Source organism: Balaenoptera ricei, chromosome 1 (genome assembly GCF_028023285.1).
Source record: "Balaenoptera ricei isolate mBalRic1 chromosome 1, mBalRic1.hap2, whole genome shotgun sequence".
NCBI lineage: Eukaryota > Metazoa > Chordata > Mammalia > Artiodactyla > Balaenopteridae > Balaenoptera > Balaenoptera ricei.
This window is the reverse complement of record NC_082639.1, coordinates 129,405,737-129,956,042: the sequence shown is the minus strand read 5'-3', so window position 1 is coordinate 129,956,042 and position 550,306 is coordinate 129,405,737. Positions and strand designations below refer to the sequence as shown.

Below are 550,306 nucleotides of genomic sequence, written 5' to 3'. Positions count from 1 at the left end.
TGGCCTTTGAGGGCTGCAGCTGGCCTCTGTCTAAATTAGAAAAAGGCCCCCTTTGGGGCACAGCTAGGCAAGGAGACTTTTTACAAAGAAAAAGTAACCCTTTCTTCCAGATGGCTTGAATTCCAGCTCCCACTCACCCACTTGGCCAGCATCCGCTATACCCAGAGGCCCTGTGGTTTTTATCTTATTACTTTCATTTTTTTCTCTCTCTGCTTCCCCACTTTCCTCTCCAGCCAACTGGCCTGCTTTCCTACACAAAGCTGGCATGTTCTCCGGGTACCCATTCCTTATGTCTTCTCCTCCTCACCACCTACCTTTCTTTTATGACTTCTTTTGAGACTTAATAGAAACACTGAAATACTGTGGAACTTTTGGTCTGCAACTGCCATACCTTTGGCACTTAAGCATTTGAAAATTATATACATGACAAGATATAATAGTAAGTCTCATTTTCCCTATTGGATCATGAGCTTTTAAAAGGCATCTTTATCTTGTTTATTGCAGAGGGCTTAAAGAGGGCTGAAATAATGATTGATGTTGATAGCAGTAAAGTAACTTAAAAAAAGAAAAGATTTCCCAAAGACTTCCAGCAGGCAAGTGGGCTCTAGAGAATGAATGCTGAGTAACTCTTGTTGGCCTGGTTTAAATTCCTAGTACTAGGAAGTAATATAACTCAGTTTCTCACCAAATATAGTGGTCCCTGCATGTCTCAAAAGTGGGTTTCACCTCTCAAAAGAGGGTTTTACTCTGAGATTTTTCAGGAATTCCCAAACCCTACTCCTGCATATCATGTCCCACCGTGAAAAGTTTACGTCCTGGCTGAGAAACGTCACTTCTCCAGCCTCTTGGTTTCCTCTTTACTTCCTTTACCAGTGCTAGCAGTTGCAGTTCTTTTTCCAGGCATTTTGACAAAAGAACTTCAAAAGCAGTCACTGCCAACCAGCAAATCCATGCCCTGTACAGACTCAGTGCGAACTGACAGGCTTCCTGGCTGGCCAAGCAATGCCCCCATCTTGGTAGAATCCCCCATCAATGACTACACGTCTTGGTTTGTACACTGGAGGACCTTCTCTTTTCACCACCCCCCAAACACAGGAAGTTGCTTAAGCGACAGTTTCAGGGCCTCTGCCACACACTGTTCCTTCCTCAACTGAGGGAGAAAAAAGTACCTTAGGAAGGAGTCCCTTGTGCCTTCTGAGAACAAAGTTCAAACTTGCATTTGGCCCCCAAGCAGCAAGCAACCTGCTTTTAAGCCTAAATCTTTGCTCTCATCTTCCATCCATTTCTGCAAGAGGTTAGACAGGTCCTAAATCGCACTGTACCTCTACCTGGGGGCCTGAGGCACCCTGTACTTTCAGAGGAGGAAACCCACTCCTAAAGCAACATCTTCAGGAACCTTCACTCAGCCCGTGGGCATCCCCGGGGCCATCTCCCTCCTCTGCCCTGAAGCTGTAGTCAGCCAGAGAGGATCTTATCGCTCTGGGCTATCTTTGAGTAGACTTGTGAACACCCACTGCTGGGTTTCCCTCCCACCCTTTCCCAGCCCTAATCTGCGTGGAGTGGAGTTTCGCCAGTTTACAGATGTTTCCAGAGGGTCCATCTCAGCCTCTGGTGGATCCCACGGTCCCCTGCACTTTATAAGGCCTCCCTGAGGGTGATATCTGAAGACAACTGGTAGAGCCGGATGCCTAAATGCAACTGCCCAGGACAGACCTATTGCCCTCACAGAGAAGTCACAGCGCTTTGTAGGCCAAGCAGTGAGGTTCACTTAGAAGAGCCAACCTGGGCTCTGGTGTAGAGCCAGGAGCGGGGAAGAGCTAGCAGAACCGACTGTGAATCTTGAGAGCGCTGACCACAGCCTTGGGAGCAGCAGTTCAGCTTTTGAAAAGGGTGGGAATCACCTTGAAAGCTAGGTAACATTCACACCTTCTCTTTTCTTCTTTTTAAAAGCAAGCCCATGTCTGGCTAAGACTGGCTTAGGGCTAAATGTCAGGCCTCAGTTTCAAGGGGAAAATCTGGGGAAGTCTCAGGATGTGGAGAAGGCAGGGCGGAGGGGAATACACCCAGCCACTCCTCCACTGGAGGGTGGTTCCTGGATCCCACTGGAGCGGTCCCAGGAAAATCCCAGGCCGGGCAGTGGTGGGCTTCACCCTGGAGCCCCCCACAGATATGTGGCCAGCGCAGTCCTGTGCACGCAGGGACGTACAGGGGAGTCTGAAGGCTGATCAGAAGGAGCGCCATTTGCCCACGAGGGGAGCTTTTCAGAAAGTTCTGAAAGAAGATGTTACAGACAGAAGCGGGACTTGAGAAGCAAGAGGGCGACCGGACTCCAAATCCAATTTTCATCGAAAAGGGAAGCCAACGGACTGGCCAAAAAAAGTGCCTCACGTTAACAGTTCTGTTTCTCTTTCAATACCCATATCTTCAGATCCAGCAGCTTCTGCTTTCTTGAGAGTTTCTGCTCACACGTTTGCCCATTTACAAAGTTTACGGCACTTTTTTTTTTTCCTGAAGCATTTAAGTCCCTAAGCAAAATACCTGGATCTCTAGAAAGGCCCCTCCCCTCTCCCTGAGGTCTTCCCCCGCCAACCCCCTGCCTGCTTAGAGGGGTCCCCTAGGTAGGACCAGAGGCGAGCCTCCGGAGTTGGCCAGGAGGCGTGGGAGCGGCGGGCATTCGCTGGGCTCCCGGGGCGGCAGCAATGAGCCCGGCGCTCCCGGCTCCCCGCTCGGATCCCGGCCCCCCTCGCCGCCCCGCCCGCGCGCCACCGGCTCCTTTACCTCCATGTCCTCCAGGTGCCGACTCGGCGGCAGCCGCGCGCGCTCGCTCTGGCCGGGGCTCGCGATCCCCGCTCTCCGTTCGGCTCCCGCCGGGGCCGGGTTCGGCTGGGGCGGGCACAGCGCAAGTGGGCGGCTGCGCGCCCGGCTCGCTGGCTGCGGGACTGCCCCGGCCGCCCGCGCCTTGCGCTAGAGAACGAGGAAGGAGGAGGAGGAGGGGTAGGAGGTGGAGGAGCGGGAGGAGGAGGAGGGAGGGGGAGGAGGGGGAGGGAGGGGCAAGGAGGCCGGCAATCAGGGTTTAAATTTAGACACAAATCTAAACAGATACTGTCCCCTCCCGGGGCAGGACGCAAGCGAGGGAGCCACGACTCCATTAATCTGCCCAAACATGGGGATGGGACAGCCGCCTGGCCCCTCTTTCTCTCTTAGTTTCTCCAAGACCCTGGTCGTTGCCTCGGTGTCAGTCCTTCTTAACCTCTTCCTCCTTTAACATGCTCCTTTCATTTTTCTTGCCCTAAAGGTTAGAGTCGTTCTTTCATTCTTTTTATCTCCCCTCTTTTCTATTTACTTCTTTTATGTACATTCCTACCCCCTGTCTTTCCTCATTTAAAGAAAAATTGCACTCACAGCATACCTGGTTTTCCTGGCGTTCCTGGCCGGAGAGTGAGAACCCTCCCTGATTGATACGTTGTTCTCCCACTGCCCCCCGCACCCCCCGCCCCCGCAAGAGGGGCTGTTCAGACAGTGCATTCAATGCTCAGTGTTGGACGGCGTCGACCACCTTCCCCTCTGTCATCTCTTTTCCTCTCCACCTCGCAGTCTCAGATTTTCAGGAAACCACTCTCAATCTATCCATCTCTCATCTATGTATCAGGAAGAGGAGGAGGAGGAGAAAAGTAAGCCAAGCAGAGTTTTCCAAGCTCCCTGTAGCAGTCTATCTTTCTCTCACCCCGAACGATTGATGCGTTCGATTTTGTGGAATTTCAGCCCCCATAAGCTTCTTGTTGCCTTAGGGCCCTTTTGCTGTTCCTAAGTGTACTCTAAGAAATAGCGCAAAGGACAAGATCCTGAACTTCCGATTCCCATAGGCCCAACATAGCAATCCTCCCCCAGGGCCATCCCAGCTCTCTGGGCAGCAAAGAGGCTGAAGAAAACAAAGCTGCATGGGAGGGACAGGGGAACTGGAATCTGGAGCAGCTTCTCTCTCTGCTACCAGTTCGAACACTGGCCATCAGCTCTAGGTGCCCCTTCTGGATCCCTCCCACTGCTCGCAGAGAGGCAGAGAGGGAATGCCTTCAGGGACCTGTGTGAAGGGCATTGGCTGGCAGGGATGCCTCTGTGTCTTTCTGCAGTGTTCTTGCGTCCCCACCCCTACCCCAAACCCTGACCCAACTCACCCTGGGAAAGGGACAGTGGGCCAGGTGATTGCCAGCACTGAGAAGAGAGACATATGGAGAAACTGATCAAAGAAACCAGCTGAGAGTTTGCTCAAACTGCAAAGAACTGCCCTGATTTTGCTCCTTATCCCAACACGACCTGCAGACTTTCGGGCACTTAGATTGCTTCTTTGGGTACCAGCCTTAGAAACATGACCTCTTCCCTGTAGAATCTTCTAAGGCTTGTCTTTCTAAAACACTAACAGCCCTAATGCCGAAGTGTTTTCTAGTTCATTTAACTCAGCTGAGCGTAAAGATAAGACCCTTGATTTCAGAAACAGATTGAAGGTTGAATTCCAGCTCTCCTACTTTCTAGCTATGTTTTCTGAGACAAGTCGCTTACCCACTCTGATTCTCATTTGCCTCACCTACATAGTTTGGTAGGCACTCTGAAAACAGTAGCTACTTTTATAATGCTTAGCCTCATGTACAAGCTCAAATGAATAGGGACCCAATATTTCTTTTATTGCCAGGCATTCTAAGGCCCAGTGAATGGGGCCTCCACTCCCAGGAATTAATGATGAGTCCCTTCCCATTCCAGCCACACAGCTACAGAGGTGAGGGCACTAGGGCAGAGTTGGCAGCAAGAAAGGAAGTTTCTTGGTACCTTGCAATGCATACTCGTGCTTGTGATTTTTTTTTTCCTTTTCTTCTTTTTACAGGTGCAGGACTGAGTTGGTGATGGGAGCATAGTCTCTTCCCATATCTTCTAACTCTGACTCATGGGGCCTTTTCCTTTCTGCCTCCATCTAGTCCTCCTTTCTGCTCAGAACAGGGCTGTCCCAGCACAGGTTTCTGGTTCACAAACAGGATGGCGGAAGTGCCTACCCAAAAGAAACCGTTAGACTTTTAGATAGCATCACAGTTACTCAAGGTGACTTGCGGCTGCAGCCCACGCCCTGCTCAGGCCTTCCCTCAGCCATGTAAGAACCCATGACCCACAACGCAAATAAGCTCGGCCTCCACCATGCTCCTGGGTCTCAGAACATGCAGGGTGGGATGCTGCTCCCTAGTTATATGGGCCCTAGGCAGAGACCTTCATGAGAGGAAGGAGTGGAAAATTGGGAGAGGGGCAGAGGCCCAGAGCTCAGTTTCAGCAGCCCTGAGTAGGTATGGGGACTGTGCTCCCCGTATATTCCCCTCCCACCCCTCCTGAAGGTCCCCAGAAGCCAGAATGGAAATAACCCATCTGGTAAACACCCTGTTTTTGCTGGGCTACCTGGGATTCTGACTTGCTGCTCTGTGTGCTGGGAGAAGCTGACAACCCAAGGGGAAGGGAAAGTGGCTCTGAGGGGGTGGTCCCCCTCCCTCTGCAGGTGACTGGTTGGCTCACAAGGACCCACTTCCTTTACTCTCCCCACTTCACACACCCTGGTAGTCTGAATCAGCCAAGCAGTAAATAAAGGCCAGTGCAGAATGAAGAACAAGAAACATCAGAGCAGCTTGAGCAGGGGAGACCATATTACCATCAAACAAATACCACCAAATAAATATTTGGTGAATGAATGAGTGGATGAATGAATGAAGCAAATTAGTAGGATCTTTGCTTTTAAACCAAAGGCAGAGCCTTTTTCCATAGATGGGTCTTCAGTGGGAGAAAAGACCCCGTGGGAGAAAAGATCATGGAAGGGTACCAGTTAAGCAGTTACTAAGTTTTTAAGCAGACTTGCAAAGAACTCCAATCAGTCATTTCTTAGTAAGTGGCCACACTGTGCTGCTGATTGTCCATTTTGAAAATTAAGAGCAAGAAGTAGATGTTCTTTCATGGCTATAAATACTAACTTTAAAACATATATACTTCAGCCCTAAGTCCTGGGAATGTGGCAAAAATATAAAACAACTCATTCCGCTACAAGTGACTGTCAGTGGGGAACAGAGTTGGATACACTGAAGTGAAAGCACCAAGGCTTGAGTGCTTTTATGTGTTCAAGGAATGGCAGTGGAGGGTTTCTCAGAGGAAGATGGTAGCATGTGAAAGGCAAATTGAGGAGGAAGGTAGCAGGGTAACAGTTGGGCCACAGGGAGGATGTTGAAGTGTGCAGCAGGCAGCCAGCAGGGGTTGGTGACCTCATGAGGCAGTCTTTTGACTGGCCCTCTGGGGATTGGGAGATTTATTACATATGGAAATTGAGCAAAGAAATTGACATGTAGAAGCCAATGGGAGACAAGATTCTCTCTGATGGGGAAGGGAGATACAAATATGCAAGGGGAGTGGGGACTGGAATGAACCCTGTGGTGCTGAACTGGAGTGGGAGGTATTGGTGTGAACTCATCGTTTTCAGTCTGGAAATACATAGATGTAGATATAAATGTGTACACATACATACATATATTTCTTAGTTTGATTCACTGAGAGTGCCTGGGAGAAATGATATGCCAGTAGCAATCAGTGCACACAGAGCCCAGATCTTGGTTTCTGAATACCATTCTCCACTAAAGAAACCAAGAGTCCTTGGAGAAAATGGCTGATTACAGGGCTGGGGCAGGTAAAGAACAAGATAAGCCTGGAACATCTTGTTGTGCCAGAAAATATGGAAGTGCTCCATAAATGACAGGAAGATGTTTAAAAAAAACATAGAAAACAGATTGCAGGGACTCCTAGGGCAATATTGGGATAATAATAGGATCAAAATAAACAATGATAGCAATGTATTATACCCTTTAAATAAAATAGGAGTTCATGAGTCCACACTGATATAAACAAATAAGTGAATAAATAAGTGGAAGAAGAGAAAGCTCTTTCTCATAGCACAATGCTGACTAACAAATGTAAAAAAAAAAAAAGAAAAGAAAATTGCCATATGACAACAATTACAGTTATAATAATTTTAGGCAAGAAACATCATTGGATGCTAAATCTAGTGGGTAAAAATTGAATGAGGAATAGGATTTTACATAATTTCAAATTATCTCCCTATAAATTACTCATTAATTACAAAGGGGAAAAAGTAATATTACAGAGAATAAGGCTAACAGACACCATATTAAGAAAGTGGTCAAAATAAACACCACCAGTGATGGGACAAATTGACATCACATGCTACCCTGATGGGATGCAATAAGAAGAACACACCATCATTTCTGTGGTATTCTGGTCCAAGGTGCATAACCTGAATGTAATCATGAAGAAACACTGGACAAGTCTAATAGGAAGACATTCCTCAAAGTGACTGGTCTGTGATTTCCAAAAGTGCCGATGTCAAGAAGGTCAAGGGAAGGCTGGGAAAGGGTTCTAGGTTAAAGGAGACTAGAACCACATGACAATTGGGTTGACCATGTGCTTCTAGGTTGGCTCCTTTGACTATAAAGTATGTTAAAGGAATTATTCTATATACACATATCAAATCATCACAATGTATACTTTAAGTATCTTACAATTTTGTCAATTATATCTCAATAAAGCTGAAAAAAGATTATTAGAATTGGCAAAACTGTAAGAAATTCTGGGTGAAGGATGTATGGGAGTTCTTTTGTACTAATCTTACAATTTTTTCAAAGTTTAAAATTATTTCAGGGTTTCCCTGGTGGCGCAGTGGTTAAGAATCCACCTGCCAATACAGGGGACATGGGTTCGGGCCCTGGTCTGGGAAGATCCCACATGCTGCGGAGCAACTAAGCCCGTGTGCCACAACTACTGAGCCTGCGCTCTAGAGCCCATGAGCCACAACTACTGAAGCCCACATGCCACAACTACTGAGCCCACGTGCCAGAACTACTGAAGCCTGTGCACCTAGAGCCTGTGCTCCGCAACAAGAGAAGCCACCACAATGAGAAGCCTGTGCACCACAACAAAGAGTAGCCCCCGCTTGCCGCAACTAGAGAAAGCCAGCGCAGCAACGAAGACCCAACACAGCCAAAAATAAATAAATAAAATAAAATATTATTTCAAACTAAAAAATTAAGAAAAAAAGGTGGTGGGGATAAGAATTGAGCCTTCCCATTTCTTTTTTTTTCCAGACTACTCCCTACCCAGTCCCTTCATCATCTGTTCCTGCCCCCCATCCCTCCCCAGAGATCCATAGGATGGGCCAGGGGCCTGTTGACACTGGTGATAGATGATAGATGGATGGATAGATGGATAGATAGATAGATAGATAGATAGATAGATAGATAGATAGATAGATAGATAGACATTGGGAGAAGAGAGAGAGCCTAGTCTTCTGGAATGATAGTGCATGGAAACAGGAAGGGGAAGATTATTCAAATCTTTTTTGTACAAATATCTTTGTGATGTTTCAGTAGTTGAAGCAAACACATGGATATTTAAAGTTTTGAGGAGAGATTTAACATTAAAAGAAAAGGGAAGAAAACACAAGAACCAAACCAAATTGGACTGAAGGAAGGCTGGCCATACACTGAGAAAGGGGTTGGGAGTCTACGGCTGAGAAGGGCCAACTAGGGATTTCCTGGGGTGAGGCTGGGGGAAGCCAAAGAACAGTGTTGACAAAAAAACCAAAGGGGACAGTCTGGAGGCCTCAACAGATTGCAGCCTTCTCCTTCTGAGGCATAGCCCAAGTTCAGGAATGAAATTATACAGATCTACAAGGAAACCCAAACCTTCTCAACCCTAAAGTGTATCATGCAGAGCATCTGAGCACCAGCTTCAACTCTGGATGTAGATTAGAATGACCCAGGGAGCTTTGAAAAAATAGCTATGCCTGACCCGCCCACTTCCTGTACATGAACACAGAGTGGGGCCTGGTGTGTCAGTTTATTTTTAAGCTTCAGTAAAGAGGTAAATCTTGAATAGTCTAAGCCAATTATGGAAATAACATTCCTCTTGCCAGAAATTGGTTTAGAGAGAAATATGTGAGGAAATTTTGGCCAATGAGATAAAAGGGGAAATCTTTATCCTTTCTGCTAAAGAAACACATACGAAGAGATGCCGTGTAAATATAAGGTGTTGTCCTACCTGATGTAATGCCTGGAACTACAGCAACTATTGTGCTACCATGAGACAAAGCTGGGAAGATTCAGGACATAAACTCCATGAGGACAGAGATTTTTGTTTCTTTTTTTGTCAGTGTATATCCCATGTACCTAAATCAAGGCTGGACACAAATAGTCATTCAATAAATATTCACTGGGCTTCCCTGGTGGTGCAGTGGTTAAGAATCTGCCTGCCAATGCAGGGGACATGGGTTCGAGCCCTGGGCCAGGAAGATCCCACATGCCATGGAGCAACTAAGCCTGTGTGCCACAACTACTGAGCCTGCACTCTAGAGCCCGCGAGCCACAACTACTGAGCCCACATGCCACAACTACTGAAGCCCGCGCGCCTAGAGCCCATGCTCTGCAACAAGAGAAGCCACCGCAATGAGAAGCCCACACACCGCAACAAAGAGTAGCCCCCGCTCGCCACAACTAGAGAAAGCCTGCACACAGCAACAAAGACCCAACGCAGCCAAAAATAAATAAATAAAATAAATAAATTTATTTTTTAAAAAAATATTCATTGAACAAGGAACCAATGGTTTTGTTGACCGAATGATTTTGTCGAGACACTGAATTGACCAACTCCGGAGGGACTATCCCCTGGAATTCTTGTTATGTGAAGCAATAAATTTCTTTATTTCAAAGTTAAGCCATTTGAGTATGATCTTTTCTTATAGCTAAAAGCATCCAACTTATTCAGATATACACAAACTGACAAGAAGAAGACAAAATCAGACACATATACCAGTACAGAGAAAGAAGCAGTCCCTCAGATAAATGTCCAGCAGAGATGTGGAGAAAGACTGGCATGGTAGTGCATACACACACACACACACACACACACACACACACACACACACAGATGGGAGAATGTGAAACAGAAAAAGAGAGTGGGAAACCTAACTAATATCCATTGGGAATGAAAAAAATTCAGATTGAAAAAATAAGAGTACTGTCAGAATTCTAAATGTCTTAATTCCTACCTAAATTTCAGACAACAGGTGGTCTAGATAATCCTTTTTCTTTTTTCTTTTTCAAAAATTTATTTTATTGAAGTATAGTTGATTTATAATGTTGTGTTAATTTCTACTGTACAGCAAAGTGATTCACTTATACATATATATATATACATTCTTTTTCATATTCTTTTCCATTACGGTTTATTACAGGGCATTGAGTATAGTTCCCTGCGCTACACAGTCCTTTATCTTTTCTTATTATTAAAAAGGAAAAGAACTGGGAATTCCCTGGCAGTCCAGTGGTTAAGACTCCGTGCTTCCACTTCAGGGGGCACGGGTTCGATCCCTGGTCGGGGAAAATCCCGCGTGCCGCGCAACCTGGCCAAAAATAAATAAATAAATAAATGTATGTTTTCATGAAGTAATTTCATATCACAGTTTCTTTTAGGATATTGTTAGTAACGTCAAGTGATGTTGCAGTTTTGCCACTAAAGGCATTTGCTAATATGAATCAGTAGCTTGAATTGGGCAGGAGCTGTCCAAAGCTGGAGGTTACCCACGTGGCCTTACAATGAATATCTTCAGTGATTCTACACTAATAAAGTGAAACAGTTTATAAGAAAGAATAGTACCCAATTCCCACTGGTCACTCATCCTCTTTGTTTTTTTTCATGGGCAACAGGCAAAGAATTATGTGGAAAGTTTTCTGCACAAAGTATGCATTTGCAAAATTCTACTAAAAACCTGTGTCCCCACCTGTTTCTCTTTCCTTCTTGTGGTGGTCTTGCTATCCATCCATTTGTTCATGCCAGAAACCTGGGTGTCGTTCGTGATTCTTCCTTCACCTTCACCAACCAGGTGCTATAATTCTAGCTCTAAAATATAATGACATTACTCCCCGCAACCTCCCACCAATCACAGTCATTGCCATCTTTCATCTGGATTAAGAAAACAGTGTCGTAGTTCATCTGCATATCTGCTAATTGTTGTCCTTGACTCCAGCCTTGACTCACCATCTCCCTGCATCTATTCTCCACTCCACAGGCGGTAATCTTTCTAAAGATTACTTTGGAGGGTGTAACTCACACACTTTCCTGACATGGTAATGCTTACCTCTCCAGCCTCTTCTCAACAGAGAACACCCAGTACTGCACGGTCAAGCCATCCTGATGTGCTTTCAGGTCCCTGAATGAGCTCTTTTCTCTGCCTGGAACACATTCCTTGCTTTGCACAAAGAACAAAATTAACTCTTATTCATCTCTTCATCCTCAGGTTAGGCTTCCTCCAGGAAGATGGTCCTGACCACCCCCCTCCAATTCCCACCACCTGGAAGAGATGTGCTTCCTATGTGCACCTCATGCCTGCACTATTCCTGTCCTTGCAAGGATTACTTTATAATTACCTGTTTACTTTCTTTATCCTACCACAAAACTTTATTCTTAAAGAGAGCACATTCCATTCTGTCTTGGTTAAGTTCCTACGATTGATATTGGGTTCAAATTTGGTGAGTAAATACATGTTGGATGAGTGAATGGACACTGGCTCCATGCAAAAGAGGTAGATAATCCATTTTGTAATCCAGCTCTTGAATGTCCACCTAAAAATGTAGTACAGGGCTTCCCTGGTGGCGCAGTGGTTAAGAATCCGCCTGCCAACGCAGGGAACACGAGTTCGAGTCCTGGTCCGGGAAGATCCCACATGCCGCGGAGCAACTAAGCCTGCGCACCACAACTACTGAAGCCCGCGCCTAGAGCCCGTACTCTGAAACAAGAGAAGCCACTGCAATAAGAAGCCCACGCACTGCAGTGAAGAGTAGCCCCGGCTCATCACAACTAGAGAAAGCCCGCGCACAGCAACAAAGACCCAACGCAGCCAAAAATAAATAAAAATAAAATAAATTAATTTTTTTAAAAATGTAGTACAAACATGGAAAGATGTAACACAGATGACAGTACAGAGATTTAAAGATCAGCACTGAAACCAGACTTCCTGGGTTTAACTGTGACCTTGATCAAGTTACTTAATTTTGCTTCTGTTTCTCCATCTGTAAAATGGGGATAATAATAGAATTTACCACATAGAGTTGTAAGGATTAAATGAGTTAATACATGTGAAATGCTTAAAATAACGCTAACAAATAATGAGTGTGATAAAGGCTGGGTCATTATTGTCATAGAAGTAATAGGAGCAGTAGCATTTTATCATGAAGAAGTGATTCTAATCAGGGGCAGTTACCAAATGCAGCTGCCTCCACATGATTCCATGTTCATCTCTCAATTGCAAGCTATCCACTCATGATTTTCACCTACTTTTTTTTTTTTTTTGGCCAGGCTGCGCAGCTTGTGGGATCTTAGTTCCCCAACCAGGGATCAAACCTGGGCCCTCGGCAGTGAAAGCGCCAAGTCCTAACTGCTGGACCGCCAGGGAATTCCCAATTTTCACCTACTTTTAATAAATTTATCTGCTTGGCTGCAGCCTCACCTTGGAGGAAAGATTCATCTTTGTCTTATTTCTTCCCATCTGACTGTTCTAGAATATTCTAAGTTCAGATTCAATTCTGTATTTTTTGCTTGTACATGCCAAAAATAAAATAAATGGTGGGAGGGGAGTTCCTCACATCTCAATTCTGAATAAATTTCACTATCTTGAACAGTGTTTCATTTTGGAAACCAGTTTTAAGTTACACTGATTTAAATAATGCATAAATTTAATGCATCGAAACTATGGTTTTTTTCTGGCGTAGTCAAGGATTTGACCTTCTTTCCTAAATCTTACCACCTATCGACTAGTTTACTTGCTCTCATCCCATTGTATAGCCTCATAACTCCTGGTGCCAAAGTTTTTCCAGTTTTGAAGTAAGTCATTATTACATTTCCTACCCTCATACGTCTTCATTCGTCTTTTCTGCTTTCTGCCCTGTGATAGTATTTGAGATGTTTTCATATTTTTCTCATCTTGGTCTCTCCAGCATCATTCAGCCCGTGAGGTGCACAGAGGGTCCCTATCATATAAACTTATCATTTATCTGAGAAGGCAATAATTAATAGACCCTTGAATATTTGAATCATAATGCAAACTAAATGCTAAATGTCCTGAAGCAGTATAAAACTGAATGCTGCTGGGTCCTGAGGAAGGCCAGAGGGACGAGGATGGAGGATTCAAGGAAAGCCTCGGGGGCAGGAGGAAGAGGAAGCTGACATAGGCGAGCTTGGTGAGATGGGGATGGTGGGGCTCTGGGTGCCTTGAAGGGTCGTGTGAGCAGAGGGCTCAGGAGCCTGGAGGAGGGGGTGGAGAGGGGCAAGAGGGTTTGTCAGCGGCCAGCTTTGACCGTTCTTCTCAGGTTTGCAGTGTCGGCTCCAACAGGGCACACATTAGCCCTTTAAGTGGGCATTAAGTTTGGAATTCTTCCTGGCCTCCTTACAGGGAGCCTGCTGCCCCTGGAGTCTTGTTGTGAGAATGTTTTATGCTTGGTATTTGTCTCTGTAAAAATAGGTGATATTTGCATTTTGAAGATTACTGACCTGAGCAGAGTTGCTTCTGATTTATATTTTCTGTTTCTTGTTTCCTTTATTGCACATGGTGGGGATTTTAGGCAGCAATGAAGACAAAGAGATGGGGTGAGAGTGAGTAGGGAAAGAGACATGACAACCATTTACCTGTAAAGACTCTGTAAGCAAAGGGACCAAGCCGAGGACTGGGGACTCCAGGACCCTACCACATATGTGCTTTCTAAGGGGCAAAGGTTTTTTTGTTTGTTTGTTTGTTGTTTTTTAATAAATTTAGTTATTTTATTTATTTTTATTTTTGGCTGTGTCGGGTCTTCGTTGCTGTGCGCGGGCTTTCTCTAGTTGTGGCGAGCGGGGGGCTACTCTTCCCTGCAGTGCACGGGCTTCTCATTGCGGTGGCTTCTCTTGTTGCAGAGCATGGGCTTTAGGCGCACAGGCTTCAATAGATGTGGCACGCGGGCTCAGTAGTTGTGGCTTGCGGGCTCTAGAGCACAGGCTGAGTAGTTGTGGCGCATGGGCTTAGTTGCTCTGCGGCATGTGGGATCTTCCCAGACCAGGACTCGAACCCGTGTCCCCTGCATTGGCAGGCGGATTCTTAACCACTGTGCCACCAGGGAAGCCCTAAAGGGCAAAGTTACTTCACCATTCTCATTTCCTAATTGATGATAATTCTCATTAGTCACCCAGGGATGTGGCAAGGAACTCCTAATCAAAATGACCATAAATCTAAAGCCATAATGTAATGGGTTAAGCACTCAATCTGGCCTCGCACAGCCGAGTTGGCAATGAAGCACAGGACGCAGACAGCCCCTGCTGGAAGTCACACAGGGAGATGGATGCATCTCTGCTGTGGAAGGGGGAATGGTGTGGATGGCAGTGGTCGGGGAGCAGAGTCGGGGTGGGGAAGGACTTTGCATCTCATGGCTTAATCAGATCTGAAAGCTAATATCCTGTTTTTCTGTAAGTTGGGCACATCAGTAGCTGAAAGCCTCCTCTGACCACGACCAAGCTCAGGAAGTGAGTGTCAACAGCCTTGCAGATGGGAACCCAACTCCTAGTGACCATGCCTGCAAAGGCGTTCCACCCCATTCTGGCCAGGCCCCCTGCACTCCTCTACTCCAATTCTAGAACTCCAGACCTCACCCCTCCTCCCCAGAGACTTATCAACAGGAAGTTAAGTCAGCTGGAACACTCCGTTCCCTTGACATTTTTGTTTTAATTCTGCAGCTGTGTTTAAGGCTTCATGAATTCTCTGTCTGGCTCTGTGTCTTGGGACTGTCTGTCTGTCTGCCTGGTGCTTTTTCTCTCACACCCATGCACCAAGTCGTGGTTACCATAAGGCTGGTGGACCAGAATGAGAAGTAGGGTTGGTAAGAAGGAAATGGGGAGGGGGTGGAAGAAAGCACTTTAGGGGCTGTAATACTAGCTGTTGATGAGCTAAGGAAGGTGACCAATTGCTCAGGAATCATTACTGAGGGGAAACTGTAAATGCTGAGGAGGAATTCCTAAATCATGAACAATGTGCACTTCCAGAGCCACCCCTCCTCATTGCTTATCTGCACCTCATATCAGAGTGATGCGTGGGCATGTCTTCTCAATATTCTACAGTGCCTACTCAGCAGATGGCTTATTCATACTTATTTTCTCTTAGGAAGCAGTTGGGAAATAAACAAATGAAGCTTCTCTCCTTCCTTTTATCCCAAGTCAGCCTAACACTTAAAAAGCCAAGACAGTTCCCAAATGCAACTTGGTCTATTCAAGATAATATCTCGGAATCTCTTGTACCTGCAAGTTCCTTACTTGCTGAAAGTCTATTTTTTATTCGCAGCACATTGTTCCAAGACTCATGAGGGCATTATTTTGTTCTGTCCTGGTTGCTTTTTTCCTACTGCCTCTCATTCAAGTCTAGAGGGGAAGGACCTCTAAACTTAGAGACCATGAACCTCTAAAGCCACTAAGTGGCTAGAAGGAAAGTGGTGATTATTCTCTCTCCAAGTTCTTCTTCAACAGACCCAAGAAGAGAGTATCCCTCATTCATTATAGTAGCTGGTCCATTGAACTTACATGTGTAAACTGCCAAGGTTGGTTTTTAAAGGATCACATGAGGCAAATGACTTATAGTCACACAGGTTGGATATGCTTTGTCAATCCCTGTCCTTGAAACCTAAGTCCGAGAAAACATAGCTCACAAAACAGGTATGGTACCATATGTCTCCATAAAACCACATCTAGAAAATCCATATACAGATCTTCTTTTGCTAGTTGGTAATCCTGAGCTATCATTTCAAATGCCTGCTAGTGTTTGCCCAAATTTTATATTTCAGAATTTGTCCAGGAATTCTATATTTTAAAAAGTAAACTATAAGTCTGCAATTAACATGATACTCAACAATGAAAAATATAAAACTTTCCCTCTAAGATCAGGAACAAGGCAAGTTTGCCCACTCTTGCCACTTGTATTCAACATAGTACTAGAAGTTCTAGCCAGAGCCATTAGGCAAGAAAAAGAAATAAAAGGCATCCAAGTTGGAAAGGAAGAAGTAAAATTATCTTTGTTGCAGATAACATGATCTTATATGTAGAAAACCCTGAAGATCCACCACCCCCCAAAAAACCTATTAGAACTAATAAACAAATTCAGCAAAGTTGCAGGATACAAAATCGACACACAAAAATCAGTTGCATTTCTATAACTAACAATGAACAATCCAAAAAGGAAATTAAGACAACAGTTCCAGTTACAATAGCATCAAAAAGAGTGAAATACTTTGGAGTAAGCTTAACCAAGGAGGTGAAAGACCAATACACTAAAAACTACAAAACATTGCTGAAAGAAACTAAAGAAGACACAAATAAATGGAAAGGCATTATGTGTCCATGCATTGAAAGACAATATTGTTAAAATGTTCATACTAACAAAGCTATCTACAGATTCGATGCAATCCCTTTCAAAATCCCAAAGACATTTTTTTTCAGAAATAGGAAAAAAATCCTAAAATTCATATGGAATTTCAAGGGACCCCAAATTGCCAAAATATCTTGAAAAAGAACAAAGTTGGAGGCCTCACACTTCATGGATTCAAAACATATTACAAAGCTACAGTGAGGTACAGGCATAAATACAGACACAAAGACCAGTGGAACAGAAAAGAGAACCCAGAAATAAACCTTTGTGTTTATGGTCAAATGCTCTTAAATAGGATGCCAAGACTACACAATGGGGAAAGGAGAGTCTCTTTAACAAACCGTGTTTGGATATTCACATGCAAAGAATGACATTAGACCCTTACCTTTTACTATATACAAAAATTAACTCAAAATGGATTAAAAACCTAAACTTAAGACTTAAAACTATAAAACTCCTAGAAGAAAACATAGGAGAAACACTTCGTGGCATTGAATTTGGCAATGATTTCTTGGCTATGAAATCAAAAGCACAGGCAACAAAAGCAAAAATAGACTAATGGGACTACATCAAACTTTAAAACTTCCGCACATTAAAGGAAACAATCAACAGAGTGAAAAGGCAATCTATGGAATGGGGGGAAAAATAGCAAATCATATATCTGATAAGGAGTTAACATACAGAATACATAAAGAACTCGTACAACTCAACAACAAAAAACCAAGTATCCCAATTTAAAAATAGGCAAAGAACATAACTAGACATTTCTCAAAGAAGATATGCAAATGGCCAACAAGCATATGAAAAGATGCTTAACATCACTAATCATTAGAGAAATGCAAGTTAAAACCACAAGGAGACATCACCTCACATCTATTAGGATGGCCACTATAAGAAAAACAAAACAAAAACAGAAAATAACAAGTGTTGGCAAGGATGTGGAGAAATTGGAACCCTTACGCACTGCTGGTAGGAATGTAAAATGGTGCGTCCACTATGCAAAACAGTATGGAGTTTCCTCAAAAAACGAAAAATAGAATTACCGTATTATCCAGCAATCCCACTTCTGAGTATATATATCCAAAAGAATTTAAAACAAGATCTCAAAGAGTTATTTTCACACCCATGTTCATTGTAGCATTATTCACAATAGCCAAGAGGTAGAAGCAACCCAGATGTCCATTGACAAATGAATGGGTAAAGAAAATGTGATACACACACACATAGACACACACACAGACACACACGCAGACACACACACACACACACACACACACACACACACACACACACACACAATGGAATAATATTCAGGCTTAAAAAGGAAGGAAGTCTTGTCACATGCTACAAAATGTATGAATCTTAAGGACATTTTGCTGAGTGAAATAAGCCAGTCACAAAAGGACAAGCAATGTGTGATTCCACTTTTATGAGGTATGTAGAGTGGTCAGATTCATGGAAACAGAAAGTAGAATTGTGGTTGCCACAGCTGGGGGAAGGGGAACAGGGGAGTTGTTATTCGATGGGTATAGAGCTTCTGTTTTGCAAGATGAAAAATTTCTAGAGATCTGTTACACAACGTGAGTATGGTTAATACTACTGAACTGTACACTTAAAAATGGTTAAGAGAAAAATAACAAAAAATACAAAAAAACAAAACCAAAAATAGTTAAGAGGAGGAATTTTATAGTGTATGTGTGTGTGCTTTACCACAATTAAAACTAAAAAAGAGAAAACAAGAAGTATTAGTATAAACTTTTGAATGTGCCTAACCATAAATCGCCTCCGTTGGTACCACTCGTCTGGGTTTACTTCAAAGGCCAGGCCTGTGACTGAGTAAAAATTTCTTAAAAGGCAGATTTGTCATCAACAAAGAGGCATCAACCTCTATGACAACTAGCCTTCCAGCTGTGGTCTCTCTGAAGAAGTGTGCTCTCCAGTAGCAGAGATCACAAGCCAATCTCAGGCAATCACTTAGGGGGATGTTATAAAGCATCCAGGTTCCGATAGGTTCAAACTGCTTGACTTTCTTAGTCCCCAACTAAGAAAGTGGAGATTCTTGGATTATAAACCACAAAATTGGGCTGAGAAGTGGCAATAGGAGAGGCAGAAGGCCCTTTGGCTTTGCACACTATCGCATTCTCTCTGATTAGGCCATAAGATTAATTGCTGCAGCCACAGACTGAAGCCCCATTTCAGTGGATAGGTATAAGAGAGCTATTTCAAGGTGTGTCTGGTGGGTTGGGGAGGGGGCAGTATTCAGGCACTGAGGGAGGGGCAAGGAGTAGATCAGGAAGCCAGCAAAGCCTTGGGAGGAGTGAGAGGGGAAGGGACGCTTAAAAGTGGACAGCACTATCAATCTTAGCATTTGTCAAAGTGGGAAAGAAGACATTATGTTCCTCCTGATATGATGCAATAAGGAGTACATGGGGCCACCTATGATGTGATATTTGCAAAAGTAAAAAACCTAAATACTAAACTAGAGTCCAATCATGCCTCTAGTTCTAACTCCCAGTTTACAGGAAATATGGCATATGGCCCATGTATGACCCATGAGGATTTAATCAACAAAGCCTGGATGGGGGATTTCTGTAGATCAAATGAACTGGTTTCTTCAATGAATAAATGACACTTAAAAAGTAAAGACAGAGAAAGAAGGAACTTTTATAAATTTAAAGACATAAGAGAATAATCAACAAAATGCAATGTGCAGAAATTCATTGGATCCTGATTCAAACACACTCATGTTTTTGAGACAAATGGGAAAATTTGAACACAGATGATGTTAAGAAATCCATGTTATCTTTTTTAGGTGTGAGAGTGATGTTAAATACAAAAGTTCTTAGGTGTTGGACATACATACTGAAGTATTCATGCTAAAATTATGTGAGGTCCAGGATTTGCTTTAAAATATTCTAGAAAAAAAGAATGGTCAGGGGAATAGATGAGGTAGGACTGACTGGGAAGGTATTGATCATTGTTGAAACTGGATGTGGGCATGTGGGAATTCATAGCACTATTCTCTCTGGGTTTCTGTATCCTTATACATTTCCGTAGTCATGGGAAAACAGTGAACAGACTCAGGTTGATTGGGTACCCAGGACAGGTCTTGGTGTAGGAGAGGGAAGGGGCACTAAAAACTTCAAGATCAACAAACACATCTTTATTTACATTACAGCTTTGCTTAAAGGCAGTTTCCTTCATATGGTTGTTGGAGGAGTTAATTTATTCATTCCCTTAAAACTTTGAGAGTCAGCTCCATAACCCAGCAACCCCATACCTAGTCAATAAACTGCGGATCATTCACACAATAAAATGTTACTTAGCGATTAAAGGAAACAAACTACGGACACACATGACATAGGTGAACTTCAGAAACATAGTGCAGGGAATTCCCTGGCGGTGGAGAGATGAGGACCCCATGCTCTCACTGCTAGGGCCCTGGCTTCGATCCCTGGTCGGGGAACTAAGATCCGCATGCCACACGGTGTGGCCAAAACAACAACAAACAAACAAAAAACATGGTGCAGAGCAGAAGCCAGACACAGAAGAATACATATTGTGATGTTCAAGAAGAGGTACAACTAATTGAGGGTGATGGGTGCCAGAATAACTATTCCTGGGCAGTGGTATTGACCAGGAAGAGCATTGAGGAACCCTTTTGAGGTGATGGAAATGTCTTACATCTTGATCTGAGCGCTGGTGTGTACATATGCAAGGACCCATTGACCTGGACATTTAACAGTGTGCTTTGTGCAGTCTACGCTATAGTATATGTCATAACTCAATTTTTAAAATAATAATTTTTAAAAATAGGAAAAGAAAAAATCCCTAGAAGTGTTTTGAATTTTCAAGAGAGACCTAAGTGATGGTGAAATGTAAGACAATATTTTTTGGGTCTAAAAAACCATTCTGATCTTGTGACTCAGAAAGCAAAAATCTCTTCCTAGGGAAGTGCTGCCTGGAATGTTCTATAGCCCAGGGGTCAGAGAAAGGGTTCCTGTTCTACCCCAGACTTCCATCCTGCTTTTCTCTTTTGCAAAATGCATCAGCCCCCTGTTTAGCCAGCTGTTTTCCCCAGGAGCAATTAAAGAGTCCATTCTTTTTTCCTATTTATTTTTTTTCTGAAAACATTCATGGCAAAATCCTAATCATCGCCAAGTCAATATATTAAGCCAAATGAAGCTGTCATGTTCAGAAAATGAACATACAGGCTGCGAAGAAGAAATGGTTTGTTTTCCAGGAACTCGTTCTGGGATAGCAGGGGCGTCGAGGAGGAGGGGACATGGGGGAGGGGGATGCAGAGTTCCATAAACAGTGCTGGACCTAGAGTAAGAAGACTTGGGCTCTGAGTCTAGCTATTGTTCTGACGAGTTATGCCTTTGGGGGCAAATCATGCAACCTCTGTTATCATCAATCCCCCGTTTCAGAATTGGGTGCGATGTCTGCAGGGCTGACATGAGGATTAATGAGGTCGTCTGCACAGAGCGACTAGTGAGCTCCTGTTGCTCAATAAAGGGTGATTAAAATAGAAGAGGAGGAGGAAGTGCCCACATGTCCAAGTTTCTTCTTCTTCTTTTTTTAATTAATTAATTAATTAATTAATTAATTAATTTATGGTTGTGTTGGGTCTTCGTTTCTGTGCGAGGGCTTTCTCTAGTTGCAGCAAGCGGGGGCCACTCTTCATCGCGGTGCGCGGGCCTCTCACCATCGTGGTCTCTCTTGTTGCGGAGCACAGGCTCCAGATCCGCAGGCTCAGTAACTGTGGCTCACGGGTCTAGCAGCTCCGCGGCATGTGGGATCTTCCCAGACCAGGGCTCGAACCCGTGTCCCCTGCATTGGCAGGCAGATTCTCAACCACTGCGCCACCAGGGAAGCCCCACAAGTTTCTTCTTTACATCCTTCTGCTCATCCCTTTTCTTCTGCTCCTAACCTCCTAGCGCCTCGAGGGCCCCCAGACCCCTCCTGCTGTGGTCAGGACCCCACTCAGCCACCTCCTCTCAGGTGTTCCACTGCAGACCTGGGGTGGGGAGTCACAGATGTGACCAGTGGCCTCCAGACGCCCTCTGCCAGGTGCAGGGAGAGCTAGGCCCTGGGGAGGCTTCACTGAGGAGTCCACACTGGCATTACGGATGAAGACCAAAAGCAGATTTTTCCAGGCTGTGAGGTCAGCAGAAGCTAATCAGAGGATACGTGAAAGGGTACACAGTAGGGAGGGAAACGCAGAGTCCACTGTGGCTGGGATGGTAGAGAAAAACGGGGACTGGATTTGGATATGCTAAGGAGTTTGGACTCTAGTAGAAAAGGGGGCAACATGGCACAGGCTGTTTTTGCAGGGGCCAGAATGGCATTTTAGGAAGATGACTCCGGCAGCAGAAGGAATCAGAGGCAATATGTTTGCAGACGTCAGCTGAGACACAATAAAGACCTAAACTGGAGAGGAGGAAAGGGGTTGAAAGATATTACAAGGTTCATTTGCCAGGACTGGCGTGCAGGATAAGTAGGAGGAGCTGAGAATAACTTAAACTCTCAGGGTAGGCTTGCCAGATTTATCAAACAAAAATACAGGACTGGCATCCATTTAAATTTGAATTTCAGACCATCAGTGAATAATTTTTAGTATACGTATGTCCCATGCAATGACTAATCTAATATTCAAACTGAATTGGGTGTCCTGTATTTTATCTGGCAACTTTACTTCAGAATCATCTCCCTAAAATGCAAATCTGATCTGCTTAAACCATTGCTATATATATTTTTTAAATTTTTATTGGAGTATACTTGTTTTCCATTGTTGTGTTAGTTTCTACTGTACAGCAAAGTGAATCAGCTATATATCATCCCACCCCCTCTTCCCACTTGGTATCCATACGTTTGTTCTCTGCATCTGTGTCTCTATTTCTGCTTTGCAAATAAGACCATCTATATCAATTTTTAGATTCCACATATATGCTTTAATATATGATATTTGTTTTTATCTTTCTGATTTACTTCACTCTGTGTGACAGTCTCTAGGTCCATCCACGTCTCTACAAATGACCCAATTTCATTCCTTTTTATGGCTGAGTAATATTTCATTGTATATATGTATCACATCTTCTTTATCCATTCCTCTGCTGATGGACATTTAGGTTGCTTCCATGTCCTGGCTATTGTAAATAATGCTGCAGTGAACATTGGGGTGCATGTGTCTTTTTGAATTATGGTTTTCTCTGGGTATATGCCCAGTAGTGGGATTGCTGGGTCATATATTAGTTCTATTTTTAGTTTTTTAGGGAACCTCCATACTGTTCTCCATAGTGGTTGTATCAATTTACATTCCCACCAACAGTGCAAGAGTAAACGTTGCTATCTTAATTCGACTCCCCAGGTAAATAATCCTCCTGGAAAGAGATTGCACTTGTTAGTGGGAAAGAGTATTTGTGTCAACTGAGCAATCATATTTCTCACTTTCAACTGGACAATCAGCCTAGTGAAGAGCATCATTTTTATTTTAGCATCATTTTTTTTAAAAGCTTCTTAGGCTTTCTTTTTTTTTTTAATTAAAAAAAATTTTTTTAAATTTTTATTTATTTATTTTTGGCTGCATTGGGTCTTCGTCGCTGCGCACGGGCTTTCTCCAGTTGTGGTTAGCGGCGGCTACTCTTCATTGCAGGGTGCGGGCTTCTCATTGCGGTGGCTTCTCTTGTCGCAGAGCACAGGCTCTAGGCATGCGGACTCCTGTAGTTGTGGCATGTGGGCTCAGTAGTTGTGGCTCGCAGGCTCTAGAGCGCAGGCTCAGTAGTTGTGGCGCACAGGCTTAGTTGCTCTGCGGCATGTGGGATCTTCCTGGACCAGGGCTCAAACCCATGTCCCCTGCATTGGCAGGCAGATTCTTAACCACTGTGCCACCAGGGAAGCTCCGTAGCATCATTTATTCAATATGGTTTTTAGATCTATACTAAATTTACTCAATTTTAAATTTAGCATTGTCCTAAGTAATGATATCCATGAAATCACCAGTTTAGTGGGCTAGTTATTTTTTTCTATACCAGTTAAAATAAATGTATGACTGTGAAGTAAATTTTTTATTCCCTTACAAACTAAGATTTGCATACACACTTTGGGAAATTCCAGTAAAGTCGGGAGGGCCATGCCTGGGCTTGTCTGACTCCCACCCAACCAGTCTTGAGCCCTGATCCCTGTCCAGATGAGGAGGAGGATGGCCTGGTGTGCTTATAAACCTGCACTTGACTCTACTAGATTAGGAGGAGATGGACAGGCCCCTGATAAGGATCGGGCCAGTGGGGACTGGAGCTCAGCCTCCAGGAGTCCAGCAGGTCCCAGAGGGGCAGAGGCACATATGTGGTGGAGCCCCACTGCCTGAGAAGAACTGCATGAGGACCAGTCAGGGCTGAGAACTTAGCTGGAGGTTGGGTTGAGGAGTTACATCCCCAGGGGAACAACCTCTCTCCCCAGGGGCTGTAAGCTGATATCCAAGAATGCTTGTTTTGGGATTTGGATACAGACTGTTGATCTACCTGCTCGCACAATGTCCAATTGTTCTGGATTTGTTAAGAAAGCTTCTCCTGATACTTGGTAGCAGTTCAGGTTGATGTCAGTCCCGGGGCTGTCCAACAGAGAGGTTTTCCCAGGTTTCTCGGTGGAGACTGGAGCCACCAGAATTGGGGCACCCTGAACTCAAACCAACCAGCCATTCTTGCTCAGGCACCTCTGACCCCAAGAGTCATGTTGAGAGCCCAGTGGCTCTGATCATGATTTCAGCACTTCAGCCACATAATGGCCCCCACTGTCATGTTTCCCAAATGCCACAATGCTCTCTTCCCTCCAGGTTTTGCTGATCCACTCTGCTTGTAAAAAGACTCCTGGACTATGCCAGCATTACTCTGGGACTTTCTCTGTGTTCATCAAAGTTCAGGCTCCTTGGTAAGGGTTGATGCATCCCTGTGTGCTTGTCCACAGTGGGCTGATGAGACACGAGACAGTAGGGGTAGGGATACCACTCTATCCAACACTCATGTGTCACAAGGCTGTTCTGTGGGGGGCAAGGCAGAGGGGCAGGGCAGGAGACAGTAGTGATGTCTGTTATGCTAAGCCAAACTTTACAGTGATCCAGGAGGCAGGTACCGTCATCTTCATTTTACAAATAAGGAAACTCAGAGAGATTAAATAACTTTTATAAGGCAGAAAAAGCAGAGCTAGAATTAGATCTCAGGCTTTCTGACCTTAAGTTTGGTGCTCTTTGAATTATGCCACTTGAAATCATTTTGAGAAGACAGGTAATCACTGGCTCAATTTCAATACAATAAGAATTTGGAGGTACCATCTGTGTGCCTAAGAGTGGGTGGCTATAATTCAGGTGATTTGCCTCAGGCAAAACCTACTGGTATCAAATACTTCAGAATGTTCTGCTTTAACTCCCATCCTTTTTTTTTTTTTTTTAAATCATCCCACAGACTACTTTCCTCATTACTACTGTTATTAGATACACATACCCACATTAGTTAAGAGTTAGTTAGGCTGCGTAACAAAGAGACCCAAAATACATCACTTAAACTTAAGTTTATTTCTCTCTTATATAAAATTCCAGATGAGTAGTCCAGAGGTGAAACACCCCAAAATGGCTGTCTCAGCTCCTACCATCACATTCTGCATCCCTGCCATCAGGAAAGAGGAGAACACATACCTTCATTTTAAGGGAATGGCCTGGAAGAGTGCACATATCACTTCTACTTATATCTCACATTGATCCAAACATAGTTACATGGATGATTATGGCTACAAGGGAAGTTGGGAAATGTAGTTTTCAGCTGAGTTGTCACCTGTGCAGTAAAAACTTCTATTGCTATGAAAAAGAGAATAGATATTGGAGAGATCAGATAGCCACCACCACAGTAACTTTGGGAAACTCTTGCATGAATTGATAAGTCATTATGTTCTCTGTAAGAAGTCGGGATTTAGAGTCAGATCACTTAGCTTAGAGCCACAATTTTGCCACTTAGGTGTGATCTTGGTTAGTTGTGTAACTTCTCTGAATATCAGTTTTTCCCTCTGTACAATTAGGTAACGATAGTCGGCTTAACTCACTGGTGTGCTGGCAGGTACAAACAAACTCACGTCTTTGAGAGCCTAGGCTGTGAGGTCACATGAAAAGTGAAATGCTACTGCATTAGGACACCCAGATGTGGTTTTCCATATTTTTTTTTTTTTTTTTAAATTGTGAGCACTTGGTGCTGGCTCCCCAGCTTGGTTTAGGATGAAAACCACGTATCTGAAATGTCTATTTTGTATTTCCACTCAAAGGGGAATACTTTGGTGTGTCTTATCTGCTTCTCCTGGTTAGCCTGCCCTGCTGTGACCAAGTACCTCTCCCCAGACACCTGGGCTCTCATCCTTCTCTGGGGTGAGAGTCACTGGTAACCCGCCCCACCGGCTCTTTCTGTGCTCTAATCGTGTGTGGCTGATGAAAGCCCTGAAACTTACTCCTCACAAAGTGGATTTGGGTGGAGACCCTGGAACAGAACTGGCAGGAAGGAAACCAGCCAACAGTCCCCAGTGATGCCAATCTGAACGGTTTCTCCCCACCCTGTGTGCAACAAACCACAGCATGCAGTCTTGGCATAATTTGCATCCCTAGTTGAGCTTGTATGTCAGTCTACAGTGTGTGTCAGTTATAGCAGAACCTGTTCTTATCTATCAGCCTCTAAACTCCTTAAGGAAGGAAGGAAGGAAATCTTTCCTCAGCATCTATTATGTTGCAGGCACATAGACAACTTGCCTGTATTTATTTCTCACCCAACCTCACTGCCAGCAGATATTATGACTTCCTTACTGATAGATGAGGAGTCGGAGGTTGAAAATCTACCTTGCTCAGTACTACACAGCTGTCAAGCAGAAGAGGTAGGATTTGAACCCAAGACCTTTGACACCAAGTCTGGCTCTCATTCTACCATAGCATGATTATTTTTATTATATTTGAGTGTGAAAGGGTAGAAGCCACACATTCAGTCACTGGATCCTCCCCTGAGTATGAGCATGATTTCATGCCCATAGTAGGGACTCAAAACAGTTGGAATGAATGGCATTTTCACCATTTTATCTCTGGCAGTACACAGCCAAGTACCTGACATGTGAAATGGGTCATTACAGTGTTCGGGGGTATACTTAAGTCATTGGATTGATATTTTTAAAAGAAGCTTAACTGAGTTGAAGTTTAAAAACACCTTTCAAAGCCCCCATGGGACTAGGGTCTTTACACAGATAAAACAAGCAAGTGAAGTCAAGGAAAGGGCTTTCCTGGACACAACTGTTCATCCCCAGCTTCCTAGCAGAACCTGAGCAGTAGTTAACCAAGGGTCTACTGTGGCTGGTATCTGAGCCACACTCATAGCCTTGAGTCTGTGGCAAAAGCAGATGGCACTTCCAGTAGGCATCTCCCAGAGGAGAGAATTTCCCATGAGGTATGTGCATGGCAACTATCCATCCTGGGTTTCCTGGCATGCTCCAATTTCTTGTCTTTTGTCCGAAAGTCCTTAGAATGGCACGTGTCCTGGCTGGGTAATGAATCCTGCTTTTGAATATGGAAAATATGGTTACAGCAGGCACGTGGAAAGTGCCTTTTATTGCTTCCTGCTGGCAGATCAAAAGCAGAGGGGTTGGACCACCCCAGGAGAGCCTGTTTTACCCAGGGAAAGGGAGGGGCCTCAGGGCTCAGGAGTCTTTTGTTATTCTGTGCAGGTCAGGAAGCCAGGGGGAGGCTACTGATAGAGAAAGCCAACCAGGGCTGGAGCAGGGCTGTGTCCTGAGAATTGGGTCCCAGAAAAGGCAAAGAAAGTGGTAACAGGAAAGAAAAGAAGCAGAGGCAGAAACTGCTTTTTTGTTGCACAAAGGAAGGAGGTGACCCAAGGCTCCTTGTGACACAGGAAGAAGCATATTTGGGGAAGTGAGAGTCTCTCTCTACAAATCCCGTCAGATCAGAGGCCAATTATGGGTGGCCCAGGGCAAGCAACAGGCTCTTTTGTGGCTCTAGCTCTTTCCACACCCGGATGGGGTCACTTGTGTAAAGGTGCCCCTCATAAGCATGTTGAAACCAAGCCCAAAGCCTATTTGTTTTCCAGGATCAGTCTATTAAGGCCCGCCTCCCCACTCCCCGGTCCTCCCACCCTTCAGCTCCCAGCTGGTCAGGCAGGTCCCTAAGGGTTAATTAAGCCTTGGGCTAGTACTCAGGAGACCTGGAGTGAGTCTCATCCTGCTTCCCTAATCATCTCTGAAGCCCGGGGAACAACACTTTTCCCTTCTGACCTCTGCTCTTTCAAATGAGGAGCAGAGAAGACTGACAGAATTATAGTGCTTACTACAGACAGACTGGTTACTTTGCCCTGAAGGTGATTCAACTAACTGACTCCACATTTAAAAAGGTTGAAAGCATTCGTATTCCTCAGTGCTGTAAAATCTTTGTGATTCTACACATTTCATTCATTCATTCATTCACTTAAACATGTATTAAGCACCATTATATGTCAGCCATGCTAAGCAACAAATAGTGATAACTTCTGCTTATTGAGTCCCTACTATGTGTCACATACCATTAGATGCTTTAGATTGATCATTGCATTTAATCCTCCCCACAGCTCTATGAGCTACTACTTTCATTATTAGGCTAAGAAGAGTTTAAGCAACTTGCTCCAGTTCATACATCTTTGATTCTAGGTCAGACTCCAAAGCTGGTGTTTTGATGCACTAATTCTGTCACTGCATAGATAAATGAGATGCAGTGGGTCCTGATTTCAATGAGGTTCCAACCAACAGCACTGTGGCCAGAAGGCCAGCTTGCAGGATCTGAAACCCTTGACACTGTTCATTTGGTACATTAGAAGATGTTCCATCCATTTCAGAAAACCTGGTGAGCCTGGACCACACAGCAAACCCTTTTTCTCTTCATGCCTCCAGCCATGAGTTCCACAGACCTAGTTTTCTACAGGAATTTCTGTACCACGAATATTATAAACTGAAGAAATAGCGCCCTCATGTGTTAGGAGGACAGCACATATCTGCACTCAGGAGAAAGGTACATTTTAAAAAATCTTAATCTATGAAACACTTGTTTTTGTTTTTGTGTTTTTATTTTTGCTTTCTATGACTTTGAAACATGCTGGGGAGAAATGATGAAAAATCGCTAAACCTGCAGAACTCGACCCAGAGGCAAATTACTAAGTACAAGGACCCGCAGGAAAGAAAGAAGGGGCATGATCTTGAAATACTCCCCTGCTGGGGGATCTGATGTCCTACACTAGCCTGGAAAATCCAGAACTTCTGTTTCAATATGAATATGATCCTAGCTTCTTCTTTTTTTTTTTAAATTTTATTTATTTATTATTTTTATTTTTGGCTGCATTGGGTCTTCGTTGCTGCACGCGGGCTTTCTCTAGTTGCGGCGAGGGGGGGCTACTCTTCGTTGTGGTGCATGGGCTTCTCATTGCGGTGGCTTCTCTTGTTGCGGAGCACAGGCTCTAGGCGTCCAGGCTTCAGTAGTTGTGGCATGCACGCTCAGTAGTTGCGGCTCACGGGCTTAGTTGCTCCACAGCATGTGGGATCTTCCTGGACCAGGGCTCGAACCCGTGTCCCCTGCATTGGCAAGCAGATTCCTAACCACTGCGCCACCAGGGAAGCCCTCATCCTAGCTTCTTGACATATTTCTTTTCTTCCTTTCTGTTTCCCCCTGCCCCCATTTCTTTTCTCTTTTTCTTACTTTATTATACCTTCATTTGCTTCTCCCCACGCCATTCTCCCTACCTGTTCTTAGAAATAGTTATATTTGCTTATAAACAATACCATCTTTATTTCTCTTTTTTATGGGATTTAAAAAATTTACCTCTTCTTTTCTGAGTGTGTGCTGGGGGTAGGGGGAGGGTATGCAAAGAGGGAAGCACTGATATAACCCAGGATTTAGAAGATCTGGATTTGTCTCCATCCATGCATCCCTTCCTGCTCTTTCCATAAAGGATTAGCAGTCACTTATTAAAACACATGCAGTAAAAATGACACAATGTAGAGTTTGAGGGGATATGATGAAGGAAAACATATACAATAATAAAAGGTCAGGAGGAAGACCTGTACAAAGTAATGTGCACCACAGAGTCCTGTATGTTTGCTGAAAGTAGGTCACAAGGTATTTCATTGTGGAATCTCTCAGAAACCAAGGAAAAGAGGAAAAAATAATTAGTGATTGTATGTATCATATTCATTAGATGAAAACAGATGAATTGTTCTTTGGAAGTATTGTGCTATCTGGTAGTGAGGCCTGACAAATTCTCCCATGGGTACTCATGAGGAAGGGACTGTATTACAGTGGGAAACACTCCCAGCAGTAGCCCTACAAGAGCTACAGTAACACATTTCCTACAGTTGTTTCTTATAACAATGTTCAAAGGAAGGCTGATAGTGTAACTCCAGGGTACAGTTCAGTACAAACAAATCCAAACAAGGGAGGAAAACAATATAATCCAAGTAGGCAATTCTCTGCTACTCTGATACATTTCAAGTGAAACATTTAGAAGAGCTAAAAAAAGGAGTGGACTGCATGTTCTTAGGAACTCCATCGCAGATACGACTCCTCCTGACTGGGCTTTTGATAAAACTGAGCAGAGTGTCAGATTAGAGTGTCTGGTTGTAACCTCCCGAAAGAATCTGTGTTGTTGATAAAAGGAAGACCTTGTGATTTTAATAACTGAAAGGGAAAAGAATAAAGTCTTTTAAAGAGCATTTAGGAGTCTATGCAGACATGTGACTGACTGGTGTCCACTTCATCTCAGCAGAGGGTGAATTTAGGGAGTACCTAGAAGCTGAAGCCAAAATCTCTTTAGTAAACAGTTTGGGATCTACTCCAGCTTATGAAAGAAACAGAGAAGCATAAAAAAAATTCACAGATTTTAGTGTGCCCAGCACATACTAAGATATTTGTTTAGAAAGCAGAGTCCTGGGGCCCAGCTCCAAAGATTTTGATTCCGTTGTTCTAGAGTGGGCCACTGAATCTACATTTTAAACTCAAGAAACAATCGGGACAGAGATACCACCTTAAAGCGGAGCTATGATAATTCTAACTGGGGAAAAAGAAAAAACAACTCAAAGCAGATGCTAGTGATTGCTCACTTGGACAAAAATCTCTGGGTAAAACATCTTGACTTACACTAATTTAAAACTATAGCTTCCTGGTAAAATCTGTAGTACAACTTAGTTCATAATTGTGCCCCCCCTTCCCCTCCCCCACCAAGTAACTAAACGCTCTAACCTGCTGTACAGAATGGCTGCTACAAGCCAATTTTATGCAGGACGACGTCTGCCAAAATTGATTTTATTTTAGGGTAAACTCAAGTAATCAGATCAGTTAGGATTAGGTTTGGCTGCACAGAATGGAAAAATCACAGTGGCTTAAACAACATGGAAGCTTATATCTGTCTCTCACAGATGAGTTTCAGAGGTTGGCAGTGCTGAGCAGGTATCCTGCTCTACAACGTCAGGGACCCAGTTTCCTTCCGTTGCTCTGATCTTCAGCAGGTGGCCTCTACTTCATGCCCAAGATGGTTGCTGCAGCTCCCACCATGGTTCTACACGACAGATAGCAGGAAAGAAGAAGGGCTAAGATGGATGTGCTCCCTCCCTTTAAGGATTTTCCACGTTTACACTGGGCACATCTGCTTACATTTCATTGATCAGAACTTGGTCTCACAGCCATATCTAGCTGAAAGGAGTTGGGGCTCTGGGAAATGTAATCTTCATTTTGCATGGCCACGTGCCCAGCTAAATTTAGGGGTTGATTAAAAAAGGAAGAAAAATAATTGGGTATTGGGGGACATCTACCAGTCTCTGCCATAGCCATTTGTGGACACAGATTAGGTGACAAGGTCAATTGTCAGTTGAAGAAATTCCTAACCAGTAACACCAAAGCCGTGTCACCTCCCTCAGAAAAGAGCCTTTCTGGGTCTTCCCTGGTGGCGTAGTGGTGAAGAATCCGCCTGCCAATGCAGGGGACATGGGTTCGAGCCCTGGTCCGGGAAGATCCCACATGCCATGGAGCAACTAAGCCCGTGTGCCACAACTACTGAGCCTGTGTGCTGCAACTAGTGAAGCCCAGGCACCTAGAGCCTGTGCTCTGCAACAAAAAGAAGTCACCGCAGTGAGAAGCCTGTGCACCGCAACAAAGAGCAGCCCCTGCTCACCACAACTAGAGAAAGCCTGTGCACATCAACGGAGACCCAACGCAGCCAAAAATAAAATAAATTAATTAAAAAAAAAAAAAAGAACAAGCTCCAGAAGTTAAAAAAAAAGAGCCTTTCTGATCTCAACACAGATGCTCACGCTTCCTGAAAGCGTGAGCAATTCGTAAGATACACACTGAAAAGAAGATGAGTCAGAATCTCTCTGCTTTTTTCCATCCTTCCTCTTTTGAAAGTTGTACACATGTAATATGTGCTCGTGACAAACCCAAGCAGCATGGAAGAGTAAAAAGCGCAAGTTCCCTCCTGCTGCAGCCCCTACCCCTAATCCTACCTCAAGGGTAGTCTTGGTTATCATTTTGGGGTATTTCTTTCTGAACAAGATTTGTATCTCCCCCTCAAAATCGTTACCTGATTGATCAGGACCCCATGCTTATCCTGACTTTGTATCTAGCTTTGTTTTGTATCATTGTAGAGTTTACCGCTATCCATTGCAGTAATGCAGTGGTGGGGGGTCAAACATGACAAATGTTAGAAGTTAAAGGGGATGGAGAAATCAGAGTGTAATTCTCACAAGTTATTCCTTGGTTTATGTTGAAATGTAAATGGGGCTAGGCTTGCTATTTTTTTTTCCCACTTGACTTATGGAATTTTATTTATTTTTTAAAAACGCTTGATTCATGTGAAAGTAAATATGTAACTTCTCTTGGGGTCTTCAGTAATATAAACCAGAATATTCTCTTTTTTTTCTCTAGTCAGTTTGAGTGTGATTTTGCTGACAGTTATCCGGACAGTGTCCTCGTAGGTAACATCTAAGAGAATATGAAACAAATAGAGGGAACGTGAACCATCCTCCTTTTCTTTTCTTCTTTTAAATTTTTTATTTATTTATTTTTTGGCCATGCTGTGTGGCTTGCAGGATCTTAGTTCCCTGACCAGGGATTGAACCCAGGCCCCCAACAGTGAAAGCCCAGAATCTTAACCACTGGACCCGCAGGGAATTCCCCATCCTCCTTTTCTATCACAGCCTGGAGGGGCTCCAGCGGCACAGAAGATGGCAGAAGCCCTCAGCCAGGAATCATGGGGTCTGCCATGGTGGCCCCCTGCGGATACACCTGAAGGGGTCAGCAGAAGCAGTGATACCCCTCCCAAGGGCAGTGGTGTCTGGGGGAGATTCCCCAGCAGAGAGGGCTCTAGCAGGAAGTGGGGAGGACAGTGGCCAATGTGGTCTAGTATAGTAATTGTCCCAGGCTTAGTTGATGTGCCTCCACCCTTATTTTCTCTGCTCTACCTGCATCTCCCCCGCCCAATTCTCTAGCCCCCTCCTCACCCCAGGACCTTGGCTACGTGCCCAACGGAGATCCTCCACCGCTACCACTGTCCTAACAGCGCGAGCTGCCTCAGCCTCCCCCCAGGAGACGGCTTGGCTTCGGCATGGCTTCCATCATGTTTGTTAGAGCAGTACCAGAGCCCCGATTCTTCCCAAATGCACCCCCAGTGCTGTGGCTCCTCTCACACTTCTGGGACCAGGAGAAGGTCACACTGGAAGGCAGGGGATCTGACTTTCTCAACAATTTCCCAGAAGGTCTGTGTAACTCAGCCCAGAAGTGCAGGGGAATTAATGCTCCATGCGGTGAACTTCAACAATGACAGAGGAGATGAAAGACCTGGTTGATATATCCCTCTCCTTTCTTCCCCAGAGGCACCGTTCTGAGGCACGGTGTTTCCACCTGGCTTGTCTGAATGACAGTCTGCATGACCAAGCAACCAGCTGTCTTTTCTCGTGCAGCTGAGGGCAGCTAATCAATGTGCCACCTTGTATTTGCTTTCATTCCTTCCCTGCTTTTGCCTTCTGCCCTGGGATTTTCAATAAAGCTGCAGCATGTGAGGTTTGCTTCTGGCTTTTTTTCTAGGGAACATGGGCTAGGAGAGTAACTGATGATATTTGTCATGAGCATATGTGAACTGTTCCCTGGAGGGAGGGTTATGAGATTTGGCAGATAAAAATACAGCACTGATTTCAAAAATACTGAATTCCAGGTAAACAGCGAAATATTTTTTTAGTTTAAGTATGTCCTAAAGATTGCATAGGACTTACTTATACTAAAAGAATTATTTGCTGTTTATCTGAAATTCAAATTTAAATCTGCATCCTATATTTTATCTGGGAACCCTATCTGAATACGCTGAGAAATTCTAGGGAAAGAGGCTTTGCAGGGTTTGAGGTAAGGGAACAGTGTAGGCAAAACTCTACAAAGCTGTACAAAGAATGAAACAACATAGCAAGAATGTAAAATGTGAAGAAGGGGTGCAATGGGAGATAGAGCTGTGTCACAATGAAGAAACTTAGGTTTTTACATTGTTAGAGGAGTGGTGTGGTCACTTAAAAAAAATAGATCATTCTGACGAAAACTCTGAATGATGAAATTCTGAAGAAAAATTGGCTGAGGGGCAAAATGGAATGAAGGCAAGAAAAGGCCAGTTAAGAGGCTGTTCAGTCACTGACACTGGAGAGAACAAGGGCTTGGACCCAACCCGTGGTGGCTGGGATGGAAGGAAGTTGATGGTTTTGAGAACCTCTGGGGAGATTAAATTTAAAAGTCATGGTGAATAACTAGATGGCATGGGGAGTGGTAAGGAAGAGGAAGGAATCGGCCGTGCATTCCAGCAAAGCATTTCTGCTTAGATAACCAGCATCATCAACGCCAATGAGAAGAACAGATTTGGGGGAAGAGAACCACGAGTTCAGTTTTGTCCCCATTGAGTTTGAGAGGGTCTGCAGGCATTGCAGCAGAGAGATCCAAGGAATGGGTGGACATCTGGATTTGGGCTGGGATGGACAGTCCCACTGTACAACTGCAGAGGGCACCATTCACACTGTATACAGTGAGACTGGTGCCCCTGGGTACCGTGCTGCATCATACTGATCCTGTGGGTAAGGCTGGGAGTGGGTGTGGGGAGATAATTCTCCACGGGTATCTCCCTGCACATCTTGTGAACAGAGGTATTGACTGCCTTTGTTCTAGACAATATTTTTAAGGAAGTTTGTTTAGCAAACAGCCTTGAAAGATAGAGAGGGCATCTCCCTCCAAAGCGCAGGGCTGCCTCCTGTCCAGTTATCAAGGATAATGTGTCCCTTAGGCAGACTTACTGCCCATTAGAAAACATTTGGTTCCCTAAACTCAGGGTTCCTTTCCTGTATGCAACCCCTTGCATATGCAGGTGACCTGGCCCTCTTCACATTATCTGGTGGGAACTGGGGCTTGGAGAACCATCCAAATACTGCTACTCTGCCCACTGCTATTGCTCTGAGGAATAAAATCCTTTGCCTCTGATTTAAGAATCTTGTGGATGCTCTGCCAGCATCCATGAAACTGTGGCAGGCTCACTTGCTGGTTTGCAGGGAGAGTAAAATGCCAGGTCCTTCACTGTTCTTGACAGTGGGGAGAGAGGAATGGTCAAGGCTGCACACATAAATTAGAAAGTCATCCACCTACACGTAAACATTCAGTGTGTGTCCTCTTATCTTTTTCTTCCTATTTTGTTCACTCTTCTCTATTTGTTTCTTCCTCTAAGTTGTAAGCCCCACTGGGGTGAATTTAGGAAGAAAGATGAGTCAGGCATTACAGGTCAGTTCACTCAGTCTTTCAAATTCCCTTCTCCCGTGTCTTTCTCTTGTTACAGAGGCTGGGAATCTAAATATTAATTTTCTAGTCTTCCTGGTATCTAGAGGTGGCAACTCAGTGCTAGCCAATGAGATTTCAGCAAAAGTCTTCTGGAGGGGCTTGGAGGTGATAGTTCTGGGAAAGTATTTGTTTTCCAAGTTTAAAGAGAGGAAAATTGACACAGGTGTAGTCATTTTTGTCCTTTGTTCTTCCCCTTCTTCTGGACTAGAATGCAAATGTGATGCTTGGAGGTAGAGCAGCCATCCTGTGACCATGAAGTAAAAATCATAAAAATAAAAACCGATATACTTTTTTGGCTGCGTTGGGTCTTCGTTGCGGTGCGTGGACTTCTCATTGCGGTGGCTTCTCTTGTTGTGGATCACGGGCTCTATAGCGCAAGCTCAGTAGTTGTGGCGCACGGGCTTAGTTGCTCCGCAGCATGTGGGATCTTCCTGGACCAGGGCTTGAACCCGTGTCCCCTGCATTGGCAGGCGGAGTCCTAACCACTGTGCCACCAGGCAAGTCCCATGACAGGGTTATTAAAACAATCCTGAATGTTTGTTAGGCAAATGACATCTGGCCCATGCACTCAAGGTACCAGTTCTGCTTTCAGTCTGCACTTGGATCCTGCTCTAGCTCTCCTCTCCTTAGACCCTCCTGTAGTGGGTGCTGTGGTGTGTCGCCCACATACCCACCCCTCACCCCCTTTCAGGACTGAGACACTCATTTCCTCAATTGCTCAGAGTGCTGGCAACTCACAGCTGGTAGCTGAGTCCCTCCTGGAGATTGCCCTCAGCTGTGAGCACTGCTGGTCAAGGCAGGGGTATAAATGTCTAGCCCCTCTGCCCCGATCTGGGACAACTTCAGCTCCGAAGTTGGTGGAGCTGGACCACCCCAGCTCCAAAGGACCTGTGGCATCAGTTGAGGCCTCTGATGTGACTGAATCACAGCTCATCTTCTCTTGCTACCCTATCCTGCTCCCTTCAGGGTTGACTCTAAGAGTACTCCCCAGTGAACTTCTTGTGCTAAGTCTCTATCTCAGAGTCTGATGTCCAGGGAACCTGACCTTTGGCAATTCGTGACAAGACTGGTCCAAGAAAGAAGACCGTTTATAAATTGGGTGCAATTATGGTGATGAGTAACAAGGTTGAAGTGGTGGCCACGGGGGCCTGACCCGAGAGAGCTATTGAGACAGTGACTAGAATGTGATGTCCCTAGGGGTACGATGAACAGGCAGTCAGCAAGGGTTTTGCTCAGTCTATACAACCAAAAGAAATCAAGAGTGGACGAGAGACTTCTGTTTCCTGGTTCCGCATGTGATGAGCTTAAAAGTTGCCACTCTGTCTTGACAACAAGTGAAACAGACTGAAAAATTAACTCTTCTTGGATCTGTACAAGAGGGGAGAACAGGGAAGACAGCTGCGCCCAAGACTGGAGAGGCAGGCAGGTGAATACAGGGAGTCGCAGCTTCCCAGAGCAGAGACTCAGGAGCTGAGACGGCCTCTGGAGCCAGGGTCCGGGTAGGAAAACCTGAACCGTGAGTGATAGGTGCTGGAGACTCAGTGAGGACAACTCTGAGAGTTAAAAACTCCAAGGGGACCCAGTCATAGGGGCTCCCACAGTACTGTGAGATTATCCTCCAGGAACTCCACTGGCTTCCCACAGTAAATACCAGAGAAAAATCCCCTCTGGCTCCCTGCAGGGGGAGGGAAAAAGGAACCATTTTGAAATATGCCAGAGCATTCTCTTCTTAAAAAGGTCTGCCTTCAGGGGAAACTAGTTAACCAGAGCCTAACCTGCTGGGGTATTATCAGAGCCTAACTCTAGTCCACTCTAGCCATCCTGGCCCACCTAAGGGGGGAGGGAAAAACTAAGAAACTCTTGTAAAGTTCATAGTCCAGAGACACAGGCTCATTAAAAGCCTGAGAACTGATCATAGGACTATAGGATGCTTCCCCTCCCCCCACACCTCATAACCACATTACTACAGGCCTATTTACAGCAGTTCCTTTTACCCAGTAATCACGTCCAGCTGACAAGAAAAATTACAAGGAATACTAAAAGGCAAAAAAAACCCCCCAAAAAACAAAGAAAACCCACCATAATCTGAAGAGACAGAACAAGCTTCAGAACCAGACATGACAGGGATGTTGGAATTATCAGACCGGAAATGTAAAACAAATATGATTAATAGGCTAAGGACTGTAATGGATAAAGTAGAGAGCATGCAAGAACAGATGGGCAATGTAAACAGAGAGATGGAAATCCTAAGAAAGAACTAAAAAGAAATGCTAGAGATAAAAAAAGAAAAGAATCTCTGAGCCAGAGGATATATCAATAAATCCTCAAAAACTGAAAAGCAAAGAGAACAAAGACTGGAAAAAATATAGAACAGAATATCCAAGGACTGTGGGACAAGTACAAAGGCATAATATATATACAGTGGGAAAAGAAAGAGAGAAAGGAACAGAAGAAATATCTGGAACAATAATGACTGAGAATTTCCCCCAAATTAATGTCAGACACCAAACCACAGATCCAGGAAGCTCAGAGAACACCCAGCAGGATAAACTCCAAAAAAACCTATACCTAGGTATATCATTTTTAAACTACAGAAAATCAAAGATAAGGAAAAATCCTGAAAGAAGCCAGACCAAAAAGCAACTTACTTATATAAGCAACTTACTTATATAGGAGCAAAAATAAGAATTACATCTGACTTCTCTTCAGAAACCAGGCAAGCAAGAAAAGAGTGGAGTGAAATAGCTAAAGTATTGAGAGAAAAAACCCCACCAACCCAGAGTTCTGTAAATTCTGTGAAAATATCCTTCAAAAGTGAAGGAGAAATAAAGACTTTCTCAAACAAACAAAAATTGAGGGAATTTGTTGCCAGTAGAGCTGTCTTGCAAGAAATGTTAAAGAAGTTCTTTACAGAGCAGGAAAGTAATATAGGTCAGAATCCTGGATTTACATAAAGTAAGCAAGAACACTGAAGAAGGAATAAGTGAAGGTAAAATAGAAACTTATTTTTCTTATTCTTCATTGATCTAACAGATAAGTTCAAAATAATAATAATAACAATGCATTTGATTATGCATACTAATATATATTATATATATGCTTATGTATACTTATATATAAGTGAAATGAATGACAGCAATGCTACAAGGGATGGGAGGGAGGAACGAGGATTATTTACATAGTCTTACCGTTCAACCCATAATCACACTCCTTGGTATTTCCCCCCAAAGTTGAAAACTTTTATCCATACAAAAACCTGCACACAGCTATTTATAGCAGCTATATTGACAACTGCCAAAACTTGGAAGCAACCAAGATTTTCTTCAGTAGGTAAATGGATAAATAAATTATGGCACATCCAGACAGTAGAATATTATTCAGGGCTAGGAAAGAAATGAGCTATCTATAGAATCGATGGACAACAAGCTCCTACCGTAAAGCACCTCAAGGGGACGGCGGGCCAGAGGCTGATGAGAGCACGGTGGCATCTGCAAACAGAAAAACAGAAAGGTGGAGAACAAGGTCAATACCTGTACAGCAGAAATTAACATGACATTGTAAATCAACTATACTTCAATTAAAAAAAAAAAAAGAAATGAGCTATCAAGCCACGAAAAGACATGGAGGAACCTTAAATGCATACTACTAAGTGAAAGAAGCCAATCCAAAAAGGCTACATACTGTATGATTCAAACTATATGACATTCTGGGAAAGGCAAAACTATTGAGACAGTAAAAAGATCAGTGGTTGCCAGGGGTTGGGGGGCAGGGGCGAGGGAGGGATTAACAGGTGGAGCCCAGGATTTTGAGGGCAGTGAAAGAACTCTGTAGGATACCGTAATGACGGTTACATGTTATTATATATTTGTCCAAACCCAAAGAATGTGCAACACCAACAGACATAAGAAGACTCTGGTCTTTGGGTGATTATGATGTGCCAGTGTAGGTTCATCGACTGTAACAAAGGTCTCACTCTTGTGAGGGATGTTGATGATACGGGAGGCTATGCATGTGTGGTGGTGACAAATATAGGGGAATCTCTGTACCTTCCACTCAGTTTTGCTGTGAACTTAAAGCTCCTCTAAAAACATAAAGTTTTAATAACAATAAAAAAGGGTTTACCCCCATTATAGAGTTGACACGATAATTTTTTTTTTTGGCTGCGTTGGGTCTTTGTTGCTGCGCACTGGCTTTTCTCTAGTTGCGGCGAGCGGGGGTTACTCTTTGTTGTGGTGTGTGGGTTTCTCATTGCGGTGGCTTCTCTTGTTGCGGAGCACAGGCTCTAGGTGTGTGGGCTTCAGTAGTTGTGGCACGCGGGCTCAGTAGTTGGGGCATGCAGGCCCTAGAGCACAGGCTCAGTAGTTGTGGTGCACGGGCTTAGTTGCTCCGCAGCATGTGGGATTTTCCCAGACTAGGGCTCAACCCCATGTCCCCTGCATTGGCAGGCGGATTCTTAACCACTGCGCCACCAGGGAAGCCCTCTATAATTTTTTTTAAGTGGATCATTAGGAGACTGAGAGCAGTCACAACAATAAAAAGTTAGAAATCTCCTTTTCAGTTTTCAGACCTGAGCCAGTTTTCAGATCTAGAAACCATTAATTGAGGAGAGGTTGAATCCCTAGGGGGAAGGCCTAATAACCATGGCAAATTACAAGGTTAAATGGGAATGATCCCTGTAGTCTTTCCCCGGACAAAAGTAAGAGCTACTTAGTCAGGCAACTATGGACTGAGAAAAGGGTAGTATCCAAATATTCTGAGGACACAGGGTCCAAGCTGATATTGATACCTGGAAACCTAAAGCATTATTGTGGCCTTCTGTTAGAGCAGGGGTGAGTGAGGACTGGGTAATCAGTGGTCCTGGCCTCAGTCCAGCTCACAGCTGGTCTCCTGAGGTCCACAGACTGTCCCAGTGGTCATTTCCCCATCCTCAGTAATATAATTTGAAATGGACACTGAGGGTTGGCAGAAACCCCACACTGGCCTGTTCATGGAGAGGTGTCATAGTGGAGATGGCCCAAATCAAACCCCTGAAACTGTCCCCCCACCCCATCCAAATAGTAAATCAAAAACAATATCACATCCTGGAGGAAGACAGCAGTGATTCATGCCATCTTTAAAAACCTAAAGTATGTGGGTTGGCGGTCACTAACGCATGTCTGTTTAATTTATCACTCTGGCTTGAGATAGACCTTGGAGGATAACAGTGGAGTGAGGCATCCTTTACCAAGTCATACCCTCAACTGTAGCTGCTGTGACATATGAGCTATCTTTGCTAGAGTGAATTAACACTAATTTGTAGATGGTATGTGGCCATTGGATGTGCATTCCTTTCTAGCCCTATCAGAATGGAGAATCTGAAACAGTTCTCATTCATGTGGAATAGTCAACAGTATATACTCTTGCTGCTATAAAACTTTCCCTCCTTCTGTTGTAATAGAGTACAGAGGGACCTAGACTTTCTGGCCATGCTGCATGGTCATCACATCGGTCTACCTTATTAATGACATCGTGTTATTCAGACTATGAGCAAGAAATAGCGAATACGTTGGAAGAATTCTTAACACACATGAGCCCTACTTTCTGACGCTACCCTGGTGAGTGTGAGGTGTGGAGTTGTTATGGCCTGGTAAGGATGGGAAGGCTCCCCACTTGCTTTTGCTGGCATGGGTAGAGCCTTAGTTTTTCTGTGGTATTTGGCTGAGGTAGAGTGATTATTATCTAAATGTTTTCTGCCTTGCTAGAATGTTCCTTTCATGGTCTTTAACTAAAGAGAACAGACATTTGTTGGGGCTTTTTTGGGTCAATGCCCATTTGTGTTTCCAGGTTGCCAGTTTCTTGAGCTCCAAGTCTGAGATATATGAGACAGAAAAGAAAACTTGGTTAAATAATAATTAAAAAAAGAAAACTCAGGGAACCCACCACTGTGTTGTTCCTCAGGTCCCATGGTCTCCAACTGGTCATACACCTTTACTCCACTCATCAGAGTCTTCTTATGTCTGAGTTTTTAGTTGTACATAGTGTACATAGTTGTACATAGTTGTACATAGGCAGGAATAGGGAAAATTAATATTCCATCTTCTGGAAAGTGGAAGTCCACATTTCATCCACAGAAATGAGATCTCCTATAACATAGCATTGGACCATGAGGGTCACTTTACAGCACAGGAGATGCAGAAGTGAGCCCATGACCATAGGATCCACTGATCCTTCACATACAAGAACACTCAGAAAATGCCATCCTGATAGAACAAAGGAATGGCCTCCTGAAGAAGGCACAGCTAAGGTGCTATGCTGGAGTTGATACCATGTGAAGATGGGGTGCTATCCTCCTGGATGGAGTATATACTCCCAGTCACCAATCATTACCCACTGCAGTGTCCCCAGCAGGTAGACCACTTGGGTCTGGAGATCATGGAGTAAGAATAAGAGAGGTCTCACTTACCATTATCCCAAGTGGTCCACTTTGGAAACTTGTGCTTCCTGCTCCACAGGTCTGGACTCTGCAGATTTAGAGGTTCTGGCTCTCCCAGAGGGTGAATGTTTCCACCCATCTTCTTGAATTTTTTCATGCTGAGAAACCAGCAGGAAAAGACCCTGATCTTTAGGAGAAGATGAGTCTGCTGTTATGCAACGATGGCAGAAAAGATCGTGGATGGCATGCAGGTGATCCACTTGGACGTCACTTGGTCCTCCCTTGTCCAGTTTTGCTGATAAATGGGCAAATGCAGCAGGCGTGGCCTAAGAAGGACATTATAATCAGGGACTCAGACCCCTCAGGGATAAGTGTCTAGGTCACTCCACCATGTAAGCCACCTGGACCAGCAAAGATGCTCACGAAGGGTCAGAGGAATCTAGAACAGACAGTACAAGAAGGAAATTATAAGTAGCAGTTGAGACCAGTTGTAGCAGTGAGTTCTATCATTTGTTCCCACTAATCATCCTCTTCTAAATTTTCCCCAGGGAAAAAGGCTCACTAGAAAAATCCTCAGAGAGGGACTTCCTGGTGGCACAGTGGTTAAGAATCCGCCTGCCAATGCAGGGGACACGGGTTTGAGCCCTGGTCCGGGAAGATCCCACATGCCGCAGAGCAACTAAGCCCGTGCACCACAACTACTGAGCCAGAGCTCTAGAGCCCGCGAGCCACAACTACTGAGCCCACGAGCCACAACTTCTGAGCCCGCAAGCCACAACTACTGAGCCCATGTGCCACAACTACTGAAGCCCAAGCGCCTAGAGCCCCTGCTCCGCAACAAGAGAAGCCACTGCAATGAGAAGCCCACACACCGCAACAAAGAGTAGCCCCTGCTCGCAGCAACTAGAGAAAAGCCTGCGCGCAGCAACAAAGACCCAACGCAGCCAAAAATAAATAAATAAAATAAATAAATTTATTTAAAAAAAATCCTCAAAGAACTGCTTCCAAAGTTTATACAAAGTAGGTAGATTCAAGTGGCAAAGGGGTGGACCATGGTGGATGCACTGTGTGCTGCCCAGATCCCTCCTCCCCGACCCCGGATGAAGCCCTCATTTCCCCAGCTGCGGAGAGGGTTGACAGCTGACAACCTGCGTCTGAGTACTGCTTCCAAGACTGCCTTCAGCAGAGAACTGCATCATCCACCACCCTGTTCCCACATCTAATGACAAGCTGATATGGGGGGCCGTAAAGGCCTGGACAGTCAGGACAATCTGGGAGGCCATCCCAGGTCCGGAGCTCTCCATGGGATCGCCTGAGTGTTTTGTTGGGACTGTATTACACCCAACTTCTCATTCTGCCCAACCTTGCTTTCTTTACTCCCCATACGTGTTGATTCCCGCGTCGCTCCCAATAACTTTATTGCACGCAAATGTTTGTTTCGGAATCTGCTTCCTGGGAAACCAGACCTGAGACACCTCCACAACACACACGAACAGAGGCTGCCCTGCCTGTGAACTGGCTTGCCCACAGGCTGTTCTCTGGACCTGGGGAGTACCGCCAGTCACAAGACGATATCTGGAGGCTCAGAGGTTTCACTGAAACACTGCCGAGGAAGGAGTCACTGAAGTTCTTGTGAGGAAGGACCTGGGAGGAAGGAAGTACACCAGAAAAGGGAGATGGATATAAATTCAAAGTTTCCATCAAGTTTGGGGCCTGAATCAGCTGCCTGAGAGAGAGGGGTTGCAAGGAATAAAAAGAGGCAAGTCAACTTCATCAACTCCCAAAGTCAAGGCATGGGAGGGTCTAAAGCAAGTGGTGCAAGGGCCGCTAAACGGGCTATTGGTTCCTGTGTAGAGAATATCCTAGCAGCTTGGTGCCACTGCTGCCTCTCAGGCCGTGCAGGGGGGGACTGTGGGGCAGCCAGCCTTGAAGCCCTGAGCCACCACTCCTGTCCCTCGCCTTCCCTGTTCTCTGAACTGACAATTAGGGTTTTGTGTCCAGCCCCAGGGTGACAGCTTAACCTCATACCCTCCACCTTGTTCCTCTTTTTATGACAGACTCAAGCCTTGATGACTTTCTCCTCCTCCACCCCTCAAACTTAGACGGAAGCTAAGTTGAGAAGATTCTTAGCTACAGAACTGGCATGATCTGACTGGGAGGCTGTCGAGCCTATTTTGAACCTTCAGAATACTGAAAAACATATTTTTGCTCTGGTTGTGCCCAGATATAGAAGAATTAATACTATTTCCAAGGGTTCACAGATCAAGCAGGAACCCAAGGACTCAGGGGAAGAAAATTACTGGTGAGACATTCTTATCTATTCCAGTATGACCTTATTAACTAATTGCCTCTGCAATGACCCTATTTCCAAATCAAGTCACATTGTGAAGTACTGGGGGGTTAGAACTCCAAGATATGAATTTTTTTTTTTTGCAGGGGGAGGGACACAATATTCAGTGAGGATTGTCCTTTTCCTGAACCCCTGGTAAAAAGAACAGAAGTATGCTTGGGATGAAATGAGGGGTCAGGATGGCAGGAAATCTAAAGCTGTTTCAGACACATCTGGATGATAGCTTATTGGCAGTAAGTAAAAAAGAAGAGCTCAAATGTGTTATTAAATACAAATTAAGCAGCAGACTTGTTGTATGATCACAAAACCTGATAAAAAGTCATATCTTCAGAAGACATTATCCTCTAAGTAAGTACTGGCAGCTAGCACCATACCTGAGCTTATGGAAGCAAAATATTTGTTTGATCAAGTCCAGGGGGCTATAACCTACACAGTAAGGGAATGTGCTCATTAGAATTTTTGTCTATGCTCTGCCTTTGGTATACACTTATGTCACAGAAATGTCCCCACACCACATCGGCCTAGAGAGTAAATGTAGTATAATAACAACTAACGTTTATCAAGTGCTGATTTTGCACCAGGCACTTTTCTAAGAAATTTATCTGTGTATTTCATTCTCACAACAACTCTACTATTGCCGTTTTATAGATGAAGAAATTGAAGGTACAGAGAGGTTATGCAGTTAGGAAGTGGCAGATGAAGAAATTGAAGGTACAGAGAGGTTATGCAGTTAGGAAGTGGCAGCATGAACAACAAAAGAAAAAACAGATAAATTGGACTTCCTCAAAATTAAAAACTTTTGTATATCAAAGGACATTATCAAGAAGGCGAAAAGACAATATATAGAATGGGAAAAAATATTTGCAAATCATATGTCTGATAAGGGTCTAGTATCCAGAATATATAAAGAACTCTTACATCCCAACACCAAAAAGAAAAACAACACAATTTTTTAAATGGGCAAAGGACTTGGACAGATATTTCTCCAAAGAAGATATCCAAAAATCACATGAAAAATTGCTCAACATAATTAGTCATCAGGGAAATGCAAATTAAAACTTCAGTGAGATAGTGCTTCACACACACCAGGATGGCAATAATCCAAAATATGGAAAACAACAAGTGTTGGTAAGGATGTGGAGAAGTTGAAACTCACCTACATTGTTGGGAATGTAAAATGGTGAAGCCGCTGTGCAAAACTGTTTGGTGATACCTCAAAAAGTTAAACATGGAATTTCCATATGACCCAGCAATTCCACTTCTAGGTAAACACCCAAAGGATTGAAAACAGATACTCAAATCCTTGTGCAAGAATCTTCATAGCAGCACTATTCATAATAGCTTAAATACGGAAACAACCCAAATGTTCATTAACAGATGAATGGATAAATAAATTATAATTATATATATATGTATATATATATACACAATGGAATATTATTCAGTCATAAAAAGGAATGAAGTACTGATGCATGTTACCATATGGAAGAAACCTGAAAACACTTATGCTAAGTGAAATAAGCCAGTCACAAAAGGTTATAGCTCATTCCATTTATATGAGCTATCCAGAATCCCTATAGAAACAGAAGGCAGATTGATGGTTGCTAGCGATAAGGGGGAATGGGGAGTAAAAGCTTAATGAGTACAGGATTCTATTTTGGGGCAATTAAAAGGTCTAAGAACTGGATAGATATAGTGGTTGACAACATTATGAATTTACTAAATGCCATCGAATTGTTCAGTTTAAATGGTTAATTTTACATCATGGATTTTACCTCAGTTAAGAAAAACACTTTATAGGCAATGGTAACTAACAAAAGGGTTTAAAAGCAGGCAAATGCTCCAATTTCTTGTATTTACAAAGATCACTGCTCCTTTGTAGGAAGTAGGCTGTCGGTAGTGGAGGCTGACAAGGGTAGAGGAGATATTGAGGTAGCTGCTACATCCAGACGATGGCTGGCACCACCCTAACTTTGGTGAGAAGAGTGGGATGGAGAGAAAACTTGGAAGGATGAATCAACATGATAAAGTGACAGATGAAAGAGGAGTCAAAGATGACTCAGGTTTTCAGGATGACACACTACTAGTGCACCATTTTATTGAGTTGCGAACTAGGAGAGAAGACTAAGATTTGGTGGTAAGTTTAGTTTTAGACTTGAGAGGTCTGTGAGACATCCAAGTGCAGTTTCTCATTAGGAAGCTGGAAATACAGATTTGAGAGTTGTCGTCCTTTTGTTGGCTGATGAAGCCATAGGAGGCGATGAGATTGCGGAGGGAAAGAGTCTAGAAGAGAAGGAAAGAAAGCTTACAACAGAGCCCGAAGGAACTTCAAATATAAAGTTAAATAGAAAAGGAGGAGCAGGCAGAGGCGACTAAGATGTGCCAAAGATAGTGGAAAGCCAAGGAGAGCAAAATCGGGAGGTCAAAGGGAGAGACTGTTTTGAGAAGAATGAAGTGGTCAGGTGTATTGAATACTTCTGAGAAGTGACGTGTCCATTGGATTTAGTAGCATGGGAATAGTTGTCAACCTTTCCACTGAAGGGTGGGGATGAAATCAGAGTCACTAATTTGGACAGTGGGAATTTGATTTCTTCACCCTCTTGACTTCCACTTCACTGCAGGGTTGTCCTAGATTCTGTTTTCCTGACTTACGTGGTGGTACCCAGTGCCACCAGTGCTGCCCAATGCAGCCCCTATGCAACACCGCTGCTGAAGATTTTGCCAGTGACAACAAAATACATACTTCCTTTCCGCCACCTCAGCTACTGATGTTGCTTCTTGCTTCCCCTTATGCTCAAGTTTTCATGTCTGGAGAAAGCAGATTTGGGGACAGTAGGATTGAATTGCTAGGAAGATTTTCCACTATTCATTCCTCATTTCTTCCCTGGATGACTTAATGTCCCTCCTTTTTCTTAAAAGATAACAGACACTCTTCCCAGATTGGACATGGAAGCTATGGACAATTTTGTCTGTGGTCCAAGGGTTTGGTTGACCAGGGAACACATTCAACTTTATTTTCCACTCCCTGGTGCTAGGGCAAAGGCCACCACTCACACAAAGTCCCCATCAGTAGAGAGATGATTTACAATCAGCTCGCCAGGGGGAAAAAAATATCCCTGATTTATAGCATATGCCAATTTCCATGGTGTAAATACTTCCAACACGGGCAATTTCAAGCTGCTGCAAGGTCATTGAACTCAGAGATAAGAGATGTGCAGAATCAGCTCTTACAGGTTGGTATAAAACTGACTCAAGGGCTTCCCTGGTGGCGCAGTGGTTGAGAGTCCGCCTGCCAATGCAGGGGACACGGGTTCGAGCCCTGGTCTGGGAGGATCCCACATGCCGCGGAGCAACTAGATCCGTGAGCCACAATTACTGAGCCTGCGCGTCTGGAGCCTGTGCTCCGCAACAGGAGAGGCCGCAATAGTGGGAGGCCTGCGCACCGCGATGAAGAGTGGCCCCCAATTGCCGCAGCTAGAGAAAGCCCTCGCACAGAAACGAAGACCCAACACAGCCAAAAATAAATAAATAAGTAAAAAAAAAACAAAAACAAAAACAAAAAAAAAAAAACAACAAAAAAAAACTGACTCAAACACCAATGCACCCCTTCCTAACTTTAAACTTCTTCCTGGAAACTGGTCATCTTCTTTCTCCTAATTTATTCCTTCCAGAATTTATCAACAGCTTTTGTTTAAGAAGTGCGCTTGGCACATAGGAGCTGCTCAATAAGTATTTGTGGAATGAATGAAAGAATAAATGGAATCATTGTTGGTTGCTTCACTGACCTCATGTCTACAGTGAAGGAAAAGTAGTTGGTTTGAAAGGCACCCTGAATTAGGAAGGGCACTGCACTTGAAGTCAGAAAATCTAGGTTCAAGATCTGGCTCTGTCCTGTAATATCTGTCTCCCTTAGGGCAAGTCCCTTAATGGCTCTGGGCTTCATTTGGATCATCTGTAAAATGAGGCTAAGAAGAACCTGCTACATAAAGTTGTTGTAAGGATCAAATACAATAATATATAGCAAAAATTCTATGGTGCTATTTTATTGGCATCACTGCACAGCAGAATCTGAAATTTATAAAAGCTATGAATCAGTTCGTAAGGACACTCACCAGAAAGCAACGTTTAATAAATGGAACTATAAATACAGGGTAGTGAGCACAGGCATTGGGTCAGACAGATGTGGGTTTGAAAACAGATTCTACCACTTATTTGCTCTGTGACCTGAGGAAATCACATCAATAAAATGGAGATAATTAATACCTACTCCACAGGGTTTTGGCAAGAATTATAATTAGACGGTATATGAGTCAAAATAGACTAAGTTATGCTATGAATTCAAACAATAAAAGGTCATTGTTATGTCCCAATCATAATACATGTTCACTGTGTTCACTGCAGATGACCTTGGGGTCGTGGGGATATGCTCTACAATGCTTCAGGGTCCAGGTGGACAGAGCAGCCACAAGCTGGAACATTATTAACTGCCTAGGTAGAGGGAAAGAGGGTCTTGCACCAGTATGGAAATGATACACGTCATTTCCACATGTATCTCCTTGGCCAGAACTAGTCACATACCCCCACTAACCCCAAGTCGGTCAGGAACTACAGTCCTCCCTGAGATACTGCAGACAGCCTGAAATATCGAGTGGACAGCAAAAGGTATACCACAGATGGATTACATGATAACCCTTGGCCCACTTAAATGTTCCTCCCCACCCTCCCCCTTTCTAGGTATGAAGGAATAAAATGATTTCAACCAAAAAGCTTGAAATTTATTCGATCAGCATACATTGTGTAACTACTTAAGAGTTTCCCTTTGCAGTTTTATGAATGTGAAGGAGGGAGAAAAAAAACCAAAAACCCTGCTAGTTTAAAAATAGGCCCCAGAATTTCTTTAGAAAAAGAAGTGTATTTTATTTAACACAATGCTTTTATTTAAAATACACAGGGTGTATTATTTAAAATACAGCAGGGTGGCTGGGCTAGGAAAAGACCTCAAGCTAAATTACTGTCCATATTAAAAAAAAAAAAGAATTTAAAGTTTCTTGAAGCAGCTTGGGAAACTTTCTAGAAAAGAGACTCGAATATTCAATTTAAAATAATCTGCTGTGGTACATAGCAAAGTAAATCCACCCCCAAATCTTCAACAAAAACCTGCTACACTTTGGGTAGTGTTTGTTATGAGGTGGAGGATTAAGAGAAAGTGTTTGTTGGGTTAATTTAGGACAAAAAGAAGAGAAAGCTTCAAGCTACATCAATAATTTATCAGATAACTATTACAAGAAACACAACCCCCTGAGGATTCTCAATTATTCTGTGAGGAAATGCTGAGTTTCCCAGCCCAGTAAATAGATATTTTAATTTAAATATTAAAGGGGAAAGTAGTCCCACTAAGATGAAGGAGATGGAGCTCTCCAGGCTGCTGCTATCAGATTAAAAAAAAAAAAAAAAATAGTATAGGGACTTCCCTGGTGGCTCAGTGGTTGAGAATCTGCCTGCCAATGCAGGGGACACGGGTTCGAGCCCTGGTCCAGGAAGATCCCACATGCCGCAGAGCAACTAAGCCCGTGCGCCACAGCTACTGAGCCTGTGCTCTAGACCCTGCGAGCCACAACTACTGAAGCCCGCGCGCCTAGAGCCCATGCTCCGCAACAGGAGAAGCCACCACATTGAGAAGCCTGCGCACCACAACGAAGAGTAGTCCCCACTCGCTACAACTGGAGAAAGCCCGCGCGCAGCAACAAAGACCCGACGCAGCCAAAAATAAATAAATAAATTAATTTTAAAAAATTTGCCTTATAAATTCCATTATGGATATGAGAAAAATCATAGACCGGAACACACTATACAAAACAATTCCCACGCTCCTTAAGTAATTATAAATCAGAGCATATTCTTTCTTTCCTCACACCCTCCGTGGCTACTCATTGCACTTAATGTACACACTGCTTCGCGTGGCTTGCTGGTGCCACCTGAGCGGTTCCCTGCCTGCCTCTCAAACCACAGCTCCTGCCCTCATTCATCCTGCTCCAGCCACATGTCTCCTTGCCATTCCCCAAACATCTCAAGTCTTTTCTACCTCAGGGGCTTTACACTTGCTCCTCCTTCCTCCAAGAGCTTACTTCTGTGAGCTCTTCATGAGCCAGCTTCTTCTCAGCCTTCACAACTGGTAAAGATAGCTTCACAGAGACTCTTCCTGACCACCCCATCCAACATAACCATTTCCAGCCACTTCTAGCACCATCACTCTGCTTTATTGTCTTCCTAGCACTTGCAACAATAAATAATTACCTTAGTCCATTCCCTTTGCTGGAACGGAAACTCCCAAGAGAGGAGGACTATCTTGGTCCGTTTGGCTGTTACAACAAAATACCAGTTTTTAAGACTGGGTGGCTTAAAAACAATAGACATTTATTGCTCACAGTTCTGGAGGCTGGAAGTCCAAGATCAGGGTACCAGCATGGTCAGGTAAGAGCCCTCTTCTGGGTCAGACTTCTGTGTCCTCACATGGTAGAAGGGGCAAAGGAGCTCTGTGAGATCTCTTTTACAAGAGCACTAATCCTATCCACGAAGGCGCCACCCTCATGATCTAATCACCTCCCAAAGAACCATCACCCCCAACCCCCCGCCACCTTCTAACACAGGGTGTTAGGATTCCAACATATAAACTTGGGGAGGATGTAACCATTCAGAACATAGCCAGGACCTTGTCTGTCTGGTTCAGTCCTGAATCCCCAGGGCACAGAACAGTGCCTGGTCCACAGCAAGCACTAAAGCACTGACTATTAAATGAATCAGTAAATGGATGATTAAATCATGGGAAATACTTTAAATATTTTTGGCTGAGTTTACTTCTATCATGTATTTAACTTGGAGGACAATTAAAGATCATGCTACTGTACATTCCCATGCCTCTATCAAAAGAATTTATTCCTTCCATCTTTGTGCCTTCCCACCCCCAATAGGAAGCCCAAGAATTCTGGGCCACTCTTCAAGCTATGAAGCCGATTCTTTTCTTATTGTCTTATGCAAAAACAAATAATTTAACAAGTGAGAAACCAAAGCCCTCTACAGACAGACTGCATTCAGAGACTTTATATTGAACTGTTGAGGACACATTGCAAACAGGCAGCCTGGTGCTGGAGTGCAGTTTCTCAGGGTACAGATTTGAGAGGATGCCCTCTCCCATGGTGTTGCCCTAAGCTGTGATCACTCTGTGCACCTGTGAAACTGAGCTCCCAAAGTAACAGTTCCTTAGTTACAGAACCCTCTCAGTGTAATCAACATGGCAAATATTTATTAAGCGCCATGTGCCCAGCACTAGTCTAAGCACTTTCATATGTACCACAGGCCCTCAATCTCATATCCTCATTTTGAAAATCCAAAACCTCTGAAAACAGGAAGATTTTGTAAGTCACTTGTCAGCAAACCTTACCTCTGGGAGGTCCTTCATGGTTTTTATCCACCTTCTTTACTGCAAGTGTCCCTGTGTGTCACATAGAATTCCAGATGTTGTGGAAGGAAGACTTCGTGGTTCCAAACCCTTCCTGAGTGACAGGAGCATCTTTTGTTATAATATTTGATTTAGTCCCTGACTTTTCTACTTTGACCTCCAGGAGGGGAGAGAGACTGGAGACTGAGCTAATCACCAATGGTCAATGGTTTAATCAATCATGCCTATGGAATGAAATCTCCACAAGAATCCTAAACAACAAGGTTCATTCAGAGTTCCCAAACTCCACAGGGACAGAAGCTCCTATGCTCCAGCCCTAGTCCTTGCCTTATGTACCTCTTCACCTGGCTGTTCATCTCTATCTTTTATTATATTACTTATAATAAACTAGTAAACATAAGTAAGTGTTCTCCTGAGGCCTGTGAGCTGCTGTAGCAAATTATCAAACTTGAGGAGGGGGTCATGGAAACCCCCAATTTGTAGCCAAGTTGGAAAGAAGTGTGGGTAACCTGGGGACCTACTACTTGTGATTGGCATCTAAAGTTCTAAAGGGGGGGGGGGGTGTAGTCTTATGGGACTGAGTGCCTAACCTGAATGGTCTGAACAAGCTCTGGGTAGTTGGTGTCAGAATTGAATTGTAGGACACCCATTTGGTGCCAGAGAGTTGAGGTGGTTGATGTGGGAAACCTAAACAGACACATTTGATGTCAGAAGTGTTGTGAATAGAAGAAAGGTTTTTTTTTAGCCATTGACAATAATTTAAGGACTTTTTTTTTTTGAGGATTATTTAGAATAAATAAAAAGCTGGAATGACTTTTTATTGAAAATAAAAAGAGAAGTGCTTACAGCAAAGGAAACCATAAACAAAACAAAAAGACAACCCTCAGAAAGGGTGAAAATATTTGCAAATGCAGCAACTGACAAGAGATTAATATCCAAAATATACAAAGAGCTCATGCAGCTCAATATCAAAAAAACAAACAACCCAATCAAAAAATGAGTGGAAGAGCTAAAGAGACATTTCTTTGAAGAAGACATACAGATGGCCAAAAAGCACGTGAAAAGATGCTCAACATCACTAATTATTAGAGAAATGCAAATCAAAACTACAATGAGGTATCACCTCACACCGGTCAGAATGGCCAACATCAAAAAATCTACAAACAATAAATGCTGGAGAGGGTGTGGAGAAAAGAGAACCCTCCTACACCATTGGTGGGAATGTAAATTGGTACAGCTGCTATGGAGAACAGTATGGAGTTTCCTTAAAAAAACTAAAAATAGAATTACCATATAACCCAGCAATCCCACTCCTGGGCATATACCTGGAGAAAACCATAATTTGAAAAGATACATGCACCCCGATGTTCATTGCAGCACTATTTACAATAGCCAGGACATGGAAGCAACCTAAACGTCCATCAACAGAGGAATGGATAAAGAATATGTGGTACATATACACAATGGAATATTACTCAGCCATTAAAAAGAACAAAATAATGCCATTTGCAGCAACATAGATGGACCTAGAGATTGTCATACTGAGTGAAGTAAGTCAGACACAGAAAGACAAATATCATGTGATATCGATTATATGTGGAATCTAAAAAAAAAGGGTACAAATGAACTTACTTATGAAACAGAAGTAGAGTCACAGATATAGAAAACAAACTTATGGTTACCAGGGGATAAGGTGGGGGAGGGATAAATTGGGAGTTTGGGATTGACATATACACACCACTATATATAAAATCGATAACTAAAAAGAACCTGCTCTATAGCAGAGGGAACTCTACTCAGTATTCTGTAGTGGCCTATACGGGAAAAGAATCTAAATAAAAGAGTGGATATATGTGTATATATATATATATATAAATAAAACTGATTCACTTTGCTGTACACCTGAAACTAACACAACATTGTAAATCAAGTATACTCCAATAAAAATTTTTAAAAAAGAGAGAGAGAGAAAGAAGTGCTTAAGGAGGCTAAAGGCTCTGGCCAGGTCCTCAAGGTCTGACAGGGAGGCCACGGCAGCCTTTTCCCACTGCAGGGCCCCCCTGGCTACGCACCTATGGGGAAGGGCTCCCACTGACAAACCTGCTTTAACTCTCAACAAATCCTCTCAGGACTTCATGGGTAAACATGGGTAAATATTTTTAAAAGCTGGAATGTCACAAAAAATTTAAGTGGATCCCTTCTCAAAAGGGAAAAAAAACCCTCAGGAAGAGTTCCATAAATCTTTATTTTTACTGCGCCCTCTTCACAGAACCCAGTTCTGTTCTACTTCAACAAAAACAAAAAATAACGCAGGAGGCTACAAATGAGAAAAGAGTTTATTTGGAGTCTTAAGAATTGTAATTTGGGAGGCATAGATTCAGGTAACTCTGCAAGAGTGTTCTGAGGAAGAGAAAGCATCAGGGACTTACCAAGAAGAAAAGCCACCAGGCCGTTAAGAGTTGCCTGGAGAGGGAAGCAGCCACATGGCACAGGGAGATCAGCTCGGTGCTTTGTGACCACCTAGAGGGGTGGGATAGGGAGGGTGGGAGGGAGGGAGATGCAAGAGGGAAGAGATATGGGAACATATGTATATGTATAACTGATTCACTTTGTTTTAAAGCAGAAACTAACACAGCATTGTAAAGCAATTATACTTCAATAAAGATGTTAAAAATAAATAAATAAATTAAAAAAAAAAAAAAAAAAAAGAGTTGCCTGGAGAGAACTGTGATTGACTCTGACTGCAGTCAGAGAATATTTGTCCTTAAGGAATCACAAGTTGTTTTAGTGCAGGGGTTCCCATAAGCAGATAGACTATCACAAGTTATTTTAGGGTAAGGGTCCAATAAGTATCTTGCGTTTCTGACAGGTGTTCTGGATGACATCATCAGGTCAAAAGGTCAGATTCCATCCAGGCTGAGACATGCATAAGTCACACTTTCTTGCTCCATTTTAGAGAGCTCTCTTAGCATCACTGACTCCATTTTATAATTTTTTAAAAAAATTTAATTAATTAATTTATTTATATTTTTTAATTTTTGGCTGTGTTGGGTCTTCGTTGCTGTGCGAGGGCTTTCTCTAGTTGGGGCAAGCGGGGGCCACTCTTCATCGCGGTGCGCGGGCCTCTCACTATCGCAGCCTCTCTTGTTGCAGAGCACAGGCTCCACACGCGCAGGCTCAGTAGTTGTGGCTCACGGGCCTAGTTGCTTCGCGGCATGTGGGATCTTCCCAGACCAGGGCTCGAACCCGTGTCCCCTACATTGGCAGTCAGATTCTCAACCACTGCGCCACCAGGGAAGCCCACCGACTCCATTTTGATTTTCCTTTCATACTACAGACAATCTAGTCCTCTCACATTCATCACACCTAAGCTTATTATGACCCTACATTCCACTTGGATTTCAGGAAATGTAATTTTGTTTGACTGGAGGCAGATACATGGCATATGGAGGTAAATTAACCCCCTTTCATGATGCTGGCTCCAATGCCCCGGAGGGGCTGTGGGTTATGGAAATAACTGCTAGGAAAGCAAAGGGATGCTCAGGGACAAAGAACACATGCAGAGCTGGCTCCCAGCCTCAGCCCAAGAGAAACACACCTGACTTCTTAAAACATAATAGACAGAACTGCAGGGAACTCATTTCAATGCTTCATGTGCCAGATCTTTCTTAATTAAGATGCTGACATTTCTTGAAGAAATCAACTTCAATTATGATTTTAAAAATATTAACCAATGGCATACTCAAGGAAACTCATCAATATTGGAGGTATATACTATTTTGTTTTTATAAATTTATTTATTTATTTATTTTTGGCTGCATCGGGTCTTCATTGCTGCACGCAGGCTTTCTCTAGTTGTGGCGAGTGGGGGCTACTCTTCTTTGTGGTGTGTGAGCTTCTCCTTGCAGTGGCTTCTCTTGTCGCGGAGCATGGGCTCTAGGCATGCGGGTTCCAGCAGTTGTGGCACACAGGCTCAGTAGTTGTGTCTCACGGGCTCTAGAGCACAGGCTCAGTAGTTGTGGCGCACGGGCTTAGTTGCTCTGCGGCATGTGGGATCTTCCCGGACCAGGGCTCGAACCCATGTCCCCTACACTGGCTGGCAGATTCTTAACCACTGCGCCACCAGGGAAGCCCCCATAAGGCAAATTTTTAAAGGTCTTTTAATTAATTCTAGTTACTCTATCTGGTATTCTAGCAGTCACCCAGGTTACTAACACTGCCTTCAGTCACAATTTAACCTCCAAAACTAAATCACCTCCCATGTTATGAAAGCCTGTGATTATTGGAAATAAGGCACATGATCTAGTAAATGTGGCTTTTCTACTCTGCAAAATATCCTTATATTAAACATATAAATATTCATCAAACACTGGTTTAAGTAATGGTGTGTATGGAGCGAGATCTAAATGACATAAGGCTCTATATGCAAGCCACATAATAGCTTGACAATTCACCTCTATCTGTCACAACTTAGCTTTCATTTCCCTTCTTGCTTTTAGGAAAAACTATTAACAAAAAGCTAGGCCAGGGACTTCGCTGGTGGTCCAGTGGGTAAGACTCTGCGCTCCCAATGCAGGGGGCCCGAGTTCGATCCTGGTGGAGGAACTAGATCTGGCATGCAAGCTGAAACTAAGAAGTCCCCGTGTTGCAATTTAAAAAAAAAAGGTTCCCACATGCCGCAACGAAGATCTGGCGTGCCGCAGCTAAGACCTGGCACAGCCAAAATAAACAAATAAATAAGTAGATATTAAAAAAAAAAAAGCCATCCCTATCACCCCACACCTCGCCATGTCACTCCTGCACTTTTTTTTGGGCGCACGGCATGTGGGATCTTAGGTATGTGGGATCTAGTTCCCCAACCAGGGATCGAACCCGTGCCTTCTGCAGTAGAAGCACTGAGTCTTAACCACTGGACTGCCAGGGAAGTCCCAACTCCTGCATTTTTTTGATAAGTGAAGACTTTGACTCCGAGCCTAAGCCTCTCAGGTTGTGGAGAAGAAACAAGAGGAACATAAGAATAGCTGTTCTGAATTCAGTGCATTGCCTGACACTTTAAGACCTCGGACCACAGTCAACTTCTCATTCACCGCAAACTAGCTAGCCAGTGATTTTTCCTTCTTTCCAGTGAAAGCTTTACCTATATAGGTAGCTTCTGTTTGCCTGGGAGATAAAACAGGTCACGTTAACATTGAACTCTAGCTCTATGGCCCTCATCTCCACTCAACACAGTGGGACCTCTATTCCTCTCCAAGCTTCTACTGTCACCGAGATGTCTCTCACAGGCTCAAAACAAATGAGCTCAACCTCCAGTGCCTGCTGAAGCCACCTCTGCCTGCACTGCTGCATGAGGGCCCTTCTTCTGTTGTCAGAACCATTAGTCCAGCCACTTTCAGGGGGCACCACTGTGTTAGGCACTGCAGATCTGCACCAGCCCACAGCTGCTCCACTGTTGCCAAACATTATTGCCACCATAAGCACTTCATGTGGTTGAGTTTTTTTTTTTTTAGTCACTTCTTCCCCTTTCCATCATGTTCCATTTCTAGACTAAGGCATGAGACCAGGGGAAAGCACAGAGCTGGTCTGGAGAACAAATATAAATTGTAGATGCTTTTCTGAATTCATAACTGAACACTAAAGTTATGTAACTGCACCAATCCCAAATACCCGTCTTTCTCACCTCTTAGTATTTGTGTTCTATGTTAATCACCTCTCTTTGAGTGATGGGATGCCACTCCAAGATTATAAAAAAAAAGTTATAAAAAGACTCTGGCTTCTATCTTGCTGGCCTTCTTTCTCCCTCATTTAGTTGCTTCAAGGGAAGCCAACTGCCATGGTGTGAGCTGCCCTACGGAGGGGCCCATGTGGCAAGGAATGGAGGGAGGCTTCCAGCCCGCAGCCAGCAAGAAACTGAGGCCCTCAATCCAACAACACACAAAGGACTGAATCCTACCAACAACCATGTGAGTGAGCTTAGAAGTGGATCCGTTCCCAGTAGATCCCTGGGATGACAACAGCCCTTGGCGTGATCCATTTCCCCTACACAGCTGAACATGCCTGTCTCCCACCAATGGGTCTTCACACTCCCTTCATCAACAGCTGCCTTCCCAACACATCATGTCTCCATGCCCATGTACATTCTAGGTCCTCTGTGTAAAACTCTTCCCTTCCTTCTCTCTCTCCCACCTTTGCATTGCAATCTACCTATCCTTCAAGTTTCAACTCAAGAATTGTCTCTGATATGAAGCCTTTCCTTGAGGGTATGCCTAGGTTCCTTCTTCTGTGTTTCCTTTGCCCTTTGTATAGTCCTCCATATAGCACTAATGACATTGAATTATAATTTTTCTATTTGCTTACCTGCTAATTACCTAGGCAGAAATTTTCCTTAAGGGCAGGGACAATGTCTATTAATATTTGGTTTCTCAGCACCTATCACTGTGCCCCCAGGGCTTGGCTAGCACTCAATGTATACTTGTGAAAGGCATAAATTTAATACACAAATGCATACATAGTGAAAATTTTGGCATCTGGCAGGCAAAGTGGACATATATCTTGTTATAGGTACTCTTTTATTTGTACTCCTTAAATTATTATGATAATGATGTGAAAGACTGGCTTTTAGTGTAAATTCTAGTTTAATAATTTTCTTCAGACTCACAGATAACTTTCTTTTCCTATTTAATGTTAGTAAATCATTGAAATACTAGGAAGATTACTCTTCTAAAGCTTAGTTGATGTGCTTTTGATCTAAAACACTTAATTCAAAAGATATTTGATAATATGTCTTTTTATGTACCAAGCACTATCCAGGCAGGTGGAAAACATGTCCTGTAGACTGACAGGAATCAAGAATTATTTCCAAAATATCTGGAAAACCACTGTTAGTCAAATGTAAGTATACATGAAATACAAAACTTAAGGTAGTCAACAAAAGGGTAGCTTTGTAATACTATTTTTTTTAAGGTATTTAAAAAAAACTTATTTATTTTATTTATTTATTTTTGGCTGCGTTGGGTCTTTGTTGCTGTGCACGGGCTTTCTCTAGTTACGGTGAGCGGGGGCTACTCTTTGTTGCGGTGTGTGGGCTTCTCATTGTGGTGGCTTCTCTTGTTGCAGAGCACGGGCTCTAGGTACCTGGGCTTCAGGAGTTGTGGCTCGCGGTCTTAGCTGCTCCGCGGCATGTGGGATCTTCCCAGGATAGGGCTTGAACCCGTGTCCCCTGCATTGGCAGGCAGATTCTTAACCACTGCACCACCAGGGAAGCCCTGTATTACTATGTTTTAAAGTCTGGGAACATTCGATTAAAGTGAGGGTGGATGATAAAAAGTGTGAAGGAAAGGACATCTGATTAATGAAAAATAATATGCATGGGCATTTTCTCCCTGAAAGTAGGTGTAGGCTGTGAAACTTCTCAGTAGCTGCTTGAGGAATTCCCAGACATTTTGTAAAGTTATTTTTTCAGAAGGCATTTTTTTTTTTTTTAAACAGAGGCCACAGTGGAAAGCATTCAATTTCAAAAAGAGATTAAATGAGCAATCTACAGATTTGCAGCATAGAAAGTAGGAACAGAAAGAGTGGAACAAAAGCTAACAATCACTAAGATAACAACTAGAAATTACTGAGCATTTACTATGTCCCAGGAGCTATGTTGGGTATTTTACATTATCTCATTTAATTGACACAAAACCCAATGAGGTAGGAGGTATTATTTTCCTCTTTTTAATGAGGAGGAACTCATCCTATCACAGTCATGCTTAAGTGGCTAACTCCAAAGCTAGCTCTCTTCACCACGTCACTAAGCAACCTACTATTTGAAACATGTATACTGCAAAGCAGAAAGTTCCTGAGCTATTGCAGACAGCCTGAGAACATTCTATGGTTGGTATAACTGTTCTGATACAATTCATTTTGTCAGTAGCATGTAATGGATGCCTGCTGGATGTCTGGCATTGCATTCAGTGCTGGGATATGGAGATAATGTAGCCACAGCTCCTGAACTAGATGAAACTTGGGCTGGCAGTGACCCAGACAAATAAACAAGGGTAACACCATGTATAAGGGTGCGTCCTTCACCAGGATCGAACCCAGATGTAAGGAGAAGATCACTATTTCCCGATGGGTCTGTGGGAGTTGGGGATCAGTTCAGGCTGTTCAAATATGGACAGAAAGTCCAGATGAGAAGCAGTGGGATTTGGATGGTTGATCCAGCCACTCCTGGCTAAGGGCTTTTCCCAATACTCCAATGTGGAGGGTTTGCTAAGAGGTGAAGCACCTGTTGCTATTCTTGAATGTCTCCATTCAGTTGTCCTCATTGGCTAAATGCTGATTTTATAAGGCTCTATGTGCAAAGAATTCCATCAGATATTACTCATTAACTCAGTCATTTGATAAATATTTATTGAGTGCCTACTCTGCACTGAGGATATGGAAGGGGACAAGACAGACGACATTCCTCCTTTCCTGGAGCTTACGTTCTGGCAAGGGAGACAATGAACAAATACCTAACTAAATAAATATGGTTGTTGCAGAGTGTGATGATTGCTGTTGTTGGGAGGGGAAAATTTCCCCCTTCCTCTCTTGGTTTTTTTAGCTGGTCAAATAACTAAAATGACATAAGACAGATTAACCGGAGAAAAACAAATTTAATTAAGTACTGTGGGGAATCCACATACCATGAAAGATTCCAAAGACAGTCAGGCTAAATGAGATCTATATGTCATTCCAGACTAAAGAGAAAGGGGTAGAAATCTGGGACTTCAAAGGGAAAGAAAGCAATTCAGAGGGAGATGAAAAAGAGCAAACGTTTGGTAAACAAATGTTTTCTGCACCATACAGAAGCAATAGGTTGCAGAGAGGAATTTTAACAAACAGACTTTGCTGGGTTCTGTGAAAGGAAAATAAAAATGGAGTAGGTATTGCTAAGAGAGCTCTCTAAAATGGAGCCAGGAGGCTACTAAAGAAGTATGACTTATGCACATCTCAGCCGGGATGGAATCTGACGTTTTGACGTGATGAAGTCATCCAGACATCCACAACACCTGCCAAATACTCAAAATATTAATTGGATCCTTACCCTAAAATAACTTGTGACAGTCTGTCTATTTGTTGGACCCCTACCCTAAAACAACTTGTGATTCCTTATGGACAAATATTTTCTGACTGCAGTCAAAGTCATCACAGTTCTCGCCAGGCTACTTTTAACAACCTTGTGGCTTTTTGGGGTTTTTTGGCTTTAACAACCCCTGACTCTTTCTTTTTCTCAGAACACTCTTTCAGGGTTACCCAAATCTGTGTCTCCTGAATTGCAATTCTTAAGGCCCCAAATAAACTCTTTCCTTCTCTGCAGCCTCCTGCATTACTTTTTGGTTGACAGCTCTTCCCTGTCTACAACAACTAGTTCATGTTATACTATAGTTATCTATGGTGATAGCTCCCTTCCTGGAACAGGTCCTCTACTACTTTTAGGCAGTTAGGGGGAAGGTCAAAGATTCTTCCCAAGTCTTTGGGCCTTGGTTGTTTTCAGCTCCAAATAATCCACATGCTTCTAGCACTTGAAATCCTGGGCACTGAATTTCAATACAGCTGTCATCACTGCAGAGAATAGAGTAAAGAAATAGGACCGAAACAGGATGTCCTACAGAATATTCAGAGGGCTCTTAAACTTAGCCAATTTTCTCTCAAAAAAGGATGATAGCTTCATCTTCTCAACAAAAGCTCTAAATAGTAATGAATCAAATGAATGAATCTTGGCATTGTAACTCCTTTGAATTATCTCATGTTGTTCTATAGATATGCAGTTAAAAGGCATTTAAAAAATCTTAGATTGGATGATGCAATCATACCAGAGCTTCTTGAAGGGACCAAAGAAGCACCAACATTGTTTACTAGGAAGAAAATGCCTCATGAATAAACAGAAATCTCCAAAAAAACAATTTCACATGCCAAAGTGGTACATCTTGGGGCGACTTATTCTGAACTACTGCACTATGAAAGAAATAAACAGGGTTGTCCAGTGGAGAATAACCAAGGAAGACCTCTTAGAAAGAGTGGTCAGGGAGGCACCTTTAAGAAGTGACATCTGAGTGGAGATCTGGATGTGAATGAGGTAGCCATGCCCGCCGCTGAGGGAGGAGCATTTTGTGCAGACTTAACAGCCAGTGCAAAGACAGACACTGAGGGGAGGTGCTTAAAACTGGAGGTTTTTAGACCTTATTCTCATGCTCAGATGCATAAGGCCAAGTTCTAGGCACCTGTGTTGTAATGGGGCTGTAATAGGGCTTACTGTTATTTCATAGACTAGCAATAGTGGTATAGCAATAAACAAGAAAGATTTGGTAGTCCTCTTGCAAAAAAAGTATTCATGTTCTAAAACTTACAAAAGGCCCCTGTTTTGCATGTTAACAGAAAAACAGAGTGTAGGACCAAAAGAGGTATCAGATATCATCTAATCCAAATCGTCATTTTAGAGTTGAAAACAGTGGTCCAAAAAGGTGAGATGGAAGTCCCACGTTCACATGACTTGATAGTGGCAGAGCTGAGATTAGAACTCCAAATTTGAAACTCCATATGCTTTTTTCCTTAACAGGTGGTTAGGGATGAAATATTTGTAATTGGTAGGCACTCAAATAATTTGTATTAAATATTTGTTTTGAAAATGATAAACCTGATTTTCCTCCTCTCAGATTTCTCCCACTTAGTTTTCCATCTAGCTCGAAGCTCTCCCAAATTCAGTTGTTAAAAAGGAAACCAACTTTGACTAAGGTGCTCACCCCCTTACCCGAATGTGCAAGCAGTGTGTGTAACACACTTTGGCCACCAGAGGGAACTGAAGGCTGCTACTCAGAGTAAAAGTTCTCATTTCTGTACCCAAGTTCTGATGCGGTAGCCTGAGAATCTTCCTGAGAATATGGGGAGGCGGAGTTGGAGGCAGGAAATGGAGGCGGGGCTTCGGCTCACACACCTGTAGCCCCCACCTGCTCAGGTGACTGGCCCAGGGCAGCTGAGGGAAGTTACCTCACCTTTGCTGAACACCTAAGAGAGCCAGGTCCGCCCGAGCCAGAGCTGACAAACTCCTGCACCAGCACCACCACGCGGCATTTATAACAACGATGAAAATGGGGGTTGGAGGCCAGGCCAAAAAGATGAGGACTCACCCTGAGGAGATGTGACCGAAGCTTATAATTATAAAGACGGCAGGTTAGGTGGTATGAGCTTACTTACCAATTCCCAGAGTATCAGAAAGAGGAAGCACCCCTGAAGAGACTGAAGAGACCTTTTTAGGAGGAACAAAGGGAAATGCCACTTACATGGGGTGAGGGGTCAGCAAGGGCAAGACATTTGTGAAACCACTGCCTCCAAGCCTGATGACTTAGGCCCATAACTGGCTTCCATGAGTTCAAATTCGTGCATGGTGCTAACACATATATGCCGAATCTAAAAAAAAAAAAAAAAAAAAGGTTCTGAAGAACCTAGGGGCAGGACAGGAATAAAGACACAGACATAGAGAACGGACTTGAGGACACGGGGAGGGGGAAGGGTAAGCTGGGACGAAGTGAGTGAGTGGCATGGACATATATACACTACCAAATGTACAATAGATAGCTAGTGGGAAGCAGCCACATGGCACAGGGAGATCAGCTCGGTGCTTTGTGACCACCTAGAGGGGTGGGATAGGGAGGGTGGGAGGGAGACACAAGAGGGAGGAGATATGGGGATATATATATACACATATAGCTGATTCACTTTGTTATACAGCAGAAACTAATACAACATTGTAAAGCAATTATACTCCAATAAAGATGTTAAAAAACAAACAAATTCGTGCATGGAATCCTGATAATCCCTGAGTGTCTCTGTCTGAGAGACTCCTGGGCCAGGAGCAGTTTATAAGGTGTTAAATTTGGGGGCTTCTATCTGTCCCACTGGGACCCTTCCTGCTCTTCGGTGCGGATAGTGAAGTAAACGGAAAGGAGGAGCATACGTGGAAAACGCAGCATTTCCTCTCAGATGCCAGGTAGTCATATCCAAAGGTATTAAAGGAAGGCGTACGGGTGAAGAGACTGGTCCTTTCCTAGTAGTATGACTTAGGCAACTGCTTAATTTCTCTAAGCCTCCGTTTTTCCATCCGTCAAACAAAACAAATCCCATTTAGGACGATTTCCCAGTCCTGACAGCGGCGGGGCGGAGCGGTAGGAAGGTGGATAAACAGCCGGGTCCCAGCAGGCTGAGGAGCCGGCCTAGGGACACGCCCTCCCGCCCACCACTCCCGTACTCCGATTGGTCCTCTTCGGAGGGACGGGGTCGGATTGCCCGCGGTGGGCGGGGCCGGTAGCGCAGGGCGGGGCCGGTAGCGCAGGGCGGGGCCGGTAGCGCTGGGCTAGCTTTGGACCTCCTAGGTCGCAGGGCTCCGGACTCTCGCTGGGGTCATCGCCATGGCCGGGTGTGCCCGCGGGTCCGCGCGTGCCGTGCTCGCCTTCCTGCTGGCGCCCGCGCTGGTGGCCCTGCTGGTGGCGCCGGCGCGGGGCCGGGGTGGCCGGGGCCACGGGGACTGGGGCGCCGCCGAGCTGCTGCCGCCCCGCGAGAACGCGGCGCTGGTGGCTCGCTTCGTGACGAACGTCTGCGACTGGGGCGCGCTGGCCACCATCTCCACTCAGGAGGGGGTGCGCGGCCGGCCCTTCGCCGACGTCTTATCGCTCAGCGACGGGCCCCCGTCCAAGGGCAGCGGCGTGCCCTACTTCTACCTGAGCCCTTTGCAGCAGTCGGTGGGCAACCTGAAGGTGAGCGGGCGGGGCCGTGTGGCTCCGCGGGTCGGAGCGCGAGCTTTTCGACTATAGCTTGAATTCTGCCTGCGAAGGAGAGCCAGCCTCGTAGAGATAAGAATGTGAACCCAGCCCAAACCCCTGCCTCTTCTCTCCCGCGCTGGCCGGGCTGACATTGCAGCTTTCCAGTTGTTGGGCAACTAAATACCAGGAATTTCACACACGCACTCGCCACCGCGCCACGCACTTGGGGCGAATTCTTTACCAGCACCTGGAAGACTTCTCAGCCCTGAGTCGTCTTGGGGCACGGTGTCTCATTAACTGGGCTCTAATTATTAAAAGTTTTACCGGGTGTAGAGGCTGTTGGGTAGTTTAGCACTTTGTATAAGTGGCTTCGGGATTTCTCTTTGTCACCGCTTCTTTTGAACTAAGGATTTTCCCTTCAGCAGCATGAAGCGAACAGACAACTTCGTGAATGATTATTGCAGTCTTTAGGCCTCGTGTGCATGAGCTTCCCCGTTAGGGATCAGACCTTTTGGAGGGCCATGTCCTTACCCTTTGCCCACCATCTGGGGCAAGGCCAGATTAACACCTCTCTGGTGGACCCCTGCTGTGTCAAGAGCGGTGTCACAGCTTGGGAGACTAGAGCCATACTGAGTCCAGGAATGGAGCCTGATTTGGGGAAGGTTCTTTTGACAAAAGATCCCAGGTTTGAGGTTAACACTGTTGATAGAAATAAGATGAAAGAAACCTGATATTTGCTGAAGCACTCACCGTGTGCCAGGCTGACCTTTCCATTCATCTTTCACTCATTGTCTCTTTTAATAACCCTTTGAGGGGGGTATTACCATCCTCATTCTGCAGATGAAGAACTTGAGGCTTAGATAGGTTATGTAACTTGCCCAAAGACTTTGGCCACACTTGAATTTCACCCCAGATCCATCTGCCTTCAAAACACAGGTCATAGAGTGGTGGCCCATGAGCTGATCAGGCCCACAGACTGGTTTTCTTTGGCCCACGCAGAGTTCTGTTTTGTTTTTAATAAATCTGAATTAATTCTCAACATTCAAAAATGGAGATTGCGAGTAAACGTCTAAATTTCTAACTTCTTGAAAAATTGGAAGCTCTGTGGCACTGGGGGCCTGCATTCTTTGAGCAGAACCAGAAGCAGCTGCCTCCTTTAGCCAAGACACATACACCCCCTTCACCATTTTCTTATTCCCAGCCCACTCCGCTCCACTCCCTTAGACATTTGCTCAGAGCAAGCTCATTCCACTCCCACGTTGTGCTGTTCAAACTTGGCTGCAAATACAGTCACCTGGGAAGACTTTTAAAAAGGCAATTCCAAGACATTTTACTAAAAACACATTTTATAAAAAAAAAAAAACAAAAAACACCCCAAATCCCTCCCTGATGCTTCTAATATTGGGGGAGGGCAGTGAGAACCACTGCTACACATGAATATATTTAAACTTCTGCTGATATATCTTCCTCATTTTAGGAAATGTGGAAACTCAAACTCAGAGGTGCAGAGACTCACTTGTGACTAGTCAGCTAATGGCTGTCAGGTGGAACTTGAGCTCAGGTCTTTGACATCTCTAGAAAAAGACAGTGGTGAGGCACTTACCCAGGATTTCAGGTCCGTGATTGCAGTGAAAAGGCATGGCCACATCAGAATTAGTCTGACTCTGATGCGGGCAATTAACCAGTCAAAGCTGGTTTCTGCTTTCTACTTTTCCTCCTCCTTCTGACCTCTGTCTTCTTCCTGTCTGCTCTTGTATACCCTACCCACCAGATTTACATGAACAAAATACCACTCAGCATTGCCGTCTGCCCAGAAACCTTTAACAACATCTGGCTGCGTAGAGCTGCATAGGATTCACCTGGGTGTTTGTTAAAAATGCAGATACCTGGGCTGGGAATGGAGCCCAGAAATCAGCATTTTAACAAGCTCTCCAGGCAAGTGGTTCTTGGAAAGCACTGACAGATGCCAGCCTATAAAATACAATCTTGACTCCTTAGCTTGGAGGTGAACCACCCTTACTAGCCCCAGCCCCTGACCTCCCCCCAACCTTGTCCCCAACCCCCTTCCCTCAGAAAGCCTTTCTTTCAAGCAAATTGGGTTTTCACTACTCACAGTTGTGTCTTACACTTTCCCAGTTCTGTGTTTTTGCAGTTACCATTCCCTTTACCTTTAATACGTCTTCCCACTTTTGTGCTGATTTGCCTATCTTATAAGGCTTTCTAGGGTTTCCATATCACTCTAGGCTGTGCTGACATCTTCTTACTCTGAACTTCAAATACACTTAACTGTACCATTCCCTTGGCAATTAGTTATGTGCTGCTTTTTGACCTATTCTGTGTCTTTGTGTTGCATTTTAAAAATTTTATTTATGTCTGACTTTTCAACCAGATTATAAACTTACAGAGAAGGGAAAGACCTTATCTGAGTCTCCCCCTCCCTTATTTTTGGTCTCCTATAGTGCCTTACCTAATAGTTTGTTGACAGCAAATATTTGGCCTAATGATTCCAAAGAGATCTCTTTATGACTCACTGTTTTGATGGGTCACTGTGAGATGGCACAGTTCCCCACACAAGACACTTGGGGTTTAAAACACTAAATACAACATGTGAATTTTACTGTAATCTGTCAACAGTGCCTTTTATGAAGCTGATTTCTGAATAAGAAAGAGGAATTTTGCTTGCATCACATTTTTAATCTAAGAATTCTCTTATTGCTAGAACAGGAATGAGCAACTTCTCCAGTTTTGAAATCACATGACAGTTTCTGCTAGCATAAGATAACCAAGAAGCATGATTCAGCTACTTTCTTGCTTAAATTGTACAGTTAGCTAGTTGAGCCACTGTGGTATTTTTATGCACTAGTTTCACATTAGTCTAATCCTTTAGTCTTTCAGTGAAGACTAGAGATCAGCCTTGTATTTGGGTGGTACTGTAATTATAATTCCTCTGGTGAATATGGGACAAATTAAGAGTTTAAGAGAAAAAAAGCGTTAAAATAATTCTTACCAAGTCAATTAATTTTAAATATGAAACAACCTCCAACACACCTTTTTTGGAGAGAGGGTAAAGATCAGTCTCTATCCAAGTAGTAATTTTCCCAAGTGGAAGGTGGTATTTTCCAGTTCATTGTTTCATGGAAGAACGGTCAAGCTCTGGGGACGGTATGTAACTTGTGAAATTTATTACCTTTCCAGAGACAGTATTTCACATGAGAGGTCTTCATTTTCTCTCTACAGGAGAATCCATATGCTACACTGACCATGTCTTTGGCAGAGACTAGTTTCTGCAGGAAATATGGATTTGATCCCCAAAGTCCCCTCTGTGCTCACATAATACTATCAGGAACTGTTATCAAGGTAAATAGTTATCCTACAAGAACAGATACTTGTTTTAGAAGAGCATCATGTTATTAACAATGCAGGAAGAGATATCTTAGAATAAAATAAAATTGATTTGTGGTTGAGATACAGAGTTAGAATATGTCCTGGTATGTAATTTCATGAAAGCTAACGGTTTTAATCAGTTGCTTTCATATAGGTGTTCAATAAGATATTTATGAGGAAAACGAACTATTTTTTGAAGCCGAACAGATATAACAGCTATTAAGCGCGTATATGAGGAACATCTGCCCAGCCAAAGTTTATACTCCTGACCATGTTGTACGTTGTACAATAGTTCCCATGTTTGGGTTCCTTGTCTCCATATATATTTTTTTTTTAATTTTATTTATTTATTTTTTATTTATGGTTGTGTTGGGTCTTCGTTTCTGTGCGAGGGCTTTCTCTAGTTGTGGCAAGCGGGGGCCACTCTTCATCGCGGTGCGCGGGCCTCTCACTATCGCGGCCTCTCTTGTTGAGGGGCACAGGCTCCAGATGTGCAGGCTCAGTAATTGTGGCTCACGGGCTCAGTTGCTCCGCGGCATGTGTGATCTTCCCAGACCAGGGCTCGAACACGTGTCTCCTGCATTGGCAGGCAGAGTCTCAACCACTGTGCCACCAGGGAAGCCCCCCTTGTCTCCATATTTTAACAGTGGCTTAGAGCAGAGAGTGGGTTTAGTAGGTTAAAAGGGGAGTATCCATTATTAAATACTAGAAATGAATTTAGACAGTTTGGGGTGAGTGCTAGAGGGAAGAAGTTAAATAAAATCGTGGGAAGGGCAAAGGACGAGGTGTCATGGGAACTGATCTGATTGCTAAGCAGCAGACCAGCTTCTTGACCTTGTCAATCATGAATACCTCAGATAAGTTTTATCTGTGGTCTCAAAATTCTATGTGGATGCATCTCTAGAGTTGAGTGTCCTTCACTGGCAAGAGAAAGAGGGGCAGCAGATACTCTTGAGTTCCACTGTGCTTCTTCTAAAGACTTTTATCCTTTGTGTACACTCATCTACGTGTTTAACATGTGCATGTAATGGGATAAAAGTGCTAATGCTACATAGCATGACCACCAGTAGCATTTTATTATAGCACTTTGTGCCAATTACTCTGATAGCTCAAAATTGCTATTTAGCAGTGAAAATTGGTACTCATGATGGTTTCCCACTTTATTATAGTATGTGTTATCACCAACATTTGAAATCTCCATTGTTCTCTGCATTTCTTCGAACTTCCTTTACTTCCTCTTGATTCCATAAGATCAGAATTTATAGTAGATTTTAAAAGTTCTCAGCACAAGGGAAAAAAAAAGAAAAAGAAAAAAGATGAGAAAAAAATGGTGGCTATGTGTGGTGATGGATGTTAACTAAACTTGTGATTATTTTGCAATGTATGCACATATCAAACATTATGTTGTACACCTAAAACTAATACAATGTTATATGTCAATTATAGGTCAATAATTAATTTTAAAAATAAAAATTAAAATAATCAGGATTTATAACTAAATAAACTCTTTAGGAATTGTGGAATGCTAGAATCACACATTCTTAACAGCCAAGAAAACAAAATGTCACTGCTATGAGTAGGTTTATTTTACATATGTCTTTTAGGTGAGTGAAGCAGAAATGGACGTTGCAAAGAATTCATTATTCATTCGACACCCTGAGATGAAAACCTGGCCATCCAGCCATAATTGGTTCTTCGCTAAGTTGAATATAACCAATATCTGGGTCCTGGACTACTTTGGTGGACCAAAAATAGTGACGCCTGAAGAATATTATAATGCCACATTTCAGTAAGTATTTGCATGTCTTTCATCTTTCTAATATTACAGCCCTTTTCAGTGGTCCTCAACCTTCTAAAGCAAGGGGGTCTTAACCATTTCATGTACCATGGATCCCTTTGGCAAGCTGGTAAGGCCTACAACTCCCCTAGGAAAAATATTTTTTAAATGCATAAAGTACACAGGATTACAAAAGAAATCAACTATATTGAAATACCTTTATAAAAATATTTTATAAAATGCGTAGTGTAGTAATATGTTGGCTTTTTAATGAATACGTTAAATAATAAGGTCTAGTAGTGCGTCCACAACTTCTCTGCACTTTCAGAGTAGTGAGAACTGAATATATTAAGACATCTGCAGCAACTCTACCATGATGTGAGAGTATCTGCGATTTCTATATTTCTGTTGCTGGCCGTCACAGATACACTGTCACCACTGTGGTTTATTGCCTACATTCATCACTGAAGAGAATGATACATTTCAGTTAGAGCTTAATGAAAATGAAAACTTTTTTCCATCCCAGTTTTTTCCCGTCGCAAACCCCCTGAACTCTATCTACAAACTAGGACACCAGGTGGAGATTCTGTTATTTTTTCTTTTATTTGTCTGCACCCCACGGCTTGAAGGATCTTAGTTACCTGACCAGGGATTGAACCTGGGCCGTGGCATTGAAAGTGTGGAGTCCTAACCACTGGACTGCCAGGGAATTCCTGAGACCCCATTTTAAGGCTATGCTTGTGGGGCCCTGGGTAGAGCCCAGTTCTGACCCGTGATGGCATTTTCTCATGAGAATCAGACCCGGGTGCTTCCAGACCATGAAGGATCCACATGGAGTCTGAGCACGTGACCCCTGTCTCCTCAACCCCCAGTCCTGTGAGGGTTGGAGGTGGAGGTGTGTGGTATATCCCGCCAGGAAGCGGATACTTAGAGGGAAGGAGTCATGGGAGAGAATGAACGAGAAGAACATAACCTGAAGATGGGAAAGGGACAGGAAAGAAGGGTCTGATCAGATCCTTTGAAATTAGGTCAGGGTTCAAATGAAGGAATACAGGGACTTCCCTGGTGGTCCAGAGGTTAGGACTTCGCACTTTCTTCAGGGGGCCTGGGTTTGATCCCCAGCTGGGGAACTAAGATCCTGCAAGCTGCGAGGCATGGCCAAAAACAAACAAACAAAACAAAACAAAACCCCCTCCCAAAACAAATGAAGGCATACAAGGGACTGGTACTTTTCCCAGGCGACACAGGTCACTCTGGCATGTCTGGCAGCCTCAAGGTCTAGCGGACGGTGACGACAATAACAGTAGCAGTAGCGTTTGTTGAGCATTGCTGGCTGGTGCTATACTGGCAGCTTTACGTGTCTGAACTCACTGAACTCTCACTGCAATCCTATGAGTTAGGTAGTGTTTTTCTTCATTTATGAGATAGAGAGCTGATGCACAGAAAAGAAAGAAACTGGCCTAAAGCCTTACAGCCAGTAAGCAATGGTGCTGGGATGCAAACCCCGGCATTCTAGCTCCACAGCCCTCAACTTGCTTCTAACCAAGATGTTCTGCTGCCTCTCTGGTTACCTTCCTGGCAGCTGACCAGGCTTCAATTCCAGTGTAATTTAAGCACTTTCTACTTGTAGCAGACTGACTGCTGTTTGTGGAGATCAGGTGACGATGCTAAGCTAGACCTGTAGGTTGCAGCTCAGGTTTGGGTTTAAATTCTCAGCATTCGTTTATTCTGTCTTATTCTATTGTACAACAGTTCTGTGGTGAACTATTGACTTTCCACCATGATTGTGAGCCTCTTCACAGCAAAGCTCAGGTTTTAGTTTTGGTTTTTCATTCCAAACTGGACCTAGGACAGTACATGGCACAGAACAGGTGTTTAATAAATACTGGCTACTTGTTAGGCTGATCCTTTGAGACAAAGATTCTCGACTTCCTTGTTTGAATAAAGAATCTAAGAGTCATGGTGTTTATTCCACTGCCGTGCATGCAGGAGAAGAGGCCTGGGCCAGCGATTGTCTCCTGGACACGAAAAGCCATCTTACTTTATAGGAAGACAGAGGTAGCAATTACAACATTATGGCAGGGCAACAAATTATCAAGGAGGACGGCCAGTAAGATAATAGGCCTGCTCTTTGAGGTTAAAGTTCACTTTTACAGGACATAACAATCTCTGAAGTACAGTTATCTTTGTATAAATAATATGCCCGAGGGCAATGCTTGCTTTAATAACAAAATAAAACTGGGTTTTCCCATAAGTTTCCACACTGAATAAGTGAGTAAAATAGATAAATTTGAGGTTCCCACTTAACACAGACGAGTGGGCCTTTTCTGCAGCTCAGAGATAAAAGGGAGCACTCGCTCCTGTCCTTCTGAGAGGAGGACAGAAGACTAGCCCAGGGAGTGACCCCTCCTGAGACAGGACTCCAGAATCCTAGGAATGGGCAGTGACTTGAAGGTGACCTTCCCGAACAGGTGCCTCTGACTCCATTTCAGAGTCCAGGAGTGGGTGCCCCACCATCCCACCCACCAGGTTTGCCATCAGAACTGTTCAATAGCCCAAGAGAGTATACAATAGTTCTTGCCTTGCTGGACTCATATTGAATGGAAGGTTGATGTTTACCCAAAGTATTTGCACTCATGCTTGAGTAAGCAGTTCTCATAAGTATCAGCAATTGCTTAGTCTCACTGTTAAGTCTGAGTAGTAGGCCTCTAGGCTGCCCACGTGTTCCCTGGCAAAGACAGAGGTAATGAGAGGTCACAGATTACAAACCTGCCCGCTCTCCCTTACCTGGAGCTAGATTTCCTGATGGCAGTGGTCGGGGCCGCAACAGGAAAATGGGTCAAGGTCATGTCCCCGGCTGGACGCTGGCTGATTGCTGCTCTTTTGCCCTAATGTTCAGGACCCCTTCTGTTCTTGACTGTTCTTGTCTTTTATTTTATTTTTTTAATAGATTTATTTATTTATTTATTTATTTATGGCTGCGTTGGGTCTTCGTTGTTGCCCGCAGGCTTTTTCTAGTTGCAGCGAGCAGGGTCTGCTCTTCATTGCGGTGCGCGGGCTTCTCATTGCGGTGGCCTCTCTTGTTGTGGAGCACGGGCTCTAGGCGCGTGGGCTTCAATAGTTGTGGCACGTGGGCTCAGTAGTTGTGGCTCGTGGGCTCTAGAGCGCAGGCTAAGTAGTTGTGGCACACGGGCTTAGTTGCTCCGCAGCATGTGGGGATCTTCCCGGACCAGGGCTCGAACCCGTGTCCCCTGCATTGGCAGGCGGATTCTTAACCACTGCGCCACCAGGGAATCCCCTGTTTTTGTCTTTTAAATCTTCAGATATTCTTGAATGAAATGATCACAGCAGCCACAGCTGCTGATGAATATTTCATCCCGGCAGCGTTTGCTAAGTGTGTCAGCATCATACTTGGAGAGGAGGAATGATGGCCGAGACGAAGATTCCTAGCTAGGCCTGACCCTAAACCAGAACTCAGGAATCTTCATTTTAGCAAACTCAGATGATTCTTTTTTACTTATTTATTTATTTATAAAATTTTTTTTATTTGCAAATCATATATTTGATAAGGGGTTAATATCCAAAATATATAAAGAATTCATACAACTCAATAGCAAATAAAACAAACAATCCAATTATAAACGGGCAGAGGATCCGATTAGACATTTCTCCAAGAAGACATACATGGCCAGGTACCTGAAAAGATGCTCAGCATCACCGATCATCAGGAAAATGCAAGTCAGAACCTCAATGAGATATCACCTCACATGTGTTAGAATGGCTGTTATCAAAAAGACAAGAAATAACAAGTATTGGTGAGGATGTGGAGAAAAGGGAACCCCTATGCACTGTTAATGGGAATGCAAATTGGCGCAGCCACCATGGAAAACAGCATGGAGATTCCTCAAAAACTTAAAAACAGAACTAACATATGTTTCCAGCGCTTCCATTTCTGGATATTTATCTGAAGAAAATGAAAACCTCCAGCAAGTCCATCTTTTCTAATTTGAAAAGATGTATGCACCCCATGTTCATTGTAACATCATTCGCAATAGCCAAGACGGGGAAACAACCTGTGTCCATTGATGGATGGATAGAAAAAGAAAATGTGATTGCTGTATCTCTCTATATAGATATAGGAATATTATTCAGCCATATAAAAGAAGGAAATCCTGTCATTTGTAACAAAATGGATGTACTTTGAGGGCATTATGCTAAGTGAAAAAAGTCAGACAAAGAAAAATACTGCATTATATGTGGAATCTAAACAACAAATAAGCAAACAAACAAAAAACCAAAGCAAAGCAAACTCATAGGTACAGAGAATAGATTGGTGGCTACCAGAGGCAGGGTGGGGCGGGATGGGTGAAACAGGTTAAGGGGGTCAAAAGGTACAAACTTCCTGTTATAAAATAAACAAGTCATGGGAATATAATATACAGCATGGTGACTATAGGTTATAATACCATACTGCAGATTTGACAGTTACTGAGTAAGTAGATCTTAAAAGTTCTCATCCCAAGAAAAAAATTTTGTAACTCTGTGTGGTGATGGACGTTAACTAGACTCCTGATGATCATTTCTCAATGTATACAAACATGGAATCATGATGTTGTACACCTGAAACTAATATGTTATATGTCAATTATACCTCAATTAAAAAAAGAAGTGATTGTATAAGTGTTCAAAGATATAGATGCAGTGTGGCATTTTTTTCTTTTCCTTTTAAATAAATCCTGTATTTAAATCTAAATCTTTTTTTTTTTTTTTTTCTGACTGTGCTGGGTCTGTTGCTGGGCGCGGGCTTTCTCTAGTTGCGGTGAGCGGGGCTACTCTTCGTTGCAGTGCGTGGGCTTCTCATTGCGGTGGCTTCTCTTGTTGCAGAGCACGGGCTCTAGGCATGTGGGCTTCAGTAGTTGTGGCGCCTGGGCTCTGTAGTTGTGGCTCGTGGTCTCAGTAGTTGTGGCTTGCGGGCTCTAGAGCACAGGCTCAGTAGTTGTGGCACATGGGCTTTGTTGCTCTGCGGCATGTGGAATCTTCCCAGACCAGGGCTCAAACCCCTGTCCCCTGCATTGGCAGGCGGATTCTTAACCACTGTGCCACCAAGGAAGCCCTAAACATTTTTTTAAAAATATTTATTTATTTATTTATTTGGCTGCACCGCGTCTTAGTTGTGGCATGTGAGATCTTCATTGCTATGTGCGCAATCTTCGTTGTGGCATGTGGGAACTTTAGTTGTGGCATGCGGGATCTTTAGTTGTGGCATGTGGGATCTAGTTCCCTGACTAGGGATAGAATCCGGGCCCCCTGCATTGGGAGTGCAGAATCTTAGCCACTGGACCACCAGGAAAGTCCCATGGACTTTAAATCTAATTTAAAGTATTAGATTTTATACTCCAATAAAGATGTTAAAAAAAAAAAGCATTAGATTTTAGATTATGGAACATTCATATAATGAACCACAAAGCAGTCATTGGAAGTGATGTAATTAGACATAGACATGTAAAGATGATCACAATATATTAAATTTAAAAAGCAAGTTACAAAATTGTATGTGTCATAAATGCCATTTAAAAACATATAGTAAAAATAACATACTCTAGTAATAGAAAAAAAGTTCTGGCAAGACACATTAAAACCTTACAGTATATAATTCAACAATAAAAATATAATTAATTCAATTAAAAAACAGGCAAAGGATTTGACATATCTATGAATATTACTCAGTCATAAAAAAGAAGGGAATCTTGCCATTTGCTACAACATGGCTGGACCTTGAGGGCATTACGTTAAGTGAAAAAAATCAGACGAAGAAAGACAAGTCCTGTATGATCTCACTTATTTGTGGAATCTAAAAATAGAAATAAAAAATTAAAAATAAACCCAAACCCTGAACTCATAGATACAGAGAACAGACTGGTGGTTGCCAGAGGTGGGAGGTGGGCGGGGGTGGGTGAAATGGGTGAAGGGGGTCAAAAAGTACAAACTTCCAGTTATAAAATAAGTCATGAGGATATAACGTACAGAATGGTGACTATAGTTATTAATACTGTGTTGTATGTTTGAAAGTTGCTAAGAGAGTAGATCTTAAAAGTTCTCATCACAAGAAATAAACGTAACTATGTGCAGTGATAGAAATTAAGTAGCCTGGGGTAATCATTTTACTATACGTACATATTTCAAATCTTTATGCTGTGCACCTGAAACTAATATAATGTTATGTGTAAAATAAGCATAATACAAAATATACAGTTAGAAGGAGCAGCAAGAAATATGAAAATCTGAAGGAAGGAGAAATTACTTCGGAATAGTGGGATTAGGGAAGGTTTCATTGGAAGAGTTAGCATATGAGTTGGGCCTTTTAAAGATAGCAATTTGATATGTGTGAAAGGAAGAGAGTATGCTAGGCAAGGGAACAACATAGATTTAAAAAAAGAGCAAGGAATTGTGAGATGTGGTCAAAGAATGGTGTTTAGTTTCACTTGGAGGATGGTAGAAGGTAATTTCAGAAGGTAGGTTTGGGCCAGTTTGTAGAAGACGTTGAGTATGAGATTAAAACGCATATATTACTTTGGATTAGGACAGAAGGATGTGTATGCTGTTTTATAGTATGAGTGAAATGACCTCACCCACAGCGTTAGTCAGGAGGGTCCAAGTCATGTCTCTTACGTTGTTAAGAGACGACATTTAAATTTTAGTGGCTTAAGAAAACAAAAGTCAAAAGTTTATTTTTATTTATGCAAATTCTGCCGTGGATTTGGGCAATTCTCCAGAACAATTATCCTCTGTATGTTGGTTGGCTCCGCAGTCTGGTCTCTGTGGACCCTGTGGCACCTCCATGTTAACACATGCTTCCACAATGGCTGTTGCAAGAAAAAAGTTCTGAAAGGTTACCCATCTGGAACTAAGTTACTTTGTTCTAGAAGCCACACACACACACTGCTTCTGCTTACAGCTCATTGGCCAGACGAGTACCGTGGCCCTTCCTAATGCAAGCGGGGCCTGGGAAGTATGGTCTCTGTGTGTCTGGAAATGGGGAGGGCATGGATACTGAGGAGGCCTAGTAATGTCCACCACACCCAGACTTGCACAAAATCACTGTGATTCAGAACAAGATTGTATTTACAAACGAAATAGAGATACGTAAGGTTTCTCAACTCTATTAACAGAAATTTCCCCATCTGTTGCATTTACAACTTTCAAATGAAGGAAATATTGTTTACGGTTTATCCACCCACAACACATAATGAGAGGAAGATAGCTACTTATTTCTGTAGTCTGCCTGTTATCATCTCTAGGGCAGCATAAATTGGTGTATGTTGTATGGGGCATAAGCTCTGCCGACACACAGCTGACACCTCACTTGGCTTCAGCTGCAAGCTGCAGTCTAGCCATTATAGACCACATCTTCCAAAGGACGCCTCCTCATCAGAATGTGATGAGAGAGAAAGCCATGCTTAAGGAAAGAATAACACTGATGTAATGTGTGTACACACAGTCGCCTGTATGTGGTGTGAACATGTTACACGATCTACGTAAATGGAAGATATTTTGAGAATGGAATGTAGAGCTAGTATGGCTTAGTCAAAAGTGCCTGAGCTTTGGAGTCAGAGATCAATAAGCTACAATCCTAACTTTATGAACTAATTGCTCTGTGACTTCGAGCCTCAGTTTCTCATCTTTTTTTTTTTTCACACACACGCACACACACACACTGTATTTTATTTTTACAAGAGATAAATAAACTGACACCAAGCATTATAAATGGATGACCACAACAAAAGCAACAATGATTGCAATTACCAAACACGAAACACACTCCCACTATGTCATAATATTGACATTCAGTCTAGTAATCCTCCACTGTAACAGCTCCTTTACTTTGCAGTGAAAATTGATTTGTATATTTTTTGCCTCTGAGTCCTTGTGGGATATTTTTTTTTTTTTATTCAAACAAAGTCACAAAAATTATAATCATCCTCATCAGTTCACTCAGTCCCATGTAATTAATTTTTTTTTATCTTGATCTTTTGTTAGCACTTTTATGAATTTATCAGTTTTCCATTAGAGTTCTGAAAATGCGTATTCATTCAGTTCAGCAGTATAGTAAGTTACCAGAAACCTGTACTTGTCAGAGTCTTTTCCATGAATTCCTTGAAGATGAAACCCTTTTATAGGAACATTTTTGCAAAAGCATCAGAGTACACCCAGAACTGTCTGTAAATGACAAAAGACTTAAAAATGACCACGGTTAAAGATTTGATGAAAGTTCATAATAATGCAATTGACAGGGAAATTTAGTTATTTCTGAGATGTACATTTTAAAGTAATAACTAGAGTTATGACTTATAACATTATACCAGAACATATAAGATTTTTAGAAATTTCATGTAATGTCTGAAACAATTATATTAACATATTTCCATACAAATAACCCAAAGAAAGTTTAGTATTAGTTGTTTTTTTGTTTGCTTCTTTGTTTGTTTTTTATACTGCAGGTTCTTATTAGTCATCAATTTTATACACATCAGTGTATACATATCAATCCCATTCGCCCAGTTCAGCACACCACCATCCCCACCCCACAGCGGTTTTCCCCCCTTGGTGTCCATACGTTTGTTCTCTACGTCTGTGTCTCAACTTCTGCCCTGCAAACCGGTTCATCTGTACCATTTTTCTAGGTTCCACATACATGCGTTAATCTACGATATTTGTTTTTCCCTTTCTGACTTACTTCACTCTGTATGACAGTCTTTAGATCCATCCACATCTCAACAAATGACTCAATCTTGTTCCTTTTTGTGGCTGAGTAATATTCCATTATATATATGTACCATGTCTTCTTTATCCATTCCTCTGTCGATGGGCATTTAGGTTGCTTCCATGATCTGGCCATTGCAAATAGTGCTGCAGTGAACATTAGGGTGCATGTGTCTTCTCGAATTATGGCCTTCTCTGGGTATATGCCCAGTAGTGGGATTGCTGGATCATATGGTAATTCTATTTCTAGTCTTTTAAGGAACCTCCACACTGTTCACCACAGTGGCCGCACCAATCCACATTCCCACCAACAGTGCGAGAGGGCTCCCTTCTCTCCACACCCTCTCCAGCACCCATTGTTTGTGGATTTTCTGATGATGCCCATTCCAACTGGTGTGAGGTCATACCTCATTGTAGCCTTGATCTGCATTTCTCTAATAATCAGTGATGTTGAGCAGCCCTTCATGTGCTTCTTGGCCATCTGTATGTCTTCTTTGGAGAAATGTCCACCCAGGTCCTCTGCCCGTTTCTGGATTGCGTTGCCTGCTTCTTTAATATTGAGCTGCATGAGCTGTTTATATATTTTGGAGATTAATCCTTTGTCCGTGGATTCATTTGCAAATATTTTCTCCCATTCTGAGGGTTGTCTTTTCGTCTTTTCGTCTTGTTTATGGTTTCCTTTGCTGTGCAAAAGCTTTGAAGTTTCATTAGGTCCCATTTGTTTATTTTTGTTTTTATTTCCATTACTCTAGGAGGTAGATCTTGCTGCGATTTATGTCAAAGAGTGTTCTTCCTATGTTTTCCTCTAAGAGTTTTATAGTGTCCGGTCTTACATTTAGGTCTCGAATCCATTTTGAGTTTATTTTTGTGTATGGTGTTAGGGAGTGTCCTAATTTCATTCTTTTACATGTAGCTGTCCAGTTTTCCCAGCATCACTTATTGAAGAGACTGTCTTTTCTCCATTGTCTATCTTTGCCTCCTTTGTCATAGATTAGTTGACCATAGGTGCATGGGTTTATCTCTGGGCTTTCTATCTTGTTCCATTGGTCTATGTTTCTGTTTTTGTGCCAGTACCATATTGTCTTGATTACTGTAGCTTTGTAGTATAGTCTGAAGTCAGGGAGTCTGATTCCTCCAGCTCCGTTTTTTTCCCTCAAGACTGCTTTGGCTATTTGGGGTCTTTTGTGTCTCCATACAAATTTTAAGATGATTTGTTCTAGTTCCGTAAAAAATGCCATTGGTAATTTGATAGGGATTGCATTGAATCTGTAGATTGCTTTGGGTAGTATAGTCATTTTCACAATATTGATTCTTCCAATCCAAGAACATGGTATATCTCTCCATCTGTTGGTATCATCTTTAATTTCTTTCAACAGTGTCTTATAGTTTTCTGCATACAGGTCTTTTGTCTCCCTAGGTAGGTTTATTCCTAGGTATTTTATTCTTTTTGTTGCAATGGTAAATGGGAGTGTATCCATAATTTCTCTTTCAGATTTTTCATCATTAGTGTGTAGGAATGCAACAGATTTCTGTGCATTAATTTTGTATCCTGCAACTTTACCAAATTCATTGATTAGCTCTAGTAGTTTTCTGGTGGCATGTTTAGGATTCTCTATGCATAGTATCATGTCATCTGCAAACAGTGACAGCTTTACTTCTTCTTTTCTGATTTGAATTCCTTTTATTTCTTTTTCTTTTCTGATTGCCGTGGCTAGGACTTCCAAAACTATGTTGAATAATAGTGGTGAGAGTGGACATCCTTGTCTCATTCCTGATCTTAGAGGAAATGCTTTCAGTTTTTCACCATTGAGAATGATGTTTGCTGTGGGTTTGTCGTACATGGCCTTTATTATGTTGAGGTCGGTTCCCTCTTTGCCCACTTTCTGGAGAGTTTTTATCATAAATGGGTGTTGAATTTTGTCAAAAGCTTTTTCTGCATCTATTGAGATGATCATATGATTTTTATTCTTCAGTTTGTTAATATGGTGTATCACATTGATTGATTTGTGTATATTGAAGAATCCTCGCATCCCTGGGATAAATCCCACTTGATCATGGTGTATGATACTTTTATTGTGTTGTTGGATTCTGTTTGCTAGTATTTTGTTGAGGATTTTTGCATCTATATTCATCAGTGATATTGGTCTGTAATTTTCTTCTTTTGTAGTATCTTTGTCTGGTTTTGGTATCAGGGTGATGGTGGCCTCATAGAATGAGTTTGGGAGTGTTCCCTCCTCTGCAATTTTTTGGAAGAGTTTGAGAAGGATGGGTGTTAGCTCTTCTCTAAATGTGTGATAGAATTCACCTGTGAAGCCATCTGGTCCTGGACTTTTGTTTGCTAGAAGATTTTTAATCACAGTTTCAATTTCATGACTTGTGATTGGTCTGTTCATATTTTCTGTTTCTTCCTGGTTCAGTCTTGGAAGGTTATACCTTTCTAAGAATTTGTCCATTTCTTCCAGGTTGTCCATTTTATTGGCATAGAGTTGCTTGTAGTAGTCTCTTAGGATGCTTTGTATTTCTGCAGTGTCTGTTGTACCTTCTCCTTTTTCATTTCTAATTTTATTGATTTGAGTCCTCTCCCTCTTTTTCTTGATGAGTCTGGCTAATGGTTTATCAATTTAGTTTATCTTCTCAAAGAACCAGCTTTTAGTTTTATTGATCTTTGCTATTGTTTTCTTTGTTTCTATTTCATTTATTTCTGCTCTGATCTTTATGATTTCTTTCCTTCTGCTAACTTTGGGTTTTGTTTCTTCTTCTTTCTCTAGTTCCTTTAGGTGTAAGGTTAGATTGTTTATTTGAGATTTTTCTTGTTTCTTGAGGTAGGCTTGTATAGCTATAAACTTCCCTCTTAGAACTGCTTTTGCTGCATCCCATAGGTTTTGAATCGTCATGTTTTCATTGTCATTTGTCTCTAGGTATTTTTTGATTTCCTCTTTGATGTCTTCAGTGATCTCTTGGTTATGTAGTAGCGTATTGTTTAGCCCTCATGTGTTTGTGTTTTTTACATCTTTTCCCCTGTAATTCATTTCTAATCTCATAGCATTGTGGTCAGAAAAGATGCTTGATATGATTTCAATTTTCTTAAATTTACTGAGGCTTGATTTGTGACCCAGGATGTGATCTATCCTGGAGAATATTCCATGCGCACTTGAGAAGAAAGTGTAATCTGCTGTTTTTGGATGGAATGTCCTATAAATATCAATTAAACCTATCTGGTCTATTGTGTCATTTAAAGCTTGTGTTTCCTTGTTTATTGTCGTTTTCGATGATCTGTCCATTGATGTAAGTGAGGTGTTAAAGTCCCCCCTATTATTGTGTTACTGTCCTCTTTTTTTGTCCTCTTTTACAGCTGTTAGCAGTTGCCTTATGTATTGAGGTGCTCCTATGTTGGGTGCATATATATTTATAATTGTTATATCTTCTTGTTGGATTGATACCTTGATCATTATGTAGTGTCCTTCCTTGTCTCTTGTAACATTCTTTATTTTAACGTCTACTTTATCTGATATGAGTATAGCTTCTCCAGCTTTCTTTTGATTTCCATTTGCATGGAATATCTTTTTCCATCCCCTCACTTTCAGTCTGTATGTGTCCCTAGGTCTGAAGTGGGTCTCTTGTAGACAGCATATATATGGGTCTTGTTTTTGTATCCATTCAGCAAGCCTGTGTCTTTTGTTTGGAGCATTTAATCCATTCACGTTTAAGGTAATTATCAATGTGTATGTTCCTGTGACCATTTTCTTAATTGTTTTGGGTTTGTTTTTGTAGGTCCTTTTCTTCTCTTGTGTTTCCCACTTAGAGAAGTTCCTTTAGCATTTGTTGTAGAGCTGGTTTGGTGGTGCTGAATTCTCTTAGCTTTTGCTTTTTTGTAAAGCTTTTGATTTCTCCATCGAATCTGAATGAGATCCTTGCTGGGTAGAGTAATCTTGGTTGTAACTTCTTCTCTTTCATCACTTTAAGTATATCATGCCACTCCCTTCTGGCCTGTAGAGTTTCTGCTGAGAAATCAGCTGTTAACCTTATGGGAGTTCCCTTGTACATTATTTGTCCTTTTTCCCTTGCTGCTTTCAATAATTTTTCTTTGTCTTTAATTTTTGCCAATTTGATTACTATGTGTCTTGGTGTGTTTCTCCTTGGGTTTATCCTATATGGGACTCGCTGTGCTTCCTGGACTTAGGTGGCTATTTCCTTTCCCATATTAGGGAAGTTTTCAGCTATAATCTCTTCAAATATTTTCTCTGGTCCTTTCTCTCTCTCTTCTCCTTCTGGGACCCCTATAATGCGAATGTTGTTGCGTTTAATGTTGTCCCAGAGGTCTCTTAGGCTGTCCTCATTTCTTTCATTCTTTTTTCTTTATTCTGTTCCGCAGCAGTGAATTCCACCATTCCGTCTTCCAGGTCACTTATCAGTTCTTCTGCCTCAGTTATTCTGCTGTTGATTCCTTCTAGTGTCGTTTTCATTTCAGTTATATTGTTCATCTCTGTTTGTTCTTTAATTCTTCTAGGTCTTTGTTAAACATTTCTTGCATCTTCTCGATCTTTGCCTCCATTCTTTTTCCAAGGACCTGGATCATCTTCACTATCATTATTCTGAATTCTTTTTCTGGAAGGTTGCCTATCTCCACTTCATTTAGTTGTTTTTCTGGGGTTTTACCTTGTTCCTTCATCTGGTACATAGCCCTCTGCCTTTTCATCTTTTCTATCTTTCTGTGAATATGGTTTTTGTTCCACAGGCTGCGGGGTTGTAGTTCTTCTTGCTTCTGCTCTCTGCAGTCTGGTGGGTGAGGCTATCTAAGAGGCTTGTGTAAGTTTCCTGATGGGAGGGACTGGTAGTGGGTAGAGCTGACTGTTGCTCTGGTGGGCAGAGCTCAGTAAAACTTTAATCCACTTGACTGCTGATGGGTGGGGCTGGGTTCCCTCCCTGTTAGTTGTTTGGCCTGAGGCAACCCAACACGGGGAGCCTACCTGGGCTCTTTGGTGGAGCTAATGACAGACTCTGGGAGGGCTCACGCCAAGGAGTACTTCCCAGAACTTCTGCCGCCAGTGTCCCTGTCCCCACAGTGAGCCACAGCCCCCACCCCACCCCCCAACCTTGGCAGGAGACCCTCCAACAGTAGCAGGTAGGTCTGGTTCAGTCTCCCCTGGGGTCACTGCTCCTTCCCCTGGGTCCCGATGCGCACACTACTTTGTGTGTGCCCTCCAAGAGTGGAGTCTCTGTTTCCCCCAGTCCTGTCGAAGTCCTGCAATCAATTCCCACTAGACTTCACAGTCTGATTCTCTAGGAATTCCTCCTCCCGTTGCCGGACCCCCAGGTTGGGAAGCCTGACGTGGGGCTTGGAACCTTCACTCCAGTGGGTGGACTTCTGTGGTATAAGTGTTCTCCAGTCTGTGCGTCACCCACCCACCAGTTATGGGATTTGATTTTACTGTGATTGCGCCCCTCCTACCATCTCATTGTGGCTTCTCCTTTGTCTTTGGATATGGGGTATCTTTTTTGGTGAGTTCCAGTGTCTTCCTGTTGATGATTGTCCAGCAGCTAGTTGTGATTCTGGTGTTTTCACAAGAGGGAGTGAGAGCACGTCCTTCTACTCCACCATCTTGGTTCCTCTCCCAGATGATTCTTTAGTACACTAAAGTGGCTGAAATTAACTCGAGATCTTAAACTTTCAGAAGTTTCTCTAGTCCTTCCCTAGAATGAATTAACTTTTATGATTTGTCAACTCAGTTTAATGAAATAATTTTTCTTCCCCTCTCTTCCTCTCTCTAGGTGAAGCAGCATATGGCGAATTTAACCTCATGTGCGAAGTTTCTTAGGAAGTTTCATGCAGACTTAAAGCGCTTCATGTTTCTTTATGGAAAGTTTCCCAGGTTATTAGACAGTTTTCTTCCCTTGCTTGCATGTTTACAGAATTGAGATGGATTGGTACCGCATTTCTTGGAAGATGAGATTGCTGGATAGATTTATATATATTTCCGTATTTTGAAGCCATTTTCATAGAGACATGTCATTCATTATGATCAAAGAAGTTTTGTTCCATCAATTCCAAATAGTTTGCCAATGGTGCTCCTTAAAGAGGAGTGGGTACCAGTTTCAGATTGCCCATTGGCATTTGAAAGTACTCAAGTACGTGTTTCTAATTACTGAAAACCACTGTGCTGGGGAGAGGTGTCATGCCTCCACGGGCTGCTGCCTGAGCCTGTATTGAGGGCTTGGCTCCTGTTACAGTGCACCTGAATAAATCTTGCCGAGGCAAACGAACAGTGACGAAACACAAACGGAGCATCTCACTCATGGTCCATTTATGTCTGACAGTCCTGGGTGTTGTTGATCCAACACAGGGCAAGACTGTTTCTTATAAAGAACTTTAAAAAAAGCTTTTGAAGTCTAAAGTGATAATTATCTAGAACAAAGGAAGTTCATAAAACTTCCTGAATTTGATTTAATCAAGGAAGTTCATAAAATTTTCTGAATTTGATTTCCCCAGCTAGGTGGACACTGTATAATCAGTTTCCTCCACTCAAAATACATAGAAACAAGCATACATTTTTTTTTTTTTTGCCCCAAAATGGGATTGCGAAGAAAGAAAAGAAAGGAGGGGATTTTGTGTGTAATTTGTTTCTCGTGTTCTTTTCTAAGTTAAGTGAATGCAGATATGGACCAGTTTAAACCAGGGCCCAAATCCATCTCCCAACCACTCTCTCTAGCTTCTTTTCTAATGCTACTCTCAACAATGAACTAAGCCTTCCTCAGCTGCTTCAAATCTCTGAATGGCTTCTAATGCTGTTACTACCTAAATCATGTCATCAGAGGGAAAACAACATGACTTTTAGAAAAGAAATCACATTTCTTCAGAAGGGAAAAAACTGTTTGCTTTTATTACCTATATACATGATTTCAGAAGACTGTATGAGATCCATCATAAAGAGGTGTGTCAGGAGTCAAGCAACTGAATCCTTAAATGGCTAAGAGAGAGGAAATTGAATATGAGTTTGAAGACTACAAAATGAATTTATCTGAAGTCGAGCAAACAGCTTCTCTTTAAGAAAAATGATGTATCTTAAACTTGGTAGAGTAGGTTTCTTATCCAAGGCATTAATAATTAAAAGCATTATTTTCATGAAATATGTTGGATTTATTTTCTTACACAGAGATGTTAATATTTATTACATGTTTTTTCACTCTCCACTGTTGAAACCCTTTTGTGTTTTTATTTTATAATCAACTTGTGGCTGCTTCAAAGCTGAAAATGAACAATTTGACTCTTTCCTATTGGTAAACAGCTCATTGTGTCTTAAAATTTGGGGATTGGCCAGAATGCAGCCTTTGTCAAGGATCTTCCCTCAGGGCCTTGGCTGCCAAGGTACCTTGTGATAGAATTAGGTTGAGAGTGTCTATCTGTATTTCTCCCTTTACCCAGTCACTGTGAGTTTTCTCTTCATCATTTGGTACCATGTAAAAACATTTGTATTCAGGTAAGATCCAATTATCACATTAGAGTGAACCACTTTTTCACGGAAGGCACTGCAGATTCCTTTATAATTGAATGTGCAGATTGTTGCCGTTATGTTATGATTGACCACCAGAGGGCACTGTGGACCACTTTTTGTGCAGATGCTGGTTCTTGTACAGTAAGATCGAGAACTTATATGCAGGGATACGTTCCAAGACCACCCCTCCCCCCGCCCACCCCCACCGTGGATGCCTGCAACCCAGGATGGTACCAAACCTATATATACTATGTTTTTTCTTATACATACATACGATAAAGTTTAATTTATAAATTAGGCACAGTAAGAGACTATCCGAATTGCCAGCGTCACTACTCTTGTGCTTTGGGACCATTATTAAGTAAAATAAAGGTAACTTGAACACAAGCGCTGTGATACCAAGACAGTTGATCTGATAACCCCATCTGATAACCCCAGTGATGGGTAGTATTGATACATACAGTGTGGATTCGCTGGACAAAGGGCTGATTCGTGGTGTAAGATTTCATCACGCTACTCAAAACAGCACACACAATTTAAAACTTATGAATTGTTTATTTCTGGGATTTTTCATTTAATATTTTAGGACTGAGGTTGACCACTGGTAACTTAAACCGCAGAAAGCAAAACTGTGGATAAGAGGGGACTACGGTATAACAGAGCTAATCAAGCCCACCATGGGTTGGGATGGGGGCAATGGCCTCGATGAGATGACCCTGGAGTAAAGCCAGCCCAGCAGGGCAAGAGGAGAAGCCGAGGCCTGGTCTCATACTGCTGCTGATTGGCTTTCATGGATCTATCCCTCCCTGTCAAGCACTTCATGACCTGCTGCAGGACTGGGGCAGGGTCCTGACCCGAACCAGATAGGGGATGAGTGTCTTGGTCGGCGACTAGCTTTGGCCCAGAGAGCAAGGCAGGCCCTGATCAAGAAAAGAGAAAATCAGAAGTAGGAAGAGGGAGTAGCCAAGGAACCCCGAGCCGCTGAGTCCAGGGGGCTGCGCTTGGCGGATGTCGTCTTGGCCTTGGATCTGTGCTCCGCTGGTCAAGGCAATTTATCTATTTATTTATTTAAAAATTTATCTTATTTATTTTTTGGCTGCGTTGGGTCTTCGTTGCTGCACGCGGGCTTTCCCTAGCTGCGGCGAGTGGCAGCTACTCTTCGTTACTGTTCGCAGCCTTCTCGTTGCAGTGGCTTCTCTTGTTGCAGAGCATGGGCTGTAGGCGCACGGGCTTCGGTAGTTGCGGCACGCGGGCTTCAGTAGTTGTGGCACGTGGGCTTCAGTAGTTGTGGCACGTGGGCTTCAGTAGTTGTGGCTCGTGGGCTCTAGAGCACAGGCTCAGTAGTTGTGGTGCACGGGCTTAGTTGCTCCGCGGCATGTGGGATCTTCCCGGACCAGGGCTCGAACCCGTGTCCCCTGCAATGGCAGGCGGATTGTTAACCACTGCGCCACCAGGGAAGTCTTAAAGGCCATTTATCTTTACCAGGCTGTGGCCAATAGTCATGGTTCATTCTGTCTTTTAGTCCAGGTTCAAATTCCTTTCAAGTATGAGGTGGAGTGGGGAAAAGTCCTTTATGACATGAGGCAGGGCTCCATGAGCCAATGCATACATATTCTGATTGGAGGTTGTTCATGTCACGTTTCCCTTCTCAGTAATATTCAGACTGAAGATCACAAAGTCGTTGAAGAGCAGACCCTACTTTCCTGTGGTGGGGCATGTTTTCAGTTTTAGTACTGAAAAAAATAACGTTCTACTTTGTGTAAAACTGGTAGGTCAATATTTTTAGGGAAATTCCAAACTGTCACTTCAAAACAAAGTGCTCTATGTATTTTCATCTGAGACGACAATGATAACCTTTTTGGAATTAAGGGAGTAACCAGTAAAACTGTATCTTTTCCTTAGTTTTTTTTCCCTTACTATTTATTGTAAGATATATATTTTTGTGTGGAAGATACACAAAATAAAAGTTTAAAAATTAATAATTTCACCAGCCAGCATGACTGCTAATATTTTGATGTGTTTTCTTAGAAGACACATCTTTGCTTCCATGAAATGTTTAAATATAATTAAGTTCATGCTAAAGTTGATTGTGTATCACGCTTCCTTCACTTAATCATAAGCTTATGTTACTAGAAACCATTCATGAGGATGGCTTAGAATGGCTGCAAATATTTCATCATGTTGATCTACTTTGGCTACCAAATAATGGTCTATGTTAGCACTCTGTTGCTAGTGACAGAAACCCTAGTCAAAGTAGTTTAAACAAAAAGAAGAGTTCATTGATCTTAAAATATTCCTTCAGAACTTTCTCTTCATCTCCTGGCTCCTCTTTCCACTGTGCTGGTTTTAACTACAGTCAGCAATCTTAGAGCAAAGAGGATGCATCTTTCCCAGCCAAGGGAGCCATTCCTGAATAATCCCTGTGTCTGGGAATGGGATTCCCTCATTGGCCGAGATTCCATCCTATGTCTTCCCCTGCAGTTGGGGATTCAGCTCAGCACTCGTCAGAACCATGGGGACTGGGAGAATTTTGAAGTGGAGCTCCTGAAAGGAAAGAAGAAGTTATGTTAACTGAAGGGAGACTGCACAGGCAAAAGCTAAGGGCTGTTACCGATGTCTCCAGTATTTGAACATTTAAGTTACTTCCAATTTTTCCCTGTTATAAGACAGAAATCTTTATGCATGAAGTATTTTCTACATCTCTGTTTGTTTCCTTGGAGAGATTCCCAGCAGTGGAATTCCCAAGCAAAAAGTTGGTGGGGGGGGGGGCTTCTCTGGTGGCGCAGTGGTTAAGAATCCGCCTGCCAATGCAAGGGACACGGGTTCGAGCCCTGGTCCGGGAAGATCCCACATGCCGCAGAGCAACTAAGCCCGTTGAGCCACAACTACTGAGCCTGCGCTCTAGAGCCCGCGAGCCACAACTACTGAAGCCTGCGGGCCTAGAGTCCATGCTTCTCAACAAGAGAAGCCACGATAATGAGAAGCCCGCGCACCGCAACGAAGAGTAGCCCCTGCTCACTGCAACTAGAGAAAGCCCGCGCGCAGCAACAAAGACCCAACACAACCGTAAAAAAAAAAAAAAAAAAGTTGGTGAGACCTATTACACATTGCCCTTAAGGCTTTATATCAATGAACAGTCCTGCAAACAGTGTATGAAAGTGCTCACTCTGCACTGAACTTATAGGTAAGAATAGTACTGTGTGATTTTAATTGGCAACTCTTAGGTAGTGTTACCACTACCAAAAAACCTCAATAAACACTAGTTGCTTTTCTTTCCTTTGCTTCAAATATCAGTTGGTAACTATAGGTTGAGTTTTCTAAAAAAATAAAAGTTATGATTGTCATAGGACTTAATTTTATAAAATAGGTTGTTTCACAGCATTTTATCAAATCCTTGCAATAAGCCCAAGAAGTAAGTGGGACATGTTATTTCCCTTACTTTGGGGAGGAGATTGGAGTCTCCAGATGGTCAACTTGGGGGAGTACACACAGTTGCCTGTCAGACCCTGTCCTTAAATCTAGCTCTGTCTCCAAGAATCCAGTGACCCCTCACCTGCTGGTGACATCTGGGTCCTTTGAAGAAATGTCTTGCCATTTGTATTAGAGGTGTGTAGTTTTAAAAAAACATGGCAAGGGCCATGTGTAAGAAAACCCTAGGTTTTCACAGGTAGTGTGCTGACATCTTTCAGGGCCAGCGGTGGGGCATACAGGAGAGAGTGTGAGCTCTGAAGTCAGGTGGCTGCCTTCAAATCCCAGCTCAAACACTTAGCCGGCTGGCCTTAGGCAAATGCTCTGCAAGAGGGTCCCCTGGGTAGGTAAGTCGGGGATGATATCTAGGATGGGGGGCTGGTTATTAGCGTTATTTAGCCTCCATCACGATGTGGGATAGTCCAAGGCCACTCATCACATGGATGCACTGGTCAGGCTGTAGAGGAGCAAAGGACCAGCCATTTTCTCAGTCATAACACTGCAGGAAGGTCTCCCCTGTCATGTGTCAGTCACTGGTCTCCACTGGGCCTTGGGGGACACCCTCCCCCATCATGTGCTGGGTGCGTGCCATGCAGGAGCAGAGCAGGGGTGGGGAGCTCTGGGGTCCTGTGATGAAACCTGGTCAGAGGTCAGCAGCCAGCTGTGCAAGAGCCGGGGAAACTGTAGTTTGACATGACAGTCGCTAGAGGTCCCTGTGGAACTGCACTGAACTGCCCAGGGAGGGTCGGCCCAGAGCAGAAAAATCCTCCCAAATCCTCCCGTCGTGGAGCCAGACCAGCTGCACCGCTGGAATTCCGGACCCCCTTTGTCTTTTAACTATCCTGCGTTCCCCTTAAGCTGGTGACTGTCCTAAGGGACTGTAAAGGTCTAATGTGGGGACCCACCTGTCCCCCTCCAGCAGTCCCTAGAGGTGGGCCCCCTTCAGGCTAGTTTCTGGGGCAAGAAGACACAGGCCTATTTTTGGAGAGGGGGGGGTCCCCAAGGGCCAGGCTGGGCTTAGAGAGGATTTCCCAGCCAGCCAGCTGCCTCTGTCCCCTGCAAACTCAGTCAGTCCTTCCCCTTTGCAAGTGAAAGAAACGCGATCTGCATGAAGTCAGAGCATCTCAGGCATAATCAGACAGGGCAGAGCCCTGCAAACCAACAGCCAGAACCTCGTATGGAAGCCTGGTCACCGGGCCTGCTCCTGGGTCAGTGTGGGCGACCAGCCGAGAGCGGCAGGATCACAGCTTCCAGGACACACCCTGTGCCTCACCCTGGTCGGGGCTGGGGTGGGTGGGGAGATAACAGCTGGCAGGGCTGAAAGGGAAGGGGGCACTGGAGAGGCAGGAAGAGTGAAACCTAAATGTAAGTTCTGGATGGAAGACAACTTGGGAGGGGCATGTAGTCCAGCTCTTTCATCCCCCCCCCTTTTTTTTTTTTTTTGAATTTTTGAATTTTATTTTATTTATTTTTTAATTTTCTTTCAGGTTTCTGTCATCTATATTTTATTTTATTTTTAAAATTTTTATTGGAGTATAGTTGATTTACAACGTTGTGTTAGTTTCAGGTGCACAGCGAAGTGAATCGGTTATACATATACATATATCCACTCTTCTTTTAGTTTCTTTTCCCATACAGACCTTTACAGAATATTGAGTAGAGTTCCCTGTGGTATACAGGAGGTTCTTATTAGTTATCTATTTTATATATATCTTTTTTAGGAGGAGAAAGGTGTTTTATTTTTTTCATGTTTCAATTACAAATACAAATCAAGGCCACTTTTTATGTAACAAATATTTACTGAGCCTTAAGAATGTGCAAGGCACTGTACCAGGTCTCGTGGGATTAGGTAGCCCTCCAAGAGCTGCTTTTCTGACAAAGGAACCCAAATATCTCTATTTCTCAGGATGTTTTTCAGTCTCAAGTAATGGAAAATCCACCTAAAAATTTAGCCCCTTCGCTTATGGCTGAAGACACCAAGACCCAGAGAGGGAAAGTGATTTGGTCAAGGTCACACAGCAAGTTAAGGACAAAGCTGGGAGCAGATCCCGGGTCTGTGGATTCCAATAGCAGCAGCTCTCTGTGGCACCACACTGAGGGAAGACCGTTTAGTAGACTCAGAAGTGAGTCTAATCCACGTCAGAGGCAAAGAAGTTGAGAAAATCCACTGCTTCTAATGTAGTTATAAACCGGACTCTTGGATGTCCTGGTGCCCCATAGTTTGAAGCTTGCTCATTTCAGAAGATGATTTTGTGTTTTCTCAGATGCCCAGGAGTGGACTTCTTTTTTAATTTAATTTTTATTTCATATTGGGGTATAGTTGATTTACAATGTTGTATTAGTTTCAGGTGTACAGCAAAGTGGTTCAGTTATACATATACATATAGCCATTCTTTTTCAGATAGTTTTCCCGTACAGGTTATTACAGAATATTGAGTAGCATTCCCTGTGCTATGCAGTAGGTCCTTGTTGATTATCTATTTTATATATAGTAGTGTGTATATGTTAATCCCAAACTTAATTTATCCCTCCTCCCCACCTTTCCCCTTTGGTAAACATAAGTTTGTTTTCGAAGTCTGTGAGTCTGTTTCTGTTTTGTAAATAAGTTCATTTGTATCATCTTTTTCGATTCCACATATAAGTGATGTCATATATTTGTCTTTGTCTGACTTACTTCACTTAGTATGATAATCTCTAGGTCCATCCTCGTTGTTGCAAATGGCATTATTTCATTCTTTTTATGGCTGAATAATATTCCATTGTATATATGTACCACATCTTCTTTATCCATTCATCTGTTGATGGACATTTAGGTTGCTTCCAGGAGTGGATTTTATAAGACTTCTGAAGCTAAACTCATCACCTCCACCAGCCCAGGAACTGGAATCACATGTTCATAACAAACATGAGGCAGGTGCCCTAAGTTCTGACCTGGTGCTCAAGAGCTGCAGGATCCAAAAGAGGGAGCACACAGGGCCTTGCTCTGGGAGGTGGGGCCTCCCCTCCCAGCCGGAGGGCTTGCCTAACTCACCCCTCATCTGCTCCTCTCCGTCTCCCACCCTCTCCACAGAGGCTGGGACCCACCCCCTATTCCTAGAAAGATTTTGCCCCCAGCATCTGCCCCAAACATTTAACAGCCCTCTGGGGTCCTTTCCCCAGGCAATGATGGAGACTCTCACCTCCTCTGAATGACGTAAAAGGTAAAAAGGTAATAACTCTTCCCCAAAACCTTCTATACCAGGGACATAACAAGTATCATTGTATTCATTCCTCCAACAGTCCAATGAGGAGGGTACTGTTAGCCAATTTGGAACAAGGAGTTTCAAACATGATTAATGTAGTCAACAGCCAGGGAGTTAGTAAATGGTAGGGCTTGAATTTGAACCTGGGTCTGGCTGTTTTAAAGCTCATGTTCTTCCACTGCCACGGACCAACACCCAGAAAAGCTGAGTTCTGGTTTTTTAGCTGATTCACAAAGCTTATTTGGCCACTACCAGCTTTGTGACCTTGGGCAAATTACTTAATTTTTCTGAATCTCAGTTTCCTTAACTATAAGGTGGAAACTGTATACCAGTATTGACTACCTTATTGAGTCACTGTGAAGATGAAATATGACAATTTATGTGAAAGTGACACACAGATATAAGGCATCCCCAAAGCAGAAAAGGTTCTTTTTCAGTGGAAGGTCTTTGACCATCAACAGTGATATTTAGTAGGTTATAATTCATCTCAACCCTTGATAGTATCTCTTTAATTTTACCCACACCCCAGCTTATTTTTACCATCTCTTGTCATTTAAAAAATCTTTTATATCCTTGTGCAGTCTTTTCATTTATGTTTTTCTTGTGTTTGGACATTAGGCATGCTTTTCCTCCTTAATGTCTCCTTAAAGAAAATTTTGTGACTTTATTTTCTTAAGGACAAATAACCTTTTGAAGGGAAGGGCCCCTTAGGTAAAACTCCCACGAAGTAGACCCAGGCAAGATTGTGAAATTTACAAGTATGTCTTCAGTGGCTCTGCATCTTCAGTATCTGTAATATTCAAGGCCACTTCAATTGCAAGGTACAGAACCAAAGTCAAATAGCTTAAGAAAAAAGTTATCGGCTTATGAAACGGAAGAGCCCGTGGGCAGGCCTTTAGGTATGGCATCATCCAGGTTCTCAATGGATGCAGTGAGTTGTCAACCTGTCTTTACACATTTCTTGCTCTGCTCTCCTCTGGGTTGGATTCATTACTGGGCAAGCTTCCTCCATCTGGTGAGAAAGATGGATACCAGACGTCCCTGATCCTCACAGAGAAAGAAGGAAGAAACATCTTTTCTAATAGCACTTCTGTGGGAGACAAAATCATGACAGCCTCCAAGATTCCACACTTTGATGTATATGCCTTGTATATCTCCTTGATTATGGGAAAGACGTGTGAATATGATGAGATATCACTCCTGTGATTATATTATTTTATCCTGGGTGGCCCTGACCCAATCAGGTGAGCCCTTTATTTTTTATTTATTTTTTGTATATTTTTAAATTGGGGTTTAGTTGTTTTACCATGTTGTGTTAGTTTCTACTGTACAGCGAAGTGAATCAGCTATATGTATATATATATCCCTCTTTTTTGGATTTCCTTCCCATTTAGGTCACCACAGAGCACTGAGTAGAGTTCCCTGTGCTATACAGCAGGTTCTCATTAGTTATCTGTTTTATACATATTGGTGTACAGGTGAGCCCTTTAAAAGCAGAGTTTTGTCAAGCTGATTGCAGAGGAAGTCAGAGAGATGTGCTCTGGTTGGCCTAGGAGAAGGCAAACATCCATGCTGTGAACTGCCTATGGGGGCCACGTAGTAAGGAAATGCAGGTGCTCTCTAGGATCAGAGATAGTCCCTGGCCGATTGTTAGCAGGAAAATAGAGACCTAGTCCTATATTTGTAAAGAAGTAGATTTTGGCAACAACCAGTGACCTTGGAAGAAGACCCTGAGCCTCAGATGAGAACTGTAGCCTCAGCCAACACCTTAATTTCATCCTTGTAAGCACCTGAGAAGAGAACCCACTCATGCTGTGCCTGGACTTCTGACCTACATTACTGTGAGATAAATTTGTGTTGTTTTAAGTCACTACGTTTTTGATACTCTGTCATGCAGCAGTAGAAAGCTAACACAGCTTCTGAAAATTCTAATGTATGAGTTAGGATCTTTTGGTTGCAAGCAACACAAAGCAACTCTGGGTGACCCAAGCAAAAAATTTTACCTGAACAGCGTTCATAAAGCCACAGATCATGAACAGCTCTTGGGATGGGTCCAAGCAGGAGAACTGAACAGGGGATGTTTCCAGGTCTTTTTTCACTCTCTCGAGGTTCAAATTCCAGGGAGAAAGAAGCTGACTGGCTTTACATGACAGCCTCATGAAGATTGTAACCAAGGGTGAATAGTTGGTTCTTTAAAGCAAAACTGGTGGGGTGAAATCAACAATATGGCTGAGTAAGACATCCCTCGTTTATGTTCCACTCTCAACAGCAACAATTTGACATCCATTCATAGACCGAAGTGCCTTTGTGGCAGCTGTGGGACCCAGCACCATACACCAAAGGATCCAGGAGCCGTCTTGCCCACACGTGTGTTGGGTAATAGGCATACAGACCCTGGTCCTGGCTGTGGACCCTACAGTGGCCCATGAACTGGCTCCAGCTCCTCTCAGCCATGGTCTGGGAGACCCTGGAGAACACTCTCTCAGACAATCACCATAGACAAGAGACCCTTTGTGGAAGTCCAGGTTCCAGAGGAGAAGTTCCAGCACTCTGTTGAACAACAACAACAAAAATACGAGTTTAGATGCATTGGAGTAGGTAAGAGGAATAGCTTTAATTTACTTGCATCATCCCTCTCCTGAGGTGGCATAGCTAAGGGGTAAGTGATATCTTCTCAGTCCTGTGATTTCTCCTACAGGGCAAAGAGAGAGCATGTGAATTAGCAGCTGGCTCAGAGGACTGAATCATGATCTACATGACTAGGGAGCAGGAAGAAACTGGGAGAGTGGCAGATAGGACTCTTGGGGGGCATTAAAGGGCTGTGGATCCTACTAAGTGCATTGTGGGCTCCATCAAGAAGCCAGTCCATGAACCACTGGGGATGTCTTGCCTGCAGATCCTCCCAACTGGCCCATGAACATCCCAGTGCTCTGTGCACCTCACCCACACACCTGGCTCCCTCTGTGCACTCCTGATGGTGGTGGTAAGAGCAAGCAAGCTAGAGAGCATGCACAGAAAGTCGACTTGAATCTGCAGGCCAGGGAAAGACCAGAAATTTAATCTTTAGTGCCACCCTTGGGAAAGCAAAAGGGAAGCTGTTGGCACTTGGCCTGGTGTGTTGTAAGATTAAGAAAAAGCATACAAGTTTATGAATTCTGCCATGAGAGGAAGCAAGGAGCAAGGAACAGGCATATCCATGGAAGGTCTGAGAAAGCCTCAGCATACCTAGCAGTGCTGATGGAAGATATTTCTCTCCCAAAGGTAGTAAAGACTGGAGGAGGTAACTGCTACTTCAAATGTGAAGAGAGCAACACAAAACTTCAAGGAACATGAAAAATCAAGGAAAAACATGACATCACCAAAGGATTACAGTAATCTTCCAGTGTGGCTCCTAAAGACATGGAGATAGTGAGTTACTGGATAAAGAATTCAAAATAGCTATTTTAAGTTTTTCTTATAGCTCTCATTGAGCTATAAGAAAACACAGAAAGGCAATTCAACAAAATCAGGAAAAACAAAACAGCTCTTAGTTTCATTGATCTTTTCTATTGTACATGAACAAAATGAGAAGTATAACAAAGAGATAGAAATAATTTTTATAAATTATTTATAACTTTTATTATATTATTTATTATTTATAAATTTAATAAAATTCTGGAGCTGAAAAATACAATGAATGAAAAATGTAATAGAAAACATCAACAGCAGAATGAGTCAAGCAGAAAAAAGAATCTGTGTATTAGAAGAGAGGAACTTTGAAATTATCCAGTAGGAGAAGGAGAAAGGAAAAAGAATGAAAAAATAGTGAAGAAAGTCTATGTGATCTATGGGATATCATTAAAAGAAACAATTTGCAAATTATTGGAGTCGCAGAAGGAGAAGAGAGGGAGAAAGGGGCAGAAAGATTATTTAAAGAAATAATGGCTGAAAGCTTTCCAGATCTGGAGAGAGAATTGAAAAATCCAAGTTTATGAAGCTCATAGGTCATCAAACTCAAAGAGATATTCTCCAAAACACATTAAAATAAAACTGTAAAAAATCAAAGACAGAAAGAGAATCTCAAAAGCAGCAAGATAAAAGAAGCTTGTAACTTACAAGGGAACCCCATGAGGCTGTCAGTAGATTTCTCAGCAGAAATTTTACAGGCAGGGGGAGAGTGGGATGATACATTCTTCAGGATAGATCACATGATAGGTCACAAAACAGGTCTCAGCAACTGTAAGAAGGTCAAAATTATACCAAGTATCTTTTCTGATGACAACGGTATGAAAGTAGAAATTAACAACAGGAGGAAAACTGGAAAATTCACAAAATGTGTAAACTAAACAACACACTTCTGGTCACACAATGGGTCAAAGAAGAAATTTTAAAAATATATCTTGAAGCAAACAAAAATGGAAACACAATATAACAAAAGTTATGGGTTGCAGCAAAAGCAGTTCTAAGAGGGAAGTTTAGGAATTCCTTGGCAGTCCAGTGGTTAGGACTCAGAGCTTTCACTGCCATGGCCCAGGTTCAATCCCTGGTTGGGGAACTAAGATCCTGCAAGCCATGTGGCACAGAAAAAAAAAGAAAAAAAAAAAGAAGGGAAGTTTATAGTGACAAATACCTACATTAAAAAATAAGAAAAATTTCAAATAAACAACAAAGCTTTACATCTCAAGGAACCAGAAAAAAGAAGCCAAAGTTATCAGAAGGAAGAAAACCACAAAAAGCAGAGCAGAAATAAATGAAATAGAGACAGAAAAACAATAGAAAAGATCAATGAAACTAAGAGCTGTTTTTTAAAAAAAATTGGAACAAAATCAAGAGCCCGGAAATAAACTCTCTCTCTCTCTCTCTCTCTATATATATATACAGTCAACTAATATTTAAGAGTGCCAAGAATACTCAATGGGAAAGAATAGTTTCTTCAACAAACAGTGTTGGGAAAACTGGATAACCAGATGCAAAGGAATGAAATTGAACCCCTCTTAACACCACTCACTAAAATTAACTTGAAATGGATGAAAGACTTAAGTAGAAGACCTGAAACCATAATACTTCTAGAAGAAAAACATAGGGAAAAAATCTCCTTGACATTGGTATTGGCAACAATTTTTTGGATATGACACCAAAAGCCCAAGCAACAAAAGCAAAATTAACAAATTGGACCACATCAATCTAAAAAGCTTCTACACAGCAAAAGAAACAATCAAGAAAATGAAAAAGCAACCTATGGAATGAGAGAAAATATTTGCAAATCATATGTCTGAAAAGGCGTTAATATCCAAAATCTATAAGGAACTCATGAAATTCAACAGTAAAAAAACCAAAGAACCTGATTTTAAAATGGGCAAAGGAACTAAATAAATGTTTTCCAAAGAAGACATACAAATGACCAACAGGTACAGGAAAAGATGCTCAATATCACTAATCATCAGGGAAATGCAAATCAAAACCACAATAGATATCACCTCACACGTTAGAATGGCTATTATCAAAAGGACAAGAGATAACAAGTGTTGGCAAAGATGTGGAGAGAAAGGAACCCTTGTGCACTGTTGCTGGGAATGTAAACTGGTGCAGCCACTATGGAAAACAGTATGGAGGTCCCTCAAAGAATTAAAAATAGAACTACCATCTGATCCAGCAATCACACTTCTGTTATATATCTGAAAGAAATGAAATCAGGATCTTGAAGAAATATCTACAGTCCCATGTTCATTTCAGCATTATTCACAATAGCCAAGACAGAAAAAACTTAAGTGTCTGCCAACAGGTCAATGGATAAAGAAGATGTGGTATATATACACAATGGAATATTATTCAACCATGAGAAACAAGGACATTCTGCCATTTGTTAAAACATGGATGGAACTTGAGGGCATTAGGCTAAGTGAAATAAGTCACGCAGAGAAAGACAAATGTTATTTGATATCACTTACGTATGGTATCTAAAAAAGCTGAACTTACAGAAACAGAGAGCAGAACGGTGGTTACCAGGGGCTTGGGGGTGGGAGAAATAGGGAGATTTTGGTCAAATGTTACAAACTTACAGTTATGAGGTAAATAAATTCTGGATACAGCACGGTGAAGCGGCAAAGATGAGGTCCCATGTAGGTGTTTGGGTGGGGTCCTGCAGGAATTGGCAGCCATTTCTGCTCCAACGGAGACCCCTCAGGAAACAACAAGTGCTGGCCTCCAGCTTCTTGTCAGTCCAAGACCAGTCAGCTGAAGAGGGGGTGGGCAGGGCTTGGGTCAGTGCACTGAGTCCTCAAAGCATGGGGAAGTGCTCCTCCAGAGAAACCTTGGGAGTGACTGCCTCTGGAAACCCCAAGGACAGAAGCCAATCCTCCTTTTGTGCTTCTTTCTCTGGTGATCAGGAACCTGGGAACAGCTCCATTCACCAGTTTCTGGATTCCTCTTGCTGTGTTCTTCTCTATAGTTGAGGCAGCCTCCTACTCAGTATTGGCCTTCCTGCCATCCTGGATGTTCCCATTCACCCATTCACCCACCCATCGAAAATGTACTGAAAACTAAAGATTCAATCATGAGGAATAGCCAGATCTTTCTCACAAGCAAATCACAGCTGCTGGTCATTATGTTCTACCTGGACTTTCTCTCAGCTCCTGACCGTGTCTGTGTCCTCCTCTAGGTCCCAGCCCCAACCCACTGCACTCACCAGAGCAAGGCTGGCAGTAGTGGACAGCTATTGTTTTACACATGCCCAGAATCCTTTCCCTTTCTTTCTTCTATGACAAATGATTCTGGTAGGGCTGTTAATCACAGTGTCCTATCTCCAATCTTGTCTCCCTGGAAACAATGGTTGATCCAAGAGGTGAGCATAAGACCCAAGCTGGGCCAATTAGATCATTCCCTGAGATTTTTAAAAAAATTTATTTATTTTATTTTTGAATTTTCTTTTATTTATTTTTTTATACAGCAGGTTCTTATTAGTCATCCATTTTATACACATCAGTGTATACATGTCAATCCCAATCTCCCAATTTATCACACCACCACCACCACCACCACCCACCGCTTTCCCCCCTTGGTGTCCATACGTTTGTTCTCTACATCTATGTCTCAATTTCTGGCCTGCAAACTGGTTCATCTCTATCATTTTTCTAGGTTCCGCATATATGCGATAATATGCAATATTTGTTTTTCTCTTTCTGACTTACTTAACTCTGTAGGACAGTCTCTAGGTCCATCCACGTCTCTACAAATGACCTAATTTTGTTCCTTTTTATGGCTGAGTAATATTCCATTGTATATATGTACCACATCTTCTTTATCCATTCCTCTGTCGATGGGCATTTAGGTTGCTTCCATGACCTGGCTATTGTAAATAGTGCTGCAATGAACATTGGGGTACATGTGTCTTTTTGAATTATGGTTTTCTCTGAGTATATGCCCAGTAGTGGGATTACTGGGTCATATGGTAATTCTATTTTTAGTTTTTTAAGGAACCTCCATACTGTTCTCCATAGTGGCTGTATCAATTTACATTCCCACCAACAGTATAAGAGGGTTCCCTTTTCTCCACACCCTCTCTAGCATTTGTTGTTTGTAGATTTTCTGATGATGCCCATTCTAACTGGTGTGAGGTGATACCTCATTGTAGTTTTGATTTGCATTTCTCTAATAATTAGTGACGTTGAGCAGCTTTTCATGTGCTTCGTGGCCATCTGTATGTCCTCTTTGGAGAAATGTCTATTTAGGCCTTCTGCCCATTTTTGGATTGGGTTGTTTGTTTTTCTAATACTGAGCCGCATGAGCTGTTTATATATTTTGGAGATTAATCCTTTGTCCGTTGATTCGTTTGCAAATATTTTTTCCCATTCTGAGGGTTGTCTTTTCGTCTTGTTTGTAATTTCCTTTGCTTTGCAAAGGCGTTTAAGTTTCATTAGGTCCCATTTGTTTATTTTTGTTTTTACTTGCATTACTCTAGGAGGTGGATCAAAAAAGATCTTGCTGTGATTTATGTCAAAGAGTGTTCTTACATTTTCCTCTATGAGTTTTATAGTGTCCGGTCTTACATTTAGGTCTCTAATCCATATTGAGTTTATTTTTGTGTACGGTGTTAGGGAGTATTCTAATTTCATTCTTTTACATGTAGCTGTCCAGTTTTCCCAGCACCATTTATTGAAAAGACTGTTTTTGCTCCATTGTATATCCTTGACTCCTTTGTCATAGATTAGTTGACCATAGGTGCATGGGTTTATCTCTGGGCTTTCTATCCTGTTCCATTGATCTATATTTCTGTTTTTGTGCCAGTACCATATTGTCTTGATTACTGTAGCTTTGTAGTATAGTCTGAAGTCAGGGAGTCTGATTCCTCCAGCTCCATTTTTTTCCTTCAAGACTGCTTTGGCTATTCGGGGTCTTTTGTGTCTCCATACAAATTTTAAGATGATTTGTTCTAGTTCCGTAAAAAATGCCATTGGTAATTTGATAGGGATTGCATTGAATCTGTAGATTGCTTTGGGTAATATAGTCATTTTCACAATATTGAGTCTTCCAATCCAAGAACATGGTATATCTCTCCATCTGTTGGTATCATCTTTAATTTCTTTCAACAGTGTCTTATAGTTTTCTGCATACAGGTCTTTTGTCTCCCTAGGTAGGTTTATTCCTAGGTATTTTATTCTTTTTGTTGCAATAGTAAATGGGAGTGTTTCCTTAATTTCCTTTTCAAATTTTTCATCATTAGTGTATAGGAATGCAAGAGATTTCTGTGCATTAATTTTGTATCCTGCAACTTTATCAAATTCATGGATTAGCTCTAGTAGTTTTCTGGTGGCATCTTTAGGATTCTCTATGTATAGTATCATGTCATCTGCAAATAGTGACAGTTTTACTTCTTCTTTTCCAATTTGTATTCCTTTTATTTCTTTTTCTTTTCTGATTGCCGTGGCTAGGACTTCCAAAACTATGTTGAATAATAGTGGCGAGAGTGGACATCCTTGTCTTGTTCCTGATCTTAGAGGAAATGCTTTCAGTTTTTCACCATTGAGAATGATGTTTGCTGTGGGTATGTCGTACATGGCCTTTATTATGTTGAGGTAGGTTCCCTCTATGCCCACTTTCTGGAGAGTTTTTATCATAAATGGGTGTTGAATTTTGTCAAAAGCTTTTTCTGCATCTATTGAGATGATCATATGGTTTTTATTCTTCAATTTGTTAATATGGTGTATCACATTGATTGATTTGTGTATATTGGAGAATCCTTGCATCCCTGGGATAAATCCTACTTGATCATGGTGTATGATCCTTTTAATGTGTTGTTGGATTCTGTTTGCTAGTATTTTGTTGAGGATTTTTGCATCTATATTCATCAGTGATATTGGTCTGTAATTTTCTTTTTTTGTAGTGTCTTTGTCTGGTTTTGGTATCAGGGTGATGGTGGCCTCATAGAATGAGTTTGGGAGTGTTCCTTCCTCTGCAATTTTTTGGAAGAGTTTGAGAAGGATGGGTGTTAGCTCTTCTCTAAATGTTTGGTAGAATTCACCTGTGAAGCCATCTGGTCCTGGACTTTTGTTTGTTGGAAGATTTTTAATCACAGTTTCAATTTCATTACTTATGATTGGTCTGTTCATATTTTCTGTTTCTTCCTGGTTCAGTCTTGGAAGGTTATACCTTTCTAAGAATTTGTCCATTTCTTCCAGGTTGTCCATTTTATTGGTATAGATTTGCTTGTAGTAATCTCTTAGGATGCTTTGTATTTCTGCAGTGTCTGTTGTAACTTCTCCTTTTTGAGGAAATGCCACACACATTTTCCACAGGGGCTTCGCCATCCCACATTCCCACCAGCAATGTACAAGAGTTCCAGTTTCTTCACATCCTTACCAACACCCTGTGTTTTTAAATTTTAGCCCTCTTAGTGTGTATGAAGTAATAGTTCACTGTAGTTTTGATTTGCATTTCCCTAATGACCAAAGATATTGACCAACTTTTCATGTGCTTATTGGCCATTTGTATATCTCTTTGGAGAAATATCTGTTCAGATCTTTGGCAGATTTTTGCTTTTTTTTTTCTTTTTCTAGTTTAGTTGTAGGAGTTATTTATATATTCTGAATACTATACCCTTATCAATATATGATATGGAAATATTTTTTCTATAGATTGTCTTTTCACTTTCTTGATAGTGTCCTTTATGCACAAAAGTTTTAAATTTTGAGGAAGTCCAATTTACCTATTTTTTCTTAGATTGCTTGTGCTTTTTTGGTGTCCTGGCTGATTTTGTACATTAATTTTTTCATATAAACCCAGGTTATCTTGTTCTAAAACTTTTGTTGGCATTTGTAGAGGGATGGGTTGATTAATTTAGAGAGAGGGACTTTCCTGGTGGTCCAGTGGTTAAGAATCCACCTTCTGATGCAGGGGACATGGGTTCAATCCCCGGTCAGGAAACTAAGATACCGTATGCCATGGGGCAACTAAGCCCACACGCCGCAACTACTGAACCCACGTGCCACAACGAAAGTTCCCGCATGCTGCAAAAAATATCCCGCATGCCACAACTAAGACTCAACATAACCAAATAAATAAATAAATAAAATAAAAATTTAAAAAAAATTTAGAGAGAATCGTGGTCTTCTTAAAAGGGAGATTTTATCAAAGACCAGGATACACCTTTCCATTTACCCAAGTCCTGTCTGTATTCTTCAGTAACACTTTAAAGTTTGTTTCACATAGATCTTACACTTGTATCAAGTTTATTTCTTGGTATTAATCTTTTTCTATTATTGTAAGTCTAACGTTTAGGTGCTGACAACTAACAAAAGTGTTTGAAGTATTATGTGAGCTATACTATTTTCTATGGTCCAAATTCAGGCCAAGTTCAGATCTGCAACCTCAAATCTACTCCAGCAATTTGCTTTATAGGTAAGGACGCTGAGGTCTAGAGATGTTGAGTGACTTACTCAAGGCTGCACAGCAGGTAGGTAGCAGAGATGGCACTATGGCCCAAGTATTCTGTCTCTACATTTCGCCTGACTCTGAATCCAGAGCTCTGTCATCTTACCAACCTCCATAAAATACACGAATCTAGGAAAGTGGCGGATATTCTTACATGCACTGGGAACTTGTAGTTGCCTAAGGACTGACTTCACCAATCAAGATAGGAGTTAGATGAAAATTAGACAAAAATTAGGAAAAAAGGAAAGCAAAACAACGGTTAAATGAGAAAAAAAGCAAAAATTCAGACAGACACACACACACCTACGTGTGTGCACATACACGCCCCCCCCCCCAAACCCTCAAACCTCCAGAGCTTCCTGCCTGTGAACCGAAAGGAGGAGTGTGAGTTTCCTGGCCCTGCTGGCAGGTGCCTTCTCAAAGGCCCCATCGTCCTCCACTTCCTGAGGAGGCTGCAGCCGAAGAGACTGCTTTTCTCTTCTTCGTCCAGTCACGGCTGCCTCGGCCTCTGCCCCCAGGCACCATCCTGGGGAAGGACAAGATGAAGCGGATGGCGCTTGTTACAGTGGCCACCCTGCAGGCACACTTCCCAATTACAGGTAAGGTCGGATGTATCGGATGTATCGATGGCAAGGAACTTTTCGGAACCCTTTGTGCACGTGTGTCGGGGGTGGAGGGAGATAGCAGAGGGCTGGTGAGGCGCCAGTGTCTCCTTTAAATCCTGCCCTCCCCAAATCAATGAGCAGCTGAGTGGGGAGGGGTCCAGCTTGATGCAGGCATCTGCCTCATTAAGGCCAAGCTGGGCATCAGCTCAGAGCCAGCTGCTTGAAAACACACCTGTGCAAAGTATGGATTTTTCCAGTGATAAAAGGAGAGAGAAAAGTCTGTGGTGGGGAAAGGATGAGGAGAAACTGAGGCAGGCCCCGTGTGGACAAGAGGAGAGGGGGTATTTAACAGAAGCCGGGAGGGACCAGAAAATGTCAGCCAGGCCATGTTTCGTGCCGAGACACTTTTCTAGTCTTTATGTATTCTTCTTTCACACCCTTGCTGGCTCCGTCACTCAGCCCCTTTCCTTCTTCCTTCTCCAACAAAGAACATTGCATTTGTTGTTGGTTAGAGAGGGTCATGGCTGTGGCCCTGGCTGACCTGAAACACCCTGATGGGCCAGGGGCTGACTGGGTTAATGAAGGAGGGAAGTGGCCTTCTTCAGGGTCTGTGTCTAGGCTTAGCTCTGACTTGGCTGCCTCTGTACCCCACAGCCAAGGGCTGCCTGATGACACACCCATCCAGGCTCAGTGACTAACCCACCGCCTCTTGCTTCAGGCAGCTCTCTGTCTGAGGCCAAAAAGCCAGAGATGCTGACGGAACGTAGGGGACAGATGAGAGGATGTGACTTGTTAAGCGGTCACCACGGGGAACAACCAACCAGCAACAGAGCCTACACCTCACTTCATTCCAGTCCTTAGAATCCGGCTTTGCCTGAATCCTTTTACCCTTACCGTGTTTTCTAGCTCAGATAATAAGAAGAAGTGAAAAGAAGACAAAATGGGCTGCCTCTGGGCATTGGCGTCCTGGCATTTTTTACAAAACATGGGACAAGCTGTATTTGAATCTAAAGAAGCCAGGAGAGTGGTCACAAACCAATGTCCTTCCTCCACTTTACAGCCCACCTCGGTGTGGGAGGGAGTTTGGCGACAAGGGTGGGAGGGCAGGAAAGGCCATTGGCGCTTTTGTTCCTGCCAGGGAACATGGCACAGCTGCCGCCTAGCACCTCGGGGGTTTCGAGGACTAAGTAATCGCGGGGTTTTCTGTAAGATCACAGCTCTCTTCTCAGAAAAGCCGTCTTGGGTATGAGTCACGCGGTGCCATAGGTAAGAACACCAGGGCAAGCCCAGAGCAGCCCATCCTCGTGTGCAGGGCACAAGAGGACCCAAGACGCCAAAATGGCCTGTGAATTCCATGACTTCAGAGGGAACCGCTGACAGCGGTAGATTCAGACCCTGGGCTTCAGTTTTGGGGGACGGCACTTGGTAGATAATTCTACCATGTGAAGTTTCCTCAAGGGTCTATTGGTGTTGGGTCTTGGGGCCAAGGCTGGGGCAATGGAATTAGAAGAGAAAATAAAAGCTGCTTGGGTGCTGGTGGCTGCCAGGAGTGGTAAACAAAACCCCACCCAGAAGACAAGATGGGGGCCATGCCGCATTTCCACAAGGTGTGGACAGAAAGAAAAGCCTTAGATTCATCTTTCAATGGCACTTGCTTTGCTGGTGTGGAGATTGAAATTTCAGCTATTTTTAGGTAAGGTTCCTGGATAAAAGTTTTCCAAAGTGTCCTAGCCCTGTTGAGGGAAGGCTGGGGAGGCTTAGAGAGGCCTTTAACACCGAGGGCCACAAATGGCACCCGTGTTGGCTGAGAAGACACACTCTATGATTTCCTTTGGAGGAAAGGCCGCTGACTGACGGAATTCGAGTTGAGGTCTTCCCTCTTTTCTTGCTCAGTTAAGCTACTCATCCCTGAACCCTTTTAAAGCATCTTCTTGTTGCTAAGACGTTTCCATTTGCATTTTCTTGCAAATGCCCAGATCATTAAGATCACGGCAAATAACGACCCAGTCTGTCTACCTGAGGAGGTCTCCCTGGGTGAGTCTGCCAAGACGGTCAGCCGAGGCTGGAAGAGATTAAGATGGCGTGTCTAATGGCATGGGCAGACTTCTGCCTGCAGAGCCCTCAACTGCTCAGTGCCTCTAACTCCCTGCCTCACAGAGGTCATTTGTAAGGAAATGCAGCTTTGACACAAAGTCTCAGGAAATGCATGCTCCTAGGTGTGGTGGGAAGAGTCAGGCCAGTCACAGTGCTGCCAATTTCCCAGCTGTGCAACCTTAGGCAAGTTACTTAACCTCTCTGGGCCTCCGTTTTCTCACCTCTAAAGTAAGAATAACCTTCATTGCAGAGCTGTGAAAATGAGAAGTAAATGTTACGTGCCCGATATGTCCTAAACAGTCAATACGTGAAAGTTGTATTAATTCTTACTATTATTACATCCTGGCCTGTTTTCTTGTTCTCATTATCCAGGGACAGGAAATGGAAACCCATGGTTAGGAGTCTTAATTTGCTCTTGATTGTGTTGTAAAGCAGCACTGGGCATTTTCTCCATCTGTTGAAATGCAGCTCGTCCTTCTTTTGGTTTCTGAGCATACCTGTAACAGCTCAGGAACATAGCGGTGGTCCCTCCCAGTGGTGGGCCCAATTGTGAACAAGCATCAAAACCTTGCTGGGCCACAGGATGAGCATTACAGCTACCATGTCTATTTTTCTGAGACACTTATTCTGTAAGCGATATTCCCCCAAAGTGAAAACATGACTCACAATGCATATAAGTAGTTAGGGGGAGCAAATGAGAACACAGTCGCCCTGGTCATCACTGGTCAAGGTGGCCATCCAGAATTTGCAGCCAAATGTCTGGTGTGGATGCACAGTGACCAGGGTATTTAAATGAACACTCCTCGAAACCAGACCTTCGCTTAAACTGCTTGGAGCTGGGCTTGAGGGAAGCTTTTGCGTGATGCCAGGAAAAGTTTTTCATCGATGGCATTTTCACCAATGGTTTATTTTGACCTCTGGTCATCTGGCTCTGCTCATCCAGATGATCTACTTCATTTTCTACCTTGGTGGTTCTCAGATTTGCTGGCCTGTTTACACATCTGCTGCTGCAAAACATCCCCCAGAAACGGTGCTGGGAAACTCTTGTTTAGGTGAATGACCACTGCTGAATTTATTTTAAAATTCTTTTTATTTTTGCCTTTGTCTTTAAAAAATTAGATTTAATTTTTTACTGGATATACGCTTTTACTTTCAAGAATCCCTGGGCACTGTGTCTTGTTTTATTTTGAAGGATTCAGGCACCGTTAGGGAACTGTCTTGCTTTAGAGTTGTCCAAACACACACTCTGTAATCCTTTTTCTCCTGAACCTTATTTACCTATGGGTCAGCTAACTGATTAAATAAATAGCAACGATAGTTCAAAATAAATTTCTTCTCTGCTTGGGCCAGGGCTAGTTCTTATCAACATTAAAGTGACGGTAGATTTAATCAGTCTGAGCAAACATAAAGTCCATTTGGTTAAAAAATAATCAAACTAGTCATTTGATCTGTTAATTGAAACAAAACAGTCAGTTTAGTCACTGCACATACATAGCCATTCCTTCCAGCCTCAAACACAGTCTATGTTTTCTGAGGGAAAAGACGCTTCAGTCTTGCTCAGGGATGTGTCCCAGCACTTAGCATGGTGCCTGGAGCAGAGATCACGCGCAGTAAATATTTGTTGAGTGAATTGAAAGGTGGGTGAATGAAGGAAATCTAGACCTTTCCATGTGATTAAATTCACTTTAATGGTTTATGGAGGGGGGTCGTATATTGGAGTGGCATTATTGGGACCTTTCTTCTAGAGAACTTAGCATTAAACAAACTACTTTTAAAAAACACAGAAACTAAGCTGGTGGAGGGGGCAGGGCAGTTTGAGTAAACAGACAGATTCAAAATGATTTACAAGGACAGTTTCAGACAAAATCCTACCGTTGTTAAAATTTTCTGGTTGGACCGTATGAAATTTCCTATATTCATTTATTTGGGACCTACAAAAATGATAATTTCATATGATTCAACTAACACTATATCTTGCAAACTAGACAAAGAAAGATGCTCATTTTTCTGACTTGGCTTTAACACTAGGGAAAAGCAGAAAATAAAGAAGGCTACGACCGTTGGAGATTAACTAATGAATTAATAAACTAATGAAAGGCACCAAGGAGAAAAATAAGAGTTTGTGGATTATAGCATAAATCGCATTATTCAATTGCCCAACTGCTTCAAAATATAGAAAGAAAAAAAAAAAAGCAGGATATCTAATCATTATAGTCCAAATTGGTCTAAGTTACTGAGTAAATATCCCAACTAGCTATCATTTTTTTTTCTCTCTCTTAATTTGAGGTATTTTACCAAAAATATCATAAAATCAGAGGAAGTTATACATTTAAAAAATATTCCATTCCAGTATTTTTATAAGTGTTTAAATATCTTTATATAGTTGTTATTACAAAAACAATTTCAAGTGCTTTTTTTCCTTAATATTTTATTCTGAGCATCTTTTTTGATACTTAGCCTTCATGATTGTTTTTAATCGCTATGTAAATGTCCATAGTTTATGCATCCTATTTTCTTTACTATTTTATTATTGTTGGACATTTGGGCTGTCTCTAATTTTTGTTATTATAGCTAATGCTGCAAGAAAATCTTTACATCTGTAGCTTTTAAATTTTCTTTTGAATTACTTCCTTGGGCTAATTTCTCCAGGGCTGACAATTAAAGGAATAGGTTAAAGTAAAGGAACGTTTCACAGGGTACTTTAGACTTCTGTTGAAGTCTAAACAGTTTTTCTGTCAAGGAAAGAGAGTTTTTTCCCTAGCTCTCTGACCATCTGCAAGTGTTTCTTGCCTTTTCTGGAGCAGGCGATAGGGTGGAGGGAGAGAGGAGACCGTGGAACCAGAAAGATCTGGATCCAAGTCCTGATCTGTGGCCAATTGCCTACCTTCGGAGCCCCGTTCTTCCTCTGTGAGATGGCGGTAACCATGTCTACCTCACGCAGAGCACCGTGGAGTGGAGATACTGCTCGGAAGTGCCTACACACAAGAGGTGCTCGAAAAGCAGTAGTCATTATCATGTGTTCCTCAGTTTCCCAACCTACAAAATAAAGGATATCATTTTCCCAGTGGAAGAAAGTGGAAACCCTGGTACTAACATGCTTTCTTTGTCTTCCCTTGTCACTAAATTGCAGTAAACTTGGGCAGGAATCTCTTTAGTTTTCGCATCTGTGAAATGAATTGCGTATGGTCTTGTAATTACCAAGTTTTTAAGAACGTTTAAGTCACCTAGCCTCCCACCCCACTGGTATTGGCTCCTAGAATTAGGAACCTAAACTTCATTCTTCCCTGAAGCTCCAAATAAACAATAAACTTAAAACTTTAAAAAAAAATTCCGGACTTCCCCCTTATCACAATAATTTTAACTCTCCAGTGGGAGCCTCTGCTGTGAAAAATCCAAGGACAGATTCCAGCATTTTCTGCCTTGTGCCTTATGCTTGTGCGTCGGATGCAGATTTATGGCCACACAAGGACTTTGTTGGTGAGCAATGACTTGAAGAGAAAGCAAAGTGAGGTCTGAAGCAGCCAAACTGCAGTGGTGGAAATGTTAGGAGCTTCCACCGTCCGCTTTGCTTGCCTGTTATGATTTGTGCTACTCAGCAACTAATCTGCAGGCCCAAGGGGAAAAAAATAAATAGAAAGCATTCAAACAAGGACAGGCAGGATCCTCGCTGGTCCAGACCACTGTTCCGTTAGTGCAGTCGTCCCTTTATACTTACAAAATGCTTTCCAGCGCCTTCATTCATAACCATCCAATGGCAAGTAGCAGAAAAAGTATTGATTTTAAGATTCTCTTTTTATAAACAAAGAAAATGGGGTTCAGAGGTTTGGTGACTCGCCTAAGAGTAGAACCAGGCTCCAAACACGGTTTCTCTGATCCCTTGTTCGAGGTCTGTGCTCTCGAATGTTCCATGCAGCCTGTCTACCAGACCTGCTGTCAATTTGCAGTATTATACATCAGATGACTGAATTCTGAAGCAGATTTTTGAAGGTATTCCCCTTAGTAAGCACGTATTATGATTTTCCTCTCAATTTCTGAAGAAATAATTGTTTTGATGCTGAATATTCTCATTTAAATATACGTTTTTCTGCTGAGTGTGAAGTTAATTTGGTTGTTAATATAGAATTGCATTTTTCTCTGGCCTATTATTATAGTTCTGATATCATGTTCTCCCCAACTGGTAAAATCCATATTTTCTGTTTTGCTGTTAATAAATATACCTATTTTGGAGCTTTTCTTGAGAGGGACCGGCCTCACTTTGCACACACCCCTTTCTGTGTGTGCAGGTACCGCCCCCCTGTCCTCTCTCCCGCCGACCACGTTATGCATAGGTGGAACTCAAATGTGTAAATCAAAGTGTAAATTAAATCGTATTTGAGAAGACTTGATCTTAAACAGTAGCCATTAACAAATCTGTTTGGTAAGAATGTATCTTCATGCAGTGTGTAAGGTTTTGTGGGGTGAGGTTTTCTAAAAGAATAGCACACTATTACACACAGATGCTGGGTTGAGATTTGTTTTTTTATATAAATCCTCAAGGACTGGGAGAATTACCTTTAAATGACAAATATCTATAATCAATTCTTAATTTCTTTTTCTAAATTTTATTTATTTATTTATTTATTTTTGGCTGTGTTGGGTCTTCGTTGCTGCACGCGGGCTTTCTCTAGTTGTGGTGAGCAGGGGCTACTCTTCGTTGTGTTCTCTTGTTGTGGAGCACAGGCTCTAGGTGTGCGGGCTTCAGTAGTTGTGGCACACGGGCTCAGTAGTTGTGGCTCACGGGCTCTAGAGCACAGGCTCAGTAGTTGTGACATACGGGCTTAGTTGCTTCACGGCGTGTGGGATCTTCCCGGACCAGGGCTCGAACCCGTGTCCCCTGCATTGGCAGGCGGATTCTTAACCACTGCGCCACCAGGGAAGCCCTCAGTTCTTAACTTCTTATGTCAGATTTTAGCCTTGAGTCCACTTGCATCTGCCTGGGCTGAGCTCAGGGAGTGCAAACCCTTTTGCTGTTGACTGGAGCAAAGCAAACCAAGATAAGAAATCTGATGCTCAGAGCAGAAGCATTAAATTGCCAGATTGTGAATATCGGTGGCTCTTAGTGGGGCCACTCCCCAAGCTGACTGGGAGGAGGGCTGGGAAAGGAGAAGTCTCTGAGAGGTTCTCCAGCTATTTTCAGGGCTGCTGGGTTATAGGTGCATTGCCTTTGCCAAACCCTGGAGTTGGGGAAGATGGCTCAGAACACAAACCAACACCACTATTTAGGATTAAACAAGTCACCACTTCTCTCTGTCGCTGTAGATACTAGAAAGTCAGCTGTGTGTTCCTTCATTTCACCAGGTCCCCAGCATGAGATGTTGTACTGGCTCGAAGCCATCATGTGAATGTCGGCCCTGAGTTAGGACTGCCTTTTCCTCATGCAGGCTGGGAGTGGCAGTGGAGACTTGGAGTGATCAGGTATTACAGGCAGAGTAGAAGAGACAGCCTGGGGGTGGGGCGGGTGGCTTTCAATTTGCGGCTGTGGGAGGCAGACTGGCCAGAGCAGCTTGCTCCCGGGAGAAGGCCGCTGAACGGGGGCTGCAGCGTGGGACCAGCCTGTGTCCAGGCCCCGTCCTGCGGGTTATAGCTCGGCGCGGGTGTGGCACGCACATGTGCTGGTGTGTGTTTACCTGTGTGCTCTGCTGGGGGTACAGATGTCTGTGCCCCAGTGTGCATGTGAAGGTGTGTGTGAGGCTGCGTGTTTGTGCACGTGTTCCAGTGTGTCCCAGCGTGTGGGGGCATTGTGTGTGCGCCTGTCTGTATGCAGATGGACGTGTCTTGCGTCTGCAGGTAAGTCTTTCTGTGTGCACCAGTGAGTGGCTTTCTGTGTATAATGTGTGCATGTAAGAGGAGATTGGTGGCAGCAGGACAGCTCTGTAGAAGGAAGGGCAAACATTGCTTGAGCTTAGAACTGGCGAGCTAGGCAGGAGAATGGCAGGGCTGAGATGTCACTGAGCCCATTCCAGGCATTCTGTGCAGAAGGGAGTCAAGAAAACTTCTGTCCAAGCTAGAATCTCTAGGATCATGGAGAGGTGGGAGCAGCTTCTTCATAGATGCAGAGACGTCTCAGGTCTCCCAACTGCCCTCAGAACTCTGCCATCTCCCAAGTAAGCCTGCTGTCTTTCTTTCTTTCCGTCTTCCTCCCAGTTCCCTCTACTTAGAATGCCTACCCTACTCCCACCCCGAACTGTGGAAACCCTGTCTTCCCCTTATAACGAAGTCCAGATACCTGGGGATCTCCCAGACCCACTGTTGGCATTGTTACCAGCGTTGAGGTGACAAAGGAAGGTGGAAAATTGTTGTTCTCATAACTCAAGGTTAAAAACCCAACACAAATAGTTCCCTACGGTGAGCCCTTCTCAGAGTGGAGGCCCAGCACACAGAGTTTCAGGAACACGTACCCGTCAGCAGAAAATGTCACCAGCTCCCCAAATTCTCACCAGTTCCTCCCACAGTGGCCATCCTCTGAGTTTTGACTAAAAGAGTCAAAATACATTTGATGCTTTTCTTTCTTCCTGCCCTCAGAATAGATAAACAATTCAATAAGGTGGCTTGTGGTGCCCTATTTTGGCTGTCGAGAGTTGGTATCGCCAGACTGATAGCTATTTTTAATATCTGGTTATTCAAACCATCTGAATGGCACATTTGCCCGCAAGGGCCGCCTTGCTCCTCCATTGGGAAAGAGAGCGTGGAATTGGAAGGAAAAGGGAGGAGGTGCCTGGCAGAAAATGGTGCAAATGGTGCATTTTTAGGCCTTACAGACCTTTCTAAGGCGACGAGAATTTAATTCTGTGTCCTGTCTTTTCTTTGCAACAGCCAGTTGAAAATATGAATTTAAAAAAAAAAGTTTGCTGCTTTAAAATACTTCTTGATCTGCCATTCTTGCTAAAGTACTTAGAATTATACATATCTTTGCACCATGGCCATGATCCAAAGGAACCAGAGCAACTGAGAAAACTGTTCATTGGTGGTCTGAGTGTTGAACATTTTGAGAAGTGGGGCACACTCACAGACTGTGTGGTGATGAGAGACCCCCAAACCAAACATCCCAGGGCCTTTGGTTTTGTGACTTACTCTTGTAGTCACACGAGGTGGATGCGGCAATGTGTGCCTGACCACACAAGGCTGATGTGTATGTGGTGAAGCCAAAGAGAGCTCTTTCTAGAGAGGCTTCTGTAGAGTCCATCTAACAGTGAAGAAAATTGTTCTTGGTGGCATTAAAGAAGACACAGAAGAATATAATTTGAAAGACTACTTTGAAAAGTATAGCAAGACTGAAATCATAGACGTTATGGAAGACAGGCAGAGTGGAAAAAAGATAAAAATCTGCTTTTGTGATTTTTGGTGATCATGATACAGTTGATAAAACTGTTGTTCAGAAACACCATACTTTCAATGGGCATAACTGTGAAGTGAAAAAGACCTTTTCTAAGCAAGAAATGCAGTCTGTGGGATTGCAGAGAGGTGGAGGTAGATATGGCAACTTTATGGGTCATGCAGGACACGTTGGTTGAAGGGGAGCCTGTGGTTGTGGATGTGGTGGCAGCGGGATGACGGTGGTTATAGTGGATCTGGAGGTGATGGTGGCAACTATTGTGATGGTCCTGGTTATAGCCTTAGAGGAAGCTAACGTGGTGGTGGACCAGGATATGCAAACCAAGGTGGTAGAAATGCTAGCAGTGGCAGAGGATATGACGATTATAATGAAGGAGGACATTTTGGCGGTGGTAACTATGGTAGTGGAGGATACTACAATGATTTTGGAAATTATAGTGAACAACAGTAATCAAATTATGGGCCCATGAAGGGGGGCAGTTTTGGTGGAAGAAGCTTGAGCAGTCCCTGTGTTGGTGGTTATGAATCTGGTAGTGGAGGGGTGGATATGGTATCAGAAGTTTCTAAAAACTCAGCAGAAAAGGGTTGAAGTTCTTAGCAGGAGAGAGTGAGGAGTCGTCAGGAAAGCTGCAGGTTGCTGTGAGGCAGTCGTCCCAAATGCATTAGAGGAACTGTAAAAATGTGCTACAGAAGGAACAAGGATCCGTAGTCAGAAAAGTTATTGCAGCTTGAACAGGAAAACTTCTTGTTCAGGGCTGTCATAGCCACAGTTTGCAAAAAAGTGTAGCTATTGGTTACTGCAATGTTGTGTCAATTAGATGTACATTCCTGAGGTCTTTTACGTCTTGTAGATTTGTCTTTTTCATTTCCTTACATCAGTATCTTGTCTTATAAATTGTGATATTGGTAACCAGGAATAAAAATTAAGGAATTTTTAACTTAAAAACAAAATAAAACAAATCATCTGGTAAACCACTTGACTTATCAATGAGCAAATATTTACCAAGCACTTCTCTTGTGCCCCAAGGAAAACAAACAATTCTGTAGATGCTTGGCCCAACCAGTCCATTGACGAGGCCCGTGTCTTGGAGATGGATGTTGAGTGATTGAGAGCCCACAGGTAAAAGAAAGCTTCCCTAGTTCTGTAGGTCATGTTCTCAGGTTTTATGAAAAAGTCTTAATTTCCCTACAGGCTTGCTTCTTTATGGTGTGGTCTAATTTTCATCATTTTGTGAGCCTATGCTAATTTCCATGCTGAGTTTAGTAGCAAAGGAGGCGTATATCAGGAGATACAACCAAGACTATTTTGAGCTAGGCTAGAGAGCTTCAGAAATTTCCCCCTTTGATTTCTTCAGATTAGAGAGAAATCTTTGTCTTTTCTCCCACTTCACTATCAATGCTTCAAAACCCAGACCTATATAAAATACACAAATGCTTTCTGGACAAAATGAATCTTGTCTGTTTTCTTTGGATTTCGGTGGGAACAATAAAGATTGAGCTACAAAAGGTTGGCAAAGAGGCTTATTCTTTTTCTTTCTATTAAGTGTAGAGGCTTCAAAAGAACAGCTCAGAAAGTCAAATAATTGTATCCACCGCAGCTCACCCATCCATCTCCCTGCTGACCTGGCCTGTGAAATCCCCTTTAAAAACTTGGCCAGCTCTCACCTGCCCATTGCAAATGCTGTATTGTTAAATGTTCCCATCCATAATTCCACAAGGGAGGCTGCTATAAAGCAAATTCCTTCCATTTCAACAGAGTATCTCGTCAGGAATAGCGCTCCGGGGTGAGGGGAAGGGTGCCTCTAATTTTCAAAGCTTTGTAATTTCATCTTGGAGAGGGAGGTACTTGGAAACCAAAAACGGATTGTGAATAAAGTTATGATCACAAACTCTTGCAACCCAAAATGGCCAGTGGGGAGGATGTGAAAGGGAAGGTTTGGAGAGCAGTTTTTGATCTTCATGACAATTTCTTGATTTCTTTAGTTTGGAAAAAAAACACATCTGTTTGTTTCTAGCTGTGGCTCTAAACATAAAGCCTCAGACTCAGAGCCGATCTAATTGCTGGTTTGGTTTCAGGCCATAGCTTCCTCAGAAAATTCCCGTCAGCCATTTTGAAGAGCACAGAATGGCTCCTCCGTGCCAAGGGATTAACAGAGGATTTGGCTGCTACGGGATTTTAAAATTTGGGGGGTGAATATTTTGCAGCAGCATTCAAGCCTGGAGTAATTGCAACTTAAAAAAGAAAGAAATCTAACCTCAAAATTGGCTAATCATCTCAGATTCAGTGCAGAGTGATCACCCAGGGAAGCAGGTGTTGTGCCACTGGGTCCTCTCTAGGGAGTCCTCTCTATCGTCCTGGATGCTTTCCGCGTAGAGTTCCTTCAAACCCATGGTCTTCCTCCAAGTTTGACCCTATGACGTTATCTTTCTCTCCCATCACCTTCATTCCTTTTTCCCGAAGGTTTTTAAAAAATCCTTTCCAAGGGAATACACAAATCACATTTAATGGGATTTTGAATTATGCAAATTCAAAATAATGCAATACAAAAACTTAATAAGGTCTCAATTTATGTGCACTATTTACAATACTGTGACTCCGATTTTGTATTTATTCCTGTGAGAAATTAACTTGAATTTTGCAGAATCATCAGGAATGCACCTCTCATGTAGTGTAACTACTTCGTGATCAGAAGGGGCCTGTGATAATATCGTGATTAGCTGAGGTGGGCATGGGGGATGCTGTCAGTGAGTTGTACTTTCAGTGACAAGAACAGTAGACGGAGCCTCTCGGGAAAGATTTTCTGTGACCCAAAGGTTTTCTGTGACCTTGCTCTGGTATGACAGAATCACGGAATATATGAGCTGGAGAGGATAGATACCTTCAAGTTCTACTTCTGGATTTTACCAGGGAAGAAATGGTGGTCCAAGAGATCAATAAATCAGCCAAATGTCATGTAGCAGAGTCAGCTCTTGAACCCAGGATTTTTGATTCTCGCCCCAGCTATCGTTCCTCTGGGCCACCAGGCTGCCCTGTTGTAAAGGAGTGGTGTTTCCTGAGCTGGGCACTTGGGTCTCAGGTGTGTGCAACGAGGCCTCACATTGGAATGGCAACTGCAAGAGGGCTGCGGCTGGCTGGACCACGTTAGTTCATCCTAGCCATGAGGCCCTGACGGTGGCAGACTGGCCACTTCCCTGAGCAGGGGGACAGCCTTCAACTATTTCAGGAGGCGCAAAAAAGCACTGGGTCATCCCTACCGTGAGGAAACCCCGGATGGGGACAGTTGATACTGCTGCGGAGCCTCATTTGATCAAGTTCCCATTGTTTTTAAGTTCTTTGCCCATTAATGTCACAGGCCCTGACCTGCCCACCTACAAGACAGCAGGCTGTCTGAGGGCCTTGCTTCGCAAGACCTACTCTCCTGCAGCCTCTGGGAGAAGATAAAGTCAGCACTCCTCCCAGAATCCTGTCAGGAGACAGGCAGACAGTGGACAGGCAAAAAGAAAGCTAAATACACACACACATACACACACACACATAGAGCCAGAGTGCTTTTTTATTGGTATAAAATAAAAGTTTAATGAATGAACAAGTGACCCAAATTCCATATATTATTAGTACATATAGGTTCAGAAAATGCCTTATGTATGTAAATTATACCTCAACAAAGCTGCTTTTTAAAAAAGAAAATATCAGCCACATACAAGGGGACCTTCCCCTGCTAGATGAGGCCCTTGGAAAGTTTTGTGGAAGAGAATATTATAACAACACTTAAAATATACTTAGGAGAGTGTTATTGAATCGTTTAGTAATGCAAGGGTTCGTTTTCTAATTTAGCTATTTTCATGAGTGTGAATTTTCACTTGTTGGATTATCATAGCATAGACAGACACATTTAATTTTCTTAAGGAGGGATGTGCCCAGATTTTCCTGTCAGTTGTTCACCAAGGGACAACCTCCCTGGGGTGAGCAGGATTGACCCCTTGGACTTGGAAGAATTTCCTTTTAAGAGCTTTCTGTGATGCGGCTCTACCTGGGTGTCTCACCTCTCTGCCTGGCACCCCATTCATGACTAAGAGAGACAGATAAATTACCTCTTTGTGCAGATAACTCAACGGCATCTTAAACATCTCTGCTGTGACTGCCCCGGGACCATGGTGACCACAAAGACAGTGACCCACTGATCCAATGCCCTGGCAGCCAAACTCACCTGTAGTCATGACAGGGCATCTCTTAGGTTAATCTAGCTGGAGAGAGAAGACTAAAACCAATGAGAGAAAAATCAGGTAATCTTTCTATGAGTGAAGAGGGTATGTTTTAACGATACATTTCCTTGTCGGAAATATTATCAGAGGTAGAAATAAAATGCAGAGCATAGCCGTGCCTTAATTCCTCCTAAATGTATTTTCTGAGGAAGCACTATTACACGTCAGGTGCTGCACCGTGATAAATCCCAGTTGCTGCGCTTGGAGAACTCACAGTTTCGAGGGCTGATAGATGTATCCAGATAGTCTGGTAAAGTGATATGAGCTGCAGTAACAGTTAACACTCGTTGAGAGGATCTTGTTTTCTGTGTTGTTTACATGCATTAGGTCAGCTAATCCTGTGGGACTTTTATTGGTGTCCTCATTATGCAGGTGGGGAGCTGAGGCCCAGGGGTACAAAGCTAGCAGAGGTGGACTTTGACCCCCGTCAACTTGGCCCCCACTGTGAACCATATACCCTCTGGGTGCGGGATAAGAGCCTACATTTGTCATAGACTTAGAGGGAGGAGTTGAGGTTTGTTTGCCACAAAAAAGTTGGAAAAGTTGGATCTGGTGTTAGGAACAGGATGTCTTACCTCAGGAAATCAGGAAACACCAGCTAGGGCTCTTAGTAGTCCCCTGCCCATCCCTGGAAACTCATTCCCCACCCTCAGGATGGTTCTGGGATGAGAGCCTGGGGGCACCTTCCACTCATGGCCCTTGGGACTGAGACACGTAGCCCACACCCACTCCAGGCCCAGTATTGACTTGCCTCCCTGGGACCAGCTGCTCACATGAGCCAACCTTCCTCATCTAAAGGAGCTGACTCCTAAAGGCCTTGTACTGAAGTTTATAACAAAGGGATTGTTTCCCAAACTGTGTTCTGCAAGATAGGAATGCTGTACCAGAGAAAGAGGGGACAGAAGTATTGGAAACGCTAGTCTGAGCAAACTTAAGGAAGGTTTTGTTTGTTGTTGTTTCACTGCAGGACTTGTCAGAACCTTCTCTCTGCAAACGTGCCTTACACATCTCCAGGAGGAGGAGAGGGAGATATAGCATGCAGTGCTGTGCTAATTGATTTGACCCCATTTGGCATTTATTTTTTCAGGGAACCCCTATTAAATGGCCTACAGAATACAGATCGAGAAAAGCTCAATGGAGGACTGTACTGAGTGGTTCAAAATGTGAGGGCTATCAGAAAGCTAGGCTGGAGGAGTAAAGGGATGCACTTTGGGGTCAAAGGATTTGAATGTATAGGACTTAATGCAAAGCAGAGGAGAGGAAGACACCCCAGGAAAGGGAAGTATATATCAAAGGCATGGCAGCAGCATGAGTGCAAATGCCCAGGTAAGGGCTTAGAAGCTCCGTCCCTTTTGAGCAGCTCTCGTGTCCTACTCACACCTCCATGGCAATCAGGACAGGCAAAGGATTGGGGGGACATTTGGGGGCACTGATTGGCAGGATTGTTCCAATGAAAAGAGGGGCCAATGATACTTTACTCTTCTTACATAACCTATGTATTAAATTCTGCAACAGAAACTCCCAAAAGCAGAGGAAAGTTTAGCACGTCCTTTGTAGCGGGCGGTGCCTGTTCATACCACGTTGGCCTCCCCCTCAGCACCTGGCCTGCCTTCCAGCTGTCACCATCTGCACCTCGTGGCCCGAGGCCTAGCTCTGGCCCTGGAGTCCGCTCCACTCTGGGCACCTACAGGCTGCCAGTACAGGAGAATTAATGCCCTGCTGGGGCAGCCCTCAGCCAGTGACTGAATTCTAACCCAAAAGGCTGTGCCGTCACGTGTGGTAACTCTGCACTCCCTGTTCCGTGCTGTTTCCTTGAATTTGCCAGCATGATGAAGCCCCGTTGTTAACAGGGGTAACTAGCCAATAAGGCTCCCTTTATTGAGTTCCTTCCTGTTCCTGCCAGACTCCCGCACGTATTTACAATATCCATTTCCTAGGGCTGCTGTAACCAAGTACTGCAAACTGGTTGGCTTAAAAAGCAGATATTGATTCTCTCACAGTTCTGGAGGGTAGAAGTCCAAAATCAGTGTGTTAGCGGGGTTGGTTCCTTCTGAGAGAGAATCTGTTCCATGCCTCTCCCCTAGCTTCTGGCTGTTTCCTGGCAATTTTTGGCACTCTTTGGCTTGTAGATGCATCACCCTGATCTCTGTCTCCATCTCCACATGGCCCAGTCTGTCTTTGTGTCCAAACATCCCCTTTTTATAAGGACACAGTCCTATTGGATTAGAGCCCACTCCAGTGACCTCATCTTAACTTGAGCATCTGCCAACACGTTATTTCCAAATAAGATCACATTCACAGGTACTGGGTAGTGGGAGGGGGGTTAGGACTTCAACAATCTTTTGCAGCGCACAATTCAATCCATAACACCTACCAATGCTTCCTGGGAACATCTCCCAAATAAAGTACCTGTATTCCAATCTTTGTCTCAGGGTCTGCTTCTGGAAGAACCCAAACTAAGACACCCTTTTGAAAACAGTACCTCAGGGGTACAGAGAGATTGTGAAACTTCCCAAGTACCATGTAACAAGTCCCTTGCTGAAATTATGATTTGAGTCATCATTTTAATTTCTTACCTAAATACAAGAAGATACTTCTCAACCTCTCCTAAGACTATCTGGAAGAGTTGTTTCTATGATGGCTCGATTTATTTGTTTTGAACACCGATTGTCATTCACCATAATGTGGCTCAATGAGGAAGGGAAAGAGACATGTTAAATGCACCGGGGTCTTTGCCATTAGGTATCTCTAAGGGAAGGACACTTCTAGCTCAAGGCATAGGTGTTCGTTTCCAGCCCGGTTGACTGTCAAGCTCCTGCGGAACTGACCGGTGTAGATGCAGACTGTGGGGTTGCTGGGCCAACTTGGTCCCCTCCCTCCCTCCGGAAGATGGAATAAACATGTCAGAGGGGAGGGTGCTTCCCATCTCAGGAGCACCGGGGTTGCCCTTTAGAAAAACATCGCCAGCACATTCTGCAATCTCGAAATGAATCTGAATGGTAATTCAAGAGGCAGGGCTTGTTCTGGATTTTGAGACAGTTCTTCTACCTGCTCCAGACCCTCCTTTCCCAAGCTCCATCTCGACTCCACATAGCAGTGGTCTGGATGGCAGAGGGATCCTGACAGGAGGAAGGGCTAGGGTGGCAGCTGTGGCTGGCACCTCCTGCCTTCTGTGTGGTCTCCTTGGCTGGTGAAGGAAGAACAGACGAATTTGTGTTTCCAGGTCACAGCTGCCGGGGGCCCCGGCTGTGAGGCAGGGTGGTTCCAGTTCAGTTCTGAGTCAAGAAATGCTTCAAACATGTTCTTCTTGGCAAGAGTCACCAGGAATTGGCCATTGCTCTGTAGCTTTCTGCAGTCCATGAGCATTTGAGAAACTGGATGAGGGCCCTGACTGCAAGGAAAGGCCTTGTGAGTGTGTTTTAGTTAAGAATAAATTTTGATTCTAGTGAGACATGCTTGTTTACAAACACAGGTATGTAGACCAGGACTAGGGATGACCTTGATTTTCTCTGCTGTTGCAAGAAGATTGTGTGTGTGTGTGTGAGAGAGAGAGAGAATTAGGAGGCAGGAAAGGGACAAGAAGATGTATTAAAAGGATATTCATGGCAAAGAAAGTAATTTCTAGGATTCCTTTTCTCTTCTTGCTAGCGCCCAGCGCCTCAGGGAGCTCTGGGCTGTGGGTGTGGGAGGTTGTGAGAGGACAGTGTTGACTAGAAGCAGCACAGCTTTTATTCTACTGCTGGAAAACGGCCCCCTCCTTTGTGAGAGAAGGCCACTCTGTGAGGTTCACATCGTCAACAAGGAGTCCTTCTTGCTCAGCTGATTCAGGAGAAAGGAACCACATCCTGAAGCAGAACCGTCTTCATTTATTTCAGATTCTTTCCCTTCTTGCCAACTTTCCATTTACCTTTAACTTCCATCTCTAACGATGTTTATCGCTTGCCTGCGTGCACCCGGTGTTTCCACATAGGGTCCCATCACATGGCCCATTCAGTCTTATGACAACCCCATGAGGTACTCGGCATCAGTACTGCATTTTATGGGTGAGAAAACAGAAGCTCTAAGAGACTAGTCTCAGGACTTGTCGTTAGTAAGTGGTGCTGCCTAGGTTTGATGCCTGCCATTCCCAGGGTTCTCTGTGCTGAGCTCCACCATGAATACGACTGCAGGAAGAGGTGCCATCAGAGGAGGGGGCTCTGGTGTGGGATGCTGAGACCAGGTCTGAATCTCTCTCTGGGCGATTAGGGTGCTTCTGACTATATGTCTCCCCATAGGCTTTAAGACCGACCTGCCCCAGGCTGTCTCCTTGGGGCACAGGGACAACCACCAAGCCACCTGCAGCCCGTACCTCCTGCCAGGACCATTTGCAGTTGCTCAGGGCCCACCCACTGACGTGTGGTAACGGGTTGGATGCAATTGATCGAGGGCTGCTGGTAAACACTTACTGGATGTTCTGAATGGGTCCAGGAGTGGTTAATCCTAGGAAAGACCTGTCCTCTGGCCAAGTCCCTTCCCCAGGGCTAGCTGGTCATGACTAATGTGCGGCGTGGTCTTCCCTCAGATGCGGAGGATGGTTTCTCAGACTCTCCTCTATCCTTCTTGGCGTTGCTCAGACCCCATCTCTGCTTTGAAGCCTTTGCAGCCCACCCAGCTCGCAATAATCCCTCCCTTCACTGAACTCCTCAGGCTTTCACCGTCTGCCCCTCTCAATCAATGGTGAAGAGCATGGGTTCTGGAGTCACACTTACTGGGTTCAGAGTCTTCTTTCGGTACTTTCCAGTTGTGTGTCCTTGAGGAAAATAAAGGCTTTCTGGATCTGGGACTCTTCATCTGTTTTATGTGGGTAATGATACCTACCTCAGAGGGGTTTAGTGAGGAACAAAGTCTTTAATGCATGAAAAGTGTTGGGCTTGGTGTGCAGCACATGAACAGCTGATATACACCAGCTCGTAAGGTTAGCGCCCTGGGCTGTCGTTGATTGCTGATTCACATCATCATTCAACTCTTGTATTATTAATTAACTTTTTATGTATGTAGTTACACATTGCTCTTCCAAGTGAAAGATTCTGGAGGCAAGGGCCCTGACATTGTTTGTGTTCTTTTTATGCCTCAAGTATTTACCATTGGACTCTCTCGAATGAAACCCAGTGGTTAAGCAGAGCTCAGCAAACTTTTTCTCCAAAGGACCATATGGTAAACATTTTAGGCTTATGGGCCACAGGTCTCTTTCACAACTACTCAACTCTGCTGGAGTAACACAAAGCAGCCATGGATGATATGCAAACCTGTAAGCATGGCGATGTTCCAAAAAGCTTTGTTTACAAGCAGGCAGCTGCCCAGATTTGGGTCGTAGGCCATATTTTGCCACCCCTGGTTAAGAACAATGGGATCAGAAGTCAGAAGCTTGGGTCCAAATCCACCTCCACTACTTCGTATGCCTAGTTTTCCAGCTCTGCGTCTGAAAGGAGGCCCTGTCAGTAAGTGTCTGCCCATCTCTGCCTGATCCCAGCCCATAGTACCAGGGAGACACCTGAGGTGCCCTCCCTAGGCAGCTGCACAGCTGGAGTGGGTGGTTGGCTTCGGTGAGCAGATAGCACAGGTGTGAGCTTAAAACAAAAAATGGCCTACATTTGCTGGGGGAGTATCTTCAAGGTCGATAGCTCTCTCACTAAAGTGAAATGGAAACCCCAATGTGATTCGGCTGGCCTGAGTGATAAATGCACTTGTTATTATTCTCTGATTCGCTCTGTTCATGGAGAGTTTAGTCACAGGAGTTTCTATTCTCAGGAACTCACAGCACATCACAACACACAGCTTAATTGTCCTCATAATAATTCTGCCCTGCATAACAAGCCTTTACAGGCAAGGGGTGGGGGGCAATTATGAGAAATCATGTGTGTTAGAATTGCTACCCATGCTTCGAGATCATCAGATAAAAGTTAATTAATAACATACGTACGTGTACAGGCCACCTCTCTAATCTTAAGTTCAGGTTATAATAAAAGGATGGCATATTCTATTTTCAACCTTTTTTAACCCTTGAAATTGTGTTGATTTTGAAAGTAAAAATCCAGCATCCTGTTAAGTTAAATAAAGACAAAAACAGATGAGAATTATAGAGCAGTAAGAGTCTGGCTCAATGTGGTAAGAATTATTGCAGGACAAGAAAGCACTGGGACTTCCGGTGGGACCAAAGTGAGGCGGCGGGGCAGGGGCTGGCACCTCCCGCCGCAACCATGGCATATACCGGCCTCACCGTGCCTCTCGTCGTGATGAGTGTTTTCTGGGGCTTCGTCGGCTTCCTGGTGCCCTGGTTCATCCCTAAGGGTCCCAACCGGGAAGTTATCATCACCATGTTGATGACCTGTTCAGTTTGCTGCTATCTTTTTTAACTAATTAATTAATTTATTTATGGCTGTGTTGGGTCTTCGTTGCTGCGCGTGGGCTTTCTCTAGTTGCGGCGAGCAGGGGCTACTCTTTGTTGCGGTGCACGGGCTTCTCATTGCTGTGGCTTCTCTTGTTGCGGAGCACAGGCTCTAGGCGCACGGGCTTCAGTAGTTCTGGCACACGAGCTTCAGTAGTCGTGGCTCACAGACTCTAGAGCGCAGGCTCAGTAGTCGTGGTGCATGGACTTAGTTGCTCTGCGGCACGTGGGATCTTCCAGGACCAGGGATCGAACCCGTGTCCCCTGCACTGGCAGGCAGATTCTTAACCACTGCTCCACCAGGGAAGCCCGCTGCTATCTCTTTTGGCTGATTGCAGTTCTGGCCCAACTCAACCCTCTCTTTGGACCACAGTTGAAAAATGAAATCATCTGGTACATCAAGCATCACTGGCCTTGAGGAAGAAGACCTGCTCTCCAGTGCTCAGTCATTGAGGTCACAAAGAAAACTCCTCTAGATGCAAAATCACCTCCATACCCAGACCACCTTCCTTGAGTCGCCCGCTTTGGCCGTCAGCTGCCTTAAACATTCACACAACATTTGAATATTTATTCTACAAAGCAGTATTTTTTCCTGTCACCTTTTTTACACTTTGATGAATGATGTGCCTATTGAATCTAAACTGTGCTGCCTCTATAAAATGTTTATGTACTCTTCCGAGATAGAAAATGCTGTTCTTCTGAGAAATGACATTACTCTCTCCTTGGGAACTGTGGATCTGAAGATGGCTCCTGCCTGCTTACAATATGAGAATCAGCGACGTGTTTAAAAACTGTTACATGACAATAAGACTCCAGTGGGGCAGTCAGTAGGAGAACATGTTCAGAGGGAAAATCTGTCCCACCAGAACTATACCAAAGTATATTTCCAGGATGAATTTCTTATTTCTGCCCTCTTTTGGAATAAATTATTTTTCTGCTTTCTATGGAGGAAAAAAAAAAAAAAAGAAAAAAAAGAATTGGGTATTGTCAAGATCTCATCATCCGGGAAATGGAAAGCTACATCATAAACATCATCTGCCTAATCATCCCAAGCCTTCTCATTGTAACGAATGTATTGTCTTCTCAGAGGCAGTAATCTCCTTTGGGACATGAGTAAAATAAGTTGAATTCTGTTTCCCTTTCATGATATAATGAGTATTTCTCCAGTGCAGCATAAGAAATAGAATATCACCCAGGAGAAACTTACATAGGCGGTGATAATGTGGAAAAATCTAATAAAGAAAACCCACATGCCCCATGGAGGAGAAGCCCTCTGTGTGTGATCGTCATCTTGTGAGTGGTTCGATCACACTTTATAGTTTTGCCAAGTGCTTTAATGTAAATTACTTCATGAAAAATTCACATCCCTTTGAAATGTATAGGTTAGCCCCCTTTTATTGGTGGAGAAGCTAAAGCTTAAAAAATATAAGTGATTTGCTCAAGATTAGTTATTGGTAGAGCTGGAAATTGAATTCCATTCTTCTGGGTCCAAATCCAAGCTCTTCTCCCAGAAAGTTACGTGTGGACAGGTTGTAGGTATATCTGTGGCCTGGAGCGGTGGCACTTTTTTTTTTTTTTTTTTTTTTTGAGTGGAAACTGCCTGCGACACTCTTTTATTTATTTATTTTTCCTTTAAGGCTACAGAAAATCTGCACATAGACAAGGCAATTCTTTTCTTATAGAAAAGAATACACTCAACTAAAATTTGCACATGAGCTTCCATTATTACACTTATTTTCATTTTCTATTTATTTTCCTCTTAGAGGTCAAATTTTCCATTCCTGATTTTAACCCAAAGAAGGGCTAAGTAAATTCCATGGCCCACTCTCGAAGAAGGCAAACTGGAAAAAATGTACAATGCCAAATGACTAGCCTAACAGGGTGTGGACACCTTGGTCACCACTAATTCTTGTACAGTTTAACCCTAGCGACAATTTTGCAGGAACAAAATAGCTACTGTTTTTGATATTTGGTCTCCAGGTGTGTCAAATACCTTTTGATTGAGTGCTCGGAGCAGGGCTTTTCAACCTCTGCACTGTGGCATATGGGGCTGGGTAATTCTTTGCTGTGGGAGGCAGTCCTGTGCATTGTAGTACATTTAGCAGAATCCCTGCCCTCCAGCCACTAGATGCCCATAGCACCTCCAAGTTGTGATAACCCAAAATGTCTTCAGATGTTGCCAAAATCCTAGGGGGCAAAATCTGCCCCTGGTTGAGAACCGGTGGATTAAAGTCATCATTTTTGTGGGTTAAACACTCATTGATGGGTTAGGCCCTGATGGACAATCTAGTCTGACTTCATTTTGGTCATTAAGTTGACCAGCACAGGAGGCTAGCAATAGATCCATTGCTATTCACTTTCCCCCACAGGGCTGCCCTGTGAGAACGGCTTTTTGACAGCTCTTCCCAAGGGCAACAGCTATAAATCGTGGAAAGCAGCCACTTGACATTGGGTATCCACAGTTGGCAAGTGCCTCCTTCCGTCTTCCATTTGCATTTCCATCCAGATTGTGGGACTGAGGGAGGTCAGTTTCAGCAGGAAGTGGAAAGTGCATAGATTTATGAGGCAACCAGACCTAAATCGAAATTCTGGCTTTATCACTACCTAGCTAGGGGACCCTGGGCAAGTGACTGTACCTCTCTGAAACTGTCTGCTCCTTTATAAAATCAAAATAACTCTACCTACCTTAAAGAATTTGGGAATTAAAGATAATGTGTATAAAGGGCTCAGATGGAGCTAGGCACATAGTAGCACTGTAATAAATGTTTTCTATTACTATAAATAAAAAAAGAATGAATGCCTGAACAGATAAAGTTAGAAACGTCAAATGGAGTGTCTGCCAGTGGCCAGGTCTGTCTGGGCTAATCTCAAGTGTTTTCTGATGATCTCTGAAGCATGTGCCCATCTCTAGCTCCCTCAAGGCCCTCTCCACCTGTTCTCTCTCCAATGTCCCTGTTCCTCTGACTCTTAAGGGACCTGAGTGTTCCAGAACAAATGGTCGGAAAGGTGTGGATTCATGTAGAAATATGTCAAAGCATTGTTGGTTTTAGCAGCTGATCTGTTCTGGGGTGTGAAAAACAACCAAAGTCACTAAGCCACAGAGGGATAGAAATGTGAACAGATGGGCAGATGGGAAGGCAGCTCTTGACCTGAGCAGCACAGAAGTCGCTGCCCTGGCCAGGGCTGGAGGAGAGGCTGAGGGACAGGAAGGGTGGCAGAGAGCTGCCACGGGCAGGATCCCAAGGCCAAGCTGCTAGCACCCATCACACATCTGCAACAGGGTCTATACTAGGCACCAAGGAGAAAGGACCAGACCCTCAATAGACTATTTGGTCAGGACAGCCCTGGGTAAAACGATAAAGGAGACTTTTTTAGTACCATCTCTCTTCCCCTCTGCATCATGGAATTTATGCTTGGTAAAGAAGCTAGGAGATCTCCTTTGTCCTAATCCCTTTAGTTCACTGGCCCCAAGAAAGGAGGTAGCAGAATCATGAAGCTGGTGGTTGAGCCAGAAAGGTGCTGGAGGTGCAATTCAGGTCATGGATGGGGTTCGGTGCCCCTTCTATAGGGAGTTCCAGGTTTGTTCCAATTGACAGTTTGTGGTTCTAGATCTTCAGCCCAGGATGGACTCCCAGCCCAGTGCTCCTTCCCCCATCCCTGTGTCTTATTTTAACTCTAAATTCTAGGATAATAGGTATCCAAGGAGATCAGTACTGTTTCCAAATCAAATACCAGCAATATTTACAATCTTTGTGTCCTTATTTACTTGATGCTGCCCCTAAAAGTAGTAATTCACCACCAAGAAACGTTCTCCTGTCCTAGAATACTAAAGAAAATGAGAAATAAGCAAAAGATGACTTGGAAGTCAGCAATTCTACTGCATCCTATTTAAAACTGGGTGGATTTTATTACCTGCTTTTAGAACCTACAACACACACACTTTTATTTATTTTATTTTTGGCTGCGTTGGGTCTTCGTTGCTGCACACGGGCTTTCTCTAGTTGTGGTGAGCGTGGGCTACTCTTCGTTGCAGTGCACGTTGCAGTGGCTTCTCTTGTTGCGGCACACGGGCTCAATAGTTGTGGCTCGCGGGCTCTAGAGTGCAGGCTCAGTAGCTGTGGTGTATGGGCTTTGCTCCCTGGTATATGGGATCTTCCCAGACCAGGGATCGAACCTGTGTCCCCTGCATTGGCAGGCAGATTCTTAACCACCGGGCCAACAGAGAAGCCCAACACACACACTTTAAAACACAACATTTTTAATATTTTAATGATTACAAGGTCAAAGCATACTTATTGTGGAAAACTTAGTAAATATAGAAAAGAACAAGGAGAAGACAAAAATCATTTTAAAAAATTTTGCTACCAAGACTCATTAGTATGTTGGTGACTATCCTTCGAGGTTTGAATATGTGCATTTAGTTTTGTAACTTTTTTTCACTGAACAATAAATCATAGCCATCTTTCCTTCTTGTTAAGTATTTCTCTATATCAATTTTAGTGCCCATAGAGTGCCATAATTTATGCCACCACTGCCTATTGTTGGACATTTAAATGGCTTCACATTTTGATGCATTATGAACAGTGCTGCTGTGGGCATTCCTGTGCATATATCTATATCCATATTTGGGGTTAGTTCCTTGGAATAAATTCCCGGCGGTAGACTTGCTATGTCTCCCCTCCCCTCAGTGTCCCTGCTTCCTGGAGCCTGCCTCTGGTGCATTCATGGGCCCAAACTTTGCATCACCCACCTTCCTCGTGAAGCTTCCTAAACTCCAGGCCTATCTCCATCTGTTGGAGATCTCACGTGTGACAGGGTACACATCACACCCCTCCTGGCCTGCTCTCCAAAGGGCAGAGCTGATGGCCATTTGTAACTATGGTGGTCAAGACCAAGAAGGGTTTCTCTTCCTCTCCTTATCAGTCAGACTTCTCCATTCCCCACTGACACCATTATCATCAGACATACTTCGTTAGGAAAAGGAAGGGAAGGCGGAAGATGTGGAAGAGGAATGAGAGAATGGAAGAGAATTTGCAAAAAATACAGCAACAGAGTGACGAGTCTTGGCTCTGAAGGCAGACCATCAGCGTTCGAATCCTGCTCTGCCATATTCTAACTGTGTGACCTTGGGCATTTAACTTAACTTCTCAAAGCCTCAGCACCTCTATCTGTAAAATGGGTGCAATAACACCTATCTCACATGGCTGTTGTGAGGATCCAAAGACGTAATGCGTGTTAGCCCTTGACCCAGGGGCGACAGTGAGAAAGAGCTCAACTAAGTAACATCTGTCTCTCTTTTTTTTTTTTGCAGCTTTTTTGTTTTTTATTGAAGTATAGTTGATTTACAATGCTGTGCCAATCTCTGCTGTACAGCAAAGGGACTCAGTGTTACACATATAGACATTCTTTTTTTTTAAATTTATTTATTTATTTATTTATATTTATTTTTGGCTGTGTTGGGTCTTCGTTTCTGTGCGAGGGCTTTCTCTAGTTGCAGCAAGTGGGGGCCACTCTTCATCGCGGTGCGCGGGCCTCTCACTATTGCGGCCTCTCTTGTTGCGGAGCACAGGCTCCAGACGCGCAGGCTCAGTAGTTGTGGCTCACGGGCCTAGTTGCTCCGCGGCATGTGGGATCTTCCCAGACTAGGGCTCGAACCCGTGTCCCCTGCATTGGCAGGCAGATTCTCAACCACTGCGCCACCGGGGAAGCCCCAGACATTCTTTTTTAAATATTCTTTTCCATTATGGTTTATCCCAGGAGATTGGATGTTGTTCCCTGTGCTAGACAGTAGGACTTTGTTGCTTATCTATTCTAAATGTAATACGTAGTTTGTATCTACCAACCCCAAATTCCCAGTCCATCCCTCTCCCTCCCCCCTCCCCCTTGGCAACCACAAGTCTGATCTCTATGTCGTAACAGCTGTCTCTTGATGCTTACTCTGTGAAGCAGAAAGGGGAAAGCTGGAGAAGGAAAGGGGAAGATGGAAAGAAAAGAGAAGAAAAATTAAGAAAATGGGGGGAGGGGAGGCAGGAAAGGTTTGAGGGTGGCAGTGGAATCATTTTCACCTGCCCAGAAGTGGAATATGTATGGAATCCAAAAAAATACCCAACCCCTTCCCCCCACCTGCCATTCCCCATCGCCTTCCTCTCTGCCCCCAGTAGACCTCATGGCATCCGGGGAACGAAGCCTTCTGTCACTGTGGGACCTGCTCCTCCAAGCTGACACCACGCTGGATGTCCCTGGACAAGACAGCTGGCTCAGCCTCCTTCCCTCACACCCACCCACCGCGGGGTCCCTTTGAGATGGATTTGAGTGGTTTCTCACATCCCACTTGGGGCAAGATGAACTGTCAGTTCAAGAAGAGGTTTTGGGGGGATGTGGTGTCCCCCACCTGGGGCTAACCCTGGCCAGGGATGTTGCCGATGATTTGAAGCTGGAGACGACAGCCTACGTGAAGGGAGAGGGAAATTCCCCTCTGTGCTAGTAAGAGGCTTCACAGAGCTCACCAGCCTGTTGTTTTCTTGGTGGTTTTTTCTTTTGTTTTTTTTTTTTTCTTCATACATATCAGCTTCTAAATTTTACAAGCTGTTGCCTACCTTTATCTCTGAAAGCAGTGGAACATGTTGGACTCAGAAAAGTAAGTGACAGTGCACGGGAGAATAATGGATGGGGTGATAGAGGCAAGGTCTCCTGCTTTCCTCAGCGCTATGAGGGTTAAGCCTTTCTGTGGACAAGCAGGCTGCTCACCTCTTCTTTCTCTCCTCCTCCCTCACAGACGTGGAATGTGACAGTCTTAACACCTAAGACAATTTTAACAGTATGTGCTTCTAAATTCCGCACCCCCCTGCCATTTCTTATTGTGGTAAAATACTCATAAAACTTACCCCCTTAACCATTTTATGTAGACACTTAGTGGTATTGAGTATATTTGTATCACTGTGCAGCTACCACCATCCATCTATCCACAGAAGTCTTTTCATCTTGCAAAACTGAAACTCTATACACATTAAACAATAACTCTCCCTGCTCCCCTCCCCCCAGCTCCAGGCCACCACCATTCTACTCTGTGTCTGTATGAATTTGACTGCTCTAGGTACCTCATATAAGTGGAATCATACCGTATTGCTCCTAGTGTATCTGGCATATTTTACTTAGAATAATGTCCTCAAGAGTCACCCATGTTGTAACATGTGTCAGAATTTCCTTCCTTTTAGAGACTGAGTACTGTTCCATTGTATGTATATATCACATTTTGTTTATCCATTCATCTGTTGGTAAATACTTGGGTTGCTTCCACTTTTTGGCTAGTGTGAATAATGCTGTTATGATCATGGGTGTACAAATATCTCTTCTAGACTCTGCTTTCAGTTCTTTTGGGTACATACCCAGAAGTGGAATTGCTGGATTGTGTGGTAGTTCTATTTTTAATTTTCTGAGGAACCGCCAAACTGTTTTCCACAGTGGCTGCACCATTTTGCATTCCCACCAATAATGCACAAGTGTTCCAATTTCTCCACATCCTCATCAATACTTGTTGTTTTCTATTTTTTGACAATAGCCATTTTATTTAATTAATTAATTTATTTATTTATTTTTTGGCTGTGCCGCACAGCATGTAGGATCTTAGTTCCCTGACCAGGGATCGAACCCGTACTCCCTGCAGTGGAAGCACCGAGTCTTAACCACTGGACCTCCAGGGAAGCCCGATAATAGCCATTTTAATAGATGTGAGGTGGTCTAAATTTTTTTAAAAGGAAGAGAAGCCAAAGCTAGGATTTCAGAATTTATAAATATAGAATAAAATATACTATTTAAAAATGACAAAAAAAAATGACAAGTTAATTTAACAAACTAATGAGTTTAACACATAAAAATATAATAACTGCTTATGTAAGTTCCTTCTGAGATGTCAAAGGAGAAAAGAGAGAAAGAGAGGGGAAAACAGAAAGAATGGGAGAAGAAAAATTAAGTAAAATGGGGGCAAGATGAGGAGAAAAGGTGAAAGGGCTTTGAGGGCAGCACCTAGAATAATCTTTTTGGCATTAGGAGGCCATTGGCCCTCCAGATGCGCCCCAGCCCTCCCGCCTGTGTGTACATATTTTTCTGAGGGACATGGGTTGCTTTCTGCAGTGATTCTCTGTGCTGGGAGGGACACAAAGATGAACAAGCTGCTGTTCCTTACTTGGGCCAGAAGGTCAGAAAAAGGGGGTGGAGATGGGGGGCATCTGGCGGCTACCCCGGCTCTGTGTCCCAGGCGGGGAGGCCGGCTTCCTCGCTGGGTCTGCCTGTCCCAACACCCCAGCGTGGTCACAGATCAGAGGCAGGGCTGGGTGGCATTCAATCTCGTGTTTCATGCACTTTTAAAGCCGCTTTTGAAGGAACGAATGCATCACGGTTCTTTCGTTTCAGGGAAAGCGCCTGTGAGAGAGCAGGAGGTGGGGAAAACTCAGAGCTGGGAGGAGCCGCCCTGGGCTTTGGTCCAACAAAGCCGCCGCTGCCCAGCAGCTGGGCTCTTGCCCTTTGAAAACCGATCGGCCAGGAACCCCTCAGCCTCTTTCCCTCGGGCCAGTCACATCACATTTTACAGATCTCAGGAAAGAAGACCCAAGTCCCTGTCCTCTGGGTTTGTGTCCTGGCATCCCCAACGTATCAGTTTTCTAGGCAAACACAGGCTCTAGGTGAACAGCAGCATTTTGCTTCTCTGGTCCCTGAATGGGGTCATGCTTCCATGGAATTCCACGACCAAACCAGATGAATAGAAAGAAAATGAGCAGAGCCGACTAAGTAGACAGGGCATTGCTGGTGTCTCAATGGTTGTGTCACCTATTCAACAAAGCAGACAGGAAATCTTTAATTAACCCTGTTTCCAGACGCAAAAGCCCGTGATAACATTTTATCCTATTTGAATACATATCTTCAAAGAAGGCGATGTGGGAGCCCTTTTATTTTTGTTATTGGACTGCTAATTTAACACCATGTATATTTTAAACTGTCGTACAAGAACACAAAACCTGTACCTATAAAACACAGAGGATGGGGGAAAATCCTTCCTGGAACTCTCCCTTCTCTCTTCCATTTTTATTCCACAGTGGCACATTCCTCTTGAGAAAATCCTGCCCTGGATTTTTATTAGTCTTTTGTAGGCAGTCAGGTATTAAAACCTCACAAATCCATTACGTGCTTCTCAGCCCTGCTTTTCAAGTTGCCTCTCCACGAGGTGTGGACTAATGAAATGGAGGGGGAAGCAGCTGTTTTCTCCCTCTTAGAAGAGGCTGCGCCCAAAGACAGACCAGCCTTCAGAGACCCTCAGGGCAGGCTTCCTCCCTGTACTCACCATATTCTTCCTGCCCCAAGTTTTAATTTAGAACTATTTGAATTACCAGAATATGCTCCCATATGTGGCATAAAAATATGTCTGCAGGGCTTCCCTGGTGGCGCAGTGGTTGAGAATCTGCCTGCCAATGCAGGAGACACGGGTTTGAGCCCTGGTCTGGGAAGATCCCACGTGCCGTGGAGCGACTGGGCCCGTGAGCCACAATTACTGAGCCTGCGCGTCTGGAGCCTGTGCTCCGCAACAAGAGAAGACGCGACAGTGAGAGGCCCGCGCAACGTGATGAAGACTGGCCCCCGCTTGCCGCAACTAGAGAAAGCCCTCGCACAGAAACGAAGACCCAACACAGCCATAACTTAAAAAAAAAAAAAAAAAAATGCCTGCACATATAGAAAGGGATATATTGGTTTTGCTCCATCAGAGAGGGTCTTTTTCTATTTTGTAAAAAAAGTCTCAAGATTACCATTATGTCATCTTAGCAATGAAATTGTTTAAAAATTTTTGTTAGTACATATGCTAATAATATCTTAGAGCCGTGTTCTGATTTCCACTTTACAAGGCACTCTCATAGTATTATCTCGTCAGCGCCTCCTCACAAACCCTTTGAGAGAGGGATTGTCATTCCCACTTGACAGATGGGGAAACTGAGGTTCTGGGTGGCTGACTGAGTTCCTTAAGGGAACACAGCTAGCGAGCAATATTGTGGGACAAGGACCTGCATCTTCCAATGCCCGGTCCAGTGCTCGTTCCCTTTGGCCCTGCTGCCTTGTCACAAAAAACACTGGATAAAGCACTGTTGGAAGGATGGTGGGTCCGGCTGTGTGAGATTAGTGACCCCTTTGGTCAGAACGGCCGAGTGTGGTTATCAGTTTGAGCACTGGACAAAGGCACCAGGCTGAGGCTGCCGGTGGGTCCTGGAAGCTTCCTGTGCCCCCTCACAGTGGGCGCCCAGGAGCACCCACCTGAAGGAGGGGTGTTGATAGCCTAGGGCCGGCCTCCGCACAGAGGCCTCTTTCTAACTCATGCAGAGGTGCACGAACAGCTGGCCGTGGCCCGGTGTTAGTGGTCAGAGCTCTTTCACAAGGTGGGAGGGGGCTTTCCTGTGCTGACCCTCTCAGTAGGCGGCAGGTCCCACAAGCCAGAGAGAGAGGATGTGGTAGCAGAGACTGGCCTCTGCAGCGTGGGAAACAGATCTGCCTGCCATTGGAGGGGTGCCTGCCAGAGTGTACGCTCTGCCCTGAGCTCAAGTGGGGCGCTGGATGGGGGCCTGGGCCTGAGGAGGTCGGGGCTCTGGTCCCAGTTCTGCCACTGACCCCCTTCTGTTTTATTTCTATATTTCCGTTGACACAGTATGTTCACAGAAGCAATCTCTGTCGAGTCCCACCACAACCCTGTGGAGTTGGCCCGTGATACTCAGAGAGGTTCAGTGACTTGCCCATGGTCCACAGCGCTTTGGCCCCCAAGGCCAGGGCACTTGCCACCTCCCTTCGTTGTGTCTCAAGAGCTGCAGTGATTCAGGCAGGTCCTGTGTCCCTTCTGAATTTGATTTCTCATATGAAAAATGAGGGAGTTGAGGCCAGAACCAAACCAGTTTCTTGATCTTGCTGTGATCAAAACATGTTTTCTTTCCACTGACTTTTCCACGTTGCTCATTTCTTTGGCGGACGGTGCCTCTTCTCTCGTTATCTCTTGGGAGCAGCAGAGCTGGGGCTACCTGCCCCTCGGAGCATGGCGGTGTGTCCTTGAAGGGGTCCGAGGGGCAGTGTGGACAGGGAGGCAAGGGGAAGGAGGCTCTGGAAGGTGGCGGACCACAAATCCTGCCCCTCCCCCCCATGCCAGCCCTCCTGTCATTTCCTTTTTGGTTAATGTCCTGGTTGTTCAACCTTCTTGTCTTCTTTCCCCCATACCCACCCTATGGCCATACTGGTCTCCTCTGGGGCTCAGCCAGAGGGAAGCAGAGAGCGAAATTCATATCGTTCTTGGTGGGAAATCGTTAAATCCCACCCAAAGTGTCTGTGGGGCTTTGGGGCTGGAAGCAGGCCAGAAAGGAAGGCTTCCTGAGCTCCGCTCCTCGTGTTCCAGACCCCTGCCCAGGCTTTAACCGCCAGGCAAGCCATGCCAGGTGGGAATCCTCCCCACAGGAGCCTGGCACTCCGTGTGCCAGCCAGCACTGCAGGAGGAATAAGACGTGGGCCCTGATTGCGGGGAGCTCCCAGCAGAGGCAGATGTCTAAACAGATCGTTCTCTTGAGTCTCCAGCAATCCAAGGCCAGGACTGAGTTTCTGCAAGTGCAGCTGCTGAACTGTAAATCGTTCTACTAGCTGTAGGGCTTCCACCCCGTCATGTCCAGTGAGGAGCGGCCGGCGGGGAGGGGCAGGCCCACTCACACCACCCCTGACCCCCACTCTGCCGCGCCCCGGGCCATCTGCAGACCTGCTCAGGCAGGGACGTCTTCCCTCCAACACTCAGACCCTCGCTTGCCTCTGTTTTCCTGAAGGAGCAACGGTGGGAGTTAAATGTAGGACGTGCCTTCAGGATGCTCTGGCCAGAGGGCTCCAGGTGGCACCTCATCCTCCAGGACCGCCACCCTGGCCTCTGGGGCCCCTGAGGGGGAGGGACAAGAAGGGGGGCTGCTGAGAGCCAGGAGCCCTGGCTGCCCCTGAGACTGTGGTGGAAGCTTAAGGGGCCCCCATGCCCACAGGCAGCATGCGGAAGGGAGAAAACAGAGGGAGGAGAGGGGGCAGGGTGGGCAGGTGGTATCTGAACGATGACTGAGGGTAAAGGAATCAGACTCCCGAAGAGCAAGCTGCTCTCAGAGAAACAGGAAGAAAACAGAAGCGGGTCACTGGCCGCTGTGCCAGAGCACAAGGAATGAGGACGGGAGAGCTGTGCCTGCAGCCTGCGCACTGACCAGCGTGGTCCCCGCCTCCCATCCCACTTCTCCACCCAGCCCTGGCCCGCCCGCCCCTCGGGCAGAGCTGGGACTGAGGTCCTTTGCCCCCAGCCCCGTACACTGGGTGCCGGCAGTGCAGGGCAGAGGGACCCTTGCTGTGGGCAGCCCGGGCAGCTGCTGTTTAGCAAACCTCCTGCTGCGGCCAATCCAGTGGGCAAACGATCTCTCATGTCCCTCGGGAAGTGGCTGAGGTGACTCTGGGCTGGAGGAGGGAAGGGGACCAACACCTCTTCTCGGACTCAGTTCATGCCCCGAATTCAGAGCCGAGAAGCGCTGCTGGAAAGTGCCGTGCAAATGTAAAATACTTTCGGTGTCATTGTCATTGTCATGACTGGGCACATCGTGCACCAGCCCTCCAGCTGGCCTCCAGAAGCAGGTGCTCTGTGGCGGGTGACGTGGGCCTTGCCACCTCACAGAACAGCACCTCTGCCTACCAGCTGTGTGACTTTGGGCAAATAACTTAACCTTCCTGATCCTTGCCTCCTCTCTGTAAGATGGGGAGAATATGACCCATCTCCCTGGTAGGGTTCTGAGAATTAAGTACACTTTTATAACCAGTCCTGGGAACATAGGAGATAGTAATAGATACCAGCTCCCTTGTGGGGAAAAACTAGCATGAATGTTTTAAAGGGCATCTGAGGTTGGTGGGAAAGCAGAGTAGGAAGGAGAGGGTGGCTATTCTTAGGGTCTAGGTGACAAATCCCCGAGAGGGGCTTGGTCTTCTCCACTGGGCGCTGTAATTGATAAGTTAAAGGTATTCGAATGTTGGCTAGCTGCTCAATGGGTACAGCTGTGGGGAGTATTAGATCAGATTGGGCAGCTCAGAAAGGGCCCAAACCAGGGCTCACCCCAGGCCTCTCCCTCCCCCAATTTTAGCTACTCATCCACCTTGAGGCAAATTTGGGCTCTGCCCTAAAGGACTGTGACAGCATGTGTAGGATAAGCCACTTCCCACTGCCCGCCACCGCACCTCCCCTTCCCAGGCTCTCTCCCAGTAGAAGAGACACAAGGCCTTTGGGACTTGAGTCCAGAAGGATTCCTTAAAGTCACTCTGGTCCTCCACGATGGTGGGAGGCCTGAGGCCTGGGCCTCCCTGGGCTGCTGCTTCCATAGCAGCTGGGTTTCCGCTCTCTTAAAGGTCAGCACCCGGCCCCAGCCTGCAGGGGCTTTGCTTCTGGTGAGGGCAAGAGACGGGAGAGGGATGTGGGCAGAGGAGCGGAAGGAAGGGAGTGCCAACCCACTGTGCAGAAACGTGTTTGGGAGACACTGACAGAGGAGAGAGGCTCACTCGACCTAGGTACGACCCGAAAGTCAGTGTCTTGACAGCCAAGTAGCCTCTTGGCTGTCGGTGGGGAGGACCCACATGCCTTCTTTCTTTATCACCAGTACCTGCAGGAGCTCAACATTTCGTGAGCACAGTTCTGAAAGATCACGAGAGAGAGGAGATGTCATTTTGACCCCTTCATCCCAGAGCAGTGGGGGATGGGGCCTGAAGCTGCTGTGGGTTTAAGATCATCCTCAAGTCAGGGGACCTTTCAGGGGAAGGCCTCTAAGTCCTGCTGAGACAGTTCAGAGCGCTGAGGCTCCTTCTAAGAGTGGTCCGCAGGGTGACTGGAGCAGGTCCCCAGGGAAGGGGGGTGGGTAGGTTGCTTAGACAGGGCTCACACCCAATGAAAGGTACAGAGAAGCCTGCTGCCAAAGGCCGGAAACCAACTTCAATGGAGACCTGGGGTCCTTCTCAGCACCCAGTATAGGGCTTTTCCCCACCTGCCCTGTGCCTTAGTATCCCCTGTAAAATGGGCAAACAGGATTTCCTGACGAGCCTCGTGGGGCTAAATGAAGTGATGATCTTGTGATTCCCTCTGCTTTTCTGGGAGAAAGTTGGGACAGTGGTGTCATTTGTGATGTGTCTCCATCTGGAGTACTAAGTATCAGTCAATTCAATAAGCTATTTTTTCTTTTTCTTTATTTTAAATGTATTTATTTATTTATTTGGCTGCATCAGGTCTTAGTTGCGCGGGCTCTTCTATGCGGCGCGAGGGCTTCTCTCTAGTTGTGGCACATGGGCTCTAGAGTGTGTGTGCTCAGTAGTTGTGGCGCACGGGCTTAGTTGCCCCGTGGCATGTGGGATCTTAGTTTCCCGACCAGGGATCGAACTCTCGTCCCCTGCATTGGAAGGCGGGTTTTTAACCACTGGGCCACCAGAGAAGTCCCTCAATAAGCTATTTCTTAAGCCCCTCATGCTCAGTCCTGGATTGCATCATGACCTTACAGAATCTATCCTCAAGAAACTTAGGGTTTCAGAAAGAAATAAGACATTTCACACAAAATAATCAGAGCAGTAATTCTGAATTTTTCTTTCAATCTCAACCCAAGTTGGATGACACTGGAATCTGTGCTCCCCGTGGGCTCACAGAAATCCCACTCTCACCCTACCTCCAACTTTCTCCCCTGGTCAAGAAAACTTTTGGAAAGCAAATAAATGAAAATGATTTTAACACAGGCATAATTTGACTGCACTTTAAATTTTGTAATAGGTGTAAGTAAGTTATTTCCAAGTTTTTGTATTCTATCTATTATAAATAACAATGTTCTTATCACATCTCTTAATGGATAATGGTCGAGAACCAATGCACTAGGCAGAGTCTCAGGCAATACTATAATTGTGCTTTATACCAGCCTTATTGTTTACTTAAATATTCACATAAATCTTACATGTGAAAACAAGCTGTAGGTTGGAGTTTTTTCACATTATAAAAATTCCCAAGAGTGCCTGATAAAAGTCGAACCTTTTAAAACAAAATAAGTATATATTTTATGGGGAACACAGATGCATCTTCACGTTTGATTTGAAGCAGAGTGGATGGAAGAGTGAAAAGGTTTCAAAAGGTCCTGCTTAAACCATTCTCTAAAATGTCTCTACTTTCTCTAAAGTTACCTGAGAAGAATATTCCACAGTCACCCTTGTCTACATGCTCCAGAGCCTACTGTCTTAGGTTTAAGAGGTTCCAGACTAAACTTTTAGAGCTGGGAGAGATCTCGAGATGGCTCATTGGCTGGCTGAACAGGAAGAGACCTCCAGCGGTGATGGGGGCCTTGACTGGGGAGAGGGGGCGGTCTCTGAAAGGTGAAGTAGCACTATAGTGGGCACAGCTGCTACGGTTTTCTTTGTATGTTAAAGACTAGTGTGGGTTCGTGTCAACTCTTTTTCCAGCTAAATTAACCCTATTTTCTTTCCTCTTTATTCCACTCTCCAAGCTGTTTCCCTTTGTCATGCCCCTACCAAAACTTCTCCAGTTCTTCTCCATTTGGCACACGTTGAGAAGTTCTAAACCAAACACTGAATGTTCAGGGAAAAGTGAAAACTGTGTTTCTTTGACTTCAGGGCAGGATTGTGTCTTAACCGTAGGGCTACCCTGACAAATTACCCTTACCTGGTCCAGCTCTACTATCTTTTCAGATCCATTGGATGTCTGCCTAATTGGGTCTTGGCCTGGGCTGGGACTGGGGTGACAGACCACAGGACAGTGGCCATGGAGTAACATGGTCCAGCCAGCACCTCTCAGCATGGAGCTAGGTGTTTTGGTTTGAGGCATGGGAGACAACGGAGAAGTAGAAAATGTGGCTCCACAGTCAAGAAGCTCACTCCCAAATGGGCAAGGCAAGACCCAGGGTCAAGAGCAATAAAGAATGTAGTCGTGATAAATTGCTTGGTGCAGAAGAAGAATTCTGGGCGTTTGCAGGAGGAACTCAGGCAACCTTGACTGATTGGTAGAACCTGGATCCGTGTACTGACAGGAGGGAGGAGGGGTCCCGGGTGAGGGATCAGCTGTGGTCCGGGCATGGAGGGGGCAGGTGTTAGTGAGGCCGCACAGAGGCAGACCTGGCTGGGGGGGAGAGATGTGGACAGGGGACATAGGTGGAAGGTTGGGTGACCAGGGTATGAGGCGCTGAAACCACATGGCGGCGGGGGGAGTTGGGTTAAGGGTGGGAGGTTTGCAATGTGATGCAAAAGCAAAGTGGAACTTCTAGGCGAGTTTTGAAGGGGAAGGGGAGGGAAGGGGGGCATGACCACCATTGGGCTGCAGTTTGTGGCGGATCGAGGCGGATGTGTCACATCATGTAATTGCCACCATCTTGTGGTCACAGAATCATGGTTGTGGAAACTAGATCGGCAGATCTAGGGGGGCCTTCGAGCTAATCGAGACTGACCTCCTTTTCTTTTGATTTCTTTCTGGTTTAGTTTTCATTCCAGTTAATGCCCCTCCCCTACCATTTTCAAAGTCATGCATATTTCATTTAGAAAATGTTTAAAGTACAGAGAAGAAGAAAGAAACAAACAAACCCCAGTCATTATCCATCTTTGTAGGATAATCATTGTTACCAGGGTCATCGATTTCTTTCCAGTCTTTATTTTTATGCACCAGCTTCTTTACATGGTTGGGATTAAACAGTATGACGCAACTGTCCATTAGCCATATGGGTTTGAATATTTTTAGTGACAGGGTGTTTTAAACGCTTTTAGTGACCAGGATCTCATTACATCTTTAAGCATACTACACCTTTTGAAAAGAGAGATAGCTTTAAAAATGTTTTTCCATTTATGAAGTAATATATGCTTACCTAGAAAATATGCAGAACTTAAAAGTGTAAAAATTTAAATCATCTATAATCCTATTGTCCAGAAATCACCTAACCTATTGTTGATATTTTGCAGTATTTCCTCCTAGTATTATTCCAAAATAATGTGCATTTTAAAAACAAAATTGGAATCACATCATACAAGTTGGATTTGCTATCTTCATTTACCGTAGCATACAAGTTTCCATTTTCTGACAGTTGTGAACATTATATTAACCTAACATTTATTGAGTACTTAGAAGAAACAAGGCCATTCAAAGCATTTTATATATATTCACTCATTTTAATCTTCACAACAGCCCTTGAAGATTAGTACTATTTTTCATTCCCATTTCACAGACAAGATAACTGAGGCACAGAAGGTGGGATTTGAAGCTGGATATTCTGACTCTACAGCCAGCACTCCTGCCCACCATATGGCTTCTCCAACTGGTTCTCAGCGAAGCTTCTTCTACTGATCTCAAGTACACACACACACACACACACACACACACACACACACACTCACACACACATACACAGTATGTGTGTCTCATGGAAACTCTTTTCCATGAGACAGACTTTCAAATATTGAAAGCATCTCTGAGGTCCCCAAGTCTTGCCTTTGCCAGCCTTAACATCCTCAGCCGTTCTTCATGGCTTGAAAGCCCTTCGCCATATTCCCCTTCACTCAGGCAGGTCCAAGTTCTTCTGTGTCCCTTTAACTGGGCAACTAGAAACAAAAGCAGGGCCATGGGGTAATCTGCTCAAGGCTGGCTGCAGCCAGCCTCTCAACCTGTGTGTGCTGGACACTGGACACCTGCCAGTGTAGCCAGAAGTGCATTGGCTTTTACATATAACACCTGAACTACCATAGCAGAGTGCTTTCTCCAAATCCCTTGGCCCCTCACAGCTCCATGGCCTAGCTTGTCCAGCCTTTTGATTCTTTGCCTGGTCCTGCAGAGCACATCCCAGAAGAAAGGCATTTAGGGATTTACAAGGGCCTTAGTGTGGCTGGGCTGAGAACTTCCAGGACAACCTGGCGGGGATCAAAATGACAGTGTCTGGCCGGCCTGGGTCAGTGGGGCGGGAGGGGAGACCCAGATCTGGCTGCAGGGCTGGCAGCTGCCCCAGTAGCACCTGTGGTTCTCCAGACGGCTTCCCAGGAAAGCATCAGCCGTCACAAGAGCCAGTCTGCGAGAGTCTGAGTGGGTGGGAGAGGGCAGTGAGGAAGGGGTCTTCTGGGTGGGTGCTGGCACAGCACAGATGGCACATCCAGTAGGGCTCTCCCCCTTCCCTGGGTCTGTGTGAGAACAAGAAATGCAGCTTTGCTTGCCTGTCACCTGGCACTGACTTGAGGTTGGCGTCAGGACTGGCTGCAGGTAAAATTGCCAAGATCATGGACTTTGTCCTTAATACCTTTTTCCCTTTGGGGTCTCCTGGCCTGGTCAGTCCTCCTTTCTCTCAGGGTCCTGATAGAGGAGGGACAGCAATGTGATAAACAGTTTCATAGTAAGGCATTCACAGTGCACAGAAGCTTAATGTGTTACCCCTCTCAGGGTCATTTCCATTCTAACAGAGACCTCTTAGAGACCCAGGTGCCTCCATCTGAAGGTATTTTCTGAGAGGGGACTTCCTGCTGTCCCTCAGATTACAACAGGGTGGCCGGCAGCCTCTTCATCTCTGTGCATTAAGAATACATATACATACCCGGTAGTGATCCTTTATATCCTTGGGCCTTGATTTCCCCATTTGTGAGATAAGGATAATAATAATGCATCCCTCATAGGGTTTTCTGAGAATTAAATGAGAAGATGCACGTAAAGCTCTTAGAATTAAAGCTGGAACTTAGTTAGCCTTCAATATATGTTAGCTCTTATTATTACTGTGAGTTATTAATTTGATTATAAAGCAGCTTCGCGTTTCTTATGCCATTTTATCCTTATGACAACCCTCTGAATTTAGTTTTATTGCTCTGATTTGATAGGTAAAGAAAGGAAATTATGTATGCAGCTAAGTAAGAGTGGAGCAGAGCTGAATGCTCTCTGAAAGGGTTGTTCATTTCCCCTGCTCGGCAGGGTTTAGGGAGAGCCCAGGGGCACAGCCCTGGGCCTGGCACCCTGGAGGCACAGAGAAGCCCCAGAATCAGAGCCCACCTTGGGGAGCTCACCAGAATCGCAGAGAAAGTGCCAGCAGCCTGGGAGAGGTGCCATTTCAACCCATAATATTGTACCTATCAGTGAAGCTTCACTTCTAACCAGCTCCCTGTCTTCCGAAGGGGGAAACCAGGGTGGCTCTTTCTGTTCCAAACACATATAAAACAGAGAAAATAATATAATGAGCTGTATGTACATATTTCAGTATGTATCTCTAAAAGTTAGGGACTTTCTAAAAAAACATAACCACAATACCATTATCCTACCTGCACGAATTATAATCCCTTAATATCATCAAATATATGGTCAGGGTTTAATTTTCTCCAATCTTTTTTTTCCTTTTTCAGCATTACAGTGTGTTTGTTTGAATAAAGAGCCAACTGGCTTATATGCTGCTTCATCTTCTGTATCTATAGTTTCCTTCCCCATACCCCGTCCTCCCCGCAACCCTCTTTATTTCCTTGAACTGAATTGTTGAGGAAGCCAGGTTGTTTATCCCATAGAGTCTCCCACAGCCTGGATTTTGCTGACTGCACCCCTGTGGTGTTGTGAGACATGTTCCTCTGCCTCCTGTATTGTATAAACTGGCAGCTGGATCTGGAGGCTTGATGGGATTCAGGTTTGACATTGTAGCAAAAATACTTCAAGGTGGTTTGGTGTATTTCATCAGGAGGTTCATGATGTCCCGAGGTCTTTCTTTTGGTGACATGACATGAGAAGCAATTGATGATCATGGCTTAGAGCTGCTATTTCATTAGGGGTTAGCTCTTTATTCATTTATTTGGTGGAATATTTCTATAAAGTCCTCATTAACTATTTGGTTACCCTGATAAATAACCAGGATAAACGCTTATTTATACTGATTTGTTATCTTTAGATAAAATGATGGATACGATGCTTGTGATTGAATTCAAAATAATCCCGGGAAGGGGGGAGTGGGTAGGCATATAGAAAAAGAAGAGCCAGGAGTTGATCATTGCTGAGCTCGAGTGATAAGTGCACGGAGGTTCATTCCACTCTTCTACTTTCGTGTGTGTTTGGTATACTTTATAACCAAACGCAGGGTTTTGTTTTGTTTTTTTTCAGTAAAAAAATATTAAGAAAGGACTTGGTTCCCAAGCATCCTACAAAGGAAAGCAATGACTGTGTTGGTTGGTTCTAGTGTCATGATGACTGCACGGACTTAAACACATTTAAGTGTTTTAATCCATTGCAGCCATTTTCTTATGGATGCTTAAGTGGTTCTATCATTGGCCAGTGGGAGCCTCTTCATGTTGGTGCCTAAGTTCTTTCGGACCCAAGTCCAGTGGTCTTTGATAGCATCCTTGCTTTCAGTATGACAAGAGTCCTATTTGCACTGTGTGTCTCCTACCCAGACCTGGGATATATTTCCACGGTAGGGCTCTGTCTTTCCCTAAGAGTCTTTTTTGTGCCTGGCCACTGTTATGAAAAAAGATCTCTTAGAGGCTCCAGTTAGACTCTGTTGCCAGTAGCAGAATTTTCCTCTCTACACACCAAACAAGCGTGCCTTTGCCACCCTTCACCTCCCCACTGCTGCTCCGCTCCCACCCCACCCGAGCAGGTGTCTCGGCGATGCGTTGACTGTGCCGGTGGGTGGGTGGAGGGGAAGGGAGATTAAAATCTGACTTTTAAGGCTCAGGCAGTAACTTGCTTGAGGCTGGCTCCCCCTCTCCGGCCTCAGCCCCACCCCCAGACTCAGAACCAGAGAGAAGGAAAGGAGGGCAGTGAGTGTTCGGTATCTCTATCTATCTATCTATCTACCTAATTTAGGCAGGTTTATCTCACACAGTAAATCAGAGAGAAACGTTTAGAGAGGAAGCAGTGGGGTACTCCGGTTTACCTAGCTTCATCCAATCTGCTGGGGCAGTTGGGAGGTGTGCAGAGCAGGCTGAGCCCTCCGGAGACAATGTGAGACGGAAGGGCACAGAGGACTAAAGGAGAATCGGCCAAGAGCGGCCTTCAGATACGTGAGGTGCCACCAAGTAGAAGACAGCCCATACTGGTTAACGTCCAAGGGCAGAACTAGACCCTGTGGGTCAGTGTGACAGGGAGGCTGGTGACAAGTAGAACCACCCAGTGATGGAGTGGGGAGCTGCCCCATGAAGCAGGGAGTTCCCTTCCCAATGAGAGTTCCGAAAGGTCTGTAAGAGCTCCCGTCAGGAATGTTTGGGAAGGGGGTTCCCGTATGACGACTAGACACATACTCAAAGAGAGAACATGGAGTTTTTGTGGCAGAGGAGAAAAGACCCAGGGCTCGCGGTTGGACACACCAGCTGTGTGAGCTTGGTCAGTTCCTTCCCACTTTTTTACACAGTGGGGGTAATAATCACGCCTCACCCTCAAGGCTACGTTAAAGAAGAGGCGGGCTGAGAAACTCTGGGGATCCTGGAGGTATGACTGAATGATCCTCACGTCTGTGCTGGGGAACCTGCAGATAGGCAAGAAGCAACTGCATTTGTTTTCAAAACAGTGTGCAGGTTGAAACTGCTCCCAGATGAAGTTGCATGATAGAAAGACCCAGCGTGGGGGAGTTGGCTAGCAAAGGGAGGAAGAAGCCAAACTTGCCCCCCGGGCCAGTGGATGGAGGCTCTGGGGGGAAGCTGGTCATTTCAGAAGATAGAATCACCCAGAGGCCCGAATAGTGAGTCTGAATATGGAAATATTGCTTTTCAAATAGAGGTCTCAGAATAGATTTCTCTGTAAGACGATAGCTGTGTGTGTTTGTGTGTGTGTGTAAAACTTAAAGGAAACGAATGGTGGCAGACACCTGAGGAGTCCACACCTGGCATCCTTCCAGGCCTGACCTATAGAACATTTACTTGAGCTGGAGGGTAAAGGCCCGAGGAGCAGACCTGCGGGGAGGCCAGAAGGCAGGGGCCAGAGTGGAGGGTTTCCAAGCACCGGCACGTGTCCCACAACCCTGAGTGCCAGGCTGCACAGGGCATGAACCAGGCCAACAGGACAGGGAAGTTCTAAGCCATGGGGCCATCCAAGCCTGTCTAGCAGTTATGCTATGCGGGAGGGGCATGACCAGACACAAGATGGGCAGCGGTCTCACTCACGAATATGTACGCATTTAAAGCACTTCCTATACATGCCTCTGTCCCCTTTGATTTTTATTTCTTTAAAAAAAACCATGACAAATTAAATATAAAAGTTGCAGGAGGACCCGATTTTAATGATGGCAAAATCCTAGTAGAAGTGTAATTACATCTTTTCTAACGTGGCTATAAAACAGCGATCTTGGTTATGTTGTTACTGCCCCCTTGACATAAGTCCTAAATTTTTCCTTCTTAATTTTGCTGCATTTCAATAGATAAAGTCAGTTTTGTTAGGCTTGCTTTTCCGTGTGTGCACACACTGCGTGTATAGGTGTGTACAGTCACACTTAGCAATAGGTATGGTTCTGCCAACCTGGGCTGCTGCCTAAAACACTTCCTAAGTTTTTTATTGTGAAAGTTGCTCAGAATATCATTGAAAATAGTACTTCCAGGAAAATATAAGTGAGTATATATTTGATCTCAAAATGAGGAAACATTTTCTAAGCATATGACTAAAAGCAAAAAAATTCATGTTGTAAATTTCAATTTCTATGTGTCAAAGACACCAAATGAAAAGTAGATGACAAAGTGGAAAAATATTCGCAACATATACAATGGGAAAAGGGTGAATATCTCCAGTATGTAACATGTTTTTAGAAATCACTTAAGAAAGCACATCAAAAAAAAAAAAAAGGAAGAAAGAAAGAAAGCAAAAGTCATCACCACACCAGTCCTAAAACAAGAAACACACATGAAAAAAATGTTCAACATTTAATAATCAAAGAAATGCAAAATGTAAAATTAGAATCTGTTTTTTGCTTACAGGTAGGCTGTTTTGGTTTTTGTTTGTTTAATGATCATACCCAGTGTTGGTGAGACTGCAATGAATTAGAGCCTTTCAAAAACTGCTCAGGGTAAATTGGCATCATCTTTCTGGAAAGTAATTCAGCCCTAAACTTAAAGAGTTTCAAAGATATTTATTCCCGGTGGCTGCATTTTCCTGTGTCTTAATTTATTTCTTAAGAAATAATCAGAGGGATGAAAATATCTATGTTTAAGGATGTGTATTGCAACACTATTTATAATACAGATCAACAATAACCTAATTTCTAATAATAGGTAGAATGGCTAAATAACTGTATATAACAAAAATAGCCAAAAAAAAAAAAAGGTAGTCCTAAGTAAAATCAAACAAACAAAACCCCTAAGGTTTTGAAAAAAATGCATTAGAATAAACATTTAAAAAAATAGCAATATGTTAACAGTGATTATGTTTGAGTGCTAGGGTTGTGGGTAAGTTTTCTTTTCTTTTTCTTTTTCATGCTTTTCTATATTTTCCAATTTTTCTATCATTAACATTTCTATTCCTGTTATCAGAAAAGTTATATAGAATATAAAAATTATTTCTCTCACTTTTGAATTGAGAAATCAAATTCATCCTGATGTTACCCAATGACCTGAGAAAGAGCAGGTTTGGGGCAAGAGAAGTAAGGAGTCCTGCTTAGGACAGGCTAGAACTGAGGTGTTCATTAGATCTCCAAGTGGATGTTCAAGTCTAGATTTTGGGGGAGAGTCGGGGCTGCAGATACAAATATTTTGGGGTCAACAGCATATGGATGGGATTTTAAAGCCCTGAGAATGAATGATGAGATCACAAAAGGAATGAGTTTAAGAAGCTTAGAGAAGAGGTCCAAGGCCTGACCCTCAAGACTCTCTAAGACATCTGGGAGACACAGAGGCATCAGCAAAAGAGACGGTACCCCTGCTACCACCACGGTGCCCAGAGCAGGCACTTAGAAACATTTCTGCAATGACTAAAGGAACAAACAAATGAACTCCAGGGATTGATTTATTCTAAAACCTCAGATCATTTGCCTGCACCCTTTCCTTTATCTCTCCCTCTCCTTTCAGGCCCAATTCTTGAATAATGGTTGGGTGGGGGGCATGCATCGTTCTTGAATAAAACCATGTTTGGCTAACAAAAAATGCCAGATTAAAAAACGCTGATACAACGCTTATCACCACCAACAGTAGCCACTTCAGCGTACTGGGAAGTAATCCAGTACTGGAGGCCAGGCCGAGACTTGATTCCTTTCTCCAGTGAGTCCCCTTGAGTAAATGTGCAACTGAATCTTACAACCAAAAATCAAGAGTCTCCATCTTCCAGTTAAACTGATTAGTCCTGTGGGCCTTTGGTTTAGAGCCAACACGTTTGGACTATTTAAATGGACTCAGCCCTGCAAATGGATAAATCTTGCTTGCCAAACTTTTTTAAAAAGATTTATTTCCAAACCAGATCACATCTTTTTAGTTTTAGGAACTCCTTTTTTTGTTTTTTTGTTTTTTTTTTTTATGTTTATGGCAGCTTTATTTATAAGTGCCAAAACATCGAAGCAACCCAATATCCCTCAGTAGGTGAATGGATAAATAAACTGTGGCACATCTGGACAATGGAATATTACTCAGTGCTAAAAAAGAAATGCATTATCAAGCCATGAAAAGACATAGAGGAAACGTAAATGCATATTACCAAGTGAAAGAAGCCAATCTGCCAAGGCTATGTACTGTATGATTCCAAGTATATAACATTCTGGAAAAGGTAAAAACATGGAGATAATAAAAAGATCAGCAGTTGTCAGGGTTTTCGTGGGGGAAGGGATAAGGGATGAATAGGTGTAGCACAGAGCATTTTTATGGCAGTGAAAACACTCTATGATACTATAATGATGGGTACATAATATTATATTTGCTCAAACCCACAGAATGTATAACACCAAGAGTGAACCCTAATGCAAACTATGGACTTCAGATGATTATAATGTGTCAATGTAGGTTCATCAACTGCAACAAATGCACCACTCTGTTGGGAGACGTCCATAAGGAGAGAGGCTGTGCATGTATGGGGGCAGGTGATACAAGAGAAGTTTTTAAAAAGTAAAAAAGTAAAGAAAGTAAATGTATAGCATTTTATTTATTGCCTTAAGTTTAAAGCACTTTTACATATGATATTAAATTTAGAAAACTGCTTTATGTTAAATTATTATGTAATTTATAGCTGATAAAGCAGTTTGCTTTTTTTCTGTGCTTGAGAGAGTGGCTTCCTTCCACTGCTTGGAAGGAGAGAGAATATTTTATTTTTTAATCCCCTTCATTCACAACGGATTAGCTAGGTGGAGGATCTCTGTCTAGGAGAGACCGGTTGACCACGAACGGAGGTACTAGCTGCTATAGATTTGTTGGTTAGAATTAGCAGAAGGAAGGGCTGGCAGTGGAGGTGGGAAGAGAAAAGGGAGGGTTCCCTAGTCTTGGTTTTACCTGCTTGGGAGCAAGGTAGTGAGGGTGGAAAGATTAACCCTTTCCCAGCGATGTGGGCTCACTGTGTAAGTCACTGGACTTAATTGAAGGAAGGCAGCTCTAAGACAGCCCTGCTGGGTTACTAGGAGGCTGACTTGGAGGAGCCTTTGCATTAAAGTGATTGATAGTCTCTCCGTGTCTGGGAGAGGTGTTTTGGCTTCGTGTCAGAGCTCTCATCAGATGGGCCTGCGCTGTGAGAGGTTTGAAAAATGGTTCGGATGAAAAAATTGGCTCTTCAATAATAAATTATAATGATGCTTTGTATTTATAGCACATCCTTCAGCTGAGGGAGCTCTAAGTTCTTTATGGATATTAACTCACCTTTCACACAATAGAGAAAAGATAATTTTGTCAATTCAGTATTTTTGTATTCTTTTTTTTTTTTTTTTTCTTTTACTGGGGGAAGAGGTAGCTATTACAGGGATGTTTTCCTGTATTAATGTGGAGGCAACAAGTCTTCCTTTTTTTTTTTTTTTTTTGCTGGAAATCTTTTCTTATTGGATATCACATAAGAAGTTAAAAATGAATAGTGATGCCTAAAATGTGTGTGTATGTGCATTTATATGTCTATGTGGTTGTAGTATCTATATAAATATTTAATGTTTATGGTCTAAGCCTTCTCCCTCAGTTTTCATGAGCTAGAATTTATTAGTTACTGAACAGGGGGCTATTATTATTTGCTTTTGCACCTAAATGATTTAAAAGTCAATTATGAATTGGCTAAGGGGATTGGAGAACTATGCCATGTAATGTGGCCTCAGCAATTTCGATTTGCTACCAAATGTCTGGAATGAGGAAGTGTCTGGGGTGGGAAATAGTCCACAGACGTACCGTATGGGTATTAAACCAACCAGCCAGAGGCCTTAGGTCACTGGGATGTAGCAACTCTGCTGGGTTTCTTCTGGCTGGGTTAGGAGGCGGGGCCAGAGGGTGCTGGGGCGTACACAGGCAGACCCATAAATCTAGGAATAAAGCAGAACCCCAGGACTGGCCAAAACAATGACTGAAAACCAGGCAAGCCCACAAAGACGCTGGTCACAACAAGCTAGCTCTCATCACTTAGGTCTGTACCCTACACCCCTAGCGACAATTAGAGCAAGCGCCAACCAGCTTTAGGGTCCCCGGGAAGGGAATGTAAACATTTACTGCATTTCCTATTTATCTGCAAAGTGCCGTCTTCTGAGTCACTAAGGCAGAGAAGCAGGATGGAAGGCAGTAATAACCCAATGCAACAGAATTATTTGTCGAATGGAAAATCCCCCTAAGGAATTCACGTCCTTTGAACATTCCAGATGGGAGGTGGGAGTTTTCCGGTGGTAAACAGAGGTGGCAAATAGGTGATTCATACACGGAGGCCCTCCACTGGGGACTTTATGACTTTGTGTTTGCATGAAGGGATGCTGAAAATCAGATTATGTTCACCTCAGAATTAGCCAGGAGCAAAGGGCAAAACTTTCTTAACAGGCTTGGAGTCCACAGTAAATTTTAAAAAGCGAGCATGCACCACAATAAGCATTCATCATAAATCTTCGGTTGCCTCTGGGTTCTGGCCTGGATGCTAAAAAGGATGAAGTACTTTTGGAACAAGAGCCAGGCCTTCTGATGCCTTTGTATGTTAACTAGCTAATCAAGGTGCTCCAGCCTGTCTGGCTCTTGCTATCCAGTTATTACTCAGTTGGTTTAACAGCCCCCACCCTTGAACATTGAAATTGCTGCTCGGCGTATATATGTGTATGCATGTGTATATGTGTATACATGGGTACCTATGTGTGTATATATATGTATGTGTATGTATACATATACATACACACGCATATGTTTTCCCTCATAAATGAAACTGAATTACACCTTATTTTCAGTATCTAGGTGACCCTTAAAACTGAGGGGAAAAGGGGATTGGAAAGGCAGGGCAGGAAAATGATTATTTTGTAGCTCAACTCTAAATGAAAATTTCCCCCAAAACATTATTTCCAAATTCTAATATTAAAGAAAGTCTAAAGTAGTACAACATATAAAGATGGACTTAAATTTAATACACAAAACCATGTAGCTCCTTGGGTTAGTCCAAAGGCAAACTGATTTTTTTTTTTCCCCTAAAGGAGGTCAAAGTTAACCTGGCAAATGGTCAGAAAAATATGAAGAAGGAAATATGAAGAATTTTCTTTGTTAATTTGTTTGATTTGAGGTTCTCTAAGTGCAATGATTGGTACCAGTCGTGAGATCTGTGCTGAGCTGCAAACCCCAAAGCTGCAACCTGAGCCCCCAGTGAAGTTAATTAAGTTTGAGCCTTGGGCTGGTTGATGCCAGAATAAATCTAATGTGTTGTCAGCAGGCTAAGCCAGAAGAGCAGAGCTCCAACGAGGAATTTCTATGCAGTAAATATCACTTAAATTCCACTCAAAGTTGGAGCTGGTGTCAAAGTCCAAGAAAGCAATATTCCCTGGCAACTGCTGTCAGGAGTGTGTTTGTGCCTGGCTACGTATCATCTGAACACTCAGATTAGCAGAGAAGAAGGATGGGGAGTTAATATCATGCAGCTGACTGCTCAAAGAACTGCTTTAACTGTAGCCAGAGAAATATGGAGAGAGCGCAACCAGTCATCAGTGACCTCCAAATGACTAGATGCTCAGAATTTTCTGGCAGCCTGGGCTAAATAAATAATTCCTGCTGTGAAATAAATAAATTCCCTGAAATATTTCAGGGAAACCAATGCCATCACTTCCCAGTTGCTCAGCTACAAGGAGCTAGAGAAACACTGTAGGAAGAGTAGAGGGAAGGGGGGAGGGGATCTACCCGCTGGTAGATTTCTGTCTCACTGCCTGCTGGTTTATGAGGGGCTGGTGAGCCCAGCGAGGCCGGCGTGGTGGGGGGAGTGGGAGGTCTTCCAAGAACTCTGAATATGAGGCTTGTAAACATATTCCGCCTCTGGACAGGTCTTCGGAAGGGAAGGAAGGAGGCTGGGAGAGAAGGAAGGAAAGAAGGAAGAAAGGAAGGAAGGGAGGGAGGAAGGTAAGAAGGAAGGAAGGAGGGACAGGAGAGAGGGACAGAGGGAGGGACGGAGGAAGGAAGGAAGGAAGGGGATATATGGAAAGGGAGATTGGAGATGGGAGGTAGAAGGAGAGAAAAGAGAAAGGTAAGAGACAGTGATATCAATTAAAAAAGGAAATAAAAGATCAGAAGAGAGAGAGCAAGAGGGAGAGGATAGAGGGAGAGAGAGAAAAGAGAAAGGAATGAATACTATGTAGCTCTAAAGTAATAGGCACCTTTTTTTTTTTTTTACAGAACTCACACTGCAGATAAATACTGCAATCTTCGAACTTTTTCAGTAATTGTATTTCTCTTATTCTTCCCCTTTGCTTTGTTCTTACATTAATTTAAAAATATTTGCTTTTAAAACACAGACAACTGAAGTTTTGGGTTAGTGCTGTCACCCTCCGTTTCCAGTGGTTTGAAGGTAGAACAACTACAGGCGAAATTCTTCCCTTTCTTCTCCAATTTCCTTCACTTACCCAGCTTCCTGCTTGCCCGACTTTCTTTCTGCTTTCCGAAAAGGGATGAGAAAATTAGCTTTGGGGAGTTCAAGGTATTTGGGTTCTTAACTGCTTCAGGAGCCGGCACCCTTGCCCAAAGGAGAGACCGCCAGTCCCGAGCCTGAGAGCCACTTCTCCCAGGGAGTTTGCTAACAGGACTATTTCCAAGCCATTCTTGAGGGAAGCCACACCAAGAGACGTTCAGAACTAGAGCTAAATTCCTCCTCCCCTGAAGAAAAACAGGGGTGTTTAGGAACCCTCACACCCCACGCAGCAGGGAGGCAGCCTCTGAATTTGGCGCTGTTTGTGAAAAGCCAGTCCCAAACACAGGCTGCGGAAATAAATCAGCTGCCTGCCAGGCACAGCACAAATTGGGAATGCAGAAAAACTGTGACCTCATCCTTGTGTGGTTGCAATCCTGGAGTGATTTCGTTCAAGGAGACTGGCATCTGCCAGGGGGAAATAATTATAAACTTACTATTTCCGTTTATAAATTAAGCTTCTCAAGGGAAGGGAATGTAAAAATAGCTTTATTATTGCCCAGTGAAAAGACAATTGCTATCGGCCACAATTGGCACATTCTGGAGAAAAACAATGCACAACCAAACATACGACATAGTCAACTACAGGGGTTTATTTTTGAGGCAGTTATAAAAGGCCTGTGTCTTATTAGCAGTGTCAGGATTTCTGGGGGTGTCTTGCTGTCCCACGGAATGAGAAGGCCATCTCCAGGGTGGTGTCCTTCTTAAGTCAGAAACCAAAACATTACAAACAAACAAACAAACAAGCAAACAAACAAACCTTTTCTTTTTCACCATTACTCTGACCATCCCCCTTTAAGTTTGTAGGGCATAGTACTCCTGGAAAAAGAAACTTCTTTAGCTGAAATGAACCACTGGTTTTAATTCAGGCAATAGGGTGACATTCTCCTTTTTTTTTTTTTTTAATTAATTTTATTTTATTTTATTTTTGGCTGCTTCAGGTCTTTGTTGCGGGATCTTCATTGTGGCATGCAGCATCTTTCGCTGTGGCATGCGGGCTTCTCTCTAGTTGCAGCACAGGGGCTCCAGAGCGCGTGGACTCTGTAGTTTGCGGCACGCGGCCTCTCTAATTGAGGCCCGTGGGCTCAGTAGTTGTGGTGTGTGGGCTTAGTTGCCCCACGGCATGTGGAATCTTAGTTCGCCGACCAGGGATTGAACCCTCGTCCTCTGCATTGGAAGGCAGACTCTTAACCACTGGACCACCAGCGAAGTCCCTGGCAGTCTCCTTAATTTAATAATTTTAGGAAATAAATTGATGTAGATTCAGATCAAATTTCAACCACTCATTTCAATGGGGTCTATTTTTTTAAGTTTAAAAGTTTGATGTTGTTCCAAAACATAGTGGCTCTTTGAACTTGATGTTCAACTAATAACTTAGTGCAATTTCAAGTTCCCACTACATTGGAGGCTAAAATGCAGGCTCAAGAGAAAAGAGATGCAAGTTACAAACCTAGATTCTAAATATCCCAGCAGACTATCTCCGTGAAACTGACTTTTTTGTGTGTGTGAATAAGTGTATGTGTGTTACCCTCCCTTTCCCGTTCTCCTTTAAAAAAAATAAATGATGACATTTTCAGGTCTCTGCTTCCAGGTATGAAGGGCTTTGGCCATTTGAAGTCAGATGAGAGGCAGGAATGCGCGATACTAATTGGGTGCATCCTGGTGTGCTAATACAAAGGACAGGCAATGTGACTGCGGGTTTCTGAGTTTGCTGTCTGTACCTGGCCTTTCTGGGGATTAAGAAAGGCTTGCTGGCCTCAGGTCATAGGTTACCCTGCAGACTTGACTGCAGTTCCCTGGATGATTCCTGTACCAGAGTGGACAGTGTGGCCTCCATGCTAACCAGCCCAGAGCAGCTCATGCTCAGTGGTCACACAGGAAAGCCGCACACAGACACCAGGAAGGATTGCCAGGATGGCCGGGTGACTGCTCGTCCTCCGGAAAGCTGGATCAAGCCAATGGAGCAGTCCCCAAGTCCTTAGGGCCAGGGCTGCTGGCAACATGTCACGCAAGTCTGTGTGAGGTGACAAGGGAATGATGCCACCTTGGGAAGGGACCATTTGATGAAAGATGAGAGGTGGAGAGGTGACAGAGAAATCAAAGCCTGGTGGGGAGAATCAAGGGGAATGCAGGGAGGAGACCACTGAGAGAAAAACCAGAGGGAAGAGGTGTATCAGCCTGAAGATAGGATGACACAGGAGAGGGGAAGCAGGAGGAGGGCTGGAAGGGCTTCAGCCCGGCAAGCAGGGTGGTCAGACCTTCCCACGGGTAAGAGGCTCGGTCTGGCTGCCTTCTACTTGCTGGTCACATTCTTCTGACAGAGAGAACCTAGGCTGGGAAATGGTCCAGGTGTCTCTTCTCTGTAAATGGGTCCGGAGGGCCCCGGCAACCTCTCCCAGCAGGGGCTTGGCCCCGGCCCAAAGGAATATTTCACCTCCTTTCCTGGTTTAGACACTTCTGAGAGGCAGGGCGCGCCCTCTCCCATGGGCTCTTGTGCGTGCGTGTAGACCCGCTCATTACACATGCAGACACTCCCAGGTCCTGATCCAGGGCTCACCATCTGTGTGTTTGGATACCCAAGGGACACCATTTTTTCCAGCACTGCCACCCGTTGCTAAGGTTTTGTTCCCTAAACCACACTGGTCCAGCCGCACAGTCAGACTCAGTGCCTGGCACACACAGGCCTCTCCTGTGAGCTGTGTTTTGGGACGGGTTCCAGGAATGCTGGCCTGTGACCCCAGAGCAACCCAAACCCCAGCCTGTCCTCGTCCTGGGATGTGAGAGGGGAATGCCAATCCCTGAGTGGGATGAGCAGACAGATGTGCTCCCATCTGCCTTCTGGGCTTGAAGAGACCCAGGCGGGGAGAGGACCTGGGCTCGGCTCTGACCAGCCTGTGACGGCGACAAGTTCCGTGTGATTTATACCATGCTAAATGTCCCCCTTTCCTCCTGTGGGCTTCTACTACTCTCTGAAGTGGCTGGGACTAGCCTTGAACTCCAGGATCCCATCAGCTACCTACCTCCTGTTGGTGTGTGTATGAAGAATGCAGAATAATTTAGATATTCATTGACCTAAAGTGCATCTAAGGGGGGGAGCGTCACGATGGGGAGGAGGCAAATTAAAGGCATCAAAAATGTATTTTACTATTTTCTCTTATTTCAAAATTGTATATTCTTATATAATATACTGTAGAACTTGGAAAATAGGGAAAGGCATAAAAAAGATTTAAATCACCCATAATTTCACAAAACAGAGATGAAGCCACTGTTGACAGTTTGCTGTATTTCCTTCCGTTTGCTTTTCTATAGTGATATCTGCATCTCTGTCTATATACTTATGACTCTAGATTTAGAATCAAGTAGGAAGGGCCATAGCGTGCTGCAGGAGCCCCATGGGCTCTGGTAGTAGATCTCATTGATTCCTGGCGGTCCTGGTGAGACGTCCTGAGGACCCAAACTATGGAGTAATTGAGAGAGCAAGAGAGGAGGTGACATACCCAGGCTCCCCCCGTCCCACCCCGCGTACCCACAGCGGTACCTCCATCGGAGAAGAGGGAGGGCAGAGGCTGGCTTGGAAGCTGCAGGGTGAACTCCCTCTCATGGGAGAGAGCCACCATCAGAGATGACAGCCCACGTTCGCCCGCGTCCCCAGCGCGTCCCCAGCGCAGCAGCTGCAGGGGCGGCAGGCTTTGTGGGGCCTTTGATCCATGAGAACGAAGTACGTCACAGGCGAGTGCTCGCGGGGCGTGGGCAGGGCACACAAGGGTTGCCAAAGTGACAAACACACCTCCAGGAAAGCCTTCCAGCTCTGGCTGTGCTTCAATCCAGGCAGCAGCCCCCTCTGTCTCACATACGACCCGCACAGGAAGCTTGGGAATGCACGCGGCCCTTCCTTCCCCCTGGTGCTCCCAGCTCTGACCCAGCTCCAACATACAGGAGCTCAGAAATAACTCGCCCGAGGTCTCCGCGGGACTAGTCGGCAGCCCCTTGAGGTGAGAAGCTGGGCCTTTCCTGTACCTTGCTGCATACAGGGGCGGATTTTTCTGACACCCACTCACGTTTCTTTTGGACAGCTGAGACATAAAGCTCTTAGTCTTTATCTTATTTTTCTTGTCAAAGCTTTCGGGGATTAGAGAGAGACAGTTGAAAACACAGGAATGAGGGAGGGAGCTCACTCTGGGCTCAGCTGCAGAGCAGGGGTTGGGGTGAATCCCAGCTGAATTTATCATTTATTCATTCGTCGAACACTTAGGATCACCTACTTTGTGCTGGCACTCGCTAAGGATTGCAGAGAAAGAAATATAAAGAAGAATAAAATACATTCCAGATCTTGTGGAGTTGAATTTTTAACAGGGACAGACCTGTCATCGAATAATTAGTGAAAATGTGTCAAAAGCTAGAGCCTTATAAGTCAGAAATATTACCATAAACTTATTTTTAAACAGAATGTTAGCCACATTTTGAAACAATACACTCGATAGGATTTACTTCAACCTCCAGACAACTTATCAGGGAATTCTTCTAAGTTTAAAGCAATGAGTGCAATTGTCAATGTGAAAAAAACACAAGAAATACACTACAGAGTGTCCAAAAAGCTTGGAAACCCTGACAAAGTACTGTATTTCTTGTACCTTTTAAAAACAAGATTAACAATTGGATCTATTTCTTTAATTTAGAAGTATTTCACCTGAACAGGTATCTGAAGGTTGAAGGAGAACATATTGAATGTATTTTTTGAAAATGTAACTGATATTCTGTTTGACAATAAATTTAACTCATGATTCCTGATTTTTCGGGCACCTGTAGATTAGAAACAGGTGGCCGTGGAAGGGAGATTAGTTCTGCCTAAAGGAAGCACAGAAGTTTTCCCAGAGGAGGTAACATTTGACCTGAGCCTTGAAAGATGAGTAAAAGTTTTGTTAAGCTGAAGAATTTAATGGAAGGATGAGCTGAGCAGTCTTGCTGGAAGCCATTGGCTGCCCTCCCAGAAGGCTTATCCTTTCCGGGTGAACCTCGGCCTGTTCTTTGTTCAGGTGGCAGTAGGATGCTGCCCTGGGTGGCAGTCCTGCCTGGCAGGGCCTGGGCCTGTTCACAGCCTGGAACCCACCTGTGAGAAAAGGCCCTGGCAGTCTTCCTCCCTCGGAGGCTCTGGGGCTACAACATCCCATCCTACTCACTTATGCTTATGCCAAGGCCACGCACGCAGGGACACCAGGGAAGGTGGAGGGCACTTTGGGAATCTGACACTTTGTGACGCCTGCTCATTAAGAAATCTTAAGCAGTTTTCTTCCTGATGACTAGCTTGAACACTGGATCACAGCTGGAAGGAACCACAGAGATTGTTATATGAACACCCTTATTCTGGAGGCGAAGAAACCGGGGGTGAAGTCACTTCCCTAAGGTTGCATACTTTGGGTAATAGCATTAGCCCAGGCTCCCATAAAAACTGTCTCTCAGGCCTCTTCCAACTCATAGGTTCTTTGAAATGTAGGGGGCAAAATTCATTCGTTTTATACATTAATGGCCATCAACCAATCAATCAGCCTCTTAATCATCCAAACAATTAGGTAATGACTGAGTGCCAGTGATACCCACCACTAGGCTTCCTACAGTGGTAGAATCTAAAGAACTAGAAGCCAGGCTCTTTCTTTGCCCTTGAGCATCGTGCAATCTAGCTGAGTAGGAAAGAACCCCTTAGACACAATGAGAGTAACAAAGTGCTCTTGGTGCTAAAAAATAATGAAAGCAATGGAAGTTGGTGTGGGCTGGAGCTCTAGGGGAAGGAAGCCTTAGGGGAAGGGCAGAGCTGAGAAAGGCTTGGAAAGGATTACTAGAGGGAAGGAGAAAGGCAGGATCTGGGTGGAGAGCTGTGGGAAGCATTTGGAAAAACTTGCGTGTACCTGTTTATATACAAGCCTACGCTCCCTCCTACACTCTCCCAGGCTCCCTACTTCACCTCACAGTGCTTCTCATCTCCCAGGATTGGTAGGTGGTTTTGCCCCTTCTCCATCCAGGATAAATCAGTGGAGAAATAGAGGGGTGAGATGCCAGCTCCGTTTCGGCTGCAACATTATTTCTCCTTCGCTGGTCATTCTGGTATGTTTGGGAAATTGGACTTGTTCTCTGGCCAGCTAACCCTGCAACAGGAAGTAAAGCACGCTTCAGGGTGCCCAGGCCCCCCATCCTATTTCCACACAGCCCTGAGCAAACCACTCAGAGTCCCCAAATTGCTCAGAGCAGCTGTGGCTCTGGTACCAGGAGCAAAGGCCAATGCTAAGACAGTGCTGATGCAGTGTGAGATGCCCACCCCAGCTCCTGGCGCCACCCAGGCCGATGTCTCACTGCAGCTGTTCAGAACCTCCCAGGACACAGGTGGATGGATGCAAAGGCTTCCCAGGGCAGGCCCCAGCACTCAGCAAGCTGGTCCTCAGCAAATGACTGGATGCGAAAAAACCGGAGCCAGAAGGAGAAAAAGAAATTATGGGACTGTCCTCGTTAGTATATCGTAAACAAAGCAGAACTCCAGGCAGCCATATTAGGGACGGCATGATGTCCACATGAGATCACACATCAACACGATGAAATGTGGGGAATGAACACAAGACGGACCTGCCATGTCGGGGCTGTAATCCCTTGGGTTCCTCTGACAAAAGTGACCGAGTGTGGAGGTACTGGTCCCTGTTGGGTTGCTCTGTGTCTACGACAGGGAGCCTTGGGGCTGCCTTCCTTCAAGGAGCAGCCTGTCTGCAAATGCTCAGGTCGGGGTGGATGCATTCATAGAATCTTCCAGACCCAACCAACCCAGAAGGCAGTGGTGCCGGCAGTGAAGCGTACAAGAGAACATGGAGCAGCATGTTAAAATGCACATCCCTGGACCCTCCTCTAGAGACTCTTAATTCAGCCGCTCTGGGGCGGTTCTGACACTGGCCCCAGACCAACCTGGCAAGCACTGCTGAGGGCTTTGGCTCTGCTGCCAGCCAAGAGGGGTAAAGCAGCCCCTCTTCACCCAGGAACTAGCTCAACTGACTTTTTCGGTCCTTTGCAGTCAAAATTCTCTGCATCGGTATTTTTCATAATACCCTGTTATGCGACCAGAGGAAACCAGGAGAAGCCGACAGGGGTTCTCTTCTGGGCCACTCCCCTCCCCCCCGCGGCCCCTCACTCCTGGGGTGGGTGAGAGAGAACACAGCCCAGACACGGGCAGTCCCCGTGTGCCCAGGAGCTCCGCAGAGAGCTGCCCCATCAGAGGGGCAGATGAACTCCAGGGCTCGCTTTCTGCTGGCGTGAGCACCGGGAAGGCCCTGACACTGAGTGTTCAGGGCTCCAAAACGAAAGCAGCCGTCGATTCTGAGAGCGGCGGCTTTGACATTTGGAGCCCCCCTGTGTGAGAACAGAGAGACCCCTGTGCCTCCTCCTGGCTCTCTGAGAAGGGGGAGCAGCGCTGGTGGGACTGAGGCCCTCCGCGCGCGGGGGGGGGCGGGCGGTTATGTCTCCAGAAGGGCCTTCTGTCCCCCGGGCCTTCAGATGGGAAGGCAGCGGCGTGTCCCTCGGGGCCGTGCGGTGGACACGTGCGCGCGTGTGCCGGGACGCACAGAGCCAGGCCTTCTCCCGGCCACTGTCTGTCCCTCCCCGCTCCCCACGCAGGCCCCAGGGCCTGGCCGGTCCCTGCCTCTCCGGGGGACCCTTGGACAGTTCCCCCTGGCGTCTGGGAGGTAGCCCCTCAGGCCCCAGCCCCCGAGCCGGCACGGATCCAGCCTCCCCCGAGCGCTCCCAGCCCCACGCCGACTTCCCCGCAGAGGCGGTGGGGCTGGGGAAGGGACCGCAAGCGGGGGCGGGCGCCTGAGCGTGTGTGAACAGTTCAAGTTCAGACGGGAGATCTCGGGCGATAACCCAGGCCCTGGATGGCGCCGCTCGACAGGAAACCTCGAGCGAGGAGACAGCTGTGGGCCGAGGGGAGGAGCTGCTCTCCCCGTAACCGCACTGCGAGGCGGCGGGAGCCGGGAGCCCGCCCTGGCCGCGCGGGGAGGAAGGGTCCCAGGGCCCTGCACTGCGCCCAGGGTTCCTCTCCCTCTGGGGAATTCGTTTGGTGCCTTGGGGTGCGGTCCGGCGTACCTGGGCTTTGGCTGTGGTCGGAGTGCACCGGGCGGGCTGTGACAGCCTGGGCAGGACCCACCTCTGTCGGACGTGGGTGGCCAGGGCCCAGGGGTGTGAGCACGACTACCTCTAGAGAAGCCCCGGAAGCCAGCCCCTGCTTCTCCCGTCGCCTTTCAGGGGGGACCCGCACACGTGGAACAGTGAGCTTGGCCTCAGAAAGCTCAAGCTTGCCTCCTTAAAATCCCGGGGAGCTGTTTACTCTATCCCATAAAGTACTTGTGTCTGATTTCAAATCGAAATAGCATGTCCTCCGCAAATCTCGGAGAAGCTGAAACTTGATGCAGTGGGAAGCTGCTCAGCGGGGCCTCATCCTGGGCTTCGCCCCCAGCCTGCCACAGTAGAGCAAGAGAAGCCCATCACAGGGTCTACAAAGGTGGAGGAGGCACGGCCCCGGGTTCAGGGAGCCCTCAGCTGGAGGCGGCATCAGTCAAGCAGATAGATACACGGGTTTCTACTGTGGGTGCTGCCGGAGCCCCGAAGGGGTACCCTCAGTCGCCTGGGGCCAGCAGGATGGTTTCCAGAGGGCAGATGAGGGCTGCAGAGATGGCCCCTCTGCCTCCCTTCTGTCCTATGGTCTTCCTTGGATTGCTCAGGCAGCTCAGCTCCTGATGCCCAGAAACCTGCTTGGCTTCTTGGGTACCCGACTCCCAGCGAGCAGTGGTATGGCTGGAGCGAGGCCGTGGGTGGGTCAGAGCTGCTTTCACCTGGCTGGGCTGGTGCTCACGTCAGGGATGGGGCAAGGAGGGACTTGCGTATGAAAGCATCTCTTTTCTGCAGCACTGGATAATAATAGCAACAATAACGATGGTGCTATTCATCAGCAGTAATCGTTTTGATGTTCATGCGTAAATGTATTAAAATTTCCCAAAATGCCACTAGAGTGAAAATTTCTGTATATTTGAAATACTTCCAAATGCCAGCAAGTCATCACTAGAAATGTACGGAGCCACAGCCAAGCTCGAGGTGCTTTGCTAGATGGACGAGTCCCTGTCCCTCCACTTTCTGCTTGTTTAGAACTGTGCCACACACACCTGGTTTGACTTAAGCGTTCACGATATTTGTTTTTGTTTGGGTCGCTTAATATTATAAATGTAAAAACTATCATAGAATTTCAAAGAGCACAAAAAGGTGCAAAGTAGAAAATAAGTAAAATTTTCCTGACCTCCTCCTCCACTCATTCCTCTCCAGAGTTAACCATGGAAAATATATTTTGTGTGTGTAGCTATCCAGATATATAGATAGGTAGATAGATATAGATACTTTTTTATTGTGGTAAGTTATAAATGATACAAAATTGCCATTTAACCATTTATAAGTGTATGATTCAGTGGCATGAAGTACATTCACAATGTTGTGCAACCATCATCACTATCTGTTTCCAGAACTTTTTCTTTTCTTTTTTTACTGTCTTATAGACTTTTTATTTTTTAAAGAAATTACACACTTAATAGTAATAATAATTAATAATACACTAGTTTTGGTGTGTAGTTCTTTGAGTTTTAAAATTTGGGTAGATTCATGTAACCATGGTCACAAACAGGATACAGAGCAATTTCCCTCCCCAACTTCCTTATGTATTTTAGAATTTTATATATTCAGGATTCAATCCTCTTTTATGTGTGTGATTCAAAAATATTTTCTCCCGGCCAGTGGCTTCTCCTCAGACAAAGTGCATATACTTAACAAATTATGTGCAAAAACTTGTACACTGAAAAGCACAAACCATGTTTACAGAAACTAGAGTTCTAAATGGAGAGATTTATCATAATCACGAATGTTTCCAGAACTTTTTCATCATCCCAAACAGAAACTCCATCCAGATACGTTTTTATGTCTGTATAAGTATACATATGCAGCCTACATAATATAACTCTTCTTTTTTATACACAAATATTAAACACACCATTCCAGAGCTTGCCTTTCACCTAATTATCCTGAAGATCTTTCCACAGCAGCACACACAGAACTATCTGTTGTGTTTGTTTTTTTGAACTACTATACATGAATACACCAATATTTATTTATGTGGTTTCTGGCTGGTGGACGTTTACCTTGTTTTTCTTCTTTTTTTTTTTTCTTTTTTCTGCTCCTGCAGATAATGTTGCAGTAAATATCTTTGTGCATATATCTCTGCATACTGCGAGGGCTTATCTGCAGAATAAATTAAAGTCTCAGAGAAATGGCAAAATCCTGCTTGGAATTTTTACATGAGGGTTTTGCCCTAGAGTGGAATTCTTTTAAATGGTGCTAACGTTCAAGAGCACAATGAGAGGGCTGTGGGCTGTGTGCTGTGTGAAAGAACAGAGGCCTGGAGAGACATGGCCTCTCCTCTAGGCTCTGCTCCGCGTGCACCTCGGGACCTCAGGAGAGTCACTTCACCTCCCTGACCTTCAGACTCTCTATCTGCAAAGTGGAGCAATAAGATCTTCCCGGCTTAACTTCACTTCACTCTTGTTAGGATCAAATGAAATCAAGAACGTAAAAGAGTTCTGTAACTGGAAAGTGTAGAGCAAATGTTTGGTATGACCACAATGGTTATGGTGTCAATCCCTGGAGTCAACCGGGAAAAGCCACGGGTCCAAGCTGGCAGCAAGAGGGAAGAATGAGTCCCTCTTTCTCCCTCTCTCTCTCGATAGATATAGATATAGATGTATATGTATACATACATGCATATATGTATATATACACATATATGTATATATTTCTCTGTGTGTGTGTGTGTGTGTGTGTATCTTGCTTATAACTGTGCCTGGTACAGAGCAAGTGCTGTCCACTAAAATGAGAGACTTGTCCACGGGCCTTGAGGGGCTGCTGGGAAGGTGGAATGAGTGGAAAGAACTGAAACGTGAATTCTGCTCACCAAGGGAGACCAGTGCCTGTCATTGTGTTACTCCCAGAGCACTGATGAGGGCGTCGTCTCCCTGGGGCCTCCTCAGCGCCCCGTGCATCTCTCCTAATGGGAAGATCCGTTTACTTGCTCACCGCCCTGCTCAGCTGTGAGGCTGGATCTGTGTCTTTACTCTCTCCTCACTGCCTAGCACAGTGCCTGCACCTTCTGCTAATAACGATGGCCTATCACGGTGTTTTGAGTACTCACTATGTATCAGGCACTGTGCTAGGTTCTTGCTTACATGCAATATGCCCCCTCCTTACAATGACTCAGAAGTTAGGAATTATGGTGGCTGTTTTCAGAGAAGGAAACCCTATTAGTCTGCTAGGGCTGCCATAACAAAGTACCACAGACTTAGTGGCTTAAACAGCAGACATTAATTTTCTCACAGTTCTGGAGGCTGGAAAGTCTGAGCTTAAGGTGTCAGCAGGGTTGGTTTCTTCTAAGGGCCTCTCTCCTCAGCTAGTAGGTGGCCATCTTCTCTCCGTATCTTCACGTGGTCTTCCCTCTGTACATGCCTGTGTCCTAATCGCCTCTTCTTATAAGGACACCAGTCATAATGGATTAGGGCCCACCCTAAGACCTCATTTTAACTTACTTTCCTCTTTAAAGACCCTATCTTCAAATACAATCACATTCTGAGGTACTGGGGGTTAGGGCTTCAGCATACGAATTTTGAGGGGACACAATTCAGCCATAACAGAAACAAAGGCTTGGTGGTCATAAGTGTAATGAACAATGAGCGAGCAAAAGAATGAATGGATTTGCATCCATCCCTTCAGCAGAAATGAACCACTCTCTGCGTGGAAACCATAGCTTCGTTTATGGGACGAGGGCAGAAAAAGATAAAGTAACTACATTCGGGTGGATGAAGGCAAATCACGGAGGACCTCACAGAGCAGGCTGGCCCCCTTGGGAGTGCAGCCTGGATCTTAGGCCCATCCTGCAGCTCACCTGTCTTGCATCTCCAGCCAACCCAAGGGCCCAAGGCAACTGTGAACCCAATTTATCCAATTGGCTTCAATTTTTTTCTTTTAAATTGTATTCATGTTTTTGAAATTACAAAAATAATGTGTATTTGTTGTAAAAAGAGAAAACCCTGCAATTACTCCTCATCTCATGAAGAGTAAAATCCACTGACCAAAGAGGTTCTAACTAATGCCCCCACCCTCTTGTCACCTTCTAACCTCATCTTCTAGCACTATCCCTCTTCCATGCCACACTGGCCACACCCACTTCCTTTCTGTTCAGACACACCAGGCTTGGGGTCACCACAGGACCTTTGCACCTGCTGTCCCTCTGCCAGGAGTGCCCTTCCTCCCCATACCCTCACAGCTGTGGTCTTCTAACCAGCTATGAAAAATGGGATCCATCTCTTTGTCGTTCTGTACTTTTATTTACCTGACCAGTAGTGAGATTGAGTGTCTTTTTATATGCTTATAAGCAATTTATTTTTCCTCCTCTGAGAATTGCCTACTTCTATATCTTTAGCTGATTTTTCTCTTGGACCAGTTGTCTTACCTTTCATTTTTCAAAGTATTACTGACTAAATTCTAAACCTATGAAAAGCTTTAGGAATGAAGTGGTTCATCACAGAATTTTTTACAATGGTGAAAAATTGGAAACAAATGGCCATCCATTGGGGAATGGTTAAATAAATAGTGGAAGGATTATGATGCAACCTTTAAAAAGAATATTTAGTAAAACTGTAAAGTAACATGAAATATAAATATGAATATGTGAAATAACATGGAAATATAATTTTAAATTATAGCGCTAACTGAAAAAATGTTTTTTTCAGGGAAAATTTTTTATGTAGAATGATTATAGTTTATAAATAACAAACACTTTGGAAGGCAATCTGCCGTCATATTAATTGTAGCTGTGTTTGAACATGGTATTACGGGTGATTTTGATTTTTTCTACTTTCCTGCACTTTTATAATGAGTCGATTTACTTGAAAATAAAAAGTGATCACAGAAAACATTTTTAAATTATTGCACAAACATAACAAATTTAATGGAAATAAAAATAGAGAAAGGGAGATATTTACTCATAGTCCTATTATCTCTATGAAATCAAACAGCTCCCTTTTTCCCCCATTCCCTTAGAATCCTTGTCTATGGGGAAATAATTTGTAGATGATTGTGACCAGATGATTAGCTTTCCAATGAAACATGAATATTTGAAATCCAACACTGAGGAGGGAGTTGAGGAGACTGGCAAATTAAAGTGATTAGCAATAAATTACATGGTACTGATAAACGACCTAGACTTGTTCTGCAGGTCAAGGTGATTAGGATGTCTCCAAGTGGGTCAGCCTCTCTGGGCATTGGCCAGTGTAGGTCCTGGCCTCACATTTGACAGGAGGTCGGCTGTACCTGTTAACCCCCTAGACCTTTCAGCCCCTTGCCTCCTCCAAGAAGGAAGGTCATTTGTAAAGTCAGGATGTCAACTACTCATACGGATCCTCTGAGAAGGAAGGTCTCCACAGCCTGGTGAGGATCCCTTCTCCCCATCCCTGAAGACCAGAAAGTGGTCCAAGGGTATTACCAAACGGTGGTTAGGACCCTGGACCACATAGTGTCGGGATTATGGATTCAGACAGGCCTGGGTTCAACCCTGGCTCTAGACCTGAGGCATGTTATTAAACCTCTCCAAGTCTCAGACGTCCCAGCTGTAAAATCATAGTTGCTGTAAGGATCAAATCAGAAAACTCACACATGCTTCCTGGCACAAAAGAAATCTTCAGCTAGTGGTTGTAACTATTACCCTGTGTGTCTAGCCTGTATTTTTCCTGCTGCAGTGAAAGTTATTTGCTCAGTGAAAGAGAGCAACTCGCCAGGCCCTCCCCTGGGTGCCTGTGAGGCTGCGGTCGGCTGGCTGAGCATCACACCCAGCAGAGGTACCCCCTTTGCTCTGCCGCTGCCTTCCTGAAAACACATGACTTCCTGTTTTCTAAATTCTTAGCCTGCAATGTCATCACCGATTGTGTGTGAGTCTGGAGGTGGGGCTGGGCAGCAGCTGGACCCTGGGCTCAAGGTTGGAGATGCAAAAGGAGATCAGGAGTCTTGGAAGCTGCTCCTACCGGAATCATAGGCTATTTGTATTGATGCCATTAGCTCCCATGTAGTGAGAGCTTACCAGCCCGTCCCATTTACCTCACCCACCCTGGGAGGTAGCTATGATTATCCCGTGTTCACACAGCTAGTTAAGCAGCAGAGCCAGGTCTCAAGTTGTCTACCTTCAAAGGATTAACTCTTGCTGTGATGCTAAAGTGCTTCGTATGAAGGCAGAGACAAGCTGGTCATGGGTGGGATTTTAAAGGCCCTACAGACGTGGGAGAATCTGTTCTTTGTGCTTCTGGAGGCAGAACTAAGACCAAAGTTGTTTTTTAAAAGCTCCGAAAATTTGAGCTCTTCACCAGTAATTGATGGGTGGTGAGCTCCTGGTCACCTGAGCTATTCAAGCAGAGGCTGGAGGTATTAGAGAAGAAACTCCTACTAAAGGTAGGAAGCTCTCTGAATGAGAGAAACCCCAGATGCACCAGGGTAAAGTGGAGAGACTTTGCATCAGACGAAATTTGGGAACTTTCTAGCTGAGTGATCTTTCTGAGACTCAATTTCCTCCTCTGAATAGAACTGGCAGTCATTCTGCCCGTATCATACAGAGTTGTTCTGGGGATTAAACCAGATAACGTAAGGACAAAGAGTTCTCTAAACTGGACACAGTGCAAATGTAAGTTACCTCGTTATCATTTGGTGAAGCCAGGAGTTCTCAGGATATCCACACACTATTGAGCTCCTGTTTTATACCAAGTACTTTACACATATGCATTGTCTGGTTTTATCCTCATATACCCTGAAAGGTGGGTCGTTCCATCTTGAGCTGGGGAAGCTGACCAGGTTCCGTCCCCAGCCTGGGCCTGATGGGGCATGATGGGGTGGGAAGTCCTGGTCCACTCCTGCTGCTGCTTGTATCTTCAGAGCCTCTATCGTGGCAAAGAAGGTCACCTGAGACCCCTGGGCTCAGCACGTGCCACCAGGCAGGGTGCTTCTCCACACACTGTCACTCATTTCATCTGCATAACTATCCTGTGAAGTCAGTCTTATTAAAACCCCTTTTGCAGATGGAGGAATTGAAGCTCAGAGTGGTTAAGAAAGCTGTCCCAAACCACAAAGCCAGTAAGAAGCAGATTCAGAATTTAAATCTTAGCCTTTCTGGCTCTAAGGCTTGTGTTCTTTCCTCTTCTCAAGTGGCCTCATATGTGCTAGGTGAGAAGGGGAAATAAGCAAGTGAAACCAAAATGCATCATCTGTGCTTTCCAGGGCTTGTCGGGGAGGGAGACACGATGTGAAAAGTTCACAAACTGCTGTGACAGTGTCAAAAGCCAGCAAACAGTAAGGGCTGTGAATTCAGAGCTAGGGGAAAACTCTGTGTCCTACACTTAAAGGTGAGGTGCACCTAAGGCAGAAAGTTTAGACAAGTACCAGGAACTGGGAGACTCAGTAATCCCATCCAGCTCTGCTGCTAATCTGCAGGTGTTCTCAGGAGAGGTACTTTGTTCCTCTGGTCTCAGTTTATCAACCTGTGAATTGGACTCAGTAATAGCACCCTGCCTACCTTCTGGGCTCTCATGAGAATCAAACTTGATCAGGCACAGGAAGTCGTTTTAAAAGTACAGATTGGGGTTCAAATGAGAGGTATCCTTATTAGTTGGATGTGAGGGAGTTCAGCAGATGCCCTGCTCCTATAAAGGACTTGCTGGAGGGGGAGATGGGTACCAGTGTGTGTCTGCAGCTTCGGGCTACAGCAGGGCCAGGTTGATTAAGTCCTGTTCTCTCTGTTCACAGAGCTTACAGTCTGCCTGAGAGACAGAAAAACAACACAATTCTAATACATCTCACCCAGAGAAAGCAGACCCTGTAAGGGCAGGTGTCTCCTCCAGGGCTGCCTTCTGGGGCCCCAGAATCTTCCTGTTAATGGTCAGTGCCATGAAACTTTCTGAACTCAGGGCTTTTATGAAGATGACAAAAGGGTATATAGAGATGGCTGGGCTCACTCTCACTAATAAGACTCGTAACATTTTTAGATGCAATGAAGGTATGGACAGATACGCTGTGATCTGACTCCAGTTTCCCCTGGAGTCTCACAGGGCGTGTTCCAGGCATCCTGTGTCAACCAAAAAATAATGCAGGAGGCTGCAAATAAGGAAAGAGTTTATTTGGGGTCTTATGCACTGTAATTCAGGAGACACAGATTCGGGTAACCCTGAAAGAGTGTTCAGAGGAAGAGAAAGCATCAGGGACTTATAAAGACGAAAAGCCACCAGGCTGTTAAGAGTTGCCTGGAGAGAACTGTGATTGATTCTGACATGAGTTGGAAACTATTTGTCCTTAAGGAATCTCAAGTTGTTCTAGAGTGCGGGTCCCATAAGTAGATAGACTGTCATGTGTTATTTTAGGGTGAGGGTCCAAAAAGTATCTTGAGTTTCTGGCAGGTGTTCTGGATGACATCATCAGGTCAAAAGGTCAGATTCCATCCAGGCTGAGACGTGCATAAGTCACACTTTCTTAATGGTCTCCTGGCTCCATTTTAGAGAGCTCTCTTAGCAATGCTGACACAATTTTGATTTTCCTTTCACACCTGCTACCTGGCAGGAAGGCTCCAGCTTATCATGCTGTCGGCCCACTTCACCAGTGCCTACTTGGTGGATGACAATGTGATGACAGGGGGGCTGGGAAACACCTGGAATCCGGGTTCCCGGTTCAGCCAGACCCTGGCCAGCCGGAGAGGCACCAAGTTTGTGGTGGGGATTGCAGTGAGCACGCTGGCAGGCAATCTCCTGGCTATGAGAAAACACAAGCTGCAGGCTGGGTCCCCTTTTGTCCCCAGTGTTCTAATCTCAGATCCACTGCGGGAAGTACCTGAGTATGCAGGGCCAGCTCTTCTGAAGCTCCAGCCTGCTTTTCCTCCAGGTGACATTAGGGTCGTGCTTTGCCCTGGAGTAACTGGAATCACCTCTAAATCGCCTCTGTCTCAGCCTGGCCACCTGGCGTGAGGCCTGATCCTGGAGCACCTGTAAGACCACTCGTGTCCCTAGTCCTACCTAGTTTAAAAGTTCTTGGTATGATTTGACCCTTTCTTCCTCAAATAAATGTATTGGTGGTGATTTGGAAAAAAAATCATGGTGATAACAACGGCTGATGTATGGAGCACTTATTACATGCCAGGTCCTGCACCCCGTGATAATTATCTTAATTAAGCCTCACCATCACCTAATGAGACAGGTAATATTACTATCCCCATTTTACAGATGAGGAAACCAAGACTTAGAGAAGTTCAATAATACACAGTTCAGAAGTACACAAAAATTACAGTGCATGTGAAAGACTGAGTCTTTAATTTTGTTCTTTGTCTCAGTTTAGCGTGGAATTTATACTTGTTATAGGGTATGGCTGTATCACTATGGAAGGCTGCACCCGAGTGATGCTGCAGCTCTGAATCTCAACCCTGCTGTGCACTGGCCCGTGCTCATGCCCAGGCCCTACCGCAGACCAATTAAATGAGAACCTGGGGGCATAAGGGAGTGGGCTAATTCTAATATGCAGCCAGGACTGAGAGCAAGAACGCTCAATCAGTATCTGGGTACTTGTTCAAATGCTGGGGTTCTCTGGGGTGCTGTGGACTTGGGACAGAGGATGGGAAGTGTGAAATAAAACAGCTTCTCCACTTGTCTAGGAAAACAGCCACCATATAACCCCTTTAAATACCTCTCTTTGGGACCGAATGTGGTGGGGATAGAAACAGCATGACAAATGGCTCACAGAAGTAGGCGAACAGGTCTCTGCCTTGGGGATGGTGGGGGGCTGGGAAGAAGCTGGAACCGGGAGTGTCTGTGGCTCCTGCCTTTGAGTTGTCATCTTGGAAAGCTGTCTGCTGTTCAAGGGAAGCCCCTCCACCCTGGGTGTGGCCTCATGAGCTAAACCATAAGCTCCATGAGAGCAGGGACTCAGAAGACCCTACCCAAATGCTAGACATCATTAGCCTTATGGAGGAAATTTACAAAAACACCTACCAATACATTCTCTCATTTGATTCTCACCACACCCTTAAGATAGACATGATTATCCACCATTTTACAGATGGTGAAACTGAGGCCCAGAGAGGTAAGGGGACTTGCCCAAGACCACACAGCTACTTAGTGGCAGGGGAAGGGCTAGAACACATCTGATACCCAATCCAGGGCTCTTTCTATTTCAATATCCCCTGACATCAAGCAAAGGGCCAATAAACATTTAATTAGTCACGTAATTGAATTAGGTTCTGGGCCCCTTCAGGGAGCTTTCTGGATGATCACTGCCTTCCTCAGTCCCATTCCTCCCTGCACGGGCACAGCTGGACTAGGCAGAGGGAAGCTTCCTACCCTGGGAAGCGTGTGGCTATTAATACCCTTTCCTCGACCAAACCACACACAGCACACTTGTCTTTGGTCATAAAATCATGCTGCTCTTTAAAAAGGAAGAAAGAAAGAAAACCTTTTTCTATTACTTATCTCTGGGAAGGTGCCCAATCCCCTCCCCCACTGCACTGGCTCTGCACAACACCAAGAAATATTTCTTCTTATTTGTTATAAATTTACTGTCCGGTAATTTTTCTGTTCTCATTTCATGTGACGGGCAACTGAGCGATTGTCTCCCCCAACCCTTTTTCTGAATCTCAACCACCCCCATAAATTGCCTCTGTCACCTCCTCTCCAGTCCTAAAAGGAAAAAAATTCACCCCAGCTTTGGTGGCCTTTGCTGGGGGCTGGCTTGTCTCCTCGAGGACTTCAGACACCCACCTTTGGTCAGCAGGGGCTTCCGGCACTGCCTCAGGGCCAGAAGGCAGGCCAACCTCGTGTAGGGGGCCTGGCATCTTCCCTGAAAATTCCATATATCTAATGAATGTCTACCCTGTGCTCTGTGCTCTGATGCTGGGGGTGAAGGAAGAGGCAAACATGAAGAAGATGCAGCCATTGTTCTCCAGCACTTACTCCAGCCTAGATGGAGGGGAATTTCATAACCCAACACACTATGTCTGTAGAGGGCTCTGTGGGATGCAGGCCCCTGCAATCCATCAGCACACTGAATTCTCACTAGGGGCTGTGATGGCGGAACCTGAGTCCCATTCCAGCAGCTGAGTGGAGCGGGTGGTGCTAGCAATGGTAGGCAGGGAAGAGGAACCAGCCCCAGCAAAGGCAGGCGGGTAGAGCAGGAGGGGCACTGTGGGGAGAAGGTGTGCTGGGGCCTGGACCTGGGCTGCTAAGTCAGGGCTGGATTTTGCTCAGAAAGACTGGCTCGTGGATGGTTTCTGAGAAGGGGCTATGGGAAGTTTACAAAGAGATCAGCTGCCTGGCACCAGGAGGGCCCCTGAGTTAGGGAAGGAGTCAAAGGTTTGAGGACAGAGGGAGTCACAAGGTGGAGGTGGGGACTCTGGAGCAGCCTTGAATCACCTGCTCCCAGGGCTTGTGGCAGAAGCCGGTGGGGGAAAGGAGGGGAGACATGCTGCCTGGGCTGTCCTGGGCTGCTTCTCATTTGCTGAGTACGTGCTCCTGGCAAAACCTGAGCTTCTCTGTGCCTCCGTGTCTGTGTGGTGCTGTTGGGAGAATCTGACAAGTTATTACATCAAAGCGGTGTCCGGCACCGAGTAAACACTAAAGAAATGTTACAGTTTTCACCCTGGTCAACAGAAGAGGCAGCTGAAATAGGGTAAATAACCTGCCCCAAGTCACAAAACTAGTAAGGATGTGACCTTGTTCCAGTGCACGTTATCCATTCCTGTAGCCACGACGTAGTCCTGCAGGCGGCCATGGGAGGGCGCCCCGGGCCCGGGAGAGACTGTGGCCGCGGGACCGCTGCTTCTCTGATACCAGGCAGGGGTGGAGTGAGACGCCTACTACGCCCCGTTTCACACCTGAGTTGTGCACACATACCTGGTAGGAAGAACAGTCTAGAGTAAAATCCGTGTCTCCTCACTCATAGTGCAGTGAGCTTTCAAGTAGAAATGCTAACTTTTATTTAACCAGAATATTTACTGTATCTCTTTCCCCAACTCCATTGTACTCCAGTTTGCATAGGACAGTTTGACCGAGGTTGTTATGGCAGTAGGGATTAGGGGCCCCTTGGTAATTTGGGGTGGCTTCCGGAATGCGTGGTTCAGATGGGGCTCACACCCAGCTGGGCTCCCGTGCCGTGAGGCAGCCGCCCTGTGCACAGTGGACAATTTCACCTTCCATTCACCTTCCTGCCTTCCAGGCTTTGTGGCCCTACCGGGTGCCATGTCCACTGTTGGGGCAGGTTAGGTTTTCCCAGGGGCTGGTCCAAGGTGGGGAGAGAGGTTGTGCAGGTGGGGTATGGAGAATGGACCCAGCACCCTGTTGTGATTTCCTTGACCCTTCAGGGGACGCTCCCCCCCCTCTACCGGGGGTTGTGAGGGCGTGTTCCGTCACCTGAGCCTGGCTGACCAATCTCATCTCTCGATACAGCGGCACAGAGCTTCGGCCTGCTCGATCCTAAACTATGCTACCTGTTGGATGGGATCCTCTTCATCTACGGTGTCATTGTCACTGCCCTGTTCCTGAGAGCGAAGGTGGGTACCACTGGGCTCTGGGGGGAGGGCATGGGCTCCCCAGCTCGGTGGATGTGCAGAGGGCCTTGGTGTTGGAAAGTCTCAAGCGTGGGTGGTACCTGAGTCTTGGTGTACATGGGCAAAGCAGGGACCAGACAAGTGTGCCCACTGCGGGGGGGTGGGGAAGGGGGGGATGTCTGGCTGAGTGGGACAGTGAGCCTAGTGCTGGCCCCTTAGTGAGGAGACATACAGATGTGTGAACATCAAAGCGTCCCAGGGCAGGGTTTCTGCTGGCAGGAAAGGGGGTTATGCTTCAGGCAGTGAAGAGCAGTGGGGTGGGGGTCTCTTTCCAGATTCTGCTGTCCAACTTCTGACCCAGGCTCGGCCAGCCTTTTCTCTTCAAACCTGTTTGCTTATCAGTACGAGGGAGGGTTGGCCCAGAGCGTGGGTTTTCACCTAATGCCCTGCAGACCCTGCATTTCTTGGAGGGGCTGGGACTGGGGGTGACCATGGCTGGGCAGAGGGTGGAAGGACTTCCGGATAGGAGGCCTCAGTCGTTATGACCTCCGTGCCTCAACCCATTTCTCTTTTGGATTTTGGACTTTGGCAAAAGATTTTATTATAAGAAACAGTGTCTTATAGATTTTCTTAAGTTTGAGCAACGCTGCCCTAAATGATCTCTCAGGTGGTTCCCAATGCTCTGAATCTGCGAAACCGTGCAGTTTCAGCTGAGGGGCATGAACTGAAAACAGATCGAGGCCATGCGCCCGGGGCAGGTCCTCAGGACACAGTGCCACACGGAAAGCACCCTGCTGCAGAGGTCAAGATAGGAGGTGGGACCTTGCGCAGCTACCATCCTCCTCGAGGTGTGCTCCGAGCCCCTGGGAGGAAGGGGCCTGGAGAACCTCCCGGAACCCAGGGGGCGCGGCCCGCGAGCCCGGCGCTTCTGCGCACGCGCGAGGGCGCGGGCCAGGGACCGGAAGCTGCGGCCAGTGCCGCGGGCCCCTGCGGTGGCTGCTCTTGACCTCTGGGAGGTGTAAGGACAGTTGAGCTCAGAAAAGAAGCTGCAGCGCCACCGGCTCCCGCAAGGGCCCAGCCCCCCCGCAGGCAGGGCGCGCGCCGTTGGCCGTCGCGGAGCGGAGCGAGGCTGCCTGCGCAGAGAGTAACGCGCTTTCTCTCCTCTTCTCCGTCCAGTTCAGCAGGAGTGCCGACGTCCCCGCCTACCAGCAGGGCCAGAACCAGGTCTATAATGTAAGTCCGCCTCTCCCGTAGAGCCCGGTCTGGAGAAAGTGCGGTCCTCTGCTGGGACGTGGGGAAAACAGCGGCCGGGGCTCGGTTGCAGGTCTCGTCCGCGGCTGTCAGCCCTGCAAGTTGTTTTAACCTCCCTGGGGCTCAGTTTCCTCACCCCGGAAACGGGGGTAGTCATGGTGCCTGCCTGCCTCGGGGGGGTACTCTGAGGACGCGGCGCGCTAGCGGTGTGATGCACGGCAGGCGCCTGCTTCGTGTAGTGTCTGCTCCTAGCGGGCCCCCGCCTGGCGGCGGTTTCACAGGCTGGAGGGGTGGGGTGGAGGAGGAGAGTATAGAATCTTCCCTTTGGTGGAGAAGCGACTTCACGCTCTCCGTGCAATGGGACTTTGAATCGATGATCCACCCCCGCCGCCATGGTAATAAGTTCTTTGAGATGTTCTCCGAGATGACGGTAGCCGATGGAGCTCCCAGTCCGTGCTCCTTTGTGAGCCCCCACCCAGAAGGAACTCCCAGTCCTACTGGCCCCATCCTCCTGAGCTTCTCTTTCCGGTCTCTGACGCTTTTCTCTCTGTTTCAGGAGCTTAATCTGGGACGAAGAGAGGAGTATGACGTCTTGGATAGGAGAGGGGGCCTGGACCCTGAGATGGGGGGGAAACCGGTAGGGCCTTGCTGTTTCTGCGTGTGTGTGTGTGAGTGTGTGTGTGAGTGTGTGTGAGGGCTCAGCTGGGCAGTGAGGAGAGGGGTCCTCAATGCCAGCACACTCTGCCACTACGCTGGACCCTGACGTGCGAGAGGCCTGGCCGTGCAGACAGATGGGGGTCCCGTTTGCCGCTGCCCCTCTCCTCCTTCGCCCTTGGCTCCCTCCTGCATCACAAGGGGCCTCACACACATTAATGCGGCAACCAGGCCCTTATGCCGGGCTCCCAGCAACTCTGTCCTTTTCGGCTGTAGACTCCACACCCTGTGGGGAGGGGAGCGGCTGGAGGAGGCCCGAGTGGGGTCTTCTTAAGAGCAGAGCTCAGCCTGGGTGTGAGAGAGTGTGTCCGTGTGCATGAGGGAATCTGAGGCGTGGTAATCGCCGTGAGGGCCTGTGAGTGGCGGAGCACAGCTGCAGGAGCACGGGGAGGGCACAGGCGGATGGCAGAGCCCACAGAGGGTGTGGGGAAGGGGCCTGGGGAGGGCGCTGAAACTCTCCTGGCCTGGATCCCTGTTTCTCCATCTCTAACTTCTTCCCCTCGTCTCTCCCGGCAGAGGAAGAAGAACCCCCATGAAGTCGTGTACAATGTGAGTAGAGGACGTGGCACAGTTTTCATTGGAAAGTTGGAGGGTAGGGCTGGAGGAGGGCTTCGGATGAAGGCTTTGCTCCCTACTCCGTGGCCTTTGCCTGACTTGACCTTCGCTGCCCTGGCCAAATGGTGCCTCACCTGCTTGCTGCGTGCCGTGGCTGCTCGTAGGAAGGCCCCTTGGCTTGCCTTCCTTCCTTCGGCCCCTAAGCCTGCTGCGGGAGTTCCCGGATCAGCCTGGTGGGGACCTGGGGGGACAGCGAGGTCAAGCTGGGCAAGCCCCTCTGAGGGCTGCTGTTCCTAGGGGCCGGAGGAGTGTCCTGAGTGTGGCCTCTTGTTGAAAACTTCACCATCCTGGGTGTTGCTCTGGGTCTGCCACACAGGGGACCCTTGCAGAGGGTGAGCTACTGCAAAGAGGGTTACTCTTCCTCCCTCCTGCAGTTGGCTCACGCACAGCCCACGGTGCTGGCTGTGTGAAGAGACAACTTGCTCAGATGCATGCTTGCGGGAGCTCTGGGGTGAGCCCTTGCATTGTCCAGCACGCGTGTCCTTTGGCTAGGACTCCACATCTTATCTGTTTGAACCTCACCTGAGCTTCTGAGCTCAGTGCAAAGGGCTGGCAGCTCAGAGAAGATTCCAGAGGGCTGAGGAGGAGGAGGGTGGGGTTGGAGCTGGTTATTGGCAGAAATGTTTGAATCTCTGGAGCCTTGAATGTGGAACCCCCCCCCCCCACCAACTGGGGAATCCAGAGGTTTCCTTTTGTAGGGGAGCCCACTGTTTTCTACATCAGTTGGTAAGACCAGGGTCTCACGCCCTCTTCTTCTCCAGGAGCTGCGAAAAGACAAGTTGGCGGAGGCCTACAGTGAGCTCGGGATGAAGGGCGAGGTGAGCGTTGCTCTTTCTTCACTCCCCAGGATTGGGTGGTATGGGGCATGCTCCAAAGAGTCCCATCCCTTCCTCCCGTCACCTGCAAAAGCCCACGTGGTGGCTGCCAGAGGCAAAGGTTAATCCAGCTGTCATCCATTTGATAGTATATTAGGTACTCAGAAAGTGCTGATACCCTTTTAGGATTAAAAACCAAGTTAAATACTAAGACGGTCCATGCTTTGCAAAAACAGGCCAAGTCTATCAACGTTAATAATAATTATCAAGTCAATAATGTGTGCCAGTGTATGTTCAGCACTTAGGATGGTGGGGCCCCTTGTTCACAAATGATTCAGAATTTCCAAAAGTAAGAGCAGAGCATTGAATCCTTCTAAGTTTGATCTCCGGGTGACTGCATAGGTGGCATGCCCACAAAGCTGGCCTGGCCAGTGCTTTACCAGCTAGATAGTCTCATTTAATTCTCACAATAACCCAATGGGAAATGTGTACCCACCAGGCACAGGAGGTCCAATAACTTACCCAAGGTCACGTAGCTGGTGATCAGGGAGCCAGAATTTGAATGGACTCTACAGCCCAAGCTTGTACCCATGACCTGGTTGCCTTTCCCAGTGAGCATTGATGATTAGCCAAGAATTTTCTTAAAGATTTGTTTTATTGAAGTATAGCTGATTTACAGTGTGTTAATTTTTTACTCTATAGCAGAGTGATTCATTTATACATATATGTCTATACTCTTTTTCATCTTCTTTTCCATTATGGTTTATCACAGGAGATTGAATACAGTTCCCTGTGCTATGCAGTAGGGCCTTGCTGTTTATCCATCCTACATATAATAGTTTACATCTGCTAATCCCAAACTCCCAGTCCTTTCCTCCCCCACCCCCTCCCCCTTGGCAACCACAAGCCTGTTGTTCTCCACGTCTGTGAGTCTGTTTCTGTTTTGTAAATAAGTTGATTTGTATAGTTTTTTTTAGATTCCATATATAAGTAATATCATATGGTATTTGTCTTTCTTTGCCTGGCTTGTTTCCATGTCTTGGCTATTGTAAATAGTGCTGCAGTGAACATCGGGGTGCATGTATCTTTTTGAATTATAGTTTTCTCCAGATATATGCCCAGGAGTGGGATTGCAGGATCATACGGTAACCCTGTTTTTAGTTTTTTGAGGAACCTCCATACTGTTTTTCCTAGTTAGCCAAGAATTTTGAGAGCTGCAGGGAGCCCTGTTTATTCCAAGCAGTGGCAGCGTGGCCAGCTCCAGTGCGGCCCAGATCCAAGAACCTGATGCCTGTGAGGGTCTGAGTCAGGCACAGCAAACCTGGGCCCCATCAAAGCCAGGCCTCAGCTTACTCTGCGGAGGCCGAGGTCTGACCAGTGACCTGAGGACCCTACTCTCCCGGGGCAGGGGTGCTGACTGGGAGACAGTCACCTCTGACTCTCTGGGGGCCCTTTGAGTAGGACTCTTGAGCAGGAAGCCTGCTGCTGACTCTCTGACTTTCTAGCCTTTTCTTGTCTCGCTCCCACAGAACCAGCGGCGAAGAGGCAAGGGACATGATGGCCTTTACCAGGTGAGTGCTGCTGGCCCTTCTTCCCAGGGTGGCACCATCTAACCAGAGCCAAGGTCAGGCTCCCTTGTTTTGCTTGTTGGCAGTGCCAGCTCTTGTCAGCAGCTGGGCTGGGCAAGCCCAGGGCACCCATTCGGGTCTGTGGCGACTCTTCTGCTAGTCAGCCCCTGGGGCAGGGCTGGAATTCAGCCATTCAAGCACATGACTTGGTTCTAGTCAGGAGGCCGTGGGAGCCCCGGGGGGAACTGGGCACAGCAGACAAGCGGCAGCTGCCAAGAGGCTGTGTGGTCTTGAGCAAAGGGCAGATGCAGGCAAAGGACACCACACAAGCCACTTCCTGCCTCTTTCGCCGCTGCTCTGGGCCCTTGCAGAAACCTTGCTCTGCCTCATATCCTCACACCTAATAGGATGGGAAGATGGGTGAGAAGATTGAAGTAGACAAATTAAGAACAGTAACTTTAAAAAGAAAATGTTATTGTAGTCAGGTGCCTAGTTTTTGCAAATCAGGGTGAATAATTATGCAAACTAAGCACAGCCAACCTACTTCTCTAAAATACAATCCCCAGTGGGTTCTTACTTGGTTCTTTCTGCCTCACTGGGGCTGTTCACAGCTTGCTTGATTGACTCCAAAGTTTCAGGCTACCTGGCTTCCCTGAGTTCAGAGTGATGTCAAAAGGGCCCCCAAATTTTACTGCGTGTGACTGCTGTTGATCTGTCTCCTGGACCAGAGAGGGAGACGTTCCAGTGAGATTGGGACCAGCCTGCCTGTTCCCTGGCAAAGAACATAACTGTAGTAGCATGGCCTGGGAAGGAGGCACTCTCTCCCCCGTGACAAGTCCCGGCTTCCTGGAGGCCCCGGTATCAGGGACGGTAGGTTGTCTGGAGCAGGTCTGGGGTCTCCCCGCTGATTTCCAGCTCAGTGTTCCAGCTGGGTGACTCTCCTTCCTCTGTGGTCTGACAGGCAACTTTTTAGGGCACAGTACTTGGGAAGCCGGGAGAAGGTGAGAATTTAGCTGGGAAGGAATTGCACCAAGGCCATTCCCAGTGGGACACAGGACCATCTCTGCTGCAGCTGCATGGGCCAAGGCCCCACCTGTGGCATGAGGGGACAGTTCCTGGGCCTCTGAGCTGGGCGGGAGATCACAGGCCAGGCTGCAGCAGACACCTGTTGGCCTCCAGGTAGGCTCATGCCCACACAGGGCTCCTGACCCCCTCTTCTTTTCTGATTTGCTTTCCCCAGGGGCTCAGCACGGCCACCAAGGACACCTATGCTGCCCTCCGCATGCAGGACCTGCCCCCTCGCTAACAGCACCTGGAATTTCACCACTCACAGGCCAGACCTGCAGATGCCCAGATGGTTAAAGACACAGGATAAAGTATTTACAACCCAGTTCACTCATATTTCTCCACCACCCAAGTATTCTTCTTTATGACCGGGATGCTTCAAGTTGTAACGTGCAGTCATATCCAATTCCAAACTGTCACACACAATTTCTTCCCTGGACGCCGGGAGGGAGCGCGTCCCCTGGGCCCTGTCCTTGAGGAGCCTGCTGGGGGTGCAGCATGGTCCGGGGTTTTCTGGTTGCTGGAGGCTGTGGGCAGGCCCCGCTCCCAGGGGCTCTGGGCTCTTACCTGGGAGACGGGCACCCTCCTTCTCAAACACAGCCGAGGAGTTCAGGCCGTGTTCTGTAAAGTTCCCAGAGAAACCACAGATGTTAGCGCGTGTCCTGATGGCCTGTATTGTCCTGTCAGTACTTGAGTGGCTTCGCTCCTGCTGTAAACTTGGCTTCTGTTGTCAGCGTAGCCCGTCATTCCACGGTAACTGGTGATGGGCCAGGGAGGCTGTGCTGCCTCCCTGTGAAGGGTGAGGGCACAGGGGAAGGGGGGGTGGGTAGGTGGCAGCTGGTGGTGGCTGAAGAAGGGAAGCAGTGGTGGATCAGGGACGGGAGAAGGGGAGCCAGAGGCCTGGGGGCGCAGGAAGGGGCCCTCCTGCAATCAAGCATACGTTCCCCGTGATAGAACTTGAGTGCCAGGCCCTGTGGGGACCAGGAACTGAAGAAGCCCAGCCTCGCCCTCCCGGAGCCCACACTCTCACAGGGAAGCGAGCTGTGAAGAGTCCGGTGTGAAAAAACACAGCAGTGTCATCGCTGACTGTGAACGAGGTGAGGGGGCAGCGAGACCACCTTCCTTGCAGGCACTTGGGCACCTCACACTGAGTGAAAGACACACCCGTATTGGGAAAGGCCTCAAAAGAAGACTCCGCACCACTCAGACCTAGAAAGATCCCAAAGGACAATGGCACGGTGGGAAAAGCCTCAGCTGACTTAACTGGAACAGGGCTGTGTGATAAAAGGGCACGCGGCTATGGATGGAAAACCCTCTTTGCTCTGCTCGGTCTTAATTTATACTGGTTTGCTAGAGCCTTACTTTTTTGCATAATAAATGCTTCAGTGAAAATGCTGCTTTACCGTAAGCTTTATTTCGGCAGTCAAGCCTGTAATGGTCATTTAGTCATCAGGAGATCAGCCTGCTGCTAGGAGAGAACAGGATGGCTCCTTGGAAAATGCAGGAGAGCCGGGTGCATACAGTGGCCCAAACGGGGGCTGGGCTTGGGGCAACATGGTGTCTGGATACGCCAGGAGTCCTTATGCAGGAACCAGGAGAAGGTGATGGGGAGCTCCCCGGGTGCGGGGCTCACAGCATTGAGCCAGCTTGTAGCGTGTAGGAAAGAGCAGGAGAGAGACCACCTGAGCATTAGGGCATCAGGACGAGGGAGCATCGTTGTCAGAGGGTGTCTGGGTGTTACGAACAGCTGCTGATGCCACAGCACAAAAAACAAAAACAAACAAACAAACAAACAAAAAAAAAAACCTCAGTCTGGGGAATTCCCTGGCGGTCTAGTGGTTAGGGCTCTGCGCTTTCCCTGCAGGGGGCCTGGGTTCAATCCCTGGTCAGGGAAGTAAGAAAGACCCCGCAAGCTGCAAGACACGAACGTGGCCAAGAAAACAAAAACAGAAACCTCAGTCCGTAGGGTTTGGGGAAGGAGAGGGGACAACAGAGGTCTTTTAGGTCAGGTTCTCCCACAAAAAGTGACCCTGTCCCCAGCAGTATTTCCTCTAACTGCAGTGGCTGTTTTATAAGGCCCTAACTCATCAAGCCACCTATTAATATTGGGTAAAGACTTTGAAATCAGAAAAGACTTTGAAATCGAAGGCCATGGCTATTAAAAGCCCCTGAGCATTTGGGATTCCAACAGGAGTGATGTGCATCTCTGCCAGGAGAGAAGGCATTCGATTCATTTCCTGGCCTCAGAGGGGAATTCAGTTCCATTCACCAAGTATTGACCTAGCACCTTCCTATTCTGTGCCCAGCGCTTGGCAAGCTACCAGGGAAGCTAGAGAAGTATCATCACAGAGTTAGGGACTTTTTGTCATTGTATTTCATCCACACCGTGTAAAGAACTCGGCATCACGGTGTACTGTCGTGATGCACACAGGACAGGCAGGTGGAAGCAGAGTGAGGCAGGGGTGAGTAGCTGCCAATGAAGGGGTGCAGACAGAGCTCGGCAAGGTATGGGAGAAGCTGTGGAAGGTTTCGTGGAAGGAACAGACTCTGAGGAGGGAGAGAATGGCTGAAAACTATCAATCAGCCCTAATTATGTAACCTGGTCATGGGGCAAAGGAATGGGAAAATCACACTACGTTGTTTTAGCTGCCTTTCCACTGACTGAAGTTCATCATGACAAGTGAGAGCCTCATTTTGGCTGCTGCTGCTTTCTCTTCTACTCAACTGGGCATTTTATAAAACATGAAGTTGGCTTCCTCTATTAGTCAACGTTAAGCCTCAACCTCATACCTAGTTTTAAGGTCAGCTGAGTTTCACCCAGGCTGTGTGACCCATATGGCTGGCCTGAAGATAAGAATTTGACCCAATTCTATCAAGATTTTGACTCAAGAGGTAGGAGGAAAGCTGGCTGTAAGCTATGGGTCTGGGAGCTTGCCCGGGGTGGGTGGGGCAGAGGACTTACTGGACTCTGTGCAAGACAACTGCACAGAGAAGGCCGGTGGGAGAGGGCTCACCGGCACAGTGAAGTCCCAATCAAGCTGAGAGTGGCCCTAGTCTTCGGAGAGAGAAGAGGCTGCAGTTGGAGAAGTCACACTCTCTCATGGGTAGTTCCTCTTGGTAGATACCACTGGAGTGGGTTAGAATGTAACAACCTTTTTACAAAGGACTACAGGGTAACAGAATGGAATCAGTGCTTTTATCCTCATGCCTTAGCCCATGACAAATGGGTTTTGCCTTCTGAAGTCCTCATGCTTGTGAGCCCGCTGTTGTCTCTACCAAACAGCCAATTCCTGTTAAAACTTGAAATTGTTTTAAGAGTAACTTTACAAACTGAAAAGCAAGTTATAAATACAAGACAGGGTGGAAAGGAAAAGAGCGAGGCGTTCTTTGACGTAGGAGCAGAGGAGAAAAGGACCCAGCATTTGTCTTCCCATTTTGAGCCCCTTTCAAGACAGCAGCCATACCTTGAGACCATAGTGCAAGCTTTCTCTTTCAGTCTGTCTCCTAATTCAAGGGGGACGCACAGACTCAGTTCACATACACTAGTTAAACAGGATGCCTCCCAAAGCTCTTCAACAAGCTGAAGTTTTCTCTCTGTGGGAAATTCATTTTAAGATTCAAATTTTCCTTTTTATGCAGTCAACTAATTGCATTAAGACACTAAATGTTGGCTACAAGAAGCTGGATAGAGGGAGCTAAGTTGTGTGCCCTCAGACAGGAGAACCAGAGGGCCAAGTTCAGGGGTAGCTTCCTTCAGAGGACCCCAGAGAATGACTGTTAGGGACCTGGCAGGAAATGCTAGAGGGGCACGGTGGTTTAAACGATAAATTTGGAAAAGTCAATTTCAATGCCAGTTCCGCAGTGAGAGGGGACCTTTGAAGAGTTCTCTCACAGATGAATCAATCGATCACACAAAGCCCTCGGCGTCTGAAGGAGACCACTGCTCCCAGGCTCGGGGTCCCAGGAAGCCACTAGGGCCTGGGGAGAGAGCAATGTGGTGGCCCCAGCGCCCCACGGAGCACAGGGGGAAGCGTGCCGAAGCCAGGGTACGGGTGGCGGCGGAACCGGTGCGCTCACAGTGATCCTGGGATACCTGAGAGCACCTGCTGGAAAAAGTAAGTTGGAAGGCTTAGTTGAGAGGTCTGTATGGGAATGTGTGAAGCATCCAGAATACCAACGCAACAACTTCAGAGAAACTCAAACAATGTGAAAACACTTGGAAAATGGTTTAATGATGTTTTACAACAGAAATGAACTGTACAGTTACAGTAAGTTTTAATATATATAAAAAATTACAGCAGACAAATGCATCTACACAAAATCTACCATTTCATTCTGATCCACTGTCACCTACACAACCTCTCCCAAGCCTACAGCCCCCTGCAGGCAGCCCCAGGAGGGGGAATCATATAAAGGGCACTTTTAAAGAGACAGCACCGCTCATATTCCCCACCGCCTCCTCAGGCCTCAGGAGGTATCAGCTAATTCCCCCAAATGTAAATTGCTTGTGTTTCGGGTTTTCAAAACCAAGAAAACGTGTCTCCCGGGGGCCCAGATAACGAGGCCCCAGACTCCCAAGTTATGGGTTGATTCTTGTAGCATATTCCTATCTGAGGGGAAATGGCTAACCAGGCGTCTGGGACAGTGAGGCTATACAATAGCCACCCAGATTGCAGAGTTATCTAAGGAGAAATGCAAAAGGACTCCCAATAAACTACTTAGGAATTGTCACTGCCTCATTAAAGCTGCTGGACAATTTTGGAAAGAATCATCTACACCACATCTTAAGTTTCCACAAAAGAGAACTCAAACTCACATTTTAAAGTTAAGTACATAAAACAAAAAGTTTTGGGAGGCCAAGGGGTCAGTTTCCCCTTGTGTCCCTCCCTTGACAACAGTGGAAAAACACCCCTGAATCAATATTTTTAAAAAAAAAAAAAAAAAAAGGAAGAAAAGAAAAAGGTGGGGGGAGTTAAGATATTTAAAGACAGAGAGAAAGAAAACAGCTTTAGAAAAAACAAAACAAAACCACTGTCTCTTTAAAACAAAACAAAATCCCAGTTGGGACCGATAATCAGCGAATATTCAATCCAAATTGACCCCGGTGGAAGTTTATTACTGAATATTATGTACACTCAGAACTTTTTTGTTTTCTTTTTTATTATGAACACCTAGGCAGTGAAAACTGTTATGTTACTACATACATAGACACACCCAAAACATACAAAAATACTATTTCAAACTACTAAGAATAGGACAGTTCAGTTATCTTCATGCTATGACTTTAAGAGCATTACACTGAAACAAACAAGAAGTTAAACGACATTTTTTTTTTAATATCCCAGAAATATACCAAAATATACATCTAAGCTTTGGAATTACTGAGGTTAGACTAATGCAAGTGCTGGGTAATCGTACTTAATACACGAGTCTAAGGTTCTGCAGGAAAGAAATTATCTTTGGTATCTGCATCAGGCTAATATTATTAACATTTGGATTTTGCTTTGGGATAGAGCTTGTATGACCCTAGAACCAAATCCCCCCCTCCCCTAATCAACTGAGATTAAAAAGATCCGTGTAAAAAGTTCCTTCATTTGCACCCACCACCCCCCAAGTTAAAAAGTCACAGGCATCTACCTAGCACAAAAGGTTGTGAAATACAATGCATAGTTGCACAGTGGTGCTGCAAAAAGGAAACAAACTGCAGTAAGGAGAAATGAAAAAGCTTGATAATCGTTCTGCGTGTTTTCTCACAAACAGGACAGCCACTTCCAAGCAGTTCCAGTAAAGGAAAAGAGAGAAAAGGCTCAGAAGGGCACCTTGGCGAGTATTCACAGGCACGGCCCCAGAGGTTAAAGCACCCGGCAGAGCAGCCAATCCTGCACCAGTGTCTTCAACTTCCCCCACTCTGTGGAGTCCAAGGCGCCCAGCAGCACGCCCCGGGCTCCCAGTCCCTGCGCTAAGCCCCTGCAGTGACCATGGCTGTTGTAGGGAGGACTGTCGTGGTGATGGGCTTCTGCCTACCGTTTTGGAAAATCTGAAATGCCAGTTCGTTCCATGGCATGTTCACAGGTTGGCAGGAGCCAAAGCTACCAAGCATGCGCCTCTGCAAACCCTGGAGCGCGGGAAACAGACTCCCTGCCCTTTCAGTGCAGTCAGGGGCACCCCCCTTCCCTGCCCCGGGCCTCGCTGCTCTAAACACCAGGACGCCACAGACTGGATTGACGCTGAAGACTTCCCTTTTCTTTGGTTTTTTTGTTTGTTTTGAGTTTATACAATCATTAAAAAATCTTTGGTTTTGGCTGGAAATTTAAAAAACAAAACAAAACAAAACAAAGAAACCACCCTCCCCTGGCTTATAGCAGCAGTAGTAAGACCTGGCAAAGCTCTTTTTTTCCAACACTGGGGGTGGGAATTGAAGGTTGGGAACTACATTCAAAGAAAAGGTGAAGGGCTGGGGATGCAGCTTCTAGACAGCCCATTGGATATAAGATTGTCAAATAATAATAATATTAACAACAATAAAAACTTAAATATTTGGATTTTTTTTTGGTCATGTCAAAGGAAAAAAAGTGAAATGTGTATGCAGCAGTCAGCTTAAAGGAGCCTTTGGTGTCTTCCCTTCCACCCAAAGTCCTGAAAATAAGCAGAACCCTGAGGCCTCACAGGGGAAGGGGATGGCCTCCCCGCACCAGGGAGAAGGCAAGTACTGGAGGGGAGGTGTGGCCAGCAGTCAGAGATGGGGGGTGGGGTCGGGGTGTGGCCGGCTGGCCAGCCCCTAAGGGCAGGGTGGCGGGGGAACAGATGTTAAGAGACCTGGGAAGACCCCCTGCAACAAAAAGAAGGAGAAGATTGCAATTTGCCCTCAGTTTGCAGTAGCTTTTAAAGCAGCGACATTCAGAGGCTTTGGGAGGTCCCACCCTAGGCTACAGGTCCCGTGATGCTATAGGCCAGAGTTCAACATTACTTAGAGGAGGGAGGGCAGACTTGGCAACTCTGTAGGGTTTAGAGAAAGTTTTAAAGCAAGTTACTCAGTCACAAGTTAGAAATGAGGTATACAACAGCTCCTGGACTCGTGGTGGGCGGAGAACCCCACGCTTATTCACCTCGCCTCTGCCACCACCACCACAGCTGCGGGGACTGAACTACGGTCTAACGTGGGGGAGGGCATTTCCTCGGAGTGACACCTCCTGTGGACTGAGTAATGCACACAGGCCCCGCGAGCAGAGGTAAGAAGCCGGAAGAAGTCTGCGTCTCCACTCCGCCTGCACTCAGGGGAGACACACCATTTACGCTGTCAAAAGCCAATGTTATAATACAGTTGCAAAGTCTTTGGTTCTCTCCTTTCCCCCCTCCCAGCTGTTTGCAGTCTTACACACAACCAGGCTAGTCCACTCTACTCTCATAAAGTACGTGCCTTCCGCAGACCCACGTAGGATCAGAACCAAAGACGTGGCACCCCACCCACCTACAACTACAGCCTTTCCTAACAGGACTGTCGTTCCAGCTTCCGAAAGTGCTTTCCCTTTCCTGCTCTATTGTTCAGACTCAGAGACGCTGCGGGACTAGGTAGGAGGACAGAGTCTTCTCTCTCCTTGGCTCTGTCCTTTTTCATTCGAAGGAGATCCCAATTTTAAAGAAGTGTTTGGACGTCTCACTTTGGAAACAGCACTGTACCCAACGGTCTGCCTGCAGACTTTGGGATATCATGTGAGAGAGCTCAATGCCACTGCCAAGTTACGAAAGAAGCCTTAAGCTGCTTTTGTGAGGTTGTGGCTGACTCCATGAAAACAATGATGAACAAGTAAACAAAGAAAATTCGGGGGAACTTTGCAGCAGACCTCAATTTTTTTTTTTTACAGTAAATTAGTTTTGGGGTCTGAACTTTCTGACAGTGTCCTGGGTTTGAACCAGAAGGGGGCACTGGGTGGCGGGCCCTGTGAGGAGTGGGCTGACTCAGGGACGCAGGAAGGATCGTAACGGGCACCGGCCCCGCCCTGCCCACCCTGGGAGCGTCACTTCCGGATGCGGTGGCGGTCCGTCATGTATGCCTTGTCTTCCCTCAACTGTTGTTTCAAGTGCTCTCATCTTCAATAGCCTTGATACCTGCTTCCTGACCTATCTAGCGCTTTGAAAAGTCACACAATGTTAATACCACTTTTAGATAACGTCAGAACAATGAGATTATTAGTAAAGCTGTCACGAAGTTCTGCAACCTGATCATTTTCTGTCGAGAGCAATACATTTCTTATCCCTCCCCTCTTTTCTGTGTCTCGTCAATAGTACACCAAAACAGTGAACTACTCAATTCCCCAGAGCCCATATGTAAAAACATTCTGGAACAATACAGCTCTACGGAAGAATAAAGGAAGGCCTTTTGGATTTCCATGTTATCTTGCTCTTGAAAATGCTTATCCTTCACAAGTGACAGAACAACTAAATATCGTCTGAACTCAAACAGGCTGTACTGGTCCTCTTTATAAGTGTTAGATAAAGGGAAATAAGAAAAGAATTCTACCCCCATCTTTTGCCACCCCCCCTAAATTTCCCAGCAGTTCCAAGAATATCACTGCCACACTTAGCAACTCTATCCATCTTTTACAGAGCCAGCAGAGTGAAACTAAATAAATCTCTTTTCCAAAGCCAGGATGACCAATAAGACTTCCTTCAAAAAGTGGGGATGGGGAGGGGAGAGGAAAAGGAAAGAGACAAAGGTAAAGCTTTTCCAAATTTCAGCTTTTTGTTCCTATTCCCTCTGCCTGTGTTGAAAACGTAAGGATAAACAATGCAGTGTCTTTGGTATCCAAACCGAACCCCACTTAGGTTCTGTGAGATGGATCACTTATTAAAAAATAGCCTTTCTGGACATAGAGTCTATATCTGAACTCAGGGAGCCAAGAAAGTTTGTCCCAGAGTATGGCCAGAAAGGACTCTTAACTGTTCCTAAACCAGCATCATTTCTCATTCACACCCCCACTAAGAACAATACTCTTCTCAATCTCACTAACTAACCCATCCCTAAAGGTCACGCCGTATCACAGGTAAGAGGCGAGCAGGTTGGCTTTCAACTTCTTGATCTGGTTTTCTTCTGTTCGCATTTTTGGTCGAGACAAAATTAGCCTTGGTATGAGAAAAGGAAGTGAGGTTTTAAACTGTTGTGCTACTAGCACAACATTAACATGACAGAGGGCGACAAAAAAAACGAAAAACAAAAAACCTGCTTAATTTTCTTAGATTAAGATGCATCAATCATTCATTTCTCCTTTCCTCTCCAAATTAAATGGTGCTTCTCTACTTCTGCCTCTATTTCTCAACCACACACCCCGACATTCACACATTCATCCTTCTCCTAAGCTCTTGCTACGTACAGAGGTAATGAATCGTCAGGAGAGGCTGGCGGGGTATGGGGGGGGGGGCTGGGCAGCCACAGGAAGGGATGTAAATGCCTTCGAGGACCCTGAACTGGACAAGCCACGTGTAACCTGCATGCCACCACACGCTGCACTGCAGGCCAGACCGCAGAGAGGCTAACGAATCCCAAACCCAAACACAGGGATGATCAAGTTTCCTTTGGCAAGACAGAGATAAGGAAAAGCAAACACACACACGAGCAATGCAACATTTTCCTTCTAACATAATCACCTTCTTCTCTCCCCACCCACCCTCCCTAACCCTATAAACTGTAACCTATAAACAGGATCCCAAATACATACCGCATCGATCATGTTTATCAATCATAATAAACATCAGTTCAACTAAATGCTACAGCTAGAATTATTTCCACTATTTATAAAGTTCTTTCTTTTTACTTATTTATTTGGTTTTTAGTTTAAAACCAGTTCTGTAACAATGCTAAACTATGCTGAGGTATTTTATGAAGGGGCCAGAAGCTAGCTGTTACCCACGAGCATTACCCTCCCAGATAAAGGTATCACCATTCAAAGAGAAAAGGAAGAGAAGGAAGAGAGGAAAGGAGATCCAGATTACAGAATCAATGTAAGATCTGCTAAGGTTTACTGCTTTGAGCAAAGGCTGAGAGTAGAAGAGCCCACACATGGAACTGCTTCATGAATAAGGATGGTCAGAAGAAAGCAACTTCACAAATCATATGGAAATCTGGGTGTAAACCTGACAACTCTGAGAAAAGACATATTCCCTGCCCTTTGGATGGAATCCTTCCAAATATCTTACTGAAAATTTCAGGCGTGTCCCATTGAATCTCTTTAGATTAAGAAAAGAATGAGGCAGAACAGGATTAGTATCAGCCTTTAATGATGAAAGCAGTTTACTTATCCTATTTCTGTCCAAGTTCACATTTGTACTGTGTGCACCATCTATGCAAAAAGATGGCCAGGGCTGTGATGAAACTAAATGCTTTTCACTAAATGCTTTTCACACACACATACAAAAATGAACTCACAATGGTTATGATCAGATGAATCCATCAGTTCTTGCCCATTTGAGTAATTTTAAATTTCAAGTTTTTAGTCTTTTTCTCCATTAGTACTGATGGTCTTTTTAACATTTTCAGCTCCAATAAACACGGTCTGAACGAATAAACTTTAAATTCATCAATTTCAGATGCCGATTAAGGAGACTGTATTTGACCAACTCTCATAATCAATTGTTGAGGCTCTTTAACGGAGGGCTCTCAGATCGCAGACTGATTTCTGGGGGGGGGGCCCTGAGGGGTCCAAGGCCACAGCAGACTGCCAGCAGGAGGTCTGAACCAGGTGCTGCCCACCGCTCGCCTGCTCTCGGCCGGCCCTGACGCTCAGGGCTTGCTGACTGCTCCCTGTCTGCTCTCTCTCTCTTCTTCCTAGTGTGTAACGATTTTACTTTTTTCTTGGTAAAGAAAGTTTTGTGAGGATGACATGGTTTGGGAACAACTTTAGACTATGAACAACAAAGAGTTTCTTTTGTAAGCCAAGTGTTTATTATACACTAACTGCAATGTTTACTATCAGGATTTACAACTTTAAAAATCTACATTAATTTCCTACATTTTCAAATGTATCCAGCTTTCCCAGCAATTTAAATAGAAAATTTAATGATAAAGATTGGGCTGAATTTAAATATTGTGTCAAGCATCTGTGCTTCTGAATATAGACAAGGTTTTTTCCCAACTTCCCAAATAAATGAGGGATAATAGAACAAAATAATGTAAAAAAAGAGGTACAATTGTGCTTTTCTCCCCAACAATGAATGAACTGTGTAGAACAAATTGGCAAGATAATCTCACTAAAAATCTTTTAATTAATATTATTTTCCCTTTTAAAAAAACGTTAATTTCTAATAATGCTACCATGAAGTACAAATCAGTACGGTCCTACACAAAACGAAAGTTGGATTCCTTTGGTTCCATTCCTCAATAATAAGTTGAGTAAATTGGGATGGTATTGATCTTTCTTACCAAATAAATAAAAGCAAGTGTGTTTTATATCAGGTAATGAATGGATAGGAACAACTTTTTTAATTCTAAAAAGCTGCCTATGTAACTTCAGAAACATTTAAACTAACATAGCACTCAACATATTTCTTAAATCAGGAACAATAATATTGTTCTTCTGAGAAGCCCTTTTCCAGGTCTTTCTGCTGTCCTTTAGATTTATACAGGGTACAAATAAAGTTCACAACCAAATTGCCCTGCTTGTGATAAGCAGGATTCAAACAATTACATTCACCACTCCCTAGGGAGGGCCCATTACCATGGGCAAATACAGTATCGCTATAAATGCATTTAGAATTAGTCTTTGGCTTAATATGTGTTAACCAAATTCAGGGATAAAATAAAACTTGCATAAACATTAAGGGGGAAAAAAAGAAGAATGACACAATGAACTGTGATGACCTATCTGGCCCTTCCTCTTAGAAATGCAGAAACGCTACCAAACATCTCTTTTTGGTCAAATGGTCCCTCTTAATTTCCAGACTCTCCCATATAAGGTGGCTAAAAGTTAAGTCTGAGTACCTTAGCTTAGGAGATTCATTCAATTCGAAAAGCATTTCTTGAGATGATAAAAAAGATGATATAAAGTAAAAAAGGACTAAAGGTTGAGTCACGACACAATATGATCAGTAGACTATCTAGGGATGATGATGATGGGGCGTCAGTTTTAAGTTAAACACCCATCAACAAGCTGTTTTAGTGTTTCATGTGTACATGTGTAAATGTACCTTTCATTTCACAACTTGTTTTTAAATAAGAGAAAAAAAGAGAAAAATTCTAAAAGTTACCTTTGTCTAAGGATTTATTTCTTCTTTTAAACACAGGTTTTTACGCTGGTTTAAATTTAATCTTCATAAAGTGATCCACAACCCCACATACACAAAGGCAGAATCCCCCTATCCCGAATTAACTAGAGAATATAGACAGGGCAGGGAAGAGAAGACCATCGTACTGACATTTAAAGCTTAGTATCTTTTTTTTTTTTAATATTGAAGTCTGTTGGTGAATCTTATTTGGGAGAGGGAGCATTTTTGAACCACATAGGAAAACAAACAAACACAGCCTTTCCTTGCTCTTCCTCTTAATCCACTGGGCTTGAGTCCCTTGGGATTCAACGCTTCCTTTGGTAGCAATTTTGGGAAATTAATGCTACAACCTCTGATCCAGCATGGTGGGTATCAGCACTTCCCTCCCTGAGTCCTTCCTCCTAACTTACCACTCCCAAGGGAGGGACTCATCACCACGGGCAGCTACAGTATCACTGACAGCCCTAAAATCATTTGCACAGACTAAAACTGGAGATGTCAAATCAGGATAGATAAAAGATTAAATTCAACTACATCAGAGAAATAGTGGGATGAAGAGGAGAAAATTTAGTAACTGACACTGCCATTCTATTTACACACCAAACTAAATAAACTACTTAAAAAATCAAGTTAATGTCTGCCCAGAGGATATTACAACTTACCAACATAAAAGGTTAAAACAAGCAGCAACTTTTATATAAAATTAATAAAGACAAATGAAAAAAGAAATTGTCAGTAGCATCTATCTCCTCAATGTGTCTGAACTGCACGATATAAACTAGTCCATTAGTACAGCAGCTTGCTAAAAATTGACTTTGGTTCAAGCTTAGTCAAAAAAACAACATAAAAAAAACATACCACACACAAAAACGGTGGATGGACATTTGTTAGTTTCCCTGCTTGCAGTTCATTGATTTTGGAGGGATCTTAGGAAGGTGAAGGGTAGTTAATTAAATACTTTGTGAAATAAAATGGGAAGACAGAAGGAATAGAAGAAAAATTAACAAGGGAACTAAAACATTTCTGGTCTTTTAATATTAATATGCCTGTCTCCCACTTGGATGATCACAAACAAAAATGCACATTGTGTCTGTATCACTGCCTTTCCCAACACTGTGAAGAGACAAATACACAGAATCCAAGCTCCCTTGTGGATATAAGCAGAGCATGCAGAAGAAAAACTACCTGTAAGCTCTCTCTCAGCCCCCAGCTCGAAATGGGGAAAAAGTGCAGTCATAGGACCACCGGAGATGTAAGCAAGCACCCACAAACACCAGATGGGAACCTTTCACTCCAATAAGAAGGGAGCTCAGATGAGCTGCACTGCAGTGATCCAGTCTTTTGGGAACTTTTTGGATACAGATACTATAATAATAGAACACTGACAAAAAGGGGAATCTAATTTCCAAGTTACCCTCGTTCCTCTTCATCTACTTCCATAAACACTTCCTTTTCATGGGCTCATTTACATCGTCTAGAAATACCCTGGAAACAATTACGGAAGCTAATCGCCTTCTACAATGAACAGAGCGATGTGTATTGCCATTTAGACCTACCTAGCAGGAGCACCACTAACAAACCAAGGAGACACTTGAGGTGTGTGCAAAGTTCCTGCTCAAAGTCCTTCAAAGGTTCTACAGATCCCATGCCCGGCTAATGAGTGCCTTCTCTAGTCAGAGAACCAAGGAGAGTGTCAGGGTGAGAGGAATTGATAAGCCATCTGGTGAAAGTCTGTCGCTAACCTCAGACTCTTCTCATCACACCTCTTTCGGTGATCTATAACCAATGGAAAACAGTTTGGTAGAGTTCCTTCAGAAAACAAAAGAAGGGAAAAGTTTCCCAATTTCAGTAAGTCATTTTGTTCCTTGCCAAGTAAGTTAAAGGAAGTTCGGATGAAAAACTTCCACAAAATGGAAAAAACAAACAAACACACCAACAGTAGAGCATTTCAGGAGATACGAAATCAGGAGACCCACCAAGTTAGGTGTGTGCAGTAGTCTTTGCTCTTCGGGACCAAATCCTGCCCTGCAACATGTACAGCCATTCCTGTCGAAAGTAGCAGAAAGCAGCACTGTTGCACCACAGGATCTGGGCCTCAGGTCATTCAATGATTTGGGGTGAGTGAGAGCTACAGTTCAGCAGGAATTCCTTCCTACGCAAAAGTGCTCCAAAGGCACCACCTGATGGGGGGGAGGGGGCGTGTGTGGAGTGGGAGTGTTTGCACACACTGCCTTCAGCTTCTGCACCAAGCCTCTTGCATAAGTGGCAAAAGAAAATAATTTTCTAGCACCTCTGTAAGAGTCATCAAGGATAAGGAAACCAGCAAGAACATTCCCCGCAGTTAAGAACGTTAAGTCCCCCTTACCCTAAAACCCTCCCGCCCCACAGTGTGGGAGCTCACTGAAATAGGATCCAGGAGCAAGAGATAAACATGTCCAAACTATATATATATATAAAAAACAATAACAACACCAACAACAATAACAATAGAGATACAGTAATACAGGCCTGCCTAAATTGTACCAGTTAAGAAAGGAACCCCCAACACAATTGATACGATTATAAACACCTTGTTATGACTTAATGGCCTGTACAACAGACCCATAAAAATGATTTTTTTTTTTAAGAAAAAAAGAAATTTAGACAAACAAGAAATCCCCTTCCTATATTGGAATTGGTAACCCACCTTAACTCGTCATCATGACTGCTGGAAATGATAAGTAGTCCTTTCACTTATTTTTTTGTTTGTTTGTTTTTGATTTTTTGTTTCTGCCTTTTTTTTGTTTTTTTTTAAATTTTTGGTTAGAAAGTTCTCCAATCCATGAAGCAATCCTGAAAAGACAGTGTTTTATTACAAAATTAGGCAAATGTTGTCCCGTTTCCATCCTTTTTTTCCGGCATGTGTTTTTCTTCTCTCCCTCCTCTCCCTTGCCCTTGCAACATGGCAAGAGGAAGCCCATCACGTGTTTCGGTCTCAGCCAGGCTGGCAGCCAGTCGCACTCGGAGTGAAGAAGGGGGCTGGCAGCGTCGCTCAGCCCAGCTCACTGGGCCTTGGAGGCGGTGGTGGTGGCGGCAGCCCCGCTGGCAGAGGCCGCCGTGAAGAGCGAGGTCTGGATGGGCTCAGCTGAGGTGGAGGTGGCGTGGAGGCTGGCTACAGGTCCAGGGTTCCCTGCAGAGGCTGCAGCGGCAGAGACCAAGCTAACTGGGTTGCTGGTGAGCAGAGAGAGGTTCTGAGGGTTCAGGAACAGAGGGGCAGTCACGATGTTGGGGGCTCCTCCCGCATTGGCAAATACCAGGTTCCCAGTTGCATCCAGGGACGTTATTGGAAGAGAGCCACCAGAAGCAAGAGCTACAGACAAACCCCCCGCAAAACAGGCAGGAAGGAGAATGTTAGCATCATCCCGGAGAAGCCAAGCAACACATCAAATGTACTGAGTTTTCCTACAACCCAGATGGAAAAAGCGTATCCCTTAACTGAATTTTTTACCCTTAATTACAGCACTATACTGTCACCAACTAAAGTTTATTTATAATTTTGAAAGAGCCTAAAGGGCTGAAAACTCTAATTTAATAAGCATGATCAGCATAGGTGAGGAGAATCAAAGAGTCATGTTTCTATCTTGAAATCTCACCTTTATTCCATCTACCTAGAAATATTTGTTAAATCCAATAATTTTGTTTTTAATGAAGATTACTGACTTTAGATTACCTCCATTCAAAAAACAAACTAGCTACAGTGATTAAGGCGTTAAAATATAGTTCGCTTTTATCAAACCAACTGGCATTACTGATAAATTTGAGCACTTTATAGTGTGATATACAGGATAAAAACTGTCTTTCGAAAAGACTTTAGTTCTAAAATAAGCTATATATTACCAAATAAAGTATAAGGTGTGATTCATTTCTCACTTCAAAACATTTAATTTCTATGACCTGTACAAAGGAGAATAATGAGTCTCTGTAGGAGGAAAGCAGAGCTATACTGATGTAGGTGGGTTCTAAGGTTAGGACTTGCTTTAATGCATAAGAATTTTTCTGTAATGCTGTTGCTTCTCCTTCATCATCAAAATTTTCATTAAAATAATTGGGCACTCTAATATCTTTTCCTGTATCTGACAACCCCCCACAATCCCCTCACCCAAATAACCACATCCTCACATGTATATTTGAGGCACATGTATTTCTTAGTGGATTAAAAATTTGATTGATTTCTTACATAATATATAAAGAACGAGAGAGGAACTGAGGGGATGTCCTTGACTTTGGACGTGATCACACACAGAGTACAGCACAGTGAGTCTTGGTGCAGCCTGACGTTTTCTGAGATTCCAGGTTCAGGGTCATAGTCCAGTTCTAGACCTTCCCCGGGAGTACCTGTTCTGTGCTCAGTTATGCACTGTGGAAGGCATCTTGCCTTTTTAGTATCACTACAGCCCAGAGGTACACCGAAATGCAAGAGAAAAAGTGATTTATCACAAATCTTACTCCAAAAAGAAATCTTTTTATAATAAAAGCTTTACAGATCTAACCATCAATTTCACATATGATTTAGTCAATGAGAAAGTCAATATAATGTAAGGTAATCTAGGTCATGTTTTAGATTTGTCTGGAACTAATATTGTCTACAGTATACTGTAGAGATATCATCCATGAAACACTAATCTTAATTGAAGTTCGTTAACAGCTTATTTTTGGCCCCAATAACTCTCATTTAAGCCCAAATTATTTTAAGAAAAATTTCTCAGATTAATATAGTGATGTCTCAAAGTGTTTCCTTGAATCACGTAACAGCAAGCATCTTCAAACACAAAGCTCAGACGTTAAACAAATCAAACCCTTCAATACACAGAATGAGTGGATTTAGACTCATTTTAGACTGGATAGCATGCTAAGGCCAAAAGGGACCCATCTGGGCTTGTAAAAGAGACATTAAAATCCAAGAGAATATATGCTCTATAATGATGGGGATATACAAAGGGCAGAACCTAACAAGAATTAAAAGTACTCTTGACGTCTGCATGATGTGCTCCAATGTTAATTCGTTATAGGGCCTTCTTGTATACGGCTCTCTTAGGGGCGGGGGTGGGGACTGGAGAGTTTTTCTTGGTCAAGTTTGTCTGGGGATGGGTCTCGGATGACTATTTAGATAAATGTAGGAGGAAATTCTGCCTCCAAGTCTATTTACATAAGAAGATAAATATCAGCATTAAAGTCCTGGTTTCTTTCTTTCTTTTTTTTTGGCCACACCATGCAGCATGTGGGATCTTAGTTCCCCGACCAGGGGTAGGACCCCCCGCACCCCGTATAGTGGAAGCTCGGAGTCTTAACCGCTGGCCTGCCAGGGAAGTCTCAGTCCTGGTTTCTTAATACACCAAAGTAAGTGTATTTCCTGTTCTTACAGACCGACACCTATATTTCTCTTACAAAGCTGTTTACAAGGACACATTCTTGGTCCTCACGTTAGTCAGCATTATCAATTCAACTATCTCTTCCCATCACTTTCACCTCTAGCAAAGCAGACTTCCTCCATTTAAAAAAAAAAAAAAGAGGCTAAGTAAGGAAAAAAATTCTACTGACCTTGAATAGTTGCCAGTGTACTGTTGCTCATCAGAGCTGGGCTGAGAGCACCACCCAGGGTCCCTGGATTGAGACTGAGTAAGGCACCTCTGAAAGTCCAAAAGAGCAGTCACTTTATTACAACGTAGATGCCTGTGTCAGTTTGACAACATACCCAAATGGATAAGGAAAAGGAAAATACAACTGGGGAAGTATATGGAAATATGTTGTTCTCTTTATACTCTTACATGGGTTGGTTAGTGCTTCCAAGTTACTGCCTTCCTTGATGCTCACTTGTACAAAGCAAAACAAGGTTATGGTCCACACAAAATGTAAAACTTGCAGTCATTGTAACTCTTTGAATTACTTCATTCTCCTTTTTTCCAAAACAAAAGGAAAAAAATGCCAGAGAAAGGAATATATTTACAAAGTAATTCTTATTTGTTTGATGGTAATATAAAATTGGGAATCATATTACTGTATCTCTTATTTATGTTTGAGAATTAGAAAGCAGACAGTTCAGAGCTTAATGGAGAAAGCATAAGAATAAGAGTCAGGAATCCTGGGCTTTCTTCCTGGTCCCATCACTCAGGTATAATCAGTGGCCTGGTGTTCTGTATCTTCATCTAGAAATAAAGGTATGACTACTGTGCTTCCAGAGTGTTAAGAAACTTAATTCCAACCATAATCAAAATCCTTGTGCTACTACTATAGAGCAACCCATTTCAAAGAGATTATGGCTTTAAAGGATTTTTTGTTTTTGTTTCTTGTCTTTTTTTGCATTTAAGATAGTGATGAAAAAGTATTCCCTACAATAACTCCAGGGATGACCTCCTAGCTGTTTCTCAGATGTAAACAAGATGAGAAAGCACCTTACCCAGCTGCAAACTGTGAGGGTGCCATCAGGCCTGGGTTTAGTCCTGCAGCCGCAGCCATGGCAGCAAGACTGGCATTTGCTGGCAACTGTGCAGCTCCTTGGAGGGCAGCAGCTGCTGCTGTCTGCAGCCCTGATGCTGTCACCATCACCTGGCTGGTCCCAAGAGGAGAGGACAAAGGAGTGGAGGTGGTGTGTGTTGTGCTGGTCTCACTGGCACTGGATGCCTCGGAGGTGGAGGCTGAGGCAGAGGGGGAGGGACTCAGAGAAGGGGAAGTGACTGCTGAGGAAGCCGGAGGCGCTGTGGAAATCACGGCTGCGGTGTTGTTGGAGGTGGTGTCTGTAGTGCCTGAAAAGGGAATCATATTAGAAATTGACCTTCTGTAAATGTTTTTGGAAGAATGGCTGCTTTATTCAACCATACTCTAGAATCAACTGAATAATTAATTTACCATCCAGTAACCTCTAAACATGTCCTATTTTATTAACCGAGTTTAGTGTTTCTAGGGAAATTAACCACAAAAACAAACATTTTAAGAACCAAAGCCATGAACCCTACTTTAAGAGACAAGAGCAATAAAGTAACCATAAAACAAACAGGGAACACAGCTTTCCATTTCCAATTTCCTATTAAAAATTAAAGAAACAAAAAATCACAGAAGCTCTAACTACAGAACACAACTGCTCTGGGGAAGAAATGTACAAGCAAAAAAATCCAAGCTTCTGAAAAGCATTTTCATTCAGAAATCTCCTTAGTAGTCTCTATAGAAAAATCAAAACAAAGCAATGAAATCAAGAAAAACTAAAAGTTACACATTTTTCTCAAATAAGTATCAATAACATGCACAGAAACAGTACGAAAATAACTAAAGGAATATGTCCAGATGCCTTTAAAAAAAATTTTTTTTTAAATTTATTAAAAAAACAAAACATAATGGTACAAAAGGTTGAAAGTAAAAGAATTGGAAAAGATATACTGTGCAAATATAAACCAAAAGGAAATTATATAATAACAGATACAGTATACTTGAAAGCAAAAGCATTACGAGAAATAAACAAGGGCACTTCATATCAACAAGACCAATTTACCAGGAAGTTTTAAATTTGTATGCACTTAACTTCAAATTATATAGAGCAACTGAGCTACAAGGAAAAAACAGACAAGTTCACTATCATAATAGGATATTTAACATACTGCTGTCGTTCACTGATAGAGGATACCTCTTTCAGAACCAGTAGACCCCCCCCCCCAAAAATTAGTAAGGATATAAAGAAAACTTAAATAACGTGAGCAGCAAATTTGATTCAACACGCAGATATATAGTCACTATACTCCAAAACTTTAAATTACAAATTATTTTCAAGCACACTTGGAACATTTTTAAAAGTGACCATATTGTGCTATAAGGCAAATTTTAACAAATTTCAAAGTATTAAAATTATACAAAGTGTGTTTCTTGACTTGTAGTTAAGCTACAAATCAGTAACAAAAAAGTAACTAGAAGTTATGAAATACACTACTTCTAAGTAATCCCCCAAAAAACAAATCACAATTGGAGTTAGAAAATAATTTGAATTGAATGATAATAAAAATATTACATACCAAAACTTGGATGTGACTAAACCTGTGCTTACAGGAAAATGTATAGTCTTTTTTTTTTTTTTCAAGGTAACAGTAGTGTTGTTTTTTTTTTAAATTGCACACATGTCTATAAACCTAATAAATAGGTTTTCTCTATTTTTTTTATACAGCAGGTTCTTATTAGTCATCAATTTTATACACATCAGTGTGTACATGTCAATCCCAATCGCCCAATTCATCACACCACCACCCCCAGCCCCCTGCCGCTTTCCCCCTTTGGTGTCCATACGTTTGTTCTCTACATCTGTGTCTCAATTTCTGCCCTGCAAACCGGTTCATCTGTACCATTTTTCTAGGTTCCACGTATATGTGTTAATATACGATATTTGTTTTCCTCTTTCTGACTTACTTCTCTCTGTATGACAGTCTCTAGATCCATCCACGTCTCAACAAATGACCCAATTTCGTTCCATTTTATGGCTGAGTAATATTCCACTGTATATATATGTACCACATATTCTTTATCCATTTGTCTGTCAATGGGCATTTAGGTTGCTTCCATGACCTGGCTATTGTAAATAGTGCTACAGTGAACATTGGGGTGCATGTGTCTTTTTGAATTGTGGTTTTCTCTGGGTATATGCCCAGTAGTGGGATTGCTGGATCATGTGGTAATTCTATTTTTAGTTTTTTAAGGAACCTCCATACTGTTCTCCATAGTGGCTGTATCAGTTTACATTCCCACCAACAGTGCAAGAGGGGTCCCTTTTCTCCACACCCTCTCCAGCATTTATTGTTTGTAGATGTTCTGATGAAGCCCATTCTAACTGGTGTGAGGTGATACCTCATTGTAGTTCTGATTTGCATTTCTCTAATAATTAGTGATGTCGAGCAGCTTTTCATGTGCTTCTTGGCCATCTGCATGTCTTCTTTGGAGAAATGTCTATTTAGGTCTTCTGCCCATTTCTGGATTGGGTTGTTTGTTTTTCTAATATTGAGCTGCATGAGCTGTTTATATATTTTGGAGATTAATCCTTTGTCCGTTGATTTGTTTGCAAATATTTTCTCCCATTCTGAGGGTCAGATGCCTTCTTTGCATTAAAAAATTTAAGTGGCTATTGGGTAATGAAAATCAGCTCTCAAAAAGTCTATTGTGGTAAACGTTTTCTTCTTCTTTTTTTTTTTTTTTGGTTCATGCCACGCACCTTGCGGGATCTTAGTTCCCCAATCAGGGATCGAACCCGGGGCCCCAGCAGTGAAAGCACCAAGTCCTAACCACTGGACCACCAGAGAATTCCCAACATTTTCTTATTCGAAGAAGCAACAACATACAATGATATTATGAATCTCATAAAAATTAGTATGAAAAATGAAGATCTAGAAAATAGTTCTTTGAGAGGCTTAAAAAAAAATCAAAATGCCAAAATTTCTTTTTGTTGTAAGGAGAACAAACATTTGAATACAAATAACTAACTGACATTAAAAATATCACTGACAGCTAAAACACATTCACTGAAATGGTTTACTATTATAGATCAATACTGTCCAACAGAAATACAGTACATATGTAATTAAATTTTCTAGTAGTCCCATTGAAAATAGTAAAAAGAAACAGGTGAAATTAGTTTTAATATTATGCTCTATTTAACCCAGTATATCCCAAATATATTTCAACATAAAATCAATATTTTAAAAATTTAATGAGTTTTTTCATACTAAGCTTTGAAAAGCAAATCTCAAATTGAACTAGCCACATCTTACATGCATAAAAGCCATGAGGCTAGTGCTTACCATATTGTATAGCGCAGGTCTAAAATATCTCTAGAAGTTAGGCCTAGTGTTACTTAAAGAATATCAAGTCCCTTTGCCTAAAGCAGAAATAAGTGATAAGGCATAGGATAGATAAAGAAGATGCCAACTATTCCCACTGAGCTGTAATTTTGATGCTATCTAACATCATCAAAGTATAGAACAGGCCCTCTTACTTCAGTAATCAGTAAATGCTACATACAAAAAAACTGGCTGCCTAAACCAGCTGGAACTTCATTTAGCGAAAGTCACTATGTTCTAGGATATAATCAACCACATATATGTGTATAGCAGAACCTAAGTGGTATTTTCTCAGGATAGAGAACTGAAAAAGACCAAAAACGTCTATAAATTTTCAATATAATACTTCTATGAGGTATAAAAGACTTCAGAGATGAAAGAACTAGACCAATCAAAATAAGTATTTCAAACCTATAAACATATTGGAAAAAGGATCTATGTAAAAGAACTTTCTTTGTGATAAAATCTAACGCCAAGTTGTAGAAGATTCTCCTCTCATAATAACCGTATTAAAAATTCAGGCAGTTTTGTTCTTTTAAAATCTATTTTGAAGCCTTCTTCTGGTCTATACTAAGAACACCTAGAATTCAACTCTCATTTTAACTGTTAAGGAAATGTTTCTTTCACATATTGCAGAGCTGGGAGAAAATTAGACACCATCTATTTCAGTACTGACTCTACTTTTCCCACCTCCTATCATGTTACACAAGAGGGTTATGTGGTCTCTGAATTAATCAGGTAAACATATCTTTCTTACTGTTAAGTGAAAAGGAAGGATTTACTCCTTTTTCTGTCCCTCTCAAAAATATAAATAAGATGATTCCCTCTTTACTGCTGCTGTTCCAAAGTACATCTTTGTGGATATTATTAATCACAGTTTCATTATTCAGTTCTAAATCTATCAGACCAATTTATATCACTGAGCTATTGATGCTGTGTTGGGTCCTATGTTTGGCAGATTCATACATACTTTTTCACTTTGACACTCTTTTCCTAAGACCTGCCCCCCGTTCTATAGAAAGGTATATATCTTCTCTCATTTCTCTTCTACTGCTAGTAAATTTCAATCTTTTCTTGACCAACTTTTCAGCTTATCTAACCTGATTTCACTTACGGGCACTACTTTCTTTTCAAACTTCTGAAATGAACTTGAGGTCAAAGGCTTAAAGTAGCCTTTTCTTCACTCTCCACTGCTGTTTTCAGACCATTTGGTATCACTTTCTTAAAATCCCGCATATATACAAAGAAAATCCCAATAATTTCATCAGTGAATTTAACCTGGGCTAAGAGATGATGACTCCAGAAACCATTCAAAGTAGCTCTTTCTGGTTTTTATCCTCCAACCACATTCTAGGTGTCTTCAATATGAATGTCCTATGAGCACTAGAGTATAATAATGGGATCTTCAAATTAATTCTCCCAGTGAATCACCTCTTAATCAATATATATCTTTTATCTATATTCTTGGCAACTTAATTACTTGGGCAACTTTGATCAGGGAAGTGATGATGCCTGCTGAGCTTCAGCGTCCTCAACAACAAAATTAGACGCCATCACCACCTCACAAGGTTAGTAGGAAGTTATGTGCAAGAATACATAGTGTGCGGCACAACCTCTTGTTTCCCACCTCATCCTTTTTAATTGAAAAAAAAATTTTTTTTAATTATTGAAGTATAGTTGATTTACAGTATTGTGTTAGTTTCAGGTGTACAGCAAAGTGATTTAGTTGTATGTGTGTGTATATACATATATTCTTTTCCAGATTCTTTTCCATTATAGTTTATTACAAGATATTGAACATAGTTCCCTGGGCTAGACAGTAAATCCTTGTTGTTTATCTATCTTATATATAGTAGCTTGTATCTGCTAATCCCTTTCTCTGTATCGTTCCAATTTTAGTATATGTGCTGCCAAAGTGAGCACCCACCTCATCTTTTTTAAAAAATAGATTTAGTGAGGTACAATCTATATGCCATAAAATTCACCCAATTTAAGTGTAAAATTCAATGATTTTTAATATATTGACAGAGTGGTACAGCCACCACCCCAATCTAGTTTATGACTAAAAAAGATTCCTTGTGCCTATTTGCAGTCACACCTGTTCCCACCTACAGCCTCCAGTCACCTGCTTTTTGTATCTGTAGATTTACCTTTCCCAGACCTGTCACATAAATGGAATCATACAACTTGTAGTCTTTTGCATCTAGCTTTCTTCAGTTAGCATACTGCTTTCAAGGTTTATCCATGTTGTAGCATGAACCAATACTTCCTTCCGGCTGAAAAGTGTTACACTACATGGATAGACCACATGGTGTTTAATTCATTCATCAATTGATGGGCAATGGCTTGTTTCCAGTTTTTTGTTTTTTTAAGAAAATTAGTTAATTAATTAATTAATTTATTTTTGCCTGTATTGGGTCTTCATTGCTCAGGCTTTCTCTAGTTGCGGCGAGCGGGGGCTACTCTTTGTTGCGGTGCACGGGCTTCTCATTGCGGTAGCTTCTCTTGTTGTGGAGCACAGGCTCTAGGTGTGCGGGCTTCAGTAGTTGCGGTACACGGGCTCAGCAGTTGTGGCTCGCGGGCTCTACAGCACAGGCTCAGTAGTTGTGGTGCACGGGCTTAGTTGCTCCGCGGCATGTGGGATCTTCCTGGACCAGGGCTCAAACCCGTGTCCCCTGCATTGGCAGGCGGATTCTTAACCACTGCACCACCAGGGAAGTCTCTCCAGTTTTTGATTATTATGAATAATGCTGTTATGATCATTTGTGTAAAAGTTTTTGTGGAAATGTTTTCATTTCTCTTGGGGGAAATGTTGGGTAGGATGGTAATTTTATGTTTAAAGTTTAAAGACAATGCCGAAGTGTCTTCCAAAGTGGCTGTATCATTTTACATTCCCACCAGCGATGCATGAAGGTTTCAGTTTCTCCACATCCTTGACAAGACTTATTATTTTTGGTCTTCTTGATTATAGCCATTCTAGTGAGTATGAAGTAGTATCTCATTATGATTTTATTTTTATTTTTTAATATGAAAACATTTATTATATTTAAAAGATAAATTTATAATATGTTACACATGAAAAACCTACAAAATTCCTATGTAGAATGGCTTCTTAGAACGTAAAGCTAATTTAAAATTACTATGAATGTACAACATTTTATAGTATAAGCTTCTGTCTGTTTGAACAATGTAATGATTGTTCTTTAGGATTAAAATAAGATTCTGCAGTAGTCATCTCTAGCTATACAGTAACAGCACTCTGCTGAGCAATAATGTTGAACATCTTTTCATGTGCTTATTAGTCATTCCTATATCTTCTTCGGTATAATGTATATTAAAATCTTTTGCTCCTTTACAATACTAAGTTGCCTGTATTCTTACTATTGAGTTTTAAGAATTCTTTATATGTTCTAGATATAATTCCTTTATCAGATATATGATTTACAAATGGAATTAATTTTTCTGGACAGTTCATTGAGAGAGTATATTTATTTTGTATCTTGCAACAACACTGAAATTCATTACTAGTTCTAGTAGGCTTTTTGGTGTGTGAATTCCTCGAGAATTTTATACATATAGGATAATGAAAACAAAGACAGTTTTAACTTCTCCCCTTCCAAACTGGATGTTTAAAATTTTTTTCCATTATTAAGCTGACTATAACCTCTACTACAATGCTAATTAGAAGTCTGCTAGAGCAAACATTCTTGCTTTATTCTCAATCTTAGGGGGGAAAGCATTCAGTCTTTCTCCATTTAGTATGCTGTTACCTGTAGGCTTTTTAGTAGATGCTCTTTATCAGGTTAGGAAGTCCCCTTCTATTCCAGGTTTTTATCATGAATGGGTGTTGGATTTTGTCAAATGCTTTTTCTATATCTAGTTAGATGATCATGAGGTTTTGGTCCTTTCTTCTATTACTATGGTGTACTACATTAATTTATGTTCAGTTATTAAATCAATTTTACATTCCTGGGATAACCCCTTGGTCTTAATGTATAATCTTTTTTATATGTTGCTGGATTTGATTTGCTAAGATTTTGTTGAGGATTTTTGTGTACATTTTCATGAGGGATATGGGTTTATAATCTTTTTCTTGCGATAACTTTGTCTGGCTTTAGAATCAAGGTAATATTGACTTCATACAATGAGTTGTTCCTCCTCCTCTATCTTCTGGAAGAGACTGCTAAAGGTTAATTCTTATTTCTTTGTGAAATATCTGATAAAGAGTTCACTGCTAAAGCCCTCTGAGTCCAGGCATTTCTTTTTGATTCACTTACTTTACTTTACTTGTTTTAGGTCTTTTAAAGGTTTTCTATTTCTTTTTGAGTCAGTTTTGGTAATTTGAGTCTCAGAATTTGTCCATTTCACCTAAGTTGCCTAATTTTGGGGGGCAAAAACTTGTTCATAATATTCCAGAATGCTGCATGAGGTAGCAATTCCATTCTTAAATATATACCCAAGAGAACTGAAAACATATAACCACATAAAAACTTGTATTGAGCTTTGTGATGACCTACAGGGGTGGGATAGGGAGGGTGGGAGGGAGGCTCCAGAGGGAGGGGATATGGGGATACATGTATATGTATAGCTGATTCACTTTGTTGTACAGCAGAAACTAACACAATATTGTAAAGCAATTATACTCCAATAAAGATACAAAAGAAAAAAAACTTGTATTGATACATGCATACTCATAGCAACAGTATTCAAAATGGCCCCAAACTGGAAGCAACTCAAATGTCCATCAACTCCGGAATAATAAACAAAGTATGGTATATCCATGGAATGAAATATCACTCAACTATTAAAAGGAATGAAGTTCCAATATATTCTGCAACATGGATAAACCTTGGAAATATGCTAAATGGAAGAAGCCAGACACAGAGGGTCATATATTACATGATTCCATTTATATGAAATGTCTGAGACAGGTAAATTCATTGAGACAGAGTAGGGGGAGAAGTGAATGGGGAGAGACTGATAATTGTTATGGATAGAGGGAGAAGTGAATGGGGAGAGACTGATAATGGTTATGGGATTGCATACAGTTCATTATGAAACACTACTTTGGAAAAAGAATTGGAGGCAGAGCTTGTTCAGTTGAGATTATTAAGGGCTGTGGAATTTTTACAAGTTCTTAAGACACAGAAGAATACATATCTTTCTGGAGCAGTACAGTCATTATCATTCATTTTCTATTGTAGAAAAGTTTACCAGGTACAGCCACTATGGAAAACAGTGTGGAGGTTCCTCAGAAAACTAAAATACCATATGATCCAGCAATCCACTCCTGGGAATATACCTAGAGAAAACTATAATTCAAAAAGATACACAGGCTTCCCTGGTGGCGCAGTGGTTGGGAGTCCACCTGCCAATGCGGGGACACGGGTTCGAGCCCAGGTCGGGGAGGATTCCCGCATGCCGTGAAGCAACTAAGCCCGTGCACCACGGCTGCTGAGCCTGCGCTCTAGAGCCCATGAGCCACAACTACTGAGCCCGCGTTCCACAACTACTGAAGCCCGCACACCTAGAGCCCATGCTCCACAACAAGAGAGGCCACCGCGATGAGAAGCGTGCGCACCGCAATGAGGAGTGGCCCCTGCTCACTGCAACTAGAGAGCCCACGTGCAGCAACAAGGACCCAATGCAGCCAAAAAAAAAAAGATACATGCACCCCTATGTTCATAGATAGCAGCACTGTTCACAATAGCTAAAACATGGAAACAACCTAAATGTCCACTGACAGATGACTGGATGAAGAAGATGTGGTACATATATACAATAGAATACTACTCAGCCATAAAAAAAGAACGAAATAATGCCATTTGCAGCAACATGGATGCAACTAGAAACTACCATACTAAGTGAAGTAAGTCAGAAAGAGAAAGACAAATACCATATGATATCACTTACATGTGGAATCTAAAACATGGCACAAATGAACCTATCTACAAAACAGAAACTGACTCATAGACACAGAGAACAGACTTGTGGTTGCTGAGGGGGAGGGGGGGAGGCAGAGGGATGGACTGGGAGTTTGGGGTTGGTAGATGCAAACTATTACATTTAGGATGGATAAACAACAAGGTCCTAATGTAGAGCACAGGGAACTATATTGAATATCCTGTGATAAACCATAATGGAAAAGAATATTAAAAAAGCATGTCTCTATGTGTATAACTGAGTCACTTTGCTGTACAGCAGATTGGCACAACATTGTAAATCAACTATACTATAATAAAAAAAGATTTTAAAAAATTAAAAAAGGGAAAAGTTTACCAAGGACCTATTATGTACCAAGCACTATGATAGATACTGGGAAAATAAAAATGACCATGGCAATCACACAACATTTCTCTTAGACGAGGGCAGACTAAGGGTATGTTTATTCCTTCATTTCTAAAATGCTATCCCAAAAGGTGGTAAAGTAATAAAAAAGGGAGTGAGAGCTCTGGGAGTGAGATTTCAGAGAACTTGAGAATTTGATACATTTGCAGAAATGAGAAAGAGGTTAAAACTGGGTGGTAGAGAAACCAACCACAGTCCAGAAGGGCACAGTAGAAGACTACGATAGAGGTGGGAATTATTTACCCCAATGGAGCCCTGAGGGGATTTCAAGCTCCCCCGTTGTCAATACTGAGGCAGGAGTAGGAAACAAGGGCAGAGAACAGGGTGACCAGACTATTCACACACCAGCTCTGTCAGTGGGACTTTTTCCTCCCCCCACCAGACTTATCACCTAAGCATTAACTAATGTCACCTACTACTCTTCAAAGAAAATAAAAATCTGAGTATGGAAGGTTAAGGACGTTAGTGTCAGCACTGGCATCCCTCTCATTTGAGGAAGGTGTGAGGGTACAGCCTGGTCTGCCTGTCTGCTTTCCACCCATAGGCCCTGAGCAAAGTCTGGCAGTTCTCTCCCCACAGTCACAGCTCACAGCTCCCTTCCAATCAAGGGAAAGGATGCTGAGTAACAGAGGCTACACAAGGGCAGAAAAAACCTTACAAGCTACTGATATTAAGTACTAAGGCCTTGCATTCATCGGTATGACTAAATAACCAAAAATTACCAGACAATGAAAAAATCCACAGCACAAAAGAAATGGGACAAAATAAATAAGCAGAATTGAGGCCAGAAGAAGCAACTTAAATACAATTCTCATTTGTACTGTATCTACAAATTAAAAATAGATTGCTATAAAAAGGCGGAATCAGAACAAAGAAACATTCTTAGAAATTAAAAATATGATTTTGGAAAAACATACAAATGACAACAATAAAAAATGGGAACACAGGAACAGTTAGATAAAATTCAGGATATATTTCCAAGAATGAAGTATAAAAAGTTAAAAAAATGAAAAACACAAGAGAAAAGTTAGAGATATATGGGATCAATTTAGAGAGTTTAAAGTCTGTTTAAAATATGTTCCAGAAATAAGAAAGACAAATTACCAGAGTTAAAGAAAGACATTAATTCAAAGTGAAAATGCCCACTGAAGGCCAAAGAGGACATATGTAAAAGGCCCATGCCTTGATACCTTCTAGTGAAATTTCAGAACTCAAAGGATAAAAAGATCCTTAAAGTTTACAGAGGGAAAAACAAATGATCAACAAATCGGAGTTAGACTGAAATCAGACTTTTCATTGGCAACACTGGATGCTAAAATACAACAGAGCAATACCTTCTAAGTTCAAAGGAAAAGTAATTTTGTACCTAAAATTCTATTACTGTACAAACTACAAATACTGTGAGGGCAAAATACTTCTCAGTTATGCATGTACTTGGAAATTTTCCCTCCCATATAATCTTTCCAAATAAAGAAAAAAATTACTTGAGAGTGTGCACCAGGCAAAACAAAAAGGAATAAAAGGTAGAGGGAGACATGGGCTCTCAGAAATATTGGATCTAACTCAGGAACACAGTGAAAAGAAGTTAATAAGCAATCATAGGGATTCCAAGGAGAAAGTCTTCAGGAAGAAAGTAGATTGCATTAGATAAGCTGTATGATTAAGATACTGGATGTCTTTCATAAATAATATGAGTGAAAGAATATGCTACTTCTGTCAACTGAAAAAGAAAAAGCAATATAGAAATGTCAGAGGAAAAGAGGCTATAATAAGAAAGTTATGGTCCAAATAGGAAAAAACATTAAAATGAGGCATGATTTTCAGCAACTGCTGACAAGAGGAAGAAAAGAAAATCCATTTGACACTGACTCTTGTAACCTTCTCTTTCAAGGAGCAAGGTTTAAGTGTCATAAGATTACATTTTTCACCCTAATCATATGAGCTGTCCCTGAACGATATTTATACAAATGTAATATTATTGTATTCATTTTCTATCGCTATTTAACAAAGTACTACAAACTTAGCAGCATAAAACAACTGATTCAACTTTGTTGTACAACAGAAACTAACACAGTATTGTGAAGCAATTACACTCCAATAAAGATCTATTTAAAAAATAAAAAATAAAAAAAAAATAAAAAAATAAATAAAATAAATAAATAAATAAAAAGGAAAAAAAAACCCCCACACATTTATTATCTCACAGTTTCTGTGGGTCAGGTGTGCAGGCACAGTCTAGCTGGTCCTCTGCAAGGCCACAATCAAGGGGTCAGCCAGACTGTTCCATTCTGGAAGCATGAATGGGAAAGAATACGTTGCCAGGCTCACTTGGGTTGCTGGCAGAAATCATTTGGCAGAATTTGCTTGCTGCTCTAGACTAAGTGCCCAGCTTCTTTTTGGCTGTTGGCTGAAGGCCACCCTCAGCGCCTAGAGGTCATCCTCAGTACCCTGATTTGTGAGCTTCCTAACATGGTTGTTTATTTCCTACTTCATCAAACCGGTGAGGAGGGTCTCTAGAGTAAGTCTGGGAACAAGACGGAGTCTTACAAAATGTAATATAATCATGGAGTGACATCCTATCACCTTTGCCACATTTTATTGATGAGAAGCAAACCAAAGGCTCAGCCCACACTCAAGGGGAAAGGATTACACAAAGGCATGAACACTAGGAGGTAGACACCATGGAGGGGGAGGGTCACCTTAGACTTTGTCTGTTACAATTATAAATGCTGATTATTTTTTTCTCTTAATTTAGATTTATCAAGTGTTGAAACTTATTTGCTTCTGATCTAAACATTTTTCATTTTGCAACTTACTTTTTGTGTGTATATAATTTTATTTATTTTTTAAATTTATTTAAAAAATTTTTATTGGAGTATAGTTGCTTTACAATGTTGTGTTAGTTTCCACTGTACAACAAAGTGAATCAGCTATACGTATACACATATCCCCTCCTTTTTGGATTTCCTTCTCATTTAGGTCACCATAGAGCATCGAGTAGAGTTCTCTGTGCTATACAGTAGGTTCTCATTAGTTACCTATTTTATACATAGTATCAATAGCGTATATATGTCAATCCCACTCTCCCAATTCATACCGCCCCCTTCCTTCTCCCTTGTATCCATACATTTGTTCTCTACGTCTGTGTCTCTAGTTCTGCTTTGCAAATAAGATCATCTATACCTATAAGTGCTGATTATTAATTTAACATTTTTAGAGACTTCTGCCTTTGACCATAAGAGTAAATGATAGCAAACTTACCCTTACACTATAACAAGAATAGAGAAATATATGAGAAAATGTTTTAGATATGAGAAAATAGGCAGCACAGGGCTGTGATCCCTGAAGAAAGGGAAACAAATGATGTGAGCCCTATAATCACCTGGACTTTATTTGGAAGCACTTTGTAAACTGCTGCACCAGAAGAGGAAACTAAGTAGAACACAGCAATTTCAATGATTTGAGGAGACAAAGACTGTCGCTGGATGCTGAAATGGCTGGAATTTGCAGGAGAGAGTACTGGAAAGGAAAAAACTAATAGAGAAAGAACTCTAGAGATGTGCATAGCGGTTTCCTAGAATCTTTGGTTGAATACTACATTGCACATGCACAGGGAAACCCCATGAGTCCAGGCAGGGAGGCTATAAACTGAATGATCCTTGGAATTCATGCAGGACAGGGAGATAGTCCAGTTCCAACTACACAGAGAGTAGAGACTATTGAATATCTGGACATTCATTAGAGACCCCAGAAGGGTCACACCTTAAACTAGTGAAGGCTACTCTAGGGCCAATCTAATAAAGCTTAAAAAATAAGCCTTGAAAGGATCAAGCTGATCTGTAGTAACCTATCTGCCTGCCAAAGCAAACTCAAAAACTCTTTAAAGGAAGACATCAAAATCCAGATGTATAATCCCCTTCTCTTGAGTACAGGCAGATCTGTGAATATGATGGGAGATGTGGTAGCCACTCCTTTAATTGGGTTATATCATATGACAAAGGTGAGAGGACTGACTACCTTATATTGCATAAGACCCTCCATAGCAGCTGACTGGAGAAAGAGTCTCATGTTGCCTTTGAAGAAGCTGCCATGTCGTGAGAAGGTCATGAGGCTAGGACTTGGGGTTAGCCTGTAGGAGCTGAGAGTGATCTAGCTGACAGCCAGCCAAAAAAATGGGGACTTCAGTCCTATAACCACAAGGAACAGAATTCTGCCAACGAATGAACTTGGAAGATCTTGGGTGTCACATGAGGTCACAGTCCCAGCCAACATCTTGATTTCAGCCTGGTAAGTCCCTGAGCAGAGGACCCAGTTCTAACCCATGCCTAAACTTCCAACCTACAGAACTGTGGGATAGTAAATGAGTATTGGTTTAGGCCACTAAGTTTGTGGTAATTTGTTACGCACCAACAGAAAACTAATATGCTTCGAAAGAAGACAACAATGTCTGCTCTTACCACTTCCCTCAGCTGGAGTTTCTAGTCTATGCAATATTTATCAATCAAGGTGAAACTAAAACTATTTCACTGTTATAAAAGATGAAAAATAGCTCTTAAGTATATGAAATGATGTTCAACTTCACACGATTAGAAAACTGAAATTTAAAGTACACTGAGATACAATTTCTAACATATCAGGTTGGTAAAAATTAAAAAGTGTAACATTCTGTTGCAGAGGCTATGGGGAAACTGGTCCTCTCACGTATTGTTAGTGGGAATAAAAATAAGTACAATCCTTTTGGAAGGCAATTTGATAGTATCCAACAAAACAACAACAGTATCCAACAACACATAGGTGTGTACCTTTTGACCCAGCAATTCTACTTCTTGAAATTTACCCTCAAGACACATTTCCAACAGTACAAAAATACATATCCACAAGGTTATTCCTGAAGCATAGTCTATAATTACAAAATAGTGGAAATAAACTCAATGTCCATACAACAGGAATGGGGTTAAATAAACTGTAGTACATCCACATAATAGAGTAGTCTACAACAATGAAACAGAATAATTAAGATTTCTATGAACTAATGTGGAGTGATTGTCAGGATATTTTGTTAAGTGAAAAAACTGAAGTGCAGAAGATCACCTAAGTATGATACCTTTAAAGTAACAAACAAGGGTAAATTAAAAAAGAAAAAAATCTCTACTCAATAGTTCAAAAGAAACACTGGAAGGGCATAGATGGGAATGGGATGGAAAGGATACAGAGAATTATGATAGAAGGGAACGACATTTTTCTGAGGAGAACTTTTTGTATAGTCTTACCTTTTAAAACCATGTTAATATCTCATGTTCTTAAAAAAATCATAAGGATGGGAGGAAAAACACTAACATTGAATACAAACAAAACAAATAAACTGACCTGAATTTCAAATGAATAATGTTACTACACTGAAGAGAATATAAAAAGAACTAACCAAAATAACTTTTGAACACAGTATTTGGGCTTTACGCCTTTAGGCTTAAGACGAGAACTCTAAACTGAACTGAATTAGTAGGTCTTTTCTTTTCAGAGGCATGGGTTAGCAATTTTGAAACCACTTTCTTTTCACTATAGGATTGAGCAATTAAGTAACTTGTTATTGTTGATAATGGGAGCCAAGTTACCCACTGTCACGAGAAGGGAGTTAAAATATGGAAAGAGGTTAGGATAGAAAAGAACGAACTATAGGATATTGGATTGGAATTGGAGATATCAGTATGAACTCATGGATTTTAAGGAGGCTGATTCTAGGCCAGAGGCAGAGAAACTTTAAGATGAAGCTGAACATCCTGTGTGCTAAAAAATAAGGAAGCACTCAAAGAATGCTAGGGACATGTCAAAAGGGCACAGGAGCCACCCTGAAGTAGTTCCCATTGGCTAAATCTGGGACAATCTGAATATTACAATAAAAAGTGATAGTAGGATTCTAACCTACTGAATACAGAATGATTTCTGAGTCCATATTGATACAGATAGCCTGGATCTGTTATTATTCTGATTCTCATATAATTCCATCATTTCTTCCACATTTATTAGTTGGCTTTCAACTGTAAGGATGAACTTTTCCTTTTCCCCTATATTTCTTGTTTATTAAAAAATAGAGTAAAGTATTCAGGGGAAAAGGGCATATCTGTAACTTGCTCTTATAACAGTTCAGAAAAAAATCACATACAGAAACACAAAGAGGAAAAGGAGAAAGCAAACATAGTAAGATTTTAATATTTGGAGAATGTGAGGAAGAGATTTCGGATTTCTCTGAACTATTCTTATAACTTTTCTGTAAGTCTGAAATTATGTTGAAATAAAAAATTTAAGAAAAAGCTGTATGTACGAAGGTGTTCATTATAGCATTATTTATAACAGTGAAAACTTCATTCATTTAATAATTACTGGGTATCTTACACTCTAGGTAGTGTGCTGGACATGAGGAATACAATAGCGAACAAGCAAGACCAGTTACGTGGCTTAGAGACTGAGAGGTTTCCTGGGATGTAATATTTGCAGGGCTCAAACTGGAAAAGTTGGTCACCCTCGGTTGAACTTAACCATGATGGTAGCATATGGAAATGGTTATGAAATTACAGTACAACCATTTGATACAAGGGCAAGAGTAGAAAAGTAAAAACTATAACAACAGAGGAAGATATTTATTATTAGATGTTAAGCTAAAAAAAAAAGGATACACTATAAATACTATTAGAATTGTACATCTATATACATATAAAAACAGATATAAAGACAAAATAAAAATAGTACTCGTGGTGACTGTGTCTTTCCTATTTGAATTTCCTATGTTAAATATTTTAATGATTAAAGAAAAATTTCATTCCAAAAGTTACTAACATTTCAGAAAACTGTCATAATTAAATCTAAATAAATGGGCCAAGTAATTGAGTTTAAGAAAATTTGATTAGTCAGTTAAGATCACCAAAAAATAAAAAAACATTTTAGCTTGTTTTGAGTATGTATATCTTCTTAAAATTACCTTCTGCCTCAGATTTGTGCCATTTTTTAAGAAATCTGCAAAGCTATTGTTCTTAATGCCTGAACCATTAGGAATTTTTTTTTTGGCAAAAGATGGGTATCTTTAAACCTAATGTAATATGACTTATAATTTGTTTAGAAGGTAAAGTACACAATTTACCAGCCAGTGGCAGTCAGGGTACACAGTAAGTTCCTCAAAGACAGGAATTTCATGTTCCTGGTGCCCAACACAGCGGCAACCAATCACCAACAGTTTGCTTTTTAAGCTGAGGTGCTGAATACTATACACTCTTGAACAGAGGTTTTTAACTTGCCTCTAAGGCATCCAGAAATGGCAAGGCTTGGTAAGGTGGGGACTGATGAGGTTTGTGATTTCTAAACCTCCTTGTAATCTTACTAAAAATTGTGGGTATGTCTACTTTGTGAGGGGAAAAGTTTATAGCTTTCACCAAAGTTTCAAAGAGGTCAAAGACCCAAAAGAGGTCAAAAGTACTGTTCTGAATAAACAAACTATATTATGAAATTTTCTAATAACTTAGAAATTTAATAACTATATAAAGCCATTTATTCAATTTTTACATCATGGTTAGGTCACTTAAAATATGAGTGAAAAAAACCAAATTCCCCAACTCTAGGTTAAATTTAAGCTTGATTATGAAAGATCACAAATCTATCCAATGATTTACTAGCATATATCAACCTGGTGAATAACTACAGAATGTCTTCTGCTTTATGTATCACTAGAAAACTTCTGATGACAACACTAATTTATTTTAGATGTATTTGGAAAATGTGTCACGTAAAGGGAAAACATTTATTTATTCATTTTATTGTGAATGTGCCAAGCACTGATATTTCAAAAGGAATATTCAGATCTTTTGAGAAGTACAAGGTCTATTGGAAAAGAGAGAAGTATAAAATATAACTGTTTATAATAATAGGCAGGTGGAAATAAATAGTTTCCTGAAGAAACTAAAGAGTATATCCAAGAAGAATTGATATCTAAGCTGGAGTAGTTTCATCACTAACAGAAAGAAGTGGAGGCTGGGATGGACAACATTTTACGCTATGGGCATGTTTACAAAGGTAGGAGGAATCCTCTTGTGTGTTGAGGATGGGATGGAGAAAAGACTATGAATTCATGATAAATTTGGACGTCTTCCTGAGTGCAAAAAGCTGCAGCTATTAAATGTTTTTAAGGAGAGGAGGAGTTAATTGAAAAAAAGTAACTCTGGGACTTCCCTAGTGGTCCAGTGGTTAAGACTCCATGCTTCTAGTGCAGGGGGCGTGAGTTCAGTCCCTGGATGGGGAACTAAGATCCTGCATGCCGTGCAGTGAGGCCAAAAAGGAAAACAGTAACTCAGGAAGCAACGCAGAAGACAGACTAATGTGGGAAAGAAAAAAGATAAGGAAATCTTTATGTGAAAGTATTCTTTCTGGAAAAATGTATTATGCCTGATTTTTTTTTAGAGTTCAGGTTTTCATATATAACTTTTTTTAAAAAAGCAATACATATTTTTAGTTAAAACCTTAATTTACAATTTAATGGCAGATTCTCACAGAAACTTAGCATGGGCCTATCATTTGCCTAACAGCTGCACGGCCTGGCTGCTGCTTACCTGTAACAGAGAGATTAGTTACCGCAGCACTGGTTAAAGGAAGGACTGGATTGACTGTGAGGGTAGTTGCTGCGCTGCTTGTCACAAGGCTTGGCGTGGTTGCCACCTAGAGGTCAGAAGTGAAAATATGCAGAAGCATTTAAAAATCAAAATTTAAAAATTTAAGTCCATATTGTAGATTTATTTTTCCTATAAAATTTTTAAAATTCCAGATACAATAGAATAAAATAAAAGGGCCTAAAAGGAAGTGATTTTATTAATTACTCTTTGATCCTGGAATTGAGAAAACTGGCTTATGTTGAAAGGTTCCTTTTGAATAGATGGTTTTTCACTGATGTTATTAATGGCTTTGCCCAAGTTTTAAAAAGAAACTAATAAAAACAAATTTCCATATTTCAATAGTGTTGAGCAAGACAGAAATATTATACCAGTTATAAACTTAATCTAAACAAGAAAACTATTCACGGGGATCATGGGATCTGGGGTTCTTGTATTGCTTCTATTTTCAACTATGTGGGGACAAGACTGTCTTGGTTTTGTTTTTAATGAAATGATATTAAGGAAAGAATGTAAAACAAATTTTTTAAAACTGACAGTTTCTTTTTGAAATAAGATAAATATTTCTACATTTTTGTAAGAAACATTGCCTTCCTTCTATCCTTCCCTCCTTCTTCTAGAACAAATAAATCCAAAATACAAAATAGTCACCTACATAAAAGTGTATGTAATGACTATCTTTTTTGTAACTACTATCTCATGAACTTTATGATTAAAGCCTCACCATTTAACAACCATAGCCTTCATTTAACAAACTAGTAAGTGCTATTAATGATGACCTTAGTTTGAAAAGCCTGCCGGTATAGAATAATATTCAAATAAATTAAAAATAAATTAACAAGAAAGTATCAGAAATGCAAACTCAACAATATTCCTATCTTTGGAATCCTGGTTGGAAATGTGGCACCACATTTACAGTTGTCCTAAAGATCAAGGCAGTCACATGACCACTATATGTCCCTTCTGTCTAGGAATACTATTCTAATGTTAACAGCAGAGGTTACTCAGTGAGGTTATAAATAAAAGGCCCACATGTTTGTGAAAATCTGAGACAATTGTTTTAATACAAGTTCAGAGCTAAAGGTTATCTGGGAATTTGTTGTCACTTAATCATATATGTGTAAGTTTAATAAATTGAGCTTTAGAACCCAACATGAATAAGTGCAACTAAAGATTTTTTTATATAACTGGAATTAGCCACAAATTTACTCCCAGTTACAGAGTAACCTAATAAACTACATCAGAGAAGAGAATAATGGAACTGCAGAGAAACAGGAAAGGATTAAAACTGTTTGCTTTAAAAAAGAAAGATCAGTAAGTTCTTGGGTTAATAACAAGACATTTAATTACTTTTGTAACATTTAAAATATAAATTTATATATCTTTATTCAACATGAATATATACAATAAATTCCTATAATGAAATAAATTCATTTGATAGGGTATTTGTAAAATTGTAAAAATTAACCCTTGAGCACGCCTCCCTATTTTTCATCCTTACCAGTGAGGTCGGGCTGGGGAAAATTGCTTTGATAGGTGAGCTGCTGGTCCCACCACTGCTCGGTGGGTTGATTCTTTTTTCTTTCTGGCGGCGGTTACAAAACCAAACACGTATCACCTCCTTTTCCATATTAAGTTGATCAGCAATCATGGTGATCTCTTCCGAGGTAGGCTTTTGATTCTGAAGAGGAAGAAAAAAAATCACCTTTTGGAAAAACTTTTTGAACTACTGACATAACCATGTCATTAAATGAATAAACAAACGGGGAGGAGGAACAATAAGAGAATGAAATTGGGATATACAAGGCCATATTATTCCACTTTTAACAAAGAACTTCTATAGACAGACATTCTAATGAACATGTATTTATTAAATGTAGTCATATTAACTTAGAATAAGTTATTCTTGAATATTTATATATTTTTTATTTTAAGGGCAATTAATCGTGAATGAAACCAATACCTTATTTATTAGTGGGAATTTAAGAACTTCCCCAGTGCTTCATGCATATAATCTCACTTGGACAATGTGAGGCAGGCCATAAGCCTGTGGGGCAGGAAAGGCAGTTATTTTACAGATAAAGGGACTTCCGCTTAGGAAACCACGTAACTTGACCAATCACACAGTTAATAAGTGGCAGAGCAGATAAAGACTCCTGTTTCAGTGCTCCTTCCATGGTGCTCAAGGCTTTTCTGAATTAGAGAAGTCAAAATTTTGTTGGAAGCTTTGATTGTGATATTCCCTGGTACCAGAAAAAAAAAACAAACCAAAAAAAACATGCCAAATACCTGTTGAAATAACTTGAACTCTGTATCTCATCAAGGCCTTCAGTGTTCTGGTTCCAAACACTACAGTTTAGCCAAACCAAACTACTTGTGTTTCCCCTGATACATGTCATGGCTTTTCTCTCTGGATGCCTCTGCTTGAAGCACTTTCCTCCCACCTCTCCCTACCTGTGGAATCCCTGTGTATCCTACAGCAGCTGCTCCCTGCCTCTCTCACTTTGAGTGCTCACATGGAGCTCTAAGCCTCGTCTCTCCTGAACCCTGAAGCACTCTGGTTTTGTTTCCTTATGTTCAGTAACTTACTTGGTCTCATTGTCTCCAATATGTTTATAAGCATCCACTAGGGCTGAAGCTTTTAAGTCCATATTTTATGGTCTATGGCAGCGGTCCCCAACCTTATGGCACCAGGGACCAGTTTCATGGAAGACAATCTCTCCACGGATGGGAGTGGAGGGGGTGGGTGTGTGTATGTGGATGGCTCAGGTGGTAATGCAAACTATGGGGAGCCGCAGGTGAAGCTTTGCTCACTCGCCCGCCACTCACCTCCTGCTGTGCGGCCCGGCTCCTAACAGGGAACCAGGGACCTCTGGGGACGCCTGGTCTAGGGCACTTAACAATAGTATTATACAGACAACTCCATGTATATGAAAAGTAAAAACCTCACTAACCTCCAAGAAACTCTTCTCTAAGGCCACACGGATGTTGGTCTCTATGCTGGTGCGTTTCTTCCTCCTACGGTTCAAGCCCTCAATTCCCATCCCTGGAGAATTCAGGGCACTTGGGCTGGAGAGAGCCGAATCAGATGAGAGGTTCTCTGTAAGAAAGAAAACACATAAATCAAATCAGCTGAGCATGATTCATGCACACGATACATGTATTAACAACAACAAAACTGACCAAAGTATTTTAGGCTAAAAGCAAGTATGAAAGGTTTTCATAACCTACATTAAAATACTGTTCACTACCATGGATCTTTCTGCTGTTCTTTTTTTTTTGTATTTTTTTTTAAAATTTTTATTTATTTATTTTTGGCTGTGTTGGGTCTTCGTTTCTGTGCGAGGGCTTTTCTCTAGTTGTGGCAAGCAGGGGCCACTCTTCATCGCGGTGCGCGGGCTTCCCACCATCGCAGCCTCTCCCGTTGTGGAGCACAGGCTCCAGACGCGCAGGCTCAGTAGTTGTGGCTCACGGGCCTAGTTGCTCCGCAGCATGTGGGATCTTCCCAGACCAGGGCTCGAACCTGTGTCCCCTGCACTGGCAGGCAGATTCTCAACCACCGCGCCACCAGGGAAGCCCCTTTCTGCTGTTCTTATTGGCATTCTTTGTCTCAGGATGGTTGACTGTACTGTCATTGCTATTCTTTGATCTGTTTCTGAAAAAGCAGAAGTTTACTATTCCTATCCTTACTCTCAGCTCTACCTCTTCTGAGCTCTGCTCTTATGTTTTGGTTTTGTTTGCTTATTTGTTTATTAGCTCTAGGGATAAAAGGAAGAAAGCTTTTTGGAAATTATCAAATGTTTAACATTTATCTTGCAAATGACCTCTCATTTTATTTCACTGGTATTCCTCCCCTTCCCCCCAAAGCAAACAAATAATGAAACATTTCTAAACTATTTAAAGTTTAAACAAGGTTCTGTCATTTAACAGTTTAATGACCCTGAGCATGTCACAGACATCTCTGAGTTTCTTTCCACTCTCTATATAAAATGAGATAGAGGGGGCAGACCAGCGGTTCTCACCTGTGGAACTCAGAAAGATTCCAGATGCTGAGGCCATACCCAGAACTACGAAATCAGACTGTCCAAGGTTGGGAGTTACAGGTTTGTCTTTTCCAAAGACCTGAATTTTGTTCACATCTACAATGAGAACCATAGTCTAGGGGATCTCTATGGTTTCTTACAGCTCTCATGGTCTATGATTCCGTGACTCAAAATTCAAAATTTCCAAAGGGAAACTTCAGCACAAAACACATAAGTTAAAACTAACAGCTCAATTTATGTATGAAATTGGTGGTCATTTTTTAAAAATTGAAGTATAGTTGATTTACAATATTGTGTTAGTTTCAGGTATACAGCAAAGTGATTCGGTTACATATATTTTTTCAGATTATATTCCATTATAGGCTATTATAAGATACTGAATATAATTCCCTGTGCAATACAGCAGATCCTTGTTGCTTATCTATTTTATGTATAGTAGTCGTTTGCATTTATTAAACTCATACTCCTAATACGTCCCTCCCTCCCTCTCCCATTTTGGTAACCGTTAAGTTTGTTTTCTATGTCTGAGTCTGTTTCTAAATGAATATAGACTCATTTGTATTATCTGTTAGATTCCACACATAAGTGATATCATATAGTATTTGTCTTTGACTTATTCACTAAATTTAATATTCTCTAGGTCCCCTCTTCAACTTCCTTCAACTGTCTCTCACCCTGGGCTCAAATACAAGAAATATTCCAAAGCTAAAAATTATTGCTGATTATGTACCTTGTAATTACTAGCCTACTTAAATGAATTAGGTCTCTGATTTATGTAGTCATAATTTATATTGATCCTCCAAAGATTGTGAGCTTCAAGGTTCTGTAGTACCAATAATGTAATAAGAAATATAAACCCCAATTAATACGACAATCCCTCCTATACAATTTCAATGAACAATGAGGAAATGTTTTATACATTCACCCACCTGCATCATTTAGCCACTTCTCCAAAAGTGGCTTTAACTTGCACATGTTCTTAAAGCTGAGGTTCAAGGCTTCAAAACGAGAGATGGTAGTTTGGCTGAAGTCATTTCCATACAGTTTACCCATAGCGAGCCCAACATCGCCCTGCAGAATAATACAGAACAGGAGAGGGGAGAGAAAGAGAGAGAGAAAAGATTCATCTAATGTTATGGTCTTCACTCGAGGGTGCTGCTCCAATAACTGTTCTAGACAAAGAATCAGCAATCATTCCATTTACTGGGTCCTACAAAAACATCCATTCCTAAGCTGAGCACAGTATTCCAGTGAGGGCTCTGTTAGGTCTTGACTGTGACAACATTCAAAACTGTTCCATATTCTCTCCATCTTGAATCTCTTCTTGCTACCTATGTAATAATTGAGATATCAAGTGTTTCTACTAACTCTCAAAAGGTGGTGCTGATATTCTACCAAGTCCCTTAATTGATGCAACCAAAGTGATCTAAGTAATCTTTAAAAATCAGTTAACCTGTATCACCTACAGGGTTAATAGATGTAACTGTCTGGATAACCTTAGGTATTTCTGAACTAACCAAACTTCCCATAAATCACTTTAAAATTTAGAAATAATGCCTCATTCTTTTATTTTTTTCCTGTAAAGTATTTCTGGAAGCAGTGAAAAAAATCTCCTTTCCACCCTTAGTTTGGATTTCAAAGTTTGTTACAAAAACCAGGTATTCTAAAAAGACTACTTTTGTAACCATTATAGAGCTAGAAATTCACAGTAGAGAGGTTTGACCCATTTAGTCAGACCTTTATGGGCACTGGAAACTTGGTAACCTTACAGCAATAGAACAATGATCCCCTGAATATATTACAAAAAATATCTTTCTCTATAAGCCTATAACCTTTGAAACGTATAGAGTGCTTTTCCTCCAGCTGAATCTCTCTTGTTAAAGCTGAAAAAGGCATATCTGAATAGTTATTGTATATATAGATAATAGAAGCTCATGGGGTGGAAATAATTCACGCTCTCATTTCAGTTAGTTCAGTGACAGGGCAGAAAAGCAACGTTTCTGGTCCAAAATACTACATAGCTAATTCCACTAGAGACAGCCAACTCCCAACTATCCTGACAAAACTCATTTTGAATTAGGATTATTCCAGTCCTTTGATTTCTCTCCCCTACAATCCATATTTTGGATAGTACATTGTTTATTAGCACCTGCGTTAGGGGTTAGTCAGGGAAAAGAAAACATTTCTTTTTAAACTCCAATTTCTTAGTGGTGAGCAACTTCTGATAAAAAGTTTAACAGAGGAGAAATGTTAGAACTATAAGATAAAATGAGACATTGAGAATACCTGAACTCCAACTGATCTATATTCTAATCTTTCCCATAGGATAGATGGGAATTTAAATAACCACCAGCCACATGTGGTTATTTAAATTTAAATTAATTCAAAATCAGATAAATTAAAAATTTAGCTCCTCAGCACTACTAGCCACCTTTCAAGTACTCAACAGCCACATGTGGATAGTGGCTATTGTACTGGATGGCACAAACACAGAACATTTCCATCATCACAGGAAGTTTTACTGACAGTTCTAAATACACTATCTCACAGAAGTAGAGCAAAAGTAGACTGCTTATTGACTTCCTTCCAACTGTAGTAAAACCCAAAGAACCAGGACGGTGTGAGTAGAGCATAAGTGTTATCCATTATCTCTATATACAAATGTATCTATAAACATATTTATAGATTTTATCTATAGCGTTATCTCTATACATTTATTAAAGCTTACTTCATTTAGTCAACAAATATTCACTAGGTGCCTACTACATGTCAGGCACTAAACTATGCTTTGTGTGTCACATATATTCATGTCTTGGTCACTTTATTTGTTTAGATTATAGCTTCCTAGAAAACTAAGGCCAACTAAACCCTGTAACTCTTTGAATGTAAGACCTGCTGTAGAAGTCAGACGGTAATAAATGTTTTCTGACATTATAATTGCATAATTCACTAAAAATTTTTCACAAACTTCTGTAATACCTTTCTATGAAAAGTAACAATAATGACAATTTAAAAAAATGAAATACCTATTCAAAAATCACATCATAATAAGAAACAATGCCTTCAGTTGTTGGTTGGAAATAAAGCTATGCCATCAGCTAACTAAAACTATGGCAATAAATGACAAATCCACTTGACTGAGATTTATAATACAATTGTACTTCACATTTAAAGGATTTCATTGACTAAAAAGCAACAGGTACCTCAGTTAATATACTAATTTTCACTAATTTGATATAAGCTTGGTTTAGTGCTTTTGTAACTCACAACCACCTTAGGTTCTCCCCCTCACAAAAGTAAATGTTTGAAGCAGTTGACTCATACCTAATCTGAACTATATTATATCCCTAATCTGAACTATACTATATCTGAACTATATTACATATACATATTTTAAAAAGCAAAGGAAAAAAGGAACAAAGACTGGGATTAGGAAATAATGTATCACATATGATGGATGGTGTTAGACTATGGCATGCCTTCTAATTATGTAATGACATCTACAGTAATCCTTAATAACCAATTATAAAGTTAGAAAACAACTACTGTTTAAAACACCTAATAACATGTATATTTACTCAGAGAATAGGGATTTGTTTGTTTGTTTGTTTCAACTAATAACTGGAATGTCTAACTTACCCTCTGTGTGTGTGTGTAAATAAATTAGATACAAAGCAATGTTTAAAAAACTATAGTTGAGGTATCTGACTTAAAAACAAAGGTTGATCTTCCCATTCTGCACCAGTAATTTTGTGCCTTAATCCACACAGTCAAGGTTTGTGAAATGTTGCCACTGCTAAAGTCAAAGTCATTTTGAAAACTAAGGAAGAGCTGTGCCAAGTAATAGAATAAAACCATACAGCAGAACACCAGACCATAGGGAAGCTCTTTTATAGAAAAAGGAGAGAGAGAGAGAGAAAGAGCAACAACCCTGGCAGTATGTTGGGTCAAATGCCACAAAAAGGCAAACCACTATCTGGGTAAAAGTTAAAGATTTTTAAAGGTCTTAACATCCCTGGCATATCACTCAGGCAACAATCTCCTAGGAAACGTAAGAGTATGCTGTGCTAATAGCCTAAGAGCTGAAGCATTGCTAAACATGCCAACCTTATACTTATTTAAGCTTATTAATTTACCCCTATCAATCTAGTTGTATCTTTTAGCTTTCTTTTTGAAAACAAGCCACATGGTTTAGATGTTTCAAAAGTACTAAAATCTTTCTGAATTGTAATTTGTTTCTTCACAACTGAGACTCCTCACAAACATAAGTGCATTTTCTCTAAAATTACATCTATTAAAAAAAAAATTTTATGTTCTCAATAAATAGTTTCTTTGAGCAAAAATAAATTACCAAAGAAATACAAGGAATAAAAGCCTGTTCTTAAAAACACAGGGATGTCATTTTGGAGGAGCCCAGTGACCGCACTAGGCTCACTAGTGAGGAGGCGGCGCACTACTGTACGTTCAACATAAAATAATTTGTATAGTATTTAAGTGGTGGCTTAAATTTCAAACAGTAATTATATTCTCTGGGAAAAAACCATCATGTTTCTCCTGATTCCATTAAAATGCCCAATCCAATCTATACTTCAGTAATTTTATTTCACCTAATGATCCTGTATCATTTTACATAAATGTCATTCAGTTTAATTCTTTTCCTGCTTTAAAAAGTATTACTTGTGACAGGTTAATTAAAGAGTGAGTCAGTAGGAGTGCTTGGGAAAAAACCCATATACCCCAACACCTGTTTAAACCATTAAGCTTATTATACTTTAAAAGCCCTCTGCTAGGTGACATTTTAAAAAATTAACTTGGAATTTTCATCTTCAACAGATTCCCATTTGATTAATCAGTGTCAGTTCGGGCTTATTGTGTGTGTGTGTGTGTGTGTGTGTGTGTGTGTGTGTGTGTCCACCACCCCTTTCTCTCTTCCAAAAAATGGTTTTAAAAAAGTCTTTCAAACATTTCCCCTTTCAGCTACTATAAAAGACCTTGTAATCTTTACTCCTCTCAATCTTACACATATGTAGCACGAAGGTCTAGAACCACATGTTTTTCAAATAACAAAGCCCTCAGTATAGTTATATCATCCTCCAACATAATCTTTTAAATTCTCACCATGTACTGGTATAATTCTAATTTCAGAGGCCTATGTTCTGAGAGAAATCTTAACGATTTTAACCTAACAGTAAATTATAAATTTATAAATGAATACATACGATGAAAGTCTAAACTTACAAATGCAGAAAATGGCTAACAAAAAGTTACAGTGTAAAACTGAAAAAGAAGGCTGAGAAATATATTGTTCCTTTGAAGTCTCTTTGGACATGGAAAGCAAATATCTGGACCCAGCCAAGGAGGGAAACCTAAGTTAAAGGTGGGTTCATCTTACCTGAGTGAATCCAAGTTTGATTCGTCTTTGTTTGAAGGTCTTGGCAAATTGCTCAAGCTCCTCAAGGTCACTGGGCTCCTCCAAGCTGGGAGTATCAATTCGCTTTGGCGTTGACTGGCTCTGTGGAAGTGTCTGAATTGGGGTTGCTGCTATTGTGCGTGTTGGGGTGGCTGGCTGTTAGAGAAGGAACAGAAGAATAAGAACAAACATACACCACAATATTTAAGATTACATCTGGAATGGCTGCAAGTAAACAATTTAAGGAAACGGCTGTATTCAAGAACTAAGAAGACCATGTGTCACTGTAGAAGGTACAACATAATACCCAGTGAGAAAAGCAGAGTGTGATGCTATATACACTATAATTACAGTTAAGGTTAAACATGTAAGTCTATGGAAAAGACCTGAATACACAAAACTGAAATCCATTGTCTTTGGGTTTTCAAATGGTTTGAATACATGCATCTCATGCCATTTAATAAATCAGTCTTTATTTTTAAGAATCTGTATCATAAACATGCCACTTAAACTATAAGTTTCAAAACAGCAGAGACCATACCTGTCTTATCACTATCATATCTCCAACTTGTAACACAATATTATAAAAAATACATAAGATTATTAAAACTATTTTAAGGGGGAAAAGTAAATCACCTACAGTTTAAACAACTTAATAGCTTCACTTCTGCCTACTTGTTCAAGTTTTCGTACATAGAGCTACATTTTTTATGCTGTTTTTAATTTGTTGCACTAAATTTAATCTGTAAATGTTTCTCACAAATTACAATTTTCAAATCTTTACTAACAAGGCATACATCCCACACATCAGAGTAATTTTTTTTTTTTTTTAGTATTTGTTTATTTATTTATTTATGGCTGTGTTGGGTCTTCGTTTCTGTGCGAGGGCTTTCTCTAGTTGTGGCAAGTGGGGGCCACTCTTCATCGCGGTGCACGGGCCTCTCACTATCGCGGCCTCTCTTGTTGCGGAGCACAGGCTCCAGACGCACAGGCTCAGTAATCGTGGCGCACAGGCTCAGTAATCGTGGCTCACGGGCCCAGCTGTTCCGCGGCACGTGGGATCCTCCCAGACCAGGGCTCGAACCTGTGTCCCCTGCATTGGCAGGCAGATTCTCAACCACTGCGCCACCAGGGAAGCCCCAGAGTAATTTTATAAAATATGATTAATACATTGGAATGGACCATAGGGCATAAAATCGAAGAGTAAACTTTTTTTATTTAATTGAGGTATGACTGACATACAAAAAAGTTGTACACATATAATGTACACATCTTGATGAGTTTGAAGATAAGTAAACACCCATGAATATATACCATCACCATATACAATGCCCTAAATTTATCCATTACCCCTAGAAGTTTTCATCCTCCCTCAGATCTACATTCTTAACCTTAACTGTAATTATGGTAACATAATTTTATACTCTGCTTTTCTCACTTAACATTATGTTTTAATTTTTTTCCCTATGTTGTTTCAATCATCGTAATTATCATTTTCAAAGGCTGACTGAAAGGCAATATTATCATAATTTATTTAACAATTTCGTCATTGCTAGGCACTTTTTCATTTGTTTTCACTAACAGGTAACACCACAATGAAAAACTTTGTGCATACAGTTCTTTTTTCCACCTTTGTAATTAGTTCTTTGAGATAAATTCACAAAGGATTTTCTATAACTGGATAAAGAGTACACCATAAACAATTTCATGGCTTTTGGTACACATCATACATAATGCTGGTTCTCACTATACCATGTTCTCCACATGATTTGTATTAGCAGTTTTTAAAAATGTTTTGCTAACTCAGGGAGTAAATTGTACTTTGCTGTTTCCTTAATTCATATTTCTCTTATTACTTAAAGCCAAATTTTCCCCACATGTTAATTATTATCTGTATTTCGTTTCATGTGAATTGAACTTACATCCGTAACCCATGTGTATATTAATGATATCCTCATTCTCATCCTTATCCTTAAAGAGCTCAATCAAATGTTATAGATAAAGTCTTTGTCTGTTGTATTAATACAAGTAATTTTCCCAATCTGCTTTTTTCCTTTTATTTTTCAGTGTACATAAGTCTTAAATTATCATTAGGGTGAACTTTTGTTTTTTTCCTTTCTAATATCTTCTGTTGCTTCAAATCTGAGAAAGCTTTGACTTATTTCTAACTTGGATAAAATTCCTTTTAATATTCTGCTAGCTCCTTCTATGTCTTTTAAAATATTTAATTACTGAAATTCATCTAAAGTTTATTTGGGGACATGAGGGTATAATCTATTTTTTTTTTTAAAAGAAAATATTAAATCTCCTTATTACACAAACACAAGGCTACACTGTTTTACTCACAACCTCTGAGTAGAACCCACCCTTCTGAGCATTCACTACTGGGATGTGCTGCCCTGACTCTGCATCATAACTGCTCAGTTAACCCCTCCTGTGAACAGAAGCCCAGGTGAGAGATTATAGGACAAGATTACAGATGACGTCTATGGTTATGTGCTTTTTTCTTGTAATTTAAATGGGTCATATACCCCTAACTTTGACCTCATTAGTAATATGCTTTCTCCAACTGAACTAACTGGCCCTGAAAACTGCACAAGAGCAATTACACAGGCCTACACCTGGGGTAAGTTCCTCTCTATCATCCTGCTTCAATGAAGACAACAAAATTCATCTCTCTGGCCGTTGACACTGAGAAAATTTTTATATGACCATCTGGAGGAGCCCAAAACTGTACCAACCATATTAGAGTCCTAAGTGGTTGTAACTTCCCACTGAAACTGATTGATAAGTAGAGGTGAGTCTCAACTATCAGATGGTTGCTTCATTTCTAGGCTTGAAGTAGCCCCGTTCTCAAATAATATAGCACTAAAAATAGCTTGGGTACCTTTTGGTGGGGTGGTTACACATAAGTTACCCCAACTCCAGAAACCTCAGGCTGGACTGGGCCATATCTAGAAATAGTAGAGTAAAATTCAGTGAGCAGGAGTCAGGATGAAGCTACAACAGCCCTGCCACTGTTTACAAAGCTTGTAGGCCAGGAAGGAATTGCTGGTATAGGCTTTTTTCCAACCTCATTTTTATAATTCAGCTTATTCACAGTTAAGTGCACCATTTAAAAGTGTACAGTTTGATGTGTTTTGACAACTATATAGTCATATAACTGCTACCACAATTAAGATGCAGAATACTTCCATCACCCCCAAAAGTTTCCTTGTGTCCTTTGCTGTCAATCCCCACCCCCAGCCCCCATCCCCTGGCAACCACTGATACAATTTCTGTCCCTATAGTTTTGTCTACTGTAAAATGCCATATAAATTGAATCATAGAGTATACAGTCTTTTATGTTTGGCTTCTTTCACTTAGCATAATGCTTCTGAAATTCATACATGATGTTGAATGTATCAGAAGTACATTTCTTTCTATGGCTGAGTAGCATTCCATCATATAGATATGCCCAAATTCATGTTATCTATTCACCAGCTGATGAATGTTTAGGCTGTTTCCACTTTGGGGTGATTACGAATAAAACTGCTATGAACAGTCAGTCATACACAGGTCTTTGTGTGGACAAATGCATTCATTTCTAAGAGTAGAACTGCTGAGTCATAAGGTACATGTATATTTAACTTTATAAGAAACTGCCAAGATGTTTTCCAAAGTCTCTGTACCAATTTGCAACCCCACAGGCAATATAAAAGAGCTGTAGTTGCTTTATATTCTCATCAACACTTGGTATTATTATAGTCTTTTTAATTTTGCCCATTCTAATGGGTGTGTAGTGATATTTCTTTTGCATTTTCCTGATGACTAATAATTTTGAGCATCTTTTCATATGCTTATTGGGTATTTACGTGCCTTCTTTGGTGAAGTATCTTCAAGTATTTTGCATACACTCCCTTTTAAAAAAAACCACGTTGTCTTATTGAGTTGTATGAGTTCTTTATATATTCTGGATACAAGTCTTTTATTAGATACAAGTTTTAAGAATATTTTCTTCCAGTCTGTGGCTTTTCTTTTTATTTTTTCAACAGAAGCTTTTAATTTTTATGAAATTAAATTTATCATTTGTTTTCTTTTACAGTTAGTGCTTTTTGTGTCTCACTTAAGAAATCACTATCTTACACAAGGATACAAAGATTTTCCCCTAAGTTTTCTTCTAGAAGTTTAGGTCTGCAACCCTTTTCAAATTAATCTTTGTGTATCATTGTGAAATAAAGAGTAAGGTTCATTTTTTTTTTTTTTGCCTATGGCTAGCAAATTGTTTCAGCACCTGAAACAAGACTTTCCTTTTCCCACTGAAATCCTTAGGCACCTTTGTGGGAAATCAGTTGGCTCTATATGTGTGAGTGTACTGGACTTCTGTTCCATTTCTATTCATATGCCATTACCACACAGTCTTTATTACTGTATTTTATAATAATTCTTGACAGCAACTTTCTTACTTTTCAAAATTGTTTGGCTATTCTATGTCCTCTACAAGCCTGTACAAATGTTGGAAACACCATGCAAATTTCTACAAAGAAAGTCTGTAGATATTAATTGGGACTGTGTTGAATTTATAGATCAGTTTGGAGAGAACTCACATTTTAACAACCAAAGTCTTCATGAACACATTATATCTCTCCATTTATTTAGGTCTTCTTCAATTTCACTCAGCAAGATTTTGTAGTTTTCAACATATAGGTTTTACAAATGTTCTGTTAAATTTATCCCTAATTACTGTAAATATTTTTCTTCTTAATTTCAATTTCCAAATGATTGTTAAATATTGATTGTTAGTATATAGATTTTTGTATATTGACTTTGTATCCTACATACTTGCTAAACTCAATTATTAATTCCAGCAACTTTTTTGTAGATTCCTTGGATTTGGATTCCTTGGATTTGGATTTTCTACATAGACAATCATGTCATCTACCAATTAAGACACTTTACTTCTTCCTTTCTAGTCTATATGTCCTTTATTTATTTTTCTTGTCTTATTGCCTTGCTAGGCCCTTCAGTGCAATGCTGAATAAAAGTGGTAACAGTGGACATCCTTGCCTTGTTCCTGATCTTAGGGAGAAAGTATTCAGTCTTTATGATGGTTTTTCCTGTAGATGCCTTTTAGCAGGTTGGGAAAGTTACCTCCTAATTCCTAGAAGAGTTTTTATCATAAACAGTTGTTGAATTTTGTCAAATCTAGTAATTTGTTAGTATTAACTGATAACTTCCACGATTATGGACAAAGAGAATCAGAGATGGAAGGGGAATTCAGGATCAGCTAGCTCAATCACCTAATTTACCTATGAGGAAACAGAGGTGCAGAGAGGTGAAATGACATGCTCAAAATCACAGCTAGGAAAGAAACAGAACTAGATCTAAAGCTTAAACCTCTAGATGCCTAGACCTGCCTAGACCCTCTAGATGCCTTAAACTCTGGTAAAAATTAGCTAAAGCAACATCTGAAAGTTGAGATGGAATAAAACACAGAGATAAGAGCTTCTTTGCAGTTTCTGAGAAAGACCAAAGGGCAATGATGGGTTTTAACTCAGGCTCTAGGTCTAGCTCAAGTGGTAATCTCTACTGCCAAATATCAGGGTGGGGAAGGTGGTCAAACAGCCAGAACTCATTACTCATTTGGTGCTAACACAGTTATTCTTTATGAAAATGTAAGAAAATAGGGACTCCTTGAAGATTTTCAAAGACTACATCAATTTGGTAGCACTGCTTTATCAAGCTGATAAGCCTAGCTTTGAAACTTTGGTGAGTTTTTGAAAACTATTTGAAGTATTTTTATTAAGGGGTTGTGGTTTTAAGTTAAACACATCCCCAAAGAGTCTCAAGACAACAGGATAAAAGAAAGCAACCCTCATGGAAGAAAACCGACCTGGGAGGTGAGGGTGATGCTTGGCTGCGACTGTAGGAGGTTGGCTTGGCTTTGCTGAGGTAGTTGCGTTAAAAGATTTTGCGCTTGCAGGAGACCTGTAAAACACAAACATATTATGTCAAACATTAAAGATTACCTTGAACAAATGGCAAAAGAAAAAATGAGAAAGTGAAGTGAAAATTTCCAACTGATCGCCTGATAGTCTTACTGGTCTTAAAACTCTTAATGTCTTATTTGCCTAAAATTCAGTCTTGTTAAATACAATTTGGGCATGAAGATATGGAACAAACTAAAACTGGTAGATGTCTTTAGCGTAACCTGAATAACCTCTCTGATTGGCCAATTCTTTATTTTACCAAGGAATGGATGAAAGTGAAGAAGTATTCTAAATGGAAGCAGCTTGAAACTCCAAAAAAAAAAAAAAAAAAAAAAAGCTCAACTTCTTAACCCAGAAGCCATTAGAAACAGCCAGTATATGCTGGGACAGAGAACTATCTAGTTCATTAAAGGGGCAGGCTATCCTATCCATTAAAAGTGGCATAGGTTATTTATACAACAAAAGATTTTGGAATGAATGATCAAGAAGAAAAAAGGCTAAAAAACAGAAATAATGAGGAATCAATAGAGATGCACTAATGTTCCTTGAAGCCTTGATACTCTGACACTGTCTATACTGATTGCATTACAAACATGATTGAATTTTATACAGCAGTAACACAACAATATTCAGCACTAAAAGGCTTTGAAGATATTTTTTATAATTCACAAAATTTGCACAATTTCTAACGTGACACTCTCTCCTTCTTAAACTTTAAAAGAAAACAAATGATTGTTAGAAGCGTATACTTACAATGCTCAGCCCATTCTTTGAACACATTCCCACGAAAAACTATCAAAACATAGAAGCAATTTATCCAATGTATGTTCAGCATGTTGAAGAATTTAATTTAGAATTTTGGCCAAACTCATGGTTCTCCTTACTGATTAAACAGATGAAAGGCAGTGAAGGATGACCTTCAATAATTAGGTATGCATGACAAAAAAAATATTTTTCTCAACATTAATACTGAGCTTAAAGTTAAATAAAATTTAATAAAAACACTGTTCTAATGGACAGCTTCTGGGCCAAAATGACAGTAGTCAGCATGTATGTCACCCAAGTGGACAGCCTTGGTGTACCGTACCACTAATAAGCTCTAAGGAGGCGCTCACCCTGCTGGCCCTGGGGCGTCTGTGAGATGATAAACTGCGCTGGTTGCAGGTTGGTGGTTGGATGTACCAACACAAACTGCTGCAGGTTGAGATTCTGCTGCTGAAGTTGTTGCAGTTGTTGCAGATCCTAAAAAATTAGGATTAAAACATGGATTGGAGACTCTGAAATAAAAGCTTGCTTAATCTTAACGTTCCCAGATGATGAATTCTGCCATCCAAATAAAGATTAAGAGTCAATATTTGACATTCTTATAAACTCCCAACAAGGATGTGCTCTGGGTGCATTCACAAAGCATGTGAAGAAACCTGGAGCTGCTACAAGGACTTGTTATTTCTGTGGGCATATGTTGTGTCGTGACTTATGCTATATCTAATTTTCAATAGTTATTTAAAATTCCCTCAGAACAAATGCTTATGGTTGTGTTTTTAACATGTAGAGACCAATATGGGTTTTTCTCTCAAGTGAGAAAAGAATATGTTGAGTTTTTAAGTGTTTGATTAGAGTTTTCTCTTGTTAAGCAAAAATTGAGAGTGCTACATCTGAACTTGCATCGATAAATTAACAGATTTATAATGATTCATGAAATGTGGCACCAGCCTATCTAACTCAACTGAGAAATCAGTGTAAAAATTAAAAAAAAATAGCTATTCATATAAAAATCTGATCTACAACATATTAAACTTGCTTATATTGGCCTAGTATTTTATAATTCTTAACATGCTTTCATGTATATTATCTTATTAGAATAATGTCAACATAGAGTCTCACAGCTTAGGCACTAAAAACATTTATTTGGTGATGAAAAAAATGGCCAAAATAAAAACATGATCTTGATAAAGATTGTATATAATAGTCATAAAGATTAGCCTGACAACTATTCTGTACACTTTTAGTTAATTGGTTCTTTTTTAATGTTTAGTCAAACTCTAGCTACAATTTAAGTCTATTTCTGAGCCTTCTCTGGGGGGATAAAGATAATTATCTGCACTAGACTCATAATGACTCTTCATACATTTCACTGATATGACTACTTATACTTTTTTCCTCTCCTTGAGATAAAGGATTTCATTTACCTTTTTTCCTCCTTGGTAGAACTGTCTATGCCTCTTAAATAAATTTTTATTATCTCTGGATACTTTGCCCTAAAATGCGAAAATTAAAGCCAAACAACACTCTAATGCAATTCTGCACAGAGCTAATCACTCTAGCAGAAAGACGATGTGCAGTTTCTCTCACACATGGGTGGCAGCATTCACTGCAGAGCACATGAAAGAACCCATGCCTGCTGTAATTAGCTAATTAAAATAAATACAGTAATCCCCTGCTTCAGAAATATGCCAGCCAATTATTCAAGAATTGTCACTTAATATAAACAGTTATTCAAATAATCAGTTATGTGTTTATAATATCAACTCAAATAAGCAAACAAATGTATTATTTCTAGTTCAGTGGTAAGAAGGCTACACCACTTACCTCACACTAACAATCAGAAAGTAAGCTTAATACCAAAGAAAACCTGCCATTTTATTCCTCCCTTCCTGCCTCGGCTATGAGAGTTACTCACTCACCTGTGCGATCTGGATGGGCTGAGACAGGGGGATCTGAGTCATGGGCGTGGCGGCGGAGGCTGAGATGGTGGCCCCAGCAGCACTGTGCTGTTGGCTGGCGGAATGCTGTTGCACTGCAGCAGCCAGCAGCTGTGCCTGTGCCTGTGCCTGCTGTAGTAATAACTGTTGCTGGGCTGGCGTCAAAGTCAGCTAAACAAAATCAGGACAAACAGTCGGAAAGGGTTGAAGGAGACTGGCCTCTAATGCAAGGCCACTGCTTTGAAGTAAGCAACTCACGTGGTATTAAACCTTAGCTACCCAACTTCACATGGCTAGCATGAGGCTAAAAATGTTCATCAGCCATCAAGCTACCAGTACCATCAGACCATTTAAATTAAAATGGTGGTCCTCACTCTGGACTTAATCATTCAAGCTTGTCCAAGGCCCTAGGGTTCAGGCAAAAAAGTAATTAACTAGTAAGCAAGAAAAAAAAGAATCAATGCTGACAGGATATGAAAAGAAATTTACACCCAACAGAACAGCAAGTGATTAGTCAGATGAATGAGGAACAAGGATGCTGGATCTGACCAGGAAAGAACTGATAAGGCCCAGCTGCTTCCCATTAGCATGAATCCCTGCCATATTCCATCATTTTCATTATGTCCTAAGATATGACTAAAGAATATGAGGTCCATTTGTTTCTTTTCCAAGTCCCTACAGCCTCCTCCCCAACAGCCTTTTCTGTTATTGAAAGCATGGGTCTCTGCAACTTTACATCCTCTTTCCAACACATTATCTCTGTGAAACAGGTGGTGACAGCCGCTCTCTTTACATGCAAATGAGTCCTAATGCCCAAGTAAGTTTAATAGAAGCTCCAGCCACTCTGAACCTGGAATCCCAAGTGTCTCCAACTATTGTAAACACTAGTCACTCAAAACAAAACCTAAAGAAAACAGGAAATGTATTTGAAGATTTAAACTTGCTTTCATAATGCAACTTATTTCAAACACACTTAAAGTGATAAGTATGTTCTACCTTCTTTTTGGTGACATGTTCTGATCAAACCAAGAAGGAATATTCTGAAGCACATGTACAGTCACTTAATGGCACAATCCTCTTTCAAAAAGGGTCCGATACAGTTTGTGCATTAGAGATATAAGAATCAAAATCAAATCATTCAAAAACCCAATACGCTTCGAGATACATGTTTATAAATATTTTATATAATATGTAAACATATATTAATCTCTACTGATGGGATTTTGTAAACAAGTTTGCAACAGTTCTTAAAAGAGCCTTCCACCACTGCCAAAACAAACTTAACTGAAATGAAGGAAATAAACAATTTTGTGGGTTGACACGATGTGAATTGAATAACAAATAACTTCCTTACCACTCCTCTCGATCCACCCCCCAAAAAGATAACTTAATAGACAAATTTTCAACATTGGAAAAATATTTTTAATGATGTCTCAGAGCGAAGACAGCTGAAAAGTTAAAGGCTTAATATATTTGCACAGGCCAATTTACTACCGATAAAAACAGATGACATTTATTGAATGCTACTATACGCCAAGCACTGTTCTATGAGTTTTATGTATGTTATTACTCTTAATCTTTAAAACAATATTGTTAGATAAGTATTATTAACATCTTCATTTAACTGAAGGAAAACTGAGGCCCAGAGAGATGAAGTAATTAGCCAATACAGTAAACTACAGAGCCAGGATACGAGATCAGAGGTTTCATTTTAGAACGCTATACGGTAACTTAAAATGTTTTTCTTTTGTAGGTACTAATCCATTACTCTGCAGTGATGTTATAACTCCAAACTGACAACTACAATTTCATCACTGTAACTGTCTCAACCACGGGATCGTGACGCCACTGCATGATGAAGCAACGGTTGAAACGTGAATTTTAAAAAGTCCTTAGTTTACCCAGAGCATATCTGCAATAGTAAGAAAAAATACCCTGAAAACTCGTGACAAAGATAGTTCCTTTCTCAGAGCTGCTCACGGTGCAGGAAGTTCCTTTAAAGACATAATAGTGCCAGGCACAGCCGTGTTACTGTCTGCTACAGCCAACAGTTCTAATCAGATATTGGCCAATGGCAGTGTTTTTTTTTTTTTAAAGATTTTTTTGGATGTGGACCATTTTTTTAAAGTCTTTATTGAATTTGTTACAATATTGCTTCTGTTTTATGTTTTGGATTTTTGGCAGTGAGGCATGTGGGACCTTAGCTCCCTGACCAGGGATCAAATCCACACCCCCTGCATTGGAAGGCAAAGTCTCAACCACTGGACCGCCAGGGAAGTCCCCCAATGGCAGTTCTGACACAGAGAAAGTTCGTTACAAATCTCTCAGTGAAAACTTACCCCAGTTATCTGTCCTCCAGCCAGCATGAGCTGGGTCTGGGGAATGGCTGCCTGCACTGAAGGCTGCTGGGAAGGCTGGCTTGGCTGCTGTGAATCCCCCGATTCTTCACTAGATTTAGACTGAGGTTTGGGGGGGGGGATAAAAGATTTAAAATAGTTGATTTTAAAAAAATGTACTCACAATTCCATGTTTTAAGAATTATTTACAATACAGACTTATCTAATCATGAGTTTTCTGATTTCACTCTTTTCCTTTCTTCTAAACCTTTGTATTTTCCTAATTTTACGTATTAAGTTTTCAGACTTTTTGTTCCAATATCAGCAAAGGTGCAATTATAATTTTTAAGAAGAAAAAATAATTTGGTCCTCCACAAGTCAACAGAATTTTTCACAAACCCAAATCCTCAACTCTGGAAATAAAGAGTAAGTGAAGAATACAATTTCAACCTATGTTTACATTAGACAGACCCTCCATTCCAATATTTTGACATGTCTTTGGTGGTCAGTCTAAAACTTCCTTATATACCATCTTATAAATTGATTACTTGACCCACAGAACTTCTCGTCTAATATTTTGAAAAACTATAAATTTAGCATCCCCCATCAAGTAACACACTAACTTAGAGGGAAAATGCTGCAGTCAAGAGGGAAAGAGAACATACTCTTGGAAAGGGGCACTGAGAGAAAATTTTATGGTAATTAAAACTGGTTATGCAGAGAATGAAAATTCTGCAAAGATTTGCATATTTCCCACCACCTGTTTTGGGGACTGCAGCAAGGCTAATTAACATAAAGGCTCTGATTAATTCTGCCAGTCACTGAGAGATAATTACAGTGCAAGACTGTAAACATTCCGTACTGGAGATACAGCCTGTTTGCCAACATCTCTCTAAGGGATGAAAGTTTACCATGGCAACCAAGGCAATTTTCCGCCTCCTCTCTCTCAGAAAGGAAGGTCACATTATCTCCTTTTCTTTTCTCTTCTTGTCTCCATGTGTTAGTAGGTCCATACTCTACTCGGTTTCATGGAATGCTCAACCCAAGGTCTTTAGTCATTAGCAACACTGAAATCAACCTTCCAGAATACTGTTGTTTCCTCTTGACTGTTAGTTACGTAAACACTATAATGAAAGGAAGTAGCAGGTTGATTGAAATATCATGGAGTCATGCATAATACTTGAACTTTGCACGTTTTACCATATGGTTCATAGAAACAAAGCACCCAGATTTAAGTGTTGTCTTCAAAATTTTGACTGTATGAAGCTCATTAATGTTTATAAATATGTTTAATTGCAATCCTCAAACTCACAACATTTTAGAGCAGAGAGGACCCCTGGCGATCTTCTAAACTTCCCCACTTAAATACATGCAGTTGCCCCTTGGTATCCACAGAGGATTAGTCCCAGGACCCCCCATGGACACCAAAATCTGTGGATGCTCAAGTCCCTCACAGTCAGCCAGCCCTCTGTACCAGCAGATGTGGAACCTTGGGATAGGGAGGGCCAACTGTATAAGAAAAAAATGCGCCCCAGGAGGTTAAGTGACTTGCCAAAGTTCAAACAGCTAGTTAGCGGCAGGATGAGAATTCAAACCTAGGACCTCTGTCTTTCATTCCAGTGCTCTTTCCTATACTATAGTGTTTTCCTAAGATATGAAAAATGATAAATAAAAAGAAATTTGGAAACAAAAGGACATTTAAGGTATTCTTTGGCTTTGTGTTTAGGCATGTGTTATGGCTGTACAACTGAGAAACATTTTTACCAAACTTACATATAAAACTTTGAAAGTAGACTTTTCTTGTTCACCTTTGGACATTCACAGTGGCATAATATAAAATGGCTTTTCATTAATGGCAACGATTATCATTATTTAAATCTTTATGAGATTCAGTAAGAAAAAAAGTAATAATTCTAAGTATTTTCATTATAAAATTATTGCATACTCATTACAGAAAAATATGGTAAAAATGAATAGAAAAATTGATCCATAATCCCATGTCCCAGCTTACCTGTACATTTAAAGACTGAGCAGCAGCCTGTAAACTTGTTCCAGCGAGCTGGACCTATTAAGTAAAGAAATCGGGGAAGTTCTAGTCTAATACTGTTGGCATCCATCATTAGAGGTTGTCATCAACAAGCCTCTACAAATGTATGTTTTACTGAGTTAGAACCAAGTGTTATTTATAGTGTATTCCTTCCCAAAGTATATAACCTGATCTAATTGTGATGAAACATCAGACAAATTCAAATTGAGCAACACTGTACAAAATAACTGGATTGTTATATAAACTAGGATAGAATAAATGGAAACCAACTCTAGAATGGCAGCAGTGGGAATTAGAAGTAGGAAACATGAAAAGTATTTCAAGGTGCTACATAGGATCGTGGCAACTGACTGGATATAGGTGAAGAAAAAAAAAGTCATGTATTATTCCAGGTTCAAATTTGGAAGACTCGGAAAATGGTAGTGTCATTAACGTGAAGATAAGAGTTCCATTTTGGATTTACCACATAGCATCAAGATTCCCTGAACTTAAATATAAGTGTTGGTATGGAGATCAGTATAGAGTTCAGAGATAACTAAAATTAACTGAGTGCTGTTTCCTTTATTTAAACTGAAAGTCCTGTGAGTTGAAATAAGAACCCTCCCCCCAAAAAAAACAAAAAAGAGAGAGAAAAGAGAAGAAAAGCAGCTAAAACAGAACAAAATCCAGAGATTTCTGGAGAACACATTTTAGACGTAGTGTAACCAAGGGAGAACTATATGAAAAGATAGTATGTTTAAGACCAAAGGCTAAGAAGTCAGTCAAAGAGCCAGAGGAAAGAGTTTCAGGTACAAAGATTTAAAGGAGATAAAGTTTCTTTGTGATTTTATTTAAATCATGATGTTTCTGGGTAAAAGTTTGTTGAGGAACAAGATATTTACAAGTCTTAAAGTATCTCCTCATTATTTACTAATTATGAGGAAGAAAGTTACCTTTACAGTAGACAAATCTGAGACTCTACCTTAATCAAATGGTCAAATTCAGTATCACAATAATGGGACAAGTTGACATATATATATACACACAAAATCTATGTGTACAAACACAAACACAAACACAGATTAAGCATATATGGTAATAAAGTAACAATTAGTGATGCCAGATGAAGAGCTTTTGGTTGAAAATTGTTCTACGGTTATAACTTTTCTGTAGATTTGAAAGTTTTCAAAATAGAAAGTTGAAAATAAAAAGTGAGAGCATCCCTTTACAACTCCATTTAGTTAGCTCCCAACAACCTTTAAAACTTGGCTCAAAAATCATCCTCTCTACGATAAATGTCTTAGACTATACAGGATGAGTTAATCATTTCTTCGTCTGTATTCCCATATATTTTACCATTCATTCATTCATTTGTTCAACAAATAATTATTGAATATCTATTATTTTATGTCCATATGTGCTTTTCATTGAACCTCCACCACTAATACCATCAGGCACTACCATCACTAAAGTCACTACCACCAACACTGCTGACCAACACAATTTGAACACTAAATTGGTTCTAGGGTTTATCTGAGGTAAAGATCACCAAGTTACGCAAAGTATTGCTCTAATAAGTCATAAATAAATTTATCATAAATAAATCTTGATTTATGTTAACATAAATCAAGGGGTTGAGACACTCTGATAATCTGTCTCCCAAATGTTTTCATTGTTTTATTTACTTTCCATTTTCAACCAGTTCTCACATCCCAAAACTCTTGGGGCGTCAATGTTTGTTTTTATATTCCCTTTCCCTATACCTTAAAGCGAAAATGTGAATGAATAGAATCCACAGCCTGTTTTAGACTTAGGAGTAATTCATGTAACATAAGGGTAATAAAGTTGAACCCCAAATCAGGGGGCTCACAGTCAAGCAAAGGCTCTGAGTAGCCCAAATCAAAATGGTTTGAAACTGTTGTAAAGAAGGGCTATGAGCTGTGAGCTCAGAGCCGTACACAGCAGGCCTCAGGCAATGGGGGCTGCGTGGATGACTTCGTCATTTACTACCTTCAGTCAGCCACCACAGACCACACTCACAAGAACAGTAACCCGGTTGTTATACGTATATTCTGCTTGTAACAGGGAACTCTTTTGTTCACACAGCTGTGGGGTCAATAGCTATACAGTCAACTAAGCTATAGGATTCCATACTAACCATTCAGAATGACATGATTAGATGCTGATAGCACCAGGTTTTAATCAACTTAAACAGTCCCACATTCTGAAATCAATTCCCCAGGCCCTAGCATTCCATGCCTCCATTTTTTACTCTCACATATGGTTGAGCAGAACATTCTACCTGATGGAGATGTCCAAGGAAAGCCTGGGCCTGGGCTGTTGAGATTGCTCCTCCAACAGGCACAGGCTGCTTCTGAAAGTCCAGACCATTAGTTTGTGTGCCTAGAAAGCAAGCAAAATAATATAACTATTAAAAACTCAAAAACTGAAATAAGCACCAGACTTTTCTTAAACAGGTGCATTTATCAAGCACCTATTTTGTATAAGCATTTTTCTAAGTACCTCCAAGGAGGAGAAGAGATTCAAAAGAACAAGGAAATAGAGTAAAATGATTTTTCTTCAAAAGGTAGTACTGTAGGACAAGTACATGAACACAGATAAAGCTTAAGAAACAGAAACAAAACTATAAATAATGAATTACAATCATAAGATTGTGTTAATTCAGAAGGGAAAGCAGTGATTGGAGCAAGTGGGGTCAGAACAAGCTTGAAGAGGTGGCTTGAAGAAGAGATTATCATCATTATACTGTCGTGAAGACTGGTAGAGACAGAGTTCTAAGGGGGTACCAAGGCTCTCTTCTAGTCTCTCCCGTCTCAGTACTTGGCTTGGACAGAAGAAATTCACAGGTGACTTTGCCAAGACCAAGATGAATTTACACTTAACTTAAAATGCCTTAATAAATGACAATCTGACAGTAAAAGCAATCATTTACAAGATAAACAAAATGGTTTTACTAATTTCTTCAATCCCAAAGTATAGATTGCGGCATACATCTAATTAGCAAGAGCTGTGCTATCATTATAATTTTCTAAATGTTATGCCAGTGCCTTTAACCACGTATGCTGCAATCTAATGTTAGAATAGGACTAATCTATGGAAAGACATACCACCCTAATACCCAGAAATATTTTCTAAGTGATATAATACATTGTTTTTAAATGACTCTATCCAGCTCTTCCTTAGAAATAACCAGAATACTTTGTACTGAATAAAATATAACAGACTATGGGAACCTGCAAGAATCACTGAGTCATGTGAATATGGTACTGCGCTTCCATTTCCTGCCACTGGAACACCTCGTCTTCTCATCCTCACCCCTGTGTGTGTGCACACAGAGCAGACCAGTTAAACCAGTGCAAGTTAGAAACCTCAGGCAGTATTTCTAAAAGGGTGCTAACTTCTGCCATTATATATCCTAGCTAACTGCTAGCAAATGTATCACTTTAATAGAATAATTAGGTAGATCACATGACTCACAAGAGCTATTTAAGGTTTCTTTGAGATAATTACTAAAAAAGTGTACATATATTTCACCTCCTTGAAAAATCCCATAGTGATTGTTCTCTTATGGTTTTTCCTAAAATTTCTCATAGATAGGAAATATAGAACTACTTAGACATATACAGCTAATGAAATTAAAAGAGTACATGCTTGTTCAAGCAGTGAGAAACTAGTATGAAATAAAATTTAAGGTAACTAGGGTCACTTCCATAAGCCACATAGAGAAGTTTCACTATTTTAAAGTTGCACATTTTGTCATTAGCTGCTGTCTCTATCTTGATTCAGGAAATCATTACTTAAACATCAAGATTTTAAGATTGTGCACCATCAGAGAAACATGCTCAAGATATATTAAATAAATCAACAACGCTAAAAGAAGATAAGATTTTGAAAAACAGAGACAAGCACTTAGAGATTAACATATCACCAAATGAAGATGCCTTCCAGAACCAAATATTTCACTCTCATGGAGACCATAAAAATTCCACACACTGGTTCCATTTTCAAGTTCTCATAAAAATGATAACAAGCTTCTTGTAAATCACAAAGAACTATATAATGCAAGACTGACTGATTTCTGGTATCCCTACTACAAAGCCTACTCCAGTATCCTACAGGTAATGTGCCCTGGCTCAGCCTCTTGCGGGTGGGGAGGGGTGGCATAAAGGTATGGTATCCAAAGCATGGTTTGGTGAAAAAAATACTTAGACAACAACTCAGATAAGCAGAGGTCTAAGGCAGGTATTTTTCTTAAAATGAAGGTGCTGAGGTTCCATTGGGAGGTGAGAGGTAGAAGAAAGTAGACATTATATAGAAATCATTCTTGTAGAACATAACGACATAATCTGGACTAAAGAAGGAGAGGGGAACAGATACACACACACATGCACCCTAATCAGACTTGAGTATGAAGACAGTATGGAGAGACAGGGATGCTGGGAGCCAAAACCAAATGCGTGCCTGAGAAAACAGCAACATCCAAAGGAGCAACCAGGGAAATTAAAAGGTTGGGGGAGAGGGTGAATTACATAAGAAGTTTAACATAAGATATAGTATAGAGTTTGAGAAACCCTAATAAAACATCTAAGAAAGCTGATCCAGAGGAATTTAGAAATGACAGAGGCCAGAGCTGAAGAGTTTATAAGGTTGTCACTAGAACAGTATTACTGAGGTAAACTTCAGAGATCTTGTATACAACACCTCCTTGGTGAAGAAACAGAGATTAAGGGATATTAAATCAATTGCTCAAGATGTCATAGCTGGTTAGTGGAAGAGCTAAGACAAGGAATGGGTCCCTGATTCTACCTAAATTCACTCACAGAGAAGTGGTAGTTGATATTAGGAGAGTAAAAATGGCTATTAATTAAGAATGGATATATGTATAGATCTTAACTAACGATGGGGTTACATTCTGATAAACCCTTTCTAAATTGAAAATATCGTGAGTCAAAAATGCATTTAACACACCTAATCTACAGAACATCATAGCTTAGCCTGACCCACCTTAAATGTGCTCAGAACACTTAATGTTGACTATCTCATGTAACTTACTGAATAATGTACTGAAAGTGAAAACCAATGGCTGCATAGGTGCAGAATGGTTCTAAGTATATTGGTTGTTTCCCCTCCTGATCATGTGGCTGACTGGGAGCTGTGGCTGCTGCTGCCGCCCAGCATCTAGCCCAGGAAAAGATCAAAATTCAAGATTCGAAGTATGGTTTCTACTGAGTGCATATGGTTTTTGCACCATCATAAAGTTGAAAAATCCTAAGTTCGAATCATGGTAGGCTGGAGACCACCTATAGAGAAAAGAAGGTTGAAGATAAGAGGGCACCTACATTAGGAGATGTAAAGACAAAGAGTCAGAAGAAGCAGTTAGAAAAGTAGGAAACAACCCCCTCAAGACCAGTGTGCCTCAGGAGCCAGAGAAGAGAGAGCTGCAAGGACAGGGTAGTTTAGTACTATGATCAAATGGTACAGAAAAGATAAGGATTAAGTACTGAGAAAGAAGAAAGAAATTAATCTAAAGAGAACAGAAGAAAGGTAAGACTAAAAATTAATGAAATACGGGGAAAAACACATAACAGAAACATCACCTCGGTTCTTTCAAAAGAATCATATAACTTACAAACATCTGCTAAGTTAAAATAAAATCAAAGAGAAGGAGCAAATAATTTAAGGATAACAGAAAGGGCACAATCAAAAAATGTCACAGAAACCAAAAAGAAGATATTGTGAACCAATAAAATTAAAACTTAGAAACAGATAACTCTCTAGAAACTATAACTTATCAAGATTGACTCAAGAAGGAAAAAAAAAAAGCCAAAGAGTCCCACAGCATTTGAAGAAACTGAATTAGTAGATAAAAATCGCCCCAAAAAGAAAATGAAAAGCCTAGACAATTTTACTCTGCTTGCTTCCAAAAATTCAAGGAAAAATTAATTCCAATCCTATACACCTTTTCCAGAATGGAGTTAAAAAAAAGGAAACACTTCCTAACATTTTATGAGGCCAGCATAACCTTGATACCAAAACCTGACAAAGACAAGTATGAAAAAGAAAAAAGAAAAAGCAAAAAACAAGCCAGCTTTACTCATTAAATATATGGAAATATCCTAAATAATAATAACGAAAAAAATCTAGTAAGATAAAATATTGTGACTAAGATGCATTTATTCCAAGAATGCAAGATTGGTTTGGGGCTAAAAGAAACTCACATAATATGATTACCTACATTCATTGAAGGGGGAAAATCATACAATCATCTCAAAGGATGCAGAAAAATGCTTAGATAAAATTCAATATCCACTTATGATAAAAATTCTAGGTGTAGGAATAGAAAGAAGCTTCTCTAACTTGACAAAGAGTAACATTAAATGCACTCCCTTTAAGATTAAGAACAAGATAAGGGTGTTAGCTATTGTAAGGCTTAGCCAGCAAAATAAGGCAAGAAAACAGATAAGTTGGGAAAAAGAAATAGAACTTTCTTCTTAGATAATTTGATTATGAATATAGAATATCCTAAGGAATATAACAATTATCAGAATAAGACAGTTTAATAAGGTTGCAACACACAAAATCTATTTAAAAATTGCCTTTGTTATACACCAAATGAAAAAAAATGTAAACAATTTATCTATAGCACTTCGAAAATATAAAGTCCTGGGAATAAATCTCTCAAACTACAGCAAGTCCTATAAGCAGAAAATTATAAAACTTTATTTTAAAATAATAAAGAAGAGATAAATAAAGGCTCACTTATTGAAAGACAAAATTGTAAAGAAATCAGTTCTTCCCAGATTCATCTATGGATTCAAAGCAATTTCATATCAAAATCTCAACAAGTTATTTTCTTTCTTCTTTTCTTTCATTCTCTTTCTCGGGGCGGCGTGTGTATAACTGACAGGCTGAATCTAAAATTTAAATAGAAAGGCAAAGAGCCAACATGTTCTTTAAAACAAAAAGTAGAGGGACTTGCACTATCAAGATATCAAGACTCATCACAAGGCTATAATAATTAGGACAGTGTGATATTAGTGCAGGGATAAACAAACAGACCAGAAAAGATAGTCTGGAAACAAAGCCACACATATCTTTGGACACTTGAAACGTGACAGAGGTGGTACTGCAACTCAGTGAGGAAAGGATACAGTTTTCAATAAATGGATAACTAGGCATCAATTTGGGGAAAAAATGAAATTATTGTAGATCAATTCACACCATACCAAAAAAAATAAATAAATAAAAAATAAAAGAAAAAGAACATTTCAGGAGGATTAAAGACCTAAGTGTGAAGTGCAAAACTATTACATTTTTAGAAGACAATGTAAGAGAATATCATTATAACCTTGTTAAAGGGAAGAATTTCTTTATCATGACCCCAAACTTGAAAAGACATAAATTTAACTACTTTAAAAATTACAAGCGGGGGACTTCCCTGGCGGTCCAGTGGTTAGCACTCCGCGCTTCCAATGCAGGGGGCATGGGTTCGATCCCTGGTCGGGGAACTAGGATCCCACATGCTGCACGGGGCAGCAAAAAAAAAAAAAAAAATTACAAGCTTTGTTCATTAAAGGACTATGTAAAATTAATGAAAAAGAGAAAATATTTGCAATACATACAAACAACAAAGGAGTAGTATCCAGAACACACAAAGAACTCCTATGAATCAATTTAAAAAAAACCGAATAGAAAAATAAAACAGGAAAAATAAATGAATAAGAATTTCATGAAAGAAGAAACATAAATGGCCCACAATCGCAAGAAAGGATAATCAACATCCTTGGAAACTAGGGAAATACAATAGAATCCCAATGAGATAGCATTTTACACCCACTAGATTGGCTAAAACTACAAAGTTGGTTAATAGCAAGTTTTGGCGAGACTGCGAAATTCTCATCTGTTGTTGGTACCAGTATAAATCAGTACTAACGCTTTGGAAAATTGGTTGTGGCTGGCAGTACTGAGTAACACTGGAAAAAGTTCGGCAATTACACTATTAAGTAAATACTCTAGAGACTTTTTTACACATATGCATCAAGAGATAAGTACAAAATTATTTACAGCAGTAATGTTTATAATAGCAAAAGCCTAAAAACAATGAAAATGTCCATCAGTAACAGAATGGATAGAAAAATTGTGATACATTCATATAATGGGATTATATATCCAATGATAATGAATTACAGATATATGTACCAACTTGGATGAATCCCCAAAACATAATGTTGAACAAAAGAAACCAGTCATAGAATATATATAGTATGATTCAACTTACAAAATGGAAACAGGTAAATCTAAGTAATATATTATTTGAGGATAATAAATACATAGATGAAAAAAATGGAAAGAAAAGCAATGTGATCATTAACACTAAATTCAGGATGATGGTTACCTCTGTGGTAGAAGCATATGATCAGAGTGGACCTACAGTGGCCTTCTGGGACATGGTAACTGTTTTGTGGCCAGACTGGTAGACACATGAGTGCTTAAACCATACATACATGTTTACATACAGGCTTTTACAATTACTGCTTTTATATTAAAACAATAAAAGAAAAACATCAACAATGACCAAAGAGTTGCAAAAAGTTTTGGGGACACATCCAGAGAGCAAGAAGGAAAGAAAAAAGCAGGTGGTAATGAAGTCAAGGTGGTAAGTGGGGCTCATTTATTCCAGTAAGTCTGGCAGTGGTGGGAGCAAGAGAGGATGGTAGTTCAAAGGGGTAGACAGGGTGGAAGGAAAGGTTTATAGGCTGATGAAACCTGAGTCTACTGAAAAATTGAGAGGAAAGATTCTATAGGAAGCGATACACTGAAGATGTTAAGAACAAAAAGGGGCAGGAACCTGAAGGATATGAGAAGAGACAGAATTAAGAGTGAAATGTAGAGGATTATAATAATGGAGAAGAAGGATATTTCTTTCTTCCTTTTTTTTTTCGGCCGCACCATGTGGCTTATGGGATCTTAGTTCCTCAACCAGGGATTGAACCTGGGCCCCCGGCAGTGGAAGCGTGGGGTCCTAACCACTGTAAAGCCAGGGAATTCCTGATATTTCTTTCTTAGATGCAAAAGAAAAGGAGGAGGTGGTGAAAACAGAAAAAATGTAAAGTGATGAGGAGGAAGGTGGTGGGGCTAAATCAGATAGCTACAACTTTCTAAGTAATCAAAAGGTAGTCATTTTCAGAAAACAAAACAGCAAAACAGAAATAAGATAGGAAAGTTCTGGCCAAGAGAAAAGATTTGGAAATATGTAATGAGGAATGTGACAGAGAATCAATAGAAGTGAATCCAAGGACACCAGTTACAGTGAAGGCCCAGCTGAGAGAGAGGTGAAATTTACATGGAGTTTAAGAATTGGCAAATCCTCATCTCCCAGGAAGTTCTGTTTCTTTCTTCACAGTCAGCAGTCAAGGATGAAATATGCAAAGGTTTCCTCTCTTGACAAATAGTTCATACTTCCCAGATTTGCAGAGGTTTCAGGCTTTTCAACTCCTTTCAGTGCCCAGATCATATGCTACCTTTCTTTATGTTTCCCACCTCTCAAACACAAAAGCAATAATCTATAACTTCTATTTACTACTGCAACACATTTGATACTTCTTCAACATTTTGTAGGAAGGAGGAAAGAGATAAAACTGAGCTACAATACACACAAACATACCATGCTAAGGGAAAGAAACCAGACTCAAAGGGTACATCTGTATGATTTCATTTATACAACATTTTAGAAAAGGCAAAACTGAAAGGGACCATCAAAAGGAATGAATAAACCTCCCTGATTTACAAATGAGAAAAATAGAAAATATACAGAATCACTTCCACTGAAATAACTGAGCTGGACAGTAATTGAGCCCAGACTGAAATATAGACCTCCTTGCCTCTCTTCCCATTGCTCTTTCTACTATACCATTGTATGACCAAGGAGTCCAACTCAACACTGACTGGTGAAGAATATTAACTAAGTGACTAACCAGTAATTGCACCAAGGTCAGGCTCATAAAGAGATAGGAGATGATGAGGTGTAAGAATTTTGAACCTTTGGTTTCTACCTCATAGCTTGTTACTCCACCTATTTAACTCTACAATAAAATTTTTTTTAAATGTACCAAATCAAACTTTACAGTTCATGAGAAATAATACCATATTGAATAAAGACAACTATTGGCAAAATATGTCTCCAAAACACATCAAACACATCAAATGTTAACAGATACATGAATCTGTATTTTTCAAATTCGCTATCATGAGTATTACAATTAGTGGTAACAAATTTTGTTCAATTTCACTTTTCCTAAAATAAGCTTCCTTTCAATTTATCCTTCAATGTTGTCCCCAAAGCAATCAGTCTCTAATGTGATCTGTCTCTTAAAAAAGACTGACTTCTTAAAACTGTCACTGTTTGCAGATGACATGATACTATCATAGAGAATCCTAAAAATGCCACCAGAAAACTACTAGAGCTAATCAATGAATTCAGTAAAGTTGCAGGATACAAAATTAATGCACAGAAATCTCTTGCATTCTTATACACTAATGATGAAAAATCTGAAAGAGAAATTATGGAAACACTCCCATTTACCATTGCAATAAAAAGAATAAAATACCTAGGAATAAACCTACCTAGGTAGACAAAAGACCTGTCTGCGGAAAACTATAAGACACTGATGAAAGAAATTAAAGATGATACCAACAGATGGAGAGATATACCATGCTCTTGGATTGGAAGAATCAATATTGTGAAAATGACTATACTACCCAAAGCAATCTACAGATTCAATGCAATCCCTATCAAATTACCAATGGCATTTTTTACGGAACTAGATCATCTTAAAATTTGTAAGGAGACACAAAAGACCCCGAATAGCCAAAGCAGTCTTGAGGGAAAAAAACAGAGCTGGAGGAATCAGACTCCCTGACTTCAGACTATATTACAAAGCTACAGTAATCAAGACAATATGGTACTGGCACAAAAACAGAAATATAGATCAATGGAACAGGATAGAAAGCCCAGAGATAAACCCACGCACCTATGGTCAACTAATCTATGACAAAGGAGGCGAAGATACACAATGGAGAAAAGACAGTCTCTTCAATAAGTGGTGCTGGGAAAACTGGACAGCGACATGTAAAAGAATGAAATTAGAACACACCCTAACACCGTACACAAAAATAAACTCAAAATGGATTCGAGGGCTTCCCTGGTGGTGCAGTGGTTGAGAATCTGCCTGCCAATGCAGGGGACACGGGTTCAAGCCCTGGTCTGGGAAGATCCCACATGCCGCGGAGCAACTAGGCCCGTGAGCCACAACTACTGAGCCTGCACGACTGGAGCCTGTGTTCCGCAACAAGAGAGGCCGCGATAGTGAGAGGCCTGCGCACCATGATGAAGAGTGGCCCCCACTTGCCACAACTAGAGAAAGCCCTCGCACAGAAACGAAGACCCAACACAGCCAAAAAATAAATAAATAAATAAATAAATTTAAAAAGAAAAAAAAGAAATTACTAGGGCCTTATTGGCTATAAAAAAAAAAAAATGGATTCGAGACCTAAATGTAAGACCGGACACTATAAAACTCTTACAGGAAAACATAGGAAGAACACTCTTTGACATAAATCACAGCAAGATCTTTTTTGATCCACCTCCTAGAGTAATGGAAATAAAAACAAAAATAAACAAATGGGACCTAATGAAACTTCAAAGCTTTTGCACAGCAAAGGAAACCATAAACAAGACGAAAAGACAACCCTCAGAATGGGAGAAAATATTTGCAAATGAATCAATGGACAAAGGATTAATCTCCAAAATATATAAACAGCTCATTCAGCTCAATATTAAAGAAACAAACACCCCAATCCAAAAATGGGCAGAAGACCTAAATAGACATTTCTCCAAAGAAGACATACAGACGGCCACGAAGCACATGAAAAGATGCTCAACATCACTAATTATTAGAGAAATGCAAATCAAAACTACAATGAGGTATCACCTCACTCCTGTTAGAATGGGCATCATCAGAAAATCTACAAACAACAAATGCTGGAGAGGGTGTGGAGAAAAGGGAACCCTCTTGCACTGTTGGTGGGAATGTAAATTGATACAGCCACTATGGAGAACAGTATGGAGGTTCCTTAAAAAACTAAAAATAGCGTTGCCATATGATCCTGCAATCCCACTCCTGGGCATATACCCAGAGAAAACCATAATTCAAAAAGACATATGCACCCCAATGTTCACTGCAGCACTATTTACAATAGCCAAGTCATGGAAGCAACCTAAATGCCCAATGACAGACAAATGGATAAAGAAGATGTGGTACATATATACAACGGAATATTACGCAGCCATAAAAAGGAATGAAATTGAGTCATTTGTTGAGACGTGGATGGATCTAGAGACTGTCATACAGAGTGAAGTAAGTTAGAAAGAGAAAAACAAATATCGTATATTAACGCATGTATGTGGAACCTAGAAAAATGGTATAGATGAACCGGTTTGCAGGGCAGAAGTTGAGACACAGATGTAGAGAACAAACATATGGACACCAAGGGGGGAAAACCACGGTGGGGTGGGGTGGGGATGGTGGTGCGCTGAACTGGGCGAATGGGATTGATATGTATACACTGATGTGTATAAAAGTGATGACTAATAAGAACCTGCAGTATAAAAAAACAAACAAAGAAACAAAAAAACAACTAATACTAAACTTTCTTTGGGTTATTTGTATGGAAATATGTTAATATAAATGTTTCAGACATTACATGAAATTTCTAAAAATCTTGTATGTTCTGGTATAATGTTATAAGTCATAATTCTAGTTATTAGTTTAAGATGTGTATCTCAGAAATAACTAAATTTCCTTGTCAATTGCATTATTATGAACTTTCATCAAATCTTTAACCGTGGTCATTTTTAAGTCTTTTGTCATTTACAGACAGTTCTGGGTGTGCTCTGATGCTTTTGCAAAAATGTTCCTATAAAAGGGTTTCATCTTCAAGGAATTCATGGAAAAGACTCTGACAAGTACAGGTTTCTGGTAACTGACTATACTGCTGAACTGAATGAATAAGCATTTTCAGAACTCTAATGGAAAACTGATGAATTCATAAAAGTGCTAACAAAACATCAAGATGAAAAAAAAAAATAGGGACTTCCCTGGTGGTCCAGTGGTTAAGACTCCACGCTCCCAATGCAGGGGGCCTGGGTTTGATCCCTGGTCAGGGAACAAGATCCCACATGCCGCAACTGAAAGATCCCACAACTAAGACCTGGTGCAGCCAAATGAATAAATAAATATAAAAAAAAAAATTACATGGGACTGAGTGAACTGATGAGGATGAGTATAATTTTTGTGAATTTCTGTTTGAATAATAATAAAAAAAAAATCCCACAAGGACTCAGAGGCAAAAAATATACAAATCAATTTTCACTGCAAAGTAAAGGAGCTGTTACAGTGGAGGATTACTGGACTGAATGTCAATATTATGACATAGTATGAGTGTGTTTTGTATTTGGTAATTGCAATCATTGTTGCTTTTGTTGTGGTCATCCATTTACAATGCTTGGTGTCAGTTTATTTATCACTTGTAAAAATAAAATACAGTGTGTGTGTTGTGAAAAAAAAATGGATGAATGGGTAAAGAAGATGTGGTGTGTGTGTATGTATACACACACACACACACACACACACAAAATGGAATATGACTCAGCCATTAAAAAGAGGAAATCTTGCCATTTGTGACATGGATGGACCTTGAAGGTACTATGCTAAGTGAAATAAGTCAGACAGAGAAAGACAAATACTGTATGATTTCATTTGTATGTGGAATGTAAACACCAAACAAACAAAATAAATAAATGAACAAATAAAAATAAACACTTAAAAAAAAAAAAAAAAAGACTGACTTTGCTTTTCAAAATTCTATCCAGGAGTGCCTTTATTTTTTTGGTAGAGGGAGGACAGTCTTCTCATTATCTTAATCCTGTTGTCATTTCTCCACCAATGAGAATGGATATCTATGCCTTATGAACATTTATTTTAAAATGTATAAATGAGGGATGAAATACAACATACTAGGGAAGGAAGGACAAAGACAGGAAGAGAGGAGGTGTCAGAGAGAAAACTAAGGTTATACCCTCACAATAGGATCAAAATGCAGACTCCCTCCACCATCCTCTTTATCTCTGAAAGTCTAAGTTATCATTCAACATCCAGCCCAGAATCTACTTTTTTTTTTTTTAAGTACATTTCCTTTATCAGAATCTACTTTCTTTAAGAGGACTTTAAGGGTCAACCTAACTATAATCCTTCCCATATTGTAACTCCTATACAACCTAGTTTTTTTTTTTTTTAAACTGTTTACAGCTTTAATTTGCTTAGTAAACCAGGTCTGGTTTACTAAGGGCTGGTTATCTAAAGATAATATTAAACTATCACAAACTATAAAATTGAGTCCTTTTTTTTTAAATTGAAGTATAGTTGATTTACAATATTGTGTTAGTTTCAGGTATACAGCATAATGATTTGACGTTTGCAGATTATATTCCATTATAGGTTATTACAAGGTATTAGATATGATTCCTTCCTTGTGCTATATAGTAAATCCTTTTTGCGTATCTATTTTATGTATAGTAGTTTGTATAAATGAATCCCATATATATTGAGTCCTTAATGCTTAAAGCAATTAAAAAATATATGTACCTTTCTTTTCTTTATTTTTAAAATTAATTTTTATTGGAGTATAGTTGATTTACAATGTTGTGTTAGTTTCTGTTGTACAGCAAACTGAATCAGTTATACATATACATATATCCACTCTTTTTTAGATCCTATTCCCATATAGGTCATTACAGAGTACAACCTAGTTTTTAAGTAAGGACATTTAATCCTTATTTAAGAGATAACATTTAATATTTTCTAAACAGATCAACCCTTTGAGGCCTCAAAATTAAAACTTACAGTAATTTACACTTTAATTATCTCTTCAGTACCTAGTTATATCTGAAGGAAACCATGATACTTTAAAAAGGAAATAAAAATCTCTTTTTTCTAATGTCAGTGACCTCAGATTTTTTTTTGCTAAATGCATGGGTTTGAGAGGTAGAACACATAAGAATAAAGTACTGTCACTGCCCTCAAGCAAAGTAAGGCAGAATATGGTATTTGCTCTAAGAAAGGTACAACGTGCTTTGAGAGTTCTATTGTGGCTAAGAGGGAGAGAGGAGGTTTTAAAGGGGGTCTAACGTTACAGAGTGAGGCCTGAACCACCAAAGTGAGGAAAGTAAAAATCGAAGGGTTCAGATGTAAACATACCTTATTACTACCCACTACTCATCTCATTATTACAAGACATTCTGACCATAATACAGAAGGAGATGCAAAAAGACACTGTTGGGCGGGGTGGGGGAAAGGAAGGATTCGGTTTCTAACATTATTTCCTGAGGAAAAATGAATGCAGAGTTGCTACTTTAAAGTTATATTATTCAACTCATTAGTAGGCTCTAATAGAAAAAAAAAAAAAGGAAAATAACAAGTGTAACAAGAACGTGGAGAAACTGGAATCCTTGTACATTGATTGTGGAAACGTAAAATGGTTCAGCTGCTGTGGAAGAGTCTGGTGGGTCTTCAAAAAGATAAACATAGAATTACTATATGATCCATCAATTCCACTGTAGGTATATACCCAAAAGAATTGAAAACAGGTACTCAAACAAATCCTTGAACATGAATGTTCACAGCGGCACTATTCACAATAACCAAAAAGTGGAAACAACCCAAATGTCCATCAATAGATGACTGGATAAACAAATCATGGTATATCCATACAATGGAATATTATTCAGCCACAAAATGGAATGAAGTACTGATACACGCTACAACATGGATGAACCTCGAAAACACTTTGCTAAGTGACGGAAGCCAGGCACAGAAAGTCACATACTGTATGACTCCATTTATATGAAATCTCCAGAAGAGGTAAATCCACAGAGACAGAACACAGATTGATGGTTGCCAGGGGCTGGGGGGAGGGGAAAATGGAGAGCAACTGCTTAATGGTTTCCTTTTGGGGTAATGAAAACATTTTAGAACTAGATACAAGTGGTGGTTGCAACATTGTGAATGTTGTGAATGTCACAGAATTGTTCACTTTTAATGGTTAATTTTATGTTATATGCATTTCATCTCAATTAAACAAACCAAAAATGAATCTGCAGCAGTAGGACAAATCTGACAGTACAAATCCTACTGCTGTATCAGTTCCCTTGCCTATAGCAGCCAGTCTCATCTAACTAATTGGTCACTTACACTCCGCTACAGGCCAAGTAACAAGAGAGTTACCACCTCTAATGGAATTGTTTATGAAAATAAGAATAACAATTTCTTGAATGAGAGATTCTGGAACATGGGGTTTATGAAAGCTATTTTTCATCACTAAGCAGCTGTATTTTGTATAATATCTACTATATTTTAATCTGTAATGAAAATCATATTATATACTACCACTTCAATTAAACCTATACAATAAAGAAAAAAGTATATTTTTCAGATTTTTATTTGTCAGTAAATTTAAGGCAGTCAAAGTGAAACTTAACAACAGTTAAATTACAGATGTCCTATAGGAAATAAGGACAATATATGTTCCTGTCACTACATTACCATGATAAGTAGCACAAATTCCAAATGAAGTTCACAAAAAGTCGGGCAACCATTGGGCATAACTAACACAAATCAGAGCTAAAAGATCTTCAAGGAAAACTTAGCTTCTATGTGTGTGTGTGTGTGTGTGTGTGTGTGTGTGTGTGTGTAGGTGGTTTCTTCAAAGTGAGCCACCATAAAATGGGAGGAACCTTGGATAATGGAAATCCAGAATGAGCATCACTTATGACTATAGAAAAATTCTATGTTACTACAAAACAAGACACATAATCAGAACTGATGCTACAGATCATCCATGGGATGAATGATGATTACATATCTGCTAAAAACTTCCACTGCTATTGTATATTCTTCATCTCCTAAGAAATGGTATATGTTTTGGGACTTCCCTGGTGGTCCAGTGGTAAAGAATCCACCTTCCAATGCAGGCGACGCGGGTTTGATTCTTGGTTGGGGAACAAAAATCCCCCAGGCCGCAGGGCAACTACTCTAGTAGTACGCGGGCAAGCCCGTGTGCCGCAACTACTGAGCTCACGTGCCTCAACTAGAGAGCCTGCACTCCTCAACTAGAGAGAGAAAACCCACAGCCCACAACTAGAGAGAAGCTTGCGCGTCGCAACGAAAGATCCCGCATGCCTCAACAAAGACCCCATGTGCCACAACTAACACCCAATGCAGCCAAATTAAAAAAAAAAAAAAAAGAAATGGTATATGTTTTACTTTTCTGTTGTTTTTATGTAGATGACTGCACATCAGTGATGCATGATAAGATTTCTCTAAATGGTTGATGTTTGTTGAAATTAAGTTAATCAGGATGAAAGGTTCTATTTAAACAGATTTTTATTAGCTTTATTCTTAATTGTAGAAAAATGATTTGTGATCTACCAACTATTGAGATCAAGTCTTTTTCAAATAACTTAAACATGTCACCTAACAGGAATACTCTGAGGACCAAGAAAACCAGAAGGAAAGTCCTTATTCTAAAATTCTAATATCACAGTAACAATGTTGTTTACAAAAATCGAGCAAACATTTGCTCTGTTCCATCTTTCACCTGCCTCATAATCTAGTCAAATGTTCCTTACTCATCTTTAAGATGTGAGCCAGGTAAATGGTGGCAGTTTCCTGCCTTCTTTGGAAACACAAAAATTCCCTGAAAAGCTGAAGTAAAACTCATTATCCTGATTTTAACCGATGTCAGGGTTCCTGGTTTGAATTATGACCCTTTGCTACCAATCCTTCTTATATTGTTTATTTATCTGGATGAACTATCTACTCCCAGACTTCTTTATTGCATTCTATTCCCTGGTTTCATTTTCCCAATATCACAAGGACATCCTTAATTGCCTCTGTTCTTAACCCTATCTAGAGTGCTTTCTTACCTTCCCTTCTACCTAAAAACTTATTATCTATATCCATTATCTATAACTTATCTTTAACTCCTTCACTCTCCCATTTCTCTACCTTAAAAAAAGGGTGGGGGGACCTTCAAGATGGCGGAGGAGTAAGATGTGGAGATCACCCTCCTCCCCACAAATACATCAAAAATACATCTACGTGTGGAACAACTCCTACAGAACACCTACTGAACACTGGCAGAAGACCTCAGACTTCCCAAAAGGCAAGGAAATCTTCTGTACCTAGGTAGGGCAAAAGAAAAAATAAAAAACAGAGACAAAAGAATAGGGACAGGACCTGCACCTCTGGGAGGGAGCAGTGAAGGAGGAAAAGTTTCCACACACTAGGAAGCCCGTTCACTGGCGGAGATGGGGGGATGCGGGGGGAAGCTTCGGAGCCACGGAGTAGAGCGCAGCAACAGGGGTGCAGAGGACAAAGTAGAGAGATTCCCGGACAGAGGATTGGTGCCGTCCAGTACTCACCAGCCTGAGAGGCTTGTCTGCTCACCCGCTGGGGCGGGTGGGGGCTGGGAGCTGAGGCTCCGGCTTCGGAGGGCAGATCCCAGGGAGAGGACGGGGGTTGGCTGTGTGAACACAGCCTGAAGGGGGCTAGTGAGCCACAGCTAGCCGGGGAGGGAGTCTGGGAAAAACTCTGGACCTGCCTAAGAGGCAAGAGACCATTGTTTTGGGGTGCCTGAGGAGAGGGCATTCCTTCCCTATCCGCCCACAGAAGGCAGAACACCACCTAAACGAGCTCCAGAGATGGGCACAAGCAGCGGCTATCAGCTCGGACACCAGAGATGGGCATGAAATGCTAATGCTGCTGCTGCAGCCACCAAGAATCCTGTGTGTGAGCACAGGTCACTCTCCACACCTCCCCTCCCGGGAGCCTGTGCAGCCCGCCACTGCCAGGGTCCCGTGATCCAGGGACAACTTCCCCGGGAGAACACACAGAGTGCCTCAGGCTGTTGCAAAGTCACGTTGGCCTCTGCCGCCTCAGGCTCGCCCCGCACTCCAATTATAACTACCATACCCCTCTCTCCCCAGAGGGCCTGAGTGAGCCAGAGCTCCCTAATCAGCTGCTGCTTTAACCCTGTCTGTCTGGGTGGGGAAAGTAGCCTGAGGGCAACCTACACACAGAGGGGGGGCAAAAACCAAAGCTGAACCCCAGGAGCTGTGCAAACAAAGAAGAGAAAGGGAAATTTCTCCATGCAGCCTCAGGAGCAGCGGGTTAAATTCCCACAACCAACTTGATGTACCCTGCGTCTGTGGAATACCTGAATACAAAACGAATCATCCCAAAATTGAGGTGGTGTTCTTTGGGAGCAACTGTAGACTTCGGGATTCCTGTCTGCGACTGACTTGTTTCTGATTTTTATGTTTATCTTAGCATAGTTTTAGTGCTTGTTATCACTGGTGGATTTGTTTATTGGTTTGCTTGCTCTCTTCTTTTTTATTAATTACTTTTTAATTTGAATTATTTTTTAATTATTATTTTTTCTTTCTTTTTTTCTCCCTTTTCTTCTGAGCCATGTGGCTGACAGGGTCTTGGTGTGCCAGCCTGGTGTTAGGCCTGAGCCTCTGAGGTGGGAGAGCCGAGTTCAGGACACTGGACCACCAGAGACCTCCCAGCCCCACGTAATATCAATAAGCAAGAGCTCTTACAGAGATCTCTGTCTCAACGCTAAAACCCAGTTCCACCCAACGGCCAGCAAGCTCCAGTGCTGGATGTCTCATACTAAACAACTAGTAAGACAGGAACACAACCCCACCCATTAGCAGAGAGGTGGCCTAAAATCATACTAAGTTCACAGACACCCCAAAACACACCACCAAACGTGGCCTTGCCCACCAGAAAGACAAGATCCAGCTCCACCCACCAGAACACAGGCACCAGTCCCCTCCACCAGGAAGCCTACACAAGCCACTGAATCAACCTTACCCACTGGGGGAAGACACCAAAAATAACTGGAACTACGAACCTGCAGCCTGTGAAAAGGAGATCCCCAAAACAGTAAGTTAGCAAAATGAGAAGAAAGAGACATATGCAGATGAAGGAGCAAAGTAAAAACCCACCAGACCAAACAAATGAAGAGGAAATAGGCAGTCTACCTGGAAAAGAATTCAGAGTAATGATAGTAAAGATGATCCAAAATCTTGGAAATAGAATGGAGAAAATACAAGACACGTTTAACAAGGACCTAAAAGAACTAAAGAGCAAACAATGATGAACAACACAATAAATGAAATTTAAAATTCTCTAGAAGGAATCAATAGCAGAATAACTGAGGCAGAAGAACGGATAAGTGACCTGGAAGATAAAATAGTGGAAATAACTACTGCAGAGCAGAATAAAGAAAAAAAAAATGAAAAGAATTGAGGACAGTCTTAGAGACCTCTGGGACAACATTAAATGCACCAACTTTCGAATTATAGGGGTCCCAGGAGAAGAAGAGAAAAAGAAAGGGACTGAGAAAATATTTGAAGAGATTATAGTTGAAAACTTCCCTAAGATGGGAAAGGAAATAGTCAATCAAGTCCAGGAACTGCAGAGAGTCCCATACAGGATAAATCCAAGGAGAAACACGCCAAGACACATATTAATCAAACTATCAAAAATTAAATACAAAGAAAAAATATTAAAGGCAGCAAGGGAAAAGCAACAAATAACATACAAGGGAATCACCATAAGGTTAACAGCTGATCTTTCAGCAGAAAATCTGCAAGCCAGAAGGGAGTGGCAGGACATATTTAAAGTGATGAAAGGGAAAAACCTACAACCAAGATTACTCTACCCAGCAAGATCTCATTCAGATTCAACAGAGAAGTTAAAACCTTTACAGACAAGCAAAAGCTAAGAGGATTCAGCACCACCAAACCAGCTTAACAACAAATGCTAAAGGAACTTCTCTAGGCAGGAAACACAAGAAAAGGAAAAGAGCTACAAAAACAAACCCAAAACAATTAAGAAAATGGTAATAGGAATATACATATCGATAATTACCTTAAATGTAAATGGATTAAATGCTCCCACCAAAAGACACAGACTGGCTGAATGGATACGAAAACGAGACCCATATATATGCTGTCCACAAGAGACCCACTTCAGACCTAGGGACATATACACACTGAAAGTGAAGGGATGGAAAAAGATATTCCATGCAAATGGAAATCAAAAGAAAGCTGGAGTAGCAATTCTCATATCAGACAAAATAGACTTTAAAATAAAGACTATACAAGAGACAAAGAAGGACACTACATAATGATCAAGGGATCAATCCAAGAAGAAGATATAACAATTGTTAATATTTATGCAATCAACATGGGAGCACCTCAATACATAAGGCAAATGCTAACAGCCATAAAAGGGGAAGTTGACAGTAACACAATCATAGTAGGGGACTTCAACACCCCACTTTCACCAATGGACAGATCATTCAAAATGAAAATAAATAAGGAAACATAAGCTTTAAATGATACATTAAACAAGATGGACTTAATTAATATTTATAGGACATTCCATCCAAAAACAACAGAATACACTTTCTTCTCAAGTGTTCATGGAACATTCTCCAGGATAGATCATATCTTGGGTCACAAATCAAGCCTTGGTAGATGTAAGAAAATTGAAATCGTATCAAATATCTTTTCCATCCATAACGCTATGAGAGTAGATATCAATTACAGGAAAAAATCTGTAAAAAATACAAACACATGGAGGCTAAACAATACCCTACTAAATAACCAAGAGGCCACTGAAGAAATCAAAGAGGAAATCAAAAATACCTGGAAACCAATGACAATGAAATCACAACGACCCAAAGCCTATGGGATACAGCAAAAGCAGTTCTAAGAGGGAAGTTTATAGCAACACAATCCTACCTCAAGAAACAGGAAACAACTCAAATAAACAACCTAACCTTACACCTAAAGCAATCAGAGAAAGAACAAAAAACCCCCAAAGGTAGCAGAGGGAAAGAAATCATAATGATCAGATCAGAAATAAATGAAAAAGAAATGAAGGAAACAGTAGCAAAGATCAATAAAACTAAAAGCTGGTTCTTTAAGAAGATAAACAAAATTGATAAACCATTAGCCACACTCAACAAAAAAAGGGAGAAGACTCAAATCAGTAGAGTTAGAAGTGAAAAAGGAGAAGTAACAACTGACACTGCAGAAATACAAAGGATCATGAGAGATTACTACAAGCAACTATATGCCAACAAAATGGACAACCTGGAAGAAATGGACAAATTCTTAGAAAAGCACAATCTTCCAAGACTGAACCAGGGAGAAATAGAAAATATAAACAGGCCAATAAGAAGCACTGAAATTGAAACTGTGATAAAAAATCATCCAACAAACAAAAGCCCAGGACCAGATGGCTTCACAGGTGAATTCTATCAAACATTTAGAGAAGAGCTAACACCTATGCTTCTCAAACTCTTCCAAAATATAGCAGAGGGAGGAGCACTCCCAAACTCATTCTACGAGGCCACCATCACCCTGATACCAAAACCAGACAAAGACACTACAAAAAAAGAAAATTACAGACCAATATCACTGATGAATATAGATGCAAAAATCTGCAACAAAATAACTAGGAAACAGAATCCAACAGCACATTAAAAGGATCATACACCATGATCAAGTGGGGTTTATCCCAGGAATGCAAGGATTCTTCAATATATGCAAATCAATCAATGTGATACACCATATTAACAAACTGAAGGATAAAAACCATATGATCATCTCAATAGATGCAGAAAAAGATTTTGACAAAATTCAACACCCATTTATGATAAAAACTCTCCAGAAAGTAGGCATAGAGGGAACTTACCTCAACATAATAAAGGCCATATATGACAAACCCACAGCCAACATCATTCTCAATGGTGAAAAACTGAGACCATTTCCTCTAAAATCAGGAACAAGACAAGGATGCCCACTCTTGCCACTATTATTCAACATAGTTTTGAAAGTTTTAGCCACAGCAATCAGAGAAGAAAAAGAAATAAAATGAGTCCAAATTGGAAAAGAAGTAAAGCTGTCACTGTTTGCAGATGACATGATACTACACATAGAGAATTCTAAAGATACCACCAGAAAACTACTAGAGCTAATCGAAGAATTTGGTAAAGTAGCTGGATACAGAATTAATGCACAGAAATCTCTTGCATTCTTATACACTAATGATGAAAAATCTGAAAGAGAAATTAAGGAAACACTCCCATTTACCACTGCAACAAAAAGAATAAAATACCTAGGAATAAACCTACCTAGGGAGACAAAAGACCTGTATGCAGAAAACTTAAGACACTGATGAAAGAAATTAAAGATGATACCAACAGATGGAGAGATATACTATGCTCTTGGATTGGAAGAATCAATATCGTGAAAATGACTATACTACCCAAAGCAATCGACAGATTCAGTGCAATCCCTATCAAACTACCAATGGCATTTTTCACAGAACTAGAACAAAAAATTTCACAATTTGTATGGAAACACAAAAGACCCCGAATAGCCAAAGCAATCTTGAGAAAGAAAAATGGAGCTGGAGGAATCAGGCTCCCTGACTTCAGACTATATTACAAAGCTACAGTAATCAAGACAGTATGGTACTGGCACAAAAACAGAAAATATAGATCAATGGAACAGGAAAGAAAGCCCAGAGATAAACCAACGTACATATAGTCACCTTATCTTTGATAAAGGAGGCAAGAATATACAATGGAGAAAAGACAGCCTCTTCAATAAGTGGTGCTGGGAAAACTGGACAGCTACATGGAAAAGAATGAAATTAGAACACTTCCTAATACCATACACAAAAATAAACTCAAAATGGATTAAAGACCTAAATGTAAGGCCAGACACTATCAAACTCTTAGAGGAAAACATAGGAAGAACACTCTTTGACATAAATCACAGCAAGATCCTTTTTGACCCACCTCCTAGAGAAATGGAAATAAAAACAAAAATAAACAAATGGGACCTAATGAAACTTCAAAGGTTTTGCACAGCAAAGGAAACCATAAACAAGACGAAAAGACAACCCTCAGAATGGGAGAAAATATTTGCAAACGAAGCAACTGACAAAGGATTAATCTCCAAAATATACAAGCAGTTCATGCAGGTCAATATCAAAAAAACAAACAACCCAATTCAAAAATGGGCAGAAGATCTAAATAGACATTTCTCCAAAGAAGATATACAGATTGCCAACAAACACATGAAAGGATGCTCAACATCACTAATCATTAGAGAAATGCAAATCAAAACGACAATGAGGTATCACCTCACACTGGTGAGAATGGCCATCATCAAAGAATCTACAGACAGTAAATGCTGGAGAGGGTGTGGAGTAAACAGAACCCTTTTGCACTGTTGTTAGGAATGTAAATTGATACAGCCACTATGGAGAACAGTATGGAGGTTCCTTAGAAAACTAAAAATAGAACTACCATACGACCCAGCAATTCCAGTACTGGGCATATACCCTGGGAAATTCAAAGAGTCATGTACCACAATGTTCACTGCAGCTCTATTTACAACAGCCAGGACATGGAAGCAAAATAAGTGTCCATCGACAGATGAATGGATAAAGATGTGGCACATATATGCAGTGAAATATTACTCAGCCATAAAAAGAAATGAAATTGAGTTATTTGTATTGAGGTGGATGGACCTAGAGTCTGTCATACAGAGTGAAGTAACTCAGAAAGAGAAAAACAAATACTGTATGTTAACACATATATATGGAATCTAAACAAACAAAAAAATGGTTCTGCAAACCTAGGGGCAGGACAGGAATAAAGACGCAGACGTAGAGAATGGACTTGAGGACACGGGCAGGGGGAAGGGTAAGCTGGGACAAAGTGAGAGAGTGGCATGGACATATATACACTACCAAATGTAAAACAGATAGCTAGTGGAAGCAGCCGCATAGCACAGGGAGATCAGCTGGGTGCTTTGTAACTACCTAGAGGGGTGGGATAGGGAGGGTGGGAGGGAGACGCAAGAGGGAGGGGATATGGGGATATATGTATACGTATAGCTGATTCACTTTGTTGTACAGCAGAAACTAACACAACATTGTAAAGCAATTATACTCCAATAAAGATGTTAAAAATTAAAAAAAAAAAAAAGAGTGGTGGTGGGGGAGAGGATTTCTTCTACTCTAAGCTACTTCATTTACCAGTGCTCTGAAACCCAACACCTCCCTTCTCCTCAGGAACTTTGATTCCTGAATCATCCATCCTTTCTTTACCACTCTCTTCCTACTAGTTCTCTCCTAGCTTATAAACAGACTTGACCTCCTGTCCCATTCTTTCCTTCCTTTTATTCAATATAGTATCATCATCACCATACTCATACTCATAGTAAATACTAATTATTGAGCACTTTCTGAGTTACACATCTACTTGCTTTCAACATCAATTGTATGCAATGTATTTTTATTATTTATTTCCATATTATATCTAAGAAAACTGTGGCACGTAAGGAAACAATGTGCCCAAGGTAACATAACTAGTAAGTGAAAGAACCAGGATCTGAATCCAGATGGTTTGGTTCCAGGGCCAAACTCTTAATCACTGTGCTACACAGCTTCTCATAGAGCTTCTATTAAAAGAGTTGCCTACATTTATCTTTCCCTTGCCTCAACTATTCATTTCTCTATCAACAGCAATTTTTTTCCCTGCCACTTACCTAAAACCTTTAAAAAAGTCCCTAGTATATAGAACAGATAAACAACATGGTACTACTGTATAGAACAGGGAACTATATTCAATATCCTGTAATAAACCATAATGAAAAAGAATATGAAAAAGAAATATATACATAACTAAATCACTTTGTTGTACAGCAGAAATTAACACAACATTGTAAATCAACTATACTTCAGTAAGATAAATTTTTTAAAAAGTCCCTAGTAACTACTGTCAAATCCAAAGGTCACATTTTAAGCTTTCTATGTCTCCACCTCTTTGCAAGACTTGATTACACTGAATACTAACTCCATGAACTTTGCTGTCTGGTTCACTTCTTTTTTAAAAAAATATTTATTTATTTATTTATTTGGTTATGCCGGGTCTTAGTTGCGGCAGGCAGGCTTCTTAGTTGAGGCTGCTAGCTCCTTAGTTGTCGCATGCAGGCTCCTTAGTTGTGACATGTGAACTCTTAGCTGTGGCATGCATGTGGGATCTAGTTCCCGGGCCAGGGATGGAACTCGGGCCCCCTGCATTGGGAATGTGGAATCTTAACCACTGTGGCACCAGGGAATTCCATGCTGGGTTCACTTCTGATCTCCATGGTTGCTCTTTCTTAGACCACTTAAGCATTGTCCAAAGGAAATTTATGTGATGATGGAAATGTTTTATATATATGCTATCTAATACGGTAGACACTAACCACATGTGGCTACTGAGCACTAGAAGGGTGGCTAACTTGACTGAATTTTTTTTTAAATTAATTTATTTATTATTTATTTTTGGCTGTGTTGGGTCTTCATTTCTGTGCGAGGGCTTTCTCTAGTTGCGGCAAGCGGGGGCCACTCTTCATTGCGGTGCGCGGGCCTCTCTCTGTCGCGGCCTCTCTTGTTGTGGAGCACAGGCTCCAGACGCGCAGGCTCAGTAATTGTGGCTCACAGGCCCAGTTGCTCTGCGGCATGTGGGATCTTCCCAGACCAGGGCTCGAATCCGTGTCCCCTGCATTGGCAGGCAGATTCTCAACCACTGCACCACCAGGGAAGCCCCTGAATTTTTAATTTAATTTAAACAGCCACGTGCAGCCTGTGGCCATCCTACTGAACATCCTACTTCATGAGCTTCTCTTCCTCTGTCTGCCCCTTCTATCTTGTAGAAGAGTTTTGCCCTTGGTTCTCTTCTCAGCTATTCCACTCTCTTCCCGGCAGTATCTCCCTGCTAAGTACTTTCACACCATATACAGCCCGATTTCTTTCCTCAGGAACATATCTCTATCTTCAATTACTCACTTCTTCACCTGCAAGTACCATATGGCACCCAAATGCAACATCTTCAAAACTGAATGTATCACCTCATTGTCAAGTCTACTCCTAGCTCAGGCAGTCCCTACTCAGGTAATGATGCTACGTCTATCCCAGTCCCAAGCCAAATACAGGTATTCATTTTAGATTACTTCCTTTCCTTCTTGCTTTTTTTACTCCCTCTCAATCTCCTCTCCTCCTCTCGCAAATGCTTATTAAATCTGACCCCTGGCTTCCACTGCCACTGCTCTAAGCCAGAATGCTATATAATGGATCTAACTGAAAGAGTAATGGAGTCTAGTTTTTTGCTTCAAGCAAGATTAAAGTATAACATGGCTGGAAAAATCTTTTATACTTAGAAAAAAAGAACACAAAAAAGTGGCATGATAGGAAACTAAACTGCTTTGTAAGGAAGAAGGGAGAATATTACAATCTCACAATCTGTGCCTAAAGCATCCTTTTAGAAACAAATCCTCTTATTAATATTCCAAATTCTATTGGTAATGAATAAAAATGAAATGGATACCACCTTTAAAATCTTAATTTTTGTTACTGGGTTATCACGTGGTGAAAAGATCAATTGCTCTTTCACTCATTTAACAAAAGTATAATCTTAATTCAAATGTCACTTAGTATTCTCGTAAGCTCTGCAGTATACTCCAAAACAACAACAAAAAATTCCCCACATGCAGCAAAGGGCAGGGCCAGGGCAAGTTTCTCATTATGTAGTGGTCAGAATCTCTTAGAAGCCATGTACTTTAACTGACATCTATCAAACCAAACACTAGAGGAGAGCCATCTTTCCCATAAGTGTTTGACTTTTTGCTTCTAGACCACCAAGAACAGAGTAATACATCCTCCACCATGCTCCTGAGGCTCTAGAAGTGCTCCAGCCAATTTCAATGACCTGTGGAACTACCCGCTATTTAAAACATCACTATGAAGGAAGACCAAGAAAAATCAGTATCGGTATTGGTATTTCCACCCTGAGGCTTATAAGAGTACTTTGGCCAGTACAGAATGAAGCCCACACAGTAAAATACGTAATACATTTAAAATAATAATAATAATAGTAATAAGAATATTAGTAATAACCCTTGGATAAATGTAAGTTCAAAAGAAAATGGCCCTGTGGAGTCTGAAATGTACAATTGCTATACCCCGTTTTGAGGAGAACTTTATGTGAGGCCTGTTCCTCAGTGAATTTCAGAGGCTTCGACCTGAAAATGCTGGTATTTCATCTGGAAATACTTTCCAAAACTAGCGCTGTTTCAAGACATCAAGATTCTTCAATTATTATGAAAAATAGCAGATATATTCACTGGTGCCCTGGTCTTTTCAATATCCTTTGTCCTCATCTTGGAGAAAATGATGTCTGATCATGCTCTCTTAAGAATATAACTCCCTAATATTAGCCATGGCACTAATAAGTCCCACAGAACAGATGCATCATTGGTTGCTAAGAACTTCTGATAGTACTTTTGGAATGCCACTTCATAAATGTATATTAGGTTGCATTAACAAATTTCTTTGACTTTTTCAGTTGCCAAAAAGATCTTGATATTATCCTGGGAAAAAAAATCATTTGAATGAAAAATCAAGTGAACCAGGTCAGGATAGGAAGCCTTAGCTCTACCATAATTCAGGTTATAAAAAATTCTTACAGTTAATTGACCATAAACTCAATGAATCAACAGGTTAAAACTGAGTCCTCCTAAAATTGAGTCCTTGTCTGGTTACAAGGTGAGTCAGTTGCTTTAAAATAAAACAACTTTTAATATTTCAAAACAGTTAAATATTATCAGAAAAAATAACATTTTAGATTTTAAAAATTTAATCTGATGTCATTTTTACCTTTATTAATTATAAAAAAAATAATTATAATAAGCCAGCAGTAAGTTTTAAAAAATAACAATAATAAGCCAATGGTAACAGCTGTGGCTGCACTAAGGTCTGTAATACTAATTCTGAGGATGACTAAATGATAGAGGATTTAGAAATCACACGACACGATGGGAAATATCTGAAGGAATTAGAAACCTTCAGTACAGATTTCTTCTTCCCATGTTAGCTTTTACTGTTTCTTCATCCTAAACATACGCTGTCTACTACCATCACATTTAGATCCTACCCAGCTTCAAGGTCCAGTTTAAGTCTCACCTTCTTCAAAGCCTTCCCTCATCCTCCCAGCTAGAAATGATTTCTCCCTACACTGAATTCTCATAGACTCATGTAATACTTCTTATGAATATTCTATTACATTTGCATACATGTTTTCTCTGTAAGATAAATTTCCTGAGAACAAATTAATATTTTATTCAACTTTAGTGATCCTACTGAGTATAGTACAGTGTCTTGCACAGTGGAGACGAAACAAAAGGAACAACATAGCTCAAAGAATAAGAGGATGGCTCTGCTCACTTTTATAGATACGTGTTTATAGATATGTGTGACTTTTGTCAAGGGACTAAAAACATCTAAGCCTCAATCCCTGATCTATAAAGAGAAAAAAATAATGCCTCATATGGTTGTTGTAAGGATTAAATGAGACAATCTATGTAAGTGTTTAACACATCTAGTAAATACTTAATGAATGACAGCCACTATTATATTATTACTTTATAATGAATTGTAATATTTTATAATATATTACTTTATAATAAGTCACTTTATAATAAATGTCAAATAAATGAAGAAGACTTAGAATAGGGCAATGACTTCCAGAAGAGCTTTCATTTTTAAAAGATGAGGAAAATCATTTTAATCTGTGTTACTGGTAAGGGCAGAATTCAAAAAAGTATAGATAACAGAGTTGTACTACAACAGAATAGGGTACATTAAAAATTAACTGTTCCCTGACAATGGATGAGTCCAAGCACAGGGTAGATGACCATCTGTCAGGAATACTGATGAAAGAAGTCTGCCCTTTGATTAAAAAGTGAGCAAGGCTTTAAAATTTGTCTAATATTTTTTACATTAAAGAAAATGTTTTGGTTTTTCCTACCGATGTTTATAAAACTTTATACAACTGCTTTACTTTTCCAATTGTCATCTATAATACAGTTGGTCAGATTTAATTTAGGATAAAGTACTGTGGCAGGCAGAACAGCCACTCAAAGATGTCCACATCTTAACCTCAGATGCTGTGAATAGTTACCTTACACGGTAAAAAAGATTCTGCAGATTGGATCAAGTCAAGGGTCCTGAGATGGGGGGGAATTATCCTCGATTATCTGGGTGGACCCAGTGTAATCACAAAATGGTCTTTATAAGAGAAAGAGGGAGGCAGGAGAGTCAGAGAAGATGTGATGATGGAAGCAGGGGTCAGAGAGAGAGAGAGAGAGAGAGAGAGAGGGAGAAAAGAGAGAGGCAGAGACAGAGAGGGGAAGACAGACAGACAGACTTAAAGACACTTTACTTCTGACTTTGAAGATGGAGGAAGCAGCCATAAACCAAGGAGTGTAGGTAGCCTATAGAAGCTAGAAAAGGGAAGGAAATGATTTCTCTCCACAGAGCTTCCAGAAGGAATGCAGCCCTTCCAAACCCTAATTTTAGGACTTCTGACCTCCAGAGCTGTAAGATAATAAATTTGTGTTGTTTTACCTAGCGATTTCACTATTAGTTATATACCCCAAAGAACTGTGCACCAATGTTCAATGCATCATTAATTCACAATGGCTAAAAGGTGGAAACAACCCAAGTGTCCATAAACAGATGAATGGATAAATAAAATGTGGTACAAACATACAATGGAGTATTATTCAGCTATAGATTGTATAACATAGATAAACTTGAAAATATGCTAAGCGAACTAAGACACAAAAGAACAAATATTGTATGATTCCACTTAATATAAAGTATCTAGAATAGGCAAATCCAGAGACATAAGATACACGTCTGTTTTCTTTAACTTGAGCTGACCCACAAGAAGCATATTACTACTTTTTATTTATTTTAATCAATTCCTTAAAGGTAACTATGTCAAAACTCATTCACTCTACTAATACCCGCAAATCCATTTCATTCAAAATCTTTGAGGCAGTATGAGATAATGAGAGGGAGGGGATATATGTATACATATAGCTGATTCGCTTCGTTGTACAGCAGAAACTAAGACAATATTGTAAAGCAACTATACTCCAATTAAAAAAAAGAAAAAAGAAAGAAAGGTAATGAAAGGCTCACAGTCTTTGCAATCACAAATTACTAAACAGTTCTGAATTTATTTCCCTTATCTGTAAAATAGGCATAATACTATTTACCTTATAAGAGTATTTTAACAATTATAAAGTATATATAATAAAGCAGCTAGCCGTGCACATATAGTAAGAATTCAACAAATGGTAACTGCTGCTATTATTATTACTATTATCTTTGCCTTCCCCTCCGATGACCGCCTCAACTACTTAAAAGAGAAATAAGAAAAATGGAACAATCTAACATGAATTATTCCTCATTTTCCTTCTCCTTTCCACCTCAATTTTCTGTCATTGTTTGATCTTAGCTTCTTCTCCCCAATATAAAAAAAGGGTATATCTTTTTCCATTTTCAAAGTTAACCCTCCATTCTGTACCTTTGATCCTAACTCTTTCCCCTACCTCAGTTCCGTCAGTTGTTTTTCTTTTATTCCTTTCTCTCTGGTGGTTCCTTCCACCTGGCCTATGAACATACTCAAATTTCCTCAAAGAAATACCACTATGGTACTTTCCTATACCTCCTCTTGAATTACCAAAATCTATCCTGAATCCGTCACCTGCGTATCTGTCTCATCTCTAATGGATTGCTAACTCTTCAAAGACTGAGGGTATCTCATTTATTTGCATTAACATCTTTTAATAACACCAAGTATAGTATTTTACATATAGGACAGGCACAGACTTAAATAAACTAATAAACCTAAGCAACAGATTTTCTGTGAACATATAAGGGCTGTTTGACAAAAGCACATTGTCAGATTTAGCTGCTCAACCTAAATAAATCACTCTGGTCTGAGAAAGGCAAAGAAGTAACGTATCAAATACAATCTTAATTTTATAATACCATTCTCTTAAAATGTCACAAAATCAAAAATTATTTTTTCCTGAAATGTTTAAAATTGTTGTAGTCTACACAAAAGTATTCTGAATCCAGAAAATGTGAAACTTCGGTTTTATTATAATGCTAAGGGTTCTTTCCATTGAAAAATTTTCTTGTTATTCATAAACCAACAAAAACTAAGAACCCATATATTCTTTACAGTTAAACGATCTGCAGGTTTGTTAGTTATATTTTTAAATAAAGATCAATTTATAAGCAAGTAATTATCTGAGTAAACTGTAATTTTATTTTGTTTTATTATTTTTTATTTTTTGGCTGCGCTGAACAGCATGCGGGATCTTAGTTCCCCAACCAGGAATTGAACCTTCGCCCCCTGCAGTGGAAGCACGTAGTCTTAACCACTGGACCACCAGGGAAATCCCAGTAGACTGTAATTTTACATCTAATGTATCAGACATGGTATTTAGTATGCAAACTGGAACTCAAATGTATTTTTATGTTCCTAAGCTAACCAACTGACATCAGTGGGAAATGCTAAGAACACAGTGACAGACCCTTAACATTTGAGAAACTAGACATTCAAGGTTATCCTCAAGTGAATGTAAAAGTCCATAATATGGAAGTAGTGTGTAATTTTATAAAGGCAACAAATGCTTCAGTCAACATAGAGAAAGTGAGTCACCACGCTCCAGAGTTAGGATGGCTGATCATCTCATGTTTGATCCAATTTCTCTTATTATTTCATTAGCAGTAATTCTTGTGAAAAAGGAATAAAAATTTTCCCTATTTGTAAAATCAACTACCATTGCTGGTGGTGGAAATAAAAACGTCTAAGAAAGCACTAGTTTTCAGCCACAAAATCAGAGTCTTAGAGACATTAAAAAGTAAAATATCTAAATTCATACTGCTTAGCTCTATGTGAATGAGTCTGCCATGCACTCCATATTATAACAGGGCAAGAAATTCATGGGACTGTTTCAGCAAGTGTTCCAGCTAGAATTTATCTTACATAGCTCTATAAATGGTTTTAGACCCAAATATATATATATAAAGCTTTGCTTAAATTTTCAGTTTTATTTTATTACAGTTCATGGGAGAAACCATATGCAGGGTGTAAACCATATGCAGGGTGTAAATCCTAATCCTGCCTTTATTTCCTGGCTGGTTTTGTGCCTCAATTTCCTATTCCTTGAAATAATACCTAACTTGCAGGGCTGCCATAAGACCTCAAAAATCAGATAATGCATACAGTGCTTAAGATTTTTAAAAACATGTCATCAGGGTTTTATTAAATGTGGTGCTCAATAAATGGTAGCTACTGAAACTTCTATTATAGTAATGGATTCCCAAGGAATCCGATATAGTGTTTTTTTCAGTGTTCTCCAATCATTCTGAGTCTGTTTCTCTTCCCTAAGAAATACATGCCTCTTCTTTGAATCTGAATTCTTTAGGCATGGGTGTCCTGCTCACTCTCTTCTAGTGTCTTAATGGGATCAACTGCCCTATTTCTCTCTGCAAACAAGTCCCACACCTAAGCTAGGTGGCCAAAATACTGGCAGAGGGACTGCTGCTACAAAAAAATGCAAGGCGGAGCCCAAACGGGACAGAAAGGAGACTAGCTGACACTTCAGACAGAATAGAATGCTGCGCTTCCCCTTCACGGGATGTATTTACAGCAGTCTACCTGGCTAGCCTCAGTTGGAGTAACTTAAGACATGTTAAATACAGCAGGAAGCCCCACTGCTCCGTTTCACATAAAGAGGCAGGTATGCTTTAGAGATTAAAAGATTAACAAGTATCTCCAGGTACCAAAAAAGTTTTAACGAAAGATATGTAGGCAGGAAGCTGCTGTATTGGTTCAACTCATCTACTTCAAATTAAAAGGTGTTGTGGCCAGTAGGGGTGGAAAACAAAGACAGTCTCCAAGAGTGACTCTCATTTTTACTATCTCTCATAGTTAGGCATTTTAAAAATCACAAGTCAAAGAGGCAACGCTCTCTGCTAGTAAAAACCTAGTGAAACTATTACTTTCTGGGTATCCCTGCCCATAATTCCCTTCTTAAATGGTGGATAAAGACACATAGTCAAATGTCGAGTATGGGCTGTGGAGACAATCTATCCTTTACGGACTCACCTTCCTCCCACGAGGGCCTCAGTTTCCTCATTTTTATGGTATTAATTTTCTCTTGATACAGGGTTTAATCAAGTGTAAATTTTTTTAAAAAAATTACCAAATAAAAGGATGTATTAGAAACAGGTGTGTGTTTTTATCTACTCACAGTACGATAACTTCAATACAATTTATACTGAATGTGGGTAAGATTTCCCATTTTGATTAACACCTATAACAAGAGCAACTTTTTTGTTACAGCCATTCAACTTTTTTGAATGGCTACTGTGTAGCTGGCACCATGCTTAACACATTTCCTTTAATACTCACAATGACTTATGAAATTTATTATCCCCATTTTATAGGTGAACAAATTAAGTCTTTTTCAAAAAGACTGGGGAAACTGCCTGAAGTCACACAGCTTAGTAAGTGGCTAGTAAGTCATTCCCAGAACTAACTGACCCAAAGGACTAGTCTCTCAACCACTCTGTAGTTTCTCTGATATATGGCAGCAAAAGATGAAACAATCTGCAGAAGAAGTTAGATAATCTTAAATCAATACAATCCCAGTTCCTGCAAATACTAATATTTGACAACTCAATACTCAAATTAGTCTTCATTCACCAAATACAAGTCACAGTTAAATGCGAAGTTTCTTCTTTTAGCTCTATTACATCTAATTAAAAAGCTGGATCTGAGAATGATCTTGTACCTGTGTTGCCATCTCCACTCTCCATAGATGGTTTACTGGTTTCTGACGGATTGTTCATTCTTGAGTCTGCAATAAATCAGAAGAGAATAGGTTTTGAAAACACTGGGGATGTGGTTAGGGAGGCAAAATTGTGGCAAAGGAAAAGGTCAGGAATATTGACTATTGTTACAGTCCTACAGTTCAAGGAGAGATGGTATCAACATTAAAACATTGCAAACTATAATAAAATTTTATCTGAAAGAAATTCAGGATTCCCTTAATTCTGAAGTGATCCACAAATAAATTGTCTTTCTAAAGAACCTTAAGATTCTTCCAAGAGAAATAACAGAAATCTAACCTGCAAAAAAAATTACAATAGAGAGTATAAGATAAAAAAGACGAAAAATGTTTTATAATATAAAGCATAAAGTATATTAAATAAACAAAGTTGGGGCGGGGAGGAGGACAGAAGTACCTCACAAAGTAAAATATGTTATTCCCAAATAAAGTTTCTTTTTTCGTAAGTAAAGATATTCATTAATTGTAACCTAAATAATCTACTGGTAATCTTGATTACAGACTGGACAATACCTCAACCTAACAGAATAAAATGAAAACATGTCTAAGAAAAATATCTCCATATTTACTCCCCACCCCCTCCCCCAAAACAAACTAAACACGTGTCAAAGTGAGAATATATCAAATTCATACCTCAATCATAAACCAGTACAAGAAGCTGGACTACAAGGCATAACAGATACATCTAATAACTGCAAAATTAAATCATAACCACACCCAGCTAAAAATTATACTGCCTTGATATCCTAAATGAATGCTTTCATAGTAATATGTTTTCATCAAGCAATACTAAGTATCCTAGAAGATATGCAAGAGCAAAGACAAGAACAAGTCTGCTTTTCTTCTACCTCTTCTAAAGGGTAAAAACTATACATTTAATATGTATCTTATTCTACTTCTCCTGTGAACTCAAACTTAGCATATTTATAATCAAAGAAGTTTACTATCAAGCAAGTTCTACCTTTTCCCCCAATGGGTTAAGAACCATTTAACTGTAATTATTAGCAGAGAATAATACTTAAACTATATATTATATTCAATTTCTTGACTGAAGAGCCCATTTTGTCATCTGCTTAAATGTTTAACTAGAAAATCGAAACAATCATTAGTAGTCCCAACCATGTTGTCCATGGTTACTTTATCCACATGCATAACTGATGAGAAAGAATCAAGAATCCTTCTCTCATAAATTTCATTTCTAACCTGGAAGCTGTGTAATAGCTTTTTAAATACAGTTTTTGAAACAAATGCTTGCCTTATGGGCTTAAGCAGCTCTATCATATATTTGTTTTGTTCTTCACATGTTCAAAGGGTTCAAATTTGTATGTCTGTGGTCATAAATGAGGGTAGTTCTATAACTTCCTTCCCCCTACAGAAAAATTTAAATATCATCTGAAAGCATACTAAGGTTTGAAAGGAACAGGTGTACAGCTTAGTAAACATCAGCTTTCTGAATGACTTAACCAAAATCTTATGAAAGTCAACAAAAACCACAACAAATGTAATAGAATACACCATTAAGCATACATGCTGCTCAATGCTTCCTTTAGAATGTATTTTAAAAGAAAATGGGAAAAAATGATGAAGTAGTTAACATTCATCAGAAGGGTAACAATGTTTTCCACATACCATAAAAACAAAGCTGTAGGCATAATTCTCAACAAGTCATGACCTGTACAACTCATATCCTGATTTCCACATCTAAAAATTAAAAATTATGTCACAGGTATTCTATGTGAATCTTCTATGCATTTTCTATTAAACTGTCAAGAGTTTAATACACATACACAAAAATAAATAAAACCAAATCCTGATTAACCGTACAACTATGAATGTTGTACATTGGAATGGAATGGAAGAATGTTTAAATGATATTTACTGTGAACTGAAAATTACAGATATAATGTCTAATTCTAAAATATAATGCTAAAAATATTTCAGAAAGGTACTTTCCTTTCCTTTCTTGAGTTCCCAACTTAGTAGATGTAAAAGAATAAATACAAGTAAGTTCTTTTTTTGATATGTGAAGTTTGTTTTTTCTCTCTGGGCACACTGAACTGACTGTATGAGTCTAATACACAGTCTACAGGTTGCTTTTGGATTGAATTCTTGACATCAGTTTGTTATTTTAGTCATTAACCCTTTTAATAGTGATTTTTATCATGCTGTACAAGTATTAGTACTACCCTGGGTTTAGGCCATGCCTTCCAGCTAAAAATTCAAACATTTTCAGAACTATCATTTTATTTTATCCTGAGCTACTGTGATGGTGATGGGGGGCAGCCTCAATTTTTCAAGCAGGAAAAATTACCTACAGGAAAAAGAAATCATTTGTAGCGGTTTTAAAACTAAGATATCAGAGACCTGGAGTTCTTATCATCACCTGGAGAGGTGACCAGAGTAACCCAAAGAGGTTTCAACAATTTTGCATACAAACAGAAAAAACTCAACACAAAATATGGCCACCATGGTCACAGTAAGTCTAAAAACCAAAATGCCTCAATCTATTTTAAATCTTAATCGCCAAAGAGAGTTTATATATTCAAGCCACACATCCCCCTCCCCAAATCTTGTTGTTCTATAGGAAAAACTCTAAAAACAGGCTTTCCAGCACTTAAAAATTGTTTCCTGAAGAACAGAAGTTGATTTTTTAAAAATAAAAAAGGCTAGTATTAGCCAAAATTTGAAAACAGTTAACAGTTTCTAAAATCTGGAAATTGATCAACAGTCCTATTGCAGTAACCATTCCAATTACCTTCTGCATTAGCATTTATGGGAACAACTATGCACTATGGCTCCATCTTATTTTTCACTAGGCATTTTTTATACAAGACATTCACATTCGGTATGCAAAACTTTTTTTATTAATATGTACATATTATTTAGGTACACTTTATACCGTCTTTCAGATTTAGACTGTTTTTAGAACTACATGAAATGCTCTCAATAGAAATTTCCAAAAAGCAAAAATGTCCTCCATTCAAGTTGAACTCTAAATCCACACTATTTACTGAAAATATCCTCTGAACCAGAAGAGCTAGTGGTAGGGAGGGACCTACTGCAAATTCAAGCAGGCTTGTGCTTTGCAAATGCTTTCCTCCTTCCCAGCTCAATCCACTTCTCCCCCCTCCCCCGAGTTGGTTGCATATGCGATTAAGCATTTATGCATAGTCAACTCCACACACGCTATTTCCATATTAAAGCTTATAAGAAAGAACCGTGCTGGTACCCACCTAGAACATAGTCACTGCAGTCCAGCATTGCTGTGAAATCTTCTAGCGGTTCAGACAGTCCAAAGCAAGGAAGAAAACAGGTAGCGGTATGGGGTAGGGGAAAGAAGGTACTATTATTTCTAACAAATCTACACTATACTCTTAAAAGAACAAGGGTGGGAGGTGGAAAGTGGATTGGGGGAGAAGCGAAATACAACTTCAGTTACACCATAGCAATCTTCAACTGAATAAGGAAACTTCAGTTGCTCAGAGGAGTTTTAGTCTCTCCTACCAGCTAGGACTGACATTGTCAAGGCAACTGAAGCATGAAAAGTTCCTCTTTTTGTAATAAAATAGAAACAAAGATTGCAGCTGGCAGTTTCCATAATGAAGCTTAATCAGTATGCGCGTGATTAGGGCCTTATGCAAATCTCTCCTCGTTAGCACAGCAGCCAGTACTTTGAAGTCCACGAACAATTCATTTACAGAATACACTGAAAGCACCCCCTGCATAATTTAAATCATTGCATAAATATTTATCAGTCCATTTGCATATTAATTGGCAGTGCATGAAGGGAAAAATTATCTCCTGAGTGCCAGCATAATAATTAGGAGGATAAAATGAGATTTCTTCCAATGGCCTGGCTTCTTGGACCTAACTTGAGATAGTACCGGGGGAGAAGGGAGGGACAGGAGACAGTTCTGTTAAAATGCCACTGAAATGACACGTACAAATTAGAAACAACTCTACAGACTTAAGCACCTTTAATCTTATTCCTGCTGGCAACAATGACTTCAGTAATAAGGGGATTTGCCAAAAGCTTTCTACACAATCCAAATAATCCCAAGGAAACAATTAGCAAGGTAGAAGCAGAACATAGGGCTGTCAAGATGGTGCTAGCCTACTGATAGAGAATTTTCCAAATATTAACATACACTGTCAGGTGAAAGTCCTACTTTAAAACGAGGCACCAGTATAAATCCAGAAGCAGTGTAGGATCTATAAAATTATCTTCCAGAGTATGAAAATTCATTATCTACAAATCCTTTTATACTACCAAATTAACCAAATAGATTAGTTGAATGCCACATATCATATAATATCCTTCCCCCATCAAAATCAATCTAAAGTGTATTACAGTCTGTTATTTACAATATCAATCATCAAAAAATGGGTCATGTAAATTGTAGAATTAGTATTTTCAAGTAAATTTCACTTAATGTATATGAATCTATAGACTTAGAATACTTACAAAAGAATATATTTATTTACAGTGAATTTACAAGGTAAAAATAAAACATCAACCCCAAATTTTTTAGGCATTACCATATGACAACATTCCAATGTTATCATCATAGACAATTCAGAAGATTTATAAAAACCCATGAAATAGGCATTATTACCCCCCTTTTAAAATAAGGAAACTGAGGCACAGAGAGCTGAAGTACTTTATCTAATGTCACACTAATAATCTGGAGTCAGAATTTAAAACCAGATTTTGCTGACATTAAAATTTGAGCTCTTGGCTACTATTATACCTATGGACAAGTTATACAGTTAAGGAACTGGTAGGCATGGGGGGCTTGAATCAAGCAGCAGACTAAAATAGCTTACTTTCAGTGTAGTAAGGAAGCCAATAATTGGTGACAACAATTTTGTGTTTAAAAGTCAAGTGTGTATGGATACAAAGAAGAGTGCACTAGACTTGAGAGTTCTCAAGGGTATTATTCCATTAACAATTGCTTTTATTTAAAACTGATCTTCAAGCATGCCAAGTGTCTGATTTTTTAAAATATGTATGTACCTTTTCCCAACATTAAGGATGAAATTAAATTCAACATGCATATGAGGAAATGAAAGACAACATTTCTATAAGGGACCTTCAAAAGATTTCCCTGCAAGTCAATAACTTTGCTAGGAACAGAACCAAAAACCTTTCTTAACTTTTAGATCAGCACTCTATTTATACTGTTAGTTTTTCTATGTTTTACAGAACCACAAAATCCATATAAGGAGAGGGTTTGGGGGAGAAATTTAACAATGACGTGTATTACCCATGAGACTTTCCCTCTTTGAACCTTTCTTTTCTCATCTGTAAAATGATACTATCTTTTTCATGAGGTTGCTGTGAGGATCAATGTGCTTGTGCTTCTCAGACTAGACCCTGGACTGCAGCATGAGGTAGTTGTGCCAGGGAAGACATCAAGACACATGATAAACATGGTGCATCCTTTAAGAACATTGATTTTATTCAATAATGAATCATAATACTTTTTAGTAAAACAATCAAAAATATATTATGGAACAGAATACAAAATTCAAATGAGTTTTTAAGGTAGAATGTATTGGATTATACAGCTTCTACTTGGTGGGAAAATATGAGAAGAAATGATGAATGTGAATAAATGTTTCTTTCCTTCCTCTTCTGCCTTCATAAAATTTTACATTTATTGCCTGCATTTATCATAGAATCTCTCTGCATCTTACCATCTACCTTTTCGTACTGCATGCAGTAATACCTCTAAACTACCTTTCTTATGCCAATTAGGTCTTTCATACATTAGTTAAGGATGACTTATAGAGACAGCCAGACAATCACTGCCAACTAAGGAGTATTTGCTGGAAGGTACCTTGCAGGGCAGGACTTCAGTAGTATAATAATCCTCCTCCCCCTCAAGCCAAGAGAGTCCCACAGGGTCTCTGCACGGCAGGCCTATATAGCTCACCAACTCACATAGGTTACTAACTATGCAAAGTGTGACCTCCTTCCCCTCTGCTGCACAACTCACTATCTTCACTGCAGGAAGAGGGAGAGGGGCAAAAGAAGGAGGCAGCACTGAGATGCAGCTATCCAGAGGGACAGGAAGCTGACTCGGTCACAATGGTGGGGGTGAGAAAACTCCCCTCCTGCCACTCTTGATCTAGATACTTTGTGCATTCTAGAAGGCAGGCTTAAATACTAGAAGTTTGTCCAGGCCTTCTACAGTTGGACTGGGAGAGGGATGGCCACCATTTCTCACCTACAGTCCCTTAACTGTGGAACAGCTGATCTGAAAGAGGGAAAGAGCTTTTCCCACAAAGTCTCAAATGTTCACCTCATTTGGTCCTCTGTCTGAAATACCAGATTAAAACTTAACCTAAAAAGAATACCTTTTTTAAAAAGGAAAACCATTTCTGGGAAGTTTGTAGGATTGTTATTCACACTTCAGCATGAATTAATCCAATTAAATTGCTTTCCTTTAAGACCTAGTTTAGGAGTTGATTAGTGAGGTAATGGTTGTTTCCATTGGAAAAGAGGCCAAGAAACTCTTTTTTTAAAAAAAAATTTACTTTTTTTTGAAGTATGGTTGATTTACAGTGTTTCAGATGTACAGCAAAATGATTCAGATATATATATATCTTTTTCAGATTCTTTTCCATTAAAGGTTATTACAAGACATTGATTATAGTTCCCTGTGCTATACAGTATATCCTTGTTGTTTACCTATTTTATACATAGTAGTGTGTATATGCCAATCCCAAATTTCCAATTTATCTCCCTCCCCCATCTCCCTTGGTAACCATAAGTTTGTTTTCTATGTCTGTGAGTCTATTTCTGTTTCGTAAATAAGTTCATCTATAGAATTTTTTAAGTTTCCACATATAAATGATATATGATATTTGTCTTTCTCTGTCTGATTTACTTCAATTAATGTGATAATCTCTAGGTCCATCCATGTTGCTACAGATGGCATTATTTCATTCTTTTTAATGGCTGAGTAATATACCACTGTGTATATATATCACATCTTCTTTATCTATTCATCTGCTGATGGACACTTAGGTTGCTTCCAGGTCTTGGCTACTGTAAACAGTGCTGCTATGAACGTTGAGGTGCACGTACCTTTTTGAGTTAAGAGTTTTCTCCGGATATATGCCCAGGAATGGGATTGCAGGATCATATGGTAACCCTATTTTTAGTTCTGAAAGGAATCTCCATACTTTTCCCCATAATGGCTGTACCAATTTACACTCCCACCAACAGTGTAGGAGGGTTCCTTTTTCTCCACACCCTCTCCAGCATTTATTATTTGTAGACTTATTTCTGATGGCCATTTTGACTGGCATATGTGAATGATGCCCCCTAAGGCTGCAATACAGGGATTTCAGTGCTTTAAAAAAAAAAAAAAAAACCAAAATGGAATGTCTATCATTTACTAAAAATTTAGATGGGCAAATACAAAGAAAGAATTTACTTTATCAATTTGGCTATTAAGCACTGCCAAATAACAAGAGATCTGAAGGATAATCTTATTTCATAAAAAGTAAACTGAGGCCTAGAGAATGACTCTTAGGTGACACAGCTATTAAGTAGCAGAGAAAGTGGGGGTGGGGGGTATATAATAAGAAAGTATGAGAGGAAAATAAGTATAATAAAATGTGCTGAAACTCTTACCACATGACACAGAGATCTGTAGTTGTTGGTCAATTAAAAAGGTCAACTTAAATATAAAACCATTTATACATACCTTAAACATTTCATTTTAACACAAAGCACAAAAATATACATTCATTCACCAACCTTTTGATGTTGGACTAAAGCCTTTGCTTTAAGTTTGGATCCACTAATTTGAATTTCCTCTTCTTTCTAGGATAAATCATGCCCTTAATACACACTCTAATATTTCCAGTTTCAATTTCTTTAGCTTTGTTTTTCAAGCTTATCACATTTTCACATTTTACGTATGTGTATAAAATAAATATTAAAAACTCAAGAAAAATTTCATGAAACAATGCTCCTTCCTAGGTGTAATGCACTCTGATATGTTCTAATGTATTTCTTTTTTCTTTTTTAATTGATTTAAACCTACTAAAGTGATTCCATGACCCATGGACTGAAAAACTGCTTAAAAGACACGTGAAGCAATCTGAGTACAGAATCTTTTTCCTTCTTACTTACTTTTTCGTTTTTTAAAGAATAATTTATCCCTGATATTTTACAGCTCCCTTGGTCACATCTAATTCAATTCAGCAGTATTTTTTTTTACTTATTACCCTTTATCAAATCTTTTCAAAGCATTCAACTTAAGTTTTCACAGAAACATCACTTCTCTTTCCCTTGATTTATATAATAATTATTTAAATTGTGTGATTAAAATAAGTATAAACCAGCATGAAAAGGCTTGAGAGCACAAACATGTAAATGACTCCTGATACCCATACAACTCCAGCAGCAGCAGCAGATATGCACAGACATACTAATGAGTAAGCATTCAGCATGCTGTAGTGGAATCATCAGTATGTTTCAAGCAAAAATTCTCATGGCATCAGTTAATTGGATCAGTCATTTAAGAGGTGGTTTGTTAAGAAAGCTACCACACTAGAAAGCAGCTAGTATTAAGTGGCTCATGCTCTGGTGTCTTCCTTAACCTGTGCTATCTTATTTTTCTACAGCCATGCCATAGCTCATTTCCTGCTCAGTCCAACACTCTGGCATCTTTTCAGTAAACATAGCAACATTACAAAATCCAATCCTGAATTGCTTAGCTGTAAAAGCTTAAATCTTGTGTAGCTCTACTAAAGTTTTGCCATTACACTAAACTTTTCTGTCTAGTCTATCTTATCATCCTGTTTCTTTACTTCTATAACTGTCTTTTATTTGTTCTAATGTAAAGAGTTTTGCAAAGTCATTTATTTCATGTATGAACACATTCAACAAGTATTTACTAAGTGCTGCCAGACACCAGGATAGGAATTGGGCCTACAACGCTGAGCCACAGAATGCTTACAATTCAATAGTAGACAGAAATATTAAGCAATCATCTAAATACAGAATTACAAAGTGTGAAAATTCCATGGAAGAAAAGATCAGGTGACAACACAGCTTTAACACAGGCCTATAATTTGGCTTGACATCCTTGGCTACTATTAGAGTTCTCTAACTTTAAGAAATGGAATGTGACTTTTTCTCTGATTCCATTTACTAAAACCATGAAAAACAGGCTTTGTTTTATTTAAAACCACATGCTGCTTTGTTTATTGTCATTCATCCTTTGAACTATTTTGTTTCACTTCTGATATTGGTAATTTGTGTCTTCTCTCTTTTTATCTCTCTCTTACTCCCAGGTTTCATAAATTTGTGTGAAAATACAGGTAACAAGTATCCCAAAGTTCTACATGAGATACGAAATCTAAAGATATACTCCTTCACTAAACTAATTAAAATGTTCTTCAGACTAATCAGATGTTATTAATATCTCTTACTATTAACAGTACAGTGGCAGTCATTCCATAAACATTTACTAACTCTCAATCTGTCTGAAATACCGTTCCCTCCCTATATCAACTAGTGAAAAGTCTATCTAGCCTATAAAGACAGGCTAAAAAGTTATGACCACAGATCTTCATTCCCCTCACTGTTAAGTAACTATTTGTTTCCCTGAAATCCTATAGCAATGATAATATTCCTCTCTTTTGTTTTTAACTTTCTACTTTGAAATAGTTAGAAATTCATAGGAATTTATAGACAGGTCTCACACACTCTTCATCCAGTTTCCCCCACTGGTTACATCTTATATAACTAACAGTACAGTACAACTAACAGTACAAATCCAGGAAACTGGTATAGAGCATATGTAAAGTTCTATGTTATTTTACTGTCACGTGTGTAGATTCATGTAACCACCACTGCAATCAAAATACAGAACTATTTTGTCACAAAGAATTCCCTGCTGCTACCCCACTATAGGCATATCCACTCCTCTCCCTCTGGCTATTCCTAATCCTTGACAATCACTCATCTGCCATCCATTTTTATAATTTTGTCATTTGGGGATTATACAAATGGAATCATACAGTATATGACCATTTGAGGTTGGCATTTTTTACTCACCATAATGCCCTTAAGACCCCTCCAAGTTATTCTGTGTATCAACAGTTTATTCCTTTTCATTGCTGAACGAGTAGTGCATGGTATGGATGTACCATAGTTTGTCTAACCATTCACCAATTAAGGGACTTTTTGGTTGCTTCCAGTTTGGGGTCATTACAAATAAAGCTGCTATAAACATTCATAAATGGCATGTACATAGGATCACAAGCTCCACCCTGGGAGAAAGTATTTGCAAAAGACGTATCTGACTCTCATCTATAATATACAAAGCACATTCACGTACATATTTTTATGTGGACATAAATTTTTTTTTCTCTGGGATAAATGCACAGAAGTGAGATTGCTTGGTCATATGACAAGTATATATTTAGTTTTAAAGAAAATTCCAAATATTTTCCAGAATGGCTGTACCATTTGACATTCTCAAAACAATGTATGAGAAATCCAGTTTTTCTAAATCTACACCAGCATTTGGTAGTGTCATAACCTTTTATTTTAGCTGTTTTAATAGGTATGCAGTGATATCTCATGGTGGTCTTAATCTGCATTTCCTCAATGGCTTATGGACCATCTTTTTATATGCTTATTTACCATTCATATATCCTCTTCAGTGACATGTCTATTCTTTCTTGAATTTTTTTAGAAATGCAAAAATCTCTCTCTTTTTTTTTTTTGGCTGCACCACGTGGCTTGTGGGATTTTAGTTCCCTGACCAGGAATTGAACCCAGGCCCTTGGTTTTTTTCGGGTTCAGTTTTGAGAGTTCTTCATACACTGTAGATAATAATCTTTTATCAGATATGTGCTTTGCAAATGTTTTTCCTCATTGTGGAGCTTGACTCTTCATCCTTTTAGCAGAGTTTTGCACACAGAAAAACTTTTTAATTTTGATAAAGTCCAGTTTATCAATTTTTTTCTTTTATGGACTGTGCTCCTGGTGTCATGATTAAGCACTTTTCACCAAGCCCTACATCCCGAAAATTTTCTTCTGTTTTTATCCTAGTGTGAGGTTTAGGTTAAAGGTTCTTCCCCCACCCCTCCCCAAATCATTTGTCAAAAAGACTATTCTTCCTCCACTGAATTGCTTTTGTACTTTAGTCACAAATCCATTGGCTGTACTTGTGTCGATATTTCTGGGTTTTCTATTCTATTCCATTGATCAATGTGTCAATGCCTCTACTGATAAAGCCCTGAGGTTTAATTCCTACAGCTATATAAAAAGTCTTGAAATTAAAGACTGATTCTTCCCCCTTTATTTTTCTTTTTCAAAATTTTGTTAGCTATTCTAATTAGCCTGCATTCCTGTATTAATTTGAGAATAATCTTATCTATTAAAATCTTAACAGAATTAACAGATAGATGCTACTATATATAAAATAGATAAGGAACAAGGACAATACCTTGTAATAAACTATAATGGAAAAGAATCTAAAAAAGAATACATATATATATATCACTTTGCTGTACACCCAAAACTAACAACATTGTACACAGTATTTCAATCAAAAAAACAAAAGAATCTTAGGGGCATTTTGAGAGGAACTGCATTAAACCTGTATATCAGTTGGGGAAGAATTTATCTTTCCTATGTTGAATCTCCTAATCCATGAACACAGTACATCTCTCCATTTCCGTATATCTTCCTTGATTTCTCCCATCAGCATTTTGTAGTTTTCAGCATAAAAGTCCTGAACATGTTCTGTTGGATCTAAAATTAAGTATTTTTTTTTTTTTTTAGTCATTCTTTTAGGGTAACGCTGCTAGAAACAAATTCTCTTTGTTTTCCTCCATCTAAGAATGTCTTGATTTCTCCTTCATTCCTGAAGAATATTTTTCCCAGATATAGAATTTGAGGTTTGGAGCTCTTTCTGTACTTGAAAATGTTACCCCGCTGTCTCCCAGCCTCCATGGTTTCTGATAAGAAATCCATTATCATTGGAATGTTTTTTCCCCATACGTAAGGTGTCATTTCTCTCTCACTATTTTCAAGATTGTTCCTTTGTCTTTAAGTTTACGTAAGTTTTATGATGTGTCTTACAGATTTCTTCAGGTTTATCTTGTTTGGAATTTGCTCAGCTTCTTGGACGTGTAGGTTGATGTCTTCTGCCAAGTTTGGCAAGTTTTCATCCATTATTTCAAGTACTTCTTGGCCCTGCCTGCTTTCCCCTCGCCTTCTCTTACTCTTGTTGTAGTCTTTTTTTGGTCATAATCCTGTAGGTACCTGAGGCTCTGTTCATTTATTTGTTCAATTTCTCCTTCTTGTTCAGATTGGGTAATTTCTACTGTTCTATCTTACAGATCACTCTGTCCCCTCCATTCTGCTGTAAGCCTACCCAGTGAGTTTTTTATTTCAGTTACTATGGTTTTCAATTCTAAAATTTCCATTTAGTTCTTTTTTTTTTAATATAAATTTATTTATTTATTTTTTGGCTGTGTTGGGTTTTCATTGCTGTGTGCAGGCTTTCTCTGGTTGCGGCGAGCAGTGGCTACTCTTCCTTGTGGTGCACGGGCTTCTCATTGGGCAGCTTCTCTTGTTGCGGGGCACGGGCTCTAGGATGCGTGGGCTTCAGTAGTTGTGGCTCACGGGCTCTAGAGCGCAGGCTCAGTAGTTGTGGTGCGCGGGCTTAGCTGCTCTGTGGCATGTGGGATCTTCCCGGACCAGGGATCAAACCTGTGTCCCCCTGCATTGGCAGGCAGATTCTTAACCACTGCGCCACCAAGGAAGTTCCTCCGTTTAGTTCTTTATATTTTCTGTTTCTTTAATGAGGCTTTCTGCTTTTTCACTGAGACTTTATATTTTATTTTTTCTCTCCTTTTACTGCTTTGGTGAAGAAATTAGTAGTGGAAGTGCTTTTAAAAAATTATGGGAATATGTGAAAAAGAAACAGAAACCAGCCTGAAATGTCTCCCATGGACAGACTTTTGGACAATTTGAACAAAGTAAATAAAAATAATAATGAATTATAACCATTACTCATAGGAATTCATGAGTCCATGCTGATATAAATAAATAAACAGGGAGAAGAGAACGTTCTTCCTTACAGTAGAATGTCAAGAAAATTAACATTTGGAAACCATCATAGCAGTAAGTCCAGTCAAGAAACAACTGATACTAAATCTAGTGGGCAAAAATTTGATGACAAAAATTTACAGTTTGCCCACGAAATATATATTAATTACAAAGGGAAGAAGTGTAACTTGCAGTAAAGAAGCTTGGTAAACATCACCTTAATCGAGTGATCAAAGTTAATATCACTAGTCAGGGGATAAATCAAAATTGTGCAACCCTCCCCCCCCCCCAAAACGAGAACACAACTTCACTTCTGTGATATTCCTGCCACAGACACATAACCTGAGGAAGTATCACATAGCCCCAATTCAAACACATTCCACAAAATGTATTCTTCCAAAGTGTCACAGTGCTGAAAATCAAGGAAAGACTAAGAAACTATTCCAGATAAAAGAATACTAAAGAGACAACATGACAACTAAATGCAATGCATGATCCTGGATTGGATTCTTTTGCTATGAAGGGCATTTCTGAGATAACAAGAAAAATTTGAATATGGTTATGGATTAGTTGATAGTAATGTATTATTGTAAATTTCTTGAGTTTATGTTTGTATCATGACTATGTAGAAGAATGTCCTTATTTGTAGGAATTATACACTGAAGTATTTGGAAGTGATGGATCATCAAGTCTGAGACCTACTCTCAAAAGGTTCAGGGAAAAAGTTACTTGTACTATTGTGTAACTTTTCTAAAAGTCTAAAATAATTTTAAAAGAAAGATTTAGCAAAGAAAAAAGGGAAAAAGAAAAGAGGTCAACAAACTACCATACACTGTTTTATTATCCTAGTGGAGTCTTGCTCTCCCCACTCCTCAGAAATCTCTGATCAAAAGATGCATATTAACACTGGCAACACTATAATTCTTACAGAATTGTGAAATGCATAGATAACCTAGCATCAGGGTGCACTTGAAACCAATTAAATAGTATTCTGATGGACATCTCAAAATATGAAGGAGTCTACATTCTAAAGCTCTACATTGAATTAATGGAAGTTCAGTAAAATTTATACTCAGATCTAAGCACTGAGTACTGAACAACTTTCCACAGTTGGTGTCGTATCACTTATTTATTATCCAAAGAAAGAAAGAGCTTGAAATCCATTACAACCAAAAACTCTATTAAATATTTTAGAAACTCAGTTAATTTTAAATAAAATCTACCCAGGCATAAGAAAATATTAGAAAATGCATTTTAAATGTGGTATCATAGATATATTGTCATGTTCTTTTAAAACTACTATTTTAGGGGCACTACAATGTGTTATGTCTAAACTTCCTACTTAGGAGACCCTGAGCAAAGGATGTCACATCTGTTATGGGTTGAACTGTGTCTCGCCCAAGATGTTAAAGGCGAATACCCAGGATCTGTGAATGTGACCTTATTTGGAAATAGGGTCTTCAGAGATGATCAAGTTAAGATGAGGTCATTAGGATGAGCCCCAGTCCAATACTATTGCTGTCCTTACAAAAAAGGAAAATTTGAACACAAAGACAGATACATACAGAGGGCAGACAAGAAGAGAGGCATGGAACAGATTCTCCTTCACAACCTTTAGAAGGAACCAACATTGCCAACACCTTAATCATCTTGAATTTTTAGCCTCCAGAACTATGAAACAATAAATTGCCGTTGTTTAAGCCACCTGGTTTGTGGTACTTTGTTACAGCATCCCTAGGAAACTTAACACAACATTTGAACCTTAATTTTCTCATTTGAAAAATGGGAATGATTATGCTATCTCCCAAGGCTGTTCTTAAAATTAAAATGAGAATATTAGTTATTTTGAAAATAATCAGGAATTATAAAAATAACTGTATTATTCTAATATCTTGATAAATATTCAATAAATACTACTCAAGATTTTTCTCCTGTTATAACAAGAAATTTTAAGTGATGCTTTTGAACATTTCCATGTTTTTTAACTGAGTTTTAATCCATAGGCCAGAAAATTATCTTTACTGTACATGGTAAGAACAGTTTTATTAATGTTTGAATTAGCTGAACATGGCTGAAGTAGAATTTGGTTTCCTTTTTCTTCTTTTTTCTCATGTTTTAATCTTTAAATAACATTTCTTAAGAAGTATGAGTTTTCTCTTTTGAAAACTTTTTTAAAACTTTTTTTAAAACTTTTTTTTTGAGATATGATTGACATACAAAAAGCCATACATATTTAATGTATACAACTTTAATGTATACAAACTAGATAAGTTTGGAGATAAATATACATCTGTGAGACTACAACTAAAGCCATAAACTTATTCATCACCTTTAAAAGTTTCCTTTGTGTCCCCCGCCCCGTTTTTTAATTAAAAATTTTTTTGTGTGGGGCAAGAGCACGTAACTAAGATCTACCCTCTTAGCAAATTTTAAAATATATAATACAGTTCTGTTAACTATAGTCTTCTGAAAACTTAAAATCTAACTACCCGCCCCCCGCCCCAAGAAAAAAAACCCACTAATGCCCCTCTGGCCACATAAGCACTATACAGCAATCCCAGGCAGTTGTGATTCAGAGCACTGGAAACAATCAACAGCATGATTGGCCAAAAGTGGAGGACAAAAGAATATGAAGGGTTTAACAAGTTGACCATCCAAACAAAAAGCAAGACATAAATTTGTGCATAATGCTTTCTTCTCTTTGCTCTACTTCCTGTACCGCTGTACTTTTCCATATATTAAAAATGAAAGCATGCATGTAGATGTGTATAGCATATGCCCAACAGAGTAGGAATTCAATAAATGTTTGCTGCCCCAGCCCTACTTCACCTCCTTCCCTTCTACTCAGAGGATGATGAGTAGTTTCAAGTAATACTTAGGGTAGTTAATAACTTTGTAATCTCATCATAATGTCACTGTATCAATAAATTTCATACCACCTTCACAAGCTCCAGTTAGTTAGAAAGAATTTAACTAAAAAAATAAAATTTGTCAATGTATCTCACCTTTTATAAAGCTCTAACACATGACCATCTAGAACAGAAAGGTACCAGAAAATCTACTTTACATTATTTCTCATTTTGAATAGTAGAGATTAAAATGCATATAAATTACAATTCTTTGGTATAAGATCTCCACATTACCAGGAATAAAACAGTTATGTGACATGCGCTACTAAAAAATGTACTTTTTTATATCTCACTGTCTACATTCTGTGCATCCCCACCCTCTTTAGGCCAGGCAGGTCGTGGTGGTAATTTAATGAAAGATCCCTGGGGAAAGGTGAATTTCAAGGGATAAGTCAGGTTTTAAGGCAAAGATTCTCCTGGTTTGGGAAAACTCAGGTACTCAAGGTATTTTACTAAAGAAGAGGAATTTTCTTTATACTTTCATCATTACATCTTCATTTAAGATAATCAGCTTTTGTTTATCCCAAAGCCAACCAGACACTTGAAATGTCTTAATTTCTGACTAATACTCTTTGCTGTAACATCAACATTTTTTCATTAAGGGTGTCAACTAATTCTGAAAGGTCTGTTTTTAAAATATTTTAGGAAAATAATCATTGTTTGATGATCAACTATAATAAATAAAAACACTGGAGAGACAAATGTTCAGTCTCACTAAATATACCTCTAGACTTGCTCAAAGTAGTTTAGTTTAAACATGTATTTATAATATACAAATATTATATACTTTTTGAGGGGGTATAAAACTTACACCTTGAAATTACATTATAAAATAGCTAATATGATTTCTATAGCTAAAATCATTACAGAGGAAGACACGGTTTTATGGTTTCTCTTCACTACCTCAGTATGTCTCTAAAGTGCTCAGATTTTTGAATGGGTGAATTAAGAGAGGAAATAATTCCATAATCAGTATCAGTTAACAAGGGATAGGTTGGATTTACGATTAAATTTTAATTTCAAAAATAAACAGACTGCATAGTTTAGTAATAGGCTTTGACATCAGAGAAAACTGTGTTTAAACTCCAGTTCTAGAATTCTAAAATTCTAAACTATATGACCCTTCCTAAGCCTCAGTTTCCTCATCTGTAAAACAGGTACAACCATACTCCCAAGGGTTCTCCTCAGATTTGAACAAAATGTATCTAAAAGCTTCAATGGCCCCTAGTAGTTAATTAATGGTTGTTAATGTTATTGTTAATAGATAAAATATTTTACGTAGAATAAATAAAACCACTTCTTCTTTGCTGTTGCTACAGGAACATATTCAGTTACACAAAAGGAAAATCCATATGAAATGTCACTATGGTTTGTTTATTCCCTTAGGCATGTTAATTTATATTTAAGGTACTTAAAAAAATGAGAATTTTAAAAAGGCATGAGACTAGGAGTCTAGATTCTGATCTCAGCTCTACACTGGCTAAGGAAGCACTGAACTTCCTTAAACAAGTTCCTTCATCATTGGTAAAAGGTAGGTTATAATATTTTGATTATAGATTAATTTTATAAAACTATTATTTACAAAGAACTTCTATTAAACTACCACATAGGAATTATTGCTAATGTTATATTATCACGATAAAGATGATACTTAACATGTACCCTATTTGCATTAATTTCACAACTTTTTCAAAAGAAACCAGAGCCTAATCTAAGTATTAGGGCAATCCTAAACTATTTTCCATTGAGGGCTAGGGCACAGGCATTCTAAGCATAACTCAATTATATCAATAAATATCAAACAAATTTCAGAGTTAAAAATGAAATATATATATTTAAGTCATTTTTATAGTCATTCCACAAAATTAAAGGCAATCATCATAACACCTGGATTTATCAGAGGCCACTAAATTAATAGCTTTTATTAGCAGAAAATATTTACCAGGTATAGAAAGACTGCATTCTTTCTTTGAATTGATTCATTGAAAACTGAGAGTAGTTTGGTAATTAAAAAGGCAGGAAAGCTCTTCTTACTTTTCCAGTCTATGAATACAAAAAGAGAAAAAGGCAAGACTGAGTAAGTTGTATAAAATAACCTAACACTTTAAGTGGGAACAATTACAAACGGTGGAGAACGCTGGATTACCCATCAAGGTATGGTTAGCTGCCTAAACATAAAGTGATTAGAGGCAGGCAGCTCTCTTGTGTCTACTTCCTCATCTACAAAATGGAGTTACTAGCACCTGCCCTTACTTCAGAAATGTGGAGGTAAATCAGAAAGTTCTTGGAACATGTATTATAAGGGGGTGGTCTTTCATGAAGCTAGATAAAAAAGCCTACTTAGTATTTTCTTTAAAGGGTATATTTCATTAACTTAACAAAAGACCCCAAAATCCAACACTAACCTCCCTCCAAATTTACAAGTATCTATTTCAACTGGCTATACCCACACACATAGATGACAGACATAAATGAATATAGATTGCTATCACTGTATTCTGGAAAAAGGTGCAAGATTACATTTTGTCTTTGAAAAATGAGGAAGATCAATACTTGGCACACACAGGTATGTAAATTTACCATCACTGGTTGACCATGACATTCTTTGCCATGAGGCCTCAGAACCCTAATAAGTAGGTTCAAGCAGCCAGCCTTAACAGATGAAGAGGAGATGGTACATGCACTGACTCTTATTTGCCAACTACCTCTACTACATAGCTTTGTTTGAATTAGTACAACTAATCAGTAGTTGGTATAAATTAGTATAACTGATCGAGTAGTATAACATTAATGAAAACCATCTAAGTTTTATATAACTGTACTCAGTACTCATGTTAACTAGATCATATAATTTTTTTTCTATACATTCTGTGATGTTCCTAACTACTTCATGAAACTTTGAACCAAAGCTTAGTTAAGTTCAATGGTGCAAACAAAATCAAATATGTAAATAGTTGAAACTACCTTCTTAAAAAGGAGTTATTTTTGTGAGAGAAGGGGCTTATAGTAGCTCATAATACTTGAAAATAGAGATCAACATTAAAATTCTGCCACCATTCTCCAACAGTGGTCAAAAATTTACTATGACATTTTATTATGTTATACAACTGAAAAGAAACTGAATTTTTTCTCTCTCTTGAAAAAAAAGTCGAATCTATATGTACTTTAACTTCTTTAAAAGAATTTTAAAATTGTTAAGTTGTAAGAGGATATACCTAAAACAAAAAGCAAAACAGAACAGAAACACATGGACAACTAAATACACAAAACAAATATAAACTTCAGCACACCCACCAAACTCCTCCAGAGCAGGAACTATAATGAATAAGGAAAACCCACCTACCCTTCCTCCTTTAGACCAATGTGATGGTTACAAACTGACAAGCTCTTTCTGGCTGTCCACTGGCACATCTACAGACCTCTTATTCTTTTGAAATTTCCCCAACTTAAATTGGATGCAAATAAGCCAGGTGTGGTCCCTACAAAAGTAATCCTGCTAGTCCCTACTGAGTTTCCATAGAAACATGCACAGCTGGCAATGGCAAAGAGGTTGTGTACCGGCCTCAAGACTAGCTTAAAAAGTTTCAATACTCATTGAATGAAATAACAATTATGGTATCTTAGTAAAGAACAAATACAAAAACAACAACAACAACAAAAATCCCATCTTTGCTTGAAACATTAAGCAAAATAATGGAAAGTATTTTCTTCTAGTCCAAAAGTGGCTATCAGCCTAGCAGCAGCTATTAATCTGTCTGTGAAAAGTTACAATTACCAATGGCAACCATTCTTTTACCAAATAAATATATTTTATGAGAGTATTCCCTGTAGGTCACTTAATGTAATAACTAACATCCAGAGAGAAACAATATAAAGTCTAATCTAAACAGTAGTAAATACCATGTATCTTTTCCTTAAATAAATTCAGTATGACTCTTCACTGGTTTTACTAAAAATAAATGTTTTTACAGCAGTGATTCTCAAAGGGCAATACCTAGATCAGCATCATCAGGAAAATTATTGGAAATGTAAATTCTTGGTCCCCTACCCCAGACCTACTGAATCAGAAACTCTGGGCGTGGAAGGTCTAGCAATCTGTGTTTTCACAAACCCTCTAGAAGATTCTGATACATGCTAAAGTTTGAGAACCACTGATTTACAGTGCCAAATTTCAGAGGAGGCTGAAATATGAAATAGAAAATGCAATGCTTTATCTGACCCCTTGGAACTAAGTAAGGCATAGTAACAAATGTAAAGGAAAACTCACTGGCCTCCTGAATTAAGTCTCTTTGCTAGTATCTCACTGTCTAAAAGATATGCAGAAATTAACAGTGGTACATCATGTCTGTCTTTCCTACACATGCCAAGCACAAAAGGAAAATCAGAAGTGTCTGTTCCTCATTACTCAAGGAGAGGAGGAGCCTTGCATGTAAGACTCAATCCACTGCCATTCCCAGCCCATTACCAATCACAACCCATTTCCAGTCACTGAGGTCTTCAGACACAGGGCAGCAAACCTAACCATTTATTACATTATAATAAAAGAGAGATATCTTTTTTTCAAGACATCAAACATGTATGTAGGGATGAGCCTGAAGTTTGAGTCATAAATTTTAACCTTCCTCACTACAGTTGGCCCTCCATGTCTGTGGGTTCTGCATCCACGGATTCAACCAACCAATGTAGATCGAAAATATTAAAAAAAAAATTCAGAAAGCTCCAAAAAGCAAAACCTGGCAACTACTGACAGGGCATTTGTATTATATTTACAACTATTTATGCAGCATTTACATTGTATTAGGTATTATAATTAATCAAAAGATGATTTAAAATACTATATCAGAGGATGTGTGTAGGCTATATGCAAATACTATGTCATCTTATACAAGGGACTTGAGCACCCTTGGGTTTTGGTATCCACAAGGGTCCTGAAACCAATCCCCCCAGTGCCAAGGGATGACTGTACTTGTAAAAAAATTTTTTAAGAAACATACATGGATGCAGTTCTTCCTTAGTATCTAACATATTAGACAGTTCATGTACTACAAAATACTCTTTTCATTTTTCTATTAACTTCTGTATAACCATTTATAATTCCTTCCCTATTTCCTTTAAGACAATGGGCAGCACTTCAAAAAAAAAACCCAGCCCAGGTAGTGACATTAAAGTGATCAGAGAGATATATAATGGAGAAAAACCACTGGGTAAATCAAATATTCCATATGTCATTAGAATCAATGAATTCAAGCCAACTGAATAGTTTTCTGAAGGTCATAATTTAAACTAAATTGTTAAATACCTTCAGTATTATACCTGCAGAATGTACTTTAAAAATCATATTTTAAGTAAATTGAAGACTGGTCACAATTTACAAAAAAAAATAAAAAAGCAGGAAATTCAAAGGAGAGTGTTTATTTACTTATTCCCAGGATTATTCTGTAATCTGTTTTGTGATAAGAAATATGATGAAACTTACTCAAAGATCAGATTCTTGACTTTACGAACAAGGCAGGAAGCAGAAATGAATATACATTTGACTTGTTTTCTCCTGCTTGTTATTTTCTTTTCTTAAATTAGAAAACACTTGAATTATAAGAACATTTTTACTCAAATATTCAAGGAACATTTTTACTTAAGGGAAAAATTCAAATCTCAATTTCTAAGCTTAACGTATTTCCAGCAGTCTCTATTCTTTTGGAAAAAGAAATATAAAGAAAACAAATCCTAAGGTCATCACTATTGTCATATAATTTTTAAAAAATTCTACATCAAAGCAGCAATACAGAATAAATTTAAGTAGGAAACTGATTCACAGGCTCCTCTTTCTCTTTGCTAAATATTGGTGTTCCTTCAGGCCCATCCTTGGTCCACTTCTCACTATACCAGTGGCTGCCAAAGTATTGTCTTTGTGCCACTAGTGGGCCAGAACTGATCCAATAATGCCAATTTCATTGACTTTGATGTTTGACTGTGGGCTACATACTAGTGGTGCATGCTGGTTGCCATTCCAACTCTCCCACGTGGATAAGGGCGATGATAATCAGCTCAAGGGAAAGACCTGAATGCTTGAGTCCCCCTAGTTAGTGACTCGTTCAGGAATGAACTGTATCCCAGAAGTTTACTCAATTCTGGCTGATGAAATCAAGGAAAGAGCTCATGAACTTTTATGGGATAGTTACTCTCACTTTGAATACAGACAGTAAGTGGGGACTCTCCTTTCTTTGGACGCGAACAAGGAAGCATATTTTCCTGGCTGCTGCTGGAAGTTGTTTTGCAACCATAAGGGAAAGAACCTGAGGGCACAGCAACACAAAGAGCCCAGTTCTACCATCCTTGAAGCTTCTGATCTCTTAATCTTGTGAGCCAAGTCAAACCAAATATTTGGGAGTGCGTGTGTGCACATGTGTGTATATACACATATAATTTTCTAATGTGAATTTGAGAGAAAGCAAGTAGGACAGTGAAACAGGCATGGCAGATCTCAGGAGCTCCAAGCCAGCAGCATTTCTACAGGGTAGCCGGACTTCATTCTGCCTACTACGAAGGGATGAGAGCCCCTATAGTAATGTCACTCAGATAATCTTCTACTACCCCAGACCATTTGGGAGACAAAATGAGGCTATTAAAATTATCTATTCTAAGCTTGAATTTGCTATTAAACAGATTTTATTTTCACTTTAGAAAAATTCCCCAACAATAAGCTAACGTGTTACAGAAGAATGTTATGCTTAGTGTGAAAGAGGGAAGCACCTAGCACCTCCTCCCACCCTGAAAAAATATCAATAAAACCTTAAAAAAAAAAAAAGTATTGTATTGTAGACCACCCCTAACAATCTCCTTATACTTAGAGAGACCATCATCTCCAGACAACTCACCATTCTGGCTGAGCCCCTTCTTACAAATATACCATTCCTTTGTACTACGATAATCTCAATACTTAGAGAAAAATTAGACAGGAAGATGCAGAGTACAGGCCATCAAAGAAAATAAAAGTGGCACAACTAATCATAACATAATCAGCTTGTGCATACTACCAATGGACATTTTCCAAGGTTTTTCCTTATCATATAACAAGAATAGTTTAAGCACCATTGTCCTCTGTCACTAGATTTAGAATCAAATCTAACATAAAAGGTAACCTTTATCTCTCCTGGTTCTTACAAACAGCAAAGGATAAAAATCTTAGAGTTTTAGAGCAGAGAGAAATGTTAACAACAATCGACCCAATCCCTTCATTGTACAAACTAAGAAACTGTGTGCAAGGTTGCATGATTTATTTTGGAACACCCTGTGAGTGACGGCACAGCTGAAATTCAGATCCATTTTCTGATTTTTAGTCCATATAAGTGCTCTTCACATTGACCACCTCCCTTTTAGAAATGCAAAAATATTTTCCAACAATTTTATAAAGTCACTTTTTAAAAAGTGATCAATGTCATGTCAATCTTTTTAAGTATACTGACTACTGATCATTATTCTCTAACAGTCACTTTATAATAAGTGTTTATATATTCATTCATTAATTCATTCACTCAACAAATAACTTTTAAGAAATTATTATGTATAGGGCTCTGTACTCTGCTCCACAGGGCCAGAAAGATCAATCAGACATGAAAAGCTCTCAGACTGAAAGCAATCAGACTGAAAAGCTAGAACATGACATTAGAAATAGATAATGTAAGTAAAAGCTGAGAAATGTTTTTACTTTTTGTTAAAAGGGAACAAACATATGCATATTTTAACACAAAAGAGAAAATGTAGTTTTCATGAAATTTTAAGGATTCCTTACTTATGTTGAAAACCTATAAGTAACTAGATATTTATGGAATAAAGTTTATTTTTAAAAAAGTAGATTAAATACTTGAATTCTGTAACATAATTTGGGGTTTGGGATATTGCCTTTCAAGTTTCATATCTAAGACACTATGACCCTTTATCATTATCTCTTGTCTCCTATGTAAAAACCTAGATTTATAATTCAACTAAGTTTAGTTCCACTGGCTGAATACAGAATAAGGTAAAAATTAGGGTAATTTACAACAACTGAGTCAGTAAAAGATAGGAATTTAAGTTATGACAATCTGGTGTGATTTTTACGCCATCATAAAATTAAAATTAATTACCACAAAACGTTAGGCCATGTTAGGCCACCAACATAAATACACCGGGAATTCCCTGGTGGTCGAATGATTAGGACTCCTCGCTTTCACTGCCGAGGGCACAGGTTCGATCCCTAGTCGGGGAACTGAGATCCTACAAGGCGGTGTGGCCAAAAAAAAGAAAGAAAGAAAATGCATAAAATGCATACACCACCACAGGGATGTACACCAAGTTCATGGGCGTTACAGCCTTTGCAATTTCTGTTCCTTCAGTCTAGGATGCTTTTGCCCAGGTGGCTTTTTATTTGCTATTCCAGTCTCTGACTGAAAGTCATCTCCTCAGCGAAGCCTTCCACCATGCAATCTAAAGAACATCCCCCCACCCCTGCTGCCCTGTCACTATCACGTCACCCCATTTTATTCTGTGTTCTCATAATTTTAAAACTTATTTACTCGCTCCACTAAAAGGCAGGCTTCCTGGGCGCAGGCATCTTTTTAGTCAGTCTTATTCACAGCGGCAACCTGAGTGCATGATAGAGCACAAGAGGTGCTCAAAAGTATCTGTTGAATGAATGGTGCCTAGAAAGTCAGTAAGAATTAGATCAGGGATATCAGCTTAAGTCCACAATAAAACAAACTCCTTGAAAGAAACTATTTCCAAAAAAGACAGGACTATGTGCTCAGAGAACTCATCTACTGATCTTTAATAAGAGCAGCCCTCCTAACAAAACCTTACTATAAGTATACTCCTGATAGCAAATCTGAAATTCAAAAGTTAAAAAAAATTCTGTCCAGCAAATACTTCTTTTTAAAAGTCAGGGCCATAGGGGAAAAAGACTAGCTTCTGGTTTGTGTTCTTGGCCATTTAAAAAGCAACAAGTTTTATTTTATTTACTATGTTTCCCCTAGATTAGCAGGGGTTCTCAGAAACAATAAATTTAGAACTGTCTTCTAATTAATGGACGTGAAATCTGAGAACATTCTGAGTAGAAATTCTAGATTCAAACTATAAATCAAGACTGACATTCAGAATCTTGGTAAACAGGGGTAAGGCTAGTTAATACCTAAATTAAAATTTGCTCAGCAGCCTATAAACAGACACAAATCTTGCAAGAAACTCAGCCATTCCAAATCACATCTTGGAGACAGACTGTGCCTTTTAACTTTGCAAAATAAGACTAATCATGTTGGGAGTCCTGTTGAGATTCCAGCTTCTCTTTGAAAAATTCTGAAGAAGTCAATCCCTCTATTTGCTATGGCTGAACAAGAAAGCACACTATTACAGGAAAACGGATGAATCATTTATCTGTTAGTCAAGCACTTACTATGCACCAAAGTGTTAAAAGAGGTGTGTAGTTTACTTAGATTTACCTATGTTACTGATTTCTTTGCTCACCATTCTCTCTTGCATCTGAGTTCAATGTCCCTCCTTCTTAAGTACATCCTTTAAAAGTCCCTTTAGTGAAGGTATGATAGTAGCCAACTCAGTTTTTATTCGTCCAAAAAAAGTTATTTCATCTTCATTCTTGAATAAAAGTTTAGCTGGGTAAAAATTTTAAGGTTGGTAGTCACTTTCCCTCAGCATTTTACAATTTCATTGTCTTCAGGCTTCCATTTGTTGCTATTGAGTACTGTGAAAATGTGGCACTTTTATGGGCAATTATCTATTCTTCCTGTCCTCTATTAGATAGTCTCTTTAAAGTTGATTTTCTGCAGTTTCACTATAATATATCTAGGTATAGAATTTTTATCTACCCTGCCTGGGCTTTTATCCTGCTGCCTAAAACTGAGAATTCATGCCTTTCATCAGTTCTAGAAAATTCTTAGCCAGTGTGTATTTGAATTGATAATAGCTGAGAACCATCTCTATTATCTCTGGAACTACTGCTACAATTAGATTCAGTTTAAACTTGCTCATTCTATTCTCCGTATCTCTTAACTTCTCTTTCATATCTTTCATCTATAACTATTGCTATTCATCTGCTTATTTTCCTGACATCTGTCATTAACTCGCTCTTCAAAAAGTATACCTAATCTACTCTTTAACTTGTTCACTGAGTTTCTAAATTTCAGTAACTATTTTTTTCCTTTCTAGAGATCATCTCTTTGCCAAATCTACTTAGTCATTTTCACAGTTTGTTTCTTGCTCATGTTTTCAATCCCCTTTTATTACTACAACATTTAAAAATTAAATAGTAAACCTGATTGATTCCAATAATCTAAAGTCTGTGGGAGGCAGCGGGGAGTCTACTTCTATTGTTGGTTGTTTTGCTGCAAGTCTGATGTTGGCTTGTTCCTTCCTAGGTTCTGTAATTTTGGGTTATAGACTCATATTTAGAAAACTAATCTGGAGGAGTCTGAGAAGCATAGGTTCAAAGTACATTCCTTCAGAAAGGCCATACATTTGCCTCTGCCCAACCTGAGGCACTTCTAGCCTGGGATCACTTTTATTTCTTGGCTTTGGGTTTCCCAGACCACACAGATAGTATAAATTTAAACTTCAAATCTGTATTTAAAAAGAGCTAAGGTTACAAATTCTCAGGGAAGACTTGTACATAGATGTAAGGTTAAGAGACAAGCCTTCATTGCAGCACTCTGATGGTAGATGGATGTTTTTTTTCTGGCCTACCCTTTAGCTAAGGGTGTAGGTCTTTAAGAATTCCAAGCTTTATGCAAGGATCTCAGCTCCATTTCCCCACCCTGAAAAGTCTAGTCTTCTGTCTAGAACAGACATTAAAACACAAGGCTCTGGAGGGTGGTTTGGACAAAGGCCCTTAGGGCAGCCCCAGTGTTAATTTGGTGACCATACATTTTCCTCTTCATGGACCCTGTGGAAATCCTTCATATCCTTGAGCTTGCACGAAAAACATGTAAAGGGATGTTATAGGCATTTGTAGGAGTCTTGTAGAATTTCTCTGAATAATCCATTACAGTGCCAGAGGTCTCTGAGAATAAGGTGTAAAATAAACAGTTTCAATCTTCAAAAGCAAGCTCTAAGTGTTGTTTGCTCCTCTGTGTTGCCATAGCACGGTGTATCCTCTATCACAGCTCTTCCTTTACTCCACTCTTGTCACTGTGGTTTAAGGTCTCCTCCCCTGCCCAGATTTTAAAAGACATTTCTAGTGCTCAGTAATCCAAGGTAATGTGTCAAAAATGACGTTACCTCAGTGATTCCTGCCTTGGCTACAATAAGAAAATAAGAATCAGCAGACTGTTTCTTCAGCTTTACTATAACTTCGGTGATAAGGGTCAAGCACAGTGACATGTTTACAAGATGCTCTCTAAATTTTTTAAGAATGGAGATCTACCAAAGGTTTTGAAAAATGCTCTTAAGAGGACAGCAGGAATGGACAATTATCAGCTGATTCTGGGCCATGTGTCACAGTAATCTAGACGGTGGTAGCTTAAACTCAGAGATAGAAGCTACAGGGACATATTCTACACATTTTTTAGAGGTAAAACTGACAGGTGTCTGATTTGATGTGAGGGATGAGAAAGGGATTGACCCAGCCTACAGAAAATGAACTAGAACAAAGAGATGAAAGTTACAACAAGGGGACATATTTCAAATTAATATTAAGAGAGAACTATTTAAAATTAGCATATTTACTAAAAAAAAAAATATGGAATGATTCTGATTATAGCACTCACAGTTAAAACTTTTTCATTGTATTTCATTTGATGGGCACCAGGAAGCCAACTGCAGCAATGCATCCAGGACTTCTACTATCTGGCCATAACCTTCTCTTCCAACCTGACCTTTCACTATTCCTTTACCTTCCCTAAACTTCAGTTAAATGGAGTTACTCACGCTCACAATTTTCTGCGACCGTCCTGTATTTTCTCTCCTTTGTTCCACTTGCTCCTGCGGTCAGAAACCCCTCTAAGTATTCAGATTCTACCCATCCTTCAAGATCTAGTTCCACTGCCACTTCTTCAATGAAGCCTGACATAAACAGCCTTCTTGAAAAGAGTTTCTGTGCCTTATTCAACTCTGGAGCTTTCTGAAAATTACCACAATGCCTTTTCTGAAGGCACTGAGAAATGAATACTTGATGGGGATGCTAGAGAAAAAATTAAATTCCTTGAAGGGAGGCTGAGCTTGAACTCTGATTTCCCCTCTAATTTTTGAGATTTTGCGATTCTATAACACCTCTATTCAAACAGTCTTAAGATGTACCTAAAGAACTATTTGCTTTTAATATGTTAAACATTTATTGAACAGTCTTCTTGTACCAGATACTGTGTTAGGTAGGCTTCAATGAGATCCCATTTAATCCTAACAAAGTTCTCTGAAGCAGTTATTCTTTGTAACTTAAAAAAAAATTTTTTTTAAGCAGTGTTTTTTTTTTTTTTTAATTTTATTTAATTTTGGCTGCGTTGGGTCTTTGTTAAGTGAGGGCTACTCTTCCTTGCGGTGCGCAGGCTTCTCACTGTGGTGGCTTCTCTTGTTGTGGAGCAGGGGCTCTACGTGCACAGGCTTCAGTAGTTGCAGCACGTGGGCTCTAGAGCTCAGGCTCAGTAGCTGTGGTGCACGGGCTTAGCTGCTCCGTGGCATGTGGGATCCTCCTAGACCAGGGCTTGAACCCGTGTCCCCTGCATTGGCAGGCGGATTCTTAACCACTGCGCCACCAGGGAAGTCCCCTATTCTTTATTTTACAGATAAGAAAAAGCAGATTCAGGCAGATTGTCCTAATACAGAAGCTATAAGAGTGGCAGAATAAAGGTACAAACTTTAACTTTAAGCCTACTGCTCTTAAACCAACATCACGGCTGCCAACCAATTTAGAATTTAATTTCCACATTTAAATAAAGAAAAATACATTGAAAATATCATAGACATGAATGAATCCAGTGTAGACAACAAATAAAACAAGTTATTCTTTGATACTTGCAACAACAAAAAAATTTTTCAGCAAAGCAAAACAACTCACCTACTCAGCAGGTTCAATTCAATTCGACAAGCATTATTTATTTATTGTGAAAGGTGTTAACAAAATTCTGAAAGAAACAGGCTAAGAATAACATTAAAGTAGAGAGTCTATCATTGTATGTATTAGAGTTCATGGTGGCATGGAAGAAGATTCTATAGCTTAACACTAAAGATGAAACATCAAGTTATGCCCCATTTTTCATTAAAAAGCCTCTTTTAAGAGAGAAATATAACCTAAGATTTCATAAGCTCCTCTTCACAAGCAGTGATCTATAGGAGCAGGGTTTCCCACTTTTGCCTCCAGATCAGACTACGGAGAGGTAAGGATCACCTACATTAAAATGTATAAAATCTTAGTTTCACCAAAAAGTTTTTTTTTTTTTTAAAGTTTCTTGGACTATTTACAGTGGGAATGGCAAAGTAAGTATAGTATGGTATTTTCAAATAACTGAAAAATAAACAAGAAATGGATTTTAAGTCCTGATCATTATCATTCTGTCAAATAACAACAGAAAGCCAGAGATGCAATGTGGTCTAACAGAAAGCAAAAACTGTGGAAGCCAGAGCACTGGGCTTCTACCTCTCACTTTTCACAAATTTACGCAAGCAAAATATGAAGCTAGCTAGTTAAACTCAAAAGTTAGTATATACTATTTGTTAACTAGCATGGATGCCAAGGATGTTTCCTCATGGAAAACAGAAGACTACTTGAAACTTTTCATCCTAACAAACTACAGAAGCTGGCAAATTCTTGTCTTCTACCACATGTTGATCCCTGGGCATTTAAACGGCATTCTTGTGTCCAACTTTTCAAACACATTGGAAAGATGAAAGACCTTAAAATGTCCCTTCACACAAACAACAGTCTAGCCCCGGACTGCCAAATGAGAAAAAGTAACTATTCTGGACTCTCCACTTTCACATTTTCACAATACTGCTGCCATTTCTTCTTACAAATAATCACCAATACCCACAATTCTGATCTTCATACCTTACTCATTTATCTATCTATCCAATCATCCATTCATCCTAACAAACACTGAATGCCAGCCATCCTGTGTATCTCTGACATCTAGCTGAGGGATCAGCAAATGTTTTCTGTGAAGTAAATATTAGAGGTAGTAAACATTTTAGGCTCTGTGGGCCCATGATTTCCAGCACAAACTCTTCTTTTTCCTTCTGTTTTTTTAAACAACGCTTTGAGAAGATAAAAACTATTCATATAGCTCAGAGGTCTCACAAAAACACGGCGGTTTAGATTTGGCCAAATATTTATGATTCAGTGGATGCCCAATACATATTTCTGAATAAAATTTAAGTTGAATAAGATTTAGTTCCTTTCCTCAAAAAGCTCACGATGCCGTGGAAGAGGGAACAAGTAAAGTAGTGATTCAGTACCAGATAACATGTGCTATGAATGAGGTACGCATAAGATAGTAACAGGTTAATGCTCAATACATGTTAACATGTACCAAGCACTATTCTAAGTATTTGACCATACTAACTAATCTACTCTCATAGGAACAAGCCTATAAGGTAAGTTCTACTATTACTCCCATTTTACGTATGAGAAAACTGAGCGATACAGAGATATTTAGTAAACTACCCAAGGAGACCTAACCAGCAAAGAGTGGAGCTGAAGTTTTAACCTGTCTAGTCTGTCTCTGGAGCAAGTCCTGCATTTAAACTCTTAGCTAAGATGCTAAAGGGGCTGAGAAGAGCTATAACATCTAAATCAGACAAGAAATTCAGAGGACGGTTCGTTGAGAAGCAGAAACAAGTGAAACAAAGAGTACTGGGATGGAAAAGTATAGAAAAAGTAAAACATGGGAAGGGAAAGAGGTGTGATACGTATTCACAAGTCCAGGAAGCAGCAAATGGTATATGTGAGGAGGTGAGGAAGTGTTGGGAGGTGAGGTTAGAGAGGTGAGCAAGGACAATGTCATCAAGTCCCTCATATTTAAGTTTCGACTTAACTTTAAATACTTAAAAGTTTAAATTTTGACCTTAAGTCTTTAAGGGTTTAAGCAAAAGTAACATAATTGTTTTTTAAACTTTTTTTGGTAGTCTACTTAGTAGCTATATGACTATAAGTTAACAGGGCGTAAGTCTGAAAACTGAACCATCACGTGAACCCAAGGCAAGAGTGGGGGCTAGAACTAAGGCAGTAGTCCGGGAATGGAGAAGAAACAAGCATGAACAGCATTAAGGAGGCAGCCTTGCTACCAATTTAAATGCTCAGTTGGGTGAAGGAGATGAGCAGAATGACTGTCAGCTCTGGCTCGAGTGACTGAGTAGGTGGTGGTGCTGAGTAGGAGGAAAACATGAGTACAAGAAGGGAAAATGTGGGAGTGAAGGGGGAAAAGAATGAGTTTGGATATGCTTAATTTGATATGCCTATGGGTTCTCAGAGGTTCAGCAAGTAGCTGAATTTATAGATCTGAAATGAAGAGGAAAGGTCCCTATCTTCTTCCTTTTTAAAAAAAAAAAGATTTATTTTATTATTTATTTATTTTATTTTTGGCTGTGTTGGGTCTTAGTTGCAGCACACGGGGTCTTCTTTGAGGCGTGTGGGCTCTTCTGTTGCTGCACACGGGTTCCTCTCTAGTTGTGGCGTACGGGTTTTCTCTCTCTAGTTGTGGTGCACAGGATCCCACAGAGCACGTGGGTTCTGTAGTTTGCGGCACACGGGCTCCCTTGTTGAGGTGCACGAGCTCAGTAGTTGTGGTGCACGGGCTTAGTTGCCCCGCCGCATGTGGGATCCTAGTTCCCTGACCAGGGATCAAACTCGCGTCCCCTGCATTGGAAGGCGGATTCTTAACCACTACCACCAGGGAAGTCCCTCCTAACTTCTTCCTGATCAAACTATTCCTCAACACACTGCCTCACTCCAGAATGATTCCACACACCAGGCAATCCTCCATGTCACTTATAAACTGTTACCTCTATCCCTCATTCTAACCATATCACAATTCTATAAACCTCCATAGTGATGTCAAAAACTGTCTGTCCTACAGACAAATGCCAAGGATCTCTAGATCTTCAAGCTTCAACTTTTCTTTATTCAATCAGCAAGCTAAATCTTCCTTATTCGCTGCTTTGTTAACCTATCACCTTGCCTGGTGTACAAAAGAGCACGCGCAGGGACAGGAGTACAACAAAAAAAAGACACCTAGAAAAGAAGATTCTTGATAATAGTTTTCTCTGCAATTTCTAATCTAAGCAAATGTGCATTACACTTTGTTCCCTCCAGGATAGGGGAGGGAAGACATGCAGTGTGGAGGTTACAGCAAGGATTGTGTCATTTTAGGTTCCTGATTGCATGGTGAAAGGTTAACGCTGCACAAGCAGTGTGGTCAGTTTAAGGAGATGTTTGTATGCATCATGGTGAGCTAATTAACTTGAGCTAAATTTGTATTCATATTTGTTTCCTGGGGGGTGGGGTGGAGATATTATAATCGCAGCCTTCTATTACCCAGTGGCCTTTATTACACCTTGTACTAGACCATTGTGTCTTAACCTCAGCACTATTGACATTTTGGGTTGGGTAATTCTTTGTTGTGGAGACTGTCCTGCACAGTAAAGGATGTTAGAGGCAGTGTCCCAGGCCTCTAACGACAAGATGCCAGTAGCACCCTTCTCCCAGACATGGTCAAATATCTCCTGAGAGGCAAAATCGCCCTCATTTCAGAACACCGTTTTAGACCCACACAAATTTACTTAACACCCTTTTTTGTGTGCTTCCCTCTCCAGTTCTGAACTCTCCTCTGGAACTAATCCTGATTCCTGGAATGCTCTTCCACATTCAGCAGGCCAATCTTTTGTTATTCAAACAACTCTTAAAACCCCCTTTTTATAAGCCTCAAGCACCACAATTATGTCCCAGAATTCTAAAAAGCATGAATATTTACATGCTACTAGAAGGCATTCTCCACTGGATCTGATCTTCAGTTTGCCAGGAATTTGTCTAACAACATGCTGGTTAATTGTGGAGGTGTTTTAATATTTTTCATTTGTCCAATATCTAGTTCTCTAAGTCTTTACAAAGTTCTAGTATTCTTCAACTTAATAGCCACCATTTATTGAGCCCTTACTGTGGCTCAATAACTGTTCTAAGCACTTTGCTACATTATCCTCAAAACAGCCCAGGACTCAGACATAGGCAGTCTGGCTCTACAACCCCATCGTCAACCCCTAAGCGACCCTGCCTCCCAAATGTTCCTCAAGAACTCTGCATCTACTCTACCTATTCAAGATTTTATGATCTTAGATCATATACAATCTCAAAGTTTTATTTTTTTATTTCTTGTTCTCTTGTTTTTCCTATTAGAGTGTTAAGAAAAACAAACTAGAGGGACATACAGTTTGCACTGACCAGTAGTATCCTGTCTGACAGAAGCATCAAAGAGCATTCTGTGAGCCCAGCACATGGCCTAGAACACAGTGGTTCTTCAGTAACTACCTGGTTGAATGGATGCCTAAAACATCCTAAATTTGTATAATAATCCAGATTGAAGTGCTTAGATTATCTTGTCTTTTTGGTCTTTAATCATGCCTCTTCTGGAACTTCCTTCTTTCCTGAAGCACTGCGTCCAAATCTACATACAATATATAGAGATATTTTGGCACAATATATTTTCTATGTTTCTAACAACCTTCTCTTAAAATTCAGAACTAGTCTTTTGGCTGCAGTACATCAACCTGCTATCTTCAAACAATAAACAACAATAATTTTAAAATTCTCTCTCCTAGTAATAGCTTGAAAACCACCATCCTACAAGTGTAAACTGGAATATTTTCCCCCACATATCAATACATTATTTTAAACTTGTACACTATAGCTCTTTTGCTATTTTTCCTTATTCAGACAATCACAGTCTTAGGCATTTCGCTACTGGAACAACACTCCCAAATACTTTACGTACATTTTGAGTAAGACCAGTCTATAAATGGACCGCTAGAGAACTTATATTTCTCCATCTAAACCAGACCCAAATGAAGACTAAACACTCCACCCTCCTCCTCTGGGGATGTAATCTTAAAGCATTTAGGATGGTGGGATGGCGGGGGGGACACTATTTATATGAATACTCTTGATAACATGATTTGCATTAGTGTTACCTGGCACTTTAAAAGCACTTAATAGACAGCAGTCCCAAGTGCTCCTACTTTATTGCTATAACACTTAGCCTAGTAGCAAGTGCATATGGACACTTAATAAATGCCTCTGGCATGAGGACTGCTTGAAATCTAAGAAGCTGATAATTTAGCACAATTAATTTCTGGGAACAGGTTAGAAAGAAGGATGATCTTCCTTTTTATGCTTAGCTAGGACTGGGAAAAATAAAAGCCTAAGACTGGAAAGAACAGGCAACGGAAAGTATTTCAATGAAAAGGGAAGGGAGGTCAAAACATTCACAAAAGCCTAAATTAATTTCAAAGAAAAGAAAAGCAAAATTGTTAACCCACCTTGACCCTCACCTTTAAAAAACAGTAAGGGTCATGTAAAAACCTAATGTCAACTATCTTTTTAAAGGTTACTGTTATAGTACTATCCATACCTTTAGGTAATTTGGGCTGACACTGGCACAAAAACAACTGACAGTAGAAACTGTTCTGCTGAGAGCCTAACAACACGTTTGCTAAATGGGAAGTGTTCAGTTATTGTTCCACATTCTCTGAATGAAGAGACTAGTTATAAAAACTTAAAAACAGCCCCAAGTAACAGAATAAAGTCACTTAAAAAAAATCAAGCTCAAACGCCAATCATCTTTGCTACCTATAGCATCCACTTTTATTTTCATAAGACCAGCAAAGTTTTATTTTTTTCTCAGATTATAAACTTTTATACTATATTTTAAAATACAAATCATTTTATCAAGTCAGAATTCGTAGCCTGTTTCCAAACATATAGTTTCCACTAATCACTACCTTTCCCTCACTCTAGACAAATAAACCTGCTTGCTAAGTCTTCCACTTAGTCCCATTCATCATCCCCCAGCTCCCATCAACATTTGTTTCCTTAGGAACATTTATGCTGTAGTTACCTCTACCAAGAACTGCATTTCTCCCCTATTCGAAATCATATCTCTTCTCATCTTTTAAGTATTCCTCAAGCTCTTATAACTAAATAATCCAATATTTCTATATTTATCTGGTTTGCAAGGGTAGGTCACAAGTTACTCCCTTAACTCTGTTATATATTCTATCATGGTGGGAAGGACGTCTCTAAGGAAAAAAAAAATGGTTCAGCATAAACCTACATTTGAAAACTATAACAGCTCTTGGTCTGCATCCTAGGGCAGAGATTAATTGTATTATATTTGTACAACAAAGGACTGAATTTCTTTTTAAAAATCATATTTGCTAAGTCTCATCCATGAATGACATTTGTTACATACCACAACCCTCCACCAAATATCTGGGAAGTATTCTACCATTATTGTCAGGAAGAAACAGAAGAACTTAGGGACACAAATCTTGTTCCAATGGCATTTGAATACCCTTAACATGCATAATTATGTAAAAATTAAAGAGTTTATCTAACCACAGTCAAGTGAAAAAATATCTTTCAAGTGAACACTTCATTTATAAAGTGCTTTGTTTAAAGTAAGACTCGAAGACAAAAATATGTACCCATGTGAAATAGAGGTCTCGATAACTAAATCTAGGTTTAAAATTATTTTAAATTCCATTATCACAGAAAGACAAATGAAGGGGGGGGGGAGTAGCCAATTAAAGTCTACAAAGTGTCTGGCATATTATATGCCCTCCAATGTTTGCTGAATTAAAGCAAAATCCCTAAGTCAGCATGTCTCCTTTTGGGAAACATGTCGGGGACAGGTACAAATGGAGTTCCCAGACAATCTGAAGAGACTCAATTCCAGATTAGAAAATGGCTGATTTTTATCTTTAGTTTCAATACTGTGTTGAATGATAAACATAATATTAGCCTCATCTTTGAGTCCTAAACAGATTACGTAGTGTCCTAAGATTTCTTGAAAGTAATATTTATGGACCAGTGATGTATATACCTTGAGTCTATAGGAAAGACAGACTCCAGTCATTTAATCACTATTTATTAATTGCCTGCCATGTGCCAGGTGCTGGGGATTCTGGGGGTTCAGCAGTGAGTAAAACAGACAAGGTTCCATCCCTCTTGGGAGTTTTCCGTCTCATCACAGAGATATATAATGACAAATTATGATAAACGCTATAAAGGAAAAGAACAAACTACAATAAGACCATATATCAGGAAGCAGTTTTTCTATGGAAACTGTCTTCGTGTTGAGATCCGAAGAATGAAGTGGGAATTGACCAGGCAAAGGGAGTGGTGGAAGGTCAGAGCGTGGCACCTGTGAGAATCTGAACAAAGGGCCTGGGTGGTTCAAGTGAGGAGAGGGAGGAAAGAGGGGAGGCTGGAGAAGTAGGCATGTGGGATGTTAGTCTTTATTCTAAGAGCAGTGGGAAACAATTTTAAGCAGAATGACATGATTGGATTTCTATTTTCAAAAGATCATCCTAGCTTCAGTGTAGAGAATAAATTAAAGGAAGGTTATGGGAGACTACTATTATGCTGCAAGACAGAGATGATGACTATTAAGACTAGGGTAGCCAAGAATATGGACTGAGAAATGGGCAGACTTGGGAGTTATTAAAGGACATAAAACAGGCCTTGGTAGTAAGGATTTGGGATGTGAGTCCGAGGTGGATGTTGGAAATGACTCCTAAGTCTCTGGCTTGGGCATCTAGATGAGTAATGTGATGCTATTCACTGAAATGCAGGACACTACGAAAACATAGGGATGGATACATTTGGTAGGCTGTAGAATGAAAAGAATATAGGCATCCAGGACTGAGCCTTCATGAACTCCAATGTCTAAGGACAACAAAGGTAACAAAGCAGAAGCTACTAGAGAAATGAGAGGAAACCAAAAGAGCATGATTTCACAGCTTCCGGAGGGGTAAGGTTTCAAGAGAGAGATAATGGACAAGAAAGTCAAATGCTGTTGAGAGCTCGATTAAGAAAAGGTCTGGAAAAATGCCCACTGGATTTCATGACCTAAAGATCACTGGTGATCAAACAAGAATATTTCAAAGAATGGTGAATTATTCCCTGGCTCATATCAGAAGAACATAACAAGCAGACATTCTGCTCACCCCTTTAATAAAACCTCTCTCGTTTTCCCTTCCTTATTTCTGACCATCCTTTCTTGCTTTGCACTCTCTCCCTTGCCATCAATATAACTTTCCTTCTCATCTTTTCTTCCACCTACTCATTTCTTTTTTCTCTATACTTTACTGTGTTCCCTCCTTCATTTGATTACCATATGGAACTGAAAATATTTCATTTTTTAATTGAAAACTTTCTAGTCTTTCCGTCTTTTTTTAAAAACATTTCACAATTCAGACTCATGGGGGCGAGGAGGCTGATGGTAAAACTTAGCTACTTTTATCTATAAACTTTAGAACAATTTCTCTCACAAGGTACATCAATGGTTTCAATAGGAAAGGATTTCTGAAAAAACGGAACTCTTCCTATATAACAATAGTCTTCTAGTGTAAGTTAAATATTTTGCTCCTATATCACTTATTTTGGGGTGTAATGTAGTCAAACCACCATCTCTGTTAAAAATTTTAAGATAAGTAAATTATTAAATAGGATTCATCTAAAGTGGTTTCTCCTGAACATTTCCAGGGCACAAAGGTATTCTTATACAGAAACCCTGAATGGAAAGTAGTTAAGGCATAAGTGCTGTTTCACAGAACCATCAATCAGTCATTATTAGGGTTTCACATTTTTCATTTGTTGTTTAATCAATCCTCATTACTTACCCCACCCTTTTTTGGGGGGTAGGGGTGTAGGGGTGAAGAAAAATGGAATTTAAAATTCACCTTACTAGGACAGAGTGCTAATAAGCTGGTATTTTATTTTATTTTTTAAATTTATTTATTTATTTTTGGCTGCGTTGGGTTTTCATTGCTGCGCGGCCTTTCTCTACGTTGGGCAAGCGGGGGCTACTCTTCATTGTGGTGCGTGGGCTTCTCATTGCAGTGGCTTCTCTTGTTGTGGAGCACAAGCACGGGCTCTAGGCGTGCAGGCTTCAGTAGTTGTGGCGTGTGGGCTCTGGAGTACAGGCTCAGTAGCCGTGGTGCACGAGGGCTTAGTTGCTCCGCTGCATGTGGGATCTTCCTGGACCAGGGATCGAACCCGTGTCCCCTGCATTGGCAGGCAGATTCTTAACCACTGCGCCACCAGGGAAGTCCCTAAGTTGGTATTTTAAAATGTCTATGTTTCTTAACCTAGACTCTTCCAGGCAGTCTTCAAATGTAAAGATCTGTAACTCTGCCTGCATGGTTAGGCTCAAGCAAATACTAACACTTTTAAAAAATGGAATGGAAAACCTGAACGGCTGAATCAGAACAGTATCTAGCCCCGTCTTCCAATTTTAGAAAGGATGAGTAGAGAGATTTCATGGCCACTGTGGCCTACTGTAATATTACTGCAGAATGATGTACATTTACTGCTATAATAGAGTTGTAAAATAAGCTGCAGAATAAGTGTCTGGTGTAAGAAAACACTATTGTTGGGAGCATGCTCTCTCCTCATCAAGCTGCTCCCTGCTTGCCAGGGAGAACAGCCTCTGCTGAGGTTGCTGGTAAAAACAATAATAATACCCCCACCCCCCCAGTATTTCATTCAGTCCTCACAGGGGCAAACGGAGGGTTTAGGACACTAAGGTCATGTGGCTGGAAGTACCAAAACCAGAACTCCCCCACAGGCCTGACTCTGAGGCCACTGTCTGTCCCTCTGTGATGCTAGCTTCTTCAGGGACCTCTCCTTACTACCTGAACACCATTCAGGGGTCCCATCCCAGCCTTCCTGAGCTTAATGCACCTTATGTGCCAGTTCCCTCTGCATCACGATTTACAGATTCAGATTTTACTGGCTAATATTTAATGATGTTTTCTACCATAATTCCTCATCCCAATCAATTTATCTGATATCCTATCCTATCCCTTTGCTTCTTTCATAATGTCTATCTGTTGTTAGGATTGTGTCAACGGAAAACACCCATTCTTTAGTAGAGTAACGAGTTTATGGGTCTATTCTACTTATTTTTGGATGAAGATTTTTGTGATTATCTGAAATGAGGTCCCAGGCAAAGGCACAACTAACCCCAATGGCTTCTGATGTGTATACACAGCTACATGTATTCATCAAGTTTTCTGAGCACCTGCTATATGCTCTGTTCACTGTTCAGGTGCTGGGGATAGAAAAGAGAACAAGCCAACACCTGTGCCCTTGTGGAGCATACATTCCAGTGGGGAAAACCGTAATGGTTTTTAAATACACATAAAAATAAATGCTAAGGAGGAGAATTACTTAGACTAGAGGAAATGAAGCTATTAAACAATGAGACTGGATTTCTTGTGTAATTTAATCTGTCCAATTATTACAGACATATCAAGGAAAGTTACTAAACAGTAAAATGTAATCCCTAATTTGTGGGGGGGGGGGGAAGACAATCATTGAGAGAATGACAAAATAAAATGCAATTAAAATTAAACCACTCCTCGGGCTTCCCTGGTGGCGCAGTGGTTGAGAGTCTGCCTGCCAATGCAGGGGACACGGGTTCGAGCCCTGGTCTGGGAGGATCCCACATGCCGTGGAGCGACTGGGCCCGTGAGCCACAAGTACTGAGCCTGCGCGTCTGGAGCCTGTGCTCCGCAACAGGAGAGGCCACGATGGTGAGAGGCCCGCGCACCGCGATGAAGAGTGGCCCCCGCTCACCGCAACTAGAGAAAGCCCTTGCACAGAAACGAAGACCCAACACAGCCAAAAATAAATAAATAAATAAATAATTTAAAAAAAAAAAAAAAAAAAAAAATTAAACCACTCCTCTATGCTCTCTACAAAAATACTTTCACCTCTCTGTTAGGTAGACTGATAATGCTCCTTCCCTCCACCTACATTACTTTCCTTTTAGAATATGTGCAAGTACTTTCAAAAGAAAAGAAAAAAGAAGACGGGAGGGAAGAAAACACTATTGATCTCATCATATAATTCTTCCACCATCAATAGCTATTATATTCATTTGACTAAAGTTAGCCCTGGAATTCATCAGTTGCGAATCTCAGGACTAAAAACAGCATGTTCCAGAAAAACAGTATCTTTTAAAAGACAAGGAAAAAGATGGAAAACAAGAAAGGATTGTAAAGGAAAGTGAGGACTGTCAATATTCTTAGATGAAGATGTTCGCATTAATGGAAAGTGACAAGCATTCTTGAAAGAAAAGGATTTATAAGAAAGCGTAATTTTACCAAATTCATGGTTTAGACAGACAACTGAACTTATGAACAAATAAATAAGAACCAAACTACTTTAATTCCCCAACCATTTTGGTAACACAGTTGAGTCTACAGAGAAATAAGCCTACTAATTAGCAAACATACTAAATTACGTTAAAATTCCAAGTAGTGGGTAGACATCTGGCTTCTAAGGCAGAGTATATAGCACCAAATAGCAACTCATCTAAAAGCAAGGCCAATAAATAATAGGAATAGGTAACTTCTTATTTAAAATCAAAACTGCTTCTTCAATATTCCCACATCTCCTATAGAAATTTACCAAAAAAGGTAAATTTCAGGCAATACTCAAAGATCTAGAAGGAAAGGAAAGAAACTAGGGAAAGAAATTACCTAAAATAAACAAACTGAGTATTACTATTATTTCTACAGCCACATGGATTTTCGATAGCTTCATTCTCTACCTAGGCACATTTTAAAAATCCTGCATAGGGAATTCCTTGGTGGTCTAGTGGTTAGGACTTGGCGCTTTCACTGCTGGGGTCCAGGTTCTATCCTTGGTCTAGTTGGGGAACTAAGATCCCACAAGCCGCACAGGGTGGCTCCCCTCCAAAAAATAAAAAATCCTGCATAAAGTAACATGTGAACCACAATGAACACAATGAAATAAAGGAAAATATCAACTTTATCATTGCTTGGCTATGATTAGGAACAAGAAAACCTAGGTGGGGAAAAAAATCTTTCTTAGTTTGCAGCTGGTGGTCATTCAGAATAAATCAGGAGTTTGATTTATGATTACTACTTTTGTTATTTTATATAGAGATAAGTCATGAACAGTGTGCTTCTGGTCCAGGCTCAGTTATTTAAGAGAATTTAGTAGGACAAGCAAATTAAATAATTATTTTTAACTATGACTTTTATACCTTTGTCAAACCCAATAATCTATTTCATGATGACATTTCTAAACCCCTAATTTTATTGTCCTAAGCATGTGACTGATAGGAGAGAGGAAAGCAGGAAGAATCAGAGAAAATGGACTACAAGTTCAAATTCTTATCTATACACTACTCCCTCCACCCAGGCAAATGAGTAAATCATAACATGGGTCATCCTAGCTTTTCCTACAGAAGCCTATGAGGGCTCCCAATTACTTTCCCAACAACTGCCACACTTCTACTAGGTAATAGGGGAAGGACAGAAGCTACCAGGACTGAGGCCAAGAGAAAGAAAAATCAATGTTTTAAAGAACAAGTCTAAAATGCAATCCTCTTAATGCATCTTAAAATGCCTGATTTACAAATTTTGGAAGGCCTAATGCTTTTAAGAAAGATTAACTGCCCATTTCAATATGCTTGGTTAAAATGGGGCAAAATTTGCGTGTGTAAATCTAAGTTCTCAAATTTTCCCAAACAAGAGTATACAGCTCTCCTGATGTTCAAGCAATGTAATCTCCCATGATCTAAAGAAGAGAAAGCAACAAAGCTCTCTGCAGACTTGAAAGTTAGACTGAGTTCTGAATATAGCTGGATTTTTTTGAAATCTTAATGAGTAGGAAATATACTTAAGGAGCCAGAGTATGAGCATCCCCCCCACCCAAAAAAGGAGCATTATCAAGCAAAAAAAAAAAAAAAAAAAAAGAAGAAGAAGGAGAGGAAGAAAGACAAAAAGAAAAGGAAGGAAGGAAAGAAAAGGGAGAAGGAAAGAAAAAAGAAAAGAAAAAAGGAAACAGTTAACTGGAGAAAGCATTTATTCCTGATGAACAAATACAAGAACACAGAAAACAAACTTATTAATGGCAAACATTCCTAGTCTTAGAAAAACTTTACAGTGTTCATTCTAACAAACTGTTCTGTAAAGGACCAGAAGGTAAACATTTTCGTCTTTATGAGCCATTCAGTCCTATCACAACTATTCAACTGACTGTTGTAGCGCAAGTGTAGCCACAGATTCTACACAGATAATATATAAACAAATGGGTGTGGTGGTTTCCCAATAAAACTTTATTTATGGATACAGAAATTCCCACTTCATTTAACTTTCATGTGTCATGAAATATTATGCTCTTCATTTTTTTCCATTAAAAAATATAAAATTTCTTCTTAGTTCATGGGCCATACAAAAACCGAGGGCAGGGCTTCCCTGGTGGCGCAGTGGTTGAGAATCCGCCTGCCAATGCAGGGGACACGGGTTCGAGCCCTGGCCTGGGAGGATCCCACATGCCGCGGAGCGACTGGGCCCGTGAGCCACAACTGCTGAGCCTGCGCGTCTGGAGCCTGTGCTCCGCAATGGGAGAGGCCGCAACAGTGAGAGGCCCGCGCACCGTGATGAAGAGTGGCCCCCGCTCGCCACAACTAGAGAAAGCCCTCGCACAGAAACGAAGACCCAATACAGCCAAAAATAAATTAAAAATAAATAAATAAATAAAGTGAATGATTTAAAAAAAACAACAAAAAAAAAAACCAAGGGCATGCTGGATTTGGCCAGAGGACAACTGTATGCCTATCCCTGAATTATTTCCATCACATCAATGTGGAAATAAAAATTGACAAATGTACATAAAATACTTTCCTGATATTTCATTCATTTTCTCCATCCCCAGTTCCAAACCTTCCACAGAAACTTTCTGAAGTCACTGTTTCATCAGATTCCTTCCCTACTTGCACATCTCTCTCCCCAGGGTACAGCCTGCCAGTCCCTTGGATGTTTTTAAATCAAAATCTATCCATGTGAGAAAAAAAAAAAAGCCACCCATCTCAATTTTTTATAAATCCTACTTCCTTGAACTACTGTAAAGCTCCAAATCTTTTCATGCTCAATCGTTCAATAAATATAGGTTTGGCCAATCTTATTATACCCTTTCCTCTTTCAGCCATCATTTAAGTCTAATTCTATACAATGAGATCCCTGTGAGGTCACACACAGCTGTTAGGCTGTCTTATTGAGAAGGCAGGTTTTAGTCACAAATACATTTAATGTTTAAAATTTTGCCAGTAACTGTTCAAATGGCTTCTAAGGAAACTCAGGAAAAGAGCTGGTCTATTACTTTAAATTGTTTCTCTCTCCACTTTCCCAGTTAGGTATTTTTTTTTTTTAATGCTTTATCATTTACTTTATTATTTTTCTAATTACTATTATTATTGTTATAATATCATAAGAACAATGTTACAAATGTTTTAAAAACTTAAATCTCTTTATATTTAAAACCACTAAGTCCTAAAATGCTAAATTATTTACATAATGAAAACAATATAACCATACATTCAACTCTTAACAGTGTAATATCTGAAGTATGTTAAAATCAATACTAACATGGAAAGGTACAATCATAAGCCTGGAAAGTGTCAAGAAGTCATTAATTTCATGAAAATGACCCTATATGTGGGAACTGTGTAAAACTGTAATCTCTGGTACGGGGATCTTTCAGATTAGCATTGAGAAACATTCGGGAGTTAGTGAAAAGCCATGTGGTGGCGACAGAATTGTGTTCTTGAAAGGTGATGGGCAGGAGATGGAGCATTCAGTAAACAATGAGATTTCACTCTCCATCTCTCCCCATCCATAAATAACAAGTGTTTAAATGCACCTATATTAAAACTCTTCCCAGTGAATTCAGCATAACAGTAAGAGCAAAAACGCCACAGTTCAGCAATTTGTGTTTGACTGTGAAGTGATTTCTCCTGAAGACAGATGCCACCCCAAGGAACAAAAGCAGAAAAACAATCCAACGTATGACCAGAGGCAAAAGCAAGAAAAGATTAGAACTGCAAGTCTCACCCCTACCCCCCCGCTGAAACTCCCTGGCTACCTCCTTAGAACATCCTGCACAGACAACAGAAATGGTAATTTCCCACACAATACAAAGCAAGAAGCTCTTTGCCTTTTATTAAGCTACCAAGTATATAAACCAAAGGATTTCTTGCAAACTACTGGAACCCCCAAAAAACAAGAAACCAAGCAATATGGTTCCTAAAAAGCAACAACCAGGGTGCATTAAAGGTCAAAACATTTCTCCAAGTAGTTAAGCATTTAATTTTTTTTTTTTTTAACTTCAAGTGCACTAGCCAGGTTTTAATATTAAAAGAATCCCTTAGGACCAAAAAAGGGAGTTGAATATACAATGTATTTTTATTTGAATGTTGTATGGGAGAAAAAGAGAAATACCTGAAATCTCGCATGGAATTTTCAAAATAAAATGTTACTACTGCTCCTACAAAGGAATTATTTCTTTGATTCTTACAAATGTTTTTAACCCCACTGAATCACTTCTGTAATCCTAAAAAGGCAGATCCACTCTCTATATGTTAAGTCACAAACTGCCCACCATTAGTTCAACATCAGATAAAAAGAAAACATATTGTCGGAAGTGCAAATCTTACTCTTCACTATATTAAAAGTTTTAATTTAAAAATACTAGAAAAAGAAATAATGTGCCTTCTCCCCCCCTTCATCACTCTCGACACCTCCCCAAAACCTACCACAAATCACTTACTGACTTTCCAATTTCTTTGAAAAAATAAAAATAAATAAAACCATAGTCCAAACCTCCAATCATCAGATATTTCATCTTTGCAGTGAACTAAGGAGGTCTCTGGCTATTTCAGTAGACTTGCTAACCTGATAATGTTTTTCTCAATGATTAACAGTAGGCAAATATGTTGAATCAATCACACACTCCTCTGCAAAAGCAACTGACCTGTCAGCAATGGTAAAGCAACTTTACCATAAGCAAGCTAAATTTCAAGTGTGTAAAATTTGAAATTTCAATAACTTTTCTCTGAAATTTAAGTTTGTTTCTACATAGGTAATTCCCTTTTTTATTTGCCACTTTAAGCTGTCTGTCGTTGTTGTCATTTCTCAGTTCCATCCCAGTGAAAAGTAATATAAGACAACAAACCTATAGGTAAGCCGTGTACACAACACCAAAAAGCAAACAACCAAGGAGAAGTAGCAGCAGATTAGTAAGAGTTTCTCATTATTACAAGAACTGTTCTCAGCAATTAAATTTATTCCCATTTGCCTGTTTTATTATGTTTGACAAAGAGAGGAGACACTACCTCACCAATCTATAGTGAATGTAAATCAAAGTTATTTTAAAAATGCAGGATGTTAAAAGGCACAGAGTAGAAGAAGAATAACAGTAAAGACTTTGGTTCCTTCCACCTGCCCTGGATTCTTGAGTTGCAGCTTCTCTAACAGCTAATTTTCTCTCCTTGTGGGGTTTTACTTGGTGTGCATTGCTCTCCACTTCCTTTTCTACCCACGTAGTTTTTTAAAAGGAGATAAAGCAACTGTATAAGAATGCTTAAAGACATCAAAGACCTAAAGCTTCACTGGTTGCGTGTGGCATAGGAGGAAGAGGAGGAAAACGTGAGGTAATGAGGATCTACTGTATTTACCCTATGTGCAGGGCATGTGGACAACAATAGAAACCATGTAGGGTGCACGTTTTGTCAAAAAAGAACATGGCAGCCTAATGGGAGGCCTTTGTTCTTCAAAAGGGTCTCCTTTCCCCCTTTTGTGCTTCACTTAATTCACGGCATCTGAGCTGCTCTTGAACTTGACAGACTGAGAGAAAGAAAGGGAGAAGAGAGGGGGAGTCAGACACACAAAGAGAGGGGGAAAGGGAGGACTTCAAAGAGAATTCATTTGAAAAAATTAGTTCTACTGCCAGTTTTGATGAAGTTTTGGAACTTTATAGGAGTTAGAGAGTATCATTCAGTGTTGAAATAAATTTAATTTTCCCAGAGATTGTAATGAGTGGTAAAGTAGATAAAGAACAAAATGAATTATGTCCAAAGAACTCGTCACAAATTTCTTCTGCTACACTGTATTTCTTGAAACAATAGTTTAAAAAACATCTGATTTTCAACGATTACATGAAACACAGCATTCCTCAAGCAGGACCGGTAACTAAATGATTTTGAAGTTTAGGGGAATTATACTTGAGTGATAACAGTGCAAAAGAACACAAAACCACCAGCGCCACCTGCAGGATAAATACAGATGAGAATTCTACAACATATTTCAAAGCCTAAGATTTTTTAAAACAAAACATTCCACAACTAACCTTTGACACTTTCACTTTAAAGTCAAGAATTTAAAAAATTTTAAAAAGCAGTGAATAACTTCAGATGAAGAGCAAAACCTTAGGAACCTTTGGCCAATTTTAGGTATTCATGAATATAAATACAGAACTGCTAAAAGTTATGTATTAAAACAAAAGGCTGCTTCAAAACAATAAAAGACCTGGCTATAAAGTAGGATGACTGTCCCATGGCTTTAAAATATTTATTATTTTTTTTCCTGACTGAAAAACATACATTCATTATAAAACAATCAAACATGTCTGAAATTTAGGAAACTATCCTACTCCCCCTTAGATTTCGTTTTTTTTTCTTCCAGCTCTTACATGTATAATTTTCCACAGTATGGCCATACGTGCTTGCTTGGGTTTTCTTTTTTTGTACAACTTCCTCACTCATTTAATATACTTTATACCTCCTTTTATGTCAGTCCACATATCAAATTTTTTTTGGTGGTGTATAATAATCCACCATACAGATGTACTAAAGTGCTGTTGATAGGTATTTGGATTATTTCTGTTTTTTCCACTTTACAAACAAAGCTTCAAGAAACAGCTTGTATGTGTACAGACTATGAAATAGACAATTTATATGTGTCTTTGCTTACTGGTATAAATGTTTCTGCAAATTAATGGCTAGAGGCAGAATTTCAAACATTTAAAATTTTAATATTACCAAATTGCTCTCCAAAAGTTGTGCCAAGTTATCTTCCCAAAATTATGTGAGACTGCCTGAGCCCGATCCTAGACAACAACCATCTTTTTAATATTCGACACTCTGATAAACACTGCTTTTGCTTTAAGTCATTTTAGAACTTTCACACATAAATAGGCTCCTTCAAATTGAGAAAACAGTACATTTATTCCCAATATTTACTGATGAAAATATATGCAGAAGAAGCATTACTTTTAAACTATCTTCAGAGCCAATTATTACTTTATAAGTCATATGTCAATTTCATCTTACAGCAGAATTACTACCCAACCTCATTACTCATCACAGTACATTCAGAAAACACTGGATATTTCCTAATCCACTCTCAGAAGAAAATGTGGTACCAATAAGATTTAAAGAATTTGCTGCAGGTCTCAAAGGCAACTGTAAAAAAGGTAGGGTCACATAAACAAACGAATGACCTTTTCAAGGGAACTACTTGGAAAATAGAGCTTTCAACTGGATTTATGTACATGAGCGTGTGTATGTGTCGCTTATAGTATATCTGTTTAAAAGTAAGCACAACCATTCTAGTCACACCTTGTATAGACAAGAAGTTGTACAAGTCTGTGGATGTTACAGAATAGAATAACTGTAGGTTTAGCACTAAAATAAGGTGAAATCTGAATTTTAATCCCTGAGGCAGGGTTTCTCAACCTCAGCACAACTGACATTCTGAACCACATTCCGCTAGGTGAGGAGGGCTGACCTGTGCGTTGTAGGGTGTTTAGCAGCAAAACCTGGCCTCTAATAACTAGTGCCATTAGTACCATCCTACAAGCTGTGACAACCAAAAATGTCTCCAGACACTGCCAAATGTTCCCTGGGGAGCACAGTCATCTCCAGTCGAGAGCCACCACCCTAGGCTAACTAAAAGAACTATGACATATGTCACTTCTGCATGCACTGTCCCACCAGTCTGATCTTAAAGTATAAAAATATTTAAAATACTGATTATTAAATACTAATATTATTAAATACTAATATTTTAAATACTTAAAATACTTATCAAATTCTTATTACTCTTCATGACACTCTGCAACTATCAGTGAATATGGCAGCACCAGGAGACAGAGACTTTAAAAAAAAAAAACAAAAAAACACTCATCTAACTACTAACACATTACTAGCTAACAATGATATTTCATGGTGACTTAATGGAAAGAACACTAAATTTGTAAGGTAACGACTTATTTTAATCATGTGTACTATTCTGTTGATTCTATCTCCAAAATACATCTTGAATACATCATTCTTTGCATCTTCCACAACCTTCATCTTAGCCAACATCATCTCTCATCCAAAGAGGCTTCAACTGCTCTCTCAGCTTCTCTTCTAGGCTCCTCCAATACATTCTCCATCCATTCATTCATCCTTCAACTAATATTTACTGAACATCTGCTATCTGCCAGGCAGTCTATGCACTGAGTATTGAGTACCATGCACAAAACTCTCTTACAAAATCCTTTACCTAGAGAAACTTAAATTCTAGTATAAAACACATCAAAAGATGGTCAAGTGCTTTGGAGGAAAAGAAAGCAGTGAAGGATAAGCAGGGTGGGGTCTAGCATTAAATACAGTGGCCAGGGATGGATTCGTCAGTTGTATAAAGACCTGAAGGTTAGGAAGTGAACCACACGAATATATCTGGAAAAGTAGCCCAAGCAAAGAGAACAACAAGTATAAAGGTCCTGAGGTAGGAGCATGCCTCTGTGTTTTACTCTGTATGAAACAGGAAACCACTAGAAGATCTGGAGCAGAGGAGAGCCATGCTGTAACATTTTAAAGGAAAAGACTGGCAACTATGTCAAGAATAGGCTGTAGGACTGCAAGGGTGGAAGCAGAGACCAGCTAATTCATATGAGATTTAGACCAGAGCAGGTAAGTGGAGAAAAGAAGAAGTTGGATTTAGGATATATTATTAATTACAGTTATTTGTAAAAACGTAAGTTGGATTGTGCCATTCCTCAATTCAAACGCCCTTCAATTACCACTTTCTTCCCATTGTACTGTAAATAAAATGAAAAATCCTAAAAATGGCCCAAAGGGCACTATATAATCTGGTCTCTGCCTGACTCTCCAGCCTCATTTTACTACTCAGTAACCAAAATGTCCTGGGCACACTGATCTTTCAGGTCCTCTACGACCCCAAACTCTTCTCCACTCGGGAGGGCAGGGGGACAGGGGCCCAGCGGCCGGCTTAGTGCACACTGTTCTCTCTGCTTGGAATGAATGCCCTTCTCACCCTTTGCCTTGACTCTACGCTCTCACTCTCACATTTCAGTTCTCAGCTTAAAATTCACTTCCTCAAAGAGACCTTCCCTGACATGCCGCATTGAATTAGCTTCACCGCCTTCCCTCATTATATTCTCTCAAAGTACCCCAAAGTACTTTTCCTTGATAGGACCACCCCAATTAGTAATTATAACATTGGTTTAACTACACCTAATGGTTAATGTTTGTCTCTTGAGACTGCAGGCTATAAAGAGCAGGGACCCATTTCTGTTCCACTTACCATCATATCCTCAGGATATGGCACAATACCTGGTACCTGGCAAGTACAAAGAATACTTTTTGAACAAATGATAGAGCTTTCATCCCAGCTCTGCTAGGTATGATCTAGTCACTTAAGCTCTCAGGACCTCAACGTCCTTTCCCGCTTTTTAATCTTATGACTCTAAGAAGATCATAGAAACTAGAGTAAATGAGACAAAGAAATAGGAAATCACACGGAGTCTTAAGAACAGTTTTTCTGAAGCAGTCGGGGAGTGGTGGGAGTGGGACAGATAAATAAGGGAGGGCCTTGATTATTGGGTTATGAATTTCAGACTTTCTTCAGCAGGCAAGTGGAGAGTGCTACAATCAGAACCATGTATTTGGAAGTTTAATCTATCTGTGGTATATAACTACCTGAAGAAGAGTCTAAATGCAAAAATTTAATTAGACTCCAACAGGTGAATAGGGCCTCAACTAGTTTTAAAAGGTAGTTGAATATGAGAACACAAATACATGTATTAATGAAGATTCTTAGCATTATTATTTAATAACTAAATTAAGCTTATGCTTGTTTTAGTTATGTTTATACAGAAAGCAAAAAAAAAAAAAAAGTGATCCAACAATGGAAAACACTTTCATTTTCCCATTCATTCATTACTCACAATGCAACCAGATTAATCTTCCAAAAGCATGGCCCAGATCATATTACTCAAAAAACTTTAGTGGCTCCCCACTGTCTACTGAATTAAGTCCAAACACCTTAGCCTGATATTTAAGACCCTACACAAACTGGCCCCAACTTACTTTTACTCCTCTGTATTCTAGGCAAATTGAACTACTTTTGCTCCAAACACTGTTAGCTTTTTCTGCCTCCACCAGATTTTGGTTCACATTGTTCCGTCTTTCTGAAATACAATCCCACCCTCCACTCCTAATCCGCCTGTCACACCCTACCTTCCTTATTCAGGATCCAGCTCACATGTAACTGCCACTCAGTCTCTTTCGCCAGCCCACCTCAAGTACAAAATGATTTCCTCCACTTCTACAGCTACCCGTACCCCCAGTGCTTTGTAACTCACTGTGTTCTATCTTCAGTGACTTTTCCCTTATATGTTTGATTCCCCCAATCAAATTATAAACAACTTCCAGCCCCCTCCTTCTGTGGAGCTAAGATAGGTATACTTGCACATAAAAACAGACAACTATATTTATAATTTGTAAACTGTTCTAAGAGCCTATTCCTTTTGAGGGCAGGAACTGTTTCTGATTCATCTTTTGTTTCCTGTAATTCTTTGAGCAAAGTATGTGCTTAAACAATTTTGCTGAATAAAATACTCATAAATTTTAGGTTGAATAAAAAATTTGTCCTTATTGCTCAGGTCTTATTCATTGAGGCCACATTACAAGACAGAAGCATTTATTAAGCAACTGTACTGTAGTTAGCTACTGTGCTAAGAGACCATGAGAATGATTAAAAATAAGTATAAAATGCTATGCCTATCCTAAGAAGCTTATGGTATTGTTAGGAACATAAGACATATTTCCAAAGAAATTAGAAAAATAATAAAAGTGCTATAAGACACCATCAAATTCTAAACTATGAATTTCAAAAAAGCTGGTATGGATAATAAGTACCATGGGAAGTCTAGAATGGAGAGATCAAAGTTGGCTAGCCTTGATGAAAAATGCTTCTGAGAGGCTTGGCTAGAGGGCATGAAAAGACAAGATTATCCAAAACAATGTGTTCCCCCAGGTTGCTCCAAGAACCATATCCATCCCTATATCTTGGCTTTAAAAAAAAAAACATATCTCTGACATATAAATGTGAGCATGAGCTCAATGGCTCCATTCTCTGCACAAGTGCCCATATGAAACATCCAGAAATTCAAAAACAAAACCATCGCTTTCCAAAACACAAACTCATTTTCTACATTTTCCTCACATGCAATGTTGGGGGTAAGTTGGGCAGAATCTCAAAGATGACCGTTTTAAAAAGCCAAATTAAATTCTAAAAACAAACTGCAATAAATCTTTACGGCCGCTTCCTAACTTATTCTATCAATTGGATACATTTTAGAATAGCAGACTGGAAGTTGCTCTTGCTCCTGTTCAAATGTTTCAAGTTAGAAAAGTCGCCAGGACATGGAAGCAACCTAAATGCCCATCAACAGATGAATGGATAAAGAAGATGTGGTACATATATACAATGGAATATTACTCAGCCATAAAATGGAACGAAATTGGGTCATTTGTAGAGACGTGGATGGACCTAGAGTCTGTCATACAGAGTGAAGTAAGTCAGAAAAACACATATCATATATTAATGCATGTATGTGGAATCTAGAAAAATGGTACAGATGAACCTATTTGCAGGGCAGGAACAGAAGAGACGTAGACACAGGGAACGGACGCGTGGACACAGAGGGCAGGGGGAGATGAATTGGGAGATTGGGATTGACATATGTGCACTGCCATGTGTAAAACAGATAGCTAGTGGGAACCTATTGTATAATGCAGGGAGCTCAGCTCAGTGCTCTGTGGTGACTTAGATGGATGGGATGGGGGGGGAGGGTGGGAGGGAGGTCCAAGAGGGAGGGGATATATGTATACATATAGCTGATTCACTTTGTTGTAGAGCAGAAACTAACACAACATTGTAAAGCAACTATACCCCAATTAAAAAAAAAAAGAAAGTCACTTATAAACTCATTTAAATGAGAAACAGTATATCATAGTGGTTTAAAATAAAGTTTAGACCCTGAAGCCAGCTGGCCTGGGTTCATAACCCAATGGGAGTAGTCTTCCTCTGTGCCCCAGTTTATTCATCTTTAAAATGAGAACAAAAATAGCTAACTCATAGTATTGTCATGAGGACCAACTAAATTAATGCATTACTAAATATTCTAATCTAGTATACAGTAAGCAACCAAAATACTGCTACCTATTATTATTATCCAAAGGAACTAAGGGCACTACTTAGGTAATAATACAGTAGTAAACAAAACGTGCCAGCTTCAAAAGTGAAAACTGGACATTTCTATATATGAAATTAACATTAAATGAAATGCAGAACCTATATACACATGGAAACTCAATGTACAATGGAGCTGGCATGGCAAGAAAACAGAAGAAAGGGAAAAATTCAACAAATTGTGCTGGGAGAGAGAGAAATCCACACACCAAAAAAAAAAAAAAACAAAGTCCTAACAGCATATACAAAAATTGATTCCAGGTAGTTTAATGGACAAATATGAAAAGATAAACTTTAAAACTTTGAGAAAATATAAGAGAATGTGAACATGGAAAAGAGAAAGATTTCTTTAGTAAGACATAAAAAGTACAAACCATAAAGGAAAAGCCTGATAAATCCAACAGCATTGAAATTAAAAATGTTTGTCCATCAAGAGTCCATGTAAAAAATGCAAAGACGAAGCACAGATTGAGAAAGGATATTAGAACACACATAACTAACAAAGGATTAGAATCCAAAAGATTCCAATAAATCAGTAAAAGACAAAACAATCCAATTTTTTAAATAGGCAAGATATATTAACTGGTAATTCACAGAAGAAACACAACGGCCAATAAGCATGTGAAAAGGTGCTTGTCTCATTAACAGTAAAGAAAATACAAATTAAAACCCTTATGAGATACCATTTCACACCTACTGGGAGTGGCAAAAATCAAAATATCCTGGCAAAGATGTGGAACAGTGAGAACTACAGTACCAGGAAGAATGTAAATGGATAGAATGGGAAACAGCAGAAATGTCCATCAATAGAAGAATGAATAAATCAACTGTGGCACAGTCATTCAATAAAATACTATACAGTAGTGAAAATGAATTGTGGTAGATTATCTGCTACACTGTCCACAATCACTCCTTGCCCTGTATCCGTGACACTTTACAATGTGACTCTGCTGCTCCTCTCATCAAGAGCTGCAACCCTCAAATCTGGGATGGCCTTGACAATAGAATGCAGTGAAAATTAATGTTGTGCCAGTTCTTAGTCTAAGTGTTGAGGCCTCGCACGCTTCCTCTTGCTCTCTTATAACCCTGCTCTGCAGCCTGGTGAACAAGACTGGGCTAGCCTCCTGCAGGATGAAATATGTGAAGCAGAAACAAGCTTCTCCCCTCAATCATCTGAACTTACCCAAACTTCAGCCAACCCAGCAGCAGGTCACAGATACATGAGCAAGTCTAGCCAAGATCAGCGGAATCATCTAGCCGACCCACAGTCTCATGAGCGATAATAAAAGATGGTTATTTTAAGTCAGTAAGTTTTGGGGTTTGCTACAAAGCAATAGATAACTGATACATGTATGGATTGAAGCTGTACATATTAATATGAATAAATTTGACAAATAATTTTGAGTGTAAAAAGTAAGCTGCACAAAATTATATAAATGTTATCATACTGTATATATAACGTTTAAAAAGCATTGTTTACATAATTCAAAGAGTCATGTACCACAATGGTCATTGCAGCTCTACTTACAATCGCCAGGACACAGAAGCAACCTAAGTGTCCATCGACAGATGAATGGATAAAGATGTGGCACATATATACAATGGAATATTACTCAGCCATAAAAAGAAATGAAATTGAGTTATTTGTAGTGAGGTGGATGGACTTAGAGTCTGTCATACAGAGTGAAGTAAGTCAGAATGAGAAAGACAAATACCATATGCTAACACATATATATGGAATCTAAAAAAAAAAAAAAGGTTATGAAGAACCTAGGGGCAGGACAGGAATAAAGACACAGACATAGAGAATGGACTTGAGGACAGAGGGAGAGGGAAGGGTAAACTGGGATGAAGTGAGAGAGTGGCATGGACTAATATATACTACCAAATGTAAAACAGATAGCTAGTGGGAAGCAGCTGCATAGCACAGGGAGATCAGCTCAGTGCTTTGTGACCACCTAGAGGGGTGGGATAGGGAGGGTGGGAGGGAGGGAGATGCAAGAGGGAGGAGATATGGGGATATATGTATATATATAGCTGATTCACTTTGTTATAAAGCGGAAACTAACACACAGGTATAAAGCAATAATAATCCAATAAAGATGTTTAAAAAAAAAAAAGGCATTGTTTAAGATATACTACATACATATGAGAATGGTGGTTACCTCATGGTTTGGAGAGAGGAAAATGCCACTGGGAAGAGGTACACAGGGGCTTCCTATGTGAGACTTTCCCTAGCCACCCTATCTAAAATTGCACCCTCCCAGCATACCCTGCCTATATTACCTTGCCTGCTTTATTCTTCTACTTAGCACTTAACATCAGCTAATTCCATAAAAGCAGGAATTTGTATTGTGTTTGTCATTGCCTGCCCAGCTTCTAGAACAGTGATTGGCAGAAATTCTGATTTAAAGCTCCCCAGGTAAGTGTAATGTACACCCTGGATTGATAATCACTGCTTTAGTGAAAGTAGCATAGTAGCAGTTAAGAACAGGAGCTGGCAAACTACAAGCTGAGGGCAAAATCTGGCCGGCTGTCTGTCTTTGTATGGTCCACAAGCTAAGAATGATTTTTACCGAAGAACGTGTGCAATCGATTTGATAGGAACACTTAACTTTGAATCCCAATTAAGCGAAATGCTATCCCACCCCAAAAAAAATAATTCTGTTCTTCTCATTAGTAGACCTGTATTACAAAAAAAATGTGCCCATTTATTATTATATTTTGAATTTCATCAATTTTATGTATGGAAATTTGTTTTCTCTCTTGTTACATAAGTACATCATATCCTTGATTTTGCCTCTTGGCCTATGAAGCTTAAAATATTTACCATCCAGTCCTTTACAGAAAAGGTTTGCCAGCCTCTAATTAAGAGCAACAGCTCTAGATGTTAAATCCTGTGTAAATTTAGGCAAGTTCTTAAACTTTCTGTGCTTTAGTTTCCTCATCTACCTGAAAGAGCTGGGGTTAGAAATAACAGAAGTAATATATACACATGTGCCTGGTCATTAAGAAGAGCTCAATAAATACTGGATAGTATTATTAGTGAGGAAGAAAAGAAACAAACAAAAAAGTAAGCAAAGAGGGACTTCCCTGGCAGTCCAGTGGTTAAGACTGTGCTTCCACTGCAGGGGGCGCGGGTTTGATCCCTGATTGGGGGAACTAAGATCCCACGTGCCGCGCGGCATGGCCAAAAATAAAAGAAATAAAAATAAAAAAATAAAGTATACAGGAAGATGTGCATAGGTTACATTAAAAATACTATGCCATAAAAATAAGTAAACAAAGAAATTAATACAATTATACAAGTCTTTACAATTTATACTAAGTTCTGTGAAGGAAATAAAAGATTGAGATAGATAGTAACCAGGTTGTCAAAAAGTGCCCAAGAATCCCACACAGCGTGGACATTCAGAAAAGGAAGCAAAATATGAAGGAAATATGAAGGGGGAAGTTGCTGATTCTTGTCCCCTTAAGTCACCTTCAGAAAAGATGGAGATGAACTCGGCTATGAGAAACGGCAGAAAATGAGGTTAAATTGTATCTGTGGTCACTTCTGGAGTCACAGTACAACTAGAGGCAGCAGAGCATATTGGTTAAAAGTAGGGCATGAGAATCAGCTTGCCTATGTTCAAATCACAGCTCTGACACTCACAGCTTAGCTATGAAACACTGGACAAGTTAAGAACCTAAGTCTCAAGATTCCTCTTTTGTAAAACAGGGGTTAAAAACACCATCTGCCTCCTAAGACTCCTGAGTATTAATAACAGTTAATCACAGTGCCTGGCACGTCATCAGTGCTCAATAAATGTTGGCCATTATTATTACACGAGTTGCCAAAGTCTTGTCTAAATAGATCCCTTAATGTTTCCTACAAAGCCAATCATTTACAGTCTATGTTTTCCATTTTCTCTGCCTTTTCTGCCTCAAATAGTGTTTTAATAAACCTTCTATTTCACTTCTCAGCAAATTTCTTTAGATTTGAAGCTACTATATATCTTCAGCCCTGTATATTTCCATCATTTTCAACTGAAAATCAATACTGGGGCTCAAAAGAAAGATATTTTTCTAGAGGAAAGAATTACACTAACTGACATTAGGCCAAAACGCCATCTACTTCTCATCATTTGGACATAGGTATGTAATGTTACTATAGTGTTCTTCCTCGTTTTTATTTTCCAAAGAGTAAAATAGAGCCAAGGCCTCAAAAGAAGTTGTTTTAAAGCTATCTTCCTCATGCTCATATGAGCATTTGCTGGTTTTCTGTTTAAATCAAAGAAAAAGTAGTGCCAATGTCAGATTTCAAAGTAAGAGACCATTTGACGGCCAAAATGAGACATGATTCCTCAGCACCACCTATTCTTGTACAAAACAATAAATGGTTCCCTGCAGGACACAGTCTACAGCTCACCTACCCAACTTAATAACAATCTTATCACCAAAAGTACCTTGAGCAAAAGACAGCATGGAGAAGTAGTTCTGTTATAAATTTAGGAACAAAATTAAAGGTCCTAGGGAGACATTTTCCACAAGCACTTCCAGCCAGTGAAAAGGACTGCCACATTCAAACAGGATTTTACTGCTTTATAAGCATCTCTCTCCCTGAAGCAACTCAAAATTATGACTGACTCAAAATAAAGATTTGTGTAGCTATAACCAGTGTACCCAGACCCTAATATATCAGTAGATATTCACTGAGGCTCTTCAGAGCAGGAAAGTCATTGTACTGCTCGATCCCAAAGAGTTCTTCATATACAACAACCAAAAGGTAGATAGATAGATATAGAAAGATAGAAAAAAATCATCTTTCTTTTTATCCACAGGCAGCTCAACCAAAGACCATCATTTCTTACCTTTTCTGTTTGCATAAGTGAGATAATATGGTATTAACAGCACTGAGCTGGAAGTCCACGATCTGAATTTTAATCTCAGCTATCTCTTATCATATGCTTGACCTTCAACAAGTCACTTAACTTCTGTTGTTTTCAACTTACTTAGGAACTCAAGGTTATTTGGTGTGAATATCCTCACCAATTCTTCATCTAAAAATTCATGTTACCTCCACCATCTATTCTCCTGCCTCAGCAAAAAAAAAAAAAAAAATCATTAATATTTCTCTGTCAGTTAGGACCCTATCAATTCCAAGGGACAGAAACCTAACACAAATTGAGATAAGTTAAAAGAAGTGGGGGGGGGGGGGGGTGTTTAATCGACTCGAGTAACTGGAATAGCCAGAAGCAGAACACATTACGGACACTGAACCAAAATCTTCAAGACCTGATTTCTCTCTCTCTCTCTCTGTCTCTGTTATTATTCTGACTTCATTCTTGGGCTTCGCAGGGTAGCCAGAGAAGTGCAGCCACTCTTGCCTTTCATCGGCCTAGGCTAAAGTGGCAGGAGGCTTCCTCCCATAGCTCACGCAAAGGCAAAAGCTGTGATTGGCTTCACCCAAGAAAGTGCCCACCTTGAACCAAGCACTTGACTGGGGGAATGCCAGAGCAGTCAGTACCACCCATTAGGCATGGACTGTAAGTGGGTAAGGAGTAAGTCCCTCCAAGCAAAAACACAGATGTTCTTTACTCCTCACCCAAGCCAAATGCCCCCACTGAGGCCCATTCCCATTTCCCTCCCCCATTAGCTATGTCCTCCACCCCCATTATCTTCTTCCAAAAGCAAATCATCTCCTTGAAACCTTCACCTTGATGTTGGTACATCATTCAAACTGTTAATACAAGTGAGGTATCACTTTCTCTTCTTTATCTCCTAAACCCAATCAGTCACCAATTCTCAGATTCCACCTCCTTAGTTTCTTTTTTCTAGTCCTCTTCCTCCCCAGCTGCGTGCAACTGGTCTTCCTGCCTCCAGTCTCATACCACTCCAATCCATATTCCATACTATCACCTGTGATCTTTCTAAAGTTCAAGTCTAATCGTATTTTCCTTTCTTCATACTTTTTAATGTCCCCTTGTTTCCTGCAGCATAAAGACCATCTTATTTCTGACCATCTTCACCACATAATCATGCCAACTACTTGCAATTTCCAAAATTTAGTAAGCTGTTTTTCATCTGTTCTATTGTTCACATTGCTCTCTAGACTGGAATTTTCCTGTGCTAGTTTATGGATTCAAGGGGTTTCCGCTACTCTAAAACACCTGGGTAAACAAGATACAGCTAAGATGTTTCTACTTGTATGAAACCTGTCCTAAGGTACCCACTAGGACTTCTTTGTTTGTGCCCTCAATATACCCAATATAGTTCTCTCTCACAGCACCTATAACACTTCATTGCACTTACCTATTTACAGACTTGTCTCGTTCCTATAGTTTTTAAAAGCAAACATGGCTTAGGATCATTTGAAAAGCTCTGTAAACCTACAGATGCCTGAACCTACCAAACCAAAATTAGGGCCCAGCCATGTATACTGTGAAAAAGCTTCAAGGTGATTAATGTTACCTGCCCCTATCTCTCTAGTTAAAAAACCACTGACAGATGACAATCTGCTTAAGGAAAACAATTCTTATTAATATATCCAGTTCTTCAAATTGTTCTTGGCAGTAGGGAAACAATAAATGTTATGGAATGAAAGTAAGTCTTACACTTTGCTGTGCATCAGTCACCAAAAATCACCCAATGGAAGAAAACGAATCATAATATATCATTTTGGGGCATTCCAATTAAATAATTTTTTTATACATTGGGTGGGGGGATGGGGAAAGGGACAGAGGAAGAAATTACCCAAAACCACCATCTTCTCTGATAATCAAGAATGGAACATTATCCCATACATTCAATTGCTGAAGCCAAGGATAAATGTTTCTGATTTTAACTTCAAGGTACTCTATGGTTATGAGTCAGACTCTAAACAGTACTTGCTGCTTTTTAACAATGAATAAAACTAATACTGCCTTCTGCATAGCTCTCTATGCAGCAAGAATCAAGATGTATGTGGTACATAGCTCTGGTAAGAATTAAAGTTAGGCAGTACAAAGAAACAGAATTACCCCTACAGGGGCTTCCCTGGTGGTGCAGTGGTTGAGAGTCCGCCTGCCAATGCAGGGGACACGGGTTCGAGCCCTGGTCTGGGAGGATCCCACATGCCGCGGAGCAACTGGGCCCGTGAGCCACAACTACTGAGCCTGAGTGTCTGGAGCCTGTGCTCCGCAATAAGAGAGGCCGCGATAGTGAGAGGCCCGCGCCCCCGCTCGCCGCAACTAGAGAAAGCCCTCACACAGAAACGAAGACCCAACACAACCAAAAAAAAATAAATTAAATAAATAAATAAAAAAATTTAAAAAAAAAAAAATTACCCCTACATTAAATCCCACTTAATAAATATTTTCTGCCTCCCTTCAAGGCCACATGCTAGTTTATTTGTACTAGTAAGGTGAGCAAGATGCACAGTGGCTGCCCTCACCTAAAGCACATTATCAATGTTGCTCAAATTCACATTAAATAAAATTGAGACTGCCAAATGTTTTATTTGTATGCCATCATAACCTTTAAGTCAGATTAATACTCTTATAAAACTTTTAAAAAAGAACACTAAGGCGTTTTCCTGGTTTGTAGCAGCATCATCAAAAAGATTTCCTCTTCAAAACCTGAATAATGTGTGAACAGGCTTTAAAACAACCTGAAAGTCCCACTGAAGCAATTTAATTCACCATATTACACAGGAGCCTGAACTATTTTGCCACAGGGACCCGACCAAGCAAGAGAGTCTGTTCTACATTCTCGTCAAAATTCAAACTGATAAAACTTCCTAGATGCAGCTAGAGGCTGAGTGTTACTGAAGTTGCCTTCTTTTTTCTAGTTGTATTATAAAAGCAAGGAGCAAACAGAAAAAAAAAAATAATAATACAGCAAAGACATAAAAAACTTTCCCTCAGCGAACATTTTCTATTCTTTTCCTCAGTGAGACAGGCAAACCTAGCACGAAGTTAAAAAGGAAAAAAAAAATCTAAGAGGAAGAACTTTATTTCTTTAAAGTAAAAAAATCCTTTACAAATGAGAAAAAAAAAAAAAATCCTTAACTAAATACAGTTCCAAGTTTCACCCCTCCCCAAAAAAAACTAGAAAAAAAAAGGATGAAACATGATAATGGAAAAAAAATGACATCTTGTTGTACAAGAGAGTAAGTTATTACAGAATTCACAGAGGCTAGAAGTTTTGCTTCTGACCTTCAAGTACAAACTCTTGGGCTGACGAGAGATAGAAAAATAATAATTCAAACTGTTTAAAATACTGTAGGCTTTTCTTTGAAGTGAAACTCTTTTGGCCTCATTAACTGAACTTGTCTCTTGATAATCAAGTCTGTCCAAGTTTCAGAAGTATTTCGTGAGTAAATTCATCATAACGTGCACCTTGCGCCATCCCATTTTAAAATATGCATCGCAAAGAACACTGTACTGCAATTAAACAAGGCCATTTTTTAAAAACCCAAAAGCCCAATTAGATTATGTAAATGTGAATTAAATGTATACATAAATCAGTCAATACCCAAAGATCCTGGTAAAATGCCAGCCAGCACAGTCTTTGGCATAAGAAATATTAGAAATGACATCCTAGACGGATACACACTTTTTCTCTAGTGCCATTATACATCCCATTAAAAGCTATAAACTAGTCATCCATGTTAACTTGACTTTGCTATGAGCAAAAAAACTATCAAATTAGTTACATTTTAAAAGAATTTTTTAAAGCTTTTCTATTAGCCAGAAAAACCTTAATTCATTTTCCCTCTTGTGGCTCAGTTATGAACATCCTTTGGTTTGGAGTTTGCAAAAAAGTAAAAATCCACATCTAATAAAAGCTGTAACTTAATTACACAATTATACAGAATATAGATAATAATCTGGTTTGTGTTCTCAAACTATCAACAATGGATTTTGTTATGGTGCTGGTTCCCCTTCAGAGCAAGAAAAAATTAACAATGAAAACAGACTTGGGAATCTTAGGTCCCCCTAAACACTTCATATTAGCGATTCTTGCATGGGCTTCTTCAACATGTAAAACTATGCAGGAGTAAGTTTGGACAGCACTTTGGAAAAGCACAATTGAATCCCCCAAACAAGTCTCTCAAGGAGGAATTAGTGGGGACTGCTGTTTTGTAGGTATATTCTACAAAGAAATTGCAAACATCTGTGCTTCTCTTCATTTGCAAAGACACAGGACATGAAACCTGGACTGTTGGTTCTAAATATACTCTCTACAGAGGTCTGTTCAGATAATCCTAATAGCATGGCCTTCATTTGTAGAAGCATCATGTTATGAGATAAAAGATAAGAAAACATTCAAAAACACGGAGAAAACTGCCAACGTTTAGAAAAGAAATACATTTGATTCAAATAACCAATATATAAAGAAGAAATAGAAAAAAATTTAATATTATCTTATACCATATCTATTTTCTCATAATTCTTAATAAAATACAGATAATTTAATTAGTTTACATTATCCACTGTGAAGCCTACAATACTGATATACTTGCTGATGACAAAAATGATGTAGTGTTTTCACCCACCTTGCAAAAAACCTACTGAAACATACCCTATGATCAGATCAACAAACCCTGGCCGTCAAATCAGGAGAATTTCCAAGAGGTATGACCTTTTAGTGGGAAAATGCCATTTTCCTAATACCCAATATAGAGAAAACATGAAAGAAAATCAAAATGAAAACTCCCCACTAATATATTGAAAACTATGTCTCCAAACTCTTCTCTCCATACTTAGCAAAACAGTGATAAATACTGGCCCTAATTTATTTAGGTACAAATGAACTCATGATTAGTTTTAAAGCTAAAAACTTCATAGTCTGCTCATGAGATTTTCTTGTAATACCTCTAACACATGCACACACACAGATCTCACTATTATTATCTGAAATGCTGTTACTTAAATCTTTACTGATTTATTGAGGAACACAATTCTGAAATTACTAAAATAATGTATTAATTTGCTTTTAGAACCCTAGCAAAATAAAGTTTGTATATGTGTATTCATTTTCAATCTAGCCTAAACTGAACATAATCAGGAAAATTTGAAGAAATAAAATAACTTACAATAAAGAAGACAAGGTGATATTATGATATATTTTTAAAATAATGCCCTAGTACACCAGAATATTGAAGTATGTATTCTAATATATTCTAGGCCCTTAGATTTCCCCTGTTGATGAGATTACTGGAAACCATTTTTTAGAGTCAGTTTGATCCACTCTGTTGATACAAAGAAGGCTTCCAGAGTCCACTAAATGAAGAGCTATGCCTAAATTCATAGAAAACCAACAGACTGTACCCTTGTTACTTATATGCATCAATGTTCAGCCCCAAAGTAGTATCCTCTTGGGGGAATGCTAACAAAAAACTAATTCTCTCAAATAATATTACATTACATTTTTTCCCTCATGTTCCTATGGTGACATCCTCAAGAATAAAAATACTATTAAGCATCCTTTTCCCTTCTCACCTAACATTTAAACAATAATTTAAATTCTGAGAAGCACCTACACACATTCTTACCATACACAATTAAAACAAACAGGAACAACAAAAAGAAGACAATATTTCCCAAGCCATGATTATTGCTTTCTTTCTATCCGACCCATGGTGGACAATTCCCAAAACTATCAGCACAATTCAAACACCCTTAACTAAAATTAAGTGTCTGTCCATTTGTTCTTCATCTGATATCCTTTTCTCTTTTTTATTTTCTCAAAAGAAAATGCCAGAACAGATTGCCCAGAATGATAGATAAGGTCAAAATACTGCTAACATAAGTAGTTATGCTCGGAATTATACCAAAAACAGGACATATGCAAGAACCTGATCATACAGTGCTCCTTTTCATTGAAGCCTTTGCATTATTCTATGCAAACAATAATAACATGTCAACTACAAAGGTAAACATACCCCCTGTTAATGAGTATTCAGCAGCAAGTGAGGGGCAAAGATGATAACAAAGAGCACCTTGCAAATTATGCCTTCATTCTTTCACAGCTCATCACAGTGCTCCACTGCACACACAGGTCCATCCTCACCCTGCGTGAATCAGCTTCCTCAACACTTATGACTGTTACTTCCATCACTCACACCAATGGTCAGATCTGGAACCCCACCATCACCCAGAACTGTTCCTCCTCTAATACTTCAAATTCTCTCAACACAACCCCACTCCTCCCGGATCGCTCATTCCCTTACTCTCATTAAAGACCTATTCTCCGATTCATCCAGACCTCCTGTCCTGTCCATCCATTTTCCCCTAGGCCATCAATTCGCTCCTGTCTTCACTTCTTTCTTAATTCCACTGAGACCACAGGGTCCATTAATGACTTTCTTGTCAATACGTTCCACTCCCTTGTTTCCTTGTCCTTCCACTGTACATCCCAACAAAGCCCCCAGGCCTGGAGAAATACATCTGACTAGCTTCTCCACTCATACCTTGGGCAGCTAAGCACTACTGGAAAAATAAAAACAATAGGAGGCACAGCCCTACAGGCTGATCCTCCACAACCCATAATTTCCTCATAAATATTTCCTCATAAATATCTCTTTAGAACCCAGATTTCAATGGGTTGAGGAGGGAATTAAAGGTGTGTAGCAAAGGAAGGGAGTTCAGCATTTTACATTATGTTCAAAGCAGCTTGGGGATAAGAGGAAAGAAAAGGCTGGTATGTAGAGGGAGCAGAAACAAAGGAGAAGTCAGAGCATGCTGAGGTTTAAGAGGGCTGGTAAGGAGGGAAAGTTTGGAGGGGTTGAGAAGATGAAGGATGTTGAACATTCCTACAGAGTCAGAGAAATGGATAGGATCCATTGATTCAAATTTTATGAAAATAATATATTTGCTTCAGTAATACAAATAACAACTGAAAAGGGTTTATCTCCAAAGCAACCCAGAGTTTAACTTCTTGCATTAGTAAAATCCCAAACTCTGAAGTTAGATAGCCTGGATTTGAATCCCAGCTCTTCTACTTCCTAGTTATGTTATTTCCTAAGTAAGTTATTTCATCTTTCTGTGCCTCATCTGTAAAATGGGGATAATCATAATACCTACACGATAGGGTTGTTGTGAGAATTAAAGGAATACACAGAACATACAAAGTGCTTTGAATAGTGACTGGCATATAACAAGCACCATATTAGATGTTAGCTATTATTCTGGCTAAAAACTTAAAACGCTACTTAGATGCTCTTGTGTTCACTTAGTACTAGAAAGAATGTCCTGGACTCCCCCTGCCCACCCCGACCTTGCCCCCATATCCCTCAACCTAATACCTACTATCTTTCAGCTCTGGTCTTCTTTGAAAAGTCTCTTCCTCTTTCCCTCTCCCTAAATAACTGGGTTAAGTGAATCTCTTCTATTCTTCCATAGCATACCAGCTTTACAACCTTCACAGCATTTATCACAGAGTATTAGCTTTCAGTTGACTCATCTGTTCCCATCCCACCCCTCCCCCACAACCTGCCACTGATTTGTGAGTTCTTCCAGGATGGGGGCTATCCTTTCTGATTAAAGTCCAGGGGTTAAGAATAAGTGATATATGTAAATCAGTATAACATGGTGCCTGATGGGTATTAGACAATAAATGTTAAATAAATGAATAAATCAGTCACTTTAGCCTTAGATGATTGTTTTATACAAGTTCATCTACTAACTTAATGCCTATCATTTATAAACGTGCTGCAGTTAAACACTTAAGTTAAAACACCTAACTACCCTGAGTTCTTAAAAAGCACTGCACACAAAGGAATTACCACACCAAAGAAATTACCACACACAAATTTCTTGCAATGTTTTCTAAATTCAGTATATATGCACATTACTCACACAACTCTCCAAAATAAACCTGATAATGGGTTAAAAGAAGTAAAACTGTTTGCTATATATTCTGTAAAGCAAAATATATAACTTCCAACTACACATGTCTTTTCACAAACCACAGGTCATTGGATTACCAGAAATTGATACTTCCCCCTCACTGGTGATTATTCTACATGTACTTTTAGTTTAAGCTAACTTTTTGAAGCACATTTTTTCAATTATATGTATGTAAAACATGTATCATTCCAAGCTATTTTTTTTCTCTTCTAAGTCATAAAGATATGTTTTACTTACATTATTGACCAACAACAGAAATCCTACCCAAATGTTAACAGTGTGATACAGCATGGATAATGGATCATTATATTATGGACAGAAAAAAAGAACTTATAAATAATTCAATGTTCCAACTGCTAAGAAGATAGAAGCCTAATAAGTACTATATAGCTCAAAATGAAATTCAATTGGGGATGTAAAATTTTCAGAAATTTTGAAACAAAAAAGAAAGAGGAAGAGGAGATCTGGAAGAAAGAAAAGTTGGGGGAGAGAAAAGGAAATCTGGGTAAAGATTAAAATATATGCACTGTTTTTTTAAGGGTCCTTTACTAACCCAAACTCATTTTAAAATTTGGGGAAATAAAAATTGAATAATGTCTATAACCTGATTTACTTACAAAATTACATTTAGCATTACATTTAATGCTAAATTACATTTAGCATTAAACTGATGACTGATCATACAGTCATCAACTTCCTTATATTTTTATGGCAACTAAAGTTATAAACTAATCAATTTAAATCTACAACACCTCACTTTTATTAGCCTATGAGAAACAGACAAAACTTTGGCAGAAAAAATTATCAACATAAAAGCAAAGGAAAAATTAAAGACACGGTCTTCCTGTCTTCCAAATAGTGCTAGGAGATAACAGAAATCACTAAATCACAATTTTTAAAAAGCCACTATACAAAAGCAAACACATTTTACTTGGAAATCTAAAATCTGGAATCTCCTTTCAACTATAAGACCTTGGGTCAAGTAACTTAACTCCTCTCTAAATGAAGGAGAGTCTTAGGATTTTAAATGCCTTCCAGGTATCACAATCACAGAAATTACCTTCTATGTATTCTTTCATTCTTCATCAAATACATTTTACATTTTCACTCCCCCCACACCTCTTCTCCTTAGGGAGATAGCACAGGAAGTGGCTCTAAGTGCTGGTTACAGAAGTAACACTCTAGGGTTTGTACAAATCCCACTTAGTTAGGAGCTGGATGATCTCCAACAAGTTATTTCAGTTCCCCAAGCCTGTTTCCTCGTCTATAAAACAGGGGTAATACAAATATCTACCCTCATAAGGTTGCTGTGAAGATTAAAAAGAAAGTGCTTACAACAGTCCTGGCACACAGTAAGATAGCCAATTAAAGCCAGCTACATTATTGTTTTATTTTGAAGGCTTTTAAAAATGGTTTTACTCCTGGACTTCCCTGGTGGTCCAGTGGTTAAGGCTCTGCGCTTCCACTGCAAGGGGGCGCAGGTTTGATCCCTGGTCAGGGAAGTTCTGCATGCCGCAGCCAAAAAGACACTTAAAAAAAATGCTATTACTCCTTCCATTAAGTGGATAGATACCTAATAGTTTACTTAATCCCATTTAGGTTGTTTCTAAATTTTACCTTTTTTAAGTAAAGGGGATATAAACATCTTTGTGCATTAAGCTTTTTCCAAATGTAGGGAATTTCCTTAGGATGTACTCAAGAACTTACATCGCTAGATCAAAAGATATGGATGTTTTAGGGCTTTACAGAAAGGTTGTATAGATGTACACTTCCACCAATAGATATGATAGTGCCCAATTCACTGCATTCATGTCAATCAGCACCGAAAATCATATTTTCGTTTCTTATAATTTGATTTAAAATGTTTCTCAATGTTGCTGTAATTTGCATTTCTTTGATTAACTGTAAGGCTGAGAATTTTTTATTATTAAAAATGTTATAAGAACAATCTCATTCAATAAAAGATTTTTTTATAAGTAAAGAAGAAATAATTATAAAACACATAGAAATAAGGAAATTAAGAAGGGGCAGAAGAATAAGGCAAGTGTACATTTAGAATGTAAATATGTAAAGTTATTAAACTGAAGTATAATTTGGCACTAAAATTCCTAGCAGCTAAAAGCAAAGAAGAAAATGTTCTGAACTCTGCTTTGGGAGGGTCAAGGTCAGGGGACAGCAGCATTCAATTCCACAAGAAAAGCAAAACTTTTTTCAGGTATTTAGGATCTAAAAGATATTTCTTAGCTGGATCTTCATAAAAAGATACAAAGTGACTTAAGGACAACAATCTCAACAGCAATAAATGACAGAAGGGCTCATTTGTTGCAATTGCATTTCTACCTTACATTTCAAAAATACAAGAAAATAATTCACTAAACATAATTTTGGCACATGAAACTTAGTATTACAGTCATTTCCCAAATTACTACTATACTGCTATCTGCAATTACTGTTTCTTCTAATCTTCCATTTTTATCTTGACAAATCTCTAGCATTGAAGGCTTGATCAAATTGAGACAAGCTTATTTACAATTTCTCAAATTCCTTTATTTTTATATGTGAATCTTGGATATTAACAATATGGTTTAGCCGACATCAACATTCTTCTCAATCACCTTGCTTGCTTTTATACTTGCAAGAAGAAATAAACTTAGACTCTCAAAAAATATTTTATCTTGCCATAAATGGGTATGAAAAATATAGTTCAGACTGAATGAGTTGATATAAACAATTTTACAATAAAATCTTATCCCATTTTTTAGAAAATATTTGGGTCACTGAATGGCCTTTAGCCATACTGGAATTTATCTGAAACATTTTAACAACCATTTAAAAAAATTGTTACCCCAAATTCCTTCACTTTTATTTTTTTAATTAATTTATTTTATTTTTGGCTGCACTGGGTCTTCGTTGCTGCGCGCAGGCTTTTCTCTGGTTGCGGCGAGCGGAGACTACTCTTTGTTGCAGCGTGCGGGCTTCTCGTGCAGTGGCTTCTCCTGTTGCGGAGCACGGGCTCTAGGCACATGGGCTTCAGTAGTTGTGGCACACGGGCTCAGTAATTGTGGCTCGCGGTATCTAGAGCTCAAGCTCAGTAGCTGTGGCGCACGGGCTTAGTTGCTCCGCGGCATGTGGGATCTTCCCAGACCAGGGCTCGAACCTGTGTCCCCTGCATTGGCAGGCAGATTCTTAACCACTGCGCCACCAGGGAAGCCCTCCATCACTTTTAGAGTCGAGTTCTAGAGCTTCCTAAAGGGTAACACATATACAAAGATCCTCCAAAAATAAGTTTTGTTTTGTTTTTGCTTTGCAAGAATATGTTTGGACACCAAGGGGGGAAAGCAGGGGGTGGGGAGTTGGGGGGGGGGTGAATTGGGAGATTGAGATTGACATATATACATTAACATGTATAAAATAGGTAACTAATAAGAACCTGCTGTATAGCACAGGGAACTCTACTTCACTTTGCTGTACAGTAGAAATTAACACAACATTGTAAAACAACTATACCCCAATTAAAAAAAAAAAGAATATGTTCCTATTCTTCTCTCCCAGATTTCTCTTAACTATAGACATTAAAGCTAAAGCATATTGGACACAAAGACCTGTGATCAACATCGGATAATCCTATGTTATAAAATGCTTAAATAAATATTGTAGCAAAATTAATAACGTCAGTATCTTTATATGAGTGGGTTCTATATGAGAGGAAAGAGACGTAATAGGAAAAGGTAAAGGATGGCAGAAATGACATTAAGAAACTTCATATACTTACTTCTGAAATTCTGCCTGAAGTCATCACTTATCACAGATTTGGTCATTCATTTTCTTCCCACCCCAACCCAGGCCATCTTAAAAAATTGTGAAAACAGATAGAACCTTCTGCATCTAATCCATGGCTCCATTTTACAGACGTAGAAATTTTAGCCCAAAGAGATTAATGTCACAGAAGTAGACAGTGGCAAAAACGGTAGTGGAAACTTCAAAATTTGGACAAGAAATCAAGCATTCTGGCTTCTTATATCGTATAGAATAATGCAAATATTAGTTAGATGCTACTCTTCCATCTCTCAATCAAATACCCTAAGTATCTGATGTCAGTGCATTCTTTCTTCCTACTAATGTCATGGAGTTTCAATGACTATGAACAAAACTGTGCTTTGTGTTCTCATGACAGCTATGATATGCTTCAGAGACTTTCTAGTTTTTCTAACATTTGATATTTCTTCCTATCATGTTTGTGTTACTTTCTAAAAGATGTTGCTAAAAAATAGCTAGGTAATAAATAATACTAAGATCCCTCTCTTCAGAAAGTGAGGTCCACGAAAAGGAGAGGTTTCTCCTCATTTCATTTTCACTTCCCAGGCCCAAGATATTACTCTTAAGAATACCTTTTTTAAGGACAGTATTACTTCCCACACATATTCCACCAATTTAATGTATATCTAGATTAGCAGTTCTCTAATTTTCTTTTTTTTTTTAATCTCAGGGCCCCTTTACACTCTTAAAAATTATTGAAGGCCCTGTGGTAGGCAAATTTTTAGGATGACCCCAAACAATCCCCAACTCTTGGTATTCGTGCCCTGTGTAGTTCTCTCCCCTTGAGTGTGGGCTGAACCAAGAGATCTGCTTGTAAGAAATAGAATATTACAAAAAGGATGCGATTCCTACTGTGATTAGGTTACAAAGGCTGTGATTTCTAACACTCTTTTCCTGCCAGCACTCTCTAGCTCTTCTTGTGTGCTTGCTCTGATGAAGCAAGCTGGAGAAACCCACATGGTAAGTAACTGAGGGCAGCCTCCAGCCAATTGCCTGGAAGGAGCCAAGGCCCTCAGTCCGACTGCCAGTAAGGAATTGAACCTAGCCAACAGCCATGTGAGTGACCTGGGAAGCTGGTCATTCCCCCGCTGAATCTTCAGATGAGATTATGGTTCTGGCCAACACCTTGACTATGGCCTTTTGAGAGAATGAAGCAGAGGACCCAGCTAAGACATGCCCAAATTCCTGACCCACAAAAACTCTTCCTTTTCCTTTTCATGGTATCCTCTAGCCTAAGATGTATTCCCAATCCCAAAGCTCCAGAGCTCATATTCTCATGTTGTTCCAGCCTTCAATTCAGCAAGCCTTATACAGGGAGGACCTTTTGCTATCTCAGATGTCCAGTGCTCAGGATTCTCAGAGCCAGGATGAGTAGAAGAACATGGGAAGACACAGGAAGACTCTACTCTGCGTCAGTTATGAAGGGCAGATACAGGTAAGAGAGCAAAAGAAGAAACAGTTCTGTGTAAGAGCTGCTAACATCCGTATCTTTTACTAGGCCTACCAGTATGCTTGTGGTAGTGAGCAGGATGCTAACACACGGGACATGTTAAACTGAAGACCGCCAATCCTGAAATGAATTTAATTCAAGAAAATGGTTTAATAAATATTTACTCAATATCTTCTATGAGCTAAATACTGTGCTAAAATGAGGTGCTAAAATTAACAAAACTTGGCTTCTTCAAAACCCTCAAGGACCCCAAAGTCTAATGATTACCTGAGATGGAGAACTTAAGAGAAAAATTAAGCAAAATCTACTTTGCAAAGAATAAAAATTACAGGTAACATTAAACATCGTGTTCATTTTGCTGTTTTGTTTGATATGAATAAATTATTTAGGCTTCCACAATTTACTGCTTATCTACTGACAATATTTTAAAATCAAAGGAGCCTATTCAAATGTGGATAATCATTTGCTTTCTATGTTTGTAAATTTGTATGACACATTAAAAATGTTAGCACTTGTTCATACTTGCTTTTCTACTATGAGGGTTCCAAGTCATCAAAAGATTTAAAAATAGTAAGAAATAACATATAAAATTTTTACATTTCCCAGGGTAGGGAAAAAAAATTGTGGATTCCATTTTCCAGGCAAAGTGCTCAGCAATCTATGTACATTATCTCATTTAATTCTAAACACAGCTATGTGAGGAAGAATATTTACAGATCATTTCTCAGAGTCCAGGTTTTCTTCAGTGCCTAAAATAATGCCTAGTATATAGTAAGCAATGAAATTTGCTGAAGGAAGAAAGTTATTGGTCATGTATTCAAACCAATTTGTCAGATTCCTGGGCTACTATTCTTAATTACCATGCGATAGAGCCCCAGTTAAAATGTAAAACAGAGCTGGAAATAGACGCAGGTGAACATCTGTTACACAGTGGCACTAAAGAACAGAGATCCGGTCTCAACTAAGTGACACCGCCTCAAAATTCGACTGAGTCAAATAAAGATAGAATTCATTTTGAGAGACTAAGGACTAAGAGAGAAAGAGAATGTGCCCATATGTTTGCATATTAATATGTATGATATAGTTTTCTGAATTTTGTCTATAATGTACAGATATAATATTTACCCTATGCAAAAGCAGCCATCATAAATATATTACTATGTCTGAAGTATCGTTTCACAACAAAACAATTACAATTAGCACAAACTCCTAAAGGTTTTGTACCTTCTGTTACTTTGCTAGTAAAAACAAGTAACAATTCCAAATATGAAAACTTGGGTCCATATAAATTAAGTTGTGCCTCCTGATTTGGGTTGATTTTACACAAAGGGTAACTAAGTAAAGTTACCCTTTACTATGAGAAAGCTGGTCTTGGAATCTTCTGTGATTTGGGTTCTTACACCAGCAGCTTTTCATCTATTTTTCAAATACCAGCTTTAACAGTCTTTCAGCATCATCACAAGGGCAAGCAGCTCTTCCATGAGGTCCAGAACAGAAAACTGGTACACACACACACACACACACACACTTTCCAAAGGTATCCACGTCCTATTTTACTTTTATATCACTGTTCAGAGTGCTGAAAGTTTCATTCATGGCATTTATTTTGACTGTCACTAGGTAGGCTGAAAACTCAATTGATACCTCAACTCCAAAACCAAAAAGCATTAAAACTATGCTTCTTAATTCATACAAAATTAATGTCCACAATGCTTTATAAAAGTGGAAAGGAGCAAGAAGCACTCAAACACATAACTATCTCTAAAATTATTTTGCCACCCAACATATAACTTTGTTTCCAGAAACTTGAAGAAAAGCGATTGACAATAACAAAGAATTTCTGCTAAAAATACCTTCCTTAACCAACCAGAGAAGTCAATTAATGTTAGCTAAAAACTGGAATCAATACCCTTAAATTATTTTAAACAAAGTCCACCACTTTCTAATGATGTTAACTTCGGAAAATTACGTAACTTTCTTGTACCTTAGTTTCCACATCTACAAAACAGAGATTCAACAATACCTATATCATAGTATCATAGTTGAGGTGAGGATTAAATTAGATAATTCATGTAAAACACTTAGCACAGTGCCTGGCACATGGGACAAAACCAAATTTGGTAACTTGTTATTTTATACTACCCAGAATCATTCTATCTTAAGCTAATACTGCCAACTGAGGTTGTCTGTTAATTTTTCAGCTCACACAACAAACCTTGCTGTCAACTTATTTATCCATAGCAAATTTTGCTTTCAAATTCTTTTAACAGCATCACTTCATGTGCTCAAGTAACTTTTTGCTGACCTCACTGTGTTTACTGCCCAGCAGTAGCTAGAAGCAAGGAGATTTCTGATTCCTTCTTTTTAAATACAATATTTAGTTATTTCACCTGCCACTAGAAGGATTCTGTAGACCATTTGGAGACATGCCTGTAAGAAGGCAAATGAGTTATAATGGAAGATATCCTTCTGCTCAGGTTATTGCTTTACACTGGCCAATGAGGCAGATAAGTAAAACAGGAAAGAAGGAGGAGAGGTTAACTGCTATCTCCTGGGTGACAATTTCATTACAAAACAAGGAGTCCCTAATGCAAGAGTTCCAGAAGTTGAGTTCTGAATCAGAATGGATAGTCCCATAAACATAATGTTGGGGCTTCCCTGGTGGCGCAGTGGTTGAGAATCTGCCTGCCAATGCAGGGGACACGGGTTCGAGCCCTGGTCTGGGAAGATCCCACATGCCACGGAGCAACTGGGCCCGTGAGCCACAATTACTGAGCCTGCGCGTCTGGAACCTGTGCTCCGCATCAAGAGAGGCCGCGATGGTCAGAGGCCCGCGCACCGCGATGAAGAGTGGTCCCCACTTGCCGCAACTAGAGAAAGCCCTTGCACAGAAATGAAGACTCAACACAGTCATAAATAAATAAATAAATAAATAAAAGAACGTGAATTTCTTTAAAAAAAAAAAAAAAAAAACATAATGTTGAAGAACTCTGGGGAAGGACTTTAAACCACTGCAAAAAAGAACCTTCATCAGGACTCTGGGAACATTTGTTAAAGATGTTTGTGCAAAAGCACGAGAAAAAGTGAGTTAATAACTGACTTTCAGTTATCCTTGAGACACTTATCTTGGAACAAATTAACAATTACTACACAAGCTTACCCAAGGCATAAACAAATCATTTATCTGCTGTCCTACATATTAAATCAGGAATGGCAGGAATCCCTTCTCTACTTAACTATTTCATGATTTTAAATATATTTTCCTCCTTTAAAGCAATAAAATTACCAAATATTACATATATATGTGTGTGTGTGTACAGGTATATGTATATAAACACTCCTAAATTACCTCTAAATCATGGCCAGTATTCAACTCTATCCTTTTCCCTAACGTTAATTTCCTCACTACCCTACCAAAGCACACATTTTCCAATTCATCCTTTAGTTTTTTATATTTCCGCCTTGAAGAAGGTTCTGTCTTTATAGCTGAGGCTCTTAATCAGGGTTCATATATTTATATTCTTATTCTCAGTGAATTGCCTATTCATATACTTTGACCATTTTCCTATTGGGGTGCCTGTCATTTGTTATTGATGTCTAATGATACTTAATAAACTAAGAAAAATTAACTCTATCATTCTTATAGGCTACTAATATTTCTCCCATATAACTTAATTATATTTGTAGAGGCTTTTGGCAGGAAGAACCTTAAATACTTTACATAGTTAAACCTATCAATCTTTCCCTTGTATGGCATCTGAGTTGTACGCCGTGTCAAAAAGCTTTTCCATGCCTAAAACTAAATAAAAATTCCTACTTTTGTCTTAGTACTTTTCTGAGTTTTTCTTTGAACATTCAAATCTTTAATCTCTCCAGAATTCATTTTTGTGTATGGTATAAGGTATGACCCTGACACACATTTTTTTTTTTTCAAATGGACAACCAACTGTCCTAATACCACCTGGTCACTCTACCTAATGTCAATTTCCATCACTCCAGGCTCCTAAACTCCGGTTTAATGCTGACAGGAAACTTCCATGTCTGCATTAAAGTGATCACTTTTCAAAGCCTGTTGTTGTTCAAGGAGCTATGTATTCTGCTTTGAGCATTCCCAGCACCTGCCAGAATTAAAATAAAAAAGGGGGCAGGGGATGAGAGTCTCAACTGTGACTACAATGCCAAAATATAACCGTTAAGTCATCACAGCTTACTTTGTGTATGTACACCTGTAGTATGCACTAAAATTACCACCTGAATTGTTTCCTATGGACAGCACTTTTAGATAGGCTCTTTTACTCGGGCAAAGTAGTGAAAACTATACAAGATAAGCAACATTTATTATAACTGGCAGTTAACTATGCCTTAACAGCATGGCAAACAAGAACACCGCAGGGAGTTTAGATCCACAAACAATACAAATATCAAATTTCAACCTTTCCCCCTTATTTAAAAACAGCTTTTAAGTAGTCTGTTTAACCTAGTGTTCTCTTTCTGTCAATGGCAAACAATTAAAAATAGAAATGGGAAGCCTAGAAAACAAAAATTTTTCAGGACGTGCCCAGCACTGTTCAGGGCAAAATACATCCTAACCAGCAGAGAAGGTACGTCCTAACCATTAGCATATTTAATTAATTTCTTTGGCCTTGACCAAAAAAGAGTCATTAAAAGCAACTCTTCTGATTACAATTTGGCTTCTCTTAAAGTGAGACAAGGTACTGCTGAATGGCCAAGAATTCTGGTCCACTTCGCAATTATATTTCTCATAATAGATTTATAGGTTAACACAAACAGGCACTGTTTCTATTTCTCTCTATTCTGTATTTGGTTAGCAAGAGTCAGTTCTATTGAACTCAATTACCTGTAAGTATGGTAATGAAATCAAGTTACTGACAACCAGGCCGCCAATGAGCGTGCCCATGTGGTATTACCCTTTGAGGTGCTGCCTGAGTAGCCATCTCCCTGAACAAGATCATCTAACTTCAATGATAAGCACCAACAAATATAATTTCAAACCCAGTGCATATGTATTCTGAAAAGACTTAATAACCTACACTGTGCCCTTAACTCTGTACTAATGTGAACAAAACAGATAAACTTCCTGTCCTCACAGAGCTTATAATCTATACAAAGTTGAGAGAAAGAATATTTATGGAAGACTGCCTAAAGGATATGCAACATCTCCATGCTTCTAATTATTCCAAAATCTCTTCCCCTTTTAAGCCACACTCTGTTTTGAATCCTCCTCACCTCCCCACCACGTTAAGTGTCTTTATTAACGATGATGCATCTGGCCTACAGAGGGGCCTTATGAAGTTTGTCGGTGCATGCATAGTAGGACTACTGTAAGGCCTCTGTTCATTCCATTACATGGGGTCCTGTTTATAAGGTCTCTGAGGAGCCACTTCCTTCTGATCTTAGTGTCAGGAGTTCTGCTTTTTTAAAACAAAGGTTTGTTTGCTTTCAAATGTTATGAACATAAATTGCCTGGGTTTGTTTTTTTGTACCATCTACAATGAAGCTTAGAGAAATATTTGTGCCCCACTGAAAGCAAACATTAGATTTTTATATTAGAATTTTGATTTTATTTTATATTTTTATTTTGCATTTCTTGCTATAGTTTATGAATCTCTACAAACCACCTTAAATTTCGGGGTGGACAAAATGTAACAAATGGATAAAGTTTGCATTAATGCATCATAAGGAAAATGTTCTTTTTAAATTTAATGGATCAGAAAACAAAATCACACGAGAAGTCAAGGGAGATGAAGGATTCTGAGAGTATGATACACAGATTTAAAAAATAAAAACCAGTCAACTCTCAATTAACATGGGGAAACCGGAAAGGGAAATTAAGAAGGGAAACAGAAGAAAGATCAGAGAACATCCCAAATAATTTTTTTATTTATAGAAATTAGATCAATGTAGTTAAAAATGACTTTGTGTAAACTTGAACTTATTGTATGGTTAAAGTTACATACAATATTTAGAAATATTTATTATTCCACAGGTATCACTCAAAACAGTAAAAATAAAACAGTCACAATTGATAAAGAAAACATAAAAATTACTTGATAATGGCCAAAAGGGTACACCTGGAAAAACAAACAGACTGTTATTATAACCCGTTTCTTATCTGAGCTCTTCCTCCCCACCCCCAAATATTAGGAAAAACCCTATGCATGGCAACAATCTGAGTCTACTGACCTCTCAGCTTTCCAATTACCTGGCATAATCTAGGCAGGTGTTTAAACTCCACAACATGCCAAGATCATGTTTTTGCTAGATAGCCTCTTTCCTTCAAGGTCACTGTCATCTTTCCTAGCAACCAAGGGACTCTACAATGATGTCACTGCTGTATGTCAACTGGGGTTCACACATAACATTGTTGAGCCATCTCCACTCGGAAGTTAAATTACCTTCCTCCTCATTGTCAGCTTCCTGAAATACCCTGTTCCTCACACCCCAGAAAACTCCAAGCTTGCTGGGAGGTTAGACACCAGTTCAATCCAGCACTGAAATGATTTTAAGTCCTGTCAGTTCCAAGTTCGTAGGTAGTGAATAAATTCCTAGACTTCCCAATCCGCATTATCTTTCCATTCCTTCTTCACCCCTGTCCTCCCAAATATCTGATTAAAAATTAAAATGTCTTAAGAGCAGGCAGAGTAAAAAATTAGGCTCACTCTAATTCCCTTCTGTTAAAAGAAACATTTTTGTGCAAAGGCAAGGCATGGCTCTGCTCTCCAGGACCACAGCGCCACAGATGACCTGCAACTATCCCCTCTATGAATGAACAGCTAATAGACAGCTGCCAGTAAAGCATCTGACTACCAAGGGGGTACATACATCTAGCACTTACGGTTACCTGGCAGGGGTCAATGAGAGATCACATAGAATATATGTACATGTTTTTGCTGATCATTTCTCATTCTTTCAAAAATGCACTATTTCTTATAAACTATGGTTAGTCTGCAAACCAGTTGGTTCCAGATAAGTAAGATTTGGTTGTTGCTGAAGCACTGATAAGTGGATGGGGAATCAGCAACAGCTCCAGGGGAAGGAGGGTAAACGCTAACTGTCACATGCAAGAGAACTCTGGCACGCTGGATGCTGCATGAAGGCAAGCAGTATGATTGTTACAAGCACAAACTTGACAAACAGTACAATGCCTTGCAAACTGTAGGCATTCCATAAATATCTACTATGAATAAACTTGTTAAATGAAATAGATTATTCTGTAAAGTACTACAAAGAGGCTAAATAACTAGCCCCGTGGCCCACAGCCAGTAGGCGGCAAAGCCAGGATTCAAACCCAAGTCTGTCTGGTTCCAGAGCTGATGCTCTTTTCACTTCATATGTGCTTCCTCTATCAGGAGACTGATTTGCCAAGGATCTCTGGTAGAGTACTTAAAGCCATAGGCTAAACATGCTTGTCTTCCTGGAAAGTAAATTTTACTGAAAAGCTGAATAATTTAAAATATTTGATATATAAAACAATCACCAATACATAACGAAAGAGAATAAAGAACTCATAGTTAATAATTTTAAAGTATATGGGCCACCACAGTTTTTCCCAGGCTCTCAGGATACAAGTTCATTCTCCTCTGCTATTAAAGGTATATTGCTAGAAAAAAAATCTGAGAATCAAAAAAATCATTCAGTAAATATTTGTTGAGTATCAAATACATAGCAAGCATGTGTTAAGTGTCAGGGATGAAATGTAGTCCCTGAGGCACAGAGTTTAAGCTATTACAAAAAAGAGAAACAAGTTAACCCATAATTAAAAGTAGTAACTTAGATGCCAGAATAGGATCTACAGAAACAAAGGAGAGGTATCTAACTCAGACTGTGCATGTTTGGAGGACATGGGGGAGGCTGAGGGAATGTTTAAGTGTTCCCAGGGTAGACCCCAGCTCTATTCTCATCCCTAAACTGCTATTCAAAAGAAGTATGGGAATTAATTGGGGGGGGGGGGCGTACTCATGGAAAGAGAATATTTAAGAAGTTACACATTTTCATGAAAGGGCCAGAACTAGTGTAATACAACAAGAGAGAGAAATCACTGTTTTATCATTAATCATTAGAGAAATGCAAATCAAAACTACGAGGTATCACCTCACACCAGTCAGAATGGCCATCATCAAAAAATCTAGAAACAATAGATGCTGGAGAGGGTGTGTAGAAAAGGGAACCCTCCTGCACTGTTGGTGGGAATGTATATTGATACAGCCACTATGGAGAACCGTATGGAGGTTCCTTAAAAAACTAAAAATCAAACTACCATACAACCCAGCAATCCCACTACTGGGCATATACCCTGAGAAAACCATGATTCGAAAAGAGTAATGTACCACAATGTTCATTGCAGCTCTAATTACAATAGCCAGGACATGGAAGCAACCTAAGTGTCCATCGACAGATGAATGATAAAGAAGATGTGGCACACATATACAATGGAATATTAGCCATAAAAAGAAACGAAACTGAGTTATTTATAGTGAGGTGGATGGACTTAAGAGACTGTCATACAGAGTGAAGTAAGTCAGAAAGAGAAAAACAAATACCGTATGCTAATACATATATATGGAATCTTAAAAAAAAAAAAAAAAAGGTTATGGAGAACCTAGGGGCAGGACAGGAATAAAGACGCAGATGTAGAGAATGGACTTGAGGACACGGGGAGGGGGAAGGATAAGCTGGGGCGGAGAGAGTGGAATGGACATATATATATTACCAAATGTAAAATAGATAGCTAGTGGGAAGCAGCCGCATAGCACAGGGAGATCAGCTCGGTGCTTTGTGACCACCTAGAGGGGTGGGAGGGAGGGAGACGCAAGAAGGAAGAGATATGGGGATATATGTGTATGTATAGCTGATTTACTTTTTTATAAAGCAGAAACTAACACACCATTGTAAAGCAATTATACTCCAATAAAGATGTTTAAAAAAAAAGTGATAATGCATAATAAAATTTCCTATAATATAAAAAATAAGTAAATCAGTTTTACATTACATTTGAAAAATATACAGAAAAAGAAAAATGTAATAACATGTTCGACTTATAGCAAAAATATGAAAATTACAACAGTGTTTCATCTATCAACATATCAAAAATTTAAAAGAGACACTGCAGGGAAATTGATACTATTAAATACTGTACATAAAATATGTAGGATAGATAAAAATATAGAATGGTACCTCTCTCAAGGGCAGTCTGACAACATGTACAAAATTTTTAAGTGTGTAATTTTTTTATGCTACAATTCTATTCCTAAGGATTTATCTTAAAAAAAAAAAAAAAACACTGTATCTACAACTATGGAAAAAATCTAACATACACCAAAAAAGAATAAGTAAATAGGTTGGTCTACCAATACAATAAAATAATGTGTAACCATTAAAAAGGATAAGGTAAGATGTGGAAGGATATTTGTGAAAAATTATTAGGTAAAAAGGCAGGTTAGGTTAGTTTTTGAAGAACTGAAACCTGCAGACATGTCAATATTTTCCAGTTTTATAAGACAAGGTGAAAATTGCCCCTCCACTGAATTCACTGGGCCTCTTTGACTAACCTAAGACGACTCAACCTTGATCAGCTACGGCCACTGTGAGTAATAATTCAACGATCAGGTTATCGTTTGTTATTTATGCCACTAGAAGTCACTCAACTAAATAAAGTTCAAAGATCTTAAAAAAAAAAAAGGTTAGCCTTGAAATTACGCAGAGGAGGTACCTAGCAAATAAAAAGGATTGTTTATTTACCTGGGTAAACATTAAAGAATAGGAAACCATGTTTAAAAAAAAAGTAGGATGTACAGTGACTCCTTTTTTTTTTTTTTTAATCTATTTATTTATTTATTTATTTATGGCTGTGTTGGGTCTTTGTTGCTGCACGCGGGCTTTCTCCAGTTGCGGTGAGCGGGGGCTACTCTTCGTTGCGGTGTGCAGGCTTCTCATTGCAGTGGCTTCTCTTGTTGCAGAGCATGGGCTCTAGGCGTGCGGGCTTCAGTAGTTGTGGTGCATGGGCTCAGTAGTTATGGCTCGTGGGCTCTGGAGCACAGAGTTCTGGTGCACGGGCTTAGTTGCCCCGCGGCAGGTGGGATCTTCCTGGGCCAGGGCTCAAACCCCTGTCCCCTGCATTGGCAGGGGGATTCTAAACCACTGCACCACCAGGGAAGTCCCTCCTTTTTAAATTATGTACACATACATGAGAGGCGCAGGCACACCTGGGGTATGAGCATGGATGTGGATGCACTGTGCATCTAATTAGGGTACGTGGGTCTGCACACGCACAGGAGCACATCCAGGAAAGGCGTTCAATCACTGAACCAGCACCATACTGGGTCTTATATCAGGACGGAACTATTAAGATGTGATTCCAGCATCATGGAACTGGCAATGGCTCTGACACTACAGTCTAATCCTCTGAAATCACACCATTTCTTCCAGGAATACCCATAAAATTGTTAATTTGTCTTCTCAGGCTTTTGTGATGTTTACAATGTCTCTCATAACATCAGAGGATTTTCACCAATTCCTTCCTAACTAACAGTGATTGGCATATGAGTTAATATATATTACAGTCTGCCAAAAAAGCCTTCTTGGCTGACTGCATGAAGAAGCACTCAGAGGGGAGTACCTCTGCACCGTAACACACAACACACAACAACCGTGTGTTTCAGACACAAACACTGTAACAATAAACAGGGTGATATGGGGAAGGATTAAACAGGGTATATATGATAGGGAATACCAATACCATTAAATGACTAACTTATCAGAAACAATAATCAACTGTCATGTTTCTTCAACTGAAAGCTGGCTTAATTACAGCTTGGTGGGGGGAAGGGGAGTAGTAAATCCCCAGTACTTGCCAGTATATCAATTTTAAGTCACAACTCGTTTGAGAAACATTAAAATATTTTACACACGTCCTAATTTCCTATCTAGCCAACAACAAAAAAAATAAATGATGCCCCAAATGAAAATTATCTGGATGTTAACATCGGCAAGTAGCTTCAGTTTAAAATATAATTCCAAAATGTTCAGGATTTATGGATTACCAGAATCAGCAATCTATATACAAACAGCTTCAAAATATTTTTATAATCAACAACTCGATATGTCTGAAAGCTAGGTTAACATTAGATCTGCTAATCAATTGTCCATCTCCCCAAACTGCAAGATAGAGATGAGTGCACCACTGATTCTAGACCACACAATCTGGAACTGGGAACTGCATAAGAGCACTAAGGATAAACTCAGAAACAGCTGCTAAATAGTTCATCATTCAACTTGACTGGAAGCAGAAGTTAAAGGTTAAGAGCATAGTAATGCTCTTAATTGCATACAGCTATAGCTAATAGGTCAGAGACCTAGGTGTACCACTTAGCCTCTTTACGCTAGTTTTCTCACCTGAAAGATGAAGAGGGTGACACCTGTACACACTTCATGGGGTCACTGTGAAGATTAATATGAAAATGCGTGTAAAGCTTAGTAACTGGCAGAAAGACTTGGTAAACATTATTTATTATTGTTATCACTAGAAATTAATACATTTGTTAGAAGTTATGGAATCTCTTCCACAAATTTTGCCTGGGTATTTGGCCACTAAAAAAGGACAAAGATCATGAAAATAGCCTCATAATTTGGAAATCATCTTCAGCTCTTCAGCTAAATCTTACTCTTCCTGGACCAGCCAGGCCGAACTTCAGTTCCTTGAAAGTGCTGCATTTTCACTGTTTCAAGAATTATGTATATGTTGCTCCCTTTGCAACATTTTCAACCCCACTTCCTACACCCAGACTTGAATTGTTAACTTTCAGTCACCCTTCATGTCTCAGTGTAAACACTGCTTCCTCAGACGCCCTTCCTAAATCCTTTTGTCCAGATTAGGTGTCCCTATCTTACGCTTATGTCCCTATCTTATTCAGAGTATTGTGAATCTCCCATATTTTACTCAATTAACTATGAACAGTGTTATTTAATGTATGACTTGCCCAACATGCTGTAAGCTCTGAGAGGACAGAGACAGTATCTGTCTTATTCACTACTCTTTCTCCAGTGCTGGGTGCATGGCAAGGAATAGAAGAAAGCTCTATATTTACTGAATTAAATGAATGCAGAAGGACCAGTCAGGTTGGTTAATTATAATCCAGTTCATGCTCGCATATTACAGTTCCTGATTAGCTTACTGTCCTTGTTCATTCACATTCTAGTAAGATGTTTCAAGTTTAAAATCTAAATACTACCTTTTCAGACTCCCCATATGTTTTAGCTCTGCTGCTGAGTTAGGATCAAGCCTATCATGTTCTGTATTCTTAATATGTCTATTAAAATGGTATTCAGATGGAAGCCAAGCTACTCAAAGTATCTGTTGTGTTTACTGGTTTTCACCCAAAAACATGTTTTGAAGAACACCACAGCTTAAAAAGAAAAACAAAGTATGAAAATAAAACATAATTTGTCAATTTAGAAACCTATGGGCCAGAAAAGTTAAGTGATTTGTTCAACATCATAAAGCTAGATAATGCTACAAACAGAATAAGGATCCAAGTTTCCTAGTTCTCTGTCTGTCTTTCTACTATGAAGCCTTTACGGTACATTGAGAACCCAGTTCAAGATACTGTAAGCAATAATCTTGAAATGCAACAAGCAATCATTCAATGCTACTGAATCATTTTTTACAAACTTTTTAAAACTATGGATGGCCAGACCTCTACTTTTATTAGAAACTCAGGTGGTAAGGTCTGGGCCTCTGCATGCTGCAGAAGTTCCATGGACAAGTCTTATCCCAGCAAAGATTGAGAACCCCTAATTTAATCAATCAAGCATCATTTGCTAAATGTCTACTCTGTCCCTAGCAGTGTGTTCCTGCTCTCAAGGCTCTAAGGAGACAAGATTTACTTATATAACTCAATCAGAGAAAAAAATAAGACTGTGTATAATGAAGTGCTGAATTAGCTAAATGAACACAAATTAAGTGCTAAATTCAGACAAAGTAGGACAGAAGCACAGGCTTGAGAGATCAGCTATTTGTGGAGATAGACTAAAGGACAGATAGGTCCCGTATGATAAATAAGGATAACTGTGTTCAAACAGTGCACCCAGCAGGAGTCCTAAGGATCCTGTGGAAGGGCCCTAAGGGTCACTGTGGAGAGTAGAGGGAGGATGCTTTCACTGCCCCTGTGCCCATCTCAATCAGAACAGCTCCACTCTTACCTTTTAACATTAAGCTTCTGCCTAAAATTCATTTTGAAAAGAACTCCAATGGCCTTTTGTTTGAAAGCTCTCGTATTTACAAATGCAAAAGAAGAAGAAGAAGAAGAAAAAATTCAGTGGTGAAGAAATTTGTCCCAGTCACCTGGGGGAACCCAGGTCTCCCAACTCCCAGTGCCATTTTCACTATACCACACCACATACCACGACATTCTAAGGGAGGGGACAGTGTGAGCTTGTGAGCAAAGGTTCTCAGAGAGCATCCCAAACACCAGACTGACCAAAACAGTGGGCTTACTTTCAGGTCATGTGATAGAGCTGTGAAGGGGGAGAGGAGAGGAGAGCCCACGCTTCAGAATAAATATAGCCACCCTCCCAGAACAGCTCTTCCACACAAAGTTTTATGGCGATTTTTAAAAAACTTAAAACTTGATAAAAGAAACTGTTTGTGGTGGGCCTATAAGGGGACTTCCTGGTGGAATTGTTGAGTCATGCTATTTAAGGAAGTAGTAAAAGATAAGAATGCATAGGCAGGGATGGGGGTGAGATAACAGAATGCCCTGAAATCAAGGACAAGTTTATGTTTGCCACAATGCAATACCTCCATTGTGTAGTTTTCAAGAGTATTGGGGTGTACCTCCCTCTCCCCAGGTGCTGGCTGCACATGGAAATGTACAACCTGCAGTATGGTGTCCCATAGAATCAATCTAAAAGCTAAAGCTTCTCCCTCTCTACAGCAGCACAAGTAATAAAATTGCTGATTTTACACTCGTGCTCATGTAAGAAAAACTATTACTTTAAAAACTATTAGTTTAAAAATGCTTCTGCTATCAATTTGTTATTCCCCACAGCATCCCTGTAACAATGGTATTATCACCATCTTATTGTTGAAACAACTATAGAAGCCAGTGTCAAAGCCAAAATGAGATGCCTAGAATTTACAGTGTTCAGACTCAATGCTCAGTCCACACACAAAGTGGCATGTGCATATATCGCAATCCTATTATTTGTATGTTTATCACACATTTAATTCAGTAAAACTTTCTTGATTTTCACAATAAACTTGCAACCTCATAAGAGCCACCCAATCATGTCTCAAACGACAGGTCTAAAATTGAATTCATTGCCTATTCCCCCAAATAGCTCCCTCTTCCAACTCCCCTACTTCTGTTCATGGCACTGCTTTTGATAATCTAAGCTCGAAACCCTGCTATCCCCTTTGACTCTGATTAACTGCTAAAACACTTTAAGGACTTTGATTATGGCTCCTCGGTCCAGAACAAAAAACTTCAATGATTCCTTACTGCCAAGCAAATGAAATCCAAACTCCTGCACCACCAACGCACAGCATTCAGAGCTCTCCAGAACAGAGTCCCAACCTGCCTTCCACCACTCTCCAATATGCAGCCTCAGTAATAGCTAACCTGGAAGTCTTGCTATTCCCCAAACACGTTCTGTGCTCATTAAGCACATGACCTTGGGAAAGTCACTTAATCTGGGCTTCATTTTACTCAAAAATAAAATGGGCATAATAATATTTCCTGAAAGGAGCAAATGAGTTAATGAAAATGAGAGTGCTGCTATAAATTTCAAGGTACTATAAAAATACAGACAGTATCATTATGTCATGGTTACAGTAATTTTATTGTTTTATACCCGCCTTGCTCCAGAAAGGATATAACGTAGCCCACATAAAACACAAAATAACAGGAGTTTAAAGATGGAAGCAATAAAACAAATGCAAAACAAAATGTTAAGCACCTAAAATGGACTGGGAATGAGGCTAAGAAAAATTATGGATACCATAATTGCCTATCTAAACTTTCAGATTAATAATTTGGTCTAAACACTGTAGTTTGATTTGAAAAGGAAATAAAGTCAATTAGTTCAGTGTCCAGAAGACTAAAAACAAAACCATTGGTCAGAAATAAGTGAGTTCTTACTGTAAAGACTAGGCAAGAATTTCTCCCAAAGGTCCTTATTCTGTGTGATGTAACTGGACAACATTCTCAACATCCTTACTATGGATTATCTATTTTCATTACATCATTGTTAGAGTGAAAGCCTTTTGAGGTCTGGTAATTGTCTTATTATGTTTGTATCTCTATAGCTTAAAGCAATTAGTCAACAAACCACATACCTTTATTTTTATATACTGGTTTCCATGGAGTCAATCTCTCCCTTCCTATTTCAAATCAGCTTGCACACCACCATGTTAATCCTAGAATACTGACTGCTTTTATCATAGGATTCCTGACTTCAAACACCTCCAATGGCCTCCCTGCACATAGAATACCTCATTTTTTACGTATACAGCACAATCTTGAACACAACCTCCCCGGCAATGTCTTCCCATTCCTCTAAATTCTTATCACCCTTTTAAATTCAGCTTAAAAAATCTCACCTTCTACTAAAAGTCTGCTCTGACTAGCAGCAATGTGGTAGAGGGAGAGATGGAGGCATGGGGAGGAGGAGACTAGAAAGTCTGAAGTCTTGCGTTCTCATCCATTACTCAATAGTGAAGAGACTGTGGGCAAGTCACTAAAGCACCTGAGAATAATGCCTCCTCATCTGTAAAGGTTTTAGGATAGACTGTATCTAAATTACCTTCCAGCTACAACAGTTCTAGGATGCTTTGGTTCCTACAAACTTGGACACACTTTGATTTCTACTCTGATCATTATTATCCATTATATATTTTAATATGTAATTACAATTATCCCTTGGTAACCACAGGTGATTGGTTCCAGAATCTTCAAGGATACCAAAACCCAGGGATGCTCAAGTTCCTTATATAAGAGGGTGTTATATTTGCATATAACTTATGCCCATCCTCTTATATACTTTAAATCACCTCTAGATTAGTTATAATCCTGAATACAATGTAAATGCTAAGTAAATAGTTGCCAGGTACAACAAATTCAATCTTTGCTTTTTGGAGCTTTCTGGAATATTTCTTTCCAATATTTTCGATCTGCAGTTGGTTGAATTCACAGATACCAAACTCACCAATATGGAGGGCCAACTGTATATACATTGCTTTAAAATTTTTCCCTGCTAAGTAAATGCCACAGCAGTCTTCCACAGCAAAGTCTTATATTCCCTTGTTAGCCCCAAAGACAACTGGCATAGGGACCAGGTACAAAGCAGCAGATACTTTTTTGCAAGCTAAGAAATGTTTAAATAATTATTTTTAAAAGATTGATTAAAATATACTTGCCTACTGCAGTATGAATCAGCAAAAAAAAGCACATTTTTTTCACTAAGCAGACTATTAAAATAAGTATACTAAAACAAGAAAATAGCTAAGTCACTTTTCTCTAAAAAATATATTCACTCTGCAGATCAGAAAGCTAGTCAGTACAACTCCATTTCTTGAGGAGATGACCACATGTTAAAAACAATTGAGCTGTTTTTTGCTTTTTTTTTGGCATGTGGCATCTTAGTTCCCTAACCAGGGATCAAACCCTCGCCCCCTGCCTTGGAAGCTCGGAGTCTCAACCACTGGATAGCCAGGGAAGTCCCAAAAACAATTGAGCTGTTTAACATACACAACAAAATGTTCACTTCCTAGCCATTCCTGTTTATACCTTCTATTGCAATGAGAAAGCTCACCAGTCCAAAGAAAAAAAGGCCTACCCATAATTTTTATTATTTTACCAACTTAATGATTTAACTTTATACACTAGAGCTATGACTCCAACATAAAAAACCAATAAAGTTACACAGAGAATTATGAAATAAATCATGTGACAAATTAAACTGTGCTTGCAAGGTCTTTCAATATCACAGGCTGAGTAAATCTACTACCAACATTCACACTGAGCTAAGTTTGGTGCTTCACATTGTCATTTTAAAAATTAATATTATGTATCCCCTTCTGGATGAATATCTAGTTTCCTGGATAGTACTTTAAAAAAGAAGCTGATAAATCTAGAGGCTTGCTGATTTTTCTTTTGCTCATTGCTAGGCCTGTCTGCAAAATCTAGGCAACACTGAAAACTTGAGTATTTGCTTAACTGGGAAAAAACAAAAAACAAAGGCGTTTTATCAGTCACCGAGTACAAATAAGACATCTTATCAATGCTCAATAAATTAATATCCTGCGGTAAAAACACAGAACTCTATAAACAACATGCATTATATGTAAAGAGCTTCTTCACATCAGAGGTTCTGAAACTCAAGACAATTCTCATATTCCAAATTCTAAATATACTGTACATGGATCGGTAAGTTAAGCACTGGCTCCACTCATGCTATTTTTATTTCCATTGCTATTACCGCCAAAAGAGTTTATAAGGGCTCACTGCCAGTTTAGAACATAGTCAGAAATATTTGAGTACAAAATAAAACCAATTTATTCCTAAGAAGAAATATAAATCTACTAAGTTATCCAACTATCTTTATTTACAAAATGTCAACAATGTGCAAAAACATTCAGCAAAAGAAGATGGATAAGTAATCTGTGAACCATAATTATTACCTCTTTCAACCTTGATTCCACTCAAAAAGATATTTTTAAGCAACACAATCAGGATAAGAATTAAGCAAAATTCTGGCCCAAAGAGTTCCCTATAAAGAGGAAAAGGACGAAAGGATTCATTTAGGAGGGATACAGAAACTCAAATAAGGCAGATGTATAACAATCAAATCCACACTCTAATACCTAATATTAGATTTCCTTGAGAAATAAGTAATAAACATGTTTGCTCAGGCATTTAACATTAAAGGAGGCAACAGAAACAAGAACATGGGTGGCCAAAAAGGGACATGTTTTGTCTGTGACTTGTTCTGCAAACAATAATTATTTGAATAGTTCTAAATACAATCATTTCCATTAGGAAAACACATTCCTGCTTACAATTAGGCTTCATAGTAAGTCTTTACTAATCACAAAAACTGTAACTGAACCAACACCTGTATAAAAGCAAATTAATGACAGTCATACACCGGTATTTCGGTATTTTAAAAGAAAATTGATTTTAATAGTGCTTGAAAGAAGACTAAAGCTGTGGGCTGTCAACATTAAAAACAAAACAAAAATAACTGATAACATTAAGGCAATCACTACTACATTATATTATAGTCCTCCTAGTACAAAGGAACAGACATTCATGAAAGTGAGAGACCAATTTTAAAAACACAACTTAAACACACAGACCCACACACCTAAACTCAAGATCAAGCAATACAGATTCAAGAAATTTTAAATGTTTCATTTTTAATGGAAAATACTTATGAAAGGCAACATTCAAATTTCCAGTTCTGTCATTTTAGAACCACCTGCTTAAGATATTCAAGGCTCCTTTAAACATCTTTGGTGGCTTTATAAGAGCAATTTAACATTGAGTCCTAAACTTATTCCAAAATCCACTGACCAGATGAATAAGATTAACAATTACTTCAACCTACGCAGCAATGAAACACATTTTATTCCTTCTTCTTTATACTGCCTATCGAAGCAGAGAACAGTGAATTTAAAATATGGCAGAATATTACACCATTTAAACCTGAATAATAGTCGCTATTTGTTTTTTCCTTGACTACTGGGATTTTCGACAATGACAAAATGAAAGGAATTCGAAATTAGTTTGGGGCCGAGGTTGAAAATTACTTGAACAGTAATGGCTTGGAAGAAGAACGGTCCTTTTAGAAATTAAAAATATTTGGTCAGCTGTCACATAAATTTTCAAGACCTAAATTCATAAGTACCATTATAACTACTAGATGGAGCAAGTTAAGAAGGAAGTAACAATGGGTTTTCTGAAAACTTGTGGGAAGCCACCTGACAGATACAAAAGGAAACAGGCAGGTTATAAACTTATGAAGGCTCAAAAGTAACCTAAAATACTCTATCAAGCTTGGCTCACAAGTTAGTTAGGAATAAGTCACAGCTATTCTACCACATTCCCAGGACATTTTAATCATCACTTTAAGATAAACTAGTTAAAAATATGACGGAAAATGTCTGACAGGAAAATCTAATAGGTCAAAAATCATATGTGGAATCACTCACAGTGGAACAATTTTAAAAATCACTAATCAATCAAAATAAAATGCACAACTTGTCCAGACTAAATTAAGACAATCCAAAAAGAATTCTGAATTATTTTTTTTAAAAACTGTTTGCAAAGAACATGCTTTACTGTAAGTATTCTACCTTAATTTAAACACTATAATTTCAACGTAACAGAATATATAGCCCTCATCCTCGTCAAGTTCACTTTACTCATTGAAATAACTTCTAAGGCCAATATGATCTCTCCTTTATCCCAGGCTATGCTCTGATTAAATCAAGAAACACAGCTTCTAACTGGAGTTTGGGGGATTACAAAGAACCTATCTAAAGCATGCTCATGGATCACTTCTATGATTATACTTATTTAAAACCATAGTCTCCAACTGAGAATTTGAGGAAATGAATTTTTACAATAGCATGGAAAGCCAACCAAAATATAAGGCCAGTTAACAACAGTCATCCTTTCCTGTATCACAAAAACTGTAAGAAAGAAATTTTGTTTGTAAAAGGCAACGTACATTTTATCATCTTGGATAAAATATCTACAGCCTTGGTAGTGGTTAAATTTCAGCTATAAAGGAAATTGTCCCGAGATAAATGGTTTCCCTATGAGAAGGTTTCACTGCTACACTTCACCTCGGGACAATAAATCAAATTAGCTGCACCTTGTCCTCTGTCCAATGACATCATCAGTTTGACCACATCTTGGGAATCGGGTGCAAAAACATATGCTATTGAAGGCATGAAATCATATTACTGTTTTTTTGTCTATCCAACCTCATGCTTCAGGTCTCTGAAGCAGTTATTCACCTGAACATTCTCATGAAAGCTACAGATTTTTTTTTCCTGCTGCATTCAGGCCAGCCTACTGGAGGTAAAAGAATAGTAAGAACTGGTTATTTGAAATTGGCTTGCTTTTAGCCCATCAAATCTAGAATTTTGTTGCCAATTAAACAGAAGACTAATGTCTCACAAAATATGTATCTCGCAGCTGACCATCAAGTGCCTTAACATAATTTCAAAGATTAAACACATTGATGTTAAACAACACTTCTCGGATACTTTACTAGCCGAGGTTAAAAAACTACCAATGAGAAGCAACACCATGTTTTTAAAAAAACACATCAGAACTATACAAAATAAAAAAGAAAGAAAACTTTACCGAGGGAAAGCCCCCAAATCAAAATCACTATTTCTTTAAATCGCAAAAGTTTATCTGCCTTTCACAGACCAAATGTCCTAAGTCTACATAAAACATAAAATCAATCCTGACAACTTAAAGAAAGAGGGGTCGGTGTGCTGGGAGGGGAGTAAGTTCCAAGATCAGGGTAGACACAGTGCCTGTGTTTATCTCTATTTTCACTCATTTAACCATGACACAAACACTCAAAAAAAAAAACATAAACCCATTTCTGTTTTCAGGAGTGCTACAATTAAAATAAGCAAGTCTATGACAGTGATAGCACAAAATTAATATCAGCCCATTTTAAATTAGAATGAAGAGGCTGAAAAGGGAAGGCAGCACTGAGGAATTTTGAAAGTGCTGTTAATTGGAATTTCTAAAATACCTACCTATTCTACAACTCCTAGAAAAAAACTACTGGATTCTACAAATCCTGCAGACCTTTACAAAGCCTGAAAGTGTTTAACTTGAGGGTAGGAGCCAAGGGGCAGGGGTGAACTAGCCCCAAAACAAAATGATTTATTTGTATTAAACAAAAATAGGTTTCATTCGCCTCTGAAAATGAGAAGTCATAAATTTTTTTTTTCTTAGGCCCAATATTACGGCAAACTGTAAGAAAGTCTTTTTAAGAGAAAACAAAACACGACAGAGCTGATGCTTAGCTCGGAGCTGTCTGAACGCTGCTAAGGCCCCAAGAGGGTTTGTTTTGCCCGCGGAGTAGGGGTAAGTGTGTGGAAGTTGGTGGGGGGGAGAGAGTCATTTTGGTTATTAGTAAATAAATCAAGCGGCAGAGAACATGAGGCCTAGGCCACTGCTAGAGGAGCCAAGGCCTAGCTCTCCCCCTTCTCTTCCCAGCACAGCCTGGGTTTGATCTCAGAGCCCTGTGGATTGCCAAGGAAAAAAAAAAAAAAAGAATCATATCGAACCACAAAAGCACATGGGGCGAATGTAAAATATAAACACGGCGTTGGGCTGTGAGTGGCTGTTATTAAAGGTCTGAATTACTAAACATGAGAGGCGGGGAAAGCCAGGCGGCCATTTCAATAATATAAACCTCCCCGAATTAGACATTATTCAAATGAGAGAGGTTCAGCTAACCAGAGAATCAAGAGGACCCAGCACCCAGCAAGAAAACAGGAGTGCAGAACCAGGGAGGGGGAACCCCGCCCCTACCCAACTCCCAACCAGAGAGGGGAAACCAAGAATATTATCAACTTGTCAGCCCAGCCGGTTCTGGGGCAGGGGCAGGAGGGCAGCGCTTTACATCCGAGTTCCTGGGAGGCCTGCGGGCGCTTCTGGGGCCTGGGAGTGAGAGGCCCTCGAGGGCCCCGGGCCCCGTCGGTCCGGGTCAAGAGCAGAGGCGGAGGGGGGATGGGAAGGGGCAGGGGGAGACAGAGATCAGACCACGCCAGGCACCTTCAGCCCAACTCCCTCGGGAATCCACGGCCGCCCGGGGACAGGGGGCTTTCCCAGGACCCACTGAGACCCCTGACCGCTGGCCCGGAGCACATGGGGCGGCCCGGCAGGACCTGCCCCTCGGAGGGCAACTTTCCCCAAGGGCCGCTTTCAACCCAGTCCGACCCCAAGGGGGAGAAGCGGACCCCTGCGCGGGCTCCCCACCCCCTCCGCCCCGAGGCCACCTCGCAGCGCCCGCGACCGCTCACCCCTACCCACCTACAGCGCAGGCCTGGCTCGGGTCAGGCCGCTACACTGGAGATAAGTGGGGCGCGGCCGAGGTGCCCGAGTCCGTGACCCCCGGGCTCAGCCCCGCTCGGACCCCTGTGCGGCGGCGGGGCTCGGGCGCCGGCAGGGCGCTCTCCACCGGCGCACCCCCGGCCGCCCTCCGGGCCGCCCCCCGCGGTGGGCAGCGTTCCCCCGCCCCGGCCCGCTCCCGGAGGGAGGACGCGTGCGGCTGTCCGGCCGCCGGGGTCCGCTCCGGCCCCGCCGCCTCCCCGGCATTGTGCTCGCCGCCACCTCCATTCCCCCTCCACGCCCCCCCCAACCCGCGCCCGCCCGGCCCGGGTCGCCCGCCCGCGCCCCGCCGCGCCCCGCCGCGCCCCGCCGGCCCAGCAGCTATGAATATGTAAAATGTCTTTATTGTCCTCTCCCTCTGCCCCGGCCCCGCGGCCCCGCCGCGGACCCGCTCGGGTTCGGGCTCGGCTGCGAGGAGGCGGCGGCGGCGGCGGCGGCGGCCGGCTGAGGAGGAGGGCCGGTGCCGGCGGGCGGGCGAGCCGGCAGCGGGGTGGGCTGGGGCAGGAGGAGCGCAGTGGATCGCAGCCCCCTTTGCCCCTTGTCTTCCCCCTCCGCCTGGCCTCTCCGAGCCTCTTTCCCCCTCCGTTCGGCGCCCGGCGGGGGCTCCGTGCTCCCCGGCCCCCCATCTCCCCGCCGTTAATTATAATAATCCTGAGTACTAATAAATTATGCTAAGTCGCGGGGGGGGCAGCGGGAGCCGGGGTTGAGTATGAATATGAATATGTAAAATGCTGTAATGATTACCTGCTGCTGCTGCCGCCGCGGCTGAACTCTCATCTTGACTCGCTGCTCCTCCGTCCGCCATTTTGAATATTTTAACCAAAATCGCCCGGTCGATAAACCCTCCCTCGCTCCGGCTCCCCTCCCCCCTCCCGCCCTCCATGCCTCTTCCCTCCTCTCCGCCCCCTCCCGCTCTCTCCTCTCCCCGGGCGCGCGCCAGGGGGCGCGCGAGGCCGTCCCCTTGGAAGAGCCCCACCCCTTCGGGCGCTCTGCGCACGCGCCCCCTGGCCGCTGTGCCTCTTCAGTAGCTAAAGCGCCCTCAACCTGCCAGTCACCCCTTCGCTTCTTTTTTCCTTCTGGGCTCTGCACATGCGCGACTTTCTCCGCGCGCCTGTAAGGCAGTCCGCGCATGCGCTACTTCCCCTTGGCTGCCTCCCGTTGCGTAATCTGTGAAGGGTAGTACAGGGAGCACTTGTGCCTTGTTACTATCATCCCTACTCCTCCCGCCTCACTCCCCTCCCAGTTTTACTCCAGCTTCCCCCAGTGGCATTCTAAAAGAAGCGCAGGGGACACAGCGGCCAAGAGGGTGGAGAAGCGTGGAGTGTCGGTGGGCGGACCAGCCCGCGTCCTCTACGCTGCGCACTTTTTAAGGCTTTCCGCGCTGTTGAAACACTGACAACAAAGGAGGGGCCGTTCCCCTCTCGGTAATTTCCGGCCCTATGGGCAGGTAGGGGCGGAAACGCCCTCCGCGGGCAGCCGGGCTGGAGGCACCTGCTGGGCCACGCGCGGGCATCCCGCTTTAAATTTGAATCCGAACTAGTCCCCGCCTCCAACCCTGCGAATGCTGGAGAGCCGACCCCGCTAACGCAAGGGGGAGTGTCCTGTGGTTGTTTTAATTAGCCCCAAATCTGTTCTGCTCTACTTGTGTCTAACACCGGGCTGGCTTCCTCGCTAGCTGGGAGTTTTATTAAGTCGCTAATTCCCGCCCCTACCCTTGTTTCACGCGCCTCGATCGCCGCTCACCGGATCGAAAGAAATAGCTGACCCCCCGGTCTGTGGATAGGCATTCTCCCCTTCCTTTCGCTTAGGAACATCTTTTAAAACCTAGCAGTAAACTGGAAGCCGACGACCTAGTAAATAAAAATGTCGAAATCAGCGGTAGCTTCATCATGAATTTTACTTCGCTGCTTCTCAGAGTAAATATGATAAGTAGGCGTTTTCCGTTGTAAATATCTTTCTTTGTAACTAGTCACAATGTTCTAAGATTTCTTTATCTTTAATGGTAGATTTTCCTGGACAAGACCCAGGTCTAATTATTTTAGAAATTTTTAAGCCCTATGACTTTCCCAGTTTTTTTAAAAGAGAAGTGTACTGTATTTCATGGTTACCAAAGAAAAGTAAAAAAAAAAAAAAAAAAACTAGATAGTCTGTCTTGAGAAAAATGACTGTAAAGTTTAAATTGGGTAGGATTACAGATTCTACATTGAGAAAAAAACTGATCTCTAGGAGATAGCCAGCAGTTATTTTAATGGCTAAAGTTTTAATCATGGGTCTTAGCCTGCTAATTGAATTTCTTACACTGTGCAAGTACAGTTAAAGCTATTGTCAGTGACAGCCAATGAATTTCGGGTGGTATTGATTTATTCATGGCAATTAAGCCCTAGGGTGTATGCATGACTGTTTAAGCCAAATAATTGGGCTACCCTATAATCTAATTATTTCAAACTACACCAACCAACACACGGTTAAGGAAATGCAAAATTTAATCATGTTACAATTAATCTGTAAATATGGCCTGAGTTATATTCACCAGCATTACTCTACGGAAAGTCTCAGAATCATCAACCTATTTGAAACAAGAGTTAAGTACATGGCCCTGGTCTGAGGGCAACAAATTTGAAATCATCTTGACTAAAAAAAAGAAGTCAAATACCCGTATTTAAATTCTTATCTTCTGTTTAATCTTTGTTTTGCTCTTTGCTTCAAAAAGTAAATTAATATGACTTTCAGAAAGTAATTGAAGCCAGTGCGTGTGCTATTCATTCTTTATTATTTTACTTCCATAAAAGGAAATTTTTATGGAATGAATTGTTATGTAAAGAATAATAGCTCTGTGAGAAAAAAAAAAGCTTAAATAGTCTGTATCAATGATTCATTTTCCTCTTGATGATAATATTTATGTTTCCAAATGTGTGCCCAGGGCCTAGCATAATACCTGAGCATAGTAGGTACTCATAAATATTTGTTGAATAAAAAATAATGAATAATACAGTTTTATATGTTAGGATTATTTTAAAAATTGATCAAGTCATTTATTGAACAAATATTTAGGAACATCAGCATTCTGCCATAAACTTTACTAGGTGCTAAGGATATGAAAACATGTGAGATACTGCTGTGACCTCAGCAAACTCAGTGTATCAACTATTTTTAATCCTCACAACTCTGGGAGGTAAGAACTCTGTTTATCCCAATTTTCCAGGATGGGGAAATTAAGACATATAGATGTTATATAACTTGCTTGTATTAGGGTTCTCCAGAGAAACAAAACCAATAGGAGATATATATGACTTTATATATATGAAAGAGATCTCTAATAAAGAATTGGCTCATACAATTACAGAGGCTGAGAAGTCCCCGGATCTGCAGTCTGAAGGCCTGAGAACCAGTGGTGTAAGTTCTAGTCTAAGTCCAAAGGCCTGATTCAACTTTATGTTCTTTCTACTATGATCCTAATCCCCTAATATCCATTTCCACACATGTTCCCTAGATTTGTTTCTGTATAAATTAGAAGACTCAAGGAGTTCTTTTGAAGTGCTGTGCACTCCCTCATAAATCAAATAATACCCAGTTCATGATGGGCAGCTCAGGTCTCGTGGTAATTTGGTAGCCTATGGTTAAGCATTCAGTCTCTACTGAAGTCCAGTAGCAGGCCAAGAACTATTTCCCAAAATGAGAGTAGTTATCTATAGAAGATGGCAGGGCTTTGATCTAAAATCCTAATGGCCTGAGGTGCAGTTCAGTTGTTGGGGCCTAGCAGCATCCCTACCTACCACTGACACTTCAAGCACCTTTGGATCTGCTGGATGCTATGGCCCAAGTGGCAGAGCAGCTTGCACAGCTGTCTGGACCTGTTGCAGAGCTTTCTCTTATTCTGGGTCGCATTCAAAACGACCAGCTTTTTGAGTCACTAGGTAAGTAGGTTGGAGTAACACACCCCAAGGAGGGCTTTGTTGCACCCAAAATCCAAAGAAGCTCACTAGGCATTGTGCCTCTTTTTTATTTGTAGGATATCTTGACATGCCCCACACCAGTGGACCCCTAGAAATTTCACTGAGGTAGAAGCCCCCTGAATTTGTGTCAGACTTGTTTCCCACCCTCTGACACGCAAATGTCTTACCAGTAAGTCTGAAGTAGTTGCTACTTCTTGCTCGCTAGGTCCAATCAGCATGATGTCATCAATGTAATGTACTAGTGCAATAGCTTGTGGAAGGGAAAGGAGAGCAAGATCCAGGGAACTAAATTATAATGCACAGCTGGAGAGTTGACATACTTCTGAGGTGGGACAGTGAAGGTTTATTTGCTGAAAGCAAACTGCTTCTTGTGGGTCTTATTAACAGGGATGGAGAAAAAGGCACTTGCCAGATTAATAGCTATATCTCAGTTTCCAGGGGATGTGTTAATTTGCTCAAGCACTGAAACCACATCTGGTACAGCAGGTATAAGTGGAGTCACCACCCAGTTAAGTTTACAGTAATCCACTGTCATTCTCCAAGATCCATCTGTCTTCTGTATAGGCCAAATGGGAGAGTTAAATGGGGATGTGGTGGTAATAACCACCCCTACATCTTCCAAATCCTTGATGGTGGCACTAATCTTTGCAATCTCTCCAGTAATGCAGTGTTCCTTTTGGTTTACTATTTTCCTACATAGAGGTGGGTCTAGTGGCCTCCACTTGGCCTCTCCCATGTAATAGGCCTCACTCTACAGGTCAAGGAACCAATGTGCAGATTATGCAGCTGCTTCCATTTTCCAGGATGAGGGAAAGTGAGGCACAGAGGTGGTAAGTAACTTGCCCAATGTCACACCACTATTAAACAGTAGAGCTGAGAATCAAACACAGGTCAGGGGGACTTCCCTGGTGGTGCAGTGGTTAAGAATCCGCCTGCCAATGCAGGGGACATGGGTTCGATCCCTGGTCCAGGAAGATCCCACATGCCACGGAGCAACTAAGCCCACGAGCCACAACTACTGAGCCCACGCACCACAACTACTGAAGCCTGCACGCCTAGAGCCCGTGCTACGCAACAAGAGAAGCCACCGCAATGAGAAGCCTGCACACCGCAACGAAGTGTAGCCCCCCGCTCGCCGCAACTAGAGAAAGCCCGTGCGCAGCAACAGAGACCCAACACAGCCAAAATTAAATAAGTAAATTAATTAATTAATTAAAACAAATAAATAAATAAAATAAAATTCCATGATTAAGAAAAAAAAAAAACACAGGTCAGGGGCTGTACTCTCATAACACTATGCTGCTTGCTTTGGATCAGGCAAAATCCTGGAGGTGCATATAGCTCATGTGGGAAGAGAACATATTAACACATAATGTCCTTGTATGTAATCTCATTATAATAAAAATATAGACATGGATGCAAACTTATGTTCACACAAAAACATATACACAAATAACAACTCTATTATAATTGCCAAAAACTAGAAACAATTCAAAGGTCCTTCAGCAAGTGAATGGATAAACAAACTGTGGTACACTCATAACATGTAATACTATTCAGCTGTAAAAAAAAAAAAATCGAATTATTGACAGGTGCAACAACTTCAATGAATCTCAAAGGCATTACACTGAGGGAAAGCAGAAAAGTCTCAAAAGGAATCATCTTGCATGATTCCATTCATATGACATCCTTGAAATAACAAAACTGTAGTGATAGATCAGTATTTGCCAGGAGGTAATGGTGGGAGAAGGTATAACTATAAGGGTATATGGGAGGCTTTTTTTGGGTAGTGGAGTTGTTCTGTACCCTAACTGTGCTGGTGGTAACACAAATGTATACATATGGTTTCATATGTATATATATATGAAATCACACATACACAAGGTATAGAAGTAATACAAGGTTATGATGAGTCTGCCTAGCCTGCCTAGAGGTTACTGTTACTGGATGTTCCTTAGGTAACTGTGGTAATGTGTGGGTGTGAATATATCAATCTGTCCTGCTGAAGGGCAACGCAGAAGCCTTTGCAGCTAGGTGTGGCCATGCGACTAAATTTTGGCTTTTGAGTTTTAAGGAATTGTTGGGTGGGCTTTACTGGGAGAGCTCCTAAAAGAAGCAGTTCCTTTGTTCTTCCTTTTTCCCTTCCTGCTGCCTGGAATGCAGATGTGAAGACTGAAATTCCTGCAGCTTTCTTGGGCCATGGAGTACCATTGTTCTCAAGAGAGCAGACCGTGTTAGGAGAAACAAGCAAATCAGATCTTCTCCACAGCTGAAGGGAAGCCTGGGACTGGGACTGGGCCTGGTACAGACTTCCTTGTACTGAAGTTAACTGTTGGTGCTGCTACACAGTTTTGTTAAAGACTGAGGAATCCAGACTCTGGGAAATGTATTTTAATGATTGTAATTACCTTGGGTGAATAAATGAAAAATTATCATATTTTATAAACATCTCCAACATTTTAGCTTTTCGTAAAGATTATCATTCTAATATAGCAAATTAATTTCTTTAGTGACCTAGGGGTGTATTTCGTAGCTAATTAATCTTATAGCAGGGCTTTCAAGCCATGTTTCATGAAGCCCTTAGGGCTGGCCTTAAGGTAGGCTGAAGACCAACCCCTCTACCTCCTCTTTAGCAGGGGTGTCTCTGCTTTATCTATATTGAAATTCAAGATAAGATTTCATTTGAAAACATGGTATCACTGTTTTAAAAAAATTATATATATATGTATATAGATATACATATATATATATGAAATGTACTGTCCTAGAAGATTCAACCAAGATGTTTCATTGCTTAAAGGTACATATGCTATGAATACTTCATTGAAGTGGAGCAAGCTTGGCAGCAGTGACTCTAAAAAGCTTTCAAGATAAAATGATCATGACCATTGTATAGGAAGCATTAGGACCTTGATCTCCTTTTTCTCCATTTCTTACAACGTACCCAGAAGGTACCCTGTCCGAGGAAGATTTTGATCTTGCCTCAGATATTTCCATGGTCCTCATCCATGAGCATGTGGAGACGACCTCTATTAAATTAGTGAAAATATCCCAATCACATCTTAACTTTCATAAAAGGATGTCAAACCTACTTACTGTAGCTGTCTGCTGTAATTTATGTTTCTACTGTTAATGTATAATGTAGCATATGTGTACTTCTCAGAGAATGTACACTGAAATCATTACACTTCAATGCTTATCAAAAAGCTCAGTATCATTGATGGAGAACTATCTGATGGATATATAGCCCACTGTTCCCTCTGGCTCAGGGTTAGCAAATTCATGGCACTACTCTTACAGCCGTCCCTTCCAAGCCCCTGGCCAACTTCTTTAATCCATAACCCTTTGCTATGCTGACCCTTGACTGTTGCTCAAACATGATTCTTTCCAACCAGTGCTTCAGGCAGTCATTGCCATCTCATCAGTGTTGGTGTGCAGGATGAAATCCACTTCTAATTCCAGCTCTAGATACTCTTCAAAGCCAAACTGTCAGAGAGCTGTGCACTTGAAATACATCATTTTGTCCCCTTGTAAGATTCTTTCCTCGAATTATGCTTTGGACTTATGTCATCAGGCTACATTAAACTTATAAGGAGGAAAAAAACGGAGAAATGTATCACGTTTACTGTAGGAATGTTTTTGGAGGGTCTGTCTCCTTTCTGAGGATACTTTCTTAGTATCTGAAGGGCAGAGGTGAAGTAACTTGTCCAAGTTCATACAGCAAGGAACAGAACTAGGAGTTGAACCAAAGACTGCCTGATCCCATACCCTCTCCTGGACCACAGATCTGTTCTGTGCCTTGGCTGCCATCTGCCTCCACAACCTGCCTCCTGCTGTATCTAGACATTCAGCCCTTTGCTTTGTTTCCATGTGTTGTTGTCTATTTTTACCCCTGCATTCATTGATTCCATTTCTGCCCTTCCTGTTTTTTTCCTGCCTCTTCCTATCCTTCCTCATAAGCCTTTTCTAAATAAACTCTTCCTGCATTTACTCATCAACTTCTTATAGTCTGACATCTGCTCCAACCATTTTCCTGAAATTACTTTATTAGAAGTCACTGATGACCACCCAACTGCCAAATCTGATAACACGTTCAGTCCTCATCTTGTCCCGTCTCTCAGCAATTAGACAACAGTGATGGTTCCTTCCTTCTTAAAACCATCTCTCTAACTCTGGTTTCAATGACAAATTGCTCTCCAGTGTTTCCTCTTATCTCTCTAAACATGTCTTGGTTTTCTTCACTGGATCCCCTTCTTCCTCCCTTTTAGTATAAGTACTCTCCAAGGATCTGCCCTTGTCCCTCCCTCCCTGCTACAAGCCTGTTTGATGTCATTATCTATCCCCACAATTTCAATTTCTGTTATCTCTCTGAAGCCAACCCCCAAATCTACACTTTCAGTCCTGACCTTACCCCCAATGTCAGACTATGTTTGTTACATTTGTCTCTTTCACTAGACTATAAACTATGCAAGGGCTGTGCTATATCGTCCTCATTATTTTTTGTTCTCTCTTTATGCTTAATGTTCCAGCACAGGCCTAGATATAGTATATGCTTAGCAATTTTTTAAAAAACAGTTTTTTTGCATACTTCCCCCTATATTTTAGTGGCCATCCAATACATGTAAGAAGCCTTTATTCTCTCACAAGCATTCATCGAGTACCTACCATGCACTTGGCATTACTCTAGGCAAAACATTTCCTTTTGATTTTTGGAAACCTTGGGGTGAGTACACATTTAATTCAACTTTTTTATCTTCCAAGTCTACCTCTGTAACTCTATGTTTTATCTACTCTAAGATGCACATTTTTTTTCACATTTTAATATCTTTGAAATCAAGATGCATCTTACAAAGGATATGGTAAGAAAGCGCTATATCATAGTTTAATTGGCAGCATTTTTAATGGTATATAAAATAATGGTACATCTTACAATCAATGGCATATTAAATCTATGAAATATGATACTTCATATAGAAAATTAAGGTTTAGAAACTTCATTCTAATGTTTAATCATCCAAGAAATATTTAATTATTCTGAGTATACTAGACTTTCTAAGGCAGGAAAAGAAGTATTTTAAAGGAATTTTCAATAATAAGGGTTAAAACAAAAGGAAAGGGACTTCCCAGGTCACAGAAGTTTCACACATCCCAGCATTTCCTCTACTCTAAATATACAGCAGTGATAGATAAACTACAAGGAGAAAAAAACAAAAAGAAATGGGCCCAAAATCAGTTATCATTTCCGTGAATCTGGAAGAGTACATAAGTGGGTCTGCTGCTGGGGGCCTCGTGGGCTGCAGGCCAGGTAGAAGGCAGTGGTGCCTGGGATTTTAGTGCCACAAAGAGAAAGAACCAGAACTAGGCTCATGACTTGAAGCATCTTTGCCCTGCCCCCCAGCGCACACGCACACACACACACACACACACACACACACACACACATCCCTTTTGTAGTTGGTGGGTTTTTGTTATAATTTCATCTTCCATAAGTCATCTTACATAGATAGATCTTACATAAATCAAAAATCAAAGCTACAGCATTTTATGGTACAAGGAACTCTCATGTTTACTCCATTCCCCACTTCCCCTCCTCTTTAGGAAGCCATTTTTATTTATTTGTTGCTTATCCTTCCAACATCTCTTCTTGCAACCACATAAATTCTTATTTCTCTCCCTTTCTTACACAAAATATAGATACCATATATACTGTTCTGTACCTTGCTTTTTTCACTTAACTGTATAATCAGAAAATCAGGATTTGGAGATTTTACTCATCTTTTTTGTGGCTGTGTGTACTTCATTGTACACACAGCCACTTCATTTTTTTTTTTTTTTTTTGCAATTTAGTCACCACAGGGGTGATTTATAAAGATATACTGATGATAGTAAACAAAACGGTAAAAAAAAAAAAAAATACAGCATTTTATGTTTTTTAAATGGCACCCATTAAAGACTGAAATAGTCAAAATTTGAGACACTGTTACACACTCAGTACTTTAAAAGTTCACAGACAACAGTGAATTAAAAGACACTTTAAAAACCGTGATTTTTAAACCATGCACAAACCGTGATTTACTCAACCAATTCTCTCTTGCTGAACGCAGGCTATTTACAAACATTTCCTGTTACTCACAAGCAACCTTCTACCTGTGGCATTTCACACTCCCACACACCTTTATAGATGAAGGCCGAGTAAAATTGCTGCTTGACTGCTGCCTGGGACTAAGGCTTTATAGGAAGTTGAGGAGTTAGCCAAGTAGGAAGACCAAGACACAGCCTTGCTACCAGGAAGTGAGTAGAATTGCTCCCTGGATTGTTCTAGTATTGTTCTAGCACCATCAGAAGACCTAGTTATGGCCTAGAAGTTTGGGAGGTGGTGTGGAGGTAACTACAAAACTATTAAATAGCCAAAGAAAGAGACAGAGAGAGAGAGAGAGAGACTTCAAAACAAATATGTACATATGTATGCATATAAATATATATTGAATATATTTCAAAAACAAAACCTATGTGTGTATTAATATATATCACATATATTTTTAAATTTTAAAATTAATATTAATTGAAATTAAATTTATATTAATTTATTTAAAGATTATATTTAACTTATATTAAAGCAGTTTATCCAATTTTTAAAATTGGGTCTATACCTCAAACCTAGACCAGGATCAATTCTCAATGGTTCACCCTTTAAGGACAGCCTCCACCTCTCCATCCAGGTCCCCTCTCTGGGCCATGGGTAAATAAATGGCTGAATGGGCACAAACACTATTTTTCCTCTTCAGGGACTCATTCCATGGCCCTAGAATGAAAAAAAAAAAGAAGTCACAGGAAAATAAACACCATGTATATTAATATATATAACTCCGTGGTTATGGGGATGGGAGGTTTTTGAATAGTAAGGTCCAAAAGAAAGACAGCAGGAGTGCTTTCCATTGAGACCTAGATAGGAGAGCTGAGAAAAAAAAAAAAAAAATTCTCAATGGTTCGAAGATTTAAATGTAAAAAACAGAAAGAAAAGTTCTAGAAGAAAACATAAATGAATTCCTTTACAAGAAAGATATTTAGCAATATTATTATCAGAAAAATTGGAATTTAAGGCAAAAGGAATAAAAATACATGAGAACAAAAGGCTAATCCATCAAGAAGCTGTAACAACTATGAATTTGTATGCAACGAGCAACATACCTTGACATGTATAAAATGGAAACTGACTTAATTATAAGAAAGATTAGCAAAATCATAAGCACATAAAATTTTAATACAAAAGAAGTCTGTCCCTATTATTACTTATCCAGAAATGTACACTAACCATGATGCCCATTCATTCCCCTCTCATTACAATCAAGTAAGTCAGACGTCTCAGACTGAGCCCAAACTGTGTATACCATTAACGCTCAACTGTGTCTGGACATACCTAGTAGAGTGACATAGATCAGCAGATGTCTGTTTGCTTGAAGGTCTAAAGAAACTTCTGGGAGACAAACTATCCTAAATGATCCTGGCACTTCTCAGCTTGACCATCTATCCAAATCCATCTTGGTCTTTCAAGGGGATAAGCAACTATGATTTGAACATGGTATCCATTACTCAGGTTAAATGTCTGGCTCAGATTCCCATGAGCACTCATCTATGGATTCTTGTGGAGAGGAAGCTCTGGAAGCAGAGGTGATACTCAAAATATTTAACACCTAGTATGGTACAAGCATTGACCAACTAGAACAGACGACCAACTCATCAGAGTAGATGCCAGCTATGCCCCATGCCTTACCTGATGAATTTCAGCCCTGTCTATAAAGACCATCTCATGGCACTTTCTCTAGGACATTGAGACATGAGGAGCTTTGATACTCCTCTGACAGAGTTTAATGCACAAAACAGAGAGAGAACTCTGCCCCACTCAGCAAATCAAGGAGTGCAGTGCTTTGGGAAAGGGACCAGCAGCATCAACCGAAAGCAATAGCAGTGCTGGGAGAGGGAAGCTTAAGTAAACAAAAGGATATAAAATAGGGGATGCCTTGGGTAACTGATCAGATGTGTTTGAGGAGGGAATAGAATATGATGCTTAGGTGACTTCTGGCATCAGCTAGATCTGAGGTCAATCCCATTCTGCCTGTCACTCACTGTTTAACCTCAGATAGGAGACTTAAATGCCTTGTCTTCAGGGTCTCCTCTGTAAAATGGGGATCACAGCGCTCTCTCCATGCTCCCTGTTGTTTCAGGTGGTGGGAGGATCATGGGACACACCCACAAAGTCCCACCAGAAATACCCACAGGGACTAGTCCTACATGGGTTGACAGGGCAAGAGCCAGCAGCACAAGTCAGCATCTTGAGCACAGGCAGGAATAGGGAGAGAGCAAACTGGGATTTATTGAGCTACTGCTCTTCTCTTTTGTTTTACTTCAGGTCCATAGATATCATTGCCAGAGATAAAAGGTACAATTCCTTTCCTCAAGAAAATTTTAGGTTATTGAGCATTCACCAGTGTGGGTTAAGTGCACAGTATGAAGTCCACATAGATCAGGTGATCTCAAAGTGGGAACCAGTGGGAGGAAGGAAAGGGAAGAGTCTTGGACAACCACTAGTTTCCTGGCTGGGAGGTTGGAAGGGCCCTATAAAGATAAGACACACAAGAGGGGAGCCGGGGCTGGAGGTGAGGACTACAGTTTCCAAATAGAGGGCATGTAGGATGGAGGAAAGTGCTAAATATACATGATCTCATTTAAATAGTATGCCACCCTTGAGAATGAAGCAACATTTTCATTTCATGTTTAGAGGAACTGAGGTTCAGAGAAATTTAGTAACTTGCCCAAAGTCACATAAGCAGTAAGAGTTGAACCCATGACCACCTTACATCTGCTTTTCTCACTAAGCCAGGCTGCCCCAACTCAGGAGAAAGAAAACCTAGCGTTTCTCATTGCCAGATAGTTCTGATTGCTATTTACTTTCTCATGTATTTCATATTATGATAATGTTTTCCTGGAATTGGATGATATAATACTAGAAATTGAAGATGTTTATTTGCTACAAAGATTACATATGTAGGCTTCCTGTCATAATCAAGGGAAGTTGCTCACATCATTTATGATTTCCAGTCTTCTCTGCATATGATAATGCTTATTTTAGGAAATCTGTTTTTACTAAGCCTGCTGATCTTCAAAAGGAAAACAAGCAGAGGCGGGACAATGATATACCCCTTTGATATTTATCGCATCTGGAGTCTATCTAAAATTAGTTTGCTGGGAAGCATTGCATGTGATGAATGGTATAGTATTTAAATGAGGATGTGGATGTTCTCCCTTGTAATAAAGCAAATTATTCGAACAAAACTATTTTGTTTCATTTCTTCATACAAAATTCATGTTTGAATTTCATCTAGGCCCTAAAATTTTAAATTTTCATAACAGGTTTTATGCATTATTAAATTTTATACACCACTGCATTATGCTTTTGAAACTGATTGTACAATCTAATTAATTCAGAATATTAACTACAATTTCCATAAAATAAATAGAATAATGGTGATCAGGGTGAGATGGAGGGCTACAATCATCTCTTCCCCTCTCCTCAGGATCTCAATTACACGTACACTAAAAACCACTTCTCTGGAAGTTCTTCATCCAGTAACTTCAATTTGGGAGAACACAGCCAAGACCCAAAGTTCATTTGAAATGCCTCCAAATAAACTAACTTCTTAAAGACTTGCGCTTCGTTTCTAGGCAAACCTTTCTGACCCTCTGTCAGAAGTTAGAACCCAATTTTTATTTTGCTTTTTTAGGCAGAATTTTCACAAGAGTCAGGTAACTTCTAGATCCAAAGCAGATTAAATATCAAATTAAAATGATGATGGGCGTAAAGAAGATTCCTAGAAACTGTCTCCCTGAGAGAAGCAAGAAGTCTCTATTGACAGCCTAATAACAGTGGAAGAGAGACAAACTACCAAAAGTGATACAAGAATTCAGAAAACATGGCAGTCTAGGCACAATTTATTTTAGGAGAGTATAGCCCTACCTACGTCAGGTTCTTACCATACTATATACAAAAAGTAATCAGTGCTCATCATGACTCGGAGACACCAAGGAATGGTTAGACTCATCTTTGCTTCTGCTTAAGAAAGTAGCAAAGTATACAGTATATCTTGGCAGGCTTTCCATCAGAAAGAGTAAAAGGTTATAAATCTTAAAGGGCTGTTTCAATCATTTGGAAAGTTGACTTACTTGGAATATCATGTTTCCTAACAATGTGAACTAAGTGAGCGTCTTATTATGTATTATAATTGAATCCCCTTTCATTTGTTTTAGAAAAATAAACCACATAGACCACGTTGATATCATATACCTAGATGTCTCAAGACCCTACTGGCCTATGGGTATAAAGGAGGTCAAATTATCCACAATAATCCCCAAATTCCTATTCACAGCACCAATCCCCATCACTGTAAAACGTCAGCACACGCCATTCGAAGTTGGCCTTTCACGTTCCTCTCCGTGCAGAGTCCCCCTGCCATTCATGCAGGAGCAGGCAGTCTCCCAGGGCTGTCACAACCCCAAGGCCATGGGCACACCGAACAGCTTCTGGACCCCCCTGTGACCTTGAATGCTGGGTGTTCAGCTGATGTGGAGATAGGGCATCTCACTGCACTGCTGTATTGAAATCTGTCAACCAGCCCAGAAGCATCCCTGTTTGTGCCCCAGGTCACACCAAGTGACTTAAGAAAACTGCTCCTTGGGCTTTGAATCATCCCTTCTCTCTCCTGAGGTCTGGCTGGGGAACAGGCACCATTCTTAATTCACTTTCCCCTCTCTTCTCTAGTATCTACCCCAAACCTCCTCAAATGCTTCTCCCTAACACACATAGTAATGAACACAGATTCCTGGGGCTGCCAGCTGGTGGGTTCAACAGACACACTCTGGAAGCTGGCCTTGGGATTCATGCCCCATAATGTGTTTGAAATGTTTTAATTCTTTTTTTAAAAAGGCATTAAATGAAACAGTAAGATTTTTTTGAATCATTGAAACTTTCCCTGAAACCACATCTTACTCAGAAACTCAGCTCCCTTCTCCCCATTCCCCCTTTCCTGGGAGCTGCCATATTTCTTCAAGCTGCACAGTAGCCTACTCAGGCTGAGGGCCGAGCTTTGGTAAAATCTGACCATGCCTCCTCCCTCATTATTATTTCCTTCACCAAGTGGATTCTCAATTCATTCTTCACTATTTCGTTATTCATCATTTCACAGAAATATCTTAAATCACTATTTAGAAATAGTGTTACATTCTTTAAAAGAGCACGCCTTTGGCCTCCAACCTTTCCCACCATCATTGGCAATCCCAATTTTGTCTCCACCCAACAGGACTCCGTGCTACTTCAGGAGTGCATGCAACTCAGGAATGCAGAGCCTGGACATCATTTGGTGAGGGGAGCTGCGCACTCCATGTGCTCACTGGGCATGGAAATCCTGTCTCTATATTTAGAGAATTCATCCTATGCAGGGATGTCTCTCTAAAAACCCCTACATTGAGTTCTTTCGTTATCAGGACTTGAAGCAGACAGCCAGATGGACTAATTGAGAGTAACAAAACTCCCATCATGGCATAAACTCTAGATAGTTTTCTAAATAACGTCTGCATAATTATTTATACTGATTAAAAATAATGTTGAATTAGTATAAAATGACTCTATTGTTAACTCTTTGGGACCTCCTCATGGTGTGACTGAAAGGAGAATCTTTATCCTGATTCTATCTAGATCCTCCTTATAGTCTGACAGACCCATGTTTGATCTCCTGGAAAACATGTATCAAAAGTAACCACGTAACCCATGACATACAAATTCGAGTAACTTTTAATATCTTTGTTGGCTATTTTGTGAAATGCCTTTTCAAGGCTTTTGCTCATTTTACTGCTGTATTGTCTTATTGATCTGTAGGAAGGCATTGTATATGAACCTTTTGTTGGCTAGATGTGTTGTAAATATCTCCTCCCATCCTGGTGTTTGCATTTTCACTCTCTCAGTGATGTCTTTGATGAAGGGATGTTCTAAGTTTTGATGTAGTTTACTTTGTCAATCTTTTCCCTTATGGGTGACGAACCATCCCAGTTTGGCTGGAACTAAAGGGTTTGCCGGGACATGGGATGTCAACGTTAAAACAAGAACAGTCCAGGATAAACCAGAATGGTTGGTCACCCTAGGCTAGGTGGTTCGTGTTGTTTGGCGGAGGGTGGGGGGTGAGGGAGGGATCCTGTCAGGTCACAAATATATTTTCTAATGTTATCTTCCAGAAGCCTTATTGTTTTATCTTTCACATTTAAACCCAATGTCAATCTAGAATTGACTTTTTGTGTGTGGTGTGAGGTAGAGATCAACATTCATTTTTTTCCCCTATGGATGCATACCAACCGACCCAGCACTATTTATGGAAAAGACCCACCTTTCTCCATTGTTGTGCAGTGATACCTTTGTCGTAAGTCACATGTCATAAACCAGTTGTGTGGCTTTGTTTCTGGACCCTTTATTGTATTCCATTCATCTATTTTCTCTCTCTGTGCCATTATTATAGTAATTTATTTAGCTTTGTAATAAGTCATGGTATATGATAGCATAAAGGTCCTCTGACTGTCTTCTTTTTCATTAAGATTGGTTTGGCTGTTCTTGGTCCTTTGCATTTTCATATACATTGAGCACCAGACTGTTGATTTCCTGGAAAAAAAATGTGTTGGGATTTTGACTGACGTTACATTAAATCTCTAGATTACTTTTAGGAGATTTGACATCTTCACAAAACTCAGTATTTCAGTTAGTGAAAATATTATATACCTGTATATATTTAGGTCCTTTATTTCTCTCATCAATGCTTGGTATCTTTCCTAAATAAGTTTTTATAAGTTTTTATTTTTTATTTTTTATTTTTATTTATTTATTTATGTATGGCTGTGTTGGGTCTTTGCCTCCGTGCAAGGGCTTTCTCCACTTGCGGCGAGCGGGGGCCACTCTTCATCACGGTGCGCGGGCCTCTCACTATCGCGGCCTCTCTTGCTGCGGAGCACAGGCTCCAGACGCGCAGGCTCAGCAACTGTGGCCCACGGGCCCAGTCGCTCCGCGGCACACGGGATCCTCCCAGACCAGGGCTCGAACCCGTGTCCCCTGCATTGGCAGGCAGACTCCCAACCACTGCGCCACCAGGGAAGCCCCTAAATAAGTTTTTAAATAAACACATTTGGGGCCCCCATTCCAAACCTAATGAATTAGCATCTCTAGGAATGAGTTGTGGTTATGACCATGAATAGTTTGGCACGTATTCTCCAGACTTGACTCAATGTTTAAACAAATGTAAATGGGTATCTATTCCTTTGAGATATAAATATAATTACTGTAAGACTCCTAACTCACATTTGGTGCTAACTGCAATGCCTGTCATTCTACTTCCCTCAGTATAGTATTGCAAATTCCTGGAAGCTTATGGTCTCATGGTCACTTATGACACAGAGCCCTTCCCTCTTTGACCTCTGGATCTCACTTTTACCCCACTGCCAGGGTCTCTTTTTCTCTTCTTCACAACAATCTAAACAATCCATGGGCCCCATGGTAGAAGTTAACCCCTTTGCTTATTCACTTTCTTTATCATATATTTTGAGTAACTTCACTCTGTACCCTCTGCATATCTCTGGCCCACCTTTACATATCCAAAGATACATTTAGATACTCTGATAAAACAAAAGCCATCCATTCTGTCTCACATTTTAGCAACAAAGAGTAGTGAGGATTTAAAATTTCTGTCTTTCTTTTACCACTCCTGTTTCCATAAGTCTCTCTGAGTAGAAAGGACTAATTGGAGCTAATTATTTCCCCATATATAAAAATTATTTTAGAATTATCCCAACTCTCAGAGGTACATGGCTTCTTATATACATATTTACACAACACATACGTATAGATCAATGTGTTTATATTGGTGTGTATATGTGTATATACACACACATTTAAATATATTTTTAAACTATTCTCCATATTGAATTCAGTTATGGTCATTTAAAAAGTGATTCTCCTATGTTTTTCAGGTATACAATCATGTTATTTGCCCATAACAATAATTTAGAAGAGACGACAATTAGAAGAAAAAACTATATGCTCTTAGAAAAGTGATGAGTACTTTGTGGCTTATGGCTACATGACTTGAATTTTTATTTAATTTCATAGAAAGACTGAAAAAGGTCCCCACTTGGCTTGCTGCTTCTTTTATGGGTCTAGATATTCATATTTATTGACTAAAAACAGCCCTAATTTTTTTCTGAATTTATGCCATTTTTATGAGGAGAGAGAAAAAAAAGACATTTTCAGGTAGAAAAAAATAAGAAAGTGGGGGCTGAACTTTTTATGTTTTTATATTGATTCTTCCATAAAAAGATTGCTTACCACAGACTTAGAACTCAGGGATTAATTATATCTATTTGGATTTTAAAAAATGCATTTACTCAAGAAAATGCTCAAGAATATTTTCCCTTAATCCTTAGGAAACCCCACAGATTGAACAGATACTTCTGGACCCTAAGACTCTTCATCAATGTTGATCCACAGAAGACCGTTTCTTTTGGAGAAGATAAAAAGTTTTGCTCCCAAAATGGGCTATTACAAAAGCAAGATTTGTGAATCAAGCTACTCCAAACAGATTTTTAACTAAGTTATATATTATTAATTTTAACCTGCTGTATACAGCCTGTACCCTCAAGATTTCCTTCTAGGATAATTAAATGGCTTTGCATTCCAAATGTGAGGAAAAATACGTACTGACAATGAACTTGGCAGAGCAGAGGTGGAAGGAAGAGGAATAGTGGTGGAGGCAGAAGAAAGCTGCTGAGGTTACAGTTTCAAAAGAAATTCTAATCTTTGGGGTGGAAATAGCAGAAGTTCCTAGATTTTGAGCATTAGAAGCCTTCTTTTTGAGGTGCTTGGAACTCCGACACAGATCACTCTGAAAAGTGTCACATATACATTCCCAGAGGGATTTGCATTATTCTCATCTACACTCTCAAGCATTGTGCATGCATAATATGACAGTTTCAAATCTTAGCACAGAGTTAGCAGTATATTATTTTGAGTCATAGCTTTTTTCTCTTATTGAATGTCATCCACACAGCATTAGCAGCTTTTGAGTTATCATTCCCTTGAAATTTTCTAATTGTTTTATATAAAAAGAAATTGCAACATCTCATTGGTAAAGGAGGCAAATCTTGAAGAGGGAGGGCTTATACTCCAGCTCTTACCTTCATTTTGAAGGAAGATGGTGACCTAAGGAAATGCAGGTGTTTATCTCTTGCCCTAAAATAATACTGTTTCTGACTGAAAGTGTTTTCTGACTCTTAAAGCTTACCAAACTCTTTTTAAAATAGAAAGTGAGTCAAAAGTCCTAGAGTGCTCATTATAAACCAGTTTTCCAGCCTCAGAAACTAACATTTGTAGAGCACAGCTTATGAATCATGGTTTTTGCTTTTTATTTTACACATGTTAACTCATTTAAATTTTCCAACAACCCTGAGAGGAAATGATAGAGCCCACTTTGTAGATGGGGAAACTGAGGCTCAGAGAGTTTCAGTGGCAATCCAGTATTTACAGCTCAAATGGTGAAGCCAAGCTTCAAACCCAAGTCAGTTTGTTTCCCCGGCAGTCCAAGGTGGTCCTTGCTCTGCATCTTAAAACTGCTTTCATTGTCTATGCTCACTTTAAAAATTCCAGGAGCATTTAGTGTATGCTATTAGAATAACAGCTGTAGGCAGTGTTGGCAAGATACAAACCACCGTCAGCACCTCATATATCCTGAACAAAATCTGCACAGATTTTCTGTAACAGTAGTAATGCATAGTAATAAAAATAATAGCACCTTAAATTGTACAACATAAAAGAGTTTGCAAAGCACTTTCACACGTTACCTCCATATATTGTAGATTGTCTAGACCTAGACTTTCACATAGATTTCAACTTGGGTGTCAATTCCAATGACTGGTAGCAGCTGCCTCGAATTTTGTGCTGAAAAAGATCCTGAGGACCATTCCAGGGTCAGTAGGAATCAGGGCCACGATTGATTAGCCATGTCTGCCATGTCTAAGCTGTTAGATTAATGGCATATTAGTCATATGTTTGCTGTCTCTTGTCTGATCTAGTCCACTCTTTTTTTTTTTTAAGGAATTCCTTTATTTTTTTTAAATTATTTATGTATTTATTTAATTTTAGTTGTGTTGGGTCTTCGTTTCTGTGCGAGGGCTTTCTCTAGTTGCGGCAAGCGGGGGCCAGTCTTCATCGCGGTGCGCGGGCCTCTCACTATCGCGGCCTCTCTTGTTGCGGAGCACAGGCTCCAGACGTGCAGGCTCAGTAGTTGTGGCTCGTGGGCTCTAGAGCAGAGGCTCAGTAGTTGTGGTGCACGGGCTTAGTTGCTCCGCGGCATGTGGGATCTTCCCAGACCAGGGGTCGAAGCTGTGTCCCCTGCATTGGCAGGCAGACTCTCAACCACTGCATCACCAGGGAAGCCCCAGTCCACTCTTTTTACAAAGGAATAAATGACTTCTTTATGGTCCCATAATAAGTGGCTGAGCTGAAGCCAAAGCTCAGGTTTCCTTCAATCTGTTGTTGTTACAATTATACCACATTGTATGTGAAGACGTGTAAATAGTCTGGAGTTTAGTATTCAAATGGACTGGAATTTATTATAAAGTTTTGAGCTCAGTAATGTTCAATCTAAAACAAAATCAGAAAAAAAAAATAAATAAATAAAACAAAATCAGATGATTTCTCTAGTAGAATACAACAAGAAATTTGATGCCACTTATGAATAGTCATGTAGGAGTGGCCTCAGGCGTGCGAGTACATACTGCACAGGTGAGGCTAAAGACGTGCTGGGCTATTGTCAGCTGTGTGCTGTTACCTAACTGATAATACCTGGAAAGTCCGAGAAACTCAAAACCCTATTTCAAAGGCCAAGGACCTTTTGATAGTGCCAGCGTGGCATCAATATGACCTTGGACGTCACGCCAAGTCTCCAAGCTGACACAGCAATAAGTGTGACCAATCTTTTAGTTAATTTAACATCTCCCTCTGGCCTATGGCAAAAGCACATCCAGCTTCTTGAAGAATTTTACTAATGCAGTGTTAAACACAATTTAGCATAAAAAAGGAAGAGAAGATTAGTAATTATACATATGCAAGCAGGAACACATAGGTGACCCTTGGGAATGAGAGCAAAATCTCCCAGGTTGTTGTGGCTTTTTCAGAGTAAAAGTGGCACAGGCTGTGAAACCATTGACTGCAATGAGACTTGTAAAGAATAGCTGTACAACAGAGAGACTGTACTGTCCCTAGCGTAGGTCACAGGTTCGGACACTGTGGCCGCACTCTCCTCTGTCAGCAGTGTTATCTCTGAATACAGAAGACAAGGAGGTACATATTATGTAGTCAGCTGTGGCCATCAAAGGCCAAACAGCTTTTCCTTCCAGCTGGAGTAACCTGCCTGACTGACTACCCAATACCCAAGACCCAGGGCAGTCGAGTGGCAGAATACCCCACCCCACTATTTAGCCCCAGCCAGCTCTGAGAGAGCAGACAGGGATTTCTTACAGCTTTACACACTGCCTTTGTTGGCTGTTTCCAAGGTGACAAAGTGTTCTGTCCTTTGCTGTAAATAGACAGGGGCAAAGGGATCCAACCCATTCTTCCTCCTCTATTAACTTCTGTCAAGTTCAGCAGCATGCTTCTTATGAGGGGGATGTGAAAGCCCTGTTTCCCAGAATCAGGCCTTCCCAGGTGTTGTTGTTGTGTTTGTTTGTTTTATGTGCCTGTGGAACTTTGCTGTCAGACATGAAGCCTTGCAGCTTGCATCCAAGGCCCTCTGTTTCTCACTCCTACTTCATTCCCAAATTTCTCAGCAGGGGAGGAATACATCCAAATACTGTTGAAGATTGGTATTACATGTTCTCAATTAGTCACTGAACCTCCCTGTGAGATGACATTTTCCCAAACCATTCACACAGGCTTGGCCAGTGACATTCTTTGGCCAAATGTACTCTCAGAGGAAGTGACATATGCTGTGTCTGAGTAAAGTTTTAAGAGCCATCTCATAGCTCTGCCACTGCTCTTTTTTCCCTCTGCTGTGAGAATGGTAATTAGGTACCCAGGTAGGGGCTGCTACTTCAGCCTAGACCCCAGACTGAAGGAGATACACAGAGTACTGCCACAACCAACCACAGCCGACGTGTAATAAGGATGGGAAATAAAATTTTGTATTTGTGAGCCACTGAGATTTTGGGGAGTGCTTGTTACTACAGCATAACCTAACACAAGCTGACTAATTACACAGTGGTAAGCCTGAAACAGAAGAAGTAAACGAGCAAATGGGCCACATAGGGATGGCATCAAAGTGGAATGCTCACTCGGGTCTGAAGGGCATAGCAGTGATTCAGCTTCAAGTGATTATTGCCTTGTCAGGAACACAGGCCTATCAGATTTTCCAATTTTTAAGAGTATATCAGGAATCGGGGGTGGGGGAGGGAAGGATTGGGAGTTTGGGATTAGCAGATGCAGACTATTATATATAGGATGGATAAACGACAAGGTCCTACTGTATAGCACAAGGAACTATATTCAGTATCCCGTGATAAACCATAATGGAAAAGAATATGAAAAAGAATATACATCTGTATAACTGAGTCACTTTGCTGTACAGCAGAAATTAAACACAACATTGTAAATCAACTATACTTCAATAAAATTTAAAAAAAAGAGTATATCAGAAATCTAGATTTTTATGTGATTCTACCAGTTTTTCAATATTTAAACTAAATTCAGGCCAAATAATGCACATACTATAGTGCAAAATTGGGCATCCGGTTCCAGTTTGTAAATTCTGTTCCAAGCTAACCGTGCACCATGGCACAACTGGTCTATTCACTGCTCTTCAACGCCACCCATATTCCCTCCTCCCTGCTGTTATCCCAGCTGTGTCCTCCGATTCTCCCACCCCTCTCTCACCCCTCTCCTACATTCTCCTCTTTCAAGGCCTTTGTCAAGTTCTTCCTCCATTTCCCCAACCAGACAATCCATCCCTGAACTTACAGTCTATATCATAGTTAGCATTTTGCATGTTTCTCCAGTGTTATTTATCTTCTTATACACATTCCATCCTTTGAGAGTCTGTAAGCCCAGTGAAGACAGAGACCCCACAGCTTATACTTTTTGGTATCCTTAGTGCCTTAAAGACTTAATAAGTGCAAAATTAATGGTTTTATACTGATAGCCTGTTGGTTCAGATCAACTCCCTCTGTCAATTATCTCTTTCTGAGGTTCTTGAACACAAAGGATGAAGCCTGGAAAGAGCCAGATTCTAGACACTTACATTCCTACTTTTCTCATACTAAAGGTTATAGCTCATTAACAAACAAACAGATAAACAGTAAGTCAGGTTTGAATGCTGCACACACAAATCTTGTTAATACCTAGGCTTCTTTGTAGATTAAGTTCTCTCTGCTGTGATATATATGTAATTAGGGATAGAATTTCAGCGTTAATCTGATTCACCTGAGATCGAGTTATGTTTTATGTTGACCATTCTTCTAAGACCTCTCTTAAAACTTGTCTTATGCCAACAACCAAAATAAGTTATGGCATTCAGTTGAGTTCTTAAAGAAGGACATTAATTTTTCAACCTGCTGGGACATCGTATCAACTACTTTTTGGGGGTCCTACTGCATGCCACCATAGCCACTGCAATGTTTTTGGTAAGCCTTAATATGAATTTGTTGAATGAACAAATGAATTAATGAAATGCTTTAATACTGCAGGTGCTATATCTCCAGCATAGAAAGATTAAGTTCCCACTATTATCCCCTATTCTTTCATAATCCAAATTGGTTTAACCCCTATAATTTTCACTGCTTTTGAGGTAATTCTGTACGAATCATCCTCCTAATTTCCCTGAGAACCTAATTTAAAGACTAGAAGAATCTAGTTCTTTAATTAGCAAGTACTTGTAACAAGTGTTTTCTTATATTTTAAAACTGAGTCGTTCGTTGCATTGAAAAAGGGCCAAATAACACCCAAAGGTATTAAACCAATTATTAGGAGATAAACTACCAGATTTGTGCTAGGAAATTAATACCAGAATCAAAACTAATCACTCGGAAGTGAATCACTTCCCTTTGGCAACTGAAATTAATTTAAACAACTTCCTCCACCCCCATTCACCCCCCATCCCCCCACCGTGGTTTTGCCTGACATTTCTTTCAAACGCTAGTGAACACCTCACTTTGTCAAATTAGATAAATCCAAGCTGCTGGTATTATGTGACTTTGAAGCCATATGGCCATATGTCTAGGATGTTCCAGGACACACTGATTTCATGTAATTTTAATCTTTTTAATAAAGACAATTTGTTAAATATGTAACTAAATATAAAGACGTTTTATATAATTGTAAGACTTCATACAGTAAATTCACAAGTAAGAAAAGATGCTCTATTACCATTCAATTCAATTCAACCATTGTTTACAGACTACTCTATGCTATGCCAGTCCCTAAGTTAGGTCAAGGAGAACTAGAGGTAAATAAGACATAATCTTTGCCCTCAAGGATCTTACAAAGAAAACAGTGAATTACAATTTGGTGATTTGTGTATAACAATCAAAAAATATTCTAATCACAAGGAAACAAATAACTTTATTTAGTCTGGAGGTGGGACAGTGGCAGGGGAGTCTTCCCAGAAGAGGCGATTCTTTGGCTGGGTTTTGAAGGATAAATAAGAGTTCACTTGTGTATCAGGGGATAAGCCTTGGCATTCCAAGCAGAAGAATAGCCTGTATGTATCCTTGTTTAGGAAATTAGGATCATCCTGTAGTGATAACAGAACCAAGAGCCTAAAAAGAAGCTATTAGTCTAGTGATATTTACCATACTTCAGAAATATCTCTGGAATTTTAATTTTGGCTTAAAATGTTCTCTAGCTAGCATCGGTTGGGAAGAAAATTTATTATTGGGTATATTATGTTTGTTTTAAAACTATGTAAAAACCACTTCTTGGATGTTTGTTTGCTGGCAATGAACAAGAAGGATCATTATTTTCTTATTCTCAAAAGAAACCATATATCCTGGACAATAATCACTTTTAACCATTCAAAGGAGAAGACATCTCTCAGGCATCTTCAGTTATTCAGCATGCGTACACTGGGCGCCCACCGTGGACAAGACACTTGTTGGGCATTGGGTCAAATGCTCCATTGTATGTGACTTTTTCTGTCCTTGAGGAACTTCTCATCTAGGAGAAAGTAGTGGGGATCCCCTGGGGGAGATGATCTGGATCTCTGCACTTGGGATGAAGACTTTTCAGAGTTCACGAGATGAATAAAGAAACATTTGTAGGCAGCTTTTTTGAGATCATGGAAGATCCTGAAAAGCCTCTCAGATCTGCTCCCCCTGACATGATTGAGAGGGAAAGGCAGACCCAGCACTGGCAGGTGCTCATTTACACTGTAAGGAGGACGATGAATCCCTGCCTTGCTGTGAAAGCCTCCTAAAAAGCTGCCCTAATGCAATGCTGGCTGCAAGGAACTCAAGAAAGAATAGCCAAATGATTGGCCGCATTTCCTTTTCCTCCCCTTCCATCTTCTGGAGGCCCAAGTCTCCTCTCAGCCCATTTCACCCCCTGCTGCCCTTCTCTCCACTGCACCTCTTAGCTGGGATATTTTTAGAGCCTGAACACAAGCCAAACATAGTCCATTTTCATGCCACACAATGGATGCCATGAGTGGCCTCCGAGCTGAGCTGAAAACTACCTGCTGGTGGGGTCAAGACAAACCTAAAAGGGAGAGCTTGGTTGGTTGGAAATCACTAGTTTGTAAAATCACACAGCATGTTTTCTCTTAGAAGACACTTGACGCACCTGCTCTTTGCTCTTAAACTTTTTCTCAAAAGGAAAGAATAATCTGCCCACAGCGTTAATGGTGGTGGTGTTGGGGGCAGGGGGACGGGGAGTCATTAGAACACAATTTGGAGTTTGCAGTAGCCCAATAGTCCACTACCTGGCCATGCTCTCAGATGCAAAGGAGAAAGACAGTTTCTTCCAGGCTGGAAGCATGCAACAAGTCCTCCTGACCAAAAGGAGAGTCTTCTGCTGTACAAACCCAAAGTCACTAATAATTATAAGGACTTCTATGCAGTAAAAATGCACCAAAATAGTGCCTTCATGGAATAAGTCTTTGAGAACTGGAAAAGAAAAAATGAAGTGTCTCTCACTGAAGAGGAAAATTAGGATGATCTTGTTATTTTAAACAGACTTCTTAGACTTTATGTTTTCTCCCACTCCCACACAGTGTATTCCTAAAAATCTGACTGGAAAAGAGACATCTATTAGAGAATAAATGGAGTTATGTGTATAATGAGAGTTATATACACATTTTCAGAGTGTTAAAAACATCCTAAAGACTATAATTTCACCCTCCCTTTTAGACGGAATCTTTAGTGATCTATTTCAAGCATTTTATTTTGCTGTTTTTTTCTTTTCCTTTATAATTCAATACATTGAATTGGTTTTTGTTTACCTTGACTACATTAAATAAATCTAACTGACGTCTGTTTTAGGCTGAAGACTGACCACTTCAGCATAATGATTTTCATCCTTGTCTCAAGTCTATTAAATTAATGAGAACTTTGCTTCCTATCACCAATAATAGCACTTTGATTCTGTTCTCCAATAATTAAAAAACTTTTTTATGTATATTAAAGTAAAATATGCATGCATATATACTCAATAGTATTGTAACTTTTAGAATTTAAAAGAATAACCATTAGCCCCATCTCTTCCCATTCCAATGCCTGTTCCTATTGACAACCATATAAAAAACCTTTTAGTTGTTTCTTCTGTTTTTTTTTTTCTTTCTAAATATGGTTATACTGCTAATTTTTTCAAAATTTTCTATTTTGGATATTGTTTATTTACTTCCAATGGTAGAAGATGAGGATTTAATTTCCTTATACCACCCCACCATCACCATACACATACTTCCTCAATTTCTGTCTACAAATAGAACTATGTCATTATTATTTTTATTAAATCAACATTCAAAATTATACTAAAAAATGTAAAAATCGGAATTGATATTTTTGTTGCTAGGTAGACTTAGGTCACAGTTGAACCACTCGGTCGACTTTGATTATATTTATTACCAGGCACTACTTTTTTTCCCCCTAAAGTAAATAATTGTCTTGTTTTTTGTTTATAGTACTTAGTTGTCCATGTAATTATTTCTAATTCATCCCTAAACTTTCTAAGAGGAATATGGTATTCTTCTCAGTATGATCAACATCAGTAAATTTATCAATATTGTGAAGCTATCCTTCCGGGGCTTTCACCATCCTGTCTGACCTGCACTGGATGCTCTTGAAACCCACTTATCCTTGAATTTGTCTTTGCCTGCAGCCCAAGAATCCCCTTCACTCCACCCCTGTGTTGTATCCCCTCCTTCCTTAAGACCACATTTTCTTCTTCTTTGGCTTATCCCCTCAATCTTTTGGAACAAAAAAGTAGCTTCCTGAGAAAGAGTACATTTGAAATACTTTTATTTTATGTTTTTGAGATTTCAACCAGTCTTAATTCCACCCTCTAACTTAATTAAATATTTGGCTGGGAATAGAAAGCCAGGTTGGAAATAATGTTCTCTCAGAATTTTAAAGGCATATTCCAATGTCTTCTAGCTTTCATCATTGCTTTTGAGAAGTCCAATTCCTAATTCTTTGAATTTTCTTTTTGCCCTGGAAACCTTTCAATCTTTTCTTTCTCCCTATAGTAGAGGAAATTTTATTTTATTATTTTATTGATAATTTCCTCTCCTTTGTTCCTTCTTCTTTCTCTTTCTGAATTTTTTTGTACATTGCAGATTAATCTAAATTCTTGTCTTTTTTTCTTCTATTTTCTATTTGTTTCTCTCTTTTGTTCCATTTCCTGAATATTTTCCCAACTTGATCTTCCAACCTTTCTACTGGACTTTTGATTTTTGATATATCAGCTGTTTTATTATTAAGAGATCTTTCCCATTTTCTAAATGTTCTTTTTCCATAACATCATATTCTTCCTTAATAGGTACAATATCTTTTTCTTTGTTGGAACATATTACTTACACCTTTTTTGAAATTTACTTCTGCTCTCTGCATTGTCTTTCTTCTTAGTTTTTTTCTGCCTTTTTTTTTTTTTTTGTCTTTCAAGTTATGGGATTTCCTTGACTGTCTGTTAGTCAATTGGTATTTAAAATGAGGCACTAAAAATCTGATTGAAAGTTCTATGTGCCTGGGCAGAGATTGTTAATTAGTGAGTTAACCATAAGAAACTACTATTCATCAGGAGACCCAATTGTTAGTATCTGTAGGTCTGTTTTCTTGGGATGGTCAGTTTCCCCCGAGGAGATTCCTCTAAACTTCTGGGAGTGGTGGGTAGGTCCAAGATGTATATTTAGCTGACAACACTCTGGAATTCAAGCAAAGAATATGGGGGTTCTTACCATTCAGTAGTCTGACCTTCAATTAATCCCTCTGTTTTCAATTTGGTGCCTTCCTCCCACCTTTAGCAGTGCCAGGTGTCCCTAAGGTCAGAGCCTCTCTGCTTCTACCTGTAGGCACTTCTCTGCTGTTGGAGTTGGGGAGGGATGCCTCACAGCTACTTAGGCTGAAGGAAGAGACCTGGGGATCTAAGTGCTCTTAATACAAACTTTTAACCAATACTCTAGCCGAGAGTTCTATCCCACATGTAAGCCTTTAGAATGACCCATTGTCTTGAATTCCTTAATTCTATCACCGAATAAGTATACTCTTTTAATAGATTCTCTCCTCTGCTAAATCAGAAACCACTCATTCATTCATTGTCCCTCTTCCTAAAGTTTGTTGATATTGCTAAACTATCTTCTCTTCCATTTTCTTTCTCTTTGTTTATAACTTTTAATTTCTTTACTGTTATTTTAGTTGGGTTGTAGGAGGAAACAGAGATGAAAAGGTATGTTCAAACACTCATGTTTAAGAAGAAGTCTCTAATATTCTATTTTTTAATAACAAAAAATTAAATAACTGCACAACCCAAACAATTGTAGAACCGAAAATGCTGCTGTTGAAACTGAACAAATTGACAGTCACCACAACCGTGTGAGAATTCAAAATATCCTTCTGTTAGTAGAGTACAGAGTTTGAATTCCACATATGAAAGGCTGAATGTATAGTGTATAAGCTGTGTGAAAGCCACCCGACATAGGGTCATAATGAGCAAATTATGCCAAAGAATTTGAGTTATTTCCATGACTGAGTGATGGGTCATAGAGACAAAGGACAATAACAATGGGAAATTTATTTTTTTCTTATAGTCAGACTAGGAAGATGTGGTCTATGCAAATCATACTCAATATTTTAATATGTACAAACCCGTAAAAAGTTTTCTTACTTTTGAAAAATTATATTCTTATATTTAAAAAACATCTACAGGGACTTCCCTGGTGGTCCAGTGGGTAAGACTCCATGTTCCCAATGCAGGGGGCCTGGGTCCAATCCCTGGTCGGGGGAACTAGATCCCGCTTGTGTGCTGCAACTAAGAGTCCACATGCGGCAACTAAGAAGGTTGCATGCCGCAACTAAAAGATCCTGTATGCCACAACGAAGATCCTGCGTGCCACAACTAAGACCCGGCACAGCCAAAATAAATAAATAAATACATAAAATAAATATTTAAAAAGTCTACAAACATTAAAGAAGTAAAACAAAAAGCAATATTTCACTACCCAAAAATGTTTTAGACATTTTTCATGTAAATAAGTATAATTATTTTAATAGCTGAAGGTTATACCATTGTATTATATACTATAATTTACTTAACTGACTTATAGCCAGGTTATTTCCAAGTTTGGGGATATTATGAACAAAATTATAATGAATACCTTTGCTATATACACTACTGCTCAAGGATTTCTACAAAATAGCAAATGTACTTTGTTATTTATTGATTGAGAAAATACATAATGACCAAAATCCATAAGAATTTAATAACAATTTTAGATGAATTTGTGATTTATGACTCCTAATAGCTTTAAGACACATTTTAAAAATAGATATACACATATGCATGAAACATTATATACAAAAATCTACAAATAATGAGATATACAGAAACCTAGGTATAACTCCTTGCCCAGGTTCTCTCCCCACACACACAAAATTCATGGCACACTAGTTTGGAATTACTGGGGAGACTGTGTTAGACGGTATCCATTTGGTTTTAAGCTGTCAACGAAAGCGTATAACATTAAGGACTGTCCCACAGAACTTAATTCTAGGCGTCTAAGATCTTCATCAACAATTTAGATGATGGATTTTTGGTATGCTCATTACTTTTTCAGAGGATAAGTTGAATAGGGTTGTTTGTGAAGGTTTCAATATAAGGCAATATTATCTTCTAAAAATAAGGAGGGAAAAGTCTATTTATCAAAGAAGCAAGCTCCCCCTTAAAAAAACAGACATGGCCCAAGAAAAAGGCCTCATGGTTTTAGTGGGCCATAAGCTGGAAAAGGGATATTCTTTTTTAGGTAATCATGGTAACAAGATATAGTAACAGGAGTAATACCTTCAAGGCCAAGGTGTAATCCATCCAGTATATTTCCAGTGGCCCAACAAGAGTTAGTGGCATGAATTTTTACCCATATACCTGACTCTCCCTAACAAACACAGAGTCAAAATAAATTAAAACTACTGTATGTATTTCTATATGTACAATTCCTTCAGTGATGTGTTTGATTGTAACAGGTTATATCAACTGAGTCTCACCACCCCCCCCTACAAATCATACAAATCTGTATTTTCATCTAAATATTCTCTCTCTTTTGCTTATTTGTGTGGTTGGTTGGTTGGCTTGTCTCCTCCAGCCTAAGATAGCAACTAGGTCTGGATGTTGCTTCTCCCTAACTCCCTGGAGGCTGGCAGTGCCAACGTATGTGAAGATCCTTTAACCAAAGCACATAGGTGAGCGAGGCAAAAACAGCACTGAGTTGCCAAACTGCCCCAGCCTACAGATTTTACCACAAATTTATGTTAAGCCAATGGGTACCCAAACTAGCAGGCCTCTATCAGCCTGCCATTTTTTTTTTTTTTTTTAATTTTTGGCCACACCCAAAATGTGGGATCTCAGTTCTCCGTAGCCCCTGCATTGGAAGGCGGAGTCTTAAGCAGTGGATCACCGGGGAAGTCCCCCAGCCTGCCTAGTTTTAGGGTAAGAGCTTCAATTAAATGTCAAATTCATTCTACCCTGGGGAAAATCAGTGTCTAGCCCTTACAGAGGCTGGGTGGATGCAGACCGCTGGTAACAGAAGCCATCTTAGCACAGCACAGCCTGACCTCAAGTAGCCAGAAGTGCCCTGGTAGCTCTGATGACTTCCTGGGGACTGGAGCAGCTGGTGTACCACTTACCCTGCCCTGTTCAGCCCAAGTTGAAAGGAGAGACTCTGACTATCAGACGGGGAGGCTGGGGCGAAATAGGGTGCAGGACTGCATCTTGTGAGGCTGGGGTGAGGTAGGGTGCAGCGCTGCATCTTGTGAGGCTGGTCCTAGGCAATATGTAAATGAAGGAATTCATTCTAGCCCTTGCTTTTCAGGTAGTTCCCTCTGGGATCTTAGTTATGCCACTCCACCTCTCTGAACCTCAGTTTTACTTTCCGTCAATGCAAATGCAATATCCTCCTTGAGGTAAATCTTTTTGAGGATGAAATTAATAGTAATGATAGCTGACATCACTTGAGCACTTATTACTGCATGTTTTTTGTGTCCTTCTCTAATTCTAACATCTGTATCCGTCCTGGATTGGGCCAGTCAGCTTCAATGGACTAATTCTTCTCCTCAGTCTGGATCGCGTTTTCCTGCCTCTTTCCCTGCCTAGTAGTCTCTGGATGCCAGGCGTTATGAATTATATATTGCGGGGTGTGAGATATCTGTGTATGACTATACATCTTCTTGAGCTTTGTTCTGGGCTGCAGTTACTTACAAATACTAGCTTGATCCTTTTGGGTCTTGCTTTTATGATTTGTGAGGTGGATCCAGAGCAGTGCTCAGTCTAGTGCTAAATAGTGCCCACTCCTGGGACGAGACCTTCCGGAGGACTCTACCCAATGTGCCATGAATTATAAATGTTTTCAGTCTGGCTGAAGAAACACAATTCAGGCACCATTCCTGGTCTTGGGTTAGCAGCAGGCACTGCTCCCTCTGAGCCTTTCCTGTGGCTCCTTCCCTGTAACCAGCGTCCTGAGCTGCATCCTCCCTCCCTGCAGAGCCCTGGGATGCTCTTTCTGGGTAGCTCTCTCCTCTCTCATATTCTGTCCTCTGCACTCTTGCTGCTTCAGTCTCCCCAGACTCTCAGTTCTGTTGCAGAATCACTGTCCTTTGCTACCTCATCTCCAGTGTCTTAAAACTCTTGTTTCGTATATTTGGTCTCTTTTTTGTTGTTGTTTCAGACAGGAGGATGAGCTCCAGTCTCTGTTACTCCATCTCAGCCAGAGGCTGAGACAGAACTTCTTGTTTGAAGTCCCCTAAATCTGGGTTAAATTGCTGACTTCATTCCTTAAGACTCATGTGACTTCAGTCAAGTCACTGCTTGAGCCTCAGTGTGTTTTCTGTTAAATGGGGGTTAACAAACTTCCTCCATTTGCTGCCACAAGGACAGAATGAGAAAAGTGTGTCTAGCACACCGTATGTGTTGAGAAAAGAGAGGCTGAGCAGCCAAGAGATATGGAAGAAGACGTCTTGGAGAGAGACTGAGAAGTGAATAGAGTAAGAGAGATGAAGTGGAGGGAGCCGGGCAGGGACCCCTTGGGTAAAGCAGATGGGAGGAGACGGGGGAGGTAAACAGCTAGCAGGGAGAAGGAGAATGGAGGCCTGGGGTGACATGACAGAGAAGTAGGGGGAAGGAAGGAATTCCGTAGCCACACAGGTTATGTGATTTGGGTGCTGCACAGAGGTGCCAGCCCAGGGGTGAGTGGGGCTTGAAATCAAATCCGAGCTCAGCAATCCAGGTGTTTCCCCAGAGGATGCACCTCTGTCTTCCTACAGAGGCTCCCCCTCCACCAAGCTGTTCCCTGTGGGGTTGCATCTGCCCAGAAAAGTACGTTTTCCTAATTTGCACAAAGGTGCTAGGTAGGCTGTGAGGCCCTGTCTACAAACGCTGGATAGTGTCGGGAGACTTGTCAGCTTGGAGTAAAACATCCCTCTCTTTTTTGGGAACTTTGGACAGTAACGAGCTTAATGTCATTTATCCATTCATTTATTCACTTGTTCATTCATTCAACAAACATCGTGCCTAGGCCTAGGCCCACTTTGAGCTAAGCAGTGTGCTGGGGCCTGGGGATCAGATGATGAACAGGGCAGAGTCTCTGCCTTCTGGGGAGGGGGTGGCACAGGCTGCGTGGTGTTGGGCCTGTGGGCGGAGCCAGAGGAGAGGAACGGAGTCGAGGTGGGGATGAGACTACCTGTTGCAGAGCTGGCCCCAGGAGGTTGGCCAGCCAGCCAGGTTACAACCACCAAAGGGACGGGACAACCTCTGCCCTGTCTTCCCAATGACTCTCATTCCTTCTCCCCCACTGCCATACCTGGGGGAGAGGGATGCTGGCATTAGGTTAGGGCCAGTCTGGGGAGCTTGAGGAAGGTGTGTGCCCCCCAGTATTGGGAGCTTTCTTTAGAACGTAGGGTCCTCAGTGCTTGGCACCAACCTTAAGTTCCAGTCAACATCCTGGACCTTCTCCCCATGGATACAGTGCAAAACTATCACAAAATGTGTCGAATAGATAAACTAATCATGTGATATAACAGGCAGAGTCACACTAGGGTATAGTGGAAAGTAAATCTCCCAGCTGCCCAGTTTTCTTGTCCAGAAGCTACTGTTATTATCTGCTTGTATGTGTTTCTGGAGATTCTCTGTGCATAGGAAGCAAACACGTACATATACACATGCTGATGCTTTTTTATGCAAATTCTGGGTATAAGGTTCCAGCCAGCTCATACTTACAGACAATGTGAGAAAAGAGGAAGATAGTCAGTTAAATTCCTGAAGTCCTGGGTCACTGTTTTTGACCCTTAGAAAGTCCTGTCTCCCCTGCCGTCTCCCCAGCTTGTTTCTGCTGGCAGGTTCCTGCTCAGAACCTCTAGGTTTGGCTTGGAGGCCCTGCCACCCACACTCCAGTTCTCAGTATCTCCTGAGCGTCTTGTCCACGCCCCAGCTCACCAACCTTCTGGGATGTGGAAGTTTACCCCAAGTGAGGCGAAGTCCTCCAAACTTTCAGCACCCATTGCCCTGGTGTATTTGTTGTAATGAAGTGAAACCTGACCACCTTTCAGGGCTGTGCTGAGAACGTAGAACTCCCTTTTGAATCACAGCCTGAAAATGCCAGTGAACTTTTTGTGGTCACGCTCTGAGGCTCATATGATCAGCGTGTGCTTCACTGTGGATTCGGAAGCATCATTTGAAAACACCCTGCCGCTGACACTGGGCAAACCTTCTAGGCTTCTGTACAAACCTCAGAAGATTGACTTAGGGCAGATTTATTTTTAAGCTTAATATCTATTCATACTTATTTAAAGTTTTATAACCTCTATACAAATTTTGTTCAAGGGAAAACTCAACACATAATGTTGACCAATTAGACATTCTTAGACAACTATTAGAAGAAAACATTCACTTGAAAGTCAAGTTTCTACAAATTATAGAGTGGCTGCTTGATTTTTCACAACATAAATAGTAGAAATTGTTCTCAGAGATATTTAATATCCAACTTGTGCTAATTTAGCTTGTGCTAACTAAACAGAGTTAGATAGAGATGCTTGCTTGAAAAGCCTCAAAATTTTTCTCTATTTCCTTTTTTTCCAATTTTTCTGTTTATCCCTATTTCCTCCACTTATCTCCCTTCCTATGCTTCTTTAGTTATCTTAGAGAAATTTAGAAAAGAATTTGAGACCTTGGAAAAGATCTTACAGGGTTGTTTGTTTTTTTTTTTTGGTTGGTTTCTTAAATAACCCCCTGCTCATCAGAATCCACTGGGATACTTTTTCAAAAACGTAGATTCCTTGGCCCTGCCTATCTCTGGAAAGTTTATTTCAGGAGGTCTAAGATGTGAAGTCTATACTTTTAAAGGCTATCCAAGTAATTCCAAGGGCACTCCCAGCAAAGAATCGTAGCTCTCCAGCCTGTGACAGGGTTCAGCTCATTGGGCCCTGTGTGCACACATGTGTATAGATAACATGTGTGGGTCAGGCACTGTAATAGGTGCTTGGAATAAATCAGAAAACCAAGCAGACAAAATCCCTGCTCTTGTGGAGCTCATACTGTAACATTTACTAAAACAAAACAAACCCACCCAGACCTCTGCACTGTCTACCAACTCCGACTGCACACATAAATTCTGTCAACACTCTTGCAAGTGTCTGTGCCCTGGTCATAAGCGAAGCCAGATAAAACATGGAAGGATAAGAGCATGAATCCTGTATACAAGAGCCGTCAATCATTTCCTCCCACCTCATACTGTCTTGGAGAACTTGCCCTTAACCCCTTCTCAGAATTTCTGCTCCCACAGGTCCTGCTGAGTGATTCTGGAGCCACGTGACTCCTGCTGTAGCCAAACTGCTTGGACCAGGGGCAGATATGTGATCACAGCTGGGTCAATCTAATTCTTCCTCTGGGAGCTTAGAATGTGCACTTAGAAAATTCAGTGGGGTTGCTAATGCAAAGGCCTGTAAGGGCCAAGCAGGTAACATAATGAGTGATGCTGGTCAGGTGTAAAGAAACCAACAGCACAATTTCTATGGTAGATAGCACATGTCCCATGATGTTGGGGTCAGGTATCTTGCTATGGATTGAATGTTTGTGTCCCCCTAAACTTTATATGTTGAAACCCTAATCCCTAATGTGATGGCATTTGGAGATGGAACTTTGGGAGGTAATTAGATCATGGGAGTGGAGCTCCTATAAATGGGATTAGTGCCCTTATAAGAAGAGACAAGAGAAATCTTTCTCTTTCTCTCTCTCTCTCTCTTCGTTATGTGAGGAAACCAGGAAGAGGACTAACCAGAACTCACCCATGCTGGCACCCTGATCTTGGACTTTCGAGCCTCTACAACTGTGAGAAATGTGTTTGTGGTTGAAGCCACACAGTCTATGGTGTTCTTGTTAGAGCAGCTCCCACTACTGGAGACAAATACAATAGGGAGAGGTGAGAACCGAGACAGGTTGGAGAGCACATGCTCCATACAAAAGGATGGCTATTATTCGACTCCAGCCAACTGTTGCCACATGTAAGCCCAGTTTGCTAGGTTTTCTGATGCTTACAGAAGGAGTCCAACATTCAGCTTTTTATATGAAATCTCACAATTTAAGAATGTTGAAATTATTTTGCATTAAAAAAATTGTGTTGTCCAAAGCACACCCATTTGCAGGATATATCTGCTATAGAACACCAGCTGGCAACCTCTGCCTGTTCTAGCAGACTGTTGGAAAGGAGGACAGAGAAGTGTGGTAGAGCAGGGGTCAAGGCTGCTATGTTCAGTCCACGTGTCCAGAGAAGCGGAGATAGCCAAGCGGCAGGGAAAATAGGGTGGTAATGACAAAAACAGAGTTGTTTTTTTTTTTAATGTGGTAGAAAGATACCCTGGTTCCTGACAGTCTTCTAGTTTTTTATTCCAGTCCATTGCTTCTGAAGCTTGGGTTCTGTAAGACACCCTTGTTTCCTTATAATATACTACAGTTTTTCTTAAGCTTCTGTTAAATTCATCAGTGATAAAGAGTGCCAGGGTGGACAGCAGTTGCTTAGCTATTTAAAAAGGATCTCAAGGAGATGCCAGCTTCCAAGCTATCTTACGTAATAGTGCAAAAGTTTTCCATCTTGCTCTCTCATCCTCTCTTGAGTTGGGGGGTAGGTTGAGAGGAGGAGATCCTGGAACCTCTTGGTTAAATCCCATGTGGGAATTACACTCACCCAGCCTGTAACTGGCTCCTCTAATTTCCTTCAATTACACGGGACTAAGTAGTTGAACATTACCGCTGAAACAGCCTTCTCTGCAGCTTCTTCATAAGGGGACCTAAGTGGCCAGATCTGTGGGTGGACCCTCAGATCTTGGGGCTAATAATAGTAGGGATACTTAGTAATTGCAGGCCTCTCATTTAAAGCACTCAAAGTGCTTCATAAATGGTAAAAGCTTGATATGCTAATAAGATTTCCAGTACCTAAATAAGCATGTGTTTTCTCATACGCATACTTGGAGTCTATGAGTTCAGTCAAGGCAGAGTTCCTTCTTCAGATCTGTTTATTTCTTTGAAGCTATTATTATGTAGGCAGGGAAGACCACCTCCCACCTCCATATTTCTCCTTGCTGCTCTATATTACTTTTGAAAGGAGAGAGTGAAATGGAAATATAAGCTAAGTGCACTCATGTATAGGAGGTTTCATAAGGAGCCTCAGCTCTGGGGCTTCAAATCAGGAAACTTTTGGTAAAAGATCTGTAGCTTTCAGTCTCAAACCAAGTGTTCTGGGAATCTACTGCTGTGTAAAAAATAACCCCCAAAGTTAAAGCTAAAAACACATCTATTGAAGTACTGATACATGCTACAACATGGGGGGAACCTCAAAAACATGTTAAGTGAAAGAAGCCAGACACAAAAGGTCATATATTGTATGATTCCATTTATATGAAATATCCAGAATAGGTAAATCCATAGAGAGAGAAAGCAGATGAGTGATAAACAGGGGCTGGGAGCAGGGAGGAATGGGGCCTATGTGCTTAATACACATAGGGTTTCCTTTTGGGGTGATGAAAACATTTTGGAACTGGATTAAAATGATGGTTGCACAATATTGTGAGTGTAATAAATGTCACTGAATAATACACTTTAAAGTGGTTAATTTCATGTTATGTGAATTTCACTTCATTTTTAAAAAATAAGTAACACCATTTAATTATATCTCATGATTTTGTAGGCCAAGAATTCTAGGAGGGCTCAGGTGGGTTTCTGTTCCATGTGATTAAAAGAGGTCACTTGGTAGGATTCAGGTATCAGCTAGGCTGTTCTATAGGATCCAGGACAGCTTTGTCACTTCCCTGGCAGCTTGGTGGGGACTGTTGGAAGAGGGGTTCGGATAGGCCTCTCTTCCTCTCCATGTCCTCTCAGGCCTCTCCACATGGTCTCTCCAGTAGGGTAATCAGACATGGCAGCTCAGGGCACTCGAAGACCACTGCAGAAGCTGTCAGTCCTGTGCCAGACCCAAACTGACATAGTGTCACTTCCACCATACCTGTTGATCAAAGCAGCTAAGCCTTCCCTGATTCAAATGGCAGAGTAAATAAACCCCATTTCTCAACAGAAAGAGTGTAAAAAATTTGCAGCCATCTCTGATCTGCCTCCCAAATTTCCTTTCATTGGTGAGGTCATTAAAATTGGTTGCTGAGGGAAACTCAAAACTCAGGACCTAGACCCCTGATAATGCTGAACAGTTACATTTTCCAATATATTTTGTTTGAAAATTGATGGCAATAGTTAACAGTCAATAAGCATTTATTGAGCATCCATGATAGACAGAGCTTTGTATTGAAACAACAGTTACATAAATCAATATTGTAATCACAACTGTAGAAATCACAGCCTTGGTTTTGTTAAATATGATTAGGCCATACTGAATGTGAATGTCTAGAAGATAAGGTCAAGGACAATACTATCCAAAGATCTGAGACAGGAATTTACCTTAAACCAAGGTCTCTTCGGTGCTGTGAATCTGGTCCTTGGCCCCCTTGACTCCTGACTTCCTGATGTGACACATGATAATTGCACTTACCATGGCCTTCAAGGCCATGAGTCCTGGTTCCACTCTTCTGTTTATCTTGTGTTTGATTTGTTGCTTTTTCCTTCTCTGAACCCTGAGTGCCCTGCCTTGCTGCTCCTAGACATTGTATGGGAGTCTGACTTGGTCTACTTCTAGCTCCCCAAGCTCTAACTCGAGGCTCTACTATCATTTTCCAATGGTTCTACACAGAGCTAGCTAGCATTAGCACACCTTCCCAAAGCTTTGGCTTACGGGAAGAGACCTAAGAATCATCATGCCAGTGATCTCTAGGCTTCTTCATTCCACTGAGGAGTTTTTTGTTTTACATATCCATGGCTCTCCTGGAAGTGGTCCCTAAGCCCACTGAGGAAAAGTGAGCAGGATTTGGCTGTGTTGTTGGTAGAGGCAAGAACTTTGAGAATCAGCAGCAGGAAAAAGCTCCTTGGGTTAGTGATGTGTTAGAGAGAGAGAGAGAGAGAGAGAGAGAGAGAGAGGGAGAGAGAGACTTAGTCTATAAGTCACCATGGTAGATGGTATTTCAGCTTGTTAAATATTTCAGTTCCCTCCCCATAGGAGGGCTATGCATCATCAGGCTTGGCCACAAGACTTACTTTGGCCAAAGAAATGTGAGTGAGGTAGCCAAATGACCCCTAGTGATGCTCGCTCCTGGTATCCATGCCCTTGTGTAATCCCCTTCTACACTGAGTCAGGGCCAGCCTTTGTGATCAATAGAATAAGCAGAAGTGATGATGTATGATTTCAAAGGCTAGGTTATACGAGGCATGGTTGCTTCTGCCTTCCTCTATGGGATCACTAGGTCTGTGAAAGGTCATCCACTATACTGTGAGGACACTAAAGCAGTCCATGAAGAGATGCATGTGGAGAAGACTGAAGCCCAGACAATAGCCAGCACCAACTTGCCATCTTTGTGAGTGAGTCACCTTGGAAGTGGATCCTCCAGCCCCAGACAAGCCTTCAGATGATGCCGTGTCAGCTACAGTCTCATGAGAAACCTTGAGAAAACCATACAGCCTGAATTCCTGACCCACAGAAACTGTGAGAAAATAAATGATTATTGTGTTAAGCCACTATGTTTTGAAGTGATTTGTTATGCAGCAATAAGTAGCTAATACAATGAATGTAAGTAATGTGGGTTATCTCCCACAATGTGGAAACATAAAGAACCAGCTAGTGGTTGCCAAGTTCTCTCTTCTCTCTGTCATGACACCAGCTGTGTTCCAGATAAGGGGTACTTCATCAATTTGGATCCTAGAGTAAAGGCAGCATAGAGCTCAATCACAGCTGATCCAAGATAGATGTGATAATGCTTGAGCCAGAAATAAATCTTTGTGGTTATAAGCCCTTGAGGTTTTAGCGTTGTTTATTATCACAGCATAATCCAGCCTAACCTGGCAGATACAGCTACAGATTGTCCATATTCCAAGTTAAATTCAAACTGTTTTTTTTTAAAAGATATAGATTAATGGAAGCTTCCTAGAGGTAGAAGCGAGATCTGCTGTATATCTGGGATAGTAAGTGCAGGGAAGAGAGAAAGAGAGATTCTACAGTCCTGTCCTCTCTCTCTCTACACCTGTCCCAGCCTCTCCAGACTCTCTGATTGAGAAGCACTGAGCATCCCAGCCCTGTCCCCCTTTCAGCAAGCCCCTGCATCTGAGAATGGCTGCCTGAGTGGTCTCATGAGAGTAGGTGGCTTGTGCCCAGTGGTTCTGCCTTTAAACTAGGGCCATAACTGGCTACCAACAGTCATCCTTCCTGGGCTGCTGAGATGAGAAAACGAAGGTGCTTGCCTAACCGTGAGTGTGCATTGCTCAATAAGTGCTAGTAGCCATTCAACATCGTTGGGTAACAGTTTATGGATGAGTTTGCAAAAAATCCAGATTTTATTGACTTCACTGATAATTATATCCTCTTAGGAAAGGAACCAGCTAGAGGAAGGGGGGAGAAAAGAGTTCAAACTCATTTGCAAAGTTGTATGAGTTTTCCCAATTTAGGATTTACTACTTATGAATTCTCCTGAGATGCTAGCCTAGAACACCATATGTGTGTCCCTTTCCTAATTAAGAGATACCAGACATGGAGAGAGGAACCTGTAATATGTGAGCATTACTGCAGTATTTGCCTCAAGCTGATTTGTGAGGTGCAACGGGCATTGCCAGGTTCAGGCTCCCAAAGTTCTGGTACCTTGAGAAAGGGCCAGAAAATATTGCTCTGAGGGTCAGAGAGAGAGAAGTGGGAAGCCATTCACCCACTGATATAATAAATTCTTGGGAAATTGTGGGAGGAGCTCTCTGGCCTCCTACAAAGAAGGATGTAGAATCAACCAGTGCCTCCCTAGCCTTCCTATCCCCAGAGGTGACTCATTTTATCTTCCCCCATCCAGGGCACCCCATTCTGGAGACTTCCGTGACCATTTGGTGCTCACCCCTAAATCCTCTTCCCCACGGCTGACCTGTCCTGAATTCCAGGCCTGAATTTCTAACTTCCTCTGGATCTCCGCCTCTGTGTGAATGTCTCTCTTACACACACCTCAAACTTCTCCATCCACAAAACCAACTTGCTCCTAATCTTTTGTTCTTCATTTCTCTTCACTCACATCACTCTTGTAGTGTAGTGACCCAGGCTAGAAACTTTGTAGTCCTCACTGAGAATTTCTGTGTAAGCTAAGCCTCGAAAAACCTCCCATGCCCACAGCCCTTCTCCAAAACAGTTCTTCTAAACTGGGTGCCCAGCTGGTACCATGTGACCTGGCCTCCTTGGCCACAGCTGATTAGAGCAGAGGCCCCCGGCAGCCAAGCCACAGAGGACACCGCCTCTCAGAGACATGGATATAAGCTGAATTGCTGAGACCTCCCTCTCAAAGTTTGAACTAAAGATTCAGAGAGCAAGTCATTATTCAGTAGGGAGGAGAAGTTACAAGACACAAAGGAACGATCATAGGAGCTAACATGAAGGCATATGTGTCACAAGGCTGTGAAAGCTAAGAGGAAGCACAAGCCGTGGGGAAAGAGAAGTCCTGAGCAGTGAGCTGTGGAGCAGTAGGAGACCAGTGATTGACTGCTGCTCACCAATGTGGTGTTAGGAGGCGGGACCTCTGGGAAGCGATTAGGTTAGGAGGGTGGAGCCCTCATGAATGGGATCAGTGCCCCTATAAGAAGAGCTATGCGAAATCTTGATCTTGTTCTCTGCTCTCTGCTACCTGAGGATACAAGAGAAGACAGCCATCTGCAAACCAGACATGGAGTCTGCCAGCACCTTGCTCCTGGACTTACCAGCCTCCAGACTATGAGAAATAACTGTCTGTTGTTTACACCACCAAGTCTCTGGTAATGTGCTATAGCAGTATGAACAGTTCCTACTGCGCTCCATCAGAACTCCGTGATGTCCTGTGCCGACTCGGGGATGCTCTTCCTGGGCCATTTCATCAGCTCTAAGGCGTCACCTTCCACCATGTGCTGAAGACCTCAAACTAACATCACAGTGAAACCTCTCCTGAGGTCTAGGCTGTCAAGTGGTAAGACCTATAATAGCTTTCCTCACCTCGCCTGCCTACTGGTCTTAACCACTACATTAGTCATACCATTAGTCATAGCAGGAGGCACCTGGCCGGACAATTCAGTGCAGACTCTGGAGTTGACTGCTCAGGTCCACCACTGACTAGCTGGTATCCAGGGATAAATTGTTAACTCCTCAGTGCCTTAGCTTCCTCATCTCAAACATAGAGGCTCATGATTGTACCTGCCTCATGGGTTGATCTGAGGATTAGATGAGCTTAACAGATCTAAAGTACCTACAAGAGCCTGTGCCACGTAATAAGCCTTCAGTATATCAGGAACCAGCTTATTCTGTGCTTGTCACTTTGTTAATTTAATTCTCAGAGCAGCTCTATGAGGTTTTGAGGGACTTATGCAATTCCAGAGCTTAAACCTTAAGTCAAGACATACCGCACTGTTAGCCTTGACCAACCCCTGGCAGAGCTGGGCGTTCCCTCCTCTGTGTTGTCACCGTACTCACACCAGGCTCAGCTCACCCCACTCACTGTCTCATAGCTGTGGGCTTGGGCATCAGCTCTCCACTAGGCCACCAGCTTCTTCTTGCCTGTGAAGACCGAGCTTTATCTTGTTTCCCCCGTAGAATGCCTGGTTCAAATATACATGTGCTTAACGCTAAGTAAATGAACTCATGAACATGTTCATAGAAGTAGTTACTCTGCATTCTTTCTTCTTCCAAAGCAATTTGTATTAAATTACTTTTTAATTACAAAAGCATCATATGTTTATTATAGAAAACTCATGTTTACACACAGAGAAAGAGAATAACGTGTATCTTTAATGTGATCCTTCCAAAGGTAATGTCCTCATCTTTGAGTCAATACTGTCAGTGATTCACACATGTTTTAACTGTTTAATTTTAGAATAGTTTTAGATTTACAGAAAAATTGCAAAGATAGTCCAGAGAGTTCCCACATACCGCACACCCAGTTTCCCCTGTTACTGACATCTTACCTTGTTGTATGGTACATTTGTCTCAGTTAACGAACCAATATCGATACATTGTTATTAACTGAAGTCCACGCTTGATTCAGATTTGCTCAAACGTCCTTTTTGTGTTCCAGGATTCTGCCCTGCGTTTAGCCCTCACGTGTCCTCAGGCTCCTCTTGGCTCTGGCCATTCCTCAGTCTCTTTAGATCCGGAAAATACCTAGCCGACAGTGTAGGTCAGGTCACCCTCCCCAGCATGGCTCTTGTTGGGTGCACTTCCCCTGGAAGGGATTTTCAGATGAAGTCTTGGGGGACTAAGGGAGAGCCACAGAATTTGTTGGTGGAAGAGCCTGACGTCCAACCACTTGGGGAGAGTTAGGGGGGGCCAGGGTGAGCGAGGAGGGGGACACAGCACAGCGCAGAGGCCCCACACAGCAGTTGCTTGTTAGCTGGTGGTCTAATTAGGCCAGTTTTCTGGTGGTTTCTTCTCCCAGTCCTTACATGAGGCCTCCCTGTGCCAGGGACCTTATTCTCTCAGGTGAGGTCTACCCTGCTCTTACCTGGGCGACTCCCAGTGGAGAGAAACAGCTGACTTCCAGTGCTCCCTTGCCTCACAATCAGGTATTTTCATGGCGGTCATAAATCTAGGGAGATCAAAATTAATACCCCATCTTGCCCCTGGGTCAGCGTTAACCACATTAGCCACACTCAGCGCCTCCCATACTCCCTTTTTAAAAGAATCTCTTTCTGTATCTCCTTCCTTCTTCTCTCGCTGCACTCCCCTCGCACAGCTGCTTTCCCAGCTCTTGACGGGGCGGGCTGGGGGACGGTGGGGGATTGGAAACAAACAAAAGAATGTCTAAGCTTGTCACCTCTGGTCTATTTCTTTTCAGTTCCTAAGCTAAATTCCAAGTGGGTAATTGCATTAGTCATCCCCAAATCCAGCCCTCCCTGGGGGGTCGGCCCCCTGAGCACTCTCCCCCTTACTCTTTCATGGGGCTGGATTACACAATCTGTAAAAAGCCTCTGCCTCTAAATTTCCAATCTGTACCCTCTCTGGAACCTTGTCCCTTCCCAGAGACCAGTCATCCTAGTTTAACCTGAAGATGCAAAAGCTTCCAGAATATAACCTTTCTCCTTGTCACACCTTCCACCTTGCAGCCAATTAATGACACAGAAAGCTGGCATCGGCTCCTGCTGTTCGGAAGAAGATGAATTGGAAGACGGCTGGTGGGAGGCCCTGCTGAGAATGGGGCAGGGCCCTGGGCTAAGATGGGATGGAATGTGCAAAGGGATTTATGAAAGCTTGGGCTGGATGTGAAACTGTGTACAACCACACTGAGCTGCAGCGCTGGTGATTAAAAACTAACAAAAAGGTGTGTCAATTTTCCCTACAAATTTGCCATTTTCTCAGAGTAGCTCTGACTGTCCTGTGGACAGGGCATGGGTAATCTTCCTTGGATTGTTCACTGTATCTCCTTACCTGGCTCGGCACCCAAATACACAATGAGGTATTTGAAATAGCCACTACCTGCCCCTGGGGAGTTTCTGTCTCTTTCAACAAATGCACTGACACCTCCACTGTACATTCATGCCATGCACCGATGGGTGCTCCACCAAGCACAATCCCTTTTTTGAGAAGGGGTGTTTTTGCTGTGAGGCTAGTGGTCAGAAACGAGAAATTTACTTGGTATGGGTAACTTTGGTTTCAAAGTGAAGTTACAGGAAATTCACTCTCTGTCATTAGTTATCCATTCCGGGCTGAGGGCTCTCAAAAGTTAATTTTCATGACCCATTTGCTGTGCTAGCATTCACTGAGTGCCTTCTGTGTGCCAGGCATGATGCTAGGTGCTGGGGATACAGAGAGGGGCAGCACACAGGCCTGCTCTCGGGCGCCTGGATGGGAGGGGGAAGCAGACTTCTTAACAGAAAAATTATGTGCGTGCAAAAGGAGGGTGTGTGCCATGATAGAGGCCTCAGCAGATTGCCCTGAAAGGACAGAGACAGAGCACCTAACTTGGGGGAAGTCAAGGAAGGTTTCACCAAAAAGTTGACATTTCTGCTAAGTTGAATATGTAGTGTATTCTGACACCCAGTGGTGTACTGCAGTTCAGTTACACCGCAGTTAGCACAGACCCCACAAATTAGGGGCACAGTCACTTACAAGACTGCCCGCACTTCAGACACCAGTCACAAATTTAAGGGGTCCCCAGGCCATGTGCACCTCTACCTGATTGGCTGTAAACACAGTGGTTCTCCTGACTCCTTCAGGTTCCATAATTTGCTAGAACAACTGACAGAACTCAGGAAAGTGCTGTATTACAAGTACAGTTTTATGGTAAAGGATACAGATCAGGAACAGCTAATGAAGAGATGCACAGGCTGAGGTCTGGGAAGATCCCGTGTCCTCTCCTCGTGGAAAGAGGGCACAACACACTTTCTGCACATCAAAGTGTTCACCGACCAGGAAGCTCCCCTCAGCTTTGGTGTCCAGAGTTCTATTATATAGGCATAGTTGGTTAAATCACTGGTTCCATGATTAAACTCAATCTCGTGTCCCCTTCCCTCCCTGGAGGTTGAGTTGGCTCAAAGACTTAACCCTATAATCACACAGTTGGTCTTCCCAGTGACCAGCTCCCATTCAGAAGCTATCTAAGGGCCACAATGAGTCACCTCATTAGCATAATGATAGCACAGTGATCCAAGGGGCTCATGAATAACAAAGACTCTTCTATCACTCTGGAAATACCAAGTGTGTTAGAAGCTGCATGCCAGGAACCTGGGGAAAAAAGTCAGACAAATCCTTTATAAAATGAATTCTTTATACCAACATATGGTATGCTGGGGAGAAATTCCATCAAGTGATTAAAGGTTGCTGCAAGTGTAGACTTGAAGATCATTGGCCTAAACTGACCAAAAACTAAGCTGAAGATATCCCTTAGCACCTGTAGGTGGGGTAGCAGGTGAGCTCAGCATGTATTGAGGATAGTATGAGTTATCTTCGTTTCTCTTCTCCCTCTTCCGCAGTTTTGCATCTCTCTCCACTTCTTTTTCCTGCAGTTTCTTTTCATCAGTTTCTCCAACCTTTCCTGTGTGAATTGCTTAAAGTTGTGGTACAAAGCCCCAAAGCCCACTGGAACCACCATTACCTCCGATAGTCCTCCTTTCTGACTGCCCCACTCCCCAAGGCTGTGAGTCAAATGTAAACCCAGGGAGCCCCACTGCTGTGTCTCATACCAGTAGCCAGAGGTGAAATCCTGTGGAAGTCATATTATCTCAGATTTTATATTCTTTAAAGTGTCCACAACTCTGAAACAAAAATCTGGAGTTTTTACAGAGGAAGAAGAGAGGAAATAACATCCCTTAGGATCTCTGTGATGTGAGCTCTGCCTCACATCATGCTCTTCCCTTTGTCACTGGATTCATCCTCATCCTCTTCTGGGAGGTAGGAAGGAAATAATCATTGTCCTTGCTTTGCAGACTTAAGGTTTGTCCCAAAAGGATGGCCATGAAAGAAAGAAGGATTCCTTGATGGCACACTCTCTCTCTCTCTTTATAGGGGTTGGGGTGCTGGTAGGAAAAAATTATGAAAAGGACGGTAAGGATTAAAACTATAAGCAAATAAAACAACTTCTCTCCAGGAGATAAAGATTTAAAATCAGAATTCTCATTCTTCTCAGAGACACTGAGATTGGGTGAAGAAGGACAAAGATTTTAAAATTTTCTTAAGGAGTCCCTAGACAGCCCCCACCCCATTCATTCATTCAACAAATATTTATTGAACATCAACTATGTGTCAGGCACTGTTCTAGATTCTTGAAATATATCAATAGCAAGGAGTGAAACTGAAAAAAGTCCCTATGCAAATAGTGTCTTCAATAAATGGTGTTAAGAAAACTGGACAGCCACATGCAAAAGAATGCAACTGGACCACTGTCTTACACTATACATGAAAATTAACTCAAAATGGATTAAAACTTGAATGTAAGACCTGAAACCATAAAACACCTAGAAGAAAACATAGGCATTAAGCTCTATGTCATCAATCTTGGCAATGATTTTTTGAATCTGACACCACAAGCGAAAAGAAATAAGTGGGACTACGTCAAACTAAAAGGCTTCTGCACAGCAAAGAAAATCTCAACAAAATGAAAAGACAGCCAACTGAATGGGAGAAAACATTTGCAAATCAGATAAGGGGTTAATATCCAAAATATAGGAAGAACTTAGACAAGTCAATAGCAAAAAACCCAAACACTCCAATTAAAAAATGGGCAGAAGATCTGAATGGACATTTTTCCAAAGAAGACATACAGATGGTCAACAGGTACATGAAAAGTGCTCAGCATCACTAATTATCAGGGAAATGCAAATCAAAACCACAGTGAGATATCACCTCACATCTGTTAGAATGGCTATTATCAAAAAGACAAAAAATAACAACTGTTGGCAAGGACGTGGAGAAAAGGGAACCTTTGTGCACTCTTGGTGGGAATGTAAATTGGTGTAGCCACTATGGAAAACAGTATGGAGGTTCTTCAAAAAATTAAAAATAGAACTACCATACAATCCAGTAATTCTACTTCTGGATATTTATCCAAAGAAAATAAAAACACTAACTCAAAAAAAAATCTGCATCCCCATGTTTATTATAGCATTATTTACAATAGCCAACATATGGAAAAAACCTGTGTCCATAGGTGGATGAATGGATAAAGAAGATGTGGAATATATATACAATAGAATGTTACGCAGCCCGTGAAAAGAAGAGAACCTTGCCATTTGCAACAACATGGATGGACCTTGAGGGTATTGTGCTAAGTGAAATCAGTCAGACAGAGAAAGACAGATACTGTATGATCTCACTTACATGTGGAATCTTAAAAAAAACAAAAACAAAAAAACTGAACTCATCAGAGCTGCAGAGAATAGATTGGTGGTGGCCAGAGGCAGGGTGTAATGGGGTGGGCAAAATGGATGAAGGGGGTCAAAGGTACAAACTTCCAGTTATAAAATAAATAAGTCATGAGACTGTAACGTACAGCATGGTGACTGTAGTTAATAATACTATAGAAAGTATATTTGAAAGTCGCTAAGAGAGTAAAAGTTTCACCACAAGAAAAACATTTTTTGAAACTATGTGTGTTAAGGGATGTGAACTAGACTTGTGGTGATCATTTCGCAATGTATATAATATTGAATCATTATGTTGTACACGTGAAACTAATATAATGTTATATGTCAATTATACCACAAGAAAAAAATAAAAGCAGGCAATATACTTTAATAATTTCCAAGACATTATACGAATGCCCTAGACAGAGCAGAGATAATCACTGACAGGTTAACAAAAAATAGGACAAAGAGTTTCAGATGTTTCTATTAGTTAAGTGAAATAATCTTATGAAAAATGTTGTTTCTCATAAGATGTTGCTCTTACTTTGCAGTAATTAGTTTTGGAAATGCTTAAGCTTCCTTTTTTTGAAGTCGAAATAAAAATTGATAGCAATTTTTACAAAAAGAAGAAGAAAAGAAAAAGTCCTTGTGCTGGTGAAGTTTACAGTTCTTTTGAGGGAAGGAAAACAAACCAATAAATATATAATATGGCAGATGGTAATAATTGCTGTGAAGAAAAATAGAACTGGTTAAGCAAGTAGAGAGTGATGTAAGGGAGGGGATTTTACGTAAGGACGTCAAGGACAGCCACACGGTGAGGTGACCTTGGAAGTGAAATGAGAAAGTGAGAACACTGAGGAGAGAGTTTTCGGTAGAGGCAACAAGTACAAAGACCTTTAGGAACAGTCTTTAATTCTCACAACAACCCTAAAAGTTAGTACTATTGTTATCCCTTTTTTTTTAACTCTTTGCTTTTCCAATTTCCTCTTACTCCTCCCCTTTCTCCAATCTCTCCTCTGACTTTTCCTCCTTCCTTTCCGTCCCTGAGTTTCTCCCTCTTGACAGCCTTATCTAGCACTACCTTGGAGTAAGCCCAACCTTGTCCAGAGAATGCTAAATTATTTTTTTAAAGTGGGGGAGAAGGGTAGAAAGAGAAAGTCTGTCTCAGTGAGTGACACTCAGTCTACATGTAGCTGCCATGCGACCAGGGCACACTGCTGAGAAAGGCCCTCACTGGTTCTGGGCCAACCTGTGGAGCAAACCTCAGCTCTCCAAACCCTGCGGTGAAGACGTTCTGTCAGCATCTACTGCCAGCTCTGAGGAATATGGGCAGCAGGACAGGGGATGGAGAGGAAGGGACTGTAGGAAACACATTTCTCTATTTGTCAGCAGCCAAGCTGAAAACTCACCAGGGTCTGGCAGGAAAGATGTCCTGTTTCATGAATTAAAATCAGAATGCTTAACTCTGCCCAGCTACTTCTGCAATAGAGGAAATAGAAGCTGTTCAGCTTGTATAAATTTTCAGAACATGCATTACGTTTTTTAAAACAAAGTGAAAAATCTCTCTTAACAATGGCATGATTTCCACAAACTCTTCTCTTTAACCTTATACCAAAAGATAGGCAATGACTAAATCTCTTGACCTTTGAAGAAAATACCCATTCATATGTGCCAAGATCAACATTGCCACACATATGAAGTTTAGGATGTCTTTCAAGACTCTTAAGAAGAGAACTGCCTGGTGCAGGTAGTGTCTGCCTCAGACAGAGACTCAAGATGGATTGAGAAACAATCTCTCTCTAATTTGTGACCTCTTTTCTGTTCTCATATTCCTAAGTTCCTCTCCTCTCTGTTGTCTCCACTGTACAAAACCTACACTGAGGAATGTAAATTGGTGCAGCCACTATGGAAAACAGTATGGAAGTGCCTCAAAAAACTAAAAATAGCATTGCCATATGATCCTGCAATCCCACTCCTGGGCTTATATCCAGAGAAAATGGTAATTCAAAAAGACGCGTGCACCCCAACGTTCACTGCAGCACTATTTACAATAACCAAGACATGGAAGCAACCTAAATGGCCATCAACAAATGAATAGATTAAAGAAGATGTGGTACATATATACAATGGAATACTACTCAGCCATAAAAAAGAATGAAATAATGTCATTTGCAGCAACATGGATGGACCTAGAGATTATCATATACTAAGTGAAGTAAGTGAGACAGAGAAAAACAAATACCATATGATATCACTTATATGTGGAATCCAAAATATGACACAAGTGAACTTATCTACAAAACAGAAACAGACTCACAGACATAGAGAACAGACTTGTGGTTGCCAAGGGTGGGGGCAGGGGAAGGATGGATTGGGAGTTTGGGATTAACAGATGCAAACTATTATATATAGAATGGATAAACAACAAGGTCCTACTGTATAGCACAGGGAACTGTATTCAATATCCTGTGATAAACCATAATGGAAAAGAATATGAAAAAGGATGTATATATGTATGTGTGTGTGTGTATAACTGAATCACTTTGCTGTACAGCAGAAATTAACACAACATTGTAAATCAACTATACTCCAATAAAATAAATTGTAAAAAGCCCCACATGCCATTCTTGCTTACAATCTCTCTACTACCTCCTCTGTACCATCTGCACTTTATGTCTCTGCTGTAGTTCTCGCCACATTGTAGGGTGACAATTCATTTCCACATGGCCTCCCCTATGAGCCTGCAGACCCCTCTCAGGCAGCCTTCTGGTCTCATTCACGTCTGCATGGCCCAGGCCACTTTGCAGGCACAGGAATATTGTATGAACGGCTGAGCAAGTGAGTGAGCAGGGGCTAATTTCTGAAGAGGATTTGTAGCCCTGCCTGGGTTTTACTCTGACATTGATATTGCAGCCACTGCAACGGCTTTTCTTGAGACTCTTCTGAGCCTTGAAGACTACACTTGGTGCTCATGTTCATTCACCTCCTGGCTACATCGTGATCCTCTCCTCATCTTTGTGTTTTGTCTGATTTAGATTAAGAGGTCACTGGTTTGCTCTTGTAGAGCACTTGATGCATTTCAAATGGCAAAACCCAACTCTGAGTGCATGTAGTCAGTGGCAAGCTGTTAACTCCCAGCATGTGCCAGAATCATCTGCCCAAGTTGCAACGATGCCCTGAGAGTCTTAGATTATTTGTATATCATAGAAAAAAGGGAGGGAGGGGCGCGGAGAGGAAGGTAGGCAGGGACGAAGGAAGAAATGAAAGAAGAATGGAGACTGTTTAAAAAGGAAACAGCTGGAAAATGACTTCATTTGTTCATTCACTCATTCATGTATTGAATGAGAAAATTTATTGAATAAATGTGTGAACTGTTAATTTAGCCCCTATTATTCCAGGCACAGTCCTGGGTATAAAAAATATGAGAGTGAACATGGTATATGTGGTTGTAGGCCTCATTGTGTTTATGGTCTAGCACCCCTCGGGAGCCTGGGGAAACGCGTGGCCCAGGTCATAGCTGGAATACCTAGCAGCTTCCCCCAGTTGCCATGGAGACCCCAGAGAGAAGAAGAGGAAGGAGGTCCCCTCGAGTATCATCCAGCAGCTTCCAACGTTCTTTCATCTTGGCCTGAGCCATGGCCCTTTCTCCAGCTGCAAACACCACCTACACTGGGCCTGGGGGAGAGGGAAAAGGAGCAGCTGACCTCTGGTGGCTTCAGGCTACAGGTGTTATATGCCATGGAGGAGGAGGAATTTGGCTCTGTCTCAAGGCTGGCCAAGCAAAGCTGCCATGAGGAAAATTATGAGGTGAATTAAACTTTAATTTGATTTTTATTTGGTTTCAGCCACCAATAATGTGACAGCAATTTTCCAAGTTCTGTCACTGGTTGGAGGAATGCTTTGAGAACATCTGTTTTACTATCAGCAGCGACAATGAAAAGCCAATCGTATATTTGTCGAGGGGCTGCCCTCTAAGCACTTTCACTGATCTTATCTGCTCTCCCTTTCCACAGCAGTTCCAGAGAAATGGTGTTGACTTGTAATTAAGCTTCACTGCTGGCCTCTTCTGCAGCCCTCCCCACTGCTGCCTACTCGGCCACCTGCACTGCAGAGAGGAACACCAGCATGGCTGAGGTAGGAGGGGGGCGAGCGAGCAGAGGGAAAGAGCAAGGGGGTAGCATTCATTCATTCATCGTCTTTTGTTCGACACCGGCTGGGGACTCAGCACCCAGTTGGCTTAGCACCATGTGCTCTGAGTTTTCAGGGTTTAGGAAAGTATATAGAGAAGTGTAAGCAACAGGAAAAAAGGGGGAAAGCATATCTGGTGGACAGAGAATTCCATTTTTCTGAAAAAGTAGAAAAATACAGAAATTTCCTATTTTTCCCCAAATCTGTTCCCTCCTTTTTCCCCTTCCTCTTGCTGAGATGCTTAAATTGTTTAAAAAACAGGCAATTTATTCTAATTACTCGACAGAAAGTATACAATAAAACAAGGTCCAAATTGACTGTATTTTAGGCACTAGAAGTGATGCATTTTAAATTCTAGAGGTCAAATGGAGAAATAAAATACTGAATATCCATGTAATGGAATATTATTCAGCCAGTGAAAGGAATAAAATATTGATACATGCTTTATTATGGGTGAACCTTGAAAGCATTATGCTAAGTGAAAGAAGCCAGTCACAAATGACAACACATTATATGATTTCACTTACATAAAATGTCCAAAATAAGCAAATTCATAGAGACAGAGAGTAGATTAGTGGTTGCCAAGGTCTGGGGGGAGAGGGGAATAGAGAATAACTGCTAATGGATATGGGGTTTCTTTTTTTTGAAAATTTTATTGGAGTATAGTTGATTTACAATGTTGCGTTAGTTTCAGGTGTACAGAAAAGTGAATCAGTTATGCATATACATATATCTACTCTTTTTTAGATTCTTTTCCCATATAGGCCATTACAGAGTACTGAGTTCCCTGTGCTATACAGTAGGTCTGGGGTTTCTTTTTGGAGTGATGAAGGTGTTCTGGAATTAGAGGTGATAGTTGCACAACCTTGTGAATATTCTAAAACCACTTAATTGTGCATTTTAAAGAGGTGAATTTTGTACTATGGGAAATATATCTCAATAAAACTATAAAATCTTTTTTACAGCCCTGGTAACTGAGTGTGATCTCAGGGTCTGGGTCACCTCACAATTAAATTCCTGACCTTTCACAGCCTATGTAAGTGATTTGAGATGCCTAACTGTCCTCTGAGATAAGAAACAAGAAGTGTTTAATAGAGGGGGTAGGGGAGGGAAGGATTGGGAGTTTGGGATTAGCAGATACAAACTATTATGTACAGAATGGATAAACAACAAGGTCCTACAGTATAGCACAGGGAATTATATTCAATATTCTGTGATAAACCACAATGGAAAAGAATATGAAAAAAGAATGTATACATGTATAACTGAATCACTTTGCTGTACAGCAGAAACTAACTCAACATTGTAAATCAACTATACTTCAATAAAATAAATTTTTTTAAAAAGTGTTTAATAATGGGATAAATAATGGGGTAAATCTTTAAAACACTGCATTGGGAGGACTTCCCTGGTGGTACAGTGGTAAAGAATCTGCCTTCCAATGCAAGGGACGTGGGTTCAATCCCTCGTTGGGGAACTAAGATCCCACATGCCACGGGGCAACTAAGCCCGTGCGCCACAACTAGAGAGAGAAAAAACCTGCACACCACAGCTAGAGAGAAGCCCGTGAGCCACAACTAAGACCTGATGCAGCCAAAAATAATAATAAATAAAAATTTTAAAATACTTTATAAAAAAAATAAATAAACACTGCATTGGATGAGCAAAGTAAGAGACTGCATGGCACAGAACAGCACTTTGCAAATTGGAAGCACATTACACACGCATCAGCACTGTGTATGCAGCGTGTGGGCATACATACATATTCCCAGACATGTGGCAAATATGGGTACCTGGAAGCTGGGCTGGAATGATGATCAGGTATAAGGAGATGGGTCTTAAATGGGTCTTAAATGGGTTGATGATGATAATAATGTACCAAAAGTGAAGGGTTTGATGACTTTCTACAGTTACTCAAATATTGCAGAAAAGATACTTATAGAAGAAGCTGGGGAGATACATCACCTAAAGAACAATGTAAGGCAAAAACATAACAAAGAGTAATGTGTTGCTCAAGTTATAAGTCAATTGGGAAATTCATTCCCTTTTAAAAATAAAACAAAATTATCTTCTTCATTAAAGAATATTATATAAATCAAAAATATGAATAGATGTATTTATTTCTATTGATTTTAGCTAGCCTTTTTGGGGTTATAACTGAAGTTATTCTCACACCGTAACCCAATATTGTAACCCACTTTTTTCAGTTCTTGTCATCAGAAGTATTTATTCATATCATTACAAATTCTTAATAAACATCATGTAGGTCAGACAACTTTCTGCCTATGTATGTTGTTAGAAGAGAACAGATTCAAAATGACTAACAATCCAAAGGGTAAGTGGGCGGGGGGAAGGATACCTTAGGAGTTTTTGGGATCAAAATATACATACCACTATATATAAAACAGATAACCAACAATGACCTACAGCACAGGGAACTATACTCAGTATCTTGTAATAACCTAATGGAAAAGAACCTAAAAAAGAATATATATGTGTGTGTGTGTGTGTGTGTGTGTGTGTGTGTGTATAATGGAATCACTTTACTATACACCTGAAACTAACACAATGTTGTATTGAATAAATCACTATATTTCAATAAAAATTTTAAAAAATGACTAACAATAAAAAATCACCTACACAAAAAGCTAGGCAAATTTTGATTAATCAGAATACTTAGAGAATGAATTCTCATTTATAGAATAAGTCTTTACCTTAAAAACCATGCAATGTTCTAATGGGGAAAACAGGAAATACAGTTGAAAAGCTCAACAGCCCAAGTTAGAAAGATTAGCTTTTCCCCAGTAGTCTCTTAGCAATGATTTTTTAAAAACTATTCTCAGGATGAGGGCAGATACAGGACGGAGCTAAGAAGTCAATTGGATGGTTGAATGGGGTTGTTTTAAACTCATAGCTGAAACAATCGTCTTGAAAGACTAGGTACCAGAAAGTGGAAAGGTTTTTTAAATTCCAGAAGCTGACTTTGAACATCAAAAGCCAACTCCGGAAGGAAGCTGGGCATAACATTTATCCACAAACCACAGAATAGGGAAGAATGCACCCAAATAAACTGCCTCCTGAGAACCGTTTATTACTGAGATAAGGAGTTCATAACAGAATGTAAATCAACTTTATTACTGTGAACACTGTTTAGTTCAGTTGGCACTTTTGTTTTTGGTAGCCAGCCTTTCATGATGAAGGAAGCAACATGTTGATTTATGTGCTGGCACAATGTCCTTCTCTTGTTGCAAACCAGCCCTCTGAATAGCCCTGACAGAACAGATAGTTTTCTATCCCGGAGGAGGAGGGAAGAGAGAATTGGGAAAGGAGAGCAAGAGAGGGCAACACTGTTGAGCTTCCTTCACTGTTGAGAAGGTTTAGAACCCTGACCACTACTCCTACTCCCCTCTCCTTGGGTTTAATTCCAGCAGCTGAGTGTAGGACAAGATTGACAGAAACCTCAAATAGTTGAGGGGGGAAAGGGGCCGGAGATAAGCAGGCCCTTGTGCCTTGCTCCCCAAGGTGTAGCCTAGAGGAATGGCATGACTCTTAAAGAGAGAACCCTCCCACCCCCAAAATGTGGCATAATGCCAGCAATGGTCACTGTAGATGAATGAATTACCTGGGGACTACTTCACAGCATCTTAAAGGTGTTGAGGTCCAAATATCTGTGTGGAGGGAGAAGAAATGTTGTGAGATGGCTAGTAGACCCCAGAGGCCTTTGGTTGGGATGAGGAGGGGGCAAAGTGATCTATCTGGTGCTCAGAGGTCATGGCAGTGCTGGACATCTACTGCAAAGGCCAAGAGGAAAGTCACATATCCGTGATTGCCTGCAGAGGAGAAGACAGCCATAGGGCAAACGTCCCATCCTGTACCTCTTGCTGTAGGGCCCTTAACTACGCCTCTTACTCTCTCCGTTAAGCAAAACTTAGATGTACGCATCCCAGCCCCCACTGGACAAGGAAGACAAGGGGCAGACCTAGAGCTGACCAAGTATTCCTTCCTTAAAACGTGGCTGAAGGACTTCCCTGGTGGTCCAGTAGTTAAGACTTCGCCTTCCAACGCAGGGGGTGCGGGTTCGATCCCTGGTTGGGAAGCTAAGATCCCACATGCCTTGCGGCCAAAAAAAAAAAAAAAACATAAAACAAAAGCAATATTGTAACAAATTCAATAAAGACTTTTAAAATGGTCCACATCAAAAAATTAATCTTTTTTTAAAAAAAATGGCTGAGCATTAAATTGAAAAGTGGATTGAATGAGCAAGACTAGACTTTTTTTTTTTAAGACGACTTTTTTTACACTGGTAGAAGTGCGGGCTTGATAAGTTCAGTTAAAGAGAAATAAAACTATATTTTGTACTCTCTAGGTTGTGACTGTATCAGTCAGGGTAGGCTAGATTATGCTGTAGCATCAAATAACCTCCAAATTTCAGGCACACAATATGTCTACCTTGGGTCAGCTGGGTCCTCACTTCAGGACCTGTGCTAATGGAGCTGGAGCGTGGCCGTTCACGGAAGGGAAGAGAGCCGTGGGGTCTCCCGTCAATGATTCAAATGCCCTCGTCCACAGGTGACACACATGGCTTCTATTAGTCCCTCTCACAACTCACTGGCCTGAGTCAGTCACAGCGCCCCACCCAACCAGGAGCACCCAGGAGGTATTTTCCTTTTCTGTGTCCCAAAGGTGGGGATCTGAAAGTATTTGGTGAACAGCACTAATGACTCCCTCAGCAGGTGTAAAATTCTTACCTACAACATGATTTGGGACTTAAAAAAAACCCGAAGATGAAAAAAACAACAGAAAACAAGACAAATACAGCATAGCAGATTAGATCGTAGAACCTGGGGTTGAATTTTGATTCTGCCACTTGAAAACAGTGGTGTGATCTTGGCTAGGCTACTTAACCTCTTTAACACTTAGGGTTTCCCTAGGGTTGGTGTACATATTATAGAAAATAACTTCCTGGCACATGCAAGTGACACAATAAATAGCTATTATTTTACTCTTTTAAAAAAATCATTTTGTTTCTTTCTTTTCTTTATAGTTGACAATCCTAACTAAGTAACAGTTCTAGTTAGTTGGATTCCAACTAACTGAAGTGTTTTCTTTTAAGATCATTTGTTTTTTAAAAAATATAGTCAAGGGGGAAGGATAAATTAGGAGTTTGAGATTAGCAGATATAAATTACTATATATAAAATAGTTAAACAACAAGGTCCTACTTATAGCACAGGGAACTATATTCAGTATCTTGGAATATATATATATATATATATATATATATAACTGAATCACTTTGCTGTACACCAGAAACTAACACAACATTGTAAATCAACTATACTTCAATAAAAAAAAAAAAAACTATGAAAGAATATAGTTGACACTCACATATATACTCACATATATTTACACTGGCGACTTTCTGGGAGTTACTTTGAATGATGGGTATCTTGACCCCCATTCTGAAATGGCCCTAAATTGTTGGGTAGAACCAGTGCTCTGTGACTGATGTGGTCTGCATTCACTTTTGTGTGCTTATGGTTGGTAGTAATTGGAAACGACTGCTCTCCCACCTCTCTCCCCACCTCCACCATGACTGACAAATGTGAAATTAAGAAGAAAACAATGGGAGACAGATGTGAGGGAAACAGAGCAAGCGAGCAGGCACACACCCACCTCCAGTGTGTGCACCTCAAGCCAGCATCAACATGATTCACATTTAACCCTGTCAGATTAACATGAGTAAATGGTCCTACCATTTCTTTAGAATGAGCCCAGAGCATAGGGTCTTATATTCTATGTCTTGGTTTCAGCATGGAAACGCCCCCAACAGAAACCTGGGAATAGCAGAACTCTCTGTTTCCTCTTCCTACCTCTCTCAGGAATTTTAGCATCTGCTCTCTACAGAGTAGAGAGAGAGTGAAGTGCTTCTCCCACAGCAGGTGTTTCCATAGCTGTCTCCTCTCCTCTGGATGCTTCCTTCTCTCATCCAACTCCAGACCCCCTCCAGAGAGGTGGAGAAAACACCGGTACCACTCAGAGATGTGTTCGCACATCACTATATACCCTCCCTACTTTTGTCTTTCTCTTCTCAAGGGAGAGGTTCAGGTTTGGGCAGCCATAAAAGGAACACTTCTGGAAGGCACACTTCTCCCAGTGTGTGTGTGTGTGTGTGTGTGTGTGTGTGTGTGTGTGTGTTCTTTTTAATCACTGGGGGACCAAGTACTGCAGTTGAGAGCAAGATGCTAGAAGAACCAGCCAGGTAAATAGGCCTGGCCTGAGGGAGAAGGATTTTTTTTGTAGCCATGGTTCTTAGCATTTCAGAATATCCACTGTGCACCCTGATTATGTGGTAAATTAAGCTCAGAGTGAGGACTCCCTTTGCTTAGTTGTGTTGCCAGGTCACCCATCCCCCAAACAACCCAGGGAATAAAACAAAACAAAGGCCCTGAAAGAATTTTTTTCTGTAGACCAAACAATCCCCAGTGCACATTTTGCAGAGGGAATAAAAAAATGTCCTTCAAGGAAGGACAGCCTCAGAAATTGTGCTCCCTTTTAAAATTAATATTAAAACCCAGTGGCAAGGATGCGGAGAAAATCCCTTAGCATTACCTTACAAAACACAGGATAAGGTCAACCATAAATAGCAGAGTCCCTCTCTTAACTTGGTTTGAAGGAAGGGTGAGACTGAGAGAAAGACATATGGAATAAAAGACAGATTTCACAAGAAAGGGAAAACAGAATGCTGAAATAGATTAGAGGTACCTGCAGAATGAGAATTCAGACTTCCCACAGGACACAGATGTCCTCTGTGAATCCTGTCTGGAAATGATGGTGGAAAGCTGAGATTCCAGGCTGCAGCAGAGCAGAACCAGGGAAAATTCTTTAATTTACAAGGTGAAGCCTGGAGTGAGCAACTCTTAATCAGGAAATCAGCACCAGGGTTGACCAGCAGCCTTGGAAATCACCTGGATGGAGAGCAAAATGTGTGTACGTGTGTATGCATGTGTGTATGTGCACCTGATCATTTGTAGATACATAATGAGGGAGGGAAGAGTTGAAAAATCATTGATCCCAGAAATACAACCTGGGCAGTCCTGGGCAGGACTAATCCCACTGAGGTCCCATTCTGAAGGTGCGGGAAAAGGGACAGGAGTGTAGGAAGCTATTTACCTGGCCTGGATGGAATGGATGCAACAATTAGGTGGGTCCAGTTAGATATGGTGTCTTTCTACACCACCTGAAGGGTTTTGTTCCCCTGTGACTTTACGGAGACAGCAAAACGATTCATTGAGAGTGACAGTACCCACATTATTGGGACCTCTGATGGCAGTTTGTATCCATGACTGTCATCATCAAACTAAGGAAACGAATGGATTATTTTATTGCAATTATGGTTTGAAATGTTATCTTTTAAAAAGATGATTATAGGGAATTCCCTGGCGGTCCAGTGGTTAGGACTCTGCACTTTGACTGCTGTGGCCTGGGCTCAATCCCTGGTCTGGGAACTAAGATCCCGCAAGCCGTGCAGTGCGACCAAGAAAAAAAAAAAAAAAGATTACAAAAGTGACCTATGTTTTTCAATGTGGTTTTGATGGTAATTCTTACTTTCATCTCCCTCCAGATTGGGCAGGACAAGCCCCATCTCTACCCTGTTGCCAACATTCCCCCCCCACCCCCACTTCTTTGGTTGGGTGATTCTGCATCGCTTCCTGATTCTCTGCTGCACCTGAGTTTGTTTACATTCCAGTTCTGCATAGCAATGGTCACTCCCTTTTCTAGGTGGGCCTAGGATGGGACTTATCTGGGCCTTATCTCTGTGGACTGTTGTGACAACTATTTGGAAACATGAGGCAGGACTGCAGGGTCCTGTGTCCACTGTGACACGGAGGAGAAGAGAAAGATACTCGTCGCCCACCCTTTAGTGCAGAAGGTGTCAAGGTGAGGATAGCAGCAAGTCAAGGCCAGCTTCAGCACCTGGAGGACCCGGAGTATTCCCACAGCCTTGGCTCCAGATGGGGAAGCAGAAAGAAGAGGCCCAGCAACAGAAGGCTGCCTTTCAGGGCTGGCCCTGGCCCTGGGCATCACAGGAAAGTACCAGGGCCGCAGATGTAATTGACGGGAGCAGAGCAGAGCGGGGCAATGGCAGAGATAGCTCAGACAGCCTCTTCATCAGCACACAAGGACCCCTTGGGAGACCCCCTAAATAACTGGTGGGGCTGTGGGAGGTGCGGGGGGTGAAGCATGGAAAGATGCAAGGCCCACAGTAGTAGGTTGAAGCTAGATCCAGAGAAACTCTGTTTATTTCTGTTAACCTGACCCTGTCTTTGACTCTAGGCTGATGGGACTTTGGATACACAGGCTATCACTTCAGGGTTTTTATATAAAACATATAATAAAAATATTTTATCCTCTCTGTCTACAATGATTTTAAGTCTACTCTTAAAATGTAGAGTCTTCCTGAACTACGTTTTAAAGATTACAGAAACATAAAATAAACCTGCAGAGCCAACTGGATGAATTCAGAATAGACCTGGCCATTACTCACAGACATTGTGAAAAATTAATCTTGCCAGGGTCCTGGGAGTGATCAGACTCTGTGGGGTTGACCCCCACTTACAAAGCTCATAAAATACAAATGTAAAAACAAAGATGCCCATTTATTAATGCACATTTAGATTTATATCCACCAAGGTGACTAGGTGTTCCCGACCCTTGGCCTACAGATTCTCTCTCTGAAGAAAAACTACTGTGGATGCTCATTTATAATCAGAAACATTCCAGGTGAGTGTGGAATCAGGAAGAATTGGTTATGTGATTCAGCTGATCCTGGCAGCAGGCTGAACTAGCCCGAGGCGTCTGTCACCACAGTGGGGATATATGTGCAGGCCAGAATGGAGAATGCGACATGATCATTAGTGGGTCGTCCCCACACTTGCTTTTGTCACTCTTTTATTTCCAACACCCCTTCTGCCTATCACATCAGGTTTTGAGGGAAGCAAACCACTTTCCGAAAGACAGTATTTCTGTTTGCTCAAAAGAAACGTTCTAGGTCATCAATATGTCGAATGACCAACTGACCAAATTCTTGTTTCATCAAAGCCCTGCTTTTATTAACTACTTATGGAGCTTATAACAGATTTATTGTATGATACTGCTTCAATATTCTTTAAAAAATTTTTTATTGGAGTACAGTTGATTTACAATGTTGTGTTAGTTTCAGGTGTACAGCAAAGTGAATCAGTTATAAATATACATTTATCCACTCTTTTTTAGATTCTTTTCCCATTTAGGTCATTACAGAGTATTGAGTAGAGTTCCCTGTGCTATACAGTAGGTCCTTGTTAGTTATCTATTTTATATACCGTAGTGTGTATATGTCAATCCCAATCTCCCAATTTATTCCTCCCTCCTTTCCCCCCTGGTAACCGTAAGTTTGTTTTCTACATCTGTGACTCTATTTCTGCTTTGTAAATAAGTTCATCTGCACCATTTTTTTTAGATTCCACATATTCATATGATATTGCTTATATGTGGAAACTTCAATACTCTTTGAAGATTTATTTTTGGTTTTGTCTGGTGCGACTCATGGGAACTGCTTCACCACAGCTCTTTCACTGAGAATTTGTCAGGCTAGCTCGGTTGAATGCCTGTTTTATGTTTTTCACCTTTTAGATCCTGTACTTCTCTAACGTACAACATTTTATACGTTAATGGGTGAGCCCACCCTTCAAACAGATTATTGCCTTCTCTAGTTTTGAGGCCTTATGCCTAACTTGGATTTTATAGGCCACATGCCTAAATTTATACATAGACCTCATTTCATGCAAATAATTTTGCCAGATTCCACATTTGTTGTGGCTATGTAAAATTAACAAGCAGGCAAAAATCTTTGTTCAAAAGACTGATAAAGTCAGCAAAAATAGGGAAGGGCAAATTGGTATAAAATTGTGTTTAAAGGGCAAACGATTCTTTCATGTATATGACATTAAAGTGAAAGGAGTCTGAAGTCTGAAACATGCACAAAATATTTATTTGATTGAACTTATTCATGAGGCTGTGATTAAGAGTAATAGGAAAGGAAGTGGGCTAAATGTATTTGCAGAGAAAAACCTACCTTATTATTTATAAAATCCTCGACACTGGATTCGTGCACAATGTGTGAAACTTGAAATACACAAGATCCTCTCATTACTTAATCACAGAGACCCAAAGTGCCAAATACCCTAGAAACTAGCCAGCCTCAGTAACACGACTATAGCAAACCAGCTTGTAGTGGGATCCATACAGTAGACTGTTCTAGACCTGGTTTAAGGTACCAGACTTGGCAGTTTTGGGTGAATTAATCATTCAGCAAATTAATTTTCAACACACTGGCTTTTGGTGAAATGGTCAGTTAGGGACTTGACTTTTGGCAAATTCATCTTTGACCAACTGATTTTTATCAAATTTACCTAAAGTTCTTTGGATCTATTACCACCATCAGTTAGGTTAGCATTAAATCTCCAGTTGTAGGCATTCCCAGCTCGCTAAGATGATTTAGTAAATCCCCAGTTGAACACTAAGGTGTTGATTTTATAGTTTACTCTGAAGGCAAACATATTTTTAACTTCTTGGAAAACATGTCAGTAACCTATGTCCATGTTTTTGATCAGTATTTAGCTCTCACTTTCTATTATGCTACTGAAATATTCATGCCATACACAGAGTTAGGGTGTGTGATCGTCCTGCAAATCATTTTCTGGGGGTATCCCCAGACATTGATTCTCAATGAGGGTAATACCATTGGAAGTATTTTGGAAATTTATAGGGGCATTTTTGTTTGTCACAATGATTGGAGGGTACAGCTGACTAGGGACGCTATACTTCCTGAAATGCACAAAGTAATTCCCCATAACAGTAGCTGTTTGGGGGTCTCATATGACTTTGGAAAATTACACTCATCATTTGTGTAGTTGAAAATCCTACAGATAATTATCTGAGCCTAGAGTGTAACTGTGTGAATCAAGGGAAGATAGTATTTTGTTTTTACCAAGAGTTGTTCACAATTTCGGAAACGCATGTTTGTGACAGCAATACTTCACATCATATTGAATCACCAATTTAACCACAACTATATTAATCTGTATTTGTAGCTGTTGCATTCACAATGATTTTAAGTAAAGGTGCAAGCATCTGGCTCTTTGCTATGTCTTCTAGTGTAGTTGTGTGTTAGTATTTACATATTTAAATTATTTTACCTTATTATGTATTCTTTTCTTTTTATTTTTTCTTTATATTATAGGTAGGACATTATATTGATTTTAAAAATTATATGTGTAAATTGGTTATATTATCTAAAATTCTCATTTCTAGGCAGTAAAGTGATATTACTAAATATTTCTTATAAAAGGGGAGTACTGTGTCTGAGAGGGCTGTCTGAGACTTTCTTTCTCCCTGCCCTGCTCCATTTTCAGGTCCTGGCGCTCTGCCTTCTGTCTCTCTAATTGTGCTCTGGGAGTGGAAGACGCTCTGTAGTCAGCCTTGGCTTTTAGGCAGGAGAGAACAGCCTCCAAGATGAGTTGACCTCACAGAGTCCTCAGGGGCTCCGAGGTCATCAACTTCCTGAGATTTCCTGTATTGCAGCATGAAACATCTTCCCCCACCCCGCCAAACCTCCCCATCACAACCTGGCAGCCAGAGGTTCCACTGTGAAAACACTTCTCTCTCACTGATAAGACAGCAAAGTAGGAATGGTACGCTTTAAGAGAACACCAAAAGCCTGCACGAGGCTAAGGTAACTCTACATTGGACTTTTGGCTAAAATCTACAGTATCTCTCAGAAATTCCTGTCCACTTAGAAACATGTCACCTGCCAGGAGTAGCCTACTATAGCTTCATTGCATATTACCTGAGATTAGGTTAGCCAGATATTATGCAAGAGAGGGCAGGTCTCTGCAGAAACAGGGCCCTGGTGTGGGAAGGGAGAGAGGGTCAGGTCTCGGGTCCGGTTAGCAGCTGGCATGGGCCCTGCAGGTGAAACTGCACACCTCAAATGGGACTTGAACCCATGGGCCGGGACTCGAACCCAGCCAAAACTCAGATTGGGGCTTGAACCCACTGTCTTTTATTTGAAATCACACACCAGGTCTCAGGACTTAATGAAGCTCAGGTTCTTTATGTCTTGTCACAGAAAGAATTCAGTGAGAGACAAAGTGATAGGTAAGAAGTAGATTTATTGAGAGAGGTACACATTCCATAGACAGAGCTGGGCCGTCCCAGAAGGCGAGAGGCCCTGAAATATGCGTGGTTAGTTTTTACAGGCTGGGTAATTTCATAGGCTAACGAGTGGAGGATTATTCCAACTATTTTGGAGAAGAGGCAGGGATTTCCAGGATTTGGGCCACAACCCATTTTTTGGCCTTTTATGGTCAGCCTGTCATGGCACCTGTGGGTGTCATTTAGCATATGCTAATATATTACAATGAGCGTATAATGAGGCCCAAGGTCCCCTGGAAGTTGAATCTTCCGCCATCTTGGACCTAACTAGTTCTAACCAGTCTTTGTCGTAACCTCAAGAGCTATGTCATTCTTTTAGAGGTGGTGTCCTGCCCCCTTCCCTCCTGTTTCACAGGGGTTCCCTGGAGAGGGCAAGGGCACAGATTCTACCAAGGGATTGTCAAAGGCTAGTTTCAAGATATGCCACTGACAGGGAGGAAGAGAGACCGTTTCCCAGGAATGTGCCTGGAAAGCCAACATTACTGCTACATAAAGGTGAGGTTTACAATAAGGGTAGCAGGTAGGAAGTAAAACAAATAGTTATCTCTGTGGCTAAAGTCACAGGCGATTTTGATTCTCTTCCTTTTCCTTTTCTATATTTCATAGAAAACAGTGAATAATAATACCCTGGCTGGAGTCTGGCTCCTCAGTCACACTGCGTGTGAATCCCAGAGCTACCTCTTAGGAACTGTGATCTGGGCAAATGAATTAACCTGTATAAGTTTGTTTCCACAAATGCAAAATGGGCACAATGGTAGAACTGACTTCATAGAGTAGGTCAGGGTATTAATTAGCTAACACACACAGAGAGCTATGGTACTCAGTAGCTAAAATAACATAGTGACCATAGCTTTGGAAGAATGGGTTTCTCTGGGGTTGGTCTGGACCAGCCATGAGTAGAGCCTCTGAGATGGTCACTGCCTGGGTCACCTTGGGTCTGATTCTCCCACGTGAGGGAGCCACAGGCATTTGGTGCCATGGACATCCTGGTCAAGTCCCTCCTGCTCTGAATAAACATATTAAGAGGGACCAGACCCACGCTAAGAGAGCCCAGGAGGTGGGGGCAGAAGCAAAGCAGGACAGAATGAAAGCTGGCCTGGAGAGGGGTCATCCAGGAGAGAAATGACAACTGTGGTCAAACCATGGCTTGGACAAACTTGTGGCTCAGGGAAATTGGTCATCAGTGTGCTCTCACTTCCCTTTCAACCCCACCTCCCAACTTGTTTCTTTCAAAGTGATGATATCATGGGGCCAGAGCCACAGAATATCCTTACATGGGATTTTCCCTTACCTTCCATCAACTACCAACACAAATTCCAACTATAAATTGCCTACATTTATTTTAAAATACATTTCCTCAACCTTTTCAACCACCCTTGGAAATTCCAGCCACTTTCACTTTGGTGATTCTTTTTTTGTCCTCTGTTAATTAACCAATATTTACCAAGCATGGGTTATGCATACTAGACAACAGTCAAGTCCTAGAACTGACCAGTATGGGCTCTCAAGGTTACTTTAGGCACAACAAAGGCTCGTTTTGGGTGGCAGGAAAGGAAACTTGCTTCCCATTGAGAAAGTCATTGGTGGCTGTGTTACTCCAAAACGGGGTTTGCCTCTTGGTGGGTGGGTGTCAAGTCAAAAGACACAACCAAATCAAAGAAAAGGAGAAGGAAGGATTTATTACTACTTGCAGCAAGTAAGGAGAACACTGGAAATCTTTCCCAAAGCAGTGTCCCCCTGAACAGCAAAATTGGGGAAGTTCTAAGCTAAGGGTACATGCATATTCATGAAGGGGAGTGAGCAGAGGAGAATTCAGCATAGAATCAGGGCAAAGGTCGACAGAGTCCAAGCGTTAGTTGACTGAAGTCTGGAGGGTCAACATCATCATTCCCTCTTCCACCTGGGTGGGGGTCCTTAGTTCCTGCAGAACTCAAAGTATCAGATTGTTATGTACATTCCTTGAGGAGGAACTAGGGCTCCGTTATATTGCTGAACTATTATTTCTTGACTGCTTTTCCTTTGTTCCAGCATTCCCTCATTTCCCCTAAGATCATTAATTACTGAGACCCATTCAAGGGCAAGCATTGTGGCCAGGCTTAGATCACAAAATGGCTTAGGCCAAAATGGCTTCTCTTCTATCAAGCAAGCCATTCCTGTTTCTCTTTCTCCAGGGACCACTTACCTTATCTGCTTACAGCTGCATTACCAACTCCTGAAACTAGGGACCATGAATGAATTCATGGAACCTAAGGGATGATGATGTTGACCTTATCTGACCCTCATGACTTCAATCAACTAAAGCTTGAACTCTGTCGACCTCCCAAGCCCCGTCATGAATATGCAGGTACACTTAGCTTAAAAGTTCCCCAATTTTGCTATTCGCAGAGTCTCTGCTTTGGGAAAGATCCCCGATGTTCTCCTTACTTATTGCAAGTAATAAATCCTTCCTCCTCCCACTCTTTGGCTTGGTTGTATCTTTTGGCTCAACACCCACGGAGAGGAGAACCTGGTTTTCAGGTAGCATTGTTTCATATTTATTCCATGCACCACAGGATCCAGAAATTCAACTTTGTAGTTCACTGGAAATACAGAGGTCTTTGGGAGCTTGTTTCCTACTAACCAAACTTACAGGAGATTGGTGTATAAATCTGTATCACCAATTTTCCTTTGCAAACGGAAATACACCTAACCAGGGACATCCCACCTATCACATAGGGTGTTAGGAATTGTTCCACTGTTAGCAACAGAGCTCTGGAATAGCAGTGACTTAAAAAAGATAGAAGTTTATTTTTCTCTCATGTAAATGAAGTTTGGAGGTGGGTAATTCAGGGATGATCTGCTGACTCTGTCTAGTCATCAATGCTCCTGACTCCTAGAAGCCAAACTTGTTGTGTGGTTACCATTCACAGGTCACTTTAGGGTCACAAGTTGGACATTGCATATCTAGCCATTGAATCCACAGTTCAGGCAGGAAGAAAAGGAAGGGGAAGGCCAACGGGGACTCCCGTCTGATTCAACAGTCCTTCTTAAGGGGCTTTTCCCAAAGGCCCAATGTATTAGAAGCTAGAGCTTAGTCATAGAGTTACTTAATCTCTGTAAGAGAAGCTGGGAAATTCAGTTTTTTGGTTGGGCGTTTCATCACTCCCCCTCCTCCCCAAATCAGAATTATGTTATAAAGAAAAAAAGGAGAGAATGAATATTGGGCAGACAGCTAGCAATCTCTGCCATTATTGAGGAAACAAGATTGGACTATATCACAGCAACTACAGAATCAAAGGTTAGCCAATTAGTTAATTTCGAGTGATATTTCATCTCGGCTATGGAAAAGATGCATGAGCATCCCAGCCCCAACCAGGGTTATTTGTTCCTGGAATGCACTGTCCATTTCCCTTTTGTGGGATTGAATAAACACAGAGTCTTAATAACATTCTTCTCCTCATACTGTCCATGCAGACCACACCGCAGTAGCATGGCAGGAAAGAAAGTGGGGCGAAAGAGGATGGTCACGTCCCAGGGACTCGCCTGAGCCTTGGTGAGTCCCTGGGATGGCCGCCAAGTGTGGGTTCTTGGCTTTGTGCAGGAAAGAATTCAAGAGCAAGCCATAGTAAAGTGAAAGAAGGTTTATTCAGGGAGATACACACTCCACAGACAGAGTGTGGGCCATCTCAGAAGGTGAGAGGCACCAGGGTACGGGGTTGTCAGTTTTTATAAGGGTGTGTAATTTCATAGGCTAATGAGTACAAGGATTATTCCAACTATTTTAGGGAGGGGGTGGGATTTCCAGAATTGGGTCACTGCCCATTTTTTGTCTTTTGTGGTCAGCCTCAGAACTGTCATGGCTCCTATGGGTGTGTCATTTAGCTTGCTAATATATTACAATGAGCATATACTGAGGCTCAAGATCTAGTGGAAGTCAATGGTCCACCATCTTGGACCTAGTTGGTTCTAACCAGTTTATGTCATGTTCTCAATGGCTGTCATTCTTTTAAAGGTTGTGCCCTGTCCCCTTCCTGTCTCAGTAGGACTGTTCAGCTTACACTGGCATTGCTGCTCAAACATTTCCACTGATATACTCATGATGATTATGAGTAGAATGTTGAATTTTTTCCTCTCTAGCTAATCATTTCATTCTAGGAAAGGGGAGAAAAAAAATCAGAGGCTTGTGACTCTCTGAGGAAGTTTTATTCTCTCTTCTCTTCTCCCTACACCATTTAACTCAGAGACAAGAAGAAAATGGAAGAAAAAGAGACCAAGAAGAAGGGAAGGTGCTGGAGAATTCTGGCTTCCTGGGATCAGCTAACAGAAGGAACACTCTCTGTGGTCCTTCGAGATGGAAATTGGGAAGATGCTCAGAGCTTTTGTCCCTTCACTTGAGGTGGGTGTGATATAATTGACAGCTATAGGTCCCAGCAGTTTGACCCTGCACCCAGGATGGAGTCCTATCATTCCTGCCTGTCCTGTGGAGGTGCTCTACCTGCCCTTTCAGTACTCTGAACTCTGCCTTGACATGAAGTTTTTACTTAGTATTAGATCGAATTTTCTTTGGCTTCTATCCAGATTGACAATTTCTGCTTCAACTGCAGAATGTTTTAAGTTTCATGCTTTCTGGGCCAACCTCTTAGGTATTGAACGGAGAGGAATTGAGTACTTCACACATCCACATAAACACACACTGATAATTATTACAAAGAACATCCTGCTCTTGTACCACGATTCTGCAGCGACTTGCCAAGGCAGTGTGAGTAAAGGAATCCTCCTAGGGGTCTAGGGTGAAGCTTAATTAACCTACTACAATCAAGGATAAAGTTGTCTCGAAATTTGTTTTATCTTAGAAATGCATACAAATTCTACATTGTACTCCTTGGCATCGCTGTATTTACATTTACATTTAATATTTTATTACATTTACATTTTATTACATTTTATTACATTTACATTTAATATTACATTTACTATGTATTTACATTTAATATTTTTAACTTAATAATCATCACGTAATATTGATATTCCAGAAAGTTGGCAAGTGTGACTTTTCATATTATTTGTGTACTTCCAGGGTATGCATGATCTAATCTGAGCTTTCTTTGGTTACGTTTTAGTATGGAGTAACGGTTGCCTGAATTGGATTGAGACACTTCCCAAGATTTCTTGCAGCAACATACTCACTTCTGTGCTAGTCGATGCTTTCATTGTGTTTTATTTATTTATTAAATTATTTCGTATAGCTGTAATTTATATTCACTTAGAAACAAAAATGTTTTAGTTAAAAGCTATCTTGTTAGTGTTTATACTATACATACTCAGTTCCTCTGTAGAGATTGGCAAGCTTTTTCTGTGAAGGGCCAAATAGAAAACATTTTTGGCTTCACAGGACATTCAGTCTGTATCAAAACTAGTCAACTCTGCAGTTGTAGCATGAAAGCAGCTCTAAGCAATGAATAAATGGGCTGGGTATGGATGTTTCAATAACATTTTACTTACAAAACAGGTAGTGCGTAGGATTTGGCTCTAGTTTGCTGATCCCTACTTTCTAACCTATAGACATTGACTGTTCACAAAAACTGGCCCACATATTCAGCCACAAAAAATTAACAAAAATAATGAACACCCAAACAATTGGGAATTTTAAAATACTCTCTTAAATAATTCCTGGGTGAAAGAGGAAATCAAAATTACAATGCAAAATATTTAGAAAATCATGGTACTAAGAAGAGTAAATGGCAAAACCTATGAGAGGTAGCCAAAGCCATACTCAGAGTAAAGTTTGTGGACTTGAAGTTTATCCTGAAATAAATAGAAATATAAACTAAATGTACTAAGTGTTCTGAAGATGTTAGCAAATGAACAATAGAACAAACCCAAAGAAAGTAGGAAGAAGGAATTAATAAAGATAAAAGCAGACATTTATTAATTAGAAAACAAATGGTAAAAATACAGTTGTTACTTTTGACAAAATGCAAGAGAGTAGATAATCTACTATCCAATTGAAAACAAAAATGAATAAACAAATATAAAACATTAGGAATGAGAAAGAAAGTCTAGCCACAAATACAGAAGAAATGTTAAGATTTACAAAAATATGCTTCATACAATAAATTTGGAAATTTGTATTACATAATTTTCTAAGAAAATATAAACAATTAAAATTACCTCAGAAAAAGATAAAAAGCAACAAGCCAAAACTCATGAAAGTTTCAATACTACACAGACTATCTATAGGCAGAAGATCACCAAGGAAACAGAAAACTTGAACAACACTATAAGCCCATTAGACCTGATGGACAGCTATAGAGCACTTCACCGAACAAAAGCAGAATACACATTCTTTTCAAGGGCACATAGGACATCTCCTGGATAGACCACATGCTAAGTCATAAAACAAGACTTAGTAAATTCAAAAAGATCAAAGTCATACAAAATATGCTCTCTGACCAAAGTGGAATTGAATTGGAAATCAATAACAGATGGACAGAGGAAGAAATTAAATGACACATTCTTAAGAAAATAATCCACAGGTCAAAGAAGAAATCACAAGGGAAATTAGAAAACACTTTAAGATGGATGAAAATGAAAACACAACATGCCAAAACATAGGATGCAGCTAAAGAAGTACTTACAGGGAAATTTAAAACTGTAAGCACCTATATTAAAAAAGAATAACTTCAAATCAATAACCTAACCTTCCACTTGAAGAAACTAAAAATAAAAAAAGTTGAAGAAAGTAAAAAATAAATATCAGAGTAGAAATAAATGAAATACATAAACAAATGAGACGTAATTAAACTTAAAAGCTTTTGCACAACTAAGGAAACCATAAACAAAACCAAAAGACAACCCACAGAATGGGAGAAAATACTTGCAAATGATGTGACCGACAAGGGATTAATCTCCAAAATATACAAACAGCTCATGCAGCTCAATATAAAAAAAACAAAACAAAAGCTGTGCAGAAGGGGCTTCCCTGGTGGTGCAGTGATTGAGAATTCGCCTGCCAATGCAGGGGACATGGGTTTGATCCCTGGTCCGGGAAGATCCCACATGCCACGGAGTAACTAAGCCCGTGGGCCACAACTACTGAGCCTGTGCTCTAGAGCCCATGAGCCACAACTACTGAGCCTGCGTGCCACAACTACTGAAGCCCGTGTGCCTAGAGCCCCTGCTCTGCAATGAGAAGCCACCGCAATGAGAAGCCCATGCACTGCAACGAAGTGTAGCCCCCACTCGCTGCAACTAGAGAAAGCCTGCGTGCAGCAGCGAAGACCCAAAACAGCCAAAAAATAAATAAATTAAAAAAAAAAAAACTGGGCAGAAGATCTAAACAGACATTTCTCCAAAGGAGACATACAGATGGCCAAAAAGCACATGAAAAGATTCTCAACATTGCTAACCATTAGAGAAATGTAAATCAAAACTACAATGAGGTATCACCTTACACCGATCAGATGACCATCATCAAAAAGTCTACAAACAATAAATGCTGGAGAGGGTGTGGAGAAAAGGGAACCCTCCTACACTCTTGGTGGGAACGTAAATTGGTACAGCCATAATGGAGAATAGTATGGAGGTTCCTTAAAAAACTAAAAACAGAGCTACCATTCGATCCAGCAATCCCACTCCTGGGCATATATTTGAAGAAAACCAAACTTTGAAAAGATACTTGCACCTCAATGTTCATTGCAGCACTATTTCCAGTAGCCAAGACATGGAAGCAACCTAAACGTCCATCGACAGAAGAATGGATAAAGAAGATGTGGTACATATATACAATGGAATATTACTCAGCAATAAAAAAGAATGAAATAATACCATTTGCAGCAACATGGATGGACATAGAGGTTATCATACTAAGTGAAGTAAGTCAGAGAAAGACAAATATCATGTGATATCACTTATATGTGGAATCTAAAAAAATGCTGCAAGTGAACTTATTTACAGAACAGAAATCGACTCGCAGGCTTAGAGGGCAGACTTGTAGATGCCAAGGGGGAAAGGTGGCAGGGAGGGATGAATTGGGAGGTTGGGATTGATGTATATGTAAAACAGATAATCAACAAGGGCCTACTGTACAGCACAGGGAACTATACTCAATGCTCTGTAATAGCCTATGTGGGAAAAGAATCTAAAAAAGAAGAGATATATGAATATGTTTAACTAAATCACTTTGCTGTACACCTGAAACTAACACAATATTGTGACTCAACTATACTCCAATATAAAATTAAAAAATTTTAGGGCTTCCCTGGTGGCGCAGTGGCTGGGAATCTGCCTGCTGATGCAGGGGACACGGGTTCGAGCCCTGGTCTGGGAAGATCCCACATGCCGCGGAGCGGCTGGGCCCGTGGGCCACAACTGCTGAGCCTGCGCGTCTGGAGCCTGTGCCCCGCAGCGGGAGGGGCCGCGATGGTGAGAGGCCCGCACACCGCGATGAAGAGCGGTCCCCGCACCGCGATGAAAGAGCGGCCCCCGCTTGCCGCAACTAGAGAGGGCCCTCGCACAAACCGAAGACCCAGCACAGCCAAAAATAAATAAATAAATAAATAAATAAAATAGCTATAAAATTAAAAACAAAACAAAACAAAAAAGACCTTTTCAAAAATATTCTTGACTATTTAAAGAAAAAATTTTAAAAAAGAAATAAATGAAATAGAAAAACAATAGAGAAAATCAATAAAAAGTTGGTTCTTTGAAAAAAAATCAACACAAGTCACAAATCTTTAGCTAGACTGAGCAAGAAAAAAAAGAAAAAAGAAAAAAGACAGAAATTACTGAAGTCAAGAATGAAAAAGGGGACATCATTACCAACCTTCCAAAAATACAGAGGGTTGTGAGGGAATACTATGAACAACTATATGTATAAATATAAATGGGTATGTATGAACTGTTGAATAAGAAAGACTTTTCAAAGCAGAAACGATAAAGAAAAAGACTGAAAAATTTGTATGAAACATAAAACTTCTATATATATGGAAAATAGCATTAATAAAACCATAACAAAGGAAATGATTTACAAGACATACGAGTCGAAGTGCATAATAACTAAAGAGTGTATATAAATTAGTCAAAAGATAAACATCCCAAAATAAAAAGATGAGTGATGCAATTTATAAACTATGAAAATACCAACAGTCAGTAAACATACAGAAAGAAAGTCAAATTCAGCAGTAATAATAAAAAAAAAGCAAAACAATGAGATAACATTTTATTATGTGATTTTTGGGTAAGTTACTGATACTTTCTATACTTTATTCTTTGAAATTTTATTTTATTTTTTATCAAACTAATGCATGTGTGTTGTTTTACATGTATGTCATTTTTAAAGTTAAATAAAACTGTAAAGATAATAACAAAAATCAGCAGCCACCTGCCTCTGCTCTCCTCGCTGTGGATTTCTGCCTTCTCTGGGCAACCACCCTCAGCTGTTTCTTCTAGCAAATAGGACACACGGCCCTGAGGTATGTGATGAGTAAAGGAATAAATAGTCACTGCTTGAGAGGGCTGCCACTGAAGCCGTGTCCTGAATGAAGGTTTCTTTTAAGGCTAGGCAAGGATGGGAGCACCAGAGAAGAGGGTGGATCTGTAAGGCAGTGTAAGCTGTAAGCTGTACCTGCAAAAGGAGGGTTTGGAGGTGAGGAGCAATGGGTGTGCAGGTGTAGCGAGGAAGTACAGAGCATCCTGGGGATAATGCGTAGAGAACCGGTGGCCAGAGTGGCTGACTCGTGAACATTATCAGATGAAAGAGGGAATCAAAGGTGTTGGGGTTTTAGTTTCCAGTCTCTTGGGTAAAGTGGATAAAGCATAGCCTGGGACTAGAAGGTTGGTTTCACTTGGTTGGGCTGATGGAGGACCTAAACATGGCAGACTCACACGAGCTCTTAGTAAGGCATTAGCCCAGCACATGACAGCAGGAAGCATTTAATAATGTTAGCTATAATTAGCGTTCAAATTATTTTATTGGCAAAAGTGCGTGTATTTGATAATACCAAGCATAGGTGGGAATGTGAGAGCTAGGTACTGTTGCTGATACTGAATTAATACAGATTTTCTAGAAGGCAACTTGGTAATACATTACAAAGAGGTTTTGGGTTTTGCTTTTTAGGTATGTATGCATTGAGGTAGTAACTTCATAGGAATTTATTCTAAAGAAACAACTAGATGGATACACAACCAGGTGTGTATAAGGTGATTCATTTCAATGTTGTTTATAATAGGAAAAGTCAGAAAACATAACTAATTAATGATAGAAATTGGTAAAATGAGTCCCAGACCAAAGATAGAAATACTATAAAGTTATTAGAAATGTCTTATATGGGAAAACTATTAAGTGAAAATTAAGTTTAAAAGTAGTCTGTATAATGTGATCTCAAATATATTAAGTACATATTCATACATGTATAGAAAAATATCAAAACAGTGATTATCTCCAGGTGGTATGATTTTTTATGTATGTTTTTCTGTATGTTACAGATTTGCTTCACTGAAATTTTCTTTTCTATTTTTTTCTTTTTTGGTTATGGAGGAAAAAAACCTCAATAATGTTGTTGAAAAAAGTATAAAGGTCTGTGTCACTCAAGTTTACACTTCATTATCTACTCTTTTAATTCTTTAATTTATTCTCTAATCAATCAATGAGTGTAGTTTTGTCTTTTCCAATCTGGAAACTGTATGTCTTACAGAAAACACTTTTGAAATGGAGGAGTTTCCTATTATTCTCAATGTTTCTTTCAGACCAGAGCAATTAACCCCCCTTTAAACGGTGCCTCTACTCTAGTGACAGCAGAAGTCTGCCGAAGTCACTAAACTCACCAATGTCCTGCAGCCCCCCATAATTCCATAGTGGAAATACTGATTGTCTGTAATAGATGCAGATCTCTTTTATTGGCACTGTGAAGAGGGTATTTCTGCTTCAGAACGGCATTAACAGGGGCTCCATTTCTCTTCTGTCTTTTTCAGAGTATCTAGAACATAACGTATCAGCAACTTAATTAAGAAAGCTGATAGTGGCATTACTAACAAAGGCCATTCTCACTTTACCCGAATATTCTCAAGCAGTAGGTATTAATAATGTTTGTGGTGTGAACCAACAAATCTGAGGAAGCACATCGGATACCTACAGCAAGCTCAAAGCCAAATGAGAAAATTGTTCCAGAAAATAACAGATGCTCTCAGATCAAATATATCTCCCCAGAGGAAAAAGGAACAAACATAGAAAATAACTCCAGACATGATCAGGACATCCAACTGAGGAAACATCAATATATAGGCCATTCAATTAAAAATTATCTGCCCAGGGTTTGTTATGATATCCGTCTTTGATTTGGAGGTCTGGGAATGATAGATAAAATAAATTAGGAGAATCAGAACAGCCTGTGGACTTCCAAAATCCTATGCCATACCTGTTAGAGCATTTTGTAATTGGGAGGTCAAGTAAAGTGTGGGAGACAGTGTTGGCTCAAGAGTCAAGCAGAAATGTGTTTTAAGGCCAGTTTTGCCAATCTAGATGTGTGAGCTTAGGCAAGTAACTGAATTTCTCTATATCTACTTCATCTGTAAAATGGGTGTAGACTATCTACCTCATAGGATTGATGTGAATATGGGTAAAAGAATTTATAAAAAATGTCTGGTATAGGTCCTGTAGACACTCCACCAATGGTGGCACTGAACATTACTGGTAACATTCCGAGACCAATGCACAACACCATATAGAGAAGCAAAACAGACTTCGATAAACAGAAATGATCAAGTGCTTTAAAGAGGCATCCAGTTCTTTATTGGAGAAAATAACAGAACACTTTAGTTTAAGACTAATCATGGAGCTAGCCCACTGAGTGACCATGTGTTGTAGCAATATCTAATCAAATGGACATTTACATGTTTATGGGAATCTTGAGTTAAACTCTTCCATATTAAAGTACACACTCAGAATGTGGCCAAAAGATATCGCCACCCCAGAAAAAGGCTTGGGAAAAAAAAGTATTGTCTAGAAATTTTAAAGATACTCTTGAGGAAAACCAGAATTTCATCTAATGAGGAAATTAGAAAAATCACCCCAAGGAAATTGATAATTTTCTAGAAAGTTCCTAGTGGCTAGAGAGTTGGTATGGAAGTGAAAAAATGTGGAAGGTCATATTGCTGACACCTAACGTTAAAAAAAGTCTATGATGTTGTAATAGACACATTTTATTATTACTTTTTATCAAAAATTTGAAATGCCTTCACATCTTGCTTTGGGTCTAGAACAAAAATCTATCAAGGTGGCACAGGATAGAAATCATGGGATCCAGGGTTAGGGTTATAAGATGGGTCCCCTACTCTGTCTTTCCTAGTTGACTGACCTTGAGAGATTTATTTAACTCCTACAGCTGTTTTTCCATCTGTAAAATGGTGATTAAAATGCCTATCTTTGGCTGTTGCTTGATCACTGAGCTTCTGTGGAGTCACAAAAGCTGAGATATACTGGCTGTAGTTTACATAAAGTTCTCAGTGAGTCCTGAAAACCTGGATGGAGTCATCTCAAAGATGAATTGGGAGATTTTGTGGTAATATGGGGGGAGAGTTTGGGGTACAACCGATACAGCTAAGTCCTTGGGGAAGTCTAGGAGGAAATTTCTGAAAACTGACTTAAAACTTCAGACTTGGGGAAACATAATTTTATTTAACAACAAAAAAGATAAAAGTGTAATGTCTGATGCCATTTTTATTCTAAAATTTTCTTGATCATTTCCTAACTTCATCATAATGAAATAAACATAGCACGACAGTCATCTTATATAGATAGATGCACAAGTTAATGAAATGGCATTTTCTGGGCTGAAGGGAAGGATATTTTGAATGTTTCCATGGAATTAAATTGATCTGTTCACCTGTTTCCATGGTAAGAACTGCTGGCTTTGCCAGGCACGTTGGACACACTTGGGGGTATTGTGGGAATCTGGTGGCCAACCCAGTCACAGTCATATGGCATTCATCTGGACAGAACTCAGCTTTTTTTGTATAGTTAATTTACAATGTTGTGTTGGTTTCAAGTGTACAGCAAAGTTGGACAGAACTCAGTCTTAAAGCTGAGATTTCAAACCCTCCTACACTATTGGTGGGAATGTAAATTGATACAGCCACTATGGAGAACAGTATGGAGGTTCCTTAAAAAACTAAAAATAGAACTACCATGTGACCCAGCAATCCCACTCCTGGGCATATACCCAGAGAAAACCATAATTCAAAAAGAGTCATGTACCACAATGCTCATTGCAGCTCTGTTTACAATAGCCAGGACATGGAAGCACTCTAAATGTCCATCGACAGAGGAATGGATAAAGAAGACATGGTACATATATACTATGGAATATTAGTCAGCCATAAAAAAGAACAAAATAATGCCATTTGCAGCAACATGGATGGGCCTAGAGATTATCATACTGAGTGAAGTAAGTCAGACACAGAAAGACAAATATCATATGATATCGCTTATATGTGGAATCAAAAAAGAAAAAGGGTACAAATGAACTTATTTACAAAACAGAAGTGGAGTCACAGATGTAGAAAACAAACTATGGTTACCAAGGGATAAGGGCCAGGGAGGGATAAATTGGGAGATTGGGATTGACATATACACACTACTATAAATAAAATAGATAATTAATAAGAACCTGCTGTATAGCACAGGGAACTTTACTCAATACTCTATAATGGCCTAAATGGGAAAAGAATCTAAAAAAAAAATAAAGAGTGGATATATGTATATGTATAACTGATTCACTTTGCTGTACACCTGAAACTAACACAACATTGTAAATCAAATATACCCCAATAAAAAAAGGACTGTAGACTCTTAAAAAAAAAAAAAAAAGCTGAGATTTCATTGAGGGTCAGGCCTGCAAGGCCAGGTTTACAGTGCCTGGTTTATATTGTTTACTATTATGGGGCGGTGAAAATATTTTATAATAGTAAACCCAATTTAAAAAATCATCCAGTTTGCAATCATATCGGAAAAAATATTTTTGTGTCCAGGAAACATTATGACCTAAAATTCCACAATTTTCATGATCAAATAAAAAGCCTTGATCGGCTTGGCTGAACTGCTGACACACACAGACTTTTAAAAAAAGGAAAATGTTTTTGTAGTGGAGTGCCAGTAGGTGGAAAGTGAGCTGTGCTCCATCGTGTAATTCACTGCAGCGTGTGCGGAGATGTGTGTATCTTAAGAGGCATAAAACAACAGAGAAGAAAGGCAGAAAGGAGGTCCTCTTCTTGATTTGCAAAAGGCCTCATGTTGCTCTTGTTTTTCCACTGACACAATTTATAGGCTCCTGGACCTTTTGATATTCCTCCATCAAAACTTTCTTAGTGTCTGTCTCATTTCAAAGGGACACTAGCTAGTCCATGCCACTGAGTTACCCCTAATTCACAGACATTTTAACTGTAGCTGGTGCTTTAACTCAAAGGAAAGAGTCTAACGCTGGGATTTCAAGCCAAAGTAGCCTCTGGGCTCTAAGTGCCTTTTGTTAAAGAATCTGCTAGACTGTATTCAAACTCTTCAGAGAAAGACATCGTGTTTCATGCATCTTTGCATTTCCAGCACCCAGAACAATTCTTGTCCCCTAGTAAGAACTCCATATATGCTTGTTGAATGAAAGAAGGAATGAATGAATGAAACCAAAAGGGGGATCTTTTATAGCAGGTCCCAATTATTGTTGATTAATAAATATAATGTTTGTCTACTGAATAGGTCTAGTATTAAACCTATTTGGCTGAATTTTGGCCATATTGTTGACCCCAAGTTTGGGTGCCTCACGCACAGTGAGGCCAAACAAACTGAAACATTGGAGTTTGGAGCAGAGAAAGATTTATTGCAAGGGTCAAGCAAGAATGGGCAGCTCTTGCTCAAAAAGCCCAAAATCCCTGATGGTTTTCAGGGAAGAGTTTTTATAGGCAACATTTGGGGGAGAAAGACTGCAGGGTGTGTGACCTTCCTCTGATTGGTCGGTGGTGAGGAAACGGGGTCAAATCTCAATCATCAGCCATCTGACCCCAACCAGTCTGGGGGTCCAAGTACTTGTGCCCAGCCTGAAGTTACCATCCTCCACCTGGGTGGGCAGCCTTAGTTCCAGTAGAAGAACTCAGAGATATATTGTTACATATACCCCTTCAGGAGGAACCAGGACCCTGCTCTGTGCTGCACTGTTGTTTCCTGAATGCTCCTGTGTTTCTGCATTCCCTCCCTTTCCTAATTAGTAACTGTCTGAATCTGCCCTTTGGAGCTCAGAGAAGGTCTAGGAGGCTGAAGACTTTTTCCTGCAATCAAGAAACCGGGGACACGGAAAGGCTTTTGTACCCTCAGGGTCCTGCTCAGTTTCAATCCCCCCTTTTCTTGGTAATCTTCAATCTGGAGGGGAACAGGTGTTGGAATCGTAAACTCCGCAGAGGAACTTGGTTTTAGGGGAACTCAGTTTGAATAACTGAAATCCTCATTCATCTTGACTCCACTGCTATCAAAGAGGGAGCATGTTTCTTCTGTTTGAGGGGCTGTGAGGATGAGTGATTTGCCTAATATCTCTGTCTCTGTTTCTCTGCCTCTGTCTCTCTTTCCCTCTGTCTCTGCCTCCCTCTCACACACACACACTCCAGCTCTCTGCCATCTCCCCCAGCAGCCTTTGTAATAAATCGAGAGCTCCACAACTGCCTGTGCTGTGCAGCTTTAAAAAGAGAAAGCTGTCTGAAAGACGCACAGATATTGTGACTCCCTGGAATGAAAGCTTCTCTCCCAGGAGTCAGAAGAGAGTGCGTGGGGAAATCTCAGCCTCTTTGAACATCCCATCCTTTAAGTAAAGCTCCTATTTAAGAGCGGTCCCTGGGGGCTCCGGGCTTGTCATCTTCCTGGCACTCTTTCGCACTGGACTGATTATTAGTGAGACAGCTAACACGCGGGATGGAGGAAGGCCAGCCCGAGCATGGGCTTTGTTCAGGGACTGCATCTTCTGGATGGCCAATCAGTCAGCAGCCTGCAGTCAGATTTCAGATTTCTCTGCAATTGCGGGTTTAATCCCTCCCTGGGCACAGATCTTTTTAAAAGCAAAATGGTGTGGTAGAAAAAAGTGGCTTTAAGATCAGACATACCTAGGTTCATATCCCTGCTTCCCTACTTACATGGTGATTCTGAGCACATCACTTAATCCCTCTCAGTCTGACTTTTCTTTCCTATCTGTAAAATGGGGATATTAACACTGGCTTTGCAGAATCGTTACGTCTGCCAGCAGGCTAAATGGAGTGTGGCTGAGAGGTGGTCAGCAGGCTTTCCAAATGGGATTCCGTAAGGAAGAGCGACAGAGCTCTGGGGCCTCTCTTGGTCTGTGCTCTCCGGGACCACTGGAGTGGGAGCAGGAAGCCATTGCGTCGCTTCCTGTTGGAGCGCTTGTTTGCACCGTCTTCTAGTTTGAGAAATGCTAATAAGGCAATGATCCATTTAAGCCACAGGGTCTCAACGTCCAGCAAATGGCAGTGAGTCATGCCTGCTGTCTGCCCTTTTGCCTGTTACAGGGGCCTTCCTTGTTCTGTGTTCCTTTGAGGAATGCCTGCTTCTCCCCAAACAACTCTTAGCAGCCCCATGTGAACGGGGACAGAGCAGGCTGGTGGCAGCTGGCACAGAGCGGGGGCCAGGAGCAGTTATTACTCTGATGGCTTTCCTTTCCCCTCCCAGCCCCTCCTCCCCAGCAGTCCCGGCTCTGCCTTGGAAAGCATGGACATTTGTCAAGACTGGGCTCTGCTGAAGCACTTGCAGAGTTACTGCGGCTTGGAGAGAAATGCTTGCAGCAACTCCGGTCCAGCAATCAATGTTGGTGAAGATGGGGTTGCTCTCCCAAGCAGCTGGCTGAACTGCTGTGCCTCCCACAGACACCCGGAATTCCCTCCAACCCTCAGTATCCTGTGACATTCTCTCTCCCATCACCCGCTAAGCATCTTGCCCACTCATTAGAGCGGAAAAAAAGAGGAAAGAAAAAGGAAAAGTATCAGTAAACAGAAACAAACTGACTCTTTGGGTCCTAAAAATGATCCATGCTGAACCATTAATTCACTAGCCAATCAATAATTCCATGCTTTTAAAACAAAATTGATTTCAAGACTAACAATCCAGTAGAAGATGTAAAAGATGTTTATTGAGCAATTATTGTGCACCAGGCACTGTCCTGAGTACTTTACAGATGTCACCCACCTTGCAAGGTGTGTGGGCTCTGAAATCAGACTGTCTTAATTTGAATTTTGTCTTTGGCATAGAGTAACCATGTGGCCTTGGCTAATTTATTATTTCACCTCTCTAAGCCTCAGTGTCCCTACCAGTTTCTTTGAAACATCAGAGAGATGGTTCCCTAATCACCCCATCTAAAGTAACACCCCGCTCCCCACCTCCACCTTTCAGAGCACTATTGTTTTTAGCCACAATAAATGTTTGTTGAGAGTCCCCTTTTTCCTAGGCTTGGCTTCTAGTGCTGGGGATACAACAGGGAACAACTACCCCATGGAGCTTACCCTCTAGTAGGGAGAGACTGACATATAAGCAAAATAAATATATAAGTAATAGTCTAAATATTCTAAATTCCTTTTTTTACCATCTATCTCCCGCAATAAAATTATTAGCTCCTTGAGGGCAAATTCTCATCGTCTTGACTTCTGCTGAATTCCCAGTGGCTAGCATAGTGTTTAGCACATCATACGTTTAAAATAATGAAGTAAATAAGGTTAAAAATTTGAAGAGAATAAAGTAGATCATCTATGTCTGAAGTTCTTAGCATAGTGCCTGGAATATGGTAAAAATTTAATAAGTTGGTTATTTTCAGTTAGATTCCAAAGCTGTGTTCTTAAGCACTTTACCACACTGAGTCTATTATAATAATAACTATAACAATAATAATGTGTTACTGTTATTGTAGACTTACATATATCAAACTACAATTTACTTATTAAATTCTACTGGATGCCGTGAACTGCCTAGGCATATTAAAATAATATATTATGTAATTATAACTCCACAATAATCCTAAAAGGTAGACATTCTTAACCTTATGTACCAAATTCCTATAATAAAAGGCAGACTGTGGTAAGCGCCAAAGACAGTTGCAAACAAAATGCTGTGTCAGTTCAGAGGAGGAAGAAACTCATGCGGCCAGGGTGGCTAAAAGAGGTTTTGATAGAGGAGAACCTCGGAGGGTGGGTTGTCTAAGCATGGAGAGGGCAGTGGGGGAGCCCGAGGCAGAGGGGAAAGCCTGAGAAAGGGCACAGAGGAATGTACGAAATGGAGTGCTGTTCCCACAGAGGCGGAAGGTGTGGTACATGAAGGGAATGATGGATAGGGCTGGAAGTGGAGGGGAAGGTGGCCCTTGAATACCAACGGAAGAAATTTAAGCTTCATTTCATAGGCAATAGGGAGCCATTAAAATTTTTAAGCAGAAGAATATAAAGAACGAGAATTGTGAACCTGAAGATTAATTGGGTTCTAGACTAGATGGAGAGGAAATGAGGCTGCAATCTCCAGGTGCTGAATAAGAGTCCCGGTTTGGAAAGGTGGTGGTGATAATGGAATGAAGAAAGCAAATGCAAAAAGCAGAATCACCTGGCTCAGGTGAGGGACGAGGGAAAGGAGGTGTCAAAGCTGGCTGTGAGCTTTCAAGATTCAGTGGTTGGTGCCCTTCTGATATACCTGGCAGGCTACTAAGCTTGGACCTAGGTGCCTTGATAGTTCTCTAATCTGGGCAATTTTTCAAAAATCCTTTCTCATGAGGGACTTAGGACTTTCTCTTACTTGAGATTGTCTCTGTCTTCCATTACTTCAGGTAGCATGCTCTCAATAGCATAGTGCCCTGGGGCAGTGTTGGTACAAGACTGGCGTTCAAGAAATGTTTACCAAACTGAGCTAAATTGAATTGAATTATTGGTTGTGGTCACTTGTCAGAGTTGCCACCAAAGCTGAATCCAGCTTCTGCCTCCTGGAACTTAGAGACAAGTGAAGCTAAACCAAGTGGATCTGCCACCCGCTCTGAGACGCCACATCCACCCAGGATCCAGGTGACTGAATGGCTGGCGGTGGGGAGGCTCAGCTGTTGCAGCAGTGCAGCAGCTGATCTGCGTGCACAGATGCTCACAGATGCTAGCTGGGGCCACGATGTCCAGAAATGACAGTGGTGGTGTTTGGAAGCTATAAAAATAAAACTGATTACCTTCCCATGCACACAGATGTATTTATACTAATTTGGCAGATATTTGGGCGGGATGGTATTACTTAAAATATAGATTTTACATGAAATTTCCTTGTGAGTGTGTGTGTGGAGGGGATGGGGAGTTGGTTTCTGATTGGCACCTGAAAGAGATGGCAGGCATCCTGCATAGCGGCAGGAGCTGACACAGAAAATAGACAGTGCTTTAAAACATGAGCCCTGAACCAAAGCTCATAGGAGCAGATGATCCTAAGAGCAGGTATAAATGTGTATTCAAGATTCTTCTCACAAAGGCAACTCTGTTTGGCATGTTTTAGGCAGGTTGTGGCAAGAAGTTATCTCACTGTCATTGGTTAATAACACCAGGGATAAAGGTTTCAGGGAGTCCAGAGAAATTCACATGCCCTCTTCTGGTAATATTCCAATCACTAAAAGCAGAGTCTTCGTAACCCAGTGTCAACAATATACCACAGGATAACTGGTGCATTGGTCTGAAATTTTGCCCCTGTTATTGGGTATCTTCTGTCTGCCATGCCAGATCCATGGTCCATCCTTCCCCACCCTCCTCTGTGCCCCAGGAGGCTGACCTACATGGATTGCAGGCACCAGCTCCCTTCCCTCTGGGCTGTTTTTGGGGAGGGCTGGGTGGCGGCAGGAGGCTGGAGGCTGAAGTTCTCTGGCTCCTTTCCTGTGGGGTCCTGTCAGCCTGGTTCCCTAGCCCAAAGGTCTCAGCTGTTGTGAGGCAGACCCTCTGCACAGGCCCCTCTGTCTCTAGGGGTCTAGTAACAGCTCTTGTCTCTTTAGGCCCAGTGATCTAACCCTTAACCCTGGGGTGCACACTATACCTCTCCATCCTGCCCACACCTCTGTAAATGGCTCCTTTACGAGATTCCTTTTTGAATTACCTAATTTGGGTGTGTCTCCTGCTTCCTGCTGGGGTGCTTCAGATCTACCTTAGTTTTTCCGCAGACTCCATGACTTCATTTCCCCTCTAGGGCCTCACCTTGGAGGTTAAAAAAAATGTGTCCTCTCTCTCTTACTACCTACCTCCGCATCCTGTGCAGGATTTCCACTCTTGTGGGGCCCCTTTCTGTACACTATTCTGCCCTTATCATGGAAGTCTCTTCCTGAGCTTTTTATATAACTCAGAGGTAGATGAAGGCCATTGATTCAGATCTGTCTCCTCTTTTTCTTTCCTGTAAAACAAAAGCACTGACTCTATTAGTTGGTTTTGCATAGCTAAAACCATATTCCAGTCGTTAATTAATTCTTAAGAGTGCATAGATCTTGTGTTCAGTGCACATTGTTCCCAGTCATTTAAAACAACATCATTGGAAAGGCTCTACTGAGATGGCCTTTCCATTTAAATGTATTAACCTCTGTGCTGGTAATTCTCTCTTTGCCCCTCCCAATCCACTTTTTGTTCTCCAGACTACTGGGCTCTCCCACCCGCTGGATTCCAGTTAGGTTTGGCCAGTGAAAGTTACTAGCGTGTGATCAATATTTAGGAGGAGAGAGAGGTCGTGGTATTCATTCTCCTCACTCCCCTGCCAGGTTGCCAGGTGGCCCTCCTCCCATGGTTATGGCTCTTGCTGGGCTCTGCAAACAGCTCCCTCACTTTGCCCCTCAGTCCTAGAGTGGTATCAGTATCTCACTATTCTAGTACCTGGGTGCTTTGCTATTCCTTTTTGATCCCTTAACCCTGCCCATGCCTCTGTAAATAGTTCCTCCATTGAACTCTTGTCAGTTACCACTTTGGGTACCATCTACTGAGATCTTAACTGACACAATGCCTACCTTTTAATGTCATTCAGAGACTAGAAGGCTGAAGTGCAACCTATCATCCTAGGTTAGGTCTAATTCAGAAGTCATAGTTGGGATCTTAATACTTCAAATCCCAGCTATTCCTTCAAGCTCATTATAACTCATATAAAATTTCCACTGATGTGGTTTACCAAGATATAGTCTGGACTCCAGGAATAAGCTGAATTCAGAATCCTGAACCCTCAGGCAGACACCTCCCTGAGCACAGGATCCTGAAGGAGTTATCCTTGGAGACATAGCAAGCAAAAGCCTTTCTCTAGGCCTTGACCCTGACCCCTCTTGGGTTTCCTTCTTTGAGCTAGTCCACATACGGACCATGAGGGCCAGTGTTGCCCTTCTAGCCTATGAGCTCAAGTAAAAGCAGACTAGGTGGTCTCCTTGGTCTGTTTCCACCAGGCTCAAATTCAGGTCTGGAGAACGACTGGGTGACTCTTCAAACCAAGATGCTTCTCATGTTTGTTCAACTTCCATTCAGTGGGCTATTAGTTAGGATTGACTAGGCATTTTTTGTTTAATTTCTTGACATGATTGAGATCAATTTATTTATTTTCCAGTTAGGTTAGAAAAAAAGACATGTGTAGGGAGCTGTGTTAATTGGATCCTTATGTATGGGCACTGGGGGCAGCTGCTCAGCTGGCCTGTCAGTTAATTCTGTCCCTGAACTTGGCTCTATAAATATTGATGGTCAAATTGCAAGATAATTCAAGGTAAGAAAATCAGGAAAAGAAAAAGAGAGCTGTTGTCCCAGGGATATTCTCAATCCTCTCTCCAGAAGATAAACCTTCTAGAATGGATGCTCAAGTGATTGTCTGTGCCTGTATCAGAAACTTCCCTGTAGGGGTGAAATGAGAGAGGAAGACTTGAGCTCACCCAGAAGATAAAACGGGCCACAACCAGCCTTCTTGCAGTGGGCCTATGAGGATAGCGCCATCTTGAATGATGAGAATGACTTGCTGAGCATGGAAACTAGGGACTAAGGCTGACTAAAGTAAAATGAGCAAAGGAAGAAGGAAAGGGGCAAATGGGACAAAGGCTGAGCAGTGTTTTTTTTTTTTTTTTTTTTTTTAAACTTATTTATTTATTTATGGCTGTGTTTGGTCTTCGTTTCTGTGCGAGGGCTTTCTCCAGTTGCGGCAAGTTGGCGGGCCACTCTTCATCGCGGTGCGCGGGCCTCCCACCATCACGGCCTCTCCTGTTGCAGAGCACAGGCTCCAGACGCGCAGGCTCAGCAATTGTGGCTCATGGGCCCAGCCGCTCCGCGGCACGTGGGATCTTCCCAGACCAGGGCTCGAACCCGTGTCCCCTGCATTGGCAGGCAGACTCTCAACCACTGCGCCACCAGGGAAGCCCGAGCAGTGTTTTTTTTAAGGCCTCATTCTCCCTCAGCCAGTGCAGGGGAGATGAGTTCCATCAGCAACTGAACTTCAGGCTGAAGTGTTAGAGGGAAGGTGAGCAAATTAATTCAGTTACTTTGACAGCAGCTAATGTTCAGGTCTGGGCTTGAGCTCAAGTCTGCTCCTTTTGTCTTGGTGTCTTTGTGCTCATTGCAATGTGTAATGTTAACTAATCCACATAGAAAGGATGCATCATCTCCATGTCCCATGAAACTCAGGTTTTAGTGATCACATACAATTCACCCCCTTGGTGGATTCCTCCTTAATCTCCTCCCCTTCCAACTTTGTCTCATGAATTAGATTTTTTGACTGATCAAGACATCTTGGACCCCTGCATGGCATGTGCCTGTTTTCGAATCCTGCAAGATGCTGCAGCTTGAAAGGAACTATAGAAATGAGTCCATCAGTGTTTGAGGTAGGTGCCCAAAATATGCCTCTTGCTTCAGCAATTCAACCTGTGTTTGGAGGGGTGGAAACCCTTGAGAACAAAAGGTAAGGAAATCTCACCAACTTAGCCCATCCAGAGTGCAGGGAAGGATCAAGTAGGGATCCTATGCCCACTATGCAAACGCCCACTGCCTTGTCCACTGATCCTCCAAGGAATGAAGAGCAAGGATGACCGCAAGATTTCATAAAGATACATCTCCATCTCCCTGTACCGGGCTTCTTTTCTTGTCTCCCTCATGATTTGCTTTTTTTTCCTGCCACTCCAGAGGGACTCCCTACCTTTAGCTTGCCACTCTCACCACGACAAAACCTGTTCTCTCTTTCTCGAGTTCCCTCTGTTACTCTCAAGGGTCCCCCTAGTGTCTTCCCACTGCACTGTATCCTAAACTAAATACCTGGTTTATTATTTTTTATAATAAGGTGATAACGGTATTTTCTGGAGACACAGCTTTTGTAGCACAAGGTGAGGCTGGCTCATGGTAACACATCTGTCTCTTAAAGTGGGTTTCTGCTAATATCCAAGGAGCTAAAAGTGACCAGAATGAAGAAGAAATATTTGACAACATATCAATTTAATGGAGATCCAAAACATTCAAAAGAAACAACCAGAACTCAGCATTGCTGGGAGAGGTGAGACTTGCCACAGGATAGATTTCCTGGGCCTCATAATAAAACCTCTACATATAGAACCATGTCGTGTATTCACAGCCTTCCTGGATGTAAGCTGGAGTCTCCAACAAACTATAGTGCCTTTGCAAGCTCATCTTTCTAGTCTGTGATGAACAAAATCAAATACATAAGTGAAGCACCAAAGCTTAGAGGACATTGGGCAACAGAAATGGTGTCAGCTTGTCCCTCATTTGGACCTTACATTTATGGCTCTTCTCCTCCTTCTCTGCTTCTTCCCTACACCACATCCAGTGCCCTTCTGCCTGGTACCTCTCATTTCACTTCTGCCCCTCCATATGATCCTCTCCACAACCTTGTCCCTTGATGGGCTGTGGCAATGTATGCCCTGAGCCCTGTGCTAAGCCGTATGGCCTCTCCCTGTGTTCTCAGCCTCTCCCAGATCCACTTTGCCCAGCTTAATCCTCCCTCCTTCTCTGCAGCTTAGTCCTGGTTTCTTCTTGCCGGCGTCTCCAGGCAGCAATGATGGCTTCATCGTCCATTTCTTCCTCCTCCTCCCTGTCAGTGCTTCTCCGATACTGGGACCGCCGCCCTGAAGCAAACCTCCCTTCCTCTCTCTTTTCCGTCCTCTCCTTCTCTCTCTCCTCTTCAGACCTCAGGAAGCTCTGGGTGAATTTCCTCTTGGCTCCAAATTCAGAAAAATCTGACTTGGATGACTCTTCCACATCTTCCGAGTCCCTGGGTCTGGCCCAATTCGGACGCTGTGGTTCTGGGGACTCTTCCCCTTCAGAGGGCTCAGGGGTCCGGTGGAAAAAGTAGGGCTCCGGGCTTTCCTCTCGGGAGCTTGAGGTCTCACTGAACATGGACCTGGAGAACGTGTGCATCTCTCTGCCCTCCCTGGTGGAGGAAGCAGAGAACCGTGAAGTGCTTCTTACGGAGTTGCCATTGGCCTCATGGTAGGAGGAAGTGTCCTGCTCCTCTGACCGGGATTTGGAGAACTTGTAACTGGAGGACTTAGACTCCGTCTCCCAGAGCAGGGAAGATCTGGTGTACTTCCCCCTGGAGCTTCCAGACCAATCACTTTGGGGAGGAGACTTTTCCTCTGTCCTGAGGCCACTGAGCCACTTATTAATACTGCTATCCATCTCTTTGCCAGCTCTGCTGCCACTTCCATAACTATCAGAGACAGCCAGGGAGGAGGAGGTGTCTGTTTCGGGTTTCTGGGAATTACTGCGGGAAGAATACCGGAAGCTCCCTATGGCACTGTCAGCGTCCTCATCCCTATCACCCACGTCATCATCCTCATCTTCCCTGACCTTCTTCTTCTTGAAGAGGGAGCTGCGTTTGTTGTCAGAGGCCAGCTTCTCCATTTTGTACTCAGACATCTTCTCCCTCAGCTCTGTTCGCATCTCCTTCTCCTTCCGGCCAAGCTCCTTTAGGTCAACACTGTCAGCAAAGAGGCTACAGATAGGCTTGCTGGTCCCCCTCACTTTGCTCCCAGTACCTTCAGCTCTTGAGCCCCGTGTGACGTGGGTGGACAGCATGGACTGCGTGTCGGAGCTGGGTCTTGCCTGGCTTTGAGGGAGCAGGCAGCCGCCCAGGGAGGAGTCGCTCTGGCCACTAAGCATGGAGACTTGGTCATCCCCCAGGCAGCTGGCTGCTGGTGCCACCTTCATGCTTGCAACAGAGGGTGAGCGGGACAACAGCAGCCCTTCATTTTGCTTCTGGGTGAGAGTTTCGCTGACTACGTTGACAATCCAGTTCTGAATGCTGGCAATGGAAATGGTGTCTCCGGGCCCCACTGGCAGGTTAGGTAGAGGTGTGGTGGGGGCGGAGGCCAAGCACCCCCCTACATTGCTTAGGGCCTGAGAGGGATGGGAGCTGTGGCTTTGGGCACTGAGCACCGACACTGTGTCCCCACCAGCACTGACTGAGGGGGCTGCGGACCAGAATGCACACAGGGGGATGCTCCCGCTGGCAGCCGAGCTATCTGCCTCCCAGCTTCCCATGGACTGGCTCTCCTCCAGCGTCTGCCTGCTCCTCTCCAGCAGCTCCAGCCTCCGTTGCCTCTTCTTGGCCAAGGCCGAGTCTTCTCCCTTGCTGAGCTCCACCACCTCCTCCTTGTTCTCACTGCCCACCTTCTGGTGCTTCAGCTTCCAGGCCTGGTAGGCAGATAGGTTGACGTCAGAGAGGTTCTTCTTCTCCCCCTTGGCCTCCTCTGCACGTTGCTCACTGCTGCCGTCTCCTGCCTCCGAGTCTTTCTTGTGAAATCCAAATTGGATTCTCTTGATCTTCCACCTTTCCAGGGCAGTGAGTTTGTCCTTGTTCCTGTTGCAGAAGTTATAGAAGGAGCTGGCCTCAGAGTACACACTCTCCTCGTCATCCTCCCGCACCCCGTTCCCCACCTCCGAGCTGCCATCTACTTCCTCTCTCTTGCTCCTGGAGTGGTACTTCCGCGAAGCCTCCTTCTCAATCTCCAGTAGCCTCTGGTTCCACATGTCCCAGGTGCTCTCCGTGGACACCGAGTCAGAGCGGCGTCTCCCACCTCGGTTCTGGCTGCTCATCTCCAGCTGCTGCTTCAGGACCCGGATGTCCTGGCTGCTCACACTCTCGGAGGTGCTGCTCTCACTCATCGTGTGCCTCCGTCTCCTCCTCACAAAGGAGCCGTCGTCACCCTCCTCCTCCTCTTCCTCCTCCCTATCCCACTTCCGGTGCCCCTCTGCCTGGTACCTCTCATTTCGGCTCTGCCACTCCCGGATGATTCGCTCCACATCCTCATCCTCGGGCTCCTCCTCACCCTGGCCGGAGGAGGCTGAGCCCCTGTCGTCCCCGCCCTGGGGGACCTTGCCTGTGGGGAGACCCTGCCCCTTCTTCCACGCCTCATAGAGTTTCTCCTCCTCTTCTTCATCGATGAGGGTGAGGGGCTTGGAGGCTCGGCTGGCCTTCCCCAGGGAGGAGCTACTCAGGTGACTGGTGGCGTCATCCTCCTCTTCCACGGTGAGGGCATGCACTCTGGCCCCAACCGTGCTCCCTGCGTCCTCGCCCTCCTCCGCCTCCTCTTCTCCCCCCTCCCTGCCGAAGTCCTCTTCTCTCTCCTCCATCAGCTTCTCGTTGAGCTCCCGGAGCTGCTTCAGGAAGCCGTCGTTGGGGTAGATGGCCCGCTTCTTGCGCAAGGTCATCAAGGCCTCCAGGATGGCCATGTTGTGGAAGATCATCAGGTAGGCGACCACCAGCACTGCCGAGCGGCTGATGCCCATTTCACTGCTGACCAGGACTTTCCCTGAGAAGAAAACACAAGAGACAGTGATATAATGGCACTTGTATTTTTTTTTAAGAGCTGTTTTGATGTGCTGGATTTAATATGTTTCCTTTGCTTCTCATATTCATCCGTGCTCAAGTCCCATGAGGCACAAGCATCATTGTCCCCATATTACAGATGTCACACAGAGCAGTGACACTGCCCTGTGCTTGAGGAAACATGTTCCGCATTTTCTGAACACAGCAGGGAGTGAGGAGTGGGTGGGGGAAAAAGGAACTAACCACTGTCCCCAGTTTTGAAACACTGGAGTGCACTTTCTCTCCACCGGACTGAGCATCAGAAGGAGGAAAAATAAAAGAATAGAGAAGAAAAGGAATGAGGCTAAGTTGAGTGAATCACAGAGAAGTAGAATCTCAGTGTTGGAAAGGACCACAAGTCCCATGAGAATTCCTTTTACCACATCCTTGATGCTGGATAATCCATCATCCAGACTCTGCCAGATGCTTCCAGTGACAGAGAGCTCAGTATTTTAGACAGATATAGACAGACAGACAGACAGACACACACACACCCCTCTCATTCCATATTTATGTCATTCTAATTTTTTGAAAATTCTTTCACATGTTAGGGCAAAGGATAACTTTCTGTAACAGGCACCCAGTGTTCCTGCTCTGACATACAAGGGTAAATAATAAATATATCTGTATGAATCAGGTCTTTAATACAAAAATCTTTAAGAAAATCACTATCATATTCTTCACTAGAGTTTTTTTTTTTCTTTTTCTTTTTCTTTTTTCTTTTCCTGGCTATTCTGGGTCTTTCAATCATTAGTCAAACATTTTTTCATGTTCCATTACTATACTTGCCACTCTCTTCAGGTCAAACTTGAATTTATCAGTTTTATTCCTAAGGAAGTTGTGTCAGTATGGAGCAAGATATTTCAGGTTTGGACTGACCCATACAGAGTAGAGTGGGCCCCTCACCACTCTTTTTCTGGGCACTGGGCCTTCACTGATGCCATCTGAGCTTGCAATGTGGGTGGATATATCACACAATGAACTCAAATTATCTTTTTTATCAATTGAAACCTATAAAGCCTTCTAAAAAAAAACTGCTATCAAGCCATGTCTCTCTTATCTTGCAGCATTCTTAAAACATAAAGATAACTCTACAAATTCCTATTGATGTTTTTGGTAGATATAGCCTGTTCTTATAGGCTAACAGAAGCTTTTGCAAGTCTCAACTCTACCATTCAATAGATCAGTTATTCCCCAGCCTCCCCCTCTGCTTTGCGTCCTTCATAAACATGACAGACATGCCTTCATTCTATGACTGTTTAAAATGCACACTGGGACCGCTAGAGATCTCCCTCCAGGCTGTCATCAATCTATTTGCCAACAGTCTTCGGGGATATTTGTTAAATCAGTTAAGAGTCCTATCTTACAATATGGGATGGGGGTGACTTCTATTATTATATCTTAGTACCAGTTAAGACCATAGAAGGCCAGAGACCAAGGCAAGACTTGAGGGCCCTGAGGTCCAATAATGCTGAAAGGCCTTATTGCCAAGGGCCAGCAGCCACTAGGGGGCGGTAAGCAAGCAGAATCAAAGCCACTAAAAGAGCATCTACAGATTCAGTGTCTTATCCCCTCCCTCCTCCAGCTCAGGGCTCAGCTGTCCCTCAGCAAGGACACCCTTTTAACTGGCCGACCAGGTCACAATTTACTACAGTTAGTACCAAGGTCTCATTCACTTCTTCTGGAGGTGGTTACTAGGCCAGCTCACTTCAGCACACTTCAGGACACAAGCAGCTAGGCTTCCTCATAAGGGCATCAAATACAGTTAGACTCAGTCTGGTGGAGGCCAGGTTGGGGTGCCATGCTTTTCCGTGCTATGTTCCTTACACCTGGGATTCCTCTGAAGAGTGTCACGGGCAGCCTGAGGGACAGGGGAGAGCTGGATGGGTCAGACTTGGGGCCCCACCCAATTCACCCAGAGCAACGAAAGGATTTTTTTATTTTCTCTGTTAGGCACAAGGCCACACTAATGTATAGCTTATGCTTGACACAACTCGAGGGGACGCCTTTAACTTTGAAGTCAAAGTTGATTTGTTTGGTTATGATGAAAACTCTCCAGCAGTAAAATGGCTTGAGGAAGGTGGTCTTTTTCTAATTTGCAGTTGCCATTTTGATTAGCAGCAGGGCTGATGGCAGGGGGACGTGGGGGTCATGGTCTGTCTAGATGTGCTTAAAGATTTGAAGAGTACAGCTAGTGGAGAGAGCCCTGGACTTGAGTAAGGCTGGGTTCCAGTTCTCTCACACTCTCAGTATGCCTTTATATGGCAGGCATTTGTTTTGTATCCTCCCAATTCATAATTCTCCTTTTCCTCAGAACTTTCCCCCTGTCTGCACCCCAGGACAATGAGAAGTACTTGCCCAGAAGCCACCCCCCTTGCCACTGTGGACAGAATTTAGGGTAGACAAAGGACCAGAGTCTGACAAACAAATTTTCTCTCCAGGGAACGTGGAAATGGACTGAGGCAGGAAGTTAGCCGTTATTGTCAGGCCTGTGGTGGGCCATGCTCTCTGAGGTAGAAAGAGATGATGGAACCAACAGTCCTGAGGTTGTCCAGTCCTTGTTCCAGACCATCCTGGGGCCACCTTCCTGTCTTTGGATTTCTCCTTGTATTGCTGTAATTAATGCCTTTGTTGCTTGTTAAGTAGTTTGAGATGCTTTCTACTTACTGGCAACCAAAGGAATCTTAATTATTTCATGGTGGCCATCACTTAGCCTTCCATGAGTGGGATTTCCCAATCTGCAAAATGTAAATACCTTCTCAAGGGGTCATTGCGATTATTATGTAAAATGCCCAGAGCCAGGGGTATGTTTTGCCTTCCTCCTTGTTAAGAACTGACTCGGAAGTATCCTAGAACGGAGAAAACCACAGAAACTAAGGCTCAGGAGGTTAATTCCAGGGATGGTGACAACTGTCTGCCCCGGGGTAGGAAGTGCCCACGAAGGCAACAACCTCTGTAAGGATACCGTCCTTTCCCTGCCTCGCAGGGGTGCGGAGACTAGGGAGGGTGAGCCTGAAGGCACTTGATAGCAGCCAGGGGAGAGGAGATGGTCTGCAGCACGCTCCGGCCGGGCAGGTGTTGGGGACCACCCGGTGGACCTGGCAGAGCTGTTGCGCTCGCCCGCAGGCCCTGCGGCACCGCTCTGGGTCGCGGGGAGAACCTGCCCTGGAGGGAGCGCCGCCGTCTCCCTCTCCCCGCGGCAGGACACTTGCCTGCTTCGGCCTCGCAGCTCTGGGACGCCCAGCCCGCCGCCTCCCTGCCACGCCGCCACCCTCCGGGCGGCTTCTCCCGCTTCTGGGGATGCGTTTCGGCTCTGCGAGCAGCCTCACTCGCCCGGGATGCTGCGCGAGCCCCGCCGGCCGGTTGCCGCGTCTATGGCTTCCCTCGTTCGGCCGAGAAGTGGCCGTCAGCACCCGGCAAAGCAGCGGAAGAAATCCCCTCTCCCACAGACACGCCCAAGTCCACTTTTGTCAGAAGAAATACGTTCTTAAAAGTAGGTTTTTTTAAGCATTGAAAAGGGGAGAAAATCATTTTATATAGATATATACTTATTATATATATATATAACATTTATACATTTATAAATTATAATTTAATAAAAATGTATACATATATAAAAATATTTCCCCTCTTTGTCTCTCTGTAACTCTCTCTGTCTCTGTATCTCTCTCTCTCTCTCTATATATATATATGTATCCATTAAAAATTACCCTTCCTGGCCATTGGTGATGAGAGGAAATGTCCTTCCCAGGAATAGTTAATAATATTCATTATAATAATGGCTATAACTTTTTAAACATTTGTTATTTACCCAGTTCTGTGCGAAGTAAGCCCTTGTATGCATTTTTACAATTTTAATCCTCACAGCAATTTTAGGAAAATTAGATCTATTTGTTCTATAGATGAGGAAACGGCGGTTCCTTGTATAGAGAGAACATAGCAAATCCTGGACTGAAGCATGGGTCTTTGGGCCCCAGATGCTGAACTCCCACCCGCTCTCACTGCATGGGCTTCAGCCTCTCCTCATTGAGATCCTCGTTGAGATGGATGTCCCATCAACTCTATAGATAGTCTCCTATCATCCCACTTAGACTACCGTGACAGCCTCAGCCCTGCTCTCCTCGCTCCCACTCTCCCCTCCCCTCCCACCCGGTCTTGCCCTCAGAGCACAGGGAGTGAGTTTTCCATAATGCAGATCAGATCAAGGTGCCTTTCAACTCCCTTACCTTGGTCCTCAACTTCCTGCACAATGGGCCCCTGCCACCCTCATCTACCAGGCTAACCCACACTCGCCTTGTGATTCCTGAATACACCAAGCTTATTCCACCTTAGGAATTTTGCACTGGCACGTCCCTTGGCCAGGAATGTTCTTCTTCCAATTTTTCCGTGGCTAGTTCCTTCTTATCGCTCAGCTTAAACGCCCCCTCCTCCGAGAGGCCTTCTCAACCACTCTTGAGGGAGCTAGCCAGACACTCCAACACATCATCCCAGTTCTCATCTCTGCCTCACACTGATCAGTATCTGACATTTTTCTTTTTCTTTCTAATTTTTTCTGCCTTCACTACAATGTAAGTATCAAAGGCCAGAAGCTTTATCTGTATCTTTCACCACAATGCCTAGAATAGCACCTGGCACATGTTGGGCCCTCAATAATTACTTATGGGATGAATGATGGTCCATTCCTTTCCCCTTGTTCTAGAATGAGACAACAACCGTCTTAAGACAGATGACCTCCAGACAGCAGATAACCTGGAGGTTTTCATAACATTCCTTTTGTCCTTCCTCGCCCTGTGGAATTCCAGCAGCCTGGAGCAGACAGACCCCCCTCACCTCTATAGGTCAGCAGGGCTTCATCCAGGAACTCAGCTGCCTTCCGGAAATGCTGGGAGATGTTCACCTCAGGGAAGTCATCGACCTCCACACCCAGGTACTGGATCTCCAGGCCAGTGTAGAATTCAGGCCCAGTGTAGACGCCGGTGCCATGAGCAGCATTCAGGATGTGGGTAATTCCCAGCCTCTTCAGCCTCCCCTTGTTCACAGCCACGCTCCTGTAGGGAAAGAGGCAGGGGCATTTTTTGCCAGAGTCAGAACTAGAAAGGTGCCTTACCACTGAGATTGGGAGCCTGCTTCAGCCAGGTCAGGAGGGCCACAGCTGGGTGAATACCTCCTTGTCTGCTCACCCATGTGTCTGGGGCTCACGGGAAATATTGTTATAAAAAGGGACTGGTGACTTAGCTCTGGCGAAAGAGAGAAGGGACGGGGAGCTGGGCAAGGGAGGGCAGGAGAAAGAAGAGAACAAGATCGATGTGTAAGGAAAGCTTTGATTGGCCCAGAGACCTCTAGGCTAAAATTCCATGCCTTTGGGATGCACAGTTATCAAGACACAGAAGTGGCAGGCAAAAATAATAATAAAATGTGTGCTTCACATTGATATGGCATGCTATACTTTTCAAAGTGCTTTCGTATGCGTTAGTTTATTTTATCCTAATAATAAACTTAAGAGGTAGACAGGACAACTATTCTTTTTGTTTTTTAGGTATTATTATTATTATTCCCCCCCATTTTTTTAAAATTGGGGTATAGTTGCTTTACAATGTTGTGTTAGTTTCTGCTGTACAATGAAGTGAATCAGCTATATGTATACATATATCCCCTTCCCATTTGGAGACTGTAAAAATGAATCAGATAGCTTTTATGACTTGTTCAAAGAAAAAGACTCATAAGAACTGGGGTTCGGGGTTTCTAGTTCAGAGCTTTTTTACTGCAGCGGAATAAATAGACCTTAGTTTAAAGAGGCCCTGAGGACAGGGTTGCCCAAGAAGGAGCAGAAGCTTTTAGCTGGTGATATCTGGAGATGCCCAGGGTCCCTGTTGATCACAATGTGAATGTTTCTGGGTCTACAGAGCTAATTAGGGATCACTCAGGACTTGGTGCCCAGCTCTGGGAATCAGGTCCCGGGCAACCAATTACACCACAGTGGAGTACAAGACCCAATGTCCAAAGCTATTTTCCCTACTGCCTGCCCTGGGGACCCCAGATTCCCTCCCTTGCATCTAGATATATGGGTAATTACATTGGGAAAAGATCTCATTAAGTAGCCAATAGATCAGCAAAATGAATTTCACAAACCAGCCTATTGTTACCAATTATGCACTGGCAAGACCACAACAAAAGCACTAGGATGTGAGTGAGTTGTTTTGGGTTTTGTTCTGGAAACCACTGATAAACTTTTGAAAAATAACATTTTTTTCTTATTATAAAAATAACATGTGTTTACTGTAGGAAATCTGTACAGTTGAAAAGAAACCTAAAGAAGAAAATGAAAATCACTTACAGAACCACCTCCTAGAGAGAAGTACTATAAACTTTTTATCACATTTGTTTCCAATTTGTTGTCTAAGTAAAAGCACATACAAACACAGACATACACACATACTATATATATTACTCAATTAGCATCATATTATATATATTTGTTTTATAACCTATTTATCCTCTTAATATATTGTGAGCATTTTCATAAGTTGGTAAATATATATAAAATCAATATAGTCAATGGCTCCAAATGTCCCATTATATGGTTGTTATGGATGTCATGGGATGATGGTGATAGTGAGGTGTGTATTGGCAAGGCTCTGGGCAGGAAGGGAGGCCCAGAAAAGGCACCTGGAGGGGCCAGGCTATGATAGAGGGCCCTGGCAGAAGGTTGGAGGATAAACAATCATGCCAGCATTTTTTGCCCGGGCATCTCTGTGTGCAGGTGGGTAGGTGGGGCCATTCTCCAAGTTCAGGGCTGGGAAAGTAGTCAGGCAGCATCAATTTGATGGAGGGAGCTACTGAGCCTTTGGTCAAAGTTGGAGGAGTTTCACCTCAGGCACTACCCCGAGTGGTAGGACAAAGGATCATGATCCCCCCCAGATGTCAGACTCACTTCTCTGCTATAAAGACGTTGGGCCAGACCTCATCCACCTCATTCCAGGGAGCCTCTTGGCGGTCCTGGGCCAAGGCCCGCTGTAGGTCCAGGACGCAGGGCGTGTTGTACAGGCTGGTGTCATCCGTCTTTTCCCTGACGCGGTTGTACAGGTCCTCCACCAGCAGCTGCTCGGCAGACTCCAGCATGCCTGGGCACTCTGCCTCGGCCTTGACCCCCTGCGGCTTGAGTTCTAGTGGGACGGGAAGCATTCTCATCAAAGAGGAGGAACACCAGGGCCTTCCCTGCTCCTTGGGAGAACCCACTCTTGGCCCATTTGCTGCCAGGACTCTGCGTATGGGCTGAATTCCTTCAGATCCAGCAGGATCTGATCTGCCAGGAAGGACTTAATGGGGACCCAGGAGGAGCCTGCACTGGCCTGGACACTTGTCAGGGTCAGCAGCGTAGGTGTACTGCGGTGGGAGAAGGGACATCGGTTTCCCTCATCTCCTCCCGTATTTCTCTAAAGCTGGCTGATAATTTCTTAGACTGAGGTCCTTGAGTAGCTGGTGTATGTCCAATTTATACTTGTAAATCCCACAGTGACCCACACAAATTAGACGCTTAGAAGCATTTACCAGATGAATACATGGCATTCTTTAGTAACATAATTCATTCTATTAGTTTGACTCCTTTACACATGGAAGGCAAATAACTCTGGGAAAAGTGAAACTTTCAGCAGTCACTTATGCTAGGTCACCTTGTAATACACCTTTAATTTACTTATTTCGTGTATTGTCTGTTTCCCCCACTAGAGTGTGGGCGCCTGTGATCCTCAGCCTCCCGGCTCTCTGACAGGTGGCAAAAGTTTCCTATGAGCTCTGACGCCAGTCACAAAACAGCACTCGGGGCCTTTCTGACAACAGCCCAGAGAAGCTCAAGTTTCGAATGAATTCACATTCTATTCACCTGCCTCTCGAGTGAAACTTCTCCTCCTAATGTATTTGCTCCCAAATTATCAAATTTGGAGGAAGGTAAGATCTTTCCTTTCTCTAAGAAGGTATACAAGAGAGCAAAACCTTTCCTTTCACTTTGTAGCCCAAAAATACTGAGTAGAGAGAGGAAAAAAGAAGGTAAGCAGGAAAGGAGTGTCCTCTGTGTTGGCCATAACCTCTTGCTGGCACCACCTCTTTCCCACGTGGGTGAAGAGCGCAGCCACATTTGGCAATAGACGTGGCCCCGCCCTTCACAGAACGGGCAGGTGCCGGGCTGCTCAAGTCTGCGGATCCAGGAGTCCTGGGTTCTGCCCAGGGCTGACGACGTCATTTCCCTAAAGCTTCCCTCTCCTCTCCACCCTCGTCTAAACCACCTGATGTGCACCCACATCCCTGCACAGGTCTCAACTCTAAATGTTCTTTGATATCCGTTTCAAAAGCAGGAAGAAGAAAACCTCTGCAATCCCAGTGCTCTATTTTGCTTAAAAATAGATGAAGCGTTCCTATTTTCTCCACCACTCTTGGCTCTCCTGGGGTCTTACACGGCAAATGTAAAAGCCCCTCTCTTTCCCTCCCCTACTTAGATATCTTTCCTCTACTACATGGAAAAAAACCCCACAAAACTCCCCAGTGCCTCATTAAAATATACAGCAATGTCTTCCTCGGCTATTTATATAGCAGGTTATTGTTTTGATTTCTTCCCCTTCCAATTTAAAAACAAATGTCTCAGCCCCTTATCCTCACTGGGAGCTCCTACTTTCCCTAGCTCTCTGCTCCACACTTCAGCCGCATCAATTCCTCCCATTTATTTCTACTCGCTGAGGCTTCATCAGAAGAGAGTAAAGCCCAGACATTTCTCCTTTGCACTCTGTCAGATGTGTGGCATATGCAGACTTTCCTGAAATTGGAGGGTTCTTCGACATCCATTTTTACCCCTCTAATCACTACTGAGTAGGGCAATGTTTTGAAGTATCATTTGGTACATTTTCCTTTTTTCTGTAATTTATTCTTTTTTTTCTTCCCCCACCATCCTTCAGCCACTCAGACTAATGAAACTTAGGCTTAATGCCTAGAAAGGCTTAGGATAAAAAAAAGGCATTGCTCAGCTTCAGGTCACAGTATAAATGCTGAAAGTCCCTAACATCCCATAGACCTGAAAGCGAAGCTTTCAAAGAGAGGACACGGTTTTCTCACAACCCCTAAACCTGGACTTTTACTTATCAAGAGCCAAAGCCTGGAGAGATGTCCAGAGAGTGAAGCACAATGCGAGGGTGATGCAAGATGGAAGGTTAGGGAAATTCCCAACCACACAGGAGGGAAAAAGAACTTCCAGAGTTAGGGTGGTGCTGGGAGCAATTTAGAAAGAACTAGACTGGGATCAAGACACCTTGGCCTGACTTGGAGCAAGGTAACAGTGACCCCAGGTAGGGTGATAAAAGAAAACAGAAAAAAGTAGTTACTTGAGAAGATGGGGCCTCCTAGGGTTCCCAGATCAACAAGCAACATCAGGTAAAATATCTCACTGCTCATGAGGTATTTTAAAATATCTCATTGCTCAGGAGATCCAGATGTCCTCAGGGACCCTGGTGGGGACACAAAGGGCCTAGGGACTAAGCAAGACCTGGGGTTACATGGAGAAGGAGTAGCATGTTTGGTTCTCATCACTAGGGTAGTGATCATGGCCACCAGCTGTGGATGCCAGATTAAGCCCAAAGGCCAGGTGGGCCCTGTGTAATTAACAGGACTGCCTTATCTCACCCCACCCATCAGGAGTGAGAGAGACACCAAGGGAAAAGGGATGAGAGAGGAACAAAACTGTGAAAGATTATTTGCCCCAAATTGATTAGGAAAAAAAATCCATCCTATTGGAATGAGTATCCTTGAATGAAATATAGTACGTTTTCTGCTCTAAATTTTTTTGTGTAAATATTAACATCTCTTGCCACCCCACCTTTCCTTACCTCCTCCCCATTCATATTTCAGTTTAAAAACCATCTTTAAGCACTAGTGGAAATGCAGATTTAAATCTAGACATCCCTTTGAACAGAACTCTCTGGATGCTCCTAGCCATTTCTCAGGCTCTCAGGTCTGCACCTCTAGCATAAGCCATCGCAGGGCCCCTGAGGTTAACTGAAAAACTGAATGAGGGGCCCTAGGGGCAGATTGGAGCTGCCTCCCTGTCTGTTGCCTAGAGAACTGTTCACACTGAGGCATAATAATTTCCACCTCTGTCCCATGAATGTTGATGAGGAGGGGTTGGAGGAACTGCCTTCTTTGGATCCGCTCCTCTTAATGTGATGGGAAGCACGTGAGAAGCACATTGACACCTTCCAATGGCCCCCTTCCGAGAGTCTCCAGATGACCCTTGGACTCTCCCTCCTCCCACCCTGCGTCTGATGGCATCACCTTCATTGATGATCTGTTTAGCTGCAACAGCTGAGGAGAGGTGAATGGGCTCCATGAAAATGCTTTCTGTTTCTGCATCTGAGACCACTGAGTACCTAAAAGAGGAAGATATTCACATGAGATGACTCTGGGCAGCATCTGAATGGGAGGCAATCTTTTTAGATAAGAAACCTAGATCTGATTATAGCCACGAGTGGAAAACAATGAGGTAAAGGGAATGCCTTCCTAAGTTTAGGGAACCTAAGAATGCAGAATTCTGGGTATGCTATGGTTTAGTCGCCTACTTATTTTTAGACCAGAGTTGGCACCTTGATGTTTAATGACATGGTAGCCTGGGTTGTGGCGGGAAGAGACTGGAGAGCACTCACGCTGATGTGGCTTCACTTTCTTTGTGTGTTCCTACCCTTGGATGTAGTGCTGCTCCTTTTTCTTTTCTTGTCCCTGCTCCTCTGTTACCAGTACTGTAGGATGTCCCTAACTGGGCTTCCACCAGGGTTCTGCTGGATCGGTGGACTGGGTAGGCTGCCACCATTCCTTCCATGCCCCGTATCTTCTCCCTGCTTAAAGGGCATGCACTGATGATGATGAAGGGCTGACACAACACCGAGGGAAACATGAAGATGTGCTCAACTGCACAGTCCTGATTTTGAACACAAGAAATCCAGGATCAGCCTAAGCCCAGGGATGCAATAGAGTAATTTAGGTAAATGTCAATTTCCCGGAAAGAATTCAGCAGAGGTGTCCAAAGGGATCTTTGAGGAACACGGTAAATCAAGGGCAAAAACAAGGGTTAGGACCATACTACAGTGGTGGGTGCCCTCCTCCCCAGTGGGTTCTCCTCTTTTCCAGGTGTTGTGGTGAGCTTTGGGTCTTTTTTACTTAGTCTTTCCTTTATGTCCAGAGAGGATTAAAAAATGGCAAGAAGACTTAATGGATACTATTTTCTTTTTTCCAAAAAATTCCATCATGCCCCATTCGTTTTATAGTCAAAACTTCCCTGCACCTCATCCCCTAGCAATCACTGATCTGTTTTTTTCCCCTATAGTATGGCCTTTTCCAGAAGGTTAAATAAATGAAATAATACAGTAGTCTTTTGGATCTGGCTTATTTCACTTAGCAAAATGCATCTAAGAGTCATCTATTCTATTGCCTGAGTCAATAATTTGTTCCTTCTTATTGCTGGGTATTTCATTTCTTAGGCGCCTCAGGCTATTGCTGCCATCACTGTCACATTGCCCTGAGTCAAGGTTGTAAATTCCAGAGGAAAACATGATACACACACTGCTGATTTGGTACTAGGTTGGATTCTGGTTTTCTTCCTCGATCTGCCTGAAACTGTTTACTTTTCAGAGTCCTCAAACAGCAGCTGTATCCTTCTGCCCAGGTTTTATAAGGGCAATCCATGGGAGAGTCTAGGTGGAGGGTGTGTTTGCCATACCCAGAACTAGAAACTTGTCCATTATCGTTTTGCTTTTAAAAGTCGGAAGCCAATGTGTTTCCTGACCCTTGTAATTGACCTATTTTATCTCTGTGGAAACCTGTAGAATCTTCTTTGGTTTGCAGTGTTAAGAAATTTCCCAGTGATGTTCCTTGGTCTGTGTTCATCCACTGTGTTGGGTATGGATACCATTTTTTTTTCTTATAAATTTATTTATTTTATTTATTTTTGGCTGCGTTGGGTCTTCGTTGCTGCGCGCGGGCTTTCTCCAGTTGCGGCGAGCAGGGGCTGCTCTTCGCTGTGGTGCGCGGGCTTCTCATCGCGGTGGCTTCTCTTGTTGCAGAGCACGGGCTCTAGGTGCTCGGGCTCAGTAGTTGCGGCACGTGGGCTTCAGTAGTTGTGGCTCGCGGGCTCTAGAGCACAGGCTCAGTAGTTGTGGCGCACGGGCTTAGCTGCTCTGCGGCATGTGGGATCTTCCCGGACCAGGGCTCGAACCCGTGTCCCCTGCACTGGCAGGAGGATTCTTAACCACTGTGCCACCAGGGAAGTCCAGGATACCATTTTTTTAAAAAGTTTTTTTTTTATGTGGACCATTTTTAAAGTCTTTATTGAATTTGTTACAATATTGCTTCTGTTTTATGTTCTGGTTTTTTGGCCACTAGGCATGTGGGGTCTTAGCTCCCTGACTGCGGGATCGAACCCACACCCCCTGCATTGGAAGGCAAAGTCTTAACCACTGGACCACCAGGGAAGACCCTGGATACCATTTCTGAGTGCCTTTTATAAATTTAATCCTGACAAAACTCCCACAAAGTAGGTATTATTATTCCTGCTTTAAGGTGAGGAAACTGTGGCTCAGAGAGGTTAACAAAATTGCCCAAGGCAGTAAATAAGTGGCGGGGCTAAGTTGCAAAAATAGCGCAGTCCTGCTCTGAGTCCTGTCTTCTCTCCACACAATACACTGATACCATTCTGATTGGAAAGGGGAGGTGAGTTGGTTGGTGGAAGAAACCCCAGCTGGATCCCCAGGCCCAACATAGACTTTGACAGAAAAGTACTTAAAGAATACTTGTTGAAAGCATAGATGGATGGATGGATGGATTGGGTTGAGTTGAGCTGAGTCCAGCTGAACTGAATGGAGCTAACTTGGAATTAGATAAGTTTAGTTGATTGATCAGCAGAATAGTTCCCTTGTAGTAGGCATCCACATCAGATTTCCCCCTTGGGAAAATGATGTGATCAGAGCCAGCAAGGCTATGAAAAAAGAAATGTCTTTGACAGAAAAAAGGAGTAGCCTATGACTCTAACCAGGACGTAGCTAGACCTGCCCATGCAGGTCAGCACAATGTTGTATCATCATTGGTAGTTCCTGAGGGATTTCCAAGAGCAGCTGTGTCAGATCATTCCCAATCTAGCCCAAGTACTCCTTGTGACCAGAAGATGCATTTTCAAAAGCATGACCGGGGAGTGAGGGTGAATTAAGGGTGAGGTTTGTGAGATATTATCCTTGGATGCTAGAACTAGAGAGGTTTTTAGAGGTCTGGTGACTTGGTAAAGGTAATAAAGAATAGAACACCTGGTTGGGGTGTACACAAGTTCTATAAAGGTACAGCTTAGGTAGTCTTATTTATCCCTGTACCTCCAGCATATGGAAGGTGAGTAACCAGGCAGGTTTTGATGACTGAGTGGAATGTGAGTGGACAGATGGGTATATGGATGAATAGATAGATGGCTGGATGAATGGACAGAATTCTAGGTACCAGGCAAGGTGTCCACATATCACCTTGGGGATCAAACTTGATGGTCTCCAAGGCCCTGCGGTCTCTGGCCCCTTTCTACTCTCCAGCCTCAGCTTGCACTGGCTTCCCTCGGGCTCACTCCTTTCCAGTACACTGGTCTTCTTTGGCTTCCCATCCCCACCAAGTTTCCTTTTGCCCAGGCACTTTGCAGAAGCCCATTTCCGCTGCCTGGACGGTCAGTCTTCCTCCTCCTCACCGATTGTTCAGATCTTAGTTCAATCATCATTTCTTTAGGGAAGTCTTCCCTGATCTCCACCTCTCATTGCACCATAAACCTTTCCTTTATGGCACTTCTATTTGATGTAACTTTACATTTATTTATGAAATAATTTGATAAATTCTGTTTCCTATGCAAGACTATACCCTCTATGAGGCAGAGACCACACCTTCTTTATTAGACTCATTAAACCACATCTGTGGCAAAATAGTCTTCGGACTTTTAGGGTATTTTGTGAGCTGTTGGGTTCCCAGAACCTAGCTCAATGTCTGCTTAATAGATATTTTCTGATTCACTGACTGACTGAATTTGTCCTCAGTACAGTACCACATTTAAGGGAATGTGGCAGGTACACTAATTACAACACAACGGTATTTATCAGGTATTTGCTACTGGCTCATCATTTTACTGGGCTGCCAGTAGCAAACCCAGGGGCAAATCCAGGGTCCTGGCTATGTTCTGTCCATGCTCACTCTCTGCCCTTCTGAGGCAAAGATGTATACAATCTCAGAAGCCTATATTGGCAATTAGGAATTTTTTCTTATGGTAACCCCAGATCTTTGACACTCCTCGAATAGTGGTCTATGTCCACTTGCCTTGAATCTGAGTGGTCTCTGTGACTGCTCTCACAATAGAATATGGTGGGAGTGACACAGCCAGTGTCTGAACCTGAGCCTTAAGGGCAGCTCCCTGCTTCTGGCTCTCAGTGCTCTCTCTTCGGAAGCCCTAAGCTGCCATATTAGAAGTCAGACGACACCAACAACCCCAAGGCCACCAAGCTGGAAAGGCTGTTGGCCAGCACTCCCTGCCAAGCTCCCAGCCAACAGTCAGCCATGTGGGTGAGCCTCTTAGAGCGTCATCCTTCACCCCTTGGGCCACTCTAGCTGACACTACGTGAAACACAGACAAGCTGCCCCATCCTGTCCAAATTCCTACCTATAAAAAGGGGAGCAAAATAAAATTATTGTCTTAAGTCATTACATTTTGGGGTAATTTGTTAGGCAGCAGTAGATGACAGCAGTAACACTATACCAAGTGAATTCTGAGCAAATGCTAAGGCACTCTTCTCCCTGATAGTAATACAGAACCTAGGAAATAATCAGTGACAGACCCCACTTTGTTGCAGTTGGGAGGTAACAACAAAATAATACCAGTATGAAAGTAAGCCCAGACAATAGCGTCGGGATAGTGTCAGACCCTGGGGATATTCTGGGCCCAGGATTCAGGGCGGTCTCGGCTTTAAAATATCAACATTTCATAAAACTAGAGCCAGAGCCTTAAATTTTATGTAAATGTGAGCCACATTTCCATTTCAACAATATTAAGGGAGTTTTATTCTTTTATTTATTAATAATTAATATTATTTATACTATTATTAATAAAAATAATTATTTTGTTTCTTAAGGATCATTTAAAAATGAGGTTTGGCGGGGGGAATCAAAACAAAACCCTGAAGGGATAATTAACCAAGAACTCTCGTGTAACTATGGGGATGATAAGGGCTTCCTCCTGGCGTGGCCCCTCGCTTCTCGCAGAGGTCAGTTTTCTTTATTCCTCTGCAGGCCTCCAGGGCTCTCCGTTGGAGGAAGTTACAGGCACAGACTGAAAAGAGTTACAGAAGTCCTCACCTGTCAGGTGTGCAGAAAGACCCGAGCCAGAAGTCAGCAGGTGGTGTCCCCTGGGATCCCCACCTGGTTCTGTCTTTCTGCGAGCCTTTGATCCTGCCATTTTCCCCAAACAACATCGACTTCAGATTGTGTGGATTTGGTTTCACATGACAAATACCGGGAACTGATAACCTGTTCTGAATATACCTAAACTCTGAGGCTGTAAGTTTGCTAGGGGAGAGAATATGAAATTAAAATCTCAAAATAAAAATGGTGGGGAAACATCCTTCCTCCTTGTTGGTGGTAAAGACTGAACTCCAGCTCATGGGTCAGTGAATCTGAGAAATCACATTTGAAGACCACCCAGTACACTTTTGAGAAGTTGGAGGTTTTAAGATTGAGAAAAGAGGGGGGGGTTAAGATCAGATGCCCTCCCCCATCCCACATTGCATCTGTTTTGGCTGCTGATGCAAAAATGCGAACAACAGTAAACTCAGCTCGGCATCCTCCAGTGTTGAAGGTAGGATGTAAATTCTGAGTGCTTTTATGAGTTAACCTGTTATGAGAGGAGGAGATGTAAACCTGATAGTCCTAAGACTGTTTTGCCAGAGACATGGTTTACTGAGTCTAATATAGAAGGTGTGGGGATAGGACCTGAAAGGACCCGAGTGGACAGCCATGTCTCAGCGGCGTTGAGAAGCTGCTCTTGTTTTCCACCGAGAAGCAGGATTGCAGAGAAAGAGAGGAGGCAGGAGGGTAAGACCTGGGCAAGTGGGCCTGTTTATATTTGCAAGGTCAGTGAGACAGTGGCCCTAGAGGTCTTGATTTATGAGCGTGTCTGTGCTTCCACCCGCATGCCTGCGATGGAGTGTGATGACACACTGTGATTGGAAAGCAGAAAGGACTGGCTGTTCAAAAAGACCGGCAGGGAAAGAAAGGCTCTAGGATCGATATATACCTCATCATAGGATCAGGAAGCAGCAGCTAAAAAGCCTTGAGGGTGAATTGAAGAGAAACAATAAAGCAGAGTTTGATGGACTTCCTAACCAAGAGCAGAGACGGGGGCAGCTTTCTTTAAACCTGTGTTTTTCAAAATTGCAGACTGTGACCCATTAGTGTATCATAAAATCAATGGGTCGTGCCTAGCATCTGGCAAAAAAAAAAAAAAAGAAAAAAAAAATAGAATAGAGAATAGCACCATCCATTGTAAAGATAGGTATAATTTTGTGAAACCTTTTAAAAATTTACACATACCTATATGCGTATGCTCTGAGTAAACGGTATGTCCCACTGTGGACTACAGTTGGCAAAGTTTGAAAGCCAGTTCTTTAAACCAGTTGCCAGGTTGTCAAGACCCAGAATAGAGTGGAATTGGGGTCCTTCAACCCAGCCCCCCCTGACAGCCAGTCACTTCCTTTCAATGAGTCCCTTGGAAATGAAATGGAGGCAGAGGCCCAGGATGGGGGTGTCTTTCTTGATTTGGCTTTTGCAAAAAAGGAACAGGTTTCTGAGCTTCAGTAAAAGTGACCACACAGGCAAAGTTCAGGCTCCAAGGAAGGAGAGAAGTCAGTAAAGCAAATCGATTTTTAGCAGGCTGCTTCCAGCAGGCTCCGTGAAAGAGCCAAGGCAGAAAAATTTTCACGGAAAAAGAAATATAAAAGAGAAAGGGTGTGTGGGAGGAGCCATTTTCCAAGGACACGCAATGAGGACACACAGACCTGGCACTACATGCCCCCATCTCCTGCCCCACTGCCACCACCAGGCACGCAGACCTCGTGAGAAGAAAGGCAAGCAGAGCACAGCTAAGGATCTTTGCTGAAGGTGGAAGGGAAAATGCTGTCAAGAGAGGTGGCCTGCCCAGATCACCAAGGCGTTCTAAAACACTGCAGAGGCTTGAAAAGTTCAGATCTGAAGCCAGAGCAAGAAATGGATTTTTGACTTGGAAAAAAATAAAGGAAAACAGAAAAATATTCTTCAAATCAGAAAAAGAGAAGGATGAAGAAGTCTGATCCTTTATTTGGAGAGGAAGAGAAAACTGGTCATAGCTGAGGAGGAAAAGAAGAGGCAGAGGTAGGTTTTAGACCAGCTGCGTGGGAGGGCTTGGGGGGCAGAGGCTTCCTATAAGGGAGGGGGGCCTGTCTTGAGGCTGGTTTGCATCACAAGCACACTGACACTTTAAACTGTGCTCATCTGGGTTACTGGGGAGGTCTGATGGAGGTTAAGTTGCCCCACTGGATAGGGGGTTTTACATTTTAATGTTAACTCATGAATTACCTCGGGAAATTTGCCTACTTGGGAGATGGATGAATCTCTAGCTGCAGGTTTTCCTCCAGAGAGAGTGACTCACAGCAGCTAGGTTTGAATTTAAGGTGTTTGAGGGCAGTGCCTAAGTCAGGCAAAAATGAAGACTTGACACCGCTATCCACTGGCTACACCCCTTTCTCAGGTTCTTAATTCACCCTAGGATGAGATTTACAGATGACGCTGGAAATGTTACAACTCCCTGCCAGGACAGCAAACACACTTCATCCCCTGACTAACTCTGGTTGATTGGCAGTGGCTGTTTGTAGCACTGGGTGGACTTTTGCAAGGCCCTGTCCTGGTTCCACAGAAAAGAGTACAGTTATATTGCCCCAGGGCTGGGTCTAAAGTTATAGTGAGTTGAATGGTGGCCCTGCCAAAGGTATGTCTCCCAGAACCTGTGAATGCAAGCTTACTTGGAAAAAGGATATTTGCAGATGTAATTAAGTCAAGGACCTTGAGAAGAGATAATCGTGGATAGACCATAAATCCAGTGCCAAATGTCACTTCAAAAAGACACAAGAGGAAACAGAGAAGAGATGGCCACATGAAGACAGAGGCAGAGGTTGGTGTTACGCCGTCACAAGCCAAGAAACTCCCAGAGCCAATAGAAGCTGAGACACAAGGACAGAGTCTTCCCTGGAGCCTTTGGAGGGAGGGCGTCCCTGCCAACACCTGGATCTCAGACTTCTGGCCTCCAAAACTGCGAGAGAATATATTTCTATTGTTTTTAAGCCACTCAATTTGTGCTAATTTGCTACCGTAGCCCTAAGAAACTAGCACTGAGAGTCTGCTGGTGGGATATTTGCTGACTCAGTGCATAATTTAATTTTAAAAAGGCTCAAGCCTTTAGCTAAAGAGATAAAACAAGAAGGATGGAATTTCAGGCACTTATTAAGTACAGGGAGGACTGTTCAGACTTGGGTAATGATCGGTTGCTCAGAATACAGTATTTGCTTGTGGCAGAATTAGAGAAACATGATGTTTTAACTACAGTGTGTGGGACTCTGGTGAAATAAAAATTTCTTGATGAGTTACCGAAAAAAAATCGTTGTCAAATATCTTTCTCTGGAAGGAAAAGGGAAGAGAGTCACCATTTATCAAATACCTAATATGCCTATATATATGTTATATTGTAATAATGTATGTTATATATTTTATGTAATATATATTATAAATAATATATGTTATCTTATATTGTTTTATTTCTACTACTGGGTAAAACTGGTATTCCAATTTTATGACTAACTTATGTAAGCTCTCATGGCTAGTAAGTGGGAGAGCAGAGCTGACCTTAATTTTGGCCTCAATTACACCATTTACCTTCTTCCCACGTCACATCACCATACTGCCTCCTAGAAGAGAGTTTTATTTCTCTTTTCATACCTTTAAAAAACCGTACAGCTTTATTTGAGGTATAATTGTTATACATGCAGCACATATTTAAAATATGCAGATTGGTAAGGTTTGACTTAAGTATCCACCTGTGAAACCATCACCACAATCAAGATTGTGATAGCCATCATCCCCCCAGAGTTTCCTCATGTCCCTTTGTGAGCCCTCCCTCTACCCCCTCCCTGCCTTGTACTCCTTAGGCAACCGCTGATCTGCTTTCTGTCACTACAGAGATTCATTTGCATTTTCTAGAATTTTCTGTAAATTGAATCATATGTACTCTTTTTTGTCTGACTGCTTTCATTGAGCGTGATTATTTTGAGATTCATCCATGTTGTTGTATGAATCAATAATTCATTCCTTTTTACTGCTGAATAGTATTCCAGTGAGTAAATACACCACAGTATATTTATCCATTCACTTGTTCATGGACATTTGGGTTGTTTCAGGCTATTACAAATGAAGCTGCTATGAACATTCATGTACAAGTCTTTGTATGGACATAGGCTTTAATTTCTCTTGGGTAAATACCTAGGAGTAGAATGACTGAATCATATAGATATAGGTGTGTGTTTAGGGAGCTGTATGTTTAACTATTAAAGAAACTAACAGTTTATAAAATGGTTGCACCATTTTACATTCCCACCAGCAGTGGGATTGTTCCAAGTCCTCCACATTCTCACCAATGTTTGATATGGTCAGTCTTTTTAATTTTACATATTCTAATAAGTATGTATGTAAGGGTACCTCATGGTGGTTTTCATTTGCATTTCCCTAATGACAAAGACTTTTGAGCATCTTTTCATGTGTTTATTTGCCTTCCATGTATCTTCTTTGGTGAAGTATCTGTTCAAATCTTCTGTCCATTTTTAAATTGTTTCTTTTTTATTGGGTTTTGAGACTTTTTTTTAAAATGTATATTTTGGATACGAGTTCTTGATCAGATATGTGATTTGCAATTTTTTTCTCCCAGCCTGTGGGTTATCTTTTCATTTTTAAAGGTACTGTAGACTCAATCATCTGGGCTGGCTTAAGCCTGGTGCTGTGTAACGCAGTGGGATTGATTGGATGATGAGTCAAAAGTCAATGCAGCTGTTTATGCCTCAGATTTTATGATGATAATTGCAGGAAGGGATAGTCCATGAAGTGTTACTGTGTGTTTGCCTTCCTTAAAAATTTCTGAAAAGGGCTAGCCAATTTGGGATCAGCTTCTAAAAACCAGTTGCTAAGGAGTATACTGTACACACACCGTGAAGGACATCAAAACCGATAGGATTCAGGAAGAGTCACTGGGAACCCAGAGAAAATTTGATCTGTATGTGGGACCATGCTTTTAGGGAGCTCAGCATGTAAGTGGGGCTTTCAGGTTGAGCCTGTCTTTGTCTAGGAAGGGAACTGGCAGCTGGAAAGGCTAAGGACTGAATGCTGTTAGAAAGTCTCTATTAATAAATGCTTTGGTTCTTTGGCAGGCTCACTTTACATGCAACTCTGACACCAGCAGAATTGGTCTTCCCTGCAGTGACCCGCCTTCCACCTTCGCAGCCAGCTCTCACTCACTGATTGCCCTCCCCAACCAATAATCTGAGCAGCTCAATCACATCGAAGTGATAGACACTTAATAAAATGCCTATTCCCTAGGGCAGTATTCAAATATATATACCAGACTTTATTTATCTAGCCTACTGTTAATTGGACAGTTTATCATGTTGTTTAAACATTCTGTATTCTTTTTTTTTTTTTTTTTAAAGAGGGGGGGAAAGTGTCATCTGCTGTAGTAGCAAAAGACAAGACAAAGGCATACAGACTCCAGGGAAATGCCCAGTTTCCACACTACTATGGCAGAGATCAACCAGCCCGGGTCCAGGCCCTAGATTCTTTGTTCTAGCCACCCCCTATTTCTTTCGTATTGTCAGAAGACAAGATTCAGTTCCCGGGTGCTGGTAGAAGAGGGAGAGTGGTTCCAGAGCTTCCTATAAATACTGAGTGAACAATTTGAGCTTAAAATTTTCCCTTTTTTAAATATTTAAAAATAAATCAAACTCCATCCTGTGCTGTACACAGCCCTTTTGACTCCCTGACATTGATTTGCAGAAAGAGGGGGGTGTCAGCGCTGGAAGGGCCTCCTCACTTTCTCCCGCCACTTCGGTTTGGCTTCTCCCTTGGGTACTGTGCTGTTGGGCTTGGAGGCTGCAGTGGCACCAGGGCCCGGCTGAGGAGCTGCAAAGAAGTCCCCATTGGACATCTGGCCTGGGGGTACTTGAAAGATCCGGCTCAAGAAATCCTGAAGGTCAGCAGGAGGGGTATCTGGGGTAGCTCCCTGCCTCCCACTGGTGCCTGGCATCCGTGAACCAAGTGAGATGTGGTAGGGGACTCTGTGGGTATCTGGGGAGATTCCCACACGCTGGCATCCCGCCCACTCTGTGATGTCATACACCTTTCCATCCATCAGCGCAAAGTAGGTGATCTTGAGGTCCAACATGCTTGACTCTGCCCAAATGTCTCCTTCCTCAGCAGGATGCAGCCTATTACTACTCAGCACAGTATCTGGCACTCTCAGGTTCCCGGTCCATTTCAAACCTCCTATGCTTTCCCTGGCATTGGCTGCACATCATAGTATTCATTGCTTCTTTGAGGTCATCCTGCAGCTTGAACAGAAACTCACTCACTGACCGGCTCAGCTCATTCTCTGCCATTCGCTTCATCTCATATTCCTTCGGTCTTTCAGGGTTGCTGACAATGTCCCAAGCTGCCCGCAAAACCTTGAAGGCCTCCTCAGCCCGGGGATGATTATTTTTGTCAGGATGAACCATCACTGCCGGCTGTCCATAGGCCTTCTTCAGCTCAACATCTGATGCTGTGACTTCAACCCCCAACACATGAAAAGGGTTTAGCTCATCCTCAGGAACCCCAGCCATGGTCAACAGGTGAGCCACTTCCTCTTCAGGCTGGCAGTAGCGATCACTAGCTACAGGTGCATTCCCCTGCCTATTGGTCCTCTGCTTGACCCAAGGCAACTCCAGCCAACCCCAGCTGAACTATTCTTACCAGCTGCTGCCATGGCCTGCTCTCTCGCAGCAGAATCAGGCACCGCTGCCAGGTGGGAGAAGCCAGCCAAGAGAAGAGCCAGGTGGCTTTACCCCTCCAGCCTAACTGGTCACTCAGTCCTACCAGAAACCGCCAGCCCAACTGCAGACAGCCCAACAAAAGGGCCAGAGCCAGGAGCAGCAAAGCACCCAGTAGCCTAAGAAAACGGGTGAACAGCCCTGCCCCATAGCAAAACCCTTGACTCAGAAACTGGAACATCACCTGGGCCCTGACCCCCAGCCGCCCTGCCCATACTCCCACCCAGACCCAAAAAAGGTCCAGATCACTGCCTTTCAGCTGCCTGCAGCATAGATGAGATGGCCATAAGTTTCCATATAGTCCCCCACTAATACCAGCAGGTCGATCAGCCACCAGAAGCCTGCCTGTCCAAGCTGACGCAGTTCCTCTGCCCCCCACACTCCCAGTCCTCTGCGCTTATCTGCCTGACTCCGTTTCCGACCCAGCCGATGTCGACCAGGGGATCTGGGATCGCTGCGTCCACCCTCCCGAGTATCCTCCTTGGCTGGAACGCGGTGCCATTGTCTCCGGGGTGCAGGTTTCTCTCCACTGGGCACACGTGAAAAACCACTGGGAAACTTAAGAGTTTCCTCCTCATCGTATTCCTCTTCCAACTCTTTGTCTTCCCCCAAAGCAGGAGAGGTACAATGGTGGCAAAAGTTGCTAGAAGAGCTGTCTCCTCCCTCAGAATGAGGCCCTTCAGGGATTCCAGGGGTTCCCTGGCAGTTACAAGCAGGTGGAATGGAAAGAAAAGAAGGGTTCCCATCCTCCTGGTACCCAGCCTCATTCTCTCTGGAGAGTTCCTGGTCCACTCCTGACTCTTCTGAAGATGCCTCACGCTGATCAGGGTCCTCTCCATCCCTAGGGGGTCCTGGGCCCCTTGGAGGGCCATGGCTTGGATCTGACCAGTGGGCTGGATTTGGGGGCTGTGTGTACGTAGGACTAGAGTGCTCTGTGAGGCAGCGGGTACCATTAGGAGCAGGCCGAGCCGAGTCCCTGAGTCCTGAGAATGAAAGTATTTCAGGGTCCACAGAGGGTCTTAAAGTCCTGAGGGAGGCACCACCACCGTGGTGGGCTCCACACATCGCTCCTTCTCCTGGGTGCATCTGGGCCATGACCCCAGGGCTTCCTGAGGATTGTAGGTCACAGCCATCATGGTAAGTTCTGATGCCGAAGAGTGGCGGTAACTCTTCCCCCCTCGAGCAGCTGGGCCAAGGGCCAGGAGGAGGTACAAGAGCAGCTCCCCCGGCTCCACCTCCCGTTCACTCTCTCTAAACATTCTGTATTCTTAATGACTGTTAGCTGCTAAAACATTCTAGTGTTAGTACTTCTCTTCCGGTGCACATATGTACTTACTTCTGTTAAGTATGTATCAGGAGCGAGCCTGCTGGGTCATAGGACAAGCATGTGTTTAGATGCTATGAAATAGTTTTCCAAATGGTTATACTAATTTACACCCCTACCATCAATGAACAGGAGAGTCCTGATTGTTTCACATCCTCATTAATGTCTGCTCTTGTTGGTCTTCAAAGTTTAGGCAGTCTGACGAGTATGGAGTACTATTGAATTGTGGTTTTAATTTGAATTTCTGTTATCCATATATCTCAATATATCCCATCCAACTTGCTCTCTTTAGAGTGTCACCTCGATATTTCTCTAATAGAGTGGTGGAGCCTATGCTGCCTCCTTTTGAACTTTTGTGGTCCTTCACGTGACTTCTAAAGCTAGGTCATGAAAATCAATGCACTTCCGTCCTGCTCTCTTGGATGCAAACTCTTGGAATTTCTATTGTGTATTTTTGTTTTTAGTGATTTCTAGCTTAATTCTGCAAAGGTCAGAAAACACGTTTTGTATGATTTCAAGCATTAAAAATTTGTTGATGTATGTATGGCACAGGGCATGATCTTTTTGGTAAAAATTCCATGTGCACATGATAAGAATCTATATCCTACAGTTGCTGGGTACATGTTCTATAAATGCCAATTAGGTTAACTTTGTTTATTGTTTTGTTTACATATCTTATATTCTTGATGATTTTTTTTGCCTCATTTTATCAGTTGCTGAGGTTGTGTTTTTAAAAATGTACATTTGACTAAGACTGTGAATTCTAATTTTTTCTTCAGTTCTGTCAATTTTTTGTTTTATGTATTTTGAGGCTACTTTATCAGATCATAGAAATTTAAAATGAATATATCTATTATATGGTGAATTGAACCTTAAGTTATTAGGAAACATCCCTCTTTGTCCCCAGTAATGCTTACCCTAAAGTTTTCTTTGTCTTATATCAATAAATCACTTTACTGGCTTGCTTTCCGTTAGTGTTTGTGATTATGGCAGCCGATACTTTCCAAAGTTGGCCACAATGTATCCCATCCCACATGCTCTCTTTACTCTGTGACCCTGATACTTCTTCAGTGGAATGGTGGAGCCTATGTTGCCTCCTTTTGAACTTTTGTGGTCCTTCATGTGACTTCTGAGGCTGGATCATGAAAATCAATGCACTTCTGTCCTGTTTTCTTGGAATTTAGCTCCCAGGCTCTGAGAAAGCCCACACTGGCCCACACGGAGAGATCATATGGAAAGACCATGTTAGGTGTTCAGGCCAATTGCCTAGCTGAGGTCCTGACATGAAGTGCCAAGTATATGAGGATACCTCTATGACACCAGTCCCCAGCTGCTGAGTCACCCCCAGCCTTAAAGTCACCCCCAGTCTCCAAGTCTTTCCAGCTGAGGCCCCAGACATCTTGAAGCAAACAAGCCACACTGCTGTGCCTTGTCCAGGTTCCAGATTGTGAACATAATAAAATGGTTGTTTTATGCCACTAAGTTTCGAGGTTATGAGAAATAGTAACCAGAACAGTGTAGTATAAGTTTTCTATCCTTTGTTAACCTTTGTACATCTTTATTTTTTAAGGTGTAACTCTTGTAAAAAGTGTGTAGGTTTGTAAAAAAATTGTCTGACAATTTTTTTTCTTTTAATTGCAATAGTAAGTCTATTTATGCTTAATGTAATTACTTATATATTTGGGGTTAAATCTTCCATCCTTCTATTTTCTTATTATTTGTTATTCTTTTTCTATATTATTTTTTCTCTCTTCTCTTGACTTCTTTTGGATTGATTATATTTTATGATTGCATCCACCCCTCATTAGCTGGTTGGCTATACATTCTAAATAACTTTTAACAATTATACTAGAAATTACAAATGCATCCTGAACTTCCCTCTCAAATGTAAAGTTTCAGATAATCTCTCAAGATACCTGTCATTAAGCTGAGAGTGAAACATGTAGACAAGAAAGCAAAGAAATAAATTAGGACTGAAGATTACATCTATGGGAAAGAACTATGGATGTGGTTTCTGGCACATGGAGTTGTCTGGTCTCTGTAGATCAGAAACCAATTAAGTTTTTGAAGAGATCACATTTTCCAAGAAACCATGAGACTTAAAAAGCCTTTGGAAAAAAAAAAAAAAAAAAAAGGCCTTTGGGTGGTATAAACCTTAAAACAGCCCTTGGACCCCCAAGTTTCCATAAGCAGGACAAGCCTGTAAAAGCTATACAGCCTTCAAGGAAGACACCCTCTCCAACCTCGCTTCAGATGTGGCTGTGGAGAATAACAGACAAGGCAAAAGCCTCAGGGGGTGAAGCTGGAAGCTCCAGAGAACAGCAGACAAAGGAAATCCACCCCAAGGGTCACATCAAAGTCACCGCTAGGAGGTCTCCCCACTTCTGGGGCAAAGACGCTCAACAGGCTCATTAATTATATGGACTGATGGCTGCTGTTATCTCCCACGCCTCCTTTTATCCTATGGGAGTTCTGTTTTTGTTTCTGTTTTTGTTTCTTTGCAGTTATCCTGGTCAGACCATGAGGAGCTGCATTCAGCCCTGAGGGGGAGGAGGCGTGCCCTCCAGAGAACCTAGCCTTTGAACTTTGCAGCAGTTGGTAAATGGGATTTGGGGCTGTCTCCCTGGGGAGACAATAAGTGTGCTCTATGAGTGGGATTAAAGGAAACACGAATATTAACTGCCTAGAGGGGTTACTGGGGCTGCAACTGCTGTGTGTTCACAAACCCACTTCTTTTCCCTGGGCTCATGGACCTCATTTCCCATCCTCCCTTACAAGAAAGCATGGCCTTGCTGAGGTCCAGCCAATGGAATACGAGCGGAAGCAGAATGGCCGTTTTCAGGCCTGGCCCATAAAAACCTCCTGAGAGATTCTTCGTGCCCTTTCCCATTTGGTCTTGTTGCTGACGAACACAGCGACTTTAGAAGTCGGGCCTTAAAATGGAGGATCTACAAGCTAGAAGGAGCCTCAGTTCCTGAATCACTGCTCAGGTACCTGTTCTGAAATGTATTTGAGTGAGAAAGAAATGTCCATTTGCTATTACAGCTGGCATTACCCTAACTACTACACGAAGCCATCGCCTACCCTGACTCACCGCACGCTACCTCTGCCTTGTCTGGGAGTGTAGACAGAGAAGGGTTAGATTTTAAATCTCTCAATCCTAACAGGTTTTCTAAGTAGAACATAAGGCTCAATTTTAAAGTAAAAGTCCCCAAGCTCCATTTGGACAAAGTGCCTTGGCCCCTGGATGATGAGCAGCTGCCTTTGCTCCCATTTCACTCCAAAGGGGAAGCCTGTTTGAGCCCTGAGAAGCAGGAGCCAGCAAGACCCCAGGAGACATGAGGAAAAGGAAAGTCAAGCAGAATCAGAGGTACTCTGATGTAAAGTTACCTTGACATATTCTGAGTCTTTCCTTCCCTTTTTCTAGGTAAGGAGGCATAGACTCAAGAATTAAAGTGGTTCTTCACATAAATTTGGTGACAGAGCTAAGATTAGAAGTCAGATCCCCTACTATTATTTATGGCAGAAGAAAAAGGATAGGCATATACACTACTGCTTTAGCAGGCAATTAAGCATTTCTTTGATGCCTTATGATTTTTCTTAAAATTTTACACAAATTTTTCATTCTACGTCATCATATATCCTCAATGATTTTATGTAAAAGAAACTTTAAACTTACTTGTCACAAAATAAAAAAGACCCTCCAGGAAGATGCATGTGGTCATCTACCCCTGGGCACACTGCCACTTACCCCCAGGCATGCACAAATCCCGGTTTGAAAGACACAGCTTGATCATAGATACAAAATCATCTTAGTACTAGGATCTGATGTCTTAGGGTCCTCTTCCTGTCCTGATGCGTTCTCTTATCTATGATCTATGGTCTACCCTTCCCTGGTGGTCCAGTGGTTAAGACTCCATGCATGGGTTCGATCCCTGGTTGGGGAACTAAGAACCCACATGCCGCAAACAAACAAACAAACAAAAAACAGAAAAAATAAAGCAACTGTGATCTGTGGTCTACCATCCCCGTTTCCAACCTCAGTTCTAGGAACTCAAGCACTATCATCCAGGGAGAACTGCCAGACTCCTACTCATCCTTTGAGGTTCAAGTCCAGCATCATCTCCTCCAGGCAGCCTCCTATGACAATTCCAAGCCCAGGTGTTCCTTTTCCTGCCCGCCCCCCCACTCACCCCCACCCCACCACTAGACCCTAGGCATGCTAATGCTAGCACTTACCATGCCATGTTGCAGTGTGGTTGTGTGCATGTTTGCTTCCTCCAGAGAGTATGACACATAAAAAATACTCAACAATGTTTGCTGAATGAGTGAATTTAAGGTGGTGGCTGCAGGCTCCCTGGGGCCCACTTGTCATCATGCTCCCTAGCCCACTCCCGCCGTGGTTGGAGGGGTGCAGAACTCAGCAAGTGCACTTACTGGCTGGGGGAGGGGCTCCGGAGGTACCGAGCCTGCACGGCTCTCACATTGGCTTCATCCTCTTCACCTGGGACTACCTGCTCCTCTTCTGGGTCCCCACTTGTTGCCATGACAGCCTGTCAGCCTCTGTAGGTTTGGCATGAAAAGGGCAGTTAGAAAACCTGATTCTGGAGGTTTTGTTGGGGGAAAGGGTGTGTCAGTGATGTCACCTCAGTGGAACTAGGAATGGGAAAGTCACCACGTGTTAATAGCCTGGTGGGGAAATCACTCATGAGGAAAACCCAGTCAGACTTGATCCAGCTACTGTTATCAGGACACCAAGATGCACACCCCGGCCGGCCGTGTAAACAGCCCACCTTGGAGTTGCAAGATTTAAGAAGTGACAACTTGGCTCCTTCCACAGATGCCAGCAAGAAAGCAGTGAGGGGAACCAGAAATTTGCCTCTCTCTCTCCCTCTCTCTCTCTCTCTCTCTCATACACACACACACACACACACACACACACACACAATCTTTTGTCTTTACCGGGAAGATGCCTTCTTCAGCGTCTCTAACCAAGGTCACAGGACCCACTACCTTTAGCTCACGCGCCATCCCACAGCCTATTAAGGAATATGAGATCCCCCAGGAGCTGGTCCCAGACATGGCTGGGCCCTGACACTCAGGGCAGAGCTGCTGCCCCTTTGTTTGTAAGTCCTGGGCTCGCAGGACAAAATGAAGGGAGAGGCACACTCACCGCTGATCTGCCTGTGTCTCCACACCACGGGACAGCCACTCAGGGGCTGAGGGACCCAGACGAAATGGCCAGAAGCTCCGACCAGTGACAGGGACCGACCTCCCCTCTCCAGTGTTCCTTCTCTGAGGGGCAGGACAGCTGTTCACAGGAAACCCTAGCTAGCTTCTAAATTTAGCCTCTGGTCCCACAGCCTGGCAGATCTCTGGGAGGAAGGAATGCAGGCTCAGGACCCAGACCCGAAAGCAGGCCCCACTTAACTCTTTCCCTCCTGGCTGATTTTCTGGACACTGACACTGAACAGCAGAGTTGGGAGAGGTTCATTCTTCGTAGACAGAGAGGCCTAAAGAAAAAGTTTGATTTGGGCTCTCTCTCCATACCTTCCAGCCTGGGGCTGCTATTCAAAGTGCTTCCTGAAGATAATCTAAAGCCAAAGATCTAGAAGAATAAAATAAATTGTACTTTAACCCCATGTCAGCACAGAAGGGGTTGGGAAAAAAATACCAGATATATGGAATGGAGAGGGTCTTCTGATAGATGTTGGGAGAGCATCGTGGTGAGACTATAGGGTAGTCATTTCTTGGGACCAGGGCTCCATTTCTTTGGACAGAGATGACTCTGGATACTGAACTGGACAGTTGTGCACCCCTTCCATAACCCCTGCCCCACATTCACCTCCCATGGTGATGGTCAACTGGCAACCCTGGGTGATATAAACTTTCCATGAGCTTCGTAAACTTCAAATGTGCTCATAACCCACCCTACTCCACTACACCAATTCCCACCATCATTACGATCAAAGCAAAGTCCAATAACCCAATAGTTCACTCCCTCACCCTGCACATTCTATAATGACCCTATTCCTCCATCCATCCATTCATCCATTTGTCTGCCCATTCACAAATACCCACTGATATCTATTATGCATCAGGCTCTATACTTGATCAAAGTTAGTAAGACACACAATTACAGACTTAAAATGGTGCTTCTTCCCAGCTAGGTGGAACAATGCTTGGTGCAATAACAATTGGCTGAATAAATGAGTGAGCTCACAGTTATTAGGAGGGATGAGACACAGACCAAAAATAACTCAAGCAGAAGGCAGAATGTAGTTAGTTAGTATCCCAAGAGAGATCCAGAGTGCTGTGTGAGTTCAAAGGCGGGAGAGAGCCCTTCTGGCTGAAGAAGTCAGGAAAGGCTTCATGAAAGAACAGATAATATATGAGCTGCCCTTTAAAGCACATGTTGGATTACAACAGCAGATATGGTGGGGGGAAGGAATTCCAGAGGGGTTGGCATGGAAAAAGTTTTGGGGTAGCAAAAATTAGTTTCATATAGTGGTTAGAGCTTTGAAGAAAGAAAACAGGGTTGTGTGCAGAAACTTGGCAAAGCTGGGATGGGGGCTCCTTTGGATAGAGTGGTCCAGGAAGGCATCTCTGAGGAGGCACATGGCATCACTAATGGCCAAACCCCTGTCCTGGGCGTCAAATAGGGCCTCAGTGAGTGTCTGTTGAAGAATGGAAGAATGACCACAACTGAGTAAACATGGGAGTTCAATTCACCTCCAGACTTCAAGGTTCCATGAAGATGAAAGGTGGTATGAGAAAGAGGTGAGATGAAGGAGGGAGGGATGGAGAGTGGATGGGAATGGGGCAGAGGACTGAAGGGTGGCATCAGTCAGGGCGAGGCTTAAGATGACAGACTCCCAGCATAGGGAAGAAGGTGGGTGGGAGGTGGAGGAAAGATGGAGGGCCAACACACCTAAGAGAGGCAGCAGATAAAGAGGGGACCACATAGGAGGAGAGAGGACAGAGGGCTTCTGTCTTCTTTATACCCTTTAAACCCTTACTCACTACCCCGGAACTCACAGAGGGTGACATCTGGGTCCCTAACCTGGTGGATTAGAAATCAGAAAACCACTTCTTAGCTATGTGACCTTGGAGAACCCATTTAACTTCTTTGAGACTTAGAAGCCTGTTTGTAAAATAGAGAATCATAATACTCATTTTGTTCTGATCACCCAGGTCTAAGGTGGAACCGCTCCACTGCCCCAATTTCATTATCTATGTCATTTCCCAGGTCATTCTCCCTGGCACTCTTTAAGTAGGGTGACTTGCCATCCCAGTTTGCCTGGGATGGAGACATTCCTGGGACATAGGACCTTCTGTTTTAAAACTGCGAGAGTTCCAAGCAAACTGAGACAAACTGGTCACTGTATTTCTATCTTGGTTGCTTGTATACTATCTTCCTCCCTGACCAGATTAGTAGTTCTCTGGGGGTAGAGATTTCCAGTCTTCCTCATGACTGTGTCTCTAGCGTGGTTGTGGGGTGGTGGTGAGGTAGACCAGGAAGGGAAGTAGATTAACAGATCGTATTATGCCTCGAAGTATTTCAGCAATTGTGACTAACACCCTTCTTTTATTGGCTTTGAAACCCTTCCTCTGAGATCATTTCCCTTCATATTACGAGGCGGCAACTTCCTGTCCCTTATAGGCGAAGCCCACGTGATAGTGAGAAGCTCAGGACTTTGCCCACCTGCTGGGTGGACGGAAGGCAGGGGCGGTAACTGAGAAGGCGGGGCCTTTGGTGAAGTGGGTGGAGCAGGAGTCCAGTCCCACAGGTGAGCTCACCTGTCAGTCCAGCCGAGGGGTGGGCCATGGGGGCCAGGCTGGGCAAAGGTAGACAAGAAGGGAGAAACCACAGAGATCGAAGTCTGGACTGGGCCAGAGGCTGTCGTAGCTTTAACCAGTCAGCCCAGACTGGTTAAATTCAGGGGCCCACCCCAGGCTGGACTCGGGGCAGAGAGGACGCAAGACCATGGAGGGGAAGACGCAGCCCGTGCTGTGGATGCTCTGTGCAGGTGAGTAGTGCCCAGGGGTGGGCGAGACAGGGGCTGAATGCTGAGGGTCTCCCAGAGCCCCCCCAGGGAGGGCCTCCAATGACACAGCTGTATTCGTGCTGGGCAGAATGACACGTCTGTCGTTCAAAAAGCAGGTTCCAGGCCAGCACCCAGAATCAGAATGTTTTTTATTCTCATATTAGTAAATAAAATTCCAGCCCATTTCTAGAATTCATAGTACTCTCAAAACTATATTTTCTGATCCCAAATCAGATCATCAGATCAGACATAAGATCTGACAATTGGGACAAAAATATTTAAAATCAGGGTTGTCCCAGAAAAGCCAGGATGTGTGGATCCAGGATTTGTGTTCACTACCTGAGGTTTTTTAATCATTGCCTTAAAACCAGAGAAAGAGGCAATGATAAGAGTGATAACATCTGTTATCACATATAGGGAAACTGAGGCAGAGAAAGGTTGCAACTTACCCAATATCATTTACAGACCAAGAGAAGACTCAAACCCTTCGAAAAACAGCCAGTTGGAAATAGAACGACCCTTTCCAAAGGCCAAAGCCCTTTAGCTCCCTTGATACTCTGGTCATTGAAAACTCAGAACATGGGGGAACCCCACAAAATAAAAACCAGACATTCGCTGATATAATGGTAGACTCCAAATCAAGTGCTAAATAGCAAAGTCGTTGTGTGAGGACCCACAGGATGCTAAGGGTTAGGATGGAGGTCTTGGCGTTAAGAGTCCTGGGCACCGACAGGAAGTAGAATGAGCAAGGAAGTTGATAGATGGGGGTTGGGGGGATTTTAGGAGTATCTTTAATTCAGTGTATTTGAACATGCTGAGAATCTCATCAGCTTGCAATTTATTTATTTATTTTAAAATTCAGCCACATTTTAAAACTAAACATATTATTTCTCATTGAATGAAAGATTCTTTAAATTCTGTAGTGCTTTACAACTGGCAAAATTTCACACACATGATTTCATACAATCCCATAACAACCCTTTTTTTTCCTCCTACTCCAATCTTGCTCCTCCCCTCTTCCTTCTCCCCACTGGTAACCACTAGTTTGTCCTCTATGTCTGTGCGTCTGCTTCTTTTTTGTTTTATTCACTAGTTTGTTGTATTTTTTAGATTCCACATATAAGTGATATTATACAGTACTTGTCTTCCTCTGTCAGCTTGCAATTAGAAATTCTTGTGGGCTTCAGGGATCTGGCAAAACTGGGGCGTGTTGTCGAATCCAAGTTCGTGTGCCCCATGCACAGTGAGGCCAAACAAACCGAAATGTCGGGGTTTGGAGCAGAGAAAGTTTTATTGCAAGGGCAATGCAAAGAGAACAGGTGGCTTATGCTCAAAAGAACCGAACTCCCCAATAGGTTTCAGGGAAGCATTTTTAAAGGCAAGGTGAGGGAGAGGAGTCACAGGGTATGTGAACAGCTGGTGCACATTTCTCTGATTGGTTGATGGTGAGGTAACAGGATGGTGTCACAGGGGTTAACATCACCAATCCTCAGGCTCCAATAGGTCTGGGGGCTGCATACTCATGGTCATCCAGTACTTAACTTCTTGCATTTGCTGGGGGTTTTAGCAACTGTAAAACAACTCAGGAAATGTGCATCAGATACCGCTATCTAGGTACTTCAGGGAGGAACTAAACATTCTGTGACTGCAGTATGGCTGATTTACTATTTAAATTCTTACCAGTTCTCCTGGCCCAACTGCTATTTTTGCATTAATTCTTGATCCAGACTTTTGTGACTCAGGGGAGGTGTGGGAGATGAAAGCTTTTCTACAAACAAGAGACAGGCAGAGGACATGGGGAGAGGAGTCTGTCCTGCGAAGTCCCCATGGAATCCTGCTTGGTTACAGGAAGAGGTGAAGAGTTATACCAGGAAACTTGGGAGCCCCAAGGCCTGGGAAGCAGAATGGAGGAGGGTCTGAGTTAGAGCTCACTTTTCAGCTTCTACAGGCAAGCCCCAGGCCAGCAGGCCTGCCAGCCCAGGGTGGTTCTCCTAGGCCCCCAGGCTCCCCCTCCTCCCCCATCTCTCAAAACATGACCTTGGAGCCCTTGGCTGGAGAATAGCCCAATGCTGGGGAAGGGTTGGGTCAAACTCAAAGGCCCTGCCAGGAGGCCCATCTAACTGGGGCAGAGGGGCCCTCATCATCAGGTTAGAGGGCATACTTGGTTCATTCCTTCATCCAAACAGCTCTTTACTGAGCACATAGTTTGTGCAGGCACCACAGGAGTGAGGGGTCTGGAATGATTGCAGTCATGAGGGACCTGTCTCAGCCATCAGATTCAGACCGGAAGGATGTGCTTCAAGCCCAGAGGGTAGGAGGCTGAAAGGAAATGACCACCCTTTCTGGGCTGGGCCAGTGACCTCTGATCCTCTTCTATAGAGTCTAGAAGCCTCCCCCCCTGCCCCACCTCCTCCCCTACCCCAGTACACACCCTTGCATTTGTAGTCTGGCTGCAACCCAAAACCCATGCATGAATCAAAAGAAGGGATTTGGGCTTGGGAAAAAAACAAAACAAAACAAAACGTGCACCCAGCTTAGACTGAAATGTGGACTTAACTGTGAACTGCCTGGAGCAGTACATTTCACCTCTTCCTGTGAGAAGGCATGTGACCCCTGGGTGAACTCATCCAGCTCAACCAGTTCTTGGGTTTGTGTTCAGACACACTGATAAAGTGTGTCTTTTGCCCCCACCCCCTTCCCTCCACCCTCCCAGAGTGCCCTGCCTGGCATCACGGGCTCATCACCTTTGCCTCCATACTTTACACTAAGGGGAAGGGGCCGGAGTAGTGGGGCCGGGGCAGCTGGGCTTGGTGGCTAGCTCCGGGCATGCGTTTGCCAAGTGGAAATGTTTGGGGTGACATAGCCATTGCTATGTACAAGTGAGCAATGAAGGCCTTCAAAGTTCAGATGTAAAAGCAGCTGGGTGGCCCTCCCCACCATGGCTCGGGAGAGGATGCCAGAGGAAGAGCAGGGAAATTAGGGAGGGCTTCCTGGAGGAGGTGGAGTTTAAGTTGGGTTCCAGAAGTCGTACCGGCTTTCCCCCTACTTCCGTTCTTCATCTGAACTTGCCCAGTAACAACTTAAATTTTGCTGATGTCCCGAGCAGAGTAACATAACAAAGTTGATGAAAATAGACCCCAGGACTCATCGGATTTTGGGGAGTCAGAATAAAATCACATAAGGTCATATGGGGACACAAACAGAAGGTGGTGCATTTGAGAATTTAAAAACAGTACTTAAACCGAATAAAAGTCAGCCTGACAATTCCAAACAATGTCAGTGACACAATACCTCTCCCTCCCTGGCAGATGCTCCCACCCCCTCCCCCTCTGACGGCACTTGAGAAGGGCAGGCCCTCTTCCTTAACTGACTTTAGCGTGGGGCAAATTAGTTGACCTCGATAAATCTCAATTTCCAGGGAAGGGTAAGCTGTGACAAAGCGAGAGAGTGGCATGGACATATATACACTACCAAACGTAAAATAGATAGCTAGTGGGAAGCAGCCGCATAGCACAGGGAGATCAGCTGGGTGGTTTGTGACCACCTAGAGGGGTGGGATAGGGAGGGTGGGAGGGAGGGAGATGCAAGAGGGAAGAGATATGGGAACATATGTATTTGTATAACTGATTCACTTTGTTATAAAGCAGAAACTAACACACCATTGTAAAGCAATTATACTCCAATAAAGATGTTAAAAAAAAATCTCAATTTCCTAATTTGTGAAATGGAGAAGGTAACCTATAATGTGTAAAAATGCACACTGTACCTCATTCGGTTATTAGGGATAATAAATGAGTTTGTCAACGTAAAGACCCTGGAACAGTGCCGGCCACATAATAAGCATTCAATAAATGCCAGTTATTTATTATTATTGTTGTTGTTATTAGTGTGGGCAAGTGTAAATTATAGGAAAGTAACTAGACTTTGGTGATCAATTGTCTGATCACTCTGCTCTGGCAGACATCTGCCAAGAGAATGAGAGTCACTGAGGATGAGGGATTTTTGTCACCCCTCGCAAAGGCTGCTAGAGAAAACACCCCAGCTTGTGTACAGGACCAAGGCTCTTCCACTCTGGGAAATTTTTCAGCCACCAGACTCCATGAAAGATTTGATGTGATGGAAGGTACAGCTGCAGGAAAAGAGATACATAAAGAGGAGCCCACCAGGGGGAAAAAGTCTCTGAGAAGCTCTGCCCAGAGTCCCTAAAATCTTTGAAGACTTGATAAAAAGCACAAAACAACAACAACAACAAAAAAGCCCCATCTTCCTACAGCTAGAGAAAACCTCGAAGCTTAAATTTGAAAAACGTAGGAAAGTACTGCTTTTCACTGAGAAATAAAGGAATCCATCATCCTAAAATATTCCAGATGAGAAAAAAATTTTTTTTCTCCCCCATCTAAAAAAATATCAATAAGCTCATGGATGCTTCATCCATGGTAGGTTTTTGATGGGAACTAAGTTTCCAAGTTCTTGTCCTTTTGAGGTTGATCATGCCATTTAGAATCCTTCCCCTTGGGACCTTTGTTAGAGCCACAGTCCCCAGCAGGATAATTTTCCCTACATGCCTTAGACTTGTCCACTCTGATGTGCCATGATCCTGTTTGTCACACAGGTTCGGGGAGCTCCCTGGTATCTTCCCTGTCAGAGTGTGACCCAGTGCCACTTGCACTTCTAAGTGCACGCAGTGACCTGGCCCAGGCTGTGAGGTTTACAGGGCTCAGCCTCAGACATGTACATCTGATGAGAATCAGATAGAGAGTGGCCTTGTTCCCAGTTCATCTTGACCCCGAGAGGGTGGTATTCAGGCCAGAGCCAGAGTGGTATCAGCCGTTAAGTGCACTACAAGATGGGCAGCCTGGCCTTTCATCTGCTCCACGGTTGTGAGCCCCGTTGCCACACCAGTCCCCAGGACCTGGCTCCCACCTGGAGCCTGGGCATGACCTGCTGGTGCCTGAGCACAAGTCAGAAGCCAGTGCTCACAGGAGGGCTCATGTGCCTGTGGAATCACACTGGCTTCCTGTCAGAGCTGAAATCAGGATTAAAATGCTCCAGTTACAGCTCCAGCCTTGAAGTGGGAAGGACATAATGAATGGTCAGCTTAGGAGGGGTATGTGTGCAAAGGGGGAGGAGTGATGGTTTAGGGCACGGCTGGCAACCCAGACTGCCCATCACAATCACCTGGGGAGTAAAAGTGCAAATGCCCAGCCTCCCCCAGACCTTCTGAATCAGAATACTGAGGGGCAGAATCTGGGCATCCCTCTGATTGTGAAAAGTTACCCAGGTGACTCTGATGTGAAAGTCTAGGTTCAGAGTTGCCTTTTGGACCTTGAGGAAAAATAGGTTTAATGAACAGCCATCTCTGTGACTAGGGCTGATACTCTGCATGCGACCTGCAGCTCAGTTTTGCACCATCTCACTGCTTCCCTGAGTTAATGCCCAGCCTCTAAATTGGTGTACTAACTTCTCACATTTTCGTGTGCATAGAAGTCATCTGGGGATCTTGTCAAAGTACAGACTGATTCAGTAGGTCCTGAGATGATGCATTTCTAACAAGCTCCCAAGTGAGGCTGCTGCTGCAGCAGGGACTACAGTTTGAGAAACAAGCCTCCAGGAAAGAACTGGTTCGTGGGCATGGCTGTGATCCTCATCTTGCCTTTTTGCCCTCCGGAGTCCCATCCCAGGGCTTCTTGGTGACCCAGCAACGCTGCTTACTGTGATGCTGGCCAGCAGGAAGGAAGCCTGGGGGAAAGTGCGCCTGGCTCAGCAGGTGCTTGTACTCCTGGCAGTTCCTCACCCTGCTAACCCCTCCTCCTTCTTTCCTGAAACACTCTATTCCGTCAGTTCCCATGACTCACCCTCTCCTGGTTATCCTCCGACATTCCTGGCCCAACCCTTTCATGTCTTCTCTGCAACTTCATGCTCCTCAGCCCACCATGAAATGTCAGAGCTCCCTCCACTCAGACCCCCTTCTACATCCACATCCACAGCTTTAGCTGACACCCATTTCAATTGACTCACAAATTTCTGTCTTCAAACCCAACCTCTCTCTTGAGCCATAGACCCATAAATCCAACAGTCCGCATGACTTCTCAACTTAGACATCTCAGAATCAGTTCAAACTCACAAGCTGAAAACAAAACTCATGGTCTTTGTCCCCATATCTGGGCCTTCGTCAGTGATCTCTGCATCAGTAAATGACACCCCATCCATCCAGGAATGAAAGCCACAAACCTAACAGTCATCCATTACAGTTTTCTATTCCTATGTAATAAACTACCCCTTAACTTAGTGGTAACTTAGTAACTGAAGACAATAATAAAAAACATTTATTTTGCTCACAAATCTGCAACTTGGATGGGGCTTGGCAGGGACAGCTAGTCCCTGTTCCCTGCAGTATCAACTGGAGTGAGTTGACTGGGGTTGGAAGACCCACTTCCAAAATGCTGGCTCACTGGCTGGCAAGTTGGTGCTAACTCCAGTTCCTCTCTTTGTGGACTTCTCCACAGGGAAGTTTGGGCTTCCTCGCAGCATGGTGGCTAGATTATAAGAGCAAACATCTAGAGAGACAGCAGGTGGAAGCTGCCAGTATCTTAAAGTCTGGGCCCAGATACTGATCCGGCATCTATTACCATACTTCCACCATATTCTATTGATCAAGCAACCACAGAACCCAGACTCAAGGGAGGGGATATGAGTCCTATTTATTTATTAATGTATTTATTTATTTTAAAATTTTTATTGGGGTATAGTTGATTTACAATGTTGTGTTAGTTTCAGGTGTACAGCAAAGTGAATCTGTTATACATATACATTTATCCACTCTTTTTTAGATTCTTTTCCCATATAGGCCATTACGGAGTATTGAGTAGAGTTCCCTGTGCTATACAGTAGGTCCTTATTATCCATTTTATACATAGTAGTGTGTATATGTCAATCCCAATCTTCCAATTTATGCCTCCCCCCACCCTTACCCCCTGGTAACCAGAGGAATTTCAAAGTATTTTGGGACCATATTTTGATGCCACCATATCACCCTTAACAGCTCCTTCTCCTTCAGCTACAAATTCAAGTCATCACTATGTCCTGATGATTTTAGCCCTCCAACATCTCTTGAGTCTGTTCATCTTTCTCTGTTTCCTCTGCCACCTCACCGATGTAAGCTGCCTCTCCTAAGCTACTTCCATAGCCTCCGACTGGCTTTGGGAGCCTGTTTTATCCCTTCTCCTATCTGCTGTCCACCCTGAAGCCAAACTGATCTTTTCAAATGAAATTATGACCATGTCGCTACCCTTACTCAAAGCTCTTCAGTGATTTCCCATTACTGTTAGGATAAGACTCATATCGCGAGGATAGATTCTCCTAAGTCACGTTTAGGCTCTATAAACCACTGAAATGTTCCCCCAAATCCCAATATTTCAGCACCTAGACTGCCTCCTATACCTTTACACCTTGAACATTACAAAAATGTTTGTCATATCACATCCTGAACTTCTTGGTCTGGAAAAATATTATCATCAGACCTACCTGTCGTGTCAACACCTTCCTTTCTGTCTAACCTTAAAAAATCACGAGTCCTTTCTCTCCATAAAGCCTTCCTAGGTAACTTTGGGCCCCAATGATTTCTTCCTGATTTGAATTTGAGGTCTCAACCACTTTTTTGACCCTCTGTTATACTGCTATTTAACCTTTCACCCACTTTTGGACTTGTTTTCCTAAGCAGCTTGGGGATAAGAACTACTGCTTATGCTTTTTTTTTTTTTTTCCCCCTTGGTATCATAGTTTCCAGAACAAGGGCTCACAATATATGTTTGGTTTTCTACTATCAAGTTATAACTTTCCGGTCCTCTTTTCCTCTCCAACTCTTTTCATTGAGTTCTCTCCTCAAATCTAAAACTCCCTTTAATCCAACTAGGGCATCCATCTTACCAAGCATTCTCAGATACTACTACTGACCTTTAAATTGTGAGACTCTACAACGTGTGCTAAACATAAACAACTAGATTCTTGTCCTTGGTGATTGGTTTTCGGGGGGCTGTTCTGCTCAATTATCTCCTTTATAATTTTCCTTTCTCTCCCCTCCAAATCTAACTTAACTTTCTACCTGGACAACTTCTCCAAATAAGGCTTCTTTCCAACCAACATCTGACCTCTAACCAGCCCCACTGCCTCCCCCAGTTTCCATTTCTAAGCCCTGGTTCTCTTTTCTAAGACGGCCTCCTAAAAGCCCAGGGAAGGCAGCCCAAGTCCCACTCCCGCAAGACCACTAGCATTCTGGGGGCCAGAGGAGGAGAGACTAAATGAGGATGGGCCCGTGGAGGGGGGCACTGAGGAGTGGGAAGGGCTGGAGAAGGGGGCCCGTAGAGGGTGGCGACCACGACGCCCACAGCCGAGCCCCTAGCCCCACGGTCTGACCAGAACAGAGACTGCCGGGCACAGGAAGTGGGTACCCTGCCCCCAACATCCGGGACCGGAAGTGAGCGTTGCTGGGACACGGCCTTGGGGCGAAGGCCACTGGGGAGGGCTCTGTGTTTGGAGTGTGCCCTTGGATTCGCCTCCTTCATTTCCAAATTGGAAGAAACTTACAAATTGTGCTGATGTTGCAAATTGGCTACTTGTCCCTTTATGCTCCTCACCATATTCCTTGGGCTGAAATCAATCATCATACTCAAATTGTGATAACAAAAGTTGTATTGAGCAGGATGTTGTCAACCAAACCAGGAAACTTAGACAAGAGACTGGCTGAGAGCACTTGGCAGTGCCCTCCTTGCGATGAAGACTGGGATAAAGATTTGTGGAAACAGACCAGCACCCCATTTCTCTGGGGCACAGCCATCTAGTATAGTAACAATAGCCCTGCAAGCAACATAGTTATGGAATGTAAGCCTAATCTGGCTTCATGCACCTGCGTTCCCAAGTCTCTGCCTATGTTCTGCCTGGGGAAAAACAGTGGAAATCCACAGTAACTGAATATCTAGCTCACCAAATGCCAGACTCTAGAGGACTCTTGCTTCTTCCTGCTACCAGTGGGTTCTTCATTTTTCTCCTAATTTAATTATAGAAAGATAGACATCAGTGATTTTCTAACTGACGAGTACCTTTTCTCTCTCCCTCCTTTGAGTGCTCACTCATTTGATGCAAGAAAGAATTCTCTGTGTATGTATAGCTGATTCACTGTGTTATAAAGCAGGAACTAAAACACCATTGTAAAGCAATTATACTCCAATAAAGATGTTAAAAAATAAATAAATAAAGTGTATCCCTTATAGAAAGTCCAAAAAAAAGAACACTCATACTCAAAAGAACTGCTTGAAATAAATCATAGATTGTAGATAGCAAAAAAAAAAAAAAAAAAAAAAGACTTAAATTGCTGTCATGGCCTCTTAGACTTGGGCCCACCCCATATTTCTGGCTGCACTGGGAGTGGTATAATTTCGGAATTGCTTTGTAGGAGAACCTTGAGGGGTGAAGTTTGGCAGATAGTGAAATTTGTCCTAAACTTCCCTGATGGCACAAGTGTGATGTTTGTACTTGGCCTCTGTGTTTATTTGGAGTCATCATGGGAGGCTAAAGGATATCACACAGGGGGAATCACAACCCCCCCCCCCAAACCACCCCTTTGGTTCCATCTCTACACACTGGCTTGTTTTAGTTTCTGGAACGTGGCCCACCTTCTCCTGTGCCCTGACCTCTGCACAGTGCACTTCTCTCCCCCACTCACCTCTTCCCCTGTTTTCTTGTGGTTCCCTCCTGCTCATCCTCCAATGTCAACTCAAAAGGCCCTTCCTAAGGACGACCTCTCCTCCTCCCCAAATCCTCTGTTATATCCTGTCATTGAATGTGTACCACTTGTTACCATGGTGGTTTTACATTTGCCTCTGTGATTATGGATTTATTATCATTTGACTCACGCAGAGGATCAGACACCACGAACGCAGGAACTGTGTCTGTCTCTGCTTGCCCTTTTGTCCCCAGAGCCTGTCAGAGTCCCTGGAACAGGGGCATCCAGCAGCCATTTGCTGGGTGGGTGTTAATGAATGAGTACCTACCCTTTTGATCCTCACCAGGCAGCAAGCTGGTTTACTCTCAGTGTCTCCTATCCTGTCTCTCTTTCCTTCCTTCTTACTCTGTCCTGCTTCTCTCCAAGCCTCAATTTCCTAATTGCATTTGTTTCTATCAACATTACCCATCGTTTCTAGGGGTGGATGGATGAGAGGGGCTAATTAAGGAAATGGATTTGCCCTGCGTGTTAAAGGAAGAGAGTCACTCACCGTGTCTTCCCTCCCTCCCCGATGGCACCTGTGTTTTAGCAGGGACTTCAGCACCTTCACTCAGCAGCGGGCATTTCAGTATTGAGACAGCCAGTGGAGGACATATTTGACTTGGAGGTAAAGTTTAGTGGCTTCTCAAACTACCCCACCTTGGCAGCACTCAGGTTTTGTCTCCATGTCCTCCCTGCCTGCTGGGCTTGTCTCTGTTCCCAGATCGCTCTGTCCCTGGAGCAGCCCTCTCTGCCCAGGGCACCAACTGTCCCACTTGGCACCCACCTCCTTCCTGAGGTACCTTCCTCCCCTGCCACCAAGGGACCTTTGGGCTGCTTCCTCGTTCTCTGCCCTGGTGAGTCAGGGATGCCATAAACACCTGGCATGGGCAGAACATGGTGACAGACAGACGCTCCCACTTAGGACTGTCACAAAGTTCACTGGGAGGGAGGCATAAAATGTGGAGGGCAGGGCCCCCAGTCAGAGCTCAGTGCTCCACACCTGCCCACCGACTCCTCTCTACCTCTGTACACAAGGGAACAGGTGACTCTTGCTGTGGGCAAGGCGAGTCCTCCACCTATGCCCTTCCCCACCCAGCCGGGGGTCTGGCTCCACCTGGCTTCTCCTCTATTTTCAGTCTCTTCCTTTCTGGGAGTTCCATCCCTATAACCTAGGAGCCTGCTTAAGTCTCTCCATCTTCCATCCCAGAGGGGACGAAAGAAACCTTCTCAAGATCTTTCATAGCCCTCTGGCTCCAGCTTTCCCATCTCCCCATGTTACGTGAGCTCCTTGACAAAATAAGCTGCCCTCACCTCTCTACTTCCTCACTTCCTGCTTGACATATAAAACTGTAACATGGCTTTATGGTTACAAGAGTACCGCATGTCTGCTGCAGAACATTTGGAAAATAAAAATACACAAAGAAGAAACCCATCATCCCAGAATCCAGAGATAACTGGTATTAATTCTGTATTTGGTATTTTTTCTTCTAAAAATTTGCTTCCTCTCTGTGACTATGTGGAAGTGGGATACTGTTGCATGTACAGTTTTGCATCCTGCTTTACTCTCTTCTATGCACAAGTTCAACATAATGAATTGAATCCCTTGGGGGCTATTTCAAGTCCCACCTCCTCAATAAGCCTTTCCATTAAAATCCTTCTTCCAGGTCCCTCCCCTCTCCACCCACCCATACCCAACCCCTACACTTCACTCCTTATCATTTGCACTTAACACTTAATTAGGCTCTATTAGGATGCTGGCTGACAGTGATGCTGGCTAACTGCTTCCTAGGCAGGGACTGTGTCATGAACCACTCAATAAATAAAGTCTTATTAGCACCCAGCTCTGTGTACATACCTTGGGGTGGGAACTAGCAAGCGATGGGTACAAGAGAAGTCTGAGACACAGACCCTGCTGGAAGGAGCTGCCATATGATGAGGAGACACGGCCCACACACATAGGCCCACACTGACATGAGAATGACGTGTGTGGGGGGTACATGCTCCCTGAAGCGCTTCAGCGAAGCCAGTAAGGGCTGGGATGGTCCAGGTGGATTCCTGGAGGAGGCAGGGCATGAAGATGCCTCGGATCATTTTCCCAGGGCCTTGCGCTAAACTAGGGCTTTAGGAAAAATTCATTAAATTGACTGGAATTCATAGATTCCTAAAGATCCACGTTGAACAAAGAGTTCCTCAAACATCCATGGAGTCCTAACCCCCGTCCCCACCTCGCCATCCCTCCTCCCCCATCTGCCAGTCTGAGAGCCTACAGGAGTCATTCCCACCTTGTGGGGGGCAGGACAAACCAACATGCACGTGCGTGTGTGAGCTGCACCCCTTTCCCTAGAGACCAGCGCTTTCTCAATGTCAGAGCATGTACCTAGTCCTGGGGTGCGATGGGTCCCTTCTGGCCTCGGGCACCTCCTCCCTAACTAAGAATGTGGTTTCTCTGAGCGAATGGATTTTGCTAAGTGGAGGCATTCCTGCCAGTTTCCCAAGGGTTCCCATAATGTGCTGTGTACGCCTAAAGCCGCCAGTCCTTCGAGCACTTCATTATTCTCCTTGGATGTATTGCTTTCTGGTTAGCTCTCAAGAGACACTTTATTATCTTCTTAACAAACCTTAATTATTTACAAGCAATGCTGGAGGCTTCAAGCTGTATTTTCACACCCCACCCACTTAGGGAGGTTAAATGACCTTTCCCATTTCCATCTGGGGCCACTTGCAGACTTGGCATCCCCTCTCTGGGCTCCTTTTGTTCTTTATTTAATTTTTTTTTTGTTTTTTTTTACATTTTCTAACACTGTGTAAGGTAAGTTCTTCAACCAAGTTTCTCTGGTTGCAAATCCTACCCATCTTTTAAACTTAAGTTCTCTAGAACTCATTCAGTGTGCTGTCCAAGAGCACTTATTTGAGCATCTCCTATGTGTTAGGCAGTTTTTTGAGCCCTGAGGATATGAAAAGGAAGGAAAAACAGTGTAGCAGAGCAGAAGGATATGACAATATAGAATGCTGGCATAGTTCTTGCTTATGTGCCAGGATGAAGGTTGTGCATGCTAAATATGTTGTCATCCAACCCTCACAACAACCTTGAGTTAGATAATATTATTATCCTCATTTTATAGTCGAGGAAACTGAGGCACAGAGAAGTTAATTAAGTTGTGCAAGGTTACACAGCTAGGAAAACTAAGAATGAGGATGCCAGCCTGGGCAGTTTGGCTCCAGCGTTTGCGCTCTTGGCCACTCTGCCATATGTAGTAAACTCTCATGAGAGAGTACTAGGATGAAGGTACTCGTGGGTGGTACCCATGGCACAAAGGACAGAGTCATCTACTCTGCTTGAGAGCCTTTGGGCGTTTTCTCTAGGACAATGTATGTGCTTAAAATTTCTTCCTCAGCAAACTCCTATTGTGCTGTGAGATTTTGATTCCTTCCTTGCAGGTGAAAGCACCTGCTCTTCCAATCTGTATACCGTTGGGAAGGTTAACACATCACTGAACTATTTGTTTTTAACACCTTATAGTGAATTAGCTTATCAGATGGATGGTCTTCATGAATATCAGAAGAACTCAGCCTTGAGAAAAAAAGGAGAGTGGGGAGGGAGCAGGAAAGAAAGAATACCTCTGGAGCATGAGGGACACAGCTGTTGGCAGCAACAGGATGGGAGAACTGCAACTACTGGGGAGAGGGTGGGTTCTGGCAACTGGAAAGAAGATACCCAGTGTAGATCTGTACAAACAAGTAGAAAGGGAGGTTGTTGGAAGGCTCTAGAAGCAAACTTCTCCACTTCCTAGTTTTCTGATGATGGATTAGATGTCCCACCTGGTACTTTTGTCTCATCCACTGAGTAGGATGCAAAGATTCCACAGAACAGAAAAACAAGGGCCACAGAGCTAATAAACAGTAAGCCTATAGAAAGAGGTGAAAGGAACTGGGTTTATTACAGTTTATTACAGAACTGCGGGTGAGAAAGTTGGTGATTGCAAACATCAGAATCCTCTGAGCTTATGATGGGAAATTATTGAGAAGTTAAGCCAGATGTCTTTGCTGCCAGTGATGTCAAAAAAAGAGGATACTGACTGAATCAGTGAGAAGGATTTGATTAGCTGTGGAGGATTTACAGTGATGGCTGTTGGCGTGAAGGTCTTAAACATAGGATAAATTCTCATCTAGGATTATGGAAAATGTAAGTGTGTCTCAGGGCACCAGATCAGCCTTTAAAGATCCTTCTCAGGTTTACAAATAGCATTTAAATAGTGCTCTATACTTGTTCGAGATTTTTTCCTTTTCTTTATGAGTTCTTTCTCATCCATTCATTTCAATCTCTTCCCTCACAAATTAACATAAAATGACTTTTACTCCCTTTTGTAGTGGTCTCTAAAATTGATCTATTCTTTAGTTATAATCATTAGTAATTATTATTCCTTTATGATAGTTCACCCATGGTGGTGGTAGGAGGTTATCTCTTGTGATTAACTTCTAACTAAGGATGTGCCTCAACAAAAGACTATGGGATGAGAAAGTGGAAGTTATTTGATATGAACATATATAAAGAGAATATATTGAACACACATATATATAATGTAACTGTCATATGTTGAGCACCGATTATGGGTCAGGAATCATTGTAAACAAAGTACACATTTCATGTTATTTAATCTTCAAACAACCCATTTTTCAAGTGAGGACCCTGGCACAGAGAGCTTACGTAAACTGCTCAAGGTTATGCATTTAGTATATAAAGGAACTGGAATTCCAATGGACGCATTCTAGCTCTGGAGCCTGTGCATTTAAACTCAATGCTATGCTACTTCCTGCAATGGCCATAGAGAAGTTGTGTACTAAATATGGACTGGCACAGGAGTGGCCCAAGATAGCTGCATAGAAAGACCCTGAGCTCACCTCCTCCCACAGACACACCGAATCTACACCTACATATAGAGCAATTCCTCCTGAGGAAGATCTGAGGGCTGATTAAACAGCTACTGCACATAGAAGGACAACATAGAAATGGGTAGGAAAGACAGAGATGTTGTATCCATGGGAACCCAATCCCCAACACAGCAACCTGCAGTAAGGAGGGATATTGCTGATGGGCCTGAGTACGAAATTGCCCACCCTGGGAAACAGCATAAAAATCAGCAGTTTAAAGGGTATCCAGACTATATAGGAAGGAAATCCATTTACTAGAGCTTCTGCCAAATGGGCGTCACTCACACTGTAGTCATAGGTCCACCCAGATTCAAGGGGTGGGGACATAGACCCTACCTCTTGACGGAGGAGAGTCAAAGTCACATGGTAAGAAGAATGTATGTGATGAGAGATACTGATGTGGCCACACTCTTTTTCTCATCTTTTTTCTGATAAACTTATATAGAATAAATTCCCCTGGGAGAACCCTCTCTCTCTTTACCTTGACTTAATCTTATTCATCAACTTTCTTACCATATTTAAGCACTCCATAAATATTTGCTAAATAAATGAATAAATCATCATCATCACAACAAAAAAGACAGTGGGAAATATTTATTGAGAGCGCTCTATGTGCCAGGCATTAAGCAAAGCATTTATACATATTATCTCGCTTAATTCTCCCAACAGCTCTGAGAATATTAGTGTCCCTTTTTATAGATGAGAACTGAGGCTGACAAAAGTTTACACAGTGTGTAAGAGGTGGGGCTGAGGTGCAAAGCCAGGCTTTTACCCATCACACAACGCAGTTAACTTTGTTGAGATGCTGTGGGATGGGGACAGGGTGAACCAAGGTACACGTGTTTGTCTTCACCCCGGGCCTGGAGGAGAACAGCTGGCGTGCCGTGGCCGAGATCTCAGTTGTAGTGTGTCTAGCTGTGGCTGGAAGAGCGTCACTGGCCATTCCCTCTGAGGTCGAGTGGGCAATGAGTATGAATGCCCATGTCAGTTACTTCCCACTTTCTTTCCAGTCTGGGTGACTGTCCACGCCATCTCTGTGGAAACCCCAAAGGATGTTCTTCGGGCTGCTCGGGGAAAGAGCGTTACCCTTCCATGCACCTACCAATCTTCCTCCCTCGACCGAGAAGGATTTATCCAATGGGACAAGCTTCTAAGGAGTCATACGGTAAGGATCTTTAAAAAGTTGGGAGCATCATGAGTACCACCTGACCATGACCCCTTGGAGGATAAACACTACAAAGCCATTCAATAAATGTTAGGCAGAATAAACCTAGTTAGCGCCCAGGCTGGGATGGGTGGGGAGGGAGCAGTGAATGTTGGACCCGGGGAGGGCCGTATTATGCCACCTCTAGTGTGAAAGAGTCACCTTCCCCAAAACATCTTTCTGTTGGTCAGTCTCAGATGACGTAAACTATATCATTCCTTTTGATTAGCATAGCGCTCTCCCTTGAGGCCAAATTTTGTTATAGTTTTTTCCTGTTTGGGTTCTTTTGGGGACTATGGGAAGATTTTATTTTCTGTTTTGGAATAGATAGTAATCCCATGGTTCAAAAATTAAAACATCATGAAAGTGCACATTGAGAAGTCTCATTCCTACGCCTGCCCCTCTTGTCCCATCTACCCAGTTTCCATCCCCTAATCCTTCTATCTCCCCGTCCTCCCCAGCAAGGCTAATTTTCACTGGTACTGGTTCTTTGGGGCCAGCATTTATTCTGATTGATTGGTATCTCTGCTACAATCATTCAGTATTGTGAATATCACTTTTGGCTAAGATTTAGCTTCTTGTGTATCCTTCCAATGATTCTTTATGCCAATTCAAGAAAATGTGAATGTATATATTCACACACATGAAAATCCATCTACTTTTGACCCTAGAATCCCAGTTCCCTATTCCCCTCACCAAAGGCAACCACTATTACCAGATTTGGGGGTGGACTTCCATAGATGCTCCACATGTATACCAATCACACACAAACATAGACATATATTTACATATATGTATATGAATATATATGTTTATATAAACTACATGCATACTGTCCTCCACTTGGCTTTTCTTCCTCTTAATATACCTTGGAACTCTTTCCATATGTCAGTACATTTATATCTATCTCATTCTTTTTTAAATATTTGCATTATCACATTTTATGAATGCTCTATATGTACCAATGATGGACATTAGGTTTGTTCCCTATATTTTGCTGCTACAAATAATGCTGCAATAAATATCCTTATATATATGTCTCTAGGTATATTTTAAATATTATTGTAATTATTTATAAATATATATTTATATATAAGATAAATTATTAAAAATGAACTTCTGGTTCAAAGGCTATGTGAATTTAAAATTTAGATAAATAATGTCAAATTACTTTCCTTGGATGTCAGACCAATCTTCATGTTCACCAACAACAGTGTAGGCACCTATTTCTGTAACACAGAGTAGTCTCAAACTATTTGATATTCGTCAATTTGATGAGTGAAAAAGTATCTCATTATTGATCAAATTCACATTTCTTTAACTGTAAGAAGAGGAACATCTATTCATAGTTTTTTTTTTTTTTTGGCCACGTGTGCAGCATGTGGGATCTTAGTTCCCTCCAGTGGGATGGAACCCATGCCCCATGCAGTGGAAGCATGGAGTCTTAGCCACTGGACTGCCAGGGAGGTCCCTATTCATAAGTTTTAAAGTGGGTTCTACTTTTAAAATGCACACATGCCTGGCATTAGATCCCCAACTACTCAGAGTGAAAGCATTTAGCTTTTTCCCTGACAGAAAAGAAAGGGGAACCCAGGACACCCAAGTCCTAGAGCAGCAGGGCCGATGAGAAAGGAGAGCAAATCTTGGCCTAAGGCACCTTCTTGTCTGTTGCCCAAGGCACCCTGATGGGACAGAGCACATGTCCTATCTGTTTCCAGAACCCCAGGAAAAAACCTAGAGAGGTCAGCTGCTGCCTTTAGCTTGTAGAAACTGAAGACACGTTCTTTCACCGTCACATGTATTCAGCAAACAAGACATTAGGTCTCTGGCAGGCACGCTTCTGAGTGCTGAGATAAATACTAAAGATCTTTTGTTGACTGATGGATCCCTCACTTCCTAAAGGATTTGAGGCAATCCTGTTGAGAGCAAGCAAGGGTGCAGAGAAAGGGATTTAACCTATGCCCTCAAGGAGATTATTGTGACAGGTCCTAGCAAGGGTTGGGGGGTGACCTGGGGGAGATCCCAGAAGGGGGAAGCCTTAGGATAGCTGTGATTGGGAGGAGGGTTGGGGCATGAAGAGTCCTTGGCAGAGCCAGTAGGTCAGAAAAGAACTGAGCTGGGACAGACCAGCATCCACAGATGGGTCCACAGCCCAAGACAGGTCTTCATTGCCGACCTTGTTGCTCCTCCCCATCTCAGCCAAGCTTCCTGAGTTATCTGCCCCTACCAGGGTTGTTGCATGTGGTTGGGCAGATTATGCACTTGGGTACCCAGCCCAGGGCGCCTGACCGCCATTAGCTTGGCAAAGGTGTGTCTGTCCAACAACTAGAGCACCTTTTCCTGATTTGCATAAAGAGCATGCCCAGGCATCAGACCTGACACTATGTCTCCACACTCTCTTCCCTGCCCGGCATGGTCTGCCTTGCCCCCCTAATGCTCCACCGAAATCACCAGCAGCTTCTCTTTTGTTAAATTCAGTGCGCTGATTCAGTCCTCATCTTATGTCATTTCTCCCTAGCTTTTCCAACTATCAACCACTTTCCTATCTTGGAATCTCCCTCCCTTGGCTCTCTGGTAGCCTCGTCTTGGCTTTTGCTCGTATCTCTCTGACCTCTCTCTGACCTTTCCAAATGAAGTAACTTGGGGACTTGCCACTTCTCTACTCATTTACCCATGGCTCGATGCCATCTGCTTTGCATATATTATCTACTTTAACTCTCACAAAAATCCTATGATACAAGTGTTATTATCATTATCTCCACTTTGTAGATGAAGAAATGGAGTCATAGAGAGGTCAGCATTTTGCTCAAGGTCATAGAACTAGTAAGTGGCAGAACTGGGATTTGAATTGAGGCAGTCTGGTTCAAAAGTAGTGATCTTAGCTAGTACCATGTTCTGTTTGATAAATGATAAGTATATCAATGAATAAACAAATTCCAAAGGCGAGAGTCAAATGAATAAAGGGGGCTTGGAAGCCAATGATGGCTACCTAGCACAATGCCTGCACACAGTAGGTGTTCAATAAATATTGGTTGACTGAATGTCTGAGAACAGACAATGAACTAAAATGGAACGGGTAAGAGGTGCCAGAGGTTACAAGAGGTGAAAGCCTCACTCACACGTGCTCCTCTGGTATGAACTGCCTACCTGCCCCAGGCTTTCAATATTTTCACTAAAAACATATATATACATCATAAGAGGAATCCACAAATGGACACCATGCATAGAGCTCTTTGTTCTGCAGGGTTGGTGTGTCAGTGCACCTGGGCCTGGGAATGGTGGATGAGGGTAGTCAGGACAGCCTGAAGCATCACGCCACGGCCTTAGGCTGAAGACCAAGTGGTATTTCTTCTTCCTCACAGGAAAGGGTGCTCATCTGGACATTTTCGACCAAAACCTACATCTACGGTGAACTTTATGAGAACCGTGTCAATGTATCGAGCAACGTCGAGCAGTCAGACGCCTCCATCACCATTGACCGGTTGACCATGGATGACAACGGCACGTACGAGTGCTCCGTCTCGCTGCTCTTGGACCTGGATGGCGTCTCCAAGTCACGCGTCCGCCTCTTGGTCCTGGGTGAGTGTCTCCTTCTCCTTCCTGGGGTGGTAGGAAGAGGGGCAGTGCGAGGAGCAGGGCACCCTGGTGGTAAGGTAAAGCCAGGGAGCAATGCCTGACCAGGAGCTAAGACTCCTCCCCTCGCCCCATCCGTCTGGGGGGGTGGAGTGCTGCTCCTCCCCCTGGAACCAAATACTCTTCTGTCTGGGCAGACAGCTCCCCAGGGCCAAGGTCAGGGCTGATTTGGAGTGGTCCCTGGGGCTCAGCCTTGGAGAGTCTGTCCCTGCTCTGTCCAGTGCTCTTTCCTTCACACCAGCTCCCGCCTCTTTCATGCCAAACTTACTAAACAGAAGAAAAGGGGAAATCCTAGATCCTACTGTAAAGACTCTCACTGCCTTGCTTTGATGCTGGGGGCCAAATAATGACTCTCTTACAGGTCAGGCATCTTTCCCAGCCCTAAATTCAGCTCAGCAGTAGAAGCCCTTCACACCACCATCTCCCCACCCCTCCGCTCCAACACACCATTGATCAGGTTCTACTGCTTCTGAAATATGTCCCGTGATAACATTCTTTCTACACAACTAGCTTATTATTGGAGTTTATAGTTTTGGAATAATTGAACAATCACCTACTCTTAGTATCTTCATTTTGCAGATGAGGCCAAGAGAAAGTAGACACCTGACTCAACGTCAAACAGTTACTGGAAAAACTTTAGTGAGCACCCAGCCTGTGTCTGCTCTAAGAAATGGCCCCCACTGTGGGAGGTAGCAATACTTTAAAGCAAAGCAATGGATCATGTTTCCTTCATTTTTTCCCCTTTACACTACATAGTGGGATTGTATTTTTAATTACATAAGGTGGCTGCCTGGGTTTTTGAATCATTGTAGTGAGTCAAACAATAAAGCCCTGAATAAAGAATAACCTCCTCCTTGCACCCTACTACTAACAAGGTGGCCAAGGCTAGTACTTGTGTGTATTCTTCCACACTCTTCTCTTCTCTTTTCAACACACACACACTTCCTTTTTGTTTCTTTACTTTTCTTTAAAAAAATGACATCATATTTTAAAGATTATTCTGTAACTTTTTCTTAATATTTCATGCACATTTCTCCAGATCAATGCATACAAATCTACCTATTAATAGAATACATTGCCGTGCATGGATGTACTATGATTATTCCAGTGTCCCATACTGATGAGCATTCTCAGGCTGTTTCCATTTTTTTTTTTTTGTACCAACAATACTGACTATATATATATATATATATATATATATATATATATATATATATATATATATGTATGTATTCTTTCACTGTGTTATCTTTGTTTCTATTGGATAGATTCTTAAAAGAAGGATTTCTATTGCTTAACATCATTAGGCATCAAGGAAATACGAATTTAAAAAAGTAGAATTTCTAGGTCAAGGACTATGCCTTCATTAAACGTTACTCCATACCGGCAAATTACTTTTCCCCAAAGCAACTACTACTGTCATGAGCATTATGTGATCATGTCTGTTTTCCTATATTCTTACCAGTACTGAATATTATCAATCTTTTTAAGTTTTGTAAATTTTGTTAATTTGCTAGGTGAAAAAAAAATCAGTTCAGTCCAAGTCAGTATTTTAATTTAACATCCAATAAGCTTCACACCTCTCCTTAACTTTGTGTTGACCCCCTAAATCTTGGGGCCCAGCAGTGGAATAAGGGCTGGGTCTGTCTTCTTACTCTCCTTAGTCCACCTCCTCCCACCCCCACTTCTGGCTCCTCTGAGGTCATGGCCAAGGGAGGGAGTGTTAAAGGGAAAAAGGCAAGGCCATGTTCACCTAGCCAGGCCACTTACCATTTTCTCTTGGCTAACCCCAATCATAGCAGACATCCCACTACTGCTTCTTTTGTGGGGTGCATTAGTGGGTCCTTCAGCACCCCCCAGGGATCCACCTGACACAGGCAGTGTGCGCACCCACCGGCCAGACTCTCACATCCGCCACCCTTTTCCACCCTCCCCTGCTTATGGCAACTCCCTCCTGCTCTCCGCTGTACACTCTGGGCTCCCCTTGATCCAGCGAGCAGCTCTCTGGGACCGAGTCCCTTCAGTATGACAAGAATCAGCCTCCATCATTACCCTCCTAAAGCTTGCATCAGGGAGGGCAGATCCCTCTCACTGCTGCACTCTCCTCACCCGACCATTGCAGTCTGCTCCAGCCAGCTTCTCTGGGCAAGGGGCACGCACCATAGTCTGTCCTCAGCTACCCAGGGACATCTATAAAGCCCTTCCATCATCACGCTCCAGGAGTAGCGCTGCAGGGACTTACCGATTTCTGTCCCTCAGTGAACCTCAGCCAGGAGTGAGAGATGCCAGCTCTCAACAGCAGACAACCCCATTCTCCATGTGGGATTCTCTTGGTTCCTCCCTGGCTGGGCCTGAGTTGCGGGGAAATACCTCCTTCCCTTCCCCTAAGAGAAGGGGGGAGATGCTCATGGATCCCTATTCCTGAGAATCCTCTTTAAAGAAATCTCCTCCCAGATGAATCTCTAGCCTTCTGGGTGAGGGTAACTGTTAATCAGAGGATTTGCTCTTGGGAAGGTCACTGGGATGTTTCTCATGCCTCTCCTCAGTACTTACCATTCAGAGCCTCAACCTGAAGGTTTTAGTGGAAATTCTGAGACACAGGAGAAGCCCCCTCTGTATCCAGTTGATGTTTTCTGTTATGGATTTAGGGTCTCTTGTCTTGCACAGGTCTCCCACTACCACCTTTGAGGTTATAAAAATGAACTTAATTTTTTTTCTTATGTCTGTAAGTCTTATTTTTTATCCTTAGATTTTGTTTTATCTGGAATTTATTTTTAAACATAGGATTCTAAGGGTCTTTGTTTTCTTCCGAATGGATAGCCAATTACATCAGCATCGTTTGTTATATCAAAGAAACAACTATTTTCCCACTGGAATCCCAGCTTTGTCACATATTAAGTTCTTACATATACATGGCTGTTTTTTACTCCTTATTTTATTTATTTTCCTTTTGATTATTCCTATGCCAATATCATTTGCTTTTGATTGCAGTATGTCTGTTGTCTGTAGTCAGTGTTGAGATACACAGACATACAGACGCACGGACACACAGACACATACACACACACACACACATATATATTTAGAGTTATCAGTATTTGTGTAGTTGGCTTTTAAGGTCTGGCACTGTGTACTATCTTCTCTTACTAAACTTTTCCAAAAATTGTTGTCAGTTTTTACACATTTATTCTTTCATATTAATTTTAAAATCACTTTGCTTAGTTAAAAAAAGTTGGTTGGAATTATATTCAGTTTACATTTTAATTTGCAAAGGAATGACATTTTAATGATATTAAGGAAGATGGTATATCAGATTTTCTGACCTTCAAAATTGGTGAATCTCTAATGATAGAATTCCAGACTTTCTGTGGCCAAATGAGGATTAAGGTGTTTACTTAGTTGTATAGGAGGAGGGCAGGAAACTGCACCCATTCCATGTAACCAAATAGCCAATCTCTCTGGGTCTTCCTGCTCTGAAAACCAAAGGGATCCCTCTTAAATGGAGGGAAAACTACCATCAACTTCCAATGACCTTTGCCTGTATAGAGTTGTTATAGATAACACAAATTCACAATCATAACAGCTATCATTTATTGAGGGCCTGCTATGTGCCAGGCATCTCACTAAGTGCTTTATGGATATGATCTCATTTAACCTTTGCAATACATCTGTGAAAGTGGGTATTAACACTCATATTTAATAGAAGGGAACACTGAGACTTGAGAGGTTAAATGACCACTAGAAAGTGTCCAAGCTTTGATGGAAATCAAATCCAAAGCTCTTCACCGTTCCACCCTGTAAGTCTGCCATTCCCAACCAGCAATCCTTCCAATTCTGGATGATTCCCAAACTCTTCTAGGTTTACCTATCGGTGTACTCTCTCTTTCACTCTATGGCAGATGTAGACTTGCCAGTATGTTTAATCATGTCACAGCATTAACTTGTGTTTTTCCCTTCCTGAGCCCATGCCAGCGAAAGAAGGTTGAAGGGGCAGAGCAATGCTAGCCCTGGATGTGCCCATTGCCTTCATTTGTCCACAGGGCATGCCCATCTTGGAAACATCACTCATTGAAAACTGAGATTCTGTAATTGCTCTTCCACACTGAGGGTCTCAGCTTAGGGTCTGGGACACTGAAGCTCTGCCACCCTGTGAGGGCATGTATGTTTATTTCAGGGTTTTCATGGGGAGCTCTGATGGTCTTAGAGCTTTAGGAACATCCTCCCCTAACCTCATGCACAAGGCTGACACCACCACATTTTATCATCTTATAGCTTTTTTTTTTTTTTTTAACTTTTTGGGTTTATTTATTTATTTATTTATGGCTGTGTTGGGTCTTCGTTTCTGTGCGAGGGCTTTCTCTAGTTGCGGCAAGCGGGGGCCACTCTTCATCGCGGTGCGCGGGCCTCTCACTATCGCGGCCCCTCTTGTTGCGGAGCACAGGCTCCAGACGCGCAGGCTCAGTAATTGTGGCTCATGGGCCTAGTTGCTCCGCGGCATGTGGGATCTTCCCAGACCAGGGCTCGAACCCGTGTCCCCTGCATTGGCAGGCAGATTCTCAACCACTGCGCCACCAGGGAAGCCCTTATAGCATTTTTACAGCTGTGTTTTAGTTGCCCCAGACTAGGTGGAGTGCCATGATGTGTTTTTCTACCGGCTCCATTGAATCAGGGGAACTACCTATTTGTGGAGGGCTCCTTATGTCAAAATATCTAATGCACAGAAGGTTGTTAGAAAGAAGCCTATTTCTGCTCTGCTGTCCTGTTCTTATTCCCCGGCTACAACAACCTTAGTCCAAACACAAATAAACAAATAGCTGTGTTTGGTGATCCCTTGCCTCTTTAAAAAAATACTAATTTAAAAAAAGAAGAAGAAACAAAAAAAGAAAAACATTCACCTATATCACTGGGTTTTATATTTCTCCATGTTTTCTTCCAGATCCTATCCACATGCTTATTTATGTACGTAACTGAATTTGTAGCTTCACGACTGGCATTTTTCTCTTTTCATTCCACATCACCTAACACTTCCTGCTGTCTTAGCACTTAACTGTTCTTTAAGCTTCATGCCACTCCAGCAAGCGGACGCAGAGTCCCTCTGTCCCTGGACTGGACACTCAGGCTGTTTCCAATTTAAGCTATTATAATTAATGTTGCATCAAACCGTTTTGTGTGCATAGCGGTTAATTTTATTTGCATTAGCTCCTGGGGGAGATACTACCCAGCCAGGAAAATGAGTAATTTTCTCCTGTTTCTCGTCTGTATTCTGCACTGCTCCGTCACCCACCCCACTCCCATCCCTCCCCTTGCCCTGATTCACCCGCAGCTGAGTCCCTCACTTTGACCCACCTGGTCCTTCTCGGGCTAATTCTGTCTCCTTCTGGCTTCCCTTAAATAGCTCCCATTTTCTTCTGACAGCAAGCTGGTTGCGGGGAAGGCAGCGGGAACCCAAACAGGTGTGAATATCCCCATTTCCCCTCCCCTCTCAGGGCCAGCTGCATTTTAAGAGAGGAATTAGTTAACTCGAAGGGCAAAGGCTACAAATTTAATCCGAGATTATGCAACTCGGTGAAAAGAATGTTTTGCTTTAAAAAAAGATAATTTGGTACTATATGTTAAGAAACCCAGTAAAAATCCTTTTTTTTTTAAAGTTTTCTTTCCGAATGGCTTTGCTGCTGGGCTAATTTTAGGCAGAAGGGCTTTAATTATGTGGGTCCACCCACTCGGGCTGCGTGACCTCACAGTAAACTGACGCGAACACGGAGCTTCCGGACCGAGGGGGAGCGCGCGCCCTCTTGGTCACCGCGGGGAAACCACCTGGCCCGGGTACCTGGAACCTGGCGCCGCCGGGCAGGATGGGTCGTCTTCCCGGCCTCTGGCGCCCCCTGACGTCTGCGGCGGGAGTCGCAGGCTTTGGAGAGGCCTGGGAACCCACAGGGTCCCCGGCTCCCTCCCGTCACTCCGCCCTCTATAAATATTCAGGTAGTATCTGCATTCTGTTTTGCGAGGTGGGACGCGCCAACTGAGAATCCGAGATCCACAGGAGTCCCCGCGGGTCTCACACCCCCCCGCAGCGGGTGGAAGGGCAGTCTGAACTAGATCTGTCTGATTCAAGGTCCTAGCTGTTCTTGATGGTGGGGACTGAGGAGGGGAGCTTCAGGGAGGGGTCTGAACTGAGCGAGGGCTGGGGGTGCCTAGGATGAGGTGACCCGGGAAGGCAGTTTGGGGGCCGAGGTTAAGGGCCCTGGGAAAGGACCCTGATACATTCCTCCGTTAGGTGGGTCTCTTAGGAGATGGTTGGTCCCTTGTTTGCCATTATCTCTACTGCTGCCTCGGAGTGGATTAAGGGTTTGCTTTTAATAATTTTCCCTCAGTAAATGGTGGTATAAGAAAGCTAGTCTTGGGACTTCCCTGGTGGTCCAGTGGCTAAGACTCCACGCTCCCGATGGAGAGGGCCGGGGTTTGATCCCTGGTCGGGGAACTAGATCCCACAGGCCACAACCAAGTTTGCATGCCGGCAACTAGCATGCCACAACTGAGACCCCGTACAGCCAAATAAATAAATAAATATTAAAAACAAAACAAAAAAACCCACTACCTACTGGCAAATGGCAGCTATTGGTATTAAAAAAAAAAAAAAAAAGCTAGTCTTCGGATATGTTCAGCATGGTTTTCTGTGTTTCTCTAGGTGCTCGCTTGCCCCAGTCCCTTCTCTCTCCTTTTTGGCTTGTATTACAAAGAAACCCGGTTGTGGAAAGGCTTGGCTACCAGTCATACACATTTAGCATGACTCTGAGTCAACGTGAGACTTCGAAGGTGGTATTATATTTGTGGCCAGCTCTCTTTTTGTGGAATAAAGGCTTAGCTTCCTGGTAAAGGCGTACCTGGAAAACAAAGGTGACAGTTTTGATCGGTGGGGAGGGATATTCCTGTCCCTCTGGAGAGCTCAAGAGATAAAGCTTGGCTTAGCAACCCTGACCTGGTTCGGGTCTCCTCGGAAGTGATGCTCACTTTCTCTGTCCCCCAGGTGCCTGCTTGCTGGGTCAGCAGGGAGGACGGGAGGGCAGCTTGTGAGAGTGGCCCGCGGGTAGCAGCCTCTCCCTTCCCAGGCTGCTTCAGTCCTATGGGTCTGGGCCTGGATACCTGAGTCCTGTCCTTGAACCTGGGGCCTTTTAGGTTTAGGGACTGTCCGATTGGGGGTGGCAGTAGGAAATGCCTCTGATTTGCCCCACGCTCACCCCATGCCTGGCTGGCCCTCACTAAGATAGCAGGAGACGTGGGGCACACCCAGCCACCACCGCCAGTGTCAGAGAGGAAATATCATGGGCTGTGGCGCTAGAGGGGAGAGATGCATCCTGGGTAGCTTCTCCTGGCAACTCTGGGCCAAACAGAGATTGGAATTCACCCGCCATGCCCAGTGACCATGCACCTGTGCAGTCTAGATTGTAGAAAGGGCAGCGCTATCTACTGGGGCAAGAAAGCCATCCAAGGGGGCACATAAAGAAAGAAGCAGGAGGGACAAGCCTGCCACTGGGGAATTCCAGTAATAGTCCTCTCTACCGGGTGTCCTCCTCTTCCCACCCTCAAGGACACGACCTGAAGTCCCAGGCATACTCGATGCTTCTTGCCTCAGGGCCTTTGCACAGGCTGCTCCTTCTGCCTGGAGTGCCCTCCCCTCTCTTTCTCTGACCGCCCCCCTCCCCCAGTCACGTCTACTAATGGCTTTGTGATTGGGTCAGTGTCCCTTGTCGTGCCTGTCCTGTCTCAGCATCCTTGCCTCCTGCCTGGTCCTTGTTTGATTACTTGTCTATTGCCCCCACTGGACTCCTTGAACATGAAAACTCACTCACTATGTCATCCCCATGCCCAGCAATGACAGGCATACAGTAGGTGCCCAACAGGTTTTGTAGGACAAACCACTCTATACAGCGGTATGTTAACTAACAGTGCTGAGGGAAAGACCCTGGCTTAAGGTCTTCAGGAATTCTGGGAGATCAGGTTAGGCTTGTGAGTTGAGGGTGGCCAGCTGGTTTTGGTAACCTCCTTTCTCTGGCCTTTCCTTTTCTTGTGTCTGCTCCTTCTGGCCCCTCCATCCCCTCAGCCCTCATTCTCCACCCCGCACATAACCCTGCTACCACCAGGGGTCTCTCCTATCACCCAGTCACTTGTGGCAATTGCATTTTACCAGCAAAGCACAGGAAGACGGTAATGCTTAAGTGAAGGGAACATTCCTAAGAAGTTAGCATTGAAGGGCTTCAGAGAGAGAGGCTTTCATTGAAACCAAGGGTAGGCAAACTACAGCCAAATCCAGGCTTCAGACTGTTTTATATGGCCTGTGAGCTAAGAATGGTCTCTACATTTCTCTGCCTGTAAACAAACAAGGCAGTATGTGTGTTTGTGTGTGTGTTTGGGGTGGGGGGTGGGTATCACCAAGCCCCAACTAATTCATGGCTTCTCTTTGGCTCCTCCCCTACACAGTGCCACCCTCCAAGCCAGACTGCAGCATCGAGGGAGACACTGTGATTGGGAACAACATCCAGCTGACCTGCCAATCAAAGGAGGGCTCCCCAGCCCCTCAGTACAGCTGGAGAAGTTATGATGTCCTGCACCAGGAGCGTCAAGTCGCACCAGGTAACAGGGTCAGCGAGGAAGGCCAGCCCCCCGCCCCCCCACCCCCAAGGCTGCCCCTTTCCCTCCACCCTGCATTTGGCACTGCAATATCTTGGACCATCTCTCTAAGCAGCATTTTCTCTTAATAGCACCTACCTCATAGGTTGTTTTGAGAAATAATAACGTAGTAAATGTTAACTTGTTTTCTTTATTCCCCATAACTGAATTCTCTTGAGTAAGCAAGTATCAATAACCAGTCGGTGCAAAAGCATTGGGTGGGATTTTAGTTTTGACTATGATTATGTCCTAAAGTATACATTTAAGGCCTCAAGTCTAATTCTATGGCTCCACTTAAGGGTGGGGAATTTCCTATTCCCATCCCCTACCCAGGCAGGTCCATCTCAGACTCCCCTGGGGATCCCCATCCCCCAAACTCACCCCCATTTTATGGTCCCACCCAACTACAGGACCAGGTCTGCTGTAAGGGTCCCACATTATTAGGGAAGGAAATGGTAGGTTCTGCTATGGTTGTCAGGAGACCGGTTTTGTACAGGGCAGCTTGGTATTTGACCTTTTGGTCAGGAAACAAACTGAAAAAAAAAAAAAGAAAGGGAAAAAAAAAGAGCTGTATAAACATCCCACTGTCATTACCTTGGAGCCAACTGATGTGGGAAAACCCCGGTGGAATCCCTGGGCCCCCGTGCCCACTGGCTGCTTGGCCAGCTGCGCTCACCACTCCTGAAGATCAAGGAAGACAAGGCCTGGAAGGTCGCATTGGGTTAACTTCTGGGAGGACTTTCTGTCCAGTGTGGGTGGAAAGGAAGTGGGAGGTGGAGCTGTGGATGTAGACAACGGTTCTGAGGAGATGGGACAGGAGAGCGAGCCTTGCCGGGTGAATGCACAGACAGGGGCTCTGGGCAAACCAGGGTGAACTTCACCACTCTACTGTTCATTTGTTTGGGGGCAAAACAAGAACTTCTTAAAAGTAAAAAAGGCATTAGTAGAACCCACTCTATTCAATGTAAAGTAGAAGATGTATTGTGGATTTCAACAAGCTTCTGGTTTTGTTTACCTATTTCTGGTTGGCAAGTTTTATTGAATGTGTCAAAACCACGTGGCAGCTCTCCTCTGGCCTGTGAACAGCCCAGGGACTCCAGCAATGGTCGCAGAAGGTCAGCCATGGACACTGGTCGGTCTGACCTTCCAGCAAAGTGGGTACAGGTGGGCCCAAAGCTGAGGATTACAAGGTGGTAAATGCTGCAATAGTTTGTATCCAGTGGTGCTGGAACCCAGAGTATGAATAAAGGGGTCAAAGAAGGTTTCTTCAAGGTGGGGGCACTTGAGCTGGCAGGAGATCATGTTGGTTAGGAGCACGGCGTGGGCTTGAATCCTGGCTCTGCCACTTGTTAGCTGTGTGACCTTGGCAAGTTACTTAGCCTCTCTGTGCCTTCATTTGTACATCTATAAAAAGGGCATGAAACTAGTATTTACTTCATAGGGATGTTGTGAAGATTAAATAAAAGTACATATAAAGTACTGAGACCAGGGCCTGGTAGAATTATTAGCTGTTATCTGGGCTGGGTCCTCAAGGATGAGTAGGCCAAGCTTGGAGAACAGCACAGGAACCACACATGCAGGAAGGATGGGAGGTACCGCCATAAGAAAAGCGGCGATGAGAGATCGCGCAGGGCTTGTGCATCAGGCTAGGGAGGCTGGCCTCTGCCCTGTAGGAAACGGGCACCCCACCCACAGCTCTCCTGCCTCCATCAGGAAAGACTCCTCTGCTTGTTAGAAACCAAAGCTTAGTTTTTCAGTGATCCAGAAGAGGAGAAACCTGAGGGCATGAAAGGAGGTTAAAGGGAGATTCACTCAGTTACTTTGGAAAAGATTTATCTTGCCTCTAGATAAGATTTACTCAGAGTCAGAATTGGGACCTGGGAGTGACCCAGAAAAGCATGGTTAATGGTAATGACAACACAAGCTTGCATCTGGATGGTGCTGTGAGGTGGGAGTGGTTCTCAAAGCCTTTGGCTCCGCCCTGCCTCACGGGGCCCTAGAGAGTCTATTGTGTCTTCTTCTTCTGTGGGTCAGTCCAAACGCCTTTCTGACCTTTAAAACATTTTAAAAGTCCACAGTGGGCAATTTGGGGAGCAGAGTTCCTCAACCCTCCTACATCTAAAGACAGAATTCTCAACATTAGAGATTGCTTCCTTTGACTTGGATCAGTGGAGGCAAGCCAGCAGGAAAAAGAACAGGGAATCTGGAATCAGCAAACAAGGATTTGAGTCCTGAATTCTCCACTTCGTAGCTTAAGTCACTCACAACCTCTCTGACCCTTAATATCTTCATGTGAAAAGCTGGGACTATCATTATACTGCCTTCCCGAAAGGCTACGAAAAGAGTAAGAGGAGATCACATATGTGATAGCTCTGAACTGTCCTCGTCAGCTGAGATTCATGTACTGAAGGAGTAGTAATCTGGATATCAAGGAAGGAGGGAGGGGGGCTGGAGCACTTTAGGGGAGGATGTTGTCAAGGGTGGGCATGGGCCCTGCTCCCAGCAGCCAGGGAAGATCTTGAAGGCAGCCCGAGCTTGTTGACAAAACATGGGATCAGGGGGTGGGGTGGGGGGCAGGAAAGTTAAATCTTGTCAATTTGACATCAGTGTCTCTGGCAGACCAGGGCTTCTCTGGAGGTAAACCTCTCCCCAGCTGGAGCAGAAGGAATGTGGGAGCCCTATTGTCCTGTGCATTTCCCATCTTGACCACAAGGTGTCGCCACTGCAGCGGAAACATTCATTGTAGCCAGATTTCAGGAACTATTGGGTCCTTTCCAAAAAAGAAAAGGGGCTTGAGAGCTTCCGATCAGAATCAAAGCAGGTCTTGTGGCGATGTGTGTGCACTGGTTAATCCAAAAGTAGCTTCTAATGTCCATTGTTTGTTTTGAGAAACTGGGGCAGGATAGTGCTGACTCTGGCCTAGGATGCCACATGTTCCCACACCCTAAACAAGGCCAGGAGCTCCAAGCTGGGCTCTGATAATTGGGAAGGTCCTGGAGGAGTCTGAGGTCTTCTGCCTTCTATCTGTCTGCAATGTGCTGTGTACATTTAGCACATAGACTGAGTTTCACGTGCTAAAATAGTGGGACTCTGATAAGAGCTATACACCCCTGAAACATGCCAGGGTCATAGATCATTTCCCAGCATGCTCTTGTGTTCCTTTAAGTTGCCTCTTAAAAATATAAAAATCCAATTGGTTTAGAAAATGAGACCATTAATATCGAAACCCCCTGTTGGAGATGCCCAGTGCTCATTAGCACATCAGAAGCTCTAATTCAATGATTTCTAAACTTGCTTTGGTCGTAGACCCCTTTCTCAGTAACATATATTAACATCACATGTAAGCAGTATTCCAGAAAATGCACCGAGGTATGGAATTGCAGGATAGAAGAGGTAGCATTTTATAGAAAATGAGTAGCCAGAGAATAGCATGCTGGGTTTCAAGGGAAGAATCTGAAGAAAGTGTATGTGAAAAAGATTGGAAGGAAATAACCTCAAATCAAAGTGCTGTTATTTACAGCTGGTGATATTACAGATGATTTTTATTTTATTCTCTGCTCTTCATAGAGGCTTTCCCTGACCCTTCAAGTGAGATTAAGATCAAATTGCACTTCCATTTTGAACTCTGTAAAACACCCTGTAATCACCATTGTTTCATGTCTGTCTTCTCTTATATACTGGAAACGCCAAGAGGACAGGGACCCTCATCATCTTGTTTTGAGCTGATGTGATGAGCATATAAACATTGGACTGAATTGAAGTAATAGTTTTATGTCATAAATTCTTGTATAATATGTATATATTTTTGTAATGAGTGTAATGTAATACATGTATAAATTCTTGTAATGAGCATCCAGTACTTTTATAATTTTTTTCTTTCCTTTTTAAAAATTTTTATTTTATATTAGAGTATAGTTGATTTACAATGTTGTGTTAGTTTCAGGTGTACAGCAAAGTGATTCAGTTTTACATGTATATATAGCTATTCTTTTTTCAGATTCTTTTCCCATTTAGGTTATTATAGAATATTGAGTAGAGTTCCCTGTGCTATACAGTATGTCCTTGTTGATTATCTATTTTATATACAGTAGTGTGTATATGTCAATCCCAAACTCCCAATTTATCCCTCCCCCTGCCACCTTTCCCCTTTGGTAACCATAAGTGTTTCTAAGTCTGTGAGTCTGTTTCTGTTTTGTAAATAAGTTCATTTGTATCATTTTTTTAGATTCCACTTATAAGTGATATCACATACTATTTGTCTTTACCTGACTTACTTCACCTAGTATGATAATCTCTAGGTTCATCCATGTTACTACGAATGGCATTATTTCATTCTTTTTTATGGCTGAGTAATATTCCATTGTATATATGTACTACATCTTCTTTATTCATTCATCTGTTGATGGACATTTAGGTTGCTTCCATGTCTTGGTTGTTGTAAATAGTGCTGCAATGGACACTGGGGTGCATGTATCTTTTCAAAGTATGGTTTTCTTCAGATACATGCCCAGGAGTGGGATTGCTGGATCATATGGTAGCTCTATTTTCAGTTTTTTAAGGAACCTCCATACTGTTCTCCCTAGTAGCTGTACCAATTTACATTCCCACAAACAGTGTAGGAGGGTTCCCTTTTCTCCACACCCTCTCCAGTATTTATTGTTTGTTGACTTTTTGATGCCAGCCATTCTGACTGGAGTGAGGTGATACCTCATTGTAGCTATGATTTGCATTTCTTTGATAATTAGTGACATGGAGCATCTTTTCATGTGCTTTTTGGACATCTGTATGTCTTCTTTGGAGAAATGTCTATTTAGATCTTCTGCCAATTTTTTTGATTGGGTTGTTTGTTTTTTTACATAGAGCTGCATGAGCTGTTTGTATATTTTGGAGATTAATCCCATGTCAGTTGCTTCTTTTGCAAATATTTTCTCCCACTCTGTGGGTTGTCTCTTCATTTTGTTTATGGTTCCCTTTGCTGTGCAAAATCTTTTAAGTTTAATTAGGTCCCATTTATTTATTTTTGGTTTTATTTTCATTACTGTAGGAGGTGGATCCAAAAAGATATTTCTGTGATTTATGTCAAACACAGTTCTGCCTATATTTTCCTCTAAGAGTTTTATAGTGTCCAGTCTTACATTGAGGTCTTTAATCCATTCTGAGTTTATTTTTGTGTATGGTGTTAGAGAATGTTACGATTTCATTCTTTTACATGTGGCTGTCCAGTTTTCCCAGAACCACTTATTGAAGAGATTGTCTTTTCTCCATTGTATATTCTTGCCTCCTTTGTCATAGATTAATTGACCATAGATGAGTGAGTTTATTTCTGGGCTTTGTGTCCTCTTCCATCGATCTAAAAGTCTGTCTTTGTGCCAGTACCATACTGTTTTGATTACTGTAGCTTTGTAGTCTAAAGTCAGGGAGCCTGATTCCTCCAGCTCTGTTTTTCATTCTGAGGATTGCTTTGGCTATTTGGGATCTTTTGTGTTTTCATACAAACTTTAAGATTTTTTGTTCTAGATCTGCAAAAAATGCTATTGGTAATTTGATAGGCTTTGCATTGAATCTCTAGATTGCCTTGGGGAGTATAGTTATTTTGACAATATTGATTCTTCCAATCCAGGAACATGGTATATCTTTCCATCTGTTTGTGTCATCTTCAATTTTTTCATCAGTGTCTTATAGTTTTCATAATACAGGTCTTTTGCCTCCTTAGGTAGGTTTATTCCTAGGTATTTTGTTCTTTTTGATGTAATGGTAAATGGGACTGTTCCTTAATTTCTCTTTTGGATCTTTCATTGTTAGTGTATAGGAATGCAAGAGATTTCTCTGTGTTAATTTTGTACCCTACAACTTTACCAAATTCATTGATGAGCTCTAGTAATTTTCTGGTAGCATCTTTAGGATTTTCCATGTATAGTATCATGTCATCTGCAAACAGTGACAGTTTTACTTCTTCTTTTCCAATTTGGATTCCTTTTCTTCTCTGATTACCATGGCTTCCAAAACTATGTTGAATAAAAGTGGCAAGAGCAGACATCCTTGTCTTGTTCTTGATCTTAGAGGAAATGATTTCAGCTTTTCACTGTTGAGTATGATGTTAGCTGTGGGTTTATTATATACGGTCTTTATTATGTTGAGGTATGTTTCCTCTATGCCCACTTTCTGGAGAGTTTTTATCATAAATCGGTGTTGAATTTTGTCAAAAGCTTTTTCTGCATCTATTGGGATGATCGTATAGTTTTTATTTTTCAATTTGTCAACGTGGAGTATCACACTGACTGATTTGTGGATACTGAAAAATCCTTGCATCCCTGGGATAAATCCCACTTGATCATGGTGTATGATCCTTTTAATGTATTATTGGATTTGGCTTGCTAGTATTTTCTTGAGGATTTTTGCATCTATGTTCATCAGTGATATTGGCCTGTAATTTTCTTTTTCTGTGGTATCTTTGACTGGTTTTGGTATCAGGGTGATGGTGGCCTCATAGAATGAGTTTGGGAATATTCCTTCCTCTGCCATTTTTTGGAAGAGTTTCAGAAGGATAGGTGTTAACTCTTCTCTAAATGTTTGATAGAATTCACCTGTGAAGCCCTCTGGTACTGGAATTTTGTTTGTTGAGAGTGTTTTAATCATAGTTTCAATTACAGTCTTGTGATTGGTCTGTTTATATTTTCTATTTCTTCCTGGTTCAGTCTCGGGAGGTTGTGCTTTTCTAAGAATTTGTCCATTTCTTCCAGGTTGTCCATTTTATTGGCATATAGCTGCTTGTAGTAATCTCTCATGATCCTTTGTATTTCTGCAGTGTCAGTTGTTACTTCTCCTTTTTCATTTCTAATTTTATTGATTTGAGCCCTCTCCCTTTTTTTTCTTGATGAGTCTGACTAAAGGTTTATCAATTTTGTTTATCTTTTCAAAGAACCAGCTTTTAGTTTCACTTTTCTATTGTTTTCTTCATCTGTATTTCATTTATTTCTGCTCTGATCTTTATGATTTCTTTCCTTCTACTAAGTTTAGGTTTTTTTCATTCTTCTTTCTCTAGTTGTTTTAGGTGTAAGGTTAGGTGGTTTATTTGAGATTTTTCTTGTTTCCTGAGGTAAGATTGTGTTGCTATAAACTTCTCTCTTAGAACTGCTTTTGCTGGGTCCCATAGGTTTTGAATCATCATGTTTTCATTTTCACTTATCTCTAAGTATTTTTGATTTCCTCAGTGATCCATTGGCTGTTTAGTAGCATATTGTTTAGCCTCCATGTGTTTCTGTTTTTTACAGTTTTTTTCTTGTAGTTGATTTCTAATCTCGTACTGTTGTGGTCAGAAAAGATGCTTGATATGATTTCAATTTTCTTAAATTTACCGAGGCTGTCTTTGTGGCCCAGCATGTGATCTATCCTGGAGAATGTTCCATGTGCACTTGAGAAGAATGTGTATTCTGTTGCTTTTGGATCAATGCTCTATAAATATCAATTAAGCCTATCTGGTCTAATGTGACATTTGAGGCCTGTGTTTCGTTATTGATTTTCTGTCTGGATGATCTGTCCATTGATGTAAGTGTGATGTTAAAGTCACCTACTATTATTGTGTTACTGTTGATTTCTCCTTTTACGGCTGTTAACATTTGCCTTATGTATTGAGGTGCTCCTATGTTGGGTGGATATATATTTACAATTATTATAGCTTCTTCTTGGATTGATCCCTTGATCATTATGTAGTGTCCTTCTTTGTCTCTTGTAACAGTCTTTATTTTAAAGTCTATGTTGTCTGATATGAGTATTGCTACTCCAGCTGTCTTTTGATTTCCATTTGCATGGAATATCTTTTTCCATCCCCTCACTTTCAGTCTGTATGTGTCTCTAGATATGAAGTATGTCTCTTGTAGACAGCATATATACGGGTCTTGTTTTTGTATCCATTCAGCCAGTCTATGTCTTTTGCTTGGAGCATTTAATCCATTTATGTTTAAGATATTTATCAATATGTATGTTCTCATTGCCATTTTGTTAATTGTTTTGTATTTGTTTTTGTAGGTCTTTTTTTCCCCCTTAGTCTTTTGTTCACTTCTCTTGTGATTTGATAACTCACTTTAGTGTTCTGTTTGGATTCCTATTTCTTTTTTTTGTGTGTGTATCTATTGTAGATTTTCAGTTTGCAGTTATCAGGAGGTTTTTTTTTTAAATGATTTTTTTTTTTTTTTTGATGTGGACCATTTCTAAAGCCTTCATTGAATATGTCACAACACTGCATCTATTCTATGCCTTGGCCCTTTGGCCGTGAGGCATGTCGGATCCCAGTCCTCCCACCAGGGACTGAACTCACACCCCCCACATTGGAAGGCAAAGTCCCAACCACTGGACCACCAGGGAAGTCCCTATCATGAGGTTTTGATATAGCAGACTATACATATACAAGATTGTTTTAAGTTGCTGGTCTTTTGATTTCAAATGCATTTCCAATATCCTGCATTTGTACTCTTCTCTTCTCATGATTAGTGGTTTTGATATCATATTTGTGTATGGATGATTTCCTACCTTTAATGTATGTTTACCTTTACTGGTGAGTTTTTCCATTTGTAATTTTCTTGTTTCTAGTTATGGTCTTTTCTTTTCTGCCCAGAGAAGTTCCTTTAGCTTTGTTGTAAACCTGGTTTGGTGATGCTGAATTCTCTTAGCTTTTGCTTGTCTGTAAGGCTTTTGATTTCTCCATCGAATCTGAACAAGAGCCTTGCTGGGTAGAGTATTCTTGTTTGTAGGTTTTCCCCTTTCATCACTTTAAATATATTATGCCACTCCCTTCTGGCCTGCGGAGTTTTGGCTGAAAAATCAGCTGAAACCTTATGGAGATTCCCTTGTATGTTACCTGTTGCTCTTCCCTTGTTGCTTTTAATATTTTCTCTTTGTCTTTAATTTTTGTCAGTTTGATTAATATGTGTCTTGACATGTTCCTTCTTGGGTTTTGTCAGTCACTGTTAGACTGAGGAACAAGTCCTGAGAGCGGGTGAGGGGATTAAGAAGAGACGGGGTCAGGAGGGTGGTGTACAAGCACATACACACTTTATTTCCCATCAGAACTCTTTTTATAGATTGCAGTAGGCAATACATGTTTTTGTTAAAATCACAAGACAGAATCATCAGACAGTATTTCCTTAATGTTGAAGTTATAGTACAAAACATTCTGCGAACCAGAATATAAACATGCGTGAGAACAGACTGTGATTACCAAAATATGCCAAGGACAAACTATAGTTAGAGAAACCGCAAGCAACCTCACGGTCCAAGACTCATATCTTCTCTAATAACTCTTTCGGGTCCTGTCAGGAATTAAGCAGGACTTTGCCATGCTTTAAGCTGCAAGGACTGTGTCAGCTTGCAGCTGGTTCCCGACAGGGTTTATCCTGTATGGGGCTCTCTGCACTTCCTGGACTTGGTTGAATGTTTCCTTTCCCATTTTAGGGTAGTTTTCAGCTATTATCTCTTCAAATAGTTTTTATGGCCCTTTCTCTCTCTCTTCTCCTTCTGGGACCCCTCTAATGCAAATGTTGGTGTTTCTAATGTTGTCCCAGAGGTCTCTTAAACTGTCCTCATTTCTTTTCATTCTTTTTTCTTTATTCTGTTCCATGGCAGAGATTTCCACCATTCTGTCTTCCAGCTCACTTATCCATTCTTCTGCCTCAATTATTCTGTTATTAATTCCTTCTAGTGTATTTTTCATTTCAGTTATTGCATTATTCATGTCTGTTTGTTTGTTCTGTATATCTTCTAGCTCTTTGTTAATCATTTCTTGTATCTTCTTGGTCTGTACCTCCATTCTTTTTCTGAAATCTTGGATTGTCTTTACTCTCATTACTCTAAATTCTTCTTCAGGTAGACCTCCTATTTCTACTTTACTTAGTTGTTCTTCTGGGGTTTTATCTTGCTACTTCATCTGAAACATATTCCTTTGCCATTTCCATTCCCTAGGCTGCGTGGTTGTAGTTCCTTTTGCTTCCAGTGTCTGCCCCCTGGTGGATGAGGATGTTCTAGAGGTTTGTGCAGGCTTCCTGGTGGGAGGGACTGGTTCCTGCCCACTGGTGAGTGGAACTGTGTCTTGTCCCTCTGGTGAACAAGGCTGTGTCAAAGGGTGTGTTTAGAGGTTGCTGTGGGCTCAGGAAGATTTTAGGAAGCCTGTGTGCTGATGGGTGGGGCTGTGTGCCTGCCCTGTTGGTTGTTTGGTCTGAGGCGTCCCAGCACTGGAGCCTACATGCTGTTGGGTGGGGCTGGGTCTTGGTGACAAAATGGCGACCTCCAGGAGAGCTCATACCAATGAGTACTCCCCAGTACCTCTGCCACCAGTGCTTGTCCCCACAGTGAGCCATTTCCACCCCCCACTTTCCCAGGAGACATCCCCCCACCCCCCATCAAGACCAGCAGGTATGTCTGGTCAAGGCCCCTATGAAATCACTGCTTTTTCCCTGGGTCCCAGTTCACACGAGACCTGTGCACACTCTCCAAAAGTGGCATTTCTATTTTCCCCAGTCCTATGGAGTTCCTGCAATCAAACCCCACTGGCCTTCAAAGCCAAGTGCTCTGGGGCCTCCTCCTCCTGATGCCAGACCCCCAGGCTGGAAAGCATGATGTGGGGCTCAGAACTCACTCCTGTGGGAGAACCTCATCTTGTTGTGGCTTCTTCTTTGTCTATGGTTGTAGAATATCTTTTTTGGTAAGTTCCAGTCTTTTTTGTTGATGGTTATTCAGCAGTTAGTTGTGATTTCGGTGTTTTTGTGAGAGAAGTTGAGCTCAAGTCCTTCTACTCTCCCATCTTGTCTCCAACCAGAAGCCCAATTTCTTTCATACCATAGCTGTGGATATGTGGATAAGCACACCTTTGGGTGTGTCTTCTCAGACCAGTTCCCATAAAATGTGAGTCTGTACTTGGCAGTTCCACAGGCTCAGCAGTGTAAGATAGGTTTGTTGGTCGCCCCATCAAATATGGAACTTTGTTCACGAAGTTTCTTGGTTAGGGAGCCCTCATCCTGAAAATAAATGGTGTGTTTCTGTACGATGCTAGCCTTTAAAATCACACAGCTTGTTCCTGCAGGTGGTGCTGCAGGACACCTGGATCCACGTCCTCCTCTGTGGTGTGCTTTTGGCGACCACAACAGGGCACTTACTCATAAACTGTGTTTCTTCTTCATCTATGATCTGGAAGGTTCTGGAAGGCTCTTCTCCTTATCACCCTCTCTGTTCTGTTTTCTATAATTTTTTTAAAGTAAGTTGTCAACTTCTCCAGGGAGTTCTAGACCTAAAATGGAATTTTTGTTACTGTTTTGTCATTTCTTAATTTTGTGACCTTGGGCAAGTCACTTGACTTCTCTAAGCCTCCAGTTACCGCTATGATATTGGAGATAGAAATATTTGTTCCATCTACCATACAAGATTGTTGGAAGAATCAGAGGACATTGTATTTGAAGAAGCACATCCAGACAAGAAAAATCCACACCGAGATACAATCTTGCAACAGAGTGGAATTGGGCAGGGAAAGGATTGGACACCAGGCGAACTGGCAAGAGGTTAAGCTGGAGTGATTTCCAGGGCCAGATCTGTAATGTCACATCCATATTAAGAAGCCTGGACTTGTTATTGAAGATGATGGGCTGCCTCTGAAATGTCTGAACAGGACAGTGGCTGGATCCTATTTTCAGTTTAGAACATCTCCTCTGGATGAAGTGTAACCACCTGGTGATAGTGGGGTAGGCAGGCGCTGCAGCAAATGAGAGGACAAAGGTCTCTAACTCTTCTCTCCAAACAGCAGTTATGACAGAGTATCTTTGAGGACAGGACATAAAAATTTGTCTAAGCATAAAGCTCTCCATTTCAAGGTGAAGAAATCCATAGGATCATAGATTTAGCAGGAAGGTTTCTCATGAGGACATCTGGACCATTGCCCTGAATTCAGGAGAATCAGGTGCTTTCCCTCCCACTTCCAGATGAGGCAGCTATGGGTCACAGAAGTTAAATGGCTTACTTAAGTGGTGGAAGAGGAAGAAGAAGAGTCTAGACTGACAGCCTGCCTCCTCCCTGCCTCACCACACACACACACACACACACACAGACACCCATACAAATACCACATACACTCACACACACCACTCATGGCAGAGAAATCCAGAGGTCAGAGTTCTTGAAGTTCTAAAGCCTTCTTTCACATGAGTCCAAGCTAAGGAATTCTGTTTCTGAAGATTATAAAAGTGGTTATAATTATATGGTCTAATTAGAAGGCATTTCCACACAATGTATAATGTATATTATGTTTCCTGAAGACTTACTATACATCAGGCATTTGGTTGTGGGTTTGTATTTGTTAGTACTTCATTTTATGTTCACAACTACTCTGTGAGCCAGGCACTATTATTATTTTATTTATAAATAAAGAAACAGGTTCAATGAAGCTAAGTTCCTTGCCCAAAGTCACAAAGTTAATAAGTGGCAGAACCAGGCTTCAAACCCAGGATGCCTGCCTGAATTCTAAGCACTTCAGAATTGTGCAGCCTGCCTGGTTTAATCTTCCTGCAGCCCTAGAGGAAGATATTTTCTCCATATTACAGATGAGGCTTGGACACATTCAGTGGCGGTGCTTGTATCTGCCTAGGATTTCCCTAGCCGTTTCGCTCTACTCTGGTGGCCCGTCTCCTCAGCCTGACTCTTCTTCTTTCCCAGTCACAGGAAAGATCTTCTCTCTGAAGAACATCTCCACAGAAATGTCGGGTTACTACATCTGCACCTCCAGCAATGATGTAGGGACGGAGTCCTGCAACATCACTGTGGCTGTCAGACCTCGTAAGAGCAGTCTGGGGAGGAAGGGAGGACGAATGCCAGAGATGACTGGCTGGTGGTCCAGAGTCAGCTGACAGGGACCAACATGGAGGTGAACTGGGCAGCCTCTTTGGGGTCTCCCATTGGCAGGGTGGCTGAGGTGACGGCCAGATGATCCTGCCCCAGGCTCCCCTCATCTGGAGGCCAGTCCAGTTCCCTAGGTTCTTTGGAAATAGTGCCTAAGACTGGCTTCTGGAGACCTGCTTAGTCCTGCCTGCCCTTAGTATCGCTCAGGGGGCAAGGGGGAAGTGCCCAGACTGGGCTGCCACAGAGTCAGGACCCCATCCTTTTGGGTGGGATACCCTGATGATCTTGGGGATGAACTAGAGTAGGAGCTGGCATGACTGACACCCGAGGACTTTTTTGGAGCCTGTTGGCTCCAAATCTGTTGGCCATCTGTCCTTGTCAACGCTTCCATCCTGAAGAGTATCCCCCTTGTCTGGTCACATTCCCACGAGGCTGTGACTTTCATGGAAGCTACCAGCAGCAGGCAGCGCGGCCACCTGGGCTGGGAGGAGGACTGGGGCCGCTCAGAGCCCGGGAGGGACCGCCTCCCGCCTCCCAGACGCCTGCTGCTGTGCTTCGTCATCCCCGGCGTGCTCGCCACCCGGAGCCTCGGCTCGTGTTGGGGGCTCGCGCTGGGGACCGGGGTTGGGGCTCAGGACGTGCGGCTCTGTTTCTCGCAGCCTCCATGAATGTGGCCCTGTACGCGGGCATCGCGGGGGGCGTGGCCGCGGCGCTCATCATCATCGGCATCGTCGTCTACTGCTGCTGCCGCCGGGAGACCGGCAAGGCTGAGGATGCGGAGGTCACGCGGCCGTGAGTGTCGGGGGTGGGCAGCCTGTTGGCAAGGGTCTCGGCACATTGGGAAGATGCACCCCAGCTCCTCACAGCCTCTTCCACTCATAACACCCCAGGGGGCAGCTGGGAACAAGAAAAAATAACTTTTATCAGCCCCGTATTATAGCTGAGGAAAGAGTAAGTGATTCACCCAAATCCTGAAGTGGCACTGCAGTCCGGAACTTGACTGCAAGGCCCGTAGTTCTCCAGTCTCTGATCTCAGGGTGGGGCTTCCGGTGGGTGCCCAGGGCCGGGGTAGGGGGGTGCGGAGGCTTCGTAACGGGCCGCTCCCTGCTCCCCTCGCAGAGCCAGCCTGTTCCCATAAGGCCCTCAGCTCAAGTCCGTGCCTCCCTGCTTCCGCTCTGAGCCCAGTGTCCCTTTGCCGCTGGACGGGCGGCGATGGGGCATCTGATGGCTGTCGCATGGGGCGCACTAGGCCCAGCTCCCTCAGGTCTGAGTGAGTGAGGGCAAACCCTTCCCCTCTGTCCTCACCGCCTGCAGGAATCGGGCGGGCTACCAGGAGCCGCCAGAGCAGCTGACAGAGCTTTCCAGAAGACAGGAAGAGGAGGGCGAGGATGACTACAGGAATGAAGACCAGAGGGGCCCCAGCCGAGAGCCCCTTGACCAGGCTGGCCGATGACCAGGGCCTGCTGCAGGATGGGGTCAGGGGGAGCATTAGGGGGTCATGCCCCTGCCTCCATGCCTCCCCTCTCCTTTCCAAGCCCCACTTTCCTGACCCTCCGTCCCAGTCATTGATGGGATGCTTCTTCCCCCATGTCGGCTGCTGGAGGACTTGGCTTGGCCTGGACAAGATCTCACTTGTGACTGAGCTTGTCAAGGGCCCTCACCTTCGAAGCTGCCCTCGCACTGCTACGCCCGGCCCAGGGCCCCACCCTCACCCTGGACCAGGCGGCAGCCTCCACCTCCCCAAGGTGCTCCTGCTGCATGGGGGCGACACCAGCCTCGGGAGAGCCGGAGTGGTCCTCTCCACCTGTGTGCCTAGCACCCAGGGCAACGACTCCTGGCAGAGGTTTTGTGCACAATACATTTTTGTTGAATGAATGAAAGAATAAATGAGTATGTAAAGGAGTCCCTTCATTCATGCAACTTTGGTGCTTTGGACCCACGTTGGCCTGGCCTCAAGCTCCCTTTCCAGCCGCATCTCCCACAGCTTTCCTGAACTTTCCAGATGCTCCCTGCAAGGGCCACCCCAGCTCCCACTGCACACTCCCTCATGGGGCTTTGCTTTCTCTGTTTGGCTGGGAATGCCTACGCAGCTCCCATCTCTGCCTGTCAAATCCTACCTGTGCCTCCAGGCCCATCTCAGATCCCAGCGAATTCTAATCTCCCACACAGATGGGGACAGTCTTGTTACTCTGTCCCACGCCCATCACGGGCCACATGGCACAGTTGTCTGAGCATGTCTCTCCCCCTGTGTTACAGTGTGAGCTCCAGGGGGCAGGACATGGGCCTCACTCCCTCTGCTTTCCCCAGAGCCCTCGCAGCCGGCAGCCCTCCTAGCGGGTTCTCAATCCAGCTTAACTGAGGAAACTACTTTGGCAGGTTGGGCCTTCCGCTCTCTGGTCTCCCTGATGGGATTGTGGACACAAAAGATGACTCCCACCCAAACCGACTTGCTAGTTTCATGATTTAAGTGGGAGATAATTTAAATGAACACACACCCATGTGAGCACACACACAGGAGCTACTTTGCAGCTGGTCCTGGATTCTCAGATCATAGTGATTCCTCTCAAGACCAGAGTAACTGACGTGTCCGCCTCTGTTTCCTGATACCTAACCCCTGCCCTGACCTTGCCCGTACCCGACTTGGCTGGGCTGCCGGCTCTGCTTTGCTGGCTGGGCTGTCCTGCTGCCCCTTCCACAGCCTCTCCTCTGTTGGTCGATTATTTCTTCTGCTCCTAAGAGCTCAGGCAGTGTCCTGGCTGCTTGGGTCTTGTGACCCAGTGGCCGGTCTCACCCAAATGCAATTTACTAGTAAGTAAACACTGTCATTTTTTCCTGGATGATTAGAAAAGCAATTCTGTAAATCTGTTGTCCATCTGTGATTTTTAAAAATATATTTTTTATATATTTTGTTAAATTCTTTGCTTCATAAAGAATGCCGTCAGTAATAATAAAATTGTCAGTGGAGATTCTTATTTCTTTTTTAAGGTGGGTTTTATTCATACCAAGGTAGAGCTTATGTCTCGTGGGCTTATGTCGACCAACCGTGGGCCTCTTGGGCTTCCTAGGAGAGGTGAGGTGAGGTGACGGAGTCGAGCGAGAGGAATAGAGGGTCAGATCCTGTGGGTCCCATCGACTGTGGCCACTGTAGGGTCAGGCAGTGTCGCTAGTGGTTGCTGGGGACGGGACAAAGCCTGTCTGTTTGTGGAAGAACATGCCGAGTGCCTGCAGTGTCAGGAAGAGCATGCGGGCCTGGGAGTCAGTGCATATGCTTCAAGGAAGATGGTGGGGGAGGCCCCTGCCAGTTATACCCCAAATAGCGCCCCTCCTGAGCGAGGGGAGGAAGCAGCGCCACCTCCACCCCGCTCCAGCTGTCAGGGACCTGGTGACTCTCCCCCAAGCAGCTTGGCCCACAGTCGGCTCTCAGCTCTGCCACCCTCTCCTGCCATATGTTCAAGGTCCTCTCCTCCATGTTCTTCCCGTGGTGCCCTATGCTCCCCCCATCCCAGCATCTGTCCCACGGTACTGTCATAACCACAGTCTGTGTCTGCCTAAGCCTGTGAGATTCATGAGAATAGGAACTGAATCTTACTCATGGCCTGGCACGTGTTGACACAAAACTTGATACCTGTTTTTTGAGTGAATAAAGTTTTGTGTCACTGTATCCTGCCCAAGGCCATCTCCTAGTCCTCTAGATACTTTGGGTGCCTTCCAGCCCTCCTGGTGCAAGATTCTACACACATATTCTTGAGGTAGCTGTGGAAGGGAGGCACCCACCTCCCCCCGTCCTGGCCTGGCTCACCTCTGTGCCTCTGGAAGGGCTCTGAAGGTTCACCCACCTTAGCTCCAGGCTTAGGCAAGAAAACGAGGGAAATCGGGACCAGCTGCATTCACTCAGCTACAAATATTTTGTGAGCACCTACTATGTGCCAAGCACAGTGCTGGCTGCTGGGGATATAAAGTTCACTATGACATCACTACTCAGGAGGAGCTACATTCCAATGGAGGTGACAGATAGGAACATGATCATGTGAAATGGAGAAGATGCCACAAGAATGCAGTGGCAGGGGGCTGGAGTAACTCAGCCGGAGGGGTTCAGGAAAGCTTCAAGGAGGAGGTGATGTGTGGGCTGCCTCTTGAAGGAAAACGAGGAGTTTCACAAGTGGAATGGGGGTGGTACTGACCCTTCTGCCCTCTGTTTCAGGTCTCTCTTACTTGGGTCTCAAATCACGTTATCAGTTGGTGACACTACACTCTCCTGCTGAATTTATTTCAATCCAGAAGCTCAATGAGAATCAGATTATTACAGGTTCTCTTACAGTCAACATTAGCCCAACAGTACAGCCTCCTTCCCAATTCAGGGTTTCCAGCTGACAGTTCAAAGACTTAATGGTGTTTGAGAAGAGAGTCCAAGGCTACCATTGGCTGAGGGAAGATTGTTTGCTAGACACTTGTTAAGCACTTGAGACAGTTTTTCATGCAATCCTCACTTGTACTTTCAAATATCAAGGCATATGGCAAGGTCAGGCATGCATATCATTACCAAAAGAAGGACTCTGGCTTCCCACAGAGGTCCCTGCCAGGCAATATGTACCTTGGTAAATTAGCCGCAGTTCAGGGTCTTGTTCTTAAGTTGCTTTTGTGCACGCTGACAGGGCATTGGCTTTCAAAGGCAGAGTCACATTAACCAACCTCACAGAGCCTGATGTACAATACTAATAGCAAGCACTTAGATAGCAGGTGCTCTGAGCCAGCCACTGTTTCAAGCATTTTCCATATAACATCTCATAATCCTCACCACAACTCTATAAGTCCTATTATTGTGCCCATATTACAGATGAGGAAGCTGAGGTACAGTGAATTTTAGCATTTGGGATAAACACAGAGTGTCAGTTTGCTATTTACAGTTGTCAGGTAGAATGGACTTCTGTCCACCTGACCCAGGCATTCTCACCCTGCGGGCACCATGTCCTCAGCTGCTTACTGGGCATGGAATCATAACAAGGGAAGTTGGTTGTCTTCAAGGAGCCCTCATCCTCTGTAGCAGTGTGTACAAACAATCATGTCATCTGTGGGGACTCTGAAACCTTCTCTGGCCTTGACCCTATTCCTGGAGGTTCTGGTTTAGGGCCCTGGGCATCTGCAGAGGTGATGCCTGGTCCTTACTGGGAAGTGCAGTTCCCAGGAAAGGCCTCTTCATGGGCACTTGGCTATTGGTTATTGAGTTTGCTCACCGAGATTACCTCTCCTGTGGCCAGTTTCCAGAAAAGCTTGTCTACTGTCTCTATTTTATGGATGAGGAAACTGAGGCTCAGGGAGATAATGTCATCCGAGTTAACATAGCAAGTCAGTATCAGGGTAAGGATTAGATTCAGTTCTGTCTGATTCTGAAGACCACACTCTTCCCATTGACCATATTTCCTCTTGACCCCACGTGTATGTACAGGATGACGGAATGGGGAAAAAGTGGGAGTGGAGACAGAGTTAGGGGGTTTTGTTAGTTTGTTTTAAATTTGGCAGTTACCTACTATAATACAGGTATTTCAGATATAACGTTATATGTGCATTTCTAAAAAAACCTTGCATTCTGCAAAATCACAAGCTAAAAATAATAGGGCTTAAAAGAAAATTAGTATTAGAAGCAGACCAATAAAGCTTTGTAACCTGATCACTTTTATTTTGTTTATTTTTAAAAATTAATTATTTAATTAATTAATTTAATTTATTTGGCTATGCTGGGTCTTAGTTGCGGCATGAGCGATCTTCGTTGCTGCATGCGGGATCTTTAGTAGCGGCTTGCGGGATCTTTAGATGCAGCATGCAAACTCTTAGTTGTGGCATGTGGGATCTAGTTCCCTGACCAGGGATCAAACCTGGGCCCGCTGCATTGCCAACGCAGAATCTTAGCAACTGGACCACCCAGGAAGTCCCCTGATCACTTTTAAACATTAACAATCCTAGTGAAAATACAAGTGGTGTTAAGTCCACGCTGTTAGTACCAAGTTTCATAGTTATCAACCTCAAACCCTCAAGCCCTGTGGGTATTCATTTCTGTAGAGACCTGCTCATCAAAATTTAAAAATGATCCAGGCAGCCTCACCATAGAGTTGCTGGGGGGGTTTCTCTTTTAAAAATTTGATTTTTATCACATGTGTTGGTTTTAAGCTATGTGCATATCTTTATACCTGAGTTTTCTTGTTAGTACAGTTGAACCTTGAACAACATGGGTTTGAATTGCACAGGTCCACTTGTATGCAGTTTTTTTTCAATAAGTGTATTGGAAAATTTTTTGGAGATCTGCAACAATTTGAAAAACTCGCAGACAAACCGCATAGCCTAGAAATATGAAAAAAAATTAAGAAAAAGATAGGTATATCATGAATGCATAAAGTATATGTAAAAATTAAGAAAAAGATAGGTATATCATGAATGCATAAAGTATATGCAAAACTTATGCTCACAAACACAAACCATACATGGTGCCATACCCAGTAGAGGGAAATTTAAACAAGTGTAAAGATACAGTATTAAATCATAATGGCATAAAATTAACTATGGTACATACTGTACTAACGTATATAATCTCATAGCCACCTCCTGTTGCTATTGTGATGAGCGAGTGTCCACCACGCTGTGTGATGCTGATCAGCTAATCAGCATGTGAGCAGTTTATCTCTCCAGGAAATTGCGTGTCACAGTAAAAAGTGATCTCAAGGTTCTTGTGTATTTTCCATCGTGTTTAGTGCAATACCATAGACCTTGAATAACACCACGGGACCCATACAAAGTGTCACTAGTGATGCTGGAAGTGCTCCCAAGAAGCAGAGAAAAGTCATGACATTACAAGAAAATGTTAAATGGCTTGATAGGTACCATAGCTTGAGGTCTGCAGCTGCGGTTGCCCACCATTTCAAGATAATAAATCCAGCATAAGGACCATTGTAAAAAAAGAAAAGGAAATTCATGAAGTCATTGCTGCAGCTACTCCAGCAGTCTCGAAAACCTTGCACTTTTTGCAAAACACCTTTTAATCTAGTATTGAAAGTGCAGCGTTTGTGTGTGTGCAGGATTGCTATCAGAAAGGCAATACCTGTAGACTCTAATGTGATTCGACAAAAAGTGAAGTCATTATGTGATAACTTAAAGCAAAAGGAAGGTGAAGGGTCTAAAGCTGGAGAATTTAAAACCAACAAAGGATGGTTTATAACTTTAGAAAGAGGTGTGGCTTAAAAAATATCAAGATAAGAGGAGAAGCAGCTTCTGCTGACCAAGAGGAAGCAGACGAGTTCCCAGATGCCATTAAGAAAATCACTGAGGAGAAAAGAAATCTACCTGAACAGGTTTTTAATGCAGATGGAACTGCCCTGTTCTGCAAAAAAAATTCCACAAAGGACATTTATTAGAAGAAAAACAAGTATCAGGATTTAAAGCAGAAAGGGATAGGCTAACTCTACTATTTTGTGCAAGTGTAGTGGGATTTACGATCAGGACTGCCCTTACCTATAAAGCTGCTAACCCCCCAACCTTGACAGGAAAATATAAACACCAGCTGCCAGTCTTTTGGCTGTACAAGAAGAAGAGCTGGACAATAAGAACACTTTTTCTGGATTGGTTCCTTCGATGCTTTGTCCCTGAAATCATGAAGTACCTTGCCAGTAAGGGACTGCCTTTGAAAGTTCTTTGGATATTGGACAATGCCCCTGGTCACCCAGAACCTCATGATTTCAACACAAGGCATCGAAGTGCTCTATGGAAATGATTGCCAATGCTATGGAAGAGAACCCCAGTAGGGAGAACATCATGAAAGTCTGGGAGGTTTACACCATTCAAAATGCCATTGTTGTTATAGAAAAAGCCATGAAAGCCATGGAGCCTGAAACAATAAATCCCTGCTGGAGAAGACTGTGTCCAGATGTTGTGCGTGACTTCACAGGATTTACGACAGAACCTATCAAGGATGTCATGAAAAAACTGTGGATATCGAAAAAAAAAAAAAAGTTGGGGAGTGAAGGTTTTCAAGATTAAGATCTTGGAGAAATTCAAAAGCTAACAGACTTCACACCAGAAGAATTAAAAGGATTGGCATACCATATAGAAACATTTTTAGAGAAATGAAAAAACAAAAAAGTCAGACAGAAATTACAGTGTATTTCCATAAAGTTACACCAAATGTGCCTGTCACTCCAGCCTCCGCTTCCACCTCCTCCACCTCTTCTGCCTCTGCCCCCTCCTCTTCCTCCACCTCCTCAGCCCACTCAATGTGAAGACGATGAAGAGAAGACCTTCATGATGATCCACTTTCCCTTAATGAATAGCAAATTATCATCATGACCTACCATCAATAGATTTATCTGTTGTGTGTGTGTGTCTTCGTGTGAAAATCTAAAAACTGCACGGCAAGAACTGTATGAGAAGTTTTTGTGTCATCATCATCATCATTGCTTAAGTATTCATCGTGTAGAACATCATGTGTAAGACTTGTACTGAAGTGGATAGCCCATCCTTACATAGGCATAAGGTGAGTGATATTTACAGTAATATAAAATCAATAATGTTTCAGTTTTCTTTGTTTTCAAAGAATTACATTACCATGTAGTATACCTCTCCCTCTCTCATAATTGGAGAAACTGCCTACTAGCCTATCATCACAGGTAAGTGTGGGTTTTTAAAAAATGTAACAATGTTTCCAATACTGTACTATGAATTTGACTGTAATATTGGATACCATAAACATTTTTTTTACTTACCATTTCTCTATTGTGATTTCTTTTTTGTTTTCTCATTAAATTTATATTTTCCTTTTAATCTTTTTAACTTTTTATTTTATATTGGAGTATAGCAGATTAACAATGTTGTGATAATTTCAGGTGCACAGCAAAGTGACTCAGTCATACATATCCGTGTATCCATTCTCCCCCAAACTCCCCTCCCATGCAGGCTGCCACATAACACTGAGCAGAGTTCCCTGTGCTATACAGTAGATCCTTGTTGGTTATCCGTTTTAAATATAGCAGTGTGTACATGTCATTTTAATGATCCATTCACTAGTGTATAGGTTAGGCTACCATGAAGCACTTGTAAACATTACACTAGCTACAGTAAAGCAATCATATTGCTGCTTCTTCATTATCAAAGCATGATTCATTATACTTGTAAATAAATATGAATTTCTTTTTCATATTGTCTTTTCATTTTTGATGTTTGGTGTTAGTAACATGTACACATAACATCTACAGCGTTTTGTATCATATAAGATGATATTGGTGTAGGTACTGACAGATGATTTATCTTGCAAACATACAATGTAAAGTTATGGTATTAATATATACAGTACAATACTGTAAATGTATTTTCTCTTCCTTATGATTTTCTTGATTATATTTTCTTTTCTCTAGTTTACTGTATTGTAAGAATTGTAGTTGTAAGAATAAAGTATATAATACATACAACATACAAAATATGTGTTAGTTGACTGTTTATGTTATCGGTAAGGCTTCTAGTCAACAGTAGGCTAATAGTAGTTAAGTTTTTAGGAAGTTAAAAGTTATGTGCAGATATTTGACTGCACAGGGATTGGACCCCTATCCCCATGTTATTCAAGGGTCAACTTTATATAGATATACCTGCCTTTGCCACTTGTGGGAAAGGGCCAGAATATATTGCAGGATCTTTAAAAAGATCCTCTTTTTTAAAATTACACAAGGGAAGTGTCTTTTGTATCAACCAGCTTAAGCCAAGCTATGCTACGGTAACAACATAAAATCTCAGTGGTTCACAATAACAAAGGGTTATTTCTTGCTCATATAACATGCCGTCTCAGGTCAGCTCAGCCTTGCTCCACATCTTCCTCCTTCTGGGACCCAAGCTGAAGATCAACCTGTAATAGGGAAGAAACTTTTTATTCTATTACAAGTTAATCACTAAAGGGATATTGCCTGTAAGCTTAAATGATACATAAGAGCTCACCTCTGGGAACCCTGCCTCCCAGGTAACGAGCATTAAGCTACAAACAAAAACAAAATACCTTTGTTTAGTTCACAGGAAACATCCTGACCAGTCCCACCTGTGAATGAGTGCAGGGAGGAAGGAATTAACACCTCCCCTCTGGAGGCGGACCGGAACCAGGAAATGCTTGACTTCACTCCCTCCACTTTTAGGATAAATGAAGCCTGAGTTCTAACTCAGGCAAGACGGTTCTTTGGGGGACGAGTCTACCAGCTTCTCAGCTTGCTGGCTTTCTGAATAAAGTCATTATTTCTTGGCCCAACGACTCCTCTCTTGATTTATTGGCCTGTCGTGCAGGGAGCAGTTTGAGCTTGGACTTGATAACAAGTTTAGGCACAGCCAGCCAGGAGCCTTGCTGCTCGTGGCTGGCCACGCCGGTTGGGAAATATTCAGATGAGGGCCTAGCAGCTGCCAGGACCACTTGTCTTAAGGATCTTCCCTTCAAAATTCCCCAAAGCAGCACCGGCTGCCCCGGCGCTTGGCAGTAGGGGCAAGGAATCAGCATTTGGGAGCTGATGAGCTCTATACAGTAGGGTAAGTCGCTCTGGTGTGTACAGCTGGAAACTTTATTCCTCTCCATCTGGGGCTTTTTCTCTGGAATAAGCCAGTTTGTTTTGCATTTGAGTGGGGTACCCTGTTGCAGAGAGGAAAGAGTTGTTGGACTTTTACCCGACGTGTGTACTGGTTCATTTGTTTCTTTGGATGCTAGCATTTGTGTGTGAAGTTTGTGTTTTGTCTTGAATTTGTCTCTAAAAATGGGGACTATTTCAGCTATCCCTAAAGCCCTCTGAGGCGCATTTTGGATAAGTGATCTGATTACAGCTATGAGCCCATGGGTGAGAGGAAGATGATATTTTATTGTAACAACGTGTGGTCACAGTACCTGTTAAGATATCTCTACAAGGGGTTTAGCAGGGTTATCTCAGAACCCCGTGCACCATGTACTGCTACCCTTGCTGTGTTAATTACATTATTTATGGTCTCCTGTGTCATTGGTATATGTAAAACCCCCAACACCCAACTTGAGGGTTTATTTAGAATTTTCTGTTTGTCCTTTGGGTTTTTTGTTTCATTTTGTTTGGTACTGTTTCTCCATTTACAGCCAAATCAGTTCTGTGGTATTTAAAACTTTTACTGATGTCAAATGGAGGAAAGGAACTGGAAAAAAAAAAGCTGTCTGTTCTTCTCCAAGAGTGGGATATTCCCAGGAAGGAGAGAAAGTTTCCACTTGGTTCCTAAAATCACCAAAAGCTACAAATAGAAGTGTCTTTTCCATAAATATTAGTAAAAAGGGTTTAGTCATCTAGACAGGTGACCTTGATTTGTCCCATCTGCCAGAAATGCAACTCAAATCCAACCTCTTTTGTAACTGTTGGGTTTTATATTGCTGTACCTGATTCATGACTGAAATTTTGGAATGAGAACTATGAGGTCTCTGTTTGTTTGTGTGTTTGTACTTGTTATAGATGTGTGGCATTGCTGAAACTAACTTGTAAAAGAACTATTTAATTGGCTTAAAGGAAATTAAGTGCTTATATAAATACTCAAATATAAAAGAAACTGGCCAGAATGAATTTCAGGTTCATGTGATCTAGGAAGTATTCAGTATTGAATTAATATCTGGTAATAAAGTTAACTTAATCTTGTTGCTTTGATTAATACAGACATGTCTTTACAATCATCAGCATTAATTGTAGTACTTTTATTGTCCCTTGGTTTACTGGAAATCAAATAAGACCTTATTCCTGTTACACAGGAATAATGTTTTCTTCTTGTCAGCAAGAAAAATAACAATACGACAAAGCTTTTAAGTAAATAAAACAGAGGTAAATGAGGTAAGAGTTTTAGGTAAACTCTGTAGGAATAATTATGCTTTGAGAATGTCTATATAACACAGTGTTTCCAGGTTTTCGTAACTTGAAACTAAACTAAGTTAAATGAAGAGAATTTGTTGACTATCTGGGTCATTTCAAATAGGATAGAATATTAATTGCTGGCCAGGTCTAAGTTTACCTACCTTTGCCTTCTTAGGAGAGGAAGACTAAAGCATAAGTTTGTCAATCAGGAAATGCTGGTATGACAGTTTACAATTACTTGCTTCTTGGTTTTCACTAGAGATTAAGGTTTTAATGTTAAGAATCATAAGGGAAACATTTCAGTATGCAAAGATGTAGGACGTGTGTTTTCAGCACAGAAGGTATGAGGAATGAAAATCCCTTTTGTTAAAGGGAAAAAGGTGACATGGTAAGTATTGGCTAAGATAAGAATTGAACTTAATTTAGAAAATGAATGTTAAATGTAAAGTGGTACAAAACCTGAATCGGTTTTCTAAGAGGACAAAGTTTTCTTAAAATATTGAACTGCTTTTAGTAATTGTGAGTTTCTTTGTTTAAGCGATCTGTATTTGCCATTGAGATCTTATTATCACTGGTTAAAACTTTTTGATATTTTGATAAGCTTCCCCCAAATCAAATTCTGGGTGAGGTTCATTTGACCTCTAGCTAACTTTGAAGTTTTCCAAAGGATCCCTGGAACACTCAAACTATTTGTTTTCTCTCCATCTCAGAGAGAGGAATATTCAACTAATTGGGCTTATTCAGTATGTTGAATTACTTGGGAAGCATTGTCAAATAAGTTGTGATAAAACTTTTTGGACTGTATCATATGGGTAAACATTATTAATGTACATATTCTGGACATTATATGGAACTCCTAAAATTCTGGTGTAACTCCTAAAATTCTGGTGTATCCTGGTAGATGATATCAGTCATAATTTTAGTAATTATCTTAAGTTGTTTGTCACAGCAGTAACCAAGTTTCTTTTCAATTGCATTGTAATCCCAGTTGGTTGATGCCGAAGCAAAACGGTTAGGGATGATCAATTGCTGTTTATAGCTTTATAGTGGCTTTTGAATTACTCTATAGCTATTTTGTGAAGAAGCAGAGAAGAATGATGAAATCCTTTATGTGCAAGCACTTGTGCTCTTACATCAGGGAAAACAAGGAAAGGTAGGAGAGTGAAGATATGTTGCTTCAAACCTTAACTCCTTCCTGCTGAGCTAGGTGTCCCAGCTGCTCTAGCTATTATGCCAATATATCCACCCCTTCCTCCACCTTCCATTCTTTTCCACCTTCCATTATTTTCCAGCCCCAATTCCTGACCCTGGGGCTCAGAAATTTTCCTCCTTCTAGGGATCAGTTAGAAAATCCTGTTAGTTTCTGGGCCACAGGGACTTGGTCTGGTATCACCATCTAAGAACCAAAAGGGCACTCAGTTTGGGCCAGGAGCCACTCCCAGGGCAGGACAATTTCAATCGCTGTTATCTCACATAGGGGGCTAAATGCAAATAACAAGCCAGCTGGGTTTATATTTTAATTGGAAAGATCACCACCCTCCTTTATAGGGATAATCCTCTACACCTGAAGCCCACTTGGCAGTACACACAGACAAACCAAACTGAGATCCCAGTGAGGGAGGAATGCTGGAATTAGAGCAATACTTATTAGTGCATCTTGGCAGGCCTTTGAAAAGGGGAACCAAAGCAAAAGTTTGAACAGGACTCAAGAAATTTGGCAAAAAATAAAAACCCCAGGAAACGAGACAGAGCTTTCCCCCACACCCCACCCCTTGAAATCTACAAAAAGTTAAGGCCAGAAGTGTGTGCTCACAGCACCCCAGCGAAGGCCAATAACACATGGCCAATACTAATCCCATTAAGAAGGGGTGTCAGGACACCTAATCTAAAGCAATATCCTTTGAGGCAAGAGGATCACTTCTCCCATAGACTGACTTGTCAAGATACCAGCCAGTGTATTCCTTGCATCTGTCCCTCCAGGACATATACAAAATTGGTGGTATTGGTACTGTCCATGAGGGTCCAGTGGAGACTGTTCTCAAATCTGGCATGGTGGTCACCTTTGCTCCAGTCAACATTACAACTGAAGTAAAGTCTGTTGAAATGCACTATGAAGCTTTGAGTAAAGCCCTTCCTGGGAACAATGTGGGCTTCAATGTCAAGAACGTGTCTGTCAAAAATGTTCATCGTGGCAATGCAGCTGGTGACAGCAAAAATGACCCGCCAATGGAAGCAGCTGGCTTCGCAGCTCAAGGGATTACCTTGAACCATCCAGGCCAAGTCAGTACTGGATATGCACCTGTGCTGGATTGTCACACAGCTCACATCGCTTGCAAGTCTGCTGGGATGAAGGGGAAGATTGATCATCATTCTGGGAAAAAGCTGGAAGATGGTTCCGTATTCCCGAAATCTGGTGACGCTGCCATCTTTGATATGGTTCCTGGTAAGCCCATGGGTGCTGAGCTTCTCTGACCATCCTCCTCTGGGCCATTTTGCTGTTCATGACATGACAGATGGTTGCTGTGGGTGTCATCAAAGCAGTGGACCAGAAGGCAGCTGGAGTTGGCAAGGTCACCAAGTCTTCCCAGAAAGCTCAGAAGGCTAAATGAATGTTATCCCCAATACCTGCCACCCCAGTCTTAATCAGTGGAAGAATGGTGTCAGAACCGTTTGTCTCAATTGGCCATTTAAGTTATAGTAAGACTGGTTAATGATAACAATGCATCGTAAAACCTTCAGAAGGAAAGGAGAATGTTTTGTGAACCATTTGTTTTGTATGTGGCAGTTCTACGTTATTAGTTTTTAAAATCAGTAGCTTCTAATTAGTTAAAACCCTCCAGGAAATTATCCCCTGATTTGGATTAAGGCATTGGAACTACATTCATCCTGGAGACTGCAATCAACAGGAAAAACCAAGAAAATGAATACTAATTTAACTTGGGATAAGGCCTTGCCAGTTGCCCTGCTACAGATCAGTGGCTCCCAGAAGCAGGCTTAAATTAAACCCCTTTGAAGTATTGTATGGTAGGCCACTCCAGGTGTCTGCCCAGGCGAGAGAATCTATAAATACTTTAAAAGACCTAGCAGTTGCCAATTATGTTAAAACTTTGGACACTATACCAACCTCTGTTCATGTGTTTGCCTCCAGCAGGTCTGCCCATCCAACTGAAGTAGATGGTAGTTTCATTGTAGCTGGAGAAGGGTCAACCAATTTGTTTACTTTTGTTCAAATAACTAGCACAGGAATTGAGTATATGTCTTGGGAACTGGAACCAAAATCCCAAGTTCAAGTACAAATTAAACAACAAAGTGTTAAGGGGTTTCATCAGGTTCAAATAGTGGTAGATATAAAAGGACTGACCAAAGATTCTAGGGACTATTCATCACCTCCAGAAGTAGCCAGAACAGTCGTTGTCCCTTTTCCCACAAGATTGTGGAATGGATATTGACAGTGGGGAATTGTAATAGGGAAGAATCTTTGTATTCTATTACAAGTTGATCACTAAAGGGATATTGCCTATAAGCTTAAACGATACATAACGGCCCATCTCTGGGAACCTTGCCTCCCAGGTAATGAGCGTTAAGCTAAAATACTTTTGTTTAGCTCACAGGAAACATCCTGAACAGTCCCACCTGTGAATGACTGCAGGGAGGAAGAAATTAATACGTCCCCTCTGGAGGCGGCCCGGAACCAGGAAATGCTTGACTTCACTCCCTCCGCTAATTCGGGCAAGATGGTTCTTGGGCACACAAGTCCACCATCTTGGTCCACTGGCTTTCTGAATAAAGTCACTATTCCTTGCCCCAACAACTTGTCTCTTAATTTATTGGCCTATCATACGATAAGTAGTATGAGCTTGGACTCGGTAACAAACTCAGCTCTCAGGACAATTCTGGTCTCACGGCAAAGGAAGAAGAAAAATGAGAGACTCACAAGATAAGTTAGAGGCACTATCCCTTCTGCTCCCATTTCATTGTCCAGAGACAGTCACATGTCATAGGGCAGGGGCTCGTCCTCCTCAGGGAGAGGCAGTGAAGATACTGAACAATCATACCATCTACTCCACGGTCCCTTCCCTGTACGCAGTTTCCCCATACAGCTTAATATAAAGGAAAGTGAATCAGTTCTTAAAATTACTTAACTTGAAGCTACTTTTGGAAGGAAAGGTAGCCACTTGTGCAGAATATTTAGCTTCTTTATTAAGTCCATCATATATTGCTTAGGTTTTGTCTTTCATTGCAGGAAACTAGTTCTTTATTGCTGGGAAAGCCGTCACCTCCCCAAGGCCTGAAAGGACAAGGGGAGAGAAGGGGGTGAACCCTTCCAGAACCCGGCAAGAGCTAGAAGCACAGAGGAGGGTTTCCAGCAGTTGGTGGAATCATGGAGAGATGCCGCCACCACCACAGCAGCAGCGCCAATGCAGAGAGTGGGCAGAGGAGGAAACACCATGGCCCATTTCTCCTCCCACTCTCCCATCCTGCCCACCTCTCGTTGGCAGAACCCAAGTAGAAACTAGATGGCAAGAGATCAGGCTGTGCCCTCCTGGAGTGCAAAGTAAAGAAAGGGAACGAGAATGGATTTGGGGGAAAGGAGGAAGGTGCAAATGAAGAATAATCAACACAGCTGCCTTCGCCTATAACCAGCTGGGAGTATTCTATTTTTACCAGGAACTAGATCTCTTCATCCTCCTCAGCCTCACCCCTGCACCTCCTTAAGGGGGTGGAGAGAGACTCATTCTGCCTTCTAAAAGAGTTATAGCTCATTCAGAGGTGACCCAGTCTACGTTCCAAAAAAAGGAATTTCAGAAATACTCATACGTATTCTGAAGGCCTAAAGAACAAGCACCATTCGATGTCTTTCCAGTTCCAGAAAATGGGGGATTGATTCCTCATATGGCTGGTCCTGCAACCATGTCGTAGCTGGCTGGGGGAGGCTGTAGGGTGGCACATATGTACATGCCGAACATACACAGGAAGGTGGTGTGATTCTATAGCACCTCTCCACTAGACTTTTTCCCCTTACAATATTTTCCTTGAAATAATCTCAAACTTACAAAAAAATAAGTATTATATAAAAGACTTTTCCTGAATCATTTGGGAATAAGTTGCCTGCACAATGTCCCATTACCCTATATATGTATGTTTAATATATGTTTTCTTCCCGTAAGGATATTCTCCTGCCTAACTACAGTATAGCCATCAAAATCAGGAAGTCAGCATCAATATCCTCAGACCTCATTCAAGTTTCACCAGTTTCCCTAGGAATATCCATTTGAGGACAAGACTCTAGTTCAGAATTACTCATTGCATTTAGATATGTATATTTAGTCTCCTTCAATCTGGAACAATTCCTCAATCTTTCCTTGATTTTCATGATTTTGACACTTCTGATGACTACAAGCCAGTTATTTTGTAGAATGTCTCTCAATTTGGGTTTGTCTGTTGTTTCTTCATGATTAAATTATTGCGTCTTTGACAAGAATATCACAGAAATGAAGCTGTGTTCTTCTCTTTGCATCTTATTATGTGGTACAGGATTTCAGTTTTCCTGTTATTGATGATGTTAACTTTGATCACAGGATGAAGGTGGTGTCTGCAAAGTTTCTCCACTCTAAAGTTACTTGTTTTCCCATTGCAATTAAAAAGTGTTTCCTTGAGAGGTTTTTAGACACTATGGAAACATCCCATTTCTCATTAAACTTTTAGTTTATTCATCAACTTATTCAGTGTCTATAGACTCTTGCATTTCTATTTTACCCACTGGGCTAGGACCCATTGCTATCATTATTTATTTTGACATTTAATGGTCCCATATTTGGCAGTGGGAGCCCCTCTCAGCAGTGAAAAGATCTAGTGAATGAAATATATTTATTCCACACACACATTATCCTCTACTTTACCTCTGTATTAATTTCTATATTCATCTCTCTATACTGAAGACCATTAGTTCACACCAATGTCACCAATTCTAATCCAACACACCATATGGTTCATTCGAGTTTTCTCCCTTTCCATATTGGTATATTCCTCCTCCAGCAGTGAAAATTCAGACTCCAATTTTCTTTCATTTATTTCCTTATTTGATCAATTTCCCTGGCTGTGGCCAATCTCCCTTTACTCCACCTATGCTCTCAGCATACACATTTAGATATTTGACTTATCTCATATTAATATTTGAGTGTATTATGAGGTAGGGGTTGAAGTTTAAGTTTGTTGAAATGTTTATCCATTTATTGAAAAGACTTTTTCAATAAATTTATTGAAAAGACTTTCCCCCTTGCCTTGGTACCTTTGCAAAAAAATAATTGACCATATATGTCTGGGTCTATTTCTGGACTCTGTTCTTTCCTATCGGTCTATTTGTCTGTCTTTATGCCAATACGACTGTCTTGATTAGTATAGGTTTATAGTAAGCCTTGACATCAGAGTCCTCTAACTTAGTTCTTCTTCAAGATTGTTCTGGCTATCCTGGATCCTTTGCCTTTAATAAACTTGAGAGTCAACTTTTACATTTATGAAATAAATGGCTGTAACTCTGATTAGGATTGCACTGAATCAATAAGTTGGGGAGAACTGACATATTAACAATATTGAGTCTTCCAGTGTATGAGCATAGTATATCTGTCCTAATATTTAGGTCTCTTTAATTCCTCTCAGCATTGTTTTGTAGTTTCCTTTTTTTTTTTTTTCAAGAAAATTCTTTTAATATGATACCTTAAATGAGAAATAATAACACCTAGCTTTCTATTTAATCCTGTCTCTACATTCTTTTTTTAAAATTTTTTAATTTAATTTTATTTACTTTTTAATACAGCAGGTTCTTATTAGTCATCAATTTTATACACATCAGTGTATACATGTCAATCCCAATCGCCCAATTCATCACACCCCCACCCCCACCCCCTGTAGCTTTCCCCCCTTGGTGT

General features: G+C 41.7%; 7 protein-coding genes and 1 pseudogene across 12 annotated transcripts; 5 read left to right on the top strand and 3 right to left on the bottom strand.

Moving 5' to 3' along the window:
• Window positions 1-63,973: 63,973 nt before the first annotated feature.
• Window positions 63,974-85,457, top strand: CREG1 (cellular repressor of E1A stimulated genes 1). Of its 3 annotated transcripts, XM_059935587.1 has the most exons (4): window positions 63,976-64,405; window positions 67,649-67,768; window positions 69,400-69,584; window positions 84,102-85,457. In XM_059935587.1, exons 1-4 carry the CDS (start codon window positions 64,061-64,063, stop codon window positions 84,103-84,105), a joined length of 654 nt encoding a protein of 217 aa, XP_059791570.1. In that variant the 5' UTR covers window positions 63,976-64,060; the 3' UTR covers window positions 84,106-85,457. The 3 variants fall into 3 exon arrangements, with proteins under 3 accessions (XP_059791588.1, XP_059791580.1, XP_059791570.1); XM_059935605.1 differs by lacking the exon at window positions 67,649-67,768 and having other exon boundaries at window positions 63,974-64,405; XM_059935597.1 differs by lacking the exon at window positions 84,102-85,457 and having other exon boundaries at window positions 63,975-64,405; window positions 69,400-69,588.
• Window positions 85,458-103,935: 18,478 nt separating this feature from the next.
• On the top strand, window positions 103,936-181,332 carry CD247 (CD247 molecule). Its single transcript, XM_059935572.1, has 8 exons — window positions 103,936-104,036; window positions 173,812-173,915; window positions 175,089-175,145; window positions 175,720-175,800; window positions 176,394-176,426; window positions 177,254-177,310; window positions 178,837-178,878; window positions 180,116-181,332. The coding sequence occupies exons 1-8, from the start codon at window positions 103,979-103,981 to the stop codon at window positions 180,179-180,181; spliced, it is 498 nt and encodes a 165-aa protein (XP_059791555.1). The 5' UTR covers window positions 103,936-103,978; the 3' UTR covers window positions 180,182-181,332.
• On the top strand, window positions 124,007-124,738 carry LOC132352666 (V-type proton ATPase subunit e 1-like). Its single transcript, XM_059903327.1, has 2 exons — window positions 124,007-124,148; window positions 124,503-124,738. Exons 1-2 carry the CDS (start codon window positions 124,007-124,009, stop codon window positions 124,610-124,612), a joined length of 252 nt encoding a protein of 83 aa, XP_059759310.1. The 3' UTR covers window positions 124,613-124,738.
• An 8,301-nt stretch (window positions 181,333-189,633) lies between the features above and the next one.
• On the bottom strand, window positions 189,634-368,231 carry POU2F1 (POU class 2 homeobox 1). Of its 4 annotated transcripts, none has more exons than XM_059935530.1 (16): window positions 368,181-368,231; window positions 274,462-274,527; window positions 241,822-241,922; window positions 239,505-239,558; window positions 237,497-237,616; window positions 235,140-235,328; window positions 233,571-233,697; window positions 232,359-232,453; window positions 226,469-226,642; window positions 222,006-222,147; window positions 219,988-220,133; window positions 218,535-218,714; window positions 216,977-217,082; window positions 198,629-198,974; window positions 197,773-197,861; window positions 189,634-195,544 (listed from the first exon to the last, which is right to left on the bottom strand). In XM_059935530.1, the coding sequence occupies exons 2-16, from the start codon at window positions 274,517-274,519 to the stop codon at window positions 195,237-195,239; spliced, it is 2,235 nt and encodes a 744-aa protein (XP_059791513.1). In that variant the 5' UTR covers window positions 274,520-274,527; window positions 368,181-368,231; the 3' UTR covers window positions 189,634-195,236. The 4 variants fall into 4 exon arrangements, with proteins under 4 accessions (XP_059791513.1, XP_059791522.1, XP_059791530.1 ...); XM_059935539.1 differs by lacking the exon at window positions 368,181-368,231 and adding an exon at window positions 292,463-292,488; XM_059935557.1 differs by lacking the exon at window positions 189,634-195,544 and adding an exon at window positions 196,579-196,622.
• Window positions 368,232-455,487: 87,256 nt separating this feature from the next.
• Window positions 455,488-487,711, bottom strand: STYXL2 (serine/threonine/tyrosine interacting like 2). Its single transcript, XM_059935514.1, has 6 exons — window positions 487,585-487,711; window positions 486,849-486,974; window positions 469,209-469,303; window positions 465,829-466,060; window positions 463,728-463,945; window positions 455,488-458,841 (listed from the first exon to the last, which is right to left on the bottom strand). The coding sequence occupies exons 2-6, from the start codon at window positions 486,956-486,958 to the stop codon at window positions 456,020-456,022; spliced, it is 3,477 nt and encodes a 1,158-aa protein (XP_059791497.1). The 5' UTR covers window positions 486,959-486,974; window positions 487,585-487,711; the 3' UTR covers window positions 455,488-456,019.
• LOC132352663 (dnaJ homolog subfamily C member 14-like) lies at window positions 480,070-482,249 on the bottom strand. The gene is given in 4 exon segments (XM_059903313.1): window positions 480,070-480,495; window positions 480,497-480,994; window positions 480,996-481,357; window positions 481,360-482,249. Coding segments are annotated over 4 exon segments (2,109 nt in total). The 5' UTR covers window positions 482,183-482,249.
• A 2,603-nt stretch (window positions 487,712-490,314) lies between the features above and the next one.
• Window positions 490,315-534,478, top strand: GPA33 (glycoprotein A33). The gene is made up of 7 exons (XM_059903302.1): window positions 490,315-490,441; window positions 506,159-506,313; window positions 509,715-509,931; window positions 518,461-518,613; window positions 531,340-531,459; window positions 532,182-532,314; window positions 532,837-534,478. The coding sequence occupies exons 1-7, from the start codon at window positions 490,399-490,401 to the stop codon at window positions 532,973-532,975; spliced, it is 960 nt and encodes a 319-aa protein (XP_059759285.1). The 5' UTR covers window positions 490,315-490,398; the 3' UTR covers window positions 532,976-534,478.
• Window positions 534,479-539,986: 5,508 nt separating this feature from the next.
• On the top strand, window positions 539,987-545,992 carry LOC132369591 (elongation factor 1-alpha 1-like; annotated as a pseudogene).
• Window positions 545,993-550,306: the final 4,314 nt, after the last annotated feature.

Excerpts from the sequence above, each read along its gene's own strand:
- LOC132352666 (XM_059903327.1), top strand. The coding sequence starts at position 124,007 with ATGGCATATACCGGCCTCACCGTGCCTCTCGTCGTGATGAGTGTTTTC. Across the intron at positions 124,149-124,502 it reads GATGACCTGTTCAGTTTGCT|CCCGCTGCTATCTCTTTTGG; the intron begins GCTATCTTTTTT and ends CCACCAGGGAAG.
- GPA33 (XM_059903302.1), top strand. The coding sequence starts at position 490,399 with ATGGAGGGGAAGACGCAGCCCGTGCTGTGGATGCTCTGTGCAG. Across the intron at positions 490,442-506,158 it reads GCTGTGGATGCTCTGTGCAG|TCTGGGTGACTGTCCACGCC; the intron begins GTGAGTAGTGCC and ends CTTTCTTTCCAG. Across the intron at positions 509,932-518,460 it reads CGTCCGCCTCTTGGTCCTGG|TGCCACCCTCCAAGCCAGAC; the intron begins GTGAGTGTCTCC and ends TCCCCTACACAG.
- CD247 (XM_059935572.1), top strand. The coding sequence starts at position 103,979 with ATGAAGCGGATGGCGCTTGTTACAGTGGCCACCCTGCAGGCACACTTC. Across the intron at positions 173,916-175,088 it reads CCCTGTTCCTGAGAGCGAAG|TTCAGCAGGAGTGCCGACGT; the intron begins GTGGGTACCACT and ends TTCTCCGTCCAG. Across the intron at positions 178,879-180,115 it reads GACATGATGGCCTTTACCAG|GGGCTCAGCACGGCCACCAA; the intron begins GTGAGTGCTGCT and ends TGCTTTCCCCAG.
- STYXL2 (XM_059935514.1), bottom strand. The coding sequence starts at position 486,958 with ATGGCAACAAGTGGGGACCCAGAAGAGGAGCAGGTAGTCCCAGGTGAA. Across the intron at positions 466,061-469,208 it reads TAAACAGATCATCAATGAAG|AACTCAAGCCGCAGGGGGTC; the intron begins GTGATGCCATCA and ends CCGTCCCACTAG. Across the intron at positions 463,946-465,828 it reads AACGTCTTTATAGCAGAGAA|GAGCGTGGCTGTGAACAAGG; the intron begins GTGAGTCTGACA and ends CTTTCCCTACAG.
- CREG1 (XM_059935587.1), top strand. The coding sequence starts at position 64,061 with ATGGCCGGGTGTGCCCGCGGGTCCGCGCGTGCCGTGCTCGCCTTCCTG. Across the intron at positions 64,406-67,648 it reads AGTCGGTGGGCAACCTGAAG|GAGAATCCATATGCTACACT; the intron begins GTGAGCGGGCGG and ends TTCTCTCTACAG. Across the intron at positions 67,769-69,399 it reads TATCAGGAACTGTTATCAAG|GTGAGTGAAGCAGAAATGGA; the intron begins GTAAATAGTTAT and ends TATGTCTTTTAG.
- POU2F1 (XM_059935530.1), bottom strand. The coding sequence starts at position 274,519 with ATGAACAATCCGTCAGAAACCAGTAAACCATCTATGGAGAGTGGAGAT. Across the intron at positions 235,329-237,496 it reads CTGGAGGACAGATAACTGGG|CTGACTTTGACGCCAGCCCA; the intron begins GTAAGTTTTCAC and ends GATTTTGTTTAG. Across the intron at positions 222,148-226,468 it reads TCAAACTTGGATTCACTCAG|GGCGATGTTGGGCTCGCTAT; the intron begins GTAAGATGAACC and ends ATTATTCTGCAG.